Here is a 529,123-nt window from a genome sequence, read left to right as displayed (position 1 = left end):
CAGACCCCCTCCTCCCAACTCTCAACCAGTAGGCCAGTTACTGGTTACTCCCACAGAAAGTGACCCACATTAAAGAAGGGCCGCTGACTTATCCTACTCGGTATTTCAATTTTTTTTTTAAAACCCATACCTTCCTCTTAGAATCAATACTAAGTATCGGTTCTAAGGCAGAAGAGTGGTAAGGGTTAGCGAGGCAATGGGGATGAAGTGACTTGCCCAGGGTCACCCAGCTAGGAAGTGTCTGAGTCCAAATTGGAACCCAGGAACTCCCATCTCTAGGCCTGGCTCTCCATCCACTGAGCCACCCAGCAGCTCCCTATTTCAATATTTTTAGTGAGCTATAATTTCTACTCCCACCAGGGCCAGTTGCATCTCTGTAGCATCCTTTCATGAGTTGCCATGGTGAAAAAAAAGCCATCACCAGGTAGTTAAGCCTCCCCCTGCTTAACTAGGTTTATTCCTTGAGTAGAACATTTAGTCTATCTCCTGCCTGATGGTACTTCCTGAGTTGATCCTTATACCTTCAAAAGCCCCTTGAAATGGGAAGGACCTTTAAATAGAAGTCCAAATCCAATATTAGAAGGGAATGTTAAGAGGGCATTTCATTAGTTACAAAATAAAATTGTGAAAGAAATGTGTGTTGAATGTGAAATATGATTCCTAAATGTTGCCAATTCAACCTCTGGGCAAAACGAAAAAAAACACAAATACCCTACGTCGGGAAGAAAATGAAAGATTCTAAGTCAACATCTTTGCTTTACAGAGAGGTAAACTGAGATCTCGAGAAGTTGTGATTTATCCATTGTCACATAGTAAATAGAGCTGAGATTAGAATCCAACCAGCAAGACTTTTCACTCTTCTTGCTGCTTTACTAAAAATCCCCTTAGATTATTGGTTTCTCCTTCCTTTCCCTAACCAGGGAATTGATGAGCTTGGGTCCCTTTCTCTTATAAATGGTGATCATGAGAATAGAAAGGATTTCTCCTTGGGCTTTGATGGGGAAGGGGGTAGCAGTAGTTCAATATAATTGCCTCTCTAATAAAGAATTTGTAAGCTTGCTGAAAAAAATATATAATAGCCTACTGAGTGTAAAAGCCCCAATATATGGACATCACATAGTCTTAACATATGGCATTCATTTTTTTTTTTGCCTTATAACCCCATTCAATGTCTAGAGGATCGTGCATATTATTTTGTTTTAACAGCTTTATTACACTTTTGCCCTAATGTTGGGATTTTTTTTAAAAAATCCACCCACAGGGATAAAAGTTATATTATCCTGGCACAGTCCTCTTACGTACATATCTGAGGAAGGGGGAAAGTAAACTGGGATATGTCATCAGAATAGAATAAATTATCTCTAATTAAAACAGATGACTTTGCTTGTGAGGTTCACATTTGTCATTAGTTGGGGAAGGTGACATTTACATATGACATTTGTGTGGCCTTTCCTCAATGGGTCTCCATAGGCCATGCATGGTTTCCTCTAGAATTTTTGAAATTCCTCTTCCTTAACATTCTTTGACCTTTCATCAATCTTCCTCTGGAAAGAGCATTTCCAGAGATGTGCTCTTTTGTTATTTTAGAGAAATGTACTTTAATAATTCCCCTAGGAAGAAACAAATAGGAACCACAAAGACTACTCCACCCATGTCAGAGAAGGCAGACAGTTTTAGAAAATGAGGATATGTTAACTTGCGTAAAATGAATCCCAGTGGCTCAGCTGGGAAGGATTTTGCATCCTGTTTGGAAACGTTTGGTGTTTCTGGTGAGTCTTTTCCCTTGCAGGACTTCTGGAGAGGTTACTCAGGAGGCCTTCTACTCCTAAGTAATTTGACATTAAGGTCTGAGGTTTTTTTTAAATTCTCAATTATATATAGAAACAGTTCTTAACGTTTGTTTTCTGATGTTTTGGGATCCAAATTCCATCCCTCAGACACAAGTAATCTGCTGTCTAGCAGAGTTTCTTGGCCTATGGTCTATGAACTTTTTTTTTTTAACCCTTACCTTCTGTCTATCAATACTGAGTATCCATTTCAAGGCAGAAGAGCGGTGAGGGCTAGGCAATTGGGGTTAAGTGACTTGCCCAGGCTCACAAAGCTAGGAAGTATCTGAAGCTATATTTGAACCCAGGGCCTCCCATCTCCAGACCTGGTGCATTCATGAACTTTTAAATGAACTAATGATGATTTTTTTTCTTTGTAATCCTATTATTTAATTTTTTGAATTTAAAAACATTGTGGAAAAGAGTCCATAGGCTTCCCCAGATGGTCAAAGAGATTTCTTGTGTCCTAAAAATCTAGATCTGGGAGGAACCTTAGCAGTCAACTAGTCCAAACTACTCATTTTTATAGACAAAAGAACAAGGTAAAGGGATTTGTCTGAGATAAGATATAAGCACAGTTTCTTTGATTCAAGGCCACTGTTTTTTTCTTTGTACCAATCCTGCTGCCCAGGCCTTTATTTGTAGTCATTTGCCTTTCCTTTGATGCCACTGGGAAATGACTTGCATGTGAATTGGATTTAAGTGAGGCAGCCTTGCAGTGGCCTCATTTTCTCTTCTAGAATCATCCAAGTCCAGTGGCAGGACAAAAGTCAGAATGACAAGCAAGGGACCAAGATGCTGAGAATAATCTTGGTGTCTGAGCTCTAAGAACTCCATTGCCCCTGTTTCAGCCTCCTTCATGGCCCATTGAACCAAATTGCCCTCAATTGCCCATTCTGGCATGGGCTTTGTACCCCCAGAAACTCAGGCAAACTATTATCAGGGAAACTCCTTTGCTCTCTTATACCCTCTGACTCCCAACCCAAAACATCTGACCCTGAGAGAATTATCCTCCTTTGATTGTCCCATTGATTTGAGATGGACAGACACACCTCATCCATCTGTCCTCCAAATCACGAGAACCACCCACATTCCTTCTGGCAAACCTCTGCCCCCCACCCCTTGCTCCAGTCATGCCCTCACTATTGTAAAGAGTATAAAATCCCCAGAACTGATGTTCTGTGGGGACAGCTTTTCCACCCATGCTGTGCTCCCAAGGAGCAGCTCTTCCACCCATGCTGCTCTACCGTGGAGGCAGGCTTCCACCTATGCTGCCTTCCTGGCCATATTCAACATTACTTTCCAAATTAATAAATTTCTTTTTATTTTTGAGCTAAGTTTTGGAGTCTTGGATTCTTGCAAAAAGTGTCCTTCCCAAACCCCAGGGGTTCACCTCTGCACCCCAAAACAATTCCAGCAGGGGAAGGCTTCACATGCTTGGGGCAGACATCTCCCTGACACACAGACAGGTTCAAGACCTTATTCTTTTCTCCCTCTTTCAAGAGCAATAAAGAAAGTACCTGTTTAGAGAGAGGGGGACTTGTTACTCTTTTTACTTCAAAGGAAGATAATTTAAATTTCACCGGGGAAAGCAGTCTACAAGATCAATCTCTCACACACAGAGGAAATGACCAGGTATTCTGTTTCGCACTGATTTTCTCAGTGGAAATAGGCCAATTATAAGAGAAGGAAGAGGAAAAGATAATATGATTGATTATATCTCAGGATTATTCCTCCAAAATGTAAGAGGAAGCTAGAAAAGAGAGTTTATCTCACAATTATAAAACCAGGTGGCCTGAAAATCCCATATCTCCTCATGGAGTCCTCTTCATAGCCCAGAATCTGAGCTCCTAGCCAGTTCTCTTCACTACTGCTCTGCGACTTATTCCTTGAGGATGCCTCCACCTTGGGGGACTACCTTTCTGTATCTACGTCTCTCCACTCTGAATCACAAAAACCAATCTCATAGGTTTAAGTAGTTGTTTGTGTGTCTTAATAAATCACAGTAAGGACTTGGAATTAATGAGTTAATTTCAAATTTTCAGTAAATTATAGGAAAATTTCAGAATACGTTCTTTGATTGTTCACCCGATGTGAGAAAGGTGAGACTGGGTTATTTTAAATTCTCTATTTCTTTGTTAATCTGGGTGTTTAAAATTTTTTGTAGACATTGCATCTACTTCATTTAAATTGTTACCTTCATTGGCATATAATTGGGTAAAATTTTGTTACTGATGATTTTGCCTATTTATTCTTCATTTTTTAATGTTTTCTCCTTTTTTATTTTTCGTGTTAGCAATGTTTTTCTTTATTTTTTTAATCGGATGAATTAATGACTAGCTTTTCACAAAATAAACAGTTTCTGGTTTTATTTATTAATGTAATGGTTTCTTTTTTCCACTTTCAGTTTTGTTCCTCTCTTATTTTCAGAATTTCTATTCTGTGATTTAGTTAGGGTTCTTGAATTTGTTGGTCTTTCAAATTTTTTTCAATTACACATACAGTTCGTTGATCTTTCTTATTTGTTGATGAAAGATTTTTAGAGATATAAATTGCTTCAGCAGCATGCTTTGGCTGAATCTTCCAAATTTTGATATGTTTGCATATGAATGTCACTTTCTTTGATGAAATTTTCCATTATTTCTATGACATATAGACACACAAGTTCTTTTAAGTTATCTTCAGTTCATTTTAATTTTTTCTCCAAAGGCCCTTTATTGAATATAATTTTTATTGTGCTGTGATCAGTAAATGAAATATTTAATATTTCTGCTATTTGTGAAGTTTTCGATGCCCTAGTATGTGGTCAGTTCTTATAAAGGTGCCATGAACAACTGGGAAATAAGTACATTCATACTGAATTCAGTAACCATCAGAGAGATCTGCCAAATCTAACTTCTCTAAAAATTCCAAATAGATCCTTAATTTATTTCTAGTTTTTCTTTTGGCTAGACTTATATGGTCTGAGATGGGTATGGAAGGGCAGAAACAAGTTATTTATTAAATATCAGTGATGTGCCATGTGCTGTCCTAAGTGCTTTACAAATATTATCTCATTTCATCTTGGCAACAGCTCTAGGAAGGAAGTGCTATTATTATTTCTATTTTACAATTGAGAAAACCAAGGCATATAGAGTTTGTGACTTGCCCAGAGTCACACAGATAATAACTGTCTAAGGCAGAATTTGAACTCAGATCTTCCTCATTCCAAGCACAGCGCTATAGCCACCTAGTTGCCTTTAGCTGGGAATCCCTAACTACTGTTCTTTTGTTGTTTACTTCTTCCTTGTTCTTAAATACTCACCCTCTAAGTATTTAGATACTACTACATTCAGTGCATATATTAAGTATTGATAATAATTCATTGTGTATGGTGTGTTTCAGCATTATGTAGTTTTCCTGTTTATTTCTTTTAATCAAGTCTAATTTTACTGGTGCTATGTCTAAAATCATGTTTGCTACCCCCGATTTTTTTAGTTTACCTGAACCATAATAAATTTTTTCCAGCCTTTTACTTTAACTCTGTGTTAAATTTTACTCTGCTTTATACATATATATAAATATGTATGTATGTATATTTTTCTTATAAACAATATATCACTAGGTTTTTACTTTCTAATCCACTCTAATAAATGTTAGTGAATCAAGCAGGCTACTCTCCTTTTTTGTGTGTGAATGTGTCATTCACCCATTCATGCACCCATAAAATGAAGGAGAACAGGAGAATGGATTAGAAAATCAAATGTCAATTGTATATTTCCTTGCATCCTATCCTCAGGTACTTCTGACTCTTCCCCCCTTGTCTCTACTTTAAAAAAAGGTGTTGAGGGAGGATTATGCTCAATATTAGTAATTTAGACAGCTTTACTCAGCTTCTATTCTACTATTTCTCTTCTTTCCCCCTTACTCAGTCCCCAAACTTATGTTCTTATCTTTTTTTCTTATTCTCTATTTCAAATCTACCCTCAATAGTAGGTTTTTTTGCTTATGACTAATCTATCCCTGAATCTGCCTTTCCTTTTAATCTCTGCTTGCTTTCTTCTCCTTGTTCCCACCTCATTCTCTTTTTAATTTAATGTGTTTCCATAGCAAACTGTTTCTTTGTGGGTGTATTCAACTCCTTTATCCATTTCAGATGAAAGTGAGATTTGTGTGGAGCCTGAAACTTCCACTTCCTTTCTCCTTATCATCTTTTTAGGCACTGGAGAAGTTCCATCCCTTTTTACCTTCTGTCTTCCTTATTGCAGTCTTCCCCCCCCCTTTTTAAAAATTCTTTGAAAATCATTAAAATATAACAAAACTGATGCCAAGCTTTCAGTTTTATTTACTCCCTTGTTATTCACATGTTCTTTAGATCTACACTTTGCCTAGTCAGCTTGAGCAATTATCATTCATGATTGACAGAATTATGGTATCTAGATTTTTTTTTTTTATAATTTATGATTGAGGTTTTCAGGTAGTCTGATGATGCTTAGTTTACATCTTTCTAATCAGACTACTTTGTGTTTTCTGATTAATTTTTTCAGTCTTTCTGTTTTTGAGACTTTTTACTGTTCTACCTATAGCAATCCTTTGGACTCAAGAGTAAGGCCATGTGTTAAGAGGTAAAAAGGATACCTCCCAAGCACTCTGGGTGACAAATTAGCTGAACCCTGTTCCTCAGCCTACTTGATTCACTACTTTGTTTATTTTCTCACATTAGAGACTTTTTTCAAGGGAATAGAGCAGAACAGTCTAGCTTCCTTACAATTATTCCAGCAAAGATAAAAAAACGAATGAACAAGAAATTTAAAAATAAACCATAATGGGGGCAGCTGGGTTACTCAGTGGATTGAGAGCCAGACTTAGAGATGGGAGGTCCTGGGTTCAAATCCGGTTTCAGACACTTCCCAGCTGTGTGACCCTTTGCAAGTCACTTGACCCCCATTGCCTAGCCCTTACCACTCTTTTGCCTTGGAACCATTATACAGTATTGATTCCAAGATGGAAGATAGGGGTTTAATAAATAAACAAACAAACAAACAAAAAAACAAACAAATAAATAAACGAATGAATGAATAAATAAATAAATAAATAAATGAATGAATGAATGAATGAATAAATGAATGAATAAATAAATAAATAAATGAACCATAGTAAGTGCACTATGCCAATCACCATCTGCACAGAGTTGAAAGCCTTTAGACATTAGGGAAAGGAAATAGACATTGATGTTTCCTCCCAAAGTATACCTCATGGAAGTCTTCCAATTAAGGACCCGGGGCAAGCTAGGGAAGACTGAGCCTTGAAGGCCTGTTCCTAGAGAAGTGGGGCAAAGAGGAAGAAGCCTGGAACAGGTCTAATCAAAGAAGCCTGCAGCTTTGTCACTGTGACCCAAAGCCTGCTAGGCATATAACATGTCTACTCTAGTCAAATATTTACTCTTCCATTAAGATCCAACCAAGGAGCCATTTCCTCTGTTAATGTGATGGTCCAGTTAATCAATACTCTGGTTGGAATAACAGGATGCTGGAAACTATTTACATGACAAACAAGGCTAGAGATGATTATTGAAGGTAAGATCTATTGATATAGACAATATATCAAATGGACATCAGCTTCTCCGCCATCTCATCCTGCCATTCCTCCAGTGGTATTCCCTTTTGTTCAAAAGCTGAGCTTTCTAAACTCTGAAGTATACTGCAGACCCCAAATATGTAGCCAATATGCAAGGTGACAAGCGGTTCATTGCAGCCATGCTAAGCCAGCCCACACCCCTCATTAGATAAAAAAAGGGGGGTTTTACTTATCAGGGGAGGAATAGGTGGAAAAACACAACCATTTCTTTCTTGACAGCTCCTGGACCAGTCTGGCACATGTAAGAGGGAGGCAGGAAGCAAGGAGAAAAATGTTGACATCTCTTCATAGAACCTGCAAGATCCTAAAGCAGGGGTCCCCAAACTATAGCCCACAGGCCACATGCAGCCCCAAGGCCATTCATCCGGCCCCCACTGCACTTCCAGAAGGGGCACCTCTTTCATTGGTCAGTGAGAGGAGCACTGTATGTGTGGCGTCGCTCATGTACAGTACTACTTCCAGTGACATAATCCTTTGCATGGTGCCTTGTTCTGAGAGTAACTGAAGGAGAACAAGGTGCCTCACAAAGGATTATGTGGCTGTACAATGGAAGACTTCAGCATGGTGAGCAGCAATCTGGGGGAGGGGATTCCACACTGTATATACTGCTGCCCAGTATAGTGGTGGCGGTGATGGGCCTGGGCAAGGTGTGACAGACCCATCCCAGCCAGCACTGCAGCCTTTGCTATTCCAGACAGCCATATACAGATTTATTCATAGTTTTTTTTTTATAGTCTGGCCCTCCAATGGTCTGAGGGACAGTGATCTGTCCCCCTGTGTAAAAAGTTTGGGGACCCCTGTAGAAGAAACCAATTCCTGAAAAACAAAAAAGTAAGAGAAGATTAAAACTTGAGACATAAGAAATGTCTAATTTCTGAGAACTGCAGGAAATGAGGGCTAATGGCACAGACCTACCACACTAGTATTCATGAAGTTAGGACTACATGTAGTCTTCCATAGTTTAGTTGTTGGCAGTTCATACTTCTTGTTTGGGCTTCGTGAGGAATTCTAGGGGGAGGGAAAGAAAAAACAGCTATGGTTACTGTTGATGAAGCCATGGCTGCCACAATAATGCCTTTGGTCACTAATCTTGGCAGTGTCAAAATGGACTCCTTGGGTAGGAAATAAAAGGAATCTTTAGGTTCAAAGAATTTGGGATGGTATCCCTCAAGAAAAGACTACTTGATCAAGGGACTAGGAGAATGAGTTCTACAAATAATAGAATAGGAAGGCAAAAAGAAAATTGTGGAGAATTTTTAAAAGTGTTGTCTTGGAGGGGTGGAGTCAAGATGGCGGCAATAACAAACTGAATGCTCCCAGGGGACTGAAAATCAAACTTAACAACAAGACAGAGCCAAGGAACCCTCCTGCTGGACTTAATTCAAAAGGTACACCCCCCCCCCCCGAAATGCTGGACTCCGAGAACACTCTGGTTTAAGGGGAAGACAGAAGGAAGGTCCCAGTACTCATCTCCCCTCCCACCCAGAGCACTAAGATTCCAACAGCAACAGGAACTTCTGAGCAGGCAAAGGTGCTGGTCTGAAGGGCATACCTTGCGAGCAGGGCTGTGCCAAGTTCAGAGCATCCAATACAGACAGCGGGGTAGGAGCTAGAAAGGGACCATAGACCTGGAAGCCTAGCCAGAGCTGTGGAGATCCTCCATATTTGCTTCAGCCTTCCAGGAAGTTTTGGACTCAGAGCACACCCAGCCCAACTAAGCTGAACTTAATCCCATCAAAAGTCTCCAGAACTCAGGAAAGCCCAGGCTCCACACCCATCCTCATTGACTGCTGGACTTTAATCCAATCAAAAGTCTCCAGAGGACAGGGAAGCTCAAATCCCAACAACCCCTCACCAGAGACTACACCAAGAGCTCTCCTGTTAAAGCTCCAAGAGGGGAGACTTACAGAAGCCCTCAAAACCAAAAAAATTATAGGAGGAAGAGCACAGACAAATACAGGGAGTAAAGAAGGGGTGAATTTGAGCAAACAACAGAAAAAGAAGAAAGAAACTACAATAGGCAGCTTCTACTCAGCAAATGGAAGAGAGGGGGAGAGATCAGCAAACGATAAATCAGAAATCCCAGTGAATTGAATATAGGCTGTGGAAGAACTCAAAACACAATTAAGAGAGGCTGAAGACAATTGGGAGAAGAACTTAAAAATTAAGATAAGTCATCTGGAAAAAGAGGCACTTGAACTAAAAAGAGAAAATAGTGTCTTGAAAGCCAAAATCAACCAGCTAGAAAAGGAGGCAAAGGAGATGAAAGAAGAGGTAAAGAGGATGAAAGACGACCTTCAAAGAAAATCAGACCAGAAGGAAAAGGATGGCCAAAAAGTCAGGGATGAAATCTAGTTTTTAAGAACCAGAATACAATAACTGGAATTAAGTGACCTCACAAGGCAGCAGGACACTATAAAACAAAATGAAAAGAATGAAAAATTTGAGGAAAATATGAAGCATCTCATTCACAAAACAAACAATTTAGAAAACGTTTGAGAAGAGACAATTTAAGAATCATTGGTCTACCAGAAGACCATGACAAAAGAAAAAGCCTGGACATAATACTACAGGAAATTATTCAGGAAAACTGCCCCGATATCCTAGAACAAGAGGGGAAAGTGGAGATTGAAAGAATCCACAGATCACCTCCTGTATTTAATACCCAACTAACAACACCCAGGAATGTTATAGCCAAATTCAAAAACTATCAGACCAAAGAAAAGATATTACAAGCTGCCAAGAAGAAGCCATTCAGATACCATGGAAACACAGTGAGGATAACCCAGGATCTGACTGCATCCACACTGAAGGACCGAAAGGCATGGAATATGATATTCTGGAAGGCAAGGGAACTAGGTCTACAACCAAGAATCAAATACCCATCAAAACTGACTATACTCTTATAGGGGAAACTATGGTCATTCAACACAATAGAAGAATTCCAAGTATTTGTAAAGAAAAGGCCAGACCTGAACAGAAAATTTGATGTCCAAGCACAGAACGCAAGAATCATCAAAAGGTAATTTAAAAAGAGGGGAAAAAGAAAAACAAAACAAAACAACAACAAAAAAATTTTTTAAGAGACTCAATAAGTTAAAATGATATGTATCCCTATAAGAAAAGAGGTCATTGGTAACTCTTAAAAACTGTTGCTATCACCTGGGAAGCTAGAAGAATTACACTTAGAGGGAACAGTGACAAACTATCTAGGATGAAAGGACAAGGCATACATAGGTATATAGATATATGAATGCATAAATACATATACGTGTGTGTGTGTGTATATATATATATATACACAACCAGAGCTAAAGAAAAAAAGAGGTTAATACTAAAATAAATGGGAAAAGAATCAAATGGGGATAAATTTATATGTCACAAAGAAGCTCATGGAGGGAGGGGGGAGAACATTGATACACTGTAAGGGTAAAGAGGTTGGAGATAGGAAATACTCAATTCTTACGTGCTTTGAAACTGACCCAAAAAGGGAAGAACAATCCAATTCATTGGGGCAGAGAATAGATTTGCACCCCATAGGGGAGTATAAGGATAAAAAATGGACTGGTGGGGAGGGAAGCAGTACAAGGGAAGGAGAGGGTGAGTGGGGAAATTTTAAAAAGACTACAGGGGAAAATAATGGGGGGGGAATAAGAAGGGAGGTGGGTAGAAAGGGAAGTAAAATAAGGGTGGGAACTAGGGGGACTGATTATAAACAAACGTTGGTGTAGAAGGAAATAGTGAAAGAAGAAAAGGCAGGACCAGCAGTAGAGATCAAAATGCTGGGAAATACACAGCTAGTAATCAAAACTCTGAATGTGAATGGAAGGAACTCACCTATAAAGCGCAAGCGAATAGCAGAGTGGATTAGAATCCAAAACCCTACCATATGCTGTCTGCAAGAAACACACATGAGGAAGGGTGAAAGTAAGAGGATGGAGCCAAATCTATTGGGCATCAACTGATAAAAAGAAGGCAGGAGTTGCAATCATGATATCTGACAAAGCCAAAGTAAAAATAAATCTAGTTAAAAGAGATAGGGAAGGTAAATACATCCTGATAAAAGGCAGTATAGACAATGAGGAAATATCTGTACTCAATATCTATGCACCAAATGGCATAGCATCCAAATTTCTAAAGGAGAAATTAGAGGAGCTCAAGGATGAAATAGATAGAAAAACTATACTAGTGGGAGATCTGAACCTTCCTCTATCAGAACTAGATAAATCAAACCAAAAAATAAATAAGAAAGAGGTGAGACATAATAGGGAAAAAGCCTTGTAAAAGAATATTCATAGCTGCACTCTTTGTGGTGGCCAAAAATTGGAAAATGAGGGGATGCCCTTCAATTGGGGAATGGCTGAACAAATTGTGGTATATGTTGGTGCTAAAAGGAATAATAAAGTGGAGGAATTCTATGGAGACTGGAACAACCTACAGGAAGTGATGCAGAGTGAAAGGAGCAGAATCAGGAGAACATTGTACACCGAGACTGATACACTGTGGTACAATCGAATGTAATGGACTTCTCCATTAGTGCCCATACAATGTCCCTGAGCAATCTGCAGGGATCTATGAGAAAAAAACACTATCCTCCAGCAGAGGACAAATTGTGGGAGTAAAAACACCAAGGAAAAGCAACTGCTTAACTACAGGGGTTGAGGGGACATGTCTATGGAGCGACTCTAAATGAACACTCTAATGCAAATACCAGCAATAAAGAAATGGGTTCAGAACAAGGACACATGTGATACCCAGTGGAATTGGGCGTCAGCTAGGGAAGGGGTAGCGGGGGGGGGGGGGGGGAAGAAAATGATCTGTTTCCAATGAATAATGTATGAAAATGACCAAATAAAATAATGTTTAAAAACTAAAAAAAAAAAAGTGTTGCCTTGTTGGAATTACTGTTAAAAGAATACTTCTCCTATCCTAAACTCCTAATTCTTGCCTCCTTAGATTCCTGAAGTAGTGATGTCTTAAAAGTGTCCTTTTGTTCTAATATCTCTTTTTTTCCTAGATAATTTTGGCCCTGTGAATTTTTTGTTTTGTTTGCTATACATAAAGTTAGATGGCTTTAGAAAAGATCACTATAGAGAGTAATGCATTGGTAAATGTTTAACAACCAGATCTCGGAAAGGAAATGTACATAGGACATGTTTTTAAGTTTAAAGTTTACTCTGCACTGTTAACATGTTCTCAATTGTTTTCTTAAGTCTATACAATCACCAAAACAATAAATCAAGCCCAATAAATGAAAAAAAAAACCTTTTAATGTTTGCCTATGCCTACTTCTAAGGTATAAATACTTACAATGAAAATTTAATAACCAGCTCTCAAAACTCACATCAAAGTGATTCTAGCACAATCCTGATTATGGAGCTCTTGTTCATTTTTAAGATGAGAAAACTAAAGTTAGAAAAGATTAACTGATTTGATCAGGCTTACGTTGGTAACACACAACAAAACCAGAAATAGAACCAAGGTTCCCTGAATCCAAATCCAACATTCCTCCCATTAGCCATGTGTCTATGATGCAAATAAAGTACTTGTCCAATGCTTACCTGGTCTCTTGAAGATCTTCAATGAGAGGAGTCCAAGATAGGCTATTACTTGCATGCACAGTTAGATTTAACATAAAGAAATTTTTCCTTAATCAAAATGCATACATTTATTTTGCAACTTTCCCTCATTGCTTCTAGTTTTGCCTTCCAGAGTCAACCATAAATCTAATCCCTCTATCATAGAACAACCCTTCAAAGAATGCTTCATAGAATTTTAGGATTTTTGAGTCAGAAGAGATGTCAATTCTAGTTACGACCATCTAGCTCAATTAGTCCCTAAAAAAATACTCCCCTCTACAATAAACCCAACAAGTAGCCATTCAGCATCTTGTCTGGTGACTTCCAATGGGGGAGAAACTCATAGTTTCATAAGGCATGTGATGCCATATATAGGAATGGAGTAGTGCTTCCAAGATGGCTACCTCCTACTCCCACACTGGCTTTTCAACTGTATGTAGGCCCAAACTTCCCTGAAACTACCTCTGTCTTCTTTTTGCCCCAAATTTCACAAAAACAGGTAAGAAATCTATTATGGCTCACCATCTGTAAGAATGAGAAATAAAACCCCTTAACTTGATGTTATTTGTTAGCTAGGCTTGATGATATATGAGTCTAGCTGGGTTGTCTTTCTTTTCCTACTTCCTGATCTTCTCCCCCTCGTCCAATGAAAAGTTGCCCAGTGTATTCTCTCTGTGTATTCTGTCTCTACACCTGTCGATCATCTCTCTTGTGTGTTCTATCTCTTCTCTCCATTTACATCCATTCCTACACATATTACAATATCTTTAATTACTAGAACGTTTTTCCTTATGTAAAATCTATATTTGCAGGGCAGCTGGGTGGCTCAGTAGATTGAGACCCAGGCCTAGAGATGGGAGGTCCTTGTTCAAATCTGGCCTCAGACACTTCCCAGCTGTGTGACCCTGGGTAAGTCACTTAACCCCCATTGCCTAGCCCTTACCACTCTTCTGCCTTGGAGCCAAAACACAGTATTGACTCCAAGATGGAAGGAAAGGGTTTAAAAAAATTAAATTAAATTAAAAATAAAATCTATATTTGCCTATGCAGCATCTATACCTTGCTCCTGGCTCTTCTCTCTGAGACAAAGAAGAGGCAGTGTAATCCTATACTTTCATATATCTAAAGACATCATATGACATGAATTTGCATTCTTTCCCCCTCCTGGTTGCCCTGGGTCTACCAATAGTAAGTATTGATTCTAAGGTAGAAGAATTTAAAGGCTAGCCCAGTGATGGCGAACCTTTTAGAGACTGAGTGCTCAAACTGCCATCCTCACACCACAGGTGAGCCATTCCCATATCCCAGATGGGGAGGGAGGAAGTCCTTCCATTGGGCTGTTGGGTAGAGGGATCGGTGATGTGACAAACGCCCTCGGGCACAGCGGAGAGGGGGAGGGGATCAACCCCTTCCAGCATGTATGTCATAGGTTTGCCAACACAGGGCTAGACACTGGAGGTTAAGTGACTTGCCCAGGGTCGCACAGCTAGGAAGTATCTGAGACCAGATTCAAACCCAGATCCTCTTGACTCCACTGATACTCTATCTACTGTGCTACCTGGTTGTTTCAAAAGATAGCATCTTCTCATTTTCTCTGCTCTCATCCCTCCCCCCTTTTTCTACCTAGAAGAGATTTGATCCATGAAATTCAGCCCAGCATTAGAATTCAGTTGAGTCAGGCTTTTCCTCCCAAACAGACTATTAAATTTGACAGTGTTATGACTGCCTAATTAGACTTGGAGTCTCTTCAGCTTTGGTCCTTAACACACAGTTCATTAAAGAATAGTCCCTCCTGAGGGGCAGCTGGGGTGGCTCAGTGGATTGAGAGTCGGGCCCAGAGATGGGAGGTCCTGGATTTAAATCTGACCTCAGATACTTCCTAGATGTGTGACCCTGGGCAAGTCACTTGACCCTCATTGCCTAGCCCTTACCACTCTTCTGCCTTGGAGCCAATACACAGTATTGATTCCAAGACGGAAGATAAGGGTTTAAAAAAGAAAAAAAAAAGAATAGTCACTCCTTGACCTTGGTTCTTTTTCACTTGAATGTGAACCCAATCCAGGTGATGTCACTTGTTTTGTTATTCAACATCTTCAGTCATTTTTGCTCTTCCTCAGAGACTATTTGTTCCCTTCTCTCTTTTCCCCACCTTCCCCCAGTTAAAGTAACACAGCAGGCTCCAAGAAGATCCAGCAACAGATGATTTGACTTGGAGGTGTTTTTGCTTTCTTTTAGCCGATGATGTGGGGCAAATATTTCCTTCAGTCTGGAATGCAGAAAGGAAGATGCCATAAATCATGATTTATCGTTCACTGTAAACCTTTCTTGATCACAGCCTCTTCTTAAATGATCGTGGGTGCTGCACGACCCATGCTTGGACCTTTCTTTGTCCCTGATGCAAGCAGAGGAACAATTCGCCAATGCACGGGTCCCCATAATACCCACCGACGGTTTGCTCATCTGTAAAATGAGGGGGCTGGACTCCATGGTCTCCAAAGTCCTATCCAACTCGTGATCCTGGATCCTTGCTGGAGAAGGGGAGTTGGAAATCACCCAGAGAATGGGCTCTCCCAGACGTCTCTACCTTTCCAGGTAGGCATTGTCCCTCTAGTTCAGAAGTGTGGGAGTGGGGGTGGGCGAGGTGAAGATCCATCTGTTTCAAGGTGGTATCATGTCGTAGACAAGAAGCTTGTTTATGGACCTAGAGAGAATGAAGTCATCAATTCTACTGTCAATGCAGTAGACTTTGATTATAGAAGAGGGGTCTAAGTTGAACAGAGATTACTGATCCATTTTTAAATTTTTTTAAATTTTATTTAGTCAATTTAGAACATTATTCCTTGGTTATAGAAATCATATTCTTTCCCTCCCTCCCCTTCCCTACCTTCCCATAGCCGACCAGCAATTCCACTGTGTTCTTGATCAGAACCCATTTCCATGTTGTTGATGTTTGCATTAGGATGATCATTTAGAGTCCACATTCCCAATCATATACCCTCGACCCATGTGATCAAGCACTTGTTTTTCTTCTGTGTTTCTGTTCCTACAGTTTTTCCTCTGAATGTGGATAGTGTTCTTTCTCCTAGATCCCTGCATTCAGGGTCACTGCATTGCCACTAATGGAGAGGTCCATTACTTTCAATTGTACCACAGTGTATCAGTCTCTGTGTGCAATGTTTTCCTGGCTCTGCTCCTCTCGCACTGCATCACTTCCTGGAGGTTGTTCCAGTCTCCATGGAATTCCTCCGCTTTATTATTCTTTTTTGCACAATAGTATTCCATCACCAACATATACCACAATTTGTTCAGCCATTCTCCAATTGAAGAGCATCCTCTCATTTTCCAATTTTTGGCCACCACAAAGAGCGCAGCTATGAATATTCTTGTACATGTATTTTTCCTTATTGTCTCTTTGGGGTATAAACCTTGCAGTGCTTTGGCTGGAACTGATCCATTTTTTTTAAACCCTTACCTTCCATCTTGGAGTCAATACTGTGTATTGGTTCCAAGGCAGAAGAGTGGTAAGGGCTAGGCGATGGGGGTTAAGTGACTTACCCAGGGTCACACATCTAGGAAGTGTCTGAGGCCAGATTTGAACCTAAGACCTCCCATCTCTAGGCTTGGCTCTCAATCCACTGAACTACCCAGCTGCCCCCCAATCCATTTTTTAAAAGTAATCTTCACCTGTTGCTTTTTTAGAACATTCATCTTCTGTTTTAGACTCAACACTGTGTATTGGTTCTAAGGCAGAAGAGTGGTAAGGGCTAGGCAATGGGGGTTAAGTGACTTGCCCAGGGTCACACAACTAGCAAGTGTCTGAGGTCAGATTTGCACCTAGGACTCCCCATCTCTGAGCCTGGCTCTCTATCTACTGAGCCACCTTGCTGACCCCCATTCATTATTTTCATTCTGATCCAAAATCATCCTGATCATTCCCTATACCTGTGTATTTATATGACACCAAAATTGTAGACCTCAGATCAGAAGCAAATTAAAATGTAATTGGTAAATGTTCAACAAAATAAATAAATATAATACAACATAGACAGTATTAGTCTGTGGTTTTTGAAGTCAATACGTGACTCACAGGAATAGATTTCTATTTGAGTTTGACATGACTGGTCTATACTATTGGGAAAATTCTGTTTCAGCGCTGTGTATAAAAATGTGTAAAACTCATTTGCTTTAAAAATAAGAGAAGTGGTTTGTCAGTATTTAATCCCTGGGTGGCAATAGTAGCCCCTCACTGGGAAGTATTGCCCAACCCTGAAAGCTTGCACATGTCCCTTTGGGAAGAAATGCCAAACTTTCTGGGGTCACTAGAAAGTCCCTACCCTCAGCCCAAAGCTGGAGGCTTCCTAATGAAATTACATCCCATCTCCATTGTATATATCCTGCATGTACAGTATATGTATATTTTTTGTTTGCATTTTTTCTCCCCTGATAGAATATGAGCTACTTCACGGGAGGGACTTGGTTTTTGCCTTTCTTTATATCTCCAGCACTTAACACAGTATCTGGTATATAGTAAATACTTCATAAATGCTTGACTGACTGACGTTCAGTTTCAACTCTCTTTACGGTTCCACATTGACTCACTGTCAAATGATGTGTGACCTGGAGATCTACCTTCTCAAAATTGGCTCTGAGCCCCCAACCTTTTGGTTGAAGACACTTTCGTTTTAAACTTGCTGTATTTTAATGATTCAGGATCTAATCAGAAAACTGGAGAGGATTAGCATTTGTGCTTTCTCCAGTCTTAACCATCTTATTTCCATCTGGGACCTCTCATCATTTTCTGGACTCACCTAAAAGGGGGAATAGATCCAGAAAGAAGGTATACCCTCATCACAGGTCCAACATCCTTTTTATTTCACCCTGAGTACAAGTGAGATTTATTTCTGCTTCAGTTTCATCATGTGACTTGTCAGTTGTTGAATGAAGAAGAGTGTTAACAAGTATAATATGTTTCTGCTTTCAAGTATCTCATGTATTTATAATGATACAGAAAATATTATCAGTTGCAATTATCAATAACAGGGAAATAGGTCTTGATCAATGATACATGTAAAACCCAGTGGAATTACGCATTGGCTACAGGGGAGGGAAGAGGCGGGAAAGAACATGAATCATGTAACCATGGAAAAATATTCTAAATTAATTAATTAAATAAGAATTTTCAATAAAAAGGAATTTAAACGGAAAAAAAAAATATTACCAGGGCATCTGGTGAGGGTAGCTAGTGGTTCGGTGAATAAGTGCTAGAGCTGAATTCAAATCCCATCTCAGATACTTACTAACTATGCTTTCAGCAAGTCATTCAATCCTGTTATCCTCACTTTCCTCAACTGTAAAATAAGCAAGAGAAGAAAATGGCAAACTACTGCAGTATCATTGCTAAGAAAACCCCAAATAGGATCACAAAGAGTGAGATATGACAACAATGATGAATGGGGATAATAATAGTACCTACCTCCTTAGATTGCTGTGAGATAATATTTGTAAAAAGTACTTGGCACAGTGCCTGGTACAAAGTAGGTACTCTATAAATGCTCATTCTCTTTCCCTTCTCTTCCCTACTATACTGATTGTAGCATCATAGATTTAAAGCCAAGGAGACTTAGGGATTATGTACTCTACCCTTTTCATCATATATAGATATGGAAATATATTAATCATATATATATGGAAATATGTTCATCATATATATGGAAATATATATATATGGAAACGGGTTCCAGTTGGTTAAGAGACTTGTTCAAAGTCACATAGAAAATAAGAGAGACAACATGATTTGAACCCAGGTTCTTTGACTCTGAATCTACCACTTTCCTTCACTGTATCACACCATGTCTCTAGACACAAAATTCTTTTGGGTTTTAAAGGTCTTTCCTTGTTTGAAAACAACTTTTTTATAATATAGTTTGAACATTAAAGGCATTATTCTCTCCAGTCTAAATTTTTTTTGTCATGATTTCTTCTAGGATTATATTTTTGTAATTATTTTTTCTAGGTTTATAACATGACCCCTTGTTAGTTTGCTAAGTAAAGCACTAAATATGTGAATTACCTTTTTTTTTTTCAGAGCCCTTCTATTAAGATGAAATATCCCTAGGAAGGGGATTGGTTGCAAGGCGAAAGAGCAGTAAAGGAAGAGCATTGGACATAGGTTACCGATCCATTTTTTAAAAGTGATCTTCACCCATTACTTTTTTTTTTAACTCATCTTCTGTCTTGGACTCAACGCTGTGAATTGGTTCCAAGGCAGTAGAGTGGTAAGGGCTAGGCAATGGAGGTTTGTCCAAGGTCACACAGCTAGGCAAAGTCTGATGCCACATTTGAACCCAGGACCTCCCATCTTTAGGCCTGGCTCTCAATCACTGAGCCACCTACTTATTCCCAACATTAAATATTTTTCACATAATACCTCAAGTAGAATTGTTGGCAACTAATTTGGGCAAAGCTGAGCAGGAATAGGATAAAGGATAAGAACCTTAAGGGAGACATCTGTTCAGAAGGGGGCTGAAAGGAATGGTGGAAGGATGCCAATGCATTAATTCACATTTAAATGGTACTTTAACATCTGCAAAGCATTTTCCTCATTACAATCCTATGAGAATCATTATAAGTATTATTATCATCCTCTTGGTCCAGATGAGGAAACTGAGGCTCAGGGAAATTAAATTATTTGTCTGGGGTCCCTCACCTAGTGATATGGTAGCAAGGATGGAATCTCAGTTACATTTGGACCTCAAGTCTTAAACTTTTCCACTAGGAAAGGCTGTCTGGGAGGAAAATAATAATACTAATACTAATTAATAATAACTAACATTGATATAGCACTTACTATTTGCCAGGGACTATGCTAAGCACTTTATAATTATTATCTTCCTTGATACAATAATCTTGGGAGGTAGGAAGCAGTTATTATTCCCATTTTACAGATGGGGAAACTGAAGCAAATAGAGGTTAAAGTGGCTTGCTCATCTGTCACAAAGCTAGTTAAATTTTAGAGACTGGATTTAACCTCAGGTTTTCCTGACTCCAGGCCAGGGGTTCTGTCCACTGTACCTATCTGCCCCTAATTAGCACAACATGGTCTAAGATTTCAGTCTGCAGATCCCTGAGGGGCATCTCATAGATAATAATTCACATGATTTAGAGAGACTTGGGGTTTTCCAAGCTTTCTATACATTATCTCATTTGTGGTTTACAGTCAACCAATAACGTGGGTGCTTTTATTATCCTTATTTTACAGAGGTAATTGAGAGCCAGAAAAGTGAATAAAGTGACCTGCTAGGGGTCATGGGTATTGCAGGATACAAACTTAGCTTTTCCTAATTCCAACTTCAGAATTCTATCTGCTGAGCTATTCAGGATTTAATTTCCACTAGGAACTTCAGGTTTGACTCTGTTTATTCCCACAGAAGTTCTCTAGGAACATCTAGCTAGATGGATTGAACCCCTGTCCAGGTCTCTCTCTGGGTCTGCCTTTGTCTGTCTCTGTCTGTCTCTGTCTTTCTTTTTATCTGTGTGATTCTGCACAAATAGCTTAATCCTTCTGTGTCCCAGACAACTCCCTTCTGTTGTAGAGGAAATCATCTGCATCGATGGAGGGGGTTTCCACACTGGGTCTTCCACACACGGGGGGTGGGGTGGGGGTGGGCATGGTCCACATATCATCCACATATCAAATGAGAGGGTCCATGTATTAAAGTTCATATATTAGATAAGAGGACAAAGATTATTTCACCCCAGAGGAAAAATGCAAGAAGAGAAAATAGCTTAGAGGAGCCATAAACAACCCAGACACACTCTTCCCTCTGTGGAGTCCTCCTTTCTCCTTAGGGAATGTAGAGTTCTTTAGACTCATAGTGACACCCTGTGGCTCATCCTCCTCTGGAAAGGAGATGCACCTGATGCCAACGGAGAGAAAAATCTCTCCTCTAATGAGTCCTATTCAGCCCCAGGGACCTATGGGGTCCCCCCTACTAATGCCATCACCTCAAGGTTTGGGGTTCTCCCAAAGGGAATGTTGCAGTTGGGTTGCTAGAAAGTCATCACCTCACCTTCTGGTGAGTCTCCTCATCTCTCCTCTCTCAAAGCAAGAATATTTGTAAAGCACTGAGCATAACTGGCAAGCAAGCAATTAATCAACATTTATGAAACACCCACTGTGTGCCAGGTACTGGGCTAAGGGCTGGTGATATGAAAAGAAGCCAAAGACAGTCCCTTGCCCTCAAGGAGCTCACTGTCTAAAGTGAAGAAAAAAACAAAACAAAACAAGGAAATATGTACAAACAAGGAAATATGTACAATACATCGAAGCAGGAAATAATTAAGAGTTGAGAAAAACTTTCTACATAAGATGGGAGTTTAGTTGGGACTTAAAGAAAGCCAGGTAGAGCAGTAGTCAAAGGAGAGGAGGGAGAGCATTCCAGGCATGGGGGACAGCCAGAGAAAATGTCCAGAGTTGAGAAATGGAATGCTTTGTTTGTGGAACAGCCAGAAAGCCAGTGTCATTGAATCAAAAAGTATATCATGGGGAGTAAATATAAGAAGACTAGAAAGGGAGGATTGGAGTGAAAGTAGGTTGTGAAGAGCCTTGAATGCCAAGCAGAGTATTTTATATTTGATCCTGGGGGTGATAGGGACTCACTGAAATTGACTGAGTAAGGAGGGGAGATGTGGTAGGATCTACTCATTAGATGGATCACTTTCATGGCTGAATGGAGGATGGATTGGGGTAGGGAGAGACTTGAGGCAGCAGGTTATTGTGAAAATCCAGGCTTGATATGATGAGTGTTAGATTAACTGGGAAATGGATGAACAAGTCGTGGTACATGATTGTGATGGAATATTACTGTGCTATAAGAAATGACAAGCTGGAGGGTTTTAGAAAAACCTGCTAAGTCTTTTATGAACGGATGCCAAGTGCAGTGAGCAGAACCAGGAGAACACTGTATATAGTAACAACAATATTATGTGAAAGACTTAGCTATTCTCAGCAATACAGGGATCTCAGACAAATCTGAGGGACTTATGATGAAATAGGCTACATATCTCCAGATAAAGAATTGATGGAGTTTGAATGCAGATCAAAGTATACTTTTTAAACTTTATTTGCATAATTTTGTTGGTTTTGGTCTTTGTTTTCTTTTGCAACATGGCTAATGTGGAAATGTGTTTTGCATGACTATGTATGTAGTTATTTCCTCAGGGAGGGGGCAGAGAAGAAAGAGGAGGAAAGAATTTAGAATTCAAATTTTTTAAAAAATGAATGTTAAAAACTGTTTTATATGTAATCAGAAAAAAATAAAATATATAGGTATTTTAAAAGCAGCACCTAATGCAGCTAAGTCTATGAATGGATGATATTTTGCTGTGGGCACATAGGAATATGTTTTGCTATTGTGCGTATGTTTTCATTTTCATGCATTAAATATGATAGTAATAGTAATAAAAATGACAATGATACAACAGGATTTAAAAATCACTACTAGGCAAAGTAGAAGGGAGAAAAAGTTTAGGGGGAAGATAAGTTTGGATTTGGACGTGTTAAACTGAAGATGTCTATTGGGCAACCAATTCAAGATATCTGCAAGAAAGTTGAAGATGTGAGATTGGAGGTCCACAGAGAGTCAGGGGCAGGATAGGCAAATCTGAAAATCATCACTATAGAGATGATAGAAAGGGCAGCTGGGTAGCTCAGTGGATCGAGAGCCAGGCCTAGAGATGAGAGGTCCTGGGTTCAAATTTTACCTCAGACACTTCACAGCTGTGTGACCCTGGGCAAGTCACTTGACCCCCACTGCTTAGCCCTTACCACTCTTTTGCCTTGGAACCAATACACAGCATTGATTCCAAGATGGAAGGTTAGGGGTTTAATATATATATATATATGTGTGTGTGTGTATATATATATATATATATATATATATATATATATATATATATATATATATATATATATAGAGAGAGAGAGAGAGAGAGAGAGAGAGAGAGAGAGATGATAGAGATCTAGGCTTGGAGACAGGAGATCCTGGGTCCAAATCTCACATCTGACACTTCCTAGCTGTGTGACTTTGGGCAAGTCACTTGACCTCAATTACTTAGACTTTCCCTCTCTTCTGTCTTGGAACGGATACTTGTATAGATTTCTAAGAAGAACAGGTTTAAAAAAAAAAAAACCAAAACATCATAGTGATGGTAATCCTTGGGAGCTGATGAGATCACCAAGTGAAGTAGCATACAAAGAGAACCCATGACAGAACCCTGTTAAACCCTATGGTTAGAGGGTGCCATCTGGATGATGATCCAGTAGACTGAGGAGCACTCAGTTAGGAAGAAAACTAGGAAAGAGTGATGTCTGAAAACCTAGAGGGAAGAGAGTATCAAAAAGAAGACAGTGATCAACATTATCAACAGCCTTGAAGAAGTTGAAGAGAATGAGGACCAAGAAAAGGCCATTGGATCTGGCAACTCAGAGATCATTGGTAACCCTTGGAGAGAGCAGTTTCTAGAAGCCAGAATGTAAGGGGTTAAGGAGAGATTGAGAAGAGAAAAAGTAGAGGTATCTCTAATGGATAGCCATTTTAAAAAACCCTTACCTTCCATCTTAGAATCAATAGTGTATTGGTTCCAAGGCACAAGAGTGGAAAGGGCTAGGCAATGGGGATGAAGTGACTTTACCAGGGTCACACAGCTGGGAAGTGTCTGAGGCCAGATTTGCACTGAGGACCTCCTATCTTGAGATCTGATCCTCAATCTACTGAGCCACCCAGCTGCCCCCTTTTATATGTTATATTAAATTATCCAATTAACTCCCTCCTTTGCCTCCTCCCATTAGAGAGATGTCATTTGATAAAAAGATAAATGTATAACATCTTATTTCTATTTCTCAGTGTTTTCTCTGGAAGTGGACATTTACAAGTCATTCTTCAAACAATATTTTTATTGCTATATATAATATTCTCTTGGTTCTGCTTGTTTTATTCTTCATAATTTCATATTGGTCTTTCCCTTTTTTTCCAAAATTAACCTGCTCATTATTTCTTATGGCTCTGCAGTATCCTATTGCAATAATATGCCATAATTTGTCTAGTCATTCCCCATTTAACGAGCACACATTCAATTTCCAGTTCTTTGCCACCACAAAGAGCTGCTATCAATATCTTAGAACATATAGATTATTTCCCTTTTTCATTGATCATCTTAGGAAATAAGCCTAATAGTAGTGTTGCTGGGTCAAAAAGTATACACAGATTTATAACTCTTTGAGTGTAATTCCAGATCATGTTCAAAATGGTTGGAACAGTTACAATTCCACCAACAGTGTACCAGTGACTCCATTTTTCCACTTCCCCTTCAACATTTGTCATTTTGCCCTTTTATCATTTTAGTCGGTCTCATAGATGTAATATGATATCTCAGAGTTGTTTTGATTTACATTTCTCTAATCAATGATTTGGAGTTGTTGGAAAAAAATGTTCTTATCTGCCCCTTCCACCAGAAGTCTTCACAGGCTTGGGGTAGATATTCCCTAACTTATTGATGTATTTGTGGCCCATCAGTTAAAATCCTCATATGAAAAAATGCTCTAAGTCATTAACAATTAGAGAAATGGAAATTTTGCAAATTGCATAGGAAAAATCTAAATATATACAAATTGGTCAGTGTGATATTTAAGTCCTCAGATCTTTTTTTAAAACTCTTCTTTCTTATTTTTTGCCAGGATAGGTCACTTCTGTTAGAAACTAGCTTGTTCCTTTTATTATTTTTCTATCCGTGCCTGCCGGAATAGCAACGGTGGGGTCCGGGAAGCAGCCACCTAAAAAGAGACCATAGGGGGAGAGAGGGGGAGACCAAGCACGCAATAGAGAGACAGAGTCAATCTGGTAGTGTCAAGGCTCCGTTTATTGCAGGTGCAAGGCAGAATATATATGCTTGAGATAAAAAGGGGGGTGGTGGTGATTAAAGACTGCTTGTACCAGGAGGGAACATGAAGAATGGTTATTGTTATGGTTTGTGGCTGTTAGTCTTGGCGACGCCTGTTTTCGGGAGGTAACTTGTTTGTTCAGTTTCCCAAAGATCCTTAATCTTGTTTCAGGTCAAGTTGTCCCCAAATATGGTCTCTGACAATTCCCCCTTTCTTTTTTATAGAGGGAAGGTTTTAAGTCAGGACCGCAGCGACGGCCCCTGTCTTAGGCTACACAGGGGGAGTTGCTTGACCATCAAGGGTCAAGGACCTGTGCTATTCCCGTCATTGGGTTACCACCCTGCTAGTAAATTGGAGACGATCGGTAGGGGTGTGTGGTCGGTCAGTATCTGTTATTTCGATACGATGATATTGGACCGTAGGGAACTTAGTAAGGGCTGAGTCAATGTTTGATTTAATAAATCCAGTCAGGCGTTGGAAAGCCCAAGGGCCAAAGGTGAGTATTAGGAGGATGATAATGAAGGGAACTATTATTGTGGGAATTAGGGTAGAGAGCCAAGGGGATTTTCTTAAAAGATTGTTGTACCATCCTTCTTGGGCCTGGGCCTCATTTTTTCTAAGGGCTAGGCCCTTCTTTCTTCTATCCTGCTATATGTCAATAAGTTGTTATTTTATATATTTATTTGCTTATTTATCATTTCTTTCTTTCTTCTTCTTCATCATCATCATCATCATCATCATCATCATCTTCTTCTTCTTCTTCTTCTTCTTCTTCTTCTTCTTCTTCTTCTTCTTCTTCTTCTTCTTCTTCTTCTTCTCTCTCTCTCTCTCTCTCTCTCTCTCTCTCTCTCTCTCTCTCTCTCTCTCTCTCTCCCATTTATCATTCAGCATTCATTAATAAGCTATGAGCGTGAGCACAGAAACCTCTGCTGGCAGAAATGACATCAACAGATACCAGGACTCCTGGAATGAAAAAAAAAAGAGGGGATGCTGGTCATTGTTTCTGTTGTAGCCAAAGGGAAACTGAATCTGACAACCAAAGTTGCAAAGGTAGTCTTTCCTTCTCCCTTTCCAGGTGGAAGCTCTGTATTGTCACCTAGACCTTTGAAACTATTTGAATTTTATACTTGTTAAGTTTCTTTTATTCATTCACTTGCATCTTTAAAACTACTCAACTCCCTTTTCTTTGATTGGAATTCTTGGAAGTCATCAATTTTGTTAAACATCCTTTCCCCTTCTACCTGCCCCCTTCACTTCTATCTCTTCCACTGTGATTTGGAATTTATCAACATTTATTTGATTTCTCTTTTAAGCTCAACTCTTACAGGCGACTTTCCTAATTACTTCCACCATGAGGTTTCACCTCAACACCTCAAATCCTGGTACAAAAAGGAGGGAGCATGCAGCGAACAGGTTTTCTAATTATAATTCAGTTTACCAGAAATACTTGTTTAAAGAACTGAAGAGACTATTACAGTGTCTGTTAATGGACCACATTGAGAAAAGAGCAGACTTTTTCTTGGAAATTCCCTTGGGGAATGGGGTAAAATTGGAGGTTTTGACTTGAATCATCCCATCTGACCAGTGGCCCTCTTCATTTTCTCCCTTAGGTCAGTAGCCATCTTTCTCCTTTTTCTCTTGGGCTTGTGTCACTAATTCTTCAGACCCCAGCTCATTAAATCCCAGATTAAACCCCAGGTGAGATGGGGTGAGAAAGCTGACCCAATTTGCTGCTGTTGCTCAGGTCCTGAGGTTCACACCACTTCCACTTAATTTGTCTTCTCCAGACTGTGTATACTTGTGTGTGTGTGTGTGTGTGTGTGTGTGTGTGTGTGTGTGTGTGTGTGCACATGTGATAGATCATAGATTAAGAGAGTTGCTTCTTTGGGCTGAGAAGGGAATTCACAAGGATTACATTCATTGTTATAAACTACGAATGCCAAGCGGCCAACCCATTCTCAGACTTTTATTACTGCCACACATTTATAACATGGCGCAGCTCCCTGGGGCTGTGGATAGAGTGCTGGTCCTGGCAGTTACAGAGACCTCAGCTTCCTGCCTAGGTCTCCTCTGTTTACTCTAGAGAGAAGGCAGGTAGAGAGTGAAGTGAAGAGAGTGCTGGGGGAGGAGTCCAGGAGACATGAGCTCAACTCTGACCTCAGATATTTCCCAGCTGTGTGACCCTGCACTAAGTCACTTAATCTTTTGTCTTCTTCAGTTTCTTCTTCTGTAATATGGGGATAATAATAGCACCTATCTCTCAAGATTGTTGTAAGGAAAAAATGAGATAATTTTTAAATATAATATTTTATTTTCCCCTCCCAATTACATGTAAAAATAACAACAAAAAGAAAAAAATCCATACCTTCTGTCTTAGAATCAATACTGTGTATTGGTTCCAAGGCAGAAGGGTGGTAAGGGTTAGGCAATGAGGGTTAAGTGACTTGCCCAGGGTCATATTTGAACTCAGACCTCCCATTTTTAGGTCTGACTCTCACTCCCCTGAGACACCCAAATTGCCCCTGTGAAAATATTTTTTTAATTTTTTATTTTTTTTTTAAACCCTTACCTCCGTCTGAGAGTCAATACTATGTATTGGTTCCAAGGCAGAAGAGTGGTAAGGGTTAGGCAATGAGGGTTAAGTGACTTGCCCAGGGTCACACAGCTAGGAAGTGGCTGAGGCCAGGTTTGAACCTAGGACCTCCTGTCTCTAGGCCTGGTTCTCAATCCACTGAGCTACCCAGCTGACCCCCATACAAATAATTTTTTAACATTCATTTTCTTCAAGATTTTGGGTTCCAAATTTTCTCCTACCTTCTCCCCCCCAGAGGATAAACAAATTGATATAGGTTTTTACATGTACAATTATATACATGAAATTGTAATTGGGAATGTAACAGAATAAGTAAATATACAGTTCAACATAGGTAATATTATTTTGAGATTTTCTAAGTCGATATGTGGCCTGTAGGATTCATTTCTATTTGGGTTTGACATGTTGACAATTCTTTTTTATTTTTAAACCCTTACCTTCCATCTTAGAATTAATATTGTGTATTGGTTCCAGGTAGAAGAGTGGTAAGGGTTAGGCAATGGGGGTTAAGTGACTTGCCCAGGGTCACACAGCTAGGAAGGGTCCAAGGTCAAATTTGAACCCAGGCTGGCTCTGGTTCTTAATCCACTGTGTCACCCAGCTAGCTGCCCCCTTGATACTTCTTTAAGCTCCATATCTTAAGAGAAGTCAGGGTGGGCAGGCTCTGGGCTCTGTCTCCTATCTGTGGTTGTCTTCTCCATGAAGCACTGTAGTCAAGTCTGGAGGGGTGGAGTGTGAGTACTTTAAAAAAAAAATTTACCTTCTGTATTAGAATTGATACTAAGTCTCAGTTCAAGGCAGAAGGGCATTAAAGGCTAGACAACTGGGGTCAAGTGACTTGCTGAAGATCACACAGTTAGGAAGAGTCTGAAGTCAGATTTGAACCTAGGAGCTCCTGTCTCCAGGCTTGGTTCTCTGTCCACTCAGTCACCTAGTCATCCCTGCTTCATAAATACTTATTGGAGAATTAATGCTTTTGTCAGGTGAAATCTCTTTGATTTTTATGGTTTTTAATCCATTAAAGTTATAAATGAGGTATTTATACTTAGAAACGACTATTGAATCAATCAATCAGACAAGGCTACAACTTGAATGACAGCAAATAATAAATACTTCATAAATAATATCTTGTGGCTGACTGAAAAGAATCGGTCAGATCCTGTGGGTTTTGCATAAACAGCAAACTAATATGGAATCTAGCATTCCCATAGCCAGGAAACCTAGTGGAAGAGTCGTTCCAGCCAGGCTCCTAAGAAGGAATTGCATGAGGCCAGGAGGTGAAGGTCATTGTCTCCTCTTCCCCTTCAGTAAAGGGAAACACTGACTCCAAAAAAGTCAGAATATTTGAATTCTCCAATTCAATAACAGTATCCCTAGAGCAGCAAGTGGCTGATCGCAACATCTGAATTGTGAACTAAGAGATATTACCAGGATAATCTTGACACATTGAGGCAGCTTCTAAACTCTAGAAGGCTACTCAGAAATCTAGTTATTTCTTTAAAGAGAGAGAAAACAAGATGCAGTGTCTAGGGTTGGAATAGAATCAAGTCCAGGGAGGAGTAGGTGATAGGTTTTATAATAGTCTAGGAAAGAGGGGAGAGGATCTCTGGAATTGGATGCCAAGGAAGAAACTTCTGCCTAGCAAGCAATAGGAGATGTTTGTCATCAGCATGGAATGTAGACCAGGACATCACTGATAATGATGGAAGAAGACAACAGGATCTATTCAGGGCTGTCTAAACCATTCTTATGCAGGACATTTATAGGGTTCCTTGCAGGGCATGTGTCATTGTTTTATCAGGTTAATCCTGATTTTCCTTATCAAGATCTAGAAATTAGGATAATTCTAAATAACACAAAGCTATTAGAAACTGCATTTTCCTGACAAGCAATATACACAGAAGGTAACTTCATAAGAATGCCTTAAATTCTTTGTACAGTGTGCCAATGAGTTTAGACATTCAATGGTGACCTATTATTTTCAATTCCAGAAACCAGGAACAATGAGTTACTCCATTTAACACATGTGCTTTCAGATCTTGAGCTCATTTTTCTCAGATTATTTTTGTGTGCAAGGGAACACACTTGTATCCCATAATTTTGGAGGGAATATTTTGTTCTATTTGTTCTTTCCACAGAATATATTTTAAAATGTCCTCCTCTCAAAACTTATTAAATCTAGCTGGCTAGTAATTGATATCAGGGAAACATAATAGTAGATAACCCCAAACCCAAAGGGTTCTAAAGAAAACCCTGAGGGATTTGGGTTATTTAATTTTTCTTCCTTTTTAAAAAATGAATTATTTTAAAATTTTATTTTAAAAAGTCATTCGTGTTGTCTCCTTTCCCTCTTCTCTTCCCCCTCCCAGAGTTGACAAGCAATTCCACTGGGTTATACAAATATTATCACTCAAAACCCATTTCCATATTATTCATTTTTGTAAAAGAGTAATTTTTAAAAACCAAAATGGGGTTATTTAATTCTAAGGATAACTATGAGGAAAGAAATAGTCAATTGTCCTCTGGTGGTCCAACCTGACAATGGGAGAGCAGTTTGGAAGAGTGACATTCAAAGACTTGGAGGAACATTTTGGTTTAGTGGTTAGAGCTCTGAATTTGGTCTCAGAGTACCTGGTCAAATCCCATCTCTTCCACTTAATATCTTCATGATATTGGGCAAATCATTCAAATTCCTGACTTGAATCAACAAGCATCCATTAAGTTAGACTGCAAGCTTTTTGAGGGTAGACACTGACTTTTGTCTCTTTTTTATATTCCCAGCCTTAAAACAGTGCCTGGCACATAGAAGGTGCTTAATAAATGTTGATTAAGTGGCTGGTATTTGCCAAGTAAAGTGTTAAATTCTAGAGATACAGAGAGGCAAAAATAACCCCTATACTCAAGGACTTTACAATCAGTGTTCTCATCTATACAATGAGGAGGTTAGACTGACTGAGCTTTAATTTCCCTTGCAGGTGAACCATTATAAAAAAGTGAGATAGAAGAAATGGTCAATCAAACTATAAAATTCTTTGACCCAAATGTCTATATCTATAGACCTTAATTAAAATTCAGCAATGATTTAATTTCCTGATTCAGTGATCAGGCACAGTCAATCACAGATTGAGAGAGGTTAAAAAAAGGACTAGCCTCCAGAAATTTGCTGCCACAAAGACAATTCAAGCAGCAGAGCTGGCACAGGAGTCATGGATACAGCATTATGGTTCTATGCTGTGAAACAATCTGTCAGCATTTTCAGAAATATGATGTAGACTGCCTGGAGCAGCTAGCATTCCAGCTTCTGTGGTACAGATGTTAGATAGGATGGGCAGTGGTACATCGGGTTGACATATGTTTATAAATAGCTCAGAGGCCAATGCATCCTGCAGGTTGTCAGTGATCCTCCTGATGTTTCAGCTGGAGATCAATTCAGAGCTTTATCTTTATCAAAATATGTGGAAGCAGTACAGCTTTCCTAAGAGGAAACCTAGGGTAAGTGCCATATGTAATTAAGATAGTCAGTTATTACCATATTTTCCATTAATGTTTAATTGGGAAGTATGGGCTTGTTTCCATCTGATATAGACATTAGGAAAGAAGTTGAAAGCTGACATTTCTGAAACTCTTTCTAAGGTATACCAATGAGTTGAGACAAACAATGGTGACCTGTTATTTTTAACTTGCATGGAAGATTTTTAACTGTAGATGACCTGTTACAATCCTATAGCCATGACAAAGATTTATCCTGTGAGGAAAAAGTTGAAAGATTTTCGTAACAAAAGAAATATTTTTAAAAAACTTAACTTGTGGGGTGTCTTATTATAAGAGTAATTAAAATGAAGGAATTAAATATAGGACACTGGGGCTATATTGAGACAAAGTTCAGGCTATCCTACCTGGATATCCTGGAGTCATTCAACTTACTAACCCTGGGAATGTCAATCAGTTAGTATGTATTGATTAGATATTTTCCATGCTAAGTACTGGGAACTGCAAAGAAAGGCAAGCCAGTCCCTTCCCTCAAGACACTTACAGTCTAATGGAGAGACAACATATAAAGCAATAGATAAATATAAGATTTTTAGGTGGTGCAGTGAATAGAGGTCAGGAATCAAGAAGATTCATCTTCCTGAGTTCAAATCTGACCTTGAGTAAGTCACTTAACTCTGTTGGCCTCAGTTTCCTCTTCTATAAAATAAGTGGGAGAAAGAAATAGCAAACCATGCCAGTATTTCTGTCAAGAAAAACTCAAATGGGGTCACAAAGAGTTAAACACAACTGAAAAACAACTGATCAATAAAGAGAAGAGGAGGAAAATGTAATCTCACAAGGGAAGACACTAGAATCTGGAATGGGACAGCGATCGGAAAAGGTATCCTGCAAAAGGTACGGTTTGAGCTGAGTTTAGAAAAAAGTCAGGGATTTTACGAGGCAGAAATAAGGAAGGAAAGGAATATAGAAATGAGAGACAGCCTGCACAGAGGCACAATATGAAACACAATGGCTCCAATATTGTGTATGTGTGTAAGGTTGGGAGAGGATCAGAAAAAAAAAACAACAGACAGAAAATCTGGGAGATAGTCCAGGTTTTACATAGCGGCCAGTAAAGGGAGCCAGTGTAATCCTCATAGCACACATGAACTAGTAATAGCGTAGGGTAAAATCTATCTCCCAAGATCCTTTGCTGTCAGTGTCCAGATATGGCATAGGGGATGTTATCTAGTGTGTTTGACAGGTCCTGCACAGGATAGTCATCTAGGTCAGTTGTGTAGTGAGACATGCCAAAGAGCTGAGAGCCCAGATATAGTATCTACAAACACAGAGAGAATTCCATAAATAGCCATCTTTTCCACTGTTTCCTGGAGGTAGCATCCAATGAGGCTTAAAGCCTTTCCTGATTATTAAAGATAGATAGTTATATGAAGGAGTTTTGTCTCAGAAATTTAGACTGCTGAGGAAGAGAACATCACCTTTTCTATGAGACAACAGAACTCCAGTTGAAGATGATTTAACTTTCATAGAATCTTTCTAAAATCTTTACTTTCCTCTTTACATTTGTGGCTTCTGCTTTGGTCTACAGACACTGAGCTTTTTCCTTGAAAGGAGTTGTGGGAGGTAGGGGGGAGGATGGTGAAATTCTGTGAATTCTCCCTCTGCCACCCTCCCCCTGGAGAGTCCAGAACTGTTTTGGACTTCGAGTGTTGCTTTTTCAACTGTGCCTCTCCTTATCCTTGTTCATTTTGCTTTGCTTTGCTTCTCCTTGCCTGGGGCCACAGACTGTCGTGTAATGCCTGTCATCTCCTCCAAAGCCTTGGTAGTCAGGTTGGCATGAGCCAGATGTTCTGCCTCTGGTTACCTGTGGGGTAATAGGTCACAAAGATCCTGAATGTTCAAATAAAGAATTCCTTAATGAAAAACAAATTTATGCAACAATCCCCAGATAAAAGCAGTCTCCGAAGCAATAAAAAGCAGTCTAGTAAAGTTTATATATATAAAATTTTAAAAACCCTGACAAAGAAACTAAAAGCAGTCAGCAAGGAAGTTCCCAGGGGTCTCGGGAGCTTCTTCACCAAGTTTTCTATCCCGTTGCTGATCGACAGGGAAGCTCCATTTTCTAGGCTTGGCACCATTTGCAAAGTTAACTCCATCTGTTGCAGGTCTGCCTCATTGCTTCTTGTTTCACGACAGTCATGTTTGGTGGTTTGGAAGTATGTAGTTCAAAACTCACCAGGTTCCCCTAGTGTCTTGGCCCACAATACTAGGTGATCACTATGGTATTGGTAGCAGGTAATTCGGCATGGAGAAAAAAATAACACTATATCAAAAAATTCTGTCAGATTCAAAGGACAACTCTATATGGCAGATGAATGATTAATTAGTCAAGGGATGCTGCCTAGAGAATTGGGATCTTGTAGATAAATGAGACTGTTAAATGGAATCATAAAATAGACTAATTCAATCAGCAGACTAGCTAAACCTCATCACCTGGGACCAAGCATATTGGCCACTAATTTGGAAAATTATTTTGACAGTTTTATAAATAAATGATAGTGAAAGGGATGAATGCTGAAAGAACTGATGGTCCCACAGTCAATTATAGTATTCAGGAAAGAAAAACAAATGAGTGAATAATGATGGAAAAGGTATTCTAGAGTTGTGCAAAGAACTCTGGGCAAGGAATCCAGATACCCATTCAGTTTGAGCCTCTTTTCTATCATTTAGAGAATTTTCATTTAAGAAATAGCCTAGCTAGATGGGTAGAGGGCTAGACTTGTAGTTAGGAAGATCTAGGTTCAAATTTCATCCCTGCTACTTACTACTTCTGTGACCATAACCTCTTACAGTTTCAACTTCCTCATCTGTAAAATGGGCACTATAATATCTGTATTACCAGTCTCAAAGGGTTTCTGGGAGGTTTCAACAAGATAATGTGTGTAACTTGCTTTACAAATATTAAAACATTAAATAAACATCAGCTATTGTTACTAAGCAGTTACTAAGTTACTAAGTCATATAATCTCCCTGGATCTCAGTTTTATCTTTTGTAAAATGGATGCTGTAATATTTGTACTATCTTATAGAATTACTAGGGATCCAAAAAGATAATATATGTAGAAGTATTTTATAACTTTAAAGTTCTGTATAAATGTGTAAGAGGTTACCCTCATTTAGATTTTAGCAATTTTGTTGATTGAAAGGGGAAAAGGAAAAGACAAATGTCATTCTTGCTTTGAATATTTTTCCAAGATTTTAGTGTTACTATCTTTTTATGAGGGGGGCAGTGAGATGGCTCAGTAGATTGAGGTGGGCCTAGAGATGGGAGTCCTGGGTTCAAGTATGCCCTTAGACACTTCTTAGCTGGGCAAGTCATTAACACCCCCTACCCCCAAATGCCTAATCCTTAAAACACCTTGGAACTTCAACTTTAAGTTGCAAATAAAATAATAAGAAAATAATTATTGGTTTTGATGGATAGAAGTAATAAATGAGAAATGAGACGTAATAGGGTAGGTGAAATATGTTCCATAAGTCCTTACGAAGATTTTGTACTGTGTACACATTTGCACTAGATGCCTTTCTGTCTGGAGTCAGAGTACATGTTTTTGACTTTTTAATGTATGAAAATCTTTTGGTAAATTGTTGAGAAGATCAAAAGTGTTACCCTGAAAAATGATGGATAGAAGCTTGAGGGAACTAAAGAAGACACAGAAAAAAAATGAGGTGAAGAGATCTTTCAGAGAAAAGGCTAATATCATGAGAGACAAGGATTAGAATAATACTGAGTTTCCAGACAAGTAAAAAGGAGTCAGCTTATAAATTATATATATATATATATATATATATACCACCTGATATTTTAACAATGTAAGATGAGTTTTGCAGCAAAACTAGTCATGGCCAAAATACAGTAGATTAAATACATATATCTGTATCTATACATCTATCTCTATATTTATTTACATCCATAGCTACATTCTTATATATTATGTTTATTATTATTTTCATTTAATACAATGCATATATTTAGTAATTTTAGTATCTGCTTAAATATAGATAAATAAGTTATTATTCATGGGAAGCATACTGGTAGAGGCCCCAAAGCTAAAATAGTAGGAGCAGACACCCCCATGGTTACCCCTAGAATCCTGAGAACAGTTTTAACAGCTGTTCTTGAGGAACATCAATTTGCCGGCATGAGTTCAGTTTGTGGGAATGAGCCAAAGCAGAAAGAGAAGGCATACAGAAGAGAATTCTGCCACCATACAATTATTTACTATTCTTAAAAGTGGAAGGATTCCATGCATTATGCCCTTGTTTTCAATAATTACTGAGTAAGCTCTAAAACACAAATATGAGTGGAAATTAAAAATATTTGTCATTTTTGGGGGGAGGAGTATGTGACAAGATAGAGTCCACTAACAGGGCTGATTCCACTGTTGGTGGACAGAGAAGCTTTTACTTGCTCCATTTTCTGGCACAGGTCAGTTTGGGGATTCTCTCTGCTTTAACCCATTTGTAACTCAGAACTCCCAAGCTCAAACAATTTGCCATTCTCGAACTCCCCAGTTGCCTAGATTATAGATGTGAACCACCAAAGCCAGCTAAAAATGATTTCATTTCAGACAAGACCGACAAAATACTGCTAGGCTAGAGATTTTTCCAGAAATGTTTCACCTACATTTTGTGATGTTTTTATGTGAAATTTAATTCACATTTCAGAACTAAAAGACAATAAAAAAGAGGTTAGATGATCCTTTGGAGGTGTTATCAACAGAATACATTAGTGTAAATGGACATAATTTTTAATTAAAAATCTTAACAATGTAGTTTTATTCCATGTCTTAAAGACGTCAAGTTGTGATTACTATACTAGTTATTTAGCCCTAAATACCGTTGTTTTTCCAATACCTGGGTGTAGCTAATCATGACAATCAAATCTTGTTTTTCAGATCAGCTTCCTGGATCATGACTATCAAAATATTTTTGACCAATTTATAATAATCAAATTAATCTGGTCACAGCATCTTTGTATTTTCAGTGTTGTATTAAAATAAATCTTTGAGCATGATTGGATTGATACATCTGTGAGCTTCCCACAGGTGCTTCAAAAAAACATTTGTAACCATGTGGATGTGACTGATCATTACAAAAGAAAATGTGCCTAGAAGATTTGATGAGTAGCCCCCAAAGCATAAAATGCCTAGAGTAGAAATGTATGTTGTAATCATTTTTAATAGACAATCATTTAATTTTTCACAAAAATCCCTTCCTTACTCTATACATCCTATTTACGGATAACTGCTGCTGCAGAAAAAAGAAAGTCCTGAGAAAAAATACCCATTAAAAACAAAACAAAAACACCCCAGAGATCAGAGAATCATTTTCTCTGAATATGAAGAGTTAAATGACTTATTTTCACTGCCTTTCCCTGTATATTCTCTATAAAATTTCTTTCCCCAATTTTGAATTTTTTATATTGTTTTAATGACACATCTTTCTGTTCTTTAATATCACTACTTTCCAAGAACTTTCCCTTAAGAATATTGGGGGGGTAGGGGTGGGAGGGGAGAGGAGGAGACTTTAGCACACAGTGTTGTGTCGCCATCTTCAGGAAGAAATTAAAAATACTCCTCCCCAAGAAGCTTTCTTTAGGTATTAATTCATGACTTTCATGCTTCAGCCAAATATTGCTGTGGGAAAAGGGTAAAAGAAGAATAATGTCTTCTCGTTTCATGGATTTTTTTATACTCTGTCCCTTCACTTTATCTCTTCTCATGCCGTTCTAAACCCTCAGGTTTCTGACCTTGGCACTTAGCTGAAACCGTTCTCTTAATTACCAAAACTAATGCTTTCTTGCTTTCTTCCTTCCTTTCTTTTTTTCTTCCTTCCTTCCTTCCCTCCTTTCCTCTTTTCTTTCTTTCTTTCTTTCTTTCTTTCTTTCTTTCTTTCTTTCTTTCTTTCTTTCTTTCTTTCTTTCTTTCTTTCTTTCTTTCTTTCTTTCTTTCTTTCTTTCTTTCTTTCTTTCTTTCTTTCTTTCTTTCTTTCTTTCTTTCTTTCTTTCTTTCTTTCCTTTTTCTTCATACAGAATAAGGAAGTTGTTTCTATAGGTTTTTATGCTTTGTATATGAGCTGAAAATCTTTCATGAATCCCCTAAAGTAATATTTATTAATTTATTTATTTCATCCTTTAATCTTGAATCTTTTTTATTTCTAATGTTTTATCCTTAGGATTGTCTATATGGTAGAATTTTTTTCAGTGTCCAAGTTTTTCTTCGACTTGCTTACAATCTGTTCAATTTTATTTAATCTGGGTCAATTTTATTTATCTTGTTTTTCTTTCTAAGGCTAGAAGTGGAATGCTGCAAGTCTACTTTTTATGTTGCTACTGTAGATCTCTGTCTCTGGATTTTTTAATTAACTTCTCCCTTCCCCCCTTTCCCACTTTATTCATTCTGTTCCTCATCCTCCTAGGATGAGGCAGTAGTGGAGAGGCTATGTATTCACTCTGAACACCAGTGTAATCATTTGGTTTGTTATTTGTACTTGTTTTCAGGGTGGTAGCAGTAATTGGAAAAGGTTCAGAAGGGAATTCTAGGCAGGAGGTGCAATTGAAGTGCTCTTGGAACTGTAGGTGATAGTTAATAGCTTCCAGATGACTACTTTCCAGAGGCAGCTAGGTGGCAAAATAGATAGAGCACAGGACTTGGAATTAGCAAGACTGTAGCTCAAAGCTGACATTAGACACTTACTAGCTGTATGACCCTGGGCAACTCATTTAATCTCCATTTCCCCCAATTTCTCAACTATAAAATGGGGATTAATAATAGCACCTATCTCCCAGTTGTTGCCTTCTGTGAAATTAATGGCAGATGCCACAGACTATCGTTCTATGCAGCAATAACTTGACATAATTTATAGAAGTAAATAGACAATGTCCTACAATTTCTAGAGACTTCCAACTAAAAATCTCCATTTCTACCTTAACCCTCTACTTCTCTCTCAGCTCTTTTTGGCCATATATGGAATACTTTTATTGAAGGGTTCAGAGAAGAATTGGTCCCTTTGCTATTTTTAACTTTGCCATCTTAGAGGATTCCAAGACAAATTTCAAAGCCAACTATAGAGATATTTACCAAGCATTTATGAGAAATAAGTTCAAATCTTGGGAAAAGCAGTATAATTTTGTTACCTGAGGGGTTTTAATAGTTCCATAGAGAAAATAATTGTAATCACCTAAGTAAGGTATTTCATGTTATATATTGAAGAAGGGGGCATATTGATCAGCGTGTAGGGTTCACAGAGGAACAATATATAATTATATCAGATTCAGTGTTCTAGAACTAACAATCATTACTAGATGCATTGATTTTTTAAAACTTAACTTTAGCTAAGCCATTTGGAATATATTTAAAATCCATCATCTGTTTTCAGCCTCATGACCAATTTTTCATATTTTATCTTTGGGATTAATTATCTCATTTATAAAGGGAGTTTAGGAAAGGCATTGATAAGCTAAAGAGCATTTAGAGGAGGGGATCAAGAACGATGAAAGATGAACAAATATTCATTATATATTATTCCTTTCACCACTATATAATATCCTTGGTCTATTCATTTTGATATTTTCTTGATTGAAGCCAACTTTATGTGATGTCACTATTGTCACTCCTGCTTTTATTTTTAAACTTCAGTCAGAAATGTGTGTGTATCTCCAGCTCTTAACTTTAATGTTGAGTAAAGTGTCTAGTTCATGCCATTAAAGGATTGGCTGAAAGACCTGGGAATATTTACCTTGTAGAAGAGAAGTCTAGAGAGTGTAAAGTAGGGCAGAGCACAAGATAACTGTTTTGCCTGGCTTGGATAATGGCAAAATGGCATATTTATCAAATTTGTAGATGACTCAGAGCTGGGAGGGATAGTTAATACCCTGAATGACAGAGTAAACATCCAAAAAAGATTATCAGGCTAGAGAACTGGACTGAACCTAATAAGGTAAATTTAGTGGCTGTAAATTTTAAGTTTTACATTTGAGTTCAAAAAATCAAATTCACAATTATAGGATTGGGGATGAATAGACAATAATCTCTCTGGAAAGTCCTTGGGGTTTTAGTGGAGTTCAAATTTAACATGAGTCAGCATTGAGATGTGGCAGCCAAATAAGCTGGCACAGTCTTGGACTACGTTACGAGGAACATAGTTTCCAGGAGTAAGAAGGTGATAGTGCATCTGTTTTCTGTCCTGATAAGACAGAAAATAATACTCATCTGACAGACAATACTCATTTGAAGTATTCCATGTGTTCTATTCTAGACGTCCCAGTTTAAGAAGGGTATTGATGAATCAGTGAGTGTCTAGAAGAGGCTAGCTAGAATGAAGAAAGGCTTAAGTTCAATTGATATAAAGAACATTTGAAAGAACTTAGGACATTGGACTTTGAGAAAAGAAGATTTGAAGGAGCCATGATTACTGTCTTCAAGTATTTGAAGGATTATCATAGAGAAGAGGGATTAATTTCATTCTGTTTGGCCCTGAAAGGCAGAATTGGTAGCAATGGGTGGAATCTACAAAAAGACAAATTTAGATCTGATACAAGAAATAACTTCCTAACAATTAGACTACTCAAAAATATAATGAACTTTGTCAAGAGATTTAGAAATCTTCAAGAAGAGGCTGGATGATCACTTGTTACTTGTGCAATAGTAGAGATTATTTGGGGGCCATAGATTGGAAAGAATAGTTGCTAAAATCCCTTAAAACCCTAAAATTATGTGATTTTGTTAATCACATGAAAAACTATTGCATGTAGTAGGAATGCAATTTGTTTCATTTGACCCCAGGTAGCAGGAATAGGAGCAATGAATCAAAGATATAAATAGGCAAACTTAGACTTATGATTAAGCAGAACTTCTTAACAATTAAATCTATCCATAAAATGGAATGGACTGTCTCAGAAAGCAGAGGAAATCTTAAGATGAACAATAAGGCATGTTGAACACTTGTCAGGTGCATTTAATGAGTATTATTTGGGGGATATGGGTTGAACTAGATGACCACTGAAGTTCCTTCCAGTTCTGAAATTCTGATTCTATACCATAAATGTCTTAATGGGGAATTTCTTGGAAAAAAATATTAGCCATAGTTATTAAATGATCTGAATTTATTAATAACTAAATATTAAGAGCAGAAAATCCCTCATCCATTAAGCAGACTGTCTGACATGTAGTATTAGTAAGTTTCAAATCCTGTCTTAAAGCTGTGAATATGTATCTACTGACAGTTGATTTTTAACCTTATTAGTGCTAAGAATATCTAGTTACATTTAAATAGGGAACACTTGTAAGTAAGGTATACTGAAATGTTTTTGGTAAATTATGTTCAAATATATCTTAAGGATGTTTTCTCTTTCTCTAAATAGATTCTTTAAGGCAATCTCCATTGGTTATTCATAGCAGTTAAAAATGTGTGAATGAGCAAACATTTATAGTGCTTATTATAGTGTGGTATCCACAAAGCTTCTCAAGACCATTTGTAACAGCCAAGCAAACACCCCTTCCAACCATCTTCTTGGACTGAATTTTTTAAAGTAGTTTTGGGAGAACAGCTGGCTGGGAGTGAGGGATAGATTATTCTAACTTATACAATTAAATAACTGATGTTAGACTTGCAAAACTTTCACTAAACTTTATGTTATTTTTGTCATATCTGACTCTTTATGACCCCTTTGGGGGTTTTCTTGGCAGCTGGAGTGGTCTGCCATTTCCTTCTTCAGTTCATTTTACAAATGAGGGAATTGAGAATAACATGGTTAAGTGACTTTCTCAGGGTCACATAGCTAGAAAGTGTCTGAGACCAGATTTGAACTCAGGCTTTCCTGACTTCAGACCCATCACTCTATCCTCTGTGCTACCTAGCTGCCTCCTAATTTATTTTATTCTTGTTTATTAAAAAACAAAACAAACCTCTCACCTTCCATCTTAGAATCAATACTGTATATTGGTTCCAAGGCAGAAGAGTAGTAAGGCTAGGCATGGAAGTTAAGTAATTTGTTCAGTCACACAGCTAGGAAGAATCTGAGGTCATATTTGAACCTAGGATCTCCCATCATTAGACCTGGGCTCAATTCACTGAGCCACCACCTAGATGCTCCTCTTCCCCCTACTTTATAATAGGAGTTTAATAAGTGTTATTGACTCATTGACTGACCATAGTTATTCCTTCTTTTTTAACATTCATTTTTTAAAATTTTGAATTCCAAATTCTCTCCTTCCTTCCAGATCCTTCTCCACTCATTGAGAAAGCAAACAACATCTTACTTGTTATATGTATGTGAAGTCATGGATAACATATTTCCATATTATCCAAATTGCAAAAAAATGAAAAATGAAATGAAAAATATACTTGTCTTTTAGAAATCAGTAGTTCTCTCTCTGGAGATGAACGACTTCATCATGAATCCTTTGGAACTGTCTTGGATCACTGTACTTATCAGAATAGCTAAGTCTTTCACAGTGTTGATTATCATTACAGTATGGCTATTATTGTGTACATTCTTTTGCTTTTGCCCACTTCACTTTGCATCAGCTTGTGTAAGTCTTCCCAGGTTTTTCTGAAACCATCTCCTTCATCATTTCTTACACCACAATAATATTTCATTACAATCATATACCACAACTAATTTAGTCATTCCTCAAGGGGTATCCCTTCCATTTCCAATTCTTTCCCACTACAAAAAGAGCTGCAATTAATATTTTTGTATACATGGGTTCTTTTCTTTTTATCTCTCAGGGATATATACCTAGTAGTGGTATTGCCATGGCTATTCTTTAAGAAATGAGCAGCAAGGCTCATTAGAAGCTCTTTGAGGAAAGGTCCATTTTATTATTTCCTTTGTATACCTGGAGTCTAGCATAGAATTGGAGATAAAAGTACTGCTTTAAATGGACTATGGAAAAATACTTATACTTCATACTTTAACCAGTCAATAGCTTTGTGATCTCATCAGTGTAGGTCCTGGCTTCAACAGTGTCCATCATAATCCATTATCGTGCTTTTTCATCCTCTGCAACTCTTGCTTATGTTTTCCTGTATATCCTCTATTGTGAGTCCACTCAATGTGCTGGATGCCTTCCTCTCCATCTATTCACCATTATAATACATGAGTTTTCCATTGTTATTCTGTACTTTATCCTACTTGTTTTTTTCTATCATACATCTCTTGAGCAATATCTTTTATTTTACTGTTTGCACTCAATTTGTTATTGGTAATATACTGCTGCATATTCACAGCCACTATGCTTTCTTCATTTCCCCTTGAACAACCAGAGATTGAATGCCATATAGAAATACTAACAGAATATTAATGTCAAAAAGATGCAAGTTTTTTTATTTGTTTCAGGAAGAAGCACTGAGAACACCATACAAGTTCTCATAAGCAATCCATCCTGCTTTCTTTGTTCTGTTAAATTCTGGACTGGTTTTATTGTCTATTTGCAGTGTCTGTCCAAGATTTATATATTGATGGGCCAGCTTCATGGTATATTTTTCTAATAGCATGTGTAACAGTTGCTGGAAAGGCTTTGGCTTGCCACAGACTCAATGTGGGAGGTATTTTTCACAATACAAAAGAAGTTTTGAAGGCTCTAAAGGGAAAAGGAGAGTCGGTAGGCATCCTATGGGAGTAATGAGACTGAGACAATAGGGACCATGACATCTGTCATCCCCTTCTTCAAGGCCATCAGAGATAGCACCTAAATGGACAAATAGAAAGGTATATGACTGTTTTTGTTTGTATTTTTTAAAATTATGGACATTATAGCATTCAAGTATTTGAAAAGTGTTGTGTGAAGTAGGAATTAGATATATTCTGTTTGCTCCCAGAGGACAGAATGAAAAGCAATGAATGGAAATTGCAAAGTATCCAAATTAAGCTTCATGTCCCAAAGTCAACAAATCAACAAAGATGTATTAAGTCATCTACTATGTGTCAGCCATTGTATTAAGTGCAAAAGATGCAAAGAAAGGCAAAAAAAAGTTCTTGCTCTCATAGTCTAATGGGGACTAAAAATGTAAACAACTATATATAATTCAGTCCACTATCCTTCTTTTTAACTTTTGACCCCAAGTCCAGCTATATTTTTTTTTAATTTTTGCTTAAAAACTTTGATTTTCAATTTCATGAAGAAACAATTGCTGACAATTGTTTTCTGACATTTTATGATTAAGATTCTGTCCCCGCCCCAAGAGGTAGTCTGATAAAGATTATTCAGTGCCTTTGAGCAATACACATTTCCATATTGTTCATGTTATACCAGAAGACACATATCACATATACAATTAAAAAATCCCATGAAGGAAATAAAGTGGAAGATGGCATGCTTTGATCTGCAATCAGACTCCAACAGTTCCTTCTTTGCCAGCTATATCTTCTGTAGGAAATACTGTAAACCTTAAAATTTCACAGACTTATGAATGTTAAAAATTTTACTCTACATTGAGGAATCCTCCAATTCCCTACTTGAAATAATTCCCTACCAGATAATGAGAACTCTACTTGAATGTGAAAACTCCTTGCTATGGGAGTATCCCTACTCCACCCCTACTTAAGACTGCTTTAGGGCAGAAAACTCCTTGCTAAACAATGAAAGTACTTGAAAAGCATACTTATAAAGGAAAGGAGTTCTTTGAGCCATGCCTGTTTTTGGAATTGATACAATGGGATGCTAGGTGCCTATAAAGGTGGGGCAACTTGTAAACTACTTAGACCTAAAAGGTGAAAACTTACTCAGAGGTTTTCTCTTAATGAAATTAGTCGACACAGCAGCATTTTTTTTCTGACTTACTAAAGAAATTAATCTACTCAGCTGTGAATTCAAAATGGGCTGTCTTTTGGAAAACAAGTGATTGGTAGATGGAAGAACTTAGGGGAGGTGACATAGGAGATTTTGCCCTTAAAAATAAGAGCTCAGAGAAGAGCTGGAGGTCATTCTGAAACATTCAGATTGAGGAAGGACTGATTCTGAAACATTCAGATGGAGGAGGGAGCTTGTAAAAGCAACTGAGATGATGCTGGCCTGGTGTCACTAGAATCCTTGCTCAGGCAGACCTTGTGGTGAGTGTTAAAAGACTGACTGATTGATCTCTCTTTCTTAAGACTCAGGTTTAGGCCATTTGGCTTAAGGCCCTTCATACTTATTTCCTTTTTCTCTCTTTCTCTCTTTCCTTTAATTCCACATTTGTATTAATTAAATCTCTATAAAACCCAGTTGACTTGGGTATTTGAATAATTGGGAATATTTCCCTGGCGACCATCTTATATTTGATTTAAAAACCAAGACACTGTAGTGAAACATTTTCTGTGGTCAAATTTACTCACCCTCTCTTATATCTATCACAATTTATATCTTCCACCATTTTAATCACTACAGTTTAAGACCTCAACCATTATAAATCTAACAATACACATATATAAGACATATGGACATTTTCCAGCTGTATTGCCTATATATTTGTGTGTGTGTGTGTGTGTGTGTGTGTGTGTGTGTGTGTGTGTGTGTGGTGTTTAATATGCCATTGGATCAATATGGGGCTAGTTTTTAGATATAACATATTAGGGCATCTAGGTGGCTCAGTAGATTAGAAAGCCACACATAGGGTCAGGAGATCCTGGGTTCAAATATTTTTGTAAGCCAACCTGCGGACTGTGAAGCCGGGTTCCTCCTGACTGGATGTGGTTACTTAGGTGAAATAATGATGAATGGGAGACAGTTTTCACATTCAACCCACAGCACAGGTTTCACAGGATAAACTGTTCCTCCTTGGCTGAGGCTTAGCTTTATTTTATACCTTCATGATCACACATCTACTTGGCACATAATTTCATTCTCAACATATGTGTTTCCATAGAATCTAACAACAGATACAAAGCCTAAGGAGTTAGTCAACAAAACTTTGTTGCTAAGTGCAGGATCAGAGGGTAGCATAAACATGACACAGATTTGCCAGAAGTTTTTATGCCTAGAAAAGAGGATCCTATCTAAGTGGGTATATAAGAATCCTTAGGTTTAATTTTGTAGGTGGGATTTCCTGGTAATATTCTGGGGGGTCAGAGTGGGACATCTGTGTTAATCCTGCAAGCATGTTGCTCTCATCTATTTCCTCTGGAGCTAAGTAAGAATAATAATCATAGCGATTCCAATAACAAGGGGATGTTAATAAGGAAAGTCACTTAGGTGGGGTTTCAGTGGATGTTTCCATCCGGTTTCCATGGGTGACCATGTCAAACAGCATGATCTTTAATGGCTCCCAGCAAAATATGAACTCAGATATTTCCTAGCTGTGTGATCCTGGGCAAGTTATTAAATCCCAGTTACCTACCCTTTTTGCTCTTCTGCCTTGGAGCCAATACTTAGTATCTATTCTAAGACAGAAGGTAAGGCTTAAAAAAAAAGTAATGACAAGACATATCAATAACTTGAGATATTTGAACCTTAAAAATTCCCAGACCCTACTTCTTAAGATTGGATTAAGACCATTCCCCATTTGGGCAGTGAACTCTACTTAGATCAGAAATGTGAGACCTCTACTCCACCCGTACTTAAGTCTACCCTAGGGGAAGATAAAGTTGTAAACTCTTTTCTGAACAATGAAAAGAACTTAAACCCATACTTATAGTAAGACAAAATGTTCTTAAGCTATGCCTATTTTTGGATATAATACAAAAGGATGCTAAGTACCTATAAAGGTCAGGCAACTTGTGAACTTACAAGGAGAAAAGAGGTGAAAACTTACTCAGAAATTCTAGTCTACTCTGGTGTAAATTACTCAAAAGTTCACACCTTCTTAGGTGTGAACTAAGAATGGTCTGTCCTTTGAAAAACGTCTACTGTGATTGGTAGATGTAAGAATTTAGGGGAGGTGACAAAGGAGAAAATGCCCTTTAAAAGGAGCCAAAAAGCTCTCTCTGAAGACAGTCAGCTGGGAAAGGCTGCCTTGAAGGGTCTCTCTCAGGACTCTCTCGGGGACATTCGGATTCACATTCAGATTCAGATTCAGGATTGAGCTGGTGAAGTCAGTTGAGATGGAACTGGCCTGGTGTTACTAGAATCCTTGCTTGGACAGATCTTGTGGTGAATGATTAAGGACTGACTGATCTTTTCTCTTAGGGTTTAGGCCTGGGTTGGCCAGGACTGGCCAGGGCCAGCTTATCCCTTTCTCATTAATTCCTTTCTTACTCTCTCTCACTTTCTTTAATTCCTCATTGTGTATATTCATAATTGGGAATATTTCCCTGGCAACCACCTTATATATTGAATTTGAAACAAGACACTGTAGTGAAAACAAATTTTCTGCGGTCACAATTTACTCATCCACTCTTTATATCTATCACAATTTATATCTTCCACTATTTTAATCACCTGCAGTTTATGGCTCCCACTCTTTTAAATCTTATAGATATATAATTGTTAGATAACTCCTTGCATCAATTTTTGGATCTGACTGGGTTTCTGGTCAGTATAACCTAAATCCTTGGTTAAGGGTCTCTAATTAGGTAGCAGAGAGAGGTGGCCCAGTTTCCCAGCCACACAAGGCTAGGATCAAACAAAGCAATAACATTTTCTCTCTTTTCTCACATCGAATAAAATTTTTCTCACAAAACAGAAATTGGACAAGATCCATAATTGAACAGAAACTAAACTAGCTCCAGAATTGACTCATAAGATGAAGTTAATTTAGTTCACCCAATTCTCACAATTAACCACTTGCTATTCTAATCCCCTCAACTTCCCCAATTTTTATTGATCTTTTGTTTTTTGACATGACCACAACTTCCCCTAATATCCCTCCCCCACCCCTTCCCAGAGAATCATCCATATAACAAATAACATTTTTAAAGACAAGAGAGGGAAAAAAGCAGAGGGGGAAAAAAGAATCAACTGATTAATGCATCAAAAAAAGTCTGAAAATATATGGATTATGCAATACTCATGGATCTTTTGCCTTTGTCAAGGGGCAGGTAGAGTCTTCTCAGATCTCTTGAGTCATGCTTGTTCTTTATAATTTTGAAAAATTCACTTCTGTGTGTGGTTTTTTCATTTACATTTTGTAGTCACTGTTTTCTCACAACTACTTGTTTCATTAATATAGCCTTTTCTGTGCTTCTCTGTATTAATCACACTTATTAATTCTTACAGTCTTAGTAATATTCCATTACATTCCCGGGCCACACTTGTTCAGCTATTTCTCAATCAATGGGTATCTACGAGTTTAAAATACTTTGCTATTACAAGAAGTGCTGCTATAACAAAACTGTGGTTAATAGGGGACCTTTCCTCTCATTAGTGGTCTCCTTTGGGCATATATCTAGTAATGGAATCTCTGGATCAGTACATGTATATCTTAGTCACTTAAGTTGCATAATTCCAAATTCCTTTCCATAATGCTTGTACCGTTTCACAGCTTCATCAACAATGCACAAGTCTTTTTTTCTTCCCACAATCCCTCCAACACTGAGTTCCCATCTTTTGTCATCTTTGACAATTTGTAGGGTGTAAGGTTAATCCTTGGAGCTGTTTTGATCCCACTGCACTTTAGGAATAAAAAAAGAAACTGAACGAGGTAAAAAGCAAAGGAGTGTCCCAGCTCTGAAAGTCTCAATTCTAACAAGAGGTCTTAAGAGAGTGACCTTCGTATGAAGAGCTCTTAGTGAGGCTCTTTCAATCTCTACTCCTCAGGAAGTCAAAAAGTGACCTTGGGCAAAGTATGCTACCTTATATAAAAGTTCTCGTGAAACTGGTAAAAGAAGAGGCCTAAGAGGGTCTTTTGTTCCACCAAAGTGAACCCCAAATAAGAACAAAATATTTGAGGGAAAATATTTGCAGCTTCCCAATTGTTTATATTGTGTTTGAGTAAATGAGAAGAGCTAGGGAGAAACGGAGCATACCTGGGCAGAGAACGTCTTGGGGGAGGGGAGAGGGGAGATGAGCTAAGCATTATATATCAAAGATGGACCAGCAAAGTTCACCAATACTGAAATGGCCAGGAACTGAAGCAGAGCCATCCCACAGTTCAAAGAGGGTTATTCCTGCCAATACTTTCTTGTTCAGTCATGTACTCTACAACAGTTGTTACTTTAACAGATATAGATGTGTTTCTTTTGATTTCATTTGTCTTCAAGAGGTTTCTGATCTGTTATTAATTCGTTTCATCATGATTTCTTCATATTCTTTTTCTTTCTCCTTCCTCAGTGTCCTTGCCCTAACCACACAAGCCTGAACAAGCTTCCAGCCGCAGCTGTCGCTAGGGTGCGCCCCTCCAGCGAAGCTGTCGCCCCTGGATAGCTCCCCACCCAAATGCCTTTAGCCCAAAAAGAGCCCTCGCACTACGATGCTCCGACCGCTGAGAATTCTGGGGCTTGTGGGCGTCCTTCCCACAATTCCTGCAGGAACAACCTGGCAAACTCTGGGGCATGAAACTACATCTCCCAGGGTGCTTCGAGCTACAAAAGCGTCGCTTGGTTGAAAGGAGGGAAGGCGTCGCGGTTTCCAAGCGCCGCGCTGTCTTAGTAACCAGCGGGCCGTGATTCCCTAAAGCCGGGGACGCCTGCGCCGAAGTACCTCCTCCCTCCCTACAGTCACCCTTCCCGAAGAGCCCTCGCTGGAGAAATAACGTCCCTCCCTCGTTGTCCTAGTGATTAAGCAGACCCCGCCACCCCCACCCGGGAGCGTGAGGCGAGGAGGGAGGAAGGAGAGTGGGAGGGAGCAGGGTCTTCCTGTCTTCTAGCACAAGGACTTGGACACTGCCTTCTCCACAGGGGACAGGGGAACCCAGAGCTGGGCAGCTGCAAGTACGGGCAGAAACGGAAGGAGAGGGAGGGAGACTGGTTAACTCTGGATGAGGGGCAGAAGCCCAGCCCCCACCGTGAGGGAATGAGTATTGGACAGGGGTAGGTTCACTGCCCCACGCGCGGTGCCCGCCACATTTGGTGCACTCCAGGGAAGGGGGGTTTGGAGAGAACGAGGGTCTCTACGTGACAGGCAGGAAAGGAGTGCTCGGGGTTACTACGTGCACAGGGATGAAGGTCCACGAGAAGCAGGGGGTCCAGGTTGTAAACATATTTAGGGGACCCTCCCCCCCAACTACTGAATCAAAGCCAGCCAGTGTGCCTCCGACCCCGCACCCCGCGTTAAAGCTTTGGCTTTAGCCTTTAGAAAAGGTTTGTTAATCTCCACTTCATATTTGTTCAGTTTTTTTTTTTCCCCAGAACCAGGAGTAATCTGTGTCAATGTCTCTGTTTCCCTCTGTCTACACACACACACACACACATTCACACACTACACAACCGCTCTTGTTCCTCTTCCTTCAGATTCAGAATCTCATATGACGCTTTTGATTTAGATTCAGGAGGTTGGCTAGTGCATTGATGCTGGAACACTTTTATGTGTCTCCCCACCTCCCCCTTACAGATCTAGGGAGAAAAGAATGTGAATTAAAAAAAATACTCTCCCCAAAGGGTTTGAAAAACAGATGCATATTATTTTCGTTCAAAAATGGCCATTCGGCTTGCCTTGGTTTTAGGGTCATTTTTCATTGAAAGAGAACAAGAGATGTTCTAAGTCATTACCAGCTAGTCCTACAGCCACTAACCAGGGTGATTTGTTAGATATTTTGTAACTGGGGAGTGGGGAGGAGCTGCAAGCTAGGGTTAGTTTGGGAATCATTTGGCTAGATTGGGTGACTTTGTGTGTGTGTGAAACCTAGTCATTTTATTTAATTTTATTTTTCTCTCGTTCACTCATCCTTAATGTAGATGGACAATTTCGAAAGAAAGGACAGTGATGGAAAAGCTTGCAAGAGTTCCCGGTAAAATTCAGGCTGTCACCGGATAAATCCTGGAGATTGCTGCAGAATCCCAGCCCCCTGCAACTTAAACATATAGACCGGTTCCTATCCTTACCATTTGAATATATAGGTCTCTATTTTAAAAAGGTGTTTTGGGGGAAGCGGAGAGAACCCCCCGGACGCTCTTTTGGTGCTAATTAAGAGAAGGGGCAGCAGCCAGAGAGACCTTCTTGCAGGTGGTGGCAGCACCTGGAAGTTGCTTTTGTCTTTGGAGCAATATCCGTCCAAGCCCAGAGAGTGTTTCCATTTTATTCGTCTCCCCTAAAGTGTCTGAGTTGCAAACCGGCTGAGCGGCAGCGGCAGCGGCAGCAGCAGCAGCAGCTGCTCATCTCTAGCGGCGGCAGCAGCAGCATCAGATTATGGTGGCAGCGGGCACACGGGGTTGTGGATGCGTTTTCTCCTGGAAATCAAAATCTCCAAGTGCCAATTGAAGACTCTCAGCGCTGCCGCAGCCCAGAGCCCTTCCAAGGGAGAGCCTTAGGCAAGGTGGGGGTGGGAGGGAGGGAGAGGGCCAAGCCGACTGAGTGTGTGTCTGCGTGTGAGTGTATGTGTGAGTGAGTGTGTGTGTGTGTGTCTGTGAGTGGGGTTGCGTTATCATGGCGGATCGGACAGCTCCTAGATGCCAGCTTCGGCTGGAGTGGGTTTACGGTTACAGGGGTCACCAGTGCCGCAACAACCTGTACTATACAGCGGGCAAGGAGGTGGTCTACTTCGTGGCTGGAGTCGGGGTGGTGTACAACACCCGGGAGCATAACCAGAAATTCTTCTTGGGGCACAACGACGACATTATCAGGTAAGAGGAGTAGGCTGAGGTTGGAAGCTGGAAAAGGGACAGGGCAAGATGAATCAGCCGGTCTTTTCTCACGGTCAGGTCTGGAAGTCATGAAAAGCAATCCTTTTGGTACAACCCGGCACAACAGAAAACAGTATTTCAAGGCCGAATGTTTCAGGGGAGGGTGGTGATATGGGGGACAGTGTGCACTGATTCCTTTCATTCTCTTAAGGGATGTCAAGTCCCTAAGGAGTTAGTGTCTTGATATTTGTTGTTGTTTTTCATTCTTGCTACAAGTGGAGGGATCCTAGGTAACTTTTAAACACTTCCTCTTTTTCCTTTATTGGTTAAACATAGGACATGCTAATAGTATCAAAATCTTGAACTACCCCTGTTACCTTTTGGGTATCACTGAGAAAATTGCCAGAGTGGCAATTTAAAGGGAATTAATTTTGGCAGAGAGAGAGAATTTGGAATCTTTTTTTTTTTTCCCATAACACTCTAAATCTGAGGGATTCCTTTAGGGAGGTGGTGGTTTGTTGTGTGTGTGTGTTTGTTTTTTTTTTTAATACTGTACTACAATATTTTACGTGCCAATGTTTGAATTCTTTATAGTATGGTAAGATTCTTAAGAGGATCCTTCCACATTTTCATTAAGGTTATTAAATGCTGACAGCTGCTGGGCCATACCACATCCTACCTGCCAGACCCTAAAACAACCAACATCTGGTAGCTGATGATACTAGACTGTTAGCAGAGCAAAACTGGAAGACTGACCAGTTTGGTGACTAATAACAGTAGGCTGTGGAGAGAATTAATCTGATTCTTTGAATTCATTTCTCTGTGGTAACCAAAATAAATGTTTTCTTTTAACTTCATCGCTCCTTTGGTGACCAAGGTGTGGCCCAGATGGCTTTCAAAGAGAATCTCTTTTAGCCTTTGACAACTAAGGAAGGTTTCCTAGATATGGGAGTGGCCTTCAATAAGGAAAATCTGACCATGAAATAAAAATAAGAGATATGGCATTTGACTATTTGTACTTCTCAAAAGGGCACATTAAAAAAAAACAACCTAATTTACTTTGTATGCATTTTAAATATATATATATATGTATATATATATATATTATCATGCCATAGAGATCCTTCATAGATATTTAATTGCAGCAGTGAAATGGTTAAGTAGTGTAAAAAGTTAGTCATAATTTGGGTTTGGAGCATATTTCCTATTGAGATGAATAGTATTGGACCAGGCTTCTTTTCCTGCCCATGTTTCAGTATGTCTGGTGCTATGATGAGACAGTGAACACTGAGGTTATTCTCAGTATGTTTGGAGACCAAAAGAGTTAGAAAATTAATGATATGAAATATAAAATATACTCAAGTCTTGATTTTTCAAAGTTTGGGTTTTTATTACTTAGAGCTTTCATCTTTTGAGAGAAATGATACATGAAACTTCATTCATATTGCATATGACAGACCAAGTCATGCTACAACCTGTTAATAGAAGGAGTGCTGATCTGGACATTTGCAATAAGTTCTTTTCCTGAGATTTTGCTTCTCTGCATTGCTTATTATTAAAGTCACACATATGAACCACTAAAATAAATGATAGAATGTTAAACATTTTTAAAGGCACTATGTATTTGTTGAATACCTTAAGGCATTATTTCCATTACAATATCTTTAAAGATGTGGTTATTTGGAGATGCAGAGGTTGGCAACTATATTAATAAGTCCTTGATGTTAAATATTAAACAGTACAATTAATTGTACAAGTGTGAAAAATTGAACCCATAAACCAAGAGCTTTTGAATGTTGAAAAACCCCACAAAAATGTAATTTTCTAACAGTGAGATAGGGTGAGGGTGGAGTTGCAGTAAACCATTGTAGTGACAGGCTAATTTGGACCATTGGAGATGCAACAATATAGGACTTATTGGCATTCATAGAAATCTATTAACCCCAAAGAGTCCCATTTGAAAAAAAGGGGGAAATAATTTCTACTTCAACATTATTTGTGGAGATACTATGATTGATAAAAAGAAAACAGTATAATTTATCTCCTGACTTCCAACACTGGTTTCCTTAAGAGTGTAAATATTCAGAGCCAGCACTTTATTGTTAAATTCTCTAATATATTTGTCTGGGTCTAAGTAAATTAATTAAGTAGGGTAGGTTTCTGTACTCTGCTTTTAAACTCTTCTTTCATAGAAATAAAAAAAAGAAAAACGACTGAACACAAATAAGATATTATATCTTAACTTGGATTTCCCCCTTAATATAATCATACTTTTATGCTGTTATTTCATTTTTTATGTTCATGCATTTATTATTGAAAATACTGGTACATAATATCTATTTGTTTCTCCCTTTTTTTGATCCTTTGTATTTTGATCTCTAATGTGCAATTCCCATTTAATTTTAGAAACAAGATAGATTTTTAAAATCTAAATTGCGAATTGTTGACCGTTTATATACTAGAGACACAATGCATGCATATACTAGGAGAAATACTTATATTTTAAAATTAATTTCTGAATCATACAAATACAATTTTTCCATAATATATTTAAAACTATTCAGTAAATTGGGATATTTTCAGGCTTTTCACCAGTCATTTAGATTTTTGGTACCTTAAATGTTGACATTCTTTGACTACCTTGATTCAATAAAATATATTAAGATACAATCAGCCTATCTGATATTTTGCTTTTGCATTATTTTGAAAGTAGAAACATTTCACACATTATAGATACTATTGCTTTATTATCATTTCACTTTCTTCAGGATATTAGCTAGAAAGCCAGTCCAATAAACATTGATAACATTCCACTTCAAGAAATCAGACTATCTCTGAAAAGCAAGATGATGCTTAATAATAATGTAGGATTTAGCAGAACAAATTATAGTCCCTTGGCAAAAAAAGTTCTCCTGCAGTGATAGGCTATAAGCTTAAGATGCTTTTTAAAAAGTTAGTATACTAAGAATAATGTTATTTATTAGACTTGGAGACTTAGTTTTCATTCTTTTTAGCACATACAGATCATATATTAGATGATGTTGCCACATTTGAGCTGTCATAATAAAGCTATATCAAAGAAACTAAATAAAATAAGTTGAGGACCAACTATGAAAGACTTAAAAATTTCTGATCAGTGACCCACCATGATTCCAGAGTAATAATGGTGAAGGATGCTATATATCTCCTCAATATGCACAATGAGACACATTTTTGCACATGAACAATGTGGAAACTTGTGTTTGACTATGCTATATGCCAGTGATGGTGAACATATGGCACAGGTGCCAAAGATGACAAGCAGAGTGCTCTCTGTGGGCACTAAGCCACCCTCCTTCCCCCAAAGTTCATTACTAGAAAGGCAGAGGGACAAAGGCAAAGCTGCTCCCCTCTCCCTCACCACAAGCCTGAGGACATTTTTTTTTCACATCCCCCACCCCTCCGCCCAGCAGCTTAATGGGAGTGCACAAAGGGTAAGGTAGGTGGCTGATAGGCAGCTGAACTAGAGGGAAGCAGAGTGCTGGGACACTCCCTTCCCCCTCTCTACACTTCACTGGCCCCTCAGCCCAGAAGCCCAACAGAGCACTTTTCCCCTCCCCTGTGTGGGGTAAGAGTGGGGCAGGGCACTGCACTGCACTGCAATGGGAGGAAGGGGTCCAGTATGCTGTCTGGGGGAGGGGCAGGCACTGCACTTGGTCTGGGGGGGAGGTAGGATAGGGGAGGGGCCTGGCACTCCATCTCTAAAAGGCTTGCCATCACTCCTAAATGCTCTACAATGGGTTTTCTTTTGTTTTTCTTTTCAGTGGGGGGCGGGAAGATTGGAGGGAAAGAAAAAATAAGCTTGTAAATTGAAAAAAGATGTAAAAAAGAAAAAAGATTATGTAAAATTTTCTGAGACACATATCACAAGTCCTCCAAGCCTGCTCATCCTGTGCAACTAATACTTCCTACCCAAAACTGAAAAGGAAGGCAGGCTCTTCCTCATTGGTCATTGCCCAGGAACAGACCCCATCCTACAAATGACACTCGTCACAGCAACAAAGTGATTTGGGGAATAGGTCATGCTAGCTGAGGGGAATTTTCCTAATGGAAAATATATACATGGTTGCTGCTCTCAGTGTTTGGGAGTTACTTTATAAGTGCCCTGAAGGGCCATCTCCTGGTTCTGAAGGGGGAGATATTGGGAGCTTGAGCTACATGGGGAGGAGGCAAAGGGTATTGAAGGATTTAAATAGGTTTGGTTATGTTTGAGACAAGTTCCCTGGGTATCACAAGGAGGGCAGGATGAAGTTTACACACTTCCACCCTTGGTAAGGTTTCTTATATCCTCCTAGAGGCTTCCCTACTTTGGAGATCAGTGCCTGCAGAATTATGTACTTACTCTTCAGTTTATACTCATTCTTAAAAATTTGTCCCCGGTTGACCTTTTCACCCATATGTGAACTTTTTGCATACATAGTCCACTTAATTTCTAAATATGCTTTGTATTTTCTTATCTTAACATATTCTTTCAGACTAAAATGACCTAATTTTTTCTTCTTATTTAAATATTTCTTATCCTTTAAGACCAAGACATCTCACCTCCTCCATGAAGCTTTCCATGGCCACCTTAGATGTAATTGAATTCATACAGTGTTAATTACCTTTATAATTTACTTGATCCTTATTCTTTGCTTGGTACTATTAATTATTTAGAAATCTATTTATGACAACAAAATAGATTATAAACTATAGGTAAGACCAAGGACCATGATCTTGTTAGTAGGAGTTCAAGATAATAATTTATTGAACTATTTTAAAATATTCATTTCTTTGTTTCTTACAACATAACTTCTAGAACTTGACCTTTTAGTGTTTTCAGGTTCAAGTTTATTTTAGGAATATCATCAGCTTTGAAACTATTGGGAACAGAGTCTAATAATAAATACTTACATTCTCTTTTACTAGAGAGAGAGAGCAACTGAGTTCTGGACTTCTGCGCTATATCAGAGTTAAAACTAATAGGGTATTTGCATTGTCAAGCACTAATAGAGTAAGCCCCTGAGGGGCGGAGGGCTACCAGGCTACCTAATTGGTCAAGGCTAGAAAAATGAAACAGATCAAAACTTCTTTGCCAATTAGTATTGGGAATAGGCCTATGGGGGGCTGTTTTGCTTCCAACCCACAAGAAGATAGGGAGACCTAGTCTCAAAAAGAAAAAAAAGAGAATAAAAAATAAAAAGAAAGAAAGGAAGGAAGGAAGGAAGGATGGATGGAAGAAAGAAAAAATGAAGAAATAAAAGAAGAAAATGAAAGGAAGAGAGGGAAGAAATTATTGGTAATGTTTAAGTAAAAAAAAAATCCATATTTGCCTTTAGCCAGACAGCACAATCATGACTGTGTCATGATTGGCCTCACCACTATACCTATTTGATTTGGAGAGACAGACAGCAATGGTTTGGCAAGTAAACTCAATTAACATTGACACTATAGCCCAACATGGTTAAATTATAAATTCCTTAATGAACTGATAAGTCTAAACACTGGGGCCACTAATGTGACCATTTCATTGGATCCTGCTGATCTGTTTACATGGGTATGAAACAACTGATTGCAAAGGAAATTAGGGTGTGCCAGCAAATAGTAATTACTTTGTAGATATGACCATAGATTATAGTCTATATAGTTAAGCAGTTATAATTTCATTATTGCTACACTTTTGTTAATCATTTCTTTATGATTATCTTCTTTTATTCCTTACCATCCACTCACTTTCAGATAAACAGATTCCTGACACCATAATTATAGATCCACAGAATCAGAGAAAGTATGAGGGAGAGAAAGTGAGAGAGGCCAGAATTCTTATTCAGATTATTAACACTCTATTGACTGCAGCTTGAAGAATATGGTACTGTACTATGATATAAATTCATATCATGCTGTTTGCTACAATGAGTTCCAAATGGTTAAGGGGCCTAAAGATAAAAGGTCATCTCATAAAAAATTGGAGGAAAATGGATGGAGATGCCCTTTTCAACTGTCTAGTAAAAGAATTCTTAGGCAAACAAAGAATTGAAATTACAAAAGCTATAACAGACAACTTTGATTTCATGATATTGAAAAACTTTTGCAGGAAAAAAATCAATGGAGCTAGGAAAAGATGAGAAACTGCCAATTGGGCAAAAAAATCTTTGTATCAGTTATCTTTGATAAAAGTATATCTAAGATATATAAGGAATTTACACACACATCAAAACAGTCATATATATTAGGGGCCAAAAGGGACCTTTAAGGTCCTCATTTACAAATGAGGAAATTAAGGCTTACAGAGATTATATAACTTCTCTAATGTCATATAGGCAGTGAGTAGTAGTGAGATTCAAACCCAAATCTTTGGACTCTAAATCAACTGTTCTTTCTGTTTCATTATGCACTAGAATGCAAGCTCCTTAAAGGCAGGTCTTACATTCCTTTTAGTTTTGTGTACTTAAAGATTTTACTAATCCTTAAAGGAGCTAAGGGAAGATAAGCATATGCTGTTGTTGGAGCTGTGAATTGGTCTGAACATTTTGGAAAACAATGTGGAGTTCTGTAACAACAACAAAAAAGTGATTATAGTGTATTCTTTTGACCCATAGATTCTACTGTTATGCATATATTCCAAAGAGGTCAAAGACAGAAATAAGGATTTCATATATGGCAAAATATTCCTAGCAACTTTTTTTCTGTGGTAGCACAGACCTGAAAACAAAATAGATGCCCACTGATTGGGTTTAATACACATTGATGTAATGGGATCTTGGGATTTGAAAATTAAAGGTTTCTTTAGAATCCATCTAGCTTAATCCAAAGGGAATGCCCAGTATAACACATGAAACAACTGATTGTCCAGCCTTCTTATTGAAGAACACCAAGCAGGAAGAACCCACCACTTCTTGGAGAAACCCATTCTGCTATGAGATAATTTGAATTGTCGGGAAGTTTTTCTTCTGCCTAAATTTGTTTCTTTGCAACTTCTGTTAATAGATCCTGGTTCTGCCCTCTGGGGTCAAATATAACAAATCTTTATTTGAGGAAAGTTTTCCAAGAACTTCCTTAGTCTTCTTTTCTCTAGCCTAAATATTCCTTGTTTCATCAACCAATCCTCCTGCCTTAGACTCAAGGTTCCTTATCATCCTGATTGTTCTCTTCTGGAAAAATCTTTAGCTTATCATTGTCTTTCTTAAAATAGTCTCAGAAATTCACATGATCATGGTATAAGACAATGAATATGAAGAATTCAGAGAAACATGGGAAGGTTATGTGAACCAATGTAGAGTAAAGTAAGCAGAACCAGGAAAATAATAGGTGTAACAATTACAAAAATGTAAAATGTTAAGTAAAAAAAAAAGAAAGAAAGAAATTGAACCATTGACAGTTATAATGAGCAAACTTAGATCTACAGACAAGATGAGAAAATTCACCTCCTTCCTCTTCCTAAAGAGATGAGGGCTTGTAGGTATGGAATGTTACACATACTATCAGATATGGTAGATGTATCAATTATTTTTGCTTATGTGTTTGTTTTTGTAGGAGAAAGTTAGATGGTTTAGAGAGGTATATTTAGAAACAAATATGATGTAAAAAAGCAAAACTCACCAAATTTTTTTAAAGTATCATATCAACTTCATAAATAATGCTGTCAGATATTCCAATTAGCTAGCAGATAGTAAAGAATTTGTCCTGATTATAGTTCTTCTAATCAATCATTATTTATTAAGTGCCTACTATGTGCCAGGCACAGTGCTAAACTCCTCAAAATAAAACTTGTGTCTGAAAGGTCTTGTTGGCCATTGCTAACTACTTCTTTCCTACACACCCATCTTCCTCTAGAAAAAAAAAATTATGTCTAGATGCTTTGTACTATAGAAACTACTAGGGAATTATATTTTTACAAAGAGAAAAAGGAGGGAATTGAGAAAGATGACCTCTCATTCCTATTTTGGTTTTCCTTTGCTTCTTGTTCTCTCACAGTGCAGATCAATGTCAATTGTCTTTAACAAGTTGAATAAGCACTCTTAGCAAGCAGATGTTCCTTGGAGGTTTAATACTGAATGGGTACTATAGGCATACGTTGGAGATATTGTGAGTTCTTCACCACCATAAACTAAATATCACAATAGAGTGAGTCACACAGTTTTTTTTTTTTTGGTTTCTCAGTGCATATAAAAGTTGTTTACACTATAGTATGTTTACATTATACTGTAGTCTATAAAATGTACAGTAGTACCATGTCTAAAAAAATGTACATACCTTAACTTAAAATATTTTATTGCTTTAAAAAATGCTAACCATCATCTGAGCCTTCAGTGAGTCATAATCTTTTTGCTGATGAAGGGTCTTGCCTTTATGTGAATGACTGCTGAATGATCAGTGTGTTGATTGCTGAAAGTTGGGGTGGCTGTGGCAATTTCTTAAAATAAAACAACAATGAAGTTTGCCATATCAATTTGATTCTTTTTATTTAAACATTTAGAGGTCAATGTAGAATTATTAATTGACTTGATTTCAATATTGTTGTGTATCAGAGAATAGGGAGGCCCAAAAAGAGGGAGAGAGATGGAATGGCATGGTTAGTGAAGCAATCAGAACCCACACATTTATTGATAAAGTTCACCATTTTAAATTGACTCTATTGGTACCACTCCAATACAATTACAATTGTAATATCAAAAATCATTGTTTACAGATCACTGTAACAGATATGATAATAATGAAAAAGTTTTAAATGTGAGAATTACCAAAATGTGACTCAGAATATATGTGTGCTTTTGGGAAAATGGTGTCAATAAAATTACCCTGATAAAAAAAAAGGAAAAGGTCCTATTTGTACAAAAATATTTATAGCTGCTCTTTTTGTGATGGCAAAGAATTGAAAGTTGAGGGGATTGATTGAACAAATTGTGGTAAATGTTGATGATGGGATACTATTGTGCTATAAAAAATGATAAGCAGAATGACTTCAGAAAGAGCTAGAAAGACCTTTATGAGATGGTGTAGAGTGAAATGAGCAGAACCAGGAAGACATTGTACATAGTAACAGCAATATTATAGAATGAGCAACCCTGATAGACTTAGCTATTGTTGGCAATACAATAATCCAGGACAATTCTGAAGAACTTATGACAAAGGAAGAATGACCTTCAGAGAAAGAACTGTTAGTCAGAATGAAAGTGTATATGTGTAGATGAAAGTGTATGATTTTTCAATTGCTTATTTGGATTTACGTTTTAGGATTTTGATTTTATAAGATTACTTACAAAATGAACAATATAGAAATATGTTTTGCATGATAATATATGTATAACCTAGATCAAATTCCCTGCCAGCATTGGGAGGGGAAAGGGAAGGGAGGAAAGTTTGATCATATTACTTAGGAAAACTTGTGTGGAAATTTGTTATTACATGTAATTGCTAAAAAATAAAATAAAATAAATATAAAAAAGCATTGCTCTATGCAGGGTTGTCACAAACCTGAATTTGTGAAAAATAATATCTTTGAAGTACAATAAAATGAAGAATGCCAGTATGTGAGTACTATTATATATAAATAGGTTTCCCAGATAACTAAATCCTTTATCCTCTCATGAATTAATTGGACTTAAAAATATATAGGATAGTTAGGAAGATTATGTGTTTCTACAACTTTCCACACTAGTCTCTTGGGATAGTTAAGTGCCTCAGTGTACAAGAGTCGGTCTAGAGTCAAGAAGACTCAAGTTCAAATTCAGATTCATACACTTACAGACTATGTGAAATGGGTATTAAGTAGCTCCTACCCTCTAGGATTCTTGTGAGGATTAAATAAGTGAAGTGTTTAGCACAGTGGTATAATGTATCTATAGCAGGCTCTATATAAATGCTTATTCTTTTTCTTTAGTTTCAGCATACTCATGCTCTGCAATATTATCTGATGGTAGTCATATCTCTCCTTATCAAATAATAAATTAGATGACATAGGCTACAACTGCTCCCTACGTTGCCATTCTCATGTTAGCTTCTATTTGCTGGTGCTGTTGAAAACATTTTCCAGACTTGTAAGAATTGAGACAGAGTTAAGTGAGCAGAACCAGGAGAACAGCATACACAATTTCTATAATAAAGTATTGAAAACACCACCAAAAGGTCATCAAAATCCACTTAATGATCAATCTATTTCTAGGAAAACAGATGATGAAACACTTTTCCTTTCTTTAAAAAGGTAGGAGTTTACAGATGTAGAAATTTGCATTTACTATTAGACTGGACTGCTGTCTGTGACTTTCATAAAAAGGAGAGCTCCAAACTGGGAAGGGTGGGCTTTTAAAAAAATCTGAAAACAAAAACAAAATCAAAAGAATTTAAAAAATGAAGATAAAATCTTCCAAGTCTCCTTATGATCTTGATTAAACAAATCCTAGAAAACCTTTATGTCTAAATGGGTCTGGTAGGAAGAAGAAAAGGCATTATCTGATGACTAGAGTATGAATAGTCATCAGGAGGGAGAGACAATGAGATGTAGATAAATGAAGGCAAATAAGTCTTAATCTGGGGGTGTGTGAATTTTTTAATGCATATTTTGATTTCTATATTTCAACATGATTGATTTCCTTTGTAATCTTATATATTTATTTCATGCATTTAAAAATAGGATAGGATCCATGATGTCTCTTCTTGTCCTAAACTTGAATTAGGAAAGAAGGAAGGGAACAAGCATTGATCAGTCACTCACTGTTCATAAGGTACTGAGCTACATGCTTTACAAATATGCGAGGTAGGTGCTATTAACTCCATTTTCTAGTACAAAGTTTTCATCAGACTGCCAAAAGACCCATAACAGAAAGTTTAAGAGCCCACACTATAGACCAAGTTTCTAGTTGCAGCTCTATTGTTGATGAGCTGTATGACTTTGGGCTTCATGACTTGACCTTAGTTTCCTTATCTGTAAAACGAAGGAGTAGGAGTTGCTTAGTAGTTCTCAGAGTGAAGCTGGAAGATCCCTGGGGGTCTTCAAGAATGTTTTTATAGAGTATATGAGGTCAAAAAATTTTTCATAATAATACTAGAATATTCCCTTTAATAATTAACAATGAGAACAATAATGCTCTTCCCTTTTCCAACTGTATTTCTGTGTGAGGCTGGACTTTAAAAAAATGTATTCAACCAAAATAATAGATTACAACAGATTGAATGCAAAGTAGGTATGAAAATCTGGTTGTCTTTTATGAAGCCAGACATTAAATATATTTGCAAAATTATGTTAAAAAAACTACTTTTCTCATTAAATTTCTTTTGTCTTGGAAACTAAAACTATTTTATTTATTTGGTATAGTTAATTTTTATTCTATTCAAAGATATTTTATTTTCCCAATTACACATAATAACAATTTTCAACCTGCATTTTCCAAAATTATAAGATTCAATTGTCTTCCTACCTCCCTTCCCTCCCCCTTCTTGGAGATGGTAAGCAATTTGGTCTGTATTTATTCATTTTGTAAGAGAATACTCATGTAAAACCCAAATCCCCAAATAAAACCATTAAGTAAACCACTGCAAAAGTATGCTTTGATCTGCATGTGACTCCAATAGTTCTTTCTCTAGCAGTAGATAGCATTCTCTTTCATAAGTTCTTCGGAATTCTTCCAGATCATTGTTTTGCTGAGAGTAACTAAGTCTTTCACAGTCCATCATTGTACAATATTGCTGTTACTGTGTACAATGTTCTCCTGATTCTGCTTATTTTGCTCTGAATCAGTTCATGTAGATCTTTCCAGCTTTTCCCCCCTGAAATCATCCTTTACATCATTTATTATAGCACAATAGTATTTCATCACCAACATATACCACAATTTGTTCAGCCATTCCCCAATTGATGGACATCCCCTCCATTTCCAATTCTTTGCCATTACAAAAGAGCAGCTATAAATATTTTTGTACAAGTAGGTCCTTTCCCCTTTTTTATGATCTTTTTGGGATATAGACCCAGTAATGGTATTACAGGATTAAAGGGTATGCATAGTTTTATATCCCTTTGGGCATAGTTCCAAATTGCCTTCCAGAATGGTTGGATTCATTCAGAACTCTACCAACAATGCATTAGTGTCCCAATTTCACCACATCCCCTCCAACATTTATCATTTTCCTTTACTATCACATTGGCCAATTTGATAGGTATAAGGTGATACCTCAGAGTTGTTTTAATTTGTCTTTCTCCAAAAAAGAGGGATTCAGAACATTTTTTCATATGATTATTGATAATTTTGATTTCTTCATCTAACAATTGCTTGTATTTAACTATTTGTTAATTGGAGAATGACTTGTATTTTTATAAATTTGACAAATCAGACCTTTATCAGAGGAATTTGTTAACCCCCCACCCCCAGCTTATTATTTCCCTTCTAATCTTGGTTATATTGATTTTGTTTGTACAAAGGCTTTTTAACTTAAAATAATTAAAATTATTCATTTTGCATCTCAAAATGCTATCTATCTTTTGTTTGGTCTATTTGTTACATTTAAATACCTAATTAACTCCTTCTTTCTCCTCTCCCCATTAATGAAGACATCACTTGACAAAAAGATATATAAAAAAACTGTCTTATTTCTCTTTTTTAGTTCTTTCTTTGGAGATGGACATACACAAATTATTCTTGAAGCAATATTCTATTGCTGCATATAACATTCTCAGTTCTGCTCTTTTCACTCTTCATAATTTAATATAAAAAGCATTGTGAGATATAAAATGGATAATTTAAAATATATTAAATTGCAAAGGTTTTGTACAAATAATATGAAAGTATTTGGGATTAGAAGGAAAGTAGTAAGTTGAGGAAAATTTTTATATACAATTTCTCAGATAGAGGCCTCATATCTAAAATAGAGAGTCAAATATATATGAATGGGAGCCATTCTCAATTAATAAATGGTTAAAAGATATGAACAGATGGTTTTGAGATGAATAAAACATTATTTATGTAAACATGTAATGACTTTATTATTGTTGTTTTTCAATGACTTAACAATTTTAAAATGTTATTCATTTTAATTTCTAATATGGTAAATATTGTTAGAAATAACCCATATAAGCAAAAGCTCTTTGGGGCCTGAAGTAATTTTTAAGATTAGGAAGGGGACCAAAAAACCTTTGAGAACTACTGGACTAGGCTGTTTCTGACATTCTTTCCAACTCATATGATTCTAGAAGTGGTAAATGTATAGGAAGAGTGATATTGGTAAAAAGTGGTATTGTAATAAGGATTTTGCCATTCTTGATTTGGACAACTAATAGATTCTAAAACTTCATTTCCCTATGATTATTTACTGTGGTCTGAAAGTATACCCCTGAACCCCCAAATTATATAATCCTCTAGATTACTTAATTAGTGGTCACTTTTGGTAAGAAGAATTTATGCATTTAAAAGATTCATCTAAATCCTTTAATGATACCTTGGCACTTTTCAACCAAACCGCATACTTTAAGTTCTCTTAGATTCTTTCTCAAGCCTACTTCAATTCCCAGATGAAACCAATTGTTATGAATAAGAATCAAATTGGGAAAGAGGTTTCACCAGAACTCAGATCTAGGTTTTTGTAGGGGGAAAAGAATGTTGATCTGTAGATTAAAAAAAAACCAAGAAAATATGCTCCTAGCTGGCATTAAGGGATAGAAGCTAGAATCTTTTCTTTTTTCTTTTTAAATTGCTAAGGCCTGAGAAAGAAAACAATTGCAGTAATTACTTCATCACTCTTGAATCAGATTTGGCTTCTCTTTATCATTTTTTCCTTATCTATCTCTTCCTATTCTTCTGGTATTCTTTCCTCTTTTTCTACTTATATGTATGTTTCAATAGAATATGGAAAATAGTAATATTTAAGAACTGTTTTTTTGTAGTGACAGGTTTTCCATGATTTAGCAGTGAATGGGGCATGTTGAGTAATCTTAATAGCTATAGTTTTACTTTTTGCATTATAAAAAAATCTTGCTTTTTGATTCTTTAAATTTTGGATTCAAGTGTCCTAAGCCAGAAACTCAAAGAAATTTTCAGTCCTTTAAATTTTTTTCTTCATTTTCATAAAAGGGAAGTTTTAAAAAGTTCATCTTTTTTTGCCTTTCTAGTTTTGACATTTAGTTTAATTTTAATGTCTTTAAGTCATGGGATTATAGTCTAGAACAGTGGTTCTCAACCTGTGGGTCACAACCCCAGTGGGAGTTGAACGACCAAAACACAGGGGTTGCCAAAAGCCATCCAAAAATACATATTTCCGATGGCTTTAGCTGCTGAGAAATTGCGCTACTTTATAGCAAGATCTTGGAAAGAATGGGGACCCTGCTGCCGGCACATTGTACTAATATTAGTTACCTATGAGCAGCCCTCCCCCTATGAGGGGCGATGGATTTACCCTGTTGCCTGGATACTGGACTCAAACAGAGACCCAGAGAGAGCACCCAGGTGCTGACTCTGGAGGGGTTAAGAACGAGTCCTGGAGTGGATAACTCCTGGAGCAGAAAACTCCTGGAGCAGATAACGGAGCTGAGTAACCCCAGCAAAGTGAAGCCTCAACTCAAGCTGGAGGGAGACTACAGGAAGAAGAAGGCAGCGTCTGCGGACCCCTTCCCCAGGCAGGACTTACCTCCTGCCCCAGTGCTCAGGCTGCCTCCTGCTGGATTAATATTTCTCAACATATAATTAAATATTTTTTGGTGATTAATCACTATGTTTAAATTATGTTTTATTTGTAGCAATGAGAATACATAATGCATATCAGGTATTTACATTTTGAATCATAACTGTAGCAAAATTACAGTTTTGAAGTAGCCACCAAAATAATTTTTTGGTTTGGGGTCACCACAACATGAGGAACTGTATTGCGGGGTAACGGCATTAGAAAGGTTGAGAACCCACTGGTCTAGAAGTTCTAGAGAACAAAAAATCAAGAAGTCTAGTGAATAAGCATTTATCAAATTCTTACTACATGCCAGGCACTGTGCTAAGTGCTGGGAATATAAATATAGGAAAAAAGGAAAATATCCCCTGCTTACAGTCTACTGGGGGGAGACATAAAAGAAAAACAAAAAGCTTGAGGAAACAGAGGGGAGAAGAGAAGGTATCTCTTTAGGGGATCTGAAAGCACAGAGAATTAAGAGTGGGGTCCAGAGAAACAGAATGATGTGGCTAATCTGGGTGCTTTCTGTAAAACAAAGGTTTTAAGGGGGAACTAGCCAATCAGAGGAAGAGCCTGAACCAATTAAGTATACTTACAGAGTGAAAAGTCAAGGGGCCTCACATGAACTTTCAGGATGAAGAGGCTGTTTCAGCTAGCATCTCATATATCTAAGGGTTTAACTTTTTTTATTTTTTCTGAGACAGAAGTAACAACAGAACAGTGAATGGGACCTTGGGATTCGGTGATAGTAGCTAGGAATGAATCGTATTTTGTATATTTGAAAATTCAGATCCTTAATCTGAATACACAGAAGGTTACCCATTCCTAGAAATGAGACTTTGGAAAATTTCCTTTGACTCCTTTCTAATTTAGTTTGAGGTGTGAGGAAAATAAAAACATTGTAGTTTTCTTATCCTGTCTTCCTTATTCCCTCTTGACAGAAGTAATGTCAACTAATAAACTATCTTACTCTCTGCCAAGGCTAAGCTCTACCTGCTCAAGTGATCTCATTCCATTCAGTCTCTTCCAACAGCTTGCCACTTTTGTCATCCCCACTCTGTCACTTATTTTCAATCTGTTTCTATTTTCTGGCTCATTTCCTATTGCCAACACACATTTTCATGTCTCCCCATCCTTAAAACACCCTCACTTAATCCTTCTATCCGTGATAACTATCAATCCTATTTCTCTTCTGCCCTTCTCAAAATTCTTCAAAAAGGCTATTTATAACAGGTGCTTCCAATTTTTCATCTCTCTTCTTCATCCCTTATGGTCCAATTTCCAACCCTGTCATTCTACCAAAATTGCTCTCTTCAAAGTTATCAGTGATCTCTTAGTTACTAAATTCAGAGACCTTTTCTCAGTCCTCATTCTCCTTGACCTCCCTTCCATACGGTTGATCACCCACTGCCCCTTGATACTCTTTTTTTCACTCTGCTTACTTGTAAATATTTGTCATTTCCCATTAGATTTTGAGCTCCTTGAGGTCAGGGACTGGCTTTCTACACATTTCATGGAAATAATTAATCAACATTTATTAAGCACTGTGCTAAGTACTGGGGGTACAGTAAGTCACCAGGGCTCCCCTCCCAAACTAGGTGTTATCTTGTATTTCTCACTCTCCCTCATTTCCTATATCCAATCTGTTGTCCAGTCCTGTCAGTTTTCCCCACTTAAAATCATTTCTTTTTACCCCTTCTCTCCTCTGACCCTACCACCTCCCTAGTTAACACCTATGTATATATTTATGTGTGTACAACACACACACACATCAGAGTGTGAAAAGTTGAGGGGCCTGAAGTGAAGTTTTACAATGAAGAGGCTGCTTCAGCTAGCACCTCATATTTTTTTCCCAAGGGTTTAACTTTTTCATTTCTTCTGAGGCAGCAGTAGCAACAGAAGTGAGTGGGACCTTTGAATTGGGATATATCTATGCATGTGTGCACATCCTATATCAGTTATAGGATAATAGCTAGCATGGATGGATGGTTCAAGGGAGGGATTTTGAGCACAGGGGATATATTTTTTGTAAGTGTAGCGAAACAGTCAGTAGACAGAGAGAGAATAAACATAAGTGGAAGAGTAGGGATGATAGAAGACACACCCTATTAGAGAAAAAAGGATGGAATAAGATCCCTTGTGCTTGTAGAGAGGTTCTCTTCATGTGAGAGTGGTGAAGGAGGAGAATAGCAGAAGATGTTAAAGTGATGTGAGATGAGGAAGACAACATAAGAGAAAACTTAAGGGGAAAGACCTCAATTTTATAACACTTCAAGGAGAATTTTTGACAATCTCTTTGTGGATTAAAAAAATCCATAGTCAGTGGTAGAAAGTAATGACTTGACAGGAAATGATTCATATCATTGCAACATAAAGTTAATTGGAGCATGATCAAAATATAGTAAGGATTATAAGGAAAATGATCCTTAAATATTCATCTTCCTCTTAAAAAAATAAAACCCAGAGCACTATGTTACCAAGAGAAAAGTCATCATCTTTTGTGTTTCTATAGTACAAAGTATTCTTTTAGACACAAATCTACCTTTTTTTATTTCAGAGAATTCTAGGGGGTTAGGCTCTTCAGAACTCAGATGAGAATTTGGTGTCATATCTAGAACATTCATTTAGCCATTATATTTATTTTAAATGCAAAACTCAAGTCACAAGTGACAAAAATATACAAGAAAATTAAGATCATGCAATAAATCTTTATTTTATGCAGAGATAATATCTTGAATCTTGATTTAAAATATCATAATAATTCATTAATAAGAATTTGTGAAAATTGAGAGGGTGGCTAACACTTTCCTTATAGAAAAACTCTTTCAAATGCTTAATATTTATAGTCAGTATCATTTAATTCCTTGCCCATAAAGCATCAAAATTTAGACATAAATATTTAAAATTTTTATAAAATATTCATTTCCAAGAGTGTTTCACAATACAATCATAATTGGAATAGAGTCCTTTATATGGAGATGAATTGTTAAGGAAGATAATACTCTTTGCATAAATATAACTAGAATGGCTTTGTTTCCATAGAACTATACACACCCTTTCCTTAGGCTATGGAAATACAACACCAACAGGAAAATCCATCTTTTTCTTTTGATATGGGCACAGACTGACATATAAAAAAAGGCTGCAAAATTTGTCTTTGACCATTCTCTTTCCATGCTTGTTGCCTTCTGCCTTCCTTCCTATGCATCTCTGTTTTAAGGAAATTTCCTATAAAGTATCATATGAAATCAGGATTATTTTGGTGGAAAATTTAGTGTAAACATACCAATAAAATAAATTGCTGCTGCTTGTACTTTTGGGCCCAGGATCCTGGGTGTTCCCTGATCACTAAGAGTCTCTTCTTGGCTCTGGAACTATGCATATATGAACAAAGTGCAGTCCTAGGGTAACCTGAACTTTAGAGAGAGGAATTAGACTCTTTTTCTCAAATAGATTTTTAAGGTCTGGTACCCTGGAGAAAATTACTAAAGTTACTTAAAGATTACATTTCAGGCATGTTTAAGATTTCCTCAAAAGGGAAGTTATATGGTAAAGTACTCAACATGCAATATAGATCAGATATATAGGATACCTATTTCCTTAACCCAAAAGTAATGGTAGACATGAGAGGTTCACAAGTATGCACTGGCAAAAGACCTAAAAAGCAGCAGTAATAATTTATAGCTATGACTATATTCTAATCAAACTGTGAAATATTTGGTTAACTGCTGAATAAACATTTTGCCTTTGACTTGGTTCTGTATTATATCCTTCTATGGTTCAAGGTCTTTTGCAAGCTATGCCACAGTTTGAGTTTATCCTTTTGCTGGTGGTCATCCTCTCCAAGAAGTGTTATGATAGTTGACTGGGATCCTTTCAAAGTGTAGCCATCTGCTACTAAGGACCCAGGAACTCTTGACTTCTTGAATTCATAAAGATCTTTCCAAACCTGGACATGCTCATTAGGATTCCCGTTTGATCTTCTGTATCAGGGAAGAGCACAAAATGAAAGAACCAGCCACAGCCTCTGAAATCCAATTTCAAGTTCATCCAAATCAGCCAGTGTTCTGACAGTCATATGTGATTAGTTAACCATTCCTGGTGCAGTGGAGGAGGCATCTCTTTCCTCATTGAAAGTCCAGGTGAGGAGAATGAGGAAGGAAGTTTACTTTCTTTTTTAAATCTTAATTAGTAGATAGGTCTTCTTGGTGCAGGGGTCAATTCCCTTGACACAGAGATTCCTTGAAATCATAATGGCACCATGGGATGTAAAAGAATTCCTCACTATCTTAAAGTACCAGTCAAAATGAGTACTTACTTTGCTTTTGGAAATGGCATGTTATTTGATTGTTTTGTTGTTCTACTCATCACCTTTGTGACTTCCCACATCATAGCTCCTTTCCTTGGCTACTACTCTCCTCTATCTATTTTCTGTTATATTAGCTTAATCTCCTTAAGGTCAGTAACTGCCTTAGTCTTGTATTTTTTTTTTATTATCACAAATGTTTAGCACAGTCAGTGGTTAAGTACTTGGTATTTTTACTCATTTTTTTCATTCATTCAAAGGGATTTAACATCCTGTTTATACAGCATTACAATATTTTTTAACCCTTATTTTACATTTTAAAATCAATACTATGTATTGGTTCTGAGGCAGAAGAGTACTACGGACTGGGCAGTGTTATACAGCTAGGAATTGTTTGAAGTCAAATTTGAATCCAGGACCTTCTATTTCTAAGCCTGACTCTCAATCCATTGAGCTATGTAGCTGCCCTTAGAATTAACAATCTTTTTGTAGATTATCAGAGGCAAGCACTGACAAGTTTAACTATGTTGGACAGTTTCAGTTATGGTTTTGGTGACACATTAAAACTTATTTCTGAGGTCCAGTCAATCTAAATATGAAGAGGTCACTTGTTTATGAGTGGAGATAAATACTTTTTAATTTACTGATTGATTAAAACAATCTTACAATCTTGCTCTAAGTAAAGCAGAAGGAAGTTTATAGCCAAATGGAAGAGTAGTTCCCAAGTTCTTGAAAAGGCAAATAAAAGAGTTGGTATGTTATTTTTTATTATGTATGTGTCTAAAGGCAATGTAATCTGTATGCAGGCCATATTCTCTTATCTTTTTCAAATTAGTGCTTACTTCTTGGCCTACGGTGATGATAGTCAAGAAGAAAGAGAATGGAAAAGTAATTTCTGATGATTTGAACATACCTTCCTTACTGGGAATCTTCATGAGCATGTTCTGGGGCAGGCAACCATAAGAGAGGATAGAGGGAGATCTGAGAACTATGGGATGGCAAAACAAAATTGACATTTATTCTCCTCCTCCTCCTCCTCTTCCTCCTCCTTCTTGTTCTTATTCTTCTTTCATTGAGCTTCAGATTTCCATGACTTCCATGCAAGGGACTAGGTCATTTGAACTGACTGGGTCAGTACTGAAATTGTTAGGATTCCATGAGCTTGACAGAGTGCCTGTGATGGTGGCATTAGCTGCTGTTGTTGAAGACCAAATCTCTACCAGTTGATGGCTGATATTATCAGAGACTAGTATTGCAGAGGAGATCCAAATCCTGGTGCAGAGATAGAGAATGGAGTACATAAAGGGAGAATCCTGAATCCTGAGACTGGGAACTAATGTATATTCCATTGACTAATGAACAAGGAATGAGAAGAATGGTATCTTCCAACACTCTTTCCCTGCTTTCCTCCCCTCCTCCCCTGTAGTTTAGGACCCCAGATCTATACATTTCTCCTGTCATTCCTTTTCCATAGATATGAATATTGTGGGAATTTTCTTCCACTATCTTCAAAGACATTGGAAGGCAAAATAGGAAAAGGTTTGGGAGATAGTGGGGCATGGGTAGTTTCATGTATAGGAACTTCATTTTTTCCTTTCTTTTTTGCCACAATTAATATGCTTTGTGATGACATTATATTTAATGTCTAAGTATGGTTAATGTAGGGAGTTCTGACCAGAGAGAGTAGATTCTGGATATGGTGGCTCTAAAGTTGCCAATAGGCTATGGATTTTATATTTTTAATATTTTGAGTAATATTCTACCTCTAATATTAGGTAATTCCAGATCAACCAGGATGGATTTTTATTGCTTAGCCTTGTCTGTGAAGCATGGATTTCCTAATTGGAGAACAGGAAGGGAACAACTAAGTGTTTGTCAGCTGAGCATGCTCTAGTGGCTATCAGGAAGTTACTGCAGGGGCAGCTAGGTGGCTCAGTGGATAGAGAGTCAGGTCTGGAGACGGGTGGGGGGTTAAATCTGAACTTAGTCATTACCTAGCTGTGTGACCCTGGGAAAGTCACTTAACCCCAGTTGCCTAGACCTTATTGTTCTTCTACCCTGGAACAGACAGAAGGTAAGAGTTTTTTTTTTAAAGAGAAAAGAAAGAAAGGTTGCTGCACAGATATGCTAGAGGGGTGCAGAGATGGCTTCTGGGCAGTTTTATCAAAAAGCATGCCATCTGGTAAGCAACTCTGATATTTAAACTCATTTGCTGGATAATTAATAGCAGCAAAATATTATTCTGTAGGCTTAAGGAAAGCAAAACAGGAGCCTATTTGGACTGCTTATCCTGCAGATTGCCCCAAGAGTCACTGGTGTCACATTTAGCAGAAGTGGTATACAAAGTGTTACAGCAAGAAGAAGCATAATTTCAAGGGATATTTAGTCATCTTGTTTTGCATTGCTCATGGTAAGTATATGTAAAAATGCTCCCATAAAAATAATTACCTCCTGTTTACCAATGTCTGCTGTAGAGCTAGAGAAATTCTAAAAGAATAGAATGCTCCTTAAATTAAATCAACATGTACTTTGATATTTGATGTCCCTCAATGCAAAAGTAGAAATAAACGAGGATGGTGAAAATGTTAGAAAATATGGTTTAAGAATAAAGAATTCTATAGGCCAAAGTCTTTCTGATTCCTTTCCACTTACTACTTGTATAACCATACTTAGATCACTTAAATACTCTGAGTCTTAGTTTACATGAATAATTAAGTAATCAAAAAGAATTTATTAAACAATTAGCTAAAACATCTATTAAGTTACTATCTGTCAGATACTGTGCTAAGTATTGAGAATACTAATATTAGCAAAAAGCAAGATAATCCATGTTTTCAATCAATTTACACTTTAACAGGGGAAGACAATAGAAAAAAAAAAGGAGGCTAAAAAGGCAGGGGTCCGGGAGGAAACCAAATATGGAGGAGGAATGGCTGGTGAAGAAACTTCCTCAGAGGAGGTTACCAGCAGAACTCGCCACCAGAGGCTCAAGCTTGAAGACAGCAACTGATTTTGGGGTCCAGAAGTCCAGGAAGTCATGGGCTGAACCATGTTTGGAGTAAGCATGGTTGGCATGGGCTCTTCCTCAAATGAAAGTCTCAGGATGAGTTCAAGACCAGAATAGGCTGTAGAAGTGAAGGTGTTATCAGTGATTGATGGAAGAAAAGAGTGTTTATCGAGTGTTCCCTCTGTGCCAGGCACTCTGGGTGCTGGAGATACAAATAGAAGTTGGCATGACACTGATGTCAAGGAGCTTACATTCATGGGGGAGAAGACAACCCATAAGAGGGAACTAGAAAGGCTGGTGGCTGTGTGGTGAGGGGGAGCCCTAGTTCTGGGCAAGGTAAGGTGAAAGGTCATCTATCAAATCCCAGGGTATCTCTGGGATCTGGATTCCAAGTTTATGATGGGATGGAGGTAAGCATGATGGCTGGAGGGGACCTGGCCTGGTTAAGAGGTGGTGCCAGGCACTGTCCCATTAGGTGAACAACAAAACCATCTTGGTGAGCTCCTTTATTTACTTCTCCAAGATGAGTCACCTCCCTTCCAATTACCTGCATTTTTATTCATCTTCTGATTATATTTTAGCAAAAATGTTAAGATTAACATCATTCAGCTGTTCCAGTAGTACCACTACTTTTTGGACATTGGGCAAGCATTTCATATTAATGTCTCATTTGTTCTTAATAATAAATGAGTGATCATTACTGTAGTTATTTTTTCCCCAAGACATTTCATATGGTCATGACATATTTGTGTGAGACTTCATGCTGGAGAAGTCTTTAAGGCTACATTAAGTGCTAAATGATGAGGATACAAAGAAAATCACAACATAATGGGGAGAAGATATGCAAATAATACAGTGTAAGTATAAAGTAATATTAATTAGGGAAGACATTTAAAAAAGTTGGAGGGGAGGGGACATAGGGCCAAGAAAGGATTATTATGGATAGTGAGATTTGATTTGAGTTCTGAGGAAGTCAGAATGGTTACAAAGTAGAGGTGAGAAGGGAAAGCATTCTGGGCATGGTGGGCAGCCAGTGCAATTAGGAAACAGCATCATGCATAAGGAAAAGCAAACAGAATGACCTAGTATCATAAAATCATAGCTTTAGAGTTAGCTGGAAGTGATGTTAGAGATTATATTTAGCAACTTCCTCATTTTTCAGATGAGAAAACTAAGGACCATGGAGATTAAATAACTTGATTGGTGACTAAATTTGAACCCAGGTCCTCTAACTCCAAATTCAGAATACTCATTGCCTTCAAATCAAGAGGACATGTTGATAATCCAGACATAAATGACTTGAAATACTACTTTGATAATATTTTTAGTAATTTCTCTGGATAAAATCTCTAGACTTGAAACTTCTTTTAAGCACTTGAAAAATAATAGAGATTACTAGAAAGTTATTGAAGTAAATTTAATACATTTTAATTGTCAGTATTAACTTTTTTATTTAAACCCTTACCTTCTGTCTTGTAATCAATACTGGGTATTGGCTCCAAGGCAGAAGAGTGGTAAAAGCTAGGCAAAGTGAATTGCCTGGGGTCATACAGCTGAGAAGTATCTAAAGCCATATTTGCACCTAGGGCCTCCCATCTCTAGGCCTGACTCTCAATCCACTGAGCTACCCAGCTGCTCCCTCCCCCCCCCCAGTATTAAGTTTTTAAAGAGACAATTGTTATTTGTATTATCTGAGTGCTTTATGGATTCCATTTCCAACTTGAAATTATGAAGTATGATAGGGTGGTGCCTAACTAACCTATCTAAGCAAAGTAAAGGCTCAAGGCATTGTTCCTTCAGAATGAAAATGTAATGGATTTTATTTGCTTTTTTTTTCCAAGCAAGTTATCCTGAGTAGGATAAAGTAGAATTCTGGATAATAGATGAAAAGCACAGCGGATCTTCCTTTTGTTACTTTATGGTTGAAACTTGAATCTTTGGCTAATAAGAATTCCTCCCCTGCTCTCAGATCTGGTATTCTCTAAATCTCCAAATATTCTTAGATGCCTGTTAGCAATTTTGATAAGTATAAATGATTTTAAGTTATGTTTTAAGATAACAAAGATAACAAAAAAAATTTGGTAAAATAATTTAAACTTTAAGGTGAAAATGAAATAGATTTTTAGTGAATTGATCTTTGACAACTTATGATCCCAGTTACAGTAGTCTTCTTGTCACCTTTTTTATTTCCTCTCAAGGTTTCTGTCAAAACACTTATAAGATATTCTTGGTACATTGCCAAAAATCAATGAGCAATTTTATTTGTCTTACAACTGTATTTATGTGACATGTCTATAATCAACTGGACTCAGAGGAAGTATTTTCCTTCTGAATGACTGGACCAACTTGTACCTAATTCTACCTATATTAAAATATAAATTTCTTAACAGGCTATACATTTAAAAAAATGAGATAACACAAAAATTACCAGTGACCCTTGAGTAATAAATTCTAAATCCAGAACACCACAGACTAATTCTAGTTAGAAAGTTCTATAAAACAGTAACAAATTTTTGACTTAGACAGTGTTTATCAGTAGAGGCAATAAGCTGTTGCCACATTTATTATTATATAAGATTATGCACATGTTCCCTGAGGGCAGGCATTGCCTTTTCCCTCTTCTTTTATATCCTCAGCACTTATCACATAGTAGATGCTTAATAAATGCTTCTTGACTGGTTATGATGCTTATGGTGCTACTATGTCGAAAGAACGGATTTTGGAGTCAGAACTCAAATCTACTCTGATGCTTGCAATCCGTTTGGCCTTAGATGTCACATACTTAATCTCCTTGGGTCTCCAGTTCCCCATCTGTAAAATTAGGTGATTGAACTAGCTAGCTTTTCTAGCTCAGATTTGAGGAGTCTAGCATAGTCTGTTATATGAATTAATTTAACATTTGCAATAAAAATGAAAATGCTATTAAAATCCTGGAAATGAGCATGTGTCAAATACAGAGCTTCATGAAATGATAAATTTATGTCCCTAGGAAAACTGTATTTTGATTATAAAATCCCTTGTCTGTTGTTTCTTCAGGAACATATATTGTCCTTGGTTTTAATATCTTGATATCTTTAATTTACCTATGAAAGTACGGTTTTGAAGTTTTCAGAACACTTTCCCATACAAAGTCTCATTCAATATTGCCTACAATTGCATGAGGCAGACACATTTTTCAGATAAATACTGACTGAGGTTTAGAATCTAAGGGATTACTTAAGACCAAAAACCAGTTAATGTAAGAGCTGAGATTAGAACCCATGATTTTTAAGTCCTTTTCACACCTTTTAAAGGGGATTAACAATTTTGGGGTGAAGAAATAAAATTTATAGTCAGTTCATGACTCAAAATACAGGTATCCCTTCCACATCACTGGAGTAAAGGGTTATCTGATTTTCAAAATATCCTTAAATTCTGCTTGATTTTGGCAAGTAATTTTACTGTTATCTCAGTGCTGAACCTTTGAGAACTGAGACAACTCTTCCAATTAGGCAAGCATTTATTATGAGCTTGTATCTGTTCCATTTCTCATGTTACAAAAATTCAGAATTTCATGTTTAAATGAAAAATGTAAATTCCCAACAGATTTAAATTATAACCTTTCCATCAGTTCAGAATATTGAATTATATACATTTTTTATGTTATTGTCAATCTCATTGCCTCTTTCTTTGTCTTTTTTGTTTGTATCTGTCTCTTAAATGTTTCTTAGAATCTTTGAATAAAATAATTTTTTTATTGGACCCATTAGTTAATGTGGCACATGCTACTTTAAATGTAAATGCAGTTATTTCTCAGCATAGTGAAGTGCCCTAAGTATTATTTGTCCTTTCATTCACCTTACTGATACAACTTTTCATCAAAAGAAACCCAAACTGGCCTCATTATTAAATGATTTTAAATTGCTACACACAGTTATAAAGAAGGTAGAATATTCACATATTTCTCTCCAACCCCCATCCCTGACAATTTGACTCAGGAAACATTTGGAATGAATGGAATTATAATCTAGAATTACATTTTAAATTGTTGTAAATTTCCTCTATATTTTGGTAAATTCACTTAATCTTTGTATTGGTTTCTCTATCTATTAAATGTAGCTAAAAAGAAATGCTTCACAGTAGTACCTGAGGTATTAATCTGTCAGTGTTCTTGGTCATTTCTAAAGTTCAAACCAGCTAATGAGCAACATTTAGCATTTTTGTAGACTATTTTAAATTTTAATTTGATTTATTTTTTGTCATTTTTAAATTCTAAGCTGTCTCCCTCCCTACCCACTCCCCACTAGAGAAGGTCACTATTTCAAACACACACACACATGCACGTATGTGTAAATATGTATATGTAATTATTATATATGTATCATACTACTTCTGTTTACCAGTTCTTTTTCCTTAGGTGGATAGCATCTTCCTTCATAGGTCCCTTGTGGTAGATATGAATATTCATAATATTGAGAATAGCTAAATTATTCATAGTTATTCTTTGAACAATATTGCTGTTACTGTATATAACATTTTTCTTGGTTCTACTACTTTCTTTCTTCATTATTTTATGCAAGTCTTTCTATCTTTTTCTAAAAATCAACTTGCTTATCATTTATTATAGCATAGTAGTATTCCATCACCATCATATACCATAACTTGTTTAATTATTCCCCAATTGAAGGACATCTCAATTTCTAGTTCTTTGCCACCACAAAGAGAGCTGTCATAAATATTTTAGAACATATAGGTTCTAAAACATATTGATTGTAGGGTATGTTATGGTGGAAATTCCTTTCAAATATAGATTGGACTAGATGGCTTTTGAGGTACCTTCCAACATAAAAATTCTATGATTTTGTATATTGGTCATTTGACCAATTGACTTGAAGAAAAAAACAGGCATTCATTTACTCTTTAAAATTTTCAAGATTTTTTCACTGCTGAATTTTCTTTCATTTCATAAAGAGGTTTCAAAGAATAAGAAATTACAGAGAATGAATTAATATATGATGATAATGATGGTAGCTGACATTTATATTACACTTTAAAGTTTAAAAAGTCCGTTAACTACACTGTATTCTTTGAGAGTAATTCAGTTCTACTTATTAATGGGCGAAGGGAAGTGGATATTTTTGTATTTCTTTCTGGAAAGGAGTTATATTGAGATGTCAGTGAATATTTTCTCAGGATTTCATTCTGAAAAGGACAAATTTAGGACAATTTCTCATGGAGACGGATAGTTTAAATGAAACTGTGAACTATTAAGAAAGCCTATCCAAACACATAACAGAGAAGAAGCTCAATGCAGAGTTCTTCTAAGACAATTATGTTGGTGATATAGTTTGTTGTTTTTCTTTACAGGAAATAAATGGAAAGGAACCTTTGATATAACCTTCAATTTATAGTTGAGGAGACAGAAGCCTAGAGAGACTAATTATGTGAACCATTCATACAGAGAATTAGTGGCAGAGCCAAGGACTACAATACTCTGTTCTTTCCACAACCCTATAATGTCTGTAAGTTGATATTATCAAATAGATATCTTAGGTAGAATTTTGTCTGAATTTAACACAGAGATATTTTTAAATCTAAAAAGCCAGCCTGAAACAGATGACAAATGTTGTTTAGCTTCTAATAGAAAGAGAAGAGAATGGAGTATTAAGAAAATGGGAAAGAAAGTTCTGATTTCAATAATGCAGTTACAGAGACTGATATGATCAAATAATTTTCACTTTGCAGAGTGTGTTTCTGAACCAAACAAGCAAAAAGGAAATTAAACTACCACTTTCTCTGAGAGCAACCTGCTGGCATAAATGTACAATTAAACTGATTCTGGCTTCAGTACAAGTTTTCATTAACTACTTCAGTCTGAAATTGAGTACTTATTTCTACCAGTCATTTTGAAAGGCTTTTCCAGGCTTCTAAGTCTATGAGCTTGAAAAAAAATATTTTTTTATAGCTATGTTTCACTTGGATAAGCATTTATTAAGTGTCTACACTACTCAGTGCTGGTGATGCAAAGAAAGACAAAAGACAGTCCCTGCTCTCAAAAAGCCTACAACATAAAGAGGGAGAGAAAAGATACAAGCAACCATGTACATATTAGATGCAGTGTATATAAGATAAATTGGAAATAATCAACAGAGAGAAGCCACTAGAAGTAAAGGGGATTGGAAAGGCTTCTTATAGAAGGCGGAATTTTATTTGGAACTTGAAGGAATCTAGGAGATAGTGATGAATGGGGAGAGACTGATAGACTTATTGGGACAACCTGTGAAAATGAATAGTCCAGAAATGGAGTCTTATGTGAGAGTAGCCAGGAAGTCATTGTCACTGGATCAGAGTATATGGGGGTAAATAAGATAAGAGACCTGAAAAGGTGGGAGGGGGCTAGATTATGAAGTTTTTTGAGTAATATTATTAGACTTGTACTTTAGGGAAATTAACTTAACAATTGTGAAGAACAGACTGCAGTGGAGAAATACTTGAGACAGAGGCCAACTAGAAAAATATTGAAATAATCTAGATGTGAGGGGATGAGGGTTTACCTCAGGGTGGTGGCAGTGTCAGAAGAGGCAATGGGGTTAATAGAAGAGATGTTTTGAAAACAGAAGAATTGGCAGTGGGTGGCCACAGATTGGATTTGAGGAGGGAGAGTGAGAAGTTAAGTATAAAACCTAGGTTAATGAGCCTTGGTGGCAGGGAGAATGGTGGTACCCTTGATAGCAGTTGGGAAATTGGGAAAAGAAGAGGTTTTGAGGGAGGGCAGAAAGATAATATATTAAGTTCTGGACATATTGATGTTAAGATACCTATGACATCTAATTTGTGAAGTCTAATAAATAGTATTTCAATATAATTGGTTTCTTTTTTTTACATTTGCACATATTTATTTTATGCATTTAAAAACAATATTTTGGGAAGGAATTCCCAGTCCAAGCAGTCCATGACACAGAAAAGATTAGGAACCCCTGCTCTCAGGTACTATTTATAGCACCAAACCAAATACTCTGAATCTTAAAAATAGCCATCTCTTTGTAACCTAAGAATTTTCTGTCATTAACCTTGATTCTTAATAATTATAGTGATATTTTTAGTATCACATAATGCACTTCATGTTGGCTTCATACTCCACATCTTCATTAAAATGATGAGCTCGTTGACTGGCTTATTGCTTCACATAAGAATCCTTTTTCTTTCATTTTCCTTCTTACTAGACTTGATTAAGAGGAGGTAAAGCATATTATGACTTAGGTTTGACTTCTGAACTATTTTCAGAGTTTTGATCTGAAAATCAATTGGGAAGAGAAGATATTTTATGAACCACCATAAGATACTTTTTCTTAAGAATAAGTCTTGTTAGTCCAGGCTGAATTAAATATCTTGACCCCGTCCTGAACAGATCTGAATTAAAAGGATGAAGTGATCTTGCCTTCTGGCATCTTTAGGACCAGGAAAAGTCCAAGGAATAGCCAGGCTCTTTGGAACAAAATAGAAGGGCCTGGTGTTCTTTCTCCAAATATTAACAATAACTGATATTTAAGTATCAAAAGATTATGCTACTATATTCTCCATTCAACCTTTTGAGGCAGGTATTACAGATATCACCATTTTATAGATGTGAAAGCTTGAGCTTAGAGATTCATGACTTGTGCATGGCCAAACAACTAGTAAATTTTGGAGAGAGGATTTGGAACTAGAGATTTCTAATCAGAAAGTCATCCCTCTTTCCTTCTATTCCTCTAAAGATTTGATTGGAGTTCTGGGTTTCGGCAGCAGGACATTGCCTCTTGGGCTTTGTATAGGCAAATTATCTCATAGGAAATGTGTCTCTAGAAATTCTTTGGAAAATAGCTTTGAAGAATGAGGTATTGTAAATGCCAAACTTTATAAAACCCTGGCTCCTGTGGAAGAACTATGATCTCAAAATTCCCTTGAAGTTCTAAAGTTCTGTAATTTGCCTGGAGTTTGAGTTTTCCTAATTTTTGTAAAAAATAAACAGCTTAAACTCATCATGTCTTAAAGGGAATTCATTATATTTCTTCCTAGATCTCCCTACTTCTGAAAGACAGCACTAGCCTCTCAGTTATCAAGCCCATCCTTGACTCCTCATTCCTTCTCCCCCTTCTCCCCCATATCCAATCTATTGCTAATTCCTGTCAATTTTACTTTTGAAACATTTCTTATCTATGATTTCTTCTCTTTTTAACATTGCCACTACCTGGGTGGAATCTTTCATCACTTCACACCTAAACTATTAGAATAGTTTACTGGTTGATTTCCCTATCTCAAGTCTCCCCCCCCCCCTCCCAGACCATTCTCCACTCACCTACCAAAGTGGTCTTCTAAAGGTGAACTTCATAAAATGCTTGTTGATTCACAGACTATTGTATAAGTAAGGGTTTCTCTCTTTTCTACTCATTACTTCTCATCTGGATTATTTCAATAGCTTCCTAATTGGATTTCCTATCTCCAGACTCTCCAACCAAAACACTACATAGCTGACAAAATTAAAGCAATAAGTCTCACTATTTTACTTTTCTGCTCAAGAAGCACAGGCTCTAGATTTTATATATATAATATAATCTCTGTTTTGGTTTTAAAAACCTTTCACAATCCACCTCTAGGCTAAATAAATATTTCTTTTCCTTAATGTACTTTATGTTCAGCCACACTGACCTTCTTGCATGTTCATGCTGTTCCATCTTACACATCTCTCTGCCTTTGTCTGGATTGCCCTTCCTTAATCTGCATCTTGGAATTTTTAGCTCCCACTAAAGCTGAGTTCAAGAGCCCTGTCTTTCAATAGTTTTCTTATTGTTTCATTTGACAGAATTCCTTCCATTGCTGCCTGTTACTATTTGCCTGTGAACATTCTGTATTCTATCTAGCATAGGGCCTGGTGTACGGTGAGTGCTTAATTGATAAGATTGATTCACAAGTTTAATTCAGTTCAGTTCAATAAATATTTAGTACCTACTATGTGCTCTGCACTGTGCTAAGCCTTGAGCATATCAATAAAAAAAAAAGAAAGTCTCTGACCTCAAGGAACTTACAATTTAATGGGGAAGACAAGAACTGAAACAGCAGGATAGGGGATTGGGAAGGAGGAATCTAATGTACCTGCTTTGGGATAATCATGCTCTATGGAGTCCAAACCAAGAAGAGCTGCCAATAGAAGCAGAGAGGTATCTAGAAAATCCAGATCCCAAACCTGTACAAAGAAAAGCTTTGAGAGAAGTTTGGGTTCTACCTTCATGCCTTCCAATCAGAAGAGAGAGGAGGCTGAGATAACTGAGATAACAGCATGGTGATGAGATTTCAGGTGATTGTTTTATCCCAGGTAGGGCATCATAGAGACCAAACCAAGTAGAGCTACTGATGGAAAGTGGAGAGTGTATTCTCTTTTGGATCTAGTTGCCTAAAAAATACAAACAAATAAACAAAAACTTTGAGAGACTGTCAGGATGATTTTTGTATGCCATGTAATTATTGCTTACAATATTTGAAATTGAAATATTTTCACAGAAGCAATCTTGATTGCATACATTGTTGATGTAAAGAGAAAGATTTAAATTCACTTGTTATGTGATCTACATTGCCTGGCCTATTTCATTTGGTCATTACAGAGGTTGTCACTTGATGTTAAGAGCCAGAGATTCTTTTCCAAAGAAAAAGGTTAGGTTATTTGAATCTGATATAAATATATTTTGAATGAATTTTAGAGGAAATTACTGAATTCACTATTTCATTGATTTAAGGCATGGAAAACATCTAAATTTTCAAGGAGGGCACAGAATTGAGTTTAGTCCTTGGTTTGATAATGGTGGAACTTAGTATAGGGTAGAAGAGACTCTAAGCAAGTGATTCCCTATAGAATCCAGAGCATTTCACAGTAGGTTCAGAGAAAGATGTTATTTTATTTTATTTTTTTTTACAAAAATAGGTAGGATTACAGTTCCATTTCGATTGAGTTATAGCTGCTACCATTAATTTAAAGCCCCATCTCTTCCTTGCCCCAATCCCAGGCTAACTAATGTACAAACATTTCCAAGCTGTACTTTCATGATCAATTGAGCTGTACTATTGTGGATCTTATTTTTAAGTGAAAAAATTTTTGTGGGCTCATTTCATAAATGAATTTTCAGCCCTAACCAAAATACAGCTGGGTTTGGATCTTGTTGTTCCATGATGGTGCAATTAGCCTTAAAGTTTTCTGGGTCAGCCATGCAAGCTTCATAATTGAAGGAGATGGCGGTAGCATTTCACTATTACTTTCTAGCTAGAATGAGTGTGCAACTTAATTTTTAAAAACTGGGACAGAAGATAATGTCAAAAAGACATAAATGTCAAAAAAAATGTCATAATCCTATGAACAGATTCCAAGAAAAATAGGTAATAGAAGTTTGTGTTTCATTGCAATATCTAGAATACTCATAAAGATTTTATGTCATATGTTTAATTACTATGAAAACAGTAATTTGTATATCATGAATGTTATTCAAGCTTCTGAATCTTCATTCTCCCTCCCCTAGCTTTCTGGGTGAGTTCATTCTAGGCCACCTAGTCATTACAACCTAATCTCTTTCAAATTACACTGATATACATAGTGCCTAAATTGGGTAGGAACCTCATAGAATCTCAAATTTGCTATATTTTTATAGTCCTCTTCATTTGGAGGGTAATATATTTTCAGACATAGTTATTTGGTTTTGTGTGCATGTGTGCATGTGTGCATGTGTGTGTGTGTGTGTGTGTGTGTGTGTGTTGTGTGACTGTAAAGAAAGCATAAAGCAAGCAAATTATAGAGGCAACAGATAAACTAGGATTTTTACCCTATGCACGTTATATTTTGATAATATGCTTTTCAAGTTTTGAAGAATAGATGACAGTATTAATTGTACATAGACATAAATATTTTTAAATTTGCAATAGCTAATCATATTCCATATTTTCATTGGAAAGGAAGATTCAGGTCTATCTGCATAAGAACAAGCAAAAATAACCCAAAAGAAAACTCTTCTGGGTTATTCCATCAAGTTTTTTTAGATATTCTCTTTTTATGTTACTCAGAATAATTTTTCTTGATAATACTTAATTTTCCTTTTGCCATGTACTACCAAAATGTTTTAAACTCTCCATTTCCATGTAGGCAAAATAATTCAGATAGACTTTAAAAACTAAATTATGTGTTCAAGTCTGTTGTGACACTTCCTAGTTATTTGACCCTGGGCAGATCACTCAATTCCCATTGCCCATCCAGCAACAATTTCATTACTTTTTCAATGATAATTTGTATGTTCTGAATCAATGATGTTAACACAGAAGTTAAAAGCTTACTCTGTATAGTTTTTTTATGTATTGTTTTTCTGAGATGCAAATATGCATGCCATTAATAATTTGATTCTACAATATTTTAGTGACTTCCTCCATAGCTACCTTTTATAAATATGGGAACTTACTCCATTAGTACAGATTATACACTACCCACACCTCATCCTATGTGATTCTGATCCATATTCTCTCATAAAATCTCCAAGGATCTACTTAATATACTGGAGACCATTTTCTAGATCTTTTTTTTTTTTTACTTTTTATGGATACTAGTGTATCACTCTAGATAGCTATCTGCTATTTAATCAACAGATATTTATTAAGTGTTATAGGAATTAATTTGTTAATTAGCTTAATTAAAGAACAGGGCTGCTTAGAAGGAGGATTTCCAGCTTAGGGAAAGAGTTTGAGGTTTAACTTAAGAGAAGAATGTTCAAGGAATTCCTTAAGAAAAATTCTCAGAACCCCTAGGAAAGAATCTTTGGCAAATGGATCACTCCTTGGAGCTTGCTCTTTGGGAGTAGTTATCCAGGAAGTTGGCTCTTATCAATCTTTGAAGATTTGATGGTAGATAGAGTGGGAAAACATCTTTATATCTGAGAAGATTGTGAGGGGAATTCAACCCAATAGTGAGTGGTTGAAGCGATTCCATGGAATACCATAGGGGGCAGTAGAGAGTAATGTCTATGAAAACTGACAGGTGGATCTCTAAATGGAGAAAGAGCAGCTGTGAATTTTATATATTTACTTTAAGGAGATAAAAAGATTTATAAATTGGAATAGACTTAATAAGTTAGATTATTATCTTTTGACAGTTAGTGTCAAGTTAGGCCTGTTTCATCAGGCAAGAAGAAAGTCCTGCAAGGGGCAGAGGGGTTCAGGATTCAGTTAGAAATCTTAGTTTTAGGGTAATATATCTCAAATCAATTTCTATTTCCATATTCTTTCCCAGATATTCTCATAGTGATTAATAAATGGGTTTTATAGTAATTTGTCTCCAACCAGCTTCATCTACTGCCAAAACCAGGCAGGCCCTGTAAGGAAGAGATTGCAACACAAGATGCAATACAAGAAAAAGCAAGAGATTTGGAATTTGGTGAACCACCAATTAACCAGATGTGGAGGAGATTCCAATAGAATCTTGAAGAGGGGACAGTTGGGAAGCCCAGCAGCTTGAACTCACATCTCCTTTCCTCTGACTGTTGGAAGGAAGCAGAAAAATTAATTCTTCTCTTGGTCAATGATTGTTTATCTGACTAAATGCTAAGAAGATTTGGAGCTTAGCTCTGAAGAATCTCTGTCAGTTTTTGCTAAAAATCTCTCCCCATAGAGAAAATAATCTTATTTCCTGAATTGAACACAGTGTGAACATTTTCAATCAACAGGAAATCATAGGAAGTTAGGGAAAGCTATTTTCCTCTTCCCCCCTCCCCCTCTTTACCTCCTCTACCTTAAAGAATAAAACCCTCTTAGTTAAAAGATCTAAATTGTTGGATTAGTTATTGGGGAAACCCTTTAAGCTTACCATTCCTGAGAAGAGCCTTTAGATCAGTTGAGAAAGGGACAGGAAGTGGTGTGGGGGGGAGGAGTGTAAGATCCAGTCTTTTCTTTAGCCGGCTTCCTGGTGTCTCTGTCCTATTACCATAAATCTCCTAATATTACCATCTATTACAGCCCTAACAGTTTTAGCGGAATCTATAATCAATGCCAACTGACAATCAAATTGACTCTAATCAATACAAGATCAAATTTAACCACAACAGTGCTTATTATGTTCCAGGCACCGTCTTAGATGCCAGGGATACAAAGACAAAAATGAAATAGATTCTGCCCTCTGGGAGCTTACAGTTGATCAGAAGAGGTAACTCACATGATTGACTTTCCATTGTTTTTAAGCTTATATCTCCAACATTATCTCTTACACCAATTCTTGCATATAAATTAAATATATGCAGCCTATTTGTATCCACTATGGATTTCTCGTTTCCCTTTGGATTATTTGCTCTTTTGATTCTTTGGTAATTATTTATATTCCCCCCCCCCCAACACCTTTGGTATCTTTCCAGAATGTATTTATTCATTCATTCACTCAGTCACTCCTTCAGTAGGCATTCATCAAGTACCTTAATTATTAAGCACCTGTCCATTTCTATTTTTTTTAAGGAGCATATTTGGAATTGTAATGTTATAGTACAAATGTGACCTCACTGAAAAGAGTTTGTTATAAAAATATGTATAAATCTTTTCCATCTAACATCTTTTTGTTGTCTTTCTGGTTCCAAGTTGAAATGTTCTTCAAATGACTTTGCTTAGTTGGGTCTTTACCTAAATTTTCTTTAAACTTTCTACCTAGTAGGCTATAAAATGATTTTTGACTGAGGTGATTTTTTTGTGCTTTTTTGCCTCTGTTGTTATGGAAATTGGTTAATCCTCTCTTTTGGATTATTATAATTGGTGTCAATTTCTTTGTCTCCATCCAGTAACTTTCAAAAATATCTTATTAGAGTTATTTTAATTGTCTGACTTTTTTCCCCTCATTTTCAACCTCTTGAACTTTTTACTAGTTTTGATTTTATTCTAAGAAGTTGGGGGTCTGAAGAGACATAGTCAATTTAGAAATGACTCCCATATCTGTAATGAGGCATTTTCTGTCCATTAAATTATAATCAATTTAATTTTAGCTTGTGAGATTATTAGGCACTTTTTCTGTCCAGTGCCTCCCAGTTCTCTTCTTCAGGAAAATATATATGATATCTAAGCATGAAGTTTCTGCATAGACTACAAGTCTTTGATTTCTTATTCCTGAACTATATTTTTCAATATATATCTTTGCTTTCTCACTTAAATCCACCTTTGCTTTGAAGTGCTTGAGTATTAAAGTCTATGCTAATTTGTTGTCTTGCTTTCCTATAACAGACAACAATGAATAAGTTGTAATGGTGATCATTTTACAACTACTTTTCACAAGCACTGAAATGTGAGATGGCCAAGGGACCCATAAAATGATGTTTTTTATTGCCTGTTGATGCACAATAAAATCAGCCTTGTCAGCTCCTTTATTTGACTCTCTAAGGAGAGATTTTCTTCAATTTTAGTGCAACTTTCTTTTGCCTCCTAGTTTTATTTAGCAAAGATATCAAGACTAATACAGTTTAGTTCTCCCAGTAGTATACTGACTCCTTGGTCATGGGACAAGTATCTCATATTTTGAGTTATGCCTTACTTGTTATTAATAATCATTGGGACATTATCACTGTTGTTTATATTTATTAAGGCATCTTATACAGTCTTTTTTTTTTTTTTAAATATATTTTATTTGGTCATTTCCAAGCATTATTCGTTAAAGACATAGATCATTTTCTTTTCCTCCCCCCCCCAACCCCCCATAGCCGACGCGTAAGTCCACTGGGCATTAGATGTTTTCTTGATTTGAACCCATTGCTTGGTTGATAGTATTTGCATTAGAGTGTTCATTTAGAGTCTATCCTCTGTCATGTCCCCTCAATCTTTGTATTCAGGCAGTTGCTTTTTCTCGGTGTTTCCACTCCCATAGTTTATCCTTTGCTTATGAATGGTGTTTTTTTCTCCTGGGTCCCTGCAAGTTGTTCAGGGACATTACACCACCACTAATGGAGAAGTCCATTACGTTCGATGATACCACAGTGTGTTTGTCTCTGTGTACAATGTTCTCCTGGTTCTGCTCCTCTCGCTCTGCATCACTTCCTGGAGGTTGTTCCAGTCTCCATGGAACTTCTCCACTTTATTATTCCTTTTAGCGCAATAGTACTCCATCACCAACATATACCACAGTTTGTTCAGCCATTCCCCAATTGATGGGCATCCCCTCATTTTCCAGTTTTGGGCCACCACAAAGAGCGCAGCTATGAATATTTTTGTACAAGTCTTTGTGTCCATTATCTCTTTGGGGTACAGACCCAGCAGTGCTATGGCTGGGTCAAAGGGTAGATATTCTTTTGTCGCCCTTTGGGCATAGTTCCAAATTGCCCTCCAGAATGGTTGGATCAGTTCACAGCTCCACCAGCAATGAATTAATGTCCCTACTTTGCCACATCCCCTCCAGCATTCATTACTTTCCTTTGCTGTTATCTTATACAGTCTTAACATATGTGTGAGAGGCTATGTTGGAAGAGAATTCTTTAAGGGTTTATTTTGCTCTTTTTAATGCTTTGCAAAAATACATTTTTATAACATTCTCTATATCTTTCAGTTAATTATGTGATAATAAAGATGTAACTAGTATGAAAAGTTATTCATTTTAATTATTTTATAACTATTCTTATAGTTATGCTTTTGTTATTTTATTTTTAAGAAAATAAGACTCTAGGGAATTAATTCTTTCTCTTTTCATCTTTGATAGAAATTAACTGTTTTATTGTTGTATAGTTAAAGAACCATAATATTTCTTAACTTATATTTTTAATTAACAAGCTTTTTTTTCTCTTTCTCTTCTACTCCCACTACTAGAAAAAGAAAAAAAAACACTTTTGTAACAAATATGACCATTAAAGCAAAACAAATCCCTCATTGGCCATATCCCAAAATGTGCATTGCATTCTTTATATATATAGTTTGTCACCTCTTTTTCAGGATATGGGTAATATTCTTCATCATTGATCCCTTAGGATTATAGTTGGTTATTTTATTCAGAGTTCTTAAAGTTGTATCATAGTTTCAAGGTTATTCATTAAAGTTCATTTTCAAAAAATATTTTAAGTTCCACTAAAGTCCTATTTAGATGGTCTCGTTGTCAAGTGAAGGTGACACTATCATCAGAAAACAAATTCTGGCAGATTACTACCACCATGCTAGAAAAAAAAACTTTTTCTATAAGCTGATGATAAACTATATGCTTATCATTTGAAGGCTGACCTAAATTCTGGTAAGTTAATTATAGTTTTTGCCACCTTTAAATATCATTTTCTGAGTCAATTTAATAAACATTTACTGAACACTTTGGGAAAGCCCCAGGACTACTTCATTTCACTCATTCTCTCAATTAAAAGAGACAAAGAGCTCACATTCCAGTGGGTAGACAATATGTACATAAATATGTACAAACTATAAAAAGATAAATATGAATCAATTTTAAAAGGGGAGGTACTAGAATTAAGAGGGCATGGGAAAGGCTTTCTGCCAAAGATGGGATTTTAGCTGGGGCTTTACAGAAGCTAAAGAAGCCAGCAGGAAGAAATGAAGAGGGAGGGCATTCCATGATGGAGGGAAGCTTGAGAAAATGCCAGAAGCTGAGAGAGGTGAACTTTAGATTACTCCACCCTACTTAGTCTAACAAAAACACGATTGTCTACACCCATACTTAAGGATTAAGTATTTAGGAGAATGGCCTATGACAGACATGTGCTAGCAAATGACAAATCAGAAACAACTGACATACCCCTGGGCTGTCCTAAGTCAACCTTAAACTACCATTGGTACATGTGAGATGCAGGAAAGTGTTGTAAAAACTGTCTATATAGTTTGCATCACTTCCTCTCTCCGGCCTCTTCTGTGGAGAGGTGGCTCTGGCGGTAGCTTGCTGAGTGTTCTGGCATCTTGGTGTGGTGGCAGCTATTGTCCGGGTTTGGCAGTGAATTTTCCTTGATACTATACTGGGAGAAGCTTAGTAGCCTAGTTCAGGTGAGACATCTTCACTGAGCTCTCTCATAGTTTAGGCTGATTCTTTTCTCCTTTACCTTCCAAACACTATCCTTTTATAAAAGCCTCTAAGCTTCTTCAAAGATCTTGTGGCAAAGGTCTTTGAACTTCCCCTGGCACAGGCCAGGCAGGAGAAATCCTATGCCCTCTTTCTTTCTCTTCTCCTTAATTCCTTCCCTCTATATTAATTAAAATCACCATAAATTTCCAAACTGACTTGGGTATTTTATTTGGGATTTTCTCTGGTGACCAAATTAATATAGATTAGGTCACAACCCTAAAATTATCCTTATATTCATGGAGTATTAGCTAAGAGGTCAATGTTATTGGATAGAAGTATACATATTGGGGAGTAAGATGTAAGAAGACTGGAAAGGTAGGAAGGGGCTAGATTATGAAGAATTCCATGCTAAATGGAAGATTTTGTATTTGATCTTGGAGTTCATAAGTATACAATAGAATTTTTTTTAGTGAGGGGTGTGACATAGTCAGACCTGCCCGTTAGGAAAATAATTTTGTGGCTGAATAGAAGATGGATTGGAATGGGGAGGAAATTTGAAGCAGAAAGACCAAGGAGAAGGCTATTGCAATAGTCTAGGAAGATGTCTAGGCAATGAGATCGTTTACTACTTCTTTAACTTTCTGCTCTGCAAACTCCCCACCAATTGCCTTGCCTCTTTCCTCTCTTTGCTTTCTGTTCCAGAACCATGAATGATGATCAAATAATTGCTATTGGTTTTGTTTCCTGGATGGAGTATGGTGATCATAATAACCTATGGCACCATCCATCATTCCTATAACATTCTGCACTTCTCCCTGGCCACCTCTTTTATTTACATTAGTTCTCCCAATAGAATGTAAGTTCATTTGCTTAAAAACCCCCAACAACCTCTTACCTTCTATCTTAGTATTAATACTAGAGGGATGATATTGGAAATTGTCTTGTTATATTAGTTCAGAGATAAGAAGTAGAGAAGCTGGCTTGAGAAAGAATTGGAGTTTCAAACAGAGCTGAGACAGAGTGTCAGTTTCACAGTTTTCTGTGACAGTTACTCTCTCTGGGTGTGGCTGTTGCTCTGAGGGAGCTGGCAGTTAGACTCTCTCTGAGGGTTTGTAGGAGGTAACATCTTCTTTTCTCTCTCCTCACGGTCTGAGATAGAAGGAAAGGAGGGAACGACCTGAGGGAGCTAAGTGTTTTCTTTTTCCAACTTTAGAAAACACTATTAACTATCTATCATTGCTTTCATAGATTGGTTTATCTCTGAAAAGACCAAAGAAAGACCTGGTTTTTGGTTTGGACTCTGAATCCGGTAAGGTTCAGAGTCCTAACTTGGTTCTTGCTGTGGCTCAGCCAACTAACCTTTGTTATTTTTATAACTCAAAGACAAAGTTAAGAAGTATAAGGATAATAGTGTTAGTTTATTGAAATATTGGGGAAATTTGGGCTAGTCAGATCAGGAAGGATCAGTGTAGCCTGTAGAAACAGGAGAAGCAGTTCCCTAGAATCCCTTAGAGTTAGAAATTATTTTTTTTCCTTATTATCTCAAGAAATAGTTTATTTTGTATAATAAGAGACTCTTTAGTGTCCTTGTGCCTTGCCCTGAAGAGAAGTTTACTTATGAGTTTCACTTCATTTATGTAAAATGAAGATACTTTGTAAGCACAGCAAGCAGAGTATCTAAATCAGTTTAAAACCCATAATCAAGTCATTGCCAATTATTTTTACAGTTTCTGTCTTTTATTTTTACAATACTGTGTGTTGGTTCCAAGGCAGAAGAGTAGTAAGGGCTAGGCAATGGGGGGTTGTGAGTTGCCTAAAGTCATGCAGCTAAAAAGTGTCTCAGGCTAGATTTGAACCTAGGAGCTCCCATTTCTAGGCCTGACTCTCAATCCACTGAGATACCCAGCTGCCCCCAGTTCATTTGCTTTCAAATGTGTCTTCCTTCCTTCCTTCCTTCCTTCCTTCCTTCCTTCCTTCCTTCCTTCCTTCCTTCCTTCCTTCCTTCCTTCCTTCCTTCCTTCCTTCCTTCCTTCCTTCCTTCCTTCCTTTCTTCCTCAATCATTATAATTTTATGGCATTCAGTTTGGATTTTTTGTTGTTGCCAATAAGCATAATTTAAGTACGGTAGTCTTGTTATATGTAAACTATCTTGGATGATGGACTTTAGAGTTTTGTGAATAGTAGTCAATTCAAACAGGACTGTAATTAATTTATTCTATATAACATCAAAAGAACTAGTCAGGGATGCGGAAGAACTGAGAAAGATTAGGGCTCAGTCTTAGGTATAGTTGCCTGGAAGACCTATTGTAGCTGTTAAGATTGTTTCATAATTTTGTAGTTTTTCCACATTGTTATTTAAATCCATGCATGCATTCTTACAGTACTTAGCATTGAGAATCTTTTAACAATTGAAAAGTTTTATTGGTGATTTCAGAGGTAGCAATTGGGGACAAATGGAAACTTGTATTCCTTTTTGTACAAAGCTAGATGAAGAAACCCAGGACTGGAGAACAGATAGTAGCACAATCATTACCAACAGCATCAGTAGGAGGAGCTCAAGAACCAAATACTGGATTCCTATTTCTAAAGACCAGTGATAGAGCTGTGAGCATGGTCATTCAAGGGAATGTCTTGTTCTTGAAAGTAGAGCTAAGAGCAATACATGGAAGTCACAGTGAAGCAGATTTCCACTGGATGTAAATAAAACTTATTAATAATTAAAACTATCCTGAAGCAGGCTGCCTCATGGGGTGTTGAGTTCTCCTTTGTTGGAGGTCTTCAGATTAAGGCTGGATAACCATTTATTCGATCTGCTTTAAAGAATTTCTTAGATGACCTCAGGAGGGGGATGTCTTCCAATTCTATGATTCTGTGATGCAGTCATTGATACTCAAACCCTATCTCCATTGCTCCCTGACCATAGCCACCCCCTTAAGGAAATTCTTTCTGTAACATTTGTTATTCATGTATGGTGGTTTACTCCACATAGCAAACACTTAACACATGCTTAATACATATTTGTTGAACTAAGCTGTTCTCTACTTGGATGTTAATGTTAATAAAGTTTACAAAAAGTACATTACAAGGGGGCAGCTGGGTAGCTCAGTGGATTGAGAGCCAGGCCTAGAGATGGGAGGTCTTAGGTTCAAATCTGGCCTCAGATACTTCCAAGCTATGTGACCCTGGGCAAGTCACTTAACCTCCATTGCCTAGCCCTTACCACTCTTCTGCCTTGGAACCAATATGCAGTATTGGTTCCAAGACAGAAGGAAAGGGTTTGAAAAAAAAAAGCACATTACAAGGATATTAGATGTGTTTTGAAGATTCAAGTTTCTCACCATTATGATAGGACTTGACTTCACATATGTTTATTTGAAAGAAAAATGAGGTCATAATATATTGATTTATGTTTCATTTTGAAAATTCATTTTATTTTGAAAATCCAATTTCTCTGGGGTTGATTTTCTAAAAAATATTATTATTATTAAATGAAGTGAAAATAAAGTGTGTCCCTTGGTTGGGAGGTCAGTTCTTCCTTTGTTATCAGGTAAATGTAATGTAATTGAAGATAGCAAAGTTTTCTTTCCACTTTACAGAATAAGGACCTGTCTTGGAATATAAGATTTTGCCTTTATGATTCTACACAATTCATAATTCATTCTTATTTCATCCAAGAGCTTCTTCTATTAGGTTTCAAAGAATGTTAAAGGCAATTCTGAGAAAGAAGATCCCCCTCTTTCTCCTCTTCTTCATCTCCTTTCCTTTACAGATGTATAGTGTGTTTTCTCTTTCCAAGATACCATTTTACTTACTGTGTTTTAGACTCTGGAAGGAGGTGGTTACATTTTTTCTTTACCCCTTTTGCCATAAATGATGCTGTTTTTCTAGAATATATAAGTGGACAGTTTATAACTCAACATTTCTACTTTCCAAGTATAAACTGATATTTGTGCTTGGATAAAATCAAGAAGAACTGAATTCTAATCCTGCCTCATACCAGTTGTGTCACCCTGTATAAGTGATTTAACCTCTCAGCCTTTGTTTACTAATCTTTAAAATGAGGATAACAATAGCTTCTACCTTACAGAGTCATTGTGAGGACCAGATGAGTTTGCATATGTAAAGTGTTTTGTAAACCTTAAATGCTAAGTATTATAGTAGAGCTGGAATAGACCTAAGAAATCATCTATTCCAACTTCCTTACTTTTCTAGATAAGGAAACTGAGACCCATAGAGGTTAAGTGATTTGCTCACTGTCATATAGGTAATAAGTAATAGTGCTAAGATTTGACTCTAGGTCCTGCTATTTTACACTTTGCACCACATCAGTCTGGAGGATTGGGCTTAGGATATGAATGGGTCAAAACAAAAGAACATTACGGTTTGGTATGTAGCATATCTATCATGTGTAGCATGCACAAGTCGTCCCCACTGCATGAAGTAGCTTGTCCATGAGGTAGCTAGGAGGCAGAGTGGATAAGACACTGGACTTGGAGTCAGGAAGACCTAATTTCAAATCTAGCCTGAGATATTTGCTTCACTATGTGACCCAGGACAAATCATTGTGGAACTCTGACTGGCTCACTGGCCTCATCAGATAATAAAAGACTCTATAGCATAGGATTGTTGTGAGGATAAAATGAGATGTTTGTCAAGCATTCAGATATTAATTTTGTAAATTTGCAAAATGTATCAATATAAAATTAGAAGTTATATAAAAATTGCTAATACATTTTGTAATGTTCCTTTTCTTAAAATAGGGAAATGAATAAATGTTTATATAGTACCTACTATAGTCTAGGCAGTATGCTAAGCAAATAACAATGATTATCTCCTTAGGTCCTCATAACAACGTGGGGAAGTATTTGATATTATAATCCCCACTTGCAGTTGAGGAATCTGAGGCCATCAGAGGTTAAATGACTTGCTCAGGGTCACACAGTAAGTAAGCTGGTAAGTGTCTGAGACTGCATTTGACCTCAGGTCTTCCTGAACTCTAGGACCAGAACAATGTACCATCTGGCTACCCCCAAAAAGTAGGTAATGGTAAATTAATGAAGCAATTAAAAATTCATCATTCTTCAAAATTAAAATTCAGTAATTGTGCCCACAGTTTTCAGTTTCATGTATCATTTTAGTTGGTAATTTCCTTTAGTTACTTACCTTGTATATGTAACTATTTTCACTTGGTATTTATAACTACATCATTAAGAATGTTCAGTTCAAAAATATAGCTTAAAAAGTTTAAATTTTTTTGTTATTTCTTCAAAGTCAGAGCATTTATAGAAAATTTTAATATTAGGATAATTTTGGTACTGGTAATTCTATTGATAAAATTGTAGGAAGTATATTATTTATAGGAAATGTTACAAATATATTTTCATTTAAAATTTTTTATTTTTCTAATTACATGTAATTGTAATTTTAACATTTGCTTTCCAAAATTACAAGATCCAAATTGCCTCCCTCCATCCTGAGATAGTAAGCAATTTAAGCTGGGTTATACACTTAGAATCTTATAAAACATGTTTCTATATTAGTCATGTTGTGAGAGAATACTTATATAAAACAAAAACCCAGAAAGAAACACAAATTAAAATCAAGTGAAAAATGGTATGCTTCAATCTGCATTCAGACTCCATCACTTCTTTCTCTGGAGGTGGATAGTATTTTTCATCATAAATTGTTCACAATTGTCTTGGATCATTGGATTGCTGAATGTAACTAAGCCTTTCACAATCGATTATCATACAATATTGCTGTTACTATGTACAGTGTTCTGGTTCTGCTGATGTCACTCTAAATCAGCTCATTCAGGGCTTTCCGGATTTTTCTGAATTCATCCTGCTCATCATTTCTTAAAATATAGTATTATTCTTAGAAGAATAGCTAGGTCAGATCTTTGGGAAAGGAAAGGTTTTAAGACCAAGCAAGAGTTAGAAAAAATTACAAAATGTAAAATAAATAATTTTGATTACATTAAATTAAAAATTTTTTCTACAAACAAAACCAAATGCAACCAAAATTAGAAGAGAAGCAACAAATTGAATGAATGTTGGAGGGGATGTGGCAAAATTGGGACATTTGCTGGTAGTGTTGTAAATTGATCCAGCCATTCTGGAGGGCAATATGGAACTATGTCCAAAGAGAGCTAAAAGACTGCTTGCCCTTTGACCCAGACATAGTACTGCTGGATTTATACCTCAAAGAGATCATAGGGGAAAAGACTTGTACAAGAATATTCATAGACAGCCTCTTTGTGGTGGCAGAAAAATTGGAAAATGAGGGGATGCCCTCCAGTTGGGGAATGGCTGAACAAATTGTGATATATATTGGTGATGGAATACTATTGTGCTCAAAGGAATAATGAATTGGAGGATTTCTATGTGAACTGGAACAAACTCCAGGAATTGATGCAGAGTGAGAGGAACAGAACCAGGAGAATGTAAACAGAGACTGATACACTATGGTACAGTCAAACATAATGGACTTCTCCATTAATGGCAATGCAGTGATCCTGAACAACTGGGAGGGAATTTTGAGAAAGTACACTATGCACATTCAGAGGAAAAACTGTGGGAGTAGAAACACAGAAGAAAAACAACTGCTTGATTACATGGGTCAAGGGGGATATGATTTGGGATATTGACTCTAAATGATCATCCTGTGCAAACATCAACAACATAGAAATAGGTTGTGATCAATGACACATGTAAAACCCAGTGGAATTGCATGTTGGCTACAGGAAAGGGTAGGGGGAGGGTAGGGAAAGAATATGATTCTTGTAACCAAGGAATAATGTTCTAAATTGACCAATTAAATAAAATTAAAAAAAAAAAGAATAGCTAAACATGAGTTGTTGAGCATCTCTTCCCTTTCCCATCCCAGCCCTACAATATTATTTTGTGAACACCTAGGAAAGAGCAGATGTTCTGCAGTTTGACAAATTTTACTTAAATTCAAATGCTAGACAAATTTATGATAACTGCCACCTTGATACTTTGGGGGCTATTAGTAACTTCTTTTACTTTATAGACAATATAGTTTTTGCATCCCTAACCCAGTCAGCCAACACATATTTACTAATAAATAACAAATAATTAACATTAATACAGAATTATTTATTAATAAATGCATGTTGACTGGCATTAATGATATCATCATCATATCTGCTCTAAGTGCTGCTTTTGATCAAGGGTGTAGAAACCTAGTATTTGGTTTTTAAAAAAATTCTTATCTTCTATTTTAGAATCAATTCTATGTCTTGGTTCCAAGGCAGAAGAGTAGTAAAGACTAGGCAATGAGGGTTAAGTGACTTGTCCAGGGTCACGGAGCTAAGAAGTGTCAGAAGTCATATTTGAACCCAGGACCTCCTATCTTATAGGGGTTCATTCAGAGGCCCCTTTGAGGATCCAAGGTCCCTCTGCCCAGATGTCACATCATGTTTGGAATAAGGAGATGAGACACACTGTGCATTCAACCTATGTATGCAGGCATCACACACAGTGCTCTGCCATAGTATCATGGTTTGTTTATTATATAGGTTTTCAGATACATATACACAATCAATTATCTACTTATGTGACATTCTATAATTTGATTGGGTATTATAAAATCACCTAAACAACACTCTTGTGATGTTACTACAACAAAGAATTCTGTGATCATTTGCTAGGTTTCTACAACATTCTGTGATAGGTATGATTAATGTGAATAAAGTCATTTGTAGGTTAGTACCCCTTGACCTGCTGAGAGGATCATTGTGCTTTTGGTCAGCTTTCACTATCCATCATAATTTCTTGGGAGATGAACAACAAAACATATTCTTTTCTAGGTGTGAGGACTTAAAGCAAACCAGTTTTGGGGTTTTCCTCAACTTATAAGTTCTGTTTTTCTTGTGTTACTTTGAAGTGCCTAGCAATGCTGCTTGCCTTCTGTTCCAACAAATTCATTAGAGTGTGGTAACTGTAGGAAAAGATTCACTATAGTACTCAAGCTTTTGACTGCTGTTTATTGTAGGACCTTGGAGCTTGTCTTGTACTTGAGAAAGGAGGGGTCATGTGCAGTAATCTTTGGACTTTAATTCTATAACTGAAATCTTTTGGGGGGTAATAACCTAGGGGGCTTAAAGTAGGGTATATATTTATTGATCCTATAAGTATTTGCTCTCATATTTATTTCTCCTGTATTGGGGAGAGAATAATAATCATAACAAGTCCATTAGTGGGAAAAATTTGGGGAGAGAAGTTACAGAAGGGGATTGGGGGGACCCTCATCCTGGGGTCTGCTTTGCTGCCCTTCCTTCTTTGGACTGTGACCTTTTCAAGTGCTGGGGGTATGATGGCCTCTGGCACTATTTCTAGACTGAGCTGTCAATATGCTGAGCCACCTAGTTGCCCCCCATAAGCATAGGTTTTTTTTATACAGATTCCCAGAAGTGAAAAGGCCTTCAAAACAAGATGCAATTTGTCAGTCAGCCAATTGGCATGAGTTATCTTTGACTGGAAATTAGAAAACATTGGACTTTGTTCTAATAGCTGCTCGTATGTCTTAATGGCAACTGCACAGCTGCTTGGTCATTGATCATTTTTCCAGATTCCTTATCCAAATTTGATTTCCCCCATATTCTCATCTATTAATACTTTTGAAATTAATCAAATGGTCCTTAGCTTCTCTCAGGTGTTTTTCATGTATAGAAGGAGATGGAGGCAAATGGAAATTAAGTCTCCCTAAGACTTGTTGCATAAACCAGAATTAAGATAGATACCCTCAAAAATGCTTAATTCTGAACACCATTTTTAGTGAGGGTATTTATTATGGGTTGGAGTATGTCCAAAGGAGGACAAATGATGAGAACATACTCTGTGAATATTAGGTAATTCAATTGGAGAATTCCAAGGAAGAGGAGATTTAAGAGAGAAATATTTGAAGGGTTGTCATGTGGAAGAGGGATTAGACAGGATTTAAGGCACAGTGGCTAGAAATTTTAGCAACTTTTCAGTTGTGGTACAGGTTACCTGGGAGGTTATGAGGCTAAATGACCACTTGTAGAAATAATTTTTGTTCAGATTTTATTTGAATTGGATTGTGCTTGAGGTTTCTTCTGCCTCAAATATTCTGTGAATCTGTGATTTTTATCACAATGGTCCCTGCTCCTATGACCAAAGATAATTAGCATAAAATTTTGTTTCCATCAGTTTCCATCATTTTATGTTCAAATTGACTCTGGTCCTTCATACTCCTGGTTTTATCATTTGTTTCACTTGTGTCTTTTCATATGCTCCTTGTTTTGAGAGATAACAGATTAGTGAAAGTTCCTTACTTCCTTTTCTAATAAATCCCTTCTGAAATGTACCAGCATGGTATACTGGATTTGGATTTGGAAGATCTCTGTTTGAATATGGGCTACTATTCTTATTGTGTGTGTGATTCTGGAAATGTTATTAACTTCTCTGAATCCTAGTTTACTCATATGTAAGATGAGGAGAAGGAACTAGACCTCAAATATCTGTTTGAGTTTCAAATAAGATGATCTCAAAGATAACATTAGGAAGGTTTGCTTGAAAAGGGCTAGAATGACAATTCAAAAAGATTTTTGCCAAATTTTCATGTATTGTTTCAAAGTGTTTTAAGAAAGGTGTTTTCCTGACCAGAACAGTATGAGACATTGTAGAAGAAAAGACATGACTAGTAATAATAAAAATTCACATTTCAACAGAAGTGTAAGATTTACAAAGCACTTTTGTTGCAACAATCCTAGGAGGTAGATGGTGAAAATACTATGATTTACAGATAAGGAAACACAAGTTCAGAGGCAAAAGGACTTACTCGGGTTCTCACAGTAAATTTTGGGTTGAGAATTTCAGTCCAGGTCTTTCTGGAGTCCAAATCTCTCCCTCTAATCTATGGCAGAACCCAATGTTATCAGCCTATGTATAAAGGAAATAATCAGGCTAGTAGGGATGAATATTAATCAGTCATTTTTATTCATTTCAGAAATTTTGAATTTCACTGTCAGTGGCTTTAATATTTATTTATACTAACAAAGTTAATCCTATGTCATTTTAAGCTCTCATTTTCAGTGTGGAGTGTCGTGTTATAGTTCAATGATAGTAAGTCCTCAGACTATTAGGAAATTCTGCTCTCCACAGTAGTTTTCAATTGAGAAGATAAATTATACTTTGAAAGAGGCTAAAGCAAAGCAATAATACCACAATGTCCACCATTTATGAACTGTGTTTGCTAGCTATTGTAAGACAGAAGGTAGTGTTATTTTGTGAACTGGAAAGCAGAACTAGAAATAATCATTGAGTCCTGCTTTGTTGTCCCAAGTTAAATAGAAAGAAAAATCCAAAATTTGGTTTCTGATCTTGATTAGGTGGTACCCTAGATAGGGTGAGGGACTTGGAATCAGGAAGACCTGAGTTCAAATTCTACCCCAGATATTTTCTAGTGACCCTGAAGAACTGAATCTCCCCATCTCTCACTTTCCTCATCTGTAAAATGAAGATAATAATAATACTTGCCTCACAGGGTTGTGTAAATAAAGTAAAATAATATATATAAAGTAGCTTGCAAAACTTGGAGATCTCTAGGAATGCTAATTGTTACTATTTTTTTGGAAAATATCACAGAAATGAAAACTTTATTGTGTATTAACTAGTTAGAAAATAGATATGATGTTTTTAATTTCCAAAGCATATTACCAGCATTACCTTAAGGGCATTTTTCATATATGAATGTACAATTCATTTAAATGTTGGCCTTATGGTCCAGGTCATACCTTGGTATTCATAATCATAAAGATGTAAAAATTGCTGATTTTCTTGCTGTGTCTTACTCCAATTTGATTGAAAGTGCTTCTTTCTCTTAAAGAAAAGAATCCGCTGAGGGTATACTTGGACAGTAAGTTGGATATAATCAAAACATGGAAGTATTTAAAGAAGTACAATGAAGTATTTATAGGTTCCTGTACTTTAAATTTAAGAAAAAATTTTTTTGTTTCTTTGCAAAGCTAGTTTCACATGACTTTAAGAACATTGTCAAAAGCAATATAAATCCAGCATTATTCCCTTTTCTTTTTCCATTGTACTAAGAGTATATTAATTCATTAAGACTTTGCTTGATCAGGATAATTTGAAAGCATTTTCATAGAAATAGAGTATTAGAGTTGAAAGAGACCTTGAAGGTCCTGTAGCCCCAGCACTAGCTGAAGCTTATTTGTATGCCCTTTGGATCACCTCTGGCACATAAATATAAAAACTTCAACAGCTTCAGTGAAGGGGAATTCACTACCTATGAGGCAGTTAATTTTTTTACAAGTATAATAATAAGAGTTAGAATGGTATTTTAAGGTTTGTACAGTGCTTCATATTGGGCTTCAAATTACATTGGAAAAAGTGGTGCTATATAAATGCTAATTCTCTTTTCATTTCCTTTCCTATCTTGTTTAACCCTTATAACAATCATATGAGGCAGGTCCTAGTATTATTACCACTTTACAGGTGAAGAAGCTGAGGCTGAGAGAGGATTGGTCATGTGTTGGAGGTCACAGCTAAATAAATATTTGAGGCAGGACTTGAATTTAGGTCTTTCCAATTTCAAGTCCAACATCCTTTCCATTGGACCTAGCTTCTTATAATAAGTTATTTCTTATATTGAACTATAATCTGCCTCTTCATTACTCCTATCCATTGACCTTCATTCTTCACAATGGAGTCAAGCAAAATAAATCAAATTTATCTTCCTTACATCCTTTAAGTATTTGTATATGTTAATACTATGTCTTCTTCAAAATAAACTTTCCCAGTTCTTTGTCATTTTCCCTTTTTCTATTGTATTTTTTCATATACCATGTTAGACACAATTTATAATAATCATTTCCTGACATTTGCAATCTAGGTTCTCTCCCTCCTATTCCACCTTCACCTGAAACAGCAGGCAATATGTTATAGATTATAAATGTGCTATCATGTAATAGGCATTTTCATTTTGTTATGTTGTGAGACAGTCAATTTTTATGTGGAGGCAGGTATCCTGTAAAAGGAAAGATCATTTCTTTTGGAATTTAAAAAGTTGATTTGAATGTGTTATATGAAGTGAGGCAAGTCACCTAACATCTTTGAATTCTCCTTCCTGGAGACCTCATGAAATTCTCCTTAGAGATATCTTTCTTCTTTTCAAGATATTGAATGATTACATTTCCTGAAGCTGCCATTCACTTATGATGACTGCCATTCAACATCTAGCTAAAGCAGCTTCCACTGTTACTGGCTACTGCTGAAAAATAGAAATATTAACATCTGTAGTAGCTCCCTAATAGGGTTGTGAGAATCAAGTGAGATCATGTATGTAAAGCATGTAACAAATCTTAAAATACTATATAAATGCTGGCTATTAATATTTGATTTCACTTTGTTGACTTTTTTACTCCTTTCTACAAAGATTCTGTTTTGGATTTTTTTTCTTCTTTCAATGACATTGTTACCTCTCCTATGTAGTTTATAATTTAAAACATTTTTAATGTAGTTTGAAATTTTTTTCATCAAATTAAAGTTTCTTTAATTCTTTCTCTCAAGACTTTTAATCATGTTCAAATCTTCCCTCAAGTTGTGTTATACCAATAATCCAGTCAAGTTTGTAGCCCTGCTTTTCTCAATTTTTCCAAAGTTGCTTTGGGCATACATTTCTTTTGTCATTTTTCCCTCTCTTCTCATATAAATATTGTGTTAGTGTTTTTATTTGATTCTCGTTCCTAGAGAATTTGTTTCTTCTCAGTATTTCTGCAGTTTTTTGTTGCGAGGACTTTATAGGAGTTCATTTCTTGGCTTCTGACTCATCCTCTCCAAAGTTTTGCTGTGACTCCTGTTGTTTTGTTTTAATGAAAAGTAATTTTTTATGGAAGATCTCTGAATAGCTATTCTACAGTATAGACAGATGCTTGTGTTGTTTTGGCTGAGTGGCAAAGAGAAGAGCAGAAATGAATCAGTGTTGTCGAGAGGGTGTGGGTGGTAGTTATATGAGCACTATGGATATCTGTTTTAAAATAATCTAATTCAACAAATGCTTATTAAGTATCTAATATATGTAAGGCACTAAGCATATTAAGATGAAAATGACAGTCCCTCAAAAGAGTTTGTAGTTTACCAGAGGAGATATGATTACAATTGAATGAAAATACAATTCATTGTAATTCTCTAATATGACAAGTTGGCCCAAAGTGGACATAATGAAAATATTAGGAATAAGAACTCAACCTGTATTTTATAAACATGTATTTCCATCATAAGGAAATTGCCTCTACCCATGCAGGTTGGTACCTTATCAGTAACTAACATACTTGTAGAGTCATATAGAGCAGTGAAAGAATAAACAGTTTGTCCTGAGTCATACAGCAATATGTGTCAGAGGAGGGACTTAATTAATTAATTAATTCATTTATTTATTTGTTTGTTTATTTGTTATTTTAAAAACCCTTTCCCTTCTAGCTTAGAATCAATGCTGTGTACTGGTTCCAAGGCAGAAGAGCAGTAAGGGCTAGGCAATGGGAGTCAAGTGACTTGCCTCACGTCACACATCTAGGAAGTGTCTGAGACCACATTTGAACCCAGGACTTCCTATCTCTATGCCTGGCTCTCAAACCATTCAGCTACCCAGCTGCCCCCAAGAGGAGGGACTTTAACTGAAGCCTTTTTGGTTCCTAGGCTGGCTTGGTAATCACTATATCAAGTTGCCTTTCATGGTTGCACATTTTGATTACATATTGTTGACTGAGAACCAGTTAAAGCATATGCATATTTAATAAGACCAGGTTAAGAAGAAAAAAAGGGGAATGCTCACAGAATAATTACTCATTATTTGAAAAGTTATCCAGAATTCATTCTCTCACCCCCCTTCAGCAACTTTTCAAATATTCTGCTTTTTTGTGGAATATCAGGTATTTTGAAAAGTTTTAGTCTGTTAGAATAAAATTCTGCTTGCATTTGGAATCTTTGGGTCATGAAATCTGAAACTGATTGCTAACATTAGCATTTGGGACCTTACTGCCTGTAGTAAGATACTTCATTTCCAGAGAAAGCCAAATCTAAATCCATAAAACTGAACCTAATCCACAAAGATCCAATAAGAACTGGGTAATTGAACTTGGTTTTAAGAACATCTACCATCTTAATAGAATTGTGAATGTTGGCAAACTTTTTGTTTCACTAAATAAGCTTTTCAGGAGCTAATGTTTCTCTCCTAAATAGTAAACCACTTTAGGGCAAGTGCCTTAATACATTCGTTCTCCCACTGGGTGAAAGAGAACTCAGCTCAACCAAGAAGGAGTGTCCTTGATCTTACCCAAATGGAATAATGGCTATATTCTTGTAAATCTGACAAGTCTCTAGAGTAACAAGTTGGACATATAGACATAATGGAGACTCCCTACACCTCTCATGTCTTCCCAGAATCTTTTCCTTCAGTAACCTGAAGTGGTATGGGCCACTTCAATTCAATTAAATAAATATGTATTCATTTTCAAAAGATGCTTTATTGTCCCAATTATATGTAATAACAATTTTCAACATGCTTTAAAAATATCATAAGATCCAAATTGTCTCCCTCCCTCCATTTCCATCCCCCTTTCAGAGATAGTAAGCAGTTTAATCTGGGTTACATATTTATTACCATGCAAAACATACTTCCATATCAGTACTTGTTATAAGAGAATACTTATATAAAATGAAAACCCCCAACTAAAAACATAAATAAACTAATGTGAGAAATAGCACGCTTTGATCTGCCTTCCAACTCCAATGGTCATTCTCCAGAGATAGATAGCATTCTTTGTCAAAAAGTCCTTCAGAATTATCTGGATTATTGTTCAATAAATATTTATTAAATTCTCATTACGTTCCAGACACCATGCTAAGATCTGGGTCTATAAAAAGAAGCAAAAGCTAATGTCTATCCTTAAGGGGTCTATAATTTAATTATGGAGGCAACATGCAAACAAATATATATAAAGCAAGCCATATATAGGATAAATAGGAAATAATGAACAGAAGCACTGGAATTAAGAAGGGTTGGATTTTTATACAAATAACATTAGATTTAAACATTTGGAGAAAAATTGTTTATGGGTAGGCAGAGCCAATATAATTAAAATGACAATTCTATCTAAACTATTGTTCTTATTCAACACAATCCCAATTAAATAATCAAAAAATCATTTTATTGAACTAGAAAAAATAATAAAATTCATTTGGAAGAACAAAAAGTGAAGAATAGAAAAGGTATTAATGAAAAATGTAAATTAAGGAGGTCTAGCAGAAGCAGAATTTAAACTTTATTATAAAGCAGTAATTATAAAAACTAACTGATATTGGCTAAGTAATAGGAAGAACAGAATAAACATACAACAAATAGTAGAAGAATGCCATAGTAACCTTGTGTATGACAAAAGTAAAGATCTAAGCTTTAGGGATAATAATTCCTTATTTGGTAAAAATTGTTGGGAAAACCAGAAAGCAGTTTGGCAGAATCTAGATATAGACCAATATCTTACACCATTTACCAAGATAAGTACAAAATGGAGATATGACCTAGGCATAAAGGGAGACATAATAAACAAATTAGGGAACATATTACCTGTCAGATTTATGGATAAAAGAATTTATGAATAAGCAAGAGATAGAAAATATTGTGAGATATAAAATTAATAAATTCAAATATATTAAATGAAGAGGGTTTGTACAAATAAAACTAATGTAATCAGGATTAGAAAAAAAGCAGAAACTTGGAGAAATTTTTAAAGATGGATGGAGGTCTCATATCTAAAATATATGGAGAACTTTGCCAAGTTTATAAGACTAGTCATTCTCCAGTTGATAAATGGTCAAAAGATATGAACAGACCGTTTTCTGGATGAAGAAATCAAAGGGATATATAACTAGATGAAAAAATGCTCTAGGTTATTTATTAGAGAACTGTAAATCAAAATAACTTTGAGCTATCTCATATCTATAAATATATCTATATTTATTATATATATCATATCTATAAAATAATAAAAGGGCAAAATGACAAATGTAGGAGGAGATGAGGAAAAATGGGGACCCTAATATATTGTTGATTTAACTGTGAACTGATCCAAACATTTTGGAGAGCAAGCTTGAATTATGCCTAAAGAGTTATAAAACCTTTTGACCTAGCCACCATTAGATTTATTTTCTGAGGTGACCAAGGAAAGAGGAAGAGAACATATACATTTAAAAATGTTTATAACAGATCTCTTTGTGGTGGCAAAGAACTGGAAATTGAGGGGATGGCCATCAACTGAGGAATGGCTAAACAAGTTGTGGAATATAATTGTGATAGAATACTACTGCACCATAAGAAATAATGAGTAGGTTAATTTTAGAAAAACATGATAAAAGCTATATGAAATTATAAAGAGTAAAATGAACAGAACCAAGAGAACATTATTTACAGCAACAGAAGTATTGTTTGAAGAATGACTTGTGTATGCCCACCCCCAGAGAAAGAACTGATAAATCAAAACAAACAAAACATGGTTTTATATATACATATATCATTTTGTTAAATGATGCCTTCTCTAGAGTGGGGAGGGGAGGGAAGCTGAGAGATACTTGAGAATTTCAATGTAACAAACAAATACATAGTTTTTTTAAAAAGAAGAGTTGGGGAAAGCTTCCTATAGGAGATGGGGTTTTAGTTGAGATTTAAAGGAAGCCAAGGAGGTCAGTAGGTAAAATAGAGGAAGGAGAACATTCCATCTTCTCTTTCAGAGCTGGAAGCCAGGAGCACCTCAAGTGATTTGAAGAATACTTCAAGCCTGATGAGTCCTTCTAAAAGGGGAATTCACTTTAAGAGGCCCTAAAGGGACCCTGAGAACAGAAGCACTAGCCTCTCTTCCACTGTGCTATGCCTCTTATCTTACCCAGGGCAAAGCATTTATCTCCGCCAGTAAGGAGAGAGTCCCATGCCAATGGCCTTGGAATAGGAGTGGCATTCCTCTTTCCCAGCACATGATATAGTGCATTGTATGTCATAAGCATTTAACATGTTTGTGGAATATTTTTAATCTTTTCAACTTGTGTATATTTTTCTCTAGATGATTTCCCTATGACATGAACATTCATTTAACCTCTTCTTTTTGAAGAACTATTTATTGTAGAATAAACTTAACTATTTGTGTTACCATGAAAATTTCTAGTCAATTTTTATGTTTTGGGGCTTCTGACATTCAACAAGCAATGAATTGCTACCATACCTGTATGTGAAGAGAATAATTTTTCCAATGTTTTTGCTATGAAATTGTATTAAATGTTTCTTTATGAAAAACCTTAAAACTTTTTTCATGCCCTCCAACATATTTTCTTTGAAAATCTAACATATGAACGATCTATGATTTTATCATCATTTGCAAAGCTCTCCATCATCCACAGAGATTTCAACTGTGATTTAGTAAATTCTAGAAAGATTTCTCAGTCATAGACATGTTAAATGACTTTACAATAGTGTCAGCAAATATCAAAGTTGAGATCTGAACACAGGTCTCTATTGATCCAAGTCAAGCAAACACTCTCCTAGCAATGCTGCTTTTATAAAATCTAAGGATAGCAAGAAAGAAGATTGTACTTCAGAACCAAATTGTCTCAGTGTTAGGAAAAAAATGGAAAATGCCTGATTATACTTGATCATTCAGCTTTTGTGCAAATATAAATGGTGGAAACTACCTATAGTAACATTTTAAAGAAAGTATCTGGTAATAATATCGATTGAATTAAATTATAGATGACTAAATTCTATTTGTAAAGGAGCGATTCCCTGAAATTCCAGAATCTAATAAACAAATGAATGGAGCATTTATTGAGCATCTACTAGGTTGAATGCATCATGTTAAGTGCTGGGAATGCAAATAGAATGCTAAGACAGTCTCAGTTCCTAAGGAACTCATATTCTGATGGGGGAGAAAACACATATGGAAGACTACAGCTGCAAATCATATGGAAAAGACTCACAGTCCTTATGATACTGTAGCAAAACAGATGTTAATACCTCTTCTTTAATGTCATTATTAATGCCACCTTTCTTAGAGCTTTTGGGCTCAAGGTGGAAATGGTGATCAAGATGGTAGTGATGGTGCTTTACCTTGACTAGTTCATGCTGCCTCATATTTCTCCCTCAGAGTGCCTTGATACTATACAGAAATAATTTTTATAATTACAGAAAAGAGGCTGATAACAAGGTATTAGACTGTAGAGGTATCTTTATGAAGTAGGAGCAGCCCCCTACATGAATCAAAAAGAAGTCCATTAGATGAGATAAATAATAATAGGCAAGCTCCCTCTCCCCCAAGAATCCAAGCAAAATCTGAGAGGACTCTAAAGAGGACTCTAGTTTCTGACAAAATGCATAGAAAATGTATGGAGCTGAAGAAGAAGAGACCACAGGAAGTCACATGAGTCTGGGAGAGTAGAAATATTTTTGACCATTACAATTACATTATTTAAATTATATTATGGACTAATGTACTCATATTTGTATATAATATGAAACTTTTGTTTATTGTGCAGTTGTTGCAGTCATATCCAACTCCTTGTGACCCCATGAGAGTAGAAATTTGAGTAGAGGCAACCATGACAAATTACCAGACCAGTACTCTGGGAACAAGGCTGTTTGGATTGTTCAGGCAAGAGCTATATTGAGACAGATACTGTACTACTGAAACTTTTCCAGCTCCTTATTACACACACACACCTCAAAGCAATAATCTTATATCTCTTTTCTCCTCTTAGTTGCCTAGATGAGAGCCTGAAGTCTTTTTCTCTATTTGTCTTTCTTAACTTTAAATGTTTATTTTGTCATTATAGCCTATGTTATAGGCAGCTAAATGATGTAATGGATAGTATTGGATTTGGAGTCAAGAAGAAATTAGTTCCAGTCCTGCCTCAGATATTTAAGAATTATGTGATCTTTGGCAAGTCATTTAATATCCCTCAACCCCTGTTTCCTCATCTTTAATGAGGATAATAATAGCACCTACTTCACTGGGTTATTGTAAGGATCAAATGAGATAATGTATGTAAAGAGTTTTGTAAACTTCAAAATGTAATATATATCTACTATTAATATTGTGGTGGTGGTTGTTGTTTTAATCATGCCATTTGCTAATCTTGATGTATTTATTCAGAATGTAGCTGGGAGGAGGTTTTTGAACGGGAAATACCTTCAGAGAACAAAAAGATTTAGCTGTAACAGTGGGATGTTTTGCCAAAAGTACTAATATCTGGTTGGGGGGTTTGGAGCTAAGAAATAATTACAGATTTTAAAATTTAACTCCTTAGAGGATAGAAGGAATATTTTATTTTGAAACCTAAGAAATGAGTCAACAGTTCAGTCAAGTAAAAAAGGAAAGTTCATAAAGGTAGAAAACAAAGCTTTTGGCAGTATTTGCTGTCTTCCATTTCCTGAAAACTTTCTGAATGTACTCTTGACAATGTTGTCATAACAGAATGTTAACTGGTGCAATAAAAACATAATTTAACATTAACAAGGCAGCTTGACAGTCCCTAATAAGTGTGATACGATGTGCAATAAAGTAAATCTGTAGCTAAACCTAAATTAAATTCTTATGGAGGTTTTACAGAGAATGATGTTTTCAATTTTCTTATTATATAGTGATAAATATTTTCTGGTAAAACTAATGCATATAAAGCATTTTATAAATTTTAAAATGCTATGTAAATGTAAGTGATTATTTCAAGTGTCTAAATATTATCAAGACTTGGTAGCATTTATTATTTCTAAAGCTTGGAGTAAAAAAGAAATCATTTCTACACATCACATGTGGTTTGTTTTGCTATATTTTGGGTTGAGTATTTTAATTTAATGAAGCAGGTAAATACCTGCTTTTAATTAGCCTCTTATTGACCTACTATGGAAGTTAGTCAAATTAGAAGTTGTAAGGATGGCCATTTAAATATTTTTATACATACAAAGATGTAAAAAATAATTTTTAAAAATTCCATTTGAAAAAATCTACACAGTGGATAGAGTGCCAGGGCTTGAGTAGATTCAAATCTGACTTCAGACACTTCCTAGCTATGTGACCCTGCTAAAAGTAACTTAACCTAGTCTTTACATTTCTTCTGTCTTAGAATAAATGGAAGGTAAGGCTTAAAAAAAAAAAGACATCTACATGGGACTGGTGTCTGGATAGTGATCATGTGGCTTTGCAGAAACCTTAGAATTCCCATCTCAGCAAGTTTTTAAAAATAGCCAAAGATTCCAAGTTTTCTGAGTATGCATATATATGGATATTTCTGAGGAAACACAGTGAATCATAGACTCTCAGATGGAGATAACCTGATAGACAAGCAAGAATTTGTCTTGATAGGGTGTTTAAAGCTACAAAGTTTCTCAGTGGCACTTCCAGACCTCACCATCTCTGAAGATCTTTTCCAAATCCCTTTTTAAGAACCATTCCAGGACCCTGGGCTCTGAAAGGTGAGCTTGTTTCTTATCTTAGTTTTACCAGGTCTGTACATCACTTTCTTTACTGTCTTTCTCCCCCCCACCCAAATCCTTACTTGTTGTCTTAAAATCAACACCAAGTATCAGTTGCAACACAGAAGAATGGAAAGGGTTAGAAAATTGGGGTTAAGTGACTTGTCCAGAGTCACAGGGCTATGAAGTATCTTGAGGCCAGGTTTGAACCTAGTACTCCCATCTCCAGGTCTTGCGCTCTCTCTCTCTCTCTCTCTCTCTCTCTCTCTCTCTCTCTCTCTCTCTCTCTCTCTCTCTCTCTCTCTCTCTCTCTCTCTCTCTCTCTCTCTCTCTCTCTCTCTCTCTCTCTCTCTCTCTCTCTCTCTCTCTCTCTCTCTCTCTCTCTCTCTCTCTCTCTCTCATTGCCTAGCTGCCTCTCTATATCACTTTCTAGCCTTTTTTCCAAACTTTGCTTTTCCAAGTTAGACTTCCTTAGGTCATTCTATTTTTCTCATCATCCTTCTCTTGACATTCTCCAGATTGTCAGGGTCTTGCCTAACATGTGTTAATACAATGTGTAGATGTAATTTCTCCAGAACAAGAATACAGGACTTCACCTCCTCTTAAGGTGATCTATCATCCTTTTGGCTCTTTGATTGTGTTAAGGGGAATTTGGGAAGGAAATAATGAACCAGACTGAAGAAACAGAGTTGATAGAATGAAGGGAACCAGGAAGTGCAGGAGAGGCCCTGAGAATTCTGGGATGGAATTCTGAGGATGGTAACTGCCATTGGGTTGGATTGAGGCTCTGGAGAAGAAAACATCTCCAAAATCCAGCTCTTTCCTCCTTTTGACCTTCAGCCTGTTCCTTAGAGAAACTAGTGAGTTCCTGAATAGCTTTTTGATCCTATACCCTGACATAATATTTGGTGAAGTCTCAAACAGGATTTCCAAGCAACAATGACCTGAAGTGCCCAGTTTGCCTTGGTGGGCTTTAGCCTCATTTAGGTGGACTAGGTCACATCTGGCACCAAATCCACTATATTCTGTGATTTTACTAGAGACTATAATCTTAGCCTAGTTTAGTCATTAGTTGGGAGAAGTTGAGACAGAGAGGAAGTAAGTGTAGCCTCAGCTATGCTGAAGACCAAAATGACTTTTTTTCAAAGTCAGAAGGTGGGTAAAAAGGTAGTATTTATTAGTATTAGGGAACCTTTCACCCACATACCTTACCCTATCCCAATAAAAAATTTACAATAAATCCATTATCATTTAAGTGGAGAGAAAGTGATTATCAATTGTCTTTGAGCAGAGGGCAGCCATTTTGCTCTCTGCATGAGAAATCATTTGCCCCAAACTGGGTTAAGTAAAATCCCAGTCACCTGTCTAAATTACCTTTTAAAAATTGTCATGTAACACTACTGACTCATATTAAATTTATTGCCCATTTAGCTTGTTTCCAAATGAACCTAGGTAATTAAAACTCTTAGGACCTTTTCACAATCCAGTCTTACTTTCCTTGTATTATATTTATTCATGCAGGTAAATTTTTTTTGTCCCAAGTATAGGATTCAACATTTATCCATACTAAAAGTTCTATTACTGGATTTGAGTCAAGAGGATTCCAGCCTCTTGAGATCTTTTAAAAATTTATCATTTCTGAAATTAGCTAACCCTCCTAGCTTTGTGTCAACTCTGAATTTGATGAATATTCCATTTAAACCTTTCTCCAACTCACTGATAAACTATATTGAAAAGAACAGATCTGAGAACAGAGCTCTTCACTAGACACATCTTTCCAGGATAACAGTAAACAATATTTGTAACATGTTCCATAATATGATTTTGTAACTTGGATTACACAATGATATCCAAAGAGCTCCAATGCCCCTTTCCCAGATTTGTATTCATTATGTATCTATGGCTTGATTATGTATTTGTAGATCAGACAGACAGAACCACCAAATCAACCTTTATTTTTTTAACTAGCTTTTTAGGGAAAATTATGTAGGGTGTCCACAAAGTTTAGTACTTTTGGGACATCCTGTATTATGGAAAGAGCACTGAAAAAAAGACACAGGAGGATCTGGTTTCTAATTCTAGTGTTGCCACTAACTAGTTGTATAAATGTTCTCATCTATTAAATGAGGGAATCCCTAGGATCCCTTTTATGATTCTATAGTAGATAATTTGTTTCCTCCTTAAAACCATTAATTTACCCTAGCAAATAGGTTTGACTTTTTCCCACTTTATGAAATATAATAATCTTTAAAACAAAATGAGTGATTTATCAATGCCATGAGGAAATACTCCTTGTCTGTTACTATCTCATAACAAATGATGCCCCATATCCATTTAAAAAAGAATGGAATGAAGCTGGATATGTTGGCATAGGCTTATAATCCTACTGATAGGGAGACTGAAACTGGCTGCAGTAGTGCCATAATGATGTGGTATATGTACTAGGTCACCAATGTGGTGAGTGCCCAAGAACATGAGGCTACCCAGCTGCCTAAGGAGGACCAATCAGATCCAGATCACCAACAGAGTATATTAAGGTTCTCATGTCAATCAGTAGTGGGATCAGGACCAGGAGAGATATGAAGCTACAGTCTCTAAAAAATAAAATAGAATAAAATAAAATAAAACAAAATAAAATAATGGGATGGTGTTAACAAAGAACTAGCCAGTTTTTTTTTTCCATTGGTGTCTTCTATAAGACTTCGGGCTGTTGTCTTTATACAAACAGATACAGTTTTCATTTCTTATCTAAGTTACCAATAACTTCATAATTGCATAAGGTTTTGGCTATATAGGTTTCAGTTTTAATCTAAATCCTACTGGATAATAAGGAACCAGTCTATCTATGAGACTGGAAAAGATGTTGCAATTAATTGGACAGCAGTATAGAGATGAACTGGTTGTGATGTCAGGATTAGAGAGGAATATACAAATAAACTACCAAAGGACTTAAATGAGCAGATCAGACAGGCATAAAAAATCAGTTGGGTTGTCAGGGGTCCTTGATAGATTAACTATCATTTCAGAAGACCTTGCCATAATTCTGCATAGGAACATTGCAGTAGACGACATATTTTTACTTCAATGTATGTGTCAGAGTATGTGTCACCTACTGCTTGCTGCCACAGTAACAAGAAACAGAGAAACTGATGAAAAATCTCATGCACCTGATGATATGCAGACTTATTCCTAGGGGGGTGGATAGTAGCAGTCAATATTAGATTCCAAAATCAGTGAAGGTTGTTTTTAAAAATCATACTTTGAGGGGCAGCCGGGTGGCTCAGTGGATTGAGAGTCAGGCCCAGAGATGGGAGGTCTTGGGTTCAATTCTGGTCTCAGACAATTCCTAGCTGTATGATGCTGGGTAAATCACTTGATCCCCATTGCCTAGCCCTTACCACTCTTCTGCCTTAGAACCAATACACAGTATTGATTCTAAGAGGAAGATAAGGGTAAAAAAATTATACTTTGCTATTTTCAGGATACTTTCCTGTCGCTTTCATCTCTATAATAGCCAGTAGAATGGATTTACTTTTATATTATACAAGATGGAATATTAAATTCCTCTTAATATTTAAAAATAACTTGGTAGACTACAATCATGTATTGTTTCTTAGCATTATTTTATAATGTTCATCCCGTATTGCTGTCCACAGCCTCTTGTCCAAGAATGGATCTGAACTTCTGGTCATTACTTCCTGCTCTAGATTTTCTGGTCACACTTTTCTTTTTTGTTTGTTTTTCTTTTTTATTTATTTTTAAATTTTTATTTAATTAGTCAATTTAGAGGATTTTTCTCCCCAAAGCTGGGATCTTTGAGTTTATCATACACTGTCTTGCCGAGATCACTTACCCTAAGTCTATTCTACTGATCTTCCTCTCTGTCTCTTAGCCAGTACCATATTGTTTTGATGACCACTGCTTTATAGTATAGTTTGAGATCTGGTACTAGTAGGCCACCTTTTTTCCCATTATTTCCCTTGATATCCTTGATCTTTTGTTCTTCCAAATTGTAAAATAATAATGGTGAGCTAAACAAAATAGATAGAAAAAACTGTTCAAAACTGTTCAAAAAACTGTTCAGATACTTTTGATAGATGTAATCAAAAGCATCCTCAGTGATGATAGTAGTGTTAGTCTCTCAGTGACCGAGAATGACAATTGTCTTTGTGCATTATCATCTATTGATGTACCCTCATGTGGTTTTGAAGTCCAGAGTCTGAGGCGCAAAGTTTGTGGCATATGGGGCCTGGGACTCCAGTTGTTAAGGGAGGTGAGGTTGTGGCCTGGTGCCGGCGTTCACGCGCAGCGACAAGACGTCGACGTCGCTCATCTTCAAAGGTGGCGGCGGCATGGTTAATGTGGGTTCACCAGCTGCTTCTGACAGAGGCAGCAAGTTCAGTGATGCCCTCAGTGATGAAGTGAAGCTCAAATGTGAACTTCCCTTCAGGGCCAGGTGCAAGGATGCTAAAGAGACTCTTACTATAAAAATAAACTATTTATTGAAATATATAAGAATAAATAAAGGATTTCTAATTCTAAGGGATTCTAAATCCACCCAAATAAACTCCCTGGTTCTGCAGGGAACCACTTCTCCTGTGTTTCACAGGCTACACTAATCCTTCCTGATCTGACTAACCCAAATTTATACTATCTAAATAAAATCTACTGCTATTATCCTCATACTTCTTAACAGACTCAGAGTCCAAACCAAAGGCCAGGTTTTTCTTTGGTCTTCTCAGAGTTAAACAATTTATAAAAACCACAATAGAAATTCAATAGTGTTTCCCAAGTTGGGAAAGGAAAACACTGAGCTCCTTCAGATCCTTCCCTCAGACAGAGAGATAGAGGCAAAGATGTTACCTCCTCCAGCCCTGAGAGAGAGTCTCTGAGAGTATGTCTCAGCCAACTGCCAGAGACCAACTCCCAACTGTCAGAGAGAGTAATTGACATAGAAAAATGGTTATAACTGTCACATCTGAAATTAACATGCTTTCTCAGGTCAGCTTCAAACTCCAGTTCTTTTCTCAAGCCAGCCACTTTACTTCTTATCCCTAAACTAATAAAGAAATACTTATTTTCTAATATCATCCTTACAATTTTTGAGCATATGGGAGAGATGAGAAATCTCTCCCATATGCTCACTATTCTATGTAATTCTAAAGTGATACCTAACCTTGTTATTATTATATTTCCTAAAAATAGTCTTAATCTTATGCTTATCTTATCCTATTCTTATTGCTATACTTTATCTTTGCTAACCTGTACTAGGGATATAAATGAAAAAAAAAGAAAATTTCAATGAAAACAAATAATCAGTGAAATGCATTTGCAGAAATGCAAAACTTACAATTACAGAAATTCAAAATAGAAAATACAAAATGCAAAATTTTGAAAACCTTTGAAACAATAAAATAAAGTTACAAACTAACTTATGTTTTACAAAAACTTAAAGTATCTAAAATAATAACTATGCAAAACTCATGCAAACTTCATTTTACAAATCCTATTTGAACAATTCAAACAAAACTTTTTATTATGCTATGACCTTATCCTATTACTAATATGGAAACCCCAAACTAATTACATTAAAACTCAAAATTAACTTACTACACTAATAAAATCAAAACTTTGTAATAATTTAACTATATGCACATCTATATCAATATACAGATCTGTACAATTTCTACAACTATGTACATGTTGCAGAAGGGAAATAAACTTCCCCCCTTAAGATAGTCTAAGAAAACCTTAAAGATTTTCTTTAGAAAGTTATGTATGTTTTCTTGATTTTATCTCTAAGGAACACATAAAGTCTTCCTGTGAGATAAGATCTTATTATTTTAATATGTACAATTATTATTATTTTACCAAGGTGATTTATCTGTATTTATTTATTTCTATGGATATTCATCATCTGGTTATGATATTGCAGAGTTTGTGAGAAATGTGTCCTATATATGTATGTTATTTTGTAGTGAATACTTACCAAATCTTTAAAGTCACCTCCTCTGTTACTGTCTTCTGTCTTCGTGTTGTTACTATGTAGTGTTTGTTTGCAACTAGAGTGAAAGTGTGTAATGTTAGAATGGCACAAAAATCTTGGAGTTCATGTCCATAATCAGTCTGTGTTCCTTTTCTCTGTGTTGATTTTTTTCTGCAATGTCTTTGTTACAGTTCAATTGTCCTTTTTATTGTCATCTATGTTTCTTCTATGTTGTCTTCTCCTTTGTCTTGATCTTGATCTCTGTCCTCATTTTCTTCTTCTTGAATAATTTCTTCTTCTGATATATTTTTTACTGCAGTCATGTTGTCTGATGTAATCTGTTCTGCTGCTGCTGCTGCTTTTTTCATATGCAAGCAATGCAGCCACGTTTCTTTCGCTAATATACAAATAGCTGACAGTGTTGTCAAAATAACATGGAAAGGTCCTACCCATAATGGTTGTGTTGTGCTAGTTCTATTAAAGGTTTTTTTTTTTTAATGTAAATGGAATCCCCAGGTTTTATGGAATGGAGTAAATAATCTAACGGACCCCCTTGAGCTAAAATTCCCATTTCTTGTAATACTCTAACCCTTTTGTAGGTTTTGTAACTCTGTGATATATTCAGCAAGTGCAACATCCCCTCCAAGCATAGATACATAAGCTGTTTTAAAACTTTTTGCCTGCAATGGTGAATGTTCAAATAACATTACTTATGATGAGATACGCACATCTCCTCTTGGTCTAGTGCGCAGAGAGAATAGCGCTAGAGGCAAAATCTCTGGCCCTTTCAAATGAGTTTCCATGCATAATTTCCCAACCATCGTTTTGATTTCTCTCTTTAGTCTCTCCACCTGCCCAGAATTTTGGGGGTGATATGTAATATGCAATTTTGGCATGATATCCAGATTCTCATAAACTTGTTTTAGAACTGAATCTATAAAATGGCTTCCTTTGACAGAATCTACTCTTAGTGGTATACCATATCTTGGAATGATCTCTTTCAACAAGATTTTGGCTACAAAGCTTGATGTGTTTTTACTAGATGGAAAAGCTTCTGGCCATCTAGTTAATTGGTCCACTATTACTAGACAAAATTTAAATTGTCCTGATTTGGGCATGTTGATATAATCTATTTGCAAATGCTCAAATGGTGTGTGAGCTAGTGGACAACCACTAAAAGCCTTTTGCTTAAATATGCTTTGGTTAAATTGTGCACACACATTTGCCACAGGGCTAATTCCCAGAGCTAACCACATTCTTTTAATAGTATCAATTAATGCTTGTGTCCCAAAATGACCCAATGAACTTTGTTATGGTTTTTTCTAATTCAGGATAAAAGTTTTTTGATAGTTCAGTGGGTATGGAACTAAATAAGTAAATAAGTTTGGGTAGGATTGTCATTTTTATTATGTTATCTCATCCTACCTATGAGCAATTGATGTTTTTGGTCACACTTTTCTAAGATACAATAATTTCCAGTTTTGACCTCACCCTTGAGACCTCATGTCAGGAGCTACAGAAGTCAGAGTTCAGCAATAACCAGGTTACCTCCTGGACTTTGTTCTGTGTTCCTGTTCTATGATTCTTCTTTTATTATTTTGCTGTGGATAACTGTTGATTCTTTCTGCTGAATTTAATGTACAGCAGGTGACTGGTCCTTGCCTTATACATCTGTTCAAAGGAAGAGTTTGGGTAAATTATAAGACTATCCCAGCAATATCCAGAAAGGCAGTGATGGTTTCTTCCTTTTTCTTTCCATACCAATGTCATACTTAGATATTTATTGTAAAAGAAATTGTAGTTATGTGATGATACTTGTGAGGGTGGGGAGTAACTCAGCTCTAAGCTTCAATACTTTAAGAATATGTAATTTTATCAGTATCAGTATTTCCTCCACTGATGTCAATAACAACCCCTCTACCCCTCAGTAGATGGTCTTAGTGAGTTGTGATGCCTTAATAATTTATCATTTGTCCATTAATTGATAAATGATTGAACAAGTTGTGGTATATTGATTATACTGGAAAACTTTTATTCCATAAGAAATAACAAACAATACAATCACAAAAAACCTAGAAAGACATATTAAATGATGCAAAGTGAAGTGAGCAGAACCAGGAGAAGTTTGTACAGAGTAACAATAATGTACAATGATTGGCTGTGAATGACTTGGCTATTAACAGGATATGGATCCAGGACAGCTCCAAGGAACTCATTAAGAAAAAGGGTAGGTATCCACTGCCATAAGAAGAATAAATGGAGTTCAAATGCAGATTGAAACATACCTTTCTTCACTTTATTTCCTCCACAAAGTTTTTCTAATATAAGCAATATCTTGTTTCATAACTTGACAAATGGAAATATGTATCATATAATGCGTGTACAACTTATATCATATTACAGTATCTGCTTTCCCAGGGAGAGGGGAGGAGTTGGTGGGAAGTGAAAGGAGAGACATTTTTGGACTTGGCTAATGTGAGAATTTGTTTCTCTTGGATAAGTGTATTTACTATAATTTATTACATATTTATAACAAAATATATTATAGTATTATTACATATTATATCATGTATTTTTAAATGGTAACAAAAAATTCAGCAGTTCAGGGTAGGAAGATGGTGTACTGGATAGAATGTTGTATTTGGAGTCCAAAAGACCAAAGTTTGAATCTTGCCTCAGGTGTGATCCTGGGTAAGCCATTTAACCCCAATTGCCTAGCCCTTAACATTCTTCTGCCTTGGAACTGATACTTCTATTAATTCTAAGACAGAAGGCAAGGGAGGTTTTTAGATATATATGTTGAGAGTTATTCAACCTTATAGCAATATTCCATTCCATTCCATTACTTCAAAATTTATTTAGCCATTTCCAAATTAATGGGCATCTGTTTTGTTTGCTGTGCTTTGCTAATATAAAAAGTGCTATTTTTAATATTTTTTCTGTCTGTGAATCCTCTTTATCTTTCTGCCTTTCTCAAAAGGTATAGACTTTAATTTGCTTTCTAAGATTAATTTCAAAATGCTCCTAGAATGGTTGGATCAATTGGTAGTTATTTTAACAGTGTTATTGGTGTGCTTCTCTTCATACAACACCTCCAATTCTGATTATTTCAATATTTTGTCATCTTTGTTAATTTGCTGGGCAGGAAGTAAAATTCAAGAGTTGTTTTGATTTACATTTCTCACATTAGGGATTTAGAATAATTGCTCACTTTAGTCTTTTACAGTATGTGATTATTCTTTTGGAATTACTCTTTAAATGCTTTGATTACTTAATTATTCACTGAGCAATGTCCAGTTATTTTAGAACTTAATACCTATGTTCTTCCTGAACATCAAATGAAACTCTTCTTATTTACATCTATAACCAGCTACCTAGGGATTCAGGTCAGTTTGCATTCTAGGCTACTACCCAAATTGACTTCTGGTTCTCTGTGATTTCTACACATAGAAGTCTGTCTTCTGTTTTATTTTCAAGTTGTCCTTTCCCTGCTTTGGGCTTTGATTAGTTTAATCCTTAACTTCTCTTGTTTATATATCTTGACTTTCCTATCTTTACTCCATATGCTTGAACAGTTTTTCTTGATTTGCATCCATTTTAAAAGATCCTAACTACCCATATATCTCCATCCTACAAATTCCTTTGACATTTTTCTTTACTTCTATATACTCATATTCAGAGTGATAACTAAAATTTTTCTTCTCAGAGAATGCTTTTTAAGTGTTGTAAAAATATAGGCAATGAATTGATCATTGATTTATAAACTGATTTAGATACTCTGCTTGCTGTGCTTACAAAGTATCTTTAGTTTATATCAGTGAAGTGAAGCTCATAAGTGAACTTCTATTCAGGACCAGGTACAAGGATGCTAAGGAGACTCTTGTTATATAAAAATAAACTATTTTTTGAGAATATAAGGATAAAAAAAAAGATTTCTGACTCTAAGCAATTCTAACTCCACCCAAATAAAACTCCCTGGTTCCACAGTGGATTGAGAGCTAGCCCTAGAGACGGGAGGTCCTAGGTTCAAATCTGGCCTCAGACACTTCCCAGCTGTGTGACCCTGGCCAAGTCACTTGACCCCCATTGCCTAGCCCTTACCACTCTTCTGCCTTGGAGCCAATACACAGCGTCTTCTCCTATTTCCACAGAGTACACTGATCCTTCCTGACCTAACTAATTCAATTTTTCACTATTCTAAAATAAACTAAACACTATTATCCTTATACAAAGTATATAATTCTTAACTTGGTCACCAAATTATAAAAATAACAAAGGCTAGCTGGCTAAGCCTCAGCAAGAACCAAATTAGAATTCTGAGCCTTATCGGATTCAGAGTCCAAAACAAAGACCAGGTCTTTCTTTGGTCTTCTCAGATATAAAAAAAAAATTTATGTAATAGCAATAGACAGTAACTGGTATTTCCCACGTTGGAAAAGGAAAATCACTTAGCTCCTTCAGGTTTTTCCCTTCTTTCCTTTTACCTCAGAGAGTGAGGAGAGAGAGAAAAGACAATGTTATCTGCTCCTACCACTTCCAAAGAGTGTGACTGCCAACTCCCTCAGAGAAACTGCCAATTCCCTCAGAGTAACTGCCACACCCAGAGAGCATAACTGCCACAGAAAAACCATTAGACTGTCAACATTTGAAATTGACACTCTGTCTTAGATCTGATTCAAACTCCAATTCTTTCTCAAGTCAGATTTACCACTTCTTATCTCTAAATTTAATATAACAAGACTTAATTTCTGATATCATCCTTATAGTGCGTATCTGGGTCAAACAGCATGAAATATGCCCTCAATTAATTTCTTAAGATAAATTCAGTTGGCAGTATGGAGGGGGGGGAGTGTTGTGATGGTTATATTGCTGACATTATATAGATACCTTCCAACAGAGCTTATGTGTGTATATGTTGGGGGATGGGGTGTAAAGATCTGAAAAACAAGCAGAAAAAATTATCTGCATTTCTACTCTGATGGTTTGATTGCTATTACCTTTCTAAAAAGTAGAATGGATTAGAGTTGAACTAACTAGCAAAAAATAAATAAAAGATTTGTGTTGAACACTGAAAGATCTCCTGTCAGCTGTTAATCAGAGCCATGTGGAATATCCAATAGAGAAGTAAGTTGGTAATTACTCATTAATATGATAGTTCCTTCCATATTTTGACACTAAAGATGTTCTGGAATGGTTCATGCTGTGATAATACTTAGCCATCAGGCTAAAAGAGTTTACTTCTAAGTCTTATTAAAATGCTTGTTGAGTACATTAATGAGTAATGACAACTGAAATTCTATGGGATCTGTGAAAACTTGGAACTTCGTAATATGTGATTTTTGCCAAACCAGAAAGTTCTAGCATATCTTTTAGAGAAGGAAATATTCACTATGGGAATAGATCAATTTGTATTTTTGCTTCTCAATTCATTTTTAAAGAGATTTATTAACTTTGCATATAAAACACTGTACTTTGGTCACTAGATTGCTTTTAGCAATAAGAATGATTATTCTCCTATCAGTGATAATGAGATTGTGCTCTTAGGCTAATATTGACTTCAGCCATAACTTTTTTCAGTTATAAATTGTGGCTCAGCTACATAATGGTATTGATTGGCAGAGACCTTAAGCAGCATTGGCTCCAATGTGCCATTCCCTTTAATCAAACAATAAGCTTTTTACAAGCCCTAACTGTGCCAAAGCATCGTGGTAAGTGCTAATGATACAGAGGCAAAAGTAAAACAGTCCTGGCCCTCAAGGAATCTGCATCTTAACAAGGAGGGCAACATGAACATATATAAATGTATGCATAATCAATACATAGAGAAAACAAGGATTTTAATAGGAAGTGAGCAGGATTAGGAAATTCTCTGTGTAGAAAGTAGTGGTATTTAAGGGACAGCTAGATTGCTCAGTGGATAGAGAGCCAGACCTGGAGATGGGAGGTCTGGGTTCAAATCTAGCCTCAGACATTTCTTAGTTGTGTGAGCCTAAGCAAGTTACTTAACCCCAATTGTCCTACCCTTACTGATCTCCTGCCTTAGAACTGACACAGTATTGCTTATAAGATTATAAGACAGAAGGCAAGGGTTTAAGTAGTTCAGCTGTTTTTTTTTTAATTCCAAACTTAACAAACTTCAAATAAAATGATCATTGCCATACAAAGTGGAATAGAAGAATGATTGTACAAGAAACTGCGAGTTTCTATTATATATATAGCTAGCTTTTCCCTTTAAGAATATAACAAATTGGACATATAACTTTAAAAACTATTTAATTTGCTTATTTTTTCTATTTTTTTTTATTTTGTTTTGTATGTTAAAATGCTTTGATCACCCTCTTTTCTGTCATTTTTGACAATCCTATCCTGCCTTTGGTAATCCATCTCCTCTCTTCTGCCTCCCTTTCCTCAAATTAAAAAAGAAAAACAAAAGACTTGTAATCAGTATACCAAGGCAAATAAAACAAATTCCTACGTTGACTGTGACTGAAAATTTATACATCATTCTGCACCTTGAGTTTATCACTTCTTTACCTGGAGGTGGGTAGCATGCTCCATCATTAGTCCTGTGGAGATAGGTACATATACTTTTTGATAGACACTGGATAGGATAATGATAGAAGACTTAGTATTTGTATTTTTAAATGGGTGTTTATGCAGTTCTTTCAATCATCTTAAGCTATTCCCTAATATAAAACTCAGTAATTCTTCCAGTGTCTGCTATCTGCTTATGAACCATAGAACACCATAATATCAAAAGAGCCAAAATCTGTGTTGATAAAAGGGTAATGTTGGGTGTAAGTAGACTGCCCCCTATTACAAATGATGAGTCATGTAAAACAAGTTATGCAGAAAATATCTCAGAAATATATTATCAGAAAAGAAGGTATGCTGATCCTACAGCAAGAACAATATATAACAATGTTGAAGCCCTCATTAGACATGGAAAAGTTTCCAGATTTTTGCTTCTTGCCTTCCCCTGCCCTTCCCTATGGCTGTGGACAAACAACATACAAAATGAGAAAGCATGGATAGGCTATTATATTCATTGTAGGAGAGAGTACCCAAATTTATGAGACCACAGATATATTGATATATTGATATGAAAAATACCATCTGTTGATATCTTCTATAGTTTTGTGTTCATATTAATTCAATATGAGCTATAGCAAGTTGGGAAGAACCTTCTGGTAGTATGGTAATTAAAACTTGGGTCTATAGACTTTAGTACATGATCATTTCTGCTTTTTGTGTCTTCATATAAATGACTGGGAGTGGTGGCAGTTAAGAGAAACAAACAAGATGAGTAACAAAAACTGACCTCCCCCCCCCCATCTGTGTCATCCATGCATCCATGAAGGCTCTCAAATGAAAATTTTATGATGCCAAGGTGGGTAGAAACAATTAGGCCAAAGGCATAATCATAGGAATTTGATGTTCTTTCCTTTCAGTGTTTGTCTAACATCATTAAATTCTTACATGTAGCTGTGTATATATTCTCATATCATTCTGTGAAAATATCCAGATGCTAACTAACTACTACTGGACTTTTCATTTCCCTTACTGCTCTTATATCCTCAGATTTTACTGACCTTTAAATCCAGCTCAGAAAAAGTTAGATTTTTGTCATAAGTTGGCACTTTTCAGTTCTTTGTTATTAGGTTAAAGATTTACTATCATTATTGCTTATTTGTATGAGTCTGTAATTCAAGGATTCCAGGGCAATTTACAAAAATCACCATATAGAAGTTATACAGTTAAATTCTGAACATCCCAATAAAATTTTGCCAAGGGGACCTTCTTTCTATTATCCCTTTGCCATGTCATCTGGAGAGCACCTATTGGGATTTTAAAATGGGAACTTATGCATCATTATAGTAATTATAGGGACAAATGAAAATTCACAATTGTCATTTTATCAATGTAATTTGGCAGTCCTCTAATACAATTAAGGAAATGGAATTAGTAGCCCAATCTGTTGAAATCATTATATTCTATTCCTATTACCTTTACTATATATTAAGATACTCCAATGTTTTCCTTGAAACTCTTTAATGATTGAAAACTTATTCAGTCTTTCATCTGAGTTCACTGCATTTCCATTCCTATATGACATTAGACTCATATTTACTGACCTACTTTTACACATGCTCTATTGCAGCAATTATGCACTTCAACAAAGTTTTCACCTTTTTGTTTCTCTCTTGCTTAAATGTTATAGGGACCAGCATCATGGTTTTTCTGAGAGAATTATTGTGAATTTTTTCATATTGACTTGTTTGTTCAGCAACTTATGATGTTTGTTATGTTTTAGTGGGATTTTATGAAATAGAATGATATTGCTAAATAGCACACCTTAGTATGCAGAGCATCACAAATATGGGTCATTTATCTTTAGGTTCAACTTAAGAAAAAAATAAATGACGTGACTATCTCTTGGTAGAAACTTTCATGATAGCCCTAAAGCAATAAATACATTTTCTATATAGCTAAGCTATTCTTCATGGAATCAGATCCTAATGTAGTCAGCATTTCTTGATAGTAAGTGTGAAGCCCTGGGAACCACAAAAACATTGAGTTGGAATCTTTGGGTGGCCTTAATCAAGTTACTAAATATCTTTATAGCATGCTCCCCTTACTGTATGCATTAGAATCAGAGAACACAGATCCTTAGGATATAGAAGGGACCTTCAAGGTCATATAGTTTAATTCCTTCCCAAACACAGAAATCTCTTCTTCAACAGTCTTCTTAGGGGGTCACCTACTATAAATACTTTCAATGATGGAGAACTCAGTATTCTGCAAGGCAACCTCATTCCATTTGGAGACTGTTCTATTTGTTAGGAAGTATTATGATAACAGTTGCTCTACTAAGGGTTTTTTTTTTTAATAAAAGGAATTATAAGGGAAGCTAGATTGCTCAGAGGATAGTAAGTCAGGTGTAGAGGTAGGAGATCCTGAATTTAAATCTGACCTTAAACACTTTCTAGCTCTATAACCTTGGGCAAGTCATTTAACCCCAATTGCCTAGTGGTTACCACTTTTCTGCCTTGGAACCATTACTTAGTATATATTCTAAGAAGGTAAGGTTTTTAAAAATATAGATTTATATTCACATTTAAAGAACAGAATATTTTATTATCAGGAAGATTTGTAGTAAATTCCTAAAAGTTTCAAAGTGGGCTTTTCCTCTAAAAGATATTTGACTTAGTAGTCTGATTCAGAGAATCAAATAGTTTTGAAATATCAATGGCTCAGCAAGTCACTATCTGAAATATGTACTAGGAGGAATAAAAGAAAAAGATTCCATTAATCATTCAGGATATATCTACATGATGTCAGAATATCTGACAGGAATAGTGAAAAAGTCCATCATTCATTTAGGTGTTTTAGCACTCTGGCATGCCAATCATTTGGATATTTGAAAACACAAGATTGATAGATTTTCAATTTTTCATTCTGTTTTGTACAATGTAGATAACATTCAAGCCTGAGATTAACTTGCTTATCTTATATCTACAAATGTTAAAAAAATTCAGCTGACCCCAGAATATGTGGCAGAGTAGAGGCACTGAGGGTTAATTCCCAAGAGAACCTATATGAGAAAAAATAGGCTTGAATTTTTTCTGTGAGATTTTGATTAGATTTTTGCTGAGGTTTATTGAGTACTGAAATGGGTTACCTAGGAAGGCTATAATGCTTGTTTTATAAAAAGCAGAATGAATTTGATTGTGTCTATGAGGTTTGCACAATTCTGCCTGAAAAAGCAAGTTGCATTATATGGCATCTGAAGGTTCCTACCACTACATTCCTCCTACCAATTCTTCATTAGATAGTTACATGATCTATATACATTTCACCCCATGCTTCTTGCGATGCAGACAATGAAGATATGAAATATGTGTGGGCAAAGGCATTTTCTGTTTTGGGGGCAAAAGAAGAGGGGAAAAACATCTAGGAAGCAGAAATGTCTTGTTTAAAAGGAGCAAACCTATTTTTGTATCAAATCTTTAATGACTGAAATGTATATGATTTGCACTATATAATTATAATAGAAAGACTGAATTGATGACTGTACTTTTGTTTATTTCAACTGAGAAAATTCAGAAAGCTTTAAAAGATTGATGTCATTAAGGTAGTACATTATTACAATTGTGAAGGAAGGGTACATATTATGAATGGAAGAACTAATGGAGCAAAGAAGCCGTTTTTCTTAAAATCACACCAGCAGATTCATGGTAGAATTAGGGAGAGGATTTGACATTTCTTTTCAACTTTATCTTCTCTACCTGAAATTGCTGGCCTTACAACACTGACTGAAATCTTACAGTATTTATTGAGAAGTCAGTATTAACATATAAAAAATGTTAAAGATTAATTAGAACTGGATGTGGTTAAAATTATTTTCAGTTTATAATCTTGCATAATCCTAACTAATTTACCAAAATTGATATTTTTAAGTCTTTTAAATCTTTTTTTTAAGATTCAGAAACCAGGCAGATTTTTATTTTATCTGGTTTTTAGAATGCATCATGTACAATTATGTTTGTAGCTTTAGTGCTGCATGGTTGGACTGCTGATGGGATGGTTGTCTGAGGAAAATAATTGACTTTCTATTCCCAACCTCCTTCAGCTACTTTGTCATTGTATATACCTGCACTATTGAAGTAGCTAATAAAACTACTTACTTCTTTTTTAGATTCCTTTTTTTCTACTTAATTTTCCCCAGTAAACATGGACATGATTTTCACAGTATTAAAGATTTAAGGTGAATTCAAGGTTAAAAAACAAATTAAGCAAAGTATAATTATGCCATTTTCTAAGATGAGTTATAAAATAATGCTTAAGGAAAAATGTCACAAATGGACTATAAAATATCCCAATAGAATAACTGCAGCCAGGCTTTTTATGGAAAGAAGACACGAAAAAAGAAGGCTATAGCTTGAAAGCTTTAGTTTAATGGAAATTGGGTTAAAGAACAGTATAAATGTATAAGCATGCTTGTACCTGACATGACTAGTAATTTTAATTTTGCTGCCATTAATAGTGTTGGAACAATTTGATAGGTGGCTCATTGTAACTATGAGACATTTGGCTGATCTACTTAAACCATACCAATATTTTCAAGATTTTTGTGGTCAGAAAGAAAATAGACATTAGCTGTTATAATAAATAATTACATTTTAAAAAATACATTATTTTTCCAATTACATATAAAAACAAATTTTAACATTCACTTTTAGAAATTTTGTGTTCTATATTCTCCCTTCCTTTCCCTTTCTACTATTAAAAAGGCAAACAATTTGATATGGGTTATACATGAGCTGTCATACAAAATACATTTCTAGTATTAGTCACGTGGTGAAAGAAAACAGACAAGAAAATGAAAGTTTTAAAAAATATTCTTGGATTTACATATAATTAATAATTATAAAAAGTCTTTGAAAAGTAATACTAATATTCTGTTTTCCATAGTTTTGTAGTTTTCTTGTACTGGTGCTGGATTTATATTGAATCCTTCAAACTCTTGCCCAATCCCTCTTGAGATGAATAGCATGGACTTAGAAGAGAGGAATGGTTTAGAGATGCATTTTGTGATGATTGTAAAGCATTTGGGTTTTTCAGGGAATTTAATCTGTTGTACTGGCTTTGTTAGACACACGCTTTAGTAGGATTGACACATTCTTCCATATTATTGGTTATGAACAGCTACTTTATCTCAGTTTGTTCTTTTTAATTCAATTTAATTAAACTGATATTCATTAAGGTTATACTCTGTGCCAGGCACCATGCTAGATCCTGATTTTGTTCTTCACCAATCCTCACTTCTTTGGTTATAGAGTAGAGATAGAGGAGATGTCTAGATTTATTGGTATACAAGCTCTAGTTAGCAGTGATGGGGAGTAGGTGGGGATTAGGATAGCTAAAATTCCAACTTCACCTAGAAAACAGAACTTCATATTCACTGAGGTTCACTTTCCCCTTATCATATTATCATAATGCTCATAAGAATCATTCTTTCTTTATCTTTCTTGACATGTCACTTAAAAGCCTGACTTGTCCCATTTTTTTGTTTGATCTCATTATAATGTCCTTGGTATGGTCTTACACACCCGTAGTCCCAACTTTAGGAAGTAAACTTATCTTTCAATCTGGAAATGATTTTACTCTATTGGTGTATTGAATGCCTCAGCTGGTCTTGGAGTTGTTTGGCTTAATAACTTTTGGTTTGGCCTTCCAGTGGCCTTCTGGGGAACAACTTCTCTCCTTTTAAAATCCAGTTAATAAAGCTTGTTCTTATGCTCCAGGAATTCTCTTTGTCTGAACCTGTATTTATTGAGATAAAATGCTCTCAGTAAATAGTAAGGCTAGGCAATTCGAAAAAGAAGCCATCCCTACCAAGGTAAAATTCTAAATCTATAGAAAGCTATGGGTCTGATACAGATATTGCTTGAGACTTTCTTCCACTAGATGTATTGTGGGAAAATGGCTTCCTTATGTTATACCCACCACAAACAATAAAAAATAACTCCTCAGAATCAATACTAAAAGTTGAAAAGATAGACAGGAGTTGAGAGTGAAGCTGAACAGCTAGGGATGACTAGAGAAGAAGGTTTCTAACTTCCCTGGCCTCTATCCCCACTACTACATGCCCTGGGGGCAAGAATAGAGCAAACAAAGTAAAATCAACAAGGCAGCCATTGGGGGTGAGATTGGCAACCTCATCTTGTTTGCTGAGCCCTAGAGCTTGCATCTCCAAGGATACCACTGGAATCCATTGATAGAGGGCCCTGGGAGCTGCTGTGTCTGTAAAAGCCTTTGCTTCAGAGAGCCCTACTGGCCTACAGCTGAGGATTGAAAGATTGGACACCATAGAAGCTATAGGTACCAGACCCTGATGGCAGGAACTCAAACCTTGCTGCTAACAAATGAGGGTCTTTGGAGGTCCTAGGAAAGCAGACTAGATACCTGTTCTATCACAGGATGTAGCAGTAGGAGAGGAGTAGTAAAAAAGGAGCAAGCACCAATGGCTGGACTGTGGTTGCAGGGGAACTAGGGCCCTATCAGCTATGGTCACTTCCAGGAGAATAGAGTCCCTGACTGCTGCTACAAATGGAAGTGTACCATTTCCTTGTAGTTTCAGTGACATAACTGCACATGGGTTTTCGTTGGAGCATTTGAAATAAGTCATAAGCTGGAATTTGAGCAGTGGACCAGGAATACAATTGGCCCTAGACTATAAAAACTGGAATAACTAAATAGGACTCAGGAAAAAAACAAACATCCACACAAATCCTGAAACCAATACATAGGAACCCTTGAGACTCTAGCAAAAAGCCAATAATAAGTCTATTGACTTGGCTGCTAAAATTTTTTAAATGAATAAATAAATATGAGCAAGCAAAGGAGAAAGAAATCAACTATTGTTAGCTATTATGGGAACAGAGAAGATCTCAGCTCAAACTAAGAAGGCAATGAAGTAAAACAGTAAAGAAATACAATAAATGGTCACAAACTCAAAAGGAACTTTTGGAAAGGCTTAGAAAAGATGTCAGGAACAAAATGAGAAAGGTTGAGAAAAAATTAGGAAAAAAAATAAGAGCAATGCAAGAAAACCAAGAAAATTATGAAAGAAAGATCACCCAAATGGAAAGAGATCTATAAACTCACAAAAGAAAATAATGTATTAATAATTTAAGTTGGACAGTGGGAAGACAAAAAGACATAATAAATCAAAATCAAAAGAATGAAATAATAGGAGGGAATATGAAATATCACAAAAACAATTGACTTGGAAAACAGAACAAAGAGAGATAATATAAAAATAGTTGGACTCCTGGAAAGTTATGATTTTACAAAGGAGTTTAAACACCATATTTCAAGAAATCATCAAGGAATACTGCCCAGAAATTCTAGAATCATGCACTAAAATAGAAATCAAAAGAACCCACTGATAAACACCTCAAAGAGACCCAAAGATTAAAATGTGAAGGGCCATCATTCTTAAGTTCCATAGCTCCCAGAAAAACTACAAGCACCAAGAAAAAACCAATTTAAATACCATGGAGTTACAATTAGAATAAAACAAGATTTAGCAGTCACAACATTAAAAGAAGGCAGGACTTGGAACACAGCATTTCATAAAGCAAAAGAACTGGGCTTACAACCAATAATAACATATTCAGCAAAAATGAGCAAAATTATGAAAGGTAACAAACTGAAGGAGTTTCAGTTACTCCTGGGGGAAAACCCAGAACTCAGCAGAAAATTTTTATCTATAAGAAACATGAGGATAATGAAAGACTGATCATAAGTAACTCAAAAGGTCAGTGTTTTGTTGCTGTATTGGAAAATCTCATCTATGGCTTCTGGGAATAGCATTGTTGTCTGGGTATTTTGAAGGGATGTGTTTGGATGCAAGACTCCAAGTTGAGTTGAATATAGTGGAATGAGACAAAATGGTAGTGGAATAGACTGAGAAGAAGATAGAGTGGAATGGCTATCTCATAAGAAGGTATAATGAGTTGAAGAATTGTAAATGGATAAGGGGAAGAGTTGGTGGAGAGCTGGCAGTACTAGAATCCTACTCTCATCAGGCCTGGGATAAAGAGAGAAAAATATACATAGTTAGAAGGGTAAAAAGCTTCTTAACATACAGAGAAGCAGAAGGAAGGGGGACAGGATAAAGGAGGGACTGGTAGTCCTCTTTCAGGGACTGAGGAAATAAGAGGAGTAAAGTTGGGTTAAGAGAAAGGAAGGCAAGGGGATAAGTAAAGGGAGGGAAGGAAGGGATATTTAGAGGAGAGTTCATATCGAGATAGCAGGGCAATGTGAGGGGATAAGGGAGGGACTCTTAGGACAAGTTAGGGGAAGGATTTTCAGAATCAAGATCATATCAAGAAGTAGAAGAGCATGATTGGGGGGGATAAAGAAGTGATTTTTGGAAAGGGAGATAGAATAAGAATTAAAGCTAAGGAGGATGGGAGAAGGGTCAAGGGTCTTTGGAGGTGGGTCAATTTGGAACTAGGTAAACAAGGGGAGAGCATAACGGAGGATTTGGGGGAAGGGGTGTGAATAGGAAAGGTATTGGTCAAAAAAAATTGGATAACTGAGGAGGGATATGGCAGAAAGGAAGGAAGAGGGGGACAAACAGTGAGGAGGAATTGAGTAGATGGAAATGCACAACTGTTAACCATTACATTGAGTGTAAATGGGATGAATTTGCAAATGGAAGAGAATAGGTAGGAGAAAGGATCAAATACCAGGACTTGACAATGCGCTGTTTACAGAAAACACACTGAAAATGAGAGATACACATAGAGTGAAGGTGAGGAGCTGGAGCAGAATGTACTATGGATCAGCTGATCCAGAGAAGGTACGGGTAGTATTCATAATCTGACAGAGTTGGGGCTAAAATGGATATAATTAGAAGGGATTATCAGGGTAACTGTATGATTTCAGGAGGTACAATGGAAAAATGAAGTGTTATTAGTATTGGACCTATATGCAGCAAGTCATAGAATCCATATTTTCAAAGGAAAAACTAAATGAAATACAGATGGAAATAGATAATGGAATAATAATAGCTATGGACTTTTCATTTTCTCCTTTCAAAACTAGAAAAATCTAATAAAAAGTAAAAAAGAAAGAAGTTAAGGAGATTATTATAACCATATATAATTTTATATATGATAGATTATATATATGAAAGACATCTGGAGAGCCACTACACACTTGCTTGAGGCTAGTAGATCTAAATATGAGCACACACATAATCCAAACATAGTTTTTGGTGGGACAACAATGGTTTAGAGTGCATAAATATTTCTGTGAAAGTTGTACTTTAACACTCATCATACTATGGAGGTACTTATGCATTCCTGAGAGGTTGTAGCATTGAAACAAAAGTTCCATTGGGGATAACCAAGCCCAAAAAGGCTTGGTTTTGAAAAAAATATGGTCCTGGTAATAGATGGTGTTTGGTGCCTAAGAATCACTTTATTTAAAAGTGATCCTAGTAATGTATGTTGACCGAGAACAAGAAGGATTAAGGTGATCAAATTAAATGCTGATAAGAACCTGGGGAAACAGGCCTAATATTACATTGCTAGAGCAGCTGTAATTGCTTTTTTAGAAAAAAAGATGGAAATATACATTAAGAGCTGTAAAGCTATGCATGCTCATTGACTTAGGGATTCCATTACTAGAATTTGGTTCTAAGAGCATTTTTGAGAGGATAAAAATCTGTATGTATGAAAATATTCATGGAAGCTAGAAATACTGTAATACAAATGCAATGATTGGTAGAAGTGGCTGAATAGATTGTGATGTTTGAATGTAATAGATTATATTATATTATTAGAAATGACAAATATTAGAAATCTGAAGAAAACACAGGAAATATATGAAGAGATGGAAAGAGAAGAATATTAATATATACTATGATTACATTTTAAAAAATAACAGCCACAAAATCAAGAGAAAAAATATGCATGAAAAACAAATCCAAAAGGTGCTCAAAAGCAGAGGATGTTTATATTAGCACACATATATAATTTACATTCATTTAACAAATTATAAACCATGTGTAGCTTGTGGTTTTGTAAGTAATATTTAAATGCATTTGTTTATTTAAATGTATTGGGTTTTTTTGGTGGTATATGATAAATTTTAAACAATTTTAACTTAATTTAATTTCCCCTACCATTTTGTTTTCCTGCTCCTGCCTCTTGCCATTTTTACTTCAAGTTTAGTCCATGGCGTCCAAGAAGTTTGTTTATATTCACTGATTATATATAATGAAGAAACTATACATTTACATGATCCTTAATATACTTGAGGAGTGTCAGAAACTTAAAAACTACTGAATGTTTAGTCTTACCACATGAAATATGTATGTAAATTATCACTCAAAGTATTCATTGAAACATTTTATAAATTGCTGTTTTCCCTCAGTCTACAACTGAAAAATAGGTTAAGCTTGTCCTCCATCATATTCTAATCCCTAATCTCTTGAGTCTTCACCCTACTGCTAGGTCATCCATCACATTTTAATAAAAACTCAAACATAATAAATGTTTAGCGAATGGTTTATTTGAATCTAATATTAATAATATCCAATTGGTTGTATATTATAGAGGGAATTTTTCAGAGGGTACAGATCGAACTTGATGGTCTTTGAGGTAATTTCAACTCCAAAATTCTGTGATTCTGGAAGAAGATGATTCTAATATTTTAATACCAAACTGCATTCTGTGCAGTATGACTTATTCGATATAGGCCAATTAAAATTTTAATCGAAATTATGTTATTTTAAAGTTATATAATAAATTTCTATGCCTTCTACTAAATATTTTGTATTCTACAATATTCTGATTAAAATAGTCTTATTTAATATTTTAGTTCATCTTTTATACAGTTACAATTAAATTAGATTATAAATAACTCTTAGGGAGATCTTAATAAAATGTCATGAGTTATCCTTTATTAAATATTAAATTGTGTTTAATTAAAATCATATTTATATCCATTTGGATACATGGTATAGACTAGAGCTTTATTATTCTTAAAGCACAGGACTAAGCATGTTATTTCCTGCTCAAAAATATTCATTGACTCTCCTATTACTTCTTATATAAAATGTTCATTCCTTTTTATGGCATTTAAGATCATTCATAATCTTCAGTTTACACTTCTAAACTGACTTTCCATTATTGTTCTTTGTGATCTCTCTATACAGCCAAACTGACCAATTTACTATTTCCCAAGTACAACATTCCATTTCCTCCCTTTTGTACAAACTGTCCCCCATGTTTGGAATTCATCCTCTCTAGAATTCATTTGTCTCTTAGAAGCCCTAGCTTCATGAAGGTTCAGTCTAAATGCCCCCACACAAGGCCTTTCTATATCCCTTCACTTGTTACCATCATCTCCTTTTAAATTATTTTTGTACATTTTATATTTTCTTATTTGTGCATATATTATTCCCTCCTCTCAGTCTTCACCTTGTTTCTCACCCTCTGTAGGATATAAACTCCTTTATGAGCATGAACTATTTTGTTTTTGTCTTTATACTCTGAATATCTCTCATAGTTTCTAGCATATACTAGGAATTTAATAAAAATGAATGAATGAGATAATTTGAAATATCAGAAAGCATAACAGTAGATGAAACGATATTAAGTATCTATGTTAGTGCCATTTTTATTTCTATGATTCTTAATCACATTTATGCAGTTGGTAAATTACTTTTTCATTGCTATCATGGTCATATATGAAAAAAAATCTATTTCTAGTCAAGCAGGCATCCATAATTTCTAGAGTCAAATTGTCACATCTTGTCTTAATGCCCAAATCCTTCCTGATGCTTTCCTTTGCTTTTCCTTTCTAATATTCAATTCCTCTCACAAGATGACAATCCATTTTCTATATTCAGACTACTTCATTACGAGCTTGAAATAACTCCACTGGGTCTCTCTGACCTTTCAGTATGAAGTCTAAAATCCCAGTCTTCCCTTCATCAAGATGCCACAACATTCTTCCCCACCTGTACCTTCTTCTAAATTTCTGTTCATGATTTACTAAGAAGTTTGGGAAATAGAATGAATTAAATTTGGGGGTTACCTAAGAGCTAAAGACAAACCTTTTCCTGTTTCAATTCCTGATATTGAAAATCTTTCTAAATTATGTTAATATAGTTACCAAGTTTTGCAAGTACAGCATATGAAGTATTCCTTACCTTTTCTATGATAATAATGATTAGCATTTATATAGGACTTTAAGATTTTATACAGTATTTTACATCTAGATCTCATAATCATATAAGCTACCATTTTAATTAAATAATAGAGGATAAATAAGAGATATACTCAGAACTACATTGTTCCCTCAATATTGTCTGAAAGTTTTTAGAAAGTTCCTGACATTGCATTTTTGTCATAGGCTCATTGAATTCAACTTTAAAGATCAAAGTTCAATCCTCTGATTATTTACTTCTTTTTCAGAATAAGACAGTGAAAAAATTTGTAGTAAGTAGGAATTGCTCTGGTTAGTTGGATTCTGGTTAATAGAGAATTTATTGTATTACTTCCTATTTTCCACTCCTGTTTTATTCCTTAACACTTAAAACAATTTCCTCTCTATTAACTACTTCTTTTTTCTTTAAAAATCCTCAAAATTAAATTTAATAATTGGAATTTCTCTTTTCTCTACTGCCTTTGTAGCATTTAGAGAAAAACATAAATACCAACTATGACAAATCTAGAGTATAATTCTCTGATAATTAGTGCTTAAATAGGGATACAAATTTAACCATTTTGACTGAATTAATTAGTTTGAGACTTGGCTTTGCTTAATAACTATGTGATTTGGGGCAAGTCAATTAATGTCAATGATCCTACATTTTCTAATCTGCAAAATGGTGATAATATTTTCATTACCTACTTCATATGTTAGTTATGTGGAAAATGTTTTATAAATTACAAATGCTATGTAAATAAAAATTGATATTATTAATAGATGAAACTTTTTTTACAAATGTTAACAAAATGTGACATTATATCAAATTATTTCCCTTAAGTCATATTTAGATTACTTTTTGGTTGCATAGGAGAGATAGAAACTTGGATGCTAATTTATGATAGTTTCAAATGTCATGAGGCTTTTTGCTACTGAGCGAAGTATATGTTACATTCCCATGTTGGGTATATAATTATTAATAACCATAACAATTGATAAGAATATAAAATAACAGGGGCAGCTAGGTGGCTTAGTGGATTGAGAACCAGGCCTAGAGATGGGAGGTCCTGGGTTCAAATTTAACCTTAGACTCTTCCTAGCTGCATGACCCTGGGCAAGGCACTTACCCCCATTGTCTAGCCTTCACCACTCTTCTGCCTCGGAACCAATACATAGTATTGGTTTAAAGAAAACACAAAATGACAATTAAGTCCATTAGATAATAAATTCAATTCAGCCATAATTTATTAGGTACATATATGGTTCTAGACCCTTGAGGTTCACATTTATATGGTGCTTTTTTAATTAATAAGTTTTACATGCTATGTACATTATATATTTTACTCTGTTGTGCTATATGGTCTTATTACCATTATAAAAACCTATTATATAATTATATAATATATATTTATATAATATAATGATGGGTTATAAAACATATCATTTATTCTTCACAGCAAACCATATTAGTTTGACTGATTTTTCCCTAACGATTTAACCAAATTATTTGGTCATTTTGATATAAAATACACATATCGATGTGTCTTTCTTATAGGTGGCATTTAATTATTCTTTACTATCTTCATCACCAGAAAAAGTTGTGATATATGATAGTTATGGAATGCTATTGTGCTATAATAAATGAGCAGGAGGATTTTTTAAAATCTGGAAAGACTTACATAAACTGATGCAAAATGAAATTAACAGAACCAGAACATTGCACACAGTGACAGCAATTTTAATGAATGACCTAGTTATTTTCAGCTATGCAGCAATCCAAGACAATCCAGAGATGTATGATGAAAAATGTCATCTGCCCTCTGAGAAAGGACTGATGGAGTCTGAATGCTGATTGAAACATACTCTATTTCATTTTCTTTTCTTTTTTATTTGAGATGTCTTCACAAAATGACAAATACAGAAAAATCTTTTATATGATTACACATGTAATTCTACATCAGATTGCTTGCTGTCTCAAGGAGTGGGTAGGATAAGGAGGGAGGGAGGGTCAGAAGGGAGAGAATTTGCAACTCAAAACATTAAAAAATGAATGTTTAAAATTGTTTTTATATATAATGGGGAAATAAAGTATTATCTTAAAGTGTAAATATGTGTTATGTATTACCAAATATATACACTCATATATAAAATTTAAAACTCCACAGTCATCAAAAAGGAAAAAGCAGGGAGCTAGCCTCTACATAGAATTAAAAATCATACCTATTTGGGGGGAAATAGTGCTTAAGGGCAAATCTTCAACATTGATGCTTGACTCTTCTTTTTTAAAACAGCCATTTTCAAATTAAATGACTTTAAAAATATTTCATAAACATGCTGAAGTATTTCAACATTATGCTGAATTTGCTATAAAAAAGATGACAGGTCATACCTTGATTTTTCCCCTTCATTCTTTGATTCATTTAACTTGTTGAGTGAGTGCCTATTATGTTAAATTAGTGCCAACCTCAAATAGAAAAAAAGTATACATAAGCTTTTCTAGTGATCCAGAAAGCCACATATTTATATTATCTATATTTTACTGTTTTTCATTTGTTTTGGTAAATATTTCCCAGTTTCATTTTAATCTGGCTTAGAACTGTAAAACTAGAAATGTTTTTTTAATTAATTTTTAAAAATCCTTATCTTTTGTCTTAGAGTCAATACTGTGTGTTAATTTCAAGTCAGAAGAATGATAAAGGCTAGGCAGTGGGGGTTAAGTGACAGGTACCCAGGGGTCACACAGCTAAGAAGTGTCTGAGGCCAGGTTTGAACCCAGGACCCCCCATCTCCAGGTCTGGATTTCTATCCACTGAGCCACCTAGCTGCTCCATGACCATTTTTTGATAGCAGTGTCTGAGAAATATTTTTTTCTTTGTGAAACTATTCATTTAACTAGGGAATACTATAATCATCTTTTTGCATATGTATGCTAGTCAACAGACATTAAATAATGCATCATAATGTCCAGAATTTAGTTCCTATGCTACACTTGTATCCTGTCTTGCATACACATTATGCGAGTGCATTTCATTATATTGATTATCCATGCTAGAAAGTATAAATTACTGTGTTAATACTGTAGAGTCATAAAATATAAAAAAGTAGTTTCTTCTGTAGCTATCTATATCTATATCTATATACATACATATATATTACTTATATTAAGAGCTAGAGGAGGCTTCCAGTGAGCATGTAATGAAATACTGCAGCATTGCAAGTCAGAAGCAGAGGTGACTTATGATGGTTCTATGCAATTAAATTCAGTGAGCAGATATCATGCATTGATTGTATATAGAACACTGTGATTGTTGGGAGATATAAGACTTTGCCCTAAGGCAGATAAGCAGTCCAGTGGATAGAATGCTGAGCCTGGAGTCAGGAAGACCTCAGTTCAAAAATCTGACCTCAGACACTTACTAGCTGTGTGACTTGAGCAAGTAATTTTTGCTTCTGTCTGCCTTGGTTTCCTTATGTGTAAAATGGAGATAACAATAGCACCTGCCTCCCAGGGTTGCGAGGTTGTTGTCTTAGCTCTGCTCCTTCAGAGGCTGCACCACTAAAGTCCTACCTTCCATTTCTCATCATGCTGTGGATGTGGCCAAGGGTCATCAAAGACCATACCAGTTAAGTGCAAGCTCTACCAAGTCCTATCAAATTCTAAGGGCTGTGAGTGTGGGTTTTAGTAGTAGATTACATATGTTGTCTGAAGACTATCCTGGCTGGGTAGGGAAAGGATCATTGCCAGAAGCTTGGACACCAAGTCATGAATTTTGGGGCCTCAAGGACCAATATTGACTTTACCAAAGCGTTAAAGGTTTGACTTGGATTAGTGTAAGAAGTACTTTTACTGATGAAATCACACATCTTTTGAAGTAAAAAAATATGAATAAGAAAATATCCAATTGCTCAAAGCAAAAAAATATCTTTATTAATATTCAAAGTGGTTAATGTCTTACAAAACCCACTAAAATATGCTAATAAAATTTACATAAATTTAAACAAACCAAAATTAATGTAAAATATTAAATCAGTTTGTACTTAGCATACATAATTTTCCACTATACTCTTAACATTCAGCTTCTGCTCTAGTTAGGAATAGCAACTCATCTTTCTCATGGGCCATATTTACTTTATTCTCATCCTTTAGGATGCTTTCCTTTTTCTCCTCTATCTAAGTTCTACTCATCCTTCCTGGCAACTAGGTGGTACAGTGGATGTATGCTTTGCTTGGAATCAGGAAAATAATTATTTTCAAATCTGGCTTCAGATACTTACCAGTTAAGTAACCTGGGACAAGTCACTTAACCCTATCTGCCTCAATTTACTCATCTGTACAACAAGCTGGAGTAGGAAATGGCAAAGCAAAGAAAACTCCAAATGAAGTCAACAAAGAGTCAGTTATAACTGAGCAACAATTTATATTTCTGGTTCAAGTTTCACCTTAAAAACCACTGTTCTGATAGAGCTTCAGTATCAAAAATGTTTACCAAATTTTAATTAAGGATTACGTGTGAGGGATAGCTTACTGTTTTTTTAATTGAAATTAAGGTAAACCGAGGCAACAAAATTTTAAGTATATTCAATTTATGGGCAAAATTATCAATTACCAATAAAAGAGGTTTTTAGTTCCTCAGCAAGCCAAAACACCCTGAATGAGGGCTGACAGATTATTTTTATGAACAAAAGGAGGAACATCCTAAAATTAGAAGATATGGCATCATAGATGGAGAAAACAATATGATTGGTTACAAAGTTGCAAGCATCATAGATGTAGAGGACAATATAATTGGCTGGAAATTTGGAAAACAAAACTAGCAAAAACTCCTTCCATCTTTTTGATATGGAAAGCTCATTAAGGGTGTCCACCTACATAGCTAATTAGTGTCAATGATAACAGACCAGACTTCCTTGAAGGACAGCCAGTGTTGCAAAGATAACAGACCAGATTCCCTGGCATCCACATGCCTCCTTCTAGGATAACAGATCTCCGTGACCCAAGAATAGTACAGTGATTAGCAGGAAAACTGAATTTCTAAACTTAATTCAGAGACAATGAGTGATTTACAGGAAAGCTGAGTTTCCACACTTAACTCGGAGAACAAAGAAACATGATTTTGGTAGTTACATAAAATGTCAGTAATGATACAAAATGAAATCAATTACAGGCTAGAATCAACTTGATTTTTCTCAATTTCAAGTTTCCCCCCTTTGATCAATGAAAGACATGTTTCTCATAGATCTCTGGAGAGACAGGATGATGGGTTCAAGTATCATCTCTGAACATATACCATATGCATGACCCTGGGAAAGTCACCTAGAGTACCAGTGGCAACTCTCAAAGACTAGAAGTTGTAGAATGCATTAAAACCAAATAAGAAATATATCTTTTCATCCTTAGAAAATACCCTTTAAGTTTCCCAACAAAACCCAGTAGGTTGTATCTATAAGGGCCAGTATTAGTCAAAATAATGACATAAGCATTATTTATGCTCACTGCTTCATCTTTTCTGTATGTTATACTCCCAATAACTACCCAATGCTCCCAGACTGCATAGGCTCACATAGAGTCTGTTCAAACAATTACTTTTTAAAATAACAGCTAAACTGGTTGATGAAATAAAACTAACTGGACCAATTGCTTAACTAAACTGATTTAGGGGCTATTATTTCAACCAGTCATATGAGTAGATTAGAACTATTCCTACTCTCTACCTTAAATGAAAGAATTGTTTATTTTGCTTTGAAATGGTAAGATGCTTTAGCTGGTCTTGTCAGTGAGGTTAAAATCTTAGAAATATTCTTGCAGAAGCAGAATGATCTTTCCCCAAATTTAATGTTTTCATATTTATCCTTGTTATAGATGTTTGCTATGCTCCGTTCTCTATAAAGCTAATGAAAAATAAAAGTGCTTCTGACAAGTTTAATAAAAGCTGAAATCTGTTGGCTAGATATAGTGAATCAAATTTTGGCTTCTCTTCTGTTTTCATTAAAATGCTTATGTTCTAAAAGTGGCAGGACAGGATACAGCTACTCCTACTCTTTAATCGTCTAAGATGCAAAAGAGCACCTCCACATACTATATAAGACAGATTAAGGTAATGTACCAAATTTCATCTCTAAGAAAACTATTTCTATTTTATATTCAGATATTTCTTAAAGGGCTACCACACATTTAGTTCCTTCACTTAAAATGAACTTCCTAGATCAGCTTTCCACCAGATATTTTTGGCTGTCATGTGGCAGTGAATTCATCATAGCCTTTCATAGTGGTACAAGTAAGTGGGAATTCAGTGGGGGCTTATGATAGATTGTTGCAGATAAATGGTTTATGATAGACCAGTCTTTAAATTCTATGAACAGGTGCTGATCCTAAGAAAAATCAAAAGAAAGGAATAAAGAAAAAGATGTCAGAACAAAGAAAGTGACTACATTTTTCATGTGTTTATAATCTTTAAAGGGATTTTAAAATTTTCTTTTGCCATAGGCTTAAATTTCTCAAAATATCTATAGTAACTGGGTTTTGCCATCGTAATGAAAGACTTGTAGTGTTTCCTGCCACCACCCCATGTTTTTCTAATTTTTTAATTCATCTATTATATTTTTCCCTTTCATATATTTTTGTTGGCAATATCTCTTAAAGGTCATTGGAAAAATATGGTCAAGAATCACACAGGATGAGAAAATGTGGAGGGTTTGCAATCTTCATTGGTAAATATACCAATGAAATCACAGATCTTTGAAAGCACAAGAGTAGATTTTTGTTATCTTTGCCTAATTCCTACAGCACAGCGGTTGTATAGAAATAAAAGGCAGTCTTGGAAGACATGTACAAAATGGTTCTTAGGAGTTCCAAAAATATCTGTGTAGTGAAGAAACTGACTAGATAATTCCAAAGGATTTGTTGAGCTCTTTGTTAAGTTAGAAATAGTGTGCTTTGCCCAATGGAGGCATAACCTACATGACTTTTATTACTCATTTTTTTTCACTCCCAGAGTATCTTATATTTTGCTTTTTATTTTTTCCTTTCCCATTACTTATCGACTTCCTTTTGTCCAGCCACCCTGCCAAGAAATTCAAGGAGACTGAAGACATTACTTTTTATGTGATTTATGAACACAAGCCAGAAAATGACAGATCTTTTCCTAGGGGTGAGGTAAAGCAATACCAAGACATTGTCATCGTGGCATCTCTCTAATCAGAAAGAAACTTACACATAGTTATTAGGATTTATATCAGGAAAGAACCTTAACAATCCTCTAGTAAACTCCCTCCTTTTACAAGTGAGAAATTTGAGGGCTAGAGAATTTAAATGACCTACCCTGTGCCCTTCTTTTCACTGTACCATAATAAAAAATTGCTGAATTAATTATTTCTCAAAATGTAAAATGCAGAGTAGTAATTTTAATGCAATTACTTAGGAAATATTGTTGATGTGAATGTCTGGTAATGATTGAGGTAATTCTTGATGAATCATTTGAAAATGAAAATATTTTTCTCAGTTTAATCTAGATATCCCAGAGATGTTTTAAAAGAGAGTACTAGTAAATATTGTCTCTAACTGTGCCTTAAAACTTCTATAAGGACAAGTAGTGTTTTCACTATTGTATTAATTATATGAAGAGTCATACTCTAAGCCCAGGGAATACTACTGTAGCTAATTACAAATTTGCCTTCCAAAAAAGCACCATAAACTACACTATTAAACATAGAATAACTTTCTATCAACAGTACAAATACTTGCTTGAAATTATCTTGGTAATGACATTTAATCTGAATTACATGTAGAACATCAACCAGATCCTTACTTTTGTTAGGCAATCCTTCTGTACCTGCCTTATCAACTTACTATTCTACTCTCCACAGTGGTTCTTCCAAACTTTTTCCTCCTTCCTCAGACCTTCTATGCTTCTCCTCTTCCCATTTTCCTAGGTGAAGAATTGCTTCACATTTTACAGAAAAAATCAAGGCCATTCACTGTGACTCCCTATTCCCTCCTGTTCCCTATCTCATAATACCCTTCTGCCTTCTGCCGTTATCTCCTCTTATACACCTGTCTCATATGAGGAGGTGGCCTTATTTTTTACCAAGGCTAATTCCTCACCTTGATCAAGGAAACACATTCTACCTGCCAATAGATTGTCCCTTCTGTCATCCCTACTCTATGACTTATTTTCAATCTCTGCTTGTCTATTGTCTCACTCCCTACTATCTACAAGCATGCCCATGTCTCTTCCATCCTGAAAAAAATCTTCACTTAATCCTTTCATCCCCACTATCTTTTTATATCTCTCCTGCTCTTTGTAGCTAAACTTATTGGAAAGGCTATCTAGCCAGGCAGCTAGGTAGCTTAGTGAATAGAGAGCCAGACCTAGATATGGGAGGTCCTGGGTTCAAATTTGACCTCAGACTCTTACTAGCTATGTGATCTTGGGCAAATCACTTAACCCCAATTGCTTAGCCTATACTTCTCTTCTGCCTTGGAACCAAATGCTTAGTATTGGCTCTAAGACAGAAGGTAAATGATTTCAGAAAGAACTGGAAAGACCTACATGAACTGATGCAGAGTGAAATAAGCAGAACCAGGAAAACAATGTACACAGTAACAGCAATATTATGGAATAATCACATGTGATAGACTTAGCTACTAATAGCAGTACAATGATCCAGAACAATTCTGAGGGATTTATGAAAAAGAATGCTATCCACCTTCAGAGAAAGAACTGTTGGAATAGGAATGCAGATGAAAACATATAACTTGTTTTGGGGGTATTTATTTTGGGGGTTTGGTTTTTTAAGATTATACACTTAAAATTGACCGAATAATTTTTTATGGCAATTTGGATCTATGCCCAAAGGGTGCTAAAAGACTGCCTTCCCTTTGATCCAGCCATACCACTGATGGGTTTATACCCCAAAGAGATCATAAGGGAAAAGATTTGTACAAAAATATTTACAGCCACCCTCTTTGTGGTGGCAAAAAATTGGAAAATGAGGGGATGCCCTTCAATTGGGGAATGGCTGAACAAATTGTGGTATTTGTTGATGATGGAATACTATTGTGCTCTGTAAGAGTAGGTTGCAAAAGGTAAGGATGGAACATTGGAAGAAAGCATCACTGACAGCAAAGACTGTTGGTAACAGAGGATCATGGGAGAGAAGAACAAACGAACCTAGGAGAACTCTGGGAGGAACTGGGGACTTTTTGGAGCTGGGATCTCAAGGTGGCAGGAAGTACTTTTCCTTGCTAGAGATTTGTCAAGAGCCAACAGAGGATTTCCATGCGATGAGCCCTGGGACTTCTCCTGAAGAGTATTTCTACATCATTGTACCTCTGATAACATCTATCAAGAGTGTCTGGTCTCTTCGGACCTATGAGGTTTTGGACTCTCGGCCACAGAGAGCTAAACCCTCTCTCAGCCTATTGTACCTGCTCTGCTTATTCTTTGACCTTTCTAGTATTAAATTTTAGTTTGAGAGATAGCGGGAAGGGGAGATGAAATTCTGATCTTGCTTTACAGTCACCAGAACCAAGGACCACTTGGGATTTATAAAACAGGGACTCTGTTACCCTCAATCTAACTCCCCACTTCCTAATACCTAACATCTATTAAACCATTCAAATTGCAGTCAGATATTTCAAGAGAGTTATTCAAAGGAGCTTTGAGGGAGCTACTCACTGAGGTAGTGAATAGCCATTATTAGGGCTGACCAAGACCTCTCCCCCACCAAGTCAGTAGACTTGGGGGAGGCTTATCATCTTGGCCTGTTTGTGCACGGGAATTTTGGGGTACCTCTTCCACCATCTGATAGGGGAGACTTCCCTTCAACTCCCCATCACCTATTACCACAAGGGAACCGCATATTCCTGAGTAACACCCCTTGATATCATAGCCCAGGAAGAGGGTGTAAAGGAAAAGAGTGGGAGTCACTCCATCAAGATTTCTACCTTACAACACCTCACCTGCTCACAAATTGTAGCCTCATCTAGCTCCCCTAGACCATCAAATACCATCCCCAAGTATAATCATTATAGTTTCCTACAATAATCATTACAGCTCAAAGCAATAATGAACTAGAGGAATTCCATGTGAACTGGAACGACCTCCAGGAATGGATGGAGAGTGAAAGGAGCAGAACCAAGAGAACATTATACACTGAGACAGATACACTGTGGTACAATCTAATGTAATGAACTTCTCTACTAGCAGCAATGCAATGATCCAGGACAATTCTGAGGGACTTATGAGAAAGAACACTATCCACATTCAGAGGAAGAATTGTGGGAGTAGAAACAGAGGAAAAACAACTACTTGATCACATGGTTCTATGGGGATGTGATTGGGGATGTAGACTCTAAAGGATCACCCTAGTGCAAAAAACAATAATATGGAAATAGGTCTTAATCAATACAGATGTAAAACCCAGTGGAACTGCATGTCAGCAATAGGAGGGGGATGGGGAGAAGGGATGGAAAGAACATAAATCATGTAACCATGGAAAAACATTCTAAATTAATTAATTAAATACAATTTTCCAAATTAAAAAAAGATTATTCACTTATAAAAATGAATAATATGGAAATATAGTTTGGGTGATAATATATGTATAATCAAGACTAAATTGCTTGCCAGCTCCAGGAGAAGGAAGGGAAGAAGGGAGGAAGACAATTTGGATCACATAACTTTGGAAAACTTGAGTAAAATATGTTATTAAAACAAATATATATATGAGAGAAGGTAAGGTTTTTATTTAAGAGAGACAGAGAGAGGAGAGACAGAGAGAGAAGGCTATCTAGAATAGGTGACTACATTTTCTCTCCTCTCACTTTTTTTTAACCACTTTCAATTGGCTTCTAACCTTATAAATTCCCTGAAACCACTCTTTCCAAAGTTATATGATTTCTTGGTTGCCAAATCCAATGGCTTCTTCTTCGTCCTCCATTTCCTTGACTTTTCTGCAGTCTTTGAGAATGTGGATCATTCTCCTGTTGATGTTCTCTTCTTTCTAGATTTTTGGAACACCACTCTCTCTTGGTTCTCCTCCAATCAATATGACTACTCCTTCTTAGTATCCTTTGCTGGACCCTTTTCCAGATCACATCCTCTAACCATAGTTGTCCCACAAGGATCTGTAATGAGCTTTTCCCTCTATTCCCTCTATATCCCTTTTCCCTCGATGCTACTTCACTTGGTAATATCATCAGTTTCCGTGGATTTAATGAACAGTTCTCAAGCCTACCACTCATCCTGCCCCAATCTCTTTATAGATTGCCAATCTTATACATACAATGGCCTTTCAACATCTCAAACTGGAGTCCAGTAGACATCTTAAACTTAACATGTTCAAAACTCTTCTCATTTTTTCTTCCTAAACCCTTACCACTTCCTACTTTATCTATTAGTGTTGAATGCAATCCCAGTCCCTGGGACTCATAACCTAGAAGTCATGCGTGATTCCTTACTATCTCACTCCCCATATCCAGTCCTTTGCCAAATCCTGTCCATATCACTTTTGCAACATTTCTCCCCACTCCAGTCCATCCTCCATTCAGCCACTAAAGTGATTTTCCTAAAGTGCAGGTCTGACCATTTCACTCTGCCCCTACTCAATAAACTCCAGTGGCTCCTTATTATCTCTAGGATCAAATACAAAATGCTTTTTTTTAGAATTCAAAGCCTTTCACAGTCTCACTCTTTCCAACCTTTCCAGTCTACTTACACCTTCACCCCTCCACAAACTGGCCTTCCTGGAACTAGATACTCCATCTCTCAGCAGCCAACATTTTCTATGGCTACCCCCCATGCATAGGATTTTCTTTCTTCCTCAACTTTGCTTATTAGCTTCCCTTAAGCTCTAACTAAAATCATATCTTTTATAGGAAATCTTTCCCAGCCCTTCTTAATTCTAGCGCCCTTCCCTTGATTAATTATTTTCTGTTTATCCTGTATAAAACATGTTGGTATATATTTGTTTGCTTGTTGTCTCCCATATTTGAGTATGGGCTACTTTAGGGTAGGGACTGTCTTTTGCCCCTTTTTTTGTATTCCCAGAGATTAGCATAGTTCCTGGAGGTTAGGAGGCATTTAATAAATGTTTATTGATTGATTTCTAGCATAGTTTATTGAGGTCTTAGTAGTTACATTATGTCAGTATTAGGACCTTCTGGGATCCAGACATTTTCATAGCTAGAATTTAAAGTTTTAAATGGAAACAGGAGTAACAGACCTGAGTTACTGCAGTACATTTCTCCTAGAAAGGAGATGATGTAACTACCCAAAGGAAAATATAGAAGGGAAGGAGCAGTCTTAAATTCATTTTCCATGTTCTCCTCTTTTGTCCATGGATGTGACTGATGAATAAATGCTTAATTTGTAAAGACATATTGACATCCTGATTGTAATGCTCAGTAATGTTTGTCTTCTTCCTGAGTCATTTCAAGATAGTTTATCCAAAAGGCACCCATGTTCTGTCATATCACACATTTTGGTAGCAGCTTGCTAAAATTCTACAAATTAATGAGGTTCAACTTCCACAGAACTTTATGGAAATTTACTAAAGAAATATAGCCATTAAAAAAAAAAAGCTTATGGCTTTGAAATAACTACCTTTCATTGGTAGCATTGACCAAAAAACACCTTAAAACTAATCAGTCTGTCAATGCTCATTTCCAAATTATAGGGGAAAACTGCTGGTTTCCCAAATTGACAACATATTGTTTAAGGAAATAACAGATTCCCCACTCCTTATTTTCCCCCATTTTAGGCTGTTCCCTGAATTTGGCAATAGAAAAATAGAAGGTTTAAAGCTCTGCTCTTCCACGTGAGTCAATTATAGCAGGAATCATTTCTCTGAATCTCAGTTTCCACATTTGTAAAATGAAGGAGGTGATTGCTGCATACAACCTGAATCTGTGATCTTATGATTTCTGGGGCTTGTGTACCGAACAGGAGGAAACTGTAGATATATGTCCAAATTATCTGAGATGACTTGCATAAACCAGCAAAGAATGCCTTTCAGAACTGAGGGTATAACTCTGGGATCATCATAAATACTGTACTAGTCTTATTTTCTTTTTTAAAAATAATATTTTATTTTCCCCAATCACATGTAAAATCTATTTTAACGTTCATTTTTTGCTAGTCTAATTTTCTAAGAGGCAATCTATTTTTCCCTGATAATGATATCTAGCATTTATATAATTTTATGATTTGCAAAGCACTTTAAATTCTCTCATTTTATTCTTATAACAACCCTGGGAAGTAGGTGCTATTATTAACCTCATTTTACAGATGAAGAAATTGAGGCACAGTTGTTAAGTGATTTGCCCAGGGTTACACAGCCTGGACTGAACTTGAACTCAGGTGTTTCTGACTCCAAGTCAATCCAGAGACTGGTTGACTGCCTTGACTCTAAAAATACCAAAAGGTTCATTCTCTTCAAAGCTTATGGCAGCTAGTGATTTTTAAAGGTATACTCCTTATACTAGAACCCTTAAAAATCATCCCCATTTTGAGTTGCTTTCTTTTTTTCTAAATCCATCCCTTTTGTCTTGCAATCAATACTATCAGTTCTAAAACAGAAGAATGACAAAGACCAGGCAATTGGGGTTAAGTGATTGCCCAGGATCACATAGTTAGAAAGTGTCTGAGGTCACATTTGAACCCAGGACCTCCTGCCTCTAGATTTTGCTCTCTATCCACTGAGCCACCTAGTTACCCCAGGATTCTTTTTAAAGTACAAAAGAAAGTGTTTTTTCTTTTGAACAATCCAAGAGAGTATAAACAACAGGAATGAAAAAAACATTGAGTTTAAACTTTGATTTCTTTATCCCATTTTAACAGTTAATATTTTCCCCTCTCTATAACACAGGTCAAAAGTGAACACTTGATATTTATACATTATATCCTTTCATGTCTATACTGCTTTATTAAACGTCCTTTGAGCTAGCACCTAGCTTGGTGCCAATTTCTCTTTCTAGACATTATTATGTTGCCTTTAAGATAGGTCTGTCAAGGTGTATAATAAAGATTGAACAGCATAACTAACTTTATTGATGTTTTGAGCTTTTATCAGCATCTCAGGGAAGAAGGATCAATCAAAAAGTATTTGTTGAATGTCCACTGTGTGCTTAGTGCTGTGCTGGGGTGATTGAGGATACCAGAGAAGGAGAACACATAAGGGACATATCATACAAGTTTGAAACATAATTTAGTTTTAAAAGGGATACATTTATGAGACAGAATGGTCAGAATGGGTCAATCCACTATGTGGCCCTTGTGACTGGATCACCAAAGCAAACATGTCGTGAAGAAGGGAAAGTAATTCTAAATCCCTAGAATTTGTAACTTTTAGTACTTCAATAGAGCTTAAACATGCTTTTATATCCTTGCTTTTCTTGTCTATATTTTCTCACAAATCTTCTACAGAAGAATTAGCCAATATTCTGAAGGACATCCTCTAGTTCTTTAATAATATTTCATGGGCACTGGCATAGTATTTAACTGTCCATATACTATCCTTCAATCTTTCTTTAATTGAAAATTTTTATTTAATTAATTAATTTAGAATATTTTTCCATGGTTACATGATTCATGTTCTTTCCCTTCCCTCCTGCACCTCTGTCCCCATAGCCGATGCTAAATTCCACTGGGTTTTACTTGTGTCATTGATTAAGACCTATTTCCATATTATTATTTTTTGCACTAGGATGATCATTTAGAGTCTACAGCCCCAATCATATCCCCATCAACCCACGTGATCAAGCAGTTGTTTTTCTTCTGTGTTTCTGCTCCCACAGTTTTTCCTCTGGATGTGGATAGTGTTCTTTCTCATAGATCCCTCCAAGTTATTCAGGATCATTGCATTGCCACTAATGGAGAAGTCCATTACATTCAATTGTACCACAGTGTCTCAGTCTCTGTGTATAATGTTCTCCTGGTTCTGCTCCTCTCACTCTGCATCAATTCCTGGAGGTTGTTCCAGTCCCCATGGAATTCCTCCACCTTATTATTCCTTTGAGCACAATAGTATTCCATCACCAACATATACCACAATTTGTTCAGCCATTCCCCAATTGAAGGGCATCCCCTCATTTTCCAATTTTTTGCCACCACAAAAAATGTGACTATAAATATTTTTGTACAAGTCTTTTGCCCTATGATCTCTTTGGGGGTATAAACCCAGCAGTGGTATGGCTGGATCAAAGGGCAGGCAGTCCCTTAAAGCCCTTTGGCCATAGTTCCAAATTGTCATCCAGAATGGTTGGATCAATTCACAACTCCATCAGCAATGCATTAGTGTCCCAATTTTGCCACATCCCCTCCAGTATTTATTACTTTCCTTTGCTGTCATGTTAGCTAATCTGTTAGATGTGAGGTGATACCTCAGAGTTGTTTTGATTTGCATTTCTCTCATTAAAAAGATTTAGAACACTTTTTCATGCCCTCCTTAATGAAGGTTTTAGAGTTTGTGGCTTTACCCTCCAATCAGAGGGAGAGAGGATAGTAATGAGGTTTGAGTACCAAAGTTGATTATATCGTGCAGTATTGTGAGGTTTCTTGGGGCATGGTGGAGATGTAAAAAAAAATCCAAAAATAAATTTGGTCCTGGTCCTAGCTGCTACTGCCATGGACATTTATGCAGCTCTAATCTCTCTCTTGAACTTGTATATGGACTTCTTGCTGGACATTTCTGCCTGGATGTGCCATCAGCATCTCAAATTCCACATGTCCAAAATAGAACTCCTTCTATGCCATCTTACTTCCTGGAATCCCGAGCTTTCTTCAAATCACAACTCCAGTGACACCACCTATGTGACACTTTTCTTGATCCTCACCAATTCTTAGCATCTTTACATTTCAAAACTATTTTGTATTTTCTAACATGTATACACACACACACACACACACACACACACACACACACACATATATCCCCTAGGTAAAATGCAAGCTCCTTGAGGGTAGGGGCTATTTTGCCTGGGAACCTGCACTTACTAGCCCAGTGCTTTGAGACTAATAGGTCTTTAGTAGATACTTGTTGAACTGAACTAAATTGTTTTTAAAATACTTGGGATGTATATATTCATACACAAAATACATATTTATGTAAACCATAAAAATAACTTGCTTTAAATAACTTTTTTTAAAACCCTTACCTTCTGTCTTGGAATTAGTACTGTGTATTGGTTCCAAGGCAGAAGAGTGGTAAGGGCTAAGCAATGGTGGTTAAGTGACTTGCCCAGGGTCACACATCTAGGAAGTATCTGAGGCCAGATCCAGGACCTTTCCTCTCTAGGCCTGGCTCTCAATCCAGTGAGTCACCTTGCTGCCCCAACTTGCTTTTTCTTTCTTTTTTTTTTAAAGCATACTCTTTATCTATTTGTTTTTGTTTTTTTTAATAGAATGGAAGACCAAAGAATCAAAAATAGATGGAGTTTATTTTACATACACATAGATGTGCTCCTGAGCAGTTGTAAAGTGAATACAGGGAGTCTAACTAATGAAGAACCTTCACTTAAAAATGAATATCTTGTCATCCCTTTCTCATCTCACATTCCTGCTATTGGAGTGTAGTTGCTACTTCCATGGAAACTTTTGGGAAAATAAACTTGGAGCTTTTAGAGAATATGTGAATCCTGAGGTGGGTGAAGGAGAGAAGTCATAATTATGAATAGAGTAAAGATTAGGATATCTAACCTGGGAGGCAGATTCACAGACAAGGCTGACCTACCTGTATTCTTTAATCATCTTCAATGCCTATCATGCCCCCAAAATATCTTCTCCCAAATTACCTGTATTTCCCCCCACTTCTATTGGTTATGCTACTTAAAATTTCACTTATAGAGAGGAATTTGATTAAGTGTATATACCATTTTTTAAAAGGTTAATACTTCTGGGAGGGTAATAGGCCAAAAGCAGCCATTCAGATTTTAATGTGAATGAGTCCAATTAGATTGCTTCCTTCCGGGGGGCTATTTGCACTAAAGGAATGGGAGTTCTGATTGAATGGAAGGAAGGCACATAATTTTGGAGCATGGAACACTTCTAGAAGGTGGGCAAGTATTGGTAGGGATCTACATTTAGAAGTTTAAATAAGCTTGAGGGTATTGAAAGAGGACAGTAGAAAGTGGGAAAGGAGTTTTAAAAAAAGAAGTAGAAAAAAATCCAAAATAAACTTCCATTCAAAAATTTTGCTTGGAGCTTGCCTTGAGTCCAGGAAAGGAGAAGGGCACAATTCTTCCTCCTTCCTTCATCAAAAGAGCTTCCAGGATGCAGAACTCACACTTGCACTGCTAGATCTTAGTTCAGCAATATCATGTAAAAACATTTTAATGTGCTTAGCTGTAACTCTAACCATGAATTATTATCGGTGTTTCTATATAGAAAAATAGAGTATTGGGGGCAGCAGGGTAGCTCAGTGGATTGAGAGTCAGGCCTAGAGAGGGGAGGTCCTAGGTTCAAATCTGGCCTCAGACACTTCCCAGTTGTGTGACCCTGGGCAAGTCACTTGACCCCCATTGCCTAGCCCTTACCACTCTTCTGCCTTAGAACCAATACACAGTATTGACTCCAAGAAGGAAGGTAAGGGTTTAATAAAAATAGAGTATTAAATTCCTTGAGTTTGAGTATGTAATGTACAGAAATTGTCTTTATTTTCTATTTGTGTCTATTGTACATGGCCTATAGAATAGGGGTAGGGGCTGGATCTGTCACTTCTTTATTTGGTCTCAAGTGAAAAAACTTCCTTCTACTTATACAGGCTGGTACAGTCTTGGCAACTTATGTTCTTAAGAGAATGACCTAATGTATTATGAGGTTAAGTGAGTTGCCAAGAGATCATAGAACCAATTGTATGTCAAAGATGAGATTTGAACCTAGTTTTTGTGATTTCAAGGTCAGCTCTCCCTCCACTGTGCTACATTGCTTTACTTAGCACATCTGCTTCATTAGAAATTACTGATTAATAAATAAACTTTTAGAATACAATCTATTCAACAAGTTAGCAGTTGCCTACACATTGATTTTTTTCCAACACAAAAATTACAGTCAAGAATCCACTATTTCCTTAAGAGATTATTTCCTTTGTCAATACACATCCTATGTATCATTAATACTGTAGGATTATTCCAGTGTGAAAAATTGATCAAATGGAGATTTCATTCATTCTTGTGAAAGCATAAATAGATTGAGACACACCATCCAGTAAGTTCTCACTTTATTGGTTATTACCCAAGTATGCTCTAGCTGCCTCCAGGACTTTTAGATGCAGGTGGGTGTCTTGCTTTTTACCTCAGCATTTTATATTTGTTTTTTAAAAGATATTTTTTGAAATTTTTATGGTAAATGTGACAAATCATCTTAAAATATTCAAATACACAATTAGAGACAGATGAAGGGACTGTCTATGAAATGATCCAATTTTTAGAGCTGGTTTTAAAAATGTGTATTTTATATTTAACAAGTTAGAAACAAGATTTCCCTATTTGTTTCTTATATCCTTCTGCATTTTTTCCTTTTCCAGATTTTGTTGCTGTTATTCTTCTTTCATATTTAGAATGTGTAGATCATTATTTGGTTTTTATTTTATTTACTCTGCTTCACTCCATATGTCATTCCCTATTTCTTCATATTCTTCATACTTGTAATTTCTTATGGTACCATATATTCCATTATGTTCATATATCACAATTAGTCTTATCTTTTCCCAATTGCTGAATATGGGTTGTTTTTCTGTTTTTTTTTTTCTCTATGATCAATGAATGCTACTAGGATTATTTTTGTGCAAATGAGTACTTTTCTCTGCTTATAGTGGGATTTATGCTAGCCCAAAGAGTATTAAAAGCTTCTACTCTAATTGTTTAATTCCCAGTTACTTTCCAAAATTGCCATACCAATTTATAACTCTAACAAAAATATAATTGCATGCCTGATTTTCCAAAGCTCCATCAGCATTATATTTAATAATTTTTCATCATCTTGGCTAATTCAGTGCAATTTTGTGACTTTTTGAGTTATTTGCATTTCTCCAATTGTCAGATATTTGAACAATCTTTCATGTAGTCATTGATAATTTGTGCTTCTTCTTTTGAGAACTACCTTTCCATGGGCTTTGACCATTTATCTTTTGGGGAATGGCTCTTAAATAGTTTATATTTATGTACAAACTATCTTATGATGATGATGTGATTTCTCATCATTACCTTATCATTTTATTTGATACACATATAATGCTTTAAGTTTTGTATATTGCTTTTATATATACATATATATATATATACATATATATATATATAAAAATATTAGTATGACAAAGCCAGGATTCCAACCCAAGTCTCTCCTGAGTCCAAGCTTAGCATTCTTGATTCTTATAACTCTGTGAGGTCAGCAGCTCCCCTTTATTGTATTAGTCCCATTTTTAGAGATCAAGAATCTGAGACTTAAAAAAATTGAATGACTTGCCCAGGGTTACATAGCTAGTAAATGATGGAAGGATGACTTGAAATGAGTTCTTCAGTGATATTTCCACTGAACCCTGCTGTTTTCAAAATCCAAAATTACCTCTGTACTGCTACAATTTTCCTTTTCTCGGACTTCCAGTCAAGATGGCGGCTTAGAGAAAGCTAAAGTTCAGATCTCCGGAAACCCTTCCCTACCGAACTCAAACTATATGCTCCTAGGGCACCGAAATTCAAAACGACCAATAGCATAGACCCCGGAAATCCTCCTCCTGGACCTGGATCAAAAGGTACGGGCCCCCCCAAAAGCCAGAACCCGAGATCACTTGGATCTAAGGGGTAGGCAGAAGGAAGGTCCCAGGACCAATCACCCCCAACTCAGAGCGCCGAGTCCAAGGCAGCAAAGGGAACCTCAGAGCCTCAGGGCCGGCTATTCTGAAGGCCGCTTCCTGAAAACAACCTGACTCAGATGAGGGGGCACCCAACACAGACAGCAGGGAAACAGAGAGAGATGGGGGGAGCTTGTAACCCCCTGGCTGGATCCCTCCATCCGAGTCTCACAGAAGGTCCCTGCCTCAGGGCATACTCAGTTCAACCCAGGGAAAGCTAATCCTATCAGGAGCTCCAGGAAGCCGTGGCCCCTCCCCCCTCAGAGTGCTGGCTCTTCTGGCCTGCAAAGGCACAGAAACAAATACCCCGTGGAAAGGGCCAAGTCACGCCCAGAGCATGGAAGTAAGGCAACGGAGAAGCATCTGGAGGGAACTGAGGAGGGCAGTAACACGGAAACACCAGCAATTCCTGGCTTCCCCGGGAAGACAGAACAACAACTGCATAGAAAGGACAATCTGCCTAGGGCTAAAACCTCTGAACACCAAACAGAGATAAGAAAAGCTAGTCCTCCCCACTCAGATAGATATGGCAAACTCCACAGAAGCACAAAAGCCCCCAAATTCCAAGAAAAACAAGAAGAAGGGGGCAATTTTGAACATATTTTATGGAGCAAAAATATAAAATACAGAGGAGATAGAAGAGGAAACACAAGTAAATGCTCCAAAACTTTCCAAAGGAAACGGAAACTCTCCACAAACCCATGAAGTATTTGAATCTGAAATGATCAAAAAGATGGAAGCCTTCTGGGAGGAAAAGTGGGAAATAATGCAAAAGAAATTCACGCATCTACAAAACCAGTTTGACCAAACTGAAAAGGAAAACCAGGCTTTAAAAGTCAGAATCAGGCAACTCGAAGACAACGAGCAAGAATTAATACAGCAAAGCCAAAAGACCAAGAAATAAGAAGAGAACATAAAATATCTCACTGACAAGGTGACAGACTTGGAAAATAGAGGAAGAAGAGATAATTTAAGAATAATTGGACTTCCAGAAAAGACAGAAATAAATAGCAAACCCAACATCATAATACAAGATATAAACAAAGAAAATTGTCCAGAGATGCTAGAACAAGGGGGCAATACAGCCACTGAAAGAGCTCACAGAACACCCTCTACACTAAATCCCCAAAAGACAACTCCCAGGAATGTAATTGCCAAATTCCAAAGCTTTCAAACAAAAGAAAAAATCCTTTAAGAAGCCAGAAAAAGACGATTTAGATATAAAGGAATGCCAATCAGGGTCACACAAGACTTTGCAAGTTCCACTTTGAATGATCATGAGGCATGGAACATGATTTTCAGAAAGGCAAGAGAGCTGGGTCTTCAACCAAGAATCAGCTACTCAGCAAAACTGACCATATAATTCCAAGGGAAAGTGTGGCATTCAACAAAATAGAAGATTTCCAAGTTTTTGCAAAGAAAAGACCAGAGCTCTGCGGAAAGTTCGATATGGAAAAACAAAGAGCATGGAATACCTGAAAAGGTAAATATGAAGGAAAGGGAAAAGGAGAAAAATGTTATCTTTTTCTTTTACTCAAACTCTCTTCTATAAGGACTACATTTATATCAATCTATGTATACTAACATGTGGGGAAAATGTAATGTGTAAATAGGGGGAAAAGAAAGACCAAATAGAATAATCTTTCTCACACAAAGATTCACATGGGAAGGGGAGGGGAAGAAACCTCCTATAATAAGGAGAGGAAGAGAGTTTTTACTTAAACCTTACTCTCAGGGAAATCAACTCTGAGAGGGAAGAACATCCAGATCCATTGGGATCGTGAATTCTATCTTACCCAACAAGGGAAGGAAGAAGGGAAAACCAAGGTGGGAGGGGGGAGTGACACAAAAAAGGGAGGGAAGAAGAGGGGGAGGGGGAGGGAACAAAAAGGGAGGGACTAGAAAGGGAAACATATCAAGGGAGGGGACAAGGGGGACTGATTTAAAGTAAATCACTGGACTAAAAGGTAGAGCTGAAGAAGAAAGGTTAGAATTAGGGAAGGATATCAAAATGCCAGGGAGTCCACAAGTGACAGTCATAACTTTGAACATGAATGGGATGAACTCACTCATAAAACGTAGACAAATAGCAGAATGGATTAGAATCCAAATGTTGTCTTCAAGAAACACACATGAGGCGGGTAGACACCCACAAGGTCAGAATTAAAGGATGGAGTAAGACCTTCTGGGCCTCAACCGACAGAAAGAGGGCAGAAGTGGAAATCATGATATCTGATAAAGCCAAAGCAAAAATAGACCTGATCAAAAGGGATAGGGAAGGTAAATATATTCTGTGAAAAGGGACTTTAGATAATGAGGAAATATCACTAATCAACATGTATGCACCAAATAATATAGCACTCAAATTTCTAATGGAGAAACAAGGAGAATTGAAGGAAGAAATATACAGTAAAACCATATTAGTGGGAGATTTAAACCAACCATTATCAAATTTAGATAAATCAAATCAAAAAATAAATAAGAAAGAGGTAAAAGAAGTGAATGAAATTTTAGAAAAATTAGAATTAATAGACATATGGAGAAAAATAAATAGGGATAAAAAGGAATACACCTTCTTCTCAGCACCACATGGCACATTCACAAAGATTGACCATACATTAGGTAACAGAAACATGGCACACAAATGCAGAAAAGCAGAAATAATAAATGCAGCCTTTTCAGATCACAAGGCAATAAAAATAATGATCAGTAATGGTACATGGAAAACCAAATCAAAAACTAGTTGGAAATTAAACAATATGATACTCCAAAATCATTTAGTTAGAGAAGAAATCATAGAAACAATTAATAATATCATCGAGGAAAATGACAATGGCGAGACATCCTTTCAAACCTTTTGGGATACAGCCAAAGCAGTAATCAGAGGTAAATTCATATTCCTGAGTGCATATATTAACAAACTAGGGAGAGCAGAGATCAATCAATTGGAAATGCAAATAAAAAAACTCGAAAGCGATCAAATTAAAACCCCCCAGCAGAAAACCAAACTAGAAAGCCTAAAAATTAAGGAAGAAATTAATAAAATCGAAAGTGATAGAACTATTGATTTAATATATAAGACAAGAAGCTGGTACTTTGAAAAAACAAACAAAATAGACAAAATACTGGTCAATCTAATTTAAAAAAGGAAGAAAAGCAAATTAACAGCATCAAAGATGAAAAGGGGGACAGCACCTCAGATGAAGAGGAAATTAAGGCAATCATTAAAAATTACTTTGCCCAATTATATGGCAATAAATACAGCAATCTAGGTGATATGGATGAATATATACAAAAATACAAACTGCCTAGACTAACAGAAGAAGAAATAGAATTCTTAAATAATCCCATATCAGAAAATGAAATTCAACAAGCCATCAAAGAACTTTCTAAGAAAAAATCCCCAGGGCCTGATGGATTCACCAGTGAATTCTATCAAACATTCAGAGAACAGTTAATCCCAATACTATACAAACTATTTGACATAATAAGCAAAGAGGGAGTTCTACCAAACTCCTTTTATGACACAAACATGGTACTGATTCCAAAACTAGGCAGGTCAAAAACAGAGAAAGAAAACTATAGACCAATCTCCCTAATGAATATAGATGCAAAAATCTTGAATAGGATACTAGCAAAAAGACTCCAGCAAGTGATCAGAAGGGTCATCCACCATGATCAAGTAGGATTTATACCAGGGATGCAGGGCTGCTTCAATATTAGGAAAACCATCCACATAATTGACCACATCAACAAGCAAACTAACAAGAACCACATGATTATCTCAATAGACGCAGAAAAAGCCTTTGATAAAATACAACACCCATTCCTATTAAAAACACTAGAAAGCATAGAAATAGAAGGGTCGTTCCTAAAAATAATAAACAGTATATATCTAAAACCATCAGCTAATATCATCTGCAATGGGGATAAACTAGATGCATTCTCAATAAGATCAGGAGTGAAACAAGGATGCCTATTATCACCTCTACTATTTGACATTGTACTAGAAACACTAGCAGTAGCAATTAGAGAAGAAAAAGAAATTGAAGGCATCAAAATAGGCAAGGAGGAGACCAAGTTATCACTCTTTGCAGATGACATGATGGTCTACTTAAAGAATCCTAGAGATTCAACCAAAAAGCTAATTGAAATAATCAACAACTTTAGCAAAGTTGCAGGATACAAAATAAACCCACATAAGTCATCAGCATTTCTATAGATCTCCAATACAGCTCAGCAGCAAAAACTAGAAAGAGAAATCCCATTCAAAATCACCTTAGACAAAATAAAATACCTAGGAATCTATCTCCCAAGACAAACACAGGAACTATATGAACACAACTACAAAACACTCTCCACACAACTAAAACTAGACTTGAGCAATTGGAAAAACATTAACTGCTCATGGATAGGACAAGCCAATATAATAAAAATGACCATCCTACCCAAACTTATTTATCTATTTAGTACCATACCCATTGAACTCCCCAAAAATGTCTTTACTGATTTAGAAAAAACTATAACAAAGTTCATTTGGAATAACAAAAGATCAAGGATATCCAGGGAAATAATGAAAAAAAACCACAAATGATGGGGGCCTTGCAGTCCCAGACTTTAAACTATATTACAAAGCAGCAGTCATCAAAAGAATTTGGTACTGGCTAAGAGACAGAAAGGAGGATCAGTGGAATAGACTGAGGGCAAGAGACCTCAGCAAGACAGTATACGATAAACCCAAAGATCCCAGCTTTTGGGACAAAAATCCACTATTCGATAAAAACTTCTGGGAAAATTGGAAGACAGTGTGGGAGAGATTAGGAATAGATCAACACCTCACACCCTACACCAAGATAAATTCAAAATGGGTGAGTGACTTAAACATAAAGAAGGAAACCATAAGTAAATTGGGTAAACACAGAATAGTATATATGTCAGACCTTTGGGAGGGGAAAGACTTTAAAACCAAGCAAGACATAGAAAGAATCACAAAATGTAAATTTTGACTACATCAAATTAAAAAGCTTTTGTACAAACAAAACCAATGTAACTAAAATCAGAAGGGAAGCAACAAATTGGGAAAAAATCTTCATAGAAACCTCTGACAAAGGTTTAATTACTCAAATTTATAAAGAGCTAAATCAACTGTACAAAAAATCAAGCCATTCTCCAATTGATAAATGGGCAAGGGACATGGATAGGCAGTTCTCAGATAAAGAAATCAAAACTATTAATAAGCACATAAAGAAGTGTTCTAAATCTCTTATAATCAGAGAGATGCAAATTAAAACAACTCTGAGGTATCACCTCACACCTAGCAGATTGGCTAACATGATAGCAAAGGAAAGTAATGAATGCTGGAGGGGATGTGGCAAAGTAGGGACATTAATTCATTGCTGGTGGAGTTGTGAACTGATCCAACCATTCTGGAGGGAAATTTGGAACTATGCCCAAAGGGCAACAAAAGAATATCTACCCTTTGATCCAGCCATAGCACTGCTCAGTTTGTACCCCAAAGAGATAATGGAGAAAAAGACTTGTACAAAAATATTCATAGCTGCGCTCTTTGTGGTGGCCAAAAACTGGAAAACGAGGGGATGCCCATCAATTGGGGAATGGCTGAACAAATTGTGGTATATTTTGGTGATGGAATACTATTGTGCTAAAAAGAATAATAAAGTGGAGGAATTCCATGGAGACTGGAACAACCTCCAGGAAGTGATGCAGAGCGAGAGGAGCAGAACCAGGAGAACATTGTACACAGAGACTAATACACTGTGGTATAATCGAACGTAATGGACTTCTCCATTAGTGGTGGTGTAATGTCCCTGAACAATTTGCAGGGATCTAGGAGAAAAAAACACTATTCATCAGCAAAGGATAAACTATGGGAGTGGAAACACCGAGGAAAAGCAACTGCCTGACTACAGTGGTTGAAGGGACATGACAGAGGAGAGACTCTAAAGGAACACTCTAATGCAAATATCAACAACATGGCAATGGGTTTGAATCAAGAACACATGTGATACCCAGTGGAATCACATGTTGGCTATGGGGGTTAGGGGGGTTGGGGGGAGGAAAAGAAAATGATCTTTGTCTTTAATGAATAATGCTTGGAAATGATCAAGTAAAATATTATAAAATTTAAAAAAATTAAAAAATATTCCTTTTCTCAATTTCCCAATTTCTATTAATAGTACCACCATTTTTTCTGGTCAATCTAAAATCCTCAAGAATCATCTTCATTTCTTTTCCAAAAAACACAATCTTACTTGTCACTAGGCTACCTTCTTGATTTTATAGATGAGGAAACTGGGACCCATGGTGGTTAAATGAGTTACCCAAGTTCAAGCATGTGTTGGTAGCACGATCAGAACCTAGGTTTCCTGACTCCAGTATGCATCTCTATATTGATTCTATCCAACTCTTCTTGTTTCTTTCTTTGACACATCATTTAGAATTTTTCTTCATTCCCACTGATAGCACTCTAGAAACATATATCATTCAGGTTCTAATAGAGCCATATTGTTTTATGTATTTGTTTTGTTTTGATAGCTACATTATATATTTCTTGAGGCCAGAACCTAGTTTTATATTTCTGTATAGCAACTAAGCAACTGATGAGTGTTCAACAATAGGCATTCTCTGATTAAATATAATAGGTATTCTTTAAAGAAATGGAGTAAAGAGCTATCCATCAATGCATGCTGTTGGCCCTAATAGCTGACAGAAATAACAAAGAGGTTTTATGACTTCTTACCTACTAGAAATCTTTTTATAGTTCTAAATAAACTACAGTAGAATCTTTGTAAATATACCTTCAAGTTAGTGACTATTATAGTAAGCTAAATCATAGGTTTTAACTTAAAAAATATTTTTGGCACCCTTAAAGGTGACAATAACTAAACGTTTTTGAAGCCAAGTAAATAGAAATTATGTATAATGATTCTGTTATCTAGTTAACTTTCCACAGGTCATCATTTCATATTGATGATACTCTTTTCTACACTGTTATATCACTTTATGGTCTATAACCTAAATTTTATAACAATTATGAATTGCTTTATAATGTTTACTGATTGTTTCATTTTGTTAGTCATATTTCTCCAGCTAAGTTAATAAGTAAGGACCATGTCTCATGCTTTTTCTGTGACCCTCACTGTGCCTAGAATAGTTTAGAATACTAAAGTCACAGTATTAATCCATCTTATTTTCCTGAGCCCTGTTGAGACTGAATTCCAAGGAACAAATTAGTGATATTGAGTATTAATACTTAGAACAAATGCTATATTTATTTAGCCATTAATTTGATTTGTAAGAGTGGGAATTGCATTTGTCTGGCTGTACCTCTTAATCTGCTCCAGTCTCTGGCCAACAGGTAAGTAATATAAACACTAGATCTTGGGGAGAATAAGTTATCAAACTTCTGCCATGTGACTAAATCTATTGTTTTTAATTGGGAGAAAAAAAATCCTAAATGATGAATTATCCTAATCAAATGAGTGGATTAGTCATTTGTGGAATCTTACTTTCCAAACCACCAAATTCTTCTCTGTTCTCTTCTCAAACAAGTCTTAGAGAGGCAATCATTAGGTGTAGCTTTTGTCATCTGATTTGCCAAGAACAATTATATATTGGATAACATTTTAGAAATGTACCAGTCATGTTGTCTCTCTCTATTTTGCTACTTCACTTCACCTGCTGTTTCTGTCCTACTGTTTAAGTGACCTTTTACACATTTTTATGAAGGAAAAAAGTTTTGTAAGATTTCAGAAAGAAATGAAAGATATACAATATAAGTCTCATTCAATGGATAAATAATATCTGAAAAAATTTTAGGTCAGTGGACAATTCCCCTCAACCCCACAATCAATACTCTAATTTTTTGGAAGTGTTTCAGGGAAGGAGGAACACAATATCCTGAGAAATCTGTCTTATTAATCTGCTCCAAAAATGGTGAAAAGGAAGAAAAAAATCACACTGAGTCTTCCTATATGGTCCTTATTACATTCAAAATGCCACATTAGAATATTTTTATATGGCAGATTGCTTTAGAGAACCTATTTCTTTCCTAAAGGAAGAGCAGTCTATTTTCTACTTAGATGTACCTCACTTTTTACAATATACACATTCCTAAAAAGTTTGAAGTGAAGTAACTTAAAAATGAATCACATTTGGAAGATACTAGAAAAATTCATCACAGGAACACCGAAATTAATCCTGGTCTGAAGCATATTCAAAAATTCAAATCAAATTAAGTTCTTGTTCAATTATCAATTCAACTAGCTGGTCTCCAAAGATTCTTTCAGTTCCCAAATGCTTCCTATAGGCTATGCTTGTATAATAGGGAATACTTCAATAAATAGAAATGACAGGGACCTGGAGGAAAAGGGACTATTTTATCTTAGAATTTATTATGGAAAAGCAGAGTAAGGTGAGAATAATATACTAGGCACCCTAGATTTTAGGAGAATAAATTCCAAAGTATCCAGAGAACAGGCAGATAAATTCCCATAGATTCAAACTTTATGTGGAAATTCATTTGAGAAAGGATACTGTGGAAAGGAAACTAAAACAAGTTCTGTACATATGCACTCCTCTTTCCCTATAAATATTACAATACAAAGTTGTCAAGAATGAAATTCTGAAGACACAAAGTGAAACAAACCATTTTAATGAGGAAAAAGAACACCTGTCTAAAGAGAGCAATGTAGATTTATATCTGTGCTTTGCCCATAATTGCCAGTATTTCTGAGTAATTGAGGAAACTCATTAGGAATTGAGGACACTCAGCCCAGGAAACTCATCAACCAGATTTTTAAAAAGATATGTCCAGAAGGCAGAAGGAAAAGTTAAGTAATGGAGGACAAATGTAAGAAAGTTAAAGCTAGACTTAAGATGAGTATATAGCATGGTCTCGTAAGGAAGAGTGTTGAGAGTTCTAAAGCTCAAAAAGAGCAGAAACTAGTGCATAAAACTAAAGTTAAAGTTTTTTTTTAAAGTCATTTGAGGGAAGATAGGCAAATCAAAAGAGGAATAAAAGCTCTTATTTTGTTTCTGTTTTCTTTGCCAAGGAAAATTATATGTAATCTGAAAGGTAAAGAATGCTTAACAGAAAGTTAAACCCCATGATATTTGCTAGCTATCTGGTCCTCATGCATTCAAGTTACCATGCCAAGATACATCCTGGAGTATTGAAAGAATAGACAGTTTTGAGTTATGAGCATTATCAGTGATGATACAAATATCATGGATAATGAAAAGGTATCACAGAACTGGAGAAAGGGAAAATAAGTCCCAATTTTCAAAAAAGTGAAGAAAGGAAAATATATAATCTTTAGGCTAGTGATCATGACTTTGATTTCTCCTAAAACTAAAAAATACAATAATATAACATAATAATATAAGAAGTATGGTCAGTGAACATCTAGAAATAGCAATCATAAAGAGTCATATGGATCTAGCAAGAAGCCATGCTAATAGGTCATGTAAGATTCTTCTTTCTTTTTTGGATATGGATGCACACTATAGTTTATTCAGGTTTAGTAAAGCATTTCACAAAGCATTTACTTTCCTTGATAATGACTATGGGGGGCAGGTTGGAAACAGGGCCATTGGTCTGGGGATGCTAGGTCTTTTGGTCTCAGGATCTTGGACTAACTCTACTTGGGTCCTCAGGGAGGTGACAATGGTGGTTTGACTTGCCTGGCACAAACTATCTTCTGTTTCTCCCTCATGATGTCTGTTGATTCAGTTAAATAGGCATGCCTCTGGAGCAAGTATTATGGGCATAGGCACTGCTATTTCTGGGGATCTTGGATTACCTGCCCATTGATGTCAGTTGGTCATGATGAGTCAAGTTATACTGTGGAAAAGTATGTCACCACATCTATATGGCACAATTGCAATGTACTATAGGGTAGGTCATCTGCTAAAAAGGCTAAATATGGAAAACCAGCAATTATGCTCTACAGATTCAGTAGACAAGTAAAATAAAGAAAATAAAACAAGTAAACATGTATTTATTAAATGCTATGTACCAGATACTGTGCAAAGTTCTGGAGATACAAATACAATAAAAAAAGGCAGAACCTACCCTAAAAGAGATTACAGTCTAAAGAAGGGAGGGAACAAAAGGGAGATGAAAATTGGGTTCAACGGAAGTACAAAATGGAGACTAAATAGAGAAGTCCAAAGGAGTGCACCAGATAGGAAAGAGTGAATGACTGGCCTGGGTGCTCTCCTTAAATGAAAATTCTGAGAGAAATTCTCTACTTCACCCTCCAGTCAGATGCTTCCCAGGGGCAGAGGGTACTGATAATGTGTGAGTACTAATGCTGATGTGATTTTGCAGTTCCAAGCATGGAGGAAAACAAGTGAAAATGCAAAAAAGAGACATGAATTAAGTTCAAGATTTAAATTTTCATTCATGTAAATGGACTACAAAGCATTTATATATAATTCTCCTTATAGATTGAATAAATTAGTATCCATTAAGAAAGCTTGCATAGATACACTTGCTTGATTGCTCAAAGGATACTGGCAATTATGTGCCAAGCACAGATGTGTAAATCTTTCTTGCCTATAACACCATAGTCTTTGTTTTAAAGGAGCATCTTATTTTCCTGATTGGCAACATCTTCCCTCCCAACCCTTCTGTACTTGATCATCCCTGCTCATCTTCCTCTGCCATTTTCATTCCTAATATCAAAGCTGGCATCAGGAGATTGTTGGGAAGTGAGATTTAATTGGTGCCTAATATCAGAGGATAACATGGTTTTTGTTCTGTCATGAAAAAATCAGGCAAGTAGTAGACTTTTAGCCCAAGATTTTGAGTGTTCATTCACAGAGATACAATGCCATAAACTCAGTGATAAGTATAATGAATACTGGAATACTTGTTCCTTTTCTACCTGAGTAGTTAGAGTTAATGAATTATATTTTATTTTATTTTATTTGAAAATCTCTTTCCCTCTATCTTTGTTTGAATCAATACTAAATATCAGTTCCAAGGCAGAAAAGCAGTAAGGACTAGACAATTGGGGTTAAATGACTTGCTCAGGGCACATAGCTAGAAAGAATCTGAAGCCAAACTTGAACCCAGAAACTCCCATCTCCAGGCCTGGATCTCTATGTGCTGCACCACCTAGCTGCCTCATGAATTTTATTTTTGCCAAAGTATTTACATGGTGATTGGTGAGGTTGGTAACTTGGAAAGATTTTAATAGACTAGGAAGAAGGGTCCCATAGGAAGATTGATGGCAACTATGAGGGAGGATTCTTGAATTGTCCTGGATCATTGCATTGCTAATAATAGAGAGGTTCATTACATTCAGTTGTACCACAGTGTATCAGTCTCTGTATATAATGTTCTCCTGGTTCTGCTCTTTTCACTCTGCATCAATTCCTGGAGGTTGTTCCAGTTCTCATTGAATTCCTCCAGTTTGTTATTCCTTTGAGCACAATAGCATTCCATCACCAACATATAAAACAATTTGTTCAGCCATTCTCCAATTGAAGGGCATCCCCTCATTTTCTAATTTTTGGCCACCACAAAGACCACAGCTATGAATATTCTTGTACATGTATTTTTCCTTATTAGCTCTTTGGGGTACAAACCCAGCAGTGCTATGGCTGGATCAAAGGGCAGACAGTCTTTTATCGCCCTATAGGCATAATTGCAAATTGCCCTCCAAAATTGTTGGATCAATTCACAACTCCACCAGCAATGCATTAATGTCCCAACTTGGCCATACCCCCTCCAGCATTCATTACTTTCCTTTGCTGTCATGTTAGCCAATCTGCTAGGTGTGAGGTGATACCTCAGAGTTGTTTTGATTTGCATCTCTCTAATTATAAGAGATTTCAAATAGTTTTTCATGTGCTTTTTAATAGTTTTGATTTCTTTATCTGAAAATTACCTATTCATGTCCCTTGCACATTTATCAATTGGGGAATGGCTTGATTTTTTTGTACAATTAATTTAGCTCTTTATAAATTTGAGTAATTAGACTTTTGTCAGAGGTTTTTGTTGCTTCCCTTCTAATTTTGGTTGCATTGGTTTTGTTTGTACAAAACCTTTTTAATTTAATGTAATTAAAATTATTTATTTTACATTTTGTGATTTTTTCTTAAAATTTCTTAAAGTCTTTCCTTCCCCAAAGATTTGACAAGTATACTATTCTGTGTTCACCTAATTTACTTATAGTTTCCTTTTTTATATTCAAGTCATTCACCCATTCTGAGTTTATCTTGGTGTAGGGTATGAGATGTTGATCCAAACCTAATCTCTACCACATTGTCTTCCAATTTTCCCAGCAGTTTTTATCAAATAGTGGGTTTTGGTCCCCAAAACTAGGATCTTTGGGCTTATCATAGACTCTTGCTGAGGTCACTTACCCCAAATCTATTCTACTGATTCTCCTTTCTGACTCTTAACCAGTACCATATGGTTTTGATGACTACTGCTTTATGGTATAGTTTGAGATCAGTTACTGCAAGGCCACCTTCCTTTGCATTTTTTCATTATTTCCCTGGATATCCTTGATCTTTTGCTTTTCCAAATGAACTTTGTTATGTTTTTTTCTGATTCAGTAAAAAAGTTTTTTGGTAGTTGTAAGATTTAAAAGGTTGAGGTTGTAAACTGTAGTGAGTAAAATAGTGGAAGATATAAATTGTAGTAGATATGAGTGGGTAAGTAAATTGTGACCGTAGAAAATATGTTTTCACTACAGTGTCTTGTTTTAAATCAAATATAAGGTGGTCGCCAGGGAAATATTCCCAATTATGAATATACCCAAGTCAACTGGGTTTTATAGAGAATTTAATTAATAATACAATGAGGAATCAAAGAAAGAGAGAGAGAGAAAGAAAGGAAATAAATGAGAAAAGAATAGGCTGGCCCAGGCAGCCCTGGCCAACCCAGGCCTAAGCCCTAAAAGAAAAGATCAGTCAGTTCTTAATCACTCACCATAAGATCTGTTCAAGCAAGGATTCTAGTGACACCAGGCCAGCTCCATCTCAGCTGCTGACTTCACCAGCTCAATCCTCAATCTGAATGTTTCAGAATCAGTCCCTTGAGCTCCTATTTAAAGGGCAATTTCTCCTAGGTCACCTCCCCTAAGTCCTCACATCTACCAATCACAGTAGATGTTTTCCAAAGGACAGCCCATTCTGAATTCACACCTGAGTAGACTAATCCTTTTAGTAATCCACACCTGAGTAGGTTAGAATCTCTGAGTAAGTTTCTCACTCTTTGCTCCTTGTAAGTTCACAGGTTGCCTGACCTTTATAGGTACTTAGCACCCCTTTGTATTAATTCTAAAAATAGGCATGACTTAAGTATGGGTTTAAGTATTTTTCATTGTTCAGCAAGGAGTTTTCTCCCCTAAAGTAGGCTTAAGTACGGGTGGAGTAGAGGTCTTCCCATTTCTGATCTAAGTAGAGTTCTCACTTTCCAAATGGGGAATGTTCCCAATAGGGAATTGTCCCAGTCGAGAATTCCCCAATGGGGAATTTTTTAACATTCACAAGCCTGAGAAATTTCAACATTCACAATCCCCCCTGATGATCATTGGGAGACTAGTCTCCCCATTGATCAATTAACATAATCATCTTGTAATCCTAAATGCACTTCTAACTATAGATATATACACAATATCCAAATTTCTAAGAGGAAAATAGAATAGTGAAGGAGGAAATAGAAGAGAAAAGAAAGCAAAACCAATATTTTACTGGGCACATTGACAGAAAGCCAAATTAGGGGCAGTCCCTTTTGGCATAAATGTATACATTTACAATAAATGTTCAATCAAAGTTCAGTTCAATCAACCATATCCAAAGTTCATTCTTGATGAAGTGTAGGTTTTCTGGCATCTTTCTGCAACAATTCATTCTCTGGATTTAGAAGTTTCAAGCTTCTTTCTTGAAGATCTTTTCTCGAACAAAATCAAAATCTTGGATTTTATATATAAAAATACAATCTCAAACAAAAAATAATAAATTCCTGGATTTTAAATTAAAATACATAGTTCAATGGGTATGGCACTAAATAAGTAAATTGGTTTGGGTAGGATTGTCATTTTTATTATGTTAGCTTGTCCTACCCATGAACAAGCAATGTTTTTCCAATTTTTTTAGATCTAGTTTTATTTGTGTGGAGAGTGTTTAGCACCAGACAGCAATGAGGCAAGAAAGTCCTTGAAGGGGAAGGAGCTTTGATGAGGGAAACCTCATACTGAGGAATGTAACTTTAGGATTTCATATACAACTTTTGATCTAATGACTTCATTCAAGGATTAGTTTGCTTTCACTCTTTAACAATAACTTTAAAATATAAAATGGGTTTTCAATGGGGAATTGGTCTAGGAAGAGGGGCACCACCCCATATCCATTGTCTGATGTTTCCTAGACCGGAGCAAAAACTCCAGAAAATGTCATAAAATGTACCTGAACCCTTGGGTCATGAGAAATCTCTGACTCAAGGACTATACACATAACAAATAACAGCCTCAGATACCTCTAGAAAGCATCTGCTTCTCAGTAGGGAAAAAAGAGAGAATAAAGAGAAATCTGGACAAGACTTCTTTATCAGCAGGAAACAGTGAACAATATTCGTTGGTACCCGCTGCAACTCTTGATCACAAGGATTAACCAAAAAAAAAAATTTTCTTCCTTCCCACCCTCTGGCACAGATCAGCGCATACTTATTTAAGAGCTTCATCTGCAAAATAGAACACCCTGATAGGCTCTGGGTAAACCTTAAGAAATTGCAACCTCAGGAAGGCATCTTTTTGGGGAGTAACTCATCTGCGCAGGGAAGTAGTTCTCTGTCCGGTCTTGGGGAGATCTATGGATTTGCACTTCCTCCAGGATCGGACATTAACAGAAGACTACAAAGTAAGCTACATGATTTGAATAAAAGGATGATACTCTTCCCTCACAAAGCAAGGCTACTTTGTTTAAGCCAGGCCTGGGGGGCTTTATTTTCACACACCAGAAAATGGGAAGCAGTGACTGCAGGATAATGTTTATCACTTGTGCCTGACGAATGAGTTTTTCCACCGAGAGGAAGCTGAAAAACCCCAATGTGCAGTAATTCAAGAAGGCGGCGGGGAGGGCGCGCTGCTTTTTTGACACGAACTCTAGCGACGACCTTTAAAGATTGGCAGTCCTGCGTCTAGTAAGCCTTTCCTATGTCAAGTGCTAGAGATTAGGACAAGGCCAATTGGGCATCGTTCCTAGGGCCTTCAAAAAAGTTCAATTTGTCCCAAATCCACTCTGCCAAGTGTTCACGCAGGATTCTAGGAAAGCACGCCCATAGTGCGAAACATCGTGGGGCGGGAAATGACAAGAAATCTCCCCCAAACTCCAGGCGGTGCCCAGCCACCAAACGCCCACAACGCTCGCCCCGTATCTGCCAGTGAGTCCTGCTCCTCCCCGGGCTCGGAGGTTAGACGCTACCAGCTCAGAGGACACAGAGACACCCCTAGCCCTCGTTTCAAGATTGTGAGATCGCTCTGTCTGTCTCATTAGAGAGGAGAGTGAAGAGTGGCAAATGGGCGGGCGCAGGCAGGAGCCGCTGGGTTTCGGGCAGCCCAACGTGGTCTTAATGACTTTTTTGTACTGGGGTGTCCGGCTGACCTGGGCGGCCAGCTCCCTGCCATTCATCACCCTGACTGTGCAAGAGCCTGGTCAGGACCATCCCCACTACTTCCTCATCCGCCAGGGCGTCTACGGGCTAAATTCACCCCTTTTGGAGGTAAGAGGACAGGTGCTAGCCCCGCAGCCGCTGCGGGGAACCTTAAATCTCCAGGGCTGCGATCCCGAAACCCATTTCCAAGTCCCACCAGACTTGAAACAATGGATTGCGCTGTTGCAGAGAGGAAACTGTACGTTTAAGGAGAAAATATCCAGGGCGGCTTTCCATCATGCAATTGCAGCTGTCATTTATAACTCTAAGCCTGAAATGATCAACATGGTCCACGAAGGGACAGGAAAAATTGTTGCTGTGATGATTCCAGAATCAGAGGGAAACCACATTTTGAGTTATTTGGAGAAGAACGCCTCGGTCCAAATGACTATCTCCAATAAAACTTCATACTAATCAAACCCCCGCAACTGGATTCTTGGAGTTTTCCTGCTAATATATTTTGTTGTTGTTCTGGTGGTCCTGCCTTTAAACTACTCTATGTCAGATAATATTTAGTAGAGGAGATAAAATGAAGAAGTCTTAAGTTAGCAATGAAGTTTCTAAAGTTTGTCTCCAACTCACTTTTATATCCTTCTCGATCCCCTTTAGACTTTAAAAAACAAACAAACAAACAACAACAACAAAACCAACTCTTCCCTTCTCTCTTAGAATCAATACTATGTATTGGTTCCCAGGCAGAAGAATGGTAAGGGCTAGGCAATGGGAAATAAGTGATTTGTCCAGGGTCACACAGCTAGGACGTGTCTGAGACCAAATTTGAACCTAGGACCTCCTGTCTCTGGGCTTGGCTCTCAATCTCCTGAGCCACCCAGCTGCTCCCTACTCCTATCCCCTTTAGATTTTCTTGGACAGAGCAAAACTGGACTATTAACTTTTTTTGCAGTTCATCTTAATGCCTGCTGGGTCATTCTTCCTTGCATTTCTCTGCGGATCATTAAATGATCCTTTCTTAGTTCTCCCTTTTGGAAAACCACCTCTTCTTTCAAGGCCCAGCTCAGATGCCATTCCCTTCATGATGACTTCTTTTATTATGCCTCCAACTAAAAGTGATCATGTCCTCTTTTAAATTGTCCAAAACATTTTGACTCCATATCTCCTTTGCCACTGTTAGGTTATCTAGTTGTATTTTACTTTTTGATCCCCCATAGAATATAAGATCCTTGAAACCAGTGAATATTGTTTTTCATTTTTGTTATCTTCAGTGTCTTGCTCAGCTCTGGTATATAAAAACCCAGGATGAGAATCACCATCATCTTGGAGATGCAACTAAGAAATTCTTCAGAAAGTTGAAAGTCAAACAGTAAATCAGGATGATTAGAATACTGACCAAAACTCAAATCTTGTATTGTTTGCATTGAGGGAAGAAAAGTGTTATCTATATCCTATCCTACAAGCTTGTGCCAAGTGGCACGGGTATTTTAAAAGAAATGTAATACAGTGCTGTATCATGTTTAATATGCCTTGACTGACTTAAACCTGTGGTAAACTGTGTTGACTGACTTAGACATGAATGCTTGCCCTTAAGACATTTAAAATTTGTATGCAAAGTCATTAACTTAAAGGAAAGAAAAAGCAAAATAAAATTCCACTGCATACATAATTTTCAACAGCATTTTAAAAGAGCATTTTCTTCCTATTCTCCGTGTATAACTCATCAGTGGTCAGGGATTTGCAAAAATAACTGAAATCCATCCATACCACTTAATGAATTCTAGCTCATAACACTATCGGGCTGGTGGTGGTGGCAAAGGCAAATATATTCTAAAGCCTCACTGATCTCTAAGCTTTCTAGATGCTGTGTTCTTTATGGGCAATGTTTTCTGCCCATCTACTTTGTATCAGGGCTGGTTTCTAAACAAGTCAGTTGAGGCATAAAGTAAAAGACCTAGAATCATACTACTATTACTACTAATATTGTACTTTATAAATGTTATTTCCTTTAAGCTTCACAATGATCTTAAGAGATGTACTACAGGTATCATTTACCACATTTGACAGGAAGGAACAGAAGCTCAGAAAGATGAAGGAATTTTGGTAATGGTCACATAGATAATAAATGTCAAAGGTGAGATTAGAACCTTGTTTTTCTTTATTCTAAGTCCAAAACTCTATTCTGTGGGAATAGCTACTTCTCTATTATTAAAAAAAAAAAAAGTATTAGAGATGTAAAACTCCTGACAGGAAAGGTTGTTAATAAATGGATGTTGTTTCCCCCACTTGCCAAAAAGTAAATGTAAACTCTAATCACTAGGAAGACACAGAAAGAAAGATGTACCAAATCTCCCTGCATAATTTAAAGATTGGGTCCCACAAAATCACTAATGGCTGACTAGAAGATGGAAATTTCTGGGCTTAGCTATTGACTGATTCAGTAAAGGAAACACTGAGTCTGAGATCAATAGTTTTGATATTGAGGGATCTGAATTTCCATTGTGTCAAGACTGTTTACGATTAAGTACAAAAATCAATGTGGGTTAGGGTTTTGGATCAGTTACTGATAAATATTTTAACTTTGCATATAAGATCTCTTGTTTAAAAGCTAACTTCTTTGTGTCATTTGCTTAAAATCTACATTTATTGATCACTTCAACATAAATCTAATGATTTCTCACTTATTTGGGAACTTCTGTGCTAGTTAAGGGCACCAGAAATGAGATCATAAAACTAAATCATAATTAGATCATAAAGCTAAATTTTTAACAAATAATTTTAAGACCTAGAATATTTTTGGGAGTCGTTTCAGAGATTTGTTAGTATATAGTTACTATATATAGTATAGTTTCTGGATGGCTGTTTCAAAGACTTTTTTTTATGATGTTCATTGGTTGAATTCACTGGTTGAATTGGAAGATTTTCCCAGGAGGTCTAGAAACACAGCCTACTTCCTTGCTATTAAGTGCTTACTATATGCTAAGTACTAGAAATACAAAAGAAGGCAAAAAATCAGCCCTACTTCCAAGGATCTCATTTAGGAGAGACAGTCTATGTACAAACAAGATGTATAATGAATAAATTGGAGGTAATCAACAGAGAGAAAACATTAAGAGGAATCAGAAAAGGCTTCTTGAAGGTGAGATTTTAGCTGAAACCTGAAGAAAACCAAGAAGTGGAGATAAGAAAGAATACCAAGTATATCAAAGATGCTTTAAAATAACTTAAAAACTGAACTGCCTCACTTCCATGGGAATGGATTAGGCAGGATGTGTTTGATGTTAGTATTGTGTTGTTGTGTGTTATCTTTCCATTTTTGATCAACCTCTTTTTCCTATCAGACTTTTAATTCTGACCTGGCATCTAAGATTTGTGCCTCATTAGAGTTCATGCCAGTTTTTTAGAGTTCTCAACTCCTACTGCTTACTAAAAACAAGGCATTGCTATTGATGCAGGTGGGAATTTCACATTTTTGAAGTTCACAGGTCTTCACCTGGCCATTTGTAGTGAGGAAGGAAAAGAAAAGGTTCAATAAGGGCATTTCCTCTAAGGAATCTTCACTGTTGGATTCAATCATCCATCATTCATTTAACTGGTTTAACTTGCTATTTTTAGAAATAGCACCGTGGCTATGTCTGATCATCATCAACTAACCAAGGTATTTCATAGTGGTATTGTCTTCTTTCATGAAATGATTGAAAGCCCCTATAATCCCTTCAAATTGATTAAGAATTTATTCACATCTGGTTTACTTTCGAAGAATTGACTCATTCACTCAACATTCTTCTGCTTTCTGTGATTAATTGGGATAGAGGTGGACCCCCACCATACATATATAATATATATTAATTATAGTAGCTGCCACAGGCAAGGTCCAGCCTCACTCACTACTCCAGGGGTTCCCGACAGGTGCTGAACGATCAATCAAGAAAATAACAAACAGAAGACAGCTGTATCTTTACAGCCATGGGAATGCTTTGCATCTGATAGCTGCTCTGCCATCCCCAGGCCTGGTGTTTATTTTTTTATCCATTTTCTTGGCACACAGATACATTATCTAACATAGGTCCAAAGAGAGATAATTGGAAATGTGATACATTAACTTTTAACAAATCACTGATTAACATTCTATATTCTTGCATTGTGATTATAGACAGCATAAAGGTTCCACACAAGATAAATGATTTTGTCACAGATGGCTTAATTTTCTCATTACCCTGTGAGAACTTTGAGCTTACAAACAATCAAGGAAAATTACTAATTTCTTTTAATAAAATGGAATAACTAATCAGAAGTTCTTAAAAGACAACAATCATATCATTGAGGTTGAAAGGTACTAGGAACACAATTCAGATTTAATATTAGATTGGTCATTTTTCAGGGTTACTAGGGAGTTTCTCAGTTACTGGCTTGTGAAGTCGAGTCACTGAGGCATGTTGAAGCTTAGTGTATCTGTACATTTTGTATGGGTCTTTATGATTGATTTGTGTGTTGACTTCATGAGAATAGGTTTCTGTGAGTGGGAAAGTTCTGGGCTTGGCTTGTAGCTTCAGTTTTTCTGGGAATTATGTGTCTCAGTAAAAGTTAACCCATGATGGTCTTTTGGGGTTGGATTTGAGGGTCTGATCTTTTGGTGATGTTTTGGGGAATTAGGGTACAGGTATTTTGCTCTTGCATTATTCCTTCTGAGACTAGGGGGAATAATAATCATGTCAATTCCATAGGTAAGGGACATTGATAAGAGAGGTCATGCAAGGGGGACTGAGTGGGCAATCACATCTTGCCAAGGGCCACTCTTTAAATATTATCTCATTTTATCCTTACAATAATATTACAAGGGGGGAAGCTGGGTGACTCAGTGGATTGGGATCCAGGCCTAGAGATGGGAGGTCCTAGGTTCAAATCTGGTCTCAGATACTTCCTAGCTGTGTGACCCTGGGCAATTGCCCTCCATTGCCTAGCCCTTACTGCTCTTCTGCCTTGGAACCAATACAGAGTATTGATTCTAAGATGGAAGGAAAGGGTTTAAAATAATAATAATATTGGGAAATAGATGCTATTATCATTCCTATTTTATAGATGAGGAAACTGAGATAAACAGGTTAAATGACTTGCCCAAAGTAATACAATCATCGAGTGTTTGAGGTTAGATTTGAACTTAGGTGTTCCTAACTCCATGCCTAGTGTTCTGTCTACTGTGCTGCCTAGATGCCTGTATTTTATATATACAACTCAATAAACATTTTTAAGTACTTACTATGTATTAATCATTGGATATACAAAGATAAAGCAAAAACATTCCTTACTCTCAAGAAGCTTATATTCTAAAGGGAGACAACATTTATAAATCAAATAAATTCAAATAAATCAAAATAAAATCAGAGTAGATAAAAGTTAAATGCCTTAGAGCTTAGAGGCTGAGGGATTAACAACTGTGGGGCCTGGGAAAGGGATCTGAGAGGAGTTAATGCTTATAACAACAATAATAATAATAACTAACATGTAACACTTATATGCCAACCATTGTGCTGAGTCTTAATGGAAGCCAGAGATTCTAAGCTTCAAGGGCTAGGAAAGAGGCTATCCCAGGCATGACACAGACAGTCAATGCAAAGTTATAGAGATAGGATCTGGAATTTTTTTTTGTGAAGAACAACTAGTATGGCTGGATCATAAAATTGGTGGAGACTGAAAAAAAGTCTAGAAAGACTCGAAGGTATCAAGTTGTAAAGAGCTTTAAATGCCATGCAGAAGAGTATATATTTGATCATAGAGGTAACTTGGAGCCAATGGGATTTATTGAATAAGGAGATGTTGTGATCAGATCTATACTTTAGGAAAATCATTTCAGTAGCAATGTAGTGGATAGACTGGAGCAGGAAAAGATGATACAGGGAGGCCAAATAGAAGGTTATTGAAATAGTTTAGAAGAGAAGTTATAAGTATCTGTAATAAAGGTTGTTTCTATGTGACTAGAGAAAAGAGAAAATATACTTGAGATGTGAAGATAAAATGAACACAACTTGGCAATGCATTGTATATGTTGGGTGAATGAAAATGAGGAGTCAAGAATGGCACTAAGTTTGTATGTCTGGGGATTGGGAGGATGATGGTGCTCTTGATAATAACATAAGAGTTGGGGATCATCAGCAAAGATGAATCATTAAGAGGAGGCAATATAACTCAGGTGACTTCCACTATTACTCTAATGAAGATGTAGAAAGAGCACCAGACTGAATCATGATCAGAAAGTCCAAAGAAAAATAACAAGAAGTCATTTTTATAGTCCTTGTCAGAATAGGAAGGCAAATTAAAATCTGTGGCCACTAGGACCTAGCTAGGAAGGTGAATTTTCAATTCAATTTAATAAATACTTATTAAGTGTCTACTATGTGACAGGTATTGTGCTAAGCACTGGGAATACAAACAAACAAAAAAAATAAAATCTCTTCCCTCAAGAATCTTACAGTCTGATAAAGGAAGACAATACACAATACATGGTCAAATTTTGTAAAAATTACATGTGTCAGGGAGAACTTTGTAAATTCATTTATATTCCCATTCAATAGCTGCAAGAAATCTATAATTTCTAAGTTTTCTAAAATTCTCTTCAGGTTCTTAACTTAATTTCTTTTTTATCTTTTGACCAGTCTTATCTAGGTCTGAAAGATCCTCCATGATCATGCTTTTGCTATTATTTCTCCTTATAATTCAATTAGCTTTTCCTATAAATATTTGTGTGCTATGTTATTAACTCAATATATAAAATATTGGTGTTGATATGATTCCTTTTTTTCATAATTTCCATAATTTTTTATCTTGTCTCTAATTTACTTGTCTGAAATGATTGCTATATCTTCTTTTTTAAAAATTCAGCTGAAGCATACAAGATTTTTCTCCAGCCTTTCATTTCAACACTATGTGAAACTCCATGTTTCTTGTAAGCAATATATTTTAAGATTTTGCTTTCTAATCCACTCTACCATCCTATTCCATTATTCCATTTGGTGGGTGAGTTTAGTCCATTCACACTCATGGTTATGATTGTTAATTTTGCATTTTCTTTCATCCTATTCTCTTAAGTTTTTCTTCTCTTTGCTTACATTTCCCTTCTTATGAAAAAAGACAATTTTAGGACAGAAGGAGTTTGTCTAGCATTTGTGATCTTAAAAATTAAAACCAGTTTCTCCATTTAATGCCTTCTTTTTTCCCTACCCCACTCCTGATCCCAGGTTTTTACTTTTTTTTTCTTTTATTTTAATCCTCCCATTATATTACTCCCTCTAACTTTTAAATTTATCTTGCTTCTAACTATTCTTTCACCTATTCTTTCCTCCTTCAGAGTCTCCTCTCTATGACCTACCCTTGTCTCTGCTCCTTTTGAGTTTAATATTTTTCTATACTGAAATTTTTATGTGTTCATGTGTGTAATTGTGTTGAACCTTAATTTATCCAATTCATATGAAAATGAGGTTCATGGGATGTCCATCCTTCCCCCTATCCTTACCTTCATTACTATATACTTTTCATCTTATGTATCTCTATTATTCATTAGTGATTTTTCTCCCTTTCTTCCTTCTCTTCTCCCCAGCATAATCACTGTCCTTTATATTTTTTCTTCTCCTAAAACCATTAAAGCAGAAAAAATACCCATAGACTCTTTGTCATTTCAATATTGTTGTTTCCTTTAAATATAGTTATTTATATTTATTTCTTACTTCCCCCCTGTAAAGATTAAAATTAAGGGGAAACTAAGGCAGGTAGAGATTAGTTTCTCTCTGTAAGGAGTATTATATTTTATGAGGTTTATTAAAGATTAAGGATTAAAGAAAATACAGGATAAGAAACACGTGCCTAGGCCAGAGAGGCCTAGACAAGATAATCTCACATCATGGAAGAGCCACGTCTGCTCCAAAACGGAAGTCCAAAAGAGCCCGAGCCTATTCACAACCAGGTTTAAATACCGTCTCGATCTCGGCCCACGTGAGAATTCAGTGAGATTACAGAGCACTCTGGGGAAGTGGAGCAAAGGATTCTGGGGATTGGAGTCCTGAATTAGAGTATATTTTTTACATCCCCCAACAATGCATAAACATTTCATCCTCTTCATTTAATGAAAGAAAGAAATATGCATTTCTATGGTTTTTCTTTTGGTGCCAACATTTTCATTTCCAAAAGTCATTCAAAAAGTTTTGACTTTTTCAGCAGGAATGCTTGGAAACTGATCATCCTGTTAAAGACTTATTTTTACCCCCTTATGGAATTATACTTAGTTTTGTTGGATGAGTAATACACATAAATCTTTACCTCTAGATTTTTTGGAATATCATATCCAAAGTTTTCTTCTTCTTTAAATTGGCAGCTGTTAAGTCCCCTTGTCGTTCTTTTGAGATGACTATAGTATTTTTCTCTTGGTCTAGAAGATCTAGATTTTGGTTATGATATTCCTGAAAGTTTTCATTTGAGGTCTTTCCAAAAGTGACCAGTTAAATCTTTCTATTTTTAATTTAGTTCTAAGAGTTTGAGGAAATTTTAATTTATAATTTTCTGAAATATAGTTAACTAGATTTTTTATCATAATTTTCAAATATTCTTATAGTTCTCAGAGTATTTCTTTTTTATCTGTTGTCCAGATCAGTTTTTTTAAAAAAGTTAAATTTCTTGGATTTTCTTCTGTTTTTTTTCCCCCTCCCAACTCTTTCAATCTTTTGGTTTTATTTTGATATTTCTTATTTTATTGTTGTTCTCTGTTTGGCCCAATCTAACTTTCTAGGTATTCATTTCCTGAGTGAAGTTTTATACCATCTGTTTCTTCTAAGGTATCCATTTTCATTTTCATTCTTTACTTCTTAGCTTTTCCATCCTAAATATGTTGTTTTATATTCTCCAGATACTTCAATATTGTCCCTGAAAACCAGGACATTTTTTCCTCCAGGTTTTATCTGGATTTGTTATGGGGTCACTATCTACTTCCTGGGACTTGGCCCCTGAGTTTTCTAGTTAATTATGAGTTCAAACTCTTTTGGGACTAGATTGACTTTTAAACTGTTTGGTTCAGGTGTGAGTGCAGTCCTGGAACCACCCAGGATGTCCCAAGGCTACTACTATCTCTAGAGTTGGACTCAGGGAGCCAGCCAAAGGTTTAGAAAAGAGTGGGGCTAGGCTTGGATACTGCTAGGCTCACATAAGGAATGCTCTACTGGACCACCCAGCTAGAAAACCCCAAAGCCCTTCTGCAGTTCTATACTCATATGGTTTGGGTTGGGCTTAGGCAAAGAGGACTGGAACTGCCTAGAAGATCCCTGTATGCTATATCCTCTGACCTTAGTCTTTGATCTGCCCTCATGCAGGACTCTGATGGTCCCTTTATGGATTCCTGGGTTTGGAGGAGGAATCTAGGGGCAAATCTTTTTATCTCTTGGTAGAGTGATATATCTCTAAGTCACAATGGAATGTTTGAGGGAGATATGAGATCCTCTGCTTTCTATCATGCTGCTCTCTTTCCACAACCTCACAATACATGATCAGATGTTAAAATTAGGAAGGGGAGCAGATTTGTATGCTTTTCTTGGTCATGTCTCACCCATCTCTCAATCTTTTCATCTATTCCCAGAGTTCATAATTCTCTTCTGTACATGACAACCCTTCAATAAGAGGGACCTAAACTTATGTAATTGTGAAATTAATAAGACTTTGGGCCCAAAATGAATATTTAAATGTCATTAAAATTCTGTGTTATTTTAAAACCTGGAACTTATTTTTGGGGGGTTCAATTAACTTTAGTAACAATCCGTAAAGCAGAAATCATTGCTATGCTGGTGATAGTGTATTTCCATATCTTCTTAATGAAAACCCAATATTATGCAAAATAAGTAAGACCCTTTGACAATGTATAAAGATAATCAGTCTTTGAATGAGGTTAGAACTGTGTGTAAATAGTTAAAAAATTCAAATCACCATACTTTTTTGTGCTTAGAATCCTCTCATTCTGAATTTTCAGATATGCAAGACATATGCTATACATAGTTTCTTCATTATGCAGAACAGAGATATTTTCTGATGATTAGTGATTAATAAAATAACTGCAGGTGCTTTAATCTTTTTTTTTTAAATATATTTTATTTGATCATTTCCAAGCATTATTCGTTAAAGACATAGATCATTTTCTTTTCCTCCCCCCCCCCACCCCCCATAGCCGACGCGTAAGTCCACTGGGCATTAGATGTTTTCTTGATTTGAACCCATTGCTTTGTTGATAGTATTTGCATTAGAGTGTTCATTTAGAGTCTATCCTCTATCATGTCCCCTCAACCTCTATATTCAGGCAGTTGCTTTTTTCTCGGTGTTTCCACTCCCATAGTTTATCCTTTGCTTATGAATGGTTTTTTTTTCTCCTGGGTCCCTGCAAGTTGTTCAGGGACATTACACCACCACCAATGGAGAAGTCCATTACGTTCGATGATACCACAGTGTGTTTGTCTCTGTGTACAATGTTCTCCTGGTTCTGCTCCTCTCGCTCTGCATCACTTCCTGGAGGTTGTTCCAGTCTCCATGGAACTTCTCCACTTTATTATTCCTTTTAGCACAATAGTACTCCATCACCAACGTATACCACAGTTTGTTCAGCCATTCCCCAATTGATGGGCATCCCCTCATTTTCCAGTTTTGGGCCACAACAAAGAGCGCAGCTATGAATATTTTTGTACAAGTCTTTGTGTCCATTATCTCTTTGGGGTACAGACCCAGCAGTGCTATGGCTGGGTCAAAGGGTAGATATTCTTTTAGCACCCTTTGGGCATAGTTCCAAATTGCCCTCCAGAATGGTTGGATCAGTTCACAGCTCCACCAGCAATGAATTAATGTCCCTATTTTGCCACATCCCCTCCAGCATTCATTACTTTCCTTTGCTGTTATGTTAGCCAATCTGCTAGGTGTGAGGTGATACCTCAGAGTTGTTTTGATTTGCATCTCTCTGATTATAAGAGATGTAGAACACTTCTTCATGTGCTTGTTAATAGTTTTGATTTCTTTATCTGAGAACTGCCTATCCATTTCCCTTGCCCATTTATCAATTGGAGAATGGCTTGATTTTTTGTACAATTGATTTAGTTCTTTATAAATATGAGTAATTAAACCTTTGTCAGAGGTTTCTATGAAGATTTTTTCCCAATTTGTTGTTTCCCTTCTGATTTTAGTTACATTGGTTTTGTTTGTACAAAAGCTTTTTAGTTTGATGTAGTCAAAATTATTTATTTTACATTTTGTGATTCTTTCTATATCTTGCTTGGTTTTAAAGCCTTTCCCCTCCCAAAGGTCTGACATGTATACTATTCTGTGTTTACCCAATTTACTTATGGTTTCCTTCTTTATGTTTAAGTCACTCACCCATTTTGAATTTATCTTGGTGTAGGGTGTGAGGTGTTGATCTATTCCTAGTCTCTCCCACACTGTCTTCCAATTTTCCCAGCAGTTTTTATCGAATAGTGGATTTTTGTCCCAAAAGCTGGGATCTTTGGGTTTATCGTATACTGTCTTGCTGAGGTCGCTTTCCCCCAGTCTATTCCACTGATCTTCCTTTCTGTTTCTTAGCCAGTACCAAATTGTTTTGATGACTGCTGCTTTGTAATATAGTTTTAGGTCAGGGACTGCAAGGCCCCCATCATATGTGTTTTTTTTCATTATTTCCCTGGATATCCTTGATCTTTTGTTCTTCCAAATGAACTTTGTTATGGTTTTTTCTAAATCAGTGAAGAAGTATTTTGGTAGTTCAATGGGTATGGCACTAAATAGATAAATAAGTTTGGGTAGGATGGTCATTTTTATTATATTGGCTCGTCCTATCCATGAGCAGTTAATGTTTTTCCATTTGTTCAAGTCTAGTTTTAGTTGTGTGGCGAGTGTTTTGTAGTTGTGTTCATATAGTTCCTGTGTTTGTCTTGGGAGGTAGATTCCTAGGTATTTTATTTTGTCTAAGGTGATTTTGAATGGGATTTCTCTTTCTAGTTCTTGCTGCTGAGCTGTGTTGGAGATATATAGAAAAGCTGAAGATTTATGTGGGTTTATTTTGTATCCTGCAACTTTGCTAAAGTTGTTGATTATTTCAATTAGCTTTTTGGTTGAATCTCTAGGATTCTTTAAGTAGACCATCATGTCATCCGCAAAGAGTGATAACTTGGTCTCCTCCTTGCCTATTTTGATGCCTTCAATTCCTTTATCTTCTCTAATTGCTACTGCTAGTGTTTCTAGTACAATGTCAAATAGTAGAGGTGATAATGGGCATCCTTGTTTCACTCCTGATCTTATTGGGAATGCATCTAGTTTATCCCCATTGCAGATGATATTAGCTGTTGGTTTTAGATATATACTGTTTATTATTTTTAGGAATGACCCTTCTATTCCTATGCTTTCTAGTGTTTTTAATAGGAATGGGTGTTGTATTTTATCAAAGGCTTTTTCTGCATCTATTGAAATAATCATGTGATTCTTGCTAGTTTGCTTGTTGATGTGGTCAATTATGTGGATGGTTTTCCTAATGTTGAACCAGCCCTGCATCCCTGGTATGAATCCTACTTGATCATGGTGAATGATCCTTCTGATCACTTGCTGGAGTCTTTTTGCTAGTATCCTATTTAAGATTTTTGCATCTATATTCATTAGGGAGATTGGCCTATAGTTTTCTTTCTCTGTTTTTGACCTGCCTGGTTCAGGTGCTTTAATCTTTATGATTGTTTTGTGTATCATGAAATAAAATATGACTTAGAGAGCTGACCTAATTAGAATGGCCTAGGTTTAAGTCCTATCTTTGACACAAACTAGTCATGTGACCCATGGCAAATCACTTTAACTCATCAATGTCCTGAGCAATTCCTAATGCCTGTCAGATACAGAGCATTTACCAATGTGCAAGTTCTCTGCACTGTTAAGATTATAAGTCCAATAAAAAAAATTGTAAAGATTTTATTTAAAATATCATAATTATAAAATCTTACATTTGTAAAATGTTGAAATAGAATAGTTATAATTGCTGGGAGCCATCAGGTTACAATGTCTTGACAAGGTCACTTGTGGACATCAAGAGGTCACAGAGTGACTCTTTGGCAGGATGGAATTGCCCACTCAGCATGCTCTGCATGACTTTTCTCATCAACAGCCCTTACTAATGGAATTGACATGATTGTTGTCCTCTTCCTGGTCTTAGAAAAAGTAATATAAGAGCAAAATGCTTGCATACTATTTCCCCAAAATATCACCAAAAGATTAGACTCACAAAACCAAACCCGAAAGACTATTATGGGTTAACTATTGCTTCCCAGCAAAAGCTGTACCCACAAGCCAAACCCAGAATATCCCCTACTTCTCCTGTACAGAAACTCATTCTCCTAAAGCCAGCACATAAATCATTCATAAGGAAAGACTTGTACAGGTACACCAAGCTCCACCATGCCTCAGTGATTTGATTCTACCTACCAAAACTCTCCTTGAGAAACTCCCTAGTAAACCCTGAAAAATGATCAGCCTAATCTGAATTAAATCTGAATTGTGTTCTCTGTACCTCTCTGATCTCTCAATCTCACTACTGTGATTGTTAATTGCCTTTATGATCTCTGATTGATTATCTATTTTTATTAAAGGTAATAAGTCTTTTTCCTTGATTGTCTGTAAGCTTAAAGCTCCTCATGGGTTAATGAGAAAATTAAACCACTTGTGATGAAATAATTTATCTTGTGTAGAACCTTTGTGTTTCCTGTCAAAATCAATAGTTACCATACAAATGTATAGAATGATCTTGGAATGTTAATCAGACAATTTGTTAAAAGTTAATATATCCTCCAGTTATCTTTACTTGAACATGTATGTTGAATAATGTATCTGTGTGCCAAAAAAAATGGATATAAAAATAAAGGTCAAACCTGGGCATGGTGAAGCAGCCATTTCATGCAGAGCATGTCCCTGGCAAAAATATATACACAGAGCTGCCTTCCGTCTCTCATTTCACCTATATGCTCCACCTACCAAGGACCCCTGGAGCCACGAGTGGGGCTGGACCCTAACCCATGGCATATAATAATAAACATTTATATAGTGCTTTAAGGTCTACAAAGTACAAACAATGGCTTAGTTTGTCTTAACAATAGTCCTAGGAAATAGGTGTGATTAATATCCCATAATATATATGAAGAAACTAGATAAACAAGTCAAATGACTTACCCAACCTCACACAGTTAACAAATATCTGAGGCTAGATTTTTAACTCAAGTCTTCTTGACTCCAGTTCCAGTGCTTTATCCACTATGCTACCTAGATGGAAGAGACCTTAGAGATTAAGTAGTACAAATTCCTCATTTTACAGATGAGAAAACTATGATTTAACATTTAATATTTTAATAGTTATCAATTTTTTAGTAAAGTCATGCTTGTTTTTTTTGTAAATCATACTCATTAGCTGGAATTTTGCCTTTGGAATGTAATAAAAGTTGAATTCCAAAGGCAGATGACAACTTTCATGATATATATTATTTCTAGAGAAATGGAGAATTAATTAATATAGGAAAATAAGTTTCATGTTAATAACTTTCTGTGAAAATTAAAGAACACTCATAAACCCTGTAATGAAAGAAAATCCATTTGCCTCCAATTTACGTGAAAGGTGTAACAATGGAGATAACTTTGCTGCAGGTCCCTATGAGCATTAATATTAGGCAAGGCATAAAACAGGGAAATGTATCCTTATCAAAGGTATTCACCAACATTATGGAAATGATCCAGAGCCAGGTCCCCAATGGAAGACGGATTTCCTGTAGATATTCTTGTTTGTGTCTGGCATTGAGCTTATTGCATTAGGCCCTAGAATATTACAGAGACTCCCTGATAGGATTCACAATGGCTCAAAAGATCCAGCCTAAATTTGGAACTATGCCCAAAGGGCACTAAAAGACCATCTGCCCTTTGATCCAGCCATAGCACTGCTGGGTTTGTACCCCAAAGAGATAATAAGGAAAAGACTTGTACAAGAATATTCATAGCTGCGCTCTTTGTGGTGGCAAAAAATTGGAAAATGAGTGGATACCCTTCAATTGGGGAATGGCTGAACAAATTGTGGTATATGTTGGTGATGGAATACTATTGTGCTAAAAGGAATAATAAAGTGGAGGAATTCCATGGGGACTGGAACAACCTCCAGGAAGTGATGCAGAGCAAAAGGAGCAGAACCAGGATAACATTGTATACAGAGACTGATACACTATGGTACAATCGAAGGTAATGGACTTCTCCATGAGTGGAAATGCAGTGATCTTGAACAACCTGGAGGGATCTATGAGAAAAGCCACTATCCACATTCAGAGGGAAAAACTGTGGGAGTAGAAACACAGAAGAAAAACAACTGCTTGATTACATGGATTGAGGGGATATGACTAGGAAGGTAGACTCTAAATGATCATCCTAGTGCAAACATCAACAACATGGAAATAGGTTCTGATCAAGGACACATGTAAAACCCAGTGGAATTGTGCGTTGGCTCCAGGAAGGGTGAGTGGAGGGGAAGGAGGGAAAGAATATGATCCTTGTAATCAAAGAATAATGTTCTTAATTGATGAAACAAAATAAAATTTTTAAAAAATCCAGCCTTACTTTCTATATAGTTTAAAAAAGGATGAAGAATTCATTTTATATAGTATGTGATATGCAATGGAAAATCAATATTATATATACATATATGCAGAAATGACATGGAATATATATGTCCATGTATACATAATACCTAATATAATTATATTAGGCATCACTTAAAAGCTTTTCATATGCTGGACAGTGCCTTGCACATTGTAAATACTTAAATGTTTGTTGAATGAATTGATGATGAGAAGAGGGATTTGAGTGGAGCTCATGAAGGGAAGATGAATTACTGTATTTAATCAATATGACTCACTGGAAAAAACTTGTAGGAAAAACTCTGAAAAGACTGAATTGTAGAATTGTGAATAATTCACGTATTTCATTACTTTAACTCAGTTCACTTTTTTTTTTAACTCTTATCTTCAATACTAAGTATTGGTTCCAAGGGAGAAGAGCTATAAGGGCTAGGCAATGGGGGTTAAGTTACTTGCTCAGGGTCACATAGCTAGGAAGTGCCTGAGGCCAGATTTGAAGCCAAGATCTCCCATCTCTAGGCCTGACTCTCTATCCATTGAGCTTTCTAGCTACCTTAGTCCTAAACTTTCCCAGGTTTATTCCACCCCCCCATCCTCCTTTATTTATTCTTTTGTATTTTATATCCATTCCCTTTCAGTATGTGAATCTTCCATCTCTTTACTAAGTAGTATACTGGATAAAACCCTGTACTTGGAATCAGAAAAATATGAGTTCAAATCCAGCCTTCAGATTCTTATTGGTTAGCAAGTAAAAACTTCAGTTGGCTTCAGTTTTCTCATCTTTAAATGGAGATAATAAAAAGCAGTTACCATTCAGGATTGTTGTAAAGATAAAAAGAGATAATATTAGTAAAATGTTACAGTTCTATGTAAAAAAGAGTCAAGAAGACTTGAGTTCAGATCTGATCACTGACATTGACTAGCTATGTGACTCTAGTCAACTCACTTAATCTCTGTTTGCCTGAGTTTCCTCATCTTTAAAATAGGGATAGTAATAACTCCCAAGTTTGTTGTAAATATCAGATAAGATCATTGTAAAGGGCTTAGGACAGGCCCTGGCACATAGTTAGCACTATCCAAAAATTAGTTATTAGTATTTCTTGGACAGTTGTAATAGCATCTCCCTTCTCTCTTCTTCTTCTTATCCATCTTGTTTGTGGCTCCCATTTTAATTTTCCTTCCACCATAATATTCTTCCTTCCCCTGCCTTAGTCACCTAATTGTATTCCAATTAGATGGTTTTGTGGAGACTCCATCATACCAACATTGTATTTAGTTTTGGAGCCAATTTATGCCATCAACTTCTGCCTATTTGTACCTCTTCTCCACCCTTTTTTCCCAGAATCCTCACTATGATTAACAAAACCCAATCTCTTGCTCTTCTAATGCCCATGTTTCAGAATTGGTATCTGAAATAATGCTATTTGCCTACTGCCTTTTTGAGGACTCTCATAAGTATCCTAATCAGTGAAACCTCTACTTTTCCCAGACTTTCTTAGCCCACTCCTTCTACTCCAACAACTGGACCCCCTGTTTTATTGCTAAACAGCTTCCTTTCATCCTCAAAATCTTGTTACATTCTTTACATTTCCTGGCAATAACAAAAGCCTGCCTTTTTCTTAAAGATATCTTGTCATCTTCTTCAGTGATGCCCATTTCTTCTCTCATGATTTCCTGACATACAGATAAGGAAGGGGAGTGAGAATACTCCTTGCTCCCCACCATACAGTCCTCTCTTTGTTTTTAAAAAATATTTTTTTCAATTATTTTTAAAAATTTGAGTTCTGAATTCTTTCTCTCATCTTCCTCCCCACCTCCTCACTGAGAAGGTAAACAATTTCATATAGGTTATACATGTGCAGTCATACAAAACATCTTTCCATATTAGTCATGTTGTGAAAAAAACCCTGACTAAAAAATCCCTAAGAAAAATAAAAGAAGTTTTAAAAAGTATGCTTTGATCTGCATTAAGATTCTTATCAGTTCTTTCTCTGGATGTGGATAGCATTTTTCATCATGAGTCCTTTGGAATTGTCTTGGATCACTGTGTTGCTGAGAAAAGCTAAATCATTCACAGTTGATCATCATTACTTTATTGCTATTACTGTGTTTAATGATCTTCTGGTTCTCCTTACTTCACTTTGTTATCAATTCATGTAAGTCTTTCCAGGTTTTTCTGAAATCATCCTGCTGTCATTTCTTATAGCATAATAATATTCTGTCACAACCATATTCCACAACTTGTTCAGCCATTTACCAACTGATGGCTAAACCCTTGATTTCCAATTCTTTACCACTTCAAAAAGAGCTGCTATACTTATAGGTTTTTTTCCCTTTTTAAAAAAAAATCTCTTTGAAATGCATTGCTGGGCAAAAGGCAATGCACAGTTTTATAACCATTTAGACATCGTTCCCAATTGCTCTCTAGAATGTTTGGATCAGTTCATAACTCCATCAACAGTACATTAGTTTCCCAACTTTCCTACATCCCCTCCAATACTTGTCATTTTCGTTTTCTGCCATATTAGTTGATCTAATAGGTGTGAGGTGGTACTTAAGAGTTGTTTAACCTTATATTTCTCTCATCAAAGGCCAATTTAGAGCACTTTTCCACATGACTTTAATAATGTTGATTTCATTATCTGAATACTGCTTATTCATATCTTTTGACCATTTATCATTTGGGGAATGACTCAAATTGTTATAAATTTGACTATTCATTATATATTTGAGAAATTGGGCATTAATCAGAGGACTTCCCTTCACTACTTTGGGCAAAGAACCGAAGATCTTTGGATGGGCCTCTTTTTCCTTATATATAAAATGAATCAGTTGGACTAAAGGAATTCCATTCTGGTTCCAAGAACATTTAATTCTATATACCTTGCTCCCTGTTTAGTTATACCTGAGTCTATCCATTCTGAACTCCTTTATTAGCCATTCATTTAAACCTCTAGACCTCATTGTAGGATCCAGGGATGAAGTGAATCTCTTTGCCAAGGCTAATCCATCCATTTGATTTTCTTTTCTATTCCTCTAAGGAACTTGTTAATATTATTCTTCCTGTTATTCAAGCACTCCCTCTTTATTGGCTCCTTTCCTATTATGGATATACATACTAATACTTCCTTTCTTAAAAAAAAAAAAAAAACCCTGCCCTTGACCTATAATCTCATATCATATTATTTCTTCTTCTTTACTAAACCTCTAGGAAGAGTAATCTTAAATATTTACTTCCTCCATATTCACAGATCCCAATTCATTCCTTTATCTCTTATAAGCTGATTCTAACCACCCCTCTTCAGAAATGCTCTCTCACTGGTCACCAGTGACCCTTTAAATGCTAAATATAGTGGCTTTTTCTTATTTGTTATTTTCCTTGATCTTTCTGCATCATTTGATTGTTAACCATCTCTTCTTCCTAAACACTTCTCTCTTGGCTTCCATGATACATCTCTTCTTGGTATTCTGCCTATTTGTTTGCTTATCATCTTTCTGAATATAAGTATCTCCTAAATATAAATATCACATATTTTACATTTGTTTATGCTTTTACCTATGGTCCTCTTCTCAGTTCCCATTAATTGTTACTTCTTTTATATCTCTCCTTCCCAAATATTTCTAGCAAGCTCCATTCTCATATCTTAGTTCAAGACCCACACCTCAATTTGCTTCCTGGATTTCTCCATCATCCCTTTGAATATGCCTAAAACGAAATCTATCCATTCTTCCATTTTCTTTATTTTTGTTGATGACCCTGCCGTATTCACTCTTCCCTCTTTCTCTTTGCTTTCATCCAATCACTTGCTAAAACTTGTTGATTCTGTTTCCACCTTCTCATAAATCTTTCCCCTTTTCTTTTCTTACACTGCTATTACCTAGTTAAGTCCCTTATAACTTCTTATTAACACTAGTCTACTAGCCCTTTAACTCCTAGTACTCTCCTTCTCAAATTGCCTTGGAGAGAAGGACAATAGCCCTTCTTATAGTTTCTCCCTTTTAGGGTCCTTCCTTCATCAAGCTTCCATAATTATGTTCTGAATACATGAGTTTTTAGTGCTTTTCAAATAAAATAAGAACTCTTTAAGAGGCAGAGTGGTACAATAGAAGAAACAATGAATTTAGAGCAAAGAGACTGGATTTTAATCTGGGCTTTGTCAGATGCCTGTATCTCCTTAGGGAGATCTATCTATTAAATGAAAAGAGACAAACCAAATGATTTATAGAATTCCTAATTTGGGCTTAGAGGATAATAAAGAGTCCATTTGATGGAAGTATAAAGTATATTAGTGAGAGGAGTGGGATATTGGAGTGAAAATATGGCTTGAAACCAGATTGTTCAAGTTTTCAAATATCTACCTATGGAGTTTAGAGCATTTTAGAGCAAGCATCTCCAATTACTTGCTGCTGAGTATGAAAAAGAAAAGCTAGAGGATTTATAGGGTCTTGGCAATTAAGATCCTCCACAGTGTGACTACAATCTACATTTTTATGTGTATTTCACATTACTCCTTTCCACTTATTCCTTATTCTCTAAGAAAAAGTCTGTGAACTGGTTAATTGTTCTTGAATCACGTATCCTGCTTGTGTGTATTTAGAGACCATCTTCCTTCTCTGTAACATAGCCTTTTCTTATCTCTTTTTATTGAAATCTTCCTTCAAGGCCAAGTTGAGGTGTCACCTCTATGAAGCCTTTCCTGATCTCCATTCCACTCTCCAACCCAATTGGAAATGATATCTTCTCACTCAAATCTTTCTAAAGAACTCTATTTTCTATATTTCTCTGTTTCCATCACTTTATAATTTATTTTACTTCCATACATGTTGTTTTTGCTCCAAAGAATGTAAATTGTTTGAGGAAAGGTACTGTGGTATTTTAGTTTTGTTTCTCCAGGTCATAATACCAAGCTTTATATGTGATAAATACATGACATATGATTTTGAATTGAATTCCTACTGTAGAACCCTGATCACATCAGTTCCCTGCCCAAAGCCTTCAGTCATTTCTAATTGCTTGCTAACTAAAATTTAAATTCCTTAGCCTGGCACTTGAAAACCTGTGCAATCTGGTCCCAAGATATCTTTCCATTCCAATATCCATAACATACTTTATACTTCAGCCAAACTGGACTCTTAACTGTCTTCCAAACCCAATCTTTGCTTTTCCCACACTAGTACATCTGGCACATAGCTGATACTTAATGAAATGCTGGATTATTGATTCCAGCCTTTCTGTCTCTTCTCATGTAGTTTCCTACATTTGTCCCATCCTTTGCCACCTTGATATTTTAAATTCTTGACTTCAAGATTCAGCTCAAATGCCAATTCTTCCATGAAGCCTTTCCCTCATGTCCCTCATTAGGAAAATCTCTTTCTTTTCTAAATTCTAAGAACATATTATATTATTTAAATCTCTTATACCCAATTCATTTTTTTCTTCTCAAATTCTCAAATGTGAACTTACTGATGAAGAAGTTCCCTCCAATAATGTAGAGAGCAACTCATCCCTGCCTGTGCATACCATCCATTTCTTTCCATAAGTTCACATAAGGGAGTCCACCTACCTGTCATCCTTTGCCCTTTCCATGTTACTAGTTCATCTTCTCTTCCTAGCATAGAATTTCTTGATGACATCTTTTAGTCCTATAATTCAGAGTTCTTCATGGGCTATATGTTGAAGCAACCTGGAGTAAAGAAAACCTGAACTCAAATTCAACTTTAAATACTAGGCAATCCTAGTGTGATCCTAGGCAAGTCACTTAACCTTTGCTGACTCAAGTTCCTCATCTGCAAAATGGGGATAATAATAATAACAACACATGTTTTCCAATTTGGTTGTGAGGGTCAAATGGGATAATATTTGTAAAATACTTTACAGATGTTGAAGTGTTATATAAATGATAGCTTTGATATGTTGTATCTCACCATATGCATTTTATTCTCTTCTATATGATAGTCTGCTTTAATGCTTCAAACTCTTTTATATTCCCTATCTTCCTGCCATGTAATATCACTAATGGAGCTGACATTAAAAAAATAGGCTTTTGCTTTGATGGGAAGTTTGGGGTCTTTATAGGAGCTTTGCAATTTTCCAAAGGAAATTCAGGTCAACCTGCTCTCTTCCACCTGCTCAAATCTGGGTCCAACTTGTAGTCCATCTGTACTCTCTGTCCCAGGTATATATCCTGATGATTCTCAAATCTACTGATCTTACCAAAACCTCTCTTCTAATCTCCAACCTTGCATCTCCAACTGACTTTCACACATCTCAAACTGGATGCCCAGAAGACATCTTAAACCCATCATTTCCAATTTCCTCCTAAACTGTTCCCCCTCCTACCTTTCTTCTTATTATAGAAGGCAACAACCTCTCCCCAGTCCCTCAGGTTCACAACCTAGGAGACATTCTGAATTCCTCACTATTTCTCACCCACATATCCAATTTGTTGCCATGGCCTTTTCATTTCGCCTTTATAACATCTCTTGAATACATCTCTTTCTCTTCTCTGACACTGTTACTACTTTAACATAGACCAACCACATCTGATACCTAGACTATTGCAGTAACCTGCTGATGGGTCTGCCTGCCTAAGATCTCTCTCCATTCAACAATTTTCCTAAAGTTCAGCTCTCACCATGTAACCCCCCCTACTCAGTAAACTCCAGGAAGTCCCTATTGCTTGTCAAAGACAAAGTCCTCTGTTTGGCATTCAAATCCCTTCATAACCTAACCTCCACCTATTTTCCAGTTTCTTACATCTTACTCCATGCCTTTTATTTTTTGATCCTCTGAGCTAGTCTCCTTGCTATTTTAGAAACAAGATATTTCATCTTTCTGCTCCCAGCTTTTTCTTTAGCTGTTTTCCATGCCTGAAATGCTCTCTCTCCTGCTTATTGACTTTCCTGGCTGCCTTCAAGTCCCAAGTAAAATCCTACTTTCTACAGGTAGTCATTCTCAACACCTTACCTCTTTTAATTATATCCTATTTATCTTGCATATAGCTTGTTTGTATATATTTGTTTGCTTGTCATCTTTCCTATTAGGATGTATGCTTCTGGAAGGGAAAAGAAACTATCTTTTGCATCTTTTTTATCCCTAGCACTCAGCACAGCACCTGACACATAGAAGGCACTTAATAACTGACTGATGGACAAATTCTCTAGGTTAGCCATCCAAATATAGACTGTAATCCAGACATTCTTCATCCACTTGGTTTTTCCTATATGTTTGATCAAGCTAAACTTCTTCAAGTGATTCTGGGATTTGTCCTGGAGGATTTACAAGGTTCTGAGGTTTGATGCAATTATCATAATGTAATCAATAAAGAACAGTTAGACTACACATTTTTATTTGGGAATGTTTTGTTCTCCTTTTAGACCAAGAAGTTCTTGAAATCTAGTCCTATTTATCTCTCCCTTCATTGCTATCCCAGTTCTTTAGAATCTAAGATTTAAGTGTAGTTCTCCCCTCCCCCCCAGCTTTGTATTTACTTGCTGATTGGGTCCCCAAGGGAAAGACTTCTTGTTTAAAGTAATCTATGGATACACACTTCTAAAATTCTAACTCACCAGTTCACCTGAGGCATTTGCATTTTTCTAGTCAGTAAGTGCACATAATTAGCTCAAAACAAATGCCATTTACTGAAATGGGAGAGTTGACTTCCTCTGTCTGAACGTCAGCTAATAGGGAAAGGGAATAATGTCTCTCATTTCTTTAAAAAAATAAATTTAATTGATTCCTTTTGTTTTTACATCAATATAATTTCTGAGTATGCCCACAGTCCTATCCCTAACTCTAAACCATGAAATTGAGCTTTACCTTAACCAAGAAAAATAAGTAAAAACAATGACATGTTGAGAACATCTCTCAATGTATATAATATTTTACTCCTATATACAGTCCCATAGCTCTGCCAAGAGGAGAGAGGTATGCTGTTATCTGGGACTATTATTGATTTTTCTTCCTTTTTAAAAAGTAATTTTATTGATTTTTTTGTTTTTATGTTATCTATATTTCTCAATGCAGCCCCATCTCATCCAGCTCCAAGAAAGCAATTCTTTTTAATAATAAAAAGAGAGGAGAAAACAATTCAGCAAAATTAAGTCTTTTCAACAGACAACAAATGCAATGCTCTAACTCTTACAAAGAAACAGGAAAAGATGTCTTCTCATACCTCTTATTTTTCCTATTTTTAAAGTTTCAAAGACCTCTCACCAAACTATTCACTTCCAGCATTGACCACACAAATAAGAATTTAGGATTACTAGATTTTTCATTCATCAACACGTGGACAGACCGAAAAATGCAAAGGGATAGAAAGTAAATGGCATGAGCACTGGCTGCTTTTGGCTAGCAACCCATAAGGAATGCATCCCTGATTCTTTGTTTCTTCTTCCCTAAATTGAACAGGAAGGAAATCAGAGGTATCAGTAGGCATCCCACAGTTTAGCTGAGAATTAGGGATCTTTGAGCAATCCCCCTCAAGTGGTCAGAGAAAAGCAATACAGAACTCTGGCTGCCCTAGAAATTCAGACTTCCCTAACACATCACTCAACTCCTGAATGTCTCTAACTAAATCATTAACTTGGATTGCATACAGCAACAATAGCACTACCCCAAAGTCCTGGAGGAAGGAATTGGAGGATGAGAAGGTGCCCTAGTCAGTCATTGAGCACTTATTAAGTGCCTACTACATGCCAGGCATTGTACTATATTCTGGGGATATAAAAAAGAGGCAAAAGATAGTCCCTACCCTCAGTGAATTTACAATCAAATGTGAGAGACAATAAGCAAACAAATGCATAAAAACAAGTTATGACCATGATAAATAGGCAATAAGAGAGTGAAAGCACTAGGTTGGAGAGAAATGGAGAAAAGTTTCCTATAGAAGATGGGACTTTAGTTGGAACTTGAAGGAAGTCAAGGAAGTCAGTAGGCAGAAGTAGGGAGGGGAGAGCATTCAGGGAATGGGGGATAGCCAGAGAAAATGCTGGGAAATGAGAGATGGAGTGTCATGGGTAGAACAGACAAGAGGCTAGTGACTTTGGATCAAAGAGTATGCTGTAAGGAGTAAGAAGCAAACTGGAAATATAGGGGGGAGTTTTGAAGGCCTCTAAGCACCAAGTAGAAAATTTTGTATTTGCTCTTGGAGCCATTGGAGTTTAGAGTAAGCAGATCAGAAGAGGAAGGGAAGGGGATACACATTTTCCAGTTACTGTACTAAGATTTTTACAAAGGTGATTTTATTTAATTGAGGGAGGGTGACAGTCAGACATGTGCTTTAGGAAAGTCACTTTGGTGACTGACTGGAGTAGGGTGGTAGCCACCAAATCCTCCATCAGGCTATTACAGTAATTCAAAAATAAGATGATGAGGGTCTGTAGAAGGATGGTGGAAGGATCACAGGAGAAAATATTTGAGAAATATTATGTAGGTGAAATCAATAGCCCTTGACAACAGATTGGAAATGAGCAATGTGAGCTAATGAGGAACTGAAGATAACACCTAGATTGTGAGCCAGAGGGACTGGGAGGATTATCATGCCCTCTATAGTAATAGGGGAGGTAGGAGAGAGAGATGGTTTAGGGGAAAAGATAAAAACCTCTGTTTTGGGACATATTGCATCTAAGTAGTCTATTTGATATTTGGTTCAAAAGGCCCATGCTGCACAGCTGCCCACCTTTCCCCCACTATACACATGATGTACAAAATGGATTTTCTTCCTGCTTCTCCTCCTCAGGATCCTCAATGGCAAATTAAAAGTGAGTCCAACCTTTTGAATTCTGGAATAGAGTTCATTAGGCCATTTCTGGAGTCTGATGACTCTCTAAGGACAAATCTAGCAGACAAGTCGTACATTAGAAAAATACTTCGAGCTTTAGGTTTATTCATCTATTTTGTCATGAATGAAGAATTCATATATTAAATTTTTAATAAATTTGGTTTTTATTTTAAATTGGATCTTTTTCATATAATTTAATTGCCATTTTATACTTTTCTAGTCAGTATGAACTGTTGGAATAGTTAAACTATCATATAATTATAGATTTATAGATTTATCTCTTTGAGGTTTAATTTTAGCATTAATTCAAAAAGATAATTTTCTATAATGAAAGGTAAAAAAATGAAGTCATTTTAGTGAGTTAAATACACATTCAACAATATGAATAGGACTATTAACTTTATTGACAAAAATACTGAGAGTTTATACCCTGTGATTACTCAATCATTTGGTAAATTTTCACATGAAATTCAAAGAACAGGTGGCTTGGGGCATCCCTTTGGCACAGCCATTTTTCTCTGACAATAAAAATTTTTCTTTGAAGACTGAATTAACATCCAGAAGAATGCTGACTTCTCTTTTCTTTTTATACCATAGTATCATAGGACATTTTTACCTTTCGCATGAAATATACCTAGAGAAGACACCAAAATGTGAACTCAGTGTAGTTGAATAATTAGATAATTGTTTTAATTTAGTGTCTTCAAAACTCTAATTTTTACCTAGGCCACTTTGAAATAGGGGGATTGAGTTGTATTTCTCTGCTTCTATACATTTATTAATCAGCTTTGAGGTTTTCGTTATTAGTTTGAGTTGGGAAGAGGATCATATGTGTACATATTTTTAATACCTCTATGTATTTGAGAATGTAAATATATAATTTTAGGTAGAATGGGTTTGTGAGTTGCTGATGCATTGCTTTCACAAAAAAGATCATTTGAAGAATAATAATGATGATGATGATCATAGCTAACATTTTTAATGCCTGTTATTTGCCAGGCTCTATGCTAAGCATTCTACAAATATTATCTCATTTGATTTGAACACTTGTAAATAAGGGCATTCTACCTACTTGGATCTGTGTTGTCACTTCAGTAACTGAAAAAAGGAAGTGGAAGAAAGAAAGAGAAAAGTTTCTTCTAAATGAAGCTGTGTTCTATGAGGAAAGAAACATTTGTGTTTAATGAGAAATATGTGGAACATTAGTTGTTGAAACATTAGCAGTACTTTTGACATCAGAAGACTTTCCATCACCATGTTAAAACATATATTCTGGGGAGCAGATAGGTGGCTAAGTGTATTGAGAGCTAGGTCTAAAGAAAGGAGGTGCTGGATTCAAATGTGACCCCAGACACTTCCTAACTTTGTGATCCTGGACAAGCCATTTAATCTCCTGACTTTCCCTTACTGCTTTTCTGCCTTGGGAACCAATTTTGGAACACAGCATTGATTCAATCATAAAAGGTAAGGGTTTAAAAAAATATTTTCTGGATAAATGTTCAAAGAACCAAAAAAATGCAGTCATTTAAAACTGTCAGCAAAAACCTTGAGGTATATTATTTAGCACTTTAATTGACAGAGCATCCCTCTGAATTAAGAGTATTACACAACCATCTAGTTTTGAAACAGTTCTTAGTTGGCTTTTAAGCCCTTGGGATTTTCCTCATGATATCATTATACTTTTGAAGAATTATGTGGATGAATAAAACAGCTCAAATTTCACATTCACAATACACAAATTTCACATATTTCCTATAATAAGAATTGTGCACATTAAAGTAGATATAGTATATGAAAGGAAGGTAGGAAGAATTCCACTTTACTCTCACTATAATTTCTAGTATAAATGATGCTAATGGTAAAAAGTGACAATAGCAGAACTGAAACTTGGGTGCCTGATCCTGGAACATTTGAAGAAAAATCCTTCAGTATTTCAGAGTTACTATTCTCTAATATGTAAAATGGGATAGCAATAACTTCCCGCTAAGAATTTGGGAACTTTAAATTACTTGATGTGAAAAGGCCTTATCACTATCCAAGGCAGACTTGTACAGGCTAGCACCAAACTTACACCACAGAACAAAAGAAGATCATAAACTGTAACCAAATGAAGTTAGAATTATTAATATGTCCAGGGCTATAACTAGAGGTTAGAGCTGGAAAGTGTAGCATTATCAGAATCAAAGTTTAAGGTAAAAAAAAAATGGGGTGTAGTGACTATAGAATGAACATATCAAGCCAACTGAGAAGAGTAACTGTTATTCGAATAATGGGGTTTTCTTGACCCTCATTTTCATCTAAGAAGCTAAAGATCAGTCCCTAGGCTCTTTAGGTGTAGTGAATCTGGAGACAGATGAACTGGAGTTGGATCAAAAACTGGTGGTTTGCTTATAGATGACAGAACCAGGGAAAGATTTGTCAGGAAGAGAATCCTGGCAGGTATATGGCAGAAAAATGGTAATAAAGGATGAAATGAGGTAATAAAAGATGAGAAAATACTATAGTGGTTATAAAGGGGAAATAACCTGGACTTCCATTCTTTTATTAAACATTTATTAAGCAATTATATATAGCACATCAGTCACACTGTTAAGGAATTTTAATACTAAACAAAGAAATATATATATATATTTAATATATATATATATATGCATATAATCCCAGGGAATATGCCACTAGAGTATCTTAAGTAAGGGGACAAAAGTGACATGGTCAGATTTGCGTTTAAGAAAATCACTTTGGGAGTTGTGTTGAGTATAAGTTAGAATGGGACAAGATAATTCAGAAAATACTGCAAGAATCCACATGAAAAGAAACGAGGGTCCTGAACTAAAATGTTTACTTCTGTGAGCATAGAAGAATGAATAGATAGAAAGACATAATGTTATAGAAATAGAAATGACAAGAGTGACCCCATATTAGTTTGTGTTTTCTTTAAGGGCAGGAACAATTGTTTTCTTTTTTTTTTAGTCCTCATTCATCTAGTACTTTATACTTAATTCAATTAAACAGACATTAAATGACTACTATATATATATGACCCTCTGTTAGAACCTGGAGATACAAAGATAATAAATTAAATAGTCCTTGTGTTTAAGAACTGAAATAATACTACTCATAACAGGAATTTACTAAATATTCATTGAATTGAATTAATGAAATTCATTGAAATGGTTCCCAAAAGTGAAACTGTCACATAGATTAGATTAGTGCAGTGGAAGGAGCCCTGGATTTGTAAACAGGATGCCTAAATTCCAATCTTGGCCCCAACACTAACTTGCTATACTACCTTAGACCAGTTGCACAAACTATATGATCCTTAGTTTCCTCATCTGTGAAATAGGGGTAATAAGACTTTCACTCTCGCAGAACTATTGTAAAAAAAATACTTTTTAAAGCTTAAAACACTATATAAATGTCAGTTATTAATATTGGTAAATAAAACCCCTCCGAATGAAATTAATATGCAGGATATGTTTTGCTACTATACATCTAATTATGATGTCATTTATGCTTGAAAGAAAATAAAATTATTAACAAACAGCAACATGTTATAGGTCTTCACATAGAATCATACCATGAGGAATAGAATTCAGGATTCCTGCTTGATGATTTACTGTGGTTCTGACTAAACAAAGCTAAAAAAACAAAAAAAAAACCCAACTTTTAATGCTATCAAGTTAATAGGCTTGAGACATTCATACTTTCATACACAGAGTAGACAATGAGGTGCTGTTCCCAAAATAAAAAGAGGTTGGAGCCATGGAATAACAAAGAACTCACTTAGAGTCTATTGTAAACAATATTAATTACTATATTGTGCAGTACATGTCTTAAAGTAACCACTACATCCTATTGCTGATATGTATAACACTGAATTAGACATGCCTTGGGTTTGTTTTTTTTTTTTACTTTTTAATGTTTTTCAATTAAACGTAGAAACAATTTTTAACAATTGTTATCTGACACTTTATGATTCAGATTCTTTCCCCCACTATCCTCAAGGCAGTAAATAGCCTGATACAGATTTTGCTAGTGCTGTTAGACATGACTTAGGAATTGGCTCTTGGATAAAAAAACCACATTTCAGAGAAGAGGTGACTATAAGTTAATGATAGATAAAAGGGCTACTGCATGTATTTTCCTTCTTCTTTGATGTGAAGAGTTTATCTACTGCTTACTAAGGCAACCTTCTGCAAAAGAAACTAGGGAAATGGAGAATACTATTATTAAACCGTTCATTGTCTTCTTCGCCCCCTCACAGTTACATGGGTTTTTCCCACAAGAGAGAAAGAATGCTACTCTCTTATAGAACTGTCTTCCAGTTATCAGTACATTAAACCACCTTCCCATTCTCGTTCCTGAAAAACCATCAATTTTGTAAAGCATTGTAATTGGAATAACAACATTATAGTATTAATGTTGCAAAAACCTCAGTACAGTTCACTGAAGGTCTCAGTGTCTCAGAAGCCTCATTTCACACTCAGAACAAGATTGCTTGTTCTGCTTTTCATTTGGCACTCGGTCTAACAGAAGGCTCTTGTTTGTACATATGGCAAAAATAAAATTAATCAAGTCTTCAAAGAATTGTTTTCTCTCTGAATACATAAGGATATTTCCATCAGGAGATTCCAGCTCCTGTTACCATAGAGACGGAAAGACATTGCAGAGAAGGACATCCATCTCCCTATCTGGGAGGAAAAATTGATTTGTTTCTTGCAGAATTTCAGGGAGGAAAAGATCAAATGTTTATAATATTAGGTGAAGTCAGGAAGAACTCCAAGAAAGGTTTGGAGAAAGATGAAAGATAACAGTATCAGGGAAAGAGGTGCCATGGAGATATTTTTAAGGTAAATCATATTGAATTCCTAAAGGCAAAAAATAAATATTTGAGTATCTGTTTCAGTCATCACATAAAAAGAGCATGTGCCTGGTCCTGACTTTTGCTCATAAAGCTTTATTTGATTTGGATCCTGGCTACTTCACTGGGTTTCTCGGGAGTTGAGCTCAGCTGGTGCATTCTGGTTAATGGTGCCTAGATTTATTTATTCTTCAGAGGTTTTCCTTTAGGACTTCAATCTTTGGAACAATCTCTCTCCGTGACTTGTTTCACATGAACAACAGTCTGTTTTATTTCCAGGAAATGACACAAAAATGACATTTCAGTGTGTGGGCATTTATGTGTTCTTTTTTTTTTTTTAACAAAGTCAGGTTTTAAATCAAACCTTTATAGAAATGTACATAAATAAATAGTTTCCTCAGCATCTTTTACAGTGAGTGATTACCAAAAGTAAAGGGATCTAGAGAAGTATATACCTCAAAGGGGAGAAGAAATACCTCTAATCTCAAAGCTTGTGATTATTTGAAATAAAGATTTGAAGCCTAGAGCATCCTGACAAAACTGCAGGAATGTTGTTAGAATTTATTTATTAATAGAGACCACACAATGTGTTATACCTTGAATAAAACCAAAACTATGTTAGGAGCTTACACTATAAGACAAGATGAACAAACATCACACAGTAATACATACACAAATTGGTGTTTTGAAAGGCAGCATACAATAGCAGAAATAGGGCTGGACTTGGAGTCAACCAATCTGAGGTCAAATCCCAACTGAGACCTTTCTTGTCTACATCATCATAGGCAAGTCACTCAAATTCTTAGAATCTCAGTTTCTCTATCTATAAAATGGGAATAATAATACTCATACTACCCTCCACTTCCCAAGGTTTTTGAAGGTGAGGGATGTGCTGTGTAAATTTTAAAGTGCTGCAGAGATATGATTTACTGTTATATTTTAGCTTTCTGCATTTTTATTATTGAGCAGGTCTTGACTGATTAAGTTAACCAGGCTGAGGATAATGAACATTTCATATAAATTTATTAGTGGAACAATTAGGTGAGTCAGGGGTCAGAGACTCAAGCCTAGGGGCAAGAGGTCCTGGTTTCAAATGTGATAGTTCCTGGGCATGTGACCCCAGGCCAGTCATTTGACTTGAGTGTTCTATGCTTTACTGTTCTTCTGCCTTAGGACTGATACGTAGGATTGTTTCTAAGACAGAAGGTGAGAGTTAAAATAAAATTAACTTATCATCACTGCTACCAAAAGAGAACACTTTTAAAAGTGGTGGCACAGCTGAGTAGCAATGGATTTTTATGGCCAGTTCAGTTCCACAAAATACTAAGCAACTACTGTATGGAAAGCAGGTTTAAATCCCAGCTTTGCTGCTTACTACCTCATACTATCCACTATCTTTCTAGCTCTCAATTTAAATGAACATTTATTAAGTGCTTTCTGTGTACAAGACTCCATACCATGCAGTAGGACTATACAAAGTAGTTCCTCAGTTTCCTGATCTATGAAATGAGAGGCATAGATAAATTAATCTCTAAAATCCCTTCTGTCCCTAAATCCACTAGAATCTATAATAATTGATTTAGTTCTAGGCAGAATTTCATAATGTCCTGAACTCTATGTCTAAGTCCTCCAACTAAATTACTTAGTAACCAGGACAAGTCTTTTTGAGCTATCATTACCACCACGGCAGAGGTTTTCAACAGGTTTTGTACAGTGGTGTGATGGTAAGTGTTTAAGACTTGGCTCCCTGGGGGGAAAAATAGCCAAACACACTTTTAAGTTTAATCTGCATTATTAACAGTTTCTCCCACACATTCTTAAATCTAGACAAGCAACAAAACAATAAATCAAACCCTGATTTGTATTATTTCCAATTTCAGTGCTCCCATTGAAATTTAACAATCAGTTCTCACAAACTGGTTCAAGCTGACTCCAGCACATCCTTGGTTATGTGCAGTTTTAATTCTTCTGGAAACATAATATTCCATGATTCACAGCATCTTTGCATCTCTGGGGAAATACTACTATTAAAGATATGGAGTTTGGTAGTCAGGAGTAATTTGGGATTGTTGATAGTGCCTGGGCAACTTCCCAAATACAATTAAGTGCCATCTCTTTCTAACTCAGTTCTGGACCTGATTCATTATCCATCTGTAGTGATTGTGCAAGATATATCTGGTGACTGATGAGCCAATCCAAATTGGTATAATTAAAAAAGTGATGCTATGGAGCTTCTGGTAGAAATCCTTATATTATATCTATACATATATATGTTGAATTAGAAATCTGTTAAAGATCTAAAGTTTTGGCTGGTAGTTTAAGAGAAGAAAAAGTTTAGAAAGTAGAAGTGGAGATCTGTAAGAATATATTTCAATATATCTAAAAATTTGAGAATTTCTAGGTGTGGAAATTCCCTCCACCAATACAGACTACAACCCCTCCACACTGAAGAGGTTCTTTATGAATCAGTCAGCCAGCCAATGAACACTTATTAAGTACCTATTATGTGGCAGACACTATCTTAAATATTAAGGATGCAAAGAAATTTCAAAGATAATACTTCCTCTTGAGGAGCTCACAGTCTGAAGACAATATGCAAACAGCTTCGTATAAGGAAGTTATATATGTATAGAATAAATGGGAGATAATCAGTGGTGGGAAGGTACTAGTTTTAAGGGGAATCAGAAAAGGATTCCAGTAGAAGATGGGATTTTCCCAGAGATGTGAAGACAGCTAGACAAGGCAAGAGTCAATGACAAAGAAAAAACATTTCTGGTAGGACAGAGAGCCAGTGAAAATGTCCCAAAGAATTCTTCACCAAGTAGTTAATTATCTACTGATAAGCCTTTCTGCACCCAGGCTGACTGAGCCTCATATAATCACCTGCTAGTTTGGTCAGACCTCCTAGGACTCACTCTAATTCACATAGCCTCTGAAAACCCCAAATCCCCTCCATAACATGACAAAGCTTCAGAGAAGAATTTCTATAGAGATTAAGATATGATTGTCTGAAAAAGTACATAAAAAAGCTGTGCCCTGACCCTAGAGGCAGGAGGATCAAACTTCAAATCCAATCCTAGACATTTCTTAGCTGTGTGACCTTGGGCAAATCATTTAACTTCTGCCTGCTCAAGTTTCCTCATCTATAAAATGAGGATAATAATAGCACCTACCTCCAAGCATTTTAATGAGGATAAAATGAGATTTTTATATATACATATATATAAAGTTCTTCGTAAACCTTAAAAATCCATATAAATGGTAGCTATAATTATATCACACACACACACACATATATCTATATATACACACACAGACATGCACATGTATATATATATACATGTGCATACAAATGTCCAATATATAAATCTTCAAACATTTATGTCAAAATCTACATTCCTGGTCAAATTCTTTTGATCAGAATAAATGATTTTCCAAATAATTCTATAAAAATGGAGAGAAACAGCCTGTAATTATGGCATCATAGTTGCTTAATGACATTTTTTAATGAGATAGTCTATATGAAATCCACTATATCATTCCATGCTTTTCTATCTTTATAAAGCACTGAGCATGACTCATACTTCCAGGACTATGCTGTGTCTGGCAGAAGTCCTGTTAATTTAGGATAATTAAATATACCAGCCATATATTTCAGGAAGGTCTGATTAAGTACTTTAGAAAGATCATCAGTGGATCCATCTGGCCTAGGGTCTTTGCCACATGGAACAGTCTTACTACCTCCATTATTTCTGCTATTATAATATTCACCTTCTAGTATCTACTTTTGGAGTAAAGTATAATTTTTATTTAATTAAAAATTTTAATTTTTAGAGTTTTTAAGTTTTTAAATTTAAAACTCTTTTTAAAAGGTCTTAGTTTGTCAATAAATATAGTCAACAGACTCTGAAGTCATAGGGAAGACTAACACCTTAACTAGGCTACAAAGTTTTAAAGATATATTAAATCATCCATCCTTAAACTTATCTGTTTACAATGGTATGTTCTTTGTTTAAAAGGACTGATGACATCATGGGATAATATCTTGATTCAATTATGAATTAGATATAAATGAGACAGAGTTTCATGGTCATTAGCCTTATTCTTCCAGTCATTCAAGTTCAGTGATAAGACAGAAGTCAGGACCACTCATAATAGCCTGGGATGTAGTGGATGGACTTGACTTCTTTGATGTTTGACCAATTTCTAAGTGCTCCATAGCACCAGCTTCAGCTAACAAACAAATTATTCTTATCTGCCTATTCTACCAGGAAAAGGCTTTGTATGTTTGGGGTAGATATCCTCCTAATTCATCAATGATTTGAGTTATGTCAGTTACTCTTAGTCTGGAGTATCTGTCAAGATGGCAGACATTAGGAGGTGGCCACAGTCTATGAGTTCCTTGAGGGCAGGAAGTATTTTTTGCCCTTTATTGTATCAACAGGGTTTTAGCACAGTGAATGGCACATAGTAGGAGCTTTGTAAATATTTGACTTGCTCACTTGATAGATAGTAGTACTTTGGAGATTTTTGTTAATCATAGAGTCACTTAACATCATCAGAATATGTAGACATGAATAAATCTTTCAAGTTATTCCCATTTCTTTCCAAGTCACATGCAGATTTGTTCTTTGGCTTCTCAGTTTACTAACTGAACTAGATGATACAGTGGCTAGCACACTCGATCTAGCATCTCTATAAGGCCTGAGTTCATATCCAGGCTCTAATACTTATTGGGAAGGGGGTAGAGTCAAGATGGCAGCTTAGTAGCAGTGAAAGCTGAAAAAACTCTGACAATCTTTCCAAACCAATCTTTAAAAAGCACTTCAAAGCAACAAGAATAAAAAAATGTTCAATTTATTTGTGGGTTGGACTTGAATATATTATTAATTAGGTGGTTACCAGGTATTTAATTTCTAAATCCCAAAATAAATTACTAAAGTAAATGGAATTTATGATAGTTTATTTATAATATTTACAATAGAAGGAAGATATTAAGGAATGAGAGAGAGAGAGAGAGAGAGAGAGAAAAGTCTGGCTTCTTCTGATACCAGTTAGAATCTCTAAGTCCCAGCCAGGGGAAGAGAGTCTCAAGAAGATGGGCCTTATCTGGAGGCTTCACACCTCCAGAAAGGCAGGGTCACTAAGTCAGCTTTTCACTCACCAGTGGTGACAGTCTAAAAGAAGTCTGGGTGTCTGCCTTCTGGTTGCTCCTCCAAATGTCCGACTTCCCTTCAGCTCCAGGTGACTGATCCTTCACTGAAAGCCCAGATGATTGACTGTCCTTCTTCAGGCTTTGTTTCCTCTATTTAAAGACCTTTTTCTCTTGTGTCACCTCTCCTAAATATTCACATTTACCAATCACAGCAGATGCTTTTCTCCAGGACTGCCCATTCTTTAGTTCTCACCTTCTTTGGTTAGATTTTCTCCAGGACTATCCATTCTTTAGTTCTCACTTTCTCTGGTTACATTTTCTCCAGGACTACCCAATCTTTAGTTCTCACCTTCTCTGCTTAGATTATGTCTTTATGGGTTACTTAACACCTTTTTATAGTTAAAATCTAAAAACAGTTTGTAGTTTACAATTCTAGCTTCCTATAAAGGAAGAGCTAAGTACCTTCATTGTTACCATCAGGAGATTACAATTTTATCTTCACAATAAAGAAAGAGCTAAGTATCTTCATTATTACAATTAGGAGATAGCTAAATCCAATCTTCACAAAACCAACAGCAAGACAGTGAGGAAGCTCTCCAGCCGAACACAACTTGAAAGGAAAGCAGAGAGAGTTGATTTTCACAGGATAAGGGGGAATTGGAAGCAAAACTGCACACAGAGGAGTTATGGCCAACCCCCCTACTCCAACCTACTGTGCCAGGTTCCACAACTGGGAACAGGTTAACTTCAGGATCCCAGGATGTGGGCTACACCAACAAAAGAGCACCTTAGACCCACTCCTTGAAGTCCCAGATTCTGGCACCAGCCTGCAGTGAGACCCAGAAGTTCATAGCATTGAGACCTTTTGAGCCTGCCCTGCTATGGTAAAAACCTAGCCCCAGGATAAAATAGGTCATCGTGCTAATCCCTACAAGCCAGCAGCAGAGAAGACAGAATCAGCAAGTAGCTTTCAGAATCCCCACTCCACAGGCCAAAAGAAAAAGTCTGGGAAAATGAGCAATAAGCAAAAGATACACTTATTCCTCAAAAATTTCTATGAGGAAAGCACAGAATCAACAGGAGATGGTGAGATCCAAGCAACCACAGACAGAACCTCAAAGAAAAATGGGAATTGGTCTCAAACTCTGGAAGAACTGAAAAAGTAATTAAAAATGAAATAAGACAGGGCAAAGAAAAATGGGGAAAAGTTACAAAAGTAATTAAAAAAACAAAACAGCATAAAAGCAAAATTGGTCAACTGGAAAATGAGGCACAATTCTGGAGGACAATTTGGAGTTATGTGCAAAGGGTTTTAAAAGAATACATACCCTTTGATCCAGCAATACCACTACTAGGTTTGTACCCCAAAGAGATAAGGAGGAAAATACTTGTACAAAAATATTCATAGCCACACGCTTTGTGGTGGCAAAAAAAAAATGGAAAATGAGGCAGTGTCCATCAATTGGGGAATGGCTGAACAAATTGTGGTATCTGATGGTGATGGAATACTATTGTGCCGAATGGAATGATGAACTGAAGGATTTCTATATTAACTGGGAGAACCTCAGTGAACTGTGCAGAATGAAATGAACAGAACCAGGAGAACATTGTACACAGAAAGTAAAACATTGTGGAACAATTCAAAGTAATGAACTTTGCTACTAGTAGCAATGCAACAATACAGAAAGACTCCTCAAGGACTTATGGGAAAGAATGCTAACTACATTGAGAGAAAGAACTATGGAAGCAAAAATGCAAAAGAAAAACATATGACATCACTTATCACATGAATATATGGGTATACGATTTGGAATTTAGGTTTTAAAAGATTACTCTATAGTAAAAATGAATAATATGGAAATAGGTATCAAGTGATAACATTTGTACAACCCAATGGAATTGCTTGTTTGCTCTGGGAGGGGGGAGAAGAGGGAAGGGAAAGAAAATGAATCATGTAAACATGGAAAAATGTTTAAAAATAAAAATTTTAAGAAATTTTAAGAAAAAGAAAAAGAGGCACAAAAATTCAATGAAAAAAGAGTTTCCTAAGAAATAGAATTGACCTACAAGTTCTGATATTTATTAGCTGTGTGGGCAAGTTGCTTACTTGCTATCAACTTCAGTTTCCTCATCCATAAAATGGAGATAATAGTAGCCCCTATCTGCCAGAGTCATTAGGAAGATGAAATGAAATAATATTTGTAAAGAACATTGCAAGCCTTAAAGTACTATATGAATATTGTTCATAATTATTATCATTATCTGAATCTTAGAAATTTATATTGAGAGCTTATAGGGACTTTTGAGATGATCTAGTCCAGATTCTTGATCTGAAGGTAAAATAAGGAGCAATGGGTGAAAGATGCAAACAGACAAATAGAGGCTCCATGTTAGGAAATCCTTCTTCACCATTAGATCTATTTTATTGCTGAATGGACTTCTGGGAAGATAGTCCCTGTCCCTGGAAGTCTTCATGCCAAGGCTGGATGTCTATATCTTTTCAGGATACATGAAATGCATATATAATATTTATGTATATGAATGTGTTTTCAGGAAATGTGAAATATACATATTGTGATACTCTGACCTACAAATCTCAGAATGCCAATCACTTTGCAAACTCTTATCAGGCTCAGAAAAATAGCATGTAGGGAAATGGCAAGATATTCAATAATAAAACAAATTGGCTCTTCTTCCATTACAGTATTGGGAGGCAATAACAATGTATTTTTTAAAAATGGAAAAATATGAATTCTAAACTAAGATGCTTTTTTCTCTTCTCCAACCTATGACTCCTCTGCAGAGTACTATTCTAGATAGAAAGAATAGCCTAATTGCCAGAAGAATACTTTTGTAACTTAGGTACAAGGAGAAAGACAAAGCTACATCAAATTGTTCTAGTTCATCCAAAACCCAAACTTTTCTTTCTTTCTTTCTTTCTTTCTTTCTTTCTTTCTTTCTTTCTTTCTTTCTTTCTTTCTTTCTTTCTTTCTTTCTTTCTTTCTTTCTTTCTTTCTTTCTTTCTTTCTTTCTTTCTTTCTTTCTTTCTTTCTTTCTTTCTTTCTTTCTTTCTTTCTTTCTTTTTCTTTCTTCCTTCCTTCCTTTCTTTCTTTTTCTTTCTTCCTTTCTTTCTTTCTTTCTTTCTTTCTTTCTTTCTTTCTCTCACTCTTTTTCTCTCTGTCTTTCTTTCTCTCATTCTTTTTTTTCTCTCTCTCTCTCTCTTTCTTTCTTAACTTTACCCATAATTGCTACCTAGCTGCCTTCAAGGGATAACTTTCCAAAGTAAGTGTCACTGAATTGTGACTAGGCCAGAGAATCCTTGTTAACACACCCTCAGAATTTCTTTTAAATTATGGCCTTTGTGATAAGAGAGGAGATTGAAATATATGTGTATATATACATACATATGTTTAGGTATGGTCAACACTAGAATTTGTTTTGCTAGTTTATGCATGTTTGTAGTAGGAGGTTTGTTTTCTTGCTTTCTTAATGGGAAGAGATAGGAGAGAAGGCAAATTTTTATTTGAAAAAAATTTAATTTATTTTTCAAAAAATATTTCCTTTGCTGAGAGAAGTGGCACATGCTAGTAATCCCTCCTACTGAGTAGTATAAAGCTGTCAGATTACTTGATTATGTTAGTTCTGAGTCCCAGTAGAGTTAAACCTGATTGGATGACCAGAATAAGTCTACAACAATATGGTAAGATCCTGAGAGCACAGGACTACTAGATTGCCTAAGGAGGGACAAATTGGCCTAAGTAAAAATGTAGCATATCAGAGTTCATATTGCGTAAGTGAAGAAGCATGGGCAAAGACAAAAAGTTGGATCTGCAAAAGCAATGAGAGCTCTGAACTTTAGGAACACACAAATCATCAGAGGAGGGGAGACTTCCAATGGAGGAACCTTGAAGGAAGGCAGTGAGGACTCCAGGGGCCTGGGAAGGGACTTGGCTGCTTCTGCCTGAAGGTGGAGGACAGACCTCCTTCATCTCCTCTGGCCATTGCCTTCTACCTATACTGTGAGCTGAAGAGATACTGGGTCTTGCCTAGAAGAGACTTGTTAGCAGTGCTGTTATTATCTACCCTTAGGGGGAGATAATTTTTTGTTTTCTGAATTGACTTTATTTCAAAGCCTTCAATCAACAAGATAACTTAGAATTAGGGAAACCCTAATTTCCCTCTTTCCCCAACCTCCTTAGTTAACGTACTAGTTATAGGATTGGTTATTAGTGGGGAAATTTTCAGTTTACCATCTGTGAGAAAATCTTCATCCAGACAGTTGGGAAGGAAGAAATAGGAAGTAGTGTAGGGGAGGAGCTCAAGATTCAGTCTCTTTCTTTTGCTTACTTCCTGGTAAAACATCTATAAATTTCTCCCTACTATAACTCACCAAGTTTTCATCTCTAATACACTATGCTGATGAACAATGAGTTCAGGATTATAAGTGACCTTTTCATTTCCAGCCTGGGTGAGATAGGAGATTGAAAGACAGATTGAAAGAGAGGAAGGAAAGAAGGAAGAAAGGAAGAAAGGGTCTCTGCAAGCTACCTAGTCCACTTTCATATGAAGCTCTATGATACTGCATAGTTACTTTGTGCCCCAAGCATTTAAATATGGTGAAAGAATACTCTTCCATTCTTAAGTGAATTTTTAAACTTAAGTATTCTTTAAATTGACCAGGGGGAAAAATACATTTATCACAGATTAATTGCTCTAACTTAGGATACTTCTGCAAGCATGCAGAAGAACAAGATTTCAATTTAACATAAAGTAGCAACTAGATTCTTTATATGCAAATTGTACCTAAATATATATAAACCTTAAAGAACTAAAGAAAGTCAGCTTCCATTACATGTACATGTGCCTTTTAAATGGCTTCCAACATAAAATTTTAGTGATGGCTTTGGAAAGTTTCATTTATAGAAGTTCCGAGTTCTTAATACACTTTAGTAGAAAATGGAAATATACTAAGAAAGAATGGAGTATATTTGTGGACAGTATATTAAAATTCATTAAAGAAATATTTTTAGTACTAGAACAATACTGATAGTTTGCATTATTGTCTTTCAAGTCCAGTGATTAAAGTTTACTAAAATGCTTTTTTGATTCTTATATATTCAAAATTAAATATGTATATATATATATATATATGTACATATATATTAACCCTTACCTTCCTTCTTAAAATCAATACTATGTATTGGTTCTAAGACAGAAGAGTGGTAAGGGATAGGCAAGGTGATTTGCCCAGGGTCACATAGCTAGAAGTATCTGAGGCCAGATTTGGACCCAGCATCTCCCATCTCTGGGCCTGACTCTCAAACCATTGAACCACCCAGCTGCCCCCCCAATTATATTTTTAATAAAAAACAAGTTTAAATATAATAAAATGCAACATAATTATGTTTTAGAAGACACACAGCTTCAGTCTGTCATTGTGAACAAACAGAAGGGAAAGTGATTTTTTAAAATCATTAAGTCTTAAGGCTAATTGGTGGGAAGGTAACAAATAGCTAAGTGAAGCAAGGAAGATGGGGGAAGGGTTTCTATTCTATTTACAAAAGTAGATAAATAGTAATATCAAGAATCACTGTGTAGTGAAAATGGAAAAGTTGAGGGTTTGTAAAAGGAAAAATAGCAGAATTCCCTTAAGCTACTCAGAAAGATAGTGAAAGAAAGATATCAGAAAGCTATTGAACTGATAACAGTCTTTAGACTAGTGACCTTTTCTGTTTAAACACTTAAAATATTTTTTTGTCAAATGAAATTCTGACACAAGGTTTTGCACAATTTTTTGTTTGAAGATTTATTGTCAATTTTTTAAAGAAAAAAAGGAAGAGCAGCCAGAATAGAAATATTTCTAGCCTAAGTAGTAAATTAACACAAAAGAACACTTAGTATGTCACTGCTTTATGAAGATCTGAAATTTATGAATGATTTCTAAGTTGCTTTAATCCATATTTTAAAAATAAATTGCTCTAATAAATCACTTCTTCAGGGGATACTCTTTAGAGAACAGTGCTTTCCCCCTCCAAAGTCAGGAAATAAGCATTAAGAGAGAAAAAATAAAGATGATAGATTGCCTAAGATGATGGTTTACAAACAGCGTTTCATAGAACTTATGGCATTCTACCAGTCATCCTGGAGGTTCTTTGAAATAAGATATGGCCACAGCAGACTTATTTAATTTGTATCTGATTGTAGTAACCCACTGAGATCTGAACAGCTAATTCCGGACTGGCACAGACAGAATCGAGATACACTCAGGGCCAGTACAGAGGAAATAAGGAGCATATCCACAACCATTACAAGCCTGAGCCAGATATCCCATAAATTGTCCATCCTTATCAGAACCGCCTCTCAGCATCCCTAGTTTCTTTCAAAGTTTGAAGAGCAACCTCTTACATTGGCTCTTCCCTGCTCCATTCATCACCTAGTGCCTCAACCAGCTGAAACTACTCTGTATTTACTTCATATGTATTTATTTTGTTTTATAGTTATCTGTCATATTCTCCTTTTAGACTATAAGATACCATATCTTTTTATATTATTATGTTTTATATTATAATAATAAATAACATTTTATTAAGTAGCACTAACCACATGCCAGACACTGTGCTAAGTGCTTTATATTATTTTATTTCATCCTCACAACAATTCTGGGAGATAAGCACTATTATTATTCCCATTTTACAAATGTGAAAACAGAGGCAAATTGTGGTTAAGTGACTTGCCCAGAGTGACACAGCTATTTAAGTATCTGAGGCCATGTCTTCCTGACTCCAAACTTGGCATCTAGCTGTCTTACTTCCTACATGAAGATTTTCCTGATCCCCTCAGATGCTAATGCCTCCCTTACAAAATTATGTTGTAATTAATTTCCATATGTTTTGTATTTTCTCATTGTAAGATGAGTAAATTTATTAGCGATATCTGAGTGGTATAGTGGATAGAACCCTGGACCTGGAGTCAAGAAGACCTGAGTTTGAATCCAGCCTCACACTTTTACTAGCTGTGTGACCCTGGACAAGTATCTTAGCCACTGTTGGTCCTCATTTGTTCAACTATAAAAAGAAGATAAAAGTATCACCTACTTCCCAAGTTGGTTGTGAGGATCAAATGGGATAATATTAATAAAACTCTTAACATAGTTCCTGGAACATATTAAGAATTTAATAAATGCTTATTCTCTTCTTTGCCTTCTCCTTTCCTCTTCCCATTATGTATAAATATTATTTCACCCAATGCAATGTAAGCTCCTTGTGGTCAGTGATCATTTTGTTTTTGTTTTTATATTCATAGTCTGGCACATAATAGACTCTTGATAATGCTTATTGATTATTTCCCTTCTTCCTTCCTTCCTTCTTTTCATCTTTCTTTCCTTCCTTCTTTCCTCCTCTCCATTCTTTTATCCCACCTTCTCTCTCTTTTCATTTTTTAAGAAATGTCTAATGTTTATTTGGTGAATTTAAAAACTGAATGATTATCCACTTAGGGATTTCAAAACAATCATTGAATTTCTAGTTTCTTAATACTAGAGTTTCCTCCATATACTAGTTGGTGTTTTGGATAAGATTTATTTTGATAGGAAAAATACCACACAAACCCTAAGTATATGCATTTGAAGTTCTTTTTTTGGAGCATAGTGATTTATGTAAAATAGAAATTTTCATTTTTAAAATGCATAATTCTTGGTGACAGACATAGAAACAGCAGGTGACTCTGTGACAAATCTAACAATTGGTAGCATTTTTGAAGACAGGTTTAATTAACTCTAAATAAATGGGGCACTTTTCTGAGTTGTCAGCATTTTTTCAAAAGTACATGAGGTGCTTGAAAGGTAAACAATATTTTCAAAATCAGTATGCAAATATAGTCAACAACAGTAATTATAGAATTCACATAGAGGAGTGATCAGCCTTTCAAATGAACCAAATATAATCCAAATAGACACATCTGTTTTTCGTGGCAATCCGGCAATTTAAATTGGACTAAATGTTCTCATCACTGAATTGTACTGTCTGTATTTGCTTAGATTAAACATTGTTTTAGATTAATCAGATAAATTATTTTAGTTAAAATTTCATACTTATTCTCTAAATATTATAGGCATAGAGAAGTAACAAAAATTTGAATAATTTGGAGAATATAAAAATAGTCAATATTTTCTTTGTCTTTGGTCAATTTTGCATGGATTAGATCAATTATATGTATTGCCTAGACTTTTTTCCCATCTTTTTCAGCCTTGCCTTACACCCAGATAAAACCCTGGTTGCTACTGGACAAGTTGGAAAAGATCCTTATATTTGCATTTGGGATTCTTATAATGTACAGACCGTTTCTATTCTTAAAGATGTACATACACATGGAATCGCTTGTCTGGCTTTTGATTCAGATGGACAGGTATGTAGACTTTGCAGTTTCTGTTTTCCTTAGTTATTTTCTCTAAAGTCTCCAAAGTCTAACTTACAGTTAACTTTAAAATCATAATTTCCTGTGCTTATAATATTATTTGGTTAAGTGAAAGGGCTATGAGCAGAAAAACTCCATAATAGGGCTCCTTTGGTGGAGTCTTTAATTATACAAAGCAGATGCAGAAGCTGTAATGATGATCATTTTTTAGTTTGGGGGCAAACTTAAACCAGGATGGAAACAAAGACATGCTTCTTGACACTGAACATGTACATGAAATGGGCTTCTTTGGAGGCCTTATCAATTCTTAAAAATAGGATAGATTTTAATCAATAGAGTTGGACTGTTTGCCATGAAGGACTTGGATTTGGATCCAAACTCTGGCACTCCTCAGCTGTGTCCCTATGGAAAAATCACTGCGCCTCACTTTCCTCATCAGTAAAAAAGAAATAATAATTCTATTATTATTACAATATAATCCCATTATAATATTATAGTTATTAGTATAGAATATAATTTTATAGTCTATTATAAAATATCATACAATATAGTATAAATAAAAGTAATATAATTTTATTATATATATGACATATATATGACATATATATATGACAATAAAAAGGAATAGTAATCTCCATAATATAGTACCTATGTCATCAAACTGCAGTGAGGATCAGAGGGGATAAAGCATATAAACCACTGTGCAAAACCTTAAAGCAGCATAGATATTATGGAGATTCTATGACTGGTACTTCCTAAAAAACAGCCACCCGGGATTTAAAATAAGGGTTCAGAGGGACAGGGCTCATTATGGGACTGCCTTGATGGTTCTTCCAGCCAGTGTGCTTTATGGTTCCTGACAGTGAGGATTAGAGAACAGTAATCTGTAGATGGAACTCTGTGGCTGAAAGGAACAGGATTCTAAGGAGATTTGTAAAATCTCCTTCTCTAAAAGTCGGGACATACAGAAGCAGGGTTTTTTAGTCTATTTGAGACAGTTCTGATCCTTCTGAGAAATGGAGAAATATCCTAAATTATAGGAAAAATAGACATTGGAATTGGAAGGACCAGAGGACTCATTTAATCCAACCTTCTTATACACATGAGCAAGCTAAAGCCCCAAAGTTTAAGTAAATAACTCAAAGACATACAACTAGTTAGCAGAAGAATAATGAATGGCTAGGAAGCAAGTCTTCTGACTTCCTGATAATCCCACAAAGTATGATTCTGCCTCTATATAAGTATGACCTAGCAATCTAGCCACCACTCTTACTGTGGTCTCTTTAAGCTCATTACTAATTTCTTGGGAAGGAATGGTGGCTATGGTATGTGATAGTATCTTTAATATTTTTTAAATTATTGTATTGTTCCAGATTTCCAATTGGTAAAGGGACTCTCTACCAATACAGATCAGCTACTGTTTCAAAGCTTATAGTCTTTTTTAAAAATTGAAATTTGTTGTCTTATAGAGTTACTTAAGCCTAAGACCCTGAGGAGTTTTTTGTTTGTTTTTTAAAACCTTTACCTCCTGTTTTAGTATCCATTCTAAGACAGAAAAGTGGCAAGGGGTAGGTAATTGGGGTTAATAAGTAAGTTGCCCAGGGTCACACACTTAGGATGCATCTGAGGTCATATTGAACCCAAGTCCTCCTGATTCCAGGCCTGGTACTCTGTCCATTATGCCCCTGTCTGTCCCAAGCCTTGAGAAATTGAGTGATTTGCCCTGTATTATTCTACTAATATGTATCAGAAACAGAAACAAAACCCGGGTCTTTGCATCTCTGAGGCTGGCCCTTTGTCTAACCACATAAAGTTACTTCTCAAAGGAAATGCTTTAGAGAAACTGTATCAGGTAAAGTAGATATAAGGAGAAAGGAAGAGGAATTGAAGGAGTTAAAAATATCCATCATGACTTTCCCCATTGCAGTTCTGATATATCACTGGTGGGCATGTGAAATTAATGGAAATTTGGGAAGAGTTTTGCATAAGCTAAAGATGACACATGAAGGCCAACAGACAAAACAAAAAAGGTTGAGAAGCTCAGAAATGCATAAAATGTTTGTAGAGTATTGCATAATGTCAATATATTTTAAATATTATAAATAAATAAATAAAATAAAAATTTCTTTTTTTTAAGTAAAAAGTTAATGTTTGAAAAGAAAGAATGCAAAAGCCAGCAGATGACACACAAGGGCCAGAAATGTTAACATTGACCTACATAGAGCCTATGACCAAATACTTAACCCAAATTTTACAATAAGCTGCTGTAAACACCCCATAAAAGAAAAAAGAAAAAATTCAGACTTCTTCACAAAGGGAAGGTCAAAAAATGTTATGCAGGTTTTCCATATCCCAAGGACACCAGGGCCCTAAACCCACTGATGTGGAAACGAGTCCTATATTTATACAGTGCCTACTATTTTGCCAGGCACTGTGCTAAAAATTTTATAAAGACTACCTCATTTGCTCCTCTCATCAACTCTAAGAGGTAGGTTTTCTTATTATCCTTATTTTACAATTGAGGAAACTGAAGTAATTGGTGACATGTCCAGGGTCCCACAGCTAGTAAGTATCTGAGAGCATATTTAAATTCAGTTCTTCCCAACTCCTGGTCTAGAACTTCCTCTACTGTACCACCAGCTGCTACTCTTATCCCCATTTTACAGATGAGGAAACTGAGATAGGCAGAGGCTAAATGATTTGCCCTGATTGAATCAGGATTCAATCTTGCATCTCTGACTCTAGATCTCACATTTCATGCCTTGAACCACATTGATTCCTAGTATAGTTTTATCCAAGTAGGTTGTTGGATTCTGAAATGTTATAAGGAAAATATAGAGGTTCAATAGATGAGGACATTTTAAGTATAAATAAAACACACACACACACACACACACACACACACACACAATAAATCAAAGCAGAGGATAAGTGCCTAAAAATATAGAAACAATTTCTTTGAGAGTTCAGAGGAGAGAGATCACTTCCAGCAAGCAGAATGAAGGAAAGTTTCCTAGAGGGGGCAACATTTAAAGTTGACTTTGGAAAATGGCACCATTTCCAGGGACAAAAAAATATATATTTGCACATATGTGTGGGTTTGTGTGTGTGTGTGTGTGTGTGTGTATGTGTACAGTAGTGGGACAAAGTATTCTAAGGATAAGGAATACACAAAGACAAGGAAAGGGACATATTATGGAAAAAATAAAAAGTGAAATTTGGAGAGAGCATGAGGGATGTAAAAATGAATAGTATGAGATCACTAAGGTTCCAAGAAATTTATTGCATTCAGGACTTGCCCTATTTGGAATAATTTTTTTTCAAAAACTTTATTGAATTTTCCAAATAATAACATTGTTCTGAATTTTTTATTTCTATCTTGACATTTCTACATTAGTAGTTAAGAAACAATGCAGTTGGGGGCAGCTGGGTGGCTCAATGAATTGAGAGCCAAGGCCAGAGACAGGAGGTCCTAGGTTCAAATTTGACTTCAGACACTTCCTAGCCGTGTGACCCTGGCAAGTCACTTAAATCCCATTGTCTAGCTCTTGCTGCTCTTCTGCCTTAGAACCAATACAGAGCATTGATTCTATGACTGAAGGAAAACGAAAGAAAGAAAGAAAGAAAGAAAGAAAGAAAGAAAGAAAGAAAGAAAGAAAGAAAGAAAGAAGAAGAAAGAAAGAAAGAAAGAAAGAAAGAAAGAAAGAAAGAAAGAAAGAAAGAAAGAAAGAAAGAAAGAAAGAAAGAAAGAAAGAAAGAAAGAAAGAAAGAAAGAAAGAGAAGGAAGGAAGGAAGGAAGGAAGGAAGGAAGGAAGGAAGGAAGGAAGGAAGGAAGGAAGGAAGGAAGGAAGGAAGGAAGGAAGGAAGGAAGGAAGGAAGGAAGGAAGGAAGGAAGGAAGGAAGGAAGGAAGGAAGGAAGGATACAGTTATAGTGGAAAGAGTTCTCCACTTGGATTCAGGACAGATTTGAATTTGAATCCTGCCTCTGATTCAAATTTATAAACTAAGTTAAAGGCAAACCTTTAAATTGTCAATGAATGATGTGGCCATAAGCAAGCCTTTAAACTCCATGAGGTGCAAGTTTCTTCATCTGTAAAATAGTGATAATAATACTTAACTTTTCATAGTTGTCTGAAGAATCAAATTAAATAATGTATGTAAAGCTCATTAAAAACCCTAATGTAGAAGCAGCTAGATGGCTCAGTCAATTAAGAGTCAGACCTAGAGATGAAAAGTCCTAAGTTCAAATCTGTCCTCAAACACTTCCTAACTGTATGACCCTGGGCAAGTCACTTAACTCCCATTACCTAGCCCTTATGGCTCTTCTGCCTTGGAACCAATACACAGCTGGAAGGTCAGGGTTTAAAAAAAAACCCTAACATACAATGTAAATGAAGCTCTAGTATTATAGGTGTGTATATTATGTAGCCTGATAAATTGGGTTAGTGTGAGTCAATATCTGCATACAGCTTATATGCTTATATTTCAACATAAATGTCTCTTATTTTGATTTTTACTCTACTTTAGCCATATGTACACACACACACACACACACACACACACACACACATACTAGACTTCATAGGGAGATTCACTGCTCATATTTATTTTAATGTTGTGGCAAACATCTTCCCTTAAACATTTCTTTATCAAGATATTTTCTTTTGTATCTGAAACTTTGTTTTAAAACACCAAATGAGATAGAACAAAATCTAGATTTTTCAATTTCTTGCTTTTATTATTTTATATTAGAATCCCAACTATTTTATTTTTAGATTTGTTTTATAGAGGAAATCAAACAATCTAAGTTGCTAGTACAGTAAAACATCTTCCTAGTTGTTTCCCATGATGCATTTCCTGCCTCATTTTTACCTATTGCTTCAGAGCACACATTTATTCCTTCATCAGCATCCAATGCGATAATACTTAGAAACAGATAAATGGTGTCACCTCACAACCAATGAAAGATGATAGAAATGCCTTTAAAGTTAGTTAAAAGAATCACAAATGACAAACTCAATTCCTTTTCTTTGTTTTTCTAATTCAAGTAATAGAACAGGTTGACTCCAAGGTATCCTAACACAAGCCAAATGACTACTTCTAATCTAGAGGACTGTATAGAGTGAGTTTCTGCACTGGCCAGGGCTTGTGCTCTCTGACCTCAGCTGTCCCTTACAACTCTGCGGCTCTCTGACTCTGAGAAAATCGGTGTCACTTATTTAAAATGTTTTTGCAGATTTTCTTTTTAAAGAATAATACCTGAGATACTCCCTCACATATGGGTGCCTAGAAAAAGTACCAGAGATTTGAGTCACTCAAAACCTGGAGTATTTTGATTTTTACCAGATAGACTGAGAATCTGTAAGTTCAAAACAAAAGACATTAATTAAAAAGCATTACAAATCAAGTAAGAAAAGAGTTCCCATATGTATACATGGGGTACACTCTCCCACGGATTACCATACTACCCCTGAGGAAGGGAGCATGAATGTAGAGCTTGTATTTCCCAAACATATTTTGAAGACTCCGCCAAAAAAAACCCCAAACTTCACAGAAGCTGTGTGGAACCTGGGCACTCAGTTGAGCATTTCTTTGGAGCAGGAAGTGATGCTACTTGATGAGACAGGGAGGGTCTACATTCTTACCCTTATTAAGATTTTAATTAATTAATGTACCCAATTAACTCCCTCCCTCCTTTTCCCTACATTAGAGAAGGTATCATTTGACAAAAAGACACACACACACACACAAATATAACGACGTCCTGCTTCTTTATTAACTCTCTGGAGGTGGACATGTTCAAGTCATTTTTCAAGCAATATTTCTGTTGCTATATATAATGTTCTTTTGGTTCTACTCATTCCATTCTTCATAATTTCATGTAGGTCTTTCCATGTTTTTCCAAAATTAACCTGTTTATAATTTCTTATGATGGTAATATTCCATCACAATCAAATGGCACAACTTGGTTAGCCATGCCCTAATTGAGAGCATCCATTCAGTTTTTCAGTTCTTTGCCACTACAAAGAAAGCTGCTTCAAATAGAGGTTCTTTGTTCTTTTTTTCCTGATTACCTTAGCAAATAAACCTTGACTTCATTTGTGTACGGAATGGAAAAACGTATATAAAGCACTTGCTATATGGTAAGCATTTAGGAAGCTCATCACTATGAATAGAAATAGAAAAATAAGACACTCCCCTCTGCTCAAGGCTCACATTCTAACTGAGAGAGCATTTCCTGAAAGGTGGCTAGGAGGGAGCAGTGGTTCTTAGTTAAGTTCAGTGGAAGATCAGAGGGCAAGACCCAGGAGAACTGAGGGGTGACTATTGGGCAGAAGGGATGCTGATGGGACCTTGATGAATAAAGGGGGCAGAGAATGAGGATGCAGGGTGACCTTATATAAGCAAAAGTTTTGATTCTTTCATTAATGTCATTTTGTCAGTCTAGGCATCCCCCTCAACAATGTGTGTTGCAAAGCAAAAAGAAGCAAATGAAAGACATTGTCCACCTCATAATTATAATTTTTTTTATTTTGACCATATCTGTGATTTTATCAATATAGCAAGTTCTCACAGTGAGGAACCTGTTCTACCAATGCACATCCATACATATTCTTTAACTTATAGTTTTAAAGAGTTGTCTGGGTTGCTACTAAGGATGCTACTAATGGCTTGTGGTCAGTAAGATCTCTCTCTGATTCTAAGGCCAGCTTTCTATCCACTATGTCTATGGCAATGGGATAGTTCCAGAGTAAAAACTACCCCAATTTCACATGCACCACATGTGAGATAATGGCATCATCGAGTCATTTCCTCTTGTGGCTGACAGAAATGGAAATTCAGAAACTCTAAGAAAAAATCTTAGAATGAATCCTATTACCTTTGATTATTAATGGTAAAAAGGTTTTTTAATAGTAGACATAATACTACATATATTTTAGATATATATATATAATCTTTAATGAAGGACCCCAAATAATAACAATAATAATTTATATTTGGATTATACTTTCATATTTATAGTGTGCCTTTAAACGTATTATTTCAGTCATTCCTCAAAATTATCCTAGAAGGACTTGGCACGGGAGCAATGATCACCTACATTTTATAACCAAGGACATTGAGACTTGGTTTCTTAGAGACACCGATATTCCTGAAATCAAATCCCAACATGGTTAGCTAGTTCCTGATTTAGCCCCCAACCCTCCCACTCTCCTGATTCATAACATAGCACTTTTCCCACTTTACCACACTGTCTCTCTGTGTATGCACTCCTCTCCATCCTTTAATTTTGAGAGGTTTGTGTCATATATTTTGGTTGCTTATGTATATATGTATAGTTAATTTGGTTTTGATTTTGCATATAATTATATATGCTGCTTTTTAAATTTATACTTTTCATTGTAAGAAAAATTCTAGTCTTAATATTTCTGATCAGAGGCTAGAAAAACAGATTAGTTTTTTCCTTTAAATACTAACTTTGAATCCATGCTAAATATCAATTCTAAGGCAGAAGAGCAGTAAGGGCTAGGCAATTGGGGGTAAGTGACTTTTCCAAGGTCACACATATTTGAGGTCAGATTTGAACCGAGGTCCTCCCAGCTCCAGACCTAACATTTTATTCACTATGCTACCTAGTTGTTCCAGATGAGTTTTATTAAGTATAGTTTATTCTTTAGTTTCTTGAATGTGTGTGAATTATTAATAATTAACATGATGGATGTAGCCATTTATGTATTTTCCCCTCTTTCTCTTTTTTTTAATTGAGACAATGATATGTTGTTTCTTCAATTTCAACAGTTTTAATAGATTTCCTGATTTCAGAAGCCTGGACTCTTCAATCCGATACTGGATTAAGTGAATCAGATAAACCCTATCCTCAATTTGCCTCCCTTTATGACTTCTGGTTTCAGGAGAAGCTTTTTGAGAAAAATCTGAAACCAAGATTGGCACCAATATTTGATATCTTTTATTTGTGTAATCAATTCATATCCTTTGCCAATTATTACTGAATTTTCAGCATAGATTGATGATAAACATATACCATGTTGTCTTTAGTTTGTCTAATTTTTCACAAATTTGGAAAAATTGCCTTGCACAGATGATATTCTGAATAGAAAAAAAATCTTTGTTATAATCTCCAATTGACAAGATTGTTTTTCTTTCCTTAGCGTTTAGCCTCTGTGGGATTGGATGCCAAAAACACAGTCTGCATTTGGGACTGGAAGAAGGGAAAATTACTGGCAACAGCAACTGGCCATTCTGATAGGGTAATTATATGGCACTGAATCATCCATAATAAAAATATACAAAATCTCTGTCAGTATATAAGTGTATATAAAACATCTTTAGAATTTTAAAATGTATTTTGTTCTTATAAGATACCAGTTTAAATTCTTTTGAAATCATTGTCTTTTTAAGCTTATTTTTTATAAAATATATATTATATACATAATATCTTTTGGGAAAGGTGCATTGGAGATAGATTGCCATATTCTACTCATGAATTGATGAAGGCTTGGACTAGGATGATTGTTGTATGTTTGAAAGGACAGCTGAGAGAGGCATTGAGGATGTGGAATTGACAGGACTTAGCAACTAATCAAATATGGGGATTGAGGAAGAATAAAGACCCAAGTGCCTACGGATGGTGGTGCCTTTGAGAGAAATAGAGAAGGAAGAAGGAAACATGAATTTCAAGAGAAAAATACTACGTTCTGTGTAGAGTATATTGAGTTTGAGGTGACTATGAGACTTCCACGTGGAGATGTCAGAGAAGCAATTGAAGATTCAGGACTGGAATGCAGGAGAGATGCAGGATAGATATGTAGAATGGGGAATCATCAGCATGGAGATGAGAGTTGAATCCGAGAGAGCTAATTAATTCAGTGAGAATATAGGAAGAGAAAAAGAGATGGTCTAGGACAGAGCTTTGGAATACACCTATGCAAAAGGGCAGAATATAGGTAGCGAACTTATAAAGCAGCCAGAGGAATTTTTGTTTGATGGGTTAGAAGAAAACTTGGAGATAGCAGGATCTAAAAACTAAGAGAGAAAAGAATAAGCATAATGTCAATTGTGTCAAACAGTGAAGGGGTCATAATGATGAAGAATGAGAAAAAAATATTGGATTGAGCAGTAAAAGATCACTGATAATCTTATAGAGAGCAGATTCCATTGAGTAGAGGAGAGGAAAGCCAAATTATAAGGGACGGAGAGGTGAATTTGAGAGATGACAAAGTAAAGGAAATAGTTAATATCCCCTCCCTGGGAGTCTGATTGTTTAAGGGAAAAGAAATACGAGATAAAAATTTAAGGGGATGATAGATAAAGTGAGACTTTTTTCAAGGTGGAGACCTGAGCAAGTTTGTAGGTAACAGGGTAAGGACAAGTAGATAAGGAAAATTAGGACCAAAAATGGTAGGATCAAAATGGACAAGTTCCTGAATGAGACAGGACAAGATGAGTTTGAGGTCACAGATAAAGGGGTTGCATTTGCAAGAACAACCTCCATATAAGGTTAGTTTGGTATGACCTGCTCTTCAAACCTTTACTGTCTTGGATTCAAAGACAGAGGAACAGTAAAGGCTAGGCATTGGGTATTAAGAGACTTATCCAAAATCACACAGCTAGGAAGTGTCTGAGGCCAGATTTGAACGCAGGTGCTCTCAAATCCCAGCTTGGCACTCTATCTGCTGTGCTACCTAACTGTTCCTCATATTGGCTTTTTGTAATCACTGCTTCTAGGACTTCCTGCTATGATGCTAGCTTTCTGTCCATTATACCTCTCATAGACATATATAAAAGCCAAAAAAAAACCCACTATAAATTATATTTAATGGTCCTAAGTATCTTTTTTGGTCTATGTACAGTTCCTATTAAAATCAGTAAGATACAATTTAATAATAATAGCATGCAATCAGGCAAAAGGGAATAGGATAACTACTTATAGTTTATAAGAATTATATTTCTCAAAAATGTTTTGAATAATTCACCTTTTTTGCTTCACTGTTTTGAATTTCTAACAATTGTTAAATATTTAAATATATCTTATTAATACCTTGAGTTGCTAATATAGTATATAGTTTGTTAGATAGAATTGAATCTAGTATGTTCCCCAAAATGAAATGGTCCTACAATTGAATGCAAATAGAAAATTGGCCTGGTCTCATTTGGGAAACTGAACCATGCTTTTAATGATTCTGTTGCACACTGCTATAAAATATATATTTATGTATATATGTTCATATATTATATGTAATATTTTTAAAACAACAGTATCCTTCTCTTTAATGACTATAAATCATGAGGAACCCCAAATTTAGAAAAATAATAATTGTGGGGACTTGGTGCAGGGTATTATTGAGAATGAGTCAACCTCCAAAAGTGACCTAAAATACATCTTCAAAGGCATGCATGACAGACAAAGCATTGAGCCAATGCTTTGAAAATGGGTGAAAACAGAAGAAAGAAAGAAAGAAAGAAAGAAAGAAAGAAAGAAAGAAAGAAAGAAAGAAAGAAAGAAAGAAAGAAAGAAAGAAAGAAAGAAAGAAAGAAAGAAAGAAAGAAAGAAAGAAAGAAAGAAAGAAAGAAAGAAAGAAAGAAAGAAAGAAAGAAAGAAAGAAAGAAAGAAAGAAAGAAAGAAAGAAAGAAAGAAAGAAAGAAAGAAAGAAAGAAAGAAAGAAAGAAAGAAAGAAAGAAAGAAAGAAAGAAGAAAGAACCAGAGAGGCCTTTTAGAGTCTTAAGTGCAAACTCTGTGGAGTAGGAAGAATCACATAAACTGAGAAGAAAGCATGGATGAGTCGTTCCCATTTGCACTGAGGAAGCAGTGGAGGCCATGAGGGCAGCTCAGTCAGGAGGACGTGGGTTCAGATCTGTCCTCAGACATCTCCTCTCTGGGTGACCCCGGGAAAATTACTTAACCTTGATTGCCTAAGCCTTGCCACTAGTCTGTCTTGGAATTGATATTAAAAAAAAAAAAGTACAGATCACAGACCCACTAAAGCAGGTGTCCCTGCCAAAAGGCTACAGGTGAATATTTTTATATAGAATAAACTAATAGAAGGAGAATTGTGGGCTTAGGGGATCCCTTTGAGTTAGTAATGTAGCCTGATTCAATTGTACTATAAGGATCTGGTCTTCAGCCTTAGAAGTCCAGGGAGGATGGTTCTCAGCAATCTGTGGCACACCAGCCAAACCAACAGAAGACCAGAACCTTAATTTATTTATTTAAAATGGAAGTCATCACTCTAAAAAAATATAACTGAAACTACTTCTCTGTCTGGATGTTAAATGAATTAAAGTAGCCTGAAGCCTAAAAGTGATGAGTCTGAAGAATGCTGGTCATGAAATCTTATAAACCAAGTCCCCTCAAGAGCATTTGTAGATGAAACTGGAAGGAGAGAAATAGATACTGATTGGAATGGATCAGACAGCAATTTAATAGTGATTTCTTTTCATCAGTAATGAGAGCTGAACCCTCACACACACACACACACACACACACACACACACACACACACACATACATATATATCCTTAATATCCATTGAGGGAAGAAGTGGGAACAACGGTTAGATAAGAAGCCCAAGGCAAGAATTATGATTTCATTGGTCCAGTAAACTCCTGAAGAGGAAATGCTCTCTTGTCAGTGCAACTAATGGAGCTCTGAGAATTTAAAACCCTTGCCCAGCATCACAAATCTAGTGTGTGCTAGAGACATGACTTAGAGTCAGGAAGAACTGACTCCTAGCTCTGTCACACACCACCCTACCTTTCAGATATAGCATACCCATCTACAAGCTTCATGCCAATAACTACAAACAATTGTGCTATCTCTCATTTATGCCTTAAGCACACTTCCTACACCTGAACTCCATTCTATAGCATAAACTGAGCCAATGCCTAATACCAATATCACATCTATTCTATTTACATGAATATAGCAAACTAAAATTGGGAAGAACACTTTGAGCTAGGGAAATTTTACCAAAAGAAAGAATTTATTGTTTCTGTGAACCTATTCACTATCTAAATTCCTCTGAAAATTTCTTCTGAATATCATTTTATTCTTCTCTTGGTTCTTAATGTCTTTCCCTGTTTTGCTTTGAGGCCATTGTATTATATATGTATGTATATATTATCTACTATGATTTCATTTACAAGTATAAAGAGAAGTCTAAAAATTTTCCAGTTAATCAAGTGGATTTTTCAGCACAGGTTTCCTACAAACCACATAGCCTATATTCATTAATTCAACTAGCATTTATTAAGCACTATTGTGACCCAGAGATTGTGCTAGGGAGCAGAGGATATAAAGATTACACTAAATCAACCTCTACCTTCACCAAATTTACATGGAACAATGTGCACAAATAAGTAAACATTGCATATGTGTGAATATGCACCCACACACACACACACAAAGCTTAATACAAGATCATTGAGGGGGACAATAACAATAAGTGGAAACATTTACATTGTAAAGGAGGAAACAATATACAAAAGGTGGCAAGAAAACAGAGGAGTAGAGGAACAGAACAGGACCCCAAGAGACAACTTTTTCTATAGAGTTTAAACCAGGCAGGGATGCAAATGCAAAGTGATGTGAGCTTGGACCTTAATTTAAGTGATCTATATTTGTGATCTCATGGCTATTGTCACACCCTATAGCAGTGCACATTGCAACCCATCCTTAACTTTTATCTATGTCTCCTCTTAAATTCCCCAGAAGGGATTTACTCAACACATGGTGGGTTTTCTATATCTTATGATATTTGCATGGATCTCAATGGAACACATAGATTATCCACTAGTTATCATCATTCTCACCACATAACAAACTCAGCTCATTTTCAAGTCTTAAATTTTTTGGGTAATGGCAATATCTTTTATGATATTCTCATATACAGTTCTTTCTAGAGGATAGTTATAAATTAACATAATATTTGTTATTGGTCCAACAGAAATTATTACTGTCCCCATACAGATCTATGATTATCTTCACTACTGTTTTAGGCATAAGACAAAAGATTTGGTTTTTATTACTAGCACTGATAATCAGTTTACTTCTCTTTGTCTTGCTTTTTCCATCTCTAAATTGAGACTAACACTACCTGCAGCTATCTGCAAAAGGATTAAGAAGTAAAATCAGCAGAAGCATTTAAACATATTTAGAAAAATGCAGTCTACTCATATTTTCCACATAAATAGGACCTTAAACATACCATTAGTGAATTGTCTTAGCACTTTACTAGTTTAAATGAATTTCTTATATAAATATATCTGAAAGTTCTTCATTGCATTTTTACAGGAAATGTCATCACTTGGTTCTAAATACTTTGAGCTGTTTATATATCCGCTTAGTAAAGCCCCAAGTTTTCAATAAGCAAAGGCAAGGAAATAAGAAAAATTTGACACAGCCACTGGATTTTCCCTTCCTACATGTTATGGGTTCTTAATGTTATACATGTTATGGACCCCTTTGGCAGATTGGTCAAGTCAATAATATTTTGATATGCATAAAATAGAATACATAGGAATACAGTGGAAATCAAAAGTTAGTGAAAATAAAGATTCATTTTTCCCCCCATCTAAATTCACAGACTTCCTGAGATTTATCCACAGAGTCTTTGGACCCCAGGTTAAGAATCTCTGATCTAACTTAATTCATTTTTTATCAAAGCTCTAACACAGTGAATTAATGTAACCACTTTGTCCTATTTAACTGAATCTAACATCTGGAAACATGAAAAAGCTAATTAAATTAATTTTGGCATATATCTAGGATTATCAATATAGCAACTTTAAATGTTTTATTTTTCCCCCAAACAGATTTTTGATATTTCCTGGGATCCATATCAGCCAAACAGAGTGGTTAGTTGTGGAGTGAAACATATCAAGGTAAAATTGGTTTTATTGCTTTCATATTTTATTTTATTTTGAACAGATTTCAGATCAAGTAATTTTATATAAGTATTTGGAAATTTGAAGAAACTGATAGGAATTCATCTTTAGAGGGAAAATGAAACCCACTTTTCTTAATGCTATGGTCCTTTTATCTATCTTTCCACTAACTATACCTAATTCTAGCTGCTAAAGCAGACTTTCAGAAATAAAATAATGTACTCAGCAGGCCCTGGAAAGGGCACTCTACCTAATTAAATATTAAAAGGTAAAGCTCAGAATATTTTCAGCATTACATCTTTTGAAGCAGTTATATTCCAAATTCTCTGAAATAATAATTTTTTAAATTGGGGGGCATATGTATGTACATTTCAAGCCAGGAGATTTTTTTAATCTTCTAAAATATTTTCTTAGCACACAGGAGCCATATTGCAGTCAGCATGGAATTATAAGGACATTTTTAAAAAATCTGTCTGTACCAAGAAAACAGGAAGGCAGGAAGTCAGACAGAAAGGAAGGGGAAAAAAAACACCATTCTGTTCGCTATTACCCAGCCTATAATACAAAGATAATAAAATTAACACAAGCAACATTCATTACTTTTGATTTTATCCAGATCACCCTAGACACACAGATACATATCTTCTGCCTGTAAGATTGGTAGATAACTATGTAAAAGTTTTAAGAAAGAAATTAATTATTTTATTTTGTGACTTTGGGCAGATTACTTTACTTCTTTGGATATCATCTTTATTTAAATAAAAAGGATGAGGGCAATATAAATTCTCTGAGTTGCAAGGTATCTATAATACCTCAGAAGAAACCTAGTACAACCTAGAGCTGGAAAAAAAAAATCCCCTCTATTACAAGCCCATAAAGTAGCTACAATGGATAGAAACATAGATAGGAAGAAAGAAAGGAAGAAAAGAAGAAAGAAAGAAAGAAAGAAAGAAAGAAAGAAAGAAAGAAAGAAAGAAAGAAAGAAAGAAAGAAAGAAAGAAAGAAAGAAAGAAAGAAAGAAAGAAAGAAAGAAAGAAAGAAAGAAAGAAAGAAAGAAAGAAAGAAAGAAAGAAAGAAAGAAAGAAAGAAAGAAAGAAAGAAAGAAAGAAAGAAAGAAAGAAAGAAAGAAAGAAAGAAAGACAGACAGGAAAGATATAAAGATGGATACGTAGATAGGTGGGTGGATGGATAGTTAGAAAGAAAAAAAGACAGAAAGATGGATGGGTGGATGAGTTGGGTGGGTGGATAGATAGGCAGATAATAGAAAGAAAGGAAAAAGAAAAAAGAAAGAAAAAAGATAGAAAGATTGATGGATGGGTGGATGTGTGGATGGATGAATAGATGGATAGATAGATAGATAGATAGATTGATTAAGTCAGCATCTCTTAATTGTTTAGTATGCACTAGATACTGTGCTAGGCACTAGGAATACAAATACAAGCAAAAATAAAGGTAGTCCTTAGGCAAGAATCTTACATTGTAATGGGGAAAGACAATATATAAAAGGAAGCTAAAAAGTGTGGTACTGGGGGAGGAATTTTTCTGTTGAAAAGTTTGCTGGGTTGGAAATGGAAGTCCAGAGTCAGTAGCAGCTCTGGGAGATGTGAACATGGCTGACCTGAGTTTTGTTCTAAAATGGAGGGTTTTGTCAGCAATGAACTACCCAGAGGAACGAGCTTCAGGACTGAAGGACGTTTTAAAGTGAGACAAGATTGCTGAAGAAGAGATGGAAAAGTCCTAGGATTTTCTTGAAGATTTGTAGTGAGAGGAAACCCACCACTTCTTGGAGCAGCCCACTTTTAGCTAATTCTATTTGTTAGGAAATTTTTTCCTTACATCAAACCCAAGCTTGCTTACTTGCAACTTCTAGCCATTGCTCCTAATTCTGACCTTCTGAGATCAAATAGAACAAATGTGATATTTCTTCAACAAGCCTGTCCTTCAAATATGGTTATGGTGCTTCCTGCCTAAGTCTTCTCTTCTCCAAATTAACCATTCCCAGTTTCCCAGATTGCTCCCTTCTATAAAATTTGTGATTTTATAGTTCTTTGTACCAACATGAAAAGGGGCTATATACTATTTTCTTGCTACAGGAATATCCTCCCCTTCACTGTGATTAAAAAACTTCTCTGAGGCTATGCAGACATCAGTATAAGATTGTATTTGAAGAATTCATTTCACCAAATCTTTGTCTCCAGAGTGAAATCATTTTTGACAATCTCTGCAGCAGAAGGGTGGCATTATTATATGAGATGCTGCAGGCATCTGGTGAGGGTGCAAGCATTTACCAACCAGTTTTTTACAGGAACAATTCTTATACTCTTTCTTCAGTCTGTTTTACTGCTCAGGCTTGTACTTCCTGCTTTGGTGGCAAGAGAATGAGGGAAGGAATGGGTCTTAATATGTACCATACATGGCTGACAGGCACAAGATGCTCTACCAGCCCCTAATAACTGAATACATTTCATAATCTTTGTACCAAGGTCCCAATTTAACATTAAGAAATAATTCCCAAATCATATTTATGATCTTACATGCATGACAAATCAAGGGAAGCTATTTCATACTTCACATATCAAACCTGGAAAAAAATATATATAGAGAGAGAGAACAATTATTTAGGTATACTCTGCTAAACTACAAGCTTTATGGAGCGAGGGACTTACTAAATAATAATGTCCCTTGCATTTAGCCTCTGCACACCCATCAGATCTTAACAGATGTTTGTTGAGTTGTCCTTGAACTGAACTGTAATTCATCTCAGAGAACTCCAGGAAACTAAATAATTTAGAAACTACCCTTTTGATTATTTAGTTCATCTTAGTTTATGCAGAACAAAACATCTCCAAACCATACTTATTGGATACCAACTAGGTAAACTGCTTTTTTGGGACAATGTTTCCTTTTTCTTTCATCACTTATTTCCTTCTTGGCTAACTCAGATTTTTTAATCCACTTTATCTAAAAATATCCTCCTGAAATTTCATTTGTAAAATCTCAAGGACCCTTTTTTGTCAGCTTCATTAATTACACTTTAACAGAGATCCATTAGTGAGAACAAAAACAAGCACTCATTTGTAAAACAAATTGAGAGCATCTGCCAGAGAGCTAGGTCCAGTTAAGGAAGCCCCCTGATAGCTAAGCCTTTGCTATCTGCCTACAATTTAAAGATTTTGTTCTAAGGAAGAAATTAGTGGGGGTAAAAATTTTGCAGATTCTACCACAAACCCATGATCATCACAGTTCATATTTTATGTATTCAACTGGCAGATGCACCTTTTAAAATTACCTCCTTTATGAAATCATTGTAGCTAGACTCAAATTGGTACCAAAAAAAAAAAATCTGACAGACCTTGGGTGAAAGCCTTGAGTAAAATTCCTGCATATTTTGTCTAATTAACAGCATTTTGAGACAGACTGTCAAACTATAATTATCTGAAATGAGGGCTTGAAAAACAATAACAACTTGAGGTGATATGCGTCATTGAATCTGAAGCAAATAAACCTAAAAGATTAGTTAACATTGTCTAGCCTTCTTCAACCTTTACATGTAAATTTTGGATTTTAATGTAGGAGAAGACCTTTGGGAATTGGAATAGATGATCAATGCTTCCAGGATGAACATTGGCAATAAGAGTATTCATCTCATTTGCTTTGGAACAAATGAATATTGCTCTAAAACATTATGGTTTTCCCAACATGAAATGATCACAACGGAGAAGATTCCATTTGACTGTTCTACATTTTGCAGATCAGTCTGTAAACCATCTTGACTTGTCACCAATATATTAGGTGTATCATTTGAATCTTCTTATTTATGTAATCTGACATGGCAGTCCTCCAAACTCTTGGAAATAATCATCATTTCCCTTTTAATTTTTTTCTATAGACTAAGCACCCCTAATTCCTAAAATGGGCACTAATTATGGCATTGATCTGAGGCCCTTGATTTTCCTGGTTGCTCTCCAACTTGTCAGTGTTCTTTAAAAAATAGCACTCAGAACTGAAAACAATTCTATTTATGTGTCTAATAAAGGCAGAGTATATGGAACTTTGTTTTCAAGACTAGACCTATGATTTCATATATAAAGAACTATCAGTGTTATCTATGTGAATTTTAATTTTACTCCACCCTGCTTAGTCTCTAGAATTCTAGCAACCAGGAATGTATACACCCCCACTTAAGGATTAACTGTGAGGAGGATGGCCTATGACCAACATGAGCTAGCAAGTGGCAAATCAGAAACAACTGACAGACCCTCTGGGCTGTCCTAAGTCAACCTTAAGCTACCATTGGTACAGGTGAGATGCAGGAAGTGGTGTAAAGAACAGCCTATTTATTTCACGTCGCTTCCTCTCTCTTGGGCTCCCTCAGCAACATCGGGCTCTTGTGGTTCAGCATTGGGAGCTCATGGAGGTTTGGCGTTTGTGGCTTTGCAGTGAGGTTACTGGGAGAAGCTTTGTAGTGTGGTTTAGGTGAGGCATCTTTCCTTGGCAACCTTGGTGAGCAGTTAGGCTGATTCCTCCTTTCCTTTAACTCCTAAAGCACTATTCTTCTAGAAGACCCCTCATCTTGGAGGCTCATGGCTAGAAGCCAAGCTAGATTTAATCTTGGAGGAGGCCTCATGTCTGAGGCCTCTAAATTTCCCTTAGCTTAGGCTAGGCCAAAGAAATCTTATACCCTTTCCTCTCTCTCTTCTTCTTAATTTCTTCCCACTATTATAATTAAAACCACCATAAAAATCCCAAACTGACTTGAGTATTTTATTGGGATTTAAATCCCTGGCAACTACTAAAATAATATATTCAGTTAACAACCCTAATTTTACCCTTAACGTCTAACTACCATTCCTAGAGTTGCCTGAGGCAATGAGAGGGTAAGTAACTTGTGTAGGATCACCCACTTACCCAATATTTGGAAAAGTAGTTAATATTTTAAGTTCTCATCCAAATGCTTAGCATCATGTAACTAGTATTAGATCTGTTATCTCATCCATGTGGACACGCTCTCTACCATGTACCCCATCCATGCCTTCTCCCCTTGTATGATTCTTGACTATGTGCTTCCACAGAGACCCCCGCTAGGTCTTTGAATAGTTAACATATTACACATGAAATAATATGATATTTAATTTTGCAAATGTGTGTCAGCTTGCTCTATTTCTCCTGTACCACGCTGGCCCCATTGTCAGTGCCTAATGTAGAATTCTTATAAAGAATAAAGAATTGTAGGCGCGTAAAGAAAGGCACGTAAACTAGAAATTTCCAAAGTTTTCTCAGTTTCTTTGTTTTTGTAATAACACTATTTGCAGCCATTTTCATTCTTTTGGAAGTTTCTCCTTTTAAAAATTCCATGAAGTGTGTCATACAAGCATAGTTTTCTTTTGTGCCTAGTTGGCCAGAGCCAACAGCTCTTTATCTTCTTAAGGGTCAGTTTTTACTGGGACGCAAGCCAGAATCTTTCTACCTCTCCCCTTCTCAAACCAGGTGGAAAACAGAGACTAGAATTTTGTATGGACTTTAGGGATTGAGGTGTTGCTGGCCGAACTCATTGCTTCCACTGTCTTTGGTGCTGAGAATGGCTATGTATAGGAATATTAGCATATATGTTGCATTTCTTGTCCTTTTCTGGTTTTAGTTACAAATGCTCTTGGTATGGGTTTCGTTGATTCTCAAGTCAAAGTTTTCTAAAGACTCATTTCCTCTCCCACAACTTTTCATTATTCTGTGAGCTGATGTGGGTTTTAGTTTTCCACCATCCCTCCAGAATGTTTCAAACACCAGTTTGTATTCTAAGTCAATATTTTTCTTTACTGCCCTGCCTTGACAAAGAGATAAGTGTTTGCAGCACCTACCTTCCTAATGGTCTTTTTGTTTACACCCAGTGTAAACACTACAGTGGGAGTGAGTAAATATTTCATGAAATAATGTTGCTTGTTGCCTTCAGGTATATGATGAAACCAAATCCTCCATCACCTATATTTGCCTTTTTGGTGGAGGTAATAATCACTATAAGACAGAGTCCATACATATGTCAGCACCTTTAGTAGATAGGAAGAAGGTAGAGGTAAAGGTAGAGAGAAGTTCTTCCAAGAAATTAAGAAAATTTGGCAAACCAAGGCAAATAGACCTTGATATTTGGGAAATAATAATAATTATGATAATAATAATTCCTTTGATGTTCAACCTGCTTGAGATGAACTTTTGAATATTTAATTAGGCTGGTCCTTGAACAGTAGACATATTTTGTTGTTGGAACATGCCAGAAAGTGGTTGCATTCTGGTGATGTTGTCCTTGAGAACCAGAATCATTCGTCTGTAGTGATGGAGTCAGTTTTGGTCAAGGTTTATGATATAGACCTCAGTCAAAGAATATCAGCAACAGCTCCTCAACTTAAAGTTTTTGGAAACTGCCCACATTATTAAGAGGTAAAATAGTTTGCCTAAGGCCATATAGACTCTCTATATCAAAGGTGACGCTTTGACTCAGAAACTTAAGGGTCTCTACCGTGACATCCTACCTCTCAAAATAAAATTGTCATTTATACTACATAAGAGAGAAAGGAAAAATTAGTATATAGAATAATAATGAACTAGCAGCTTTTCCCATTTCAGCATACTGAAGTACAATGCTATTTACTGACAATTGATAGTATAAGATACTATCAATAATCATTATTGATTATATCAATAATTAATATTTATTGATAATATAAATAATCAAAGAGAAATGAGACATCAAAGCATAAATATTTACTTAAAAGAAACCTTCAGAACTCAGAAAGTTGAAGGGGTTCCCAAAAGCCATCTAGTAGCACCCCCTCATTTTACAGATGAAGAAACTAATGCTTAGCAAGGGTTAGCAAATTGCCCAAGTTCACCAAGGTAGTAAATAGTGGAGCTGGGATTCAAGTCCAGGTATTCAAAGTCCAAATCCAATGTTTTTCCCATCCTACCTCACCACATTTTACAACTCTCAGTCTGCTTCTAATTAACCAGTAAATCGTTTTGTTTAAATATATGAGCATATTTGGAATATTACAAGCATGTTTTGCTTTTTAAAATTCTTGTGTTCCATCTCCCACTTTCAATGTACTCTAATTGACTAGCAAATTACTCAAATTCCTTGAGGTTATTAACTTTCTTAGTACATAAAATTGAAATAATTGGACAAGTATTAGTAACTCATTGCCAATATTCAAATAGAGCTAGTTCCTTAATTACCAAACCATTGAAAACATATAATTGTATTTTTTACACAGGACTATAAGGAACAAATGAGAAATGTTCCTTATTAAATTTAAATCAACATATGAAAACTAACTATTATAAGAATTTTTTGCCACAGAAGCTTTTTTAAAGATGCTTTAGATTTTTTAGGATCATGATAGTATTAGTATCTGGTTAAAATATTTCAGGTTTTTCTGGATTCACCCATAATAAGCTCACTAGCTCAGGTACAGAGTTCTCTATAAGCTCCTTAGGTTGTGCAACGCTAGCAAACAGATATCAGTGATGAGAGATTCTGGAATAATCTGTTTTTGAAGATGGTTTTTAATCTATAGTTTCTTTTCTATAGTTTTGGACACTATGTGGAAATGCCTTGACTGCAAAAAGAGGAATATTTGGCAAAACAGGGGATCTACAGACGATCCTTTGCCTTGCATGTGCCAAAGAAGACGTGACCTATTCTGGTGCTTTAAATGGAGATATCTATGTCTGGAAAGGGCTAAATTTAGTCCGCACGATTCAAGGCGCTCATAGTGTAAGTATGGTGATGAGGGGTTTGGGGGATAGCTCGGGAAATCATTGAAGACACAACCTTCATATTTTTTGATCCACTCCTTCAGACCAAACTGGCCTCAATGAGCACTCAGCATGAGTTAAAGGAGCATTAAAAATGAAGGATGAGGTTTCAAGTTGAACACCTGTTATATCTCTTGACTATTTCCTAAGATAACTGAGGAGAAAATGCATTTCAAGGTCACAACACTTAAATGACATTCTCTGGAGCAGTGACACTAATTAGTAATATGGTTTGTAAAATGCTAGGCTTCTGATATTGATAATTATCATTTATCATTAATTATATCATTTTCAGAAATTTAGACAGTTATGTGGTAAAGTGGATAGAGCACTGGAGCTGGAGTCAGGAAGATATGAGTTTAAGCCAGCTTCAGACACCCACCAACTTTGTGGCTGTGGTTAAGTTACTTCACTTTTGTCTGCCTCAACTTCCTCACCTGTAAAATGGAGATAATAGTAGCACCTATCTCCCAGGTTTGTAGTGAGGATAAAAATTAGATAATATTTGCAAAGCATTTTGTAAACCATAAGATGATCTCTAAATACTATCTCTAATTATTTCACTTTGACCTTAGTAATGTTCATTTTGATTACTCCAAACGTCTAGATGAATAGCTTTCCCACCACATCATGCGTCATATAAATTCTTAATGCTTATGCAGACAACAAATACAGCCCTTTCTTTTGGCAGAGAGAAAGTAGAACAGGAGGATAATGCCATCCTTCCCATTCTGATCTCTTTTGTCAGATAGGAAAACTGTTAACCTCCAAAACATAAATACAAGATTATTTCATTTACTATAGTCACAAAGTGGCTCAGTGAATTAAAAGTCAGGACTAGAGACAGGAGGTCCTGGGTTCAAATGTGACACTACCTAGCTGTGTGACCCTGGGCAAATCACTTACCCCCACCCCCCATTGCCTACCCCTTACTGCTCTTCTGCTTTGGAACAAATATTCAGTATTGATTCTGACAAGTGCCAGGGAAAGAAGAATAAAGAAAAATATGGAAGAGAAAACCCTTTGAAAAAGTCTGTAGTGTACAGAAGTTTGCTTAAAGGTTTAGACCAAACATCAGATTTTATTGTCCCCCAGAAGCTTTCATATTGCCCATCACTTACACATGGCCTTAAAAACAAATAGAATATTACACATAACCTTTGAAGAGCCCCATTCTTGGTAACACAAAAAAAAATGGGTCTATGTTAAACATTAAGTTTTTATTTTCGAGATCATTAACCAATCTCCTCATTTCTTAAGTCCTCCACATTGCATGACCTTCTATGACAAAATACTATTGGAGATGGTGCTTTAATTTGGTTAAGAAGCCAATCATTTTCTTTTCAAATTCACAAAAAGTCAGTGAGTAAAGAGAACCAATCTTTTTCCATGTAGCATCAAATGATGCCACCTTACTATAATGAAACTCAAACATGTTGAAGAGAACTTAACGGGAAAAACATGGTAATCTTTAAGTGGTGAAGCTGCTTCAAAGGTGAAAAAAACTCCGCACAAGCTGTTACAGATGTATTTTTTGGTTGGGCCCAAGAAAATGCAATTCTTACTTTCAGTTCCAATTAGATTCCAGTAGATATCTAACTGAACTTTTAAAATCCTATCTCAGAATTACTGTATCCATAAAAAAAATCTGTATTGTTTACTTATTGTCTTTGCTAAATTATTATAGGCAACAATTTATTTGTGTTTCACGGTTGATTTAATGCTCTTTATAAAAGCCATTTATACATAACCTTTGAATATCTACTATTTCCCCATTTGCTTTAGTTGTGATAGTACTATAGAATGTTGGTCACAATGCATATTCGAAAATTACAGATGGAAAGGATTGCTTCAAATAAATAGATTCTCAACTTTGTTTTCTGATATCATTTTTTAGTTGGAGGGCATTTCCTTCCTAAGCAAAATCATCTAAGGATTCGTAATAATTAGATCCACTAACAGTTTACAAGAATGAATATTTCCTTTGTCTAATGATAAAAAAGAAATGTCTATATAGTCTATTCTCAAAATATTCTCAAAAAAATCATTGAATTGCTAACAATCACATTATTGGATTAATAGGCTGGAATCTTTAGCATGTACGCCTGTGATGAAGGCTTTGCCACTGGTGGTCGAGATGGGTGCATACGATTATGGGATATTGATTTCAAACCAATAACCAAAATTGATCTCAGGGAAACTGAGCAAGGATACAAAGGTAAGGCTTGCAATATTATCAACAAATTATGAGGTTTTAAAAACTTAAAGTTAAATATTATGTGATGTATTACTAAGTATGACAGATAACTCATCTTTCAGCTAAAGCATTTTGTATTCTGTTTAATTGTATAATATCCTTAATAATCTGTAGCACAAAGCAGTTGACACTTTTCCAGTTTTTTAAAGTGTTCAGTTCATTCAAGCTAGATTGACTACTAAGAAGTGATTCAGGGACTGAGTAATTCATTGACATGCTCTGTGAATTGTTTTGTCCTATTAAAAATGCTCCCCAGAAAAAATGAATAATATGGAAATAGGTATCAAATGATAATGCATGTATAACCAAGTGGAATTGCTTGTCAGCTCTGGGAGGGGGAAGGAAAAAGGGAGGGAGAAAATATGAATCATGTAACCATGGGAAAATATTTTAAAATAAATAAGTAATTTTTTTCAAAATGCTCCCCAGAATTTCAGATTTCATCCAAGACTAGGGGATAGGACTGCTCTGATTACATTCACATGGGATGCCTCTACCCTGAGATCCTGGGAAAGACAAAACCAAATCATCATATAATCATACATAATATTAACCCCCAGAGCAGGGGCAGTTCCACCTTGGAGACTTCTTCACAAAATCCGTGGAGCCAAGCTCCCCAACTGAGTTCAACGTCCAGGGTCTGTCCCACAAAGCAAGCCTGCTCCAGGGTCTGTCTCACAAAGCAAGCCTGCTATTGGCCATATGGATGTCCAGCATTGATCTAGATGAACTTAGCCCAGTGTAGTACTGTCAGGGACTGACTGTATGGAGAAGAGTGTCATGGTGCAGCCCCACGTAGTCTGAGTGTTTGCCTCTTCTCTTCCTATGTTTTATCTTTTCTCAAGAAAGCAATCAGTCCCTGGCAATGGGAAAATAGGGAGACAAGGAGGAAGGCAGGTAGTCCAATGGCTCAGCATAAGGGAGAGAGAAAAAGGAATGATGCCTTTAGACTGCTGGTTCTGTTTTACAGTTTTTTGGGGAAATAGTATAACTCAGACATGTGATGGGATTGGATTCAGACTTTCTCTTTGTCCTAGGTTCCAATTCAATGTAAAAGCAAAAATATATGCATTCAAGTTGTGTAGAATTTGGGATAGAATCGGGGAGGGGAAGTGACTGAAATGCAGAACCTGAACTGGGATTCAAGACCAGGGCTTTGCCAACTCTTCTGTGGGTGCTGGCCAGCTGACTCGTCTCCCTGAAGGCTCCCACTGTCATGTATGGCTGCCCCGTACTTCCCTCTGGGCATTTGTTCCCTTACTCTCCCTAAGACCTGGCATGGAGCCCTACACAGAGTAAATACTTGCTAAATAGATAAACATTTTTAGTCATTATTGTAACAATTAATATGTTTCTTCTCAAAAGAAAAAAAAAAAGAATCCACCCTTTTCCCTCAAATGAGAGTGCCCAACTCTGAGTAAGGATGTGAAGCAATACCTCCAAATCATTCTAATTAGAACCTTGGAGTGGCCTCCATTCTCTGTCCTTGGTACTGCCCATGCTCTATGGTTAGTCAATTCCTACCTCCTGTTCCTCTGTTCCTCATGATTCATCTTCTTGTTCCTTTCCTTCCACTTCCCACACTCCCTTTCTATCTAACTCTGCTCTAGTCCTCCCCCTTGTTCTGTGCATTCCTTTCCCATTGTGACCCCCAAACACTCCTCTCCTCAGGCTGCCTGACATCAAACACTGGAAAATATACACTGAAAAAAGATAAAGCTCTGCTCCAGAAAATTTGTGCAAATGGGATCAGATGTTGCATGGGCAAATCCAAGCAGGGTAGAATTTAAAAGACAAAAAAAGGACCTTAGCAATCATGTTGTTCAATGTTTCTCAGTCTGTGGGCCACAGACCCCTAGAGTTCAAGGCATTATTGCCAGGGTTCTTCATTTCATTAATGCAAGAAGCATTGCCACTTTGAACTTGGTCTAGTTCCAACAAAATATTTAGAGTGATTAATTGGTTTTACGTATATGGCTCTATAATATTGATGTTTCTTTTGTGTCTAACAGGAAAGTTTTTCAGTGGAATTAATATGCAAATACACATTCAGACTATGGTGTAGACCAAATAATATATCTCATTCACATATAAGACTACATTTCAAATATATTTTGATGTTCTTATGATTAATAAGCTTTAAATAAATTTAGAAAACTTCTTGATTCAGGGTAGCTTTTTGTTATTATACCTCTTCTTAATTAGTAAAAGATCTGTCATGGAAAGGCATCAAAAAAGAGCTCTTCGCATTTGAAAAAGTTGGGGAACCACTGATCTAGCCCAACCCTTTTATTTTACATATATGTAAATTAATATTTAGAGAAGTGAAGCAATTTGCCAGCATCTCCCAAGTAGTTCCTGGTAGAGCCAAGATGTAGACCCAGCTCTTATGATTCCAAATCCAGGGGTTTTTTGTGTATTTGTACTTTTAAGAGTTTCTTGATACAATTCATGTGTCTTCCATATTTTGGCAATAATGAAATGATGACTCATGAGTCCATTTCTAAGGAAATGTACCCTAGTAATTTTTTTTCTACTATCTAATTAATTTCTGATATGCTCAGCTAATTTTAGTAACTCTTCTAAACAAATTAGAAGAAAAAACTGAAAGTGAGCTTGATAATTTTTACGCTCCCCTGATCTAGGTGAACAAATGGGGCAATAAATTTAAAAATTATTCTTAAGTTATTACTTTATCTTCCATAACATGGCTCTAAAACTTTTCTGCATCTATTGAATAACTCAGCTTTCAAGGAAGAAGTTAACATTGCTGATCATCAGCATTAGTGAATGGGAAGTTATTTATAAAAATGAGGTAGCATTCATATGTTATAGGATAAAAAGTCCCTGTTCTCTTCCAGAAAGGCTACAAAGTAAAACTGAAAATTACAACATTTTTTCTCAAAAAACTAATAAAGGAAGCCTAAACCAGATCTGCATCAAAATTTTCTCTCCTAATTATGGTTAATTTCCCCATCTGTTAAAGATCAAGGAAACCAAGCAGTCTTTAAATGAAAGACATGAAGAAAAAATTTATTACAAGGGTTATTTTGGAAAGATATAGACAAATGTTAACCCATTCTTTACCATATTTATGGACAAGCTTCCAGATACAAATAAGATCTTATATTCAGTGAAAATAGTAAGCCTCTTTTCAATTTTAAGGTAAATGAGAATCAAAGAATTCTTTCAGTTTTCAAATAATAAATTATACTAATATTTTACCTATAAAAACTAATGACTTGGACATCTCTCCTAAGTCAGACTATCAAGCCATTGGCTGGTTACCAATATAGATAATGGCTGCTTCTTACAATAGCATCTCTTTAAAAAAAAAAAAAAGGGCTATGCCAGTACCTTAGGCCTGGGTAGGTTCTTACCAATTTGAAAAGCTTCAATTTCAAAATCAGGATCATTGGTATGTCTCTTATTAGAAGACTATTCTTTCTGTGTTTAGATAGATTCATAACCACAGTGGCTAGAAGATGAATGAATTTTTTGCCATACTTATCTCAGAAACTTTATCTAAATCATAAGGGAATTATAATCAACTTTTCAAGAGAGATTACTAACAAAAACACACAGATTGAGCCAGTAATAACTAATTTAGCACCTACCTATGTGCCAGGCACTGAACTGTCATTGTAGTATTTAAGGATACAAATAATTCTGTTCTAATGCAAAAATCAAGGAAGATATATCAACTATGAAATAAATGTACACACTGTGAGAGAAAGGAATATGCAAAAAGAAGAAATGGAAAAAGAGAGGAATTAGATCCAATGAAGCAAGAAGCAGCCCACGGGAGGGGTAGGTTGGGGCGGGGGAGGCAGAAAGGAAGTGACCCAGAATTCCAAGGAAAGCACAGAGGCTGAGGGGAACTCAGAAACTGCCACTTCAACTGGATTCCTTCAGCTGAGAGTCTGACAGAAGGTCTCAAAAGCTGGAGGTTCCCCTTTTGGACACCAATGACTTCCTAGAGATCTTTGAAAATCTGTTACTCAACTCAATTCAACATAATAGATTAGACTTTGGAAAAAGCCATCTATTGAGGAAATTCTCGTTAAGGATTTTCTCCATTTCTCTGTCTCTTTCTCCAATTGTCCTGAACTTTAGCAATAACCAGATTAGTTCAAGAATAGAGACAACCAGAAGCTGACCAGAAAAGGGATCAAGGTTTAAAGCCTGGACCCCAAGATTTGAGGGGTCAGTCTGTCAATTTTAGGGATTCCTGCCACCCACCTTTCTTATCCAACCCTCCTATTTCCCCTTCCCTGAATGATTCTCCATTAAAGAGTCATCATATAGATCAGGTCAGCCTATTTTCTGACATCAAGGAAGGGATCTGAAGATTTGGGGAGAATTATACCTCTCCCCAATGAGGAAGATTAGCTCAAGACTAGGGTTTGGGGAGTGAACCCAGATCTCAAAGGGAATGTGGGAGTGGGGGTATTGGGAGGATCCAGAGGCAGGAAATTCTGTCCTGACTCTCACAGAACAGCTAAGACTAAGAAGGGAGACAGTGGGCCATTTCTCTATATACCCTCTCCTCCAGTCCTTAACTTCTACTTCCCAAACCAAATCACTAAGGAGACATATTCTGTCCTTCAGGGAACAAACTGAGGTTGTCTTCACCAAAGGGAAGAGAGGGGAAGATCAACCTCTTCTCCCCTCTTAGTCTCTCAACTCCTTCTCTCCCTCTCATTCAATTCACCAGTGTTGGGGAAAGCAACCTCCCATTTTGACCTATTACAATACTCATAAAAAATCCAAACAACATTATGATGATATAAATGGTCAGGCTGATCTATACAGTATATGTAATATACAATTCAATAATTGAATCTTTGTTTTGAGAAGAAAAAATTGAAAGTGAGCTTGATAATTTTTATGCTCTCCTGATCTAGATGAACTAATGGGGCAATAAATTTAAAATTTTTTCTTCAGCTGATAATGCCTATTATGAAAAGATATAAATAATCCTGGCTAATTGCTTTATTTTTTTATGTACTTAGTAACCATCAACAAAAAAATCTAAATAAATGTAAAAAATTATATACAAAACCACAAACTTCTTGTTTATAATTTGTTTAAAATATTTAAATTATGTATATATACTAATATAAACATTCTCTGCTTTTGAGCTCCCTTTGAATTGTTTTACATGTATACTTTTTTCTTCTGATTTTGTGGCTATTTTTTAATGTAATCATAGTGTGTATTTTTCTTATTCTCTTTTCTTCACTTCATGTATTTCCCTTATTTTCTTTATTTTTTCCAATATTTGTCACTCCTAATAATATAATACAATCCATTTAATTAAAATATCACAATCTATTCAGCCATTTACCCTCATCATTGCATTAGTGTTATTTTCAATTATTTTGTTAAAACAAATAAAACTTCCAAGAATATTTTCATACATACACAACTTTTTACCCTTTCAATAATGCCCCTACAGCCTAATCCTAGTAATACCATCCTCTGTTAATGAGCACAAACATTTTTACAGCTCTTAATGTATAGTTCCATCTTGATTTCTAAAAATACAATACATAATTTCCCTAGAAATGCAATATCAGGCCTCTTTCTCCATGTTGCTATCAACATTTAATTTGATCAGCTTAACCAGTTTGGTTCAGTATGATAACATACATCACCAAGACCATATTTAGCTAGATTGGTCCTTAGGCATCAGACATAATCTGTTGCTAGATCATACTCTTTCTAAAACCAAATCTTTCAAGTTTGGTCTTACCCAGTGAAACTTTTGTCCAATGCCACAACTTCTCAGGAATAAATGCAAGGTTATCTCCATAGAATGATGAATCTTAAAGTAAGACTTTTTCAAAATATTTAAGCTCTCTAAATCATTATTGTCCCACTAGAAACCATGTTTGGATTATGTATATTCTCAGGTTTAGATCTACTGCTAGCCTCAAGCAGGTATGTGAGCACTCAAGGAGCTTGAAAGGAAAAAAATGGGCTAGAGGATGATTTATTCTGCTAGAGGATCCAACACTAAGCTACTCTATATTGTTAAATTTATATAAAAGAACAAATTTAAAAATTTAAAATAATTCCTAATAATTGCTTAAATTTCATCTTCATTGGTGGCATGTTCACCATTTTCATCTTTAATGCTAGTGATTTGGTTTTATTCTTTTTTATCAGATTAACCAATTGCTTATCAATTTATCAATCAATATCAATTCATAAAATCAACTCCTAGACTTATTTATTAATTCAATGGATTTCTTACATTCAACGTTATTGCTATTACCTTTAGTTTTTAAGATTTCTAATTTAGTGTTTAGTAGGGGATTCCTATTTTGTCCTATTCCTAGTTTTTTATTGCACTCTCAATTTGTTGATCTTTTCTTTCTCCATTTTTATTAGTATTAACATTTAGAGATATAAATTTTCCTCTAATCACTACTACATCCTATAGGTTTTGGTATGTTGTCTCATTATTATCATTCTCTTTAATGAAATTATTTATAGAGACTAATTGTTTTATAAAGGCCATGTGATGGGCATACAGCACCGTTAGGGGAATTGGACTTGTTGCCTAGAGTTTCATGCACAGGTCAAATTTTAAAGTCATGACCAAAATAGGAGCAATTTTCTTTTCTGTGAGTATGTGACAAGCATTTTCCAATAAGATTGAACTTAATTTCATAATGATATTTTTTACCCTAAATTTTTGACTTCCAAATGGAAGATACAATACTGTGACAGTAATTCTGCATAGGAAGTTAAAGAAAGTGGCAGAAAATGGAGATAGGCAGTCAAGTGATAGTACTGGATGGACAAGCAGATGACATATTTGTCATCAGGCAGAGGCCATCACAGTTTGATGACAGAAGTGATCAGATGGTTGCAAAAGTTTTAGGAAAAAGAGTATAGAAATAATAGAAACAGTGGGAGGCTTAGAGAGAAGAAATAACCACTTTACTCTCATGACATGTTGTCCCCAGAGGCAAAACTAGCATTGGGTGAAAGTTGCAATGAGATAAATTTAGACTTGACATAATGCAAAACTTCTTAACAATGAGAACTATCCAAAAGTATGATGGGCTGCCCTGGGGTAATATGGTAGCTCTTGAAGTAGCCCTTCAAGCAAGGCTGTATTACCATTTGAGGGGCATATGGTAGAGGGGATCCTTATTCAGATATGGATTGGACAACATTGCTTATGAGACCTATTCTAAAACTCTGTAAAAATAAGGGTGAATGCAAATATTAAGTAAATTTAATGATTTGTCATTTAACCCAAAGTATTTTTCTTATAGTCCTTTTTAATTTTATCTACAACATAAGAAAGTAGATCAGAACAACTCATAGGGGTTTACGAGGAAGAACACTATCCACATCCAGAGGAAAAACTGTTGGAGTAGAAACACCGAAGAAAAACAACTACTTAATTACATGGGTTGAGGGTATATGACTGGGAATGTGGACTCTAAATGATCATCCTAGTGCAAATATCAACAACATGGAAATAGGTTCTGATCAAGGACACATGTAAAACCCAGTGGAATTGCTCGTTGGCTACAGGAAGGAGGGGGTTGAGGGAAGAGAGGGAAAGAATATGATTCTTGTGACCAAGGAATAATGTTCTAAATTGACTAAATAAAAATTTCCATTAAAAAGTAGATCAGAAATTGTGTTAAGCCAAAAGATGCAATGGGATGGTCCTAAGGGTTAAACCTTACTCTAAAAGAGCAAATTTCAAACATCATTGCTATCATCTCTATCACTGAAAAAAAAATTCAAATGCTAGCATCTACTGAGCTCTATGCTGTAAACTTCAAAATTTCTCAGACTTATGAATGTTAGGGGTTTCCCCCATTGGGGAATCTTCTACTTAAAAAAAAAATTCCCTAGCAGATGGTGAGAACTCTACTTGAGTGTGGGGGCTCCTTGCCTTGGGAATATCCCTATTCCACCCTACTTAGGACTGCTTTAGGACAGAGAGCTCCTTGAGAACAATAAAAAGTACTTTGATCCATGCTTATGGAAGGGACAGGAAGTTCTTTGAGTCATGACTGTTTTAGAATTGATACAATGGGATACTAAGTACCTATAAAGGTGGGGCAACTTGTAAACTACTTAAACCTAAAAGGGTGATAACTTATTCAGAGGTTTTTTCTTAATGAAATTTGTCGAGACAGCAGCATTTTTTTCCTGACTTACTAAAGAGATTAAAACTACTCAGCTGTGAACTCAAAATGGGCAGTCCTTTAGAAACATCTACAGTGATTGGTAGATGTAAGGACTTAGGGGAGGTGACAGAGAAGATTTTGCCCTTAAAAATAAGAGCTCAGGAAGAGCTGAGAAGTGATTCTGAAACATTCAGATTGGAGAGACTCATTCTGAGGAGACTCATTCTGAAACATTCAGATGGAGGAGGGAGCTGGTGAAAGCAGCTGAGATGCTGCTGGCCTGGTGTCATTAGAAATCCTTACTTAGACAGATCTTATGGTGAGTTATAAAAAACTGACTGATTTCTCTTTTAAGACTCAGGTCTAGGCCATATTGGCTTGAGGCCCTTCATACTTATTCCTTTCTTACTCTCTTTCTTTGATTACTCATTGTATTGTTAATTAAAATCTCTATAAAACCCAATTGACTTGGGTAGTTGAATAATTGGGAATATTTCCCTGGCGACCACCTTATACTTGATTTAAAAACCAAGACACTGTAGTGAAACATATTTCTGTGGTCAAATTTATTCACCCTCTCTTATATCTATCACAATTTATATCTTCCACTATTTTAATCACTACAGTTTAAGACCTCACAATGCACTTTATTTCTAAGGCTATTAAATCTCACAATGCACTTTATTTCTAAGGCTATTACAGCTTTACTTGGGGTGGGAAGGGGCCTAAAAATATCAAGTTTTTAGGTCATATCCATGGATATCTAAAGCATTAAAATATCATATCTTTGTGCCAGATTTCTGATCTGTTTACCAGAGATATCATCCATTTCTTCTTTCTGTCCAGGTGGTCTATAATATATGATGGTGGCATTATTATGTTTGTTTCTTTTTCTATACATTTTCATGAAAATGCTTGCTATTATGCTTTTGAGTTCTGGTCCCTGGATTTCTTCACATGAATCTATCTTACTACTACCCAGTGTAACTCAGCCATCTTCTTTCTCCCCTATCCTCCACTTCTAGTTATCCTATTTCTTTTTAATAAGATAGATACTTCCAGATCCATGTTGCAGTTATTAATCTCATACCACCAAGTCTTGGTGATATGGATATGAGGACCAAATTTGCCTCTTTGATTTGGAATCTTTATTCTTTCTTGTTTGCCACCCTTCCTTTTTGAATTCGTGTGTAGATGTCTAAAGTCATGGGTTTTACTGCTAATTCCTTTCTTAGATTTTATTCCATATAAATTTCTAAATATCTCCCCTACTTTTCTTTCTACATTGTTTAGATCTCTATGTTATCTAGTATGGTGGATATGTATAGGAAGCGTGTTTCTTTTTACCCCCTCCCTTTCACTTTCTATTTAAAATTCTTTTGATTAGAGTTGCAAGACTTCAGATAAACATCTTCTTATTTGCCCTTGTTAGGTGGATTCCCTTCCTAGCCCTCCTTTCCTATCTTTTAAGTTATGGTCTAAAAATCTAAATAATGTTTCCAATGACCATCTTCTTAGCATAAGGTTTACTTCCCAAGACTCCTTTATTGTAATCCCTTCCCTCTGATGGGCATCAATGATGGATACGCCATATATGATCCTCAAATATTCTATTTGTTGCCATCTGGCCATATCATTTTTGCACAAGGTTGTAGCAGCCATCTGTTTTGATAAACCTTGGGAGGTTCTCTATCAAGTCTTGAATAGATGCTCTGGAAAGATGGCATTCCATTCTATTGTCATTATCAGTCAAATTGTTGCCTCAGTAATCTTCAGCAAAGAGTCTCTGACTATGACTACTTTTCTCTTCTTTTTCTGAAAATCACTCACCTAACAATTGCAGACCTCCATCATAGTCCTAGGTTGCATAGTGGATGGATGAAGTTCTGGGAATAGAAGTCAGGAAAATGGTGAGATCAAATCCTCGCTTAGATACTGTTAGATTTAAAATAGTTTTGAGTGTTAAATAGTTGTAGATAAGAGAGTGGGAGCCATAAACTGTGATAATTAAAATGTTTGGGAGCAAGGGAAATATATATATCACTTATGACCATTGAAATATGTTTTCTACTGTGTCTTGGTTTATATAAATATAAGATGGTCGCCAGGGAATATATTCCCAATTTATGAATATGCCCAAGCCAACTGGGTTTTATAGAGAAATTTAATTTATAATACACTGATTAATCAATAGAAAAAGAGAGAAAGTAAGAAAGGAATAAGAATGAATAAATCAGTCAGTTGGTTTTATCACTCACCCAATATCTCTCTAGGTAAGGCCTTCTCATGCCAACCTCAGGCTCCACCTTCAAGAGAGCCTCCTTTCAAGAAATCTTTCCAGAGAATTCTCCTCCTTCAGAGCCAGCCTTCTCTCCTGGTCCTCCCACAGAGCAACCTCCTCAGTCCTCCTCCAGAGCCACCTTGCTCAGAATACTTACTAGCTCTGTGGCCCTCAGCAAGCCACTTAAACTCTTTTTAACCTCAGTTCACCATTTCTAAAGTGGGGATCATAATAGCACTACCTCAGAATTGTTGAATAGAAAGAAACAAGCATTTATTAAATACCTAGTATGTGCCAGGTACTGTGCTAAGCATTTTACAAATATTATCTCATTTCATCCTCATAACAAATCTAAAAAGTAAAGCTATTATTGTCCCCATTTTACAGTTGGAAAAACTGTGGCAAATAGAGATTAAAAGACTTACCAGAGGTCATACTGTTAATTATTTGAGGCCAAATTTGAGTTTCCTAATTCCAGGTCTAGCACTCTATCCATTATACCACATAGTTACCCTTAGGCCTTGATGTGAAAATAAAATGAGAAAATACGTGTAAATTGCTTTATAAATCTTCTAAGTGGCTCAGTGTATTGAGAGCCAGCCCCAGAGATGGGAGGTCCTGGGTTCAAATCTGGACTCTGACACTTCCTAGCTGTGTGATCCTAGGCAAGTCACTTGACCCTATAATAGAGTGATAATATTCTAATGACTAACAATAGTGACAGCTTAGTGAATTTGTTCAAGTCTTGGGAAAGTAGAGACAGACATAGAACTACTTAAGTATAGAAGTAGATTGCATTATGATTTTAGGTTAGCAATTGTTAGTACTAGAAATTTTCTTAGTTGAATTTATAGACATTAGGAGATAAGATAGTTGCATATTCAAAATGTTTGGAAATTATTGGAATGGTTTGAAAATTGTTACATGATTTGTTATTATGTAAAAACTATGTTCATATAAATCCCTATTACCTATACCATTTTCCTATACCCAATCTTAGCATAGATCTAGGTAGACAAGAATAGCTAAGATAAGTTAGGATTTATTATTTTGGGAGGGTAAAGGAATGTTGAAGATAGTATAGGGTAAGAATAGATAGCTAGAAATATATGAAAGGTAAGTATCATTAAAACATGCAAGGTGCATTTTTTAAAGACAAAAAAGGGAGGGATGTGGAGGAGGCATGCATGCAAGACAGAAAGCTGAGGACAGAAGAGCTGTCAATCTAAAGGAACATTCCATTTGGAATGTTCCCGGGGAAAGACAGTTGGAGCCAAGCCAGGCTGAACTAGGCTGAGAAGTTTCTGAACTGGACCCTTTTTGGCTTCTGGAGCTAGGGGAAAGGCTTGTGAACTAAACTTTTGGCTGTTTGTGGCTGATGGTGAAGACCCTGAAGCTTTTGCTGACTGACTGAGGTTACCTAGCTGGTTAAAAGAAAAAGAAGAAAGAAGAAAAAATATTTGTCCTCCTAATCTCTCTGACTGTCCCTGCTAATGACTGATTGCCATTTCCCCAATATCCTCAAAACCCAGGCTCATTGTATAGACTAGGGAAAACCCCATCCCTCTTACCTCATCCTCTACCCTTGTCCTGCCTTCTTCAAATAAACCCCCTTACTTGAGAAATTAAGAGAAAAGAGTATTTCCTCTGAAATCTCATAGTGACTCCCTGAGTGACTTGAAGAAAAAGGAGGAGGGGAAGCTAAGGGCTTCAGAAGAGGGGAGGAAATGGGAGGCATTGAGGGAGGAGGGTAGGTAAAGCCCTTGATCTATTAATCATCTAGAGAATCAATAGACACCCTCAAAGAGTATCACTCTATTACAACCCCCACTGCCTAGCCCTTACCACTCTTCTGCCTTGGAACCAATACCTAGTATTGATTCTAATGCAGAAGGCAAGGGTTTAAAAAAAATAAAATAAATCTTTAAGGGTCATATAAATGCTAATTATGTCTCTTACTTCTTCAGTTCAAGTCTTTCTTTTAGTCCTCCTGAAGAAGCCAAATGTACCATAATAAGCAACAGGAAATCATTGAAAGATCTCAAGGAAAAGAGTGGCCTGAACAGAGTTATGAGTCAGAGAAATGTCTAGCATTGGCATGAAGAATAAACTGAAAGAAGAAAATGGTAACAGGAAGTCATCTCAGGAAGCTTTTGCAATAGGTCAGATGAGAGGCAATGAAGGACTCTACTAAGGTGTTATTAATGAAAATAGAAAGTAAGGAATTGATGTACTTGAAGAAAGAATAAATAGACCTTGGTAACTAATTGCAAAGAAGAGAAGAGTAAAAAACATTAGCTTCAAATATGAAATTGGATAAATGGTGGCACCAATAGAACTAGTAATATCTGAAGGAAGAACAGATTTAAAGGAAAAAATAATAAGCTCAAACTTAAGGTGCTTTGGGGACATGCAAATGGAGATGTCCTACAGGCAACTGGAAATGTGGATATGGAGCTCAAAAGAGACCCAGACTAGAGATTTGGGAGTCATCAAAGAGGGAAGAGTTTAAGGCATATGAAGAATGAATTCGACAAAGGAGAGAATGTACAAAGAAAATAGAGTCAGAGGACAGAACTCAGTGAAGATTAAGTGATCAAGAAGAAGGTGACAAAAGGATAGAAATAGAAAAAGCAGTTATGAAACAAACCAGAAAAGTGAGATATCTCTGAAACCAAGGGGAAAGAAGCATCCTGAAATATTGAGTGGCCAATAGTAACAAATGCTATCAAGGAGTCAAGGAAGATCAAGACTAAACAAAAGACCATTACTGCTGGCCATTAGGAAATATTTGATTACCTTTTAGAGATAATTTTTGATAAAGTGGTGGGGGTAGAAGCGATTTTCAAGGAATTGAAGAAGGATTAAGTGGGGAAGAAGTGGAGTGAGATTTTTTTATTTGTCCAAGTTTATCAAGCTAGGGGCAAAACTGGATCTGGAAACCACATCACCTGGTTCTTAATCTGATAATCTAGGTAACAATGGGGTAATAATGTTTCTCAGGCTCTATTACTAAACCTTGCCTTCTAGTACCATATACACATATCTAATCCTTGTCTGTTTCCTTTATTTCTTACTTTTTATTTTCTTCATTTTCTCTTCTCTTTCCCTCCTTCCTCCTCCATTCCTTCCTCCCTCCTCTTCCTTCTCTCTCTTCCTTCCCTCTCTTCCTTCCTTCCTCTCTAACCTCTCTTCTTCCTCTCTATCTCCCTCCCATCATCCTTCCTTTCCTCTATCCTTCTTTCCTTCTTTCTTTTATCCCCCTTCCTTTCATATAGAGATATATTGACATCTCTCCTCTTTTTCAGTCAGAATCTTAGAATATAGTGTCTTTACTCATTTGGCTTCATTTTCTTCTCTCTTAAGAATCACTTCTTGATGCTATATAATTAGGTCTTGTAACCTAATCACTCAAACAAAACTAATCTCTCCAAAGAAACCAATGATCGCTTAATTGTCAAGTTCAATCCTTCTTATCTACTGTGTAGCATTTGATTCTGTTGACCATTTCTAGAAATTCTCTCCTTTTGATTTTCATCAAATTTTTTCTTTCTTGGTGTTCTTCCTACCTGTCTGGCCACTCTTCTTTCTACCTTTGTGGAGTACAGTTCCTGAGACTTATTATGCAGTTAATAAACACTTTTGATTTATTAAAAGTCTTTTGTCAATTTATTGACAATTTACTGACAAGAACCAAATACAAATTCTTCTCTTTGATATTTAAAAATAATTTTTAAAATTTAAAATGATATTTAGCAATTTGACTATAGCTAATTTTTCCAGTTTTTCAATACCCTAATTTCCTCATTTTATGGTTAAGCCCATCTGACCATCTTCAAACAAGACATTCATTCATTCATTCATTCCATTTCTGTCTCCATGCCTTTGAACACTCTCTCCTTGTTTTTACCTCTAAGAATCTCTTGCTTCCCTCAAAATTCATCTCAGATGCTGCCTCCTGCATGAGACCCTTAATCATGTTCCCTAGCCTTCCCCTACTAAAAAATAAATCCCTTGTATCTATATAATATGCATTGTGTATATACCTCTTTTGTACATATTATCTCTCCCACTGCATGTAAGCTTCTTGATGGTAGGGACTATTTCGTTTTGTCTTTGTATTCTCTGGCACATAGTAAGTGCTCAGTGAATGCTTATTGATTAATCCCTTATGTTCTTGATTTGTCCTTCTCGAGGCATTGTTTCTTTTGCTTTTTACTTATCTCTTTTCTTTCCATACAATCTTCTGAGTATAGTATATTAAAAATATTATATAGATATTAGTATTGTGTATAAATACTAATATATGTGTAATAGTATTGTGTAGCTATTAAAATATACTGTATACCTATTAGAATTATGGAGTATATTGAGAAAAGAGATACATTCTATTATTCTTTCTTCCCCTTGCAATGACTCTCTCTTTCTATGGCTATTTCTCCCCCCAAATTTCCTCTGTAAATTTTTTCCCCTGTCTTGCCTGCAATTTCCTTTTATGTTCTGCTTTCCCCTGCCAATATTTCATATGATAGATAAATCAGTCTATAATCCAGGCCTCTGTAGTCTTGAAGCAAAGAATGCCAGAGTCGATGCACTCAGCAAGTCATTCTTATTTCAAACAGTGAGGAGTTGCCTATGAGCACAATGCAGGCTTTAGGGTGATATAAGGTGTTCAGTGAAGAAACACGTGTTGGTGTGATGTTGTACTTCAGAGATAAACAAAGTGGGAAGTGGTGTCAGACAAGTAAAAAGCTGACTGTCTAGCTGATTCTTTGGAATAATTTATTTGTAAACACTCAGTGACAGTCTTTGGTAAATTGTACCTTCTTGATCATCCTGGCTTGTTTCGGAATATGGCTGTTCTTCCTTTTTGAAGATGGTACTGATGGTGATCACCAGACTTTTTTATTTCTCAATTGCATCCATTTGGCATTTATGAAGTACCTCCTGTGTGCAAATCACCATGCTAATTTCTGGGGATACAAAGTCAAAAAGCAAAATTGTCCTTGACCTTATGGAGCTTACATTCTAATATGGAAACATGACACATATGCAGATGAGTAAATGAAAAGCATATATACATAATACAAAGTAATATCAGGAGGAAAAGGTAACTTGGGGAATCAGGAAAGGCTTCATGCTCAACTGGTCCCTGAGCTGTAGCTTGAAGTAAACTAAAGATTTTATAAGATAGAGGTGGGGAGAAAGTGCAGAGACATGGGGGCATGCCTCTGCCCAAGGTATGGATGTGGGAGATGGGATGTCATGTGTGGGAAATAACTGTTGAGAACAATCTGTAAAAACTGTACAAACACAGAACTGTGGGAACAGAGAGAGCTTGTGAATGGGAGTAAAATGAAATAATACTGGAAAGATAGGTGGGAACCAGATTTTGGCTTGTCTTAAATGCCAAGTGAGATTTTATATTTTAGAGTCAACAGACAATGAAAAACTTTTGAGTAGGGGGATGACATGGAGATAAATACATAATTTCAGGAGGGGGAGAACACTAATCAAGGAGAGATTAGAAAAAGCTTTGTCTTAGAGGTGGAACTTGCATTGAATTCTGAATAAAGCTAAAGATTCTAAGAAGTAAAAGTGAGAAGAAGCAATATTTCAGGCATGAGATGGATAAGGGGAGGCAGGGCAAGCCCTCTTGCCAAAGGAGGGACTTGAACTGAATCTTAAAAGGATCCACGAAAGCCAGGAGGCAGAGATGAGGAAGGAGAACATTGCAGGCTAGAAGACCGATAGTAGAAAAGGCATTACTAAATCAGAGACAGAATATTGACTGGGAACCAAAAAGTCAGTTTTATATGACCACAAAATATGTGGAGGGAAATGTAACCATGTAAGAAAGCAGGACACAACCGGGAGGCCAATTTGTCTACAATGTGAAATGCCTAAAAAGGCAATATAGAATTAGATTATCTGTGATGTTAATAAAATAAAGGGTTTTATACAATATTTCACTTTCAATTTATTTTGTTTGAGATCTCTTCCACAAAACAGCTAATATGGAAAAAAAAATTTTACATGATTACACTTGTAAAATCTATGTCAGATTGCTCACTCTCTCAGGGAATGGGGAGAGGAAGAAGTGTGGAAGGGAGGGAGAAAATCTGGAACACAAAAAAAAGTCTAAATGAATGTTAAAAATTGTAATTGGGGGAATGATAATTAAAAAAGAGCATCTAACTTTCACAAGATTTTTATAAGGATCAAATGGGATAATATATGTAAAGGATTTTGCAAACCTTAAAGTGTTATATAAATGCTAGATACCATTAGTGCTTAACATAGTGCTTGGCACATAGTAGGTGATTACTCAATGTTTATTTACTGAAAAAAAAAATAAAATAAAATAAAAGGCTTTCATTTTGTCCTGGAGGCAGTAGGGAGCCACTAAAATTCTGTTATCTGGAGACTAATGCATTAAGATTATTTTGGGTGCTTTGTGGAGAATGGATTGGAGAGGGTAAAAATGAATTTTAAAGAGGGGAGAGCAGGAAGTTCAATAGGGCATTATTGCAGTTCATCAGGAGAACAATGAAGGTCTGAATCAAGATAGGAGTTGTGTAAGCAGATAAAAAAAGAATAGATATAAGAGATATTTTAGGATTAGAATGGACAAAATTTGGCCATCATTTGAATATGAGGAATAAAGAAGGGTAACCTGAAGTTCCAATCCTGAATGATTTTTGGAAGAATGCTGGTGCTGTAAGAAAAGCAGAGAAATTAATAGGATACATCCGTTTAGATGGGAATATAATGAATTCACTTTTGTACAACTTGAATTTGAGATGTCTGATAGGCATTTTGTTGGCGATATCCAATGGACCTATGGTGAATGAGACTCAGGAGTGAGATGAAGAACTAGAGATATAGAATTTAGAATTATCTGACTAGAGATGGGTCATTGAATGTAGAACAAGTTTGCCAATAGTGAAAAAACAGAGAAAGGAGTATAGAGGATTCATAAAGAAACTCTGAGCTACAACCATAGTTAGTAACTAGGATGTAGATAATGATCCTATGAAGGCAATTTAGGATAGGTCAGGCAGGTAAGAGAAGAATCAGAAGAAAAGCTGTGGAAGGAATACCCAGGAGGAGGGACATGTCAATGGTGTCAATAGTAAAAAACCAAGAAGCATAAGAATTGAGAAAGACTCAATGGATTTAGCTATTAAGTAATCATTGATTACTCTAGAGGAACTACATTTAGTTAGAGTGATAGGACTGAAAGTCAGAATGCAAACATTAAAAGTAAGCAAAAGGTGAGAAAGTCAGAGTGGGCTAAAAAGCCATTATAAGGTCACCAGAGATGGCCCATTCACCTGGTGATTACCCTTTATTTAGTTTGTAATTGTACCTATTCTTTAGCCTGAAACTGGTAATGTTTCTAAAATTTCATCTTACTCCACCACAATTTGAAATTATGCCTTAGTGTTTCTTTTGCCTGTGCTTGAGCTCTTTAAGAGCAGGAATTGCCGTTATCTTTCTCTGTATCTTCAACGTGTAGCCCTGTGCCTAACCAGCCCTTAGTACATGCTTAATAAATGCTCTGATTAATTTATTGATTGTTCTGTTTCCAATTGTCACCACAGTGCAGTAAACTTGGTCATCCCATTCATCCATTTTCAGTATGGCAGTCTTATTATAATAAAGTCCTTAGTTAATAATAGGCAGTCCTATTGACAATCCTGACTTGTTTAAATCTAAGCTTAACTTAGAGTCAAGCTGATTTCATCTTGCTGATGAAATTTTTTAAGAAGCTAGAATGAAATGTTTAAAACAGGTTATATAGAAGGTCAGACGAGCATAGTCTGTTGGTGACAGACACATTTCCTTCCGTTCAGCTTAATTCTACAAATATCATAGAGTCCCTATCTTCTCTGTGCCCAGCACTACCTTTTATTTACCCCATCTTAAGGAAAAAAGAAATGCAATATCTACTGAAGAGAAACGTGGTTGGTGTGTAGTAAGCTTGTTGGGCTCTGTCCAGGGACCTCAGGCAGCTGCCACAGCAAAATCAGTAATGCAGAGGTATGTAGGCACATGGGATAATTTAAAGTAGCATACTTAAGGTGTAATTATGAAATAGGAAAAAATTATCATTGGTGCCCTTTAACCTCCTTCCATTTCCCTTTTCTCCCTAGCACCTGCCACAACCACCACTATGCTCTTATCTGCTGTCCCAGTGTTGCTTTTTTAGAGATAGGAAGTAGGACTATACCTGTGATTTCAGGGGTGTCTGTGGGTAGGTGAAAGGGGAAGGCAATCCTTGAATAGGAATTTTCTCCAACCATTCAGGTGGGCATCTTCTAGACAACTTAAAACATTAGAAAGTTGCTCAGACCTCCAAACAAGTTCTTGAGACTTGCCCAAAGTAATATGTCAGAAAAAGGATTTGAACCCAGTTCTTCCAGGTTCAGAGACCAGCTCTTTATCCACTATGCCAAGGGAGGCTATGCTGCCTCTCTAGTTGTCATCTAATTATTCTTTAAAACTTGCTGGTAACTTAGGTATTGCCAGCAAATATGGCTTAAGGCATATCCCACTCATCACCCCCCATCTCTTTTGTAGGGAGTTGTTTTGTAATTCAGTCATTCTGTCATGTCTGGTTCTCCCTAACCCCATTTGTGATTTCCTTGGCAAAGATACTGATATAGACTGCCATTTCCTTCTCCAGATCATTTTACAAATGAAGAAACTGAGGCAAATAGGGTTAACTCGCTTGCCCTGGGTCATACAGCTAGTAAATGTCTCACATATGAACTCATAAAAATGAGTCTTCCTGACTTCAACCTGGCACTGTACCCACTGGGCCACTTATCTGCCCTCAATAGTAGTTCCATTTAAAAGGGGATTCCCTCCTCTGTTCCTTCCAACCTTGCTGCCCTAACGAGATGGGCATTTCCTGAATGCAAGGACTGTGCCTCCTTCAGAAGCTTCCTTAGTGGTTGAGGTTTAGGCTGGAGAATGGGGGCCTGAGTTGAGAGGCAGAATGATTCTCTTCTTCTAGAATCTGAAGGGCAGTTGTATCAAAGAGATGTTAGATTTGATTCATTGGGTACCAGAGAGCAGAACTAGGGACAGCAGGTAGAAACTGCAAAAAGGCAAATGCTCACTGCAGCTTTAGATGAGGTCCCTGTAGTGTTTATTACTTTTGTCTAACAGTTTATTACAGTAAATGGAAAGAATCTGTAAAAATGGTAACATAAAAACAAGATGAATCAATTTTTAAAAAACAAACTTTTTACCAGGATATTGAAATAAGGAAAAACTTCCTAAGTTTCTGCCCCAAAGCAGAAACAAGTTGCCTCAGGACATGGTGGGCTGCCCTCCTTGGAGGTCGCCAAACCCCTTCCTGGGCTCATTGTCAAGGGGATTGTTTTGGGAGTCCAGGTTGGAATAGATAGGTCCTAGAGCTAGCTCCCTGCCAACTTGCATTTCATTATTCTATAATCTCTCGGAGCTACCCCCACCAATCAGGAATGTTATATTTCATGCATTCCAAATGCTGTTAGAGATAGAAGCCGAATAGTTAACGAAGAGTCTGATAAAACACAAAAAGCTTCAGAATAAGAGAAGAAATAGGGAACCCTGCCCTTGGGAAATGATGGATGATACATGCTGCTGTTACTCCCAAGCTTTAATAAGTTGCAAAGGATGCTGGAAGTATGGCTTGCCTCATACCCTGCTCTGAACTGAAAGCAAGGATAAGGGTGTGGAAAGGGTTTGTTAGATTCAAAGCATTAGGAGAGGGGTCTAAAAAAATAAAGGAGGTTGCTCTTTAGCTCCATCTGCTGGTCATATCTCCAAAGCAGAAACTCGGACAGTTCTTGAAAAAGAAACTGGCACACAGGTTCATGTTAGCAATGAAATATTTTCCAAGATATGTTGGCACCACATCATTTCAGCGAAATGTTCTTAAAATGCCATCAGTTTACACTACTAAAATATAGACAGCAGGATGGTTTTTTCTAGTGAAATGTAGTTTAAAATTAAAATCATCCCTAGACTAGCATGCTGCCCAGACACCAAGATAATCCACAAAATTCATCATCTTCTGATTTATAATACAGAGGTGATGACAAGAAATGAAAACGACCTTGATGCATGTCCCAAGGAATTAGGATTCAGCTCCTGTAGACATGGGTACGTTAGTTCGTGTCAACAATGCAATATTTTTCTGTTTTGTGAAAAAATATAGGTTATAAAACTGAGCAACTTGAGTTTTTTCCTTTTTTCCCTCAATATTTGTATACTTCCAACTGAATTCCAAATAAAATCTCTTTGTCTTATAATTTATCAGAGCAGAAACCAGGAGAATACAGTCATTTCCCAAAGTAACTGTTAGCTTTGCCATGTCTCCTAGGAAAAATTGGTTTTATATCTTTCTCGTTTAATATTAGAATAGTTGAAAATTGACTTAAATATTTAAAGACGATATTGCCAGAATCTCTTGAGAATTTCACCCCTCCCAAAAACTTCTCTAGGCTATTTCTATCAGAGAGAACTTCCTTTTAAGGAGGTGCCCAGGCCAGCCTTTTCTCTCCTCCCCAGAAAATACTCAGAATTTTCTCTATCATGCCCCTGGGCCAGATACCATCTCTTTTGTTTTTTTCAGTTTCCTTTTATTTTTTATTAAAATTTTTATCCATAATGTTCATTTTTGTAAGCGATAAATCTTATAAAACCAAAACCCACAAAGCATAAACCTAAATGAACATCCTTTAATAATATACATAATAAATATTAATAGTAAACATGCTTTCATCTGCATTCTGACTCCAACAGTTCTTTCTCTGGAGATGGATATCAGTTTCCTTTTAAAATATGAGTTCCTTGAAAGCAAAAACTGTCTTCCCTTCTACTTGTATTTCTATTTCCAGTGCATAACACTATTCTTGGCACATAGTAAGTACTTAATATATGCCAGTTGACTGACTACTACTACTACTAATAGCTAGTAAACTTTAAGCAACATATATTGCTTAAAGTTTGCAGGACACTTTATAATTCTTATATAATTTGATCCTCACAACAACCCTATGTAGGTGCTATTATTGTCACAGATTTACAGATGAGGAAACTGAAGCAGACAGTAATTAGGTGCTTTGTCTAGGGTTATACAAGACACTAAGTAAGTGTCTGAAGCTGAATTTTGAACTTGGGTCTTCCTGACTCTAAGCCCAGTGTGCTCATATGAACTTTGCCATCTAATTGGCTCTTGCATTTAGAAAGCTACTGCTTAGCTTTGAGAGGAAACCATGATAAGATATTAGAAGAATATAAATAAATGCAACAGGACATTAAAACATCTATGGTCCTCATTTGAAAAAAAAATAACAGGCATTCACTAAGTACCTGAATTGTGCACTGCACTGAATATTAGGTGCTAGAGATACAAGGACGAAAATTAAACTGTCCTCATCTTAGAAGATTTTCTATTCTTGGGAGTCTGAATCCTGATTTCTCAAGACATACATCAAGGTAATTTAGATTACTTGTAATCATCTCTTGATTGTAAGTCAGTAGACAATGAATTTTTATGGATTATCTTGGTGTCTGGAAGTCTTAGACTGGCCAGCATTAGAGCCAGGCAAAGAGGGAGATGATTGTGAGTATCCTAATATGAATGCATGTGGGTGGATGAGTCTCTGACTAAGACAGGATAGAATACATCCTACTGATTAAGTAAAGTAAGCAATGCAAATGACACAGTCCTCCGGAAACCTCCTCCTCTTCCCCCCATCACAATGACTTAAACTAGTTATTTGGCTCATCCACTTAGTGTGACTAAGTTAGTTTACCCACTGAGAGGTGACATATTAAAATATTCTTTCTGTTCCTCATTAGAACTCTGAAGAAATCTATCCTTGCAGTCTGGAATAGATTTTGTAGACTGGACCTAGAATCCAATTCTAATGTGATGTTGGCACCTTTGGATGTAGGATAAATCTCTTTTTGTTCCCTTATAACAAGGTGAAGTGCTAGAAGTCATACAGAAAATCAGCAGTGCTGATACCAAAAGGAGCTATTGAATATTTAAAATGGAGTTATATTGAGGACTTAAAATCTGTACACAGTTATATATGAATACATAGTGCATATAGGAAGGGCATGCTAAAGAAATGCTATATAGTTTTTGTTAATGTATAGATAAACATATATACACACAAGAATTATCATCACAGTCTATGTACCTGAAATACCCTTGTCTTTTCTCAATATAAATATCTCCTTGTCTTCCTTCAAAGCCTAGCTCAAATCCATCCTTCTCTATGAAGCCTTCCCTGAATTCACCTGTTCCCTGTGATCTCTTCCTTCTCTGAACTCCAGCAGTTCATACCATTAAATTAGCAATGATTATACCATATACTACTTTGTATAATCATCTTTTTATACTTATATGCTCTTTCCGTAATAAGTACAATGGGAAAAACTCTGGCTTTTGATTCAAAAGATCTGAATCCTATGCTTCTCAATGACCTTGGGAAACCTAACCTCTCTAGTCCTCACAATCTTCATATATAACTCAGTTGAATTCAATAAATATTTATTATGTGACAGGGACTGTACTAAGTGCTGGAGATGCAAAAGAAAAAGGAAAATAGTTCCTGTTTAGGGACATGATGTCCCATGGAGTTAGTCAGAAAGTCAGATCCCACCACTCAATAAGGGAAAGCTTTGGGAGATGTTTAATGCTCTACCATCCAGCCCTCCAGACAGAGGAAAGAGGAAGCTGAGGGAATTGAGGAGGTGTTGAATCGAAAACATAAAATGAGGGGATTAGACTAAACTCTAAGACCCCTACCTAGCTCTAGAGCTGTGACCTTATGAATCTGTGACCTAGACATCTTTGGATGTAGAATGGATCTCTCTTCGCTTCAAAATAACAAGACTGAAAGGACTATATTTCTCATTTCCTTTGGTTTTCCCAGAACTTTTCATGGAGCTTTGCGTACTCTAAATACTCAATGAATATTGATTTCTGTTTTTTGACTAGATGATTATATTGATGATGTAATATACTTAAGCATCAGTTATTGGTCTCAGTTGGTTTGTTGGTATGCCTAATCTTTACTATGAAAATTCTGGATGATAGAGTATTATACTGATGTAACAAAATTTTATAAAAGGAATAGACATTCAAATCCATCAAAATTACTTCATAAATTGAAAATATAATTCCTGAGGGTGATTCTATACATACAAGATATACAAGCATTTAGGTCAATAAAATGGCATTTGATTACCTCCCTGGGAAGGGGAAAAAGGAACAATCATTTATTAAGTCCTTTTTATGAGCCAGGTACTTTTATAAGCTAAGTACTTTATAAATATTATCTCATTTGATCCTTGGACACTACTTCAGGAATAGCTAAACTTACTTTGACAACAAATCATGCAGACAGCCCTAAATCTTATAATATACTACATTGTATAAGGCAATGTACTATTATTTAAGATGAATACGTAGATAAATAACAGTGGAAAGGTCAATGGATTTGAAGACAGAAAAACCCAGGCTCAAATCTCAGCTTTTTTGCTGTCTGACCTTGAGAAAATCAGGAATCTCAAGGTTTTTCTTTCCCCAATCCCTCTTCCCCTCAGTACTTAACCAGGTTATCATCCCTACTCTAGATTTATTCTCATCCCTTCAAATCTTGAGCCATTAGTGAACCAATTTAACTATACACTATACTTTACTCTTGAATCTCTTGATCCCTTTTCCTATCACTGCTTGTATTTTACCAAATGGCAATACTGAATTATACCCACCATGCAGTCCTTCCCCTTCTACTTCTATACTATTGAATTGACCTAAAGGAAATACTGTGCTGATTGATACAATGCAAATTTCTATTATCCAGTCTCAACTGCAGGGGAACAATTGTTTTAGTCCTCCCTAATTGATTTCCTACCCCACTCTTCACAGGGGCTCTTCTTTTTTTTTTTTTTTAATTCTGTTTGTTACATTAAAATACTCAGGCATCTCCTTCTCCCACTACCCTCCCCACACTACAAAGGTCATCATTTAACAAAAAGATATGTATATATGTAAAACTATTTCTTTCTTGTTTCTATTTATCATTTCTTTCTCTGGAAGTGGATGTATACGAGTTATTCTTCAAATAATATTTCTGTTGCTATATATAATATTCTCTCTTCATAATTTCATGTAGGTCTTTCCATGTTTTTAAACTAATCTGCTCATCATTTTTATGACATAGTAATATTCCATCATAATCATATGCCACAATTTGTTTAGCCATTCTCCATTTGATGGCTTTTCCAAACCCTCTCTTCTCACTCTAAGCTCCCAACAGCATCTCCTCACCAAAGACCAAAAAAAAATCTCTCTATTCCATTCCACCTCATCTCACAACAACTTGCTATCATCCCTAAGTATTTCTTCTTTATGAAGAGGTGCCCTTTCCCATCAAGGCCAAACCAGGTATCTATATCTCATCCTCTTCCATCTTCTCTGGCATATTTCCACCAATAACATCTCATTTCTCTCTGTCTCATCTTTGGTCCCTATCTTCCTTCCTTGCTACCAATATACACAAACTTGCTCAACTCTCTCCCAACCTTAATTCCTCCACTAAATTCTCTCATCCCTGACAACTCTCATCTTCTACCTCTCCTTCCTTTCTCAGATAAACTTCTTGACAAAACCATCCAGGTCTTCATCACTCAACTGGAACTACTCTCCTCCAAGTAATTAGTGATCTCTTAATGATGAAGTCTAAAATCTTTTCCTCAGTTCTTTACAGAAATATTTGACCCTGTTGACTACTGTCCACTCCTGGCTACTCACTGCTCTCTAAGTTTTTCCTTCTCTTGGTTTTCATTCTATATATCAAATTGCTTTCTTTCAGTCCCTTTCACTGACTCATCATCTCTGGTGTGTGTGTGTGTGTGTGTGTGTGTGTGTGTGAGCCTCCGTATTCTGTCTTGTCTTTTCTCTCTGTTCTTTCATTTGGTGATTTTATCAACTTCCATGAGTTCTATTATCATCTGAATATTCAAAGAGTTTTTCCCCTAAGTTCTTGCATCAGTCAGTCAAACAAATCCTACTTAAGCATTAATAGGAACTGGGATAAGTGTTAGAGATACAAAGGAAGGCAAAAACAGTCTCTTGACATCATACAGTGTACATTCTAATCAAAGAGAAAATATATTTTAAAATGGGTATATAAATGATCTATGCAGGCAATTGCAAGGTAAGCTGAAGAGGAAAGCACTAACCAGTGGGGGGACTGGAAAAGGCCTGTAGAAAGTGAGATTTGAGCTGAGTCTTGAAGGAAGACTAAAAAGGGAAAGGAAGAAAGGGAAACTATGAGGCAGAACAGGAAGGGAACATAACATTCCAGGCATGATAGACAGCCAATGCAAAGGCATCATATTATATTTAAAATACAGGGGAGAAAGAGATAATAAGGGAAAAGACTTGTACAAGAATATTCATAGCCACGCTCTTTGTGGTAGCAAAAAATTGGAAAATGAAGGGATGCCCTCCAATTGGGGAATGGCTAAACAAATTGTGGTATATGTTGGTGATGGAATACTATTATGCTCAAAGGAATAATAAAGTGGAGGAATTCCATGGGAACTGGAACAACCTCCAGGAAGTGACGCAGAGCAAAAGGAGCAGAACCAGGATAACATTGTATACAGAGACTGATACACTATGGTACAATCGAAGGTAATGGACTTCTCCATGAGTGGAAATGCAGTGATCTTGAACAACCTGGAGGGATCTATGAGAAAAGCCACTATCCACATTCAGAGGGAAAAACTGTGGGAGTAGAAACACAGAAGAAAAACAACTGCTTGATTACATGGGTTGAGAGGATATGGTTGGGGATATAGACTCTAAATGAACATCCTAATAATGCAAACACCAACAATAAGGAAAAAGGTTCTGATTAATGATATATGTAATTGTGGAATTATGCATCATATGCATATGGAAATATGCAGTGGAATTGTGCATCAGCTGTGAGAGGGGTGGGGGCAGGGGAGGGAGGAATAGAATATGATTTTTGTAACCAAGAAATAATGTTTGAAATTGACCAACTAAATTTTTAATGTAAAAAAAAAAAGAAAAATTATCATGGTAACTAAGCAGATCATGGCTTAGAGTAGGGGTAGACTTGAGACAGAGAGTTCAGTTAGAAGGCAATAGTCCAAGTGAAAGGTGACAAGGGGCCTGAACTAGGATGATGGCTGTGGGAGCAGGGAAAAGGGATGTATACAAGAGTATATATGAAGTGTAATGAAGATATAAATGTAAAATTTGGGAACAAATTATTTAGATGAGGTGAGAAAGAGTAGAGAAGAGGATGGAACCAGAATTATGGACCTTGGTAACAGTGAAAATGGTGGTGGCCTTGTCAGTTATAAGGAAATCTGGAAAAGAGCAGAGTTTGTTGTATTTGAAATGTCTATAGGGCTTCTGGTTTGTGGTGTCCAAAAAGCAGTTAGTGATATGAACTTATAGCTGAAGAGAGAGGCTAGAGTTGGATCTTTAGCTCTTGAAATTATCTGTATGGAGATGATAATTAAGTCCATGAGCACTAATAAAATTCCCCAAGTGAGGTAAGGTAGATTGAATTGAATAAAGAAGATAGCCCAGGACAAAATCTTGTGGAAAATGCCCATGGTTGGTGGGCAAGACATAAAAGAAAAACCAACAAAGGAGCCTGAAAGGGAGTTGTCACAGAGGAGAGATTTACTAAACAAAAACCTGGGGAAGAGAGAATGTTCAGAATGAGATGATGGCCAAAGTGTCAAAGATACGCAGAGGTCAAGAAGGAGGAAAACTGAGAAAAAGCTATTGAAAGATCTTTAGTAACTTTTTAAAAAAAATTTAGTAATTTTAGAGAACAATGTTAGGTGAATGATGAGGTCAGAAGCCAGATAACAGAAGATTTAGACCCCACATTGATTATTTCAAACTGCATATCCCATAGGCATCTTAAACTCAACATATCCAAAATAGAATTCATCATCTTTTTCTCAATATCCATCCCTCTTCTGAATGTCTCCATCACTGTTCAGGGTACCATCATTCTGCCAGTCATTTAGGTTTATGACTGGTGTCAACCTTGACTCCACACTGTAACTCATCTCACATATCTTTGTTGTTGTCATTATTGTTCAGTTGTTTTTCAATCATATCTGACTCTGTGACTCCATTTGAGGTTTGTTGGTTTGTTTGTTTTTAGTAAAGATACTGAGGCAGTTTGCCATTTCCTCCTCCAGCTCATTTTACCAATAAGAAAACTGAGGTAAAGAGTTAAGTGACTTGTCCAGGTTCACACAGCTAGTAGCATCTGAGGCTGGATATAAAATCAGAGAGATGAGTCTTCCTGATTCCAGGTCTAGTACTCTATCCTCTAAGTTGTCGAACCACCTTCCCACATATCTTATCGGGGTTGCCAGATCTTATCATTTCTAGCTCCAAAACATTTCTTTCATACATCTCCTTCTCTCCACTCACCCAGGTACCACCAAAGTTCAGAGTTCATAATCATCTCTGACCCAGGCTGTTGCACCCATCCTCTTCTTGCCTTTCAAGTCTTCTTACATGTGAACTCCCCTCAATATTTTTTTTGTTGAACTCAATTGGCATCTATGCTGTCGCTCACACAGGACACTCTATCTCAGTGCTTTTTCTCTAGGTGTCCCCCATGCCCAGAATACTCTCTCCTAACCACCATCTCCTGCAATCTGTACTTGCCTTCATGATTCAGCTCCAGTGCAGCCTTCTACAGGTGACCTTCCCTGGTCCCCTCCAACTATTAGTCTCTCCCTTCCAAAGCTACCTCGTATTTATTTATGTCTACTTATTACATGTTATATAATTATTAGATACATATTTATATTCTACACAAGTCTCTTATATTGCTACATATGATATATAAATGTATATTATATATCTAGTGTTTACTTATATGTGTGCTTGTTATCACTCCTTTTAGAAGGTAAACTCCTTTGAGGCAGGACCTGCTTCATTTTTTACTTTGTATCCCTAATCCTTAGCACATTCTCTTCTATCTGAGATATGAAGTTAACACTTGCTGAATGATCTCTAAAATGGCTAAGAATACTTACATTGCCTACATCACAAGAGTCACAGTGAGGATCATGCTTTGTAAACTTGCAAGTGCTATTTGATCATGAGTTATCATTATGTTTGTACTTATTGTTCTAGGAACTTTTATTCTGCTAGGAGGTTTATTATTTAAATTTTATTTAATGAACATAATATGTATTTAAAGGGTGAAGGTCTAGATGAGAGGCTATAAGTCAGTTGTATTACAATAGACAAGAGCCCCTAAACAGTTAGAATAATCCCTCAGCTGTATGCCCTTGCACAAGTCCCTTATCTTCTGGAGCTTCAAATTTCTTATTAATAAAATACAATGAATGATATGTGCACTGTTTCTATCCTGGGAATGGTTTGGGGAAAGCATTTTATAAACTATTAAGGAGTTCTTTGAATGTTAGTGGTCATGATTATCCGTAGTAAAAGGAAGGAGACCACTTTGGACTAGCCAGGCCTTCAGAAAGGCTGGATGGAGAAGGTGACATTTGAGCTCAACTGTGAAGAATCTCAGAGTTGGCAGGAACCTCAAAGGTCATTAAGTCCATCCTGTGTCTGACAAATGGTCATCCAAGTCTTTGCTTGAAGATCTTCTGGGATGTGGGGCACCATTACCTTTTGAGGCGAAACATTTCACTTTTGCATGGGTATAATTTCATTATGTGGTAATGACAGAGAGAGGACATTTCCAGCTTAAGGAACATGATAAGCAACAAGATATTATGGGATTAGATCTCAAGAGTTCTAATTACTTAAATTTCTGACAGACTCATAAAAGAGCTTCTGCTCATTTAGAACCAGAAGGATGCACTTGAACAATGGGTACACAGATCCTTTTAAAGCAAGTACTGCAGCCATTGAGTCAATGAACTATTCCTTTGTAGAATAAAATTCTCAGAGACAAATGTTTGATGATATTTTGAGTCTGAAATTAGTATTTCATTTGCATATTTCTGGGACACAAAGCATCTGTTTACCCATCACAATAACATGTCACAATAAAATTCATGCTAAATCTGCCTAAAATGATAATAGGCTCTGCTAAAGTATATTCCATGTATGCCTTATTAAAATATTAATATCCAGCATTGTAAGTAATTCTTAATTTTCATAGAAAATTATAAGAGAATGATTTAAAAGGTCATTGGGTTATCTTTTGGCTAACCTTTGATTTAAGATGGACTGGCATATTTTGTAAAAACTTAGAGCTTATCAAGTCAGATAAGAAACAGACACAAGTTTGTTGTATAGTCATCAGAACAAGAAAATATTTTCAAAAAAGAAAATACTCTTCACAGCCAGGAAAATGGTTAACAGAACATTTGAATGGGATTCTAAAAGAATTTCAGGCCCTTTTATTCTCCCATTTGTGGCTATGGTTTGCTTGTGCTCAATACAGTGATTCTTACACAATATAGGACGGACTTTTAATGTTGGATATATTTCATTTTGACTTATCTTTACGACCAGTGTAAAACCATTTTCTTCTTTGCCAGGTTTGTCCATCCGTAGTGTTTGCTGGAAAGCAGATCGACTTTTGGCAGGTACACAGGACAGTGAAATATTTGAAGTGATAGTGAGAGAAAGAGATAAGCCGATGCTGATCATGCAAGGTCATTGTGAAGGGGAGCTCTGGGCTCTGGCCGTCCATCCCAAGAAACCTTTAGCAGTTACAGGCAGTGACGATAGATCTGTCCGGTAAGGCTGCTGCTCCTGACTAACTCTGACACCTTCTCAATTCTACCGCATGGCCACCTTTGATTCCCAGCTTCACTTCCTCCCATCTCACATGTCCTTTAAAAAAAAAAAAAAGTAAACTTAAGCCTACAAATACAGATGTTAAGACTGCCAATTCAAGAATAGTTCAACTTTTTGCTGGTTGCAGTTGACTGTCTTTTAGAAATCACTTTGGCTTTTACTCTAAAATGAATGTTTATTCAGTCATTTCAAACCAGAGGTGAGCAGACAAATGCATCAGTAAACAACTGACAATCCAAAAATTGATGACAAACTTCTAAATTTAATCTGCTTTATTAATGTTTTATCCATCATTTTTAAGTCAAGACAATATACATAACAATAAATTTATCCTTGATTTGTTGTTTCCCAGATATAAATGCTGACACTGAAATTTACAATATTTACAAAATTACAAATTTACAACCAAATTTACCAGCTCCAGCTTACCCCTGAAATCCTTTTGTTCAGATCCAATGTGAAGGAGATATTGTAGGCTGAAATCTAGCTCTCTTTCTTTTTGAAGATGCTCAACTAGTGCTCTGACAGAGCCATATTTTCCCCTGGACTTTTGATATTCTACATTGTGACTCACAGTAATTGATGGGCTCCAATTTTATTTCAATATATCCTTTAAGTAGAGCCTCTCTCTCTTCATTAATCATCATTTAGAAATTTAACTTAAACGGGTTCTTCAACACACACAGAGCACTTATTTTTATTAATTAATTAATATGTATGGCTTTGTACATTGGCCTAAAATCAAGAGTAATATCAGATAGCATTTAGGTAGTACTTTTTGGTTTGCAAATAATTTTACAAATATTACCTCATTTGATCTTTGCAACAAGATCAAATGATTGGTAGGTGCTATTATCTCCATTCTATAGATGAGGAAGCTAAGGCAGACAGATTTAGTGACTGGCTTGGGCTTACAGAGTCAGTAAGTACCAAAGATCAGATTTGAAGTAAGATCTTCCTGACTACAGGTCTAGTTCTCTTTTTTTCTCTCTAATGTTTCCTACCTGCCAGCTATTATTACGAAAATAAAGTCTATCTGATAAGGCGAAGAGTTTTCTTGAAATGAATTTCTTATATTTTTAATAAAGAAAATGATATTATAAAAAATAAGTATGTCAAACTCAGAGAGCCACAGTTTTCTGAAGAGTGAATAATTGGTCTATTAAATCAGAGCTGAGGGCAGTTATGATGTTTGTTCAGCATTTTTTGCTAACCTTTGATTGTGACCAGTGGAGAAAGCCAGAGAATCTTTACTTTGGGGCTTTTAAGTGTAAATTGAGATTTGTGGTCAGTGCCTCTTTTCTGCCAGTCTGCATCTAATGTGAACTCTTTAAAGGTCCCAACAAGATGTTCATTTAACCCATCTTCACAATTTCTACAGAACACCAAAGCCTCATCAATTCCTACAATTAAAATAGAGGGTTAATCCATTCATTTTGTGGGTTAAAATATGAACTAAATGTTTGCTTTTTTTACAGTCACTTTTCTCCACTTATTTTCTTTCCTCCATGTTTCTATCTCTGCCTTGTTCCTGGCTTTTTCAAACCCATCTAAAGCAATAGTGCCAGGGCACTTAAAGCATTGAAATAATCCTTTTGGTTCATTTTGGGCCCAGCCCAAACTGTCTAAAATTATGGATTTTGAACCAGGGTAATAAATATAACACCAAAATTTGTGAGAAATTTGCACAGAATTGATTAAATATAGTCAAAAGTCTATTAGTCATAGCATGATTCCTATCTTGCAATCGAGACACCCCCAGTAATTTAGAATGGCAGAAATTGAAAAATTTCTGAATTGAAAATTCAAAACATTGAAAAAAAACTTTGATACAAGTGAGTTGTGGTCATTTCCTCTACATTACACATGAATATACTGAAAAATTAGATCAGCACTTCTTATTGAAGGGGTCTTGATTAGACATAATTCTGGTGTTTCTTTGTTTTTGTATGTCTCCTGTGGCTATCATTGCTGAATACTGTCCTATATGTGCCCCTTAAATTCTTCTACTATTAAATAGTAGCCTTATTTACCATTAATGTTAGACCAATTCTCTTTGGATAGTCCAGTCATTGACAGCCTCCAGGGAGCTGTTCATCAAGATTCCGTTGATATAATTATGAGTATAGGACTTTCTGCAGTCAGGCCCGAGACTATTTTGGATAGGTGTGTCATTATTCCCTTCAGTAACTTTCTTACATAAGCATGATTAAATCATCAGTTAAGTTCCCTATCTTAGAAATTATTTCTTCTTTAGGGTATTTTAAAAAAGATCCACATGTATTTTAATCAACACATGTCCAAATAAACAAGCAAATGAGCTCCATGACAAACCTAAATCGAAATGTAACTATCTACTTTTGTTCCTTTAAGTCATAGATTCTGACTGTGCACTTGTATTTTTTTAAAAAGACATTTTGAGAATTGTATTTCAATAACTAGCTCCCTTTGGAATCATATGCATATTATTTTATGCATTCAAAAATACGCTGAGGAACCTGTAGGCTTCACCAGACTACTGAAGAGGACCATGACACAAAAAAAGTCTAAGAATCCATGTTTTGAGTATTACAGTTTATACTTGGCTTCATGTGGATCCTTTACTTACATAAATAATAATTTCATATGTCCAAAGAGAAATGATAAAATATTGTATATAATGTATGGGACTTATTTAGTAGAAGAATCTCAAATTCTTTATCAATATTGTTTAACTCCAAAGATTTTTCAAGTGGTGACAGTGACTTATAGAAATCCTGAGGAATATTCCCATTGTCACACTTTTTTACAGAAAGAAAGGAAACTGATGAAAAAGCCAAATTGTTGGAAGTAGGAATGGAATCACATGGTGCCTGAGTGGCCTAGTTTCTAGCTTTTGGTACGTCAATAATTTTAAGAAATTTGGTACTGAGATGGAATTAGTTGACATTGTTCTTGTGTTTAGATTATGGAGCCTTGCTGATCATGCCTTGATTGCCCGTTGTAACATGGAAGAAGCAGTACGCAGTGTATCGTTTGGCCCAGATGGATCTCAGCTAGCCCTGGGAATGAAAGATGGGTCTTTCATTGTCCTCCGAGTCAGGTATATCTAAGAATTGATAATGGTGCTCATTTTCTTAAATTTAAGGTTTTTGTCTTGGAACTTAAGCTTAAGTACCAAAATTTTAAAAATATAAATCTGTTTGAATATAATAGTACACTAGAGTCAAGAACAAATCCAAAAATATATTAGTAAAAGATTTCATTCCTTCATCAATAAACACTTAGTAAGCACCTACTCTATAACATGTCCTGTGCTAAGCAAAGGGGATACGAAGAGAGGCAAAGGACAGTCCCTGACCTCAAGAAACCTATAAGCCATTTGGGGAGACAACATGCAAACAAATATATACAAAGTAAGTAATATACAGAATAAGCAGGAAATAATTAAGTGAGGGAAAGTACTGCAATTAAGAGGGGGATAGAGAAGGCTTCCAGTAGAAGGTGGGATTTTAGTTGGGAGTTAAAGGAAGCCCAGAAGGGTCAGTAGTGAGAGCTGAGGAAGGAAAGCATTCCAGACATGGGGGTGGCCAGAGAAAATGCCTGGAGTTGAGATGGAGTGTCAGGTTTGTGGAACAGTTGGGAAGAGTTCAAACATGGGGAAAATGTAGTTTATTTGGGAGCTAAATATAAGTTAAATTCTATTTGCAATCATTTTCGATGAATAGATTCCATCTTCTTATCATTGAAAAAGACAGAATCTTTCACATCTTGCTCTTTTTCTGTTATTTGCATTTAGTAGCTATAAGTAATTGCTATATGTTAGTGTACACATAGACAATTCTGTAAAGCATAATCCTCCATCACTTCCCATACCCCACACTGTATAAATGTATTCTTGGCAAAATGTATTGCATTAAATTCTCATTATGTGTTCTAATTAATTCATTATTGAATTGGTATTCAACATTCCCCTTCTCTAATTCATGATGTGTGAAAGAATTATGGGGGTAATTAACCAAAATTTTCTATGTGATGGGATTTTCCATGCAAAGATATTCCAGAATATTCATTAATGATAGCAATTTATTTTTATCAAAATGAATAATAACACTTGTAGAAAACTAGTCAGTTGAAGTAAATATCTGGCAATTCATATATGCATTTCATATTAGTCTTAATGAAAGAGTCCCTGTCAGACTCAAGTCAATCATAATATGTTCAGTATGAAAGAAAATAGCAATGTTGATGTTTTGAGTGAGAGAAGAAACTTAATAAAATCTGGTCAAAGAATATAGAAGTAATTCAAATAATTCAATTTATAATAAAACTTCTTATATGTTTATTAAGTAGTAATAAGGTTATCATATTATAATAATTCAACATTTTGAAGAGTCATTTCATCCTCATTTTGGGGGAGTTTTTATTGTATAGATTATGTATTTTTTTAACCCTTATCTTCTGTCTTAGAATCAATATTTATGTCAATTCCTAGGTAAAAGGGTAGTAAAGGATAGGCAATGGGGGTTAAGTGACTTACCCAGGCTCACAGAGTTTGAAAGTGTCTTGAACCCAGGACATCCAGTCTCCAGCCCTCACTCTCCATCCATTTAACCACCTAGCTGCCCCCCTATTTTATATATTTTTAAACATTGTGCTATGCTTTCTGGCTTAAGAGACAGTCTTTATATCCCTATATGTTTTAAAGATAAGTTATTTTTATGTCTACTGCATTTTCCCCTTACCTGTGGAATTTTTAAAAATCAGATAACTAATTCTGCAATGTCAAATAAACTTGCTATTTAAAAATTAATAATTTTAGGGTGAAACGTTGTATAGTTGGACATTAAAACAAGATGTTTTAATATACATTGATTTGAAATGTAAGCTATGGCTTAAAATCTTTATTGTTAGTTTTATCAAATTGGGAATTTTCAAGTCAGTCCTTTAATACTTTTCCTCAAAATCCTTACATTTCCTAAAAGTTCTTTCCCATTCAAAAATTCTTTCTTTGACATATAGATGTTTTAAATACTAACAGGATTATTTATTTCTTTACTATTACAGAGATATGACAGAAGTGGTTCATATCAAAGACCGAAAGGAAGTAATTCATGAAATGAAATTTTCTCCAGATGGTTCTTATCTTGCAGTAGGGTCCAATGATGGCCCAGTAGATATCTATGCTGTTGCTCAACGATATAAAAAAATTGGAGAATGTAATAAATCTTTTAGTTTTATTACTCACATTGACTGGTCTATGGATAGTAAATACTTACAAACTAATGATGGTGCGGGAGAGCGATTATTCTACAAGATGCCATGTAAGTACATGTTTATACAATTACTCATCTGTTAAAAAGTTGATGACCCATGTTGTAAGTTTCCATGCCTTTTCTTCTCCTTCTCCTCGCTCTTCTGCTTGCATTTTCTTCATTTCATTGCCAATTGGCATCTCCTCCAAAAGATGGGTAGGACAAATAAAATCAGTTAGTTATATTTTTTCATCTTCTCTCGCTATAGTTAGGAAGCAGGAATACATCAGGAAATGAGTAAAAAGTTGTGAATTATCTGTGGTTTTAGTTAGTCTCTTTGTTCCTTCCTAAGTCATTGAGTTTGACTATGGTATAAATAATAGTAATACCTTAGATGGAGAGAATAATTTAAGATTTACCATTCATGTTCCTCACAACCAGCCTAAGAAATTGTAAAAGGACTTTTGCTATTTTACTGTGGCCAGAGTGAATGCTCAGAGAAATTAAATGACCTGCCTTTAGTTAAATAGCTATTTAGTGCTAGATCAGAGAGACTGATTTTTGCTAGTCTTAATGAACAACTCAGCTACATTTAAGTCTACAAGGGGAAATGACTAACTGGTTTCACTCATATAAAATACTCTCAGATCAATAGGAGGAGCTAGAACCATCTAGTTGGTCTCATTCCTACTCTACCTTGAGCTTTTAATTCTATGGTCTTCATAAATGGAAGTTTTAATTTTTAATATGATAATTTAGTGAAATGAATCAATTGGAAGAATTCTTTTTTGGTGTGCAATACCAGAACTAGAATTTAGTATGGATGTTATAAGATGTACATAGATAGCTAATATTTAATTGCTTTATATTAAAATGTAGAAATGGGAGACAATATTATCTACTTTATTTATTGACTTCAGCAATATTTAAATTTAGGGGGAAATTTTCATTTAAAGGAACTGATTTGTATGAACCTAAATCTTAAGCATCTAGTAATTTCCTGATTATCTGTTTATTAATCACTTCCCAAAAATCTGTGACTTAGGGAGTATGAAAAAGCTAAATAATTGCTGAAATTATATGTGTGTTTATACAGATAATCTCATTTGAGTCTCACAACAACTTTGTGAAGTAGACATGACAGAATTTTATTCCCATTTTACGGAAGATAAAAATAAAGATCACAGAGGTTAAGTGATTTGTTTATAGTCACACAATTAATAAGAGTCAGGAGCTGAACCTAGTCTTTCTGAATCCAAATCCAGCCCTCAAGCCAACATACCATATTGCCAATATGTTGAAAAGTACCTAGAGAATTTTAACGAAGTTAATTTTAAAAATTTAGGTAATATGTTTTTGGTAACTATAACTGGAAAGATACATAATTCAACAAAATCCATTTCATCATTAATGACAAATTGCTGTGTCATCTGTTTTTGAGTGATGATGCTAATTAGATTTGTACATTTAGTATTATGACAGATGTCTGTCTCCTTATCTAGAATATATATATATATTTATCAATCAATCAAATAATAAATATTAAGTGTTTACTATGTTCAAGACACAGTGCCAAGTCCTAGATAGATTCCTGTGAATGCTTTTTTCTGCAATGGAAGACTCTTCATAAATGTATAAAGGAATTGTATTCCTAAGGTATTTTCTTGGATTTTTAAAGTAGAAAAGTTTTTCAAAACCATATGCCTTTAAGAGACAAAAATATATATTAATGGAAGCAAGAGTATGACTTCTTCCTTGAAATAATTAACAAATATATTCATTCTTTTCAGCTGGAAAACCCTTAACAAGTAAAGAGGAAATCAAAGGGATTCATTGGACTGCCTGGACCTGTGTGATTGGGCCTGAAGTGAGTGGAATTTGGCCCAAATACAATGACATTACTGATATTAACTCAGTAGATGCGAATTACAACAGTTCAGTGCTAGTCACTGGAGATGACTTTGGATTGGTTAAATTATTCAAATTTCCTTGTCTAAAGAAAGGTAAGAAATTATAATTTTCTATCCAAGGAGACAAAACAAAATACTTTGTTGGCTTTTTTACATTGTTGTATAGATAATATTTATACATGACAGCTAAGGCATTCTCTTCTTGGGACCAGTTCATGAGAACTACTAATTTTCTTTCTAATATTCATCCATTAAATCACAAAAAAAACTGTTTTACATCTGTCCTATGACTACTGCTTAACATGTCTGAAAACGTTCTTAATGGCACTGCAAATAAATACACAAGAATTCAATCTGAAGTTGTCACAGACCATTTTATAATTCAAAAGTCTAATTTAAACTTTCATTTTATGAAGTAAATCTCATTTCTTTTCTGTCATAAGTACTCCCTCATTACAAAATATTTTAAAGTCATTCTGTTGATTTCTCTTGAAAAAGAGAGACAATATAATGTATTGCAAAGATTATTGGATTTATAGATGAAGAATCCAGGTTCAGATCCCACCTTTGCCAATGATTACCTCCGTGACTGGGAAATAATTTTTCCTTTTTATACTTATTTGAGATGGTGAAATATATGACATTTGAGGTCTCTAGTAATTTGAAATCTATGATACTATTTTCTGTCATTTTTCACTTCAGAGAGGTAAAGCCTAAGAGCATTTGGGGACTATTGCAATCTTTGAGCCAGAATGTGGGCTTGAATCACACCCAGATGTTCTTAGGGGATACACACAAGTCCACAAGAGGGCAGCCTGGGAGAAAGGAAGAGTCTGGAAGAGCTGAGCAGCAGGAGCCATAAGGAGAACCTGAACTGGAAATCTGATGCCAGCCAATTTTCAAACAACTATTACATTATGACCAAAAAAAAAAAAAAAGCAACTCACATGCAAAACTATCTTATTTAAGTCCAGAAGTTATTCTGTGATTCTATTATTTTTAATACATTTATTGGAATCCAAGTTAGAGTGTAAATCCATGACCATTAAGGGTCTAGATTCAATGTTTTGATCTCCAGAATTGGTCACCAGAAAGTGATCAAGGCCATACATATTCCAAAACACTATTGTCTTAATTACTCTATTTTAGACAGATGTGGATTTTTATCTGGATTTGCCAAATAATTGCCTCAGTTCTCTATTTTGTATGGATAGATAAATTCATGATCATTTGCATTCTTTAAATATGACTTTTGGGGGAATTCTTTTTTTTTTAAACCCTTACCTTCCATCTTGGAGTCAATACTGTGTATTGGCTCCAAGGCAGAAGAGTGGTAAGGGCTAGGCAATGGGACTTGCCCAGGGTCACACAGCTGGGAAGTGTCTGAGGCCAGATTTGAACCTAGGACCTCCCGTCTCTAGGGCTGGTTCTCAATCCACTGAGCTACCCAGCTGCCCCCTTTGGGGAATTCCTAATTAAATATCCTAAAATCTTATCTTAGGAGAATTAATCGCCACTGGCTGAGTAATCTTTTACATGACTGATCTTTTAGTAGACCAAGGAATAAGAATGAGAAATGCAATAAAAAATGCTTTTTTTCCATTAAGCTTTTTGCAACCAGATATTTTAAAAGCTGTTTCTTAAATATCTTATATTAAAGTATTGCTCACTTAGCATGAATAACAAAATCATTATCACTGGAGACTGACAAAATGGACATCAACTTAAAAATTTAACAGGATTAAAATGGAAGAAAAATTTTAACATAGTGAAGAAAAATCAACCAAACTATAAATTTTGTCTGATAGGCTAGATCCTACTAGCTGAATAAATTTGGTTCAGAATATGTCAGACAATTTAGAAACTTCTTAACTCCCTAAAATTCATTAGACACTTTTCAACACATTGGAAGTCTCAAAACCAAATGTCACTGAAACTGTGGGAAGAGTTAACACTTTCCCAAATGCCCAACTTGCTGATAAGAATAGATGTACATAATTACACCATCTGAGTTGGAAGAAACCGCAGGAGCCATCAAATCCAACCCATCTCTGAGAAATAACCCTCTCTCCAACATACCCTGCAAATGGTCACTCAGCCCTTGCTTGAAGTCTTCCAATGAGGAGGAACCTACAACTTCCCCAGAGAGCCCTTTCCACTTTGGAAAGGATCTAATTGTAGAATCTATCCTTAGACCAAATCTAAACAATCTCTTTAACTTGCTCTCTGTGACAAAATGGAATGAATCTCACTTCTCTTCCAGGTGACAGTTCTTCAAATATTTAAAAATAACTATTTCACCCACCTTTCGTCTTCTCTTTTCGAGGATACAACCACAATTTATTCCTTCACCTTCTATGAGAGGATCTCCAAGTCCTTTAGCATCTTAGCTATCTTCCCTTGATTTGAATTTTCTTCAATTGTTAATGTCATTCCAAAACCAGCACAAAGAGCTAAATTTGTGACTCTAAATCTCACCTAACCAGGGCAGAGTGGAAAGTACTATTACATCTCTCTTCTGGACTCTGCTTTTCTTAATGAAGCTTAGGGTCACATTAGCTTTTAGTCACATTATTCACATCACACTGTTAACTCATACTGAGATTATTCTCCACAAAAAGCCCCATATCCTTCTCACCAAACTGTTTGCTTCTCCATCTTGTCCTTGTGAAGTTGACTTTTTTGAACCCAAATGTGAGTTTACATTTATGTCTATTTAATTTCATCTTGTTATAATCAACCCAGTGTTCTAGTCTGACAATATCTTTTGGGATTCTGACTACCCTCCAATGTGTCAGCCATCCCCTCTGGCTTAGTATCTTTTGCAAATCTCATACCTTTTCCAGGGGAAACAAAGGCAAAACATGAAAGAGTTCCACTGCAGGCAATACAATCAAGTTCACATAAATGATTATAATCATCATTAATATTATTTTATAAATTTCTTAAATTCTCCTTTTACTTTGTAAGTTCTCTAATTATCTATCTTTTCCCCCCACAAATCAATCAGCACTGCTTCATGGCGTTATCCAAATCTTTGATTAAAATGTTAAATAGCCCAGAAACAAATATGTATCCAATAAAGACAGACATCTTTCTAAAGGAACATGAAACCATCAATGACTATTCTTTGGTCCTGGCTCCTATTCTGAAACTACAAAACTGACTATTCCACCTGTATCCATCTTGTCTACAAGAATGCAATGAAAGATTGCCAAATCCTTCATCTAAATCCAGCCTCTTCACCTGACAGGATTTAGTCTAATTTTGTATCCTTTACTATAGTAAATGCACATTCTTTGTTGAATAAAATCAATATCATTGTTTTGCCTGCTAAATAGGAACTATTAAACTACTCATTCTTTGCTTTTAATTTAAGTATATATATGAGGCAGTATTATGTTCAAGTTTTTTTAAAGATTTTGTTCCCCAAAATAAGGAATAACTATCATTTAATTTGACTAATGAACTTATTATGTTACATAACTATGTTTTTTCGTATGTATATTTCAGGAGCTAAATTTAGGAAGTATGTTGGCCATTCAGCTCACGTAACAAATGTCCGCTGGTCACATGATTTCCAGTGGGTGTTGAGTACAGGAGGTGCTGACCACTCAGTTTTTCAGTGGAGGTTTATTCCAGAAGGTGTGACCAACGGTATCCTTGATTTAGCACCCCAGGGTAAACTTGTCACTTTTTAAAAACATTTGTTTTCTCTCACTATTTTTTTAAAGCTATAGCATTTGTAATAATAGGTAAAGAATAATTAACCAATGAACATTTATTAAACAGTATTATAATTATTCAACTCCTATAGTATTTATGACTAACCTGGCGAGTAGGAAGCAAGACAGAGACAAAAAGACAGACATCAAGCTTTGTGGTTGACTACTATAAATCAATGAGATACTTCTATTATTTTTTAAAATCTCTATTTTTAATAACACATCCAAACTACAGATACAAGGTAATCATGAAGAATGTCATTCCAGAAGGGAATACCAGTGTAAGGAACCACCACCAAATGGTACAACATGCTCAATTTGCCTTAGAACTAGTATAAGAGGTGGTGATGTCGAATATGAACATTCGGTGGGTTTGATGACTAGCAAAACACTGGTTGCAATCTGATTTATGCAACTTTATTTATATTTATTGTGATATCACCAAGTGAGATGGGCTATAAAACTGAAATAAAAAATGTGACAGTGTTCTTTTGGAAGTTGTTATATGGTAGTTTAGGCCACCAGCCATTGCTGGCACTAGATTAGGTACTTAAACAGAAGAAGAGAGAACATCACTTTATGAACTACAAACTTGGACTACCCCCATCATACTTGTTGCCATCTAGTTTGACTTGAAATTTTCCAGCCATCAGGAGGAGCCTATGGCCACTGGAAACTGTAGATCATAGTAATACGTGAATTTGCCTTGTCTGTTTTTGAGGAGTGATTCAAGGATGCTGAAATATAATTAGTACTACAGAACAGCAAAACCAAAACTTAACAGCATGTTAAAGAAAAGCAATGTTTAAAGATTTCCTTTTAAATGACAGTCATATTCAGTATTTATTTGTCTACTAGTCTTTGTTTCTTTTACTGGGAGAATTTTGTTGTAGTGTTTTAGCTTAAAATTCCATTTAATTTTTTTTTTCAGTTTGGGGTTGCATTTAAATAATCAACATGGATTTATGTTTTTGCAGAGGGTGGCAGTGATTCATATAGTGAAGAATCAGATTCGGATTTATCAGATGTTCCAGAGCTGGACTCAGATATAGAGCAAGAAGCTCAAATCAACTATGAACGCCAGGTCAGTCATAGTGGCCAGGGAGCACAAATGCCTGATCATCTAGTAGTTGATTTGCTTGGCTTTGTTCTAGTTGCAAAAAAAGTTACAGCCCCTTATGCTTAGGATTGTTGGGGGTGGGGGGAATTGGAAAATACCATCTATTATTTCCATTTACTAAGACAAAAATGAAGTTTTGACATATCATCTAATTTACTAACATGGAAGAAAAATGAAAGTGACAACAGAGATTTCAAAGATTAGCCCATCACTTGTGAGTTTCCCTGTACACACTTTGATATATTTATTTCCAAAAAAAAATCAACAACCACCCAAAACTCACATTTTTCTGTTCCTATAGAAGGTTAAAATAAAGGATCATTGTCATATTTTTTATTTTAAAGCATATTAGTTTTTTTGTTTGTAGTATAACCTATAATCCTGACTTCTCTTCACTGATCCCTATCTTTTCATTAAAGTAAAATCCTAGACACAGTAGGCATGATCTCCCTAGTCATAAGTTATTTACAAGAGGAACATTAAAAAGTTATATCCAAATTATATTTAATTTTCTTGAAAACACCTTTTTTAACAGAAAAATTTTAATGTCGAGAAGAGAGAGAAAGCATGTGTCTTAAAGGAGTCTTTAACATCATTTAAATGCCAAATACTTTGATAATAATAGATTCTCTTTTACTTTCTTTTTATTTTAAAAAACTAAGTAGCATAGTAGATGGGACACTGGATCTGGAATCAGGAAGATCTGAATTCAAATTCTGCCTAAGACATTTATAAGCTATGTGATCCTGGACATGCCATTTAAGCAATCTCAATTTCCTCAACTATAAAAGGATTTGAATAAAGATACACAAAATTAGTGTGGAAAAAATTAAAATGCCTTGCATTTATATATTTCCATATCCATATCAGGCTTTCATTCCTAAAACACTTTGACAAATTATATATATACATATATATATATATATATGCTAAATTCTTGAGTGTCCAAGGATTATCATCTCTATTTTACAAGTCAGAATTTTAGACAGGAGAAGGGTTAAGTGAGTTCATCAAATACCAGAAGTAGCATCCAAATTTGCGATTATAGTCCAGTACTCTGAACTAGATTTAGAAGCTCAGAAGAATAAAGGACAAAATGTATATTACCATGCATCTGGTAGAGTTTGATTGTGATGAGCTGACAAAAACAAAAAAAAAATTCAAATGCATTATGTGCTCAAACTTTCCTGACTCAGCTTACTGACTGAATTTGGCCAAAAGAGTGACTTTTTTTATTTTTAAACAACAATAATCAAGTCCTAAGTGGGTTCTGTAATATATTTATACTTCTCATTTCTTTTGTTGATAAAATGTAATTAAATCAAAATATCCTATCATGCAGATTTAAAATAAATTGATTTTATAAAATTTCATTACCAATTTATAAAAAATATCATCTTACCTTGGCTTGAGCATATGCACAGTAAGCAATAAATAAATGGTTATTAAACTGACTTTTAGTCAGTATACAGCATCTGGAAAAAGACTAAACTTAAGTAGATTTAATTCTACAACTCAAATATTGACCTTTTGGGACATATCAGAATAAAAAATAAAGATGACTACAATGTAAACTCAATGCCTTAGACTGATGAGTAGCAAATCTCAAGCATTTTAATTAAAGCCATTGGAAGGCTTCATGGCAATAAAACAATTTTCTTTGTATTCTTTTACCTGTTAATATTTACAAAAAATTTCCCCCTGAGAAGTTCAAGGTAAGTTGCCATTAGCAAAGTTAGATATATCTGAGATGAAAGAATAAAACTTAAAATCTGGTTATTTGATGCCATTCAGTGCTAAGGATTAGTTCTTGGCCAATATCTATGCCTTATGTTGTTTCAGTAAACATGGTTTTGAAGGAATTAACGATTTTTCAATTATGATAAAGAGAAACAATTCTTTATAAATCCTGACAAAAGATTTTGAATTTAAAATGTCCATTCTTCCTTAAGGTTTACAAAGAAGATCTACCTCAGTTGAAACAACAAAGTAAAGAGAAAAACCATTCTGTGCCCTTCCTTAAAAGAGAAAAAGCCCCAGAGGACAGCTTGAAGCTACAGTTCATACATGGGTATGGTGTCTGTGGTTTCCCTCATCTCTCCTGATTTCTTTCTCCCCTTTATTATTTCTTTACTTTGTAGCCACTCAAGGCACCAGTGTGGACACTGCCACCCTCTTGCAATAAGCATATTCATCATGGTAATGGGATGCACAGTCATCCTCCTGGCTCTTAAAGATGATAGTTTTGGCCACCACCTGGCTAAGCATCTCCTTTTGGTATCTTTGGAAACCCTTCTCCCTCAGATAAGGAAGAAGTGTCCAGTTAGTTGTCTCAGGCCAATTTTAGGTTGCCCACCCAAGACATGATGAAATAATTTCTCAAATTCTAAAATCATTTCACCATATGAAAATAAGATCATCTATGGATATCTCATATTTCAGTTATACTTTTTCTCTCAGTGGAAAAGAATTCATATATGCAGTCATCTCCTCCTGCCCCACTTCCATTTGCTCTTTGCCTCTATTATCCCTGTATCCTTCACGACAGTATTTGTTAAGCATGCTCAACACTAGGGCAATTATTTCTCCCCTGCATCACTAGATAGAAGCCCATCTTCCTTTTGTATCCTTTTGGCAGATGGTGGAAATGCTTCCTGTTCCACTGGTGTCAATGATAATTTAATATGCTACCTATGCTTTTTGAGAATTCCTTCTCAATTTTCATTTGCTTCTTGTTCAATCAATTGTGTTTTATGGACTTTTAAAAATATTTGTTCCAGGTATAGAGGCTACGATTGTAGAAATAATCTGTTCTATACTCAAACTGGAGAGGTGGTTTACCATATTGCAGCAGTTGCTGTTGTGTACAATCGGCAGCAACACTCCCAAAGATTGTATCTTGGACATGATGATGACATTCTCAGCCTAGCTATTCATCCAGTGAAAGACTACGTAGCTACTGGACAGGTATGTAGCTTTCTTTTTTTTTTAAATCCTTACCTTCCGTCTTGGAATCAATACTGTGCATTGGTTCCAAGGCAGAAGAGCAGTAAGGGCTAGACAATGGGAGTTAAGTGACTTGCCCAGGGTCATATAGCTGGGCAGTGTCTGAGGCCAGATTTGAACCTAGCACCTCCCGTCTCTAGGCCTGGCTCTCAATCCACTGAGCTACCCAGCTGCCCCTGGTATGTATCTTTCTTGCACAGACATAAAATGCTATTCTTTGCCTTTACCATCAAGAAAAAAGTAGTGTATTTCATTTTTAATCTAATTTATATATTAGATTTTATAAAATTTGATATTGACAATTATGAGCATAAAAGTCAAAATGAATATATATTTGATCATCTCACTATTATAGATAGATAAAAAAGTACTGTTTATGTGGTGAGAGCCTTATGGGATGTCCTGTTCCAAACGATATACTGGTGGACATGGACAAATAGAGACAGAGACTCTGAAACAGGAATAGACATAGATACAGACATAGAGACACATGTCATTAGATTGCGAGCTCCTTGAGGACAGTGACTATCTTTTGTCTCTTCTTATATCTCCAATTCATATCACACTGCCTGGCACAAAGAAGGTACTTAATAAACACTTTTTTAGCTAACACTGACTTAGATGTAGATATAGATATAATGTAGATAATATAGTCTCTGTAGAAAATATATGAAAATGATTCATAAAAAACATTTGCAGATATTCTGGCAAAGCAATGTAAAGTTTTGCTAATTTACCATTTGAGTCTTATAGTAAAAATAGTAAAATCAAATTTAATTGAATCTTTTTAGGACTGCCAGAATGGAAACAAATCATTCCTTAAAATTAAGTCTTTCTGTACCTTGCTAAAACAACTGATCATTTTAGTCAGTCTAATTCACAGGTGTCAGAAAATCAGCCAAACATTGTTTGCTTTCACATTGGCAAAACAATCATATGATTGACAGGTTTTTTTCCCCCATTTGTAAGGGGTTGTTTAATACTAGATGAGTTTCATGCTTTTGTAAAATTTAAAAATGGGACTTAAGGGAAAATTCTATCACAATTATTGTTCTATATCTGAATAGCAAACTCCAAAGAATCATCACATTTCTTGCACAATTTCAGAAACCAAAACAGGATAACAGAACACAAAAGGTTTTAGGACTGTGAGATGCAACCATTATAAGTTTTGCATGTTGGTAAGCTGGCTCACTGCAATTATGATGAACAATTAGGTATTATTTTTCATTAGTTGCAATGATTAATTTTATGAGATGTTGATGCTGATTTGCATTTGTATTCCTCATTTTCTTCATCTCTTATGAGAAAGATTATGCTCAGTTTATAAATATTTAATTATCCATATTTTTCTAAATTGAAAATAAATCAAAGACTGATTCTTGACATACCTTGAGATAAATTTGCATAGCCCTTGTAATTTATGTCGAAATAGAAGTAAAACAGAAAAGGACTTAGCTAGCTATTTTTTAGTGCACTTTAACAGTGGGTAATTTCTTATCTACTATGGTTTGCTCTTATCCCTGTTATCAGGAATCTGTATAAGATTAGTTCACATTCCTAAAGAAGCAGTTGAATGACAAGGGTTGAGTTTCTTGGAAAAAAAAAATATTTCCCAGCAAGAGAAGCTGAATGAGCTTCTCCTTTGAGTCCACCACTGTTAGAGTTTATAAGAACTCAACACAGATAAATTCAGGTATATGCAATTGGCAATCAAAAAAATAGTCAGAAAAATAAATAAAATAAAATCTTTTAATTACACACTAAATCTGCATCATTCTCCCAAGTGGCACAAAGTTTGCCCAGCCATACTCATTTCTCACTCTGAGAAGCATAAGTGTGAATCATTACATTACTTTGCACCAAGCATTAGATCCTGTTTCAGTCTTTGAAGTTCTCCCTTGTAACAAGTCATGTCCAAATCCCAACAGTGCTTTTCTTTTGTATCATTAGCACTATTTAGTTATTAATTAGTGTCTCCAAAGTACAAGAACAGTGATGCTGGTAGCTCTGATAAACGTAAGAAAAACTGTGAAGTACCTAGGCAGGCTTACATAAGAAATAATTATTAACTAATGTGGTTCACTATTATACATAATTTTCCATTTATGGAAAGGTCTTGGAATATATTGGTTACATAAAACAAGGTCCTTCTATACTGCTATTTTGGAGAAAAATGTCATATTGGCTTTTCATCTAGCCCATATGTCAGCCATCCTATCTGAGAGAGGATGCACAAGCAAAATATTGGTCTTATCAATTGGGAATCTGGTAGGAGGTAAAAGAGATCATTTACATTTCTCCATGGATAAGAGAAACAGGATATAGTGGGGAAACCCCCAGGAGAGCTGTCATCATTTAAAGTAGTAACTAAGATTACAGCTCTGCCACTCACCTCTAGACTTCCCTTTCCTTATCATAAAAAAAAAAAAGGGACAGAGTAGCTCTACATTCTGTTATTCTACCTGTGGTCCCAAGTCACATTGCTTAACTGGGTCTCAGTTTTCGTTGGCTGAAAACAGGCGTTTGAACCATTCTATGAGTCTTTTTTCAAAAATATGGTTCTTGATTTCAGACCTGATTTTAAGCCTAAATGAGTCCAATTCTTCATATTATACTTTCTACCTTCAATTGCGTTAGTATGGGCACTGCCTCTGCTTCTTCCTTTGAACCAATATGTAGTAAATATGTAGTTTTAAAAAAAAATTATTATCCCAATAGTCAACTTTCTAGTAATGAACCTTTAAGAACTTGTGTTAACTGGTCCTGAGTTGAAAGACATAGAGTTCCAGCTTCATAGGACCTCGTTGTATTCTGTTGTCATTTGGTATTATCAGCTCTATCCTAGAAGATATTAGAGTTAGACTTTGAGGAGTGATTAAAATTTATTTCAAAGTAGCTAATAACCTCTATAATTTAAGGTTGGAAGAGATGCTGCTATCCATGTATGGGACACACAAAATCTGAAATGCTTGTCACTATTAAAGGGTCAGCATCAGAGAGGCGTGTGTGCTCTGGATTTCTCAGGTAAGCAGAAGCATGAAGTTAATTTAAAACCAGAATTATGTCTAGCCAGATTTTTTTTTTAAAAAAACCTAATGCTTTAGTTAAATCCTGTCTCCCAATAAAGATAAACTCCCCGTGTGTATCGGTTACAGGAAACTAGAAAATGGGTTAATCTTGTGACTTCTTTGGGAGCTGTATATATGAATATCTCCCAGAACATTTGGTCTTCTGGGTACTGTCAAAAAAAATGTAAATGATCATTTGGAGCCCAGAGCATACACTGTGCTGAGCACTCATCTGTGCCTTGTGAAATGCAAGGAGCTGTTACTGTTGAGATAATTCATTGTAAATGTTTGGCAGGGGCCCAGGGCATACATTCCAGCACTCAGTCAGTGGGGAGCCTACCACCTCCATTTGGCAAGATGTGCAACTGGAGGAATAGATGCCCATGAAGCATGAAAACACGCTGCAACACTGATGCTTTGGAGACAAATTTGATGGCTGAAGAGTGGAAGGGGAGGGAAAGAAACTGAAATTTTACCTCCTACATACAGTGTCCCAAAAGCCTCAACATGGTTTTAAGTTTAAAACTATGAGACTTTAAGGGCACTTTGTGTATCTGTGTGTGTGTGTGTGTGTGTGTGTGTTCCATATGTGTGTGTGTGTATAATATATAAAATGCATATAATTAGCAATACCAAAGATCAAAAATTCCAAATGAATGACATTCTACTTATCCTAGTTTCTTTCAGAATTAAAAAGAATCTATCAAGAAAGCTAATCTGTAATATATTTTTAAAAATAACACCTATAAAGATTGCTTTAAAATCCATAAAGAGGGAGCCAGGATTTTTTCTTTTTCTTATAGAATCTGCTGGACTTTTAAAAGTCAGACATGAAAGCAAAGGTCAATAGAATAAGCATTTATTAAACACATACCATGTGCCAGGGACTGTGGTAGGTGCATTACAACCCTTTGAGGTAGATGCTGTTATGATTCCTATTTTAAAATTGAGGAAACTGAGGCAAACAGAAGTTAAGGGCTTTTTACCTAAAGAGACACAGCTAGTGGGTGTCTGAAGCTGTATTTGAACTCAGGTTTTCTTGATGCCAGATCTTCCTGACTCTGTGCCACCTACCTGCCCAAGAAAGTTATAGGGGACAGCAAAGTGACTCGATGGATTGAGAACCAGGTCCAGAGATGGGAGATCCTGGGGTCAAATCTGGCCTTAGACACTTCCTAGCTGATCTTGGACAATTCACTTAATCTTCCTTGCCTAGTCCTTACCAGTCTTCTGCCTTGGAACCAATACTCAGTATTGATTTTAATCAGAATTTATTTAATTCTGGTTTATCAAGTATATCAGGCTTAATGGTAAGGCCAGCATCATAAGCAATAAAGTGACATAGGTCTCCATGCCTTTCTCACTACTAGGGATGTCTGGAGCTATTTAGACCAGCAGTCTAGTAAATAGCTTTTTGGAAGCTCATTATTCAGCCCTTCCCTTGACTATTCTAAGACATCTTTAATTGATGAGAGCTATCTGCCCCTCTCCATCCCCACAAATGGACAGGTCATATTTGCAAGAAAAGAACCCTTATCTCCTTTATTCATTAGTCAAATTCTGTTATAAAGGAAAACATTCTTTGGGATTCCCAAAGACAAAGAAAATGCAAAAAGTCACAGTTTCAATGGTTTCTCTGACCACAGATACAGGAAGACACAGTAATTCTCCCCAACAGATTGGAATTAATGTGGTATATGAAAAATAAATTCTCACATCAAATAGAAAACTATAAACAATATGAACATGCTTAAAGCCCAGTCCAGAGTGGTGGGACGGTGCTGTGAATTTCCTGGATTAAGTTTATGATCAAAGCCCTACTCATTTGTTTCACTCTATCTAAGAAATGACTGTTTGTTGTTTTTCAGTAATGTCCAACTCTTTATGACCCTGTTTGGGGTTTTCTCGGCAAAGATACTGGAATGGTTTGTCATTTCCTTCTCTAGTTCATTTTACAGTTGAGGAACTGAAGCAAACAGGATTAAGTGACTCATCCAGTTTCATGTAGCTACTAAGCGTCTGAGTCTGGGTTTGAACTTCAGTCTTCTTGACTTCAGGTGGTGCTCTGTTCTCTGTGCCACCTAACTGCCCTGACTGCACGTAGATCAGCATCTTAAAGGCACTTGTGGCCAAAACTCATTTTTAAATTTAATTCAGCAGTGTCAGGTGTTGGCATGGTAGCATGCATGTTTCTTGACTAGAGACATCCACGATAATAATATTTAGAAATCATCTGAGAATTTTAAAGTAGGCAAAATAATTTTTTTTAATTAGAGTAAATAAAAACCTAATTTAAGAAAATTTTTTCTCAAAAACAAGAAATGATCAACTAATTCTAACATTACTAAAGTAAATAAGAAGGCATTTTTATCAAAACAATTTATACATTTAAAAACATTTCACCCAGGCAGCTAAGTGGTACAATGGGTAAAATGCTGGACTTGAGGTCAAGTCAATCCAAATTCCAATCCTTCTGTAGATATTTACTATTTCTATGAACATGGACAAGCAATTTAATCTCTTATCCTGAGTTTCCCAACATTTGTATTATTTGTAAAGTGCTTTGCAAATTGTAAAATGCTATATAAATGCTCACTATTATTATTATTATTACCATACAAAATATCTTATAGAATGGGATAATGGATAGAAGGCTAAATCAGAAGCAAGAATACCAAGTTTCAGATTCAGCTTTTAACAGATACTAGCTGTATTATCATGGGAAGGTCACTGAACATCTCAGTACACCCAGCAACTTTCTATAAATTATTAATATGTCATTGAAGGGAGTTTCCAGGTAAGGAAGTCCCTAAAGGATGATTTTTTTTAAGTACCTTTCACAGAATTAGGAGTCTCAAATGAAATAATGTATTTTAAACACATTGCAGCCTTTAAATTGACATATAAATGCTAGCTAATATTATTATAGGGCCAGTAACAAATAGACTTGGGGCACAATTTCCTGTGTGAATTTGCCATATCTCACAAGAAAAGGTAACATATTTTTGTGTTTTGCTAGCAGTTAGCAAAGCAATTATTCCTACATGAACAGAGACCAGAGTCAAACCTAATTAAATCTAAAGTTCAGCTGTCTAAAAATTTAAAGTCTTGAATATTATTCCCATTTAAAAGAACACAGTGAAATAACATTAAATTAGATAAAGACACCATTAAACAGTGAACTTGCTTTCATTGGCTCTAATTCAGAGAAGTCTATGTATATTTTATGAACCTTGTAGGAGCCCAACTTACTGGAATGTTAGGTAAAAGGATCTTCTTAAAAATTGCCCTTTACCATTAGCATTAGAAGTTTTAGATTTATTTCTAAGAGCAATGTAACAAAAACATACATAATTAAATGCACCAACTTGAAAAGGACATTACCTATCCCTCCAAAATATAACTCATAATGCAAAATGCCAGTTAACCTTATTGGAAATGTTATATATGGGGAAAAAAGTCTTTCTTTTCCCTGGTTTTTTCCAGGTTAACTAAATGCTTATTATCTCTCCTGTCAACAAAGTCTGTTTGATCCAGGAAGAAGAAATGCCTCTGAATAAGAGATTTGGTGTTAAAGAATTTATGCATGTAGACTGTTTCCTTTCACATTGTTAGGGAACAGAAAGGGGCATCACAGTGAGGATAACTTTGAAGTTTTGTACCATCATGTCAGTGAATGAAATTCCAACCATCAGAAATTCTCCTGAGATAAAAAAAAAAAGAATGAGACAGTAAATGTCACTTAGTACAAGACGTCTCTAAAAAATAGGAAACTTTTTTTTTTTCCAAACCATCATCAAGAATGTATTGAACAGGGGGCAACTGGGTAGCTCAGTGGATTGAGAGTCAGGCCTAGAGATGGGAGGTCCTAGGTTCAAATCTGGCCTCTGACATTTCCCAGTTGTGTGACCCTGGGCAAGTCACTTAACCCCCATTGCCTAGCCCTTGCCACTCTTCTGCCTTGGTACCAATACACAGTATTGATTCCAAGACAGAAGGTAAGGGTTTAAAAAAAAAAAAAAGAATGTATTGAACAGGGGGCAGCTGGGTAGCTCAATGGGTAGAGAGTCAGGGGAGGTCCTAGTTGAAATCTGGCCTCAGACACTTCCTAGCTTTGTAACCCTGGGCAAATCACTTAACCCCAATCGGCTAGTCCTTATAGTTCTTCTGCCTTGGAACTTAATTATACTTAGCTTCAATTCTAAAACAGAAGGTAAAGTGTTTAAAAAAAGAATGTACTGAGCTTCTGCTGCATGAATATTATTGGACCAGATAACCTGGTTGCTATGGATACAGATGCTGCTACTAGCAGAAAAGCTACATCCTTCCTTTTTATTAGCTTGTATTCTAAGAACATCTTCATCAAATGAAACAATGCACATAAAACACATTGGAAACCTTAAGACTACATGTAAAATTAGTTATTATTATTATTATAGTATAATCTCTATAATCATTAGTAAGCCTTAAATTGAGCAAAATATCCATACAATATCAAGTTTGACATCTATTTTTCACATAGATTTATATTTTTAAATTGAATTATTCAAAAATAAGACTAAATTCATCTAAAAATATTTTATTAAGCATCTACTGTGTGTCAATATCTGTACTAGGGAAGAGAATAAGCATTTATATTATATAGTGCCTGCTATATGGCAAGCACCATAGTAAGTGCTTTTTGTAAATATTATCTCATTTGATCTTGGGAAGTAGATGTGATTACTACCTGGTTAAGTGGTTTGCCCAGGGTCTCACAGCTACTATCTTCTGAGACTGCCTTCAAATTCAAGCTTTATGAAGTTCAGGCTCTAGACTCTAACCACTGAACCACCAGCTGCCTCCAGTATCACCATGTGTGATTGTAACATGATCCCTTTCTTGGAGTTTTTGCTCTCCTTTTGAAATAGAAACAACACATACACAAACAAGCAATTGACTAGGCAATTAATATACAATTCTTAGAGTGAAGAATAGAATGATATAAATGTAAGAGGGCTTTAGGAAAAGAGATTTTCCCAATGCATTCCCTTATTTCCATCATCAGTTTTGTCAGGATCAGCTATGTTATTTGAAAATCAATTGTGAGCAGCAACCTGCACTCAAAGTGGGATGGAGTTAGAGCAGAAGCGTGAGATAAGGGTGCCTCTTCAAGGAGCTTAGAGCCTAAGAAGTATGTCAGAATACATCAATAAAATCACCTGGAACAAGAATGAGAAATAGGCATCTATGGAAACATGGTGAATTGTAAGTATATGAAAAGATACAGAATTATGAAGAGGGTAACTGGGAAAGATTAAGGTGACATTCATCACTTCTCTTTGTATTCATGAAAATAGACATCAGTTTTGTAATTTTAGGTCAAATTTTGCTTATTTTGAGGCCCAATTATAATAATGATAATCACATTAATAGTCATAATAAGTATACCAATTTTATGTACCAATTTAAGGTTTATAAAGTGCTTTTCATGTCATATTTTATTGAATTCTCACTATAATACCATGATGTAAATAGGTACTATAATAATAATAATAATTAATATTAATCATAACATTCCTATAATGTATATAATGTACTGCATTACATTGTTGTATAATATAATCATGTTCCTTATATTATATAACAATATTACTAATAATAATCATTTCAATTATAGAGAAGAGGAAACAAAGGCTCCAGGAGGCAAAGCATCTGTCACAGAGCCTCAAAGCTCACTCATACTTTTCCATGTTGGATTTTACCATCTTTCTGACTCCTGATAATTTTTATATATTTCTGCATGATTTCAAATAGTTGTAGTTATTTATATTTATTTGTATAATAGTTTCAGATAGTTAAAAATCACTATCACTGTATTAGAAAGTAACATTACCTCATCTGTAAAGTGAGTGGATTAGGTATTCTCTAAGGTCCCTTCAAGAGCTGAAATTCTGTGATGCTTTTCACCTTCACTCTCCCGTAGTGGGTTAGGTCCCCAGAATTCAGACCTAAAAGAGTGAATGCAATTTGTTAGACCAGATTAACTTAGGCATAGTAGATAATTTTCCTTAGCCTAAAATCTTCTGCTTTTCTTCCCCTCTAGTGAGTAGGTCTTCATAGAGGAAACAGCGAAATGCTTTTCCAGGTAGTTTTGGAGAGGGGACTAGGAGAAGGACCCAAGCAAGGGCCCAAGACTTTGGTCCCATGTCTGTGTAATAGTCTAATCAGACTGGTCCCAGACCAGGAGAGGACTGGCATATCCTATTTAGACAAGTGTCTCTATATTCAGAAAGAGAGATGCTTCCCAGGCTGGATTAGGGAAGAGCCATTTGGCACATGTAGCAAATACCTAAATATCTTGCTACTCGGTGTCCTAGAAAGAGGGCCCAACTAAGTGGACTCCACATGAAATTTATCATAACTTCCCTCATAGCAACCCCATGGTCAGAGGGTTCTGGCTGGATTTTAAGCAATTTCCCTCCTCTTTATAGAATAGACACCTACAGGAGGCAACCACTGAAGGTTCTTTCTCCTTATGCCAAAGAACACTTAGTATTTATGCTCCCACTTCCTTCATTTCCTTTCAGTTAAATTAGATTCAGCAAACCTTAAGCCATTAAATGTGCTAGATTCTGAGATAGAAGATGAAATAAAACAAGGTAGCTACCCTTAAGAAGCTGGTGAGTATAAAGAGGAAGGGCAGCTAGCTGGCACAGGGGATAGAGTGCTAGACCTGCAGTCAGGAAGACTTACCTTCCTGCATGCAACTATGACCTCAGACACTTGCTAGTTTCATGACCCTGAGCAAGATATTTAACCATGTTTGCCTCAGTTTCCTCATCTATAAAATGAACTGGAAAAGGAAATGGCAAATCACTCCAGTATCTTTGCCAAGAAAACCCCGAATGGGATCACAAAGAGTTAGATGCAACTGAACAACAACAAAAATAAATAAATAAATAAATGAATGAATGAATGAATGAATGAATAAATGAATGAATGAATGAATGAATAAATAAACAAACAAATAAACAAACAAACAAACAAACAAATAAATGAATGAATGAATGAATGAATGAATGAACGAATAAATAAATAAATAAACAAACAAACAAATAAATAAATAAATGAATGAATGAATGAATGAATGAATGAATGAATGAATGAATGAATGAATAAATAAATAAATAAAGACAAACCTCGGGTGATTTAAGGAGAGAGATTAATCTATGGGGAAGTGGCCCCTGAGCTGGATCTTAAAGGAAGAGAAGATTTCAATGGATAGAGATGTGAATGGGGGTAGGAAGAGATAGGGAGCTTTAGGGAATCCATTTCAGGCATGGAGAGCAATGTGTACAAAGGTAACGACGTGGGAGAGAGCAGAACCATGATGGGGTTCAGGGAGTAGACTACATGGCCTCTAAAATTGAGTGGAAGAAGGGGAGAAATATGAAAGAAGGCTATGATGGTAAACTAGAGCAAAACGTGGAGAACTTTGAATATCAGAGTATGGTGCTTACACTTTATTTGGTAGATCATAGATAAAGAAGGACTAAGTATGCAAAAGGGCTTTACCAAAAAAGAAATTTTTGTTAAATGGTAAAAATGGAAGAAAAATTGCAAGACACTGATGAGTGAGTCTTTGAAGAAATAGATGCAGAATCAAGTGTCATAAATTAAAACATAGTTACATAAGTCTCTTAAGATTTTTAAAAAGATATCATTTCTGTGGGGTATCTTAGGTACTTATGTCACTACAGCCAATATTTTACCCAAGATCACTAAACGCAGACATGGGACTGTGGTATTCACTATGAAGCTGATAGGGCTGTCATTTTAGTTACTTGCTCAAAAGAGACCACAAATAATGAGGTATCTCAAATTCTGTGGGCTTTCTTTTTGTTAAAAATTAAAGACAAGGGGGAAGATGGGTAGCTCAGTGGATTGAGAGCCAGGCCTAGAGATGGGAGGTCCTAGGTTCAAATCTGGTCTCAGACACTTCCCAGCTGTGTGACTCTGGGCAAGTCACTTAACCCCTATTGCCTAGCCCTTACAGCTCTTCTGCCCTGGAACCAATATACAGTATTGACTCCAAGGTGGAAGGTAAGGGTTTAAAAAAAAAATTAAAGACAAGTTAGTTGTTACTATGATTTGCCTATGTTCAAATTTATGTGTGCTAAAATCCAAGAAAGAAGACATCAATAAAAGCCATGGCCTAGCACTGCAGGGTCTGTACCCCAAAGAGATAATAAGGAAAAAGATCTGTACAAGAATATTCATAGTTGCACTCTTTGTGGTGGCAAAAAAATTGGAAAATGAGGGGATGCCCTTCAATTGGGGAATGGCTGAACAAACTGTGGTATATGTTGGTGATGGAATACTATTGTGCTAAAAGGAATAATAAACTGGAGGAATTTCCTGTGAACTGGAACAACCTCCAGGAAGTGATGCAGAGCGAGAGGAGCAGAACCAGGAGAACATTGTACACAGAGACTGATACACTGTGGTATAATCGAATATAATGGACTTCTCTGCTATGCAATGATCCAGGACAATTCTGAAGGACTTATGAGAAAGAACAATATCCACATTCAGAGGAAGATCTGTGGGAGTAGAAACACAGAGAAAAAACAACTGTTTGATCACATGGGTTGTTGGGGATACGATTAGGGATGTAGACTCTAAATGATCACCCTAGTGCAAATATCAATAATATGGAAATAGGTTTTGATCAAGGACACATGTAAAACCCAGTGGAAATGCACATCAGCTATGGGAGGGGGCTTGAGGGAGGGGAGGGAAAGAGCATGATTTTTGTATCCCTGGAAAAAAGCTCTAAATTAATTAAATAAAGATTTTTTTAAATTAAATTAAATTTTTAAAAAGCAACTCATAAAAAAAAATAAAAGCCATGGCCACAGATGTTTATAAACAATGTTTATTCACAAAGCATAGATATCAAGTAAGATGAACTAGATATCCTAATAAAAGTAGGCAAATTTGACCTCATAAGTATCACTAAGGCTTGGTTAAATGAGACCAATGCTTAGCATATAACTCCAGAAAGTATTTTTATTACTTTCTTATTTATAAATATTTTATATTTATATATAAAATTTATTTATATATCATCTATAAAATAAACATATATAAATAATATTACTTATTACAGGATAGATAAAAGGCAGGACTGGATAGCATTGTATATTAACAAGATATAGTTGTGTGAGGAAATATAGGAACCTGGGAACCAGAGGAAGTATAATGCAGAAAATTTAGGGGAAGACCAATGGAAGCAGAATCAGGATATATCACCTGGACTGGGAGAAGAATTAGATAAATTCAGAAAAAAATGATGATCTTAGCACAGAGGTATGATAATCAATTCCATTTAATTAAATATATATTCATTGAGGGCCCATTATATTCCAAGAATTCCAATTCACCTTTTAACTAGAATTAGAAGCAGTGCATCCAGGACTAGGAAAGTGATGATCCTATTATCTTCTACCCTAATCAGACAACATTTAGAGATCTGAAGACTGTTCTGGGTGCTATGTTTTAAGAAAGGCATTGATTAGCTGGAGAAAACCCAAAAGAGGGCAACCAAAACGGTGCAAGGCTTCAAGACCATATTATATAAGGATCAGTTGAAGGGATTTGGAATATTTAGCCTAGAGAAAGAATGACTGAGAGTAGACATGATAGATGTCTTCAAGTATTTGAAGGGCTGTCCCATGAAACAAGAATTAGACTTGTTCTATTTGGCCCAATAAGGCAGAATTGGGAGCAATGAAAAGGTGGAAACTGAAAAGAGGACAATTTAAGCTTGGAAAATTTCTTAGTTTGATCTTGGAAAAACAATTAGAGCTGCAATGGGAAGTAGTGAATTCCTTTTATTCCCAGAAAATTCATGTAATGAAGAGGATGATGGGTCTAGTCAAGAAGATCTGAGTTCAAACTCAGACTTGGATACTTTACTAGCTGTGTGACCCTAGCAAGTCTTTTAAACTCTGTCTGCCTCAGTTCCCACAACTATAAAATGATCAAGATAATAATAGCATCTAACTCCTAGGGCTGTTTTGAGGATCAAATGAGATAATATTTAAAGTACTTCCCTCTCTCTCTCTCTTACTTAAGTTCATCAAGCAAAAGCTAGTTCTTAATCAGATCTGAAAAGGACTCAATATCTTCAAACGTCCCTTAAGACTGAAATGCTGTGATGTGTTGGGTAGTTTGACTACCAAAAATCAGCTGCTTTATTCAGCAAACTCTGTAACAAATGGATTTATTCCCTTTCTACGTAACACCTAAAGACTGTCCTTACAATTCCTTTCTTTTACTATTGAAAATGTCTCTTTTTAATTAAGGAAATTTGTCCATTAACATTTGCATTGTTTTCTTACAGCTGATGGGAAATGTCTGGTGTCTATTGGTTTAGATGATTTTCACAGTATTGTATATTGGGACTGGAAAAAAGGAGAAAAGATAGCAACAACAAGGTAAGAAACTGCTCAAGCAGAAGAAAAACCTTCTACTGGAGTCATCTTCCAATAAAGGTCAATAGTTGATTTTTACCTGCAAGATTTCATCTTCATTCTTCAAAAAATTATTTATGGGGTTAGCAACACACCTAAGTAAAAGAAGCTTATAGTACTTGTGGATGCCTAATCCACTTTAGAACAGTCCCTGTGGCTGCAAATCGGAAAAGACTGATCTTTTATTTTTCCAAATAAGGGATATTTTTGTATTGTTCACTTGTAATAACCTTCCTGTTATCTCCATTTAAAATTTCTAGGAGAAACAAAACCTCCTTTTTTCTCGACTGTACTTTACACCTTGATTTTCCCCCTTGCTTTATTACTTTAAGCAAGTAGTTTCAAAGTCACTGAAGTCAGAAGTTCCATTTGTCACTAGAGTAGTGCTTGCTACAGAAGAGACCTCCATTAGCATACATCTGCTGCTGAGTTTCAAAGGAGGCAAATTGCTTCCCTAATCTACCCATCTTATAAATAGACTTTTCAAGAATGACTGCTGTTTACATGCCACCTGTCCTCCCTTATCTCATGCTCTTTCCCTGCTGATTCAGCTATGCCCCAAACATTACTTCCCACCCCTTCCTTACAGTTAGCTTAGCTGTTTACCCAGCATTGGTTACAGGCCAAAATAATTGGCAGTGGAGATCTAAAAAGACAATTTGTTGCCTGAAACAGTGTCACTTTGCTTCCCTCCCCACCCTTTAATTAACTTTCTGTCATGAATCTGTACTAATTTTTAAATAAGGAATTTAAACCCTGACTCTCATTTGGTCATAAAAAAAAAGCTTCTCCATAAAATTAACCATAGGTTTTGCAATTCATGCTAATGCATGAATATATAGGGTTCCAGGATGTTGAATAAGGCTGGGTTAGATCTAAGGTATTTGTTCTTAATTTCAGTGATTAAGTCCTAAGCTGTAGAATTTTTGTGTGTGTTTTCTTAATGATTTATTTACTGTTTTAAAAGACCTAAGGCAGTTTGCAAAATTAAAACATATAAAATGGGATGATTAAAAATAAAAACAGGACAAAACCCAAAGGGACCAAAAAGTTTAAGTTTGAGGAAACTAAAACAAGTTAGTTAGATGGCCTTTCTCCCTAATATTCCTTGCTTCAGTCAAATATCACCTACCCCAGATCCTAATCAGGATCTTTGCTTTCCATCTAGGCTTCTCTTATTTTAAGGTACTGAATTTTAATTGGTTCTGTCTATGAAAACATGCCAACTGCATTTGTAGACAATTTCAGGGAAAGCATATGTCTGAATTTCAAAAGAAACAATTGTGCCATTTTCCATCTGGAAAGCCTTCCACAGCTGTGGATGGCTAACCAGCTGTTCACTCAGACCTATAAATAGAAATGGAAGAAAGAAGTAGCCCTCAGAGAAGCAGAACCATGTAGTGGGAAAAGCTCCATTAATGGAGTCAGTAAACCTGGGCTGAAGTCTTGGCTTGCGCTCTTATAATCTGTGGGTTGCAGAACAGTCTATTAAACCTGAGCCTCATTTTTCTCAACTGACAAGAACAACTTCACAAGGTTATTAGGAGAAAAACGCTTCATAAACTAATGTTCAAGTATAATGTCAGTTTGAGTCATTATCGTGTTTGGTAACATCCACATCATTATAGAAAAGTTGCCATCTCTGTGGAAGTTTTAGTACACTCTATGCACTTGGAATAGCCAATAACTATGTACAATGAGGATGCCACCTTTATTTCTCAGGTCTTGTCTCAGTATTCACACAGGAGAGAATACTTAATAGCAACAGGGTCACTTGATAGTTGAGTCATCTTGAGCAAGCCAACCTGAGCCTCAGTTTCATCAGCTGTAACAATAAGATAATGCTACTTGGATTGCCTCACTTCATTGGATTTTTGTGAGGAAAGTACTTTGAAAGCCTTAAATTATACAAAAGATCAGCTATTGTCTCTTCATCTCTTTTATAGCTTATTACCTTATAAGATTTGGGGGTTAAAAATAAGAAAATGAGTACAGATTTTCTGATGGGGTTAAACCAATATATATATATAAATATATATAGCTCAAGTAAATTTCTTACTAGGTCAGCCTTTACTTATCAGTGATAGAATAGTGAACAAAATAGCTAAAGGAGTTCATTGGATTAGCAATTTATTTGTATTCTTGCCACAAGATTTCTGAGACCTGATCCAATTTTTTTCAGGTTGGGTCTGTGGCTCCATGTTAATTTGATGAGTAATTTAAATCTCCTTTAATGTAAAATATCCTTTCTTGCATTGCCCTTGTCAGTGTTAGCCAATTATAGAGCTTTAGTCCATGACAAATAGCCACTACTTAGTGCTGCTGGATGTTTAGATAGCATGGAAGGGAATAAAATGGAAGAAAAAATGGAAACTTGTGAAATATAAGAATGGAAACTTACAAAGGGCCTGGCTCATTGAAGGGCTTTAAATATCAAACAGAGAATTTTGTATTTGATCCTGGAGATAAAGAGCAAACAACTGCAATTTATTAAATAGGAGAGTCAGACCTGAACCTTAAGGTCACTCTGATAACTGAGTCTCCAGGATGATGGCCATATGAGTAGAGAGACGAGTACAAGAGATGCTGTGAAGGTAGAAACGCAAAACTTGAAGTCAGATTAGGTATGTGAGATGACTATAAATGAGGAGACAAAGACGACACTGAGGCTACAAGCCTACATGACTGGGAGGTGGTGCTCTGACCAGTAATAGGGGATTTTGGTAGAGGGGAGGACTTGGAGGATAAAATAATGAATTCTTTTTGGGGAGTGTTGAAGTACAATAGGCAGTTGATTCAAGACTAGGGTTTAGGAGAAAGGATAGGGCTGGGTAAATGGACCTGAGAATCCAGCCTATCATAGTTTAATCCATGGAAACTAATAAAATAACCAATCAAAATAGCTATAAAGGGGAAAACTAGATAGCTCAATGGATACAGAACCCAGCCTGGAGTCAGGAGGACTTGGGTTCAAATCTGACCTCAGATACTTCCTAGCTGTGTGACTCTGGGCAAGTCACAATCCCATATGCCTAACCATGGAGTTCCAAGACCAAAGATGAGGATTTTTTTGAGAGAGAGAGAGAGAGAGAAAGAGAGAGAGCTAATGGGGAAGTATATATACTTATTGTAGATGACTTTCTCAAGGAGTTCAGCCATGAAAGGGACAAGAGACAACCACCCACCCCAAATTGGAGCTGCCCAGGAAAAACTAGCCACACTGGCACAGACAGTTTAGATGAAGTGATATAGGTTTTTGTTTGTTTGTTTTTTAAGATTGGGAATACCAGATGTGTTTGTGGCCATCAGAGAAACAATAGTAGATAGGGAAAAGCTGAAGATTAGTGGAAAATGGGGATGTTAAAGAGAGATCTGCTGGAGATGATAGGATGGAATGGGTTTGAAGGTTTACAAAGAGAGGTTTGCCTTGGCAAGAAGGGCCACTTCCTTTGAGACATGGGTAAAGGAGGAAATGGGGGAGAAGGGGAGGGGAGAAGAGGGAGCTAATATTGTTTTGCGATGTAGGAGACCAGTCCTCAGCTGTAAAAGAGTAGGCCTGCCATGGGAGACTTAAAGAAGAATTAAAAAGTTTTTGAATAGCCCAGGTGATGAGTAGGATGTTGAGCCAATTATGAAAGTATAAAAGGATTGTCTTGTTGAAGTGAAAGCCCAGTTGAAATTATATAACATACATTTGTAGTAGCCCCAATAAGGATAGCTTTGTGATTATCTCTAACTCCAGTTAACAACATATAAATAGAGTAAAGTATATGATGGAAGTAATGCAAGTTTGGGGCTTGGAAAGGTCTGATTGGTAATAATATAAGGGAGCAAGAGATGTGAGTATAGAGAATAGTTTGGAATTGGACTTGTTCACCAATTGGTCAAGAAGGAGAGTATAACCAGGTAATTACCTGGGAAAGAACTTGGGGGTAAAGGGATTAAAGGTCATAATAAGACTAAAGAACAGTGTTAGAAGTCATAAGGCAGAAGGAAAGATGAAATAATAAAAGACTGATCAGATAAAGAAATTTCAGAGCTCGTGAATATAGAAGAGTTGTGAGCTATGGCAACATCAAAGGTTTTACTATTTTGGGGTACAGCTGAGGTAGGTAGAGCAGATTATGAAATATTAGCAAATCAAGGAATTGGGGATTTAGGATATTTGAGAGAGTATCAATAGGTATATTATAGTACCCTAGAATGAAGACAAGAATTGGAAGGTAAAAAGAAAAAGACTGAGTCAAATGCTAAAGAAGGAAGAAGAATATCCTGGGGCTCTCTAATACCCCAGCTACCAGACTGGGTGATAAATTCTGATTATAAAAACCTCAAAGGAAGAAAGGTTACTGTGTAATGATGGTAGTGGGAGTCAGGAAGTGGCAATGAAGGTAAGCAGTATTCTGACTCCCCCTACTGTGACCAATGGGGAGAGGGTATAAGTGAAACCGCAATACAATCAGAATTTATCACACAGGGGAAGGGGAGGAAATAAGCATTTCTACTATAGAAATAGAGGCAAATAGAGGTTGAGTGTCACACAGTTAATTCGTGTCTAAAGTCAGATTTGAACTCATCTTCCTTAATCCAAGCTTAGTGCTCCATCTACTATGCCTCCTCCCTTCCTCACCAGGAGAAAGAGAAATCTCAGTGAGTGCAAGAAGATGAAAGGTTAAGTCGAAGATGAAATAAGGTTGTTAACTATGGAGCAAGGATTTCCAGAGAGCACAGTGGAAGGGTCTGGTAGTTGTGCAGTAGAACATGTGTAGGGTAGAGATGATGGGGACAGGAATAAGGTGCAGAACAGAGAGTATATTCTTGGGACACAAGTTGCGCAGTGTGCCCTTCTTTCCCTTTGGTAGTGGTTTGGTGGTCATGTGAGCTGAGTAACAACACCACTCTGATTCACAAGATGGTAGAGGAGGGCACTAGAATACCAAAGCCTAGAAAACTCCTCTCAGATCTGTCTCCACACTGACAAAGAGCTGTCATCTCTGGGGAGAGCAGGCAGCAGTTCATCTTCCGGCACTGTAAATCTTCAGTCCAATTTGAGCTGGATATTTCTTGCCTATGTAGAGAGGGAAAACCTTATTTCTGATGTTTTTCAGTAAAAATCTCACTTTTGATTGGACACCTTGATTTGATTTTACTAACCCTAACCTTCAGCGGTTGATGGAGCACTAATTGGCCAGATACAAGTGGCTAAGTTCCAGAGGACTTTCAGAACTCATGACTGTTGGGCACTTAAGCCTTGACACATAATTAATAGTCTCGGCAGCTTCAGACACAGGTAGCTGTTATCTGCATGGGAGGCCTTTACGATGCAACTTTTTATAATTAGGCTAGGATGACTTTGATAAAGCTACTGTTACCTTAAAATGGAGGTGAGAGTTGAAAATCCTGAGCAGGGAAGCTTCTTAAAAGTTAAAAAGAAAGGGGAAAGTTTGTGGAACTTTTAATGGGCAAAGTAAGAGATTACAAACGGTTCTGTGCACATTTTTGTATGGTGATACCTATCTATATGTAGGTATGTTCTAAAATAGTAACTCAGCAAGCAAGCAGAAAGAAAATAATATGCTACCCTTAATAGAGTCTTCTGCCAATTAGGATATCTCCCAAATGAAGACTTACATTGGTAGTTTCAAGGTACAATAAATAATAAATTGATCCAATCCTACACAGGGGCTTGAGCCATTACATAGTCTTGTTTCTGTAGTCAGAAATTCATACATTAGTAACACTTCAAGTTAAGAATGGACTGCAGAAGTCAAAGAAGATACTAGGCAAGAAAAAGGCACCAGTCATAGATCCATAATCTAATTAATTTGGGTATTCCTTTTATTTTTTTAAACCTTAACTTCCACCTTAGAATCAATACTGTGTATTGGTTCCAAGCCAGAAGAGGGGTAAGGGCTAGGCAATGAGGGTTAAGTGACTTGCCCAGGGTCACACAGCTGGGAAGTGTCTGAGGTCAGATTTGAACCCAGGACCTCCCATCTCTAGGCCTGGCTCTCAATCCACTGAGCTACCCAACTGCCCCCTAATTTGGGTATTTCTACTGAATGTGTAGATTGTGATCCATCCATGCTTTTCCCCATCCTGTTCAGTTCTTGTCTGCATTCTACCATAAAGCTTTCCTCGATGATCTATCAATTATGCTGGTGGCTTTCTGTGAGTACCAGAGCAAGACTCAGGCTATCTGCCTATAATTGATAACTTACCCTCACATCTCCTTGGTCTGATTATACATACCTGAATGTTACTTTTGACCTCATTTTTTGTGCACAGCATAATAATAATTATATACTACAGAATAATTGTGCCCACCATGTGTCTCTCCTTTGTCACACATATCAATATATCTGTTATCCAAGAACCATCCTAGCAATATGGAGCCTAGACTGGCCACTAGTTGGCATGTTTTTAAATATGGTCTTCTGTAAAACAAATAAAAATAGAAAATGATAATTAATATATATTATGCATTCATTGTTTAAACCGCAATTAGAAGAATACTGATGTTGACATTGTGGTAAGGTATAATGACTCAAAAAAAAAAAAGAAGTAAAAGCACTGACTGATTCATTTAAGACTTTGTATGGATCTATATATATATTGACGATTTCCCTCCAAACTCCATATGTGCATCATAAATATTCATAATGGAAATTGGGCCAAACAAATGGCCTAAGATGAAAAATATTTAAAATATTCCATTTATTATTTCATTAAATTTTTTTATCTGTTCAACCTAGCATTTTTTTCTGTTTCTCTTTTATAGAGGTCATAAAGAAAAGATATTTGTAGTGAAGTGCAACCCACATCATGTGGACAGACTGGTTACCGTTGGGATAAAGCACATCAAATTCTGGCAGCAAGCAGGTACTTCTGTTTTTGAATATGTCATTTGTCTAAATTTATCGTTATTTTTGTAATAGCATTTAGGGGGAAGAAAGCAAGTCTTTTTTCTAATCCTAGTTGAAGATACATGCTTCTTTGACATTCTAGTATTTACCTTTTTCTCACAGAGTCCTAAGGACTCTCCCCCAGAATCAGAGTGCTAATCTGTGGTTTATATTCCTCCTGAAGTTTATTTGGGGATCAGCTGAATAAAGAATCCCCTTCCCATCAGACTTCCACTGACAAAATAATTCATTGGCTTTGTCTTATACAACCAAATGCTCCTCTTGCATTTGGAAACCCTCTTCCCTCTCTACAAGGCTCAATCCCCAAACTCTTGGCCTTGGAAACTCTAGAATTTGGGATATCCCGTAAGACAGGTTCCTAAACTTGGTCCTAAGCATCTCCTTTCTCTTGGTTACAAGGCTAGCTTCAAGGATTATAATAATCAGGAAATCCACAATCTTCCTTCCTCCTCAGAAGAGCAGGGGTTCATGTACACTGTCTAGGAACTATGTTTCAAGAAACAAAATGTGTTTACCACAAGAACATGGACCCATCTCTTCCCATTTCCTCCAACAGATTGTGCCCCTATAATCACCTTTTTTTTCAGTCTTTTCCTACCTACATGATTATTCACTGTCACCCACAACATTCCCAGGTCTCTCTTATCCTTAAAATAAAAAAGTAAATAAAAAACTGTAGCCTGAGCCTTCTAAACCCTTAAATTATAATACTAGACCTCTTCTCCATTTCATAGCCAAATGACTAGATTAAGGCACGTTAGGTAGGACAGTTTGTATTGAAGGAGTGACCTGAGACCATGAAGCAGTCTTTGACTTCAAGAAGCTTATATTCCACAGATGAATACAAATTCTATAGAGAGAGGAAGTAAAATGCAGGATAATTTGAGGACAGAGCACTAACCCAACGGGGCACTCAAGAAAGACCATGCCATATTGGAAAAACATTAACTACTCATGGATAGGATGAGCCAATATAATAAAAATGACCATCCTACCCAAACTTATTTATCTATTTAGTGCCATACCCATTGAACTCCCAAAAAATTTCTTTACTGATTTAGAAAAAACCATAACAAAGTTCATTTTGGAATAACAAAAGATCAAGTTTATCCAGGGAAATAATGAAAAAAAAAACACAAATGAGGGGGGCCTTGCAGTCCCAGACCTCAAACTATATTACAAAGCAGCAGTCATCAAAACAATTTGGTACTGGCTAAGAGACAGAAAGGAAAATCAGTGGAATAGACTGGGGGAAAGCAACCTCAGCAAGACAGTATACGATAAATTTTGTTCTGGGACAAAAATCCACTATTCGATAAAAACTGCTGGGAAAATTGGAAGACAGTGTGGGAGAGATTAGGAATTGAACAACACCTCACATCCTACACCAAGATAAATTCAAAATGGGTGAATGACTTAAACATAAAGAAGGAAACCATAAGTAAATTGGGTAAACACAGAATAGTATACATGTCAGACCTTTGGGAGGGGAAAGACTTTAAAACCAAGCAAGACATAGAAAGAATCACAAAATGTAAAATAAATAATTTTGACTACATCAAATTAAAAAGCTTTTGTACAAACAAAACCAATGTAACTAAAATCAGAAGGAAAACAACAAATTGGGAAACAATCTTCATAGAAATCTCTGACAAAGGTTTAATTACTCAAATTTATAAAGAGCTAAATCAAGTGTACAAAAAATCAAGCCATTCCCCAATTGATAAATGGGCAAGGGACATGAACAGGCAGTTCTTAGCCAAAGAAATCAAAACTATTAATAAGCACATGAAGAAGTGTTCTAAATCTCTGATAATCAGACAGATGCAAATCAAAACAACTCTGAGGTATCACCTCACACCTAACAGATTGGCTAACATGACAGCTATGGAAAGTAATGAATGCTGGAGGGGATGTGGCAAAGTAGGGACATTAATTCATTTCTGGTGGAGTTGTGAAATGATCCAACCATTCTGGAGGGTAATTTGGAACTATGCCCAAAGGGCGATAAAAGACTGTCTACCCTTTGATCCAGCCATAGCACTGCTGGGTCTGTACCCCAAAGAGATAATGGACAAAAAGACTTGTACAAAAATATTCATAGCTGCGCTCTTTGTGGTGGCCAAAAATTGGAAAACGAGGGGATGCCCATCAATTGGGGAATGGCTGAACAAACTGTGGTATATGTTGGTGATGGAATACTATTGTGCAAAAAGGAATAATAAAGTGGAGGAGTTCCATGGAGACTGGAACGACCTCCAGGAAGTGATGCAGAGCAAGAGGAGCAGAACCAGGAAAACATTGTACACAGAGACTGATACATTGTGGTACAATCGAACGTAATGGACTTCTCCATTAGTGGCGGTGTAATGTCCCTGAACAATCTGCAGGGATCTAGGAGAAAAAACACTATTCATAAGCAGAGGAGAAACTGAGGGAGTAGAAACACCGAGGAAAAGCAACTGCCCAACTACAGCGGTTGAGGGGACATGATAGAGGAGAGACTCTAAATGAACACTCTAATGCAAATATTAACAACATTACAATGGGTTTGAATCAAGAACACATGTGATACCCAGTGGAATCACGCGTCGGCTATGGGGGTTGGGGGGGAGGAAAAGAAAATGATCTTTGTCTTTAATGAATAATGCATGGAAATGATCAAATAAAATACTATAAAATTTAAAAAAAAAAGAAAGAAAGAAAGACCATGCCATCAGCCTAACTTTAAAAAGTGACATAATGGGGGGCAGCTGGGTAGCTCAGTGAATTGAGAGTCAGACCTAGAGAAGGGAGGTACTGGGTTCAAATCTGACCTCAGACACTTCCCAGCTGTATGACCTGGACAAGTCACTTGACCCCCATTGACTAGCCCTTACCTCTCTTCTGCCTTGGAGCCAATACACAGTATTGACTCCAAGATGGAAAGTAAGGGCTTAAAAAAAAAAAGTGACATAAGGGGCAGCCAAGTAGCTCAATAAGTAGGGTGCCAGGCCTGGAGACAGGGCTCCCAAGTTCAAATCTGGACTCAGATGCTCCCTAGTTGGGCAAGTCACTTAACCCCCATTGCCTAGTCCTGATTCTAAGATGGAAAGTAAGGGTTTTATATATAACACACAAAAATACACACACACACACACACACACACACACACACACACACACACAATAAACCTTTTTCCCTCCAACTCCAGGTGGGGGCTTCACATCTAAACGAGGAATCTTTGGCAGTATTGGGAAATTGGAAACAATGATGTCTGTTTCTTATGGACGCATGGAAGACCTGGTTTTCTCTGGAGCTGCTACTGGAGATATTTTTATTTGGAAAGATACTCTTTTACTTAAGACTGTCAAAGCTCATGATGGGCCTGTTTTCGCTATGCATGCATTGGATAAGGTATAGTTTATTATTTAAAAGTCTGTTGCCACCCAATTACATAATGAATTGGGGGGGGGGGATCAAAAGAAAGTAGGCATCTGGGAAAAGGACAAGATTGATCATTCCATTTGGGAAGTAGTAGCTAGGAAAAAGTAGGGGGGGAAATAATTTGGAGATTTTAAAAAAATTCTCTTTGTTTCTTTCTCCCACTTTTTTTTTCTTTTTCCATCTGCACAACAATCACCTTTTAAAAAATCATGGGCAGTTAAAGAAAACATAATCAAAAATTCTCTCAGGCCTTTTGTCTAAGAATTAATGAGGAAAGTCTTTGTACACCTTGTAGATCAACTCAGAGGACTATTTTAGCAGAATATGAATACTATTTATAACAAAATAGTTTTGCCTGCAAAAACAGACCCCAAAGACTGGACCAATCCAATCTGCCTGAGTGACTATCAATTTTAAACCATTGATAAGAATGCTGGGTTGCAGTCTGCTGCTGCCCACCTACTATACTACTACTCCAAACAGTATTATGCAATGGAAAGAGTACTGAATCTATAGTTAGGTGACCTGAATTCAAATCCCAATCCTGCCACCTTTGTGACCTTGAGTAAATTACTTAAACGTGCTAGAATTTAGTTTTTTCATCTTTTAAATAAAATAGTTAGACTAGCTGGCTTTTGAGGTCCCTTCTAAATCTAAATCCTGTCATGCAGCTTATTTGCATTTTATCTCTGTCAAATTGCCATATCCTCAGAGGAGATTTCAGAAAGTGCTGATTTCTCCAAAGTGCTCTTTGTAAGCAATTAATCTCACCTATTTTGCAAGAAAAAATGAATTCCATAATCTTGATTGGTTGGAATGTCCTTTCAACTCAGAGCTTCTCAGACCCCCAGGCAGTTCAGCTCTCTAACCAGACCTTATCAGGTCAAACCTGGCTTTTAGGGTTGACATTGACTTGTAGACAATCCAACTTAGATGAATCCCAATTTTTAAAAAATCCTCCCATATTTTAATGTAGAATAACTGGTTTCTGGATGTATTGTTCTGATTAATATATTTATTTTCATTAAAAATAAGAAATGCTTTAAAAAAAAAAGACTAGGAATGAACATTTTCCCACCCACACCATAGTCTTAGAGAGTTGCCTAAAATGATTAATGTCAATCTATCAGTCAACAAGCATTTATTTAGGGCTTCCCATGCACCAAGCACTATGCTGACAGCCAGTACATGTGAAAGGTGAATTTGAACTCTGGTATTTCTCCCTGGCTTCAGGGCTATTTCTTTCTCTACTATGTTATGGGGTTTTTTTTCTGGTTCTTTGGGAACATTGGTTTACCTTTGTATTGCTTGGCAAGTTTAGCATCAAAATCATAGAAACAACAGGGACTTTGCAGGATGTAACTCCCTATATAAAATGAGAGTGATAGTATTTAAATGTATAAGTGTTATTTTTTGGCAAGGGAAAGGACTCAGCCCATTCCAGATGAGGAAACTTTTCCCTATGCAGATTGGCACCTTCTCTTAGAGAATTGCCTAGTATAACAAGAAGTTAAGTGACTTGTCCAGAGTCACACAGGCAATACCTATCAGAAACCCAACTTGAAGCCAGATATACTGGTGTTAAGGAAAGTCTCTTTTATCTTCTCTGTTGCCTCCACTGAAATGTATTGGAATGAGTATCTGAGACGATACAGAATTAAGTATTGTTTGGTATTTTGCTTTAAAAAAAGAAGAAGAAAAAGAAGAACAAATGACTTATGAATAAGGGCATTTGGTGTGTGTGGTGAGTTGCCAAAAGTAAAGTTCAGAGATAATACCAATAAATCATATGCCTTGATCAAAAGATAAAGATAACTTTATTTTTAATAGCCAATCTGTCAAGCAATTTGCCTGCCAGTTTTCCAAAAGATTAATCCAAGTTTTAATTAGTGTAGAAATTGATGACATTTAATTACATGCTAATGAACAACATAGTAGGACCATAGAACCCCAGATTTTTATTTGGAAAAGCTCATCTAGTCCAATCCCCTTAATTTATAGATGAGAAGCCATGGCCAAAATAATTTTATATGACAAAATGTATATGCTTTCTCCTGAGATTGAATATAAATATAAAAGATTTTTTTTTAACTGTGGAATATAACTAGAATTTTTGGTGACTTTGGGACCAAATATATTGATTTGTACTTTGAAAACAATGGCAAAAAAAAAATTCCACCTCCACTGAGTGGATATGTTATTTTAAATAAAAATTAAATGTCTCATACTAAAAGATGGATGTCTATATATACTCTGCATTTTACTTTTACAGGGTTTTGTAACAGGTGGAAAAGATGGAATCGTGGAACTCTGGGATGATATGTTTGAGAGATGCTTGAAGACTTATGCTATTAAAAGATCTGCATTATCAACTAGCTCTAAAGGTGCCATTTCTGAATACATAGTAATAATGGTTCTATTCCTATGAATGGGTCACTCTCAAAGGACCTCATCCATTCTCATCACTCTCTACACACGCATGCCTTTTGGTAGAAACCACAAAGAAGTAATGGCTAAACACTTAGAAAATGATTACAAATTGTTTTCCTACTCAATAATATTTCTATTCCTTCCATCTTTAATACTGTCACATACAATTTCTCCGCCCTCCCCTCCACATAGGTTTGCTCTTGGAAGACAATCCTTCAATTCGTGCCATCACTTTGGGACATGGACATATCCTAGTAGGGACCAAAAATGGAGAGATACTTGAAATTGATAAGAGTGGCCCTATGACTCTGCTTGTTCAGGTACAGTTTCTCTTACCTCACAGTTATTTAACACAAGAATAATCTGTCCTACAAGGCTATCCTGAGCAATAGCAAGGTCTAAAATAAATCACATTGTGTGGTGCTCCTTAAGGCATCAAAGGCTGGCTTGATAAATCCTATAATATTAGGGGGCAGCTAATCAAGTGGTGAAGAACAAGTCTATGATTTTAGGTTTGGTGACAATAGAGTTTTTATGAACTGATTGCATGAGGGTAAATAAGCTTTGTGTCTTTTGTAGTATCAGATGTTGGTTCCTTTTTTTCCTGCTGGAAATCTCCCTGAAACTATAATTTCAGACATTTTTTCTACCAATTTAATGTGTTTGTGCTAAGATACTCTTTTATAAAATTTGTCCATTGCACACAAAATGACTTTTCAACTTTATGAACATTTCCTGAATCTGCTAGGTTGCAAAGTAGGTAGAGTACTCGACCTGGAGTCAGGAAGAACCTGAATTCAAATCCAGTCTCAGATGCCTACTGACTGTGTTACTCTGGGCCAGTCATTTAATCTGTCTGCCTCAGTTTCTTATTATATAAAATAGGGATAATAATACCTCCTAGGGTTGCTGTGAGAATTGAATGAAATTTACTTGTGTATCACTTTTACAAACATTAAAAAGCCATGCAAAAGCTAGCTATTTTCTTGAGTGATTCTAATAGCCCCTTTTAAATCAATAGTTCTCTGTTTTTGAGCTATAACTAGGAAACGAGATTACTGTATATTTCTTTTCTGATAAAAGTTAATATAATATACTTATATTGTATGAAGTTACCTGATTATCATAGAATTTCACTTTTTTTTTAGGCTTTTGTAGTTTTTTTTTTATTTTTATTTAGTCATTTCCAAACATTATTCATTGGAAACAAAGATCATTTTCTTTTCTTCCCTTCCCCCCCTCCCACCACCTCTCCCTTAGCCCACACACAATTCCACTGGGTATCACATGTGTTCTTGATTCAAACCCATTTCCATGTTATTGGTATTTGCATTAGTGTTCATTTAGAGTCTCTCCTCAGTCATATCCCCTCCACCCCTGTAGTCAAGCAGTTGCTTTTCATCAGTATTTTTACTCCCACGGTTTATCTTCTGCTTGTGGATAGTGTTTTTTAGATCCCTGCAGATTGTTCAGGGACATTGCATTGCCACTAATGGAGAAGTCCATTACCTTTGATTGTACCACAATGTATCAGTCTCTGTGTATAATGTTTTCCTAGTTCTGTTCCTTTTGCTCTGCATCACTTCCTGGAGGTTGTTCCAGTCTCCATGGAATTCCTCCACTTTATTATTCCTTTTTGCACAATAGTATTCCATCACCAACATATACCACAGTTTGTCAGCCATTCCCCAATTGAAGGGCATCCCCTCATTTTCCAATTTTTGGCCACCACAAAGAGCGTAGCTATGAATATTCTTGTACAAGTCTTTTTCATTATTATCTCTTTGGGGTACAGACCCAGCAGTGCTATGACTGGATCAAAGGGCAGACAGTCTTTTATCGCCCTTTGGGCATAGTTCCAGATTGCCCTCCAGAATGGTTGGATTAATTCACAACTCCACCAGCAATGAATTAGTGTCCCTACTTTGCCACATCCCCTCCAGCATTCATTACTTTCCATAGCTGTCATGTTAGCCACTCTGCTAGGTGTGAGGTGATACCTCAGAGTTGTTTTGATTTGCATCTCTCTGATTATAAGAGATTTAGAACACTTCTTCATGTGCTTATTAATAGTTTTGATTTCTTTGGCTGAGAACTGCCTGTTCATGTCCCTTGCCCATTTATCAATTGGAGAATGGCTTGATTTTTTGTACACTTGATTTAGCTCTTTATAAATTTGAATAATTAAACCTTTGTCAGAAGTTTTTATGAAGATTGTTTCCCAATTTGTTGCTTCCCTTCTGATTTTAGTTACATTGGTTTTGTTTGTACAAAAACTTTTTAATTTGATGTAGTCAAAATTATTTATTTTACATTTTGTGATTCTTTGTAAGTCTTGCTTGGTTTTAAAATCTTTCCCTTCCCAAAGGTCTGACATGTATACTATTCTGTGTTCACCTAATTTACTTATGGTTTCCTTCTTTATGTTCAAGTCATTCACCCATTCTGAATTTATCTTGGTGTGGGGTGTGAGGTGTTGATCCAAACCTAATCTCTCCCATACTGTCTTCTAATTTTCCCAGCAGTTTTTATCAAATAATGGATTTTTGTCCCAAAAGCTGGGGTCTTTGGGTTTGTCATAAACTGTCTTGCTGAGATCATTTACGCCAAGTCTATTCCACTGATCCTCCTTTCTGTCTCTCAGCCAGTACCAAATTGTTTTGATAACCACTGCTTTATAGTATAGTTTGTGATCTGGGACTGCAAGTCCTCCTTCCTTTGCATTTTTTTTCAAGATTTCCCTGGATATCCTTGATCTTTTGTTCTTCCAAATGAACTTAGTTATGGTTTTTTCTAATTCAGTAAAGAAGTTTTTTGGTAGTTCAATGGGTATGGCACTAAATAAGTAAATTAATTTGGGGAGGATGGTCATTTTTATTATGTTAGCTCGTCCCACCCATGAGCAATCAATGTTTTTCCAATTGTTTAGATCTAGTTTTAGCTGTGTGGAAAGTGTTTTGTAGTTGAGTTCATATAGTTCCTGTGTTTGTCTCGGCAGATAGATTCCTAAGTATTTTATATTGTCTAGGGTGATTTTGAATGGTATTTCACTTTCTAATTCTTGCTGCTGAAATGGGTTAGAGATAGAATTTCACATTTTAAAGGGAACTCAGTGGCAATCTAATCCAACCTGACCCTACTAAGAAACTCCAATATAATGTCCCCAATGAGCAGTCATCTAGCCTTAAGGACCTCAAGTGAGAGGGAACATATTACAGGAGCTCTCTAGGCAAGCCCTTCTCTTATGGTCCGCTCTAATTATTAGGAAGTTTTTTTTCCTACCATTGAGTCTAAATCTACCTTTCAGCAACTTCTACCCATAACTCCCATTCCTGCCCATGGGATCTTTGCTGAAGAAGTGTAATCCTGCTTCAACTTACGCACCTCTCAGATACTTCAGATACTTTAAATCTTCTCTTCTGACCCTGCCACTTCACAAGTGACCTAGAGCAAGTCACCTCACCGTTCTGGGCCTAAATTAAATCTATAAAATGAGAGGTTTGGATTAGATGTTCTCTAAGGTCTCTTCTAGTTCAAAATATGTGAAGAATTTTCCTTTAAATAGAAAAATGGAATTTAGGGCTTTTAATTTTTTTCAAGGGCATTTAAATATATAGCCTAAATACTGATATGAAATATATCTATAGAATATTCAGCATCATTGAAAAAAAGGTGCATTATATGTAAAAAAATTTAAAATTTAAAATAAAATTAAAAATAAAAACAAAATGTGTGACGCTATGATACTATTCTCTAGGCTAAGCATCTCCATTTCCTTCAACTGATCATCACATGACATAATCTAGAGTCTCTTCTTCATACTAATTAACCCATCTTTGTACTGATAACCCATCTTTATATTCTCTAGAGATTTAAGTGTCTTTCCTACAGTGTAGTTCTCAGAATTGTACATGATATTCCTGATGTAGTCTGATGAGGGCAGAATCCAATAAGACTATCAACTTCCCTAAATCTGGGTTTACCAAAACTCTGGTAAAATAACCTAAAATCCATTAATTCTGGCTTCCATATTACACTGTTCACTCACATTGAGCTTATTATACTTTACTAAAAACCAGAGATCTTTTTCAGGTGAATTGCTAACTAAACACATATCTCCTATCATATATGTATATATATATACATATTTATGTGTGTATACATACATATATGTATAACTTTTGTAATGAAATCTAAAACTTTGTATTTATTCCTATTCATTTTTTACTACATTTCTATATTCTATATCAACTAAATTCTATAGCTGGGTCCTAATTAGTATAAATGATATATTTCATGAAATGGTTACTTTATTTGAATTTTCACTGCTATACATTTCCAATGGACTACAACCAGTTATTATATCTTATATAATTATATATGGAATTGAATATATGTATAATTATATAATTATAACTTTGAACAGTATGAACCTGGAGCTTGGTAAAATATGTTGGGTCCTGTGTTATCCAATATGTTTATTCTCCCAGTCTCATCTGCAGATTTGATGAAGACTCTATTAATGCTTTTACTCATATTCTGATAAACATGTTGAACACAGGGCCATATTACAGTCAAATTCCACAATGGTGGACAAATAAGGGGACCATAGCATTATTCATCTCTATGATCAAACTACTTTTCTAAGAGATACATCTAGACCCAAAGCCAAATAAGAGATACAAAGAAAACCAAGCAAACATGAAGATGAAAAGTCAAAAAATTAATCAATCACCTCTGGGTGTCTAATATCTAAATGTTTGGCATTATAAAAAGAAAATGTCTAAATGATTCATTGAGTTTTTCACTTTCTAGCCAAATGATTTGATATCATGAAGACATAGTTTTGTATTCAAACTCAAATGAAAACAAAATTCAAAGTAATCATGATGGCTCATGGAAGTCACAATCATTCCTGTTTATATTTGAATCATCACACAGAGAAAGCTTCTAAATATAATGAATGAGAATCCTTATGAATAAAATGAATAGAGGAAATCCTACCATTGGTTTTTCTATCTTACTGTAAATCAAGCAATTCTTTCTCAATAGAATTCTTATGCATGTAGTGAATATGGGAGAGTTTCTTATAAAACATCAAATAATTCATAGGAAAGAAATTCTATGTATGTAATCAACATGAAAAAGCTTTTAGTCAGACAATATATCTTACTCAGTATCAGGGAAATTTATAATAAAGAGCAACTTAACAAATGCCTTCAGGTACAAGTTAATTTTTTGTGATCATGAGAAAACACACACTCTATAAATGAAATTAATATGGAAAATACTTCAATTGTACCTTTCACCTAATTAACACTATCAAACTCATACTAAAAAAAACATTGCAAATATGCTTAATTTGGAAAATCCTTCAGTTGAAACCTAGTCTTTATTAACTAATAGAAATTTTACACTGAAGACGAACTAGATTAACATGATTGATATTAGGAAGCTTTTCATTGCATATCACATTTTTTTCAATATTAAATATTTTCACTGTGGAAGGGAGTGAGGAAAAACCCAGTAAATGTGAGCTCAGAAAGCATTCAGTCAGAACTCACACCTCATTTGCTTGACACAAGTAAATTTAGGTGGGGGACAAAATAATGATTCTATCAAATGGAAATCTTAAAACTAACTCAAATATTTTTTCTTAAAGAATATACCAATTGTTTAGAGCTATTATTACTGTTCTTAAAACCCTTACTTTCTGTCTTAAAATCAATATTGTGTATTGGTTTCAAGGTAAAAGAGTGATAAGGCCTAGGCAATGGAGGTTAAGTTGCCCAACATCACATAGCTAGAAAGTGTCTGAGACAACATCTGAATCTCGGACTTCCCTTTTGTTCTCTCTTTATAAGGAGGTTCTCTAGAGTCAGAAATAGAGAACTGTATTGGCCTACAGTATCATAGGATCATAGACTTAGAGTTGGAGGAAACCTTAGAGATCAGCCCTTATCATCTCTTGTCCAGACTAAGGCAGAAGTCATCTAATTGGTCTTCCACCTTCTAGTTTCTTCCCTTTCGAATCCATCCTTTTCACTGCTGCCAATTTGATGTTGCTAAAATTAAATCTGACCATGTTGCTTCCCTCTTAAAAAATCTTCAGTGGCTCTCTGTTGTCTCCTACATAAAACAAAATCTTTAGCTTGCCATTTAAAGCCCTACACAGCCTAGTTATCACCTACTTTTCCAGTCTTGTTTGATATTACACTCCTTCAGTCTTACCATTCCAGACATACTAACTTACAAACTATTTCCTGTATATATCATCCCATCTCCCACCTCCATGTCTTCTTAGCACAGGTGGCCCTATACCTGTCGAGCTCTCCCTTCTCACCCCTGCCTCTTAGAATTCCCGCTTTCCTTCAAAGGGCTACCTCCTACATGAGATCTTTCCTAACTTTCTACAGTTGTTAGGTCTCCTTCCCTCCTACAATTACTGTCTTTATTCTATTTATTTTTGTATTTTATTATCTTTGTACATATTGTTGCCCATGTCACAGAAGAATGTAAGCTCTTTGAGGGCAGGAACAGCTTTATTTTGGTCTTTGTTTCCTTAGCACCTAAACAACACCTGGCACAAAGGGGTGTTTTTCAGAATTCATGATCTTTCCCCCTAAAACCTTCCATCTTCCAAACACTTTTGTTTCTATGAAGGGCTACATGCTACATAGCTAATTGTACACAACTCTAACCTTGCAGAATTTCATCTCACCTCCGTATTTGTATATACTGTCCTCCATTCCCTAAATGATCCATCCCCCTTTTCCTTCATCTCTTGAAGTTCCTAGGTCTCCTGAAGGGCCACCTCTGACAAGAAACCTTTTCAGATTTCAGCATTGCTGGTTGCTCCCCACAATCCCCCAAACCCTCCATTTTTATTTATTGTTGTATAATGTATACATATGTTTGTGTTCATATATGTATGTATCAGTGTGTATATCTATATTTAATTTACTAATCTCTAGACATTCTGTTTTCCTCCCAGAAGAATGAAGGCTCTGTGAAAACAGAGACCTTGCATAAACCTAATCCAGAATAAATCATTTCATAAATGCTTGTTGAGGTGAATAATTAAGTGTTTGTCAGTGAGTTGAACTTGTTTGGAATCTTTGTATTTCTGCAGAATTTGGAGCCTCAAAATGGGGACTAGAATTCCCAAAACTATGAAATCAATCCACTTCTCTGACTCTTTTCAAATAGGGGCATATGGAGGGAGAAGTCTGGGGTCTGGCAGCTCATCCTCTCCTACCTATCTGTGCAACTGTGAGTGATGATAAAACCCTTCGAATCTGGGAACTGTCATCCCAACACCGTATGTTGGCTGTTAGGAAGCTCAAAAAAGGTAGCCTTCATTATCTTATATTTCTGATGAATTGTCTAAAATCCTTCCTGCATAGATGTTTTTAGTATTGTTCAGAATAATATGATCCAGTTTAGGATGAGCTGGGTCATGCATTTCTTTTTCAATGAATGTCTCGTATTTACCTCCTTTCTCATTCTGGAACCATTATCAGGTTCTAGTTCTATAAGATAAGATCTTCAGAGATTCAGAATTTGAACCCAGGCTCTTGGGTCAGTGCTTTTTTGGAACAAGACCTCAAATGTCTAGTTTCCTTGACAGAAAAGTTCTGCATCATATATATATGATTCTTTTGGATTTTCTCTTGCAGGTGGGAGATGCTGTGCCTTTTCTCCTGATGGGAAAGCCTTAGCAGTTGGGCTAAATGATGGAAGTTTCTTAGTTGTAAATGCTGATACTGTTGAAGATATGGTCTCCTTTCACCACAGGAAAGAAATGATCTCTGATATCAAATTTTCCAAAGGTATGGGTTTCCCCTTGTTCTTCTTTTTAGTCATAGATTTGTAATGAAACACCAATAGGAGGGTGGACTATATTATGTAGCTTCTATATTTCCCTTTGAAAATGCCTGTTTCTTGGGAGGAAATTGTCCTATAGAGCAATCTGGTACTAATGGCCTTTTTTTCCTCATAGACACAGGGAAATATTTGGCTGTGGCATCCCATGATAATTTTGTAGATATTTACAATGTACTCACCAGCAAAAGAGTCGGTATCTGCAAGGGTGCTTCAAGTTATATTACACACATCGACTGGGATTTGAGAGGTAAGATATTCTTTAAAATCTTTGAAATGCCTTTAAAATCATGCAATGACATGAAATGTCAAATAAATATGCACTATTTCTGGAGATGATGATAGGTATTGGGTTTCCAGGAGAGCCAAAATTTCTGGTGATCTTTTGCAAGCACAACCATCTCTGTTGGCCTCATTTGGGTTCTGGAAGATATTTCTCTACAAAAAAAGCTTCTCTTCTTTTCACTTTTCCCAAACCATTCTTAAGTCTCCTAAGTAGTCAACCAGCAACCAACCCTCAATGAGAAAAATACCTTTACCACCAAACCAGCCTTAGATGCCCACACCTCCTTGGGGCCATGTATCTATTTCATGTTGCATGCCCATTTGTAGAATGGTCTTTCCTCTCCCCTTTTCTCACTCCACATAAGGACTAGAGAATTAAAGAGCTACTTTTACTCCAAGCCAGTCGTAGATACCCATAACTCCCTCTGTCTCCCATTGTATACATATTGGTAGAATGGACTTTTCCTGTTTTTCCGTTTCTCCTTCTCTACCCATGTCTCTGTGCATCGGCTTTTCCACTTAAATCTCTTTCACACACAAGTATCTTTGTGCACACTCATCTATCCTAACCCCGTCCACCCTCTTCAAGACCTGCGGTGATAGGGGAGTGACGACACAACAGGTGGAGGTGACCACTGGCAGTTGTAGTCACGATCCTGCGTGTAGGCGGCCCACGGACCAGTGGTCGCTCGGCCCTGTGGGCAGCAGGGACGTTCGGCAGCATCCTGGGCGACTGAGCAGCCCTCTCTAGGACAGCACTGCTCACCCTAATCAAGGGAGGGGACTAGAAAAGGTGTCCCAAACATTGCCTGCCCTACAAACACCCGGTCAGCACACCATGGCTGGAGGGTCATCCCCTTTAAGCGGTCGAAATCAAAGAAAACAAAACACAAAGAAACTCCTACTAGGAGCATGGAACATCAGGGCATTACTTGATAGAGAGAATTCCCCAAGACCTGAGAGAAGAACAGCTCTAATCGGTAAAGAACTGGCGCGATATAACATCGACATTGCAGCATTAAGAGAAACATGCTTACCAGAAGAGGGATCACTCAGCAAACCCACCACTGGATACACCTTCTTCTGGAAAGGTAGAGCCTCAAATGAAGACAGAATCCACGGTGTTGGCCAAGACCAGTTTGCTCAAACAGCTGCCAGACTTGCCTGTGGGCATCAGCGAGAGGCTCATGAAGATCCGTTTGCCTCTCAGCAAAGACCGGTATGCCACAATCATCAGCGCATATGCCCCAACACTGACCAGCACAGAGGAGACCATCAAGCAGTTCTACTCTGACCTGAGTGCCATCCTGCACTCAGTGCCCACAAATGACAAGCTGATACTACTGGGAGACTTCAACTCCCGTGTTGGCCAGGACCATGAAAGATGGAAAGGAGTGCTCGGCAAACATGGCGTGGGCAAAATGAACAACGGCCCACTGCTACTCAGCAAATGCTCAGAGTTCAACTCATCATCACAAACACTGTGTTCAGAATGGCGAACAAATATAAAACAACGTGGATGCACCCAAGATCAAAACAGTGGAATCTCATTGACTACATCATTGTACGCCGGCGAGACATCCAGGATGTAAAGATCACCAGAGCCATGAGAGGAGCTGAATGCTGGACAGACCACCAATTGGTTAGAGCGACTCTTCAAATGCGCATTGCGCCTCACCATTCAAAACACGCCCAGACAGTTCACACATTTTAGAGATCCATCTTATTTGCAAACATTCCAGTCCTGCCTGGACAATAAGCTGTCTGCCAAGGGACCACTCACTGGAAGCTCAACCGAGAAATGGAACCAGTTCAGAGACGCAGTGAAGGAAACATCAAAGGCAGTCATAGGCCCAAAACAACGCAACCACCAGGACTGGTTTGACGAGAACAACACTGCTATTGAAGACCTATTGAGCAAAAAGAACAAAGCCTTTATGGAGTGGCAAAATAACCCAAACTCTGCTCCTAAAAAGGACAGATTCAAGTCTCTCCAAGCCACAGTGCAGTATGAGATCAGGAAGATGCAAGACCAATGGTGGGAAAAAAAGGCAGAAGAAATCCAGCAGTTTGCTGATACAAAAAACTACAAACAATTTTTCAGTGCCCTCAAGACTGTCTATGGGCCATTAAAACCCACCACCACTCCCTTGCTATCCTCTGACGGTGACACTCTCATAAAAGATAAAAAAGGCATCAGCAACAAGTGGAAAGAACACTTCAGTCAGCTTCTCAACCGACCCTCTTCAGTTGACCAAAGTGCCCTTGACCAGATCCCCCAAAACCGCTCCATTGAACAACTTGACATCCCTCCTTCAATAGAGGAAGTCCAAAAAGCCATTAAACAAATGAGTGCAGGCAAGGCACCCGGTAAAGACGGGATCCCAACCGAGGTGTACAAGGCCTTAAATGGAAAGGCGCTCCAGGCATTCCACATAGTGCTGACCAGCATATGGGAAGAGGAAGACATGCCCCCAGAACTCAGAGATGCCTCCATCGTAGCCCTATACAAGAACAAAGGCTCATGAGCAGCCTGTGACAACTACAGAGGCATCTCACTACTCTCCACTGCTGGAAAGATCCTCGCCTGTGTTATACTCAACAGACTCCTGTCATCTGTTTCAGAGCAGAACCTTCCTGAATCACAATGTGGCTTCCGACCAGATCGCGGCACCATCTACATGGTCTTCACAGTGAGGCAAATGCAGGAAAAATGCCTTGAGCAGAACCTGAGTCTCTACATTGTCTTCATAGACCTGACAAAGGCTTTCAACACAGTGAACAGGGACGCATTGTGGGTGATCCTCAGCAAGCTCGGTTGCCCAGCAAAATTCGTCAAGCTGATCCAGCTCTTTCATGTTGACATGACAGGGGAAGTCCTATCTGGTGGAGAGACTTCCGATCGCTTCAACATCTCCAATGGCGTGAAACAAGGCTGTGTCCTTGCTCCGGACTAGTCAACCTATTTTTCACCCAAGTATTACGACATGCTGTGATGGATCTAAACCTGGGCGTCTACATCAAATACCGACTGGATGGCTCACTATTTGACCTTCGCCGCCTGACTGCAAAAACAAAGACAACAGAGAGACTCATCCTGGAAGCTCTCTTTGCAGATGACTGTGCTCTCATGGCCCACCAAGAAAATCATCTCCAAACCATTGTGGACAGGTTCTCCACCGCAACAAAACTGTTTGGCCTGACTATCAGCCTCAGCAAAACAGAGGTGCTGTTCCAACCTGCACCAGGGAGGCCAACTAACCAGCCGTGCATTACAGTCGACGGCACGCAGCTTTCTAACATCAACACTTTCAAGTACCTGGGCAGCACCATCGCCAACGACGGGTCCCTAGACCACGAGATTAATGCCAGGATCCAAAAGGCCAGCCAGGCACTCGGGCGGCTGCGCTGCAAAGTCCTCCAACACAGAGGTGTAAGCACTGCGACGAAGCTCAAAGTGTACAACGCAGTGGTCCTCAGCTCGCTCCTGTACGGTTGTGAGACATGGACACTGTACCGGAAGCACATGAAGCAGCTGGAGCAATTCCACCAACGATCTCTCTGGTCAGTCATGAGGATCCAATGGCAGGACCGAATCACCAACCAGGAAGTCCTCGACAGAGCCAACTCCACCAGCATCGAAGTCATGGTCCTCAAAACCCAGCCACGATGGTCTGGACACGTCATCCGCATGGACCCACAGTGAATACCAAGACAGGTATTCTATGGTGAACTGAGCTGGACTCAGGAAACAAGGCCGACCAAAGAAAAGATTCAAGGATCAGCTAAAGTCCAACTTGAAGTGGGCTGGCATTACACCAAAGCTACTAGAACTCGCTGCCTCTGTCAGAAGCAGCTGGCGAACCCACATTCACCATGCCGCCACCACCTTTGAAGACGAGCGATGTCGACGTCTTGCCGCTGTGCGTGAACACCGACACCAGGAACCGCACCTCCTGTAACAACTGGCGTCCCATGCCCCATGTGCCAAACTCTGCGCCTCAGCCTTTGGACTCCAAAGCCACATGAGGGTACACCGTAGATGAAACTGCACAAAGACAATTGTCATTCTCAATCACTGAGAGACTACTACTACACACTACCCATTCATTCCATAAAAGGGCATCCTTTCGCTAGCCCATCCCCTTAGAGAGTGATGCTTATTTTTAGATTACTTCTCAGTGGTTTCGTGTTACAGGCCTTGGCATTATAACAAACTCCAAGGGAGTAAATGTAGATTCATTTGTAGTACTGGAATGTTGTTTTGAGCCCTCAGACAGCTTTGTGATCTTCTCAGTTTGAATGTTCCCTCCAAGGAGGCAGATCACCTGCTCACACTCACCCTGATGCCTGCCTATCCCATTCCACCCTTGACCGTGTCCTCTCCTAAGCCCACCAGAGGAAGTCTACCCAATATGCTGAAGGCCTTCTCCATTTTCTTTTGACTTTGCAAAGATACTAGTGAAGGATTCTTGTTGTCCACCTGTCATTATCTTGCCAGCCCATTTTGTCTTCCACTCAAAAAAAGGGAAATGTTGATTTAAATACTGCTTGAAACATGAATTTTCAGTTGTCTTGGTAATGATTCTGGTATTTGGAGATTCTTTTTTGTAATGGTGTTTGTTTTCATGGAATTTGGTCTGTGTCTCAGATTTCAAAGTTAAACATGGTATCTTATGACAAAGTCTGTCCTATGAGAATATATTACCAGTTACAGCAAATGCAGTAGGAGAGGTGATTTCCCATCACATACATGCAGGCATGTGAGAACAGGTACTGATCCTGAATTCAACTCTTAAGTCAATGCTTCAAACTGTGCACTATACTGATTGCCTCTAAAGAGAAGTAGGGTCAAGTGAACCTGTTGCCAAATGAAATATTTATAAAACACTTAGCACAGTGCCTGGTACATGGGAAGTGCTTAGAAAATGCTTTTTTCTATCCCTTTAACAATCATTTACAATATACATCACTTAAACTATAAAGTAGTTTTATCTAGCATTAAGCATTTTCAAAGCTCCCCCTTTCTGGAAATTTATTCTGTAAGGAATTAAATATGGTGAATTAAGCACTCAATTGACTAATCTAACTTGCAAATCAAGAAAAATGTGGTATATTGCAATGGCAATTTTGAAATCACAGAACTGTAGATTTAACACTCTCATTTTACAAATAAAGAAACAGAGGTTCAAAGAAGTAAAGCAATATGCCGTGTCACATAATCATTAAGTAGTAGAGCCAAGATCTGAACCCAAATACCAAGATCTGATGTAAGAATACAGAATTCTTCCCATTGTATTTGGCCAGGACTAGTCCTACTCGTAGAAGTTAAACATGGTTCTGGTTTATCTTGGCATCCTCCTTTATTTTTTTTTTGTTTGGTTTGGTTTGGTTTGGTTTTTAATTAATTAATTTATTTATTTAATCAATTTAGAACATTATTTCTTGGTTATAAGAATCATATTCCTTCCCTCACTTCCTTCCCCCCACCCTTCCCATAGCTGACGAGCAATTTCACTAGGTATTACATGTGTCCTTGATCAAAACCTATTTCCATGTTGTAGGTGTTCATTTAGAGTCTACATCCCCAACCATATCCCCTCAACCCATGTATTCAAGCAGTTGTTTTTCTTCTATGTTTCTACTCCCAGTTTTTCCCCTGAATGTGTATAGTGTTCTTTCTTGTAGATCCCTCCAAGTTGTTCAGGATCACTGCACTTTCACTAATGGAGAAGTCCATTACATTCAATTGTACCACAGTGTATCAGTCTCTGTGTACAATGTTCTCCTGGTTCTGCTCCTCTCCCTCTGCATCAATTACTGGAGGTTGTTCCAGTTCACATGGAATCCCTCCAGTTCATTATTCCTTTGAGCACAATAGTATTCCATCACCAACAGATACCACAATTTGTCCAGCCATTCCCCAATTGAAGGGCATCCCCTTGTTTTCCAATTTTTTGCCACCACAAAGAGCACAGCTATGAATATTTTTCTGGATGGGACATGTTAATCATGACAAAAAAATAGTATTGTGAAAAGCCTACATTAACTCCAACAGCATGGAATCCATGTATACTGGATTTTCAGAGACAAGAAAAGAAAGTATGGTTTTCATCCTCTTGCCTGGATTTGGAATCCTAACTAACCATAAAAGTTTTAAAGTCCATCCCACTTGCTTTTTATTTTTAAACATATGAGCCTCTACAAAAAGAAATGTCCTTTTTAAGGTCATACTTCCTGATTTGGGCTTTGGAAAATATTCCCATATACATAGAGGCCTAATTTTGAGATGGGCAATCCAGAAACTGGTTTTTAAGTAGGTTTATTGTCAATTGAGTGCAACATGTTTAACAATTTAAGATTCTTCTAATTAAGTCTTCTAATACATATCTAAACATCCAACAAGGGCTGAATTTGTCAGGTATACTGAAAAGAAGATTCTTGTTGGATTATGTGGCCTGGAGACTCCTTCTAACTGTGAAATTCTGTGAGTTGGATTTAGAAGAGATTGCGCCAGACTAAAACTAAACAAGTGAAGTTCTGATCTGCTAGAATGTGTTGGACCTTTGGAGCATTTAACATTAATTTTTAAGACGATAACATTAATTATGTTAATATTTTTTAACTTTTCATCTCTCAATTTAATTGTAGTCCCCAACCAGCTGAATGAAACATATAGTGCTTGGCACAAAATAGTCACTTACTTAATAGATATTTGTTGAAATGAGTTGAATATAATTGGTCCATGGAAAGGTCCAGCTGCATGATCAAGCACATGATTTTTATAATTCAACATTCTATAGTACTTGAGGAAAACAGCAGGCAAAACTCTGGGTCCAGATATGTCTTGTTTTTCTAATTCTATCACAACAAATAAAAGCACATGCCTTCTGGCCTGTCTACGCCAATGAAGTAACATCAGACTCGTGATATAACTTTTCTGTCACCCTAAGAAAAATTGGAGAGTATATTTGACCTGCAAATGAAAGTAAGAGAGAGTTTTTCCCAAGGGTATCACCAATAGTGAGATGAAATCTTGTCCTTCTGTGAGGTTAGAATAACTTTTCTTTTTATTTCTAGAGATAATAGTATAAAATATAGCCTTAACCTAAACCTTTTGCCCATTTAATGAGATAGAGCATCAGATTAGGGTTTCACTCATTTAGAGAACTCTTTAATGAAAAAACTCTTCCAATGCAGGTCAGCACCTTTGCTGCGTTTTAAAAAATTGCCTAGAGAATTGAGATATTATGTGACTTTCCTAAGACATCATTTCCTACCCATTTTCATGATCTATTTGCTTTGATTCTTTGGGTACCAAAATTAGAAATATGTTAGCTCTATGACTAAGCACAGTTATTCAAGAAATAAATGTGGAATATATCCCTTTTATAAATATGTAGGTGGGTATGTTTAATGAACCTATCTGTGGAGACTTTGAGTCAACAGGATATAAAAATACATGGGGCCATTTCAAAATTGGAAGAGTTGGGGCTCTGGGCCAGCGTGCTAAAAGAACTATTAGTCTTTTAAGAACAGAAAAAATAAAACAAAGCTTAGCACCTAGTCTGCAAAATGAGTTAGTTAAAATAACAAATTACCAGATGGCCCAATTCTTTCCACCAAAGGCCAAACTCCATTTGGGTTTTTCCCAGTCCCATTTTGGTCTGCAGTGGCTTCTTCAGGAACAGCCTCCTGGTATCAGTCCTCGGCCTCAGCACACAAGGCCAAGAGGCAAGCTCAGGAACATGCATGACTTGGCCAAGATAATTGGTAGTAGAAAGATAGAGTGCTGGGTCTGGGGTCAAGAAGAACTGATATCAAATACAGTCCCAGACACTTATTAGCTGTGTGACCCTGGGCAAGTCACTTAATCTCTCTTTGCCTTGGTTTTCTTGACTGCATAAATAATAGCCCTTATCTTGAAGGGTTATTGTAAGGATCAAATGAGATGATATTTGTAAAAAGCACTTAGCCACATGCCTGGCACATAGTAGGTGATTTAATTAATACTAATTCCATTATATTTCATTCTCTGCACTGGTTTGTGATGGTCCAGCCACAAGTATTATTTGTGAAGACTCTTAAAATACAAATACCCCTATATTATTATTTAGGAATTATTATATATTTTGTGGCTTATCCAGGCCTTTCATTTTTTTCTCTTCCATTCCCTCTCTTTAGGCCATTTCATTCAATGTTGATGTTAATATCAGAAAATAGGAAGGAGAATAAAAAGTTAGCCCTCCACCCAGTTGATAATGATATTTTAAAAGAGCTGGTATAAAAAATTACATGAAGGAATAAAAAAAGAAAATTAAAATGAGGCATTTGGATTCCCTGAGAATTCCAATTAACCAACCATGCTCATGGCCATGAATGACTTACAGTTGACTCTGAATATCTTAAAAGGATATTTTCACTGAGCTCTTATTTTAAACCATTCTTTTTAAATAGCTTTTGTTCTTTGCAAGACTCTCTCGAGAATGTTAGGGTGTAAAATTGCTTTCCAGATTTATTCTGCTCATTGGGGAAAGTATTGATTTTTCTTTTTACAGTTAATGAAGCCAAAGTCATAGGAGCTCCATTTTCTCTTTTCCTTTTCCACAATATAATCACGGCAGAGAAATAGCATGCTATAATAGATGACAAATTAGCCTGAAAAACAGGAGGACCTGGGTTTAAATCCTGCCTTTTCAATGCAACTCAATAAGATTATAACTTTCATTGCTAAAGTTTTCTTTCCCTTCCTGGGGGTTCCCTTACCCCCCAAAAATCACAAGTGCTTCTTACCACCATCTCCAATCTTGGTGCTTCAGGACCAATGCACAAACAATGCATCCTCATCATCTTGATGTATGTACCTCACCTAGCTTTGGACAGTTTGGTTTGCAACAGCTAAATGAATTTAGTTTGGAGTTTACTATTTGTAAAAGGAACTATTTGAGGTAGGTCATGCTTCCAGGATGCTAGTGTCTATCTATTTGGCTTATTTAACCTTTAACTTCATTGAATATCTATGATTTTTACTGAAAAAACTTTAATATGACATAATTTCTTCAAAAGAGACACTTTGCAAAGAGAGTGGGAGACCTCGGCCCCAAGTCATTTAAATATACAAAATATTGCTGCATATTTTTCTGACTTTGTGGCAGGACTTAGGCTGGATAATTTGAGAGCTAATTTGTAGTGTGAACTGCTGAGTCAAAAATTCTAATTTTGCCTTCACTGGAAAACCATTTTCTGGTCAATATTTTGTTCTAGCAAACACAATCTTGGTCTTTTCAAAATTTAGAAATCAAAGAGAAGGAATGAGTATATGTGGTCTGTTTGGTATGTTTTTGCCTCTCTGTTTGCAAGCCTTAAGGCACAAATTTAGATTTGGGTCTAGGACAGATGAACCGAGTGTTCACACCCCAGATCTCATTTAGATCACCAGATTTGTTTGCCAACACAAGTTGGCTTTCATTTTATCTTTGTGTGTTGGAAGGCAACATATAAATATAGAGATACATTTGTGGCAATATTGTACTTCTGCAAAGTATTTGCTTCATTTTCAACAGATTAAATAAAACATAAACTGGATTTCTTCCACATTTTGAAGGTTACCTCAAAGTCACATCAAAAGAGTTACATACAGTCAAGGGAGTGAGGCAACAGTTTCAGTAGATTTTGGTTTCATTAGATTTTGGTTTTTTAGAAATCACCTTGAGCATTTTATTAAAAATTAACAAAAAAGGAAGAGACACGCTTATCAGTCTGTAACAAATGTGGAGCTAAAATATTCTGTCTACTTTGTTCCAACGTAAACAGGAAAATTGTTACAAGTCAACTCAGGTGCCAAAGAACAACTCTTTTTTGAAGCCCCAAGAGGAAAAAGACACATAATACGAGCCTCAGAGGTAATTTACATACTCAAAGATAATTTTAATATTTCATGAAGATTTAATAGTTTTTATAACTTATTTATTACATTTTTGATAACCACTGATATGAGGAAACAAGAAAAATGACAATTGAGGAAATGATTTCTTGATTAGGAATGTTTGAAACTGCTCTCCTTAATTTCTTACCAGGTTATTTGGTATACCACCAGGACAGCAAGGCCATTTTCTTTTTTCTTTTTTTATTCTAGTGCTATACTAATTAGGATTAGGTAGCCCCTTCCCCCTTCGTTTTCTCCATGAAGGCTTGCCACTAGGGATCCCTTTCCTTCCAATCCCATCGATCTCTTCAACTCTCTGCAGCTATTTTTGAAGTCAATGAACCATATTTTTCCCCTGACTGAGCTACAACCTGATTGTAGGTTAAGCACATTCAGAAATTGTTAACTCTTTCAAGCACTACCTGGACTACAGTTTCCATATATTCAACTGAATCTGAATGGTCTGGAAAGATAGTAAATATGACTTTTGGCCAAAACTGTTTCATTTAATCCTCAGGGGAATTTTTAGGCCATTGGAGAATCTGATTCACTAGTTTGCTATATAGTTTAGGATAAAAGGAAATAATAATTAAAGAGGAAGGAAAAGATAAAATATTTTATAGTGCTTTTTTGGAGGGACAGTTAGATGACTCAGTGCACAGAGTGCTGAGCCTGAAGTCAAGAAGACCTAAATTAAAATCTGGCTTTAGCCACTTAATAGCTGGGTAACCTTGGACAAATAACTTAATCTCTTTTGGCCTAGGAAGTGGCCAGTTAGTTCAGTGGATAGAGAACTGGTCCTGGAGTCAGGAAGACCTAAGTTCAACTCTGGCCTTAGACACTTTCTGGCTGTGTGACCCTGAGCAAGTCATTCAACCTTTGTTTGCCTTAATACACTGGAGAAGGAAATGGCAAACTACTGGAATATTTTTGCCTGAAAAACCCCATAGACATGCTGCCCTAGGGGTCATGAAGAATAAGACATGACTAAATGACTAAACAGCAGCAACAACACATGCTTTAAGGTTTGGTAATATTTTTCATATGTGTTTTTTCAAAATATTCATTCTTATAAAGAATGGTGTAGAGCAGAGATTGAGGTTCATTAGTTATAAGCCATGTTGTGGTTTAATTGGGAGACACTGGGCAAATAGTTCATCCTTTCTCTTCCTTAATTCGCCAACCTACCAAAGGTATTTGGTATTAATAAAGTGTGTAAAATGCTTTGAAATTGTTAGATATCAAATGCTAAAAGAAATATGGGGTACCATGAATTATTATGCTCTATTATTTAAATTTAACTACTTTCAAATGCAATAGAGTGAATGAAAGAAAGGTAGTTGCTGATATCAAAATTGTTCTTCCCCTTAGCATTTCTTGCTCACTCTCCCCAAATCCCACCTGGAAGCGCTCTGGTTGGTAACCCCAGGCAAGTTGTTTAACCATTCTGAGCTTCAGCTTCCTTAGCTATAAAGAGAAGAGGCTATTCTAAGATCCATTCCAGTCCTAAATCTATAATGCTATAATCCCTCTTCATAACTGAGGTTCAAGGAAGTTAGCCATCTACAGTCATAGCTAGGTGGTGCAGTGGATAGAGCACTAAGCCTTCATCCAGGAAGACTTGTCTTCCTGAGTTCAAATCTAGCCTCAGACACTTATTAGCTGTATGATCCTGGACAAGTCACTTAACCCTGTTTGCCTCTATTTCCTCATCTGTAAAATGAACTAGAGAAGTGAATAGCAAACCACTCCAGTTCCTTTGCCAAGAAAATCCCAAATGGGATCACAGAAAGTCAGACATAACTGAAAAATTACTATATATCACCAACAAAAATAATCACATGATATTTGGGTTGTAAAACAGAACTAGAAATCAGTGTCTTCTTTCTCCATCAGTGCTCCTTGAACTTGACCAGGAAACAGGGTGGGGCAGTAGAGAAATGTTAGATTTAGAATCACATGGCCTGGGTTCATTTCAAGTGATTCTGCCACTTCTTACTTCTATGACTTTGGCCAAATCACTTCACTTCTCCTCATCTATAAAATTAGGGGTTTGGTCTAAATTATCTTTGAAGTCCTTTCTAGCTCTATTTCTTTGATCATGGGATTTTAAAAACAGTATTATCATATGTTACAGCTTTCATGATTTGGGAGCCAGATTAGACATTGAAGTTCTTGAGTCATCATACTCACTCCTTAAAATTTCTATAAAAGGAAACTTTGAAAATTCTTAATACTGGGACAGCTAGGGGGCAGCTGGGTAGCTCAGTGGATTGAGAGCCAGGCCTAGAGATGGGAGGTCCTAGGTTCAAATCTGGCCTCAGATACTTCCCAGCTGTGTGACCCTGGGCAAGTCACTTGACCCCCATTGCCTAGCCCTTACCACTCTTCTGCTTTGGAGCCAATATTGGCTCAAAGACAGAAGGTAAGGGTTTAAAAAAAAATACTGGGACAGCTAGATAGTACAGTGGTTAGAGTGCCAGGGTTGGAGACAGGAAGACCAGATTTCAAATCTGGCCTCAGATACCTCCTGGCTGTTTGACCCTGGGCAAGACACTTAATCTTGACTCTCTAGCCTTTCTTGCTCTTTTGTCTTAGAACTGACAGTAAGATAAAAGGCAAGAGTTTCAAAAAAAAGAAAAGAAAATACTTAATATGGTACAATTTTAACCAACAGATACAAGAAATTATTAGAAATCTCAGAACTCTGTGAGTTATGGAATATATGCATTATATATATATGTGTGTGTGTGTGTGTGTGTGTGTGTGTGTGTGTGTGTGTGTGTGTGTGTGGAGAAACTGAGGCACAAAGAGGTTAAGTCACTTGCCTAATGTCCTAGAGCTAGGAAGTTTCCAGAGTACTATTTTGTGCCAGGAACTTTCTAACTCCAATCCTCTTCCCTCTAAACCTTCCTGACAATACCTTCCCTGACTGAAGAAAGGGCATTAAGGCAGATCATCTCTTCAAAGTCCTTCTAGTTCTAAAATCTAGTTCTAAAATCTAAAATCTAAACTTGTAAGGGTTTTTGGGGGGATGGCAACTATCATACTGAGTATTCCATGTTTTAATATTATTAATCACAGCTTCAGAAAATGGGTTCCAGTGAGCACTTGCTTCTTCTAGGAAAATGTCTTTATAGTTAGAGGGAAAATGAGCACTCGACCTGAAGTCAAGAAGGCCTGAGTTCGAATTTGACCTCAGATACTTACTAGCTGTGTGACTCTGAGCATGTCACCCAATCTCCATTTGCCTCCTTTTCCTCAACTGTAAAATTCAGATAATAATAGCACCTAGCTCCCAGGGTTGTTGTAAGGATAAAATGAGAGAGAATATTTGTAAAAAAAAAAACAAAAAAACACTTAGCACAGTCTCTAGCATAAATGCCTCCCTTCCCCTAGCACTGCCTCTGTCCACAGGGGTTGCCATTCAAGCAACTCCCTCCATGAACTTTCCTCTGCATATTCTGCTAGGGGTCTGAACTAGGGGAAACAGTTCCAAGACTTAATGCCCTCTCATTCCCTGTTACAAGAGCTAGGGCTACTGATAAAGCCTTTTATGCAAATGCAAAAGGGAAACACTTTTAGAGAAAGAAAAAGGGTGAATATGCCAGAGATGGAACCTACAATTTCTCTCTCGATACCTTTCTTGGTATCTATTGCCTAGAAGAAAGGATATGAGCATTTACTAAGTACCTACTATGTTCTAAGCTCTTATAAATATTATTTTTAATAATCAAAACCCTCAATAACCCTGGGAGGTAGATGTTATTGTTATCCCTATTTTTACAGATGAGGAAACTGAGGCAAACAGTACTTAAGTGATTTGTCCAGGATCACATAGCTAGTAAGTGACAGATGGGAGATTTATTGGTGGAAGCTGAATTCCAATAACATGAAAGCTTTGATTCTTAGCAATAACCAAAAGAACTTACATTAAGTTTTCCTAGGGGATTTAGACTTGCCTGTTTTCATTCAAGATTCATTTAAGTGACTGAGTTCTGATTTGAACTCAGATCTTCATGACTCCAGGCCTAGCTCTCTATCCTCTATACTGTCTAGCTTCCTTTTTCTTCAGAAAGAAAACTATTAGCAACCCAGTAACAGTCCAGTGGGAGAGATGGGTCCCCATTTTACCTACACAAAACTGAGGAAGGGCAAGAGGAAATGAGCATCTCAGCCACTACTTACAAACTCCAAAGCAGCATTTTGTCTGCTCAATCTAACACAATTTTCCTAGCAGGGTGCTATAAGAGGGCCAGCATGTGCACAGAATAGAATCTGCATTTATCCCTGAGCATTAGAAAAGGGGTTTTGAAATGGACTCATCCCCCATTATCACTCTGACTAAAGTCCTTGCTGTTCCTCCATTTGTAATTACACCTCCAAGGAGTGAGAGTGGAGAATAGCAGAAATCTAGGCTATGTGCTGCTGGAATATAACAATTTACATTTCCCCCAGGAGCAGATTGGACTTCGATGTTAGCTACATCTTTCTAATTTTTTTAGTTATTTTTAAAGTGTTTTAAGGTGCTTCTCTAAAGAGAGCCATAATGCCTAGAATATAGATCTTGACTGAAAATGAGCATATCAAAAACCCCTGGGAAAACTTAATGGAACTCCTTTTGGTTATTGCTAAGAATCAAAGCCTTTGCATTATTGGAATTTCGCTTCTACCAACTGAAATCTCCCATCTGTGCATTTCATGCAAAGCTGTTTTCCAAGTACAAAACTTGTATACAGACCAATAGAACTTGAACAGCTGTATCAAGCCACATGGTGGCCCCCACCAGGGCATGAAGTAATTAAAAAGACAGTAGAAAGACAAAAAAACAAACCCAAAAAACCAAACTTACAACTATGGCAGTTGGTGAGCACAAGAAGCGAAGAGATTCCTAAATGGCATCATCATGCACCAGAAAATCCCTGAGACAACCTAGATTATCACTTTTACAAAACCATTCATCTGGATCAAAACTGAAAACTCTGATCCATTCTCTACACATTTTTAACTGCCCAGTTTTCTGGCGTTGTCTACAGCAGTGAGCCAAGGGTGTCTCAGAAGGCTGTGGAATTATTGCAAGAGGTCTACAAATTCATATATGTGCCTGCCATACATTGACAGTTTTCTCTTTATTCAGCTCCAACAAAAATATGCCATATTCAATACACTAAATAAGCAAACATCCAGTTTGGGGATTCTAAGCAGATAATAAGAGTGATGTAGCCAAGAGATACTGAATGTGTGACTTTGAGCAAGCCATTTAGGGACAATTTTATAAGTGGGAAAGGAAGGAAATAAGAATCTATTAAGTGTTTACTATGTTCCAGGTACTGTGCTAAGTGCTTTACAAACATTTTCCCATTTGTTCTTCAAGACCATGAATTTCAGAAGAGGTGCCATTTTGTTGTACTGGTAGAAGTGGCTTCCTCATCCAGATATTCCCATATCAGTGAGAAATAGCCAGTCTATTTCCTATTCCTAATACTAATAGTAGTAGCTAACATTTATATAACATTTTATAATTTGTCAAGAACTTTTTATACATTTTTCTCATTCAATTATAACCTCAACTCTCTGAGGTATAATTCTTAGATGAGGAAACTGAGGCTGAAAAGGGTTAAATGGCTTGTCCAGAGGCCCACAGATTGTTCAAACTCATGCCTTATTCACACCTAATACAGCAATCTATCCACTAACAAGATTTCTTAATACATATGTATGACCATTTCTCAAATGTATGTAGATACCATAGTGATATATAAAATACTTGTTAGTCATTTCAGTCATGTTCAACCCCATTTGGGGTTTTCTTGGCAAAGATTCTGGAATAGTTTGCTATTTCCTTCTTCAGATTAGTTTACAGATGAAGAAACTGAGACTAACAGGGTTAAATGACTTATCCAGGAACATATTAAATGTCTGAGTTCAGATTTGAACTCAGGTCTTCCTGACTGAAGGTTTGGTGCTTTATACTCTGCACCACCTAGCTGCCCCAAAGAAATGACAAGTTTCTTTGAAAGTGTTACTGAATTCACTGTAGCTTTTTCTCATGTATTTTTCAAATCAAGAGATAATCATTCTATACAGCAATATTGTGGGTATTTGTGATATGTTCTGATACTAACAAATGGTTTTTATACTTTAAAAAATTGAGGACATTGTCTAAATCAAAATATATAGTTTGCTACATCTTCCAGTTTTTATCTGGATATTTGACATCATAGAGACATGACCTTAGAAAGACTTGGGACATACTTCTTCAAAGCTCTTTATGTAACTTAAATTTCTACTTTAACAAATATAGATTAATGTCCTAATTCATATACTTGCCAAGCACTGAGCTGGACTCTAAGGCAGGAGAAAGATTAAGGTCATGATCATTGCCCTCATGGAGGGCATATCACAATCCAGTGGGGTCCAGTGATAGGGTTAGTTCATGTGCATATATATATACAAAATAATACCTGAAAACTGTCCATAAAAGGCAGGAGCCAAATGATATTTGGAGGATGTATGTGGGGGGGGGGGGGGAGTATTAATGATCCAGGGAATCAGGAAAGACTTTATTGAGAAGATGGCATTCAAATTGGGAGAGTTGAATTCAATCAGGTAGAGGGAATTTGAGGCAAAGGGAAGAGCAGGAGCAGAAATACAAAGATACAAAGAAATACAAAGAATGGGAAAAGTATGGGAGACATCAAGATGTCCTTTTTCTCTGATGGGTTAGGGAGGAAAGAAAGAGAAAATAGATTTCTGTTTGTTTTTCTTAACAAGAGAAAAGTGGGGGCAATGAATTGACATATGTGAGGAAAATCATATGCACTTTCAGATGATGTCACTTTTATAAATTATCACCTTTTTGTTTTACTTTGTTGTATCTCATATTCTCGCATTCACGTAAGATGCACAAATTAAGAGATGTCTCCATCCCAAATGTTTGTATGGGTTATTTGTGACCTATCTGTGGTAGCGCCTTCCAAGCTTATGTTGATCTGATCAACCACTGTCAGTCACACTGTACATTGACTCTGAAATACTGATGTCATTTTTGGTCTTCTTTAAGTATGACAGACAACAACCAATTTTGTCATAAAAAGATCTCTCACAAAGTGGAGGAGCCATCTCTAAATGGTTGTAATATCCAAACAAAATATATCCAAGAAAGTTCTTTTAAAATAGATGATAGATAAACTGTGAGACTGAATGAGATAATTAAAGGAAAGGTGGGGGAAAGGGTATGGGTCCAGAACCTAAGAACTACACAAACAACGGAAGTCTATGCAATTGTCACTAGGAACTGTTTCTTATCAAAAAGTTTCCCTCCTATTTTGAAAATAAAAAATGACAACACCTTGTTCCAAATAGGCTAATTTTCTTTTCCCTCTCCTTTTAAAGATTGAGAAGATAGAATGGGACACATGGACATGTGTTTTGGGTCCTACTTGTGAAGGAATCTGGCCAGCACACAGCGATGTGACAGATGTGAATGCTGCTAGTCTTACCAAAGATTGCTCCCTTCTAGCCACAGGAGATGACTTTGGTTTTGTCAAATTATTTTCATATCCTGTAAAGGTAATAAAAGCAAATAATCACTTTTGTTCAATCACACAAATAACGTGGTCAATCTATAATATTAATGTTGGTTTTTAGATATTATTGTTATTTTTAGGCTATTAAATATATTGTCAAAATAATAATAAATCATATCATTTGTAATTTTATACCTATTTATGATATCTAAAGAATCTTAAATTAATAATTTTTTACAACTTAAACCAAATTCTCCTAGTGTTTTTGGCCATTCCCTAAGTACTAAGAAAAAACACAAAAATCTAGTTATTTCATAAATTGGTGGCGTGGCATTTCAAATGGCTCCCTCGTGTGCTAAAAAGGTTCATGCAGCTTTCTTAATTGCCTGACTTTGTGCCAAGGAGTAGTAAAAATAAGGAAAGAAGCAGTCTCATTGGACAATATCTGCCGGAGCAAGCAGTCTTCAACACATATGTCAAAGATAGAGTGTAGGTCAATCTTCAGGTGTACTGTTGCTGGTTTCTGACATCTTCCTTGCCAACCCTTTGCAAAAGAAGCCACCACCTAATTAACACATTTCCACATCTGCCTTTAATCTAGCCCCATGCATTGAATGTATTCAATATTCATTGTTGTGAATTCTTTACTTCTCCCAGTTCCCTTCTTCCAGCATGCCAGAAGAAAAGGTGTTGGAAACTTGGTACATTGTCAATTCCAGGACTGTACTGCTTCAATAATGAACAGAAAAATCTATTTCTATCCTTTATAAAGTTTCTCAAAATCTCAGAATTGGAAGGATCCTTAGAATTTATCTGCTATCACCCATATCTAAGCAATTTCTACCATAGTACCCTTGACAAGTACTCAGGCAGCCTTGCTTAAGTTAAATATCTTATGATGAAAAAAAAAAAAAGGACCTTATGGTGAATGCGGATCCTACTACTGCCTTTTACATCTATTCCACTTTTGGTCACTTCCTAATTGCTAGAACAAGGTTTTTTTTTGTTTGTTTGTTTGTTTGTTTTTTGTCACATCAAGCAGAAATCTACCCATGTACTTATTGTCTTCTGGGGCTAAGCCAAGCAAATCTAATCCCTTTTCTAAATGACATCACTTTAAATTCTTGGAAGCAGCTATTAGGTCCCCTCTTTTATAAACTAAACAAATTCCTTCAATTGATCCTTGGATGGCATGATGTCCAGGCACCATCCTGGTCTCTCTCCCTCCACTGAGTATATTCAGAATTGTCTGTGTCATTCCTAAAATGCTGTTCATGTAATTGAGTTTACAGTATACTAAAATTCATAGATTTTTTTTTTTGCACACTGCTGGCTACCCTGAACCTTCCAACCCCCTACCGCATGACATTGATTATTTAAACTATATAGGACTACCCCTATCTCTATTTAATTTCATCTTATTAGATTTGGCCCATCATTCTAAGCTTCTTGCAAGTAAGAATTATCTTAACTTTGGCCTTGTACCCCTAGCACCTAGCACAGTGCCTGCCATATAGTAAATGCTTAATAAATATTATTGGTTGATTGATTGATTGACCTTTGGATCTCCCTCCAATGTCCTAATTGCTTCTCTCAGTTTTATGTTATCTTCAAATTTGATAAGCATTTAAATTAGGGCTTCATGCAATTTATTGATAAAAGTCATAAACAGTACAGAGGCAAACTCAGATCTATGAAGTAGTCTACTAGAGATCTCTCTCCCAGGTGACACTGACCCATTAGTGATTACTCTTTGGGTACAGTCATTTATTAATTTTGAAATCAGCTAACACACTATTATATGGCTCTCATCTCTTTCATCTTCTGCATAAGGACTGTGTGAGACTTTGCTGTAGGTGATGCCCAGCAGATGTCACTATGGAGGGCAGTTTGGGAAGGAGGACTTTTTTACCCCTCTCCCTGGGGAGGAATGGTTGGAATTGTTTTTCTTGGCCATGTCTGTCTCTACCTACTGAACTCCACTCAGGACATGCATGACCTTCTCTTTAAGGTTTCTGCCTATATTCTCTTCCCTCTCTCTCATGTTCAGAGGGCAGAAGTCAGAGAAAGCCCTGGGTTCAGAGTGACCTGACTGCTTGGAATAAGTTCATGAGGGTCTTAATCCATGGCAAAGGTTCTGGATCCTTCTGGGTTCTCCTCTCTACAAAATATAAAAATATAGATTATTTATGAAATCCATAAGATTCTGATCCCCTACCCACCAAGTCATTCTTTTTCATTAACAGATTGGAAAGGAGACTTCCCAGAGAATTAAATTTGTTGTAATTAATCATCCACAGATTCCCACACCACCCACTTATGTCACATACATTTTCTATAGCCAAAACACCAATTCAGGATGCCATTAAGTTGTCTTATTTGTATCTAGAAAACCATTCTTTTTTTAAAGACAAGTAACCAGTAATCAATATTTAAAATATCAAATAAACACTTAGTAATGAACCATGCTATTGGATCCATAGGACAACTAGTTGACAATGGATAGAGCTGGGCCTAGAGTCTAGAACACTCATCTTCATGAGTTCAAATTGGCCTCAGATACTTCCTATCAGTGTGACCCTAGGTGGGTCACTTAATCCTGTTTGCCCTGGTTCTTCATCTGTAAAATGAGCTGAAGAAGGAAATGGAAAACCACTCCAATATCTTTGCCAAGAAAGCCCCAAATGGAGTCACAAAGAGATGGACACTAATGAAAACAATCGAATGACAAAAAATTGATTGCAAAAAGCAGCACAACAGAAAGAAGAAACATAGAGGGGAGAAAATAGCAGCATTATTCCAACAATTTCTCTTAGTAGACATAATTCAAATAATCCTTGCCAGACTCTCACAAACTAGGGAGCCAAAGAAAGGAAAAGGCTCCAGCCTTTACTATGTTTAGAATCATTCTCCTAGAAAGTACCCTCCATTTGCTGCTGCTGTCACTAGATAGATAGATAGATAGATAGATAGATAGATAGATAGATAGATAGATAGATAGATAGATGGATGGATGGATGGATGGATGGATGGATGGACAGATAGACAGGCAGAGATTGTAAAGATATAGAGAGATTTCTCTTGAATATTCCCCTTGCCCCTCAGTCTAATCCTGCAGTAGCTTCATCTTTCCCTCAAATGGGAAGAAATACACTAGGAACTTTAGAGACAGAGACCCTTAACAGATAGAAAGTCTAAACTTTGACAGAAATTGCCAGATAAAATGAAGATATACTGTTTGTAGCATATTCTAGTCTATCAACCCTGTAAAAAAAGAAAATGAAGTTAATCTGGCATGACCTGTTATTGTTGCAGCAATAGTAACCACTATTCCCTTTTCTAAATGTTCACAAACCATCCCTCTCATATATTCTAGAACTTTATTGTGGGTTTACTATCAATCTCCCTGGACTTTAAGTTTAAAAAAATCTAACTTCTTCCCATTTTTGAAAGTGTGCACATCATTTGCCTGTCTTTAGTTTCTCTTCTCTGTGATCTCTCAAAGTACACTGACAGTAGTAGCTTAGCAACTGTATCTACCAATTCTTTCAGTACTTTGAGATGTAATTCATTTGATCCTAGTGAAATCATTTCATAAAGAACATCAGGGTTCTCTCTTACCATCTTCTCATTTATTGTGTTTTGACAGTGTTAGAAATCATTTTTGGCCTATTCTTCCTAATCTGAAGATTACTTATAGGGTATACTTATAGATAGAGAAGATACTTATAGATCATCTATCTCTTTGATCTTCTTGTCTCCAATATTGGCGTAAAAATCCTTCTTCTTGTCCTTAGCATTTTTTTTTGCCATCCTCAGCTCATTTTTAACATCAGATCTCCTGACACTAACAGGACTTTGCCTCTCCTTATGTTTATCTTTTCTCTAAGTTCCAGTTAGTTATAGAAGATATAATCTCTTATATCTTCTATCAACCAAAAATGCTTGGGGGTAGGAATTACTTCTGACCTAATAATGGATAATATTCAGTAGATTATTCTATTGTCTTCAGTAAGGGAGATTTTTATTTGTTCATTTCAAGACCCTTGGGTTATAGCGGACTTTTTTTTAAGTCACAGACCTGGATAGAAGCCTCTGTAGAGAGAAGTTAAAGAGGCAATTGGAATCTCCTAGAATTGTTAGCTTACATACATTACTGATAGATAAGAGAACTGTTATCTTACATACATAAGTGATACATGAGATGATAAAAATTCTGTGATCAGAATTTTTAAAAAAGATTTTCACACTAAATTTGTACCTTTTGCATATCACAATAGGCTTGATCATCTGAGTAAAACTATTTTTCATGTATTTAGTTATTTTTAGACACACAAAGACTCCCCCATGCCAACAGATGTCTGAATTCCTAGACTAAATCATCTGCTCTAATTCTGACTCACTTCATTTAAATATCTCTGGCTTGTGGTAACTTACCTTTCTTAACCTTTTTGGTTTGTCATAGATGCTGCAGCTTCTGCTTATATAATTTCCAATGTAGTTTCTTTTTTTTTTTTAAACCCTTACCTTCCATCTTGGAATCAGTACTGTGTATTAGTTCCAAGGCAGAAGAGTGGTAAGGGCTAGGCAATGGGAGTCAACTGACTTTCCCAGGGTCACACAGCTAAGAAGTGTCTGAGGCCAGATTTGAAACTAGGACCTCCCATCTCTAGGCCTAGCTCTCAATCCTTTGGGCTACCCAGCTGCCCCCCAGTATAGTTTCTTAAATAAGCTGCTTACTTAGAATTATGCACTGGCAGGTACAGCTGGGTAGTTCAGTGGCAAGTCACTTAACCCCCATTGCCTAGTAGTTATCACTCTTCTGCCTTGGAACCAAAACACAGAATTGATTCTAAGATGGAAGGTAAGAGTTTTTTTTTTTTAATTAAATTTAATTTAATTTTTAAAATTATGTCCTGGGAAACCCAATAGAAAAATAATAAGGAATAAGTAGAGGTTTAAAAGGAACATACAAAAATAAGCTATGTAATCTCCAGATTCCTTGTGTTACAGGGCCAACATGCAAAATTCAAGAAATATGTGGGGCACGGTGCCCATGTCACCAACGTCAGATGGTTGCATAGTGACTCCGTACTGCTAACTGTAGGCGGTGCTGACACGGCTCTGATGATCTGGACAAGAGAGTTCGTAGGAACCCAGGAAAGTAAATTGGTTGACAGTGAAGAGTCAGATACAGATGCTGAGGAGGATGGAGGTAATCGAACACCACAAATAAACACATTCATTTCGGTTGTGCCTCCTTATCTGTATCTCTTCCTGCGTTCCTTCACCAAAGCTGCAATTTCTAATTTTGTCCCTTTTGTGATTTGAGGCTACGACAGTGATGTTGCCAGAGAAAAGGCCATTGACTATACCACTAAGATCTACGCGGTAAGCATCAGGGAAATGGAAGGCACTAAACCCCACCAACAGCTGAAAGAGATTTCAATGGAGGAAAGGTATGGCAGTCTATGGTTTGTCTGTGTTCACAAGGTCCTTCCATGATATTTATCCTGTTACCTGCCTTTGGCTGTACATTAATACCATTTCTTATTTATCATCTGGATATTCCTGACCTCGAAAAGGGCCCCTCGAGTTGTGGTGAACCCCCAGGACACTGATCAGTTTCCTTCACTGAGAAAAATGTTCTTTGTTCATTTCAAACTTAGCCAGAGATCCTAGAATTATAATGGGAGCCATTTTTGGTTACAAGGTGGGCATAAACCAGAGAACAATGTTTTGAAGAATTTATTTCTTCAAATAATATAATGTATAATATACATATAATATAATATATAATATAAGAAGAAATTATTTGAGATTACCTGGATTTAGAATCTTACGGTATGGGGACTGTGATAAAATTAAAAAGAACTTTTGTTATGATTTGATATCTTTTGAACACACAACACAGAATGATAAATAGAGAAGTGGCGTTAGAGCCAGGAAGACCTGGCTTAAGATCTACCTATGACCTGTGCTAGATCTAGACACCTCCCTCAAACTCTCAGAGTTCTAGTTAACTCTACATTTCAAAGAAGGTGACAACCTACACTGGGAGTTTCCTCTTCTGGGCATCCTCTAATCCCAGGATTCTTCAAATTATATAGCATGAGAGCCAAATCCACTTACTTCCTGATTTTGCACAACTCTAGAACCAACAATAGTTAAAATGTAAAGATCGTTCTTAGCTGGCAATCCATCCACAAATAGGGGGTGGGCTGAGTTTGGTCCAGAGGCCATAGTGTAAGGATTCTTGCTCTATAGCAATGAAATCACAGGTCGTTCCTATCTCAATAAAATTATTTCTCTGTATATCTAATGAAATTTAGGTTGAAATAAGAATATATCTTGTTTTCTCTGATGTAAAAAAAATTGTTCTTATTAGAGGGAAAGACTTGAGGTAATAAGAATAGAATAGCATTTCCAGGGAGAATCATCTGCCCCCATGGGCATAGTGACAAAGGACTAGATTATTGTATGAGGTATAGAATGCGATTGTCAAATTTAGCTTGGGTAAGGCATGATATTAGGTAGACTTCTTGTTTTCAGCTTTGTCCCTGGTTGGATGACCTCCACAACAATGAAATCTTCAGAAAAAAATTATATCCAAGCAGGAAAGGATTCCAGTGGGAAATGGACTGGAGCTAGCAGCACTCTGAAAGGCTTTGAGATTTTATTGAGCTGCAAAAATATATTTTAACTGTGTAGACCTAAGTCTCAATATGGCTTCAGTTTCTCCCATGTTGTTCACTTTCTGTGAACTATCTGGGCAAAGTGTTTAGCCTTCAAGTACCATACCACTGTCACAGATGAATGCAGGACTTTTTGGACATTCCAGGGCTTCAGAACGGAATTTCTCATTTTCTTCATATGAAAAAGGAGGTTGCTGGTAATGTTGCATACTTTTTTATAGGTCATTTTGCAAAGATTGATGAGATAATTCCCGAAACATTTAGCTTTCCTAAAAAGGAGGCTCCAAGGCTTACTGTGCTTGTTATAAAAATTAGCATATTAAAATTGAAGCAGGGAGAAGAGATTAACTGATGATTTGACTCTAGTCCAAGTCAATTCCAGGAAAGCCTACGGCTTTTATATGTCATTATAACATTACATCATTGGCCTCCTAAAGTATGTTTCACTTAGTAATAGTAGCTCCCATTTATATAGCTTTTAAAGTTTTGCAAAGTGTTTCACATACATTATTTCACTTGATATTTACAAAGTGTATTAGGTACTATTATTATACCCATTTTACAGAAAGGAAAATAGGAGTTGAGAACATTATAGCCCTGAGTCACAAACCCAGTAAGGTGTAAGTAGAAACCATGTTTTCCTGATTCTAAGTCCTGAGCTCTATGTACTAACCCATAAAAATGTCTGGAAAAAAAAAAACCTCATCATTTATAATATTGTAAATGTTTCTTTGTCTAGGAAAAAGGATTAACTTTTTATTTTGTTTTTATATATTTTTAATATTTTACTTCTTTAATATTCCAACAATATATTTTGGGTTTGGGGTTTAATATTTTCTTCTAAATAAATCTCCTCTATTTAATATTAAGCTGAAATATCAATAGACAAAAATGAAATTTCCTTCTCTCCCTGTTCCTGTGTAGTCCCATATACTAGAGAAAGCCTATAAGAATAGTTAACTTGTGAATGACATGAGTGTATTTTAGAAGGACTGTCAGAGTGGTTTCAGCTTTTGTTGTTTTTACTAAGCCACCATCTTGGTTCTGCCCCCCTCCATGTGTATTTTGAAGTCTATTTGTTAAGTCTTTGAATTTTTCAGTTTTAAGAGATGTTTCAAGTTAGATTTTTAATATAGCAAAAGTTTAACAGAAACATGTATAATACAGTTTATTCTAATTACAGTGTGGTTTAGGGGAGTCATAAGAATTATTTAAATGACTAAGAACCATGAGAAACAGAATTATCATGCTTAGGTTCACCTGTGACTTTTTTAAATCTAAAAACTTCTCTTTAGAGAAAATACAATCAAATGAGTTAAGAAGGAGGAAGAAGAGACAAAAAGCAGAAGGAGGAAGAGAAGTTGGAGTTTTTGTTTTTGTTGTTGCTGTAAAGTATATATTAATGGTCCAATTTCTTCACATTTCATCAGGGGTTTTTTTTCTGCCTAGATCCAATTTGACCATGAAGATAACCAGAAATGAACTAAATTGCATTCTGGTGCTTTTGAATAATTTGGCCATATTATCAAATTATGTCATATTAGATTCCTATCCTTTAAGTAATACAACCTGATTTCTAAGCTATACCTAGCCTTTTCTATTCCTTTTTTCTCTTATGCTTTCCATGCCCCAGTTTAGGCATTTTTAAGCTTCCATACAAAAACCGTCCAGGCTTTGCTCTGCATTTTCATCCAGGTGGTTTGTTCAATTTTTCTTGTTTAGATATAGAATCTTGATGGAATCTCATTTCTTTGACAGAATGGAAATGGAAATTGTCATCCTGTTGGCCTGTTTGGTTTTACATTCTTATTTCAGATGAGAAAATGCTTATTAGTACTGATGACATGGGCAGGAGAGATTTTAGTTTTCTGATAACATTTATGGAAATAATACAAACCAAGAGAAAGCTAAACAAAAATATGGTAAAAAAAAAAACAATTTTAAAACTCAAGATAGTTTAATAGAGACAAAATCAAAGGTATTCAGTGAACATGAATTTTCTTAATGGTTTGAAAAACATTGATATCTATGGGAATAGCCACTAATGAACCCCAATTAATGTAAGGTGAGGTGTGACATAGTGTAACAAGAACAGAGGTGAACATGGAATCAGGAAGCACAAGGTTCAGATCTTGCCTCTGGTATTTTCTACCTGTTAATCATTGGCATTTAATCCATCTGAATCTCATTTTCCTCATCTGTAAAATGGAAGTAATAATGCCCCTATTCTCCACCCTACAGATTCAAATGTGATGATATATGGAAGACACTTTGCAAATGTCAAAACACTTTATGAATGCCAATTATTATTAAGTTAGAATACAATAATTTTCATGGAACTGTTCTTACTCCGGCATGTTTTTCAGGCAATTCTGCTTCTAAGATTTTTACTTTATTAGCCTTCCAAATGAAACCACACTCCACCTGCTTGAAAGCAATTAAGAACTTTGAGATGGCATTGTCATTTATCTCAGAGCAAGGCAAAATGCCTTCTTTACAGTGGAGCTATGAGTATATAATGGGTATTTTTAAAGCTATTAAGAATACTTTCTTGTTAAATTTCATTATTTCTCATTTGATCCAATTACTTGAAACAAATCTTGGCCATATCTTTAGAAGGTATGTATTGTGCCTTTGTATAATGCCTCATACATTGTGGGTACTTGTTACCTAGCCACCATAATTATTTTAATATAAATCTTATAGAAAGTAAGCAAATTAAAGGAATCCATTTAGTGGCTCTCAGAAGAAATTTGGGACAGATCTACATGATACTACATATCCAGATAAAAACTGAATAAATGAGCCATATAATAAAAGGTTCCTAAATGCCCTTCTTGTTTGACACTGGTTAAACCAACTCTGGATATTTAGAACTATAGAACTTTCTTACCTTGAGGAACCTTAAAGATGATCTCATATAGCTTCCTCATTTTGACATTAAGATCAAGTAATTTGCCTAAAGCCATATAGCTAGTGTCAGAATTGATGCTAGAACCCAAACTCCCTATTCTCCAATCTCGGCTTCTTGTCTCCATACCGAGACTACGCTTTTTAATTATTAAAGGATGTTTTGTGCCATGTAGACATAGTCTTCATCTCCCACATTCGCAGATGATTGTTCATCTGCTGATTGGTTGGGAGATACAGTGGAGCAGTGCTATAGAGAGTATTAAGATCCTAAATGAAAAGGAATTTTTCCTCTTCCACTACTCAGTGAAGTATTTATAATAACAAAAGAATAGGTCAGTCAACATGGGACCCAAGAATCCCAGGATATTGACATGTGAAACATAGTCCTGATGAGTTCCAACTTATATATAATTTATGTATATGTATATATTCATGTAATATTATTTTGTGTAATTTGTATATTACTTTATAGAATTGATATATTTATATAAGTTCTTTAATAATGTATTATATTGACATAATATTACTTTATTGTGCCCAGTCTACTATTGCATACTCATATTAAATACATGAAACTTATTTCTCTCACATTTACGTAGTGTTTTAAAATTTATAAAATACTTGCCTCACAACAGCCCTCTAAGAGAAGTAAAAAAATATATCCCTATTTGACAGATGAGAAAACTGAGACTCAAAAGTTAAGGAATTGACCCACACCAGAGCTCCTTCCATTATACAAGAATGATTCTTTTTTTATTCTTTTCTTAAGATTCAAGAACTATTTATATAGAAAGGAGATACCCTAATCACCTAGGAACATTCTGCCTAAAGCCCTCCTTAGATTAAACCAAGAGAGTTGTCCATATGCTAGACAGATAGAATATGAGGAGAGATCAGGTAAGTCCATCATAATACACATTATGTTTCCAGAGATGATTAGGAAGGAAATGTGAAAAGCTATCATGACTCAAGGAATTGTGCAACCATGAAGATGGTGTCAGATTAAAATGCAATTCTTCTCCCAGCCATGCAGGCACATTGAAATTTAAGCATCTCATGAATAGATTTTCAACCATCTTACATTTATTGATGCCCAAACACACCGACATTTTAATATTTATATTTTTTTGTTGCTAAATGGTTATAAATCTTGGAATACCATGATATTAAAAGACAGAAATTGCTGATGACCCAAAGGGCAACAATGGAAAAGATGCAGGTAGGTGTAAGCAGGCTACTGCTCTGATGAACAATTATTTGTACATAAGAAGTGGCATAAAGGAATTATCAAAGACATTTATGACTGAAAAATGAAGGGGAATAGAATGTAAGCTCCTTGAGGGCAGGGATGGTTTCATTTTTGTCTTTGTGTGTATGCCCAAAGCCATGCATGGTACATAGTAGGTTCTTAATAAATCCTTGATGACTAGGTGATTAATTGATTGATTAATATGACAAAAGTAAGGGGAAACAACCCAAAAAATTGTGTGGTTAATACAAGAATATGCAAAAGAACCAGAGGAAGGCTTGATTATATGAAGTAGATCCTTCTTTTGGAATGAAGGAAACCATGAACAAGGAGTAAATAAGATGAGCTGCTTAGACTTTTTTTAAGAGATAGAAAGGAAGGTAGAAGAGGTTCATATCAGATAGCCTCAGCCTCGGTGAAATAAGATGGTGAGTCACCTGCTATAAGTATTGAAAATAAGAATATGGCTGGAATCAAAAGGATAAAAGAAAAGTTTTAGAACAATCATTGTGTGAAATAAGGTATGGAGTCCATAAGGGTAGAGTGAACAAATGCCCATCTCCGTTGCCCAAGATAATGAGAGGAAGTTTTTAAATCAATTACTCCAGAAAAAAGCAGACAGTGAATTCAAATGCAAATTAGACATTTAAGAGTGTTTAATAGTTTTTGTTAATTGGTCTGTTGATTTGTGTATTGGTATCCTTAAGCCATTATTTTAAACTCATTAGTTTAGCGTACCACTTAAAACATTAGAGACTTAATATAATTTTTTCTACTAATTTATAGCATTATAAGAATGATGGAATTTGGGGATGGACTAGAACCATCACAGATAGACTCAAGGTTTCTTCCTATAGCTTCAGATAGGCCTAAAATATCCTTATACAGTCATACAAATAAGAACATTAGGATTTTCAATTAATATTCAAGTAATCTCTAAAGTCACATGATCTTCTGTTTCCTCATCTATAAAATGAGGAGATGGAACTAGATGATCACTTCCAACTCCAAAATCTTGTCATATAAATAAATATATTAAGAGTGTTTTGTTTTTTTTATTTTTAACCTGACATACCCTGTACATTAGCAGAGTTTAAGGAGAAAGTGAGTAAATCAGGATTCCTGCCCCTAGGTTGTTTGTAGTGTAGAATTCAAAGGATAATCTCACTGGGGAAAACACAGTCTTATTGCAGAGAGAGAAGACCCAGCAGAGGACAACATAATTGTTTACCTAAATAAATTATCACTGAATAGTATTGAGTTTGACATATATCCTATTGATAATTTTAGTTCTGAAATTCTCTCAAGTTCAAAGTGCCTGCAATCTTTAATTCAATCAAGGGACCTGTTTGTATGATGCTTTCTTAATATTTTAGCAGACCAGAAAAATATTCTTTAAAAATCTTTTTCATTGTTAGTATATGCAAAGAAATTAATTTCTAATTATCTCTCTCTGCTCTTTTGCACTTTGTTTTTCCCTCCCTCCTGCTATATATTTGTCCTTTCTCTCCTGTTCCTTTTCTGAATTGTTCCCATTAACTCACAAATTCTTTCTTTATCCTTTTCATCTTTTCACTTCTTGCTTTCCTGATCCAAGGATAGGGTGCTCTCCATTTGGCATCTGTTTTTGGAAAGTTGGAGGACTGATTGGGGAGAATTGTAGGAGTGATCTAATGTGGCCAGAGATCCAGAAACAACCATTTTACTTGATGGAACAACTTAGATAATGTCTTACATAATCTTATGCAGTTAAAAGTCACACCATATGCATCTTAGAAATTTAGCAAATAATTTTTTGCATCTGTGAGACAAGTCTTAAAGCGTATAATCTGAACCTTTTTTAATGACCTACATTATTGGTCATTAATAAAAATAACTCAAATGATTTAGTGAAAAAAAAAACAATGGGAGGGGAGACAGGAAACTTGGCTTCTGGTCTTGTTTCTACCATTGATAAAACTGTATGTCTTTAAACAAGTGACTTCATCTCTCTATGCCTCAGAATCTTCATCTGTAAAATAAGGAAGCTGGCCTAAATTATCTCAAAAGTCCCTCCAGAAGTCCAGGATTTTCATGAAAAATAAGTTGAGGGGGCAACTGGGTAGCTTACTGGATTGAGAGCCATATCCAGAGATGGGAGGTCCTAAGTTCAAATCTGGTTTAAGACACTTCCTAGCTATGTGACCCTGGACGAGTCACTTAACACCCATTGCCTAACCCTTACCACTCTTCTGCCTTGGAACCAATAAGACAGAAGGTAAGAGTTAAGGGGGGGGGGGGACACAGGGAGGGGGAGAGAAAGAGAGAGAGAGAGAGGTGCTGTCAATTCCTCTTCTATTAGGATGGTCCATTTCCTTGGTAATTTAGTCATCAGTAGTTATTTCTTCATAGAAAGCAACAGAAGACTTAAAGAGCCTAGACTCTTCTTCGATTAGTAATGCCATTGGTTATCTCTGTGATTGTGAGCAGGTTACTTCCTGTCTCTTTAACTGGGGTAAAGATTAAGATTAAAATCTGCTTGTGAAGTTCTTAGGTAGCCCCAGTTAAAAGGAAATGAACAAAAAACATTCATGTCATACATAAAATGTTCTTTATTGCAATTTATTTTATATTTAGAGCAAAATTAGGAACATGTCATTATGACAAAATGTTAAATGTAGAAAATATGTGAAAGTTTCCCTGTATTGAAAAACAAACTTATTAGGGCTTTGGTTATCATGGATTATATTCTGTTCATATTTTTGTTTTAATTCAAAATTGTGTGACAACAATCTTCTGTGAGGGAACAAAAATCCTTCCAATTAAAAAAAATGCTCTTAAACTTCTCAAGTTCTCCACTAATATTTCATTATGGCCTAGAAACAACTTCGGGCATGATATGCAGAAAGCCCCATCCCCAGAAGGCTGGCCACTGGACAATGACTCTTTTTTTGCCTCATCTTCTCTGAGAAGCTACAGTAACAAACTTGGCAGGGGGCAGCTGGGTAGCTCAGTGGATTGAGAGCCAGACCTAGAGAGGGGAGGTCCTGGGCTCAAATCTGGATCAGATACTTCCTAGCTATGTGACCCTGGACGTGTCACTTAACCCCCATTGCCTAGTCCTTACCACTCTTCTGCCTTGGAGCCAATATCCAGTATTGATTCTAAGATAGAAGGTAAGGGCTTTTTTAAAAAAGAAAGAAAAAAAAAGAAACTTGGAATGGTTTTAGTGAAATCATAGATCTCTTTAAAAATTAACTCATAAATCCATATGCCAAGCTTTTCTGACCTTTTAACTGAAAATGGCAAGAGATAGTTTCTTCCATAGTCTCATTGCTTCTACTGTGTCCTATTAAAGAAACATAAAATAGTTCAAATCCTATTCCCTCCTCTCCACTCCATAAACATATTTGGAACCTTGTTCCCAAGTGATCTATAGTTGCTCCAAGATGTTTGCTGTGAGAAGAGCTGAGAACCATATGTCCTTAAGTGCAAAGGTAATACTGAAGTCACTACACAGTGCCAACAAAATTGTTCAATTCTATCTTGAAACTTTAAATCCACATGGGAGTGTCTATCTTGTATTTTGCTCCACAACGTGGCAAAGGATCCAACAAGCACCCAGCGGTGACTAGAGAGAGAACCTTCAATACAGTGTGACACAGATGAATTAATGATGAATGAATGAAAAAGCATTGATTAATCATCTACTATAGGCAAGGTACTTTGAAAAGTACAGCGAGTACAAATAGAAAAGTGAGGCACTCCCTGTTTTCAAGGAGCTCACATTCTAATCATCAGAGATAATAACGAAGAGGAGAGTCCAGCTTCAGGAGAGCTAGGAGATGCCCCATGTTTCTTAGGATGCAATGTCATTCTAGAGAGCAGGTCATCTGGCAATGCCCACAAGCTTAGAGATAATCTCAGCTGGGCTAGTGACTCAGCCCTTCACTTTCAAAGGGTGTGAGCCACCATGTCTGCGAGAATGTGGAGGTAGGGGATGATTAATGGGTCTAATTCATAACTGTAGGGAAGGAGGGAGTGGGTCAGAGAGTCAAGAGTTATCTAGTACCTTTTGCAACATGAGCAGTGGTTACTCTGGAGGTAGCTTCAGCTCCAGTATAAACATGCAGATTTCACTGCCGTGCTTATTTAACCATTTACCCCAACGAATTTCCTACATGGGTGGAATTGCCATCTTGCCTACCAATCTTAATCATCTCCTTCTTTAGTTTATAGGAGTCATGCCCTCAGAGCAGTTCTAAAATGCAGATAGAAAATGACAGGAATTCTGCTCTCCATAAGTCATCTGACTTTAATATGTTAGAAGGAATTAAAATTACAATATATAAAGGCATCAAGAAGACCTGGAGTCATCTCCCTTCTGATGCATAGTGACTCCGTGATGCTGGACAAGTCACTTAACCTAGAAGTTCCCAAACATTTTGGTCTCAATTTTACACTTGCAAAATTATTGAAGACCCCAAAGAGCTTTTGTTTATGTGGATTGTATCTACTGATAATTGTAATCTTAGAAATTAAAGGGGGGCAGCTGGGGAGCACAGTGGATTGAGAACCAGTCCTAGAGACGGGAGGTCCTAGGTTCAAATCTGGTTTCAGCCACTTCCCAGCTGTGTGACCCTGGGCAAGTCACTTGACCCCCATTGCCTAGCCCTTACCACTCTTCTGCCTTGGATCCAATACACAGTATTGACTCCAAGACGGAAGGTAAGGGTTTAAAAAAAAAAGAAATTAAAGAAGGTGAATTTAAAAGTATGTATTAATTCATTTAAATAGCAACAATAAGCTCATTGTTAAATGTTAAAATGTTACATGTTAAAATATTTTATCATTTATTATCACATATTGACATATTTTTACGAAAAATAATTCAACTTCCAGAAACAAATTTAGTGAAAAGAATTGTATCATTTTATATTTTTGCAACTTTCTTTAATATCTTGCTTAAGAGAAGATAAATGGATTCTCATATCTATTTCTGGATCCAATATGTTGTGATATGTTGCTTTGATTGAAGTATATGAATAAAATCTGGATTAACCCAGATAAGGAGTTGGAAAATGGAAGAGTAATTTAATAGACTCTCCATGTAATTGTGGATTTTCTTTGATATCAATGTCAAAAACTCAAGTGGGAGTTTCTTAAAGATTAGTTGCGATGTGGACTCTGAAACCATTTCAATGAACTTTTCATACTGTTACATAAAAAATCTATTAGGTGATCTTGCACTTTGAATAGATCTGTTACCCTGAATGATTTTATAACATCATGCATTTAGCCACTTAGAAAATGTTGATTCAGCTGAGGTATACAGATCTTCTAAATGATGACACATTTCACTATACAATATAAAACAATCATCTTCATGATCATCACCACCAAATTGTTGCCATCAAGAACATCAGAAAAGTCTTTAAATACTGAGAAGCTGTCAAGCTCACAGTAGCAGATACAAGTTTTCCAAAATTCTAGCTTGAAAAATTCAAAAAAAAATCAAAAATTTAGCCTGAAAGCTTGAATTTTATTGTTGGCAACAAATACTCTCAGTTCTTTCCCAGGAAGTAACAGGCTCACTTCATTCATTTTCAAGAAGATGCTTACCAAATGCCCAAGTCTAAATAACTATATAGTCTGTCAGTCATTTCTGAAGTGCAAATGTTGTTTCCTAAAAAAAGTTTTTCACAATTCCCAATGACACGAGTAGTATACCTCAAGATCATCATTGTGCCTCAGTATGCCACAAAAGCACTCTAGTCATACATCTCATTTTATCACACAAAAAAAGATGTTCTCAAGTATCAAGATTTAATAAATTTCCTTGAGACAGGAGGTCATGGTTTCAAATATGGCCTCAATCACATTCTAGCTCTGTGACCCTGGGCAAAGTCACTTAACCCCAATTATCTAGCCCTTATCTTTCTTTTACATTAGAAACAATACTTAGTATTAATTCTTAGACAGAAGGTAAGGGTTTTTTTTTTAAGATTTAATAAAAATGAATTGATTCATCAAAGATATTCTTAAACAAAATTGGCAGGGTTTAGGTTTGTTTGTTTGTTTGTTTTTTGCTAAATAATGTTAAATACTAGTTTTTTGAAAGATCATGGCAGTTAAGAACAAAATGACTTAAGTAATACAGCATTACCTTGATTCATGTGTGCTAAGACACCGGCAATTTTGCTCACTATTGCTTTTATGCCATTAGTGCAAAGGTCAGCATAGTTGCTCCAAGATAAACCATGACATTCAAAAACTTACTCAACACTTTGACTAGTTCAACTCCTCGTGTTGCCAAATATTCACATAAAAGATCTTCTTCAGTGATTAGTTGTTGCTAATACAGAACAAAGATAAACACAGCAAGTTGAGTCATATCTGTAGATTCATCCGTTGGTAGGGCAAAGGTACAATTCTGCAGAGGAGATATTTACTCAGACTTCATGTCTGCAACTAAATCTTTAATTCACAGGTCATGTAGTGTCTTAAAACCTCTAGTGTATATGTGGGAGAGGAGAGTGAAAAAGTCAAATGATACCTCATGAAAATACTTCTGACCTTTCTGGCCTCCTGAAAGGTCTTGGGGACCATCATGTGAGAATTATTTATTTAATCTATAAATGCCCCAAGGCTTAGACTCTCCAACTGAAAAAAGAAAGAAATTTGTTATCTAGTTAGAGTATTTCCATTGAAATTCTAGAAGAATTACCTGATGTTAAAATAAAAAGATTAAGTGACATTTAGAAATGAAATTACTTATTCAGAGTCTGTTGTCCTTTTCTGTGCTGTTTGAGGTAAAGTGCTATTTCTACACAATTAAGTTTTAGGGTTTAATAATATAAAAAGGATTAAAATTTACCATGAATTTTGGGATAGCTTGTTTTGTCTTCCAGAAGACAAGAAATATGGGTAGAGTGTCAGCAAATTGGAGGAGGGAATGAGTAAAAATAGGAAATCATATTCTTTCAGTTAGCATCTATCTACTCAAGTCTAGTATATATAGACTCTGTGGCTATTCTCTCCCAACTCTCATTCATTTTGAAGTAGTTTACTTCAATAAGGGAGTCTGGAACCCCAGAAGTTCAGTTAATGGAACCAATATTCATTTATTTATCTATTGATTAATAGGATGTACCTAACTGGCCAGGGCAACCTTCCTAGTGAAACTGAAGTTACAAACAGTTTTTATAGGGTTACATATGAGCAAGAGGTTAAAAAGGTAAAATGAGATCATACAATGTGGAGAAGGATATATGGCTTTAAAGTTTTCAGGGAGTGAAATGTAGCCTTAATGACTGGGGCAGAATGACCAGGGCAAGCAACCCTTATCATAGAGAAGCCAGATGTGCCATTAGCTGGGGAGGACAGGACATTCCTTGTATGTCTTATCCTTTACCTGATTTATTCCGTCCTTGAGGGGCCATCCCCTGGTTCCACTGACCATCTGTTGCTACAGCCTGAGAAAGCACATTCCTTAAGCCTGCTTTCTATAAGGGAAAGTATACTTTATTGATTACTACCTTTACCAATCGATCAGGGTCTTTGTTTTACTCTACTTCAATTTCTCAGGCCAGTCCCTACAAATTGGCTCACTACAACTTTCCACATAGTTCTAGGGGTATCCCTGAGAGCCTGAGAAGTTCTTCTAATCCTATAGCTCCAAGCCCCTACTTGTGTGTTTACCATCATGGTTAGCAATCGATATCAAGTGGGCAGTCACAGTTAATTAGCTTGTAATTAGGAATATTGACTAAGTTGATATAATAATAGGGAGCCCAAAAAGTCTATGACACATTCTCCCCCAAGTACATACAGAGTCTAATGGGAAGTGGGAGCAAACGTAGAGCATGTTTTTGTCAAAGGAGGTAGCATCCAAGTCCTAGATATCCTTTTAACAAAGTCCTCAAAGTGTTGTCCTTAAATATAGTGTAACATTTCTCTGATACCTTGTAGAGACTTGAGTCAACCTTTTTTCATAGTATCCAGTCTCTCCTCGACTCCTGATACAGATCATTGCCAGCAACTGGTCCAGGGACACTGCTAGGATGCCAATGGGAAGTCTGAATTCCCTCACACCCTTTGAAGCTCATAGACTTCTTCTCTGGCCAGGGGTGTGGGAGTGGGGATAGGAGATCAAGATCAAGGCCAAGGCCAATCCTCTTTTCTTCCCCCACCAAGTAATTTTCCGTGACTTGGCTGGTGGGTTATCTACATTAGGCTGCCAGAAGCTCTAATCTCCAGGATCCAGACTTGTCTCTTATTTTATAAATGGCTTATAGGGCATGACCAAGTGTTCTCAACCAATCAGAAAACATTTTCTAAGCAATGTCATTCCAGTTCATCCAGTGTCTCTCAAGGACATCAGAGATCGAATGCTTTTTCACACTTGGTCTATAGGAACAATTGGTTTCATAGAGACTTGTGCTCATGTGACAGAGGTTATCAGAACAGAGTATCTAATGAACTACTCTAAGTGGGATGAGATTGATTTGATTAATTGATCCAGTCAATTGCCATCCTTACAGCAAGAACAAAAAATACCTTAAATAAATAACAAGCAGTTTGTTTTTTAATTTGGGAGAAGACAAATATTATTCATGGAGGCGTACTTTAGAAGTTGACCAAAGTGATTTATGTTTTTTCTGATCGAGGACCTAATTGGTCACACAGGTACTTGTTTTTGAGAACATAAGTGCTTCAATATCAGACTTCTTTCTTCTTTTTCTTAGCATTCTAGGCTACTTATCTGATCATTGAGAAGGTGTTCTCAAAGTAAATTTTAAGGGGCATTTCTGCCTCACATTTTGTTTTAAAAGATATACACACATACATAAAAATACACACATATAGCTTAAAAGTGATGCTAGTATTTAGAATGGAGGGCTTCCCTGACTTTTTTTTAAGAACATTAATACATTGTTCCATGGTCAGTCAAGGACTATAGGCAGCTATATGTTGGGATTGCAGTCAGGAAGACCTGAGTTCACATCCATACACAGAAACGTATTAGCTGTGTGACCCTTGGCAAATTAACCTTCTATCTACCTCAGTTTTCCCATCAGTAAAATGGGGATAACAATAATAGCATATATATCATAGGGTTATTGTAAGGATCAAATGAGATCTTATTTGTAAAGTTTATAGTAGGTGCTTAATAAATGTTTATTCCCTCCCTTCATCCCCTCTAAAGGATCTAGTATGTATTTATTTATATACATGTTGTCTCTCTCATTATATTGTAAGCTGCTTGAGGTCAGGGACTATTCTTGCTTTTCTTCATATTACCCGGGCTTGGGCCAGTGCATCATAAATGCCTACCAAATGTTTCTTGATGATTAACTGGTAGCCATATCTGGCATAAAATCTTCTATTTTGCCACCTTTCGCTTAGATCATTTGAGGCTCATTTTGACTGTGGAAATCACTAAGAGTTCATCATAATTTTAGCTCCAGTGCCTTCTTTTAGCTCCAGTGAGAGGTTCATCCAGCAGAGTTCATAGTTCTTATTCTATTCATTTTTATTTCACCATCATTCTTTACATTTTTTTTTGGTGTAAAGGGAAAACTGAGGCAACTTTTGAGGCAGCTCTTATAACCCTGAATGAGGTTGGGAAAATTCTAAAGAAAACCCAATAGCCTATGATTTGGTAAGCAGAGCATGCTTCAGACATTGGAATGTGGACCTCCATGTAGGCATAAACTTCTATGAGGCCATCTTGGATCAGAAATTTGTACACATGTATGCTTGCGTATGCTTGTATGTTGAGCATTACACACTCAGGAATGAGCCAAAGTGTTCTGAAAAATCTTTGAATGGTTTCTAGCACAACTTAGGGTTTAAACACCATGTTTGATTTCTTCCTGAGGGATGAGAGTTTTCTACATTGCCTGACTTATCCCATTAAAAATTTTGCTGAATCTATGCCTTACCCCCTACCACTTCCTTTTCCCTTTTATAAGTTTAGTGAGAATTAATTTCTCTTTGCTTTTAATATTTTTCTCCCCTATTGATTCTCAAGTTACTTTCTCTTTGGATTTTGATTAGATTCTTGGCCATTTCAGACCCTATAATTTTTTCCTCTCTATTAATAACCTCTTTGTTCAATACTCTATCCAAATGTGTATGACTTATCAGGAATATTTCTCAATCTTCCCTTTTGCTAGTTCTAAAGATTTTTTTGAAATAGAGAGGAAAATAGTCACTTTCAGTTTTCTAGGTCTCAGTTCTCTTCTCTATAAAATGAGAGTAATAAACCAGATGGCTCTCAAGGTCCAAGGGTGTGCTGGTAAATGTTTAACAACTGGATCTTAATTTTAAAAAGAAAGGATATAAGAGGCAGGTAGATGGCTCAGTGAATAGAGAGAAAGCCTGGAGATTGGAAGTCCTGGATTCAAATATGGCCTCAGACACTTCCTAGCTGTTTGACCTTGGGCAAGTCACTTTACCCCATTTGCCTAGCTCTTACTCGTCTTCCACCTTAGCAATAACATTTAGAATCTATTATAAGACAGAAGGTAAGGTTTTTTTCTTTAAGTATGCAAAACACACTTTTGAGTTTAGCTACATTATTGACCTTTTTTCCATCACTTTCTTAAGTCTAGAAATCAACAAAACACTAAATCAAGCCCTAATTTGTAGCATAGGCCAATTTCCACACTCAAAACTTAACAATTTGCTCTCCTGAGCCAGTATGAATTGGCTCTAGCATCCCTTCCATCTCTAAATACTATATTAATCCTGAGCAGTCACCATCATTTGTTGTAATAATATAAACCACTAACAGAGCTTGTCTCATCTTGAAGGGACATCTCTAATGCATCAGGGATTTGTCTTTGTCCCTGTACTGTAAAACTACTTTCCAGTGCTTTGGATGAAGGTATAGATGACATGTCTATCAAATTTCTAACTAAGAGATATAGCCAACCCTCTTTATTTCAGGTTCAATATTCAAAGAGGATCCAACTGACTAGAATGATTGACCAAATCTTATGAGATAAAATTTAAGTACTACATTTGGATTTTTAAAAAATCAACTAAGCAAGTACATAGTGGCTATCATAATAACTAGAAAATAGTTAACATGAAGAAGATCTGAGGATTCTAGTGGACTCCTGACTGAATGAGTCATGACAGCCAAAAAAACTAATATAATCCTAGGTTGCATTAAGAGAATAGTGTCCAGAACAAGGGAGGAGATTATCTTATTGTACTTGCTCTGTTCTGATTGCACCTGGAGTATTCTGTTCAGGTAATAATAATGATAGCTAAAATTTATATATTTCCATAGGGTTTACAAATTTCTTTACATATATTGCCTCATTTGTAGTACTACAAATGTTAATTATCTTCATTTTATGTATGAGGAAACCAAGATTCAGATTGATCAATTGACTTGCCCTTAGTTATTAAGTGTTAGAGATGAGATTTGATCCAGGACTCTTCTGAATCCAAGTCCAGTACTTCCTTCAGTGTACTACATCTCTGCCCACAGTTCTAGAAGCCACATTTTAGAAAGGATAGCAACAAGCGGTTAGGATTACATCTAAGATTCTTGGGAAACTGGAGAACATACCATATGAAGATTGGTTAAGATAATTGAAGATGCTTAGCCTGGGTTAGAAAGGGGACAAGTGTTAAGGGTCTCTTTTTCAGTATTTCAAGGGCTGTCATGCTTAAAGAGAGAGAGACAGGGAGATAGACAGAGACAGAGAGGGAGACAGAGAGAGAGAGAAAGAGCGAGAGAGACAGAAGGAGAGGGGGGGAGACAGATAGAAAGAAACAGAGAGAGGGAAACAGAGAGGGGGGAAAAGGGGAGAGAGACAGACAGACAAACAGACAGACAGACAGAGACAGAGAGAGCAGATTTTTTTTCCTTACTTGATTTCACAGGGTAGAACTTGGAGAACCTAGAGAAATGAGTGGAAATCACTGAGAGGTAGATGTAGCCTCAGTGTTAGGGGAAACTTCCTATCATTTAGAGTTAAAAGGCAGCTTGGAAAAAAGAATGAATACTACATCTAGAGTCAAAGAATGTGAATTCAAATCCTAGCACTGCTGTCTACTCCTTTTGTCTCCTTGGGCACATAACTTCCTCTCATGGACCTCAGTTTCCCCATCTGTAAAATGAGGAAGTTGTTCTAGATGATTTCTTACCATTCTAGATGCTGGGCAATGAAAGCTATAGAGTCCAAGAATCTTTAGTTAAAGAGTTGCTGGATATTAGCATCCTCCCAGTTATGCCCATGCCTCTGATAAAGCATTGACTATGCTATCCATCTCTGCAGGGCCTATGTGTGGGCTATGACAACCACAGGAATACTGCCTCTTCCCATCTTAGTGTTCTTAAAAGTGCCATACTATTCCTGTTTCACAGGCTACATACCCCAATCCTGAGCCAGGGAAAGGCTTGCTATTGATGAAATACAACAATAGATTACACATTACACAAAATATAGACTTAGACTTTAATGGCCTACGCCTGAGTTTTGCTTACTTCTTGCTGCATTCTTCATGATTTACGAAACTTCTAATCCCCATTAGGTATAGTTTTGTTTCATTTTCTCTTGCTAAGTTCTTTCTTTATCTTTCTTATCTGAATATTTAATGAAATAATTCTTTTTTCATATCCTTTTCTTTCCTCTCCTCTCAGAGATCTACTATTTTTCTTTAAAGTCCTTCTTTCTTTCCTTTTTCTTTTTTCCTTCCTTCCTTGTTTTCTTCCTCCTCCCTTCCTCCCTTGCTTCCTTCCTTCTTTCTTTCCTTCTCTCCTTCCTTGCCTCCTTTCTTTCTTTTTTAATTTTTTCTTCTTCCTTCCTTCCATCCTTCCTTTCTTCCTCCCTTCCATTCTTTCTTTCCTCCTTCCTTCCTCCTTTCCAATATTTCTTTCCTTTTCTTCCTTTTTTCCCATAGTTCTTGCCCAATTTATACACTTTTGCTACTACCCAGTTATGTGCCCTGAGTATATTGTTCTTTGTCCTATGTGGCATTTGGAGCAACCAACTGACTACAAAAGAGTTAATTGGTTTAAGTTGAGTGAACTCCCTCTTATTCCATTCTTCCTCACCATGAGCAGCTTTGACAAGGCCACTTTCTGGTGGCATCTAAATCTGGAAGGATTTAGAGCCACTGACTAATTCTTAGTGTCCAGTGTTTGAGGTTTTATGGCTAACTGGAAAGAAGGCTTTAATACTTGTATTATGTTTTAACTTGCTTTCCTTTGGAGGCAGGGAATTGTCAAGTAAGTATTAACAGTCCACTGGAAAAGCTCAGGTTTTCTATGAATTTTCAGTACTAAGTTTTCATGAAGAAAAAGTCCCAAAGGGTAAATACTTATAATTTGCTGAATTTGCTACAATGCAGGTCTCTTCCCCTTGCCCCTCTCATCTTCAGTTTGGAAGCAATATAGCTTTGATCATATGCTTGTGAAAAAAAGAAGAGAAACTTTCTGATATTGCTTTATATTTCAGTTTTTAAATGAATATAAAGGTGAAAACCACATTGAATGCCTTTGTGTGTATATATACATCATGTATATATAAATAGATGGTATTTGTGCTTGTATGCATACTCTTTTCTCTAGATTATATATATGTATATATACACATACATATATATGTACATATATACCCACAGCCTGTGTGTTTCTTGAAAATAAATCATGTGTTTAATAGCCAGTAATTCTTTATGAACCATGCCATAACCATATTGTCCTCTTGCTCTCATCCCAATCCCTGGCTTGCTTTTATCACATACTTAAACATTCTTAGGTAAAAGAGTAAACCCAGGAATTTCATTCTCAAGTTCTACTAAAACAGAAAAAAGAGCAGACATCACGGGAAGGGACAATTCGTGTGAAGAAAGGAAGCGTCTAACTGTGGGAAATGGCCTGCCCCCAGCATCCTGATTTCCCTCAATTTAGTTACCCAGTGACGTGAGCTGGGGATGTAGCTGTGCAGAGAATTGCTTTCTCCCCGTTATTTGGTGATTACTCTAGTACCGTTTGGTCCAATTATCACTGAAGATTATGTAATCTGTTTGGATCGAACGGTTTCATAGAAAATAAAGGTGTCTTGTTTTCCCCAGTGCAAAAAAAAAATTTTTTTAATGCCAAACTGTTCTAGCAGGCAAATTGGCCTACTAGTAAACACTGGGAGTTATTAGGCTAAATTATGAGTTAGATTTGAAAAGAAAACAAAGCATCCATTGTACAAAACTCTCCACAGCATTCAGGAGGATGTAATTATGTTTCTGACAACAACAATTTGTCGACGGCACACACAAAAATAACCAAAGTCCACAGGAGACGTTAGTAACTTCACATAAAGTGTGTGGGAAGCATTGACAAAGCTTCCTTTTTTCTCCCTATTCTGTAGGCGCTTTAGTGCAGAGTTTGCCCAGTGACGCCAGGGTAGGAGCCTTCTGCATTTGTAGACTGGTGCACTCTTTCGTTTCTGTTTTAGTCCTTTGCTGGCATGCTTGAAAAGCATGGTTTGTGCCACACAGGAATGTCTGTTCCCTTAAAAAAATGCTTGTGCATGAATAAAATGATTTGCCAATAATGCTCTAAACTGTACTAAGTTTCTCACTTGGCTTTGTTTGCTGCTTACAAGGGGATCCAGGTAATATTTTCTATTCACATATCTCACGAGCAGTTAAGTGATATATTTCATGCAAAGATAATGGATTGATTTGCCATTAATACCTTTATTCTCTCTATATGGTTGTAGAAGGGAATTTTACAAAATACCTACAGAGGATACAGTATCTTCCCAGGATATTTTAAATGGTTTGCTTTTTAAGGAATTCATAATGGATCCACTGGCTCATCACATTAGAAAATCCATCAATTAGCTTGTGTGAAATTTTATCTTCCAACGGATGAGTAAAATAACTTTTGAGGAGTGCAAACAAATAGTTTGACTTTGTCCATAAACGTGTGATGTGGGCTAGGGCATGAGTTAACCGATCTTTTGGGTTTTTAGCAAATTTGGGGAATGACTTGAACACCTTTTTTGAGCCAAAATTTTCACCTACATGTCCTAACAATGAACTTCCTACAGGAAGGACACAGATAATGAGTTATAAGACTTTTTATTTGAAGAAGCAAATTTGGGTCTCTTATCAGGCATATTTTTGTAGAGTGAAGTTATCTGCATGCCATAAAAATTTCTGTGACTATTCAGGACTATTCAAAAAAATATCCTATTTGCCCTTTTGGATAATTAGAATTTTTATGTGTGTTCTACAAATACTAGGACCTCAGAATTCCAGTGACTGCGCCCCAGTTGAACCTATGACATTATCCTTAAAATAAGTGTTTAAGGATAGAAATTGGGGTTTTGAAACTTCCTGAAAACAAGGTATATGTCCTTGTCCTTGTATTGATTCATAGCTAGTAGTAGGTAATGGAAAACTGTGGTTTCTTCTCCAACATGTTCTACTAAAAGAAAACCAGGGTCTCTCCATGACCAATCCATTCCTTAGTTTCAAATCAAAAGCATTTGGAGATTGCATTTACTCATTCTGGCTTCTCTGATATACTATCTGGTCTTCAAGAAGTAAGGAACAGGGGGCAGCTGGGTGACCCAGATGATTGAGAGCCCAGGCCTAGAGATGGGAGGTCCTGGGTTCAAGTCTGACCTCAGATACTTCTTAGCTATGTGACCCTGGATAAATCATTTAACTCCCATTGCCTAGCCCTTACCGCTCTTCTGCCTAGGAACTAATACATAGTATTGATTCCAAGAAGGAAGGTAAGGGTTAAAAAAAAAAGAAGTAAGAAACCTAGGTTATCTCAAGAAATCTCATTTTAAAGTTATTAGTTTAGATGTGGGGAGATCATTCAGATCTATGTTGCTACCACTAACATTGTCTTAAGTTAATCCTACCATGCAAAAAGGAAATCTAACATGACAGAAAGAGAAAAGGGAAATGAATTGGACAAGTGGACTTGAAAGACCACATCTGGTCACATACACTGATCCTGAATGTGAAGATTTCTACAATCCTTTGCTAATCACAGTTTTTATCTTGGCCAATGTCTATTTCAGGCCACCAGTTAGCAGGGCAGCTCCCCAGCCAGAGAAACTACAGAAGAATAACATCACCAAAAAAAAGAAACTGGTGGAGGTGAGGAGCTTCCAATTGTTTTGCTCATCATTTGATATATGATGGGTGGGGGTTGTTTTGTTTTGCTTTTTGCTTCATAGACACTTTATTCTTTTGGAGGAAGCTCTGGCCACAGATCCAGCTTGAGTGGCAGTCAGAGCAGGGAGGGTGCAGCCCCCCAGGAAGCCTTGCTTTCACCTTTCCTAGGCTCTATTTCTTCCCCTCCCGGATGAGGTGAGAACTCCATCCCAAGGAAGGCCCATTGCCTGATCAAGGCCCTTCCTCTGGATTCCATATCCTGGAAGAGAGCTGGGAGGAGAGGAGGAGTCTCTGGCTGGATCCAGCCAGGTTCTGCCACCTTGGCTCTTCCCTAGCTCATGCCCTTTCCTTGTGGGAACATCCAGGCAAACAGCCTGTGTTTCTGAGGCAGAGACAGAGATAGGAGGGAGATAGAGAAGAAAAACACTGAGGGGGGAGATGGAAATTTGATATATACACCCAAGGCAGAACAGAGAAGTCTCAAGAGACAGAAAGCCACAGAGAATTAGAGCTATGGTATTGCTTGTCTGCATGGACAAGCTCCAAAGAAGATGCTCTATACCTGTAACCATAGCTACTGTCCTTTAAAATGAAAATGTGTCTAGAAGATTCAGGGCAAGTTCTCAGTTGCAAAAACCAAGATGGCATATACAGTATCTTTCTGCTCTGTTTGTCAGAATCATCTGAACACACTTTTAAGTTCATGCCAGGGCTCCATTTATTTAAAGATTGTGTGTATTTTATTGACATAAAACTTTGAATTAGACTGCATAGGAAATTAAATCAGTTTGCTGATTTAATGAAAGGACCAGGAGGAAACTTTGGTTTATTTAAAAAACTGAGAATACATTTTGTACTTTTAATTAACAGACTATAGGATTGTAGATGGCAAAATAGAATGCTTCATCTCATCCTAAACCATTGAAAAATTAACTTTACTGATTAATGAACATTACTCAGATGATTCTTGATGTAATCTTGTGTTTCACTTAACATTATTTTATTCTTCTATTCCCTAGTACTTTCTGTTTACTTTTTGTTGTTGTTGTTCATAAATATAGGAGCTGGCTTTAGATCATGTATTTGGCTATCGAGGATTTGATTGTCGTAATAACCTGCATTACCTTAATGATGGTGCTGATATCATCTTCCACACTGCAGCAGCAGGCATAGTTCAGAATCTTTCCACAGGTAATGAAAGATGAAGCACAGTCTTGGAAATTTAGAATTTACTAAGAGGGCAGGCTTTCATGATGCAAAAGCAGGCATCATTTTCAAGGATATCCTTACACACTTCCGCCTCACCTTTTTTTTTTTGGTTGTCATGGGAATTTGACCAACTACCCCTTTGCCAAGTTCATCCACCAACTTTCTCTTGAAACATACTCAGAGCTATCTTCCCAGTATTGAATCAGCCTCTTTCTTTCCGCCTTCAGTTTCAGTCCAAGTGAACTCTTGCTACAGTTCCCAGGAGGCAGGGTAATGGTTCTTTTGTAATACTTGAGAGTATCATGCTCAAGGCAGTTGGGCCAAGGGTAATAGTGTCAGAGGAAAAGAGAAGATTATGTGAAGGACAAGATTTTCTCATTTCTAAAAAAGAATGATCTCTTTGAGTAAAACAAAAGTTCCCGTTTATTTCATAATTGTCATTTTTGAGGTTAAGTATATTCAGTAGAATGGCAGATCTTAGAACTTTATCTTTAAAGACCACCTAGTCTAAGCCCCTCATTTACATATGTGGAAATTGAGACACAGAGAGGTTGTGACTTGCCTAAGATCCCATGATCAACTGACATCAATGCAGAGCCTAGAACTCTAATTCTATGGATTGACTCCAGTGCTCCCTTCACCATATTGCCTTCTAAGCAATAAGGAAGAATTAATTAGCTGCAGTCAACTGACTTTTTCCTCTTCTATCATTTCTCTTGGGATGCATATTTTTATATCTAGAAAATGATAAATGAAAGTATAAGTTTTAATAGATGCAGGAAAAGCCTTCGACAAAATACAACACTCATTCCTATTGAAAACACTAGAAAGTATAGGAATAGAAGGGCCTTTCCTAAGAATAATAAACAGCATATATCTAAAACCATCAGCAAACATCATCTGCAATGGGGATAAACTAGAAGCCTTCCCAATAAAATCAGGAGTGAAACAAGGATGCCCATTATCACCTCTATTATTTAACATTGTACTAGAAACACTAGCAGTAGCAATTAGAGAAGATAAAGGAATTGAAGGTATTAAAATTGGCAGTGAGGAGACCAAGCTGTCACTCTTTGCAGATGATATGATGGTCCACTTAAAAGATCCTAAAGAATCAACTAAAAAGCAAGTTGAAATAATCAACAACTTTAGCAAAGTTGCAGGATACAAAATAAACCCACATAAGTCATCAGAATTTCTATATATCTCCAACACATCTCAGCAGAATTAGAAAGAGAAATTACATTTAAAATAACCCTAGACAATATAAAATACTTTGGAATCTATCTGCTGAGACAAACACAGGAACTATATGAAGACAACTACAAAACACTCTCCACACAATTAAAACTAGACCTAAACAATTGAAAAAACATTGATTGCTCATGGGTAGGACAAGCTAACATAATAAAAATGACAATCCTACCCAAATTAATGCACTTATTTAGTTCCATACCCATTGAACTACCAAAAAAGTTTTTTACTGAATTAGAAAAAACCATAACAAAGTTCATTTGTAAGAACAAAAGATCAAGGATATCCAGGGAAATCATGAAAAAAAAAATGCAAAGGAAGGAGGCCTTGCAGTCCCAGATCACAAACTATACTATAAAGCAGTGGTTATCAAAACAATTTGGTACTGGCTAAGAGACAGAAAAGAGAATCAGTGGAATAGACTTGGGGTAAGTGACCTCATCAAGACAGTATATGATAAACCCAAAGATCCCAGCTTTGGGGACCAAAATCCACTATTTGATAAAAGCTGCTGGGAAAATTAGAAGTCAGTATGGGAGAGATTAGGTTTGGATCAACATCTCACACCATACACCAAGATAAACTCATAATGGGTGAATGACTTGAATATAAAGAAGGAAACTATAAGCAAATTAGGTGAACACAGAATAGTATACTTGTCAGAGCTTTGGGAAAGGAAAGACTTGAAAACCAAACAAAAGCTAGGAAAAAATCACAAAATACAAAATCAATAATTTTGATTATATCAAATTAAAAAGGATTTGTTCAAACAAAACCAATGCAACCAAAATCAGAAGGGAAGCAATAAATTGGGAGACAATCTTCATAACAAAAACCTCTGACAAAGATCTAATTACTCAAATTTATAAAGAGCTAAACCAGTTGTACAAAAAATCAAGCCATTCTCCAATTGATAAATGGGCAAGGGACAAGAATAGGTAATTTTCAGTTAAAGAAATCAAAACTATTAATAAGCACATGAAAAAGTGTTCTAAATCTCTTATAATCAGAGAAATGCAAATCAAAATAACTCTGAGGTATCATCCCACACCTAGCAGATTGGCTAACATGACAGCAAAGGAAAATAATGAATGCTGGAGGGGATGTGGCAAAGTAGAGACACCAATTCATTGCTGGTGGAGTTGTGAGTTGATCCAACCATTCTGGAGGGCAATTTGGAACTATGCCCAAAGGGCGATAAAAGAATGTCTGCCCTTTGATCCAGCAATACCACTGCTGGGTTTGTATCCCAAAGAGATAATAAGGAAAAAGACTTGTACAAGAATATTCATTCTTTTTGGTGGTAAAAAATTGGAAAATGAGGGGATGCCCTTCAACTGGGGAATGGCTGAACAAATTGTGGTATATGTTGGTGATGGAATACTATTGTGCTCAAAGGAATAATCAAGTGGAGGAATTCCATGGAGACTGGAACAACCTCCAGGAATTGATGCAGAGTGAAAGGAGCAGAACCAGGAGAACATTGTACACAGAGACTGATACACTGTGGTACAATCGATTGTAATGGACTTCTCTACTAGCAGCAATGCAGTGATCCTGAACAACTCAGAGGGATCTAAGAGAAAGAACACTATCCACATTCAGAGGAAAAACTGTGGGAGTAGAAACACAGAAGAAAAACAACTGCTTGATCACATGGGTCAAGGGTATATGGCTGGGGAGGTAGACTCTAAATGAATATCCTAATGCAAACACCAACAACATGGAAATAGGTTTTGATCAAGGACACATGTAATACCTAATGAAATTGTGCGTTGTCTACGGGAAGGGTGGGGATAGGGGAGGGAGGGAAGTAATATGATTCTTGTAACCAAGGAATATTGTTCTAAATTGACTAAATAATTTTTAAAAGAAAAAAGAAAAAAAAGGAAGAGGAAAAAATCAGTACCACCAATCAATACACTGAAAAAGAATGAAAACACACACAACATGCAACATCCATGGACAAAGAATGAGGCTGGAAGCATTCTCTCAAATCTCCTTTTTTTTTTCCAAACCAGGCTTGGTGTAATATTTATTAGGAAAGATGGGGAAATTGAAAAAACAGGAGATAAGGGACAACATTTTCTTAAATTTCCCATTTTTACATTTTTTACAAAGTCACTTCTAATGATACCAAAAATATCTTTTGGAAATAGTTCTAAAAAGGTTTTCTGTGTTGCTAGTAAGATTTCCCTTTTCTTTTATTTTAGGAAGCCAGAGTTTTTACCTGGAACACACTGATGACATTCTCTGTTTGACTGTAAACCAACACCCTAAGTATAAAAATGTGGTAGCCACCAGCCAGATAGGTAAGAGGTTTTCTGTATTAACTAAGAAATTACATATTCCCAAATGATCAGGCACACTGATTTATTGGAAATGATGGGAGTTTTTTCATTTCATATGTGGAATCTGGGTCATTATCACCCTCCCCCCCCCCTTATTACTCTTTCCTTGTTAATGTGGTTATTGATTTTGGACATTTTACTTAAGTGTGTCTCCTTGGTTGGTGATTTGAAGGATCCACAATAAATCTATTCCTTCTTATCCAAAGGATATAGGCGGAGTATTTCTCAGCCCCCATCCAAATAGACCCAAGTTATGAAATGAAAGGTCGATGAGACCTTTGAGAATTATGAAATTGTACTCAGCAATTGTGATATAGTTATAATACGCTATTTGCTAGAGCGAGCCAGTGTGGGAGTTTGGGTCTGAATCTCCCCAAATCAGTGTTCCTGACACAACTGTGCCCCAGAGACCCATCAACTCCAAATGTGGACCTGACACACTCACATTTGTTCTAAGTTTTGGTTTTTTTTTCCACTTGGTCGTTTCAAAGATAATGTTTTTAGCTTAGCTCACCACAATGCCTGCTTGTTTTCATTGAGCTCATGTCCATTTTACAATTTAATTTTTTGCCTTCTGATGCTGGTGTTGAGTGCTTCAGTATTAGAAATATGACTTATTTTAGCTATTGTTCTCCCTTGGTGCTTCCTCATTGCCATTGCTCACACACTGCAGGTGATATTGTGGAATTCCCAGGTAAGGCTGCTTCATCTGTGAGTAGTTGTCACCTACACAGCCAACTCCCGTCAGCGTTTCGTGTCAGCTGGTTGTATCAAGATGAACTGCAGATACAAACCATGCACCATCCCAGACTGTTTCTTTGTATGAAATCCTCCATGAATGTCTGTCAGCTACATAGTATCTGTCCTTCCATGAGCAATAGATGTTTTCCCATTTTCTGCTCATATTTAATAGCTGTTGACTTCTCACCCCTAATCGGGAATTTTAATTGCCCCTAAGTTAGTCTCTCTTTTTTTTTTAACATAAATTTAAACCAACTGGTGACCTGAGCACCCTTCAACCTTAATTCCTTGTTGTATTTCTCTTCGATATTCAGGAACGACCCCTTCGATTCACATATGGGATGCCATGAGCAAGCAGACGCTTTCCATGCTTCGATGCTTCCATGCAAAAGGGGTTAATTATATCAATTTCAGTGCTACTGGCAAGCTCCTGGTATCGGTAGGAGTAGACCCGGAGCATACAATCACAGTGTGGCGATGGCAAGAAGGTAAAGTAAAGGAACTCCACGTGAGGAAGACTTTCTGTTTCTATTTCCTGGATAAGAAGAACCAGAGGGAGAAAGCAGTGATCTCAAGGCCACACAGCAAAATAAGGCCAAAGGCAAAAGTAAAGAAAATAACCATCTTGGTCTCTTTTAGCTCCAACGCAAGCTTAAATTTTAAAAAATTAGACTTCAGATCTGATTCTAGTTAGACACATCTGCTTTGGGATTCTGAAGAAGTCACTTAAGCTCACTCAGTCACAATTTTCTCATCTATAAAATGGGGATAATAATAATATTTAACTCCCAGGATGTTACTGTAATAAACAAACCGTAATATAATAGCTAACAAAAGCATTATGTAAATGTTAGCTATTATCATTATTATTAGCTAGCTACTATTATTTATATTATTATGTTTATAATTTTAATATATTATACTTATTATTATAATATATCATATTTGATATGATGTATTATATCTTAATATAATATATAATTATATATTACATATACTTTAATATAATATATTATATTATATATGCTTTAATATAATATATAATTATATATTATATTATAATTATAATATACTATATTTGTTTTATTTTATTTATATTATTATCTATTATGTTACATTATTTATACAGTACTCTGAAATATTGTATAAATAATAGTTACTTATTATTTACTTATTTTGGTGTTGTTGTTTATTGGATATTAATTATTATTGATTGATTATTAATTATTATCAGAATGGTTTCAGGGCAGCTAGTTAGCATAACAGAGAGAGTGCTGGCCTGGAGTCTAGAAGACCTGAGTTCAAATCCAATCTCTTATATTTACTAGTTGTGAGACCCTACGCAAGTCACTTAATTTTGGTTTGCTTTGGTTTCCTCTGTTATAAAGTAGGGATAATAATAGCACCTACCTCTTAGTATCATTATAAAGATCAAATGAAAGATCTGTAAAGTACTTTTAACACAGTGCCTGGCTTGTAGTAAGGGTTATATAAATGTATATATATTTATTTTATATATTTATATATAAATATAATAATATTATGCATGAAATTGCTTTTCCTCTTCAGATAAGTTAGATCTGTGGCCTTTTTGTTATAAGGGAAGAGTGCAACATATGCTATTATTAGTAGCACAACAATGAATGGTGCAGGAGGTCTTGATGTTCTTGAAAAGATTCCCTTCACTGCCAGGTTAAAAACCTAAAAGCCACAGAAGGCGAGATTTTCTTAAGAAAGAGAGATACGGGTAAAAGGGGGTTTAGCTGGCATTTCTCATTAATGCAGGTGCCAAAGTTGCCAGCCGAGGCGGCCACCTGGAGCGAATATTTGTGGTCGAGTTCCGCCCGGACTCTGACACACAATTCGTGTCCGTGGGGGTCAAGCATATGAAGTTCTGGACACTGGCTGGCAGTGCCTTGCTCTACAAGAAAGGAGTCATTGGATCCATGGAAGGTGCCAAAATGCAGACCATGCTCTCTGTGGCTTTTGGTGCTGTAAGTACAAACGCAGCCCTCTTGGGGTGGGGGGTTCAAAGCCAGCCCTGTAAACAGGAGACACCCCCCAGCCTCCTGCTAATACTTCTGCCACACAGAAATGTCTGCCCAGGGCAGTGGGATTTTTTCCATTGACCTCTGCTTCCAAACCTGTGCCAGGGGCACAAAGGAAAAAGGACTGGCCTTGGAGTCAGGCGACCTGGGTTCAAGGATCACCCTGACACAACCCGTGTGATGATGCAACCTCACCGGAAGGGGGGTGAGACGGGATGTCCTCCGAGGTCTCTTCCTACTTTAGATGTATGAAAAGGGTGCTTCTGGGTGGCTACATCCTAACAAACTCTGCTGCTTACACTCTTCAAGCTAGCCATGAAGACGGGTACCAAAAGATACACTGGGAAAACCATTTCCCCCTTTGCGCCATGATTGACTTCATTCCTGGCCCTTTGGAATATTTCACCTGCCCTGAATCAGCCTTTTCCACCCCGATGGGGATTTAATACAGCTGATATTTTTATTAGACATACATGAGATTAGTGGTGCTTCGTCTCTGATTGTGGGAAATTTCTTGAGGCTCGTGGGGTGAATTAAAGAACACCCAAAGAAAATACTGGCTCTCGAGATGGCTTTCCCCTGCCCTGCAGTATGGGGTCTGAGTTTCTTCCCTTCCTGTCAGTTGATAGATGCTTATGGGATGAAAATTCATTTTAATGGGAAAAGATCATTAGGAAGGTAAACAGTGAAATGATAGTCCAAGCAAACAGAAAGGATTTCTGGGTTATCCAGGGCTCGGGATGATCTGGACCCATGACTTATTTGCTCTTATTATGAGATACTCAAGAGTTGATTTTTTTTTCTTTTGCATTTGCTTATAAATAGTTCTGGTTTGTTACTGATGCTGAGTGGATGAGGAAAGTGTCTGTTCAAGGCACCATGACCATTTCTGGTGTTGGACATTGTTCGTTTGTTTTGAATTCCAGAACAACCTCACTTTCACTGGGGCCATAAATGGAGATGTCTATGTGTGGAAGGACCACTTTCTTATTAGGCTGGTGGCCAAAGCTCACACAGGCCCCGTCTTTACAATGTACACAACTCTTCGAGATGGACTCATAGTCACTGGTGGAAAGGAGAGACCGTGAGCTATTTTGTTTCATATTCTATCATTTCTGCCCATCCCTGGGAGGTGGGTTGCCAATAGCTTCTCTTCCTCAGAAGTGTGGAAGGATGGTTGCATACGAATTCTCCTAGGTCTCATGTTTAGGAAGGATATCTGTTGCTGCTACTCTCCAAGAGGTCCTTAGATCCATTGAACCATGATAATGGACACTTTGGTTTTAGAAACCCCAGATGTAGACGGCTGAGTGAATAGCAGAGTATCTCATTTAAAAGAACCCTGAAAGGCATTGGGGAGTCCTAAGCAAATAAAATTTCTGTGGTGTTTCCAACGTGCTCCCCACTGGAGGGGAAGAAGCATCCTAAAGAAGCAAGACTTTCAGGAGAGGCCAGAATCAAATTTTGCAGATCACATTTTTCTCTTCTTTCAAAATAACAGACTATCACTGCTTAAAGTCAGAAGTCTTGAGTTCAAGCCAGATTCACTGGAGTGCAGAATTGTATCTTACCTTGCAGAGAAGTAGAAGAGGACTAAGAAACAGGATAGTGGGGAGGGGAGTAATACAAGGGAGAGAGGTTGAGGAGGGAAGTGATCCAAGGCACTATAGTAGGAGGGGAATAAGAAAGGAGGTGATTGAAGGTGAGGAATATAAGAGAGGGGGGAAAGGGGATGGACTAAAAGAAGAAGACTTGAGTTCAAATCCTGCCATAGACACTTACATGGTCACTTGAAAGGGACATGGCAAAGTAGAACCCACAGAAAAACTTGACAGTATTTTTTTAGACATGCTGATCCTTATCAAAGACCAATTTATTAAAAACTGATTGTAGACTTGCTGAAATGATTCGTAAGGGTTGTGGAAAGTGGAGTGGGGAGAGAGGCTTATTCTCACGCTGCCTGCTCCCCTCTTTTAGGACCAAAGAAGGAGGAGCTGTGAAACTGTGGGACCAGGAGATGAAACGCTGCCGAGCATTTCAGCTAGAGACTGGGCAACTGGTAGAATGTGTGCGCTCAGTCTGTAGAGGCAAAGTAAGTGGAGACCAAAGGAGCACCATCACCCAGCCTTTCCTTTCCCCCCCCCCATCACCCCACTCCACCCCAGGTCCTCCCACTGAGCTAGGAAAGAAGCCAGGACTAAGCAAAGAGCAGCCATACTTGGGGACCAGAGCTTGACCTCACCCAAACCCAGCTGGTACTGAATCCAACACCCTTAACTCAGCATTGGAAGATGCCTGTAACATACAAAGAGGTTTGGGGCTCTCCATCTCCAAGAGAGACGTATGCTGTTCTCATGGGCAAACAGAGATTTAATGGAAAATTGGGGAAATGTGGCTGAGCTTCACAAAACTCTCATAATGAGCAAATCCATCATATTAGCTACAGATGGGTCTGATATGAGGCAGAAATGAAAGACAAGAAAATATCGAGATTTTTCTCTAAGTGTTTACGGGACTACAGGATCTCTGAGCTAAAAAGGACCTGACGAGCCCAATTCCCTCATTTACGAACAAGAGACTATGAGACCCTCGAAGATGAAGAGACGCCACCAAGAACATATGGCAAAGTAGTGGCAGAATACCCGAGTGCTCCTGGCTGCCAGCGCAGGGTGCTTCCCATTTCTGTATTTCTGAATTTCTAAGCAGTCATGATTTTGCCTTGAGGCAAATGCAGGGGTTGATTTTAACCTCAATTTTACCACATATACATCATCATCAACAACAATTTAGCTTGGCTTAATGGGAAAATTTGATAAAAAGTTGATAAAATTAGGAACTGGCTCTTTGATCGACTGTACGTGGGCCTTCCAGGCCAAGGGGGTATTTGGCCAGAGTTTCTCCGGCCAAGGGAAATTTCAAGAACTTGATTAAGAAAGATGGTTTAGGGAAAAGGAGGGCTATGTTTATAATAGGTAAGACCAAAAAAAAAAAGGTAAATTAGTGTCAAAAGTCTGGACTGATGATATTTTAGAATAGCAAAAAATGGCTATGATGGTAGTGGTAGTCAGTTGAATTAGCTTCCAAACACAACTTGACTTTTAACTATGGTTGTCCACTAAATTGGACAACTAGATGGTTCAGTGGATGCTGGACTTGGAGTCAAGAAGTCTCAGTTTCCCCAAGTTCAAATTTGGTCTCAGATACTTACTGAGCTGGGTGACTTTGGGCAAGTTACTTAACCTTGTTTGCCTCAGTTCCTCATTGTAAAAAAATGAGAAGGTAAAGATAATGGCAAAATACCCCAGTATCTTTGAGAAGAAACCCTCAAATGGGGTCCCAAAGGGTTGGACATGATTGAAATGACTGAACAACTCAACTATGTTGAGCATCCACTATATGCAAATCCCCAAACTAGACAGTCAAAGAATCATTTACACTAGGATCCCAGCCTTGTCTTTTCCCCTTTTAAAAATATTTTATTTTTCCCCATTACATATAAAAATAATTTTTAATATTCATTTTTTTTAAGTTTTGGGTTCCAAATTCTCCTCCTTCTTCTGACCCTCACTCCTTCTCTGCCCAACCCCTTCCCTGAGATGGTAAGCAATCTGTTATAGATTTTATATGTATAATGTAAAAAGTTTCCATATTAGTCATTTTGTGGAAGAGAGCTCATATTTTTTTTTAAAGGAAGAAAATTAACTTAGTGTGTCTTAGTCTGTATTCAGGTTCCATTAGTTCTTTCTTGGAGGGCAAATCTGTCTTGTCTTTTCTCATAGAAAACTCCCTAAAGATTATAATAGGGGGCAGCTGGGTGGCTCAGTGGATTGAGAGCCAGTCCTAGAGATGGGAGGTCCTAGGTTCAAATCTGACCTCAGCCACTTCCCAGCTGTGTGACCCTGGGCAAGTCACTTGACCCCCATTGCCTAGCCCTTACCACTCTTCTGCCTTGGAGCCAATACACAGTATTGACTCCAAGACGGAAGGTAAGGGTTTAAAAAAAAAAAAAAGATTATAATAGTATCCTCCTTTGTCCTTGGCACAGTGAATCCATTAGCAGACTGAAGACACTCACAAATATAGTCCTACATCACCGTCCCAGACTCCTTAGTTGGTCATTTGAAACTTCACAACCTCGGTCCAATCCCGTTTTCCCTCTACTCTTTTATGGACTCTGTGATCCCGTAATCACGCGTTGTCAGAGTTGGAAGGAAGTTCAGTGGCCATCCCTTCAGCTCACTCAGAAAAGGAAAATTCCATCCACATTTGCTTACAGACCTCCCACGAGAGGGAAGCGACTACCTTCTGAGGCAGCATATTTCAAGCTGGATAACACAGATGGTTAGAAAGTTTTTCCTTATATCAAACTTTAAATCTAGATACACTTTAACAACACCTTCTGCTTACACCCCCACTACATTGCCGGTGAGGAATGCTATGGAAAGAGGAAATTAGGTGGCACGATGTATTCTTGATGAGTTCTTTGTGACTGCTGCTTCTTTTTCTAGGTTCTAATGACTATTTCCTTAAACAAAACATTCTAGAATTATGCCAGAAATAAAAGTCAAGGTTGTTAGCCTATAGTTTGAAGATGATCTCTTCTGTTTTTTTTAAATCTGGGCAATGTTCACCTTTCTCCAGCCTGCTAGCACCTCCCCTCTTCTGCATTGTCTTTCAAAAATAATGGACCATGATATTCACTTTTCTCAGTACTCATCAGGGACAATGAAGGATTCTCTTATGAAGATCTTACTAAAATTAGCTGTCAGCTCCCTCTTACTAACCCTATGATTTTCTTAATGGAAGAGAGAATAGAAGCAAAACGGGTTTAAATCCTAACCCTGGCACGTACTGAGTGACACTGGAGTAGTCACTTAGCTCCTCCAGGGATGCAGCTGGGTGCCACAGTGAATAGAGACCTGGAGTCAAGAAGAGCTGAGTGCAAATCCAGCCTTGGACACTTGTTACCTGTACGAGCCTTGGCAAGTTATTTAACTTTTGTTTGCCACCATTTCCTCCTCTATAAAATGGGGATAATAATAGCACCTACTTCTCAGGGTTGTTATAAGGATAAAATAATGTAATGTTTGCAAAGCACTTTGCAAAACCTTAAGGTACTATCAATGCCAGCTAATAATTAATCATTTTAGACCAGAAGATCCTTCCTAAACTTTCTCTGAACCCTTTGAAATCTACTGTCACAAAATCTAATGTATATATCAGGTGGTTTCCACCCTTCCCTATCAAAATCTCTAAGATGATGTGATCACTTCCTCTCAAGGTCCCCACTATTTCTACTCCAGCAACCAGTTTCTTCTTGGTGAGAATTGGGTACCGAAGGCACATCCTTTGGCTTCTCTGCCTTTTGAAGGACAATATTTTAACCAAATGGCTCTAATCATGATGTTCTGAATTCATTGACTCCTTTTCAGACCATCTCCCACTAAACTGTTCTTTCCCTCCACCACTCTTCTATTAAAATATCCATATTCCAAACCCAATTCCAGTGCCACTTCCTCTCTAAAGTTAACCTCCGGGGCACAGCTGGGCAGCTCAGTGAATTGAGAACCAGGCCTAGAGATGGGAGATCCTGGGTTCAAATCTGGCCTCAGACACTTCCTAGCTGTGTGACCCTGGGCAAGTCACTTAACCCCCACTCTTCTGCCTTGGAACCAATCAATACACAGTATTGATTTCAAGATGGAAGGTAAGGGTCTAAAAATAAATTAATAAACAAAAAAACAAACAAATAAATAAATGAAGATAGCCTCCAAAGACCAGTCTCACCAGTGAGTTCTCCTTTTTCAAAACCATCATTATATATTAATCCTCCCTTCAGCTCTTAGCCTAGTCTAATTCACATTTTAATTCATTTTAGTCCCTGTTTCATCTCCTCTCCGGAGTCTCACTAGTAGGCACTTAATGTTTGTTGCATGGAATTTGAATTAATCTAATTGAATTGAATGTCTGTGAAATGTGGGGAAAACTAAGGAAATAGAATAACTTATTGGTAGCGGAAAGTTGAAATATGCTCCTGGAGTTATGGATGAGAAACGTTCCAGCTAGCCCAAAGAATGCTGACCAAGGAATGAAAGAAAGGGGAAAACAAGGAGAAAGTGAACATTAAGGACTGGTGGGTCTTTTGTTGTTTTGAATGCCATGATGAATAATTGAAGTAAGTTTGGGGAGGGAGATAAGAAGCCTGATTATTCCTCTTTTAATGCCGTGGATATGTATTATTTGAGCTGCATTTTTACTTCAACAGGGGAAAATTTTAGTGGGAACCAAAGATGGAGAAATAATTGAAGTTGGTGAAAAAAATGCTGCTTCCAACATGTTGATTGATGGACACATGGAAGGGGAGATCTGGGGTCTGGCCACTCATCCTACCAAGGATATCTTCATCTCGGCCAGCAATGATGGTACAGCCAGGATCTGGGACCTGGCAGACAAAGTGAGTGATGCTGCTTCCTTTTTCCAGATGGGACTGATTCCAGAAATTGCTCCAGTGTCAGACCCCAGCAAGGGCAATTCCATTGACTAGGATACATATGGGTGACACCAATGCTTCCTCCCCACAGGAGGGCTAGTGTTTTTCACTTTCTCCTTATTATATATATATATATATATATATATATATATATATATATATATATATATATATATATATATATATATATATATATATATATATATATATATATATATACCTTCTTTTAAAAAATATACCTTCGTTTAAAAATATAACGACATTCAAGTTGTAGTTTAAAATTTTATTCTGTGTGATCAATGGATGAACCCACGAGCCTGTACTTGACTTTAAAAGGGTCACCATTTTTATCAATAACTTAGTGATGAATGAAAAAGAACTTATTATATTTACTACATGCTCAGTGGTAAAAGAGGACAGAGTGCCTGGCCTGAAGTTAGAAGGATCCAATTTCAAATCTGACCTCCTCTAACATAACCCTATTGTATAGCTGAGCCACGTAGTCTCACTCTTGCATTTTCCTTGAATTACCCACTAAAGGGATTTTGTGATTTAGACAGTGTTGCTTCTGTCTCTGCAGAAACTTCTAAACAAGGTCAACTTGGGCCACGCAGCCAGGTGTGCTGCCTATAGCCCTGATGGAGAGATGGTGGCCATTGGCATGAAGAATGGAGAATTTGTCATCTTACTGGTGAACAGTCTAAAAGTCTGGGGGAAAAAACGAGATCGAAAATCAGCTATTCAGGATATCAGGTATTAATGGGTATTGTGGTGGGCAACAAGCCAAGAGAAGATGTCTGAAAGAAGGGTTGTTGGTTAAACTTTTCAGGTGGGTCTTATGTTATCACCGATTAAAAAAAAAAAAACTAGAACAAACCACAAATGTGCTTTAATTGAATTTAATAATGTCTACTGAATTTGTTGAAGTAAATACCATTGCTTGGATAATAGTATCCAATTTTTTATTACTATGAGAGTACAGGGGTATGGAATTTCATTGTTCATTCCTATTTTGCTCCTATTGTTCTCATTGAACTATCTTATTTTTATTCAACAGTTCCATTTGAATCTTTTTTTTTTCCCAAGTCCAGCCAGGTTAAGGAGAATTGGTAAACCGTTGTCATTTTGTAAAAATGACAAGATGACTGAATTTTAAGGTTTTGAATAACAATGATAGAGCCATCAGAAGTGAACTAATTCATTAGATGTCGAAGGAGTCTTCTAGGTCTAAATCAATGATCGAGTGTGGGTAGTGAATACAGGATAGAATTGACCACAAACGATATCAGGATGGGATCTTGTTGCCTATGAGACCAGTGAGCCCCATGGAAGATTTAATTTATAAGTAAATATGTCAGATCAATCTGAGAGTAGATGATTAATCTCTTCTCAGAATCAACTGAAAACGAGCCTCCATATTTTTGATCCCCATTGACCATGCCCTTGGTTTATTTTTTCTAGGATGAGTCCAGACAACCACTTCTTAGCTGTGGGCTCATCAGAGCACACTGTGGACTTCTATGACCTCACCCAAGGCACAAACTTGAACAGAATTGGGTATTGTAAGGACATTCCAAGCTTTGTTATTCAGATGGATTTCTCAGCAGACAACAAATACATTCAGGTACATTTTAGCTTTAGTGATTCAGTTGAATTAAGTTTATTTCCATTATATAAAATATTTATTGATAACAACTAGCACTTATACAGTCCACAAATGTGTACCACATTTGATCTTCATGACAATCTTGTCAAGAAGGTACTTTTATTTTTTAAAAAAAGTAATTTTATTATTCCATTTTACAGATGATGAAACTGAGGTTGAGAGAGATGATGTGATTTGCCCCAGAGTCACTAAGTGTCTGAGGCTGGAGAAAAAAAAATCAAGGCTTCTCAGGGTACCTAAGGCTCAAATGTGACTGAAACAGACTGAATAAAAACAACAAAGCACATAGATAGATGATTAGAAGTAGATAGTGATGATAGTCTAGAACTTAGAAAAGAGATCATTTGGGAGTGGGCTGTCGAGGTGATAATTAAGTCTATGGGAGTGAATGAGATCTCCAAAGAAGAGAATTCAGAGAGAAGAGAAAGCCTAGGACACACTGTGAGGGTCTGAGAAGAGATGGATGAACTGAAGATTAAAAAAGGAGGAATAAGAAATACTATAAGGAGAAAACATCTAAGAGGACAAAGGGAAGAGTATGCGACGTCCGTGAGGACAAGGACCAGGAAAGTCTTTGCATTTCACAATGAAGAGATGGTGACCTTTGAGAGAGCAGTTTCATTAATGATGACAGCAGAAGCCAAATTGCAAGAGATTCAAAGAAAAAGCAAACAGTAAGAAAATGGAATGGACACGTTTTCAAGAAATTTAGCAACAAAGAAATGACAGAGAGTAGCCAAATGGAATAGAAGGGTTAAAAAGGAAGGCTTTTTTAAAATTGATTGGGAAAGGGAAAACCACATGAAATAGTAGTTCACTGGGAGGGGATAGGATCAAGGGCACAAGTAGAAGAATCATTTGAACATTAGGAGGAGGAAATTGAAGGATTTTCCTGTGAATTTGCTGAATCCTTTTAGTGAAGTAGGTTTTTCACTGTAATTGTAGGGAGAAAGTGAAAAATTAAAGTTTTACCAATCCCTGTCTACAAAAAGCAAGAGACTTAAGAAATTCTGACATCTACCATTCTTCCTTTCTCTCTCCTAAATCTGTTTGTTTAAAGACTTCCAAAAAAGGAGTGATAAGAATCCTGCAGCTTCAAACTAGTCTGTTCTACCAAGAATCCTGTTTTGCTTTCAGATTCCTGCCAAGTTACCCTCATCTTTCTTTCATGTTGGATTCTAAAAAGTAGAGTTGGACTTTTGAAGGAGCTTTCTCTACTGTGAAAGTGTCTTAGTGTTCCTAGAGGAAGCAAATGAAGAACTGGGAAAAGGATCAGGCTGAATCTCCTACATCTAACTTAAGCAAAGAATGGGGGGTCTCCCAATGGCCTGGATTCAAGAAACTCATTGCAAAAGGGGGGAAATTGTTATCTTTTCATAAGTGTCCACAATTGGAAAAAATATTCAGATTCTCCCCAGAAGAGTCCCAGAGCACTTAAAATAGAGGGGGGGAAAGGACAAAGAACCTGAAAATTGAATGTCCTCAGATACATACTTCTTGAATAATTCAGACCATGTTCTCACATTGAGAAAACTTACCTCTTTTGCTGGAAAAAAATTGGGTATTTGTTTTGTTGGGCTGAGTACAGGGTCTTTGACACAGTAGATGCTCAATAAATACTTATTGAATGAACAGCCACTCTCTAGAGTTGGAGTTATTAACTTTTCTAGAGTCATAGACCCTCTTGGCAGTTTGGCAAAAGCCTACAAGTCTTTCCCAGAATGTTTAATTATATATTGAAATAGTTATCCACATACTTAAAAAAAAAAAACAAGCTCATATTTCCTAAGCTAGGAACTCCTAATTTAAATAGGTGGAGTAATAGAAAAGGGTGCTAGAACTGGAGTCATGGGGAAATGGAGTTAATTTTTTAAAGGGTTGGACTTTACATTTTATGTGTGGTCGCCAGGAATTTAATCAATTCCAAAAAAGATTTATTTAAAATTTATTTACAAAATGTAGAGTGCAGTAATAAATCAGAGGATAAAGTAAGATATCTAGCCCCTAAGGTAAAATATCTAGCCTGAGCACGAAGTAATTTATCTCTAGCCACAGGCTCAAAAACTAGGTAGGGGACTTTAGTCCTCAACCCAATAGGCCTTGGCCCTAGTAGGCCAAGAAGTCTCTTCAGAAAAATACAGCAGTTAAAATTCAACTTTCACTCACCATGTGTAAGTCCATGCAGCAGATCCTTCTGCCCTTCTTCACCAACCTCAACTCAAAAGCATAAAGAATTTTAATTCTCACAGGAAGTAACAGCTCCTTTTAAAGACGCTTCTTTTGCATCACTTCCTGTGTCTTCCCCTAATTTTAAGCCTACCAATCACAGTTGATGCTTTGTTTTAGGAATGCCCAAAAGGCAGTCGATTCTGATTCGCCATCCACTATCACACGTGGGTCACAGACCTTCCCCAATGTGTGAAATGGGCTGTTTGCACCTTTGGTGATTAAATCTAAACATGGGTAGATCTCCATACTTAACTTTTAAGTACCAGGTTCTAAAAATAGACAGGGGCTACAATTCAATCTTTACAATCAGGGGAGAGTTAAGTATTTTCATTTTTATAATCAGGGGAGTGTTCAAGTTCAAATATTGCCTTAGATACTTTGGGGCAAGTTGCTTAATTTCTTTCTTCCTCAGTTTTCTCATCTGTTAACACCTGCCTCCAAAAGTTATTGTGAGGATCAAGGGAGAGAGCTCTGCAAATCTCAAAGTGACATATCACTGCTAGCTGGGATTATTGTTATTAGAATTACACAGTAAGGAAAGCTAGAGTGGGCGATGGCTTTGATCACCCTTGAGAGGAAAGATGTGACTACATTTAGCCACCTAGCCCTCTGGATCGGCCCTGTAACTCTTATTTCAGCTCAGCCTGAGAGGAAGAGCAGAGCTCTTGGAATTTGTGAGTCTGGGGGACTGTTTGGGGGGAAATGACAAGAAAAGCTGGTCTCCACGAGTTCCTGTCCAATTGCAGGTTTCCACGGGGGCTTACAAGCGTCAGGTCCACGAAGTTCCGCTGGGGAAGCAAGTGACCGATACCACAGTCATCGAGAATATCACCTGGGCCACCTGGACAAGGTAATTCAAAGCTAGTTCTCCAGTCACAGAAGTATTTATGCTTCTGGGCACAGAAGCAACTGAAAAACATGGGCCATCTGTGGGAGAGTCTGTGTAGGAGAAGAGGATCCGTTAAGTCTTCCAAGGCTGAATTGGCCCAATTTTCAAATGAGATTTCACTCTGAAATCTACAAAATTCCTTTTATGAGTTCAGGAGGGAAAAGACTCTCCTCCAAGTTGGGCTGAGCCTCCAGGGCCACTCAAGGTCCCTGGCGCTCCGGGGAGGGTGGGCCCAGGACGAGAATGACCAAATCGACTCAAATACAGGCTGCACTTTCTTCAGAACCTGGATCTGCCATCTGGGTACATCTATAATCCATATTACTTGCAGCATTCTTCTACATTTTTTTGTTTTGTTTTGTTTTAGGATCTAATTTTAGGGTTGCAGGCCCAAGACCGGGGAGGGCTAACTTCAGGACTTGAATATTTTATTCAATAGGTGGGGAAACCAAGTGAATACTCAGAAGGGAGAGCGTTGGGCATGGTCCAAGGAGAGTTGATGGAGCAGAGAGAAAGGGAATTGGAGATCCAAGCGATGCGAGAGAGGAAAAAGGAGAACAAGGCTCAGAGGAGAGTGCTAAGACTAGAACGGAGCAGAGAATTTCACAGACCTCTTTGATTTGCCCTGGGAAGGTTAAAGACTAGAGATATGGAGACTAGAGATAGAAGGCTGGTGGGGGAGAGAGGTTTAGGGGATAAAGAGGCTCCCCCCTTCCTCGGCCCCGGGACGTCCCCTCCCTCTTGGCAGCTCCTCTCTTTTCTGGTTGCCGCAGCATCCTCGGAGATGAAGTCATCGGGATCTGGCCCCGAAACGCAGACAAGGCCGACGTCAACTGCGCCTGCGTGACCCACGCGGGCCTCAACGTGGCCACCGGAGATGACTTTGGCCTGGTGAAACTCTTCGATTTTCCATGTACAGAAAAATTTGTGAGTCTTCATCTTGTCATCATCAAAATGTCATTGTCTGCGCCGGACGCCGTGTCCCCCCCCCCCCCCCGGGGCCCGTTAGCCAGTCGGCCAATCTGTTGGGGCTCGAGGCCCGGCCTCTCCAGGGATGGGAGCGGCTCCTGGGGCAGGCAGAGTCCCCCGGCCACACACACCCAATGCACAGGCTTTAGGGATTTGGTCCGTCCTTGTATCGCGGTGTAGGAGGACGGAGGCAACAAAAGTAGCTTTTGCTCACTTGTGCTTTGGAAGTTGTTCCCGTCCCCACAACCAAATAGACCTCCCAAGGTACAGGGGAAGTGAGCAGGGCGACTAGGCCACAAATATTGTGGGCCGCAGAGCTCCGTGATGGAGGGTCAGGCCTAGAGATGGGAGGTCCTGGGTTCAAATGTGGCCTCAGCCCCATCCTGGCCGGGGCTCCTCTGCCTCATTGCACAGCCCTAAAAGGTCAGGCCGGGGTTACACTCCAAAGAGGAAGGGCAGGACAGACTGGGGAGCGGCGCCAGGCCCGGCGGGAGTGCGGGGGAGGTCCCCAGCGGAGAGCCTGGGCCAGTCTCTGTGGTTTCACTCACTCACAGGCCAAACACAAGCGTTACTTTGGGCACTCGGCTCACGTCACCAACATCCGGTTCTCCCATGACGACAAGTACGTGATCAGCACCGGAGGAGACGACTGCAGGTGAGAGGGGGAGGTCTGCCCCGGACCGCCCAGCCCAGCGTCTCCATCGGCCTTACCTTAAAGGCCCCTGGTCCTGGGCCCGCACCCAGCCCCTCAGCCACCTCCCAGGAGGCCCCTGGTCCTGGGCCCGCACCCAGCCCCTCAGCCACCTCCCAGGAGGCCCCTGGTCCTGGGCCCGCACCCAGCCCCTCAGCCACCTCCCAGGAGGCCCCTGGCCATCACGGAATGGCCCTGCTCAGGTGACACGCTTGCCAAGGCGTTTCTGGCTTCCCCCAGAATGGGGAAAGGTAGCTACGGGTCATTTATCCAAAGTGGGGGGGAAGAGGCCTGTTTGGCCCACCCATGACGGGAGGCCTTTGACCCCGGGCTGTCAGAAAAAGCTTTCCTTGCAGTTCCAAAAAAGGTCTCACCCAAAGCAAGCCCCCTCCGAGGCCAGAAAATCACCCATCTGAATGAATCGCTCTTTGCTTTTGTAGCATATTTGTGTGGAGATGTCTGTGAAACAGAGAACGAGCCCCCCATAAAACCTGGATAAGCGCCCCGTTCCTGCTGCACCCCGAGGCTGTGCAGGGGCCTCTCCCCTTTCCAGGTGCTTGGATGCAGCCCCACCTGTGGCGTCCTTCTACAGAAGCACTCTGGCACCCCAAAATGTGTGAAGCGATATAATCCCGGAGAAGGAAGTCCAAGGAAGACGCCGGCGGCCCCCGTTCCTGAAGACTAAACAGCGTCCGCCTCCCCCCTCCCTCACACTCACACACACACACACACACACACACACACACACACACACACACACACACACACACACACACACACACACACACACACACACACACACACACACACACGAGACCCCGTCCAATCTTGGGATCCGGTAGCCCACTGACAAAGTTTTAAGCCTCAGTTGCCCTAGCAATTACATAGCTTTACTTTGCATCGTCACTTCTTAAAAGTATGTTTTACTGTCCGGTTTTCCTACATTTTAAGGGATGTTCCTCTTTTCAAAATCACTACAAGATAAATTCTAAGTTACTTATATGCACTGGGATAAAAGAAATGCTAAAAGTACACTGTTTCCACTAAAGCTAAACACTTTCAAAAACCAAACGAGCCATGGACAAAAAAAGTTGAAAATGTTAATTTTTAATGTTTTATTTGCAGAGTTTTATATCCATAAAGTGCCTTTGAAAGTTTTTAGTCACGTGGGCTACTCTCACCTCCCACATATACCTGATTTCTACATATGGTGCTACAACTAAAACCGAGGGCTAACCAAACCCCTAGCAGATATGTAGTTTCTCCCGCTTGTCCTGCTTGGATTTTGTACACGATTGGTCACGGGACGACGCAGTCATTTGCTTCAGAAATCACGGATCCGGGTGAGCCGCACCATTCGCCCAGGAGGGGGCGCCATCGAGGTGTTCATGATCCCAAACCACGTTTCTAAAATTCTAGACACAAGAAGCCGGCTTCGTGCAAAGGCACGAGACGGCGGAAGGCAACTCACTGGCTCCACGTCTTCGAGTCCACACTCGGGCGGCCACGGGCAAAGGGCCACGGCGACCCTCTGCGGCCAATGTCCCGAATGGGAACAGCCCCGGCGGAGCTGAAATCTCCGCTGTCGCCGCATCCCCTTCCCTTCCCGCCTCTCAGAATGGGCCGCCCACTTCCGGTCCGGTCTTGCTGGGGGAAGACGCGGCTCTGAGTCCCAACACGCCTCCGTGTGTAAAATGAGGCCTATGGGCAGGGCGCCCGAGGGAGGCAGGGAGGGAGCTGAAGTCCAAGGGCCATGGGCGACTGTATCGTGTTCAGACAAAAAAAAGCAAAATGCAATCTCTTCGATGAAGGAATAGATTCCAACATCACAAGTGCTTCAGCATTCTCAATGAACCACATCACTCACGAAGCTATTTTTCTATGCCAAATTTATCAATGCCTTATGTTGACCTACAGCTAGTTTGTCCGATCCACGAGTCCCTATGCGGTCTTCGCTAGTGTAACCCCCGCCCCACCCGCGTGTTGATGTAACCGTATTGACTGGTGATGTTGGGTGATCACCACATTTGCCTCTGTTGTACTGTTGGCCTTTCATATTGATTGTACCTTACATAGAAATAAACGTGAAAATACAATGAGCTGATCAATGGTGATGTGAAAATTATATTTAAGAGCAATAGTGTCTGTGTCAAGAAAACATTTAAGAATTTCTAAGCATTTATATGGTATGATTTATGTATAAATCCTGCACTGTATCCTAATGTAAATTGAAATAGGAGCGCATGAATTTATTTTTCAATTGTTTTATGTGTTTGAAAAACACATTTTGAAAACTTTTTTGTTATGTATCAAATAAATTTGATTACATACCCATTTTCAATGTTGACTTTTATTGTCCACAAGTTGGGAGATTCCTGTTTATTTAAAGCAGCAGACAGGGATAGGGCGCAAAGCACATTTCCCACAGTTCTCATGGGACCCTCCTCCTCACAAGTGTCAGGGCTCAGGGCATTCCCCTCCTCGTTTTACAGGTGAGACAGCAGGCGGAGGACCCAAGTGTCTACTCACTTAGAACCTACTCCATCCCTCTCAGCAGAGGCAACATCCACCCTGAGCCCATCCCCGGCACTCTGGGCAGAAGCCTTACTGAAAGCTAAGAAGTGTCCTGTCCACTCATCTGTGGTGGGCAGAAAACAAAAACAGCCTCTGAATAAAGCGCTCCTTTCACAAAGACACAATCCACAAACTATTTTGAAGTCTCTAAGCTTTATTGATACTTGGTTGGTTTTACATTTCACAAATGCATTCCACAGACTTAGTTCAGGTATAGCTTAAACCGCAATTGAATAAATCTCAATATTAATTTGTAATTTCCTGTAGAACAATGTTTGATATTCCCAAGGCCCATTTTTTCAGCATTGGATTCAGTCCGTCCATCCCAAGTGTGTGATGAAATTAACTGCGGCAGGTTGGAGCGATGAAGTCTATGCGACGGACTTTCTATGAGCACGGCGTTCTTTTATGCTGAAAACAGATGGTAGTGTTTCTAGAAATAAGAGTTTCTTTTCCTAGTTTATATGACTTAGAGCTACTCATAGAACCATCCAACTCTGAAATATCAAGCACTGTGGGGCAGCTGAAAGGTCTAAGCTTTGTGAAACACTATATATATATATATATTTATATTTATATATATTGGCAATTAATAAAACAGTAAAATCACGATACAGCTAGACTCATACCAAGAAGGCAAGCTTTCTCCCTTCCTGCTTTAATGGTATGATCTCTTCTAAACATTTCATTTTAGAAAATCTGCATCATTCTACACAGACCATACACAGGGCACACACTGTGGAAAGGGTTCTTCTCTCCTTAGTTCCACCCGCTATACAACTTTCTGAAACAAAAGACTACGTCCCCTGAAGCACAATGTACAGCTTTCTCAGATCTAGTGAGAGCCAGGCCTCACAAAGGATAAACAAGGATGATTACAGCTGAAGTCCAGACAGAGCAGCTTACGATACTTAGATGACAAAACACGCAGCAGTCAAGACAAGTACTTTTCCTCAAACACTGCGTTGCTAAAAAATAAAGATCTGTGAGGCTGCTCCTCTGCAATGTCAAGGCTCCATTTTCCCCCGACCCTCCCCATGGAATCCAAATGAAAATTCCCCCCGAACGATGAATTCCCAGTGGCATGTACTGCTGATTTTACTCCGCTTTGCTTTTCAATCCAGGGATTTTTGCTTGGATTCTACAAGTGAAAGGTGGGAAAAAATTAGTACAATTCTAAAGACAAGGACTTTAAAGACAATCTATTCTTGAAATAAAGGTAGTGATGAGTACATCACAACAATGATATGTTGGAGCTGCCAAAACGCCTACTATATTGAGCTCCTCCTTTCTTGTAAACTGGATTTATAAACCCAACAATTCTTAAACAATTCAAATCATACCAAAAAAATCTCATTTTAAGTTGCATTGGTGACAAATAAGTGGGAATAAGCTGCTCCTAAAAAACATGCATTCTTCATTTTGTGTTCAGTATGGTTTCAAAGTCAAAAATATCTTTTTAGGAAGAGAAGTAAGAATGCAATACTTACTTAGCCATAGCATCTTTAACATTCTTATTCACAAGTCCTAGATAATGATCAATCTGGGTCTGAAAACACAAGGTAAAAGGGATGAGAGATATAATTAGCATTACTAAAGAACTTAAACCTAGGGTCCCTAAACTACAGCCAAGGGCCATATACAGACCCCTTGAGGCCATTTATCCAGCCCCCACCTCTTTTAGTGGTCAGTGAGAGGAGCCCTATACATGGTGCTGCATAGCTCACATATGCTCAAGCTGAGTCAGGGAGTAGTTAAAGGCCTTGACCAAAGTGGCCTCCCTGAGGCTAAAGGTAAGGGAGTCAGTCTTATCACCCACAAGACCTCTCCAAGCTGGGTTCCAGTCCTCCACTGAACTCAATCGCCTGAACTGAATTCAGAATCATCACTCCAAACTGAACTGCCTGAACTGACTTTTTTAGCCTCCTTTTAAAGAAATGTTCTCTTATATCACCTCCCCTAAATTTTCACATCTACCAATCACAGTAGATGCTTTTTCCCAGGACTGCCCATTTCTTAGTTCTCACCACTCTTTAGTTCTCACCTTCTCTGGTTAGATTATATCTTCTGAGGTACTTCCGCACTTCTTTGTGAAGTTTACCTTTTGTGAGTTACTTAACCTTTTTGTGATTAATTTAACCTTTACAGGTACTTATGACCCTTTTGTATTAGATCTAAAAATAGACTTAGCTTAAAGTTCTAGCTTCACTATAAGGTATGAGTTAAGTACCTTCATTGTTCAATCAGGAGTTTAAACTTTTATCTTCCCCTAAAGTATGTCTAAGTATGGGTGGAGTAATGTAAAGTTCCCAAGACATTCCTGACTCTTGTTAGACCAAGTATCTCCATTGTTACAATAAGGAAATAGCTAAATCAAATCTTCTAAAGTACAGCCTGAGTAGTTTTTAAGATTCACACCCTCCAGCGGTCTGAGGGGTAGTGAACTGGCTCCCTGTGTAAGTAGTTCGGGGATCCCTGACTTAAAACAAATGAATGTCCTACCATTCTAGATGCTTGACAAATCATTTCATTCAGGCTATTTCCACAATTCCCATAAAGTCAAACCCCCTGAGGCACCTCCACTATACACTCACCTGATGCCTTTCATAAATAACAGGAACACTGAAGAGGGAAATCAGAGCTGTAAAGGAGAAACCGAATTTTAGGCCCATCTCTGCAATACAAAGTGACAGCTGAAGCACAAAATGCAACAGTGATTCTCTGCACATGTCTGAAGGGGCTTCTGGCAGGGAGAGCCTCTGGGAGGGAGAGCTCTGGAGTGCCTGATCGAGCTCCTGCATCCCGCAGTGGAAGGACAGAAGAACCATTTCATTCCCTCCTTCAGACCCACTTGGCGGCAGGCATGTGCCAGCTTATAAACTGGGGTTGGGGTGGGGTGAAACGGACCCACAATCCAGGGAAGAACTGGTCGGTGAAGGCCTGTGGAAATGGAAGAGGATATGGCTGCAAGCAAGGGAGAAGCAGGTGCAAGGAAACCTGACAAATGATTGGGTGGAACAAAGAGCCAAGAGTGCCACTGAAGTTGTAGCCAGGGGACTGAGTGGAAGGAGGCCGGAGACCCTGCGGAGACCCAGGGCAGGAGACAAGAGCCAATAACTGCTGTGGACACACTGAGAGGCCCAAACATCCAACTATCTCAGAGCAGAAGATGGGCCTGAGCGCCATCAGAGGCAGCCACAGGACCTGGACAGCCCTAAACAGGAAGGAAACCCTAGGCCGGAAGCAGAGGGGAAGCTTTGGGCAATCTCCCCCCCCCCCCTCCCCCCGAGGGCTGAGGCCCAGGAGAGCAGGAAGACAATGAGAGAACAAGGTTGCAGATTCATCTTTTTCACTTGGAAAGAATGGCATGTGATAATAAAAAAATGAAACAAATAGTGCTAAGAGAACATTCTATACAACTAAAGCTTTAAGATTGGAAGAATAACTTGTGAATCTTCACTTCCAGAGAATGAACTGAGAAATAACACAAAAGGCAGCATCTACACGTTCTACCGGATGCCAGTCTTGTGTGGCTTCTGAAGGGTAGTTAGACTGAATACAAGTCACTATCTTTAAAAAAGAATACTAGTAACAACAATAGCATTTCCACGGCATTTGAAATTACAAAGCACTTTACAAATATGGCCTTTCCACTGAATGATAAATTGAGGAGTCCTGGGGGCAGCTGGGTGGCTCAGTGGATTGAGAGCCAGGCCTAGAGACGGGAGGTCGTAGGTTCAAATCCGGCCTCAGACACTTCACAACTGTGTGACCCTGGGCAAGTCACTTGACCCCCATTGCCTAGCCTTTACCACTCTTCTGCCTTGGAGCCAATACACAGTATTAACTCCAAGACGGAAGGTAAGGGTTTAAAAAAAAAAATTGAGGAGTCCCAGCGGCACAGAATTGAGAAGTGAGAGAAGTGGAGGCTCAGAGAGCCACTCGCTTTTCTAGGAATGACTGTGAAAGGCTGGAGAGGACTCACACAGCTGGAGGAGAAGGAAGGATGGGGGAACCCTGGGGAGGAGCTCTCCCTGAAAAGACTGAAAGGGACAGGCGACAAAGGAGTGTTCCAAGGATCAGTTGTCAGAGAGGACAATGGAGGAAAGAGGAACAACTCTCATCAGAAACTGAAGTAAAGGAAGAAAAAATAAGGGATGAAAACAAGAGGATGCTGAGATGTAGAATAAGAGGGAGAAGGAAACAGCGAGTGAATAGCCTCTATTTTCTCTACAAATTATGAGGCAAGATTTCTGTTGAGAGGGAAATATTTAGTCAAAAGACTTTTGGGGTGAACTTTCAAGGGAAAAGAGGGAAAATTGATTTTGTCAGGTAAAGACATTCTTTACAGGCAAATTGGCCCACTATTACTAATTGTACTAAATGAAAATTTTAATCATAAGAGTGATTTGGAGGATAAGTACTTGAATCATAGCTTTAAAGGAAACAAATCTAATTCTTAAACCTCTACCAGTTCCCTCTACCAGTGTCTACCTTTTCTCCAGCATTTTCATAATTGTAATTATTTCCCCCAAATAATTGTACAGACTTACCCAATATCAGAAGTGTCAGGCCATTGAACAAGGCACCAACATAGGTAAAGATCCACATCAATACTGCAAACTATAAAATTAAGAGGAAAAAAAACTATAAAAGCAATGCAAAATTCCAAAAATCATTCTTTCATTAATTAAACCCTTTCAAAGCAATTCCTCCTAGGAATTAGATGGGAAGCATTACCTTTTTTTTTAAACTCATTTAAAATTATCTTTAACCTACTTTGGAGGCAAATCCAAACTAGGATCTGGGAGAAATTTTTAAAGGGATACGGAACATTTTATTTCCAATCTTAATTGTACATTCAAGCATTTAATGAATTTAATTTTAAAATTAATTTAATTTTCTCCTACATAATACCAACACAAATGTAACCTCCAATTTAATTATGTTTAGAAAGGATACCGTTATCTACGAAATGACTTTTATAAAACATATAAAACCCATATTTCCAATTCAAGTGCCAACTATGTACTATGCAATATGCTAAATTCTGGTGATACATATAGGAAAGCATCAGGGGAGATACTGCCTAGCTGTGTGACCCTGGCAAAGCACTTAACCCTGATTGCCTAGCCTTTGCCAGTTCTTCCGTTTTAAAACTGATACTAAAACAGATGGGTTAAAAAAAAAAAGTCCTGTCTCTACCTTAAGGAGTTTACAACCCTATCATAGGAGAGATACCTGAAAATTCTAGATTTGGGGAGATTTCCCTCCATCCCTCCAAAACAAAAGAGTCCCCTGGGAGGTGCTGAGAAGGTGTTGAGTATCAAAGGCATCACATAGTGATGAAATTTTGGCTTATCCTGGGGGGAGGCATGTTTGTGGAATTGAAACAAGGAGAGACCGATATTTCCCATATTTTCTACTTTTAATCTAAAATAAGGTAACCAATATCTTAAGTATTTTAAAGCACTTGCCATCCCAGACATAGTTAGGGACAAGAATGCAAAGAATGAAGTCATCTCTATGCTCCTGCCTTTCCCTATTCCACTCCATCCTTTATGTCATGTGTCGGATTGTCCATCCCAGGCGTTCGGGTACCATTTCTTCAGCATCTCTTTACTCCAACTTTAAAAACCACAAATTCCTCAAAGTATCTCCTATCCTGGAAAAAACCCTCCCTTACCATGGTCTCTTCTGCCCTTTGTGGCTAAATTCTTCCCCAAACCTTTTACTACAGGGGCTTCCAATTTCTCTCCTGTCACTCTCGCCTGGCCCATCACAGGGCGGTGTGAGGCCGTATCATCCAAGTGTGCGCACACACACACACACACACACGCACATACACACTAAGTAAACGTGCGAGAAATAGGTCCTGCACTCTTTCTGTCTGACCTGGAGGGGGTGAAGCTCCTCCTGGTCGGGGGAGCCCATTGCGCTGTCAGAAAGGCCGACTACAAGTCTAGCACTGTAGATCTGGGGCTGGAAGGAGCGCGCAGATGATTTATTTCAACACTTGTTTTCAAGAAAAGGAAACTGAAACCAAGACAGATGAAAGCAATCGATCCCAGGTCCCAAAGGTAGTTTAATTGGCAGAATTTCCTTTCCTCGTCCTGTGCACAGTGTAAGGACAACCTGAAGGAGGCTTGTCATCTCTGGGCCCCAACTTATCTTCTTTCTTTTCCCAATAATTCCTTCCTCCCAACAATATTCCACTAATGACAGCCACTTTCATAATGCTCTAAAGTCTGCAAAATGCTCTCCGTTCTCTCACTGGAATTACATGCACAATTGTGCGAGGCCGGCACCGGGAATATTGCCCACACCTCCCCGACAGCTCATCCACCGGACAGGGCTAACTGAGCACACCAAGGTCCTTCTTTCTCTAAATAGATGATTTTATGATTTTAAATGCCTCGTCCAATTGCTTCAACAGACTGCCAAGATAACGCCGAGGTCCAGAACACTAACCGTTAGAGTCAGATTCTGGCCACGTGGATCCAACTGGAAAGCCTCAAAGCCATCATATGGCCTGGACATGGGCAATGCCGTGGGTCTGGCTGAGTTTGGAGACTCTATACCAAACTGGCTATTAAAGTACAGAGTTTGTGATCCACATAGATGAACAGCTTTATTACCTATTCCGAAGCTCCCTTGTCTGAAATCTGTGGGGCCTCTTAAAAAATACGCAGTAACCGGAAGTCAATTGACTTCCTTTGTAATCCTGCCATTTTATGCATCCTGAGGAGGGGTGCACAGACACGGGCGCCACAGAATGCTGACGTGGCCCAAGCGGAAAGTGGAATAAAATCGGAATTTGCACCCTGGGCAGGGGGTTTCTGTTGACTGCAAAGAGTTTTTAACAATAGAATGGCCTCTGTGGCCAAGAAAGGGACAAAGGAGGTAAAACACTGGCTTGGATAGCCATGGAGGACTTAGTAGGATTCTATTTGCATCTTATTTTGATTCTCTTTCAAACGTGAGCAGCTCTGCTTTCTGTGCCACATCCAGAATACGTCAGTCGCCACAAGGGCTGTGCACGCGTCTAAGGCGGTCCTCACAAGCAGCCGAGTGAAAGAAAAGACACGAACTCCTCATTTCCAACCCCGAGTCACACGTTTATCTAAAACAAAGCGGAAGCCCACTCTGGAGATGTGTGTAAAGTTAATGAAGAACATAGTTTGCCTTCGCATCTTAGCTCTGGATTGGCAAAGGCGGCTTCAGAGCCCTCGAGCTGACTGAACGGACAGCCTGGCTAAAGGGAGGTCCAGAAATGAGAGGCCGCTTGGTCTCCCTCAACACCAGAAGCTTCCAATACTGGAGAGAGGCACCCTCCAAGGAGAAATTATGCAGGGATAAGAAAAAACCAGACAAGATGTAAAGGCATAAATGGGACTCAGTAAAGTGTTGGACCCACTGAAGTGTTCGCATTTAGTCTATCATCAAGCAATTACTGGCTCAGTGCTGGGCCTTAAGTCAGGAAGACCCGAGGTCAAGTCTGGCCTGAGACATTCTAGCTGTGACCCTGGGCAAGTCTATTTGCCTCATTTTCCTCAGCTGTAAAATATAAAATGAGCGGGAGAAGGAAATGGCAAACCACTGCAGTACCTTTACCAAGAAAACCCCAAATGGGGTCACAAAGAGTCAGACACAAACTGAAAAGTCTGAACACAAAGCATAATATTTCACTAAATAACAAAGACTTGGGGGGTTCCTGTTTTCCAAAAATGCTTCATTTTATTTTTCAAGTGACCACTATTCTAATCAATGAATTTTAACTAATGAATAATTAGACCAGAGCCTTCTGGGCATTGTCAAAGCATTTATACCACCTAACATCACACAGTATGGAAATCCCTTCTCAATTCACAATCTGGCTGGATATTTTGGCAGGGCAAATTGGTAGATAATATTGGGCCCAATTCTATTCTGTGGAAATGTTTCTATTTCCCGCAAATGATTCATCTTCTACTATAAACAAGCATCAGGCTAGAAGAGGCCACTATTCTTTGGATAGTCATGATGGTCTTGTGCACACAGTGAAATGAAGCTGCGCCACTATTACTGCCACACGGCCCCACACTTTTTTTAATTTTGCTGCTTTCAATCCACTGTGACCCAAGAGCCAGCCAAGCTCATTAAGAATTCTGTGTTAAACACACACACACACACACAGACAATCAAAAGCAGTTACAAGAACAAATAAGCTCATTTAGTTTGATTACATTATGATCAACATATGTACTTTTTGTTTGGGGTTATCAGTAAAAGTTTATATATACACAATCATTTATAATTTTTTGTTCATTTTTCTTTTTTTTTTTTTAACTTTCTTATTTATACATATGAGGTACCAAGGCATTGTAGAGAGCCACCTCAGAGCCAAGGGAATTTAGATTCATGCCCTGCCTCTCATACACCCTGGTTCTGTGAACCTGAATAAGTCATTTAGCCCCTTTCTCAGTCTCTAGGCAACTCCCTAAAACCCATAAGTTGCTGCCTCTGCTTTGATAGAGGGAGTTTCCATTCCTGGGAGTTCCTCATGCCAACAAAAGGCCGGGTCCTCTAACTAGTGCTTTATATCTGTTAAAAATCACATTTGTGACAAGGCTTCAGCTGGCCCTCACATGCCATTAATCACAAAGACTATTAAGGAGCAAGATTAGCATTGGAACTAGGGGCCTCAGACTCCAATACCAACATTTCCCACTGATCAAGCAAATCCACAGGTTAGTTCATTCACTGCCTGCTGCTTTTCCTCTCTTTAGAATTCTCTACAAAAGCTCTTGGGTGTGAACTGCCTCAAGTTCTCAGACTTCTTTTTCCTTCCATTGCTTTCTGATGTTTTGTGAGGAGTTATTAGCTATGGCTGTCATCTTCCTCCATAATTATCTGCAAATAGATCATTTTAATTTAGAAAAGGGAGCCTTTCCAAAATGTTTCCAGGAGGCAAAACTTTACTTTACCCTGACTTAAGTTCACTACCCACTGTTAATGTGGTTTTTGGTTTTTGCCTGAAATTTGTTATAAATGGGGGTAACCACCCTTATATTTTCTTGAGATTAGTTAATTACTATTTTCCCTGCTATGACTTGTACAAATTAAATTTATAACCAACTAAGATTTGCTCAGAAAGGTGTTTTCCAAAAAAATTTTCAGAACAGAAATGACTCCATCTCCTTTTTTAAAGCACAATATAAAATAACTGAATGTCCAAGGAAGACTGTCAGGTTGACTTGTGCCTTTTTTGTTTCTCAAAACACAAGCAAATGGAAGCCATTGAAAGTCTGCCTTGGAGTCATTTTCCTCACCTGTAAATTGACCTCATTAGACTAGCTGCCAGTCCAGACCCCAAGGTCCCTTCCTGTTCTAAAACCTATAAGTGAATTGTTCTTTATAATTTATATAAACAATGGTTTTAAATATTTTTCCTTTTAAAAAAATCTTCAGTTATTTCAAGATAGGTATTTTTCTTACCCTGCTATTAACAAACATTTCTACATCTTCATTATTCTTATTTCATAAGGACTTTAAAAAATAAGATGACAGTCTTAGAAAGCAATGTCTTGATTGAGTAGAAAAGAAATCTGATAGACATAATCAAAGGTTTTTGGTCTATCTTTAAATGAGAATGTTATGTCCTCCATTAACAAAATTTAAGTTATGTGCAGAAATCAATCTTCGCTGGTCAATAAGGCTGAGGACTAACTATACAACAGAAATAACCAACACTTAGTAGCAATTGTTTCACATGGAGCAACCAGGAAGCCTGACCTTTGGTTTATTAATGACTTGGTTGGCTTCCTAAATTTCACAATGTCTCCGCTCAGTTACCTTTCACAACATTTCTGCTCAGTCATCCAGTCTCTGACTGATACATTCCAAATGCTATTGTTTCTAAGGATTCTGAAAAGTCAGGCCACATTTCAAATTTATTCATTCATATATGCAAACAAAAGGCAAGGAAAAATAAAACCATCTCCCCCTGTGCCCAAAGGCTACAAACGGTATTTTCCCATTCATGATCTTTCAGACACACCCTATGTAGAAGTTATTATTGCCTCTAAAAGCAACCCCCCCCCCAACCCATACACTCTTGTTCTGGAGGATTACCTGTGTTTTAGGACTCCTGAGTATAAGAACTTATTACATTAAATCACTTTAAAATCTTTTGTTTGTCCTACTTTAAAGGAAAATTAATTTAAAAATTAACCAAGTTATACTGGAACTCTCCCCCAAGAAATTAGTTTATACTACTTTTCAATCTAAAAATGAGCTTCTCTCTACTTTGCTAGAAAGCCAGGACTATACTCATAGAACTAAGGATTAGCCCTGTGACCTGGTAAAGAACTTAAGAAGGACTTGTGCTCTCTGAGTCATGATGAGGATAACTGGGTGAGAAGCAACCCAGTGTAGTGGCCAGAGATAATGGTCTTTGAAACAAGACCTCACCTCTGGGCCCTATTGGAAAAGTCAGAGAACATTTGAGGGCTCCAGGTGACTCTCCAAGACTGTAGATTACAGAGAAGGTCCTGACCTGTATTAATAGCAGAAGTTTTCTCCTCCAGCACCTCCCTTGATCAATGCAATCACTGGGCTAGTGTCTGAGCCCATCTCCTTACATAAGATAAAGGTTGACTTACCTGAGGAATTATGTGAATCTTCCATATAAGTGGTTTTTGAGACCAGAATTACAATTAGCTAAAAACAAATGAAAAAAATGTCAAACCTACCTTCAAAGAATCAACCAAATCATCAACTAAGAAGAGGCGCCTGAGTTCTTTGATGGTGCAGTTGACGTGGCCAAGTGCAGAATTGCTGTACTTCTGAACCAGCGCCTCTGATACTGCGACTTCAGTATCCAAGTAGGCTCTGCCAAAGAAACGCACTCTCAGTAAGTAAGCTTCAATAAGCTCAGGGTTTGAACATATTCATTAATTTAGCAAAACAAATATATCTGAGAGAAAAAAGCCAGTGAAATTCTAACACAACATACACTTAATAATTCTATATGAATCACAAGTTTTTTAATGGTCCAATGTGAATGAGCTTAATTCAATATATTAAGACATGGAAAAAAATATGAAATCACAACTTTTCCTAACATTTACTTACTTTTAAGTTACTCCTTTTTAGTCTAAACTTTAAGTTATATAGTGAGACTCAATCTGTTACTAAATCACAAATATAAAGATATAACATCAATCCTAGTAAAACTTCTTATAAATTCAAACAGATGTTTTATATAGCCATAAGTCAACATTGTTAAGTTTTGGAGAAAGGCCCACAAGGAAGAAATTGGCTAACACACATTGCATTGTTTTCAGTTTCAAAGAAGCAATGTGAAGAAAGCAAAGCACAATATAAGACAAGAATCAGCATTCTCTTAAGTTATTACTTTACAAGAGTTCATTAAATAAATAGCTTTATTTAAATAATGTAAACCTTTTTAGTCAAGTCAAGGAATTTCACTTTCTACAGGGCCACCTACCCTCCAAAGAAGGAAGGTGTATGTGTGGGAACCAGGGAGGAGACAACAGCAGCATGACACTGGGTCCAGGCTGTCTCCTAGTATTCCGCTGAGGAGAGAGGCATGGAAATTGCAGGCATCTCTAAGCCTATTTCTTGTCCCGCCTCCAGGCTGACTTCCTACACACTGTCAATTTCCCCAATGTGGGTGAGGCTAAAACTAGGGAATGTAGTTTGTATTTGACTTATAATTGAAGTATAGAGCCTCTAATCCAAGAAGTCAATGCTTTTAAAGATATAAGGAAGCAAAAATTTTAAATTTTTATCTCCCCACTAAGAGCTTACCTCTAATTAAAAAAAAAATCACTGCCTGCAAAGACAAATGAGGTTTGAATGTTTCAGAATGACTTCCCAGCTCTTCCCTGAGCTCTTATTTTTAAGGGCAAAATCTTCTCTGTCACCTCCCCTAAGTCCTTACATCTACCAATCACTGTAGATGTTTCTAAAGGACCGCCCATTCTTAGTCCACACCTAAGAAGGTGTGGATTTTTGAGTAATTCACACCAGGAAAGCTCTGAGTAAGTTTTCCAGTTCTTTGTTCCTTGTAAATTCACAAGTTGCTTGACCTTTATAGGTACTTAGCTTAAGAAAAGTATGGGTTTAAGTACTTTTCATTGTTCAGAAAAGAGTTTACAACTTTATCTTCCCCTAGGGCAGACCCAAGTAGGTAAAGTAGAATTCTCACATTCCTGTTAGGGAATTTTTTAAGTAGAAGATTCCCCAATGGGGAAAATTTCCAACATTCATAAGTCTGAGAAATTTTGAGGTTTACAGGTTTAGGCTAAGGAAGTATAATATCAGTAAAAAAATAGACCATACTTCCTCCCTAATTTGCACAGAACTGGAGTCCAACTATACTCATTTTGGGGTTCATATTTTAGGGTTATGAATATATAATTATAAAGTTTACCTTAACAAAGCTTTCATAGACTACAGATTCCTATATCTTATATCTATGATATATTCTAGATATATATATTATACATTTGTGAATTATGCAACCTTAATATACAGTTAATTAAAGCCAGTGAATTTAATCATTAACTTTTACAAAGAGAAGGACAAACAGATCTTTCATAGTTTGAAACGGTTTTTTAAATAGCTCAATTAACATCAATTTAACAGTGTTCTAATTAAAAAGTTTAATAAATGACATATCAGCTACTGGCATTAAAAAAACCATTCCTCACCCCCACACAACACTGAAGACCTTGTCCTTCTAATAAAGCTAGCTTTCTAGTTTATGTTTTTATGTTATATTATGATATATATGTAATACAACACATTTTCAAAATTCTTGAGAAGGAAAAAAAAGATTAAGACAAATTTGGAAGAGTTGGGTCTTGAATTATATCATCATACCAAGACAAGAACAAAGAAGCAACTGACTAGAGAATCTATATTGGGATTTAACCTCTTGCTAATAATGCTAAGCCTGTTAGAAAGATATATTTTCATTTTAAGGATGGGGGGAATCAACTTATTACTGGAATCTGATCTAAGAAGTACATGTTTCTAGCAGAGAAATAAAGGGCTAATTTAATATATGCTTTAAGTAATATGCAGCTCTTATCTTAGATATGTAAGATTTAAATTAATATCCAATAACTCCAAGTATTATATTTTATAAGATTGGGAAAAACACAAGAACAAAAGTAAAAGCCTGAGTAAAGCCACTTGAGAGAAATTCTCTTGCCTGGCATTAACCAACTCCACGGCCAGTTTTGAGGAGAAGAGAGAGAGGGCAGAGCTACACAAAACTTATATCCTCCCTAGCATTAACCTGAGAAGGAACATGGAAGCTGGGAAAGAGTTCTGGGGTTCAAAATTCTATCCACACAGATATATGAACAGTCTTTTCCCTTATTTGACTTTGAAATTGCTTTTAAGAAATTATACAACCCATGGGCTCTAGTTTTTAATAATACCAATATAAAGCAAAGTCTCAAAATGTATCATATGCAATATTAGAAAACATGTGCCTTATATGAAGGCAATCAACTCACCTGAAAGGATGACCTTCATCAGATTTCTGGATTGCCTGGATCACTCCCTTGTATACCCTAAAGCTGATAGTCACAGATAGCAGGGCCAAGGCAATGTATGCTGTCACACTCACAATGCTGAATACTGTCAATGAAAGCAGCAGGAACAAGCTGGCACCAAATACCACTCCTGTCTTCTTAATGTCTCGCCAATAAAGAAGGTCAACAACTAAAAGTTTAAGAAGAAATCTAAAATTAGCACGCGTTGCTTTATCTATTGGATAAGCATTATTTAATCTATGAAAGCAATAAAAGATCTATGGCTACAAAAATAAGCTAAACCTAAAATGTAAATTAATCTTAGATAGGCCCTAGGATTAAGCCTAAAGCTGATATAGTAATTAAACAAATTGTCACTGTTCTTTTCACTGTACTTCCCTAATAATGGGCATCATTCCTTAATGTGTAATTATTCCATTTTCGGTAAGATGGTACAACATTCAACAACAACTCACAACCTATTTCAAATTCATCAGGGTTTTATACTTTGTATGTGAACACTGACATATTCTCAATCAACAAATTTATGAGACATGCTACCTAAAAATAACAGCTATAAGACTTATTCACAAAGAAAAAAATAAGTCAGTTCTCAATATTGATCCCTGCTAACAGTTTTTGAAATTATCTACAAAGTTGCTTCTAGTTAAGTGTGGCTAATTAATATTCGACTACACTTAACTCTTTGGAAGTAATGCAATATAGTGGAAAGAGTGAGTCTGGCAAGACCTGGTTTTTGATCCCATCTGTGACACTAACTACAGTAAACCATTTTAAACCACAGTTTACTAACATGTAAACTGGGGAGACGTTGTTGTAATGCTCAAATGAGAATGTATGAAATGTACTTTGTAAACTTTTAAACCATTATATAAAATGCTAGCTATTATGATTTATATGCTTATTAAATTACTCCAAACTGCTTAAATGTTTCAACAATCTAATATATACGTGTGTGTATATATATGTTTATGTAAATGTGTATATACATATAACTTTTAAAAAATCTTCAAAACATCATTTCAACAGATCAATTACCCCCTCATTTAGCCCTCTGCCCCATTAAACAAGTTGCCAGTTTTAGGGCTTGAGAGAGAATAAAGAACAAGGGGAAAGTGTTCTAATCAGGGGAGAGGAAGAAAGCAGTACTAAGAGGGCCCTGGGGACAAAGGGGACTAGTAAGATGGACAGATTACTGACTGCCTTCTCTTTCCAGTCACTGGGGTTTCCTGGGGCAATACTAGCCCAGTGAAATTAACTTTTATAGTGAATTCTCAAGTCAATCAAGAAGCAGGAGTTGAGGGCACAACAAGCAGCAAGAGGACAAGGGAGTCAAGGGTTTAGAGTGGAACGGGCTAAGTATGGTGTCAAGACCATGAGCGAAGAGGTGAGAGTTTGGTCCCATCAGGAATGAATAATAGGTCTGAAAGGGCAAATTTTAGGTATGGTGCAAAGAACTTCCTTTTCCCAGGCAAAGAATCCAAGTTTGAGAAACGTTACAAAGCTTTCGTAGACTCCAGGTTCAAGCAAAAGCTGGACAACACGGAGAATACATTGAAGAGGGACTGATCATTAGTGTGAGAGGCTGAACCAGCTATCTTCCGAGTTCTCCTCCAGGGCTAAGTAAGAATCTATAGGTTGGTGCAATCACCATGATTTGATGAAAAATGACCAAGAGTTCTCCCCACTGTTCTCATTATCATAAATATTATATACAGTAAAATCTCAGTAAGAAATGACTTTAAAGAGAAATAAAACCGACAATAATAGTACCCATGCACTGTGGTTTAGAAGAGGTTCTGCCAGTCTTGATTTAATGCCTAAGTGAGACTCCCTTCAGTTACTGTATTTTCATGTGAATGAGTAGCTGGTACATAAAGGGCAGCAAGCTGGGAAAGCTGAGCTGGTAAGGATGCTTCCCTTCTGTGCAGTCACTGAGCTAAGGGACGGAACCTCCTCCCAGAAAAAGGAAGTGGGGCCTTCAGGAAGAGAGGAAAGAGAGGAGAGGGAGGAAACCATGCAGCTCTCACTCTCTCTGTATACACACACACACACACACACACACACACACACACACACACACACACACACACACACGACATAACAAAGTGAGTAATTTCAATTCAATAATGTTCGTTAAGCACTATTACATACAGGGCACTGGAGACACAAAAACAAAAATCAAATGCTCCATGGATACAGTGCTAGACTTGGAGTAAGGAAGACCAGAGTTTAAATACAGCACCACTCAGAGACAGGGGTTTCTGGGTTCAAATCTGACCTCAGTCATCTCCTAGCTGTGTGACCCTAGGCAAGTCTCTTAACCCCCAATCCCAACCCTGACTGCTTCTAAGGCAGAAAGGAGAGGGTTTAAAAAATAAATACTACACCAGTTACTTATTGAGTTGTTTGACTTGAGGTTGGTCTGGACCTGAGTTTCTTCATTTATATAATGAAGGGATTAGACTCAATGGCCTCTATGAATCTAAACAGTTTATTGGAAGTATTGGGGAGGAAAAAATACGGAACACACAGATAAGTAAATACATTTGGCATATTCAAGTTTATCTTAGTGCTGAGGCCCAATAATAGCACTTAGATGGTGCTTTGAGGTTCCTGAAGCATTCAGAACTATTATCTATGTTTACTCTCAAAACAACATGGGGAGCCAGGTACTATTAATCCCCATTTTATAGACAAAGAAACTAAGGCAGAGGTTAAGTGGCCTGCCCTGGGTCCCACAGCTAGCTCTGACACAAGGCCACATCTGCATGAAGGCCTTGAGTCCAGGCCCAGCTCTTTGTCTACCGCACTAGAGAATAAAGTACATATCATCAAATGAAGGTAGCAGCTACAGTTTGGTAACCCAATCAGTAAGTCAACACAACAGGAAAAAAGCAGATGTGTTCTCTGCCCTTGTGTTCTAAATGAAAAGACCGGGCAAAGACTGAAAACACACTAAATTTATTCCTCTAAACATGAGTAAAAATGCTGTCTCGTTGCCTTATAAAGAACACTAACCAGCAATGATGGAAAGTGTTCTGTTCTACAGGAATGTTAAGTTATTTACTTACTTACCTAGGAACAGATAACTAGGATTATAAGCATATTAAAAAAGTTTTGGCAGGGCCACACACTCAAACTCAATCTTCCCGGGTCCTGTTGTTGAACCCATGGCCTAGTGTGGTGTGCCTGGGGGGCTGCTCCCCTCCCCCTTTCCACATGCCACGCCCCTCTGCCTCAGGGCCCAGTGGGAGCACTTGGGGGGCGGGACATGGCTCACATGTGCATGAGTGCCTCAAAAAGGTTCTTCATTGCTGCTGCAGGCCCTCCCTCTTCCCACATGAGTCTACTGGAAGCTCTTCGCCACACCAGAGATCTGCATCTGCCACAGCCTCCCCAGGGTACTCCCCACGGTGCTGGCCCTATTTCCCAAGAGGCCAGGCCCCTCTTTCCTTCTCCTATCTGGCCTCAGATCTCACTTCTGGTTGTTCAGTCTGGCTCTTCAGGACCCCACCTGAGGCTTTCTGGGCAAATGCAGTAGAGCGTTTCACTATTTCCTTCTCCAGCTCATTTTACAGATGAAGAACTGAGTCTAACAGGGTTAAGTGACTCGTCCAGAGTCCCACAGCTAGTAAGTGTCTGAGGCTGGGATTTGAACTCAGAAGATGAGTTTTGCTGATGCCAAACCCAGGGCTCTCCCCACCATGCCACTGACTGCCCAAGTTCCCACTTAGTAGGCACCCAACAAAGGGCACTTGAGACACCATTCCTCCCATTGCACACATTCTCCTAAACTGGACACTTGCTCCAGACACAATGATTCTATATTCCTTTCTATGGTAGACCCTATTACTCTATCAATAACTATTCCACAAACAGAGAACTGGACAAATACCAGTCTACCCCCCCAATAGCTCTCTGCCTTAACCAGAATTCAACCCTAAGTTTGTAAATTCCATTGTTAAAAACCTGTTGCCCATTTTTCATAGAAATGCTAGAGATGGTAGCTAGGTTCCAAGCCTGGCTACCAAGAAAAGCTAAAATAAAACCCAATGACTCGTGTAACCGTATTTGTATGGAATTAGGCATTTATAGACTGATAGAAAACCACATCCACTCCTCATTTAAATCTTCCCCCCAAAACCACACAGTTAGTTCACTGGCAATACTTTTTGGGGGAACTAGAAAAAGGTATTTACAGGACAAAAACTAGGGCAGGTAGATGGCAAGGGAACAGAGTTTGTAAAAGTAGGAAGATAGTGGGATTCTTTTTGCTTGTTTTAAAAAAGCAACCAAAAATCTTGGATTCTACTAGTAACAAGTTTTTCATGGCATTTTTGATGAAGTTGATGTTTTTGAGATTTTTAAAAATTTGCAGGAATTGGGCTACAAAAAGGGCTACAAAAAGAAGCAACAATGGCATGAAAAATATGAGAAAAAGGGGTTAGAACTGAGAAAGAAAGAGCCATCATGAGATGGAAAAGAGTAGGATCTACAGTGCTGGATGCTTTGGAGAGGGCAGGATAGAAATCAGAGCAGCAGGAACCTGAGCCTACCCTAGAAGGCCAATTCAACATCCAAGGTAAAATTGGGCATTTAGAGCATGGGCCTCTCACACACATTAGTCTGATTTCATTATAATTGATGAGGTAAAGCAAACTACTTCAGAAAGGTAATTTTTGGTCTTTAGCATTTTCTTAGTTTCTAGCTGGCAAGTTAATAGCCTCTTTTAATTATTGAATTAAATTAATTCAAATTTAAGATTTAAAGCCAAAATTTAGAAGCTCACAGAACTTAAATTTAGAGCTGGGAGGGCCCTTAGAAGATCAGGTACTTCAAATGCCCACTTTTTTTTTTAAACATTTTATTTGGTCATTCCCAAACATTATTCATTGGAAACAAAGATCATTTTCTTTTCCTCTCCCCCTCCCACCACCTCTCCCATAGCCGACGGGCAATTCCACTGGGTATCATATGTGTCCTTGATTCGAACCCATTTCCACGTTGTTGGTATTTGCATTAGAGTGTTCATTTAGAGTCTCTCCTCAGTCATATCCCCTCAGCCCCTGTAGTCAAGCAGTTGTTTCTCATTGACAGTTTATCCTCTGCTTGTGGATAGTGTTTTTTCTCCTAGATCCCTGCAGATTGTCCTGGGTCACTGCATTGACACTAATGGAGAAGTCCATTACGTTCGATTATACCACAGTGTATTAGTCTCTGTGTACAATGTTCTCCTGGTTCTGCTCCTCTCACTCTGCATCACTTCCTGGAGGTTGTTCCAGTCTCCATGGAATTCCTCCACTTTATTATTCCTTTTAGCACAATAGTATTCCATCACCAACATATACCACAATTTGTTCAGCCATTCCCCAATTGATGGGCATCCCCTCGTTTTCCAATTTTTGGCCACCACAAAGAGCGCAGTTATGAATATTCTTGTACAAGTCTTTTTGTCCATTATCTCTTTGGGGTACAAATGCCCACTTTTTAAAGCAGGCCTATGCTGGAGAAAGCTTGAACCTTTCACATTCTGACTGTTAAGTGACCAGAGACCAGAAATAATCTAATGATGATACTACCTGAAACTTACTCTGAGTCCAATAACTATGCATAAAATTTATATGTAAATAAAATTTTGTAATTTCTTAAATTCTGAAAATATCAATTGAAATGATATGGACACAAGTAATCTTGTTCTAAAAGATCCTATTTTGATTTTTAAAATCCTCTTCCTTTCTAACCATTATTTTTTAAAAGAAAAAGACAACTATAAATTTGTTAAACTTTGAAGGAGCAAAATATTTTCTAAAGCAAATAGTTCAGCATTTAATGTACTCAGTGCACTAAAATCTTTTCTCCAAAGCAGGTTTTCCTGGACCATTTTAGAGTAAGTGCAGCTGCCTACACTTGGTAATCACAAACTGTCATCTGGCATAACTAAAAATAGCCCTAGTAGGCATGCCTTACATGCAAAAGTTATCCAATTACACTTTGTATCAAATTGGTCATTTATTGAAGCTTTTGCTTTTATTAATTGTCAAATCACATTAAAGTTTCATTCTAAAAATACTTTCCCCCTTCTCAAAAAGTATACTGCCTCGAAAGGAAAAGGTAAAGAAATTGTAAAAGATATAATGCTTAAGTTAACAATACTGCACAGGTAAAATTCATTTTGCATTGTGCATTCTTCTACATATCTACACTCATGTGCTGCTGAAGAGTTTCTCTGATTAAAGAGTCAGATTTTTGTCAATTTTGAGTCATTTTTGCACACAATAGTACAAAATCAGAAATAAGTCTATTAGCTGAGGAATGGCTAAATTGTGGTACATAAACATAATGGAATATTAATGTAACAGAGTGACAGAATCCAGAAAAGCACTAAGATGTAAATGAAATGAAGCATAGTAACTCAGAACCAGGAAAATAACATTCAAAAAATAACTAAAGTGATAGAAAAAAACACCACAAAAATCACACATTTTCATTTGCATTATTTAAAGGAGCTTTGCAATTTCCCAAAACCAATGTAACCTACCCTCTCTTTAATTCTTGGGCTAACTCCTTGTCCATTTGTATGTATAGACAAGCATCACAGTGGTCCACCCAACTTTGTCATAATCTAGACAACAGACATTATCCATTCATCTCCACCCTCCACACAAAAGTATGGATGATTAAACCAGAAATTTCTGAAATGATCAGCAATATGACATCTTTAACAGAAACATCTGAAGTTTCTGTTCTCATCTATTGGGAGTCCTTCTTCAATATGAACTCTGTAGTTGATCACAATGGAAAATTCTGTGAAACCTCACCTTTAAGTCTAGCTAAGAAGTCAAAAGAATTTTTTTTAAGTGCTACTTATTCGACAAATACGCAGCTTATTTTGTTAAGCACAGAAATCCAAAACAATCCAATAAATATTTATTAAGCACCTACTATGTGCCAGGCACTATGCTTAGCTCCAGGATATAATTAATTAAAAGACAGTTCCTTGACCTCAAGAAGCTTATAATCCAAAGGGGGGGGAAGAAAAAGGAGGCAGGAAAGCTGAATGAGGGAGACATAAGAGAATACCCTGGATATTCCTTCTGAATGTTGCCCAAACTAGTTTAAAATGTTCTTGGGAAATATTTGATAAAATAAATTAAAATATAAGAAGATATAGATATTGGCACAGATCGGTGGGCCCTACTTGTATTTGAGTTTGACACCACTAGATTACACCAACTGTGTAAAGAGAAGATCCATACAGGAGGAAACACAGTTGTGGAGGCACCAAGGGATCTATTCAAGGTATGTGAAGGAGGAAAATGTGCCCATACCATGCAAAAAGGGCACCCCGGACCTTAATGCTAGAATAAGTAAAATGAAAGAACACCAACATTTATCTACTGACCAATATCCTTATTTTTTCATTTATAAACTTTTATGAGAATCACCTCCACAGCCATATTTGATATTTGGTAAATAACAGGCAGGCTTTTGAAAGCAATATTTCATAGTAAACAACATCATATAAGTGACTATAAGATATAGAAAATTAAAAATTCCATTTTGCTTATTACTTTTGATAAGGTATTTTTAAGTATTTGACTTGAAGAAATAAAAATACTACCTTGAAGGTTCTCTTCCACAAGATGTTTATCATTCAAGACCTCTTAAAGATCCACGAAGAAACATGATCTAGACCAATAATTTATGTTACATAAATCCCCAAAGGACATGAAAAAAACAAACAATTTAACTGAAATTCATATAGCACCTTGTTTATTATTGTTTCTATCATTTATGTGGTGCTTTAGGGCTGGCAAAGTACTTCATAAATAGTCTCATTTGATCTTCACAATAGTGTTTGAAGCTGGACTTGAACACAGGTCTTCATGAAACCAGATCAAATGCTCCATCTCGTGTGCCAACAAGCTAGCTACTTGCCAAATGTTATCAAGTCTGACACATTAAATTAACTTGTTGTGAGGAAGGCATTATAGGTATTATCCTCCCACATGAGAAAAAGTAAAAAGTTTCAGAGATAGGCTGTAAATCCAGATCTCTCCTGAACAGTTTCCCACATTACCACAATACAACCTCAAAAAGAAATTGTTGTGGAAATAACTAGCATCATCATCAAAAGGATATTCTAGAGAGAACAGAACTTATTTCCTAAAAATCATTGCTTTTCAGAAGTCAAAACAAACTCAAGACAAAAGTGCCTGAACGAAAATAATTTAGAAACCACAACTTTGAGACATAAATACCTAAAAACCTTTTACTTAATCTTGACTTAAGGTTGGAACTTTATCTGTGCTCATTGTTATATGGCATTGGAGTACAATATAAGACATCTTACAGTACTTTATAGATATTTCAGAAACATACCACTCACCATTCCACTAAGGAAAATGCATATTAGAATGCCTAAAATCAGTTCCCCACTCCAATTTTTAGAAAATACTGAAAATTTTATGCATTTATATTTATAAATTAACAGTTCATTCAGTGGCAACCACATTAGACAATTGCTACAATACAGCACCAGAAGGCAAAATTATCATTTCTTCATTTAGAGTGATTATATTTCTCTAAAAGAATACAGGATTCCCAGTAACTGTTAACTCAATCATAATATAATGTCTTTTTTTTTTTAAGTCAGCTCTTGTACTTTTCTAGATGTTCTTTTGGTCTACCCTTTCCCTTATTTTCCAGCTCCATTTTATAAAAAGCTATCAATGAATAGGATATAAAGTAATTTCATCACCTTTTAATTGGTCTGTTTAAATACAAAGGAATAAAAAAAAGAAATCAACCAATTAAGACAAGGGCTATGGCTACAAATTTAAAACTATTTGCTTTCCTCTTCCTATCCCTACAGCTTAGAGCAATGCTTTGCACAGAGTGATTAATAAATGCTTTTATATTCATTCATTTTTCTAAACCTATCCTGTGGCTTAGGCATTTTAATGATATTGAGTGCAATTTCTTAGCACAGATACAAGTTTAAACAATTTCCACTTGTTTGGCAAAAACCTAGACATTCTATTTTTTTAAACCCTTGCCTCCCATTTTAAAATCAATACTGTGTATTAGTACCAAGGCAGAGTATGGGAAGGGTTAGACAATGGGGGTTAAGCAAGTGGCCCAGGATCACACAACTAAAAAGTATCTGAGGCTAATAGTTAAACCCAGGAGCTCCCATCTCTAGGCCTGGCTCTCAATCCACTAGGCCACTTCTCTGGCCCAGTGAACCTAGACATTCTATTAATCAACAACTAGCACAGAACTCTTGTGATAGTAATCAAAAACAAAGAATCAAGTTAGAGTGTGAACTAATTAAATATAAGTTGTTATTAGGCTGGGGAATGGAAAACTTTGTGTGGAAATTTCTGACCATGTGACTGCAGTGGATAAAGTGCCTAGGCTTGGCAGCAAGAAAATCTGGATTCAAATTCTGCCTCAGACCTTTAATAACTGTGTGATCCCAAATAAACCACACAAAAAAGAATTCTTACATCACTGCCACTTTCTCTCCCTCCCACAAAGTGATTCTTCTTTGAAATTATACGCATATGTATGTGTATAAGATTATACTAATATATCATGAAAAGACAAAGCAGTGTTTTATACCAACTCTCATAAAGACAGTCAGTATAAATTGGACTAAAAACAAAATAAAAAACATGAAAACCCCACATTCAAGTTGTTTTTAAAGGTATGTCCACTCCTCACCCTTTGCTGTAAGCCCGCATTATATTGCAGAGCCTGCCACAGACAGCCAGGTACTTTGGCCTCAGCTGTGTGCTCTGGGAGGGGGAGGAGCCCAATTCCAGGTACGCTCAAAGTGTGGGTATATACCAAGCTGTCATTTCTCATTCAACTACTGCTTGCCCCATCCAAATCCTGGCGGGGCCAGCCCGAGGGCAAGGGAATGAGAGAAAAGTCCAGGGAGGCCCAGGACACTGAATTCCATAGCCCTGCTAGCTCAGCTTCCAAGGCCAAGAGTGTAACTAATCCTGGAGGATGGATAAAAATGACCCTTCTGGCCCCGGGACTGCCTCACTGCAACACTTTGGAGATTTCACTATGACCTTGGAACAACACATGTTGTCAAACCTGCCTCTTCCACACTGGCCGTGCACTCGGCCTTTCGATGCAGAGCAAGAACCACAAAAGATTTAGTCATTGATATAAACATAAAAAATAATTTCACTTGATTTCCTAAAGTCTTACTATTTAAATTCAAGAAGAAACTGGAGTAAAATTAAAAGATTGCCTGCCTCCCTGTCTCTGAAAAATAGGAAGCCACTTACTCGAGTCGCATAGTGGCAAGAGAACTGCATAATTGAAGACCTGGATCCCAAATCAATTATTAGCCTTATGTCGCACCACACAAGTTACTTTACTTCTCAGAAATACAGTTTCCTCATCTACGAATTGGGAGGGAAAGAGTAAACAAATTGTGCCACAAGTCTGTGATGCAATTCTAAAAGACTAAGAAAAGATGACTAGGGAAGCTAACAAAGAAACATAAGAAGACATAAGAACTGATGCAAAGAACCAGGAACTGAAAACATAAGGACAATGCAAATGAAAAGAAAAACACTTTTTTAAAATAAGAGTTGAACTAAATCTTATAGAACTCAAGTTCTATGACTCTAAAGCCACCTAAGTTATCTCATTGCTTACTAGCCAATAATTTGATTAGAAATTGAAAAAAAATCTCCAAATTCTTCTTGCTCAGTAAATGGCACTTAGGGGAAAAAACTATCATAAAAATATATTGCTCAATAGTAGTCATCACTTCCATCTCCCCTAATATATTTTTCTAACTTCTCCCATATGCTATCCACATCATATGAAAGCCACCTCAGTATTACTTTTTGAGATGTGATTCTAGTCAGTTAATTATTCCACCTGCAACACGCATTTATTACCTACTATGTGGAAGGCACTGAAAGAATAAACACTTTACATCCAGTTAAAGAGTTTAAACAACTTGCATAAAGACTTCATGTTCAGATTTGAGATTTTAAAGCAAGAATGCTCAATCATATATTTTTATTATCTCTAAACAAGTTTCTTCTTGATCTCCACATTCTACCAAGGTACATGAATATTCCTTCACAATTGGGAAAAAAATTAATGCAACCAGAAAAAGTCTACCCTTCACCCTGTCAGAGTGAGCTTCACAAGTCACTGTGTGCACATGTGCACATATGTACACACACACAGAGTATACTATCCTTACTTTACAGATGAGGAAACTGAGGCAGAGGTGGACTGACTTCCCTAGAGTCACACATACATACATACAGTTAATGTCTGTGGCAGAATTTGAGCCCAGGTCTTCCTGGCTACCAAGTTCTATGCTTTATCCACCAAATGACCTAGCTACCAGCCACTAAACCTATCCTCTCCCTTTCAATAGCTTAGAGTCCTATAGTTGCACCTGTCTGATGGATAATTCTCATTCAAATAACACAATCTACATTAATCTCAATATAATTAAAGACATCACCATCCCTCTAAAGCCAGTTTCAGAAACTAGCTTTTCTACTTGTCAGTCAATAAACATTTAAGCTCCTACTATGCAACAGGCACTATACTAAGCACTGGAGATGCAAAGAGGCAAGCCAGTCATGGCCTCCAGGAATCTGCAATCGAATAGAGAAGACAACATACAAATGTGTACAACAAGCTATGTGCAGGACAAATGGGAAATCTTCCAGTTAGGAGGGGATAGGAAAGGCTTCCTGTAGAAGGCAGGATTTTAGCATGAACATAAAGGAAGCCAGAAGGTAGAGAGTAGAGTAAGGCCACCATCCCCATAGGGGACAGCCTGAACCTGAGCAATGAAATGTCTTGTCTGTGGAATAGCGAGGCCACTGTCATTTGACTGAAGAGGACATGGCGGGGACTAAGAAGGTTGGAAAGGTAGGAAGCGGTCCGGCTAGGAAAGCTGTTCAATGCCCAACAGAGCCTTTTGTAGTCAATCCTGAAGGCCAAAGGCAGCAGCCACTGGAATTCAGTGAATTGGGGGAAAGGAGGCAGAGTGGGGGTGGTACCTTTGTTGTATAGTCCCACCTTTTGTCATTTCTGACTTGTTCCTCCAGCCTCACATTGATTATCTGTTCCTTCCTTTCCTATTTCTCCAACTATCTGCCCAAGACAGTCCAATGTTCTTTCCACTATACAATTTCAATCTTATTTCCTATAAAATTAGCCTGGTAAAGCTAAATCATCTCACAAATCCTGAACGTTCCCTTACCTTTCTGCTTGAGTCTTAGCTCATCTCTCAATGTCCATTTAGAGTCTCAACTTCTTAGAATTCCTATAATACTTATTAGGGTGTCATAGTCAAGGGTTTGATCTGGCACAAATAGTGAAGATTTCAAAACCAATTTTAAATCTACCAAAAGATTTCCCTTTGGATCCTTAACCTAATGTCTGACTCAGAAAGAAAGTTATTAACAGGTATAACCTAAAAACTTAAAATGTTATTACTCAAAGATGGTATTAATTTGGTATTGCAAATTAATATAAAGCTATTACACGCCTTTATAACTAGAGCTAGACATAAATTTTCTCCAACTGGGGGACTTAGTGGAAGACTATAGTAGAGGCAGTTAGACTTGTTTCCAAGTTCTGCATTTGATACAGACTAACCTTTTTGACCATGAGTGAGGTGAGTCTCAAACTCTCAGTGTCCCCAGGTGACTCTCCAAGATTAGAAATTACAGGAGTGGATGATCTGCATAAGTGGATGGAGTTTCCACAAAGGAATCCCTAACATGCTATCCCCATCAAAAATTTATTTAAAAAGAGCCTCTTGTCTGTTAAGATTTCTTATTGGCAATGCCTTAGCCATATAAGGTTGGGGAAACAAAATTCTCTACCCTCATTAAAAAGGAATCTAACATTCAGTTAACATAAAGGTATAGCACCATAAATCAATTATTGTCCCTAAATATGAACTCACAACTTATCCTTCCCAAAATTTGTTTCTATCAGATTAATTCAAGAAGAAATTCTATCCTGAATGCTATGGTTATTAGCTCTCCATAATTTACTTTTGTATTCACAATCACCCAAACCCTACTGTGCCAGTATTCAAGGTATTTTATTGTTAAGAATGGCATAAATACTTTCAAAACCTTAATGATTCCTTACTAACTTAGCATAATTTTTAAAAAAAGACAATTGGAATTCTGAGATGATGTTATGCAAAGCTTTCTTTAATTCTATCAATTTTGAAGACAATTTTTAAGAGCAAATACTTAAGGCCTATCATTTTCAGCTTTCTCCTTTAAACAGTATTTACCTAACAACTCACAGATAGTTATAAAATGTAAAAGCTTAAAAGGGTTAAATTCTTCCACAATGATCCACTGGGACTTAGAGGGGTCTGAGCTTAGATGGGGAGGAAAAAGGACAGAGATCACTGATTGGTTATTACAAGGACAAAGGTTAATAAGTCTAGACATTTATTTAAAACAGTTCTTGCCAATCATATTTTTAAGATTTCAAAACATATAATTATAATCTGATTAGAGGATTTAACAATTGCCAATGTTACCATCTAAAATATTAAAGGAAAATGAGACAACTGCGAATGGCACAGACCAACGTAATTTCACTGATATGTTTTTAATTCAGTAATATGTTTAACAAAATTCAAAGATAAGTTAACCTAGGAAAGGGAACAAATTTGCTTAGAACTACACTGATCAAACAGAACAAGGTTAAAGCAATAATCTAAGCCAAATGGCAATGAAATGTTTAAAACAAGCCATTTTATAGTGATCAGCAAAAGGTACAAATATACACTGTGTAGCTATTATGCTCTAAATCCTCTACTAGATGCATATTTGGTTTTAAATTTCAATCCTTTTCAGTTTCATTTTCAGTAGAAAAACCTAAACTGCAAGCTATGATCACCAAACGACATGGCTGGTTATATACAAAAGCATAAGAAAAGAACATTTCAAAGCTGATTTACCCTTGTCCTTCCAGTTTTTCTGCTGACCGTCCATGGCTCCCCAAAGATCTGGCTGACAACTGGGATTATCAATTATGCATAACAACAGAAAAGCTGCAAAAACAAAAATCTCCTGCCTGAGATCTGAAACATCAGTTTCATCCACAGAGGTCTGCAGTCTTATGTGCTGCACAACTACCGCAGGACTAGAGTCACCTGACGTCTTCTGGGTGTGGAGCAGACTGACGCAGTGCAATCTGTAACTAGGCTACTAATACCTCAGCACTAATGCCTGCATTCAATCTGCTTATTATTCTAACCATTTGCTTGTTGCTCAGACCAAAAAGAATCTATTAGTTGGTGAGAGTAGTCTATCAATCTACATAGAGGAAATCTGACCTTCCTGATGGCAGAAATGTTACTGACAACATGGAAATACACTATGTCTGGGGAATGCTTTTGTCAGATTATTATGTTCTGATGCTGGTTATTTGGCTCAGTTTAAACTGTAAACTGATTATCATAGGAGTTGTACTATATACAATTAAAATGGGCTGATCCAACAAAAGGTCAGAGTTTCTTCCTGCTCTAATTTTATTATAGCTTAACATTTAGCATTTAATGAACTTAGGTGGATCTGAGAAGCTACTCACAATTATCAAGAAATGTTGAAGAATACTGAATAGGTAAATGCTATTTTATTATCATGATACATTTTTAGAAGAAGAATTCCTTCAATTACATTTAAAATTAGCTCACTTTGTCCTTTATTCAAAATATAAAATTATATGATGGCATTTACAAGAATATATTCTCAGTGTAGCTACCATAATGTAAAACAAATGCTTTTTTTTAAAAAATCATCCATCTATCCACAAATTATTTACAGAGGAAAGAATCCATTAGTAACTGTTGGAAATTGCTATGAGAATACATAAAGATTTATTGCAGAACTATTAACATTTAAACCAACGCCTTTTAACTACCAAAATTTCACAAGTTAAATTTCACTAAATTAATAGAATGCCTTTACCCCACTAAATATATATATATCATATAAACTTCTGTCATATATAGCCAATTACAGTCATGAATGTGCTTTTAAATAAGTACAAAGACCAAACAAAATTAAAATTTAGACTTTAGAAATTAAAGAAATACATGAAATGACAGTGTTACATGAAATAAAATCTATGAAAGTTCATTTTTGCTCAGATACAACTCAGTAAATTAGAACATTTCTGGAACTTACTAGAATTATGTGGGTTGAAAAATCCTTAAATATCAGATGTGACAAATATCCAATGACTCATTTGAGAACTACATCACCACATACTGGGCATAGAAGTAGCAGCATGTCTCTGAACTACCTCCTATGCAAGTTCTCAAACTTAAATTTTAGAGATGGTATTTCTCTCTTAAAAGTTTTTTTTTTTAAACTAAAGTATCCAATCTGGATCTTTGATATTTTATATTACTTGACAAAACATATCAAAACACATTAGAGCGAGCCTCCTGAACATCCATAAATCCCAATACTAGTTAATGGTTGCTGAACTACTTTTTAAAAATTCTTACTTTTACTGATACTTTAATATCAATCATTTCTTAATGTCCTTTTCCTCTCTCATGAATCATCTTTTAACAAATATATGAAAAGGAAAAAGTATTTCAAAAAAACTGAAATCTGAAAATCTGTAGACTAGTCCCTCATATCTGCGATAAGGGAAGGGTCTCAGGCAGGTCAGTGTAGTCACTATAATCACACTTTTCCCATGATTCCTCCATCTGCACAGCTGTAGTCACTATACAATACCATTTTCCTGGTTCTGCTTATTTCACTTTAAATCAATTGGCAGGTCTTTAAGGAATAAGCATTACTTCACTGGCACAGCAAGCTCCCAGATGAGGAAACTCCCTCTCCCAATTCCAGCTGGCCCCTTCCCTGCAGTGTCCAGCCCTAGAAACCTGCCTACACTGCAGAGGACACCTGACTTGCCCAGGGCCACAGAGCCAGACCAGGTCAGAGGCAAGACCTTAAACTCCTATCATCCTGGCTCCAAAGCCAGCTCCCTAATCCTGACCCCACGTGGCCTCTAATTCTTCACTATCATCATTTCTTAGGGTGTTGTAGTATAATTTCATATTTGTGTCCCATGGTTTCACCTGTACCCTTCCCCTCTCTCTTCTTTTAAAAAGGTGTTCAAAGGTCCCCACACACCCCACCCCCTAACACTTCTGTGGAAGGAGATTTTAAAATGCAATCCTATAAGGGACATGGCATAATGGAAAGAGCCCTCAGCTGGGGCATTAGAAGACCTGGGCTCCAACACCCTTGGTGACCTACTGGCTGTGCTATCTGTTATGTAACACTTTAGGGACTTGGTTTAACTCACAGGGTTGTTTCAAGAAAAAAAACACTACAGGAACCTTAAAGTGTTTTATGAATGTGAATTATTCACAATACCTAACTCATTCTTATGGAAAACAATGTATTTCAGGCAGTTGTAGAATCAATTAAATCACAAACCTTTCCACAATAACCATCACACCCAACCTGTACATCTGTATACCAGTGCTATCAAATTCAAATAGAAATCCCTGCCAGACATGCATTATCTTGGAAAATATTTTTATTTTGCCAAAAATTTACCAATTACATTTTAATCTACTTTAGGCTGCACACAGAAGTTTTGTTGACCACCGACAGCCATTAAGTTTGGCACCTCTGACACACACAATCCAACCTTCTTGTTATAAACCATATATGAACAACTTCAATTTCAGCAATTAAAATTAAATTAATTTAAAACAATTTAAAAATTAATCCTAATTAGAGTTCTAGCTATACTATGATATTTAAAGTGAGCTGGAATATTAAAATTAAACCCCAAGTAAATCATTGTGAAACCTCTCTGTAATCGCATTTGGTCATAGCACTGAAGCTTCAAGGAGATGTATTCCCTGCGTCTGTTTACCATCTCCTGGATGTTTAGAGCCTGCACAAAAACACTGCTCCTTTGGAACCAGGAACTTCCTCCAAATTTCCCCCCACTATGTTGTTTTTAAGAGTTGGATTAATGAAGTTAGACAGGATAAGCATAACAAAGAGCTCCTCTCTAAAGGATCCTGGGAAAACATTAACAAATTCTGAGAGGATACCTGGAAAACAATACTGGCAATACTTCCTAACTATGTGATCAAGGATAAATCACAATAGCCCTCTAAATGTCAATTTCTTCTTCAACAAAACGAAGACAATAAAAGTTGGACTAGCTAATCAAATAAATATCTGCATCCCTTTTTTTTCCAGTTTTCCTTATTAGTACCTAAAAGTTTCCATCCTTATCCCCTGGCTCAAAGTCAATAATTATTTAGAATATAGTTTGTCTTATTTACATTTTATATTGGTATTATCCTAAGAAGGTTTTTAAAGAACATTTGAAAAGTCATTCCAAGTCATTTCTAAGGGAAAGTAATTATACCAGTCAAATTAAAGAGAAACTAGAAAAACTAAATAATGAAGTACAAAATGTAAAAATATCATTGTTAGAACTCAACAAAATATATAAGAAAAATATATAACTCATTAATCATTTATAGACTATTCGTGCATAGTCTAGGGATCTACAAGATTAAACTTCATAATATCACTAAAATGTTTTAAATTTTAATATGGTAGATATCAATAGATATAATCCACAGAAACAAAGGCTCTTGAGCAGGGTGGTGATAGTCTTTAATAATTTAAGAGTGAATAAATGTCCTGAGACCCCATTAGAGAGTCTATGAACCCATGTCCTACAAAGTCCTAAGTGTGAATCCAAAAAGAAAAATCACACTGCTTGACCAAATTTTTTAAAATGTGTCTCATTATTAAAAAGCTCATGTTATGTGCTGTCATATAACGCCCCCTATGGGCATAATTAGACAACTTCAGCTTTCACTAATGGAGAGAAAGCAGAGAAATGGAATGAATGTACTGGATATGGCACTCACAGAGGCAGGTCCAAATCCCACTTCTGCTGTTTACTAACAGAATAATCTCATTTCCTTACTTGTAAAATTGGAGGGAGGGACCGGATGGGTGGACATTAGATGACCTCTTCCAGTACTAAATGAATGGTTAATGCAATGTAAGAGCTAGATTTTTAACCTTAAAATAAAACAGTATTTCAAAGGTATCCTAGTTCAAAATAAGAGCCCCAAACAAAATCTGACAAAGTTGTAATATAGGAACAATTTTAACACAAATGCAAACACTATGCAAAGTATATCAGTAATCCACAAATTACCAAATTAAAAAGGCAATACTGAATCGGATAATAATGTTAGCTCCTGTGCTATAATCTAAAGCAAATATCTGAATATCCTACTTTCTTTATCCTACTCTCTGTAATCTTTAAATTACATATTCTCATTAAAAGCACTACACACTTCACATTTTTAAAGTACACAGACTTAGGGGGATTTCACAAGAATACATAATAATGTAATGTTAAATACTGTCTTGTTAACAAAATGACTCAATTACTCAGTTTGAAATACAAGGTGTTCATATTTTTTAAAATAGTCATTTTGGAAATATCACAAAGTATAGAATAGTTTGATATAGATAAAATAGCACTTATATTTGAGTTAAATGGCCTCATTTCTAATCCTAACTTCTCTACTTACTACCTAAGTGGCAAGTCACTTAAATTTATCTGACCTTTCCTCATTTTTAAAATGAGAGGAATTGAACCAGATGACCTCAAAAGTCTTTTCCAGTTCCAAATCCTAGGAGTCAAATATTCTTCCTTTTAAATTCTTACCTTCCAACTTCGATTCAATATTGTGTATTAGTTCCAAGATAAAAGAAAATAAGGACTAAGCAATAAGGGTTTAAATGACTTGCCCAAGGTCCTAGACCTAGAAGTGCCTGAAGCCAGAATTGAACCCAGGAGCTTCTGTCTCAAGGTCTAGCTCTCAATCCACTAAGCCACCTAGCTGCCTCTCAAATATTCTTTGCTTTCCAAAATAATTAGCTTTTTTTGTTGAACAAGTTTTTTTTATTTGGTCACTATGAAAACATTTCACAAAAAGTTTTCTACCTTACACACTAGATGGCACCAAAACCTATCTTCCAGAAACAGGCCATGAGGCATTTTATTTCAGGAACTTTATCATGTATTGGTTCTAGAGAGTAAGAACACTGTGAAGATGGATTAAGGAAAGAAAAAGGAAAAAGAAACATGGGAAAATAGTGTTTTTTCCAATTGATACAGTGCTGAACATCACATTAAGCCTTCTTATTACATATTTCAACAAACTCCTACTATACCAAATACACTGTGGAGCTACTACAAGGTCACTGTTCTCTTGGACCCTCTGAAGGTGAGGGAAGGGGAAAAGAAAAAAATGAGCATCTATACATCTATAATACATGTATAGATTACATATACACAAAAAAACTAACACATAGAACATCTAAAATATTATTGTATATCTCAGGTCTCACACAGGTACTTATCACCTCCTGGGACAATGACAATGATCCTCCTAATTCTTCCCCTTGCCTCAATTCTCTCCAATCTTTTTATTCTTCAAATAGCTACCAAAATAATGATTCTAAAACAAGTCTGATTGTCACTTATTCTTGGGGCTCTCTCTTGCCTCTGAGATCAAATGTTTGGCATATAAACCCATTAGATGACCTAGCTCAAAACTTTGTAAAACATCACTTAACAATAGTTTACAAGTTGATATTTCTACCCAATTTTTTTGAACAGATTTGTTTCTCTTAATGTTAAGGTCTTAAATTTTACTTTAATCTTAATCTGATAGTTGACATTTAAAAAAAAAACAGCTACAACTCTGAAAAAAGCACCCCATAATTTAACACATGCAACCACAGGTTTCTAATCTATCTTAAAGTATTAACTCATACATTTTTGTAAAAGAGCATTAGTGAAAGACGGATCCTGGGTAAACCTAAGATAGGACTTATCCTCTCTCTTACCACAAAAAATAAGAAAAGAACAAACATCAAAAAATGGAAAGAACTGATCACAAGGAAAAGGCCACTCAACACAAGATATGAGAGAAAGACAGCCTTTTGGAGTGTCCCCTCAATAACATCTTGGGGGGACCTTCAATCCCTTCATAACCAGGACAACCAAAAGTCACACAGATATATCAGTCACAGAAAAGACAGTAGAGCCCAAAAGTAGTAGATAAGGGAAAGATGAACAGGTTCCACTGTAGCGGCCATCACCATCCCAAATGGACACTAATGCTCTGTTGGTGGAATTATGAACTAATACAACCATTCTGGAGAGCAATATGGAGCCATAGCCAAAAAGGCCATCAAACTGCATCCCCTTTGACCCAGCAACATCACTATTGAGTCTGTATCCCAAAAAGATCAGTGAAAGGACCCACCCATTCAAAAATGTTTTTGGCAGATCTTTTTACAGTGGCAAAGAACTGGAGACTGAGGGATTGTCTATCACTTGGGGAAAGTCTGTGATAGAATATACTACCAGATGAGTTTAGAAAACCCTGAATAAGACTTGTATGAACTGATGCAAAATAAAATGAGCAGAACCAGAAAATGTATAAACAAATATACAATGATCAACTGTGAAGGATTAAACCATTATCAAGAAAGCAGGTCTCCAAGATAAACCCAAGGGGCTCATGATGAAAGTGCTATCTCTCCAGCCAAAGAGGGAACTGTGAGAGTACGATTGCAAATCAGAGCACACCATCTTCCATTTTATTTCCTTGAAATGTTTTCTACTGTAGACATAAGTGTCTTCTAAAGGGGTATTGCATGAGAGCACTGGTATAACTCATACCACACTGTGTACCACCTCGGAGGAGAGGGGGTTAGAGGGAGAGAGAAAATAGGAATCCTGAAATGTCAGAAAGCAGTTGTCACAAACTGTTTCTATAGGGAACTGAAAAATATTTTTTAAACTAAAGTACATTTGCACAAGGGGAAAAAAAATCAGTATCCCAAATGGAAAAACATCATTCCTTGAGGTTCAGAGATTTCATCCAATTGTAGTGGGTGGGAGAGAAAAGAAGAAAGGCTAAGGAAAAAAGGACAGCAGGAAGAAAAAAGTCACATCAATGAATGAGTACTTTGAAGTACGGCAAGTTTGCTTTTACATTGATCGCACTATCACACTACTAATTTTTCCTAAGGTTTCCTTGTTGTAAGTAATCATGTTTCTCCTCTCCCAGCCCTTGCCAATCTCCATTTTAAAAATGGTCCCAGGAAGTTAAGTGACTTGTTCAATGTCACACAGGTTTTAAAGTGACTCTAGTCGGTGCTATTTCCATTCTACCATGTTGCCTGAAAAATCAAAAATTAAAATGATATTCAAAAAAAGTTTAGTTTATGTCCTTAAAAATCCTCTAAACTTGAATCTAATCAAAGAAAATAGGGCATCTAGTAAAAGGAAAGAATGAGTCATCCTTAAAAAGAATGTAAAGGTGAACTATGTTTTCAAAAAACAAGCTAAACATGTTCAAACAATAGTTAGTCTAAGAAATGAAATATTTGTTTTCATGCGGGTGAGACAAGGGTAAGAGTGTAGGAAGGGAAATCTTTTTGCTTGTTTTAATTTCCTTTATTTTAGTAATCAGATTGAAAAATATTAAGAAGGAAAATGGAATGTCAACAGGCTAAAGCTAAGGAAATCACTACTAAGACAAAAACATGAAAATAACTGAAGTTTCATTGCTCAAACAGGCAAGAAAAGGAAACCTTTGAAACATTTTTTAAATGGAGAGAAGGTAATTCACAAAGGAACACAGATGAGTAACATTGATCCATTATATTTAATATTTAAAATAATTAACTGTGTAGACAATACTTTCTGTTCTTTTTATATAGTCTGACTTCATTTTACATGCATAATAGCAAATCCTGTTCTTTTTTATATGAGCATACCTAGGGTTATCAATTACCAGCATCACTATTCTTGTACTTTGAACACTAAATAGTGTTCATGAAGCAAGGAGAAGCACTGCTCTGATGCAGACATGAATTGTTAGGAGCTAATGTTTGGTGCAAAACAATGAAATGATTGCCATTACTGTTTCTCAGAGGAATAAATTAGTTGGGCAAAATGCCGTGAGGAATTTACACTGCCCAGAAAATCGGAAGAGATTTACTGTATGAATATTTTATTTTACATATTTTTCAGCCTTTATTTTTTTCTAATTGCCAATCACATATACCTGAATTTGGGCTTGTTGAGTTTGCAACAAATAAGGTCTTACTGTAGTAGAATTCATTTTTGTCAATATTTCTGAAATTCATAACTTTAAAAAGAGAGAAACTGAAAGCTCCTGTGGCTCTGACTTCACAAAGGCAGGTTGAACAAGACATAGGTTCAAAAAGAGAAATCAATGACATCAAATCAAAAAGGACCTTAAGGAAAATAGCTAAGAACAGCCTTGAAACCATCACATCTAAGTAACAGAGCACTCTCAACTGCACAATGCTGTCCTCTTTGAGAACTTACATTCCTGGGAAGAAAGGGAATCGAGCAAGAAAATGGGGTTGAAAAAAAAAACCCAGCAATTCTTGGAAAAGAATGTTATAAGTTAATGCCAGTGAAATGAAGCAAAATGAATGATGTAAGAAGAGGAAAGACAAGGATGATTAAGTACTATGCTTTTATCAGAACTGCAAAAAGATAAAATTGGAAATGCAACTTGGAATTGAGGTAGAGTAACAGAGAGGCAAACTAACGAGAGAAAATTAAGATCAGATTAATATGAAGAAAACTTGTAAAGACTAGGGCTGACTTAAAAGAGGAAGGGAAAAAGAAAGTAATATAAAAGTTCAACTGCAGAAAATAAAAACTTAATGGTTGTAATGTGAATAGATTAAATAAATGTTTGAAAAAAGGGAAATTTTAAAAAAAAACACAATTTCCTGCAAACAAGAAAAAGACTTAAAACATATACATAGAGCGATGTTGACTAGGATTACTATTTCATTAGCATGGGGAAAACTTTTAGTGAACAAACTTACTCTATGATTTCAAATCAATGCCTTCTCTGAATCTTACAGTCGAGTGACAATGAGGGGATAGATCAAAATTATGTTTCTGGTGACTACAAATAAAAGCATTGCAATCATGAATAAGGCAGTCATAAAAATTGAGATTAAACGGAAAATTACTCCAGGTTCCAGACTTTGAAAAAATATTAAATGCATTTTATTTTAAATAAATTTTAAAAATAAATTGCAAAGATAATGATAATAACAAAAGACTAATATTTTCCTTTCAGTCAAATAAATCAGTCATAAAAATAAAAAATAAAGAATAGAATGTTGCAAAAATTAGATGTGATGGACTTATAACAACCTATAAATAGGAAAATTATATAATATACATTTTTTCTGGCATCCCATAGAACTTTTACAAAAACTAATCATGTGCTAGTCATAAAGGAACTACAAACAAATGTAGAAAGGCAAACATAAATACCATCTATAGCCACAAAAACTAAAAAGTTTAATAAAAGAAATGTGAAAAGATATATTAAATGGAGGCTAAACAACGAATCCCTGAATGAGTCAAAGAACAAATCACAGAAACAATGACTAAAAGGGTTAAGGAAAAAGATAATAAAAAAAACACAAAATATATGAAATGCTAATCAATTCTCAGAGGAAAATTTTAGAAATTGGCATTAACAAAATTGAAAAATGAAGTAAAAAATATAATTAGAATACAAAATAAATATCTTTTAAATTAGAACTATCGTATAACACTGGGCAATCATTCAACCACTGTTTTCTCATTGGTAAAGTGGGGACAATAATAGCATCTACTGCCAAGGGTTGTTGTAATGATCAGATAAGATTACTTAGCACAGTGGCTGACATAAGTAGGTGCTTAATAAATGTTGGTCTCCTTCCTTTTGTAAAACAAGTATGGTCTCAATATCCAAACCCAATATCAAAGAGAAAGCTAGAGAGACAAATATAACTTATATATAGTGATACCAAGATCTAGAAAATAATTCTCTATGACTAGGTTGGATTCCTATGAAGGGATTAGCATAGAATCCACAAGCTTGAGAAGGTAACTTAAAAAATCACCTAATCTAAACCACTTATTTCTCCTCCTGAGGAAACAGAAGCCACAAGGTTAGCACAATCATACATGCAGTCTCAGAGGTGGGATAGGAATCATGTCTTCTGACTCAATACTTTTGTACCAACACTGCTTCTCCCAAATCATGCAATTATTTCACTACTCTGAAAAAGAAAAATAGTGATTAAAGATATTTAACAGCATATGCGAAGAGGAAGTTTTTTAAAATGTATATCCCCAATACAAACAAGAATAAAGCAAAAATAGTCTCCTCTCCACTATTCTTTGATACAGTTCTAGAAATTCTAACAATAGCAATAAGATGCAAGAATTAAATTATACAAATACGGGGTGCCCCAAAAGTAGAGTTTAAAACCTTTATGACAGATCCTGTATAAGCAAAGAGACGGCAACATTATTTGCAGATGATGTAATGGTATAGCTAGGAAACTATGAATCAAACAAAGTAAAGCAATGGCAACAATAATGCAAAGATCTAGAAAATCTAGGATGCAAAATAAATCTACACAATTCAGTGTTCCTATGAAGGACTACTGTGCCCCCCACACACACACTTCTTACAGGCTGTACTTCTTACTCATCATCTGAGGAGATGCAGCCTCTCTCTGCACACCACAGGTGTCGCCTCTCAGAACACCCAAAGGAGGCCAAACACATCCTCATTTCTCACCAGGAAGCTATAGACTTGGAGCTTTCCTCCCGCCTGCATTCCAGCTTCCTTCTCTGCACTGTCCTGTTCTATGAGAACTGGAGCTCCTTGAAGGCAGGGGCTGTCTCTATGCCTACATTTGTAGGGAAAGGCAGCAGGGTGGCTCAGACACCTCTGCTTGTTCTCAGTTGAAAAAAAAAATTAACAAATTTCTCTGATAAAGGTTTCATTTCTCAAATATTAAGAGAACCAAGTTTATAAGAATCCAAGTTATTCCCTAATTGACAAACAATACAAGGATATCAACAAGCAGTTTCCACATAAAGAAATCAAAGTTCTCAATAATCAAATGAAAAAAAGTTCTAAATTACTCTTGAATACAGGGACGCAAATTAAAATAAATGAGATACCTATCATACCTATCAGATTGGCCAAAAAAGGGAAAATAAATGTTCAATATTAGAGAGGATATGGCTAAAATGGAACATTAATGCATTGTTGATGGAGTTGTGAACTGACTCAACCATTCTGGAGGGCAATTTGAAATTATGCTTACCTTTTGATCTGGAAATACTACTACTAGAACCATATCCCAAAAAGATTAAAAAGGGGAGATTTTAGAAACTGACAAGCGGGACATAAGCAGAACCAGCAGAAAACTATACACAATAATAGCAATATTGTATGATGACTTAGCTACTCTCAGCAATACAAGGATCCAAGACAATTCTGAGAAACCCAGGACAAAGAATGCTATCCCCATCTCTGGAGAAAGAACTTTCGGAATTGGAAGAGATCAAAGAATACTATCTTTCACTTTGTGTTTTTATATGGGGGCTTTGGTTTTATATGAGAATTCTCTTACAACAATGACTAATATGGAAGTAAATTTTGCATAATACATGTGTAACCTCAATCAAATTGCTTACCATCTCCAGGAGGAAAGAGAGAATTGAGGAAGGGAGACAGTTTGGATCTTTTAATTTTGGAAAATGTAAGTTGAAAATTATTGTTGTGTAATTAGGAAAATAAAATATATTTTTTAAAAAAGAAAGCACTTAAATGATTGTTGACATTGTCAACAGCAACAAAAACCAAGAAAAATACAATTTTATGAAAATAATAGCTCGGTGTGATAAGAAACAAGAATACAGGGGGGAAATTCTCTATCTGACAAGAAATGATAGGAATATTGGAAAGCGCTTTGGAAGAAATTTAGTTGAGATAACATCTCACTCCATATACCCACAATAACCTCAAAATGAGTATGACTTGAGAAAAGCCCCCATTATCTTAAAAAATAGGAGAATTCTTAACCAGGCAAGAGATAGAAGTCAAAAGATCACTTTGATGAATGATATAAAAAAAGGAAGAGAAACTATCAAGTAGGAAAAAATATTTTTACATTACTTTTTTTTATATCCAAGACACATGGGGAACTGACATAAATGAGTACACAAACTTTCTTCAAAAGATAACTGGTCAGGGGACAGCTGGGTAGCTCAGTGAATTGAGAGCCAGGCCTAGAGATGGGAGGTCCTAGGTTCAAATCTGGCCTCAGACACTTCCTAGCTGTGTGACCCTGGGCAAGTCACTTGACCCCCATTGCCTAGCCCTTACCACTCTTCTGTCTTGGAGCCAATACACAGTATTGACTCCAAGATGGAAGGTAAGGGTTTAAAAAAAAAAAAAGATAACTGGTCAAAAGGATATGAACATATTCAAAAGAATTATAAACATATTCTTAATCATAATAGTAAAAAGAAATGCAAATTTAAACCCCTCTGAAGCTTTACATTTCAAACTCTGAAAACTGACAAAAATGCTGAAGGATCAGTGATTTTTACCTGCTTAGGGAACTGAGGAAGCTCAATGAAAAAAAAAACCCTTCATCAAATTAGAGAAGAAAATGCTCTACAACTTATAACCAGATTTACCTGGGGCACTGGTTAAGTGGCTTGGCCCAGGGTCAAAGAGCCAGTATTTTCCAGGGACATGGCTTGAACCCAGATCTTCTTGACTATTAACAGCTCTCAATAGAGTACCTCTAACTTTTCTACTGCAATAGCAGCAAACCAATCTATCAGCAATTGTTTACTAAATATATTGTGTATATCAATAATTTTTATCGTTTGGATGGACAGTGCTTTCACTGATTTTGAGATAACAGAAACCTTAGAGGTTATCTGGGCCAGAAGTGTCAAACAAGCTGCCACCAACATTTCCCAGTGAAGCAGAACCAGCCAAAATAAAATGGGGAGAGACGGAATAAAATAAGTAAAACTATAATAACCACAGATGGCATCACCCTCCAGGATCCTTAGGTATGGAGCTCCCACTCACCAAACAACCTGAGCCCCAGCCCCTACCCAGGCTAACCTTTTCCTTAGAGATGAGAAAATAAGAGGTCCAGGGGATGGGGTCTGTCCAGTTCAGAGCTGGTGAGTGGCAGGCATACATGCAGCCCAGACTCCAGACCCCCAACTCTTCCACAACACAATATCGCCAGTTGGCTTTTTTAAAGCAATATCATTTATCTTTTCCAGTCTTTTTTTCCAAAATCTTTCCCCTTTGAGACACCTTAAAAACTGAGTGACTTTGAAATTCTCTCCCATCTGGCCTGTACCCTAGCTTCTATGCATGGAGGAGGTATAGCCACCATTCTCAACTTCATCTTCTCCTGTTCTTCTTTTGCTTGTATATTTAGAGCTAGAAAAGCATTCTGAGGCTATGCAGTCCAACTCCCTAGTCTTACAGATGAGGAAACTGAGGCCCAGGAAAATAAAGAGATTAGTCCAAGGTCACACGGGTGGTTAGCCTTGGAAATGGGATCTGAACCAAAGTTCCTCCTTCTCATTAAGGGAGGGGCTAACAGTCATTCCACTGTACATTAAGTTTATCATATGCAATACTAAAATATAGGGATCTAAATGTGGATAGCTTCATCATTATTAATAATGAAAAGATAGTTCAATCTATTCCATTTTGAAATGTGTTCTTGTTCTAGCTCCCACTATAAATGTTTAAGACAATCAGGCTATAGGGAGTAAACTATCACACAAAGCTTTCTGCTTCTTATGTTATAATCTGATTATTGGCTTTTTTTTATGAGACAAAACGGCCTATAATCTTCAGTTGCCCTCCATGTTAATTCAGAATAGCCTCACTCTAAAACTATTGTCCTTATCTTTTCATTTGGCAAGGAAATCAAGAGTTTGCCCTACAAGAAAATTTCTGTAATCCTTTTTTTTTTTGGTCTCTGAATTATGGCTATTATACACCATGTTTCTCTTAAGAGAACGCTGGGGCTGCTCTAAGTCAATTGTTTGATTAAACAGATGCATTTTCTTGCCCTTCGTGTATAGTGAAAAGAACACAGATCTAGGAATCTGGAAAGTCTACTGTGAATTTTTTAATTTTCATTTTTTTTTACCTTTGTCTTCTGTCTTAAAATCAATACTGTATATCACTTCTAAGGAAGAGTAGAAGGGCTGGGCAATAGGGATTATGTACCTTACCCAGAGTCACCCAGCTAGGAAGTATCTGAGACCAGATCTGAGCCCAGGTTGCCACCCCTTCTCTGGTCCTGGTTATCCATCCCCTGAGCCACCCAGCTGCCCCTTCTCAGGTGAATCTACCTCTGCTCCTTACTAACTCGGAATGCCAGGCTGGTAGCAATCCTCCCTGCAGTACTCACTTCACAGGACAGCTCTTACAAGTGAAATGACCTAAAAGCACTTTGCAAATTTTAAAGCACTCTATATAGTGTCCGCTATTATTTATCTCTTTTGTTTTGATAACTTCTTCTGAGATTCATTCTAACTAGGATTTATCAGGGATGAAGAGAGATAGGTGACTACAGGAAAATGATTCTAAATGATGAGACGACAGATTCTTCTCAGGTCAGTACTCAGTTATTTTCCTTTAAAATATCCTTCATTTTTAGCAGCGTTTGGCACTTGGCCACCTCCATCAGCTTCTGATTCTCCTCATTCATAAAACATGTCTTCTGACAAGAAATTTTTGTATGTTTTTATTTCTTTATTGCAAAGTAATTTCCAAAATTTGCTATCTTTCCCTGTGGCCACCCTTCACATTAAATAATCTGAGCCCAGGCCACCCCCATCTTCTCTGGGCCTGGTCTACCATCCCCTGGAGCCACCCAGCTGCCCCCTCTTGGGTGAATCTACCTCTGCTCCTTAAATTAAATACACATTAAATAATCAAAATCAAAGCAGAGAGCAGCAATGGATTGAGTCAGGTCCTATGTGACCCTGAGCAAGTCACTTAACCTCCATTGCTTAGGCCTTACCACTCTTACCAATACGTAGTATTCATCCAAGATGGAAGACACAAGGTGGAGGATGATTTGCTAGGAAGATCCTGTTAAGGTTTTTGTGCTATTTCTCTACTTCTTCATCCTCTGCAGCCAAAGCTGTTAACTATCTTCATGAAGATCCACTGGCTTAAACTCATCCTCGGCACTTCCAGGCAAGATAACCAAAATCCCATGTCATTTCCCTGCCGCCTTTCTAGCAAACAATGAATCTAACTCTAATGATTCCTTTATTCACCTTGCCAGGAGAGCCTGTGATTCACTATTTCATCCAGCTACAACAACTACTCTTTTTTTTTTTACATTTCACTGATATCAGAAAGGCCGATACACATGTGATTCCTCTAATAGAGTATTAAATCACTGGTAGCTAGTTGGCCAGAGTGCACATTGATGTACCATCAACTGAGTTAATATCTGCATATTATCAAAAAACTTAATTCTTTATGCCCGCCCCCACATCTTCTACCATTTATAACACTCTATGAAAGCAGAATCAAGTTGCTTGGTTTTTTTTAAGTTGCAATAGCCAAAGAATTCATCATCTAGTGGCCAGTTTTCTAGTAGGGAACCTCCCTGTCCTTGGAAAGCAGATAGTCTGTCACTGGGACTGTCCTTGAAGTGCATCCAGGGTGGCAAACCCTGCCAAAGCCTGCAAGAACCCTGAGCGAACCTCTACGCCATAAAGCACCAGAGAAGCTGTGCAATATGTGCCCCGGGGAGGGAGAAACAAGGAAACTTGAGAACAGAGCATAGTCCCCAATCACACTTTGAGCTACAATGCTACAATAAAAACTGCCCAAAATGGAAAATGAGAACAAATTAGAAAGTCTAATACTAAATTCAATAAATTCCTAGCTTTCGTCTTTAAACTAGTTATATTACTTTACCCTTTTATAACAAAAAATTTAAAACTACAGTTCAGTACTGCTGAAAAGTTCTCCATAAAAGGAATTCCTATGTAAGCAAATTTTATTTTATGTAATTTGGTAGCTAATGTGGCAATAATGAGATGATAATGATGAGATCAAGAGGTCACTGAGTCCAATATTGACAATGACCAATTAATTTAACTTTTTCTATATGTAGATGTCTTGCTGATGTTGAATATATAGGATCACTTTCATATACCAAGAGAGGCATTAAAAAACTAAAAATGCATGTTACTACAAAAACTTTTTTTTAAAAACCCTTATCTTCTATCTTGGAGTCAAAACTGTGTATTGTCTCCAAGGCAGAAAAGTGATAATGGAAAAGTGATAATGGGGATTAAGTGACTTGCTCAGGGTCACACAGTTGGCAAGTGTCCGAGGCCAGATTTGAAGGTAGGACCTCCTACCTAGAGTCTCTAGGCCTGACTCTCAATCCACTGAGCCACCCAGTTGCTCCCCACAAAAACTTTTAGTAAGTATTAAATAATCAAACCAAGATATATTGGACATTAGGACACCATTTGCATATTATAAATGCTACTTAATTGTAAATCCTAATTAGTAATTCATGTTTCTTTTACAGCATTTTGGAAACTTGGCAATACACCAAATCCAAAATGCCCCTTTTATAATGAACCACTAGTTCCCTATACATTAAGATTTCCCCAACTCCACTTCCAAATTTCTCACTGGGGACTGGCAACGTCTAATAAACCTGAGTTCTGGAATATATAATGCTTTCTCCCTAATATATACCATAAAAATTCTGGAAGCTCAAGTTATGGGCTAAGAATTTGGTTTTCCCCGCTACATAATTACCTCCCACAAATGGTTACAATTGTCATCAAGAGTTGAAAGCTCAGTAGGAACATCTGGAGAGACATGAATTATTCTACTTCATAAAGGCAGGGCTATTTAAGTGGGGTTCATACCCTTGTGTCATTGACATTTGGGCTCTCTAATGAAGCCTGCAGATCACATTTTTTCAGCAAAATGTTTGTTGCCCACATTCGTAAATGAAAGACATGCTGAGTTTCAGTTAAAGGTTATACAAAGTAAAGATGTGATGTAATTTTTTCCCATGCAACATGTATAAATCTATTCCCTGGGTTCTGTGCACTCCTGATGTACACATGACTACCTGACTTCCTTCAGCAGCATTAGCAGCAAGTAAGTATGAGGAAAGTGGAGAGGGCAGAGCTGATAAGAGGAATCCAGGGCTGCTTTTGAAGAAGACACGGTCAAGGGGGCAAGGGATTTCAAGATTAACTGGTGAACTAAAGGGGCAGAGAAGAGGGAGAGGATAGAAAGAACAAGCATGCTTGCATGGGAAAGGGGAGGAAAATTAATTACTAAAATAAGATCACAAACTACAGCAAAACATCTGGCATAACTGTCTCATTTTACATTCAGCTCAATGACTCTGGGGATAAAGCACTGGGCCCAGTTGGTAGCACCCACATTCATATGTAACAAATACTTACTACTTCTGTGATCCTGACAACTTAGCCTCCATCTGCCTTAGTTTCCTCATCTGTAAAATGTGGATAAAATAGCACCTACCTTACAGGGTAGTTATGAGGATCAAGTGAGATAATATTTGTAAAGCACTTACCACAGTGCTGGTCTTAATAACCCTCTTTCTCCTTCCTTCCCTAGTCTTAATGAGATTAAATATCAATGAATTACATTAAATCAATATTATTAAGAATTTAATATTTATTTAAACCCTTACCTTCTGTCTTTGAATCAATGTTATATATTGGTTCCAAGACAGAAGAGCTTTTAAGGGCTGGGCCATGAGGGTTAAATGACTTTCCCAGGGTCACACAGTTAAGAAGAATCTGAGGCCAAATTTGAACACAGGACCTCCTACCACTGAAGCCAGCTAACTAATCATTAAAAAGAAAAAGAATTTGCCTTAATGGATAGCCCATTTATGGAGAATTTTTCTGTAACATTCAATATTAATTTAATTTTGTTTTTTATTGCTCAATAAGTTTCTTTCTATCTTTAGTCACTGCATACCCTAAGACTATGAGAGTTTATCATAAAGTTGGCAGGGACCTTAAAAATCCCATTAACTTTTAATTCTGTGAAAAGAACATAAAGCCTAAAGAGAGGAAATGACAACTAAAGTCCCACAAACCAGAATTCAGAGATAAGTCCTCTAACTCCAAATTTAGTGTTCTTCCTACTATGTCATGAAGTTAAATATATCTGTTTTTCTTTGTTACTATTTCCTGTATCACATGAAGAGGTGGCCCTTCTTAAATATGTACAAATTTGTTAGTCCCAAGCTAGTTCAAGAGACTGCTCCCTCCATTCTCCCCATAATCAATTTATCTTTAATTTTTCTTGTCTCCTGATTGCTTCCCTATTGAAGCAAACAAGTCCATGTGTGCTCTATCCACTAATAACCCTCACTTTATTTGTTATCCCAAATAATTATCCTCTCCTTTTCTCTCCCTTTTGTGGTTAAACTCCTTGAAAAGGACATCTATAATCAGTCTTCCCTCTTTTAAAGTGTCTTCAGTCTTGACTTCCAACCTCATCATTCAACTGAAACTACTCTCTCCACTTAAGTAACAAATGATTTCTTAAATTCCAGATCTCATGATCTTTTCTTTACTTCTCCTTCCGTGGATTCTCTGGAAGCTGAGACTCTGTCGATCATGACCCTCTTAATCCTGCTTCTCTTGCCTGTTTGACCAGGGTGTATGGGGTGTTCAGGTGGGAGGGTTTGCCACGACCTTTTCAGGGCTGCTCATCCACCTTTGGTGCCCTCCTTTTACCCAACTCTCACCTGTAGCGCCAAGCATGCCCTGCCAGTAGCCATACTCAAGTAACAAGGTTGAAGGTAACCAACAGGCTTCAAACCCAATATTTAGGGGCAGATCTACCCAAAGCGTGAGAAGACTTCCCCCAGCAGAACGGGAAGATGAGAAGAATCTGTTCTGATGGCCATGAAGGCAGCTGGAGCAGGCACTAGGGAGGGCCTAGAGCTTGGTCACACTTGGAAGATGCTAAAGTCAACACTGAGGCCAGGGTCATTGGCAAATTCACGAGAGAATAATACCCCAAAGTGAAGGACAAACAACCACCTGTTTAATCATTTAATCATTTTCTTCTTAGTTTTCTCTGTTGGACCTGCTGAAAGTAGCTATGTCCCAGAGCTCTTCTCTTCTCCCTTTAAACTATTTCTCTTGGTAATCTCATCAGCCCCTGTAGTTTTAATATTCGTCTCTATGCTGATTATTTACCTATACAACCCTAACTTCTCTCCTCATCTTAAAGTGTCTCCTAACTGTCCCATAGTCATTGTAACTCCCAAAGTTTCCTATTACTAGAGTGGGCAGCAGGATCCTTTCAGTCACCCAGGCTCAGTTCACTCTCACTCCTCCTATGAAATCTGTTGCCAAGTCTTGTCCATCTGTGTAACATCTCTCAAATACAGTCCTTTCTCCACTCGTGACAGTGCCATGACCCTACTACAGGCCATCGTCCCCTTATTCCCAGACTCCTGCAATAGTCTGCAGGTTACTCTCTCCATTCTAGTTCATGTTCCATTCAGCTGTCAAATTAATCTTCTTAAAAGATCTGACCATGTCATTACCACACTACTAAGCATGGTCCCTAGAAAATAAATTCCAGTGACTCCCTATAACCTCCAGGATAAAAAATAAAATCCTCCATTTGACATATTCTGATACCTTACTCTCCTCCAATAATATACTCTGTGTTCCAGGGACACAGGACTCCTTTTGGTTCCTCCCATAAGACACTCCATCTGCAAACTCTCTGGGCACTTCCACCAGCTGTCCCCCATGCCTGGAATACACTTTCTCTTCACCTCCTGGCTTCCTTCAAGGCCTGGCTAAAATCTAATCTTTTACAAGAAATCTTTCCTGATCCCACTTAATGCTAGTGTCTTCTGCCTGTTGATTTTCTCCTATTTCTCCTGCATATATCTTACTTATATTTAAGTTGTTTTTCTACTGGCTCCTCCATTTAGATTATGAGTTCCTTGAAGGAAAGGACTGCCTTTTGTATCTTTCTTTGCATCCTTAGTGCATATTTTAGGGTCTAGCACATAATAGGCATTCAATAAACGTTTACTGAATGCATGACTAAGTAAAAACATAGTTATCTGGCTTACAATGACAGATATGGAATAGCTATCTATCACACCTTTTCTTCTTTTATACCTGCGGCTCAAAACCTGGAATCCACCTCCCAAAAGATATACTAATAGAACTCAGGGGCCTCCATGAATTTTTTCTTTAACATTTTGTTAATTATTTTAATATAAATGGTTTCCTTTGTAAGTTTATGTATTTTACTTTATGAATGTAAAAACATTCTACTGAAAGGAGGCCCATGGTCTTCTGAATGACAGAGGTCTCACAAAAAATATTTCTATAAGAATTCCTGCTTGATAATCAGAAAACCAGCCCCATTATCACAAAACACCTATTGGACATACCAAACTGGATACTTCAGAGACCTCTTAAATACACTATCTTGTGTCCTAAACCCTGGTGTCTGCTTCATAATCTTGGTATTATCCTGGATGCCTCTTTCTCCCCCACCCCACCCATCCAATCGGTTGACAAATCTTGCCATTTCTACTTTCCCCATAACCTCTTCTCTCTGCTACCATAGCTCCCATCTTAGTTCAAGGCCTTGTCACTTCTCCCTAGTTTGCTTTGAGTCTCTTGGTATCCCGTCTCACCTCACGTCCCTCCTTTCTCCAGAGTATACTATGCCCTTCTGCCAGTCTCCTTTAGTCAAGATTTGACCATGTAACTGCCATTCTCCGCCTACTCCAGTGGCTTCCTATTACCTCTAGGATAAAGTATAAACTCTGTTTAGCTTTGAAAGCCCTACACAATGGGATCCCAACCTCTCCCTCCTGTCTAAGTGGATATTACTCTTTCCTCCATATTCTCATCCACTCACACTGGCCTCTCTTGTTCCTTACTCATGAGACTCCATCCCCAGATTGACAATGACCATCATTCATGCCAGGAAAGCCCTTTCTCCTTATTTCCACCATATTCAGGCATTCTTTCCTCCTTTAAGATGTAACTCAGACACTATCTTCTGAATGAAACCATTCCTGAGCCTGAAAGCTGCTAATGACTTCCCTCTCAAAACCACCATGTATTTAACTACTTTATATATAATATGGGTGCTATTTATATTTATATATGTACTTGTTGCCTACCTCATTAGAAAGTAAGATCATTGTGAGGTTTTATTATTTCAGTCTTTGAACTTGGATCCTCAGAGCCTAGAAATAGTTTCTGACACATAACAAGCATTTAATAAGTACTTGCTGATTGATTTATAGATACTCTAAGCAACTTAAAATACTGTTAAATTGAAATTCCTTCCTTTAAAAAATAAGACATTCATTTCTATTATAACAGTATTAAATACTGGGTCTGAAAAAACGACCCATACTATGGGAGATGCAATAAAACAATACTTAATCTAAAAATTATAAACTAATAAATTGTGAAGTGGCCAAACACAGGTTAGGAGTAGGATAATGGAGAGAGAAGGCAAGATTAAGAATTCATATCAATACTCCAAGGAGCATCATAAATACACCAAAATAGACCAAATGTAGTGAAATCTATCATGGAAATTCATAACATGCCAGTGAGACTGGTTAGTAAGTACAAAGTATCACAAGATTACCTGAAGTCTTACTCAGCTCTGTTGAAAATATAGCCGATGGTGATCTTTTCTCTTTTTCTGTAACAGAAGGCTTTTTTCCCTCAGCTTCTTTTGAGATCACTTTGGGCTTTACTATTCTGACCGTCTCTGTATTAGTGAGTAAAGCAGAAACATTGGTAGGCAACGAGGGCCCCTTGGACAGTTCTGGCATGTCTTTGGAGACTCCATCTGTAGCTTTGTGCAAACCATGAATTTTTTCTTCAATTTTAGTAGGTACATTCTTGAGAGAAAGGTCATGGGGTAATTCTGAGGAAAGTGATGTGCTCACTACTTCTTGGAGTTTACCATTTTCACCCTTCGGTGATACTTCTACATTTGTGAATTCTTTAGCCAATTTAGCAGGAGGAACAGTTTTAGAGCTGACTGTTATAGAGAAATCTTCTATGATTTGAATTGGAGAAGAATCAGCAAATAGTTCGGCTTCTCTTATTTTTGGTTCCTTAGAAACAAATAAGTCTTCATCTGAATAGACTGTAGTATTCAGCTCCTCCATTTGCAAAGGAATTTTCTCCTTGTTTACCATCATGAAAGTAACTTCAGATGATAAAGCAGAGGAAGTTTTTGAGGTGTCCATAATAGGCTGAAAAGATTCCAAATATGGCTTTCCCATGGTAGCAGGTGTTGCATTAAGTTTTTCCTTACTTTCATGCTCTATTACTGATGATAGTGAAGTTTCAATTAAATTTTCTCTCTCAAGCAACACAGCTTCATCTTCCTTTGGAGGAACTTCTGGTATTGAGTCATCACTGAATAAGTCAACTGGTTCTGATTCAGGTGAAGAGTCTTCTACCAGGTCAGATAGATCAGGCATAGGCTGTGAAATATTCTCTTTTACTGCAATCTCTGAATAATCAGTAAAGTCTGGGGAAGCAGATTCAGTAGAGAGTTTTGTTTCTTTAATTAAATCACATGCAATAGAAATATAAGATCCTTCTGATTCTTCAACAACCGGACTTATACATTCAGGTCCCTTATTTTCTTCTTTTATTTCTGGCACCTCTTTTGAGGGCATTTTCATTGTATCTTCATATGGTGGAGGATTTTCTGACTCAAGTTTTAGGCTTTCATAATTAACAGGTGTAAAAGCTTCTAAAGGTGATGAACTGAGCTCTACAGCTGAAGCAGCAGTGCCAGGAGTTACAGAATTTAGTGGGGCTTCCATAACAATGTCAGGCAAAACTGGTGAAGGAGTAGCTTCAGATTCTTCAAATGAGGGGCAAAGCTGAGATATAGAATGAATAGACTCCTGTAGAGATTCAGATGTTTGGACCAAATCCATTTTTGTTTCATAAGCCAATTTGGTAGAAGTAACATCAGTAATTTTGCTCTCATATGCTTCTTGTACTAAATCAGGAGTAAGACCCTCTGGTATGCTTGCTCCAACTTCTACAGGCACCTCTGATAAACTATCAGTTGAGACATAGTCTCTGTCAAGATCCTGTGCTGACACTAGAAAAGGGTTTGTTGTTTTGATACTATTATTTTCTGTCACAATTTGGGCTTGCTTCTCCGCAATTTTTTTTTCATCTGTCTTATTTTCAGAAGTTTGGTCTTCTAAGAGAGGGAAAACTTTCTGTGTAAGGGTTTCAGTTACTGCATCAGGTTCAAAAGAAGCACATGAAATATATGCTTGTGAAACATCTTTCATAGCTTCTGGTGTACTTGGAAAAGAAGTATCTTCATTACTGCTTTCACTGTCTTGGTCGTGATTCTTTTTCTTAAGGCTATCTGCAACATATTTCTCATCCACATTACTTTCCAACTTGTTATCTAAATTACCTTGAACATCTTCTACATTTCTCTCTTCACTATAACTATCTTTTACTTTCCATACTTGCTCAAACGGTTTGAAGTCGACATATTCTTCCCTTAGAGGAGCATCTTCTCTGAAAGATGATACTACAGTTTCCCTTTCATCTATGCTGTCCTTTCCATATTTTGTTTTTTCAGAAAATACAACTTTGTCCTTTTCTTCTGATTTAGTGAGAGCTAATGGCAACTCTTGTTGGCACTGGTGGAGGGGCTCACTGACTAAATTCTCTTGTTCATCTTGTTTCTTCATTAGTATTTCCTCCTGAGGGAGTTCTACAAAGGTTGATTCTGCTTTTTGCAGTCCCACAAATGAAGATCCCATTTCTGAGTATTTCAACTCTGAAAACTCTCTTAAGTCTCTATCTACAAATGGATTTTTTGCCTTCTCTGTAAATTCTTTAGAAGCTTCATTTATAGTTTGGAGTGTTTCTTTTGTAGGTATTATAGCTGGAAAGTTACCAAAAGATTCAGGTTCTTTAAAAGGAGCAGCTGAGAGAGAAGACAGAGAAGGAAGAGAAGCAGCAGTTTCAAGAAGTACAGATGTAAGCTCCTCTTGACAAGTCGATATAGTGTTACCTGGCTGCTCCTTCATAACTTTTTCTGTGACCATGGACAGAAAGGAAAATTAGAGAACGCAAGTGTTCTTAAAAGTTAATGCAAACTTTATGACAGATTCAAAAAAGTATTAGTAAAGAATCATACAGTTAGCTAAAATGGCATAATTAAAAAAATGTTAATTAAATGAATTAGAAATTAAGTTATTGACTGAATTAAGGATACTGCCTAGCAACCAAAAAGTTCTGTGTGTGGTTATAGAAGAAATGTAATGCAATGCAAAGATAGCTATAAAGATTAGAAAATAATTTACGAGTTAACAAGTGGAAAATTACTTTTAAAGAATTTTAGAAAAAAGGAGGTTTGGATTGGCAGTAATAGGGGCCAAAAAAGCAACTGGATAACTGAGCTAATCTTGGCATTCCTTTACATATAGAATTAAGAAAGTTAATCCAACAATTAAAAGTATTTCCTATGTCAGCAAATATATTGGGGGAAAAGGTAACTTAATGCATAAATCAAAGGTCCAAGAATTCCCATACTAATACCCTTATTCTACCCACTTCCTCTTACACTGCCATCTGGAATGCCTGAGTATATATAAACTACAAGTTTACAGTCTGATATATTACAAATATTCTTGGATCCATACTAAATTTTAGTAAATGCAAACTATTCCATAAAGGGTTAATGAGAAGAGAGATTCAAAGGACAGAATATACTTAGGAAACAAGGCTAAGCAGAAAGAACTTGCCTGCAGAGGAGTGCATCACAGGCTCAGATGCAGCAGGAAGAGCAAAAAGGGTCTCATCTGAAAAACAAATACAATATAACCTCAGCAGAAATAAAGACAGATAGTTGGAAGGAGATTGGGAGCAAGAGGAAGCAAGCAAGTGAATGATTCATAATGAGTTAGCACAAGACTGTGACACAAGCATCCACAGAGGAAAAAAGTCAAGACTAAAAAGTTAGAAAATATGTCTATGATTCTACATTAAACCTAGAGCTTACATATATATATATATATATACACATATATATATATATTCATTATCAGTTTCTGCAGTTTAATTTAAGCAGTATTAAATATTTTTAAATGTTTTTAAAATATTATTTTAAGTGTAGGTTAAAGAACTTTATAAACTACATCATCAACATTTTAAGGTAAAGTAATCAAAATACCATGTGTCTAATACCTGGAGTACCACTCTGTGAAGATGTGTTCAATCATGGAAGAGAATTTAGTAAAAGGTGTCTAAAAGCTATTGTTTGTTCAGTCATTTTTCAGAACTGATCAATTTTTCTGACCTCTTTTAGCGTTTTTCTTAGCAAGGCTACTAGAATAGTTTATTTCCTTCACCAGATCATTTTACATATGAAAAAACTGAGGCAAACAGGGTCACAGACTATTAAGTGTCTTCCAGATTTGAATTCAGGAAGTGATCCTGACTCCAGGCCCAGCATTCTATCCACTGCTACCACCATCTAGTTGCTCCTAAAATAGACAAAGTGGCTAAGAAGATGAAAGAATTGCCTTAAAGGACACATTAAAAAAGGAATGACTCCATATTTGTTCTCCAATAAACATACAAGCATTTATTAAGTTTTATTTACGGTCATTTATTGCCTACAATGGCCAGGTGCATGCCAGAAAACCTGAAGTACCTCGATTTTAGAAAAAGAAATTTGGGACAAAAAAATAGCATTATGCAACATAGACTTAAATTTCTAGTAAAGGTTGATAACAAATCGCAATAAATTACTAATAAGCTCACATTTGTATAATACTTTTCCAATTTATAAAGTACTTTATTCACAATACTGTTAGTGATTTTAAAGTTAGTTTCACAAAAATTTTACCTAATTTATTATCTTTTCATTTTCCAAATCTGGGTATTTATTGTCACCTAAGAGTAAAGGAATAACATATTTCCTTACTGTAATAGGCCCACCCCTTAAGAGTTATAATCAGATCCTATACTAGCTGGGATGAACCACAAATCTAATTCTCATGTTCTCAATATATTTCATTCACTTTAATTATCAAAAATGAAACTGATATTTGGAAGTCAGATAACTGAACCAAATAACAAACTAATACTAAATAGAGTCAAGCTTCTTGAGGTAACATTATTCGATTTGGTACAACAGTCATTTGTAATAACAGATAGCTGTATGTTCCCACCAAATCCTTAAGGAACATTTATCAATTTTTCCTTGTCAATGACATAGCATATAGTAAAATCTTGTTAATTCTGAGATATAGGAGATCAATAGATCAAAAATCTGAATTGTAGAATATTTTTAAATAAATGCAACTTTATAACTTTTAAGTACCAATATATACTATTATAAAAGCCATGCTATTCATCAAGTTAAAGGAAATTACATTTCCCCCCAATAAACTTTTATTTTTAAATGCAATCTAGAATTTAAATGCAAGTTAATTGGGACACAAGATTTCCAAAAGCAGTCAGTAGAAAATGCTAAAAAAGTAACACTCTCTATTTCTCTTTAAGAGATACCATACTCTTTAAAGCTCTTGCAGCAGTTACAAAGCTCAAGAACAAGAAAGTTTCTCACCCCTCTCTCTCAGAAAAGCTCATTTGAAGGTCTTTATCAATGACAGTCATTTTTTTGACCTTATCAACTTGGATATCTTATTCCCTTTTGTTTCCTAAAATGTCTCCCTCCAAAGCTAAAACTTGAATCAGTAGCAATTTATATTGGACCAGGAGAATAACTAGTTTTATTAACTTTATAGCATTTAACACATGGACCACATGGCCTTAATAAATGGAAAATATTAAAAGATGCAATTATACCATAGCATTTGAAAATCATGACAGAAGCTATAAATAAAATATTTCAACATAAATGATGTCTTGGTAAGTAGGCAATAAAAAAAGGAAACAAAGACCTTTAAATATAGATCTGGAGAAATCTATAATATCAAAAAGAATCATAACTTAACTAACTTTTCTATGTTCTATAGCTATCAAAATAGGTTAAATAAAATAGTAGGTGTCCTCAAAAGTATGTTTAGTATTTTCTTCTTTACATTCACTCCTTTGTTAAGGTCATTCGGTTTCAACTTTCACTTCTATATAGATAACTACAGAATCTATCCTCCAGTCCTTAAGTTAGAGACTAGTATCTCCAATTGTTTGCATTATATCTCTTTCTAAAGACTTCACTAATCTCAAACATACATTCAAAAAAAACAAGTTCCTCTTTGACTTAATGCAAATAGTGGTAAAATCATTCATCCAATTTCCCACATCAGAATCTTTTGATTCTTCTGAATCTCACATGAGTGCAGAATATTGCATAACTAATTTTTATTAGATATATTTCATAAAGAGAAAAAGTTGTTTCACAACTAATATGTGAAACAACATATTACATAGTATATTATAGTTGCCTGTGTATATATTATAATCTCCCAAACTATTAAGTTCTATGAGGGCAAGGATCATGTCTTGGGATTTATAACCCTGCATTTAGTAGTTTTGCACACAGCAAGCACTTAATAAATGTTTGTCTAATTATTATATTAAAAAAATGATACCTAATTAAAATGATTTTCTGCTTTAAAATGTCCATGCAAAACAATAGCAGTAGAGAAAACATGAATTATTAGTTATCCACATTTTGCTACTCATAACCAAATCTGTGGGAGGTTCATTCTATGAATGAATAAAATTTACTGTATGAGGGGAAAACCAATGCGCTGAAGCTCAAGAAATTAAAACAGTAAAGGCAAAAATAGCATTCAAATTCCCAGTATTTCTGACTTAAATCAATGGGAAATATTAACTATTTTGTGAGACTCTTAAGTGAGAAAAAAAATGTATGCCCAGAGAAATGATAAACATAACTATTTGTGAAATTGCTGCAAGAAAAATTCCATCATTGTACATATAGAGTATTGTCTGTATTCCTAAAGTCGTATTATTATTCTGAATGACTTGTTAATTTAATGACTATACGCATGTACTTATTCTACTAAAATAAATTCAATTTTGTGGTGATAATCCTTTACAGCAGACATTTTTCCACAATTCTTTACCTCCTAATTTAAGTTCTTTTGTAGCTGGATAATTCAAACTGAGTTTGCAGCCCACTAAAATCTTCAAAGCATCCCAAGGAGAGGAACCAACATAAATATCCATATATTTCATAATAAGGATAGTTTGAAGGAATGGTTTAGAGCTTGAAGAATAGGGATGTGTGGAATAATAATAATAAAGCCTTCAAGTATCTAAGGGTTGTCACGTGGAAGAGCAATTAAACTGATATGGGAGGAATTAAATTTATTTGCCTCTGGCAAGAAGACATTTAAATGTCAGGGGAAAAATTTCTAATGAGCTGTCTAAAAAAATGGAGAAGGCCACTTTAAAAGGTGATACATTTCTCTTCCATTGGAGGTCCTGTCCTCAAGTAAAATCTAGAACTATTTGGCATATTCTAGTAGGAATTTCTTTTCAGGTGAAGTTAGAAATAATGAATTTTAAGATCCCTTCCAACTCTACAATTCTATGTTTCTACAAGTCAAGAGTCAAGTTTATTATGGTAACCAATTTTCTAAGGAGGATTTATGCAAGAAAACTTTTGTATTTTGGGGTTTTCATAAAGTTTATTAATACAATTATACCCTTTAATAGTTTATTAATTCATAGTTTATTAATACAATTATACCCTTTAATGACTTATCTTAGAAAAAAGAGAAAAATCTTATGAGTGGATCTTTCTATATTGATGTCATCATTCTGGAAACTTGTTATTTAACCAGGGAGAACAATTCTAACTTTTATATTAAGTAAAACCACTTAAGATGATCCATCTGATAAACCTGAAATGTAATCGAAGTCTAAAAAATTATGAAAGATATGAACAGAGTGAACTCATACCCTTATACTAATAGAACTGGGATGAGGTGGGAAAAAACAGGCTCTCTGAAGTTTGATGGATAAACAAAAAGATGGTATAAGATAGATATAAGCATACCACTAATTTATATCATATCAATTAAATCCAATAAAAATTTATTAAGCATCTACTATGCTCCAGACATTATTCTAATAGGCACAAAATATATGCAAAGTAATCTGGAAGACAAAAGAATTAATGGTAGGAAGAATGATTTCACCAGAGCTGACCCTTGAAAAACTAAGAATTCCAAAAGGTAGAGATGAAAAGGGGCATGGAGGACAGCATGTGTAAAAGTACAGAGGTGAAATATATGGTTGCAAGACATTATATTAGGTAAAGATGCCTTTGATTTAAATGTCTACCAAAGTTGATATTATATCTTAGAGACAATAAGAAGCCAATGAAACTTCCTGAGAAAGAGAACAATAGATCAAGTACATTCCAGAAATACCAATTTGGTAGCTATGTGGAGGATGAATTGGAATGGGGAGACTGGAAGCAGAAGACTAATTAGAATGCAATTGTCATAGTCCAGGATGATGCCTGAAGTAGGATAGTGAGTGGAAAAAAAAGAGGATGGATGCAAGAGTTGTCAGGATCTGGCAAATAACTAGATATGGGAGATGAATAAGAGAAAGTGAAAAGTAGAGGCTGGCTCTGAAGCTGAAAACCTGGATTAAGAAGGATGTTGGGATCCTGAAAAAACTAGGGAATTCAGGAAGAAGGGAGAAGGAAATTATTATAAACATGATTGGTTTTCAAATACTTGAGGGACATCCAGTTCAAGATGTTGTAGTGGGCAGTTGGTACTATGAAACTGGAGTACCCAATATTACATTTTGCTTTGACTTGTTAGTTTTTTTTCACAGGTACAGGTTATCTCATCAGATTGTCAAGCAGTTAAGGAGGGAGTCTTGTAATTCTTTGCACATCCCAGAATAGCTAACCTGTTGGAAGACAAAGGAAAAACTAAGGAAATGGTCAAGACAGTAGGGCTGTCAAAACTGGAAAGGACAAAACAGGAGACATTTCAGAGTAAAAAAGTGAAGAATCTAATAATTAAAATAACAAAAGAAATAAAAAACATGACATAAAAATCATCTCCACTATCCTGCCTGCTAGTGAACTGTCCCAAAGATGCTTATAACACGCTCATCAAAGGTGTTTACAAGACTTTTATTCACTTACAAAAAGGAATTATGTTATCCACTTGTGCAATAACTAAAACATTAACTATAAATGAATAATAGCATGATAGTGACTTCTCCACTATCACTTAAAAAGATGAAAGCTAAATTAACCAAGATGGCTGATGTTTCACACCTAAGTGAAAATTGTGATCAGTAAAAGAGATAAGCAAAATGGGCAAAGGGAGCTAATTCTCAATATATTTATAGCACTTTTAGGTTTATAGACCACTGCTTAGCCCACAGAACTATTGTGAGAAAAGCATCCATATTATTTTGATTGTAAATATAAGAGAACTGAAGCTTTATAACCGCACAAGGTGACACAGCTAGCAAGCATCAGAGCTTGGATTTGAACCAGTCTTCCCAATCACAAATTTAGTATCCTTTTCACTATCTTGATCAGTTCAGTTTTATATATATTTCTCTTAAATTGACATTGGAACATCCAATTGTATGGCCAGGCTGCTAGACATAAATAAAGCAGAAGAAACAAAAACTATGTGTCAAAGAAATGCCCCAGAGATCGTGATGACTAAGATTTTTAGGTCTCTAAGGAAATCTAATATATAAGTATATATTATATAAAGGCTATTAGTTAAGACTACAACTTGGAGAACACACAAATTCGATGGGGGAAGAGGAAGAACTAGCAAAGAAAAGAAAGGAATACTAGTAAAAAAACATAGCTTAAAGAATGACAAGGGAGAAAAATTTCAAGAGTGGGAGCTGGTAGGTAAAAGACATTTCACAATAGTCAAGGCAAATTAAGACTGAAAAAATGTATTAGACTTTGATGCCCTCCAGAAGTGAGCATAAACTTCGTCATTAAATTACTGCTAGTATTCTTTCAGAACACAAAATTTTAATAAGTCTGTTCTGTCAATGGATTCCCTTAAAGGGTTTGAACCTCATATTTTAGCAAAATGCCAGTAGGAAAAAGTATAAAAAATAATGGAATTATAAACCAAGGAAAAGACAATTCAAGGTTGAAGGAATAAGTGATTCAGAGCACCTAGTAAGCTTACAAGATATTTTTATTAGTCATTATACCAAGAAAGCATACCACTGAATAAGCAACCCAGTGGCATTCCTCCCCATAAATAGGTATTGTTAAAGTTGAATGTCTGTGACATAACTACCCTGTCCAGAAATGAAAACCTACCAAGAAAACCTTTTGGGGGGACTCAAATGTACATAATACAGTAGATTTAAAGGTCTTAAAACAGAGCAAATTTATCTTTAGTATGAAACTACTTAAAGCTTCAGGATATTTTGTAGATGGGATGATTCCCAGTTGGAAAATATTTCTAAAAACTAACTGGGGCAGTTGGTGGCTTAGTGAATAGAAAGCCAGGCCTGGAGATGGGAGGTCATAGCCTCAAATTTGGCCTAAAGATATTTCCTACCGGTGTGACCCTGGGCAAATTGCTTAACCCCCATTGCCCAGCCCTTACTGCTCTCTTCTGCCTTGGAACCAATTCTTAGTATTGATTCTAAGATGGAAGATAAGGATTTAAAAAATAAAACAAGAACTTAAAAAAAACTAACCAACATAAACTGGTTAAATAACTCTTAAATACACAGAATGCTACTAGAAAGTCATTTTATGTCTAGTGAGAGAAAAATAAGAAGTTGTCTTAGAGGTTCTAATTAGGGAAAAAAGTCCCATGACATTGAACGCACAAGCAAGACTGCTATCTATGAACTTGCCAGTGCCCCTTTAATAAATGCACAATTCCCGAATTAGATCAGGATTTGGAATGCAAATTATTTGGTCAGATTTACATACTCTCAAATACCTATCTATTTACAAGAACCCCTTCCCAACACTTCAAACCCATCTGGAGGTGAGGTCCTTGGAATTTGCACCCTGCATAGAAATAATGACAGCTACCACTCTTAAAAGCTTTACTTTTATGAGATTTAATCTTTCCAAAATCCTAAGGGAAAACTGGTATAGTGAAAAAAGAATTGGGAATATTGGGATAATCTGGGTTCAAATTCAAGGTTTCCTACTTACTTGTGGTCTTGGGGCAAGACCCCTTGACCCCCTCTAAGCCTCAGTTTTCTTCACTATAAAAAGAAGTAAATCGTTGTTAAAAGTCTTATTCTATATATTTTCATGGGTCCTAGAGAAATAAATTATTATTGGTTTTGGCAAAACTAATTGTGAAGATGACTACAATGTTTTTTATAATTTAATTCAATATTGCCTATGGGCATTGACTTATGTGGGATTTGTCATTATGTCACTCATTATAAGTATTCCTCTAGTCCCCTTCCTGAAGGTAAACTCCTGAAGGGCAGAGTTTTTGTCATTTTTCAATCTGTATCCTTCAGTGCCCAGTATATTGGAGGGAGTAGGTCTTTGGGGAAAAAAAAGATAAACAGAATTGAATAAAGGTCACTTCCAAATAAACACACCTTTCCCTTTTTTTGCCTTCGGAACCCACAATTCATCAGGAAAAGAAGAGTTTTATTGTTTCATCAAACATCATTTTCCATAAGTAGTTACCTCCTTAAAGTCATTGTAAGATTCCTAAATAATATTCTTAAGTCTAACTTATACTGCGCCTCCATATTTCAAATTTGTTCTTTACTTTTCTTTCCATCTTTTCCTACATCTCCTAAATATGCCCTTTGGTATGCACTACCAAAAAATGTTTCTAACATAAGAAAATAGGAAAATGAATGAATCCTCATTATTTGAGTCCCCTTGATACCCTTAATATTTTCTTTTGTGTCTGAGTGAAAAATGCTATACAGATGATCAAGTCTTTTCTTATTTTTTCATTAGGGAAAAAATACAATATGACCTTGTTTTCCCCTTTCTGTAACGTGAGGGTATTGTTCTTGATAGTTAACTCATTCTAAAGTTCTATGATTTCATTAATTTCTGAAAAATATTATAATGGCTAGACCTGGATCATTTAAATAATTGTGATAAAAATCACTTCCTTTCTGAATAAAACCCGGTATTGATCAAAATTACCAAACAAATGAAGTTCCTTGAACTTTTAACAAGCTTAAGTTTCCCTTCAAAATGAACTCCTGACAAAGATGGAAGATTCATTAAAAAAATGAAAGAACTACATATTCAAGTATTCAAATAAATTGTGAAGTAATCTTCACAAGATTGGTAGAATTCAGTTTTTTTTAACTAAAAATAATTTTTCTTTCTACCAATCGATTCAATATAAAAATTATTCCTGCCTCTTTTTAAAATCTTGCATAAAATGTTGCATGGACAAGTAACAGCTCAAATGCCTCAGCAGAAATAAAAATGCTTTAAATCCATCACTACCCAAAGAATCACAGACATCTCTAAAATGGTGCTTTTTTTTTTTTTGATTGGCTGGTTCTAATCAAACAATCGACAAGTTTTGGATTGGGTTGGTTTTTTAAGTGTCAACCATTTTGTCGTTTTAAATTTTCCTTCAAGGCACAACTGTGCTACAGAAGCCACTGGAAAGGGATTGAATACGCCTGTGTTTTACCAAATCATCCCCATGCTGCGGCAGAGAATACTGGCAGGTCTGCTTCTCCTCGGAAATCGCGACCTAACAGTTAAAGAACTGCCGCGTTCCTAGGCTCAATGTGGCTGCAAACACAGTCACACCATCACTTCGCATTAGAGAGAAAACTGGGCGGTGGCAACAGGACTTAGCCAAAACTGCCTCCCCTCCCCAAGTCTCCACACAGAATACCGCTGGAGGCGCTCTTCTCGTCCGTACCGAGCCAGGAGGTGGTCACCACCAACTGCAGGCCGGGGAAGAAAGAGGTTGGAGCGGAGGCAAAAGGCGGCAGCAGCAGTAGTAGTAGTATTGGGGGCTCCCACAGAACTTCACCCCTTCCCCAGACCGAGCAGGCCCGGGGGGGAGGGGGGGAGCCGCAAACAAAACAAAAAACCCTCCAGAAAGGATGAGCACCAAGGCCAAAGGCCATCTCCCGCCCAGAAACCAAACCCACCCCTTCCCAACAGATTTCTCATTATTTAATATACGCATCCTCCGCTCTCCGGTGAACCACAAGCTCCAGGGACAGGGAGTGGGGCTGGAACAAAAGAGGGAGAAGGGAAAGCAAGTGTGTGGAGACACTGCAGGGAGTGAGAAGAAAATGCACATGGTCCCCGCAACTGAGACGCAGACAATAAAGAAGTCTGAGTAAGACTAGACTAACAATTACAATCACCAACACCACAACCCTGCTCCGCCCCCCCACCCTCCACCCTCTTCCTCGCTCTAAGGCAAGGGGCAGACAAAAGCCCCCAGGGGCTTGGAGGAGGTGGGATGGGCAGGCAGGACCCACCCCCACCCATAGCTCCACCAAACCCAGACGGGGCAGAATGGGGGAGGGGCGCTCACTCACCAGCAGAGCCCGAGGATCCTCTGCGCTTGGGCGCGGCCGGGGTAGAGGGGGGCGCGGCAGGGGCCGGGGTACTCGGGGTCCAAGCGGGGGGCGCAGGATCGGGATGAGGGTCCACGCTGGCCGTTGGGGGAGGGGGTGGAGGCCGGGAAGGGGGCTCGTCTTCTTCCAGCGATGCGGCAGCGGAGGGCGGCGGAGACGGCGAGGACGAGGACACTGGGCTGGGCTCCCAGCGGGGCTGCCGCTCTGGGGCTGCTGGGGGCACCGCAGGCAGGGGCCCGCGAGGAGCCGGAGGCACCGACTCAGTCTCGAAATCCAGAAGGGGCGCGGCGGCGGCGGCGGCGGCGACAGCGGCAGCGTTGACCGGCAGCGGAACCGCAGCCATCCCGGCGGCCGGCTTCCTCTCTAGAACCTCTAGCTCCTCCAGGTCCTCATCTTCGTCCTCTTCCTCCTCCTCTTCTTCCTCTTCCTCCTCGTCCTCGGGCTCTCTCACGAACTGGTACTTGAACTCCGGCTGAGGCCGGGCCGGGCTCGCGGCGGAGCCGGAGGAGGAGACCAAGGGCGACTGGTCCAGGTCTTCCATGACCGGGCTCGGGAGGATGCTGCTGGGACTGCTACTGCGGGGCCGGGAAGGAAAGAAGCGGGGTGGGGAGGGCTTTTCACCCGGGACCCGGGAAATCGCCGAGAGGAACGGAGATGAGGAGTGACTGAAAGAAGAGAGAGGGAGAGAGGCGGGCAGGGGCGCGGCGGCTGCGGCTGCCGGAACAATGAGTCGGCTCCTCCTTGCCTCAGCACCCGCAGCTGCGCTGCTCTGCGCTGCTCCGCGCCGCGCCACCCACCAGCCCCCAGGCACAGCCGCCGCCGCCGCCCTGACCAGGGAGGGAGGGAAAGAAGAAAGCAGAGAGAGGGGAGCGAGCGGAGCCAAAGGACTCTCCGCCCAGTTTGGCGCGATTCCGGCTGAGAGAAACGCAGGGCGGGGCGGGGCTTAGAAGGAAGGGACGGGCCCGTGAAAAGCATGGGCCAATCGATGGTGGGATCCAGGGAATGGACGGCCAGAGGCCCCAATGGTAACGCGTAGGGCAATCAAGGGGCAGGGCTTGCATCCCCGCTCAAGCCGCTGGTGGGGAGGGGGGGAGTGAGTTTCCATGGGCGGGGCTTAGGGACCAAGGGGTCCCGCCCTGGCTTCCAGGGGATGCTCGCCGGGGGGGTGGGGCTGGTTGCCTTGAGGGGTGGGGCGGGTTTGTCGGTTAAAGTTCAGCAGTGGGAAGCCGATTGGAGTGGGAAGGGGAGGATCGGGTGGGAGAATCGCCTTTATGTGTGTGGCAGAGGGGTCTTAAAGAAGATAAATAGCCCCCTTGCTGAAAACGGAACCAAGAAAATACGTGTAAGGGGGCCACGAGGCAAGGCAGATCTTGATTGTTTTTTAAAATATTATAGTTTTTAAACCCGACAGACAATACCAAAGTTCAAAGCCAAAGCGATTTCTTCATCTTTCCCAGGAGCCCTCCAAAACTAACCACCAAATTAAAATCTCAGTGCCTTCCAGCCCCTGACCTGGGGTGGAGATAGAAGTCAAATCAATATAAAAAGGGGAGGAAGATGAGATGTTTGAAAGGCTTTCCACCTCCTTCCTAGAACTTTTAGTCTTTTCAGCCTGCCCTTGGCCTTCGTGGTGGGAAGATGAGTCATCCGGGTGGAGGGTGGGAGCCTAACAGGAAAAAGTTTGCCTCTCTGTCTGGGAGCTAACTTGATTCATGTACATTTAAAGTCAACTCAGTTTTATAATTCAACATTTCTGGTGATTCATGTGTGTTCTGGAAGTTCGGGCCGTGCATCAGTGCATCAGATTTGCAGGATCGGACTTGACCCTTTCACTTCCTACAAAATTTTGAAATTTAGAGAAATTGCTTTCATCATAGACAAGAAAATCTAGAAATTTAGATGTTTTTTTTTTTAATTTCCAAAATATAGTTTTCATTTCCAAGGTGTTCATCTGAATTGAAAAGTATGGATTGCTACTGGGAATTGCTAGTTATTAAAATGGTCATTTAAACAAAATTCAAACGTTTCAAAAGATCATTCTTCCAACTTATATTGACTTAGGAGTAATTTAGAAAAGGGAATATTGAATGGAACATCCCATTCACCCCTTCACTCTTTTCATGTATGTGAAAGTAATTAACATTTTTACTTGGTAAAATCAATTATCAGACGTGAATTAAACATAAATTATGAAACTTTATGGCCAGAATTCTTCTTCCTGCTATTGCAAACTGTCTAATTTCAGAGATTAATTTCAACAAACATATAAGTGCCACCTACCTCCCCACCCAAATTACCTCATATTAATTTTGTATTTTTCACTATGTACTTGCATATATAGATGCCATTTCCCCTATTAGAATGTAAGCTCTTTCAAAAGGAAAGGGTCCTTCATTTTTTGGTTTTGTATCCCCAGTAAACAGCATAGTGTAAATTCGTATAGATTCATTGACTGCCCACTGCTCTCAAACCACTGTTCTAAACACTAGGGCTATAAAAATGAAAAACACCACTGCCTTAATCATAACAAGATTTGGCACAAGAACCAGAAAGGACCTCAGGAGCCATCTAGTTCAGCTCCCTGTTTAACAGTAGAGGAAACAGACCCAGGGAGATTAAATGACTTGCTTAAGGTTACCCAGGTGTCTAACACAATTGAATTGAAACCTAGATCTCTGACTCCAGAAAACCATTGCTACCAAAGGGTGTACAACATGGACACAAGTGGGATGCAAAGCTGATTTGTGAAAAGAGCAAAGGAGAGATTCAAAGGGCTATATGTAAGAAAATTTGAAAAGAAAGAAATCTCAGCTGAAAGATGGAGAGATCAGGGAAGTCATCATGGCAGAAGTGGTGCCTAAACTGGATCTTGAAGGAAAAGACGATTTTCAGTTGAAGTTTGGGAGGCTCTAGGCATGGGACATGACATGGTCAAATATCCTTTAGGACTTCTATCTCCCAAACTCATTGCTATTTCCCTCTAAGTAACTAAAAGTAGTTCTAAAAGACAGGTAAAAAGGGCAACTAGAATTATGAATGGATAACAGTTTATCACATGATCACCTAAAGGAAACGGGATGTTTAGCCCAAATAATTCAATTCATTAAACATTTTCTAAGTACCTACTTTATATCTGGCACAATGCTAAGCTGGAGCAAAAAAGGTCCAAAAAGGCAATCCTTGCCCTCAAGAAGCTAATGGGGGAGACAACATGCAAACGAATATATACAAAACAAGTTTGTTTAGTCATCCCTCAAAGGACATCCTCTCACTTTCCAAATCCTTGACACCACAAAAGGATCTGCTATATATATTTTTGTACATATAGATCCTTTTCTTTTTATTTTGATCTCTCTGGGATATAGACCTAGCAGTGGTATTATAAGGTACGCAGAGTTTTATAGTCCTTTGAGCATAGCTCCAAATTGTTGTCCAAACTGTTAATTCCACCAACAGTGCATTAGTTTCCCTATTTTTCCACATTCCCACCAGCATTTGTCATTTTCCTTTTCTGTCATATTAGCTAATCAGATAGATATGAGGTAGTACCTTGGTGGTATCTTAATTTGCACTTCTCTAATCAACAGCGATTTAGAGAAATTTTTTCATATGACTATAACTTTGATTTCTTCTTCTGAAAACTGCCTATTCATAAACTCTGACCATTTATCAACTGGAAAATAGCTCTTATTTTTATAAATTAGTCTCAGTTCCCTATGTTTGAGAAATGAGGTCTTTATTAGAGAAATGCTATAAACTTCCCCCATTTTCCTGCTTTTCTTTAAATTTTGACTGCATTGGTTTTGTTTGTGCAAAAACAAATTAATTTCATGTAACTAAAATTATCCATATTTACTTCCTGTGATCTTTTCTTGATTATTCATAATTTCTTCCCTTAATCATAAATCTGACAAGGTAAATTTTTCCATGCTCCCTTAATTTGCTTATGATATCCTTTATAGAGGGAATGAGGATTCAAAGGAATTCCTGGAGTCAGGAAGACCCAAGTTCAAATCTGACCTCAGACATGTGCTAATTATATGACCCTAGCCAGTCACTTTAAAACATTGTTTGCCTCAGTCCACTAGAGAAGGAAAAGCAAACAACTCTAGTATCATTGCCAGGAAAATTTCATGGATAGTATTGGTATGCTATAGTCCATGGGGTCATGAAGAGTTGGACATGGCTAAACAACTGAACAGAGCTTTCTGTCTAATTCATTTACTCATTGGTTTATGTTGTGAGATGTTGGTTTATACCTTGTTTCTGCCAAACTGCTTTCCAGGTTTCCCAGCAATTTTATCAAAGAGTGGGTTCTTAGCCCCAAAGCTTGGATCTCTGAGTTTATCAAACACTAGATTACTCTCGCCATTTATGGTGTACTTAATCTATTCTACAGATCTACCCATCTCTATTTCAGAGCAGAAGAGAAAGAGGCTGAGTACAAATTAATTGTCTTCAACTGGTTGACTCCATGAGATATAGGATACAATGTAGAAGAAGAGATAATGTAGGAAAGTGTTCTGCTTCAATCAATCAGTAACATATATTAAGCACCAACTGTGTTCCAGGCATTGAACACTGATAATGCAAAAAGAGAGAAATCACAAAGCTTCTTTAAAGTCCAAGTTTCTCTCAGAAACAAAACCACATCTTTTTTTTTAACAGAAACCAGTATTGCTCTATGACTTCCAGCAATCAAATACCACAATGTCCTTAGATTTAAAAATAAATATCACACCGAGGGCAATGGAATGGCACGCGAGGAATATGAAGAACTGCAACACATAACATAAGTCTTCAAAGAAGAACTAAGTAAGGAAGTCATTGGGAAAATGTGTATGAGAAAAAAAGAAGATAGATGGGTCTCATGGTTCAGTTAAAGAGTTCATGTGCTCCACCAATATCTTCAGAAAAGTTAAAAAAAGTGAGGAAGGCCCCTTCCATGTTGGGTAGAATCCTTGCAGGAAACTTCTGAAAGGACATGGACAAGAATGAAAGGAGTAACTTCCATGGGTGGGTTGCAATCTGCATTAGTGGTTCCATTGAAATTGAGGGCACAGATCCATTTGAGAATGTGGCAGATAACTCAAAATAATATTTTCTCCCATATATTTGTGTATATAAATATGAAATATATATATATATATATATATATATATCTCATGTATATACACATCTATAAAGAGATACAAATAAGAAGGTACCAAAGAGAAATTCTTTGGCAGATGGGATTTATTTTTCTCTGAAGCACACAGGATACACAGCAGCAGTTGAACTTTTCCCACCCTCTTCCCAAGAACCTTAATTTAACCTGAACTGCTAAAATCCCTCTGAAATGTTCAGTGACGTATACAGATTAGTGATGCAGCCTGAGAAATTTCAGAGAGACCATCTATCAACTTCAGCTTCCTTATGTAAGATTCTCATAGTCACAGGTCTGCCTTTGTACTTCTTCCAATTGAAATATTCCTGAAGGACTAGTTTTCTTGGACTATCCCTAAGTTTTACAAAACACAATACATATCATAGAAAATGACAAACGTAACCATAGTCAGTAGCAATTGACATGAGGACTCTTGTCGATTCTCCCCAAACCACCTCCAGCCTCCCCCCGCCCCCCCCCCAAAAAAACCCTGGAAGTAGTGATTAGAGCCATGTGTGTACCTGGGATCAGGGAAGGCCCAGGTCTGAATCCTGTCTCCTGTCTAGCTGAGTGACCTTTGGCAAGTCACTTAATCTCCCTAAGTCTCAATTTCCCCATCTATAAAATAAGGATGATAATAGAATATATGTATATAGGGTTGGTGTATCCAGGGAGATACAAAAAGTACTTTGCAAACCTTAATGCACTATACAAATTGTATGATGATGATGATATGTAATGAGTGACCTGCCCAGGTGATGATGATAATGATAAAATTTTTAATATGATAATAATATATTTGATATGTGATGATACAGGATTTTAGTATTTCTTTTTTTTTTAACCCTTTCCTTCCATCTTGGAATCAATACTGTGTATTGGTTCCAAGGCAGAAGAGTGGTAAGAGCTAGGCAATGGGGGTTAAGTGACTTGCCCAGGGTCACACAGCTAGGAAGTGCCTGAGGCCAGATTTGAACCTAGGACCTCCCTTCTCTAGTCCTGGCTCTCAATCCAATGAGCTACCCAGCTGCCCCCAGGATTTCTGTATTTCTAAGAAATTATTTGATTTGTGCTTAAGGATAAGATCAAATCTACATGCTATTATAGTACAATTAAATAAAGGAGGAAGAAAAGAAAAGGTGGTCATTTATGTCTGGAACTAAAAGATATGAATGGAACTTAAAAATCACAAAATTTGCAATAGACACAAGTACTTTCATAACAATAATTTGAAAATTGTCATATACTTCTCAGAAACATCAAGAATCAACTTATTTGATTTGCTGATTTGAGGAGCAATTGGAATATGGTAGAAAGACCACTGTATTTAGAAGCAGAAGGCCTGGCTCTGAGTTTGTCCCTTACCAACTTTATAAACTTGGGTAGTCAATTTACTGCGGGTCTCAGTTTCCAAATTTGTAAAATTCAGAAGTTAAAATAAATGATTTTCAAGGTTCCTTCCAGCTTTCATATTTGGAAGATAAGAAGAACTAAAGGCAAAATTCAAATGCTGCCTGGCCCATAATAAAGAATAAAATACTTGTTGGCTGATGAATCATGATAATTTCTGATGTCTTCATTGAGTAAATATATCTTAAATATTATCCTGTCATCATTCAAAAATTGTGGTATAACCAGACTACTGGTTTGGCTATTATACCAGAGAACTGCTAAAGATTTGTGCTGTCTGATATAATAATAGCATTTTTAGAGTACTTTCATATTTGCAAAGCATTCTATATACATTATCTCATGTGATCCTAGAAACAGCCCCGTGAATTAGGAAGACTGTATCAGGACTTTATCTTCCTAAATTCAAATGTGACCTCAGACACTTACTGGCTGTGAGACCCTGGGCTACTCTCTTAACCCTGTTTGCCTCAGTTTCCTCATCTATAAAATGAGCTGAGAAGGAAATGGCAAACCACTCCAGTATCTTTCCCAAAAAAATCCTAAATGGGATGTCAAAGAGTTGAATAAAATTGAAAAATTACTGAACAACATATAGCTTAGAAAATGTCTGAAGCAAGATTTTAATTCAGATTCTCCTAACTCCAAATCCAACATGCTATCTACTGTACCCACCAGATATTTTCCTATGATCCTTGTGGAGCATGGGAAATGAAGTGACCCTGTTGAACACCAGGATATAACTTACTGGGTAGGGAGAAGTTGCCATCCTTAGAGATAAATAGCAAGAGTCTCTGGATGACAGACTGAGAGCTAGAAAAACATTCAGAAGTCATCTAGTCCAATTCATACCTGAACAAGAATTCTCTGTATTATCTGTAATATCTCTTCAACAAGAGCTCTCCTTGGAGAACTCTGGTGAGAGGGGCTCTATAGCCTACTAAGGAAAGCCAGTCTAATTTTGCTTCATTCCAACTGTTTATTTGTTTTTGTACATGCTTAACAAATGTTTGTTTTTAAATAATATTTTATTTTTCCCATTTGCTTATAAAAACAATTTTAACATTCATTTTTTAAAAGTTATTCCAAATTCACTCCCTCCTTCCCACTGTAAGAAATTAAATTTAGGGTTTGACTAAGTATGAGAATTCCAAGGTAATATTTTAGTCAACAATTTAAAATATTATAGATCAAGTCAAAATAACTTTTACAAAGAGATGGAAAAAGTGAAAATAGAGAAATGTAAGAAGACAGTAGAGAAAATGTCTAACCTATCACACTAAATGTTGCTCTAGTATTCCACTCAGGTGTTCAGCTCAGCCCGTGGTATCTTATGTAAGGGTTCTACCTATGCAAACTCCTCCAGGAGAGGAAGGCCTCTCCAGAACTAATCTCTCCAGAAGCCAGGAAAGGAAGGCCAGCTACTCATTCACCCAAGACAAAGTCCAAAGGAGAAGATCCAGGAGCAGTCCTCTAAGAAACAGTCCAAGAGCCAAAGTCAAGGTCCAAGCCGAAGGTCAAGTCCAAAGCACCTCCAAAAGCCAAGTCACTAGGAGAAGCCCCAAGCCAAATATCCAAACCAAAGGTCCCCTGGATAGGAAGTTCAGGACTTTTTAATAGACCTTTTTCCGTGTCACTTCCTGTCCCTTCCTCTCTTCACAGGGGCCAATCACAGCTTCCAAATTGCCTAGCACTGGCCAGAGAGGCAGTGTCTGTGGGATCCACCTCTCATCCTCTGAGAATGTAAACTCTTATCAAAGGATTCACAAGTTTCAGACTGATCGAGTTAAAAGGGTAGAGCTCTCTAAGTAAGTGACTTGTGAATTCTCTCATTTGATGGCTAAGGAAGTGTTAAGTAGGGGTTTTGTTACAATTAAACGAGTGGTTGCCTTAAACTGTGACCACGTAAATATGGTTTCAAATCAAAAATATAGTGGTCACCAGGGAAAAATTCCCAAATATGAAATATACCCAAGTCAGCTGGATTTTTATGGAGATTTTAATTAATACAAATAAGGAATTAATGAAAGAGAGAGAGTAAGAGGAAACAATGAGAAAAAGGGCTAGGCCAGCCTAGGCCCAAGCCCTAAGAGAGAGATCAGTCAGTCTTTTATCCACTCACCACAAGATTTGTCCCAAACAAGATTCTAGTGTTCAGAGAGCCCCACCAGTTCAGCTTCAGCAAGCTGAACTAAGTTCAGCCACCAAGCCCTTCAAGGCAGCTCTGGCAAGCTGCCTCTCTCCAATTCAACTTTGGCAAGCTGAATTTTCCAGAGACCTCTTTTGAGCTCCTTTTAAAGAGAATTTTCTCCTATGTCACCTCCCCTAAGTTCTCACATCTACCAATCACAGTAGATGTTTTTCCAAAGGACGGACCATTCTTAATTGACACCTTCTTTAGTTCTCAACTTCTCTGGGTAGACTAAAACTTCTGAGTGAGTTCACACCTCTTTGCCCCTTGCAAGTTTGCAAGTTGCCTGACCTTCATAGGTACTTAGCACCTTTTTGTATTAGATCTAAAAATAAACTTAGCTTAAGGGATTTTGCCTCACTATAAGTATGAGTTAAGTACTTTTCATTGTTCAGTAAGGCGTTTACAACTTTATCTTCCCCTAAAGTATGCTTAAGTATGGGTGGAGTAGAGTTCTCACATTCCTGACTAAGTCCCTTCATTGTTTAAAATGGGGAATGGTCTTAACAGAATCTTATGAAGTAGGGTCTGAGAATTTTTAAGATTCAGTTTCTTGATAGATTAATTCAAAATAGACAAAGAGAATAAAGAATTCTCTTTCATGCCATCCTCCCTCCCTTACTTCCCCTCACCCCTCCCTGCTTCCTGAGATAGTAAGCAAGGTGATAAAGATTTTTCACATATAATTATATAAAACATTTTCCATAATAGTTATTTTATGGAAGAGATTTCAAAAAAAGAAGGAGGTAAAAATAAAGTGAAATATAGTATGTTTCTGCTTTGAGTCCATCTGATGTGGAGTCTTTCTTGGAGGGAAAATGGCATTTTTATCATGAACTTCTGATAACATCTTGGATCACTGCATTGCTGAGAATAACTGGGTCATTCACAGTTATTCATCAAAAAATGTTGCTGTTTCTGTGTACAAAGTTCTTCTGGTTCTACTTACTTCACTTTGCAACAGTTCATATAAGTCTTTCCCAATTTTTCTGAAATCACCCTGTTTGTCATTTCTTATAACACAACAGAGCTATTCCTCATTAATGAACAACCTCTCAGTTTCTAATTTTTTGCTGTTATAAAAAGGACTGGTATAAATATAAGTCCTTTTCCTTTTTTTAAAAAAAATCTCTTTGGGATACAGACCTATTCTTTATTCCAATTGTTAAGAAGTTTTTCCTTCCATCAAGTCCACATCTATAAGCAATTGGTAGTGCAATGGGCAGTCCACTGGGTCTGGAATCAGGAAATTCAGATTCAACCTCAGACACTTACTAGTCACTTAATCACTGTTTTCTTCTCAGCAGCCAAGTCTAATACTCTCCTACATAATAGCCCAAATGTTTGAGAATTGCTATTAAATTCTCTCTATCTTGAAAAGCAGATTTAAATATTCCTAGTGCCTTCATCTGATCTTCATGTGGCATGTTTTTTAGTCCATCTTCCATTTTGGTCATACTTTTCTAGACTCACTCCAGTTTATCTATGCCCTTGATAAAAAGATTGTGTCCAAATCTGAGCCATATTTCAGATGTGTTCTGATTATTAAAGATTTAAACTTTACAAAGATTTTTGAGACACCTCATATTGTGTATTGTAACCCTAGATGCTTGAAAACTATTCAAGTAAAATACACCACACCAATACAATATTCCATATTTATAATACTACCACATATGGGGCCTCCCTGTAATAGAAAGGCAATGTTCTGCACCCCCTTATCAGGAGTGTAATGGAACCAATTATCAACTAACTCAAGAGAAAGTATTGTTAAATTTTCAGTTTGAGGCAAACACTCAAAATTAGGGCTTGATTTATTGTTTAGATTTGAGAAAGTGGAAACTTTTTTTAAGATTAAACTTAAAAGTACATCCTGTGCCCATTTTTTCCCTAGAGTTGACTGTTAAATATTTATCAACACTCCCTTTGCCATCTATTCCCAATATTCGTTCCCTTCTTTCCTCCCTCTTTCTAGGTGATCCTTTGCCTTCCAGGGACTTATAAAAAGTCCTTCTCCCTTACAATACTTCCAAGGTACACCATTCCCAAGAGTAAATGTCTCTGGAAGCTTGCTACTACAAGATTCCCAAGCTAAGAAATTCAGGTTTGATAATAATAATAATAAGCTAACATTTATATAGTACCTAATGTGTGCCAGGCACTGTGCTAAGCACTTCACAGTTATTATCTCATTTGATCCTTCCAACAACCCTTGGAGGTAGGTGCTATTATTATCCCCATTTGACAGATGATGCAAACAGGTTAAATGTTTTGCTCAAGATCACACAACATTCAGAGCTCTGAGGAAAGATCTGACCTTGAGTCTTTCTGTGTCCAGGCTCAGTCCTCTATTCCCTGGACCATCTAGCTGCCTGCTAGAGAACTGACCACATCCACACAGTCCCCACAATCACAATAATGGGGAAGGTCAAGGACTGAGCTTGTTCCTCCTATTCATGGCCTCCTGCCTCATTGCTTCTTGGTTTTGGCAACCAAAGAGCCTGGCTTGAACCAGATCCTTAACTTGGCTCAGGAACTCATGACCCACTGCTGCCAGCCTATATTCTTGACATCTCCCATCTGACCCAGGAATTTCCAGCCATCCCTTCCTTGACTTCTTTTCTCCTCCACTATCATCCTTGGGGCTTTATCATTTACTGGAAAGACCCCTCTGGTCTTTGCTTCTCTTCTCCATTTTCTCTCTCCCAACCTCCTCCATGTCTAACTCTTTAGAAAGCATAGCCCCCCTCTCCGAGGACCGAGCCCAAAGTACAGAGCTGAATCAAATGGGGCAAAGAGTCTTTTGTCAAGGAAACTCTAGAGGGAGAAAGGTTTTCCCTTGGGCCATGCCTAGGCAGTATTCACTACATTTGAAATGATCTGATCCAATTTGTATTTGGTTCCCTTACTATTCACTAGGAAATGAAATTAAATAGATTTAAGATCCATGAGTTAGAATCTTAAGTATAATTAAAGGTGCTGATTAATGAAATTTCACATTAGAACTTAAACTCTACAAAATCCTAACTGTAATTCACAGGATAGATTTATAAAATTACAGCATTTCCCCTCTGCTGAAGGAGTTAAGTCATAAAATAGACAAATAAAAGACTCATTCAAATGGAAAACTCCTATAGTCTCTATCTGCTGCATTATTCATTTTCTCTATGATACTGGTATGAAAAGCATCCTTTGTGAAAAATCTTTATTCAAATCTTTTGGTTTTATATCACCTTTATTTCTAAATAGTCTCCTTTTCTTTCCCCACCCAGGGTGCCTTCAATCATAACAATGAATTTAAAAAGAAAGAGGAAAAAGCAGTTATCCTAAAAAAAAAAAGGGTGACATATCACTGAATCTTATAGTATATTCCTGTAAACCTCAAAATTTCTTAGACTTATAAATGTTGGAAATTTCACCATTGGGAAATTTCATACTTGAAAAATTTCCTATTGATAGTGGGTCTTGGCTATTGGAATGTGAACCCCATTGGCATGGGAGGTTCCTCCTCCTCCCTTCTTAAGATTACTTTAGGACAGAAACTTTTTGCTGAACAATGGAAAGGACTTTGACCTATGCTTAAGCATAGAACAGGAATTTCTTTGAGTCATGATTGATTTTAGAATTGATGCAATGGAGATACTTGGAATCAATCTCCACCCTACTCAGTCCTAACAGGATTGAGGAAGGGCTACAGCATAGATCAAAATTTAATTATTCCAATCTCTACCCTACTCAGGTTAACAGGATTTAGGAAGGGCTGTAGCAAAGGATCAAAGATTTAATTATTTGAAAATATGACCTTCAACAGACATGTGCAAAGCCAGAGACCTCTGGGTGGTCCTGGGTTAAGCTAGAGCCTCCATTGGCACAGGGAAATTGATGGACAGTGATTGGTAGATGTGAGAACTGAGGGGAGGGAACTTGGATGGTTTCCTTAAAGATAGAGAGGTCTGAAGACTCAGGGGTGGTGGTTGAGGAGTTTGTCGGAGTGGTTGGAGTGTGCTCTGAGAAGCTTGCTCTGAAGGTGGGGAAGCTGAAGGTGGGGGCCTTTGAAACTGTTTCTCCATTTTGGTCACGTGAGTAATAGGGACTGATCTCTTTTCTTTGCCCCAGCTATCTAAGGGCTTGGGCCTTTTGGCCCAGCCTAAACAGAGGGGGTATTTAAGCCCTAGTCCCTTCTCTCCCCTTTCTCTCTCTCCCTCTCTCTCTACCTCTAATTCCTTTCTTCCTCCTGTCTGTAATTAAACTCTAAAAAAGGCTGACGGCTGACTTGAGTTTTCATTTAGGAATTACATAGCTGAATTCCTTGGCGACCTTAAATTAATATATATCAGTCTTTTAAAGTGATTTCCTTGTCACATTCCACACCCATAGACCTCCACCTCTTCAAAAAAAGGATTGAGTAAGGTACTTTTTGTCAACTCCACCTCAGCCAAACTTCTTGGTCATTCTAATTATACTTTGTTTAATTTAAAAATTAAAAAGTTTTTAAATTTATGTTGTTTGGGGCAGCAAGGTGGCTCACTGGATAGAAAGTCAAGCCTGGTGACAGGATGTTCTGGGCTCAAATTTGACCTCAGGTACTTCCTACCTGTGTGATGCTGGGCAAGTCACTTAACCCCCATTCCCTAGTCCTTACCACTTATCTGCCTTGGAACCAATAGTATTGTTTCTAAGATAGAAGGGAAGGGTTTAAAAAATTTAAGTTATTATAGTCATTGCCTACTTTGTTTTCCTGGTCCTGCTTATGTCACTCTGTATCAGTTCATATAACTCTTCTCATTCTCTGAATTCATTCTTAAACATGGGGGTGTAGGAGGAAAAAGAGGAGAAAAACTCAGAATCTGACAGTGTATGAACACACATTTGAGCAAAGTTTTCAAAACTTTAAAATTATCATTTTCAGAAGAAAAAGAGATTAAAAAAGAAGAAGAATTTTTAAAAAGAAATGAGTCATGAAGGTTGGTGGCTGCTGGCTAAGGAGTTCTGAGGCAGCCCTTTGCCAGCCCTCTGACAATGTAGAGGAGTTACTGTCTTCCCAAAGCAAGCATCCAAAGAGATGGCAGAGAACACCCCCATCCCAACCTGACACAACTAATGACTACTGCCTACTTTTGATGTTTTATGTAACCAGAGAGAGCTTTGCTAAATATTATGAAGTCTTGGTCAAGAATGTGAAGATCTTAGAAGCATGGGTGGCATTTTAATCACTCTTTGAAGGCTAGAGCCTCAGAAGAAGAAGGATTCAGAATCTGAGCAGCGGTTGCAAAAATGTTTGACAATAAGACTTACATTTCTGATTCACAGTTTAAAATATAAGAATGGCTATCCTGGTTCTAATAAGGGTTGAATAAAAATGTGTTTGGCTAGAGGGCAAATTTCATCAAAAAGATGGAAAATGAAAAGTATGAGGAAGGGAAAAACGACTTATGTTTATCAATAAAACTGGATTCCACAGAGTAGCAAAAATGTAGGAAGACTAGAAGTCCAGAAGACCCCAAATTCTCAAAAGACAAAATTTAAGTATCTAACCATAGACAACCTTGGCCCTAGGTAGCTATATGAAAATGCAGATAGTATGTGTAAGAAGCAAGGCAATTAATGAAAGGTAGCAAATTTTATCCCCCTCCTCCCAGACATGATTGAGACTTGAAAGAGTGGAACTCTAGAAGGATTTAGCTATTCAAAAGGAATGAGTTTGACAAGTCATAAAAGGAAGGAATATTAAGTAAATATTAACAAAAACTCGCATGAGGAAATCCAGGAACCAGACGGTAGATGGGGGATGAAGAGCATTGTAGTGAATGTCTAAAGAGACAGAAACAGAGCATCATTGCTTCGATTGATAGTTTCATTATCTTAACTGATCAATCACCAATCAGAACTTAGATGTAACTTGTCACCATCCTTAGGTAGAACTATAAAAACCCCACTGGAGGTCCCCATCATCAGCCCACTCCTGGATCTCATCTAGGACAGACTTTGGTCTTCCCCACACATGGAAATGTGACCATTCCATGCTTGCTTGACCATAGTGCTTGCCCATTAATGGATACTTACAAGAATGACACTTTGGAGGAAAACACAGGGCTTCTGGCTGGGAAGAGAGGGAGCCTTGTCATAAGCACCAGATACCAGACATACTTACCAGGACCTTTAGGAATCAGCTTGGTGTTTGTTCCTAGAGGGATTGATGTTTGAATACTCAAAAAAGATCGGCTGTATGCATTGATGAATTTATCAGTCAACTAGCATTTACTAAGTGCCTACTATGGGTTGAATACTGTGCTAAACTCTGGAAATAGAAAGGCAAAAAACAGTCTTTGCCCTCAAATGAACTTCCAGTCTAATGGGGGAGACTACAGGCAATGATAAGTGTAAATCTTATCAGCATCCAGTCAGTACATAATCACTTTTAGGCATCTTATATTACAGTCTCCCATAATCTTAAAGAAACTTATTACTTTTTCTCAGCCTTTCCTATTCCAGGTTAAAAAAAGTTTATTTAGCTTTCTTTCCCCATAGATCCCATTCTTATGTGATCATTCATTTCTTACTCTAACTCCCTCATGAAATTAAATTTAAAACTAGATGGAGTTCTTAAGTGCCTGAAGTAGCTAACTCTAAATCTTTTTATAATAAGGAGAAATGATTAATTTAAATCCCATAGATAAATAATACATAAATGTCTATTAAACTAGTGACTCCAACTTTCTCCCACATCAGATTGTTATCAGAGTTAATAATAAGGAGCCAAAATGGCTAGGCTAAATTTTGATCCGTTTCTCTTCACTTTGCCCCTTCCAAATTCAATTCATATAACACTAAGCACCACAAGCCAGTGAAGGTATAAAGATGAAAAACTTCATCCTCCCTGTCCACCAAGAGTTTGCAATCACAAAGGGAAAATATGGCACATAATAGGGGTTTCTCATATCCTTATGGAATAATTATAGAGCCAGACTTCTTGATTGGATCAATCACGGATATAAACTAGGTAAATAAAGCCTAGATATCTCTACTGACTTGGATAGAGATGAGGAGAAATTACATTTCAAGACAGGAACTAGACTAAGTTCAGTCCACAGATGAGGTTACTAGTAAAAGCAGTAAAATGACTTAAACACAAACAGGGAAAGAAGAACCTCAGGGTCTAGACCATGTCCTAATTATCTATGATTCCATCAAGACAGAAGATTCTTGATGCCAGTGTTTTGTTGTTCAGTCATGTCCAACTCTTTGTGTGGGGTTTTCTTGGCAAAGTCACTGGAGTGGTTTGCCATTTTCCTCTCCAGATAATTTTACAGATGAGGAAACCAAGGCAAACAGGGTTAAGTGTGTTGCTCAGAATCACATAGCTAGTAAGTGTTTGAGGAAGATGAGTCTTTCTTCCTCAAAGCCTGACAATATAGATTTTGTCTTTGACTTCTTAGCTAAGTCCCAAGGAATTGCTTGAAGGATAGAAGTGAACTGAGTAGGTAAAGTTTAGTAAGTGGGAGCAGGATTGAAAGCCAGGTCTTTCTGATTCTAAACTCAGCACTTTATTTACTATGTGTGCCAATCTGCCTCTTATCTTTATTATCTATTATGTATCAACTAACATGTTAACTATTATTTATTACAGCAATATATAATATATAAGCAGTCCCTCCTTAACTAAGAATTGACTAAATAAAGGCTGATTTATTGTATTTTTCTCCTAATTAAGATTTTTAACTTGAATTCTAAATTCAGTTGGCCAACTAGCATTTATGAAGCACCTCCGATATGCCAGGCATTGTGCTAAGTGCCAGAAAGAGAAAGGCAGAAACCAGTTCCTGTTCTCAATGAACTCATCGTATTCCAATAGGGGATACAGCATGTAAACAATTATCTACAGGAAAAGTCGGGGTTATTTCTGAGTGAGAGCACTAAGACTAAGGAAAGGCTGGGAAAGGCTTGTTCAAGAGGTTGGGAATTTAGCTGAGACTTGAAGGAAGCCAGGAGGCAGAGATGAAGAAGACAGAGTTCCAGGCATGGGAGTCTGCCAATGAAAGTGCAAGGAGTTTGGGAATGGAATGTCATGTTCCAATAACAGCTTGTTCTTGAAATAAAAAATTAAAAAATTCTGTCATGATGCTAACTTAATCAACATGCTATCAACCTATATGTATTCTATATCTCTCAAGTTCAGTTTCAAGAAGAGAATGTGTACTTTTAATGAAGATTTGCAAAAGATTTAGAAAAGGTAAATAAGTTGTGTATAGCCACATGCCCATTAGAATCAGATCTAAACCTAGATTGAATCAAAGCATTGTCCAGGCAGCTATTTTTGCTTGCTAAAAGTACTATTCGACATTTATTCCTCCCATTAGAAATAGTTCTTTTGGTTTCTATGTGCTTAGATGAACCAAAACTGCCATTTTTATTTAGTTCTGTCCTGTAATCTAAAAAGAACTTTTTTTTTAAGTGTCGAAAAGTGAAAAATAATGTATCCAAGTAGAGATGCTATGTTATTTCTGTAGCACTTTAACCATGTTCATGTAACTCCTAAGGTTGTTTCCATTTCAAATTTTCCATTTCAAAAATGTCAATTAATAAACATTTTTATTAACCTGTCCTCCCTACCTCACATTGAACAAATTTTTAAAAAAGAAAAAGAAAACCCTTATTACCATGTATAGTCCAGTGAAATAAACTCCTACATTAGACATTTCCAAAAATGCATGTCTCTGCATTTTCCGTTCCTGACCTCTCTGTCGGGAGATAAATGGCATGTTTTATCTTTATTCCTTAGGATTATTGTTTAAGCTTGCATTTGATGGTCCTTTTCAAATCATAATGCAATAAAAATTGTATTCTACCTCTAAAAAGTCAAAGAATCATAGATCTAGAAATAGAAGAGACCACAGAGGCCATCTAGTCATAGGATCATAGGTTTTAGAGCTGGAAGGAAGCATGGAAGCCACTGAGTCCAACTACTTGATTTTACAAATGGGGAAACTGAGGCCTGGAGAGGTTAAATGATTTGCTCAGAACTACAGAGCTAGCAAATGTCTGAGGCAAGATTTGAACCTGTATCTTTCAGAATTTAAATCTAGTGCTCCATTCACTATGGCATGCTGATCCATCCCTCAGGTTTTACATATGAGGAAAAGGAGGCCCACCCAAGAGAATTAAAGTGGCTTGCCCCAAGGGGACCATATAGTAGCATTAGAGTTAGAGACAGACTCCAGTTCTTGGAATCCATGGCCTCTGTCCTTTTGTGTCGTACAGGTGCACTGGTGGTACCACAAATAAAATGAGCATTCCTAATGAGTTTGCATTCTATCATTGCTCAGAATTGACTAAAGAATTGGAAAACTATTTTCAGATAATACATGAGATCTGAAAAAATATAATATAAAAATCTGTTCAACAATGCATAGCTGTTTTACAGTCAAAGAATTTTACAGTTTTATCATTTATGGACTCTCAAAAAGGAAAATACTGTAGAAAATGCAATATTTGTAATCAAAGGGCCTAGGGTCGAAATTCTGTCTCTGCTACTGTGTATCTTTGGGAAGTCAGTTTGAGAGAGACAGACAGGCAGACAGGCAGACAGAGAGAGAGACAGATAGAGAGACAGAGGGAAAGAGAGAGAGAGAGAAGAGTGCAGCATCACCATATATATAACTAGATAAGCTGCTTTTCCCTGGCTTCATGTTTCTCACTTTTAGAGAAAATGTGAAAGCTGAGAAGACTTGGCAACACTTTGAGGAAGATAATATTAAAGTCAATGCCCAGGCCAGATATATTAGTCAAAAGACAAAGCACTCTGACCACAGAGCTTTTTTATTTCAGCTGAAGTTGAAACTCTCCTCTAAAGTCCTAGATGAAGTATAAAAATATATTACTCCATATATTTTTATAGAATATTATATCATGTTTCTTTTTTATGTAATACCTAGTTAAGGTATCTGGACATAACATTTTATCACTTACTGGGCTAGGATGGAGTAAATTGATCTATTTATTCAATTCACCCCTACTTTTACAAATAACCGAGTTAGATTACTTCTGTAATTAAAAATTTCAGTTTAGCCTCAATTCTTAGGATATTTTTCTCCTATATAAATATAATGTGCAAAAAAGTACTAGATATGTTTAAAGATCCTTCTTTAAAAAATTATCATTTAAAGTCAGAAATCTAGATGTGACTAATTAAATGTATGAGTTAGCATAAATTATTATACTATATAGGACTTCATAATTTTTACATTACAACCTTCATGCATTTTATTACCTAATTCTTTAGAGAGCATGTCAATTACAACTAAAGTGAAGAGAAGAAGGTTTATATTTAAAGAGAGGAAATGACTCAATATCTCTGAGGGAGGCAGGGAGAGTCCTAAATTGAGGGGGAAGTAAAAGTGAATAAGCTGTTAAAAAAAACCATCTCTAAATACTCATCCAAGTTATGTATCAGCAACAGCATTTCTGTTACTTACAAAAATATTTGATTCTCAGATTAAGATTTTTATATCAATACTTTTTTTCATTCAGGAACTTCAGGATGAAAGTTAATTAAAGGCAGAATTTTCATATAAGAGTGATCTTAGAAAGTTGAGACTACATCTCATTTTCTTCTTTTTTGCTTGTTTGTTTTCTTTGTGACTGATGAGGATAATAATATATTTTTTCTGTAGTAGCAGATATTTTCTGTAGTAGCAAGGACCCACTTGCTGCTCTGATGGGGGTAGATATGAGCACCCTGGCTCCATAGGGATACATGTGTAATCTGAAGAACCTGCACTATGAGAAATTATAAAATCCTTTAATACTTTTCATAATTGGGTGCTGTATCAAAGAGGATTACCAAACAGGCCAGGAAGGCCATGGCCACTCAGGAGGCCATAAAGGGAGAAGGCAAACGCTCTGCTCTCACTTCCTCTGGTTCGAGTGTGTCATATGGGATGCTGCCAGGTCACTTTTGGAGTGGGAAAGAATTTCTCTTCCCTTTCCTAGCAGAAATGTTGGCAGCTTATATAGATGTGGCAGTGAAAATATGTGCTTGCTTAGGTGAGTCTAAGACTAAACCTTAAGGCTTGATTACTGTCTGTTTCTTTCCCTGAATATAGGGAAAAAAGCAACAATTCTAAGAGATGACTTTTTTCTTTCCTTTTTTTTTAAGCCCTTGCCTTCCATCTTGGAATCAATTCTGTGTATTAGTCAAGGCAGAAGAATGATAAGGGCTAGACAATAGGGGTTAAGGCTCACCCAGCTGGGAAGTATCTAAGATCAAATTTGAACCCAGAGCCTTCTGTCTCTAGTCCAGGTGACCAATCTACTGAGCCACCTACTTGCCTCCAGAAATGCCTCCTTTTAACCTTGGTGTCTGCTTTGTGAATTTGTGTGAAAGTCTGAAAATTCCAGGGTCAGGTACTAGATGTCCAGTGGGAACTTTACAGTTTTTCAGAAGAGAGCAGAAAACCATTGACAAGATCCTGTGGAAGCTGAGAGGACAAAGAAAATAAAAGCTGTGGTCTGCCTGGTCAGAAGACCTGGACTTGGAGTAGCTGCTTAGACTTTAAAGTCTGAGGTCAAAGCGAATCCTACCAGTCTTCTGCTAGAAGTCTTCTACTTTTCTCTCTCTTAAGAGAGAAAAAAATAGAGTAATGATGGGTTATAGTTTATGTTTTAAGTATGTGTTCACGCACATAGTGAGTCTTTTGAGTTTCTGTGATTTCTTTTGTGACAGAGAAAATAAATAGCTATTATATTTAGATCTGATATTCACTACTTTATATACTAGAAAACTTTTTTAGAATACTCTGTTCATCTCTTTTGTGTACCACCTAGTTAGTCATGGATAATAACTAAGCTTTATTGAAGTGATTTTTTTTTTCTGTGACTCTGAGGTTGGAGCATCCAAAGAAAAACTTAATTATACCTCTTTGGGGTCAGATTTTCCCAAGAGTGAACCTGATACATGAGCTAAAACCCTTTGTAGGAGGTAGGAGCCCTGGGCAATGGATGACATTCACATTTATGTAAGGCATTCTGACTATAATTCTGTTTGCCCCAATGGAGTACTGGAATGCCATCATCATCCAGTGTTCCTGTATTTCTTTTATTACTAGCAACGATAAAAATGCTACAAGGTAGGCAAGAGCATTCTAGAACCAAGTAAGACTTTAAATTCAGAAGTGATTTTCTACAGCCAAGTCCTTTTTTTGGTCTTTTTTGTCATTAGTGATTTCTTTTATTTCCCTCAAATCCTTAAACAGCTCAAAAGCACCCTTTATATTTAGGTCAAGTTTCTATCCCAAAGTTACAAGGCTTCCCCATAGTGCCCATTCATATATTTTTACTCTTCTAATTAAGATCTTTCCTTCCCTGAGACATCTTGTAAAAAACATCCTTCAATGCTTCACCGATTTCCTTTGTAAATGTTTGGTCAGTTCTGGTACGTACAATTAAGAGACCCACTGTGTTTTTTAAAAAAATAAATGGGGGGGTGCTGATTCTATTCACTTCTCTATTGAATTAGTATTTTAATACATAGATATACATAATATGTAATAATAACAAATACATTATACATGATAGTATGCATAATAACTTCTAATACAGTCTTAATATAATATCTTAACACAGAAATACATATATGAAGCATGTATTATCTAATTCATGTAATTATTGAGCCAGGATAGCCAAAAGAGGCTATTCTTATAGTTTGTTGAAGAAACAAGACTTAGATAACAGAAAACAATAAAATAATATATTACCAAATACAAAAGATGTATGGCAGATAATAAATGTTATAAGCCCTCAGATAATGAAGAAATTGATGTGTCCTGGAATAGTCAGGGAACTCTTCATACAATAACTACACATTTAGTAACTTGCCTTTATTTTTTAATATTTTATGACCTATATAGCTATTTCAGATTCACAGAATCCTAGAGGTAAAAGAGATCTCAGAGGAAATCTGGTCCAATCCATGCTTGGATGAATAACCTTTCTACAATATTACCTACCCACAAATGATTATCTAGACTTTCCTTGAAGATTTCCAAGAAGGGGAATTCATTGCCTTCCAAGATATCCCATTTAGTTTTTTGGTATTTTGAATTTTAAGATATTCTTTCTTTTTATTAAGTCTAAAAATTTCTCTCTGTAACTTCCATTCACAGCTCCTAATTCTGCCCTGGTAAAGCCCTGAACCTGGAGTCAGGAGACCTGGGTTCAATTCCTACTTCAGATACTTAGCAGATTTGTGACCTTGAACAAATCTCATAAGCCTCAGTTTCCTCATCTGTAAAACAGAGAAAATAATGCAAAAAACTTTTTGGTCACTATATTTAGATACCTTCCTTTGCAGTTGTTGTGAGGAAGATGTTTTTAAATCTTTAAAGACAGCTATTGGCAGCTAGAGAGAGAGAGAGAGAGAGAGAGAGAGAGAGAGAGAGAGAGAGAGAGCGCACCTGGAGTCGGGAAGACTGAAGTTAAAATCCAACCTCAGATACTTGCAGGCTGGGTAACCCTGGGCAAATCACTTAATGTTATGTAGGTCAATTTCCTCATCTGAAAAATGAGCTGGAGAAGAAATTGGCAGACCATTCTAGTATCTTTGCTAAGAAACCCCCACATGGGATCATGAAGAGTTGGACATGACTAAACAACAAAGATAACTATTATAATCCCACTACTTTCCCCTACTTTCCCTGGTCATCATCTTTAAATTAAATATTTCCAGCTCCTTTAATCCTCATGACTTGATCTCAAGGCCTTTCACTCTCCAAGTAGCCCAAAAGTTCTTCTGGATAGATTTCTAGTTTGTCAGTGTCAGTTCCCTCAGAACAGCCCAATGATGTAGACAAAGTATTGTCATCCCCATTTTACAGATGAGAAAATAAGACCTAAAACATTAAGAGATTGACGTTTCACCACCCAACCATTGTAGCTTTATCCATATTCTGCAACCAAATTATTCCAGTCACCATGCAGAGATACAAAGGGACATGCCCTCTACTTTCCTCCTTTCTACCTTTACCCTTCCCAAAGGCTTGAATACCTTTTCCCCAGCAACAACCTCTAGAGCTGCCTACCTAATTCCTATGGTCTTTTGAAGCCCAACTGATACTCCCTGCTCTATTAAGAATTCTCTAATCCTCCAACCAGTAATGGCCATTCTCAGATTGAAACTCCCATAGCACTTGGTGCTTCTCTTATGCATACACTGTTATGTTTCTTAGTTATTTTTGAATATGTTACACTCCTCCTCTAAACCATAAGTGCCATGTAGGTAAAGACTACAATTTATCTAAAATTTGATATTTAATTCATGTTTATTTAGTGCACCTAAAGTAGGATCGTCATGGTGAGAAGTGGACAAAGGGAGTCATATCATTATAAAGAAACCATAGAGCTAGGTCATTGATTAGGAATAAGGGATAAAAAAGGGAGAGAAATGAAGGAAAATGTCCTGGAATTTGTTCATTTTTCTTTGATTTATGTAATTATTACACATATTTAAATTAATCTTTTGTTTTATACAGTGTTGCCCATGTTATGTGACTGAAATGTTTATTCTGGATAAAGGGTGCAAGTATCCTAAATTGGTCCACCCACAACTCACACCAAAGCTAAACTGAGATATGTTGTAGGAGGAAATCAGGGATTTCTACTGAGCTCTGAACAGCTTTTAACTGAAAGTGTAGGTGGTGTTAATGTTAAAAGTATCACCAAAAAAAAAATCATTTAAAAAAACCACACACACACACACACACACCAACTCATTACAAATTGATTTTTCACCCATATGGCTTTTCCATAGAATACATGTTACTTAGGACTGCTCTCTTCCTAATTTTCATAAAATTCCTAAATTTTCAGAATCCTATATTAAAATGGAGGATCATTGGAATCAGACTTCGCTCAGTTATAGTACAGTTTTCCTCTCATACTAAAAAGTTTTTCCTCGGATACTATCAACATAGCTGTTCCCAAAAAAATTAAAAAAAGGAAATTGGGAATTGAACCAAGGTTTCTCTTGCTTCCTTGATAAGAGTGTAAAGTCAAAGAAATCACATAAAATATTTTTATAGTTTCGCCGAGAAGCAGACTTCATTTCAGCCAAGTGGCTAACGATCCAATCCATCAATCAACAAATATTTATTAAGTGCCTACTAAAGTCCTGGATGCTGGACTATTAGATATCTAATTATTTCATGTTTATTGATTTTGATTCATGTAGACTCGTGATTCTCAGTAGTTTGGACCAATGACCCTGGATGTCCCTGAGATTCTTTCAAGAAGTCTATGAAATCAAAACTTTCTATAATAATAATATAGTAGTAATTATAGTAAAATCCTTTAATTTCTAATAAAGTAACTATCAATATATATAACTCAAAAGTTTTGGGGGTGTCTTCAACAATTTTTAAGATTGTTAGTGGGGTCTTGAGACCAAAAAATTTGAGAACCACTGAATTAGATTATCAGAGGCTTGAGGACAAAGATCAAATCTGTTTTTTATTATACCCTTCAGCAACATCATCAAACTCTAATATAAACAGAGACCACTAAATCATACATAAGGATCTCTAAGGGACACATGTTGACATAGAAAACCACATGTAAATACCATCTATGTTTCATTATTGTTTTTATTTATTTCATTAAATGGTTCTCAATTGCATTTTAATGTTTGGCTGCACTCTGGAGAGTTGTGGGCTCTTTGCTGTCTCTACCATTTTGACGTCTCTGTCCTTCAGCACTGAGCCCATCATCTAACTGGTAAATTATTCAAAAAATACTTGTTGATTGATTGATTGAAGCAAAGAAGAGATTCTCCTTTTGGAAATTTTGTGGAAACTATAAACCAATGAGAAAAAAAAAGTATACTTTAGTATCTTATCATGACAGGAAGGTTGCAGGAATGGAGCAAATAGGAGTTGAAGGTCAACATGATAGATTTAGGCCTGGAATTTTAGAAGGCATCTAGTCCAACACCATCAATTTACAGGTACAGACAATAAAGTTAAGCAACCTTCCTATAAGTACCTAAACTGTAAGTAATAGAGTCAGAATCTGAATCCATGCTGTCTGATTCCATATCCAGTATTCTTTCTGCTGCATTAGGCTTCAGGAAGCACTGAGCAGGAGCTTCTCTTGATGCTAAGCATCACATAGACCAATGTCATTCAGTTATAAAGTCTATAGAGGGCTAAAGTTTAAGAAGACTGAAAAGAAAAAAGGGGGCCAAGTCATGAAGGGACCCTTGCTTCTATATTACACACAGAACACTGTCTTCCATCTGCATGCCTTTACTTGCTTTCTACCATGCATGAAATGTTCTTCCTCACCTCTGTTTATAGGTTTTCTTCAAAGACTCAGATTGAATTCCATCTTCAGTGGGAAGTCTTCTCTGTTCAGCATTTGCTCCATTGCTTTCCTTCTAATATTACCTTCTATTTACATTGAATATTTCTTATAAGTACAATGATTTCTATATTGTCTTTCCTATTAGAATCTGAGCTCCATGAAGATGGGGACCCTGTTTTTGCCTTCTTTATATCCCAGGGCTCTGTGCAGTGTCTGTAGGTACTTGAAAATACTTGTTGACTGCCTAACATAAAGAAAAAAATACTGTCAGGTAAAAAGCAAGAAGAAATCTCCAGGAAAAAAAAAAAGGAATGATACATCTAGATTCCTAGTCAATAAGATAGAGCAACTGACAAAAATCTACAGTGTGGCTGAGAAGAACACCCTTTGGCAAACAACTTTTGAACAACAGTAACATAAGACTGGAAAGAACCTTCAAAGTCACATAGTTCAATTTATGAATGAGGAAATTAAGAGATAACTGAGAAAGGTAAAGGTGACTTGTTCAAGACAACAATGACAATCTATGGCAGGCCAGGGATTTGGACTCCAGCCACATGAATCCAAGTTCAACTTTCATTTCTTCCCACTGTACCACACTGACTCTTTGTAAGTGAGTGAAAAATGAAATGAACAAAATTAGACATCTTAAGAGTTCAAATAGACAGTTTCTAGATGAAAGAAAATTGTAATAAAACCACTGAGTTCCATGAAAAAAAGAATGGCAGAAGTAGAACACAAAAATACAAAGATTCAGCAAGAAATATTAGATCAAAATCAGAAGTCAGCAAAATTGGAAGGATACAAAACAAAAGCAATAGATTGTGAAGACTAAGCTTAGTAAGACATGTTAAGGATCATTGATATTCCAGAAAAAAAGTGACTAAACGAGAGACAGCACAATAGAATTGAGATTAGGCATAATAGTACCTGGTATCCTGTGAAAGGGAAGAACATGCCACAATCAAAGTGATTTTCCGCAAGTACAGGTCTGATCATGTCACTTTCTTATTCAATTAGCTCTAGTGGCTGTCTTTACAATAAAACATTAACATCTCTCTTTGACTTTTAGACTCTCATAATCTTATCCTAATCTACTTTTCTAGCCTTATTATGCATTGCTTCCCTTACCATACTCTGAAATCTTGCCAAATTGGATTTCTTGGTATTTCTCACACATGACCTCCCACATCCTGACTCTGTGCCTTTGCACTGACCCACACACCATTCCTAGGCTATTCTCCTTCCTCCCCTCTGCTTCATGGAGTGCTACTTTTTACATGAAGCCTTTCCTGATACACCCATGTGCTAATGTCCTCCCTCCTTAAACTACTTTGGGTTTATTTTGAATTTGTCTTTTGTGTACCATTTTATGTACATGTTTTCCCCCCTGAATAGAATGTGAGGTCATTAAAAACAAAGACTGTTTTACTTTTGATTTTGTTTTTCATCCTTAGTACAGTGATTGAAATACAGTAGGAAATTCACAAATGAAGACTGATAAACTGATAAGACTTTCATGGGATGCTAACCCAGAGTAAGGTAAAGGAAGGAATAGAGGAATGGATTTCCTCTCCCATGTGCCAATATTCATTGGAGTTTGCTTTTTCTCTGTAGTAATTCCCCACCAGCCTGATGCCATTCCAAGAGGAAGTATACTCAATGTCATGTCAATGTCCAGGGCAGATAAATCATATCACCTGCTTCCTGTTTGTTAACATCCTGAGGCAAAGTTATTTGTTTTTGTTATATGTCTGTTTAGTACTATATTTCAGAAAATCACACCCCAAATTATACAGAAGCATTGCTGAATTTATAGGAAACACTGATAGATTTCATGGTCTAGAAGAAAAGAGGAACTCCAATTCACCCAGAAATTCACCCAGCTCAAGAATTGAAGAAAAGGTCTTGCAAGCTTTTCTGCCCATGGCACAAAGTTTGAAGGGATATCTAATGTACTGAAAGACAGAATATATATCCTAAAAGATCCAGGCTCAATTAGTGGGCTGAAACATATAGATGAAATATATGAGAAAACATGTGAAGTGGTATATTTGGGTTAAAATAACTGACTTTATAAGTACAAGATGAGTGAGGTGGCACTTTATCTAAAAATAATCTAAAAATATCTGGAGGTTTTAGTGAACTGCAAGTCCAACATGAGTCAATACAACAGGCAAAATAGATAATTAGATCATGGATTATAAAGTATAACTTTCAGGAATAAGGAGATGGTAGTCCCTCTGTACCCTGCTGGTCAGACCACTTCTAAAATGTTGTTTTCAGTTCTTGGGCAGCACATTTAAGAGTTTGATGAGCTGAAGAGTGTCTAGTGAAAGACAACTAGAATAGTCAAGCATTTTGAATTTATACCACATGAAGGTGGATAGAAGGAACTGGGAATATTTTACCTGGAAAAGAGAAGACCCAAGGAAGACACTATAGTTGTCTTTAGTATTTGAAGGGCTGCCATTTGAAAGGATTAGACTTGGTAAATTTGCAACCAGAAGAAAGAACCAGAAGGAATAGTTAGAGGCTGTAAAGAGACAAATTTAGATTTTTCTTCATGTTTCATGAAAAATTCTTTAGAAGTAATCCAAAATGGAATGGACTTCTTTGAGGATTAATAGGTTTCACTTCATCTGAAATCTTTAAGCAGAGATCAAAAGACCACTTATCTGATGTGTTATAATAGAGATTCTTTTCCAATACAGGCTTGATGAAATTACAACTGAGATATCTCTACACTCTAAAATTCTGGGATACTGTGAAATGTAAAGGTAAACAAGTGATAAGTGAGGAAACAAAGAAAGAATAGTTTTGAGTTTAGGAGTGCTCAAGTATCCCCCAAAAAGAGATTAAGTCTCAGGTCTAGTTCTTAATCCAATTAAGGGGCAGGGACTCAATGGAAACCCATTTCACTAGAGAATGGATTTTCAAATTCAATATGAAACTTTCCTTTTTAACACTCCAACACTGATGCTAGGATACCAAAAAAAGAGGTGTAAGCTGATGTTCAACTCTCACCGTACTGATGTTCCAATGTGAAACCCTTGTGCCATTCAGCACAAGAATTATCAGAGGGGGTCTTAAATCTAAATTCAGTCTGTTGATCTGATACACAAGTTACAAGAAAGATAAGACAAAGAAAAAAGTCTCAAGAGGGTGTGGAATATAGTGAGTGATTTGTATTTCTAACATAATTTCAGACAGAATCTGACCCCCATATAGAAATTAAATAAATATTCCTAGATAATCATAATGTAAAATTATAACATTATTGACAATATTGTCATTAGTCTAGGTCCATGTTCAAGAACCTATGGTATGTGTGCTGGAGGGGCCTGATACTCTTCCTCCCCTCCACAGGTACCTCAGGACATTTCTCACATTACCGGGCCTTCTGCCCAGCAACCCGATGGGAATGTTTCCTCCCTCTCCTGTCTGGGGTAAAGGGTGGGGGGCTCACATGTGGTATGAGGGTTGAAATTTGGGCACTTGGTCTATAAAAGGTTCTCCATCACTGGTCTAGGTTCTTAATCCATCCATTGTGCCTAATAAGGCTACATTAATATAAGCATATTAAGTTAAATAGAAGATTTTAGAAAATTATGAAATATCTAGTCATGGGTACTAATGCCTATAGATCTTTCTACTGGAGAGGCTGAGATCTTCTGAGCTATAGTGGACAAGGCTCATAGGATGTTTGCATATATTTGTTATAAATGTTTATATTGTTATAAATGATTCTAGGTTGCCCATGCAAGTTGTTACAAGGAAATCACTTTAAAAGACTGATATATATTAATTTAAGGTCGCCAAGGAATCAGCTATGTAATTCCTAAATGAAAACTTAAGTCAGCCGTCAATCTTTTATGGAGTTTAATTACAATAGGAGGAAGAAAGGAATTAGAGATAGAGAGAAAAAGGGAGAGAAGGGAATAGGGCTTAAATACTCCTTCTGTTTAGGCTGGGCCAAAAGGCCCAAGCCCTTAGATAGCTGAGGCAAAGAAAAGAGATCAGTCCCTACTACTCACGTGACCAAAATGGAGAAACAGTCTCAGAGGCCCCCACCTTCAGCTTCCTTCAGAGCAAGCTTCTCAGAGTACACTGCCACCACTCTGACCAACTCCTCAACCCCCTCTCCCAGTCTCCAGACCCCCCTGATCTTTAAGGAAACCATCCAAGTTGCCTCCCCTCAGTTCTCACATCTACCAATCACTGTCCATCAATTTCCCTGTGCCAATGGAGGCTCTAGCTTAACCCAGGACCGCCCAGAGGCTTTGCACATGTCTGTTGAAGGTCATATTTTCAAATGATTAAATCTTTGCTCCTTTGCTACAGCCCTTTCTAAATCCTGTTAACCTGAGTAGGGTAGAGATTGGAATAATTAAATTTTGATCTAGGCTGCAGCCCTTACTCAATCCTGTTAGGACTGAATAGGGTGGAGATTGATTCCAAGTATCTCCATTGTATCAATTCTAAAATCAATCATGACTCAAAGAAATTCCTGTTCTATGCTTAAGCATAGGTCAAAGTCCTTTCCATTGTTCAGCAAAAGGTTTCTGTCCTAAAGTAATCTTAAGAAGGGAAGAGAAGGAACCTCCCATGCCAATGGGGTTCCCATTCCAATAGACTATCAGTAAGATTTTCCAAGTATGAAATATCCCAATGGTGAAAATTCCAACATTTATAAGTCTAAGGAATTTTAAGGTTTACAAAGTTCAGAAACTTGCCCAGGTCAGAAACTGGAGCAGGTCGAGGCTCTTGTACAAATCAGAGTGGGGACATTCAGTGAATAGGCTCTGAACTTCAAGGTTGGGCAAGATTAAAAAAACAAAAATTTAAGAAAATGAAAAACAAACATCACAGTGCTGTATTTGGAGTGTTCAATGGAGCTTGACTGGAAATAACCACTTCAATATTGACTTCAAAGATCTATGGTTTTGTTGTAATAGATACTCATTTTCTCCAACTATGTTGATTGTAACCTTTTGAGTTGCTCCCCACTGTGAAATCTCTGTTGTACTACATTAAAGCATGAGTTACTAAGACAGGTTTTCCCACACTCTTACATTTGTAAGGTTTCTTTCTGGTAGGTATTCTCTGATGAACAAAGGTTGATCTCAGACTGAAGATTTTTCTGCACATATTACCTTCATAAGCTTTTACTCCAGTATGAAATCTCTGAAATGGAATATAACACAAACTCCAAATGGAAGAATTTACTGAAGACTGTAGAGTCCCTGAGGACAGAAATTTTGTTATTATTGTTTTTGAGTCCCCAATACTTAAAGGGGTGCCTTGCACATAGAAAGCATTTAATAAATATTTGTTCAGTTGGGTTGAAATGAATTCCATACTCTTTAGTAAATAAGAAATTAAACTTTGGCTTGGGTGACATTGCTTTCTCCAGGTCCTCCTATGTCATAAGTCATATCCACCCAATATATGAGTATACCCAAAGCTCCATATTGGGCCCTCTTCTCTTCACCCCTTGCACTCTCAGTAGCATTATCCAAACCCCTGGGTTCAATCATTTCTTTATAAATACCTCCAAAATCTATACACCCAACTCTCATGTCTCCATCTGAGCTCCAGTCCCTTCTTCTAAACACCTCAAACTCTGTCCCATGAGAAACTAAAGATCATCATATCTAAAACAGAACTTATCTTTCCTTATAAACCCACTTCTCAACCCAATTGTTCTCTTTCTGTCTAGGACACTGTCCCCTTGGAGTCACACAAGATTTCAACCTCAAAGTCGTTCTCAACTCTTTATTCTGACTCATGCTCTGCCTCTATATCCAATAACTTGCCAATTTTTGCTGATTTTTTTTTTTACCTCACTGTCAATTCTTGCATCTAGCCCCTTCTCTCTATTAAGAAGACCACTGCTTTGGTCAGGCCCTCATTACCTCACACCTGAACCATAGCGATATGCTGCTAATAAGTCTACCTGACACAAGTCTCTTCCCATTCTAGTCCATCCTCCATTTAGCTATTAAATAAATCTTCCTAAAATTCATTCGGGTCTGGCCACGTTACCCTCTATTCAATAAACTTTAGTGATCTCCATCACCTTCAAAATGAAATTAAAAACCCTCTTAAACTTTCAAAACCATTTATAAACCACTCTCCACCTCTACCTTTCCAGTCTTCTTATATCTTCCTCACCTCCAAGTACTCTGTGGTCCAGGGACACTGGCCTCCTTACTGTTCCTGCATCTCCAAACTTTGGACATTTTCATGAACTGTCCACCCCCCACCCCCAAATTCTCTCCTTCCTCATCCCCACTTCTTGCATTCTTTGACTTCTTTAAAGTCCCAGCTAAAATCCCACCTTCTTCAGGAAGCCCTTCCCAATGCCTGTTGATTTATCTTGTACATTTCTATATAATTGCTTCCATTTTGTCTTCCCCATCAGACTCTGTCATACAGTCCTATATTAAAGCATGAGTTTCAGGGGCAAGTTTTCCCATACTCTTATATTCATGAACTCTTAGAGAAGAGGGATTAGGAGGGATTTGTCTTTAAACTTTCTTTGTAATTTCAGTACTCAGCACAGTACACAGTACCTGGCACATAGCAGGTACTTAATGAATGCTTATTGACTGACAGACTATGTCTCCACCCTACCTTTCCAGACTTATTCAGACTTATTCTTAAGCACTCAATATTGTATCTCACAATGGCCTGCTTGCTGTAATCTCCCACTTCTTTGCCTTTGTACTAGCTGTTCTGTTCGCTGTGCATGGAATGTTGCTCTTCACCTTTCCTTCCTTAAAGCCCTACTGTTGTGGGGTTCAGAGGTGAACCCCAGGGGTTTGGGAAGGATACATTTTGTGAGAATGCAAGACCCTGAAACTTAGCTTAAAAATAAAGAGAAATTTATTAATTTGGAAAGTAATGTTGAATCTGACCACGAGGCAGCCTCCTCAGTGGAGCAGCATGGGTGGAAGAGCTGCTCCTTGGGAGGACAGCAAGACAGCAAGAGTGGAGCAACCTGGAGGGTTGCTCCCAGAATGCCTCAATTCTGGGGTTTTAAATATTCTTTTACAGCAGTGAGGACTTGGCTCTGGAGCAATGGGTTGGGGGGAGGAGGTTTACCGGAAGGCATGGGGGTAGTTCTCCTGATTTGGAGGACAGATGGATGGAGTATGTCTCTTTGTCCATCTCAAATCAATGGGACAATCAAAGGAGGATAATCCTCTCAGCGCCAGATGTTTTGGGTTGGGAATCAGAGGGTGCAAGGGAGCAAAGGAATTTCCCTGATAATAGTTTGCTTGAGTTTCTAGGGGTACAATGCCCATGCTACTAGTTCCCTTCAAGACTAAACTCAGGTTCCAATTGCTTTATTAGAACTTTCCCGATCCCTTAACTTATTAGTATTCTTCTGGATCCCTCCTCCACCACATTCTTTTGTATTTTTAAAATATACTTTGTATTTACTTCTGTGTAAATACACTGCTTTCCTTCTCTCTGTGCCCCCCAGTAGAATATAAACTTGAAGATGGGAACTATTTCATTTTTGTCATAGCAACTAGATCAAGGGCTTCCATAATTATAGGTGTCTTACACAGATTTGTTGAATTGAAATTTGGAATGGTTCATTTACAAAAGATTTTAATAAAGAAGATTGAAACAAAAAATGTTAGTAATACATTTCCTGTCTTCTTCCACTTGTGATCTATGATATTACATCAATTTTATATATTTATTTTTTAAAAGCCCTTACCTTCTGCCTTAGTATCAATACTAAGTATTGGTTCCAAGGCAGAAGAATGGTAAGGGCTAGGCAATGGGGGTCAAGTGACTTGTTCAAGATTATACAGCTAGGAAGTATCTGAGGTCAGCTTTGAACCCACCCTCCTATCTCTAGTTCTGGCTCTCTATCCACTAAGGCTTAGTGGATTTTAAAGTAGTGAACTCAAAATAAATTAGCATAGATCAGAAAGAATGTAAATCACAATATAGACATAAAATTAGTTTGTGTATTCCTGATTTATACTCTTGGCCTGAAAAAACACCCAAACATAATGGTAGAGAATAACTTCTTAAATATAGCATTCTGCAGTTGGTATATCATTTATACTTACAGTATATCAATTATAATTAACATTCATATCATATTTCTATATATTTAGTAATATTTATCTCTTGTAAGTGATATTTTAATAGAAAACATACATTTATTGAAACCATATTGTCATTACATTTCTGTTACTATCTTAGATCTGTTACTATCTCTTTGCAATACTGGCGCAATCCATATTTTCACTAAAAAAAAATTATACTGATCTGCCAAGGGCTGCCTGGAAAAGGCACACTCGAGACAAGTGGGCACAACTGAGGAAAAAGATCCCCAGGATTTCATTTTCTGCTAGAGAGAAATTCCTTGGATTATAATTACCATGCCTAGCATCTAGAATGAAAGTATTGACAGTTAAACACTGACTGGTAGGAGGTGGGATTCAGGCATGAGCAAAATATGAGAGGCAAGTCTTGGACCACATTTGAAGAGAGGGAGACTAAAGGGGATTATTTTGGAGCAATGTTGCTGTGGCATCTCCGGATTCCAGGAGTTCTAGAGAATACTGATGATCCTGGAGTTCAGTCAATGGGTTTCCCAGATATTCAGACTGTACTAAGAGAACTACTAAGAGACACACCTCTAAAATTGTGAAGTTAAAGTTCAGGTATGAAGACTTAAGTCTCTTTGATGACAAAAAAATAAAAATAAAATTTTATATGTGGATATACAGATATTAACATATATATGCATATATAATGAAAATCTATGCAGTTCTTTTCCACATGAAGACATCCTTATCCCAGAATTGGTAGAAATCTTCTGTCAATAGTATTCCACCGAGTCTTTACCTCAAAGCACAGGGAATAATTCAAGGAAGAGAGATGGTATCTTAACCACAACCAGCCTGGCACTACTTGGTCATGAGAAGGAACTTTCTCATGACCAAGTAGTGCCAGGCTGGTTTGTGACCATGATAACATGTCAGAACAGAGAGATTGTAAATAAGTACAATTATAATTTGAGGAGTTATATGGAGACAGATAAACATTTGACAGTCATTTCTACTAGTATCCTTCTTGAGCCAGATAGACCTCTCTAGTCAATGTTCTCTTTTTTTTCAGTGCTGGATTTTCTTACTTATCAATGCGGCTTTTGGTGTTCTAAAAAAATCTTAGCTTCTGATCTGACTTAACTTCTAGTTTCAGTTTGTTGGGATCCCACTTTGTACCTTACCCTCTTTCATGCAGGAGGACGCCTATTTTTCCTCATCTTTGTTTTACTGATTGCTTAATGTTCATTATGTATAAATAATTCCCTAACTTCACCTCCATGCTCTGCAAATTATACAATGCCTAGCACAGTACCTTGCACAGAAAGAGTGCTTAATAAAATGTTTATTAAATGAATAAATGAATGAATGTTCTTCATAACAAAGATATTGATAATGCTAACTATCAAATACTCTGGACTCTCAGAAATAAAGCATTCAAAGGGTTTCCTTTCTGAACAGAAATTCACAGAAATCAATCAATCAATTAGCACTTATTAAGTACCTACTATATATTAGATATTGTTCTAGGCACCTTTAGGTCTTCAATTTCATAGAACCTTCCTAATTAGTCAATCCAGCTTTGACTTATAAAGGAGCACAATTGCAAATATTTAAAAGAGGACAATAATTTGGCAGAAATTAGATTTAGATCATATCACAACATACTCCAAGATAATCTTCAATTAGGTACATGACCTAGATATAAATAGTTCAATATTAAACAAATTTGAAGATCAAGGAAGAAATTATCTTTTAGGTCTATTGATAGAAGATTTTGTAACTAAACAACTGATAGATTATTATTCATTTTGGTCAATTAAAAAAGATTTTGTACAAACAAATACAATGTAGTAAAAATTAGAAGGGAAATAAATAATTGGAGGGAGGTTTGCAACAAATTTCTCCAATAAAGATCTTATATCCAAGATATGTAAGGAATTGACTCAAATTTATAAAACAAGAGGCATTCCTCAATTGATGAATGGTCAAAAGATATAAATTGGCAGTTTTCAATGGAAGAGAGTCTAGTTATCAATATTCATATTTTTAAAATGCTCCAAATCACTAAATTGAAACATAAGGATTAAAGCAATTTTTAGGTTCCACCTTAAAAGGAGGCAACAATGTACCTTTGCATTCCAAGATCTCTGAAATTTTATAGTCAAGGTCCTTCTTTTTCAAAAGCACAAATTAGTTTTGAATCAAGAGGATTTTGACTTATTCAAAAAGAAAAAAACACTTCCCCAATTCATTATTATTTATTAAGAGCCCATTGATTGTCCTAGCTAAAGCCAATTAGGGGAAAAGGTAAATTATTCTGTCCCACTTTCTAGACTTCTTTTAGGTTAATTGGTATCAATTTTTAATATTAGTTCCATGGACTTCTAAGCAGAAAACTGGCATCTAACTGGCAAAGGTGGCATTATGAAGAAAACAACAAATCTTGGTGAGGCTGTGAGAATGGAAGTACACTGATACACAACTGGTGGAGTTGTGAATTGGGTCAACCATTCTAGAAAGCAATTTGAAACTATGTCCAGAAAGTTACCAAAGTGACCATTTTATTTGACCCAGCAATGCTCCTACTAAGTATAAGTATATTCTACACAAATCAAAGAAAAAGGAAAATTATATATAAATATATATGAATATTTAGAGCATCTCTTTTCATGGTAGCTACAAACAAAACTCAGAGTGTTCCTGTTGGGGGACGACTTTGTGATATATGAATATAGTAGAATATTATTTTGCCATAAAAAGTGATAAAATGGACAACCTCAGAAGAAATTGGAAAAACATATATGAACTGAAACAAATTGAAGTAAAAAAAAAGAAAACAATTTAAGCAATGATAACATTATAGAGAAAATCTTCTTTGAAAGATCTTAAAACTCTGATCAATGCAATGAGAAAAATCCAGAAATATGAAGATAGAATATGCCATTCCCATCCTGGAAAAGAAGACATAAATAATGGGTGGGAAAAACATATAGATATAGAAAAAATTTAAATCAGAAATCAAATCCTTGTGAAATAATTATAGGGGAAAGAAACATACATCTTCAGACATGGAGAATGTGGGAATTTATATTGCTTCACTATACAGCTATGTATTAAAGATTTTATATTTCATTTTTTAAAAAGAATATTCAGTGCTGGAGGGATGTCAGTAAGAGAGGAATAGATGAATTCAAAATGCTTGTTAATCAAAAAAATTAAAAGAAAATATTTAATTGATTTGAATGCTAGTTCTCTGGTAAGCAGATGTAATCATTAGACAGAATTCTTTGCTACTTAAAGTTACAACTTGTAGCATGAATGTCAACTGTAACAATAGTTCTTAGATGTTCTCTCTACCTACAGGAAAATTAGTTGCAAGATTTTCTAAAGTAAGTTTACTTTGGAACTCATTGCTCCCACCCATCTATTCTTTCAGAAATAATAGCAGGAAGATCTGAGATAGGCAATTGTAACATTGATACCAATGAGTGGCACACCATGTCTGGAACTTAGCACCCAAGGGACCCTTGTCTTTTTTAGGGCTTGGCAGCTCTACTTATTGCACAGTCTGGCCAATCACTTTATTCTTACAAAGGAAGCAGAATAATGAGGAATTACAGTGAAACTGAACTATGGGAATGTGATGATAGGAGGTAGAATAAAGCCAAGTAAAGATAACAAATCTGAAATCTGGCCCCAGGACCAGGCAAAAACTGAATTTTGAAAGATTGGAAAGGAATAGTATCATAGAATGAGAAACAATCACAAGTGAGAAAAATGATATAAATAAATTACCCCCTAAAAAAAGGTAGCAAAGGAGGAAGAAAAAAGAACAAATAATTGATAACTCTAGCAAAAAGCTTTATTATCAGTAATTCGGGTAATTTTGCTTTTGGAAACTATGTATCTGTGTTTAATAAAAAAAATATGTGGGCCCAATTTCAAACCTGTTCACTAAAGGAGAATCATTGTAGATGTTCTTGTCTCTACAAATGATTTTCTCAAAGTATGAATAGCTTATCTTTGTTGTTGCTGCTTCTATTGTAATTGTTAAGGGATTAACATTCCCAGCAAGGGCCAATTCCTCAAAGTAAAGACAATTTCTGCCTTTTCCTTTATGAGCATAAAATTCATTGACATGCTTGGAGATCAGACTTGTGTGGTCTAATGGATCTAGATGTCAGGCGTCCTGTCATCAACTCTCTGTGAAACTGGGGCATTCAACAAACATTTATTAAGTCCTTACTATGTGCCAGAGACAGCATTAAAATAGATATCTACAAAATATTTCCAGTGTAAATGAAGGTGATCTCAGAGGAAAGGGACATCTGCACTAAGTGGGATTTAAGCTGAGTTTTAGAGGAAACCCAGAGAAGTCAAGTGGTAGAGAGGAAGAGATAGAGTATTGCATGCATAGGGAGGGGGCATCTTCTGCAAATGCCTAGAGGGGTAGCCAGATGGCTCAGTGGATAGAGAGCCAGGTCTGTAGAAGGAGGTCCTGAGTTCAAGTTTGACCTCAGATAGTTCCTAACTGTGTGACCCTGAGTAAGTCACTTAACCCCAGTTCCTTAGACTCTACCATTCTTCTGCCTTGGAACCCATACTTTAGTATCCATTTTAAGATGGAAGGCAAGGGTTTTAAAGAAGGAAAAGAAAAAAAGGAAAATGCCTGGAGTCCAGAAATGGAATTTCATGTTCAGAGATCAATCAATAAGCATTTATAAACCCCTATTATGTGTTTTACTAAGTACAGGGTATAAAATATAAAGAGGCAAAAGATAGTCTCTTCTCTCAAGGAGCTTACAATCCAATGGGTGAGACACCCATTGTCTCACCCAATGTCTCACCCATTGTCTGTTTTCATGTTTCATGTTTTCATATGTATGTATGTATGTATGTATGTATGTATATACATATCAGGCTATAGCCAGGACAACTGGAAAAAATTAGTGGGAGGAAGGCAGAAGTAAGAGGTACTGGGAAAGACTTCTTATAAAAGATGGGACTTTAGTTGGGACTTAAAGGAAATCAGGGAGATCAGTAATCATGGCAGAGAAAGAACAGTCCACACATTGGGGACAGCCAGGAGAAATGCTTAGAGCTGAGAGATGGAGTATCTTCTTCATGGAATAGCCAGGAGGCCAGTGCCACTGAATTAAAGTGTACATGTTAAAGAGTAAGATGTAAGAAGATCAAAAAGATAGAAGGGCACTAGGTTATAAAGGGTTATGAATGCCAGAGCATTTTGTATATGCTTCTAGAAGCAGTAGGGAGCCAGTGGAGTTTATTGGGGAGGGAGGGATGTGATATGTTAAGACTTGATTTTAGGATAATAATAGATGGAGTGGAGAGAAACATGAGGCATGTAGACTAAGAATCATGCCATTGCCATAGTTCAAGCATGAGATGACAGCTGTGTGACTAAAGAAAAGGGCACACCAAAGGTGTTATAAAAGTAGAAACAACAAGATTTGTAAATAGATTGGGTACCTAGAGTGAGCTTGAAAGAGGAATCCAGGATGACACTGAGTTTGTGGGTGTTGGTAACTGGTAAGATGATGTTGCCTCCAACAGTAACGGGAAAGTTGAGAAAAGGAAAGGGTTTGGAGAAAAGATAATGAATTCTGTTTTGGAATATGGAAAATGAACTACTTAAACACGAGTCACTTATCATTAGCTTTCCATTTATATTGTGTAGCAGAAATGAGTTTCTCAGGTGGAAAACAAGACAGGCAGGCCCAGAATTTCAAATACCTGTATTGTTACAGATCCATCCTTATAAATTTCTGTGGGGGAAAAAGGGAGGGGACTTAGAGCTTAGGAAGAATCTGTCTGTTCAGAAGCAAAGAAATCTGTGAAAAGCAGGAACAGCTGAAGAAAGCTGACACTGAAGGAAGGTTCCCAGGCTTAGTTTTACATCTCTTAATCCTTGCCTCCCTTCTCCTTCATCCCTCATGCTGTCTGAAATAATTCGCTTTGTTTTATTATACTGCTTAACATTCCATCAGAGATTTTATTTCTGTTAAGAAATCTCCTTTTTAAAATAAAAAAACTAAAATTAAAATGTCCTTTTGTTTTAAAAATATAAATACTTCTAGTAGGTTTATAAAAATATTAGTAATTTGCTCCCTAAGGTAAATTGTTATCATGGAATCTTATTGGTGGATATAGTAGATAGGTAACAAGATGATAGAATACAAGAACAATCAAAATGACAGTCCTGGCCCTCTAGGAGCTTACATCATAGCATGGGATGATAACACATAAAAGATAGCTGAAAGAAGGTGGAGGTCAGCGAGTGGAAGATAGCCAAGTCCAAAGAATCTAAAGCTCAGCCAGGAAGGGAATTAAGAATGGTTGATTTGAACATTTCCCCCCAAACAGAGGCCCTTATCTTCCTCTCCTCACACAAAAAGTCATCAATGAGGCAGGGGATCTGAGCAGAGGGATGTTCCAGGACAAAAAGACCCCAGAGTATTGAGGGAAGTTCCTAAGTAATAAGGCAGCTGAGGAATGATGGCAAAATCCAGAGAGTCAGAAATCTGTCCAAGAGGAGATGCTTATACATGTCTCTAACAAGATATTCTCTGTTTAAAAACCTTCAATAACAGGGGGCCATTTGAAAATGAAACTAAAATTAATTTATTCAAATTGCTTTCCTCCTAATCTAGCTGAGTTTAAATGCATTGTAAAAATGAGAGTTTTGAATGAAGACTTACTTGTTTTTTCTTCCAAAGCAGTATTATAGGGGAGGTATAGGGCAACCTTAGAGTTCTGAGGACCAGGGGGAAAGGTACCAAGATGTGTAAGGGAGGTGCAAAAAGGAGTTGGGGAAGATGCCAAAAGCAAACCAATTTCAACATTTTACAGTTCTGTATCATAAAAGTGAGAGGAAACACTATTTTTCCTCCTCCTCTACCAACCATGGGAGACCTCTTCCTTTCTCATCCCTGAACCCAGGATTCCAGTGAGTGCTATTAGAATATTTGTGGGTTTTAATGGTCTAGTCTGGGAAACTAGCACCCATTAATAAGAGCTGATAAGATACAATCTAATCTCAGTTGTGAGAAATGTAAAAATGGAGACTTGAATCCAGGACTTCAATTCCCAGAAGTCCTTGCTCCACTTCCCCAGAATGCTTTGTAATATCATTGAATTCTCACCTGGGCCGAGAATGAGATGGAGTATTTAACCTGGTTGTAAAAAGGCTCTTCTCTTTCCTAAGTCTGCTTGGGAGAAGACATGGTTCTCCACCTAGCAGGCAAGATGTGAGTGGTCTTGAATAGGCTCTTTGGGCCAAGACACGTGCCTCTCTTACTTGTGTTTTCTTTATATTTTAATCTTCAATAAACCTCTAAAAATATAATACTCGCAGAGAGAAACTAATTTCTACCTGCCTCAGTTTCCACAAATTTTAATCTTAACAGCAACCACTTTACAAATGAGCGTTTCTAATATAACCTATTCATAAATTAAGAGCTGCCCACATGGTAACTACATACATGAAAACTACAAACCTCCTCTGAGATTAGTATATCTTTAAATATACACACATATGTATGTGTATAGATGTGTGTACACACACATATATGTATATTTAAATTTATTAGAAACAATCTGTGGATTCCTATACATGAATGCTCAGTAACTGTTAACCAGATGGCTTGATTTCCCCTACCAGCCATCTGTTTAGAAGTACTAGCCCATGAGAACTTTGGAGGAAATACTATCCACATTATTCTACCAAGAATCTCCTGAAAAATTAAAGAAGAAGAAAAAACTGTTTATGAGACTAGAAAACCTAAAATCTCTAAAATGCCAGTACTCTTTCCATATAAGGATCTTTTTGGACAATGGCCAATAAGAAATGGCAGAAACCTCTATTAAACGAACACAGCATTTTTGAGTCCAGGATAGAAAAAGGGAGACAGAAATAAAGAAAAAGAGATTAATACTTGAGGAGAACTATCAAACACATGGAAAATAGGTAAATTCTCAGCTCATTATAAATATTCAAATACATCAAAGTGATTCCTATGAGGCAAAAACAGGATCCTTAACAAAAAACCCTAAAAATACATGACAATTATTTCTGAAGGACGTCAGAAATAAATTGTTGATCAAAATTTGTCTGACCCAGTTCCCAGAGAGGAAGGGGCAAAAGGACCTAGCCTGCCACTCTGTCCACCTAAAGAAAAAGGAAGAGAAGTGAAAGAAGTGAAGTGAAAGAGAACAACAGAAAGGAGAAATAGGAGGGGATGAGAATAATCAAGTGCTATTCTCTGGTGCCTAACTGCCCACTAGGAAGAGGGAGAAAGGATGAAGAGAACAGAGCTAAGATGTTTCTGTTCTTGTGCTCAACAGGAGAGAGTGCCAGAAACAAGAGGAAGAAGCCTCAGAAGACCTTGTTGTCCAAAAAACACTGAATACTGTTTCCATTTAAATTATATCACATGCTAGGATCTAAGACTCTCCTGCTCTGCCTTCTTGAAAAGAAGAGACAACACTGTACCTTTGCACTCCAAATTGTCCCAAATCTGAAGGTCAGCATTCTTTCTTTCCCAAGGGACATACATGTCAGTTTGAATCAAGAAGGTCCTGCCCTATTGATAAACAGGAAACCATCTCCTCAATTGATTTTACAAGACTTGTTGAGAGCCTGCTGGTTTTTCCTGACTAGGACCAATTGGGGGATAAAAGTAAGCTGTTCTGGCTCACTTTCCAAACCTCTTTTAGGTTACTTTGTTTCAGTTTTTAATGAGTGCCACAGATGGCTACTCAGACAAATTACTTACCAAAAACATCTATACAAACAATCAATAAAGTAATTGCAAAGAAGAAAACAGTGAAGAAGTAAAGCATCAAGAAAGACCAAAAAACATTGAATAAATCTTGCAATATCAAAGACCTTAGTTTCCACTTTTGATGCAAGGTTGCTAAAGATCACACACAGTGAAGCTGATTCCTCATACAGGGTTAAATTTTTCCAAGTCTAGTGCATAGATAGTCAAAGGGTAATAAATCAAATCTGACTTTTAGTCCTAAAACCACTACAATCCACTTTGGAAGTAAACTTTTCTTTGTAGCAAAATAAAAATGGCTTCTTGAAATCAATAAGAATGGATTAGAAGGAAGCCAAAATATCCTATATTTTGCCAAAGGCACAATATGGTAAAGCAGCATGGATCTGTGGTCAAAGGACCTACCACTTATTTGTATGTCCTTAGATAAGTCATTTACCCTCTCTATGCCTCAGTTTCCTCCTCTATGACATGAGAAGGTTGAAACAGATAACCTTTAATATCTTTTTCAGTACTAGAATCTATTATTTTATGTTGCCCCTGAATGGAGAAAACAATTTGCTATGACTGTTGATCTGAAAGGTTTTAACCTCAAATTTGGTTTTTCATTACTGTTCAACACAGCTTATTCTTAAATTTGCCCTAAATTAGTTAAATAAATAAGCTCTGAAATGGCTTCCTTCATTACAATTCATTCTCTGAGCAACAACCAATTCTTCCAGTGAAGAGTTACTATCCACAAATCACACAAAGAACATTGGAAAGAGGACATTAAGATGAACTCCAAAGGAAGCTGGATTGTCATTATGTTTATTTTCCATTCCCATAATGATTCCAATAAAACAAATTACCTATCCCAAAGATAAGTAGTGAAAACAATGGTTAAATGAAAAGCCACTCCCTCCCATTTCCACTGTCATCCTCACCAAGACTTTTGCACCACACCCTCTAGTTCTACATTATTGCAATCTTCCTGTATAGAGTTTTATTTTTTGGAAAAAAGGATAATTAACTATCTTTTGGGGAGTGGCTGTATAGTCCTTATCAAAAGTGCATGTGAGTTAGTGATGGGGAAGAGTAAGGAGAATGTCATGCGAAATGGATTATCAAGTGTATCATCTGTACTGATTATCAGAGTTTGGGCACTGTTTTTCTGTTATTTCCACAATGTTATACTATTGTAAATATATTTTTCTATATTTTTCTTACAGCAACACATGACTATAAATTATTATGTACTCTGATTTGGAAACTTTCCAGTGGAGACTGAGTAAAATTCACATTTTGGAAACAGAACTAATTTATTTTAATCTCAGTTTTTGACCTTTTCATTTACTTAGCATTGGTCAACTTTGACACATTTTCTGGGATTGTCATTGCTTTCATCTATCAGTATTTCCTCTAAATATTTAATATTTATTTATTTCAGGCACTCAGAACAATAAATGTCAGAGTCTTTTCTTCAACTCTGTCCATTCTTTTAAATTCTTTAAGTTGTTTTTTTGAGTTTTTGTTGGTTTGGGGATTTTTGTTGTTAGTGTTAAGTCCAGGACCCTCTTACCCAGATGTCACTCAAGAGCTGATCCCACTACTCCAATACTGTGGGATTCACCATATTGGTGCTAGACATAATGGGGATAATTAATGACAAACAACTTTAGCCAGAGCCAGATAGAATAGGCTCTTCAAAGAGATATTTTACATTTTCTCCTATTTTTTCCATTCTTTTCATTTTGTTTTGTTATTTCCTTATGTCTTATAGAGTCATTAGCTTACATTTTCCCAATTCTAGTTTTTAGGAAATATTTTCTTCTGTGGATTTTTTGCCTCCTTTTACATTTGGCCAACTCTACTCTTTAAGAAGTTGTTTTTGGTAGTGAATTTTTGTATATCTGTTTTCATTTTTTTATGAAGTTTTTGTTGACTTTTTTTGCATGATTCTTTTATATCATTCTCATTTCTTTTTCTAATTTTTCTTCTACCTCTCTTATTTGATTTTTAAAAATCATTTGTTTTAGCTTTTCCAGGAGTTCTTCTTGGAACTGACCCTATTTCACATTTTCCTTTGAGGCTTTGTATGTAGCTGTTTTGGCACTATTGCCCTCTTCTGAGTTTGTATTTTGATCTTTGTCAAATATAGAAATTTTCTATGGTCAATTTCTTTTGTTTTGTTTTGTTTTGTTTTATTTTGTGCTAATTCTTTTATTTGTTCTCCCAATCCAGAAGTTATTTTGAAGTATTTTTTAAAGTTATTTAGAGGTGAATTTTGGAGAAGTTCAGGGTGTTCTTGCCTTATTCTGCCATGCTGGACCCTGGAAGAATAGGCCCTCGATAGTGTCCAATCTCAGTAGTAAGAATTGTACGTTTGTATCACCTCTATCTGACAGTCTCCTTAAATTGTTCCACTTAGTCAATCCTTTATCTTGTCTTAAATGACAAGGCTAGTTGTAGTCTCCTACCACAATGATTTATTTTTTTCAATTTTTTAATGTAAAAAAACTAGATGAAAATTTATGTAATAATAACAGCTAATATTTATTTAGACTTTTAAGTTTTGTGAAGTACTTTACACATATTATCTCATTTGATCCCCACAATGACCCCATGAGGTAGATGTTAATTATTATTATCCTCATTTTTCAGATATTAAAACTGAGGCTGAGAAAGGTTAAGTGACTTAATCCAGGATCACTCAGCTGGTAAGTATCCCAAGCAGGATTCAAACTTAAGTCTTCCTGACTTCAGTCCCAGTGCTCTATCCACACTAAGTAATGCCACCACATCATAAAAGAAAGTTCTATTGTCTCTAAAGTTAATTATACAACTAAATGCATGTGAATCACTAAATCTTCTGGTAGGGATTTCATTAAATCCATTAGTTTAAGAGTTCTACAATGGGAATTTTGCTTTAGAAAAATATAACTATTATGATAGCCTTCTGCAATGTATTTGCTTTTATTAAATCTTGAATAGTCTTACCTTGCTGTACTGAATATTATGATAGAATGCCAAAGCATGTGGGGGGAGGGAGAAGGAAAGGAGAAAGAAAAAGAGGATGAAGAGCATCATTCAAGATTCATCTTCTCTTTTTGACTTCCTCTTTCAGAAGAAGAAGTTTTCCTTCTCCTTTATAAGGCTAACCTTTTTTTGAACCCTTACTTTTTGTCTTAGAATCAATCAATAGTGTGTATTGATTCTAAGGCAGAAGAGCAGTAAGGACTAGGCAATGGGAGTTAAGTGACTTGCCCTGGGTCACACAACTAGGAAGTACTACAGGGTAGATTTAAACCCAGGGCCTCCTGTCTGTAGGCCTGATTCTCAATCTACTGAGCCACTTAGCTGCTCCCCGCCCCCCAAAAAAAGCTAGCTCTTGCTCCTATTTCCTAGATGCTTTTCCCTCCCACCCACCCTGGAATGTCAAAATATCAAATATCCCCCTTTACACCTACATTTTAATCTAATTAGTCTCAATTGGCTTCTTTCCATCTAGGTATAAATATTCTCAAGGTTCCTCTATTGTTTTTTAAATATATTTTTATTTTATTAAATATTTCCCAATTAAACATTTTAAAATTTTAACAATTTTTTAATATTTTGAGTTCCAAATTCTCTCCCTCCCTCCTGCCCCCTCTCCCATTGAGAAGGCAAATAATTTTACATTGATTAAATTCTAAGTAATACAAAACTTATTTCCATATTAAGGGATCCTCTGTTATTACAAGCAAACAATCGATTGATCCTACAACCCCTAGGTGTCCTTCAGCCTTTAGCTGACAAGTTCCTGAAATGTGTTGCACAAGTCTGCTCTTAGGATGAAAGAGTGGTTCATGGGAGTATTCTTAGGGACAGAACCTATCTGTTAACACTGCTAACATGTTTCTCTATAGCCAAAATCTGAATTTCAAACATGTAGTGATTCCAGGATGGGGAATATCTTGGTCCAAGACCACAACAACAAATATACCACAACTCCCATACTTCTATGCCCAGATGGAAAGTTTCCAGGTGGATAACAATTAGCAAAATACAGAAACCCAAACAAAAGGGTCTCAGTTACAAGTCTCACTTAGCTCTACCTCAATTTTTACGTATAATTTCTTTGTGAATTGTGGACAATTTATTGAAAATACATGAGCTTTAATCATTCAGCACCCTACCCTTAAATAAATTGCCTATTGCATCTCTATGGAATATTGATGCAATCAGTCAGAAACTCAACACAAATATTCTCCATAACCACTGGCAGAATTGTCTCAGGGGAGTCTTTTGTGCATGCTTCCACCTACACACTCTCCCATCACCTCACTGTACTGTGCTCCTTTCCTGTAGTGGGCTGACATATTGCATCTGTCTACCTCCCTTAATCACCAGACTTCTAAAAAAAACCCAAAAGTCTATACTGACTGCCTCCATTTCCTAATTTCCCACTCTTCTGTATTTCGCAATCACTCACCCATCACCTCTAAGAGGAACAAAAAAGTGCTCTCTTGACAATCAACCATGACCATGTCTTAATCACTAAGTCCAATCACCTTTTCTTAATCATCCTTCCGTTTGACCTTTTTGAAGCATTTGACACTGTTGATTCAGCACTTTCTTGAAATTCTACTCCCCAGCTTCTGTGATATCCAACTAAATGAGGTTGTGTTGGTTTTTTAACCTTTCTGGTTGCCTCTTTCTCTTTCAGCTCCCTAAATAGAGGGTCACTCCAAAGTTCTGTCCTTAGACTTCTCTAACCTCTCTACACTTTCTCCATTAGTAATCTCATCCACTCCCATGATTATAATTTATTATTCTTCCTTCATTTCAGAGGATCAATGATATGCACCACAGGGAGATATCTGGATTAGTGATTGAATTGGATGTAAGAAAGGTGGAGTTGCACAAAGTCATCAACCCACATTACTCTCTCTTCCAAAATCACTGAAGTCCAGTGCCAGGAAAAAAGTCAGCAATAATGACTGGTCAGGATATAGTGGATGGTTTTGAAATCTTCAATGTCTAACCAGGCTTTAAAGGGTCCATATCACCTGCTTCCCAGCTATTTTCATGACCATTGGGAAAAATTGTTCTCATCCACCCATTCTGCTGGGTGAGGTCTTCACATGTTTGGGGTAGACATCCTCCTTAACTCAAGCTTCAAACTCATTGATTACCGGGATGTGGCTGCTGTGCAAGCTACAGTTTCTTGGAGCCACAGGTGATGGTTGGGTGAAAGCAGACAGTAAAAGGCAGATAAGAAGCCCTGAAAAGGACTTGGTAAGACCTCATACCAGAGGTGCTAGTCCTCCCTGAACACCCCAATGACTCTCTCTCTCTCTCTCTCTCTCTCTCTCTCTCTCTCTCTCTCTCTCTCTCTCTCTCTATATATATATATATATATATATATATATATATATATATATATATATATATATATATATATGTATATATATATATATAATATTTATTTATTTATTTATTATTATTATTTGGATAAACTGAGGTAATCAGAGATTAAGTGACTTACCCAGTTAACTCCAAGGGATTTGTGACCAAAAAAACAAAACAAAACAAAAAACAAACTATCTACTGCCATGGAAGGAACTAAATGAAGACTGAAGCATACCATTGTTCAGTTTATTTCCTACATGAAATTTTCTCAAGTGTAAGCAATCTGTGTCTTCTTTCACAATATAATGAACATGGAAATTTGTAATGTATCATAATATACATATCACCTATATCATATTACCCATCATCTTGGGGAGGGAGAGAAAATGGATCATGAAATGTCAGAAAATGATTATTAAAAACTGTATCTTATGTAATCTGGAAAAAAATTAATTAAAAAAAAGTAACTTGCCAAAGAACACACAACTATAGGTAGATTGGGCTAGAAATCAAGTTGGATTTGAACTTGAATTTCCATGACTCTAGGCCCAATACAATGTGAATACTCCCAAAGTGCCTTGGGATGTTTCAAAAAATTAGTAGGACTCACCCCTTTGGAAGTCTTTAAACAGAGTCTTACTGTTTCTGTTATAATGTGGATTCCTTTGAGATATAGGTTAAGCTATCGATGGACACTGAATTCCTTTTCCAATTGTAAATTCTGTGATTCTGTGAAATATCTGCTTGTTTATATAAAAGTTATTAGGTTGAATGCTAAAAAGGGACCAGATTTTGGGGAGTCTAGGTCTCTACTGAGAGAATACCATATTGGGCAGAACCCTTACAGAGAACTCCTGGGGAAAAAATGGACAAAAATCACTCAGGCTGGGCTAGCATGGATAGATGGTGGTATATACATATAATATACTAGAGTATATTATCATTACAGTATATTATATTAACAGGTGATATATATACATATGATAAATATACATGCATACATATATATGTATGAGTATATATGAGTATATGTACTCATATATGTGCTCCAAAGTCTTATCAAACATATTACAAACACACATGTGTATACATTCATACACCTGCTCCAAGGTCTCATCAAATATACATACATACATATATATATATATATTCTTTTTTTCAAGAAAACATCCAATTTAGTGAGATCCTAGAAGTTTTCGAATATTTTAATATAAGGAAATATAGAAGGGAATAAGGGAGGAGGTGGGAGATTTGTGTCTAGGTGAAAAGTATGAATTGCTGGTCAATCTGCTGAGGGATCATCCAGAGAGATTAACATGGACTGAAGGGACAAGCAGGCAGTCAAGAAGCATGAAGTACCTAACAGCAACCATTCCAGGAAACTATTATGGATTGATGTGATAGCATACTTCATAGATGAATATTGTATTAGCAAATGTGCTCTAGTTTATTATCCCAGAGCCAGGCTATTACATTTCCTCCTCTGCATCCAATGGTATCTTAAGGGATTTGGGGGTATCTTCTCTAATGCCTTCAAACCCAATGATTTTTGTTTCCATTACTATTAGGTCCTGATGGCTAATTTAACTATTTATTAATTAGCTCTTTTAAAAATGTTTTTTTTTTAATTTTTGTGACATCAGTTCAGGTTTTCCAAAGGGATATGTACTTGGGGTGTCTTTCCTAGCTCACCTCAGGCTCTGGAAGGAAGAGGCTCAAACTTAGCTCAGGTTCTACATAACATTGGTCCCTCACATTCATATTTGGCATTACTAGTGAGTGGATTCTAGTCTCAGCAACAGATAAGCTAGATTCTGAAGGGAGCTCTTGAAGGCATCACATCTGGGCTGCCTCTAAACCTGGCTCAGACCTGGAAGCTCTGTTCTCTTAACCTTAGAAACTCAAGAGGTTACAGTCTCTAATATCTTCCTTGAAAAAAAAGGAACAAACACTTGAAGCAAGCAAAGAAAGAACCCAGGCTCTTGTTCACAACCCCATGACCTCAGAGAAAAATGGCCCAAAGTCCCTCCCCTTTCAGCTTTCTGTCCCCCTAATGTCATCAGCAAAGGAGTCAAACAAAAAGAGTAGCTAAAGAGAGGAAATAATGGAGGCTTTGGGCCCTGGTGTCTTTTTGCAATCTCTCCTAATGTCAATGGAAAAGCCAAGTTATGGAATGTCTACACATGTCTCAATGTCTCATCAAGGAACTTCCATTACTCATCATTACCCAATGAGATGGAGGGGGAGTAGGTTAGAGCCCTCTGAGGCTAATATTGAGCTAAGCTACACCTGGTTTTATAATAGAGTTCTAAAAAGTTCTGACCATGTGACCTCAGGAGCCCCCACTTTTGGTGGGCCAAGTATAGTAGGGAAAAAGAAACAGCATGGTTTATTATTGGTGAAATGATGAACCGGCTACACTCAGGGGAGGTTGCTCAAAGGCTTTTCCACCTTGGCCATGTCTCCCATTTTTCCAATAGCAGGAGCAACCCCACTTCCTATATCTCACAGCAGCTTCTGTAGCCAGGAAGCTTAAAGACAATAGGTAGAGTAAACATCGCTGGGGTATCTGTAGACAAAACTGGCTGACATAATTTTCTGGAGAGTTTTGGTATTATTTTAAGGGGCTCATAAATCTAGGTACATGCTAAGCATTACCATATTAATTTCTCTACAACAAAATAAGCAGCATGAATAATGGTTTTTGTGTCAAGCGTTTTCTATTATAAATCCTTCATTTGAACCTAGGAGATTTTTTTTAACTTGTGGCCTTCTGGAATGAAATCCGCCCTTTTCTATTGCTGAGATGTTCTTTCAGGGGTGGCTCAGCTGAATTAGTAACTTTCACATTTCATGGTGCATCAAATGTACTTTTCTCGCTGATAGCATTGCTTGCTTTTGAATGATAATATTCTTTCATATTTCCCCATTTTAATAGCTTTATATTAAGAGCTATGAACACATTGTGCTCTTATTTGAGATAGTAGATACAAAATGGCTTTTGAATTTTTTAATTGCAGCTACTCACGCTTGGAGACTTAATTTCTTTATCAATAATGAATCCCAAATTCCAGACTTTTAGTCTATGCAAGATAATTCCCTCCCCACCTTCCCAATTTCTAAGAGATATTTTGACAAGAATACTCAAAAGAACAATTGGGATATTCTAAAAGCCACCTCTGGGATTTTAGTAACCTTAAATGAGTTTCAGTATATCAATTTTTACAACACAAAAATTTATATTTTAATTTTTTGTTTTATATCTATATACTTTATTTTTATTTGTATTTTGAGGAAGCAGTTGGATGCCGCAGTGGATAAGGGAGGGTGCCAAGCCTGGATTTAGGAAAACCTGAGTTCAAATCTATCCTCATATACTTATTATCAGTATGACTCTGGGCAAGTCATTTAATGTCTGCATCTATTTCGTCATCTATAGAATGGGGATGATAATAGCACCTATCTTCCTGGGGTTGTTGGTAGGATCAATGAGATGATAATTATAAAACACTTATCCCAATACTTTGTCTATAGTAAGTTCTAGGTAGATATGTGAATCTTAAAATTTCTCAGACTTGTGAATGTTAAAAATTTTCAGACTCTACCTTAGAACATTTGGTTAAGACCATTCCCCATTTTAAACAATGCAGGTACTTGATCAGGAATGTGAGAACTTTACATTACTCCACCCATACTTAGGCATACTTTAGGGAAAGATAAAGTTGTAAACTTGTAAACTCCTTACTGAACAATGAAAAATTACTTAACCCATACTTATAGTGAGGCAAAAGCCCTTAAGCTAGGACTATTTTTAGATCTAATACAAAAGGGTGCTAAGTACCTATGAAGGTCAAATTAATCACTTAAATGTCAGGCAACTTGCAAACTTGCAAGGGGCAAAGAGGTGTGAATCTACTCAGAAGTTTTAGTCTACCCAGAGAAGTTGAGAACTAAAGAAGATGTGAATTAAGAATGGTCAGTCCTGTGAAAACATCTACTGTGATTGATAGATGTGAGAACTTAGGGGAGGTGACATAGGAGAAAATTCTCTTTAAAAGGAGGTCAGAAAGGCCTCTGAGGAGTTCAGCTTGCCAAAGCTGAATTGGAGACTGGGCTCTCTTGGTGGCTGAACTTAGTGGAGTTGAGGAGCTAAACTGGAGGGTCTCTCTGAACACTAGAATCTTGCTTGGGACAAATCTTGTGATAAGTGGATAAAAGACTGACTTAGTCTCTCTCTTAAGGCTTAAGCCTAGGATGGCCTAGTCCTTTTCTCATTATTTCCTCTTACTTTCTCTCTCCCTTTCATTAATTCCTTAATTTGTATAATTAAAATCTCCATAAAACCCAGCTGACTCGGGTATATTTAATATTTGGGAATTTTCCCATGGCGACCACTATATTTTTTATTTGAAACCATATTTCCACAGTCACAGTTTATGCCAACCACTCTTTTGTCTGGAACAGATGTTAGTTATTATTACTATTATTGTCATGACTACTGACTTCTGTCCCATAATACTATAAAGTACCTGATGGCTTTTTTAAACATTAAGATAATGATCCCACTTTTATTGAAATCAATTCCATCTAAAGGCAAGATAAGTCAGAATTGGATTTAGATCCAAGGAGGATTTTTTTTTACATTTGCTATAAAATTTATACTCTCAATAACAAAGCACTTAGACACTGAACACATTATTAAAATTTTGGACTTCAAACAAAGAAGGGAGGAACATCTATCTAAATTCATTCTGAAGCTTATAATATGATTTGAATTTTTTCCAATTCCCATATATTCTTTTATTTGGCAAAAAATCTTAGAGATCTTCTGTTAGTAAAACTGATCTTGCAGATAACAAAACTCGATAGATGTTGCCCAATATCCTGCTAGTGCTGTTTGTTGAGGCAAATACTCATGAAGATGGTTCTTCTTTTTGAACCATGTCAAAAGAAATCCAAATAAAACACCTACTGGGGCCAAGTTAATACCAGTACAGTAAACTTTATCTTCAGGATATAAGTGAATATTCTTCTACCTTGTTCAGTTCTTATCTTCGTGGGAATGTCCACTTAGTCAAGTTGCGGTGAGTTCTAGCCATTGCTAAGCTGCTTCTTCTTCAGTTTCCTCTAGCCAATGCTCCAGTTGCTGTAGTAGCCAATCCCTTTAGTCTTAATCTCTTTGTTGGTTTAAGGAATGGGATTCTGGTACATTATATTTAGTCCCTTTCCTCAAGCCTTGAGACTTCTTTAGCAGCATTGGTTGCAATTTCAATTCTATCTTCCAGGACAAACCAGATGGTCCTCCCTTCACAACTCATGCTTGTGAATGTGGTTTTCTTTGTTACTAGCAGCAATGCAATGGTCCAGGACTATCCTAAGGGACTTAGGAGGAAGAATACTATCCACATCAATAGAAAGAATTGTGCAAGTAGAAATACAGAAGAAAAACATATGATTTATCACTTGTTTATATGGGTACATAATTTGGGGTTTGGGTTTTTTAAAGATTGCTCTATTGCAAAAATGAAAAATATGGAAATAGGTAGCAAGTGATAACATTTGTATAATCCAGTGGAATTGCTTGTTGGCTCTGGGAGGGAGGAGGGAAGAGGAGAGGGAAATAAAATAAACCATGGAAACATGGGAAAATATTTGAAAAAGAAAGAAAAGAAAAATGAAAAAAAAGTAGACTCCAAACTTACCTCTTCTAGCTTCAATAGGTAAGCTTTGGGCTTTATCTTACTGGGATTCAGTAAGGCTTTGAAGCATCTCCTCAAAGTCTCCTTGCCATTTCCCAGTCCTGCTTTCTGGTACCCATTTTTATATATTGCCTTCTCTCCTTAGAATGTAAGCCCCTTGAGGACAGAGATTGCCAAGCATATAAAAAATGGTTAGTGAATGTTCTAATTATCCAGTGCTTGGCACTGTCTATTATACTTAGAAAGCACTTAACAATTGTTTGTTAAATTTGGCTTTAAGTAATATAGTACAGAATGATGGTTAGGGCATCAGGAAGACCTGAGTTCAAATATTACCTCAGGCACTTATTTGCTATATGACTTTGGAAAGTTACTTAAGAGAAGTTCTCTGTTTCTCAGTTTCTTTGTCTATAAAAGGAAGGAATTAGTCTCAATGACCTCTAAGGTACTTTCTGGATCTAAAACCATGAATCTATCATCCTAGATACAAAGGTAAATAACATTGCAATATTTGTTCTCAAAGAATTGAGATAATTTGTGATAATACTACATTTGTGATAACTAATATTGCTTGTTATTTGTGAATACTAAAAGCTGGAAACAAAGTATGTGCTGAATAATTACCATAAAGACAAATATGAAAAACTTAGACAAAGGAGGAAAGATTTATATGAAGAGATATGAAGTGAAGAGAAAGTAGGGCAAGAGAATAACATGCTCGATGCCTATTGCTGTGCCTAAGCAAGTCACTTAATCTATAAACTTGAGTTTCCTCATCTGTCAACTGAGTATAAAAATACTCGGAATACTTACTTCGCAGCATTCTTCTGAGCCTCCCGTAAAATAATGAATTTTAAGCACTTTGCAGATCTTAAAGCACAAATATGAATGTCAGCTATTATTATGTACCCAGCCTTTTATTTCCAACCCACAAGGACACTGGCCGGGATACCTTAAGGAGCTAAGGTACCTCTGGGCCAGCTGGTTGGGGATGGGAGTTCTCAAACATCCTCCTATTTCAGGGCTGGGGAAATCTTGCTTCTACCCTTGAACTTAAATGATCTTCTAGAAAGGAAAAGCAAGAAAAGTCATCTCTCCCAGGTGCATCAAATTCAAGGTCAGGGTCAGGACCCTATTCCACCCCAACACCAAGAATTAGGGAAAGTTGGTTAAATCCCCTCTCTAACTATGAGCAAAGCTTCTGTAGCAATGGTCCTATGGGCTGAACCAAGAGGCAGGTTACATAATCACATCATTAAAAAAGGCAACATCTAGGGGCAACAAATTTCTGATCAAATATAGTAGTCTATGCTAGTATCACAGTATCATACTTAAAGGATATAATTTCTGCTTTCTGTTAACAGATAAACTGTTTGGGGGTTAGGGAATGGACTTTGTGGGGTTTATTGAGAAGCATCTATTGTATCAAAATGAAATGTATTAATTTCTTTTAAAAATAACTTGTATCATGAAAGAATAAAATGAAATATGATCATAATCATCATAATTTTTAAGGGACGTGATATAATATATTTAAGGCAGAGTAGGAAAGGCCCTTCCATGTAACAGGGAAAGCAGAAAGAGGTCTCAAAAGGGACAAGTTCATTTTTCATTTTTCTTTGGCTTCATGGATTGCCACGGCCAAAATATTCCATTAAGAGACCAATATATTGGTGATGAAGCACTCTGTACTTAAAACTAGGTTGGTCCTTGGTCAAAAGACTTAGAACATTATCAGGATGATAAAGCCTTTCTAGTGGAATGCAATCTATAATTATATTTTGCTGACATAGTTTTCAAGAATCATAAATCATCTCCATAATATGATGAGGCATAAGAGTAGGGTTTTCTCCCACACACCCATGAAGCTGTCAAAAATATCTCAGTGTGACAATATTCAGTGATGCTAATAAAGACTTGGAGGAAATCGCTATACTCATACATTGCTGGTATATAGCAAATTGGTAGAATTCTTTGGAGTAAACTTCAAGAATAATTAAAGATATAATCATGGCCTTTGACCCAGTGATCTCATTTTTGAAATGTACCCTAAAAGAGTTGTTTTTAAGGAGCTATTTATTTATTCATTTATTTTAGATTGAAACATTTTATTTAATTAATTTAGAATATTTTCCCATGGTTACATGATTCATGTTCTTTTCCTCCCATTCTCTCCTCACCACCCCCCCCCCCATAGCTGATGCGTAATTCCTCTGGGTTTTACATGTATCATTGATCAAGACCTGTTTCCCTATTATTGGTAATTGCACCAGGGTGATCATTTAGCATCTACATCCCCAATCATATCCCCATCGAACCATGTGATCAAACAGTTATTTTTCTTCTGTGTTTCTACTCCCACAGTTCTTTCTCTGGATGTGGATAGCTTTCTATCTCCTAAGTCTAAGAAGCTATTAAAAATTATTCATAGCAGTTATTTGTATTTCAAAGAACTAGAAAAATCTAAATGTACAACAGTTGAGAAATGATTGAAGGAATTATAACATCAGTGGAATAGAATTATATTATATCAATTAAAATAAATATAAGGAATATGAAGAAATTTTGGCTATCTTATAATTGTACCTTTGATTGGTGTTATATTTAAATCAATGCAAAGAATAAGTTAACAGTTAATTCATTTTCATCAAAAATTTTCAAATATGTTGTTCTCTGGGATATGTTGATTTTTTTAAAAAGCACAAACAGCTTTCAAATACTTTAGATGTGTTAGCAGTAGAAGGTATTATAAGTGCAGATGTTTAGATCCTTGGACTTGGAATCAAGAAGACCTGAGTTCAAATCTCACCTTCTCCATGTGCTTGACATATAACCCTAAATAAGTCTAGGGAAACTACTGAACCAGAGACATAGATTTGAATTTTGCATTTCTATGGAACCAATAAATTGCAAACAGGGGCAAGAGTTGAGGAAGGAAGGAAAGTTTAGCAACTCACATTAGATATCTTGGGGAAAGACTAAGTTTCCCTGGTGATAGGCAGGTGGCTCAGTGGGTAGAATGCACAACCAGGAGAGTTCAAAACTGGCCTCAGACACTAACTGTATGATTCTGGGAGAGTCACTTAATCTTTGTTTGCTTAATCCACTGGAGAAAGAAATGGCAAACCACTTCAGTATCTTTGCCAAGAAAACTCCAGATGGGGTCATACAGAGTAGTAGGACAGGACTGAACAACAAACAACAATAACTGAGGTCCCCTGTGAATTTATTAAACCAGCTTCTGGGGGAAAGGCACTCAGTTAAAACTATGCCAATATATTTATGTTAAATTAACTTTTTTCAGTCAACAAGCATTCATTTCCTATCTTCCATTTATTTCTTCCTTCCCTACTGAAAAAAAAAAAAGAAAAACACAGCCTTTATAACAAATATGCAGCACCAATATGCCAATATTCTTGCATGTTACAGTTCTGGGATCTCACTTAATTTCTGGAGATCCTAGTACGAATGAAAACATATTAGGTCCGGAAATATTATTCAAAGTCACCGAGGAACTAAGAAATATGTAACACTCACGGTAATTCATTTTTCAAGTTTTGGTGATTTTGTTGATATGTGTATTCCTACCAGTCCCCAGACCACAACCTGCAGCCACACAGCTGCTGAGCCACTATGAAGTGGTCTGGGCTGATTCTTGGACAAGATACCAATCACCAGGCTCACACTCAATCCAGCTCCACTGGACCTTCCAGAGCTTGGCTTTGCTGCAAGAATCTTCCAGAACCAAAGTTTATGGTCCGGTCATGACAAGGCATCAGAGAACGTTAGTGGAGGAGCATTCTAGATCCCTTCTACTAAAGGAGGTGGGATCTTGAAAATCCCACTCCAGCCTTATCTATTGCTGGTCTCTCTTCTATCTCAACAAGTCACATTGTTGTGGTTCTGCTATCACACCATTCACATGCATTAGTGGAGTTGTGGAAATTTCAAATGGCAACATGAGGTGAATTAACAGTTGAATACAAAATAAAGGACAAATAAAAACCAGAATAGGAGCAGGAAATGATGTTTTGGAGTTTCTGCAATTTCATGATTCTTAAAAATGAGATAGTTTAAAATTGAAAGAGATCCTTAGCAATCAATCAATCAGTCAGTCAGCAAGTATTTATGTAGCATCTATCCTGTGTCATTTACTCTGTATCTCAGGAGGAGACAATGATAGAAGTAAGAGGAATTGCCCAGATTAAAAAAAAAATATATATATATACAGAATATTTGTAGAATAACTACAAAGTATATGAAACATATAAGTTGTATTTTGGCAGCAAGGTGGTAAATGGAAAGCACAGTGGACTTGGAATCAGTAAAACCTGAATTCAAATCCTGCTGTAGACATTTACTAGTTATGAGACCCTGGGAACATTACTTATCCAGTCTTCCTTTTGAGATAAAAGTCTTCATTTTGAAAATGCAGACAATAATAGTGCCTACCTTCCAGAGTTGTTTTGAGGATAAAATTAGATAATATTATTAAAGACTTTGAAAATCTTAAAACAGTATAAATATAAATATATTTATAAATAAAATATTTATAAATAAAAAATAAATATAAAAACTACAAGAAAGGAGAGTTACTAAAAAATGACTTTTTCCAGTTAGTATTTAGATGTTTTTAGTTTTCTTCATAGGGCTCTTTGGTATCTACTGCACATTAGGCCTTGTGTGCATTTCTGTGGAACCAATAAATAAAAAGTTGATTCACTAGACTGATTCACTAGAAGCTCTATAATTCAGAATGTAAATGGCACTTCTATCTAAAGCAGGTCTTCAAAATATTAGCTGTGAAATAAACCTTACTCCATTGTCTGTCCTAAAGGATGGGTCTCACCTCTATAATAGATGTGTTTCTGAAACTGCAAGTAAACTAAAGTTTTATAAACGGGATTATTTAAAATGCTCTTGTGGAAGTTGGTGTTTAAAGAACTTTTTATAGTAAGTCCCCTTGTGTAGTTAATTAACCTCTTCCTTTAAAATTGGATTTTCATCTATTGAGTTTGCCTAAAAATGGAGCTTTATTCCATTACCTTCTTGCTAGCAATGCCTATAAAGAACTATCAAACAACTTTTAGAAACAAATATTGCCCCATTCGAACAAGCATCATTCCCTCTCCTGTTGTAAAACCATTTACCTTATTTACACAATTCTCAGATTCGCAAGTAGAATTATTCCTCTCCCTCCCCCCTATCCAGCCAAGAAGCAGGAAAGTAATAAGCTGTGGGGAAATGCAGCAAAGGAAATAAATTGTTTAATTAAAATGGAGGAAAATTGCTATGCCAAAATTGGAAGCTACAAATTTGGAAGTTCTTTCCCATGATGAAACACAGAAACCAAAAGCCTTCAAGGAATGGTGTATGACAGCTGTTGCCCAAGTCCAAACCTCTGTTTTTTATAGGATCAGGGTTTATATTTAAACTTTTCTGTTTCTTCATTTCACATTGCAACCTTTTCTTGTTTCCTCCCTGCACCCAGGCTTATCCTTTCATCGATTTCTGGATTTGCCTGCTCTCCCTGCACATTCTTCCATACTGCCTGCCTCTGTACCAAAAATAGACTTGACTGTGTTCAAACATTGTTCCCCCTAAAGCTTCTCTTTGTGAAGTCAGTTAGTGATAACCCTCTATGGAAAGCAAACAGAAGTGAGGAAGGAGAGGCAGATAAGCACCCAGGGCCTTGTGCTGGGGCTTTCAGAAACATTCATTGAATGAATTAGAACTAAACTTCAAAGTAGGTGCTTTTTCCCAGGGGAATTTTCCTCCTTTCTCTTAAAGTCTTTTTTTTTTTTGGAAAATTTTATTAATTAGTCAATTTAGAATATTTTTCCTTGGTTACAAGAGACATGTTCTTTCCCTCCCTTTCCCTAAAAACCCCCTCCCATAGTCGACACGCAATTCCACTGGGTTTTACATGTGTCCTTGATCAAAACCCATTTCCATATTGTTGATGTGTGCACTAGGATGATCATTTAGAATTTAAAGTCTAATTTAAACAGAATCTGTTGCTTTGTTTTTTCTCTATCAATCCCTAATAATCAGTGAATTTCAATACCCATTCAAAAATACAAATTCTAAAATACAAGTTGTATATGCACATATCCATAAAAACCCAAGTAGACTCTGACCCTTTGATACTATCTCTGTAGTGGCTTTTAGTTAAGTCCATCTAGAGAGAATTCATATCACCATAATTCTTTGAAGTTTTCTTGTTTATTTTTAAAACTCCCAAGTCAATTTCTTTCCCACCTTTAAGGTTGGCCAATAGGCACACCATGGGGCTAACAAAGCATTTTTGCATAACTGACTGAAAAAAAAAATCAGGTAGAAATCCAGAGAGTGGCCTGAGTCCATAATTGTTTCACCAGAGAAGAAGAAAGAAAAAAGAGGGGGAGTGGGAGGAGGAGAAGGAGGGGAAGAAGAAGGAGGAGAAGGAGAAGGAGAAGGAGAAGGAGGAGAAGGAGAAGGAGAAGGAGAAGGAGAAGGAGAAGGAGAAGGAGAAGGAGAAGGAGAAGGAGAAGGAGAAGGAGAAGGAGAAGGAGAAGGAGAAGGAGAAGGAGAAGGAGAAGGAGAAGGAGAAGAAGGAGAAGGAGAAGAAGAAGGAAAAGGAGAAGGAGAAAAAGAAGAAGGAAGAGGAGGAGGAGGAGAAGGACCTTGCTTGCAATGATATTGATACAGATTAATTCATTAGAATAATTTGTAAAGGGGTTTATCTGTCTCTATTCCCTTAAGTAGCAGAAACTAGCATTTATATAGCAATTTAAGGTTTACAAAGTGCTTTACATAGATTTTTCTCATTTGAGCCTCACAGCAACCCTGTGAAGTAAGTGCTATTATTATCCTCATTTTATAGATGACTTGCTTAACTATAAGTGTCTAAGTCAGGATTTGAACTCAGGACTTCTTGGTTCCAAATCTAGTGTATGAACTACTCACTACAACTCCTTCAAAGAATATGGATATATTATGTCCATCTTCTTGCAATCATCAAACATAGCTATATAGCCATTCAATTCACACTCAATTGAAAGGATTAATTAGCTTGTTTCCCATTCCCATTTACCCCAACTTCTTCCCACTAGCATGGAGTATAGACTCTCAACTGTAGAGACAGGGACTATTTCATTCCAATGCTTGATTATTTCATTTTTTGTATTTGAATCCTCATTATTTTGTATGGTGTCTTGCACATGAGGGTGGCTAACAAATATTAATGGAATTATATTGCATACAAGGCACTTGTTAATCTTGGACTCCAGTTGGATTAGGTCAAATGCCACAAGGAAAATATATTTCTAATAATCTAACAATAAGTAATAATAACAGCAATAGTAGTAGCTCCCATTTGTTGAACAATTTAAAATTTGTGAAACATTTTATAGACATTATCTTATTTAATCAAATAATAATTTACTATTCTGTAGAGGATTTTTCACAAACCCAGAAGCCATGGCAGGCTAAAAACAGATAATATAATAACTCTTGCCTCAACATCAGAGGCTCAGGAAGGTCAAACTTGATGTAGAAAAAGAAAATCAAATCAAATCGCTACTTTCCTATGTCCTTTCTCCATAAACTGACGACTCCACATTGGAACGACTGAAGGTAAAAGAGAAGTAGGGGCTGGAGTTGGTGGATTATGTAAGAAAGCCTCCCTCTTTTCTCTAAGCACCAAGGAACTAGCACACTTACCCCATAGACTTACTTTAATATGTACACTACATTCTCTCCTCTCTCTGCTTTCATCCACCTCCCTGCTCATGCCCTCCTCTTTTCTTTTCCCTTCATCCTTTCCCTTACATAGATGAAAAAAAAAAAATCTTAGATCTTTGAGCCTAAGAGATCCCATCCTGCCCATTTCACTGTTCAGTCTCATAGGATTTAGATCTAGGCAAGCAATCCCTTAGAGGTTATCGAATCCAATGGCCTCATTTTACAGTTAGATCTTCATCCCCACGTGGCATTAGGGACGATGGAACACCAAATATATCACCTTGTTAAATACTTGCTGACTAATGGACATCAAATATAGGTTGTGGGACAAAAGTATCACATAGTCTCACCAAAAAATAAGACATTTCTTTGGTTATTTGGAAGGTAGCTAGAGCAGAAGGGAAAATGCAATTTAGCAATCAGTGACCTGTGCTGGACTCCCAGAGCCTATGTGTAGCCAGAGGGGCAACTTCTGTAATCTCTCTGGGTCTCAGTTTCCCCAAATATAAAATGAGGCTATCCAACTAGATGATATCAAGTCTTCTTTCTCATCACAATCAGAGTAGGAAGTTATTTTTAAAAAAGCAAAAAAATAGCCTATTATCCACTAACAGGTACATTTTATCACTCTGTTTTTTGGGGGGGGGGTCCATTGGTCTGAATCCACCCCCACCACCCCTACTTCCTATTGTATGTGTGATTCTGTCCCTGGTGTTCTTTATCCATCACCATGTATCTGTTTCATGACTCCCTACCTTGAGTCCCAAGTTGGCCACCTGAAATCTATCTATCTTCCACGGTCTTCCACATGTCCAACACAGAATGACAGAGAGGAAGAAAGAGGAGGAAAGATTCAGAGAGCTAGAAGGAATCTAAAGATCATTTAAATCCACCCCTCCATTTTAAAGATAAGAAAACTGAGGTCCAATATAGTCAACAGACATTTTTTTATGCACCTACTAAGTGCTAAGAAAAAAAAAATAGTCCCTGCACTCAGGGCACTCACTGTCTAATGGGGACCATGTAGGAGTGTAGCTGATCACCTCCACTGGAGGCACCCATGTAGGAGACAGCAGAAACTTCTTTCTGAGAGACTTCTGTGTTCCCCTATCCTGTGGGTGGAAGCCACCTCTCTTCTTTGGCTCCATAGCCAGAACAGACTGTCTTTCAAAGCACCAGACTGGGACAGTCTCACTTTGTCTTTCCATCTGCATCTAGTGGTTAAAAGTCTTGTTCACCCACCATGCATGGAGCAGGGTATGGAGGGATGATCCACTTTCCTTCCTCTGCTTTAAGTCCTATTGCCCTGAGACCCAGGTTCAGGGTTTGGGGCAGTTTCGGTTGTCCTTTTTAATTCTAGATCCAGATGGAAATCTGGACCCAGAAGTTCAAGCTGGGATATCTTCCAAGCCACGATTCCAGGCAGGGTGATGCTATGGTTTCAGCAGGGAAGCCCTGAGAAGCTAGATTGCTGGAGCATGAGCCCAGGGGGGGTTGGACTTGGAACACAGTTAGGACGGATGATATATAGAGATGGGATTGGGCAGTGACCTTTATTTCCTCACCTCCCCAGAGGCTGAGGTATAGAGGAGATTCTACCTGGTATACATATATGGCAGATAGTATTCTATATGGTATATATAGGGAGAGTATACCTCCCCAGTTGTTGAGGATGCTTATCAATTTGTTCTTATGTTTTTAAAGTAAATATTTGTTTGTGAAAACGAATCCAACTGTTAAGTAGTTAAATGGACTTTGGGTGCTAGGGACCCCCCAAAATTGGGACAACACAATGAGGAGGGTTGAGCCAATCGCAGAAGATTGAATTCAACTTTGGGGCAGGTCAGTGGCATAGTGGATAGAGCACTGGGCTTGGAATCAGAAGACTGTGAGTTGAAAGCTGGCGTTAGTCACTTTCTATCTGTGTTACCGTGGGCAGGTCATTTAACCCTGCTTGACTCAGTTCCTCATCTGTAAAGTGAGCAAGAGAAGGAAACAGCAGATAAATAGCTCCAGAATCTTTGCCAAGAAAACCCTAAAATTGGACCACAAACTTCAGAAAAATTATATGGAAATTTGTTATTAAAATAAAAAATCCAAATTTAAAAAGTAAACTCCTTTCTCCTGTCTTCTAAACAGATTTTGGAGATGGTCATTCTCTCTTAAAGATGATGACATATTTTAATAATAATTTAAGGATTCAATTCAGTATTTATTAAATAATTTTATTCCAGACCTTAAAATTGTGGTTCTAGGGGGCAGCTGGGTAGCTCAGTGGATTGAGAGGCAGACCTAGAGACAGGAGGTCCTGGGTTCAAATGTGACCTCAAATACTTCCCAACTGTGTGACCCTGGGCAAGTCACTTAACCCCCATCCCATTGCCTAGCCCTTGCCACGCTTCTGCCTTGGAACAAATATACAGTATTGATTCCAAGACAGAAGGTAAGGGTTTTAAAAAAAATTGTGGTTCTAGATTTACTATCCCAAGTATCAATGGGTATTTTATGGTGAGGTATTAAATAAAAACCTCAAGATTTTCATTGTAAAAAAAAATGGGGTCACAAAGAACCAGATCCAACTGAATAACAATAAAAGTCTACCTTCAAATACAATGCTTCTTCCATTAAACATCCCAAATATCACTGAGATAACTTTTTCCTCAAGTGATCTAACTTGCCCAAAGTCACATAGCTAGTCAGTGATGGAGCTGAAACTTGAACCTGGATCTGACTTAGTGCTCTTTCTATTACAGCACATGATATGTTCACATTTGGGATTAATATCTTTTTTAACTAAGGTTCTCAAAATACATCATAAATACCAACATTTACCAAAAATAAAATAAAATAAAATATGAACACCCCTCAACCAACCAACCAATGTGAATATGTAGAAAACCAAGAAAAAGAATTCTTTTCCTGGTTAGTTGACATCTAAGGAATCCTATACTGAAACCAACAAATACCATTCCCAGTATGCATCCTCTACTAATGTATACATTTCATATGCAGGGGCACAAAAATACACGCAATGGTTTAAGAAGTGTTTATTTCTCGGCAAGTGTTTAGAAATTCCTTCAGAAGAGGATTAGAACTTGTTATAATTTTAGCAGTCTCCTTTCTGACATCAAGTTAACATTTTAAAAAATTTGCCATAAGGAAAATACAGACCTTAGTTTCACTCATTTGGGGTGCTAATTAGTGTACAAGAGTCAAACATTTGATTCTTTTTAAATATATTCTGTTAATCATGTAACCATGGGAAAATATTCTTAATAAATTAATTTAAAATTTAAAATATGCATAATATACTCTGTTAGTACCTTTATTTCATTTTATTTTTTTTAATTCTTATCTTCTGTCTTAGTATTCATTATAAGATAGATTGAAGGGCTGCAAGTGCTAGACAAACAAGATTAAGTGACTTGCCTCCTATCATGTAGCTAGGAAGTATCAGAGGTCACATTTGAACCCAGGTCCTCCCAACTGCAAGCCTGGTACTCTATCCACAGTGCTACCTAGCTGTTCCTATTACTTTCATTTCCCAAATAGATATACTGTGTTTCATCTGTTACTGTGGGTGAAACTTTGCAGTTTTTAAAAATGTCCATAGAAGGATTTCTTAACTGAGAAATTATCCCACTAGCTGTGTGGCCTTGGGCAAGTCACTTAACTTCCCTTTGCCTCAGTTTACTTAACTAAAAATGGAGAGAATAATAGTGCCTACCTTCCAGGATTGTTGTGAGGATCAAATGAGATAACATTTGCAAATAGTGTCTGGCACATGGTAGGTGCCATGGTAGCAAGACAGATAGAGCTCTGGCACTCGAGTCAAGAAGACTTCATGAATTCAAATCCAACCTCAGACACTTACTAGCTATGTGACCCTGGGCAAGTCACTTAACCCTGTTTGCTTCAATTTCCACATCTATAAAATAAGCTGGAGAAGGAAATGGCAAACCACTCCAGGATCTTTGCCAAGAAAATCCCAAATGGTGTCCCAAAGAGTCAAACATGACTAAAATAACTGAACAAAATACAAATGCTACGTATTATTATTATTATATAAGCCACTATAAAGCCAGTAATGGTAGTAATGTTGCCTGGATAGAAAAATATGTTACAAAGCAGTACAACTAAACTGAAGGTGGGAAAGGTAGAAAAATATATCTTAAACGCACAAGGGAGTTGATTAGGATAATTCATATCTGCCTACTATGATAAAAACTTTTAGAAAGATCTTTAGATTTAAATGGAGCCATTTTTTTCAACCCTTACCTTACCCAGCTGCCCCAATGCCATTTTTCTGGTCAGTTTTTCTTTCTCATCCCACAATGGACTGAAGTACATTGTTCAAATCTTGCTCCACTGTAGCTATAGCTCCATTAACCTAGAGCCAGTATTTCATTTGAAATCATAGTCACCCTCACCAACTTTCATTTGTAGGATCACAGATTTCATGGAGGAAGGAATTTTAGGGCTCATGTCCTTGAACCCTCTCATTTTACAGATGAGGAGCTTGAGGCTCGCCCAGGGGCACCCAGCTAGTAAGTATCTGAGGTGGGATTCGAGCCTGGGTCTTGTGCTCTCTGTGGTCCACCATGTCGCCTCTCAAAATCCCTTCAGGCTCTAGACTCATGATTGTGTGATCTACATTCTTGGAGAATCTCTCCCAGCTCTGAAATTCTATTGTAGTATGATTTTTGTTTTCCATTTATGGAGATCCCAAAGCTAGGAGGCATTTTAGAGATTGTCTTTTTACTGAGTAAGAAAAATGAGGTCAGGAATGGCTTTATGTGCGACATGATTAGTGGGCTGGAAACATGGAACTGGAACTCAAGTCCCATAAATCCTAGTCCAACGCTATGTCCAGTAAAGCATGGTGCCTCTTTACATGGTGAGTTTAGCATTCAGATTGTAAAATTAATTACAAGCTAGAGGCTTTGACCTTTCTTCTGTCAGCTTTTCTACAGCCACTTGGAGTAAAAACCTATATGTTTGAAATTATGTAGTAAATTCTGTTTTATACACTTGTTTGAGTCCATATCTTGCCATCTCCTTTAATAGACTATAAACTTTAAAAGGTAGGGACCAGGCATTATTTATCTTTATAGTTCCCTCAACACATAGTATGATACCTTACATGCAGTAGGTTTGCAATTTTAAAAACTATGGAATTGTGTTAAATTGAATTCAGAGAATTAGAGACTTCTGATTCATGGGAGAAAGGACCCCAGTTCAGTGTCATTGTCTCTTCATAGAATTGGGATTGCACTGTGGGTACTTACAGCTCCATGTACTTCCAGCCCAAGGGCAATAGGGGAAAATCAGAGATTAAGAGGTGGATGGAGAAGAAATAATTGGATGTGGAAGAGGAATGAGTGGTGCCAGGCTCTACCCTCCTCTAAGGAGAAGTCAGTGTAAAAGACTTTCAACTGAACCTGTCGCAACACATTCCATTTATCACAGAACCTTTTGGCAGCATTGTATTTATTTCTAAACAGAAAAAGGGATGAGGGAAGAATTATACAAGGGAAAACTTTATGCTTTATTTTATCCTCAAAAAAGGTGGGGAAGAAGGAAAGCTTATGTTGGGAGGGTTTGGGATATTGAACAAGAAAGCAGTTTCAATGATAGTATCCTTACTAATCTTCAAAACTCTATTGCTTCCATGAAATTGTGAGTAACCAATACCAAAATTAAGAGATAAACATGAGTATTTGATCAAACAATACTATATTGTGTGTAATTGGAAAATCTTTGGACTCCATATCCCAGAATTCTTTTCCAACTTCAGTGGTTGCCAAATTGTGAGAATTAAAATTAATATACAATAACTCTAAATATTATATTTAATCATATTTATTCATTTGAAAAAAAACTAGAGTAAAAAGGGCTCTAACTAAGCCAGGGTCAGAGAGAAGAGAGCAAGGGTGGGGAAAACATTCAACTTAAAAACAATAACATAACATCCCTAAAGGGAAGGAAGGGAAAAGGATTCTTGGGACAAGAAAAGAATTCTGGTAGATGGAGTCCAAAGGTCCAAGATTTTCCAATTACACAATTGTATTAGAGAAAATCAGTTCTAAAGACTTTGAGGCTTGAAGAGTATTCAAATATAGTATTCACCTTTTTAGAATGGTTTTCTAATTTAGAGAAAATCCAGTAAACTTATACTATTGTACTATCAATATTCCAAAAGCAGAAGCATCTCTGCTAGTAACCAATTAGAAGGCTGTCTCAGATGGTACATATTTCTGGATGCCCTCTGATCTTTAACCTCCTATTCCCAGCCCAAAGTTCTCCAGTTCTGGCATGCCAGGTTTTCTAACAATAGCTGACTCAAATTTATCTCTTTCTTTTTTTACCAATGAGAAGACATCATTCAAAATGGCTGGCAATGTTCTTTGCATTTTAATATCTGCTATATTTGGGGTCAAATGAATAATTGATCCATTGGTCAAAATCACTAGGCTGGCTGCAAAGAAAGCATGGGATCTATTGTTTGGAATTACCCCAAAAGTTAGAGGCTCTCTTCTCTCTTTTTGACTGTCTTTGTCATCATCACATGCTTGTACTGTGGGCCATTTGAGAGTCAACACAGACTAAAGTTTTACTCATATGCTAGTGACACACTGATTTATTTAAGAATCAACACTAGTGCTCCATCTGCCTCATCTATCTTGCTTATACTGATGACAAGGCTCACGTATCTTAAAACTATTTCCTATAAATGAACACAGACAAAACAGCATAGGAGTTTTTAAAAAATTGATGTCATGAGTAAGAAGAGATGGAGGAGACATGACTAGACAGAAGCTGGTCTGAAAATACTTCTGGGCTGTTTAGTGGACTGCAAGTTCAATGTGAGTAAATAGTGTAACCAAAAAAAGCTAACATAATCTTGGGTTTCGTTAAGAGATATAGTATCCAGAATGAGGAAGGACTTTGATCTGAGCCACAGTTCTATGAACTGGTAAGACCACAGATGTAGAACTTCATAGAACAATTATGTGCAGTTTAAAACAGACACCAAAAAAGAAATTTAAAAAAGAAAAGATAGCAGAAATCACGGAATTCTGGACATATTTTAGAAAGGACTCTTAGAAGAATGTACAAAGGAGGGTGACCAAAAGGGTTCCAAGAACATGGCTTATGAGGATTCAATCAAGGAAATGAAAATATTTAGCCTGAAGAAGAGGAGACTTTGGGTGGGGGTGGGGGGGTAGGTGATGAAGGGACCTCAGAGAAGGAAAAGAAGCTTCACTCTGCATTTTAGAGTCTATATGAGACACCTTTAAGGTTTTGCATATAATTAAAATATAAAAAATAAAAAACATTAATTTTTTATTTATAAAAATAAATAAAAATTAATCTCAGAGAGATTAGCCAATACCCTACTGGTGAATGACTCAACTTCCAATAAGCATGTATAGTCATTATGAAGTGAAAGATTAAGAAATTATAAAACTAGAGTGAATAAAAGGCACATCATTTTGAGTTGTGTTTTTATCATAGTTAACAAGAGGGAGAGGTAGCAGAACATATTTCAATGGTCTCCAAACTTTCTGATCTTGAAAATCTCAGCCAAAAAAAGTCTGCATATATACACCCAATGTGTGAATTTATTTATCAATGGTTTCAATTCCCAATTATCAATGAATCTTTCTATATATATGATATATGGATATACACAACAGTAGAACAATTATATACATTAAAAATGTACAAAAAAAGACATTTTACAAGGAGAGATAAAGATGAAAGAATATTTGATTTTCAAGCAACCATTTATCTATTGAGAAATGGCTTTCGTTCCTATATGTTTGAATCAGTTCTGATATCTTAGACATCAGATGTCATCACGATGAGTTTATGAACTTTATCTTGCCTTCGGTCACAGAGCACAAGTATGTGTTGGAGGCAGGATCTGAACTCAGGTCATCTGGACTCCAATGTCAGTTTTCCATCCCCTATCTCAGAATATATCTGGTCCTTTATAAATGTTAAATAGGCAAGTTTAGAGAGGATGTAGGCCTGATAGGCTATAGATTTGTCAAGCATCTCCATTGGGAAAGCAAAGTAATACATTGAAAAGATTGTGGGATTCAGCCAGAGGAACTGGCCATCATCTGCTACTTAAAACTTTTGTGACCTTTTGAAGTCATTTAACTTCTGTGGTCTTCAGTTTCCTTATCTTTAAAGTGAGTTGGTTAGATGAAAGCAAGGGGTTTTAATATGTTTGGTATCCTGGATTCACTTGGTTCTCTGTAGGAACATTTACATACATATGTTACATATGCACATATACACATAATGTATTTTAAATTATTTTTCTCAACTACATGTAAAAATAAATGTTTAACATTTGTTTTCTGGTATTTTATGCAAATTATGTCTCTCCTTTTCTCCCAATCCCCTTCCCCATGTTGGCAGGTAATGTGATATAGGTTATTTCAGTGCTGTCATACAATATATATTTCCATATTCCTCATCTATGAAAGAAGACATGTTTTGTACATACAAGAAAAAACTCACATGCAAAATATTTTAATGCATAAAATAAAATTCATAGGGTTACAAATGGAACCAGTTATTTTGCAACAGTTATATACTTAAAAAAAAAAGTTCATGGACTCCAGAATAAGAACCACTGGACTCCAGGTGTTCTAATTTTCCTTCCAGTTCTAAGTCAATGCTATGATCTCTCTCCATACAATCCCTCCCAGGACTCTTTGGGAGTGGGGAACTGGTAAGATCTATGTTCCCCAAAGTCCAGCTGCTCTGTCTAATGAAGCAAGAACTGCACAAAGGATGAGTTTCCCTTTCTTCCTGACACATACTTCATTTCTCATTTTTCTCCCAGATCACATAGAGCTTGGCTTACTTGGAGCCTTACTTGGAGACCCTTCCTCTCATTCAGCCTTGGTTCTATTCAGACTTTTAGGAGAATACACTTTCCCCTTGTGGGATTTATGGCTGCTGCGGTTGCTGCTGCTTGGACTTTTACTCTTCACTCTGGCTCTTCAGTGACCTTTGCTGCCCATCACATTCCAAACAAACAGCATTACTTCCTTGAACATGTAAAGCCCCCAAGAACTTTAATCTAGATTCTTCTCTCCAGACTGGTTACTCCATGAGTCACTCATACCCAGAGGGATTCATCTGCCATCTGTTGCAACTTGTCTCACCATTTCAGAATTGTACTACTGTTGCATCAGCTGAGGCAGGGTAGAGTGGTGGAAGAAAGCCACAATGGACTTGGAATAAGATTATTAGGGTGGTGAATTCTAATTCTGACACTGTGCTAAACCTCAGTTTCCTCATCCTTAAAAGAGGGGGTAAAGATACTTGGATTTTCTCTGTTTCGTTTTACAAATGAGGAACATAAGACCCAGTTTATGGACATCTAGACCTAGGAAGCTAAATGACTTGCCTAGGGTCATACAAATAATAGGTAGCAAAGTTGAGATTCACACTTTAGACCTCTGAATCAAAATCCACCATATATTCCACCGTACTGCCATTTTGCATCCTTGTCAGAATCACAGCCATCTTTTCAGTCAAATCATCAGCTGGCTAGAGTCTAAAGATCAAAGTAAACACTAAATTAGGAGGAAGAATAAAAACAAAACTGTACAATTACAACAGCTCCAACATAATCTGATAAAAGAGGTGAACTCTAAAAAAACATGAAATGAAGAAAAGTAAAGACATTGACATTAACAGAATTAAACTGATATGAAACTATCATCATAAAGAGGAGAGTAAAAGAGCCCCCAAACTATTTTCAGCCAGCAAACTTTTATTCTCTTGTTGAGGTGAAATACTTGATAGCAGCACCAGTTTAGTTCAATAGCAAAAACACTATATAGAAGGAGTATGGAAGACTACCAACAATATTTGTCGTACAAAACATCAAAAAACTACAGGGAAAAAGTGACCCAATAAAGGGTATGGGTAGATGAAGTTAGAAAGAAGATTAAAAGAACATGTCTGTGGGTGTTTTGTTGTATATGGCATAGCAGGGAAAGAAAACTGGACTCGAATTCTCATGCTGCCACATTAATCTGATGATCCTGGGCAATTAAGTCAGGATCCTTGAGTCTCAGTTTCCTTATATGTAAAATGGGAATAATACTAATTAAACTCCCTGTTTCAAAAAATTATCCTAAGATATAAAGTGTGATGTAAACATGCACCATTATCTCTTACAGGGACCTCTTCTCATTGGAAATGATAATGAAAGCATTGTTTGGAATCTACTACCTCTACCCTTGACCTTCTAGGCAAACAAATTTTAATTATACTTAAGAAGATCAAATTGGGAAGAGTAATTGGACCTGATCCAGTCTGGAGATGACATGGTTTTTAAGATGTTTTTGATTCTCAAGATAATCTCAGAAAGGAAGATTTCAATAGTATAACAGTGGACCTGGACAAAAAGAAGAAAAATCAGACCAAAGAGATATTAACAATTATCTACCATATTCTGCTTTTTTACCTCTATAAAATTTTTATGAAAATGATCTATGCATTCAGCTAGATGACTCAGTGGATAGAGAACCAGATCTATAGATGGGAGGTTGTGAGTTCAAATTTGATCTCAGACACTTCCTACCTGTTCAATTCTGAGCAAGTCACTTAACCCCCATTGCTTGAAACTTCTGCCTTGAAACCAATAGATGGTATTGATTCAAAGATGAAAGGTAAAGGTTTTTTAAAAAAGAGTATCCTTCATGAAAAATATGAGTGGAGAAGAGATAGGCAGCTAAGCTGTATTATAAACTCAAAAATATTAAGCACACATGACTATTTCTATAATCAAAGGCCAGAAAAGGATTGTAATGAAATCTGGAATCTACCATTTACAATTCTTTCCTTCTAATATTCATTACATTTAATGTGGTAGCACTAAGACTGCCCTGTTTGTCTACAATCCCTTCTGCCCCTTCCTCTCCAGTGAATATTTTATAAGTATTTTATAAAACTTTATTATTTTCCCTTAATTCTTTTTCTTTTATCACTATCCTTATTCCCCTCAACTCTCCCCCCGAAAAGATCTTCCTTATAAAAACAAAGCATAGTCTAGCAAAACACATTCATTCTGCATTTAGAATAGGAGTCAATTTGTTCTAGCAGGCCACATTTTTATGGTCACACAAATGACTGAGAAGTGTAAAACTTCTCAGTGTAAAACTTCAACAGTCATTATACTGACTGTTGATTTTTAAAAAGCATTTATTTGGCTTGCAAAATGAAGCTTAAAGGCTCTTTCCTCAGACACAAGATGTCTCCCACATGAGCATTAAATCCTACAAGAATCTATGACAGATGCAGCAAAACTTTCATCTGTATCCTCCCTCCAAACTGGTTAATCCAGGAGTCACTCAAAGTCAGAGGGCTTCTCTGCCTCTTTGCTCTGCTTGTCTCACCAATGCAGCATTATATTACCATCACATCAGCCCAAGCAGCAGGATGGAGTAAAAGAAAAGCCCACCTTTCCCCCACAACAAATACACCCCAAATGGGTTTATTTTATAATAGAAACACACACGCACACACGTTAAAATGAATAATATGTCTTTTAGGCTAATACCTTTCTAAAGAGAATTCTTTTCTTCCTGAGTCTCAGAGAGGCAGTTTCAACAAGACATGATCTCTGCCCAGTCTATTGAGGAAGAAGAACTTTTTTTTTTCATTTCTAAGACCAGCATGAGCTAATATGTGTTCAGTATCACAGAAGAAAGATTAAACCTCTTGGTAAATACAGGAATGTCTTTGTCTGGTGAGAGTATATAATTATGACTGAATATGCTAAAAAAGAATTCAGTGGATTTTTAAAAAATTTTAAACAACAGGGACTGGTGAAGGGCTGATATTTATAGAATGAGGTCACATACTTCAGGCTGAGTAGTTGCAAAAGTGTTCAGAGATGTCAGTCAGGCTCAGAGTAGAGATAAAGACAATATCAGCTGATCAGTCAGGCATTTTTAACACAGCTGACTTCCTTGATTTTTTGGGAGCATCAGGAATGTTGTCTCCACTCCCTAGGACAAACAAGCATCCCAAAAACCAAATTACTCTTTGCCAATTAAGCTTTCAAGGATATAAATCATTTAGGCACTGAACACTGACTCAGAGGAAAAAATATTTGTATATGTGTAGTATAAGAATAAACAAAAAATAATAAAGCTACATATTGTATGTCCTACTCTTGAAATTATCTGATGTTTGATATTGGGCTCTAAAATAATAGACCCACATACACACAAGGGCTTATGTAACCATTTATTATGTGAAGTTCAAGGTTCATCCAATGCTTTAGAGAAAAGCTAGGTAGATAATGGGATTAGCCTATTTTCTAAGTTTTCATTTATAGCTCTGGATTTTAAGCATTGTGCTTGCTTGTGTGTGCATAGCGATTCCTAACATATGAACGAGATATAAGATACATCCCAAAATGTTCATTTCCAGTCAGTTATTTGGAATTTAGAATATAACTCTCTACAGAAACAATTTTAAATTTGTTTAAACAAAAGTTTCTTTAACTATTCATCTAGTTAAAGTATATAGAATATGTTCACCATTTGTAACATCATTCCTATGGGGGGGGGATGCCAAAGGAGTTCCAACCAGAGATTCCAGGAATACATTTACACACACACACACACACACACACACACACACACACACACACACACAGAGGATCAGAGAATCTCACAGCTAAAATGATCCTTAATGGCCATTTAGTCCAACCATCCTTGAACAAAAAAACCCTGGAGAGTGAGGGAGAGAGGAAAAAAGGAGATAGGAAGGCAGGGAGACAGGCACATATCCAAGTTGATGCCATCAATTTACTTAAAGACTTTTAAATGACTTTGTTCAAAGACAAGAAACTTCTCAGGCAATGGCAACCCCTTCTCCCAGTGGCAGCCAGAGCAAGAGTAAGATTAGACTCAGCTGTCCAGTTTCCTTATGGCTCTGGTGGCAGAAAGCAGGGGGCTGAGGGCTAAAGTATTGTTGGGTGCAGTCTGGGGGATGGAAGTGGAGAAATATTTCAAGAACAAGAGTTCTCACAGTGGCAATGTCTCTCTACATGTAAGGGTCATTCATAAGGACTTATTATGACATGCTCACCTAGAACTCCTTATAATTATGCCATAGTTATTCCATGCAATTAGGCTTTGTGGTCCAATTATTTCTGAACCATGAAAGTCTTTCACTGGAATTACTGTATGTTACCTTTCAGTGCCAAAAAACATAGACATAGAAGTTCATGAAGAATAACGAATTTGTGGGCATTTTCGAAAGTAGTATCTCCAAAGTTAGAACTAAGGTAAAACAAGCAGCACTTGGTCCCAGGCTCTAAAATTTAGAGGGGCACCGTGTCCTTTCTGCAGTTATGGACAATTTAGGAACTGACATTATATGTAAAAAATAGCCAGATCAGTACCAAGGGTATTGTCATTTTGTTTCTAAATCACTAATCTAATGTGGGTGTGATGGCTTCTTCATGCTTGCTCTTAACTTCTGTTCTGGATATTGCAGATCCCCCCCTCTTTTTTTTTATTTGTATTTAGAATATTTTTCTATGGTTACATGATACATGATTCATGATTTCCACCCCCAGAGTTGGCAGGCAATTCCACTGGGTTATACCTGTATCATTGTTCAAAACCTATTTCCATGTTATTCATATTTGCGATAGAGTGATCTTTTAATGCCAAAACCCTGATCATATCCCTATTCAACTATGTGATTGATCATGTTTTTCTTCTGTGTTTTTGCTCCCACAGTTCTTTCTCTAGATGTAGATAGCATTCTTTTTCCTAAATTCCTCTGGATTATCCTGGATCATTGCATTGCTGCTAGTAGAAAAGTCTATTACATTTGATTGTGCCATCATGTATCAGTCTCTGTGTACAATGTTCTCCTGGTTCTTCTCCTTTCGCTTGCAGATCCCTTTTTCACTCCTACCCTCTAGGAGGACCTTTAAAAGCATTTTATTCATTCAGAAATCTAGCAAAGCCTCATCCAACTGAAATTTTGACAACTATTTATATTTAAGTGCTATTAATTCCTAACCCCAACCCCAAAGCTTTTGCTCCACAGTTTCTTTCTTTTGTTTTTTACATTTTATTTTTATTATCATACAAAACACTCTTCCATATTGGTTATTGTTGGAAGAGCACACCATAAAACCAAAATCCCAAAATAAAACCATTAATACACTGATGTGAAAGATGACTCCATCAGTTCTTTCTTTGGAGGTGGATAGCATTCCCCATCACAAGAGTTTCAGGATTGTCCCAGATCACTGCATTACTGAGAGTTGCCAAGTTTTCATAGCTGACCATTGTACAATATTGATGTTATTATGTATAATGCTCTCCAGGTTCTGCTTATTTTACTTTGCATTATTTCCTGCAGATCTTTCCAGCTTTTTCTGAAATCATCTTGCTTATCATTTCTTATAGCACAATAGTATTCTATCACCAAAGTGTACCACCATTTGTTCAACCATTCCTCAATTGCTGGACATCCCCTCAATTTTCTATTCTTTGCCTCCACAAAAAGAGTTGCTATAAATTATTTTGTATAAGTAAGTCCTTTTTGAGGACCAAAGCATACTATTTTTCACATCAGTTTATTTATAGTTTTATTTGGGACTTTGGTTATGTATGAGTATGCTCTTACAATAATGACCAACATGGAAGTATGTTTTCCATGATAAAAAATATTAAATTAAAAAAATTTTAAGAAGCCTACTGTGACAAGCACAGTATATGGTCTTGGTGAAATAAGTGTGAAGAATGAAACAATTCCCCCATTGAGTTTCCATTCCAATGGAGGAGACAAAGTGCTCATAATAATATATAGAGCATAAATATGAAGTTAATATATATACACTATACATACAAACATATACACATATGTAGTTCAATATAAGTTTGGGAGTGAGAGCACTAACAGTTGGGAAAACAAGAATTTGAAGTATAATGGGGATCTAAATTAAAAGGTCATGGTTATTGCTGGTCCCATGACACCACAGCCCCATACCTTTAGCAGCTGTCCCTGCTTCCTTACCAGGCTGGTCACCACCACTATTGACCAGCCCCAGTCCTGGAATCAATGATATGTTGCCTGACAGTCAAGGAAGCCTGTTAGCATTCCTTCCCTCTGTTCCCCCCTCCCCAATTTTCTTGGCAAGAGTTATGGGATTTTGGGGATAAAGGGTCATGGTTGCTCTGGAGAAGGTCCCAGGTCTGACTCCTTGGGGAACTATTTGGATGCTTTTTCTCAATCTTTCCTTTGGTTATACCCAACTACAAATATCTGAGGTAATAACTCTTAGAACAATGGTAATGAAAACCACTCCAAGTGATGAGATTCCAAGATATTCCTACAAGCCCTGTTGAGTTTCTTCCCAATCTAATCCTGTACTAATACCTTCTCTCTACTGGTCTTGGGTTCGCTTCAGTTCTCTCTTTGCTTCCATGTGCCAGAATTCCTAAGTATAGCTCTGAGTATCTCTAGCAGATTAATAGAAAATACTTTATTAGGAAAATAAGGAAGAAAGCAAGACACAGTTGATCTTTTAATATGAGAGGATAAATTCATTGTTATCTATCCTAACTATTCAGTAGGGTCTATGTGTTGCTAACAGAAAAATTTTAAGCTGCAAAAGTAGAATATTTTATAATGTGTAAATAAAAGCATTCTTTCAAAAAAGACACACCCATTTATTTACCATAGTACCAATAAAGCATGAAAAAAATCAAATACACACCCAACATTTATGTTAAATACCTTTTCTTTTAGCAACCCATATTTTAAGTCCTAACTCAGCAAGTCACAAGTCACTAATAGGTACCCTCAGAGCAGAGGGTTTCCTTGAACATGTCTAGATGTGAAGTTACAGAAATGTCACCATGAATGACTGAGTGACTTCCATTTCACTGATCACTATTGGTAACAACAACACTAGCTAGAAAAAAAAATTATTTGGTCAAATAAGTCACCTTCCATTCCTTGTATCCATAACCAGATGCGAAACAATAGTAAAACAACAACAAAATGGTAAGTGTTTTACCATTTTTTTTTAAAAGAAAGAAAAATTAAAAAGATATCTGAGCTCTGCTCAGACAATTGGTCCTGGGAATTTTAGACCTCTGAAATGTATTTTTTCTGTATTTGCTTTGGATGAGGACAATCACCTGACAAAGCCTTTCAGAACAAAATGGAATAGAGCTGTGTTTGTAAGTAAGATAGTACTTTTCTTTAACTCTGAACACTATTACTTTTATATGTAAATTGGTCATTGAGAGCATTTAGTATCTGTGATAGGAACAATCTTAATTGCCTTACCACCTCAGCCCCTTCCCACCAAAAGTTAGGTTAGTTTTTCCTCAAAAAGTATTAAAATTATCTTTGAGATTTAACTGGCTCAGTATACTAAAGGTATAGGCAATTTACATCACTTCCTGGTCATATGATTACAAAAGAGCCAAGAGGAAGTTCTTGGTGACCTCCAAGGAGCTCTCGCTGGTGAATATTGGTAGATAACTCAGAGACAGGGGAGTTCTGTCCAGATGAATCAATTCAGGGTGTCCTCAATGTACACTCTTACTGAATATCATTCTCCTGATATAGTTAAGTAAGCCTCCTTTTGTTAACTGTTGAATGACCTATGTTTGTCTATTTTCACTTCAGTATCAGACATAAATGTCCATGGACCTATCTGAACAGTAGAGATACTTGTAATAATAATAATAATAAATAACATTTAAGATTTGCTACCTGCCCAACACACCTCAACAAGACTGTCACAACAACCTCATGGGGCAAATAAGTAATTATCTCCATTCTACAGATGAGGAACCTGAGGCTTTGAGAAATTAAGCAATTTGCCCATGATGACTCAGCTGCTAAATGTCTGAAACAGGATTTAATTCCAGATATCCTACTTGGAACCTGAGTCAGGTCTACCTCAGAACATCATCCCAAACAGACTATGATTGTATGCTGAGCATGTCAGAGAGCTAGGGGAAAGAACCCTGGACATACATATATGGAGAGATATGTTTCAGAGGCTAGGAAGGAAAATTTCTCTCTCCCAGCTAAGTCTAGAACATAAAGCAAAGAGCCTAAAATAATGAGAAATTTAGAACATCCTGATACTGAAGTCTTAAATTCTGTATCATCTTTTCAAGTGAGATTCTGTAATCTCATTCTGCAAAGGTCTCTTTCATCAAAGGTCTCTCTCTGTCAATATAGAATGGCTAAATCATATATCTCTATCGGGAAAGAAGGTTGACTAGCTGACCTTTCAAGGATGCATAAGTATTTGCTGATGATGGCACAGCTTTTCTAAATACTAGGATGTTAACAAAGGAACAACACAATCTGGGAACCTTATGGAGTACCAGGACTGATGAAGACTCCATCAATTCTTACCTATGAAGAAACTGCTTCTAAGTAGCATTTCCTAATAACTTGGTCCTGGTCAAACTAAGCTAGGAAGCACGTGCTTCTGTTTGGTTGCTTTATTAATAATTTTCCCTCGAACAAATAGCAAAAATGTACTCACTTCAGGGACAAGACAAAGCAGCCTGCCTGACCCTGGAGACACACAGATGGGGAAATAAATAGATGCTTCATTCTTTTTCCACTTGCCCCAGATCAGCTGCTGAGTTTGCCTTCATCACATGGTTGGCTCCAAGGCTTGTTGTGAGGTTTGTGCTACATGAATCTTAAAGTGTTATAGATTCTTATATAACAAAAATGCAACAATGAGGTGGTACATTACATATAGTACTGGGCTTGGAGTCAGGGAGACCTACGTTCAAATCCAGCCCAAGACATTTACTAGCTAGGGGACTCTGGCCAAATTATTTGACTCCCCTCTCCCCCAGTGCCCTAATCTGTAAAATAGGATAATAATAATAAGTTTATCTTGATAAAATGATACAATATTTGTAAATTGCTTTGAAATCCTTAAAGCATTGTATTTAAATGTTACTATTATTATGATTTGGATGAGAGAACTCTGCCCTACTTACATGATGAAAATGATTGAACTTTAGATACATACTTTTGGCTCCCCTCAGGCAAGGTAATAAGAACAAGCCACAAGGATGCTGATGAAAATGTCTGTGGGTGTCACAGCAGTCTCATCCCAAGAGGCGGAGCTATAACTAGGGCAGGGTGATCAGGGCTTTGATCCTGGACACTGTCAGCAATTATAGGTAGGAAAAATTGAGTTGGCATCTTTGTTAGCAAGAATAACTAGGTAAGATAGGGAGCCTCTTTCTTCCTCCATACTCCCGGTCAGTGGTCACACTCAAGACCTGTTGCCTAGCCTAATATCACCAATAGTATGGAACCAGCCTTGAGGATTCTGAGATTATCTGTCTCCCCCACTTAGGGGACAATGTTCTAGAATCTCTCTCTTGATGAGTTCTTATGTCCTAAAGTCTCTCTTCAAAGTTTCTCTCCACAATCACCCACAGTCAGATGAATTTGTCTTTTTTTTTTAATTCTTACTTTCTGTCTTAGTATCAGTTCTAAGATGGAAGAATGGCAAGGGCTAGATAATTGGGACTAAATGACTTGCCCAGGGTCACATAGCTAGGATGTGTCTGAGGCCAGATTTGAATCCAGGTCTTCCTGACTCCAGACTCTATCCTTTGTGTTCTCTAGCTGCCCCTGAATTTGTCTTAATAAGTTGATTTATAATACTGTTTATTCTGCATGCTCAAAGTACATTTCTTGGTGCTTGTTCTTAGACATTAGACTTGCAAGTTATGGCTGGGTGGTGTGAATGGCAATATTGGGGAAAAACAATTAAATATCTACAACAAAATTTCATCTTTTGCCAAGCTCTCCAATAAGTTAGACAGGTCTTAGAATCTGGAGCCAAATGGGACCTATTGCATATGACAAAATACTCTTCCCCTTCAATTTCCTTCCCGTAAAAGGAGCTTTCAACAGAACACATACATAGTTGCAGCTCTCTGTTATCCATCCTTAGGAAAAATTATCTAGCCCAATCCCCTTATTTAAGTAAACAAGCCCAGGAAGTTAGAGATACTTGTAATGATAATAAATTATATTGGGGGAAGTTTGGTGGCTCAGTAGATGAGAGACAGCCTGGAGAATAAAGTCCTGGGTTCAGATCTGGTCTCATGAAATTCCTAGTTGTGTGACCCAGGGTAAGTCACTTAACCCCCATTGCCTAGCCCTCACCATTCAGCTTCTGCCTTGAAAACAATATATGGTATTGATTCTAAGACAGAAGGTAAAGATTTTAATAATAAATTATATTACAGGTTTGCAAAATGCTTTCCTGCCCAAGACATCTCAGCAAGATTGTCACAACAATTCAATGGGGTAAGTAAGAGTAAGCCTCATTAGCCCCATTTTACAGAGGAGAAAACTCTGAGAAGTTAAACAACCTGCCCATGCTGATTCCGCTACTAAGAGTCTGAAGCAGGATTCAAACCCAGGTATCCTGCCTCCAACTGAAGTGCTCTATCCACTATTCCAGAGTGCCCATCCTCATTTAACAGAGGAGAAAACTGAGACTGCCACAGGGCTGGGATTCCAACATAGGTCCTCTGACTCCCATTGGAGAGAGTGTTTTCCCAAGCCCCCCAGAAGGGAGGAATGTTGAAATATAGCAGCCACGCAGGCAAGTTAAACATAGAAGCATTCACCAAAATCCCCTCCAAGAAATCCGTTTCAGATCCTGGCCATTCACCTCCGTGACTGAGTGCTGTCTGATTTCATAGTAACCGGGTGGGGGGCATTCACTGCCTCAGTTGGCAGATTCTGCAGTGTGACTCAGCTTGCGCTAGTGCCCAGACATAAAAAGCAGTGACAGCAGGCTCCAAAGCGATCCAGGAAGCTTATTGCAACCCATTCTTTAAAGACTTAGCTCCAACAGCGACATTTCGGAGCGAAGTAAACACCAGGACTTCCCAGGCTCAAAATTAATGAAAAACAGAGCAACGAGTTTTACAATCTTCGATCCCTCTGGCTTCTCTTTAGAAAAGCTGAAATGCCACAGACAGCGTTTGGATTTCTGAAAGGTTGCGCGAGTGCGCTTCTAAATACGCTCATCCAAAGGGACTTGGAGACTGAGCTGTTTACGAAAGAATTTCACCCTCGGGTACCCCGTCTCTGCTGGTAGCTAAAGCCGACGGCTACTCCGGCCATCCAGAAACAGCTCGCAGCGTGTGCTTAGAGATGCTACACTGTAGTCTGTTGCAACCATTTTGTATCACCGGGTTCCAGCCCAATCTGGAAACTCGAGCTATGTTTCTGAAAAAAGAATAAACGCTTGAATAGCAGGACATTGTTATAGCCCTGTTATTGAGAGTCA

General features: G+C 36.7%; 2 protein-coding genes across 5 annotated transcripts; one reads left to right on the top strand and one right to left on the bottom strand.

Annotated features, from left to right (window-relative positions):
- Window positions 1–48,558: 48,558 nt before the first annotated feature.
- Window positions 48,559–385,460, top strand: EML6 (EMAP like 6). Its single transcript, XM_001375291.5, has 42 exons — window positions 48,559–48,994; window positions 49,859–50,743; window positions 214,128–214,287; window positions 222,468–222,566; window positions 228,130–228,198; window positions 235,781–235,966; window positions 238,090–238,225; window positions 268,337–268,538; window positions 271,543–271,680; window positions 273,645–273,901; window positions 275,623–275,835; window positions 279,256–279,423; window positions 280,445–280,551; window positions 282,540–282,658; window positions 283,368–283,554; window positions 286,515–286,620; window positions 297,055–297,148; window positions 303,966–304,066; window positions 307,304–307,506; window positions 309,809–309,920; window positions 310,159–310,286; window positions 317,176–317,317; window positions 317,646–317,798; window positions 317,969–318,100; window positions 327,949–328,037; window positions 335,456–335,632; window positions 340,603–340,804; window positions 340,922–341,048; window positions 362,493–362,571; window positions 363,651–363,780; window positions 367,266–367,364; window positions 368,459–368,632; window positions 369,930–370,138; window positions 371,119–371,276; window positions 372,170–372,284; window positions 376,458–376,646; window positions 377,263–377,435; window positions 378,144–378,306; window positions 381,324–381,427; window positions 382,240–382,393; window positions 382,990–383,090; window positions 383,567–385,460. Exons 2-42 carry the CDS (start codon window positions 50,547–50,549, stop codon window positions 383,589–383,591), a joined length of 5,877 nt encoding a protein of 1,958 aa, XP_001375328.2. The 5' UTR covers window positions 48,559–48,994; window positions 49,859–50,546; the 3' UTR covers window positions 383,592–385,460.
- A 376-nt stretch (window positions 385,461–385,836) lies between these two features.
- Window positions 385,837–448,887, bottom strand: RTN4 (reticulon 4). 4 transcript variants are annotated; one of them, XM_001375231.5, is made up of 9 exons: window positions 447,911–448,887; window positions 438,172–438,228; window positions 435,012–437,462; window positions 399,236–399,443; window positions 396,434–396,572; window positions 390,254–390,323; window positions 388,295–388,341; window positions 387,191–387,249; window positions 385,837–386,841 (listed from the first exon to the last, which is right to left on the bottom strand). In XM_001375231.5, the coding sequence occupies exons 1-9, from the start codon at window positions 448,488–448,490 to the stop codon at window positions 386,799–386,801; spliced, it is 3,654 nt and encodes a 1,217-aa protein (XP_001375268.1). In that variant the 5' UTR covers window positions 448,491–448,887; the 3' UTR covers window positions 385,837–386,798. The 4 variants fall into 4 exon arrangements, with proteins under 4 accessions (XP_001375268.1, XP_056669987.1, XP_007476879.1 ...); XM_056814009.1 differs by lacking the exon at window positions 435,012–437,462 and having other exon boundaries at window positions 447,911–448,882; XM_007476817.3 differs by lacking the exons at window positions 435,012–437,462; window positions 438,172–438,228 and having other exon boundaries at window positions 447,911–448,882.
- Window positions 448,888–529,123: the final 80,236 nt, after the last annotated feature.

The sequence above is a fragment of the Monodelphis domestica genome, chromosome 1 (assembly GCF_027887165.1).
Source record: "Monodelphis domestica isolate mMonDom1 chromosome 1, mMonDom1.pri, whole genome shotgun sequence".
Lineage (NCBI taxonomy): Eukaryota > Metazoa > Chordata > Mammalia > Didelphimorphia > Didelphidae > Monodelphis > Monodelphis domestica.
Note: the sequence above shows the minus strand (reverse complement) of the source record. Positions and strands in the feature narration are given on the sequence as shown.

Bases quoted from the DNA above. Each gene is read 5' to 3' on its own strand.
- EML6 (XM_001375291.5), top strand. From the start codon at position 50,547: ATGGCGGATCGGACAGCTCCTAGATGCCAGCTTCGGCTGGAGTGGGTT. The intron at 280,552-282,539 runs GTCAGTCATAGT...TTCTTCCTTAAG, and splicing joins AAATCAACTATGAACGCCAG to GTTTACAAAGAAGATCTACC. The intron at 378,307-381,323 runs GTACATTTTAGC...GTCCAATTGCAG, and splicing joins CAGACAACAAATACATTCAG to GTTTCCACGGGGGCTTACAA.
- RTN4 (XM_001375231.5), bottom strand. From the start codon at position 448,490: ATGGAAGACCTGGACCAGTCGCCCTTGGTCTCCTCCTCCGGCTCCGCC. The intron at 396,573-399,235 runs GTGAGTTGATTG...TTTCTTTGGCAG, and splicing joins GATGAAGGTCATCCTTTCAG to AGCCTACTTGGATACTGAAG. The intron at 390,324-396,433 runs GTAGGTTTGACA...TTAATTTTATAG, and splicing joins ATTTGGTTGATTCTTTGAAG to TTTGCAGTATTGATGTGGAT.